This window comes from Oncorhynchus masou, chromosome 13 (genome assembly GCF_036934945.1).
Source record: "Oncorhynchus masou masou isolate Uvic2021 chromosome 13, UVic_Omas_1.1, whole genome shotgun sequence".
Classification (NCBI taxonomy): domain Eukaryota; kingdom Metazoa; phylum Chordata; class Actinopteri; order Salmoniformes; family Salmonidae; genus Oncorhynchus; species Oncorhynchus masou.
The window spans coordinates 60649736-61226451 of record NC_088224.1 but is presented as its reverse complement, the minus strand read 5'-3'; the positions used below and the strand labels follow the sequence as shown (position 1 = coordinate 61226451).

Genomic DNA, 576716 nt, shown 5'->3' with positions numbered 1-576716 from the left:
GAAATTGTGTTTTTTTACACTGGATAAAAGCCACAGAGGTACACAATGGTATATCATCCACTGCATTTGAGGAACAATGGGAAAGTAATTCTGCTTTGAAAGTTAAATAAACGTATAACCTCACTTTTGAGAAAATGGCCATTGAATGTTTTGGTACCTACTGGAGAGCTGTACTGTCTACACCCATTCAGCATAGTTCACACCCTCTTAAACTTTAGCCCGCACCCAAACTCTGACCATTTTACTCGCCCTAGCAGACCTGGTTATGCTGTTTTCCTGTTATCCAGAGCGTTGGTGACTGTAACTGTGCTGCTGACTTTTTTGCCGACGTTTACTGACACCGGCCATATTCAACAGGTGTTGAATGTTTGTAAATTCATCAGTTATTCTGCTATCTGGCACACTCAGATGAGAGGGCTCTGAAATCAGAATAGATGGCCACACTGAATCCTCTCTCATCTTTCGATGTTGGTGACGTAATAGTTTGTAGCTCAAATGCTACAAACTAATAAGCTCACATGCACCCACCACTTCCATTAATTGTTAGCTTGTGGTGGCTAAAGTTGGCTGAAGTTTGTAGTGGCTGTTTAAAGAAAACTGAACCATGGATTACAGTTTCTCCTGGCCCAAAGACTATTATCAGTGTGAGGAACCATCTATCATCAAGTTGTAAAAAGTGAACTACTCCTTTACTGTGGATCCAAGTTCAGTTTTGAGATCCACCGGCGTCATTGGCGTAGGGTTAGCTGGACATTTCTGACTAGTCTTGAAAATGTGAAAACGGGCAGCCTCTCCCCGCTTGATGGGATATGTAGTGATTTTGCCAACACAGCCAGATGTATACATAGTCTTGTACCCTTAACGTCTTTTAAACTGACTATCGTATTTGTTGATTAAAAAGGACTTTATTGGGTCTCCCAAGTGGCGCAGCAGCCTAAGGCATTGTCACAGCCGGCCATGACCGGGAGACCCATGAGGCGGCACACAATTGGCACAGCATCGTGCGGGTTAGGGGAGGGTTTGGCTGGTTGGGATTTCCTTGTCCCATCATGCTCTGGTGACTCCTTGTGGAGGGCCTGGTGCCTGAAAACTGACTTCGGTTGCCATCTGGATGGTGTTTCCTCCAACACATTGGTGCGGCTGGCTTCCGGGTTAAGTGCGCAGTGTGTCAAGAAGCAGTGCGCCTTGGCAGGGTCGTGTTTGGAGGACCCATGGCTCTCGACCTTTCGAGTATCCCGAGTCCGTAAGGGACTTGCAGCGTTATTACAAAACTGTAACTACCAATTGGATATCACAAATTTGGGGAGAAAAGGGGGTAAAAAAAATACAGAAATAAAAAACACAGATTTTATTAGTATAATGAGTAATCCAGGAATGTCATGAGTTAATTGAAACAAGAAACCTCAAGAAAATAGCAAATCTACAGAGCAATAATGACTACAATGAATTATTTCTGGATACAAAGGGTCCGCAGAGCTTCTCCTCATCCCTCTATTAGCAGTAGTATTGACAAAAGATTCGTATAACTAAACCAAGATAGACCATAGCCCATCGTTTCAAATGTGAACAAATGAGATATAGTGGGCAGAACAAGAAAGGAGGTACCAAGCACGAGCTAGCAAGATTTTTTTGACACGTTCTAGCAACATTTGCATATTTCCGAACACCAACTATGTGAAGTGCGCACCTGCAATAATAACTCACCTTTGCACTCCTAAACAGTGCTATTTAAAAAGAACTTTGGCAAAAGGTAGTGTCTACAAAACTTACAGTAGCCCACTCTGTTCGTAAGAGATTTTAGTTTCGGGAAATTAAAACTGCAATGAGATCAAATGTTTCAATGATGATAAAATTAGCAGAATGTCGGACCAAATCCATCTTGTTCCATCTTCTCCCACTGCCGACCACTGGGCTTCCTCTCACTACCATATTTGGTATTGAATTCTGCCATGGCTAGTTGGCCAAAGCCTATGGGTAAATAAAAGTTTTTTTTAGAGGAGTTTTGTATAAATTCCGAAAATAAGGTCTGTGGTAAATACAGGCTTGGGAGATTTGATATGTTTTGTTCTATGAGATACTGTTCATCAGCTAACGTCACTTTTTGTGGATTTTGAAGCATTTATGTTATCAAAACAAGCACATAAAGCCTTCATAATTCATACAGGTCACGTTAAGTGACTTTTATCTTAAAGAACAAAACATATAAGATCTTCTAAGCCTGTGTTAACCTCAGACCTTACTGTATGTTCAGCGTTTTGTATCCCAAAACCCCATTTTTCCCTCATTAATTTCCCCTATAAGAATGGCTGAAGGAACCAGATGTAACTCATTTGCAGGAATTTAGCACTACAGAAGCTGTCTAGAAGCTATGACTATAACGTTACCTAGTAAGAATTAAATAGATGAAAAGGCAAGTTTAAGTGAAAGAGGATGTTAACGTGCTACAGAGTAGGTTTTTACACCTGTAGCTAGTGAAGTTAGCTAGCTAGCACTAGCACTCGGTGGGCTGACTAAATGTTGCAAATGAAATTACAAAATTAACTACTTAGCTAGCTAGCTACTCTAGTTATCTGACTCATTAGCAATTAGCATTGTTACTGTAGCCTGCACATCTTCCTTTTTTCACAGCTTTCACAAATCCTGTTGTGTTGAATTTTGTTGCAAAGTTGTATTTGCTTTCATATAGTTAAATAAAAATGTGCTTTTTTGGCAAATTGTTATAATAATAATAATGTATATTTGTTATATTTGTACAGCACAGCAATTTGTTGTCTTGTCTAAAATTTAAAAAAAATCCTAAAATACATCTGTGCTTCAATTTGCCAATGTTTCTTAGAGATCCTTGAATGGTTTTGGGATAATCTCAACTCTGTGGTAATAAGTACTGTACATTCATAACTTTTTTATAACACCTCAAATTAATGTAACTTTACTTAAGTTGTCTGTGTACACTTTAACGGCATATGACATGATCATGACGCCCATCATTCCATTCAATGTAATAATGTGACACACACTTTGGTAAATTATATGATGTCCTGTTAAAACATCTGGTATGTAGACACTTATGTAACATGTAAAAATAAATATGACATAAGTTGTCATGCAGACTATGTAACATCAGTTGTTTTTAATAGTTGATATTATAGCATATGACTGCAGGATAACACTCGTTATAACGAGTTTTACAACATCTTATGCCGTTACTCATAACTATTTAAAATGACTTATGACAGCTTACGACTGTTTGAATGTGTTATATAGCTGTTATGTCTTTGCGAGTGCATAAATAAAGAACACCTATAATATAGTGTTTTAACTTAGCCACTATTTGCCCTAGAAAAACAATAGATGTTCAGTTGATGTGTTCTCAACCGGACATAGATAAACCATTAACTCGTGTACAGGTCAAGTCTGATGAAAAATAACCATAGAAGTAAATGCTATAGATCTGATCTCTCTATCTGTTTTCTCAACCCGTGCTGAACAGATTGATCTGAAGATGAAGGATGGTGGACACTCAGATCAACAGCAACACACACAAGCACGTACCAACGCAATCACAAATACACACACACACACACACACACACACACACACACACACACACACACACACACACACACACACACGCTCACACTCACACACACACAGGTGCGGATCAGTGACCTATAATCATGTTGCTTCATGCCTTTTTGTCTGCATCCAGGAATAGCCATCACATTGGCAGTTTGTCTGTGGCAGCGGTGCTGAAAGCTCTGCAAGGGGTGATCTCTCAGGTTAATCTGATCACGACTGCCTTGTCCATACATTTGCATTAGCCACAGATCAATACACCTTTATCTTCTACTGGGTGGTGATTGGAGGGTGTGATACAGTCCTGTCTCCCGGGATACCAGACATACCTGTGGAGAGAGGCTGTATAGAAGCCTAAGAGGCTACTCCTCTCTGGTCGGGAGTAGATTGGATCTCTATTGATGATAGCCTGCCATTCTGAATGGATTATATATACCTTTAGAGAACGCTTGTGCTAGTGTTTAATCAAAGAATGGGAGACATGTCGACTTATGTATGCTGTGGGTGTACATGTGTATGCGGCGCTGTAGTGTGTGTGCGTGCATGCCTGTGTCTGTGTGTGTGTGTGTGTGTGTGTGTGTGTGTGTGTGTGTGTGTGTGTGTGTGTGTGTGTGTGTGTGTGTGTGTGTGTGTGTGTGTGTGTGTGTGTGTGTGTGTGTGTGTGTGTGTGTGTGTGTGAGTGTGTGTGTACAAGTGTGTGTGTGTACAAGTGTGTGTGTGTACAAGTGTGTGTGTGTACAAGTGTGTGTTTGGGTGACAACAAAAAGTGAATTTTCTGAGAAAAGACAGGACTAGACTAAGGTCAATACAGATCAAATCTATTTTTACACAGAAAAAGCCCTGTATAATTAACTGATGTAATGGGTGGCACAAATTACAGGAGAGCGGAAGAAAGAGAGGGGGGGTATAGAAAAAGAAAAGAGGGAGAGAAAAAAATGGAAAGAGAGAGAGAGAGAGAGAAAGAACTATTCTCCTCTAAGAGGTCGTTCAATACCTGTTATGTGAGTTGGAAAGTGCAGCTAATGGAAAATCAAAGAGCTATTGTTCCCGTCAGAAAAGTTTCAGAGCCACTGGTGTACCAGACAAGCCAGCGGGCTGGGGCCCACGAGCTCTGGGGGCACATGCGCCTGTCATAAATGTAATTTTATTTTTTAGATATAAATCATTTTGACTGTAACCCTCCAAAAAGTAATTTGTAGATCTTTTTAATTTCCATATGTACTAGGAAGAGAGGTATATATTTATTTATTGTGCTTTAAAAATGTGACTGATGAAAGTGCCTCAGGCCTTGAAAAAGAATTGAACTGATTGAAGGTAAGGGGATATTGTTGAGCAAATGCCGTGGTCAAGGCTACCACAGCGCCAGCACAATGAGTAAAGCTTGCTTAGGTGTTCAAAAGCGCATATCAGACCGAGAGCCTAATGCTTCATTCTTAGGTGGTTCTATATGAGTTTTAGTTTAGAAAATGATCTCTCTGTGGAAGCAACAGTTGCAGGGATGGTTAAAAATAGCTTGATTGCTGTAGCAACATCAGGGAAACTGGGCAGAAGGGAGTGGTGCTTCAAATACAGCAATTCTGCAACATCTTTAATTGAGCCTCTCGCTCCCCTTAATTGCCTGCCTCACACACATCATGGAAGGACATTAACTGTATACTGTAGGAAGCTCTGGGACAGGTCATCTGGATATTGGACAGTCAATAAATTGGCAGATACAAACAGATCATCTTTAGAGGACAACACTTCTTCAGGGCTCAAACAAAAAAAAGATGTTACGATTTTCTTCAGTGTTTGGGTTGTGTGGTTGCAATATCAACAGTCCCTTATCTCTGGTATATCTTGGCATGGATCATTCAAGAGTAAGTTCTAATGTGCAACACAATGGACATGTAATACATAATGTCTCAGGAGGATTTCAGAAGACCAGGGGAGTCTCTCAAGTTGGATTGAATTCAAATGTGTAGGCTATTAACCAGACAAAACCATAAATAGTTCAACAATAAATAGTGTCTAAATTGATCCTAGTTTGTAAATAGCAGTTTAAACACTTTCTAAAGCCCATTTCTGCTCCCCCGCGGAAATCTAACTAGCATACATTTGAAAACTATACAAATCCATCTGTTTAAGCTACATAGTAAATCAGATTTTTTTTACTATGGGTTCCGTTTCAATCCACCGAATCCGTCATGCCTTCCGCATCTGTAGTGAAAAGTGACAGAGCTCCAGCTGTGTTAATCAGACAATGAGACATCCCGAAAATCTGGACGAACGGTTTAGTCTATAAACTATTATGACCCCTCTATGGAATGGTGAGACTCTCAGGAACACATACATGTCGTCTAAAGTAGCCCAGTATTCAGAAGTATAATATGGAAGTAGTTTAGTGCCAAAAAAAGGGATTAAGTATGTGTCCCCAAAAAAATGTGTTTTCTGATATTTTCTATATCTCTCAGATATAGGACAGACACTTTAAAGCAAACTTCCTTTGTTTTTTTTGAGGGGAACTATCTGTTTTTCCATGTATGAATCTGTCATTCAATACCAATATCAGTTAGGCCAATTTCAATGTTTCATCAAATATTTTACCAGTCAAAAGTTTTGACACACCTACTTATTCATAGGTTTTTCTTTATTTGTACTATTTTCTACATTGTAGAATAATAGTGAAGGCATCAAAACTATGAAATAACACATATGGAATCATGTAGTAACCAAAAAAGTGTTAAAAAAATGAAAATAGATTTGAGATTTGAGATTCTTCAAAGTAGCCACACTTTGCCTCGATGACAGCTTTGCACACTCTTGGCATTCTCTCAACCAGCTTCACGAGGTAGTCACCTGGAATATATTTAATTTAACAGGTGTGCCTAATTTGTGGAATTTATTTTCTTCTTAATGTATTTGTGCCAATTAGCTATGTTATAACAAGGTAGGGTTGGTATACAGAACATAGCCCTATTTGGTAAAAGACCAAGTCCATATTATGGCAAGAACAGCTTAAATAAGCAAGGAGAAATGACAGTTCATCATTACTTCAATGCAGAAAATTTCTTCAAGTGCAGTTGCATGAAACATCAATGCTATGTTGAAACTGGCTCTCATGAGGACCACCACAGGAAAGGAACACTTGCTTGGGCCAAGAAACATGAGCAATTGACATTACACCGGTGGAAATCTGTCCGCCGTGTCTTTGTGAGACGCAGATTAGGTGAACGGATAATCTTCACATGTGTGGTTCCACTGTGAAGCATGGAGGAGGAGGTATGATGGTGTGGGGGTGCTTTGCTGGTGACACTGTCTGTGATTTATTTAGAAATCAAGGAACACTTAACCAGCATAGCTACCACAGCATTCTGCAGTGATACGCCATTCCATCTGGTTTGCACTTAGTTGGACAATCATTCATTTTTCAACAGGACAATGACCCAACACACCTCCAGGCTGAGTAAGGGCTAATTGACCAAGAAGGAGAGTGCTGGAGTGCTGCATCAGATGACCTGGCCTCCACATTCTCCTGTCCTCAACCCAATTCAGATGGTTTGTGATGAGTTGGACACAGAGTGAAGGAAAAGCAGCCAACAAGTGCTCAGAATATATGGGTACTCCATTAAAAGGACTATTGGAAAAAGCATTCCAGGTGAAGCTCATTGAGAGAATGCCAATAGTGTGCAAAGCAGTCATCAAGGCAAAGGGTGGCTACTTTGAAGAATCTAAAAAATTTAACATATTTTGATGTGTTTAACACTTTTTTAGTTACTACATGATTCCATATGTATTATTTCATAGATTTGATATCTCTACTATTATTCTACAATGTAGAAAATAGTAAAACATTAAGAATAACCCTTGAACGAATAGGTGTTCTAAAACGTTTGACTGGTAGTGAAAATGTAGGGAGAGTTATTAAAGTGACTATGCATACTCCACTGTTTAGAGTGTTTAGGCTAGCAACCAAAATGTTGCTGGTTCAATTCCCAGGTCCGAATAGATAAAACATCTGCCGAGCAAGGCACTTAATGTCACGCCCCAATCTGTTTCACCTGTCCTTGTGATTGTCTCGACCCCCTCCAGTTGTCACTTATTTTCCCCAGTGTACTTATCCCTGTGTTTCCTGTCTCTCTGTGCCAGTTTGTCTTGTATGTTTTCAAGTCAACCAGTGTTTTTCCCATTTCCTGCTTTTTGTATTCTCCTTTGTCAAGTCCTCCCTGTTTTGACCCTTGCCTGTTTCTGGACTTTGTACCCGCCTGCCTGACCATTCTGCCTGCCTTGACCAAGAGCCTGTCTGCCACTCTGTACCTCCTGGACTCTGATCTGGTTTTGACCTTTTTGCCTGTCCACGACCATTCTCTTGCCTACACCTTTGGATTAATAAACATTGTAAGACTCCAACCATCTGCCTCCTGTGTCTGCATTTGGGTCTCGCCTTGTGCCTTGATTCTTAACCTTAATTTCTCCTCTAAGTCGTTCTGGATAAAAGCATCTGCTAAAAAACTCAAATGTAAAATAATCCCTCTGTTCATAATGCAATTAGCCATATCTGCCAGGCTCCGCCTTGTGATTGATGGCCCGATGCATTAGTATGTATATTATGCACTCCGATAATTGCATTTAGTGTGTGTGTCCGTGCGTATTAGCTAGGGAGGCAAGGTAGAATGAGGACACAGGCATAAGGTTTTGTGTGTGAAATCTTCAGTGCAAGCTGTGAACATATGACTCTTCATTCTTAGTGTAGGCCTGTATTACATTAACAGGTAATAAGACAGGACATGTTTTATGTTATGTGTTCCCAGTGGATTCAGCCTATTAGAGAATGTGTATCAAAATCACGAAGCAACACCTGCAGTAATGTGAATTATACGTGGAATCGTTCACCTTGTCACCCTCTCTCTTCTTCTGTCTCTTTCACTCTCTCCCCCACTCGCTATACCATTCACTATCTCTCTATCATCCCTCTCTCTCCCTCTTCCGCACCCTTTCACTTTCTCTCGCCCTTTCTCTCGCCCTTTTCTCTCTGCGTTGTCTCTTCAGCTCACCCATTTCTACCTGTCAATCATCTATGACCTAGCTTGAGACCGATTTTACAGCTGCATTGTATATCATGTTACTAAGAGTGAGAATAAGCACTTATCCAATAGAGACTTATCAACAGCAGCCAACTGACTGGCATCGATCAATCTATGTATTCATTGTACATTAATTACGTTAATTGCTACTGCACATCCTCTCTACCCCAGCTGATTCATGCTTGCACACGATCGTACGCACACTTAACTGGCTAGCAAAACATTTACACACTGCTCTATTTTGAGATTGGGGAAGATGCGAGACACTTCAGAAATGTAATTCCCACAAACAAATGAATGTTTTGATTAATGATCATTAGCAAAGGACAAACGTACCAGGCAAACTACACGGCGAAATGTGCACTGGAATCCATAAAACAGGTCTCGATTCTGGTCTCAAGACCACATTTTGAGTGTCTCAGTCTTGTCTCTTTATTCAGATACATTTGTATTTGGTCTTTACAGTGAGGGCTCCTAGGTTTGGAGAGTGGGGACTCCTAATTTCTCCAGCGGAAATCAGCAGAGTAAATCACTCAATTATCAGCTTCCATTCAATAAGAGCATAAAACCGCTTCGCCAGGCCAAATACACTATATATACAAAAGTATGTGGACACCCATTCAATTTAGTGGATTCGTCTATTTCAACCACACCTGTTTCTGACAGATGTATAAATCGAGCACACAGCCATTCAATCTCCATAGACAAAGATTGACAGTAGAATAGCCTTACTGAAAAGCTCAGTGACTTTCAACTTGGCACCGTCACAGGATGCCACCTTTCCAACAAGTCAGTTTGTCAAATTTCTGCCTTGCTAGAGCTGCCCCGGTCAACTGTAAGTGGTGTTATTGTGAAGTGGAAACATCTAGGAGCAACAACCGCTCAGCTTTGAAGTGATAGGCCACACACGCTCACAGAACGGGGGAGCAGAGTGCTAAAGCATGCAGCCGCAAAAAGAGTCTGTCCTCGGTTGCAACACTCACTACCGAGTTCCAAACTGCCTCTAGAAGCAATGTCAGCACAATACCAGTTCATCGGACAAGCCTAAGATCCCCATACACAATGCCAAGCGTCGGCTGGAGTGGTGTAATGCTCAACGCTATTGGACTCTGGAGTAGTGGAAACATGTTCTCTGGAGTGATGAATCACACTTCACCATCTGGCAGTCCAACAGAAGAATTTGGGTTTGACGGATGCCAGGAGAACGCTACCAGCCCAAATGCTGAGTGCCAGCTGTAAAGTTTAGTGGAGGAGGAATAATGGTCTGGGGCTTTGTTTTATGGTTCGGGCTAGGCCCCTTATTTCCAGTGAAGAGAAATCGTAACGCTACAGCATACAATGACATTCTAGATTATTCTGTGCTTCCAACTTTATGGAAACAGTTTGGGAAAGGCCCTTTCCTGTTTCAGCATGACAATGCCCCCGTGCACAAAGTGAGGCCCATATAGAAAAGATTTGTCGAGATTGGTGTGGAAGAACTTGACTGGCCTGCACAGAACCCTGACCTCAACCTCATCAAACACCTTTGGGATGAATTAGAACGCCGGCTGCGAGCCAGGCCTAATCGCCCAACATCAGTGCCCAACCTCACTAATGCTCTAGTGTATGAATGGAAGCAAGCCCCCGCAGCAATATTCCAAGATCTAGTGGAAAGCCTTCTCAAAAGAGTGTGTAACGGTTTTCATGCGGTGAAGGAGAGTCGGACCAAAATGCAGCGTGTAGATTGCGATCCATGTTTAATGAACAAACGTAAACACGAATCAATACAAATACTACAAAAACAAAGAACGTAACGAAAACCGAAACAGCCTATACTTGTGTAAACTAACACAGAGACAGGAACAAGGACACTAAGGACAATCACCCACGAAAACACACAAAGAATATGGCTGCCTAAATATGGTTCCCAATCAGAGACAACGATAATCACCTGACTCTGATTGAGAACCGCCTCAGGCAGCCATAGACTAACGCTAGACATCTTACAAAACCCCAAGACAAAAACACACCACAATAACCCGTCACACCCTGGCCTGACCGAATAAAAGAAGAATAAACATAATATATTTCGACCAGGGCGTGACAGAACCCCCCCCCCCCTAAGGTGCGGACTCCCGGACGCACATCAAAACAATAGGGAGGGTCCGGGTGGGCGTCTGTCCATGGTGGCGGCTCCCACTCCGGCGCGGGACGTGGAACCCACTCTATAAATGTCTTAGTCCCCCTCCTCGCGTCCTAGGATAGTCCACCTTCACCGCCGACCATGGCCTAGTAGTCCTCACCCAGAACCCCACTGGACTGAGGGTCTGCTCGGGACTGAGGGGCAGCTCGGGACAGAGGGGCAGCTCGGGACAGAGGGGCAGCTCGGGACTGAGGGGCAGCTCGGGACTGAGGGGCAGCTCGGGACAGAGGGGCAGCTCGGGACAGAGGGGCAGCTCGGAACAGAGGGGCAGCTCAGAACAGAGGGGCAGCTCGGGACTGAGAGGAAGCCCAGCACTGAGAGGAAGCCCAGCACTGAGAGGAAGCTCAGCACTGAGAGGAAGCTCAGGCAGGTAGTTGGCTCCGGCAGATCCTGGCTGGCTGGCGGATCTGGAAGAGTCTGGTTGACTTGCAGATCTGGAAGAGTCTGGTTGACTGGCAGATCTGGAAGAGTCTGATTGACTAGCAGATCTGGAAGAGTCTGGCTGACTGGCAGATCTGGAAGAGTCTGGCTGACTGGCAGATCTGGAAGAGTCTGGATGACTGGCAGATCTGGGAGAGTCTGGCTGACTGGCGGATCTGGAAGAGTCTGGCTGACTGGCGGATCTGGAAGAGTCTGGCTGACTGGCGGATCTGGAAGAGACTGGCTGACTGGCGGATCTGGAAGAGTCTGACTGACTGGCGGATCCTGGCAGACTGACGGATCTGGCTGCTCCATGCTGACTGGCGGCTCTGGCTGCTCCACACTGACTGGCGTCTCTGGCTGCTCCATGTAGGCTGACAGCTCTGGCGGCTTCTTACAAACTGGCAGCTCTGGCGGCTCTGTGCAGACTGGCAGCTCCGTGCAGACTGGCAGCTCCTTGCAGACTGGCAGCTCTGGCTGCTTCATGCACACTGGCAGCTCCTTGCAGACTGACAGCTCCTTGTAGACTGGCAGCTCCTTGCAGACTGACAGCTCCATGCAGACTGGCAGCTCCGGCTGCTCCATGCAGACTGACAGCTCTGGCAGCTCCTTATAGACTGACAGCTCTGGCTGCGCTAAACAGGCGGGAGACTCCAGCAGCGCAGGAGAGGAGGAAGGCTCTGGCTGCGCTAAACAGACGGGAGACTCCGGCAGCGCAGGAGAGGAGAAAGGCTCCGGTAGCGCTGGAGAGGCGAGGCGCACTGTAGGCGGGCTCCGGTTATATCCTTCCTGTTTGGCCCTGTCCTGGGGTGTCCTCGGATGGGGCCACAGTGTCTCCTGACCCCTCCTGTCTCAGCCTCCAGTATTTATGCTGCAGTAGTTTATGTGTTGGGAGGCTAGGGTCAGTTTGTTATATCTGGAGTACTTCTCCTGTCCAATTCGGTGTCCTGTGGGAATCTAAGTGTGCGTTCTCTAATTCTCTCCTCCTCTCTCTCGGAGGACCTGAGCCCTAGGACCATGCCCCAGGACTACCTGACATGATGACTCCTTGCTGTCCCCAGTCCACCTGGCCGTGCTGCTGCTCCAGTTTCAACTGTTCTACCTTATTATTATTCGACCATGCTGGTCATTTATGAACATTTGAACATCTTGGCAATGTTCTGTTATAATCTCCACCCGGCACAGCCAGAAGAGGACTGGCCACCCCACATAGCCTGGTTGATCTCTAGTTTTCTTCCTAGGTTTTGGCCTTTCTAGGGAGTTTTTCCTAACCACTGTGCTTCTACACCTGCATTGCTTGCTGTTTGGGGTTTTAGGCTGGGTTTCTGTACAGCACTTTGAGATATCAGCTGATGTACGAAGGGCTATATAAATACATTTGATTTGATGCGTGGTGCTGGCACTGGTGGTACTGGGCCGAGGACACGCACAGGAAGCCTGGTGCGGGGAGCTGCCACCGGAGGGCTGGGGTGTGGAGGTGGTACTGGGTAGACCGGACTGTGCAGGCGCACTGGAGCTCTTGAGAACCGAGCCTGCCCAACTTTACCTGGCTCGATGCCCACTCTAACCCGGCCAATACGAGGAGCTGGTATATACCGCACCGGGCTATGCACCCGCACTGGAGACACCCTGCGCTCCACAGCATAACACGGTGCCTGCCCGGTCTCTTTAGCCCCCCGGTAAGCACAGGAAGTTTGCGCAGGTCTCCTACCATACTCCCTGTGAGCCACCCCCCAAGACATTTTTGGGGCTGACTCTCGGGCTTCCTTCCGCGCCGCCGTGCTTGCTTTGCCATCTCCATTCTCCTATAACCTTCTTCGCACTGCTCCAGTGAATCCCAGGCGGGCTCCGGCACTCTCCCTGGGTCGACCGCCCACCTGTCTATTTCCTCCCAAGTAGTGTAGTCCCAATATTGTTGCTCCTGCTGCTGCTGTTGCTTCTCCTCATACCAAAGCCTCTCAGCTCTCGCCACCTCCAGTTCTTCTTTGGGGCGGCGATATTCTCCAGGCTGATCCCAGGGTCCTTCTCCAAACAATTTGTCCTCCAATGTCGATACCTCCTTTTGTTGCTCCTTGGGGCGGCTACACTCCCCTGGTTTAGGCCAGGGTCCTCTCCCGTCGAGGATTTCCTCCCAAGTCCAAAAGTCCTTTTTACGCTGCTCCTGCTGCTGCCTTTGCTGTTTCTCCTGTGGCTCCTGCCTGTTGACACGCTGCTTGGTCCGTTTGTGGTGGGTGATTCTGTAACGGTTTTCATGCGGTGAAGGAGAGTCGGACCAAAATGCAGCGTGTAGATTGCAATCCATGTTTAATTAATGAATAAACGTAAACACGAATCAATACAAATACTACAAAAACAAAGAACGTAACGAAAACCGAAACAGCCTATACTTGTGTAAACTAACACAGAGACAGGAACAAGGACACTAAGGACAATCACCCACGAAACACACAAAGAATATGGCTGCCTAAATATGGTTCCCAATCAGAGACAACGATAATCACCTGACTCTGATTGAGAACCGCCTCAGGCAGCCATAGACTAAAGCTAGACATCCCACAAAACCCCAAGACAAAAACACACCACAATAACCCGTCACACCCTGGCCTGACCGAATAAAAGAAGAATAAACATAATATATTTCGACCAGGGCATGACAGAGTGGAGACCATTATAACAGCGAAGGGGGGGACCAACTCCATATTAATGCCCATGATTTTGAAATGAGATGTTCAACAAGCAGGTGTCTACATACGTTTGGTTATGTAGTGAATATACATTGTGTACCCCCCTCAGAAATCTTGTGGAGCCAAATAAAACCCTGGTGTAGAAGGCCCTCATTGTTCCCCACTGTGTTTGGGTTAGTAATAATTTGTAGAGTGGCTCTATTTTACCTCACCATGGATTTTCTTTACTGTTCTGAATGTCTAAAGAATCCATATGTACTGAAATATGAACACTGAAATACTGGACATTTTGAACCCTTATTATGGTGGTGATTTGATCAAATTACAGTCATGGTCTTCAATTAGACTCACATTTTTCAGGTCTTAGTCTTGAATCGGTCTCGCTTCAGGTGGCCTGAAAACAGGTCAAACTTTGCAGTGGCGTACGATACGGCAGATTACAGCTCTCTCCTTGGGCTGAGCTAGGCTTTGTTTGCCCTTTCAGAATGAGACTGGTTGATTTATTCCACTGGGAGATGTGACACAGAAAAATGTGTGGTGGGGAGAAAATATAAATACAAATTGTTTCGGACTGACTCATCAATCGTGCGTTCAGGCTGCATTTAGTTGGTAGAACAAATTGCCGGAGAAAGCCAGGGTGCATTGTTTGTGCTCGGCAGGAAGCTGCCTCTTTATGGTACGCTGAGTCTCGTCATGCGAGTCTAATGCCCCCCCACCCCTCTTCTCGCTGTATGTTTGTGAGCCTGAGGGAGTAGGAACAGAAACAGTACGTAACAGCTGGAGAAGGAGGGAGGGAAGGGATAGAGAGAGAGACCTATTTGCCGTGTACATGTGATGATGTGCCTCACATGATTGTATGTTTGTAATTGTGTGTGTCGGGGTGGACAAGAGAAGAGGTTGGGGTAGGAGCAGGAGCTAAATAAATGTTTTTAGTGAATGTGTGTGTGTGTGTGTGTACAGGGGGAGGGGGTAGTGTGTGTGTGTGTGAGCATGTTTAAGCTATGCATTTTGAATGTAGCAATTTGTATTTGTATTAGTGAGCAAGAACATGGCCTGCAGCACAGTCATGTTCTGTTGTTATGCCTCGGAGTACTAGACATTCACTCAGAATCAACATTCATGGATACAGCATCTGCAGACAGTGCTGATCCCATGCTAGATAGTCCAAAAGGCATAATTAATTTGTCTGCTTCAAATCCAACACACAAGTGCATTTTCTGAACAGATCAAGTGCATTTGGAAAGTATTCAGACCCCTTGACTTTTTGCACATTTTGTTACGTTACAGCCTTATTCTAAAATTAATTCAATTGCTTTTTTCCCTCATCAACCTTAACACAATACCCCATAATGACAAAGCAAAAACAGGTGTTAGAACATTTAGCAAAAAAAACTGACATGACATTTTACAAGTATTCAGACCCTTTACTCACTAGTTTGTTAAAGCACCTTTGCCAGCGATGGTCTGGGCCACTCAAGACATTCAGAGACTTGTCCTGAAGCCACTCCTGTGTTGTCTTGGCTATGTGCTTAGTGTCATTGTCCTTTTGGAAAGTGAATCTTCACCCCAGTCTGAGGTCCTGGGGGCTCTCGAGCAGATTTTCATCAAGGATCTCTCTGTACTTTGCTCCATTCATCTTTCCCTCGATCCTGACTAATCTCCCAGTCCCTGCTGCTGAAAAACATCCCCACAGCATGATGCTGCCACCACCATGCTTCACCGTAGGGATGGTTCCAAGTTTCCTCCAGACATCACACCTGGCATTCAGGCCAAAGAGTTCAATCTTGGTTTCATCAGACCAGAGAATCTCATGGTCTTTGAGTCCTTTAGGTGCCTTTTGTCCAAGTGGGCTGTCATGTACCTTTAATTGAGGAGTGGCTTCGGTCTGACCGCACTACCATAAAGGCCTGATTGGTAGAGTGCTGGAGAGATGTTGTCCTTCTGGAAGGTTCTCTCATCTCCACAGAGGAACTCTGGAGCTCTGTTAGAGTGATCATTGGGCTCTTGATCACCTCCCTGGCCAAGGCCCTACTCCCGCGATTGCTCAGTTCGGCCAGGCAGCCAGCTCTATGAAGAGTCTTGGTGGTTCCAAACTTATTCCATTTTAGAATGATGGAGGCCACTGTGTTCTTGGGGACCTTCAATGCTGCAGACATTTTTTTTGGTTCCCTTTCCCAGATCTCTGCCTTGACACAATCCTGTCTCTGAGTTCTGCGGACAATTCCTTCAACTTCATGGCTTGGTTTTTGCTTTGACATGCATTGTCAACCGTGGGACCTTATATAGACAGGTAGGTGCCTTTCCAAAGCATGTCCAGTCAATTGAATTTACCACAGGTGGACACCAGTCAAGTTGTAGAAACATCTCAATAATGATCAATAGAAACAGGATGCACTTTAGAGTCTCAATTTCAATTTCGAGTCTCATAGCAAAGGGTCTGAATACTTATGTAAATAAGGTATTTCTCTCTTCTATTTGTAATATATTTTTAAAAACTGTTTTTTCCCTTTGTCATTACGGAGTATTGTGTGTAGATTGATGAGTAGAAAAAGTATATAATCCATTTTAGAATAAGGCTTTAACGTAACAAAATGTGGAAAAGGGGTAGGGGTCGGAATACTTTCAGAATGCACTGTACATTCTTTATACAGTATTCTCTCTTTGTTGCTGTCTCCTCTCATGTCTTTTCCCTCTCTGAATGGTATCATCCCCTCAGTACAGCTCTGTTTGGGTCTCGTCGTTTATCTATTCCTGCTCGTTAGTCCTCACAGTAGTGCAACAAGGGAGAGAGAGAGAGAGAGAGAGAGAGAGAGAGGATCTGTCTATCCATCCTGCCCCCCAGCTGAAGACAAGGTGAACCCCTGTTGTTTTCCACTACAAGCTGTTCAATATGAACTAATTACTATTTAAGAAGAAAACAAAGCATGATTGAAGACTACAGTGCAGGTTTAGATTTTTTTCCTTAATGAGAAAACGAAAATGGGTGGGTTGAAAGAAGTTAATTACTTTGTACTTGATTTATCCAGAGAGTTTGCCTGTCAAAACTTACCTCCCAGCCCTATCCATATCCAAACTCCTAAAACCCAATCAGACACACTGATGGACAGAACACCAATGAAATCACAGACTGTATGTAAGAATAATATAATGATATATTGTAAATCATATAATTAATAACATAATAATGAAATACACCTGAAATATTGGGTCAGTAAGACATCAAAATATACTGAACAAAGATATGAACGCAGCATGTAAAGTGTTGGTCCCATGTTCCATGAGCTGAAATAAAAGATTCCATAAATGTTCCATGAAAACAAAAAGCTAATTTCTCTAAAACATCCCGGTTAGTGAGTATCTCTCCCTTGCCAAGATAATCCATCCACCTGACAGGTGTAGCATATCAAGAAGCTGATTAATCAGCATAGTTATTACACATGTGCACCAAGTGCTGAGTAAAAATAAAAGGCAGCTCTAAAATGTGCAGTTTTGTTACACAACAGTTGACATGCTGACTGCAGGAATTTCCACCATAAGACGCCACTAGGCTGTCATTTCAGAGAATTTGGCAGTACGTCCAACCGGCCTCACATCCGCAGACAACATGTAACCATGCCAGCCCAGCACCCCCATATCTGACTTCTTCACCAGCAGGATTGTCTGAGACCAGCCACCCGGACAGGTGATGAAACTGAGGAGTATTTCTGTCTGTAATAAAGCCCTTTTGTGTGGAAAAGCACATTCTGATTGGCTAGGTCTGGCTCCCCAGTGGGTGTGCCTGGTTCCTAAGGAGGTGGGCCTGTGTTCTTCCAAGCCCACTCACGGCTAAGCCCCTGCATAGTCATGTGAAATCCATAGATTAGGGCCTAAAGAATTGATTTAAGTTGACTGATGTCCTTATATGAACTGTAATTCAGTAAAATCTTAGAAATCTTTGAAATTGTTGCATGTTGCGTTTATATTTTTGTTCGGTATAGTACTGTATAAACTCTTATATTGGGAATAAGCAGAAATTGACAGTCATAGATTAGACACAACCTGTTGGAAATAAACTACGTAATCAGAGATGCACTTTGATGTAAACCGAGAGCCAAAACACTAAGATAAGACAGTAATGAGACCCACAGACTGGGTATGACTGAGATACAATGAGACCCACAGACTAGGAATGACTGAGAAACAATGAGACCCACAGACTGGGAATGACTGAGATACAATGAGACCCACAGACGAGGAATGACTGAGAAACAATGAGACCCACAGACTGGGAATGACTGAGATACAATGAGACGCACAGACTGTGAAGGACTGAGATACAATGAGACCCACAGACTGGGAATGACTGAGATACAATGAGACCCACAGACTGGGAATGACTGAGCTACAATGAGACCCACAGACTGGGAATGACTGAGATACAATGAGACAGACGCACATACACATGCACGCGCACACACACATAAGCAGCACCCAGGCGCACACACACACACACACACACACACACACACACACACACACACACACACACACACACACACACACACACACACATTCAGAGATCGTTAGAGACTTTGACACAGACCCTGAAGCTGATGCTCGTTGACAGGCCTATTTCCCAAGATTCACCACTCTGTCATTTGTCACTAAGAGCTGTTCAATTAGTGAACAATTCCAATAAGGAGAGTCATTTGTGTTTTAGACCCTCAACTGGAAAAGGGAGAGGGGGTAGAGAATGAGGAGGATAAGACAAACAATGGGGGTTCTGTGTGTGTGTGTGTGTGTGTGTGTGTGTGTGTGTGTGTGTGTGTGTGTGTGTGTGTGTGTGTGTGTGTGTGTGTGTGTGTGTGTGTGTGTGTGTGTGTGTGCGTGTGCGTGCGCGTGTGTGCGTGTGCGCGTGTGCGCGTGTGCGTGCGCGTGTGTGCGTGTGTGCGTGTGCGCGTGTGCGTGTGTGTGCGCGTGTGTGCGTGTGTGTGTGCGTGTGTGTGTGTGTGTGTGTGTGTGTGTGTGTGTGTGTGTGCACTAGCACTTAACACAAAAGGTCTCTCGTTCCCAGGAGAGAAGAGGTGAAAATCAGGTAAAGCCTCTTTTTCCATCTGCTAGTGTTTTTATCTGTTTTTTCTCTCCTCTCTTGCTGTGCCAGATCTGTGCCATCTCCCTCTCAATCAGCACCTCTTCATTTCCTTCTAACTTTTCCTGTAGTCCTTCTCCTCTACACTATTATTATCTCAACCCTGTGTGCGTGCGTGTACGTGTGCGTGTGTGTGTGTGTGTGTGTGTGTGGGCACTCGTGTGTGTGTCAAACCTTTTTTTATGTTATTTTTTACTTCACCTTTATTTAACCAGGTAGGCTAGTTGAGAACACCTTTATTTAACCAGGTAGGCTAGTTGAGAACACCTTTATTTAACCAGGTAGGCTAGTTGAGAACAAGTTCTCATTTGAAACTGCGACCTGGCCAAGATAAAGCATAGCAGTGTAAACAGACAACACAGAGTTACACATATAGTAAACAATTAACAAGTCAATAACACAGTAGAAATAAAGAGAGTCTATATACATTGTGTGCAAAAGGCATGAGGAGGTAGGCAAATAATTACAATTTTGCAGATTAACACTGGAGTGATAAATGATCAGATGGTCATGTACAGGTAGAGAAAGTGCTGTTGGCCCAGCCAGCTAGCTGCATTATATTTTCATATCAATTCTTTCACTCCTGAGGGCCTTAGCACAACCATAGGCTGAAATAAGCAATCTTCTCAACTATTCTGGAACTATTTACTTGATTCCCCCAGTCGGACAGTGGTAGGCTGCTCCTGTTATTAACTGTCTCTCAATAGCTCCCTCTTCCCTCTCTATGCCTGACACACATAACTCTGCCCACTTCTGTTAATCCCCCCAGCTCCCCAACACAGCCACTCAAATAAATCTAATTCCTGTCAGGCCAAATGGGTCTGGCCACTCCAGACAATGCCTGTTGGTGGTGAGAGAGGAGATTTCCTTACCTGCCGACCAGACCGGGAGAAGAGGAGGGAAGGTGGAGGGAGGAGAGGAAAAGGAGAAACATAATCTCCTTTTAACAGCCAGTGAGTCACCATGGTAGGAGGGTTTGTTTTCTGCTGTTTTCTCCAGAGCCAGACGGCCGCTCTTCAGGGGGAAAAGAGTGCTGTCTTTCTGACCTTTCACTGAAAGGGTCTGTTGTTACCACCGCACAGAATTGCACGGCCAAATAAAAACACAATGGCAACACACACACAAGTATAGAGGCACGAACGCGCACACACACACCCACCTAAATGTACACATTTATACGTACGCACGCATGCATATGGCACGCTCACAGACTCAATTTCTTCCTCTACCCACTCTCTTCCACTCAAAGATCTTCTCTGTAATATGTGGAAAATAAGGGTCTATTTATAGAACGTCTCCCTGTTGTGACAGGCAGTAATTTTTTCTCTTGGGATATATAGGGGTGGCAGGTAGCCTAGCCTAGTTGTTAGAGCGTTGGGCCAGTAACCGGAAGGTTGCTGGATTGAATCCCTGAGCTGACAAGGTAAAAAAATTGGTTGTTCTGCCACTGAGCAAGGCACTGTTCCCCGGGTGCCAAAGACGTGGATGTTGATTAAGGCAGCCCCCCACACCTCTCTGATTTAGAAGGGTTGGGTTAAATGGGTTTGGCAGGGTAGCATAGTGGTTAGAGAGTTGGACTAGTAACCGGAAGGTTGCAAGTTCATTCCACCGAGCTGACTAGGTACAAATCTAAACAGGCAGTTAAACCACTTTCCTAGGCCGTCATTAAAAATAAGATGTTGTTCTTAACTGGCTTGCCTAGTTAAATAAAGGTGAAATACATTTTTTTTAAATGCACAAGGCATATTTCATTTGAATACATTCAGTTGGACAACTGACTAGGTATCCCCCTTTCCCTATTTATAGACCAAAGACATGAGGAAAAACATGAAGCACGAGGTTGGACAGAACACACACCTGGGGTTTGGTATAGCAGCAGACTAGTAAGTTTAGTCTTTTAGATCATAGAAAATTGGATCATATGGACAGGTCCTAGATCAGTGCTCCTAATCAGAGGTGAGTTGTTACGACAGGCCCAGGAGCTCTAGAGACACCCAGGACCAGAGAACCAGAGATTCTAATCAAAAGTATGTAACATAAAGACACTTAAGGGAAACTATAAAGTTTTTAAAAGTCCTTTGATGCCCCTGTAGTCAATTCATGATCCTAAATGACTAAATAATGCCCTACTACAGAGCACTAATTAACAAACATTCATCTCCTGCAAAGCAAAGACACAGAGAGGGCAAAATAGGTGTGTTTTCTCTCAATCACTGTTTTTCTTCTCTATTGGCCCTATTTTAGGCAGTTAAAGAGAGAGCGAGAGAGAGCGAGAGCGAGAGATGCTTTAACAATGTCAGCTTCTCCATTCTAGGGGGGAGAGCAACCATTTCCAGGCCCAGGGATATGTACCAGTTTGTAGCGACCTAAATGCCAATACAGGGCAAGAACCTGACACTCTCAGCACACAGGGGGACAAACACATACCTGAAGGTGAAATATACGCCCCCCTAGACACAACTATGACAAAACAACCATAATTGAATAGAGTTATCTATTCAGAACGGATATGTGTGGATAAACCACTTCTCCAATCTTTTTGGCCTTTTAAAAAAGAACAAACAGCAAAAACATATATATCAGTTACAAATCTTAGAATCAGCTATTAAAGACTACCAGAATCCACTGGAATCTCCAATTACATTGAATGAACTACAGGACAAAATATAAAGCCTCTAACCCAAAAAGGCCTGTGGTGTTTATGGTATCCTACATGAAATGATAACATATACAGACCACAAATTCCAATTTGGCCATACTTAAGCACGTTAACATCATCCTCAGCTCTGGCATCTTTCCCAATATTTGGAACCAAGGACCGATAACCCCAATCCAAAAATGTGGAGACAAATTTGGTCCCAATAACTACTGTGGGATATGCGTCAACAGCAAACTTGGGAAAATCCTCTGCATTATCATTAACAGCAGACTTCACATTTCCTCAGTGAAAACAACTGACTGAGCAAATGTCAAATTCGCTTTTTACCAAATGACAATACGACAGTCCACGTATTGACCCTGCACACCCTGAATGACAAGCAAATGAAGCAAGCAAACACAAAGTCTTCTCGTGCATTGTTGACTTCAAAAAAGCTTTTGACCCAATTTGCCAGGCATGAGGGTCTGCTCTACAAATTGATGGAAAGTGGTATTGGGGGAAAAACATACGACATGTACACAAACAGAAAGTGTGCGGATAAAATTGGGAAAAGAGACAGGGATGCAGCTTAAGCCCCACCCTCTTCAACACATATATTAACGAATTGGCGAGGGCACTGGAACAATCTGCAGAACCCGGACTCACCCTACTAGAATCTGAAGTCAAATGTCTGCTGTTTGCTGATGATCTGGTGTTTCTGTCCCCAACCAAGGAGGGCCTACAGCAGCTCCTAGATCTTCTGCACAGATTCTGTCAGACCTGGGCCCTGACAGACCTGGGCCCTGACAGCCCTGGGCCCTGACAGACTTGGGCCCTGACAGACCTGGGCCCTGACAGACCTGGGCCCTGACAGTAAATCTCAGTAAGACAAAAATAATAGTGTTCCAAAAAAGTTCCAGTTGCCAGGACCACAAATACAAATTCCATCTAGACACCGTTGCCCTAGAGCACACAAAAAAACGATTCATATCTCGTCCTAAACATCAGCGCCACAGGTAACTTCCACAAAGCTGTGAACGATCTGAGAGACAAGGCAAGAAGAGCCTTCTATGCCATCAAAAGGAACCAAAAAATTGACATACTGGCTAAAAATACTTGAATCAGTTATAGAACCCATTGCCCTTTATGGCTGTGAGTTCTATACTCCGCTCACCAACCAAGAATTCACAAAATGGAACAAACACCAAATTGAGACTCTGCATGGAGAAATCAGCAAAAATATCCTCTGGGAACAAAGTAAAACACCAAATAATGCATGCAGAGCACAATTAGGCCGATATCCGCTAATGATCAAAATCCAGAAAAGAGCCGTTAAATTCTAAAAGGAAGCGATTCCCAAACCTTCCATAACAAAGCTTTCACCTACAGAGAGATCAACCTGGAGAAGAGTCCCCTAAGCAAGCTTGTCCTGGTGCTCTTTTCACAAACACAAACACCCCACAGAGCCCCAGAACAGCAACACAATTAGACCCAATCATGAAAAAACAAAAGGATAATTACTTGATACATTGGAAAGAATTAACAAAAAACTGAACAAACTAGAATGCTATTTGGCCCTAAACAGAGAGTACACAGTGGCAGAATACCTGACCAATGTGACTGACCCAAAATTAAGGAAAACTTTGACTATGTACAGACTCAGAGAGCATAGCCTTGCTATTGAGAAAGGTTGTCGTAGGCAGACCTGGCTCTCAAGAGAAGACAGGCTATGTGCACACTGCCCAGAAAATGAGGTGGAAACTGAGCTGCACTCCCTAACCTCCTTCCAAATGTGTGACCATATTAGAGACACATAATTCCCTCAGATTACACAGACCCACAAAGAATTAGAAAAGAAATCCAATTTGACTAACTCCCACATCTATTGGGTGGAATTCCACAGTGTGCAATCACAGCAGCAAAATGTGTGACCTGTTGCCAAAAATAGTACTTTAACTATTTGCACATTGCTACAACACTGTATATAGACATAATATGACATTTGAAATGTCTTTATTCTTTTGGAACTTGTGTAATATTTACTATTCATTGATTCCACAGGCTCTCTCTATTGTGTCGGCGCCCACATTATCCAGCAGAATGATACCTTATCTCCGTCATTTCACTGATCTTCATCAGAAGTTACAGGCTCGGTTTTCAACCGGTCTCTCCCTCTCTATTCTCCTCATAGGGAATCACCCTGTGCCTGTGGTTGTTGTGAGGTCCTTAGACTGAGAGCACATGGATGGGGCCAAGGAATCATGTCTTCGTGACATTTCACGTTCCAAACGTTGCCGTGTCATTTTCTGCTTCTTAACTGCGGTCCAGACAGAAACATTTTCTCTACATTTTCACTCTCTAACACGTCCGTTTCCTTCAAATGCAATTGAGGCGAAGTCGTGGTTGGAGGGCATTTTAAATGAACTCCTTGGAGAGTGGGGAGGATGACGACGACGATGACTTCTTCTTGGGAAATGAAATTGCAGTCCCTCTCTGGCCTTTCAGTGATGTGCGGAGACTCCGTGCATGTTAATGACCAGAGACACGTGCTGCATGTGCTTCTGCACTGGAGGTTTAGTAACACGAACAGAGCCACAGTCAGACGACAAGAGTTCACTCAAATGTTCCTCGTTATATGGCCTCTCTCTGTCTCTGGGTCTTTCTCTCTCCGTCCATCTCTCTCTCCTGATGTCTCTCTCTCTGTCTCTCTCTCTCTCTCTCTCTCTCTCTCTCTCTCTCTCTCTCTCTCTTTCACTCTCTCTTTATTAATCTCATTCTCTATTTCCCTCTCTCCCCTTTTGACCCTATCAACAACCAAAACATCCTTGTAATGTTCCCCCGACCAAATTACTAACGAGACTCTAGAGTTACTTGATGAATCTTTTCCTTGAATCCATTTTGTGTGTTGTCACTAACGAGGCTGAAGCCTCCAATTAATGGTCGTGTTCTACAGCACCGTTTAGGGTGGCTTCTGTTCAAATGTATCAGGAATAGGACATGACGTTGCTATTCAGTGAGCCAAATCACTCTCTGTTGGTTGGATAGATGGACGCATTCATGGGAGAATAGACCAACATACATTTTTCGCTCTGCACTCATTCCTAACCTGGCACTTGTATATGTATATGCTCACACTGAGAGCGATGGAAAAGCGAGAGAGAGAGGATGAGAGAGGAAGAGGAGAGCGAAATAAAAGGAGGGAGGGATATTTTGGATGCTTCTCTCCCCCACGGCGAGGAGGCAAGTGTATAGCAGAACATCTGAGAAGCACTATTTTCACACCCCAAACCATTTTCTCTCATGTCCTCCTTGTCCTGTGAAAGAGAAGTGTGAAGGGTTTCTTTAGTCTTGTGTTTGTGTGTACTTGAGGAAAGGCTTTTTCTCCCTGTTGATAACAACACACACAGGTACATTATCGCACCTTTTCTCACACGTACAGATGCACACCTGCTAATTCTGTGTGAATGAGAAAATTCTAGTGTCCCTAGGCAGATGGTTTGCCTCCGACAATGTAAACAATGTTCCATTACACACGTCTGCTGACCAGCATCGGTTAGGCAGAGAGGAGAGACAAAAATCCATCCAGAGGGAGTTATTTTTCACTAGCCCAATTCCTGCCTACCTATTAAGCGCCACGCACCTACACTTGTGATTTGATCGGTGAATTGTTTATCTGCCCTTAAGAAGTGGCCAAGAAAATCTGACATGATCCCCAGACCTACTGGAGTGCTTTTGCTCTTGGACTGGGACTTCCAAGACTTTGAAACATTTGAAAGGAGAGGAAAAGTGTGTCAAATTGAATCCTTCCACTTCTGAGGTGTACGCACTGATTCTGAAAAATCTGATGGGTAGCAGGAGATTGAGGCTTTAGGTCCACCTTTGACCACTTCTGTCGAGGAGCAACTACAATGACTAATGAGGAGTGTTAGTGTTGTAGCCTGGAAGTAAGTGCTCGTGTGTGTGTGTGTGTGTGTGTGTGTGTGTGTGTGTGTGTGTGTGTGTGTGTGTGTGTGTGTGTGTGTGTGTGTGTGTGTGTGTGTGTGTGTGTGTGTGTGTGTGTCTGTGTGTGTGTGTGTGTGTGTGTGTGTGTGTGTGTGCGTGTGCGTGTGCGTGTGCGTGTGTGTGTGTGTGTGTGCGTGCGTGCGTACGTACGTACGTGTGTGCGTGGTTGAAAATGAGAGGAGATGATACTCGCATCTAGCGAATTGCAGGCGCTGAGGCCCAGCGTGATGACTCAATCACGATTTATGACACTATCCGGATGGCTGACCATCTGTTGGCTACCACAAGAGTCAAACACACTTTATCCGTGGTTTTCTCTGGGGTGGGACATTCCCACAGATCCTGAGAGCATAGACAACGTGCGAAGGCAGATGCAAACTTGAATTGACAATTTTATTTTTTACTGTGTGAATTAAATTGTCATGTTTGGTTTGTTTCAAGAGTTCATAAAGAGCTGTGAATTTGATTATGTTTTATTATACTGTAAGTGCTATGGATTTATTTTAACAGAGTTACTTTGATAATCTGTTCGATGGACGGCGGTCAGTTCAAAGAGGGAGCGACTCAGATTTTGCTAAAAAATCTGTATTTATTTAACCTTCTTTTAGACAGATAAGTCATACTGAGGCTCGGGTCTATTTTACAGATGAGCCAGATAAGTTCTACATAAATCAAACACATAAAATATGCAATTTACAAAACATATTTAAACAGACACATTTATCAACATAGAGCAGGGTTTTCCAAACTCGGTTCTGCAGACCCCAAGGAGTGCACGTTTTGGTTTTTGTCCTAGCACTACACAGCTGATTCAAATAATCAACTCAGGGGGACCAGATCATCTCATTTCAGAGAGCTCTGTAAGTTGTTCCACGTAAAGGGCACAAAAGAAATGTGCTTTCCCCAACTCCGTGGAGACCGAAGGGGCCTCCAGTGTTATTCAAGCCTGAGACCGGGTTGGGTCATTTGTAAGTCTCAATTGAAAATGATGATAGATACATAAGAAGTTTCTGCATGAGCGCTTTGTAGATAAACACCAGGAGAAAACAAGAAAAATTAGAGCTGTGATAATTAGATTCAAGAATGCTTGTGGTGTTTTCATGCCTTTTGTTTCTTGTTTTGGCCAAACAAAGGGTTGTTAATTAGATGATGGGAGTCACTCCTGGTAAAAGCAGTATGCCATAGTTTTAGATTAATAGGTTACTGCGTATCTTTTTATGTTTGAAATCTTGTGAGCAAGCAAGATTTGAGTAAATGCATTCCTCATTTTGTTTGACTATTCACTTTGAGCATTCACTTTGATTGACTATTCACTATTTTGCATTGGTGAATGTTATCTACACAAAGCACATTACATTAGATTATGCACTGGTTCCAACTTCACATCTCTGGCTAAAATATACTTGATAAATTAAAGCTTGGCCTATAACCGCTATAAACAGTTCATAAGTCCTATAAGCCTCTAAATAATCTAAGTTAGAACGAATCTATCTTAGAACGAATGTAATTATAGTATATGAGTGTTAATGTGAAGACTTGCAAGCTGGCGAGATTCATCGCTGTAAGTTTATGAACTATAGCATTTATTCACATATGAGTTTGTTATTATTCAACACCAAGTTCTCCTCAACTACGTGTGTGTGTGTGTGTGTGTGTGTGTGTGTGTGTGTGTGTGTGTGTGTGTGTGTGTGTGTGTGTGTGTGTGTGTGTGTGTGTGTGTGTGTGTGTGTGTGTGTGTGTGTGTGTGTGTGTGTGTGTGTGTGTGTGTGTGTGTGTGTGTGTGAGTGTGAGTGTGTGTGTGTGTCACGTCTAATCAAGGTGGGTGGAATCAGGCGCAGAGAGCAGATAGCAATATGAAAGTTTTATTCTCCGGTGAACAAGAAACACGGTCAACCCAATACACACAGGGTGAATAATCCAACACAGGATAAAAGACGAACCGGAGAATAAGAACACAAGATACACCGACAGACATAGATGACAAATAAACAGTCCCGCACAAAACAAGGGCGGGACAACCTACATTATATACAGACACTAATTAACTAAACAACACACAGGTGAAACCAATCAGACAAAACCAACAGATACACGAAAAGGGATCGGTAGTGGCTAGTAGGACGGTGACGACGACCGCCGAGCACCGCCTGAACGGGCAGGAGAGCCAACCTCGGCGGAAGTCGTGACAGTGTGTGTGTGTGTGTGTGTGTGTGTGTGTGTGTGTGTGTGTGTGTGTGTGTGTGTGTGTGTGTGTGTGTGTGTGTGTGTGTGTGCGTGTGTGTGTGTGTGTGTGCGTGCGTGCCTGTGTGTGGACTTGCGTGCGTGCGTGTGCCTCTCCTGAGTGTAGAAAACAGACAAAAGAACAGATTGGAAAAAGATCTGTTTGTGACACAGAAATAATTTGGATACCATTGGAGTCATCACACAAGTGACGCATCAGTAAACACACAAAACACCTGAGTAGACAGACAGACAGACAGACAGACATAGCTGCACAGAGCATTCAACAGTATCACAGACCGGAGATAACGGCACCTTATTCCATATTTGGTGCACTACTTTTGACCAGGACCCATAGGGAAGTGCACTATGCAGGAAATAGGGTGCCTTGGCCTCTGTGTCTAGTGTAGGCTGTGCAGCTCAGTAATAGCAGCTGAGGTACCATGTGTCTCAGTTGGTAGAGGATGGCGTTTGCAACAGCAGGATTGTGGGTTTGATTCCCACGGTGGACCACTATGAAACTGTATGCAATCACTACTGTAAGTCGCTCTGGATAAGAGCGTCTGCTAAGTGACTGAAGGGTCAAATGTAAAAATGTGCCATGCATGTCTTATACACATGTTGAGCTGTTATGTTATGTTTTGTGAACTCCAATATGATCTTAAGCAGCAGAGAAATGACCGAAATGTAAATACTTTTACAGGTACAATAGTGTCAATCACTCATCTTCGTTCTCCTTGGAGCATAGCACCTCAACATATGGATCTCCATGATGTCCTATTCTGGGCCAGGTCCCAGGCTGATGTCGTGTTGAGTCCCAGGTTGAGAAGGTCATCCTCCAACTGGTCAGACCACCTGGCTCTTGGCCTTCCTCTTGGGTGTGGCCAGTTGGGGAATGGCTCCTTGAGGATAAGGGCAGGCTCCAGAGATGAGTTTGATCTAACCAGGTCAGCAAACAGTCGACCCCTTGTCTCCGGGGAGGATGCAGCGGAGGCATTTTGATTCAAAGGTGTCCAGACGAGGTGTGTGTTTTTTGTAACTTATTTTGTTCATAATGTTGCCGCTACCGTCTCTTTTAACCGAAAACAATATCTGGACATCTGGACACCAGGACTGCGATTACTCACCATGGACTGGCAGAATCCTTTTTTTCCTATTACTCGTCTGACGAGCCCGACTTGAACAATATACCTCTTTCTCGAGAACAGGCCCGTGATTTGCGTGAAGAGGAGCCGGAGAAAAAGGGGCCAAAGGGCGGGCTGCCTTCTGAGAATTCGTAGGCGATGGAATAAACCCCCACTTCCTTCCATTCTGATAGCAAACGTGCAATCTTTGTAGAATAAAATAGATGACCTAGGCGCAAGATTAAACTACCAACGGGACATTCAAAACTGTAATATCTTATGCTTCACAGAGTCGTGGCTGAATGACGACACTATCAACATACAGCTGGCTGGTTATACACTGTACCGGCAGGATAGAACAGTGGCGTCTGGTAAGACAAGGGGCGGTGGACTATGTATTTTTGTAAATAACAGCAGGTGCACGATATCTAAGGAAGTCTCGAGCTATTGCTCGCCTGACGTAGAGTATCTCATGATAAGCTGTAGACCACACTATCTTCCTAGAGAGTTTCCATCTGTATTATTCGTAGCTGTTTACGTACCACCACGGTCAGAGGCTGGCACTAAGACAGCATTGAATGAGCTGTATTCCGCCATAAGTAAACAAGAAAATGCATAACCCAGAGGCGGCGCTCCTAGTAGCTAGGGATTTAATGCAGGGAAACTTAAATTCTATCAGCATGTTAAATGTGCAACCTGAGGAAAAAAAACTCTGGACCACCTTTACTCCACACACAGAGATGCATACAAAGCTCTCCCTCGCCCTCCATTTGGCAAATCTGACCATAGTTCTATCCTCCTGATTCCTGCTTACAAGCAACAATGAAAGCAGGAAGCACCAGTGACTAGATCGATAAAAAAAGGGGTCAGATGATGCAGATGCTAAGCTACAGGACTATTTTTCTAGGTCAGACTGGAATATGCTCCGGGATTCCTCCGATGACATTGCGGAGTACACCACATCAGTCATTGGCTTCATCAATAAGTGCATCGATGATGTCGTCCCCACAGTGACTGTATGTACATACCCCAACCAGAAGCCATGGATTACAGGCAACATCCGCACTGAGCAAAAGACTAGAGCTGCCGACGAAGCGTCAATACAGGACTAAGATTGAATCATACTAAACCGGCTCTGACGCTCGTCGGATGTGGCAGGGCTTGCAAACCATTACAGACTACAAAGGGAAGCACAGCCGAGAGCTGTCCAGTGACACGAGCCTACCAGACAAGCTAAACTACTTCTATACTCGCTTCGAGGCAAATGGCACTGAAACATGCATGAGAGCACCAGCTGTTCCAGAAGAATGTGTGATCACGCTCTCCAAAGCCGATGTGAGTAAGACCTTTAAACATGACAACCAAGAGGCTTCTAAACAGCCATAAAGCCATAAGACTCCTGAACACCTAATCAAATGGCTACCCAGACTATTTGCATTGCCCCCCCCCCATTCTTTTACACCGCTGCTACTCTCTGTTGTTATCATCTATGCATAGTCACTTTAATAACTCTACCTACATGTTCATATTACCTCAACTAACCGGTGCCCCCGCACATTGATCCTGTACCAGGACCCCCCTAGTCTCGCTATTGTTATTTTACTGCTGCTCTTTAATTACATGTTACTTTTACTTATTATTCTTATTCATATTTTTTAATCTGCATTGTTGGTTAGGGGCTCATAAGTAAGCATTTCACTGTAAAATATACACCTGTTGTATTCGGCGCATGTGACTAATACAATTTTATTTTATTTGATGGTAAAGGTGGAATGGTGGAATGGAATGGTATCAAATACATAGAAACCATGTGTTTGATGCCATTCCATTTGCCCCGTTCCGGCCATTATTATGAGCCGTTCTCCCATCACCAGCCTCCTGTGGTAAAAATATAAACTGTACACAAGTAAGTAGTGAAAAGTGCTTACAAAAATATGTGTATAAACGTTTGTGTGTCCATATACCTACAAATGATGCACCAACTTGTTCCTGTAAGGATAGGACAACATGAGCAGTACTAACAGCGTCCCTGCGGACAACCAAATGACTAAATTAAGAGAGTCTGCTTTCCATGCACGCATAGACTGAGTTAATTAGCCAATGCCGATCCTCCTTCATTCTTATTCATCTATTCAGGTTCAGGTGGCATGGAAAGGGTCTGGAAAGCTGTTCGAGTCCATACTTAATTTGAGACACAGGTACCATTAGGTAAATATAGCAGGGTTGTGTTGCCTTGCTCCCGAGCAGGGGAATTTTTCTTTGACAAAAGTGGTCGACTTCCTTCAATAGCCTCCTTCAATAGCCTGAATGAGACGGGTGGTCAGAATGGGACAGATTCAGGGTACATTCTTCAGGACAAAACATTGTGAAATGCTCAGATCAAATCAATCATTCTAATGTATTTATAAAGCCCTTCTTACATTAGCTGATGTCACAAAGTGTTGTACAGAAACCCAGCCTAAAACCCCAAACAGCAAGCAATGCACGTGTAGAAGCACGGTGGCTAGGAAAACCTCCCTAGAAAGGCCAGAACCTAGGAATAAATCTAGAGAGGAACCAGGCTATGAGGGGTGGCCAGGCTATGTGGGGTGGCCAGGCTATGAAGGGTGGCCAGGCTATGAGGGGTGGCCAGGCTATGTGGGGTGGCCAGGCTATGAAGGGTGGCCAGGCTATGAGGGGTGGCCAGGCTATGAGAGGTGGCCTGGCTATGAGCGGTGGCCAGGCTATGAGGGGTGGCCAGGCTATGAGGGGTGACAAGATCACCATTTTCTATATCACTGTTGCAGGAGAAGTATCCTGCAATGCAGGTAATGTAAAACCTGTAGTGTATTTGAGGTTTTAAAAGGCTTCTGAAGTTTGTAATTTCCACTTTGAAATTTCAAACTTCATTTCCCCTTAAGAAAAATGGATCAACCCCTACAAAAATGTCCATGAATTATAATCTACATAATAATTCACATTTCCAGTTGCTGTAGGATTATTTTCCTGTTGTAGCAAACTGGCTCAAGTTAAGGTCCTACATCTGTAAAATAGGTTATGAAGAACCAACATGCCTCTCTGACGTGAAATTAGGATTCATACCAACTCTGTGACATTTCTATCTGGAATATTCCACATTGTTCTCCTGCTGTACGTGGCCCATGAGCATTGTGTTGTCAGTTTAGGGTCCTGACCTTTCACACTATCTGTCTGGACGCAGCCAATTGTGAGGAGACAACACACACTCCATAGAATAGCATTTCCCAAACTTGGTCCTGGGGCCCCCAAGGGGTGCACATTTTGGTTTTTGCTGTAGCACCACACAGCTGATTCAAATAATTAAAGCTTGATGGTGAGTTGGTTATTTGAATCAGCTGTATAGTGCTAGGGCAAAAAACACAACATGCACCCGGGGGGGGGGGGGGGCCTCGGACCGATTTTGGGAATCGCTGCCATAGAACGAGATTAATAAACCAATTCCATTCTTGCATTTGGAATGGGAGAGGATTAGAGAGAGAAAGAGAGAGAGAGAGAGAGAGAGAGAGAGAGAGAGAGAGAGAGAGAGAGAAAGAACAAAGTGTTCCAAATGTATCACGTCCGTGTGGTAAAAAGCCTCTTTAGTCCACTAATCTGTGAAACTCTAGGATACTGTATGTGTGTGTGTGCGTACGCTCCTCCCTGCTTCCGTGTGTGTGTTCATCTCCCATATTACAAATTAAATTAATCCCAGTGTGCTACAGTCAGACCTGCTCTGGTTCTGGCTGTCCAGTCCAGTGTTCTTCTTTAAAGGAAGATAATACCGAGATTATATGGAGAGTGATAATCTGGAGCTGGTTGATGAGAGAGGGGACCAAGGGGCCTGTATAGCCAGCCATGACAAGGCTACTCTCACCACATGTCTCCTACTATGGTGTCCAAGTCCTGCTTCACATTGCCTGTATCTGTGTCACGCACTTTAACGTACTGAACACACGTGATCCTAAATATGAACTTTCACACAGACCATATAAACACACGTTGTTTATTGTACATCCACTTTCAGGTAGGGGGCGGCGGCAGGGTAGCCTAGTGGTTAGAGCGCTGCACCAGCATCCGCAAGGTTGCAAGCTCAAATCCCCAAGCTGACAAGGTACAAATCTGTCATTCTGCCCCTGAACAGGCAGCTAACCCACTGTTCCTAGGCCATCATTGAAAATAAGAATTTGTTCTTAACTGACTTGCCAAGTTAAATGAAGGTAAAATAAAAAGGTAGGCCTCCTCTTCTATGTGAGAATTGCCAACCCTGGAAAATGATCATTTTCAGAGGAATGGGATTCACAAACGTTCCATCACACCACAACAATAGAACCATGTGGGTGGATAAAATGCACCTTCCTAGGCGAAGAAGGAGAGTGTCTGTGATTGGCCCAGCAATTATTCCTCCCAATGTGTCTGGGTTCAGTGAGTTCATTAAATATCACCATCTCCTCATCACAACAACCAGACAAAAAGTGTCTCCGCGTGAACAGAACAGGGTCTGTGCACAAAGGGGCACCCTATTCCCTACATAATGCACTAGGGCTCTGGTCAAAATAGTGCACCATATAGGGAATGACATGCCATTTTGGGACATATGTACTGGGCTATCATAACAATACAGACATTCTCGGGAGAGGATTAGCCAGCTAACACGTGTTCAGCCGAGCCAGGGTAGCTCAGATGGTGGAGTATTCAATTACATGAAATCTAAAGCGTGTTGCAGCATCTTTTAACACGAATGAGGAAAACCTTTTAAAACCGAAGCACAACAGCAAACCCTGCTTCTCCCTCTGACTAACAGGATTACTACAGCGACTCTGTCGTTCTCTCTGTCTTTCATTCTCAACCCCCCATCTCTTCTCTGTCTTTCTCTCTGTCTTTCATTCTCAACCCCCCATCTCTTCTCTGTCTTTCTTTCTCCTCTCTCTTTCTCGCAGTTTCTCCCTTTTTCTCCCTCTCTCCCCTCCCTCTGACATACTTTGTCGTGTCAACATGCCTCCTGTCACCTCCAGAGTGCTGGTGTAAGAGAGAGAGAGAGGTCAGAGGGAAGGAGAGAGACAGTGAGAGAGAGGGAGAGAGAGAGAGGGAGAGAGAGAGAGAGAGAGAGAAAGAGAGAGAGAGAGAGAGAGAGAGAGAGAGAGAGAGAGAGAGAAAGAAGAAGCAACAGAGCCCTTGCCTCACTTATCAAAGAGAAGTAGCCTAGGAGGACATTAGGGAAAAGCAAACAACACAACTAAAAACAACTAAATGTAATTGATGCCAGTTAGACCACTCACCCTCCTGTTCCACTAGAGCTTCAGTCATGTCCTGCTGGACAGGTAGAACATCCCTTCATTGTAGTTTCACAATGTTTTGGATGTGGAGAAGACAATATTGTGTGTGTGTGTGTGTGTGTGTGTGTGTGTGTGTGTGTGTGTGTGTGTGTGTGTGTGTGTGTGTGTGTGTGTGTGTGTGTGTGTGTGCTGTTGTTGCCTCCATTGTTGTGTTGACCTCTAGCAGCCGCAAGGCCCTCAGACCTCTGAGTGACATCATCTAAACACAATTAAAGTCTGAGGTGGAGGGACAGGCATTCATTAGCATCCCTACCTGCCAAACACTGTCCTGGAGCACAGTCATGTTTTTAAAGAACTGTCTCCTTGTCAACCCCCAGATAAAGTCAACTGCCAAGTTCCTGCCTACTCTGGAGGGGACACACAAAGTTACTACTGACAGCTTCCAACCACAGTGCACATACGCATGTACACACAAACACCTCCCTCTCCACTGCTCCCATTCTCTGACTGATGGTCCTGCAAGGGAGCTCTTTCACCTCTGAACCCCCCTCCCCCCCTCAACTGCTGTTACTAGGCGTTTGTGCACATGGAGGGATAGGGGGTTTAGGCGGGGTTACACTCACTGGAGTACCATACTGTAGACTCGGAGTTTACCATAACCACACCCTCAGGAAATAGACAGGGTTCCTGTACAGCCTGTGGATGGTGAGGGGTGCTGCGTTGGCACAGAAGGGGAACAAAGAGGAGACAGGGGATGTTTTGCCTCTCTGATGCCATGGCGTTAGAACAGTAGTCTTCAATCCAGTTGCTGGCAACCCATAGACCGCGCAGACTTTTTGTTCAACTACACACATCATCAAGCACCAAATTACTAGCCTGCATGATCCCACATCTGTTTGAGCACTTGGCAACTCCATGGCGGTCAAGCCAAACCAAAACATGACGTGTTTGGCATGACAATTCCATAAGGAGTTGGCAAGAGAGTCGAAACAGACTGGCACATAGGGTATACCAAATTGCACCGAATTATTTCAAACAGGTGTGTTAGTGCAAGGTTGGCAGAAAGCCCTGTGTCGCCATGTTGGTTCCCAAGACCAAGAAGGAAGTGCCATTGAAAGTTACTAGCATATTTCAAATTTACTTGATACTTTATGACCTCTCTTTTTCAGAGAGCCTGAACTGTCGGAGTGTCTCTTGCCATCCAGTGTGTGTTGCATTTGTGTGAGTGTGAGCATACGTCCGTACGTATGTACATGCATGTGTACATGATTGCATAGAAGATATGGGTCCCATCTGGGCTGGCGTTCTCCTCAGCCCTCCACTTTGATAAACAATGAGAACCATGAGAATCCTACCATAGAGAACAAAAGATCAGGGGAGAAGGAGGAGGAAGAGGAGGATGAAGGAGGAGAAGGAGGAGGAAAATACGGAGGAGGATGAAGAGGAGGAGGGAATGGGGAGGATGAGGAGATCCACCTTCTGATTGTTACTTTACTATTATTAGCTTCCTCCACTACTGCTTGTCCCTGTTATTATATTACCAGTACATTGGCTAGTGCCCTGCTCAGTAATTAGCCTTTTTTGTTATTGTACTGTGTAGTTATTATTCCACTCTGTCATTCGGACTCCCTGTGGATAACAGGCGAAAAAGGTGCTGTGGTTGACAGAGTCGAAAGGTGAGTGTGACTGAATGATTGTAAGCTATAGCGGAGTGTGTGTGAGTTGTGTGATTGTGAATGTAAATTAATGAGTGATTAAGGCAACTTGTGTGTAAGAGATGGGAGAGGGACAGTAAGTGCACAAATCAGCGCTATAACACAAGACGGTTGGTTGCTGGGCAGTTTTTGAAAAATATTGTTCATTTACTGTAGCCATAGTGATCGCCTCATCCTCCAACGGCTCACATGGTGTCCTTCACTTCCTCTGTTTCCTCTCCTCCATCACCTACTCTCTGCTTTTTCAAGGGACATTTTTTAACTGAGTTTACCTGAGCCGGTTGCATCCGGTCGTCTCTACCCAAGCTGGTTTGTAGAGGGTCATCAGAGGGTCATCATAGCCTTTTCTGAACTGTCTGCCCTAACCCAGAATTAACCTCTCTGTCACCCTGGTATATAGCATTTAGCACTAGCGTATCTGTCTTAAATATATTGTTAAAAATCGCCGCAGTGGAAGCACCAGTGATTTACAAATGGTGCCACCTGTGAGGACAAATATTTATAATATTGAAATATTTGCAGTTGAAGTCAGAAGTTTACATACACCTTAGCCAAATACATTTAAACTCAGTAGCTTTTATTTCTTTCATCACATTCCCAGTGGGTCAGAAGTTTACATACACTCAATTAGTATTTGGTAGCATTGCCTTTAAATTGTTTAACTTTGGTCAAATGTTATGGGTAGACTTCCACAAGTTTCCCACAATAAGTTGAGTGAATTTTGTCCCATTCCTCCTGACAGTGCTTGTGTAACTGAGTCAGGTTTGTAGTCCTCCTTGCTCGCACACGCTTTTTCAGTTCTGCCCACAAGTGTTCTATAGGATTGAGGTAAGGGCTTTGTGATGGCCACTCCAATACCTTGACTTTGCCATAACTTCTGACCCACTGGAATTGTGATCCGGTGAATTATAAGTGAAATAATCTGCCTGTAAACAATTGTTGGAAAAATGACTTGTGTCATGCACAAAGTAGAAAGTAGTAACCAACTTGCCAAAACTATAGTTTGTGAAAAATACATTTGTGGAGTGGTTGAAAACTGAGTTTTAATGACGATCTATGTGTATGTAAACTTCCAACATCACTGTATACCCATACATTAACACTATTGTTATAATTCTATTGTCCTAACCCAGACTCAGCCTGTCTGTCTCTCTGGACTATAACCTCCCCTGAGGTGTCTGTCTACTAACAGACTCTAAACTAGATTATCGATCCCATTTCCCTGGGTTTATTATTAATGCGTAACTGTCTGAGCGGAGCCACACACACACTCACAAACACGAATATGGAGCGGGAAGCTACAGGAATCCTGAGACTGTGCTGTCTGGTTTGGTGGTGTTGGTGGTGATTGTACAGATGAACATGTTTGGCCAAGTTTCCCTGGTTTTCAGGAGACCTCACTAGAGAGAGAGAGCCCAGAAGGAGCAGGGCAGTCTGAGCCCGTGCAGTAGACCAGGAGAGTCCACTCTCTCACTGCCAGCACCTTCACTCTGAGAGGATTACGTTGTTGTTGTTGGAGTTGAAATTGAGACAGTTGTTTATGTGAATTCCCAATACCTTTTTTGACCTTTAAAGATTACATTTGAAAGGTGTTTTTCTCCTGTGACATAAAAAAAATCGATGCCCTCAAAACAAAAACAGAAACACACAAAAACATATTTAGAGGGGGACTGAACTTCCTGATTTGGCCTCGGGTTTTTTTTTTTTGGGGGGGGGGGGGGGATAATGTCACGTGTGTGTGTTCGCACGTGGCAAGATTTTTATTTTATTTTATGTTATTGTTTCATTTTTCTTGTCGGCATTATCTTTAATGAATGTTATTTTTATTGAGATTTATATATGTATTTTTTTATCAACCCAGCATTCCACAGGAATGCTGGTCCATGTTGACTACAGTGCTTCCCACAGTTGTGTCAGGTTGGCTGGATGTCCTTTGGATGGTGGACCATTCTTGATACACACGGGGAAACAGTTGAGTGTGAAAAATCCAGCAGCGTTGCATTTTTTGATACAAACCGGTGCACCTGGCACCTACTACCATTCCCCATTTAAAGGCACTTAAATATTTTGTCTTGCTATTTCACCCTCCGAATGGTACACATACACAATCCATTTCTCAATTGTCTCAAGACTTAAAAATCCATATTTTTAACCTGTCTAAGGAATCATAGCTTTCACCTGGATTCACTTGGTGTTCACAGGTGTTCCTGTACACTTAGTGTGTTTGTGTGTGTGTGTGTGTGTGTGTGTGTGTGTGTGTGTGTGTGTGTGTGTGTGTGTGTGTGTGTGTGTGTGTGTGTGTGTGTGTGTTTGTGTGTGCGTGCGTGCGTGTGTGTGTTGGGGGACAAGGCCTACTTCTGAGTCTAGCGAAAGCAGCATCGAGCCATGCAGTAAATTAAACAATCTGTTCCCTTGGATAAAGATCACAAGAGCTATATTGGCAAAGTGAAGTGAACAAGCTGTAACCATGGCCTTTGGAGACTCCAATTAAAATACCTCCAGCTCTCTGCTTAAGATGTGTCATGGAGAATGGTAGCTCGTATTACTGAAGAGGAAAGCTTTATCCTTTATTCCTTGCTTCCCTGATTCGCTGTGGCAACAGTCTCAGAGTCCCATCAGTGCCAAGTCTGACTGATGATGGTTGATGTAGAGGTGTGTCTTTTCACTTTAGGTTAATTTGAAATGGCACCCTAGCTGGCTCAAAGTAGTGCATTATATGGGGAATTGTGTTCTATTTTGGAGTGTCAATAACATCCGCCTATACACTATTAGTATTGTCACATCCTCCACGTCTTTCCCTCTGAACCAAAAGGGTGATAATGTGTCTTACAGCTAATCCACTTAGTGTTAGGAGGACCTAGTTGGGCTCCTGTGTTTATTTGCTATGTGTGACATCATACTACAGCTTGTGATGTAAACAACATTATCTGTGTGATGTGATTTCTCATTTGGTTCAATGTAGATCGTAAATGTTGGTGGTCTTTTTTTAAACTAAATTGATAAAAAGAACTGAACTGTAAAATCCCGATCTAATTTCCTAACACAAACACATATATCCAGTTGTACACTCACATTCTCAGTGGTCTGCAACTCTGCACTATTGCTTTTGTGATGCAATGAGCCAGTACGAGCTCAGTTGGTGAGTGAAAACAAGGACCAGCAGTCTATCACTGCCAATCTCTCTCTCAATATTAGCACCATCAGGTCAACACTGAAATAACACCTGTATGGCTAGAAATATCATTGCCACTTTTAAGCACTCTGCAAAAGACAACAGCAATCTCTTAAACCATATCACTATGACCCTTAAGTGGAACACAAAACATTATCCCTCTTACTGTATACAAATATCTTCCTGTGATCTGCCTGTGTTCTGGGAATCATTTTCCAGACATGTAATTAGATGAGGCCTTTGCTGTTCCAGTTGTTCCAGTTGTTGATCTTGGGCGTGGTGGTGAGTATGGCATCCTAACCCTGCATTGATGGAGGTAAGGAGCGTCTAGCAGGTCCCAGAGCAGGTTTTATCCCACTCCACTGTGTGACAAATGTCGATGCATATAGCATTGAGTCAGCAGCTTGGCATTAGCACAGCGCTACGCCTCGCCATAAGACTCTGTGTACTGCACCATGGTCACGCTGCTAACAGGCTAGTACAATAGCATGACACCATTCAGTGCATTACATACAGTACAATACAGCCAGGCTGAATGCAATGTAAGTATTGCGGACATAATGCAATCACTGCAGCACACACACACACACACACACACAGCTCCATACTGATGTTTACAGCACACTCAGACAACTTCAACAGCAAAGAGAGATGGTAGTGCACTCACCAGATGCAGTGGTTCGATCACATCCCCTTAGGTGGGGTAGAGTAGTTGATGTACTATCTGTCTCTGTGCTGACTGTGTGTCTCTCCTACTCCCTCTATCTCTGTCTCTCTCTCCCTTCCCCCTTTATAAACCCCTATTTCTCTCCACAGAGTAGTAGGTTGAAGTGGTTATGTGTGTGTGTATGTGCTTGTATGTGTGAGAGATTGGTGTATTTCCCCAGGCTGTGTGTGTGTATGTCTTAATGTGGCAGTGGCTCTGCCTAATCCCTACTGAGTAGGAGAGATGGAGTGGGTGCTAGGCAGCAAGGAGTCAGTCGAGAATAACAAACTAATGCTACACTGCACACACACACACGCGCGCGCGCATGCGCACATGCACGCACGCACGCACACACACACACACACACACACACACACACACACACACACACACACATACATGCAACAACAAACAGTAAATCAGTCAATTGAACATGTTATTTTGTGCTCAACACACTGTTAAAGATAAACATAAAAAAAGAACACATACAAATTCCCCTTGAACAGTTCAAATGCATGTCATGATGATTGACAATCAATGGTAACTCCAAGTTCAAACTCCAAGTTCAAAGAGAGGAACTGATTGTTTTAAATAACTCACGCAAACATACACAGACAACCTACTCGGCAAAAACAGCCCCCCCCAAAATATTTCTCATGTGATGACGTTGAATCAACTTGTAAAACTGATTTGAGTTGAGAAAAGTCTCCAACGTAAGAACGTGGCATTTATTTGACACAACGTAAACCTAAATCCAATGACATTTATTTTGTTATTTCACATTGAATTCATGTTAGTTGACAACTCAACTAGACGTTGAACTTACGTCTGTGCCTAGCGAGAAGCAAGCAAGCAACACGCATAATGATACTTAAATGGATTAGGGGGTAAAGCAGGACTCCCTGTAGGAAGCTCTTTAACTGGAATTGTGGATGACACAGTAGCCTCTGGGAGCTTGTAGACCATGGGAAACACTGGAGTAGGATCAGCTAGGATCACAGGTAGGATCAGCTAACCAGAGAGGACAGGGACAGGTAGGGTGGCCCCTGCCCCCTGCCAAAATCCATAACTGCACTGAGCAGTGAGCAACGAGGGACCCTGGCATGGTAGGAGGACTGTAGTTTCACTCAAGCATGCACACACATGCAGGCACACGGGCACACACACACAGACACTGCGGTACAAACTACAGGAATTACAGTAAAAAAAACACTTTGTTTGTTTACTATGGACATAGTACCTTGTTATGTCCTCCATTTATATTTCATAAGACACAACAAGGCATACAGCAGCTCATCAACACCCTTGTCAGTTTGAGAAAAGAGATTTATCAAAATAACCATCAAATTCCAGTTGTGCCACCAGTCTTTTCTGTCCTGAGCCTATTAGACACCTGTCCCTGTCTGAGGGTTTAAACAGAGAGCGAGAGAGAGAGAGAGAGAGAGAGAGAGAGAGAGAGAGAGAGAGAGAGAGAGAGAAAGAGAGAGAGAGAGAGAGAGAAAGAAGAGAGAGAGAGGGCTGAGGTGAACAGCAGGCGAACTTAGGGCAGATGTGTGAATACAGAAGCCCACCACAGAAACACAGAGGTCAGCACAGAGCAAAGCAGAACATGCCACGACCTCTAAACATTAATTTTTCTGTCTGTTACCTACAGGTTATGAGGTAAAATACAGGGTTAGATGGATGGTATAGCCAGACCTGAAGAGGTAAGGGGAAGAGGAGGGGTTTAAAAAGGAGAGAGAATTAGAGGAGTACATGGGGAATATCATAGTAGAGGCAAGAATAAAAACAGGGAAAGCAGAGGAGAGCGAGAGAGTGAAAGAAAGAGATACAATTTGGGTAAATTGAGTGTGATTAGTAGAGAGAGCGAGAGAGAAGGGACATGAGAGAGAGAAAAATAAACAAATTGGGAGAAAGGGATAGAGACCCAAAAAACTGCCTGAAAGAGAGGGCGGAAAGACAGAATAGAGAAAAGACAGAAAGAAAGAGCTAAAGTTGGGGTAAATGGAGTGTGAGAAGTGGAGAGAGAGAGACACTCTAAAAACACAGAGAAAGAGAGTGATGGAAAGGTCTGGGCCATAATTGTGGTCATTCATCTCCCAGGTTTGAGCAGCATGTGTCAGGTGTCATCCATCAGTCAGTCCAACGACTTTCTGGACAGCAGTTGATAAGATGCAGCTTGGAGCCAGGCCAGTCATGGGATGTGCTGCGGACAAAGTCACTCACAAATGGACACTGACACTCGTACACATGCACTCACACACACCTGGACACAATCTGTCTGAAGAGGAAGTGTCCTCTGAGTGTGTGTGTGTGTGTGTGTGTGTGTGTGTGTGTGTGTGTGTGTGTGTGTGTGTGTGTGTGTGTGTGTGTGTGTGTGTGTGTGTGTGTGTGTGTGTGTGTGTGTGTGTGTGTGTGTGTGTGTGTGTGTGTGTGTGTGTGTGTGTGTGTGTGTTATGAGTGGTGATAAATGCCATAACTTAATCGTTGGATGTGTGAATGTGTGAACTCTTGAATGTGTGATTATTATATATATTATTTTGTTACTTAAACGTATGAACGTGTTACTTTTTTTGTGTTTTTGTTTTACCATTCAAGTTTATTTATAACAATACGATGCGTAAATGTTTGATTAATTCGTTCATGGTATTCACAGGACCCCTGCACTGTTCACCATCTCTCAAGGTGGCGGTTATAATGCCCATATATAACACAACACATTTACCACATTATAACATTGTTCACTGGGTCTACATTAATTAGGCCGAATATTAACCTAAACATTTGTGTTAGTTAAGATGATTTTGATAACCAAATGTGATAAAGAGCCATGTTCCTACCCTTAAAACTGCAAAAAAAACTATTATTTATGTTAAAATGTTTGAATATTGCCTCATCTGACTACTACATGCTACCATCTTGATAACGTCTCAGCAATGACATCACTTGAATGGTCCGTCTGACAGGCAGCCAGATTACAATGTATGTTAGTAGCCTCATTGAGAATGTTTTCATTTTGACAGCAATAAAAATTATTAAAATAAGTGCCTTTTTAGAAGGCTATCCTGTTTGAGACTAACCAAGTAACATGGCATGAACTATACATTGACAAAAACATTATACTGTGCAAGGTGGGCTATCAGCTAGTCCAAACCACAGCAAGTTCAGCTATCATTGATGGACATTTTGAATACTGGTTTATGTTTAGTGTACACAATCTGCCTGCAAAAGTGACATCCTTATTGTGTGCATTACCATGCAGTTAGCTACAGTAACTAACTAACCGTGTTTGCTGTTAGCTGGCTCGCTGGCTTAATTCACATCAAATCAAATTGTATTTGTCACATGCGCCAAATACAACCTTAGAGTGAAATGCTTACTTACAAGCCATAACCAACAATGCAGTTTAAAAAATTAAAAAAATTAAAATAAATACCTCAAATAAATAAGGATAAGACATAAAAGTAACAAATAAGCAGTAAAAAGCAGTAAAATAACAATAACAAGGCTATATACAGAGGGTACCGGTACAGAGTCGATGTGAAGGAGCACCGGTGTCAAGGTAATTGAGGTAATATGTACACTAGCAGTTAAGAGTTTAAGAACACCTGCTCATTCAAGAGTTTTTCTTTATTTGTACTATTTTCTACATTGTAGAATAATAGTGAAGACATCAAAACTATGAAATAACACATTTAGATTTTAGATTCCTCAAAGTAGTGTCGTGTCTTTACTATCATTAACTGAAGACTGATAGTTTTTATCAAAGATTCTCTGTAATTAGTTATTACGAGATTAGACTGATTAATCATGTAACCGTAATTACTAGTAAGTCGGGGCACCAAGGAAAAATATTCAGATTAAAAAGATATCATTTTCCTAAAATAACTTTTCAGATATTTTATCTGGTCAATTAATGAATTATTTGCTTTACCTCACGTTAGTCTCATTCCAAACGTCGTAAATTGTTGGTTATCTGCACGAACCCAGTCTTCACTATGAGTCATCCATACATCAATTGTCTTAAATCATTTATTTATTACCAACTAAGTAATTCACAAAAATGCATAAACAAACAAACAAGGTAAATGTGGTTACATGAAATGATAGGAGAATTTGCCCTAGTGGGCTAAACCGGCATGGCGGCTTGTTAGACAAAAGGGGAAGTGGGGGTCGACTAAGAAGTCACTGCAGAGTGATAATTATAACAATTGAAATGCTAATCCTTTTCACATGAACGCTCACTCAGTCGGGAACAATTGCAATCAATATACTGTATATATTTACGCTCAGTATGTCGTCTTGATCACTGGTGAAAAGTTCATTTCTTTTGAAGAATTGTCCGTCTCTCTCCCGCTCTCGCTCTCTCGGTTCTGGTTAGAGGGGATTGTTCTGAGTGACATTCGTTATAGAATGGATGTTTCGGCGGTTGTCGTTCTTCGCGTTCAATGATACCGAATTCCTAGACGCAGACGAGTAATTAATATTAAAGACATGTTCTTATTCTGTCGGTATCGATAGTCTAAGAGTTTAACCATGTGGTATGGTTAAAATATTCAGCAATGGTCTACAATCTTTGTCCCCCTCCTAATGGAAAAAACATGGTCTGCAACCTTTAGCCACCTCCTAATTGAGGTAAACTCAGTCTGCCGATCGAAAACCCGAGTGGGGGTTTTATTCGGAAGGGCCGAAGAGGGCTGTCACAGGATGTCTGACCCTAACTGGGCTCAGGTGTGGTCCTCTGATTTAGTTCAAATCAAAAGGGAATTGTATTTTTCTTCATTAAACAGTCCAAAATCATATTACACAATTATACAAACAGTATCATACTCACTCATTCATCTTATACAACAATTAGATGTAAACCTCATATCTGAGGCTATTATATAAACAGCGTTATGGCCACACCGTCTCCCATGAGCTTCGCAAGTTGTGACAAACGGACCAGTTGTAGCTGGATTCTTCAACGATCTTTTATACTTTCTCCGGAACATGACATTTGTTCGTACCTCAAGTTCTGTGAGGTGGAAGAAACTCCTTTGTTCTCCATGAAGATCTACTCTCTCTATACTGTGTGTCCATGAGGAGGTCTTCTCAGGAATTTACGATGTCTCTCTGACTACAGCAACCTAGTTGAAGGAGGAAAGGGGGAGGCAGGGAGATGGGAATGGGCTTGCTATACCCAAAGAGGCCAACGTCATGACAGTAGCCACCATTTGCCTTGATGACAGCTTTGCAATAGAACAAATAGCAACATAGAATCAGATTTGTGATTTCAAACATGTTTGTTTGTCTTCACACATTTAGTATCAGGTTTCAGGTAAGACCCAAGTGCAGACTGTGTTGAAGAAACAATGTTTATTGCAACAACAGGGGCAGGCAAACGACAGGTCAAGGCAGGCAGGGGTCGATAATCCAGGGCAGCGGTGATTGTACCGGGCGGCAGGCAGGCTCAGGGTCAGGGTAAGGCAGAGTGGTCAGGCAGGCGGGCTCAGAGTCAGAACAGGCAAGGGTCAAAACCAGGAGGGTGAGAAAAGAGAGACTGGAAAAAGCAGGAGCTGAGACACAAAACGCTGGTTGACTTGAACAAACAAGACGAACTGGCAACAGTCAAACAGAAACACAGGTATAAATACAAAGGGGACAATGGGGAAGTTGAGCGACACCTGGAGGGGGAAGGAGACAATCACAAAGACAGGTGAAACAGATCAGGGCGTGACATTTAGACATAAATAATTAATTTTCTTACATTTATGTGTCATGTTATGTATTATTAAGGTGTCTAGTATGATTCAGAGAAGTTTCATATCATTTTTCAAAATGGTCACAAGACCAGGCTTATTTCTCAATGGTGTACCTTTAAAGAAAGTCTGCATTCGACTGTATGAAAATCTAATTGTTGACATTTTTAAATATTTCCATTGTAAATACATTCAAATGTTAGATTTGACATATGTGCCTTCATTTTCGATAAATGTAATCCATGATGCTCTTGGTAAATTAAAATATCTTAGTGGTCACAGTTGAGGGCCATGGGATAATGCAGTGGATCGAGCTATATAACATTTTACTGCAGAGGGCTAAATCAGTGTCACACAGAGTATAAAACAAATCTACTTTTTATGGGCTTAAAAAAGGAGATACCTGTACCATGGCAGATATATTGCTGAAATGTTTTAGATTTTCAGTTTGCATAACCAATATTACACTTTATATACATCACAGAAGACTGAAATATTACAAAACTGTTTGACAGAAACACCAGATTTAAAAAAAAAAGTTTATTAATTATTAATTATTATGAGGCTACTAGGTCATGTTAATGCAGGAAAGGACCACAATCACGTACATTCAAACACTACGCTAAAAATTAGGAAAGTAGGCCGTTCTTCTAGTGCACTGCGCGCCACCCTCGCAAAGACACTCATAATAATATTAGGTGAAATATTATTGCATACAGATAAAGAAAAAATACATTTTGAACCACATTTCCATATCAATAATCAAAATGACAAACATTTATAATCAAAAGGACATTTTAGCTTGAAAAATGAAATACTACCATGAAAAACAAAGCAATGGACATTCTAAAGAGCTGACCAGCAAAGCAAATTACATTCTAAAGAGCTGACCAGCAAAGCAATGGACATTCTGAAGAGCTGACCAGCAAAGCAATGGACATTCTGAAGATCTGACCAGCAAAGCAATGGACATTATAAAGAGCTGACCAGCAAAGCAAATTACATTCTAAAGAGCTGACCAGCAAAGCAAATTACATTCTAAAGAGCTGACCAGCAAAGCAATGGACATTCTGAAGAGCTGACCAGCAAAGCAATGGACATTCTAAAGAGCTGACCAGCAAAGCAAGTGACAGCTCAATCTACATAATGCATTGAAATAAAGGGCATAAATCAGAGGTAATTACTTACATTATCAAGGATGAATGGTTAACAAAGCAAACTCAACCAAACTACGGAAAAAATTAGGAAAGTAGGAGTAAGATACAAAGAAAATATTTTCTAAATGTCGCTGATGCCGCGTCCAGCACTGCTGAATGGACAGTGCCTTGGGGCAGGTTATCTTCATGGTGTTGAATGGACAGTGCCTTGGGGCAGGTTATCTTCATGGTGTTGAATGGACAGTGCCTTGGGGCAGGTTATCTCCATGGTGTTGAATGGACAGTGCCTCGGGGCAGGTTATCTCCATGGTGTTGAATGGACAGTGCCTCGGGGCAGGTTATCTCCATGGTCTTGAATGGACAGTGCCTCGGGGCAGGTTATCTCCATGGTGTTGAATGGACAGTGCCTCGGGGCAGGTTATCTCCATGGTGTTGAATGGACAGTGCCTCGGGGCAGGTTATCTCCATGGTGTTGAATGGACAGTGCCTCGGGGCAGGTTATCTCCATGGTGTTGAATGGACAGTGCCTCGGGGCAGGTTATCTCCATGGTGTTGAATGGACAGTGCCTCGGGGCAGGTTATCTCCATGGTGTTGAATGGACAGTGCCTTGGGGCAGGTTATCTCTATGGTGTTGAATGGACAGTGCCTCGGGGCAGGTTATCTCCATGGTGTTGAATGGACAGTGCCTTGGGGCAGGTTATCTCCATGGTGTTGAATGGACAGTGCCTTGGGGCAGGTTATCTCCATGGTGTTGAATGGACAGTGCCTCGGGGCAGGTTATCTCCATGGTGTTGAATGGACAGTGCCTCGGGGCAGGTTATCTCCATGGTGTTGAATGGACAGTGCCTCGGGGCAGGTTATCTCCATGGTGTTGAATGGACAGTGCCTCGGGGCAGGTTATCTCCATGGTGTTGAATGGACAGTGCCTTGGGGCAGGTTATCTCTATGGTGTTGAATGGACAGTGCCTTGGGGCAGGTTATCTCCATGGTGTTGAATGGACAGCACTGCTGTCTAGCCAGCTATAATTCTATCATTTGTGAATAGGTAAGTAGACAGTTTGTTGACACAGTTAATTACACACACACTGATTATGTTTTACAATTGATTTTTGATCTCTTCCTGTTCAATAGATAAACACACCTTGTATGTATTTTGATTGTCACCATTTTGTGGCTTAGAAAATAAATACATTACTATCTATTTTGAGGGGCCACAGGGAATTCTCCCAGATCTCAAGATGCTCTGTCCGCGTGTGTGTGTGTGTGTGTGTGTGTGTGTGTGTGTGTGTGTGTGTGTGTGTGTGTGTGTGTGTGTGTGTGTGTGTGTGTGTGTGTGTGTGTGTGTGTGTGTGTGTGTGTGTGTGTAGGGAGGGGTTCTTACCAAGATGGGAACAGGTTTCTAACGAAGCAGTGTAAAATGTTCTATAAAAATGTTCAATGCAAGACAGACTATGATGCTCTGGACAATGATATATACAGTGGCATAAATGTAAGCAACTTAATTTTGTCTAAATATGTGGACACCAAGAATGAGAAAGATTCAAACATGTTTCAATTTAAAAATCTGATTTAATTTTGCCATATGTTCCTACTTTACAGCTTGCAGCCTAACATGAAAGATTTAACAGGTCAATTGCAATTTTACATTTAACCTCATTAATGTAGACCCAATGAACAATGATATAATGTGGTTAATGTGTTGTGTTTATATACAGGCATTATAACCCCCACCTTGAATTCCATTAACAAAACTGTTAGAACTGAATTAATCAGATGTTTACGCATCATATTGTTATAAATAAAGTTGGTTGAATGGTCAAAAACAAAACAAAAATTCACAACCACAAGGGTGCATGACCTTGACTTTGACCTTGCCCTTAAGTGTTCGATTTTTCTGCTCCTCAGCACCAAAAAGTGATGCATCAGACCCTCTGAGGCATACTTAAACATCCCAGTAAGTTAATGGCAAAGCAATGTTGAGAATCCACTAAGGGCAAACAGCTAAAGGTTTATCAGGAAGGTTACCTTATAACATGAGACCATGTTCTGTGGAATTGACTTACTTGACAGGCTCAACTCTTTTATTCCATGGGGAACATGTGTCTTACACTGACTTCTTCCAGCAGGCTTGGTGTGGTGCGGTTTTCTCCACTTCTTTTAAGGATGTTCTTGCTTCCTTCTGTGGAATGTAGTACATGATCTCCCGCCACAACAGACCAAGCACCAATAGAACTACCAAAACAAAAACACTGCTTATGGGAAAATCAAAGGAATACCTCCCAGATTGCAGTTCCTATGGCTTCCACTAGATGTCAAGAGTCTTTAGAAAGAGTTTCAGGCTTGTTTTTTGAAAAATTAGTTAGAAATTGTAGTTTTTCTTGGTGGCTCTCAATTTGACTGTGGTGTTGTGACGCACGTGGATGAGGGTGCACACTTCGTTATTTATCTCCGGTAATGAACATACTATTCTCCGTCTTAAATTGTAAAATTTATTTACATATTAGGGTACCTGAGGATTGATTAGAAACGTTGTTTGACTTGTTTGAAATAAGTTTATTGGTAACTTTTGGGAATCCTTTGTATGCATGTTGAACTCGTGGAACGGGTGGATTACTGAATCAAACGCGCCAACTAAACTGACTTTTTGAGGATATAAAGAAGGACTTTATGGAACAAAACAACCATTTGATGTGTAGCTGGGACCCTTGGGATTGCAAACAGAAGAATATCTTCAAAGGTAAGTGATTTATTTTATTGCTATTTCTGACTTTTGTGACCCCTGTGCTGGTTTGGAAAATGTTTTTAATACTTTTGTGTGTGGGGCGCTGTCCTCAGATAATCGCATGGTATGCTTTTGCCGTAAAGCCTTTTTGAAATCGGACAAAGCGGCTGGATTAGCAAGAAGTTAAGCTTTTAAATGATGTAGGACACAAAATTAATCCCAAACGTTACCAGTAAACTTCTCCTAACAAGTCAAACAACGTTTATAATCAAACCTCAAGTACCCTAATATGTAAATAAATGATAAAATTTAAGACAGAGAATCGTTATTGTCTTTACCGGAGATAAATAACAAAGTATGCGTTCTCATTCCCACGCATGAAAACACTGCAGCCAAAATGGGAGCCACTTAAATGGGAGCCAATTCTAGCTCATTTACCCAAAAACAAGCCTGAAACTCTTTCTAAAGACTGTTGACATCTAGTGGAAGCCCTAGGAACTGCAATCTGGGAGGATTTCGCACCATAATAAACATGACAGCCATTGGAAACAGTTGTAGACTGAAATCATTTTTTGGGGGGGATGGTTTGTCCTCGGGGTTTCGCCTGCCATATCAGTTCTGTTATACTCACATACATTATTTGAACAGTTTCAGAAACATTAGAGTGTTTTCTATCCAAATGTACTGATTATATGCATATCCTAGGTTCTGGGCTTGAGTAGCAGTCAGTTTACTTTGTGCACGCTTTTCATCCGGACGTCAAATACTGCCCCCTAGCCCAAAGAGGTTGACCAGGTAGACCAGTTGAGAACAAGTTCTCATTTACAACTGCGACCTGTCCAAGATAAAGCAAAGCAGTGACACAAAAACAACAACACAGTTGTCACAGAGTTACACATGGGATAAACAAACGTACAGTCAATAACACCATAGAAAAAGCTATATACAGTGTGTGCAAATGTAGTAAGATTAGGGAGCTAAGGCAATAAATAGGCCATAGTGGCGAAATAATTACAATTTAACATTAACACTAGAGTGATAGATGTGTAGATGATGATGTGCAAGTAAAGATACTGGGTGCAAAAGAGCAAAAATAAATAACCATATGGGGATGATGTAGTTGGTTGGGCTAATCACGTCTGTCGTCTGCATAGAGGTGGATCAGAGAATCACCAGCAGCAAGAGCGACATCATTGATATATACAGAGAAAAGAGTCGGCCCGAGAATTGAACTATGTGGCACCCCCACAGACTGCCAGAGGTCCGGACAACAGGCCCTCCAATTTGACACGCTGAACTCTATCTGAGAAGTAGTTGGTGAACCAGGCGAGGCAGTCATTTGAGAAACCAAGGCTGTTGAGTCTGCCGATAAGAATGCGATGATTGACAGAGTTGAAAACCTTGGCCAGGTCGATGAAGACGGTTGCACAGTACTGTCTTTTATCAATGGCGGTTATGATATTGTTTAGGACCTTGAGCGTGACTGAGGTGCACCCATGACCAGCACGGAAACCAGATTGCATAGCGGAGAACGTACGGTGGGATTCAAAATGGTTGGTGATCTGTTTGTTAACTTGGCTTTCGAAGACTTTAGAGAGGCAGGGCAGGATAGATATAGGTCTGTAACAGTTCGGGTCTAGAGTGTCTCCCCCTATGAAAAGGGGGATGAGCGGGGAAGCTTGCCAATCTTTAGGGATCTCCGACAATACGAAAGAGAGGTTGAACAGGCTAGTAATAGGGGTTGCAACAATTTCGGCATATGATTTTGGAAAGAGAGGGTCCAGATTGTCAAGCCTAGCTGATTTGTAGGGGCCCAGATATTGCAGCTCTTTCAGAACATCAGCTATCTGGATTTGGGTGAAGGGGAAGCGGTGGGGGGGGGGCTTGGGCAAGTTTCTGCAGGGGATGCAGAGCTGTTTGCAGTCAAGTCTGGAGTGAACCAAGGGCTATATCTTTTCTTAATTCTAAATCTTTTGAACGGGGCATATTTAAGATGGTGAGGACAGCACTTTTAAAGAATAACCAGGCATCCTCTACTGACAGAATGAGGTCAATATCCTTCCAGGATACCCGGGCCAGGTCGATTAGAAAGACCTGCTTGCTGAAGTGTTTTAGGGAGCATTTGACAGTGATGAGGGATGGTCGTTTGACCGCGGATCCATTACGGACGCAGGCAATGAGTCAGTGATCGCTGAGATCCAGGTTGAAGACCACAGAGGTGTATTTAGAGGGCAGGTTAGTCAGGATGACATCTATGAGGGTGCCCATGTTTACGGATTTTGGTAATCTTGATAATTTTTGTGAGTTTGAGGGCGTCTAGCTGAGATTGTAGGACGGCTGGGGTGTTAAGCATATCCCAGTTAAGGTCACCTAACAGTACAAACTCTGAAGATAAATGGGGTGCAGTCAGTTCACATATGGTGCCCAGGGCACAGCTGGGGACTGAGGTGGTCTATAATAAGTGGCAACAGTGAGAGACTTGTATCTGGAAAGGTGGATTTTGAAAAGTAGAAGCTCGAACTATTTGGGCACAGACCTGGATAGCCTGCAGAGTTCTGTCAGGCTATTTTTGCAGTAGATTGCAAATCCGCCCCCTTTCACAGTTCTATCTTGGCGGAAAATGTTGCAGTTGGGGTTGGAAATTTCTGAATTATTATAATAATTTTTGGGGTGGCCTTCCTAAGCCAGGATTCAGAAACGGCTAGGACATCAGGGTTGGTGGAGTGTGCTAAAGCAGTGAATAAACCAAACTTAGGGAGGAGGCTATAAATGATATGTAATTGTGTTCCTGCCCCCTCACCATCTATGATAAAGAATGCGACCTATACAGTTCATTGAACTTAAAATAAGTAAGGGGAGAATGGCTAAATAAAAGGCTCAATTTTACCATTCTGAACATATGCAATGTTCCTGCCTGTATGCCTGTATGGAAGTCAAACAAATGTTTGACTTCCATACAGGCATACAGGCAGGAGCATTGCATATGTTCAGAATGGTAAAATTGAGCCTTTTATTTTGCCAATGTCGTGGAAATTTCCTCTATTTACCAAATCACAAGAGCAAACCACACACAAGTCAGAGTTAGTTATCACAAAGTCCAATATGAGCTCTATCACAACCCTGTGACTCTCAGATCAATTCAGTGTCTATCAATGAATTCTCTGAGAGTCCCTTACACATTGCAACTGAGATCCTTTAATAGCAAAAGACACACATAGCCAGACAGCATAGGCATAATTTATCGTTCAGCTTTGTCTCCTAAACTATGCTCTTTTCTCAAATTCAGAACCATAAACAAATCCTCCATATCAACAGGCATATATCAAATCCATCCTATCTTGACAAGATCACAGAGACACACTGACTGGCACACAGACATTGTGGAGCCAAGAGATACACGCTTGACCTCTCCCCTCTCTCCGGCCCAAGCAACTTTGTCTTGACATAGAACAGATACTGCAACCCCGCCACAGTATTATACAAAAATAACATTCTGATGAGAAGCAACTTACAAACATATGGTGAATATAAAACATCTTACCTATGTTACCAACTAATTCTGATTATTCCCCAACACCATTCTCCCCTTGTCTATAGAAGGGACGCACAATGTTTAATTGGGCCAAATGTTGATTTAGACATTCAAAAAATGTAACAGATGTTGATAATCACTAATGCCATGATATGTTCGGTAAGTAATAAATAAGTTGAAATATTTGGGGTAGACTATAACTATATATGGACATATTATAAAGTATGAAAAGGTTTACTCATTTACATTATTATTTTTGTATCATATTATCATACTTGTGTTTTAGTATACTTTCATTGTGTACTAGATCATATGGGTTGAAAATGTTTTTTTAAACAATTCCATAAACAATTCCAGGTGAAAGCCGAAGGTCATAGCTTTTTAGGACACACACACACTACTAAATTAATAAAATATTGCCCTCTTGCTAGATTGATGACTAAAGTCACAGCGAAACAGTGCAAAACGGCTGTCAGCTCAACTGGTTAATGGAAAATTAAATATTAAAAGGGGTCAAATATGTTCTACCCACAGCAGCTAACCACACAGCTGGTCTCTCTCTGTGTTTTTTCCTCCAGGGTAAAATAGCATATGTATTAATTAGGGCACACCATTGCAAAACATTGTGCAACAGAAAACCAAAACTAGTCCAGCTAGTCTCTCCTTGATTCAGTCATCCTTTGGACATTTGTTGAGATTTTTGTATATATATATATATATATATATATATATGTGTGTGGGTGTAACAAATTATTCAAAGCCATGAAGATAATAATATGGTATCTTCATGGCTTTGAATAATTTGATCCATTATGATTACATTGTGACACCAGTAGGAGTAGTAACACCAATGATGGTAACACCAATGATGGTAACACCAATGATGGTAACACCAATGATGGTAACACCAATGATATATTTTAGGTAAATTAGTCATTTTCTGAAATGGAGGCAAAAAAATGCTTAAATCTAAGGTCATCAACCCTTTTTAAATAATTTACTAAAGTGATATGATTCATCATGTTATTTCCCTTCATTTAAATTGACTAACACCAAGTGACAATTTGGATTTATAGACATACCAAATTATCAATGGAATCCAGAAATGTACGACATAATGAAGGGTGTGATTAAAGGGCGGCGGGTAGCCTAGTCGTTAGAGCATTGGACTAGTAACCGGAAGGTTGCGAGTTCAAACCCCCGAGCTGACAAGGTACAAATCTGTCGTTCTGCACCTGAACAGGCAGTTAACCCACTGTTCCCAGGCTGTCATTGAAAATAAGAATTTGTTCTTAATTAACTGACTTGCCTGGTTAAATAAAGGTAAAATAAATTAGCTTGTAATTGTATTAATATAGACCCCTCCCCCAACATCAGTTTGCCACTTGAGAGAATGCTTGGCCTGTTCAGTCTGTCTTTCCGCTCAATTTAGTTCAGATCTAGCTTAAATTAAGTAGCTTTTATTTATTGTTATTATATAGAATTTTATCCTAGTTTAGTTTTTTACTCTCTTGCTGTACAGTGTCCTTAGGTTTTTTGAAAGGCGCTTTAAATCACATGTTTTATAATTAAACTGTGATGTTCAAGGCAGTAACACCAATGACATAAAACTGAGGGACACACATTATACTATATATATGTTTTGCTTGTATTGATCTATATAATATATTAAAAACTTTTGTTCACAGTCTCGGACTCAAAATAATAGATAGATATTGTATCTCTAAATCCCCAAAACATGTCACTACACCCTCTACACATTACCAGTAGACAATAAAATGTTCTATCCCCCAGTAGTATAAACACTCCAAACAGCCTGCCCGACCGCTCAAAGTCATCCGCATGGTCCTAAAGCACACCGTTGCTCCTTTTGTACCACATTCCAATTAAAAACTGGGGGGGGAACAAAAATGCAGTTTCAGAATATGGGGTGGACATGTCCCCGTCCCCAGTGAAAGTTGCGCCCCTGGCTCAACCAGCAAGGTTGTCTTTGTCTTTGTGTGGACAAGTAGGCCTGTCAGATCGCAATAGCTGTGCTGCTTGGGTGTGAAATGATTGTCTGTCTTCCCTATAGGCCTGTACTCTATGGTGCTGCATGCTTTGACACTATCTCAACCTGGAGCCTGCCAACCCCAGTTCTCCCTAGAGATTCTCCCCAGAGCTCCCAGTCTCTCCCTGTCTTTTTGATCTTAGTGGAGCTATTAGAGCTTATTACATTTTTTTAGGTCTGGACAGGTCTTTAGCTAAACCTGCTTTAAAATTCCCCTATGTCATCTCCCTCCTTGTATAGAGGACACAAGCCTGGGTGTAAGGGTCAGTTCTATATCTACTCTCTTCTCTCTCCAGTCTAGGCTGTTTCTCACTGAGCCCATAGATGTGGGGGTTTTACACCGACATTTCCTTACAGAGATGAGCTGGTGACTTTTGACACCAGCACTGATGAGAAAGAAGGAAGTGCTGCAAAGAAGGACCTAGAAAAGCTGCAGCTGGCCCAGAACAGTGCAACACATCTTGCCCGTCAATGTACACATTATGCATGTCAGTCTCTCTGACATTGAGTGCATTAATAATTTTAAAAAATATATTATTGTGTTGAAAATTCCAAATTGTCTGTAGAAACAACTTACATATAGCTCCGACAGACATACTTACCCCAACAGACATGCCACGAGAGGTCTCTCGGGGGGTGCAGGTAGCCAATCGGGTTAAGAGCGTTGGGCCGGTAACCAAAAGGTTGCTGGTTTGAATCCCTGAGCCGGCAAGGTGGAAAGATCTGCTGTTCTGCTCTTGAGCAATGCAGTTAACCTTCAACAACAACTGCTCCCCGGGCTCCAATGACATCGATTAAGGCAGTCCCCTGCACCTCTCTGATTCAGAGGGGTTGGGTTAAATGCAGAACATACATTTCAGTGGAATGTGTTCAGTTGTGCAACTGAGTAGGTATCCCCTTTCCATTCCCCTCTTCACAGTCCCCAAATTCAGAATGAATTCAAGGCAATGCACAGAATTATATAGAGCTATTATCACACCTAGTTAATGCATATGTACAGTATATGCAGTAAGTCTGTAATGTATTTTTGTCAGTTATGTCCCTTTCGTTATGTGTCAGAAAGACTATCTGTTGCCATTGACTTCGACTAATGGGGATCCCAATAAAATCAACAACAACAAAATAACATTAATTCCTCTCTTGTTCAGAGTGGCAGGCATGTGAGGCATTGATGTAACTCTGGGCTATATTTAGCTGATTATTCTGAAAGTGTTGATTTTGAACTCTTTTGCGCTGATTAGTGTGGACGTGCGCGTCTTGGCCAGAGGTGGAGCTGGCCCAGTGAAGGGGAAAGGAGCAGAGAGAGACAGCCAGAAGGTACGGTCCCTGTCAGCCAGCACAGCCCACTGAGATAATTGGAGCAGAGGCTTCGGGCTGAAGCCTGAACGCTGAGAGGATAGGAAAAGAGCTATGGGCCAGTCCAGTTCTGTACACAGAACTCCTCCATAACCACAACATAGGTTATACAACTCTCCACCAAGGGGCACAATTTCCTCAGAGACGATGTCATTTTTATGTTTTCTATGTGAAAAGACTACTCTTATTTTGTTTTAGAGTTCGCAAGGTATGAAAAACATTTACCCAGATTCTGCAATGAATTGTTCTGTTTTATAATCGACTATTGGTTTGAACATTTGAACAACAAATTCTTGCTGTTTATGTACCAGCCTTTGAGAATGAAAGGTTACACATTTCAAACCATCCATGCTGCATGTTGTTTTCCCTCCATCCTCAAAATATTTTTTCTCTTTATCCTTCGTTCTAAATATAGTGGCTATATCCAGGATGGCCAAAGTTCCAAAAGCTGGGCCTAAAATAGTGTCTAAGTGTATATCATACTGTACAAAATATTTTGCATGAGACTCTTATGTGGATGATTTTAAAATTATTTGTTGGTCTGATATATAAGGAGCATCCAGATGCTGCACTTGATTAATTTATGAAATTGATTCTTACAATTATTGGATATTACATGCACCTGTTAAGAAACTTACTGTTAGATCTTTAAGGCTACATGGATTGATGAGGAATTTAAAAACTGTTTGAAAGTGATGTGGCTAATAAGTCTGTCTGCACATCTGACTGGCTGACCTACTGCAAATTGAGAAATTCTGTGACTAAACTCAGCAAAAAGAAGAAGAAACTGTATTTTGAAGCCAAGATCAATGATATAAAGAATGATGGAAAAAATTATGGGCAGAAAGATAAATTCAACTCCTTCATTCATTTAAGACGGCTTACTCATCACAAAACCATTTCCTGTTGCTGATTATTTTAATTATTTTGGCAAAGTGGGCAAATTTAGGCAGGAAATGCCAACAACCAACCAACGAGCCATCGTACTCATGTAAAAAAATAATAATAATAATGAAAGAAAAGTATTGCAAGTTGGATTTTTGTACAGTTAGTGTGGGAGGGATGGAAAAATTATTGTTATCGATCAATAAAGATCAACCTCCTGGCATTGACAATCTATATCTATAGCTTTCCATCTAAGTACAATGCTACTTCACCGTAAACAAATTAACAACAGACTTTCAGCATGCTTATAGACAAGAGCACTCAACATTTACTGCACTGACACAAATGCCTGATGATTGTTTGAAATAAATTGATTATAAGAAGATTGTGGGACAGATACTATTAGATTTCATTGCAGCCTCTGATATTGTTGACCATAACCTGTTATTGAGAAAACATATGTGTTATGGCCATATTGTGGATTCAGAGCTATCTATTTTTTATTTTATTTTTTATTTCACCTTTATTTAACCAGGTAGGCTAGTTGAGAAATTGCGACCTGGCTAAGATAAAGCAAAGCAGTGTGACACAGACAACAACACAGAGTTACACATGGAGTAAACAATAAACAAGTCAATAACACAGTAAACAAGTCAATGACACAGAAAAAATATAAAGTCTATATACATTGTGTGCAAAAGGCATGAGAGGTAGGCAATAAATAGGCCACAGGAGCGAATAATTACAATTTAGCAGATTAACACTGGAGTGATAAATGAGCAGATGATGATGTGCAAGTAGAGATACTGGTGTGCAAAAACAGTACGGGGATGAGGTAGGTAGATTGGGTGGGCTATTTACAGATGGACTGTGTACAGCTGCAGCGATCGGTTAGCTATCTAATAGAACTTTTTCTTTAATTAAAGCTTCTCTAATGTCAAACAAAGTGTGGTGTACCGCAGGGCAGCTCTCTATGCCCTCTACCCTTTTCTTTCTTTTTTTACCAATAATCTGCCACTGGCATTAAACAAAGTATGTGTGTCCATGTATGCTGATGATTCAACCATATATGCATCAGCAACCACAGTTAATGAAGTCACTGAAACCCTTTTAACAAAAAGTTGCCGTCTTTTTTGGAATGAGTGGCCAGTAAAAAAGACTAAGAACATTGTATTTGGTACAAATCATTTCCCAAGTTCTAGACCTCAGCTGAATTTGGTAATGCATGGTGTGGCTGTTGAACAAGTAGGAGAGAATAAATTACTTTGTGTTTCCTTAGATTGTCATGGTCAAAAACATATAGATTCAATGGTTGTAAAGATACAGTGCCTTGCGAAAGTATTCGCCCCCTTGAACTTTGCGACCTTTTGCCACATTTCAGGCTTCAAACATAAAGATATAAAACTGTATTATTTTGTGAAGAATCAACAACAAGTGGGACACAATAATGAAGTGGAACGACATTTATTGGATATTTCAGACTTTTTTAACAAATCAAAAACAGAAAAATTGGGCGTGCAAAATTATTCAGCCCCCTTAAGTTAATACTTTGTAGCGCCACCTTTTGCTGCGATTACAGCTGTAAGTCGCTTGGGGTATGTCTCTATCAGTTTTGCACATCGAGAGACTGAAATTTTTTCCCATTCCTCCTTGCAAAACAGCTCGAGCTCAGTGAGGTTGGATGGAGAGCATTTGTGAACAGCAGTTTTCAGTTCTTTCCACAGATTCTCGATTGGATTCAGGTCTGGACTTTGACTTGGCCATTCTAACACCTGGATATGTTTATTTTTGAACCATTCCATTGTAGATTTTGCTTTATGTTTTGGATCATTGTCTTGTTGGAAGACAAATCTCTGTCCCAGTCTCAGGTCTTTTGCAGACTCCATCAGGTTTTCTTCCAGAATGGTCCTGTATTTGGCTCCATCCATCTTCCCATCAATTTTAACCATCTTCCCTGTCCCTGCTGAAGAAAAACAGGCCCAAACCATGATGCTGCCACCACCATGTTTGACAGTGGGGATAGTGTTCAGGGTGATGAGCTGTGTTGCTTTTACGCCAAACATAACGTTTTGCATTGTTGCCAAAAAGTTCAATTTTGGTTTCATCTGACCAGAGCACCTTCTTCCACATGTTTGGTGTGTCTCCCAGGTGGCTTGTTGCAAACTTTAAACAACACTTTTTATGGATATCTTTAAGAAATGGCTTTCTTCTTGCCACTCTTCCATAAAGGCCAGATTTGTGCAATATACGACTGATTGTTGTCCTATGGACAGAGTCTCCCACCTCAGCTGTAGATCTCTGCAGTTCATCCAGAGTGATCATGGGCCTCTTGGCTGCATCTCTGATCAGTCTTCTCCTTGTATGAGCTGAAAGTTTAGAGGGACGGCCAGGTCTTGGTAGATTTGCAGTGGTCTGATACTCCTTCCATTTCAATATTATCGCTTGCACAGTGCTCCTTGGGATGTTTAAAGCTTGGGAAATCTTTTTGTATCCAAATCCGGCTTTAAACTTCTTCACAACAGTATCTCGGACCTGCCTGGTGTGTTCCTTGTTCTTCATGATGCTCTCTGCGCTTTTAACGGACCTCTGAGGCTATCACAGTGCAGGTGTATTTATACAGAGACTTGATTACACACAGGTGGATTGTATTTATCATCATTAGTCATTTAGGTCAACATTGGATCATTCAGAGATCCTCACTGAACTTCTGGAGAGAGTTTGCTGCACTGAAAGTAAAGTGGCTGAATAATTTTGCACGCCCAATTTTTCAGTTTTTGATTTGTTAAAAAAGTTTGAAATATCCAATAATTGTCGTTCCACTTCATGATTGTGTCCCACTTGTTGTTGATTCTTCACAAAAAAATACAGTTTTATATCTTTATGTTTGAAGCCTGAAATGTGGCAAAAGGTCGCAAAGTTCAAGGGGGCCGAATACTTTCGCAAGGCACTGTAGGGATAGGTCTGTCTGTAATAAAGAGATGCTGTGATTTTTTGACACCACACTTCACAAAACAAGTCATGCAGGCTCTAGTTTTATCTTATCTTGTTTATTGTACAGTCATATGGTCAAGTGCTGCATTGAAAGACCTAATTAAGCTGCAGCTGGTCCAGAACAGAGCAGCAATATAGTGCTAATAGTGCTAATATTAATACCAAGCACTCCGGTCACTCTTTGCTAGGAGTTGAGGAAAGACCAAATGTGTAATTTCTTGTTTTTATACGAAACATTAATGCGTTGGAAATTCTAAATTGTTTGCATAGTCAACTTACACACATCACTGACACACACACTTACCATACCAGACATGCCACCAGGGGTCTTTTCACAGACCCCAGGTTCAGAACAAATTCAAGGAAATGTACAGTATTATACAGAGCCATGAGTTCATGGAACTCCCTTCCATCTTATATAGTATACAAGTGAACAGTTATCTCCAAAAATAAAGCAACACCTCACGGCACAATGCCTCTCCCCCATGTGACCTACTTGTTGTGTGTATGTACTGACGCTTACGCATAACTGATAGATGCACATAAACACTATATGTTCATGTTTTTAAATGTATGTCAATTGTGAAGTCTTTTGTCTGTAATGTCATTATCATTATATGTCGGACCCCAATGAGACTAGCTGTTGCAAGTAGCGTCGGCTAATGGGGGATCCTAATAAATCAAATGAAAAAGAGAGAGAGAGAAAAAAGATACACAGTAAACACAGTAAATACACTATATACAGTACCAGTCAAAGTTTGGACAAACCTACTCATTCAAAGGTTGTTCATGGCTTTACTTTTACTATGTTCTGCATTGTAGAGTAATAGTGAAGACATCAAAACTATGAAGTAAAACACATGGAGTCATGTAGTAACTAAAAATGTGTTAAACAAATGAAAATGTTTTAGATTTTAGATTCTTCTTCTTAGATTCCACATATGCTTAACACTTGTTGGCTGCTTTTCCTTCACTCTGCAGTCCAACTCATCCCGAACCAAAAATCTCCAATTTGGACTCAATAAGTCTCCAATAAGTCTTTTCTTATTATTGGTGTCCTTCAGTAGTGGTTTCTTTGCAACAATTTGACCATGAAGGCCTGATTGACTCAGTCTCCGCTGAACAGTTTATGTTGAGATGTGTCTGTTACTTGAACTCTGTGAAGCATTTATTTGAGGTGCAGTTAACTCTAATAAACTTATCCTCTGCAGCAGAGGTAACTCTGGGTCTTCCTTTCCTGTGATGGTCCTCATGACCTTCATTATAGTGCTTGATGGTTTTTGTGACTGCAATTGAAGATTTCATGACTGATTGACTTATTTCATGTCTGAAAGTAATGATGGACTGTCAATCAATCAATCAAATTTATTTATAAAGCCCTTCTTATAGCTGATGTCACAAAGTGCTGTCCAGAAACCCAGCCTAAAACCCCAAACAGCAAAAACTGCAGGTGTAGAAGCACGGTGGCTAGGAAAACCTCCCTAGAAAGGCCAGAACCTAGAAGAAACCTAGAGAGGAACCAGGCTATAAGGGGTGGCCAGTCCTCTTCTGGCTGTGCCGGGTGGAGATTATAAAAGAACATGACCAAGATGTTCAAATGTTCATAGATGACCAGCAGGGTCAAATAATAATAATCACAGTGGTTGTCAAGGGTGCAACAGATCAGCACCTCAGGAGTAAATGTCAGTTGGCTTTTCATAGACGATCATTCAGAGTATCTCTACCGCTGCTGTCTCTAGAGAGTTGAAAACAGCAGATCAGCACGTCCGGTGAACAGGTCAGGGTTCCATAGCCGCAGGCAGAACAGTTGAAACTGGAGCAGCAGCACGGCCAGGTGGACTAGGGGCACGAAAAGGAATCATCAGGCCAGGAAGTCCTGAGGCATGGTCCTAGGGCTCAGGTCCTTCAAAGAGAGAAAGAAAACAAGAGAGAGAGAATTAGAGAGAGCATACTTAAATTCACAAAAGACACTGGATAAGACAGGAGAAATACTTCAGATATAACAGACTGACCCTAGCCCCCCGACACATAAACTACTGCAGCATAAATACTGGAGGCTGAGACAGGAGAGGTCGGGAGACATTGTGACCCCATCCGACGATACCCCCAGACAGGGCCAAACAGGCAGGATATAACCCCACCCACTTTGCCAAAGCACAGCCCCCACACCCCTAGAGTGATATCTTCAACCACCAACTGAGACAAGGCCGGTTATAGCCCGCAAACCTGGACAGGAAAATCACGCCAGTGACTCAACCCACTCAAGTGACGCACCCCTCCCAGTGACGGCATGGAAGAGCACCAGTAAGCCAGTGACTCAGCCTCTGTAACAGGGTTAGAGGCAGAGAATCCCAGTAGAGAGAGGGGAACCGGCCAGGCAGAGACAGCAAGGGTGGTTTGTTGCTCCAGTGCCTTTCCGTTTACCTTCACACTCCTGTGCCAGACTATACTCAAACATAGGAGATGAGTCTTCAATAAAAACTTAAAGGTTGAGACTGAGTCTGCATCATTCACATGGGTATGCAGACCATTCCATAAAAATGGAGCTCAATAGGGAAAGCACTATCTCCAGCTGTTTGCTTAGAAATTCTAGGAACAGTAAGGAGGCCTGCATCTTGTGACCGTAGCGTACATGTAGGTATGTACGGCAGGACCAAATCGGAAAGATAGGTAGGAGCAAGCCCATGTAATGCTTTGTAGGTTAGAAGTAAAACCTTGAAATCAGCCCTTGCCTTGACAGGAAGCCAGTGTAGAGAGGCTAGCACTGGAGTAATTTTTTGGTTCTAGTCAAGATTCTAGCAGCCGTGTTTAGCCCAAACTGAAGTTTATTTAGTGCTTTATCCAGGTAACCGGAAAGTAAAGCATTGCAGTAGTCTAACCTAGAAGTGACAAAAGCATGGATGAATTTGTCTGCATTATTTTTGGACAGAAAGTTTCTGATTTTTGCAATGTTACGTAGATGGAAAAAAGCTGTCCTTGAAACAGTCTTGAAATGATCGTCAAAAGAGAGATCAGGGTCCATAGTAACACCGAGGTCCTTCACAGTTTTAGTTGAGAAGACTGTACAACCATCAACATTAATTGTCAGATGCAACAGAAGATCTCTTTGTTTCTTGGGACCTAGACCAAGTATCTCTGTTTTGTCCGGGTTTAAAAGTAGAACATTTGCAGCCATCCACTTCCTTATGTCTGAAACACAGGCTTCCAGGGAGGGCAATTTTGGGGCTTCACCATGTTTCTTTGAAATGTACAGCTGTGCGGCAACCGCATAACAGTGAAAGTTAACATTATGTTTCCGAATGACATCACCAAGAGGTAAAATATATAGTGAAAACAATCGTGGTCCTAAAACGGCGCTTTGACGAACACCGAAATGTGCAGTTGATTTGTCAGAGGTCAAACCATTCACAGAGACAAACTGATATCTTTCCGACAGATAAAATCTAAACCAGGGCAGAACTTGTCCATGTAGACCAAGTTGGGTTTCCAATCCCTCCAAAAGAATGTGGTGATTGATGGTATCAAAAGCAGCACTAAGGTCTAGGAGCACGAGGACAGATGCAGTGCCTCGGTCTGACGCCATTAAAAAGTAATTTACCACCTTCACAAGTGCAGTCTCAGTGTTATGATGGGGTCTAAAACCAGACTGAAACATTTTATACACATTGTTCGTCTTCAGGAAGACAGTGAGCCGATAGTTTTTTATATTTTCTGGGTCAAGGTTTGGCTTTTTCAAGAGAGGCTTCATTACTGCCACGTTTAGTGAGTTTGGTACACATCCCGTGGATAGATAGCCGTTTATTATGTTCAACATGGGAGGGCCAAGCACAGGAAGCAGCTCTTTCAGTAGTTTAGTTGGAATATGGTCCAGTTTGCAGCTTGAAGGTTTAGAGGCCATGATTATTTTCATCAATGTGTTAGGAGATATAGTACATAAACACTTGAGTGTCTCCCTTGATCCTAGGTCCTGGCAGAGTTGTGCAGACTCAGGACAACTGAGCTGGAGGAATATGCAGATTTAAAGAGGAGTTCATAATTTGCTTTCTAATGATCATGATCTTTTCCTCAAAGAAGTTCATGAATTTATCACGGCTGAAGTGAAAGCCATACTTTCTTGGGGAATGCTGCTTTTTAGTTAGCTTTGCGATAATATCAAAAATATATTTTGGATTGTTCTTATTTTCCTCAATTAAGTTGGAAAAATAGGATGATCAAGCAGCAGTGAGGGCTCTTCGATACTGTTCGATACTGTCTTTCCAAGCAAGTCAGAAGACTTCCAATTTAGTGTAGTGCCATTTCCGTTCCAATTTTCTGGAAGCTTGCTTCAGAGAGCTGGTATTTTCTGTATACCAGGGAGCTAGTTTCTTATGACAAATGTTTTTTGGTTTTAGGGGTGCGACTGCATCTAGGGTATTGTGCAAGGTTAAATTGAGTTCCTCAGTTAGGTGGTTAACTGTTTTTTGTACTCTGACATCCTTGGGTAGGCGGAGGGAGTCTGGAAGGGCATCTTTGGGTTGTGCGAGAATTTATAGCACAACTTTTGATGATCCTTGGTTGGGGTCTGAACAGATTATTTGTTGCGATTGCAAATGTAATTAAAATGGTGGTCCAATAGTCCATGATTATGAATAAAAATATTAAGATCCACAACATTTATTCCATGGGACAAAACTAGGTCCAGAGTATGACTGTGGCAGTGACTAGGTCCAGAGACATGTTGGACAAAACACACTGAGTCGATGGGTTTTTGGAGTGGGTCTGTGGACTTTTCCATGTGAATATTAAAGTCACCAAAAATTTGAATATTATCTGTCATGACTACAAGGTACGATAGGAATTCAGGGAACTCAGTGAGGAACGCAGTATATGGCCCAGGAGGCCTGTAAACAGTAGGTATAAAAAGGGATTGAGTAGGCTGCATAGATTTCATGACTTAGAAGCTCAATAGACAAAAACATCGGGGGTTTTTGTAAATTGAAATTTGCTATAGTAAATGTTATCGACACCTCCGCCTTTGCGGGATGCGCAGGGGATATGGTCACTAGTGTAACCAGGAGGTGAGGCCTCATTCAACATGGTAAATTCATCAGCCTTAAGCCGTGTTTCAGTCAAGCCAATCACATCAAGATTATGATCAGTGATTAGTTCATTGACTATAACTGCCTTGGATCTGAGGGATCTAACATTAAGTAGCCCTATTTTGAGACGTGAGGTATCACAATCTCTTTCAATAATGGCAGGAATGGAGGTCTTTATTCCAGTGAGATTGCTAAGGCGTACACCGCCATTTAGTTTGCCCAACCTATGTTGAGGCACAGACACGGTCTCAATGGGGATGGCTGACTGTGCTAGAGACAGACTCCACTAAGCTGGCGGGGTGGCTAACAACCTGCTGCCAGTCCTGCACCCTATCTCACTGTCATTTCTCTTTTCTTATTTGAGCTGTTCTTGACCTAATATGGACTTGAACTTTTACCAAATATGGCTATCTGTATACCACCCTTACCTTGTCACAACATAACTGATTGGCTAAAACAAATTAAGAAGGACAGAAATTCCACAAATGACCTTATAACAAGGCAATTGAAATGCATTCCAGGTGACTACCTGATGAAGCTGGTTGAGAGAACGGCAAGTGTGTGCAACGCTGTCATCAATGCAAAAGCTGGATACTTTGAAGAATGTCAAATATATTTTGATTTGTTTAACACTTTTCTGGTTATACATGATTCCATGTGTTATTTCATAGTTTTGATGTCTTCACTATTATTCTATAATGTAGAAAGTAGTAAAAATGAAGAAAAACCCTTGAATGAGTAGGTGTGTCCAAACTTTTGACTGGTACTGTATATACAGTGTATTCGGAAAGAATTCAGACCGCTTGACTTTTTCCACATTTTGTTACGTTGCATCCTTATTCTAAAATCAATTAAATAGTTTTTTACACAATACCGTACACAATACCGCATAATGACAAAGCCGAAACAGGTTTTTAGAATATTTTGCGAATTTATCTAAAAAAAACGGAAATATCACATATCACCACCATGCTTCACCATAGGGATGGTGCCAGGTTTTCTCCAGACTTTAAGCTTGGCATTCAGGCCAAAGATTTCAATCTTGGTTTCATCAGACCAGAGAATCTTGTTTCTCATGGTCTGAGTCCTTTTGTCAAACTCCAAGCGTGCAATCATGTGTCTTTTACTGAGGAGTGGCTTCCTTCTGCCCACTATACCATAAAGGCCTGATTGGTGGAGTGCTGCAAAGATGGTTGTCCTTCTGGAAGGTTCTCCCACCTCCACAGAGGAACTCTGGAGCTCTCTTAGAGTGACCATCGGGTTCTTGGTCACGTCTCTGACCAAGGCAATTCTCACCCTATTGCTCAGTTGGTCCGGGCGGCCAACTCTCGGAAGAGTGTTGGTGGTTCCAAACGTATTCCATTTAAGAATGATGGAGGCCACTGTAATTCTTGGGGACCTTCAATGATGAAGAAATGTTTTGGTACCCTTCCCATATATGTGCCTCGACACAATCCTGTCTCGGAGCTCTACGTACAATTCCTTCGACCTCATGGCTTGATTTTTGCTCTGATGCCCTGTCAACTGTGGGACCTTATATCGACAGGTGTGTGCCTTTCCAAATCATGTAGAATCAATTGAATTTATCACAGGTGGACTCCAATCAAGTCGTAGAAAGATCTCAAGGAAGACCAATGGAAACAGGATGCAACTGAGCTCTCATACCAAAGGGTCTTAATACAAGGTCTTTCTGTTTGTTTTTTAATAAATTTACAAAAAAGTCTAAACACCTGTTTTCGCTTTGTCATTATGGGGTATTGTGTGTAGATTGATAAGATTTAAAAAAAAATCAATTTTAGAATAAGGCAGTAATGTAACAAAATGTGGGAAAAGTCAAAGGGTCTTAATACTATTCGAATGCACTGTATACAGGTATATATATATATGAGTGAGACAGAGAGAGAGAGACAGAGAGAGAGACAGAGAGAGAGACAGAGAGAGAGACAGAGAGAGAAACAGAGAGAGAGACAGAGAGAGACAGACAGACAGACAGACAGACAGACAGACAGACAGACAGACAGACAGACAGACAGACAGACACAGACAGACACAGACAGACAGACAGAGAGAGAGAGAGACAGAGAGAGAGACAGAGAGAGAGACAGAGAGAGAGACAGAGAGAGAGACAGAGAGAGAGACAGAGAGAGAGAGACAGACACAGACAGACACAGACAGACAGACACAGACAGACAGACACAGACAGACAGACACAGACAGACACAGACAGACAGACACAGACAGACACAGACAGACACAGACAGACAGACAGACAGACAGACAGACAGACAGACAGACAGAGAGACAGAGAGACAGAGAGACAGAGAGACAGAGAGACAGAGAGACAGAGAGATCAGTGGATGGGGGTGTCTGAGCGATCTTGCCAGTCGGACGGTCAGTGGAATCCCAGCCAAGCTGTTCGGCGGACCTGTGAACTTCATGCTCTGTTTGTTTGGCTCCCAGGCGGTTGGCAATGAACGCAGAGGTTACAGAGAGAAATGTCAGACTGCTGAGAGGGAATTCTGTTGTAATCAGAGCAAAAAGTCAGAACTGGAGGATCAGTAGGGCTAATAAGAATGAAGACATGAGGTTGAATATTCCACACGTGTAAGGGAACCTCGGGTCAGATCTGAGCTGGGGGTCAGTTAAGCTGAAGGTCAGATGTTTAGATGCATGGTTTGATGTCACGGGGAAGAATGACCTCCTGTTTAGCATATCTTAGCAGATGCTATAGTCTTTAGGGAAACAGTTAGCATGTCTTGGCATTGAATATGTATGCTATGTTCTTTAGCTCGCAGTGACTTAGCAAACATTAGATAGGAAGATATGGCATGCATACTGCAGTCATAAACATGTGGGAAGGTGGTATTTACCACATATGACTGGGGAAAATCCACTTGAACTCCCCTCCAACTCGAAATTGCTAGTGGGGAAATGTATCTATCATAGCTCCGACTTCTTCCACATTCTGACCTCTGACGTGACCTACTATGGAAATGCCCTCGATAACAACATTTTAAGCAGTTAAATGTAACAACAAAACATTATTTATAAAAATAAATATATTAATATGTTTTTTTTAAACTATAATTTGTTTACAAGCTGTACTTTTAGCTTATGGTTGTTGGATATAAGTCTATCAGTGGTGTTTAACAAGTTCAAAGCATATGAATGTGTCCAACTGGTATATACGACATCCCACTTGGTTATGAATAAAGCATTAGCTTGCAGGTAGCATCTTAACATACACGAGATAAGAGGTTATAGCCTTTAGCTAGCAGTTAGCATGTCTTAGCATACAGTATGGAAAGCTATGGTGTTTAGCTAGTGTAACAGTATAGACTTTACGTCCAGTCCCCTTGCCCAGACCTGGGCGCGAACCAGGGACGCTCTGCACACGTCAACAGTCACCCTCGAAGCATTGTTACCCATCGCTCCACAAAATCCACGGCCCTGGCAGAGCAAGGGGAACTACTACCTCAAGGTCTCAGAGCAAGTGATGTCACCGATTGAAACACCACTAGCACGCACCACCACTAACTAGCAAGCCATTTCACATCGGCTACACTAGCAGTTTACGTGTTTTAGCACACAGCATGTGTAACAGTACAACTTTAGACCGTCCCCTCGCCCATACCCGGGTGCGAACCAGGGACCCTCTGCACACATCAACAACAGTCACCCACAAAGCATCGTTACCCATCGCTCCACAAAAGCCACCGCCCTTGCGGAGCAAGGGGAACCACTACTTCAAGGTCTCAGAGCAAGTGACGTCACCAATTGAAACGCAATTTAGCATGCACCACCGCTAACTAAGCTAGCCGTTTCACATCCGTTACACTCACCCCCCTTTTGACCTCCTCCTTTTCCACAGCAGCCAAGTGATCCGGGTTAACAGCATCAATGTAACAGTATAACTTTAGACCGTCCCCTCGCCCATACCCGGGCGTGAACCAGGGACCCTCTGCACCCATCAACAACTGACACCCATGAAGCATCGTTACCCATCGCTCCACAAAAGCCACCGCCCTTGCAGAGCAAGGGGAACCACTACTTCAAGGTCTCAGAGCAAGTGACGTCACCAATTGAAACGCTATTTAGCATGCACCACCGCTAACTAAGCTAGCCGTTTCACATCCGTTACACATGGAAAGCTATGCCCTTTGGCTAAGTGTTAGCATGTCTTAGCATGCAGCATGGGAAGCTATGGTCTTTAGCTAGCAGTTAGCGTATCGAAGCAGCACACAATATGGGAAGCTGCGGCCTGTTGGGGCAGTACTTGGTTGCTGCTTTAGTGGCATCACCCTTCTACTACAACCTCATTATCCCTGAAGATGAAAGGACTTTGCTGTATGATGAGAGATTTGTCTTGTAGGTCTTAAATTATATAAAACATTATTATTTATGAGAAAGTCAATTTTATTCAAATGTCTTATTCTGTTCTTGTTCGTGTCAACATCACCCCACAAAGAACATATTATTTTGGTGATTTATAAATGCATTGAAATGGAAGCTGTGTCATGGGAAGACAATTCCAAGGACATCAACATCGTTAAACAGCCACACTGTCTGTCTGAATAACTTATTCAACACACCCAACTCATAAAAGTGCCACCCTGCAGCCTATACAGGAATCTAACAGCATTCTTTATGGAAAATACTCAGAGAATAGAATTCAATTGTGGCACTATATACAGTACCGTAGGCGTATGCATGTACTATTATGTGTATGTGTATGATTTACTGCTTGATGTGATGGTAAAAACCCTTTAACGGTACTGTAAGCGGTCGTTGTAGAGCCCATTCCACAGAGGGTTCTACCTGGAAACAAAACGTTTCTCCTGTTGGGACAGCTGAAGAACCCTTTTGGAACCCTTTATCTAAGAGAGTATTGTATATGTGTAGATGTACCATATGTGAGTCTATCTGTGTCATGTATAGTGCATGCGTGTATGTGTGTGTGTGTTTGTGTGTGTTCCAGTCCTGAGAGTGGTGCTGTGTTGAAATGTGACGTTTGAGCTGTCTTCTGTGGACACACACACACACTCACCCTTTGACACGCAAAGATACAAATAATTGGTACTGTCAGGACACAACCTGTCTCCCCATCTCTCTATTCCTGTCCTCCTGTACATGCATGTGATTCAACCAATGAGATGAATCTATATTCTGCTTAGCCATGTTAAATATAATAACCAAATTATTTCACTCCTGTGTTCCTCAAGTACTCAAGTAAAACAACATTTGCAGTGGTGCAAAGCAGCATATTACAGTTTATAACAACAAAGAGAACAATATCAACTGTTATTGAGTGAGCAAGAAAATTAAGCAACATATAGGAGGGGACACGTGTTGACAGGACAGCATACATTATATACATTATGTTCAAGTGTCACACTGTGCCAACAACCAGCTTGCTTTAAGTAACATATTAAAATATTTTTAAACAAACATTCTGTCGTCGTATCATAATTATGGATCTTCTGTCATCATCATCCCACACTAGGTTCAGGATGTGGCATCATCCATCATCACAAGGCCACTCAATAAGATCCAGCTATGACTCACTGCTCCATCTGGATTCTAATCAAGTTCCCATTGAAGATGGAGTGACATTGATTTAAACTCGTTAAGACTGACTCCAGTGAACTCACATGAAAAGTCAAACATCAATTGAGTGTAGTCTTTCATTCTTGCTTTCATCTTTCATTCTTTTCTCATGTACAGCTATTTTTATATCCAAATGGCTCTTTCTTCCCCCTTCCTTTCCATCTTACCCTCAAAGGTTTGTTTCCTCCCACTGGGCACAAACTGGTCAAATCAATGTTGTTTTAATGTAATTTGTCAACGTATTGTGAAGTGGAATCTACAGTGCCTTGCAAAAGTATTCATCCCCTTGGTGTTTTTCATATTCTGTAGCATTACAAAATAGTCTAAATTGGTGAAGTATATGCATATGTATTCACCCCCTTTGCTATGAAGCCCCTAAATAAGATATGGTGCAACCAACTACCTTCAGAAGTCACATTATTAGTTAAATAAAGTTCACCTGTGTGCAATCTACATGTCGCATGATCTATCACATGATCTCAGTATATATACACCTGTTCTGAAAGGCCCCAGAGTCTGCAACACTACCAAGCAAGGAGCACCACCAAGCAAGCGGCATCATGAAGACTCAAGGAGCTCTCCAAACAGGTCAAGGACAAAGTTGTGGAGAAGTACAGATCAGAGTTGGGTTATAAAAAAATATCAGAAACTTTGAACATCCCACAGAGCACCATTAAATCCATTATTAAAAAATGGAAAGAATATGGCACCACAACAAACTTGCCAGAGAGAGCTGCCCACCAAAACTCACTGGCCAGGCAAGGAGGGCATTAATCAGAGGCAACAAAGAGAAGAGAGGCAACAAAGAGACCAAAGATAACCCTGAAGGAGCTGCAATGCTCCACAGCGGAGATTGGAGTGGCTGTCCATAGGACCGCATTAAGCCGTACACTCCACAAAGCTGGGCTTTACGGAAGAGTGGCCAGAAAAAAAGCCATTGCTTAAACAAAAATAAGCAAACACATTTGGTGTTGGCCCGAAGGCATGTGGGAGACTCCCCAAACACATGGAAGAAGGTACTCTGGTCAGATGAGACTAAAATTGAGGGTTTTGGCCATCGAGGAAAACGCTATGTCAGGCGCAAACCCAACACCTCTCATCACACAAAGAACACCATCCCCACAGTGAAGCATGGTGGTGGCAGCATCAATCTGCTGGTATTTTTTCACCGACAAGGACTGAGAAACTGGTCAAAATTGTAGTAATGATGGGTGGCGCTAAATACAGGGAAATTCTTGAAGGAAACCTGTTTCAGTCTTCCATAAATTTGAGACTGGGACGGAGGTTCACCTTCCAGCAGGACAATGACCCTAAGCATACTGCTAAAGCAACACTTGAGTGGCTTAAGGGGAAACATTTAAATGCCTTGGAATGGTCTAGTCAAAGCCCAGACCTCAATACACCAGCAGAACCCATCCAACTTGAAGGAGCTGGAGCAGTTTTGCCTTGATGAATGGGAAAAAATCCCAGTGGCTAGATGTGCCAAGCTTATAGAGACATACCCAAAGAGGCTTGCAGCTGTAATTGCTGCGAAAGGTGGATCTACAAAGTATTGACTTTGGGGGATGAATAGTTATGCACGCTCAAGCTCAGTTTTTTGTCTTGTTTCTTGTTTGTTTCACAATAAAAAATATTTTGCATCTTCAAAGTGGAAGGCATGTTCCGTAAATCAAATGACACAAACCCCCCCCAAAATAATTTTTAATTCCAGGTTGTAAGGCAACAAAATAGGAAAAATGCCAAGGGGGTGAATACTTTCTCAAGCCACTGTATATGGAAAATACATTAGATTTGACCTATGCCATCAACGTAAACTGTTGCTTTTGACGGTAAAATTTCAACCACAGGATTATGTCACGATAGTAACCAATTTTCAATATAGACAAACCTTACAAAATGTGTTGAATTTGTAACTTTGAAACGTTAGATCTTTATCGTAATATCCATTATAAGAAACAACAATAGGCTGGGCAGCACCTCCTACTGGAGAGTTTATCTATGTACAGGAGGGATGGGAAACTGGGCCTCGGATTAATTCAGTTTCTCTAACAGTCACTGATAGTCAATTAGCCAATGTCAGCAAAACATTTTAGATTGCCAAGTTAGCTGGCCGCTAAACTATCTAAAATTGTTATCATGGTCCAATTTCCGATATTAAAAACTACAAACATTTCCCTCCACCCTATGGCAAAACGTATAGAAAGGGCAGGAAATTAGCTGTAAAACAGCTAATTTTATTCTCAGCCCAATTGCAAAATGAGTGGAATTGCATGAAATGAGTTATAAAATTGCAAAATCTCTCTGCCCCATGGCAACATGTGTATAATTACAGCAAACTTCCTTTAAAACTGCTAAATTTTCTTTATACCCCATTGTAAAATCTGTGCAATTGCATAAAATTAACTCTAAAATGTATCTCCGCTGTCAAGAGGGGGGCCACTAAAATGTTTTGCTCGCAATGTGGATACTCAGACCCACAAGCAACTGTGGCCCCTCATGATGAGTTCAGATTTTTTTAGGCTCCCACGCCCATCAAATTTGTCCATGTATGATCTACAGCTATCCCTTCGGTCTCCAATCCAAAGTTTTAACCAAGCCCAGCCCTGCTTAGCTTTGATACTTGTCACTGACTATTACCAATGTGCTATGAGAATGAGTTTTGAGAAATCATCACTTAATAGATTAACTTCTGCTATCGAAGTCATTGCAATGGGTAGGTTCAACAGAGCAAATGTAACCATACTTTATCAATCATGTATCATCAATGATACTATTTAGACCTATATAGCATTTGGGAAGTCATCAAAAGCTATTGTTTAAATTCAGCCCAGGATTCAACTAAAAATAGACGATACATATAAGCCTAGGGCTTCAAGCTTTGGTTGATTTCAAATGGAATATATTGGCTTCACGTCTCCATCTCAACCAAAAATCTAAGGTAAAGATTGGGATTAATTCAAATCAAACTATTCAAAGTGCATTTGACGTTTGATTTGATTTAGTCCTTTTCTTTAAGTTAGATTTTTGGTTGAGATGGAGACTTTAATCCACTATATCAATTATTCATTTGTAGACCAACTGGAATTAAACCCAGACTCAGTGGCACAGATGGAGCTATCTAAGCAGAAGATACATAGCCTTCATGTTGATATTTGGTTGCGCGTACAACCAAACACAATTTAACATCACTTTTCCAATACGGTAAATAGCCTATTAACTTGTAGACATGTTAACAAATGGTATGTTGGATTCAAGTCTCCATCTCAACCAAAAAAAAAAGTTAAAGAATAGGATTGAGCAAGTGACTCAGATGGAACTATCCAAGCAGGAGATATATCCCCTTTAAATGTTGATATTCAATATCACTTTTGTAAGACAGTAAATAGCCTAATGGCCACTTTGACAGTAATGAAAAAATAAATGTCTTTCTTAATGTAATCATAGAATGCGTGCATGTTCAGGGTCGCAGGTCTGTGGAAATGTTCACAATTGCTGAAATAACCTGCACATAATCTCAATTGGCATTTATCACTTGCACCATGTACTTTAATGTCATCTTTGATTTTGAATTGATTTGATTTAATGTCATCTCAACTGCAATCCAGGTCATTTGGTTGTGGTATTGGATGAAGCACAGTGATAACGCATTAAATTGAATAGAAAAACAAAATATCTGACATTGTATTCCCATTTGAACTTTGTTGTGCTTTTAAAATGGTTGAAAGCACAGTAAGACATTTAGCAGACATCTAAACCAAAAATCAAACACCGATATTCCACTAGAATGTGGTTATTGTTTTAGATAGTTGAAAGCATAGAGATAACACATATGGAATTCAACAGACTTTTGGCTGTCTTTTAGAGTGGGCGAAAAAAGGTTGTAAATCTCATGATCTACCAAATATTACCCAATTCTCAGTGGGCTCCTTGGACTCCTTCCATAGTCTCCCTTATAGTTTACATATGCAGGTTGTTTGGGGCCGGTTCTGCCACCTGAGATGAGTGGTTGACAGTGGCGTTCTTTACATCAACCCATATGGGGGAAAAATACATTTTTTAAGATACATGTTAAATATTTAAAATTGTCCAAATGTATTTTGTTTTCAAATGTATTTAATACATTTTAAATACATTCCGACATATATTACGGAATGTATTAAAGATGCATATATGCACACAATACATTCAGAAGGTATCAGACCCCTTCACTTTTTCCACATTCTAAAATTCTATTGTTTTTTTTCAACAATCTACACAAAATACCACATAAAATTACAAAGAAAATACAGGTTTAGAATTTTTTGAAAATGTATTGCAAATAAAAAACTTAAATATCACATATACATAAGTATTCAGACGCTTTACTCAGTACCTTGTTGAAGCACCTTTGACAGTGATTACAGCCTTGAGTCTTCTTTGGTATGACACTACAATCATTGCACACCTGTATTAAGGGAGTTTCTCCCATTCTTCTCTGCAGATCTTCTCAAGGTCTGCCAGGTTGGATTGGGAGTGTCGCTGCACAGCTATTTTCAGGTCTCTCCAGAGTTGTTCGATCTGGTTCAAGTCTGGGCTCTGGTTGGGCCACTCAAGGACATTCCGAGACTTCAATATTGCAGAATGTTTTGGTGCTCTTCCCCAGATCTGTGCCTAGACACAATCCTGTCTCGAAGCTCTACAGTAGCTTGCAAAAGTATTCACCCCCTTGGCATTTTTCCTATTTTGTTGCCTTACAACCTGGAATTAAAATAGATTTTTTTGGGGGGGGGGGGTTGTATCATTTGATTTACACAACATGCCTACAACTTTCAAGATGCAAAATATTTTTTATTGTGAAAAACAAGAAATAAGACCAAAAAATGGAAAACTTGAGCGTGCATAACTATTCACCCCCCCCCCACCCCTACTTTGTAGAGCCACCTTTCACAGCAATTACAGCTGTATATCTCTTGGGGTATGTCTCTATAAGCTTGGCACATCTAGCCACTGGGATTTTTGCCCATTCATCAAGGCAAAACTGTTCCAGCTCCTTCAATTTGGATGGGTTCCGCTGGTGTGCATCAGTTTTTAAGTCACACCACAGTTTGGGTGGGGTCTGAGGTTTAACTAGGCCATCCCAAGATATTTAAATGTTTCCCCTTAAACCATTCAAGTGTTGCTTTAGCAGTATGATAGGGTCATTGTCCTGCTGGAAGGTAAACCACCATTCCAGTCTCAAATCTCTGGAAGACTGAAACAGGTTTCCCTCAAGAATTTCCATGTATTTAGCACCATCCATAATTTCTTCAATTTTGACCAGTTTCCCAGTCCCTGCCGATGAAAAACATGCCATGCTTCACTGTGGGGATGGTGTTCTCGGGTGATGAGAGGTTTTGGTTGCACCAGACATAGCGTTTTCCTTGATGGCCAAAACCAACATTTTTGTCTCATCTGACCAGAGTAGCTTCTTCCATATGTTTGGGGAGTCTCCCACATTCCAACACCTAACTTGTTTGCTTATATTTTTCTTTAACCTCCCTGGATATGTGTGTCCCACCTTGCCAACAGCCAGTGAAATTGCAGGGGGCCAAATTCAAACAACAGAAATCTCATAATTAAAATTACTCAAACAGACAAGTATTACACACCATTTTAAAGATAAACTTCTTGTTAATCCACCCACAGTGACTGATTTCAAAAAGGCTTTACGGTGAAAGCACAACTTGCGATTATGTTAGGTCAGCGCCTAGTCACAGAAAACCATACAACCATTTTCCAAAGAAGGAGAAGTTTCCCAAAAGACAGAAATAGCGTGAAAATGAATCACTGACCTTTGATGATCTTCACCGGATGGCACTCCCAGGACTCCATGTTAGACAATAAATGTGTGTTTTGTTCGATAAAGTTAATCTTTTATGTCCAAAAACCTAATTTGAAATTGGTGCGTTGTGTTCAGAAATGCATTATCTCAAAAGAAAATCTGGTGAAAGTGCAGAGAGCCACATCAAATTACAGAAATACTCATCATAAACATTGATCTAAGATACAAGTGTTATACATACGATTATAGAAAAACATCTCCTTAATGCAACCGCTGTGTCAGATTTTTTTTTAAACTTTACAGTAAAAGCACACCATGCAATTATGGTCAGCGCCAAGCCACAGAAAAACCAAGGAGAGGTGTCACAAAACTCAGAAATAGCATTATAAATATTCACTTACCTTTGATGATCATCGGAATGCACTCCCAGGAATTCATTTAGTCCAGTAGTCCAAATGCACAACGTGCGAGCACTCCAGACGAAAAGTAAAAAAAGTAACATTACAGTTCATAGAAACATGTCAAACGATGTCTAGAATCAATCTTTAGGATGTTTTTATCATAAAACATCAATAATATTCCAACCGGACAATTCCTTTGTCTTATAAATGAAAGGGAATGCAGCTCCCTCTCAAGGCCGCGCGTGATTTAGCTCATTATTCGCTCCCCCTTCACAGTAGAAGCCTGAAACAAGGTTCTAAAGACTGATGACATCTAGTGGAAGCCTTGGGAAGTGCAATCTGACCCCATTTACCCTGTGTATTGGATAGGCAAAGACTTGAAAACCTACAAACCTCAGATTTCCCACTTCCTGGTTGGATTTTTTCTCAGGTTTTTGCCTGCCATATGAGTTCTGTTATGCTCACAGACATCATTCAAACAGTTTTAGAAACTTTAGAGTGTTTTCCATCCATATCTACTAATTATATGCATATTCTAGCTTCTGTGCCTGAGTAGCAGGCAGTTTACTCTGGGCACCTTATTCATCCAAGCTACTCAATACCACTCCCCAGTCCCAAAGAAGTTAAGCAATTACTTTTTCTGGCCACTCTTCTGTAAAGCCCAGCTCTGTGGAGTGTATGGCTTAATGTGGTCCCATGGAAAGATACTCCAATCTCAGCTGTCGAGCTTTGCAGCTCCTTCAGGGTTATCTTTGGTCTCTTTGTTGCCTCTCTGATTAATGCCCTCCTTGCCTGGTCCGTGAATTCTGGTAGGTGGCCCTTTCTTGGCAGGTTTGTTGTGGTTCCATATTATTTTCATTTTTTAATCATGGATTTAAGTTTCTGATATTTTTTTATAACCCAACCCTTCCCTTCTTCACAACTTTGTCCTTGACCTGTTTGGAGAGCTCCTTGAGTCTTCATGATGCCGCTTGCTTGGTGGTGCCCCTTGCTTAGTGGTGTTGCAGACTCTGGGGCATTTCAGAACAGGTGTATATATACTGAGATCATGTGACAGATCATGTGACACTTAGATTGCACACAGGTGGACTTTATTTAACTAATAATATGACTTCTGAAGGTAATTGGTCTCATCAGATCTTATTTAGGGGCTTCATAGCAAAGGGGGTGAATACATATGCACGCACCACTTTTCCATTTTTATTATATATATATATATATATATATATATATATATATATATATATATATATATATATATATATATATATATATATATATATTTTAAACAAGTTATTTTTTTCATTTCGCTTCACCAATTTGGACTATTTTGTGTATGTCCATTACATGAAATCCAAATAAAAATCTATTTAAATTACAGGTTGTAATGCAACAAAATAGGAAAAACGCCAAGGGGGATGAATTGTTTTGCAAGGCACTGTTTGTACAATTCCTTCGACCTCATGACTTGGTTTTTGCTCTGACATGCACAGTCAACGGTGGTACCTTATATAGACAGTTGTGTGCCTTTCCAAATCAAGTCCAATTAATTAAATTTACCACAGTTGGGCTCCAGTCAAGTTGTAGAAATATTTCAAGTATGATCAATGGAAACAGGATGCATCTGAGCTCATACCAAAGGGTCTGACTACTTATGTAATAGTATACTTGTCTTTTTTTATGCTTTTTTTTATTTGCAAAAATGTTTAAAAACCTGTTTTCACTTTGTCATTATGGGGTATTGTGTGTAGAATATATGTATATATATAAAGAGAGAGAGAGAGAGAGATCAGTGGATGTGGGTGTCTGAGCAATCTTGCCAGTCGGATGGTCAGTGGAATCCCAGCCAAGCTGTTCGGCGGACCTGTGAACTTCATGCTCTGTTTGTTTGGCTCCCAGGTGGTTGGCAATGAATGCAGAGGTTACAGAGAGAAATGTCAGACTGCTGAGAGGGAATTCTGTTGTAATCAGAGCAAAAAGTCAGAACTGGAGGATCAGTAGGGCTAATAAGAATGAAGACATGAGGTTGAATATTCCACACGTGTAAGGGAACCTCGGGTCAGATCTGAGCTGGGGGTCAGTTAAGCTGAAGGTCAGATGTTTAGACGCATGGTTTGATGTCACAGGGAAGAATGACCTCCTGTTTAGCATATCTTAGCAGATGCTATAGTCTTTAGGGAAACAGTTAGCATGTCTTAGCATTGAGTATGTATGCTATGTTCTTTAGCTAGCAGTTAACGTGACTTAGCAAACATTAGATAGGAAGATATGGCATGCATACTGCAGTCATAAACATGTGGGAAGGTGGTATTTACCACATACGACTGGGGAAAATCCACTTGAACTCCCCTCCAACTCGAAATTGCTAGTGGGGAAATGTATCTATCATAGCTCCGACTTCTCCCACATTCTGACCTCTGACGTGACCTACTATGGAAATTACCTCGATAACAACATTTTAAGCAGTTAAATGTAACAACAAAACATTATTTATAAAAAGCAATATATGAATATGTTTTTTAACACTGTCATTTGTTTACAAGCTGTACATGTAGTTTATGGTTGTTGGACATTAGCCAATCAGCAGTTCAAAGCACATGAATGTGTCCAACTGATATATACGATTTCCCACTTGGTTATGAATGCAGCATTAGCTGGCAGTTAGCGTGTCTTAGCATGCAGCATGGGAAGCTATGGTCTTTAGCTAGCAGTTAGCGTGTCTAAGCAGCACACAGTATGGGAAGCTATGGTCTTTAGCTAGCAGTTAGCCTGTTTAAGCAGCACACAATATGGGAAGCTGCGGCCTGTTGGGGCAGTACTTGCTTGCTGCTTTAGTGGCATCACCCTTCTACTACAACCTCATTATCCCTGAAGATGAAAGGACTTTGCTGTATGATGAGAGATTTGTCTTGTATGTCTTAAATTATCCACAGAAAAACACATTATTATTTATGAGAAAGTCAATTTTGTTCAAGTGCCTTATTGTCTGTTCTTGTCAACATCATCCCCCAAAGAATAGGTTCCTTTGGTGGTTTATAAATGCATTGAAATGGAAGCTGTGTCATGGGAAGACAATTTCAAGGACATCAACTCGTTAAACAGTCACACTGGCTGTCTGAATAACTTATTCAACACACCCATCTCATAAAAGTGCCACCCACATCCTATTCAGGAATCTAACAGCATTCTTTATGGAAGATACTCAGAGAATAGAATTCAATTGTGGCACTATATACAGTACCGTAGGCGTATGCATGTACTATTATGTGTATGATTTACTGCTTGATGTGATGGTAACAACAATGTAGTCTGTGCTGTGTGTGGAATCCATATACGTTTGAATGGGGAGTACTAGACTAACCTCTTAGAAAAAAAGGTGCTATCTAGAACCTAAAATAGTTATTTGTCTGTCGACATAGGATAATTCTTTGAAGAAGCCTTTTGATTGCAGATATTATCCTTTAGCGGTTCCTTAAGCGGTCGTTGTACAGAGGGTTCTACCTGGAACTAAAAAGGGTTCTGCCTGGAACCAAAAGTTTTCTCCTGTGGGGACAGCTGAAGATCCCTTTTGGAACCCTTTTTTCCAAGAGTGTACTGTATATGTGTAGATGTACCATATGTGAGTCTATCTGTGTCATGTATAGTGCATGCGTGTATGTGTGTGTGTTTGTGTTTGTGCGTGTATTCCAGCCCTGAGAGTGGTGCTGTGTTGAAATGTGACGTGTGAGCTGTCTTCTGTGGACACACACACACACACACACACACTCCTTGACACGCAAAGATACAAATAATTGGTACTGTCAGGACACAACCTGTCTCCCCATCTTTCTATTCCTGTCCTCCTGTACATGCATGTGATTCAACCAATGAGATTAATCAATATTCTGTTTAGTCATGTTAAATATAACAACCAAATTATTTCACTCCTGTGTTCCTCAAGTACTCAAGTAAAACAACATTTGCAGTGGTGCAAAGCAGCATATTACAGCGTATAACAACAAAGAGCACAATATCAACTGTTATTGAGTGAGCAAGAAAATTAAGCAACATATAGGAGGGGACACGTGTTGACAGGACAGCATACATTATATACATTATGTTCAAGTGTCACACTGTGCCAACAACCAGCTTGCTTTAAGTAACATATTAAAATATTTTTAAACAAACATTCTGTCGTCGTATCATAATTATGGATCTTCTGTCATCATCATCCCACACTAGGTTCAGGATGTGGCATCATCCATCATCACAAGGCCACTCAATAAGATCCAGCTATGACTCACTGCTCCATCTGGATTCTAATCAAGTTCCCATTGAAGATGGAGTGACATTGATTTAAACTCATTAAGACTGACTCCAGTGAACTCTGACATGAAAAGTCAAACATCAATTGAGTGTAGTCTTCATTCTTGCTTTCATCTTTCATTCTTTTCTCATGTACAGCTATTTTTATATCCAAATGGCTCTTTCTTCCCCCTTCCTTTCCATCTTACCCTCAAAGGTTTGTTTCCTCCCACTGGGCACAAACTGGTCAAATCAATGTTGTTTTAACGTAATCTGTCAACGTATTGTGAAGTGGAATCTATGTGGAAAAAACATTAGATTTGACTTAAGTCGTCAACGTAAACTGCTGCTTTGAGGGTAAAATTTCAACCACAGGATTATGTCACAATGGTAACCAATTTTCAACATAGACAAACCTTGTATAAAATATGTTGAATTTGTACCCTTGAAACGTCAGATCTTTAACGTAATATCCACTATAAGAAAACTACAATAGGCTGAGCAGCACCTCCTACTGGAGACTTTATCTATGTACAGGAGGGATGGGCAACTGGGCCTCGGATCAATTCAGTTTTTCTCTTGTTATGTCAGTCACTGATAGTCAATTAGTCAATGTCAGCAAACATTTTAGATTGTTGAGTTAGTTTTGCGGCCAGCTATCTAAAATTGTTATCATGGTCGAATTACCGGCCGGGGGGGGGGAGTCAGTCTCACTCAGACATGATATTAAAAACTACAAACATTTCCCTCCACCCTATGGCAAAATGTGTAGAAATGCAGGAAATTAGCTGTAAAACAGCTCATTTTACTCTCAGCCCAACTGCAAAATGAGTAGAATTGCGTGAAATGAGTTATAAAATTGCAAAATCTTCTCTTTGCCCCATGGCAAAATGTGTATAATTGTAGCAAACTTCCTTTAAAACTGCAACATTTTCTTTATACCCCATGGCAAAATGTGTGCAATTGCACAAAATTAATCTTTGCTTTCAAGAGTGGGCCACTAAAATGTTTTGCTCGCAGTGTGGATACTCAGACCCACAAGCAACTGCAGCCCATCATGATGAGTTCATATTTTTTTGAGGCTCCCACGCCCATCAAATTTGTCCATGCCTGATCTACAGCTATCCCTTCGGTCTCCAATCCAAAGTTTTAACCAAGCCCAGCCCTGCTTAGCTTTGATATTAGTCAATGACTATTGCTATTGTGAGAATGATTGAAAAATCACCACTTATTCATTTATTCACCTTTGCTATTTTAATCATGGCAATGAGTAGGTTCAACAGAATTTAACCATCCTTTATCAATTATGTATCATTAATCATGCTATTTAGACCTATATATACTTGCACCATGTACTTTAATGTCATCTTTGATTTTCGATTTGATTTGATTTAATGTCATCTCAACTGCAATCCAGATCATTTGGTTGTGGTATTAGATGAAGCACAGTGATAACGCATTAAGTTGAATAAATAAACAAAATATCTGACATTGTATTCCCATTTGAACTTTGTTGTGCTTTTAAATGGTTGAAAGCACAGTAAGACATTTAGCAGACATCTAAACCAAAAATCAAACACAGATTTTCCACTAGAATTTGGTTATTGTTTTAGATAGTTGAAAGCATAGAGATAACACATATGGAATTCAACAGACTTTTGGCTGTCTTTTAGAGTGGGCGAAAAAAGGTTGTAATCTCATGATCTACCAAATATTACCCAATTCTCAGTGGCTCCTTGGACTCCTTCCATAGTCTCCCTTATAGTTTACATATGCAGGTTGTTTGGGGCCGGTTCTGCCACCTGAGATGAGTGGTTGACAGTGGCATTCTTTACATCAACCCATATGGGGGAAAAAATACATTGCAAATATATTTTTTATAGGATACATGTTAAATATTTAAAATTGTCCAAATGTATTTTGTTTTTTAAATGTATTTAATAAATACATTGTAAATACATTCCAACATATATTAAGGTATATATGCACAGTGCTTTCGGAAATTATTCAGACCCCTTCACCTTTTGTTATGTTACAACCTAATTCTAAATTGGATTTAAAAATAATAATAAAAATCAATTGTTCAACAATCTACATACAATACCCCATATTAACAAAGCAAAAATTCTGACCCTTTACTCAGTACTTTGTTGAATCACATTTGGCAGTGATTACTGCCTTGAGTCTTCAAGCTTTTCACACCTGTATTAAAGGAGTTTCTCCCATTCTTCTCTGCAGATCCTCTCAATGTCTGTCAGGTTGGATGGGGAGTGTTTCTGCACAGCTATTTTCAGGTCTCCAAATCAAATCATGTCCAATCAGTTGAAGTTACCACAGGTGGACTCCAATCAAATTGTAGAAACATCTCAAGGATGATCAATGGAAACAGGGTGCACCTGAGCTCAATTTCGAGTCTCATACCAAAAGGTCTGAAAACTTTTATGTAACTAAGGTCTTTCTGTTTTTTAGTTTTAATACATTTGCTCAGATTTCTAAAAACCTGTTTTTGCTTTGTCATTATGGGTTATTGTGTGTAGATTAATGATGCCATTTTATTTATTTATTACATTTTAGAATAAGGCTGTAATATAACAAAATGTGGAAAAAGTGATGGGGTCTGAATGTATATCATATATATATCACAATATATGTTAAATGCATATGGAAATGTATTTAATCCATTCCAAAATACTGTCTGAAATACTGTACATTACAGTTATTGTAGATTATGTAGATTATATAGATTATACAACACATTTTCCAAAAAGTAGTAGCATTAGTCACGTAAACACAGAAATAAACAAATGGCACATTGGATTCCTAATTTTAAAAATAAGTGGTGCTTTTCTTACCGAGGAGACAAAGTTAAATAAATTACTACCATAAACATTACATACAAATCTGAGTAGTATATACAAAAGGAGTTAGACACAAATCTACAATTCAAATTTTATGTTCAACATGACAGCAGTATAACCATTAGGAAATGTTTTGTAAAATATATTCCAACATGCATTGAAATGTATTTTTAAGAAATATATTTTTAAATGTATGGCAAATAAAAACATTTTGGCAAATCAATTTGTAACAAAGCGGTGACTGTCTTAACAATGACACTTTAGTATCATATTCAGTTATGTCAGTCTCATTTAATAATGCATAATTGGCAGTATACATGCTTGACCTTTAATCACAGAATACATTCATGTTTAAATCATTTAGCACACGACTTTAGCAATTAGGGTGAAATGCATTACTCAAGGGTATGTGAATAGATTTTTCACCAAGTAGGCTCAGGGATCCGAATAAGAAGCTACTGGCCCAATGGTCATTACTGTCCGCGTATCTTCCGCTCTGCAACTGGCACGACAATCTGTCTCAATGACAAAGCCACGCCTCCAACAAGTCACGCCCACAAGTCATCTTATAGGCTGCCTTCGCTACAATATGTTTAATCAAAATGCATTTTTATTGTGCTTGACACATACCAAAAGCATACCATTTAAATGTTATGAAACTACAACAATGAAGAGCTGAAGAGAGGCACTTACTCTAGACATGTTCTTACCTCTTGAGATGGGAAAACGTGTTTTTAGGAAGTTGAACATGTGCTCTTTATGACAGAATGTAAAAATTAGCTGAAATCAAGTAAATCACAATATAAATTATATCACCTTTTTAAGCCTTGTTGGACAAAAAAAGGATCTCTATTGATCAATACGTTAATTAAAGGTTAAATAAATAAACGGGGGTCTATTAAGCTATATGGAATTGTTTTAAGAAGGTCATATCAAGGATCATGTTGCTATTTGATTTAGAATTTTAAGACCCCTTGTAGTATCTAAAAAATATACAAAAAAATGATTTGATAAAAAACATTTTGCCCTTACTGCTATTAGCCCATACATACATGTTTACATGTTAGTAGACACTCTTATTCAGAGCGACATACAGGAGCAATTAGGGTTAAGAGCTGTGCTCAAGGGCTTACTAGTGCTCTTCCATGTCGTCTCTAGAAGGAGTGTGTCACTTGAGTGGGTTTGAGTCACTGATGTGATCTTCCTTTCCGGGTTGGTGCCCCCTCAGGTTCGTGCCGTGGGCTATACTCAGCCTCGTTTCAGGGTAGTAAGTTGAAGGTTTGCGGATATCCCTCTAGTGGTGTGGGGGCTGTGCTTTGGCAAAGTGGGTGGGGTCACATCCTGCCTGGTTGGCCCTGTCCAGGGGTATCGTCGGACGGGTCCACAATGTATCTCCCAACCCCTCCAGTATCTATGCTGCAATAGTCTATGTGCCGGGGGGCTGGGGTCAGTCTGTTATATCTGGTGTAATTCTCCTGTCTTATCCGGTGTCCTGTGTGAATTTAAGTATGCTCCTTCTAATTCTCTCCCTCTCCCCTCCCGGATGACCTGAGCACTGGGACCATGCCTCAGGACTACCTGGCCTGATGACTCCTTGCTGTCCACAGTCCACCTGGTTGTGCTGCTGCTCAAGTTTCAACTGTTTTGCCTTCTCTACCGCACCTACTGTCTGGAACTATGAATGCTCGGCTATGAAAAGCCAACTGACATTACTCCTGAGGTGCTGACCTGTTGCACCCTCTACAACCACTGTGATTATTATTATTTGACCCTGCTGATCATCTATGAACGTTTGAAAATCTTGGCCATGTACCCCTCAGAGCCTGATTCTTATCTAGGTTTCTTCCTAGTTTCCTGCCTTTCTAGGGAGTTTTTCCTAGCCACTGTGCTTCTACATCTGCATTGCTTGCTGTTTGGGGTTTTAGGCTGGGTTTCTGTATAGCATTTTGTGGCATCGGCTGATTTAAAAAGGACTTCATAAATACATTTGATTGATTGATTGATAGATAGATAGATTGATTGATTGATAACATATTTTTCACCTCGTTAGGTCTGGGATTACATTTTTTTGTACTAAACAGTCTCCATATATACTTCTATTCATTTTTCCAACTGTTACCGAGGGACCTTCAGACAAGTCCTGTGGGTGTCCTAGAGCAAAACATAGACTCTGACTCATGAGAGACCCATCTGTCCATAGAGAGGTCATATTAGTGTGTAGGCCAAACCGTTTGAACGCTATAGAAGATTTTGTGAGAAGACCGATTTTTGGGATGTCTCATGCTCTGACAAACACTGCTCTAGTTCTGTCACCTCTCACCGCAGATGCGGAAGTGCGACATATCAATCAATCAATCAAATGTATTTTTAAAGCCCTTTTTACATCAGCAGATGTCACAAAGTGCTTATACAGAAACCCAGCCTAAAACCCCAAACAGCAAGCAATGCAGATGTAGAAGCACGGTGGCTAGGAAAAACTCCCTAGAAAGACACGAACATAGGAAGAGACCTAGAGAGGAACCAGGCTCTGAGGGTTGCCCAGTCCTCTTCTAGCTGTGCCGGGTGGAGATTATAAGAGTACGTGGCCATTAAGGCCAGATCGTTCTTAAAGATGTTCAAACGTTCATAGAGGACATAGGCAGATGTGATAGACTGAGACCCATCCAATGTAAAAAAATAATAATTAATCTCCAGCTTAAAGTGAAGGATTTGTATGGGGATTTTTGTATTATGCTAACTCAATTTCAGCGGGGGCGAAGACATTGACCTTAGAGTGATTAAGAAGCTGAATTAGGAACCACTTTGCCCAACCTGTAGACTAGATGACTTAGCCATGCATTTTTGGAATATTGTCAGGTATTCCATGCATTTTAGCAAAGATGTAAATGTATCTACATGTTTTTGAAATACATTTGAGGTGACATTAAATGTATTGAAATAAATGTTTTTCCCTGTTGGGGGAAGGCTATACAAATTCTTCCCAGCCGTTGACTGAACTAAAAGCATGAACAGGACAAAACACTAAAATATCTTCTAAGGATAAATCTAGAGCTCTTTCCTCTAGTCCAAGTATTCCCAAACTGGGGAACGCAAACTGAGGTACGTGCAAATTCATCGGGGGTACGGCAGAAAACAATGTGATTCAAAAACTAATGGGTAAATATTTATTATTTATTTTGTTACATTTGTTTCTTCTTCACATTTTCAAACAGTCCATTTATATTTTCCAACGGTGCTACACATTTTGGATGAGGTGTTTTTCTCGCCTGAATAGCCTCATTTCACTGTAAAAAAAATCAAATGAAACCATCTCGGGTTCAGCGCAATAACAACACAATGTCAAATACAGGTAGCCTAGTCAAATAATTAACATCCAATCACATTAACCGTTACTCTCTCGCGGGAATTCAACTAACGGTCCGTATTTAGCCAAACGTAGCTGCTGCTCATGTTGGTATCTGTACTGATGGCGCAAAAGCCACGACTGGGAGACATAGTAGAGTGGTAACGGGCGTACAAGCAGTTGCTCCCGACACCACTTGAGTACACTGAAGCATCCACCGAGAGGCTCTTGCTGCCAAGGGAATGCCTGACAGCTTGAAAGACGTTTTGGACACTACAGTGAAAATGTTTAACTTTGTTAAAGCAAAGCCCCTGAACTCTCGTGTATTTTCTGCGCTATGCAATGAGATGGGCAGCAACCATGCAATGCTTTTACAACATACAGAAGTGGTCTGGTTATCAAGGGGCAAAGTATAGACACATTTTTTTTTAAATGGAGAGACAAGCTTAAAGATTTCTTTACTGACCATTTTCACTTGTTTGAGCGCTTGCATGATGACGAGTTTCTCACACGACAGGCCTGTCTGGGTGATGTTTTTTCTCGCCTGAATGATCTGAATCTAGGATTACAGGGATTCTCCACAACTATATTTAATGTGCGGGACAAAATTGAAGCTATGATTAAGAAGCTCTTCTCTGTCTGCATTAACAAGGACAACACACAGGTATTTCCATCATTGTATGATTTTTGTGTGCAAATGAATTCAAGCTTACGGACAATGTCAAAGGTGATATAGCGAAGACCCTGAGTGAGTTGGGTGTGCAATTACGCAGGTACTTTCCCGAAACGGATGACACAAACAACGGATTTGTTATCCCTTTCATGCCCTGCCTCCCGTTCATTTACGGATATCTGAACAAGAGAGCCTCATCGAAATTTCAACAAGCGTTTCTGTGAAAATGTAATTTAATCAGAGAACACTGCCAGATTTCTGGATAGGGCTGCGCTCAGAGTATCCTGCCTTGGCAAATCGCGCTAAGACACTGATGCCCTTTGCAACCACGTACCTATGTGAGAGTGGATTCCCGGCCCTCACTAGCATGAAAACTAAATACAGGCACAGACTGTGTGGAAAATGATTTAAGACTGAGACTCTCCAATACAACCCAACATTGCAGAGTTATGTGCATCCTTTCAATCACACCCTTCTCATTAACCTGTGGTAAGTTATTCACCATTTTCAATGAAAAAAAATAAGGTTTTATATGTAAGATAGTTAAATAAAGAGCAAAATGATTGATTATTATTAAATTATTTGTGCCCTGGTCCTTTAAGAGCTCTTTGTCACTTCCCACGAGCCGGGTTATGGCAAAAACTCACACTCATTCGTTCTTATGTTTAATAAATGTATCGTGTGGTGTGTATGTGGCAGGCTTACAATGATGGCAAAAACAACATTTGAGAATGTGCTGACCCTGGTGCTAGAGGGGGTACGCAGCTGGAGGTTGAATGTTTGAAGTGAATTTATTGATAAAGGTAGGGGGCTAAGCATCTGAAAACTATGGATTAGGGAGCGAGATCCTATCACAGATGAATCACGGGCCATTTCCAGTTATTTTTCGTCCACAGCGCTACTGTCTGGGATTAAGGCTCTGGGGTCAGCGATGGATGGACAAACACAGCCCTTCAATCGTTGATGTTCTGATAAGACCCTATCTGAGACCAGTGGGGAACAGATTGAGTCTACACCATATGGGCTCCACTGCTCTGCTGTACTACTGTTGGCTCTGAGGGTCTGACTCCATCTCAAAACCTCCAGCCCTGTGCTCTAGCCACGATCAAACCAAACTGGCTCACATATTATCTGCCGATCGCCCTTTTCTGTCTAAAATGCCCATGTGAAATGTCAGAGCAAAGGAGATGGTAAATGTTCCTGCTTGCTGGTTCAATTCATTTCCCTTGGAAGCCGTTGTCAAGTAGGGCTAAGCGTAATTGAACACACCCGACTTCAATTGGTCTTCTTTAGGATGCTGAGAAGCTGGCCTGTGTTCTGAGCTGACCCTTAGCAAAGTATATTACTGTGGTGTGTGCACTCAACCTGCCTGGACTAGGGCTTGTTGACTGTATAACCTTGCCTGGCTGAGACTGGTTTTGTTAAACGACTACTTATAACAAAAGGAAGGCCTACCAGATGATGATTTGGAGATGACTGAATGCCCTAATCTATGGATTTCTCATGACTGGGCAAGATGCAGTCATGGGTGGACCTGGGAGGGCATAGGCCCACCCACTGGGGAGCTAGGCCCCCCCACCAGACGATCCCGCAGGAGAAGAAGCCGGATGTGGCAAAAGCTCTGTTGGACATTCCTGCATTCAGCATTCCAAATGCACTATCCCTCAAAACCTGAGACATCTTTGGCATTGTGTTGTGTGACAAAACTGCACATTTTAGAGTGCCTTTTTATTGTCTCCAGCACATGGTGCACCTGTGTAATGTTCATGCTGTTTAATCCGTTTATTGATATGCCACACATGTCAGGTGGATGGATTAAGTTGTGCACAACATTTGAGAGAAAGAAGCTTTTTGTGCATATGGAACATTTCTGGGATATTTTATTTCAGCATAAGTCCAAAACCTTACATGTTGTGTTTCATGTTGTTTTTGTTCAGTATACATACAGTATCAGTCAAAAGTTTGGACACACCTACTCATTCAAGGGTTTTTCATTATTTTTACTATTTTCTACATTGTAGAATAATAGTGAAGACATCAACACTAGGAAATAATCACATATGGAATCATGTCGTAACCAAAAAAGTGTTAAACAAATCAAAATATATTTTATATTTGAGATTATTCAAAGTGGCCACCCTTTGCCTTGATGACAGCGTTGCACACCCTTGGCATTCTCTCAACCAGCTTCGTGAAGTAGTCACCTGGAATGCATTTCAATTAACAGGTGTGCCTTCTTTTAAGTTAATTTGTAGAATTTCTGTCCTTCTTAATGCATTTGAGCATTTGTGTTGTGACAATGTAGGGATGGTATACAGAAGATAGCCCTATTTGGTAAAAGATCAAGTCCATATTATGGCAAAAACAGCTCAAATAAATAAAGAGAAATGACAGTCCATCATTACTTTAAACAAACACTTTCCAATTGTGGGTCTGTTGTAGACACACTTCCTCTCTCCTTTCCTTGTGTCAAAATAAAAGGCCTGAACGTGCACCATATGTGAACAAACAAGCGCTAACTTTTATTATTGACATGAGGTAAGCAGAGAGGAAGTGGGTATCATGTGCAGCGGTCCATCTGTGGTGAGAGGAGGAAATCATCTGGGATCCATGGATCTTCTCCCAGAAGATCACTGAGGATAAAGCTCCTGCTAAAGATGGTCGATAAATAAAGAAGTCCCACTCAGGCTGTTTACCATTTTAAAAAATGGTCACAGTTTAGGCATGCTCAAGGGGTGTCTCTCCCATAGGCACCAATGCATCTGCTTAGTTCATTGACTGTATACGAACCAGAAAAGGAGTGAGTGAGATATCTCTGCTACTGCTACCTTGCTACTCTGTTGTTTGTTAATTAACAATCATGCAGCACCAATAGAAAGATGTGGAATCGGAACACAGAGTCCTCAAGTTTTTGTTACTGCTCAGAGGCTGTCCCAACACAGACATTTCCAAACAAGATAATCTTTCGATTTGTACATACACAAGCCAATAACACCATGATGTTATTTTTTTAAACAACACAACGGCACCACCCTAGCATTTGAAGACTGTTCATTTGAAAAACTACAGTGCCCTCTTGAGGAAATTAATGTGCAGTAGCATCCAATTAGTGACTCCAGCGGGAACAGAGGCAGATCTATTGCAGTAAATGGAAATTAATGGCCACAAATTGGAATTACTCACTGCAATGTTCTAACCACATTGTATGTGGTGTATGATAAGATAGAGAAAACCTACAGTCCTTGTGTTCACCTGTTATCCTCAGTCGGTAACATTGAGGACAAGTTTACCGTGCCTTTCCAAGAGCTTGACTCTGATTACACCAAGTGGTGTACAATAGACTTCTGTTTTGTCAATTGACACATTTTCCATAGAAATAGAAACGGATGTAAAATGATATCAGTTGAATCCTGAAGCCCACTGCCAATGCATAGATTCTAATACCAGTGTAACTGCACATCCATAAAAATCATAATCAACCTCAATACAGCACCACCAACTTGTCATCAAAATAAATAAAGGTTTATAATGAGGTACATTGGTCAACAAAGCCTTAAGTATAATGTTCTGAAACACGGCATACAGTAAAACCTTAAACATTTGGTAAAGGGCATTTTCATTGACTGGGTGTGTTTTGAGTATATTTGTGTATACTATGAATCTGTCTGTGTGTGAGTGTATATATGTATGTGTGTGCACATTTGTGTTTTTTTGCGTACATGTCTGCTTTGCTTTGCTTGTTTGTCTGCTGTTCTCTTTCCAGGCTGTGCTTGTGGCCCAGTCAGCAGGATGTGTGTATGTTGTGTGCTGCAGTGTTGCCCAAATCTCCCCAAGGCATCTGTGAGCAAGATGCCCGTGTGGGCAGGCAGGAATCTGTGTGAATCTCAAAGAACATCGACACTTTGAATCGCTCTGAGAGTAATGCATTGCATTCTTCTTGGTTGATTTTCTCCTGGGGTTAACACACACACACACACACACTTCTGGGATCAATCATTCCTGTAGCATGCTCTGCTCTGAGCTCCTATTTTTCATGGATGAGATTCTCAGACATTTCCTGTGTACTGAACGCACAATGAAATAGGACTTGGAAATGTAGGTTTAGTGGGATAGTGGTGTGCCAGAAATCCTGGATGAACTTCCAGGGATGAGAGAATCTGGGGTCTTATGGTTGTGATAGAACCGGCCTCCTCCACTCAGACACTCCATCTTTCCTTATGGTTGGGATCTAAATTACATAAATGGTTTATGAGCCAATCAGACGTGAGGAATGAGTAGGGACAAAGAGCTTGGACATGACTTAAACGTTCTGTAAATCAGACAGGGACCTTGTAGTCCTCTATGTTCTGTTCTGTAAAATACATCAGGTTTACTAAACTTACCTTCCTTTCTCATTCTCTATCTCGCTCTCTCACACATGCACAGAGGGTTGGGGAGTAACGGATTACACGTAATATGGTACACGTAAGGGATTACAAAAAAACGGTAACTGTAATCCGTTACTTTACCAGCAAAAATATTGCAATCGGATTACAGATACTTTTGAAAAAGTAGATGATTACATCGAGGATTACTTTTAAATTCAGAAAGGATGTTTGTGGGAAAAAATCTCAATGACATTCAAATCAGCATTGAAAAAAGGCGCAAGTTTAAGTTTGTTCCACCTAAGCGAGTCTGACCACAAGTCAGAGACCACTATGATGACACACATTTACATTACATTTAAGTCATTTAGCAGACGCTCTTATCCAGAGCGACTTACACACCAGGGATGGGCACAGTTATCTAAATATCAGAACGTATTTAGTATTCGATTACTTGTGAGAGTATTCAAAAGTTGCAATCTGGATGGTGTAGCTAACTTCTTTACATCGATTTAATGCAGTGAAGACAGACACTACCAGATGAGATGATAGATAATCAATCGCAGTAATACTCTTGTCTAACTTGCCGGTTTGGCTACTTTCTCATTTGTTCTTCCTCCGTATCACACACTGGCCCCTGCTCCTCTTTCGACCCTCCCCCACCCTTCTGTTAAAACAACAAGCAGAGTGCACCGGCTCTTACCTGAGAGCACGAGCATGCCCCAATTGAAGTAAAAATACATATATTATATTTAAAACATGTATTTCGACTATCCAGAAATCCCTAACACACCACACACACACACACACACAAAGTAGCAACAATAGACGACTGATGCATAGGCTCTACTCTTTCAAGACGACTCTTTCCAGAGGTACAAAGAGCCAGAGGAAAAAGAGAGCGATAGCCTACACACCAAATGTGTTTGATGGATTGTGGGAAAAGAGCAGGAATAGGCTTTTGTAGGCTACAGTCCAAGCTATGTCTTCCAATGGTGCGACTGCTGTCGGCATCCAAAGATTATCCAACTTGAATAAACGCTTGGCGGTAAGGATGACAGCAGTGGTGTAGTCTATGGTGATACAGATATAACTTATCATTGATATCTACATAGCACAGTAATGTGAATCACACTGTAGCTCTCTCATTTAGGTATTTGCGCTTTACGGATTGTGGCTGCTCATAAATCTAAATGTGTATTTGAACCCAATAATGGTTGAATTCAAGAAGTTGAAGCTGCCTATCAATCGTTGTTTTTGAAACCAGTGGACAGCCAGCGAAAAATGCGCTCTTGCAGCAGCTGCACAGTGCACATCCCTGCCTATAGAATGAAAGTAGGGCTTTTAAAGCTCAATTTAATTCATGCTGATAAAAAAAATAAAAAAATACATATGTCTAATGGACACATGCTCAAACTTACACACTTCTGATAGACTTAAAGGGTCCATTTGTAGTTGCTACCTCCATTTTGGACTTATAAATTATCTGTATTAATGTAAAGATATACAATACCGTTTAAAAGTTTGGGGTCACTTAGAAATGTCCTTGTTTTTGAACGATAAGCACATTTTTTGTCCATTAAAATAACATGAAATTGATCAGAAATACAGTGTAGACATTGTTAATGTTGTAAATGGCTATTGTAGCTGGAAACAGCAGATTTTTTTATGGGATACCTACATAGGCGTACAGAGACCCATTATCAGCAACCATCCCTCCTGTGTTCCAATGGCACGTTGTGTTATCATTTTAAAAGGCTAATTGATCATTAGAAAACTATTTTGCAATTGTGTTGGCACAGCTGAAAACTGTTGTTCTGATTAAAGAAGCAATACAATTGGCCTTCTTTAGACTAGTTGAGGTTTTGGAGCATCAGCATTTGTGGGTTCGATTACAGGCTCAAAATGGCCAGAAACAAAGAGCTTTCTTCTGAAACTCATCAGTCTATTCTTGTTCTGAAAAATGAAGGCTATTCCATGCGAGAAATTGCCAAGAAACTGAAGCTCTCGTACAACGCTGTGTACAATTCCCTTCACAGAACAGCGCAAACTGTCTCTAACCAGATAAGAACAAGGAGTGGGAGGCCCCGGTGCACAACTGAGCAAGAGGACAAGTATATCAGAGTGTCTAGTTTGAGAAACAGACACCTCACAAGTCCTCAACTGACAGCTTCATTAAATAGTAACTGCTTAACACAAGTCTCAACATCAACAGTGAAGAGGTGACTCCGAGATGCTGGCCTTCTAAGCAGAGTTCCTCTGTTCAGTGTCTGTGTTCATTTGCCCATCTTAATATTTTATTTTTATTGGCCAGTCTGAGATATGGCTTTTCTTTGTAACGCAACATTAACAATTAATTAATTAATGTATTTCTGATCAATTTGATCAGATTAATGGACGACAAAAATGTGCTTTTCTTTCAAAAACAAGGACATTTCTAAGTGACCCCTAACTTTTGAATGGTAGTGTAATTTAATTGTATCATTATATGTAGTAGAAAGTGATGGGCTAGAAGAAACCTACATAACCAACCCATAAAGTAAAATTGAACAGCCATATATGACCAGCTATGTAAACTTTAACATTGATTTATCCTGCAATAGATGTCGTTCAATTGGTAACATACATTTTTACCTTCTTCTAATGCCTTCTTCTAAAGTAATCTAAAAGTAACTGAATGTATTCAGATTATGTTACTGAGTTTGGGTAATCCAAAATGACGTTACTGATTACAATTTTGGACAGGTAACTAGTAACTGTAACGGATTACATTTAGAAAGTAGCCCACCCAACCCTACATAAACAAACACACACACACACACACACTTCTGGGATCAATCATTGCCATTGTCATGTCTTGTTATGTCTGTTCCTGTCCTTTCTCTTCACTCTGTCTCTCTCTGCTGGTCTTTTTAGGTTACCTTCTCTGTCTCTCATTCTTCAGCTGTTCTACATCTCCCCTAACTAGCTCATTCACTCTTTCCCACCTGTTCTCTCTTCCCCCTCTGATTAGGTCTCTATTTCTCTCTCTGTTCCTGCTACTTTCAGTGTCTGATTCTTGTTTGTGTTTTTGATGCCAGAAGCAAGCTGTCGTCTCGTTTGCTTCCACCTTGTCCTATCCTGTCGGAGTCTGCCTGGCAGGTGCATCCTGCATTATACTAACGTTCTTTTTGTTCCATTGACTACGTTGGAAGAGGATTTATGCCATTCCTGTTTTTCATTAAAGAACTCTGTTTTCTGTTAAAACCGCTTTTGGGTCTTCACTCAAGTACATAACAGAAGAATCAGACCAAGAATGGACCCAGCGGCTCCGGACCCTTTTCACTCCGCCGTCGAGATCCAGGGAGCGATGCTAGGCAGACACGAGGAGGAATTGTCTGCTGCTCGACATGCCGTTGAGACCCTGGCCGTCCAAGTCTCCGACCTCACAAGACAGGTTCACCAACTCCACCTCGATCCACCGCCCACTTCCAGGGTTTCCGAGTCTCCGGAGCCCAGGATCAACAACCCGCCGTGTTACTCTGGGGAGCCCACTGAGTGCCGCTCATTCCTCACTCAGTGTGATGTGGTGTTCTCTCTCCAGCCCAACACTTACTCCAGGAGCGCAGCCCGCATCGCCTACGTCATTTCTCTCCTTACCGGACGGGCGCGTGAGTGGGGCACGGCAATCTGGGAGGCGAGGGCTGAGTGTATTAACCAGTATCAGGACTTTAAGGAGGAGATGATACGGGTTTTTGACCGTTCTGTTTTTGGGGAGGAGGCTTCCAGGGCCCTGTCTTCCCTATGTCAGGGGAATCGATCCATAACGGATTATTCTATTGAGTTTCGCACTCTCGCTGCCTCTAGTGACTGGAACGAGCCGGCTTTGCTCGCTCGTTTTCTGGAGGGTCTCCTCGTCGAGGTTAAGGATGAGATCCTCTCCCGGGAGGTTCCTTCCAGTCTGGACTCCTTAATAGCTCTCGCTATTCGCATAGAGCGAAGGTTTGATCTTCGTCGCCGAGCTCGTGGAAAGGAGCTCGCGTTCTCCGTTGCTCCCCTCTCCACATCACTGCCACCTGCCGCATCACTGCCACCCTCCTCCGCCGGCTCGGATGCTGAGCCTATGCAGCTGGGGGTATCCGCATCTCGGCCAAGGAGAAGGAACGGAGAATCACCAATCGCCTCTGTCTCTACTGCGGCTCCGCTGGTCATTTTGTCACCTCATGTCCAGTAAAAGCCAGAGCTCATCAGTAAGAGGAGGGCTACTGGTGAGCGCAACTACTCAGGCCTCTCCTTCTGGATCACGCACTACCTTTCCGGTCCATCTCCGCTGGCCCGGTTCATCTGCTTCCTGCAGTGCCTTGATAGACTCTGGGGCGGAGGGCTGTTTTATGGACGAGACCTGGGCTCGGGAACATGACATTCCTCTCAGACAGTTAGGGAGCCCACGGCCTTGTTCGCTTTAGATGGTAGTTCTCTCCCCAAGATTCAGCGTGAGACGCTGCCTTTAACCCTCACTGTCTCTGGTAATCATAGCGAAACCATTTCTTTTTTAATTTTTCGTTCACCTTTTACACCTGTTGTTTTGGGTCATCCCTGGCTAGTGCGCCATAACCCTTCTATTAATTGGTGTAGTAATACTATCCTATCCTGGAATGTTTCTTGTCATGTGACCTGTTTAATGTCTGCTATCCCTCCTGTTTCCTCTGTCTCTTCTTCACAGGAGGAGCCTGGCGATTTGACAGGGGTGCCGGAGGAGTATCACGATCTGCGCACGGTGTTCAGTCGTTCCAAGGCCACTTCTCTCCCTCCACACCGGTCGTATGACTGTAGTATTGATCTCCTTCCGGGAACTACTCCCCCGGGGTAGATTATACTCTCTGTCGGCTCCCGAACGTAAGGCTCTCGAGGATTATTTGTCGGTTTCGCTCGACGCCGGTACCATAGTCTCCTCCTCCTCTCCCGCCGGAGCGGGGTTTTTTTTTGTTCAGAAGAAGGACGGGTCCCTGCGCCCATGCGTGGATTATCGAGGGCTGAATGACATAACAGTTAAGAATCGTTATCCGCTTCCTCTTATGTCTTCAGCCTTCGAGATCCTGCAGGGAGCCAGGTTTTTCACCAAATTGGACCTTCGTAACGCCTACCATCTCGTGCGCATCAGGGAGGGGGACGAGTGGAAGACGGCGTTTAACACTCCGTTAGGGCACTTTGAATACCGGGTTCTTCCTTTCGGCCTCGTTAACGCTCCAGCTGTCTTTCAGGCACTAGTTAACGACGTCCTGAGAGACATGCTGAACATTTTTGTTTTCGTTTACATGGACGATATCCTGATTTTTTCACCGTCTCTCTCGATTCATGTTCAGCACGTGCGACGCGTCCTCCAGCGCCTTTTGGAGAACTGTCTTTATGTGAAGGCTGAGAAGTGCACTTTTCATGCCGCCTCTGTCCCTTTTCTCGGTTCCGTTATTTCCGCTGAGGGCATTAAGATGGATCCCGCTAAGGTCCAGGCTGTCATTGATTGGCCCGTTCCTAAGTCACGCGTCGAGCTGCAGCGCTTTCTGGGCTTCGCTAATTTCTATCGTCGTTTCATCCGTAATTTCGGTCAGGTGGCAGCTCCCCTCACAGCCCTTACTTCTGTTAAGACGTGCTTTAAGTGGTCCGTTTCCGCCCAGGAGCTTTTGATCTTCTTAAGAATCGTTTTACATCCGCACCTATTCTTGTTACACCTGACATCTCTAGTCAGTTTGTTGTTGAGGTTGACGCGTCAGAGGTGGGCGTGGGAGCCATTCTTTCTCAGCGCTCTCTCTCTGACGGCAAGGTCCATCCTTGCGCGTTTTCTCTCATCGCTTATCGCCGTCAGAACGTAACTATGATGTTGGTAATCGTGAACTGCTCGCCATCCGCTTAGCCCTAGGCGAATGGCGACAGTGGTTGGAGGGGGCGACCGTTCCTTTTGTCGTTTGGACTGACCATAGGAACCTTGAGTACATCCGTTCAGCCAAACGACTTAATGCGCGTCAGGCTCGTAGGGCTCTGTTTTTCGCTCGTTTCGAGTTTGTTATTTCTTATCGTCCGGGCTCAAAAACACCAAGCCTGATGCTTTATCTCGTCTCTTCAGTTCTTCTGAGGTCTCCACCGACCCCGAGGGGATTCTCCCTGACGGGCGTGTTGTCGGGTTGACTGTCTGGGGAATTGAGAGGCAGGTAAAGCAAGCACTCGCTCACACTCCGTCGCCGCGAGCTTGTCCTAGGAACCTTCTGTTCGTTCCCGTTCCTACTCGTCCGGCCGTTCTTCAGTGGGCCCACTCTGCCAAGTTAGCCGGCCACCCCGGCGTTCGGGGTACGCTCGCTTCCATTCGCCAGCGTTTCTGGTGGCCCACTCGGGAACGTGACGCGCGTCGATTTGTCGCCGCTTGTTCGGTCTGCGCGCAGACTAAATCTGGGAACTCTCCTCCTGCCGGCCGTCTCAGACCGCTTCCCATTCCCTCTCGACCGTGGTCTCACATCGCTTTAGATTTTATCACCGGACTGCCTTCATCAGCGGGGAAGACAGTTATTCTTACGGTTGTCGATAGATTCTCTAAGGCGGCTCATTTCATTCCTCTCGCTAAGCTCCCTTCTGCTAAGGAGACGGCTCAGATCATTATCGAGAATGTTTTCCGAATTCATGGCCTTCCGTCTGACGTCGTTTCCGACAGAGGCCCGCAGTTCACGTCTCAATTTTGGAGGAGTTTTGCCGTTTGATTGGGGCTTCCGTCAGTCTCTCGTCCGGCTTTCATCCCCAGTCTAACGGTCAAGCCGAACGGGCCAATCAGACTGTTGGTCGCATTTTACGCAGTCTTTCTTTTCGTAACCCTGCGTCTTGGTCAGAACAGCTCCCCTGGGCAGAGTACGCCCACAACTCGCTTCCCTCGTCTGCTACCGGTCTATCTCCTTTTCAGAGTAGCCTCGGGTACCAGCCTCCGCTGTTCTCATCTCAGCTCGCCGAGTCCTGCGTCCCCTCCGCTCAGGCTTTTGTCCAGCGTTGCGAGCGCACCTGGAAGGGGGTCAGGTCGGCACTTTGCCGTAATAGGGCGCAGACTGTGAGGGCCGCTAATAAGCGTAGGACCAAGAGTCCTAGATATTGTTGCGGTCAGAGAGTATGGCTCTCCACTCAGAACCTTCCCCTTAAGACAGCTTCTCGCAAGTTGGCCCCGCGGTTCATTGGTCCGTTCCGTATTTCTCAGGTCATTAATCCTGTCGCAGTGCGACTTCTTCTCCAGCTATCTTCGTCGCGTTCACCCGGTCTTCCATGTCTCCTGTGTTAAGCCCGTTCTTGCGCCCCCGCTCGTCCCTCCCCCCCATCCTTGTCGAGGCGCACCCATCTACAGGGTTCGTAAGATTTTGGACATGCGCCCTCGGGGCCGTGGTCATCAGTACCTAGTGGATTGGGAGGGGTACGGTCCTGAGGAGAGGAGTTGGGTTCCCTCTCGGGACGTGCTGGACCGTTCGCTGATCGATGATTTCCTCCGTTGCCGCCAGGTTTCCTCCTCGAGTGCGCCAGGAGGCGCTCGGTGAGTGGGGGGGTACTGTCATGTCTTGTTATGTCTGTTCCTGTCCTTTCTCTTCACTCTGTCTCTCTCTGCTGGTCTTTTTAGGTTACCTTCTCTGTCTCTCATTCTTCAGCTGTTCTACATCTCCCCTAACTAGCTCATTCACTCTTTCCCACCTGTTCTCTCTTCCCCCTCTGATTAGGTCTCTATTTCTCTCTCTGTTCCTGCTACTTTCAGTGTCTGATTCTTGTTTGTGTTTTTGATGCCAGAAGCAAGCTGTCGTCTCGTTTGCTTCCACCTTGTCCTATCCTGTCGGAGTCTGCCTGGCAGGTGCATCCTGCATTATACTAACGTTCTTTTTGTTCCATTGACTACGTTGGAAGAGGATTTATGCCATTCCTGTTTTTCATTAAAGAACTCTGTTTTCTGTTAAAACCGCTTTTGGGTCTTCACTCAAGTACATAACAGCCATGGCACACTCTGCTCTGAGTTTCTTCCCAATATCCCTGTTTTTCATGGATGAGATTGTGGTGTGCCGGAAATCCTGGATTAACTTCCAGTGATGAGAAAATCTGGAATCTTATGGTTGTGATAGAAACCAGCCTCCTCCACTCAGACACTCCATCTTTCCTTATGGTCGGGATCTAAATCACCTGAATGGTTTATGAGCCAATCAGACGTGAGGGATGAGCTTGGACATGACTGAAACGTTTTGTAAATCAGACAGGGACCTTTAAGTCCCCTTCCGGGAAAAGACATCAGGTTTATTAATTTACCTTCCTTTCTCATTCTCTCATCTGTTCCACCTGTCTTTGTGATTGTCGCCTATTATCTTGTTTGTCTTGTTTGTCAAGTCAACCAGCGTTTTTGTGTCTCAGGTCCTGCTTTTCTGTCTCTCTTTTTCTCACCCTCCTGGTTTTGACCCTTGCCTGTCCTGACTCTGAGCCCGCCTGCCTGACCATTCTGCCTGCCCCTGCTGACTTGTACTTGGCCCAACCTCTGGATTATTGACCTCTGCCTACCCTGACCCCTGCCTGCCTTGACCTGTCTATTGCCTGCCCCTGCTGGATTATTAAAACATTGTTAACTTGCCGTTGTCTGTGTCTGGGTTTTACCTTCATAGCTGATAATCCGGCCGTGATTGGGAGTCCCATAGGGCAGCACACAAAGAATTGAGGATGGGAGGACAAAAAAAAGACAAAATATTTAAGTGTCTTTGAATGGGGTAGGTGCCAGGCGCACCGGTTTGTGTCAAGAACTGCAACCCTGCTGGGTTTTTCACGTTCAACAGTTTCCCGTGTGTATCAAATCAAATCAAATGTATTTATATAGCCCTTCGTACCTCAGCTGATATCTCAAAGTGCTGTACAGAAACCCAGCCTAAAACCCCAAACAGCAAGCAATGCAGGTGTAGAAGCACGGTGGCTAGGAAAAACTCCCTAGAAAGGCCAAAACCTAGGAAGAAACCTAGAGAGGAACCAGGCTATGTGGGGTGGCCAGGCCTCTTCTGGCTGTGCCGGGTGGAGATTATAACAGAACATGGCCAAGATGTTCAAATGTTCATAAATGACCAGCATGGTCAAATAATAATAAGGCAGAACAGTTGAAACTGGACCAGCAGCACGGCCAGGTGGACTGGGGACAGCAAGGAGTCATCATGTCAGGTAGTCCTGGGGCATGGTCCTAGGGCTCAGGTCCTCCGAGAGAGAGAAATAAAGAGAGGAGAGAATTAGACGCACACTTAGATTCACACAGGACACCGAATAGGACAGGAGAAGTACTCCAGATATAACAAACTGACCCGAGCCCCCCGACACATAAACTACTGCAGCATAAATACTGGAGGCTGAGACAGGAGGGATCGGGAGACACTGTGGCCCAATCCGAGGACACCCCCAGACAGGGCAAAACAGGAAGGATATAACCCCACCCACTTTGCCAAAGCACAGCCCCCACACCACTAGAGGGATATCTTCAACCACCAACTTACCATCCTGAGACAAGGCTGAGTATAGCCCACAAAGATCTCCGCCACGGCACAACCCAAGTGGGGGCGCCAACCCAGACAGGATGACCATATCAGTGAATCAACCCACTCAGGTGACGCACCACTTCCAGGGACTGCATGAGAGAGCCCCAGTAAGCCAGTGACTCAGCCCCTGTAATAGGGTTAGAGGCAGAGAATCCCAGTGGAAAGAGGGGAACCGGCCAGGCAGAGACAGCAAGGGCGGTTCGTTGCTCCAGAGCCTTTCCGTTCACCTTCCCACTCCTGGGCCAGACTACACTCAATCATATGACCCACTGAAGAGATGAGTCTTCAGTAAAGACTTAAAGGTTGAGACAGAGTTTGCGTCTCTGACATGGGTAGGCAGACCGTTCCATAAAAATGGAGCTCTATAGGAGAAAGCCCTCCCTCCAGCTGTTTGCTTAGAAATTCTAGGGACAATTAGGAGGCCTGCGTCTTGTGACCATAGCGTACGTGTAGGTATGTACGGCAGGACCAAATCAGAGAGATAGGTAGCAGCAAGCCCATGTAATGCTTTGTAGGTTAGCAGTAAAACCTTGAAATCAGCCCTTGCTTTGACAGGAAGCCAGTGTAGAGAGGCTAGCACTGGAGTAATATGATATTTCTTTTTAGTTCTAGTCAGGATTCTAGCAGCCGTATTTAGCACTAACTGAAGTTTATTTAGTGCTTTATCCGGGTAGCCGGAAAGTAGAGCATATCAAGAATCGTCCACAACCCAAAGGACATCCAGGCAACTGAAGCATTGGAATCAACTTGGGCCAGTATCCCTGTGGAACGCTTTCGACACCTTGTAGAGTCCATGTCCCGACGTATTTAGACTGTTGTGAGGGCAAAAGCAAGTGTTGCAACTCAATATTAGAAAGGTGTTCTTATTGTTTTGTAAACGCAGTGTATATATCCATTAAACAAAATCTCCACTTCAAAGTGATCAGAGTTTTACGCAGAGAGTTGGTAGTAGTGAATGTCATGGAGGGCAAAAGTTAAAAAGAGCACATGGCAATGTCAAAATGAGTCCTCACAACTATTTACAGTCCACTCCTAATGAATCCAGGTTCAAAGTTTAAAGTGCACGTTGGAGTGTAATCTGCTCTTCACAAGTCCCACCTCAAATGTAACCATTGTATTGACTCACATATCTGCATACTCTGTTTTAGAGCAGACATTCAAAACAGTCCCAAGTCACTTACTGCACATACTGTACTCACAGGAATCACCTATATCTGTGTGCTGAGTTACGGCCTTTATACCTGAGGGCAGAGAGTGAACTGAACATGTGTAGCAGGGAGGTAGACCAGTGCTCAGATCCTGACATTATGGAGGGAGGACCATTTCCTTTAGTGTAGTGGGTGATGTATTTCTCTGCATACAAACACTACACTCCTCCTCTCTCTCTTCATGAGACCCAGGCCCCCTGCTTTGGGAAAAAGTGAGTGACTGAGTGAGTAACTCCTCACTCACCTAGCCTGTAACTCCAGATGTTCAGTGAAATGATGGAGATATGAGAAAGAGAGAGAGAGAGAGAGAGAGAGAGAGAGAGAGAAATGAGAATGAGAAACGAGGGAGAGGAGAGCAGAGAAAGGGGGGAGCAGATCAGAGAGCTGTGTGCTGGCAGAGTGTTCCTCAGGACCGGACCTCAAGCATGCCGGCGCTGGGCGGGTAGCTAGGCGGTGTGCGGACCCGGCGGACACCAGCCAGCTGGAGGAGGAACAGAGTGGTATTGTATGGCTGACAGACGCCTCGTTGGAGGAAGCAGGCAGGCCCCGGCAGGGGTGGCCTCATTCTGGGCCCCGCGGGCCCCCGGCACTGACGCACTATACTCCCAGAACTAGGTCAAACATAGAGGAATACTGGAGCACAGGAGAACACTCAACACATCTCAGAGACAAAATGGTGGAGCAACTTGAAAGGTTCAGGCTGGCTCCTCAACCAAGACAGAAAGTGACACAGAGACAGAGAAGCATACTCTGACTATGTACTTTAAGTGTATGGAGACAAAAAGACAGAGGCAGACAGGTCCTTAAGAATTAGTCAATTTGGGAGTTGTGATACAGGGCCAGAAATGGTCATTCTGAACACTTATCATTCAGTGGGGCAAAAAAGTATTTAGTCAGGCACCAATTTTGCAAGTTCTCCCACTTAAAAAGATGAGAGAGGCCTGTAATTTTCATCATAAGTACACTTCAACTATGACAGACAAAATGAGAAAAAAAAATCCAGAAATCACATTGTAGAATTTTTAATGAATTTATTTGCAAATTATGGTGGAAAATAAGTATTTGGTCAATAACAAAAGTTTATCTCAATACTTTGTTATATACCCTTTGTTGGCAATGACAGAGGTCAAATGTTTTCTGTAAGTCTTCACAAGGTTTTCACACACTGTTGCTGGTATTTTGGCCCATTCCTCCATGCAGATCTCCTCTAGAGCAGTGATGTTTTGGGGCTGTTGCTGGGCAACACAGACGTTCAACTCCCTCCAAAGATTTTCGATGGGGTTGAGATCTGGAGACTGGCGAGGCCACTCCAGGACCTTGAAATGCTTCTTACGAAGCCACTCCTTCGTTGCCCGGGCAGTGTGTTTGGGATCATTGTCATGCTGAAAGACCTAGCCACGTTTCATCTTCAATGCCCTTGCTGATGGTAGGCTTTGTTACTTTGGTTCCAGCTCTCTGCAGGTCATTCACTAGGTCCCCCGTGTGGTTCTGGGATTTTTGCTCACCATTCTTGTGATCATTTTGACCCCACGGGGTGAGATCTTGCGTGGAGCCCCAGATCGAGGGAGATTATCAGTGGTCTTGTATGTCTTCCATTTCCTAATAATTGCTCCCACAGTTGATTTCTTCAAACCAAGCTGCTTACCTATTGCAGATTCAGTCTTCCCAGCCTAGTGCAGGTCTATGATTTTGTTTCTGGTGTGCTTTGACAGCTCTTTGGTCTTGGCCATAGTGGAGTTTGGAGTGTGACTGTTTGAGGTTGTGGACAGGTGTCTTTTATACTGATAACAAGTTCAAACAGGTGCCATTAATACAGGTAACGAGTGGAGGACAGAGGAGCCTCTTAAAGAAGAAGTTACAGGTCTGTGAGAGGCAGAAATCTTGCTTGTTTGTAGGTGACCAAATACTTATTTTCCACCATAATTTGCAAATAAATTAATTAAAAATCCTACAATGTGATTTTCTGGATTTTTAAAATCATTTTGTCTGTCATCGTTGAAGTGTACCTTTGATGAAAATTACAGGCCTCTCTCCTCTTTTTAAGTGGGAGAACTTGGACAATTTTTGCCCCACTGTATATAATGAACTCATAACACAAGTTATCCAAATATATTCTTAATGTGTGTTACTGTACGCTCTTTTATCTGACTGGGAAAGTGAGGAAAGTGTTCCTCTACCTTCCAGAAGGAGGCAGTGCTCCCATTCAGTAGTCATATACACTGTTTCCAGCATCCATTTTGCTCTCGAATTCTCTGCAGTTTCTGAGCAGCAAAATGATAGCAAAGACAGTACAGTATAAAGATAGGCACAGAAACTGCTTCTCCAATAGAAATCCCTGATCATGCTTGTAGTTGATGTCATGGCGATGTTGGGCAGAAACACGTCATCGGGTCTAATGGTTGTCTCATGCCGAACTACGTATGTGCAGGCCGTCAAATAAAAGGCACTCCTTCAATACCAATTTGTTTTTGACGAAAATCAAAACGTGCCAGTTTGTCACTTTCACAAGGTTGTGCCCTTCAGATTTTGAGAAAATTAACAACTAAGAAAGAATTTCACTTCTCTCAATGACTTTTTCACTTCTCTCTTGCGATGTTGCACCTCTGGGTTTAGAAGCTCTGTGATGATAGCCAACGGTAAAAGCACCCGAGTTATGGGAATAGCTTGAGACTGATGTGGGCACCAAAATGGCTGCCACACATGGCTTGTGGTTGAGAAGAGCTTTGCGTAAGAAATGGAGACAAATACAATTATTGCTAGGACTGGGTCAAACCTCTGGCTGTAATACTGTATGTGTACACAAACCTAATACATAAACAGCCCTTGAAATTCACCCATGTACGATTCCTAGTACTGTTGAGAAACATTTGATATGGAGGCAAAGCATCACAGCCAACCTGAATCAACATGAAAGTTTTTCTAACAAAAAAGAGACTTCATCAAATTCAGTCAGTCTTGGTAAATAGTTTATATGTGATGCCTTCTTTATCTTTGCAAATTCTGTATAGAAAACACTTATGGTAACATTTCCAGACATTTAAAGCACGTCCGAGCCTTCAGACAAGACATGACACAGTAATCTACAGCTTTATAAACATTCCCTCCTCCTGTCATCCTGGCATTTCAAGCCCTGTGTCCCGGGCTCACACACCCTCTCAACAGCCAGTTCTATGGAACTCATACATATTCGCAATTGACTTTAAAACACTGGTGATGTCTTTGATGTTCCCATTGTTTATTTAAAATAGCTATCAACATTTAATGCTGTAATATTTGGAAACAGATATTTTTTTTTGTATTTACATAAGCTTATTGAATGAGTTTCAAATACAATGTATATATTTATATATGTACGTACTGACCAGAGCCATCTTAATAAAATCTGCTTCAGTCACAACAGAAAAAAATACATCACCCACCCACTGTGAGTACCAGTCCATTCAAAAGAGTCTTGTTCGAAAAGGGGGTGGGAGGGGTGGAGCTCTTGTGTCGTAGAGGCTTCCAGTTGCCCCAGAATGGTCGCTCATACCCTTCGACAGCCCAGGGAAACTGAACTGTGTGTGTCTGTTCATGGACTCAACACGCATCGAGCCCACAAGACATAATTGTTCCCTTAAGGTGTCTGTACAGAAAACTGCCCTAGCCAACTGCACCTAATCCAGATAAAACTATGTAGAAGAAATGCACTAAAACAACAAAGTAACTAAAAGGTGTAAGGAGCTTGCAGCACAACATACCTATAATACATTCAGCACAGGCCAAGAGGCTTCAGGTATTCTTTATGGATGGCTATTTTTGGGGTCCAAGAACATCGGTTTCTGTGACTGTCACATTTACTTTCCCTTTTCATACAAAACAAAAAAATGTGTCAAATGGTCACATTCTTGTTTAAATTTAAAAAGCCCTGCAGAGCTTCCCAAAATGGATGCCACAAAGGCTGTGACAGGTTTTACACTTCTAGTTGGATTACTAGCCCATTATCGGTCATGCTCTCTCTCCAGACAATCCTTTTTCTTAGATCACACATTCCACACACACACACACTCACACACACACACACACACACACACACACACACACACACACACACACACACACACACACACACACACACACACACACACACACACACACACACACACACACACACACGCACACGTTTGGGATTGCGGGACAGAGACCAGCCTTGGTATGTTAGAAGTGAGGCACAAAATCAACAGACAAGACACAGCTAAAAGACTCACTTTTGGTATGCTTCCAAAAAAGGAATCAAAATGTGATCGATAAGAGATGACACTCTTGTGGCCTAATAAATATGTCAAGACCTCCCTCCTCCCGGCAACCTTCCACACATATATTAGAGTCAAGGCTTTCTCTTTATATCCCACATTTAACAGTGCTACAGGCATAACTCGTAACTCCATAGTGTTGTTGTTTTAAAGTCAGAACATGAGGCAGTGATCTGGGATTCTTAGGACGTGATCTTGGCTTTTGATTGGGCGGGAAGGGCTGAGTAAGGGGCGCACGGCGGGGTAAAGAGGCAGAGTCTCTCTGCACATTGCAGACAGACAGACGGACGGACAGACAGCAGCGTCGATTGGGAATGTCTTATAACCATTATTCACTCATCTCTAATGGGCAGATCATGCGCTTCAATGGCTATCCAGATGTTTGAGGATCTATTTATCCAAAGAGGCAGTGCTAGTTTAGTTTGGCTTCCCCATATGTTTCATCTCCTGTGGTTCCTTTGTCCTCCTATAATTTTTTCCCTTTTTAAAACTACGTCCTTGTCATTCTTTAGTCGGCGTTTGCGGTCTGTGCGTCAGTCAATTTGAGTTTTTTCCTTAAACCAGAGTAGAGTAAGAGAGACAGAGAGTAGAAAGAGTGCTCCGGCTGCACCTGTGCACCTCCCCTCACGGCTTGCGACCGGGGGAGGGGGGCGGCAACCCGGGTGCTCAGCTGTCCTCCTCGGGGGTGGAGTCATCTGGAGCGGAGTCGTCAGTGGCGAACTCGTCCGAGGAGCCGCTCTTGTGGATGCGTCCATCGCTGCGCATACTGTGGAAGGTCTTGCGGAAGGCTTCCATCATGGAGTGGGCCAGCTTCTTGGCCTCCAGCTTGCTCTCACACTCCACGGCGTGGCAGTCCATCTGGAAGGTCAGGTCGTCGTTGATCTCCCGGTAGATCCAGGCGAACACATTGGGGCTCGTGCAGTGGTCCGCCGTACAGTAGGCGATGCGCGCCACCTGGTACGTGTCCATGGTGACCGAGGCCTCACCGCGCCCATCCAGGTGGTGCAGGCGCACCTGGAAGGGGCGGATCTCCAGGAGGGAGTTGGCAGGGAGGTGCTCTTCCTGGGCCAGCGCACGGCGGTCCCACAGGCCCACCACTGCCGACTCTGTGCAGCCCGACAGGAACTGGGTCCCTGAGATGGTCACCTTGCCCAGGTACGTCACCTGTGGAGAGAACGCAGAGAGAGAGAGGCTGTTAAACATCTGCCAGCATCTAGTGGTACAAAACTTGACTGCCTATGTGGCTCAACTGGTAAAAGTGTAGGATTATCAATGCTAAGGTCATGGGTTAAATTCCTGTAGGGATCACACATATTATAAGCAATGTACCCTTATGAATTCACTGTACTATAAGTGTCTGCTAAATGGCATATTATATACGTATCAACAAGAAACAAATATGTACACTCAGAATCATTCAGCCGAGTACTAGTTGCAAATCAATGGTTTTCTATTGGGACACCATTTGTAAGTCTCAAGACGTGATGAGAGGTTTGTCTTTTTGTATGTGCTGACATGCTGAGGGACATGTGTGTTATTTTCCCAGAGCTGAGAGTCTTCTTACGGCTGCAGCAGCCAGCCAACACTACAGAATACCATAGTAGTGACACGCTACATACTGGGAGAGGCTACTACACTGTACTCCACTCTTGAGGGAGAGAGAAAGAGAAGTGGGTGAGTGGCAGCGAGGAAAGGGGACAGTATAAAGGGTTGAGGGAGGGAGAGAGGGAGGGCAGTATAAAGGGTTGAGGGAGGGAGGGAAAGAGAGGGGACAGTATAAAGGATTGAGGGAGGGAGGGAGGGAGGGAGGGACAGTATAAAGGGTTGAGGGAGGGAGGGCAGTATAAAGGGTTGAGGGAGGGAGGGAGAGGGGATAGTATAAAGGGTTGAGGGAGGGAAGGAGAGGGGATAGTATAAAGGGTTGAGGGAGGGAGAAGGGATAGTATAAAGGCTTGAGGGAGGGTGGACAGTATAAAGGCTTGATGGAGGGAGGGTGGACAGTATAAAGTGTTGAGGGAGGGAGAAGGGACAGTATAAATGCTTGAGGGAGGGAGGGTGGACAGTATAAAGGCTTGAGGGAGGGAGGGTGGACAGTATAAAGGCTTGAGGGAGGGTGGACAGTATAAAGTGTTGAGGGAGGGAGAAGGGCCAGTATAACGGCTTGACGGAGGGAGAAGGGACAGTATAAAGTGTTGAGGGAGGGAGAAGGGACATTATAAAGTGTTGAGGGATGGATAAGGGACAGTATAAAGGCTTGAGGAAGGGAAGGAGGACAGTATAAAGTGCTGAGGGAAGGAGGGAAGACAGTATAAAGTGTTGAGGGAGGGTGGACAGTATAAAGGGTTGAGGGAGGGTGGAGAGCATAAAGGCTTGAGGGAGGGAGAAGGGACAGAATAAAGGCTTGAGGGAGGGAGAAGGGACAGTATAAAGGCTTGATGGAGGGAGAAGGGCCAGTATAAAGTGTTGAGGGAGGGAGAAGGGACAGTTTAAAGGCTTGAGGGAGGGAGGGCGGACAGTATAAAGGGTTGAGGGAGGGAGGGAGGCACAGTATAAAGGCTTGATGGAGGGAGGGTAGACAGTATAAAGTGTTGAGGGAGGGAGAAGGGATAGTATAAAGGCATGAGGGAGGGAGAAGGGACAGTATAAAGGCTTGAGGGAGGGAGAAGGGACAGTATAAAGTGTTGAGGGAGGAAGAATGGACAGTGTAAATTGTTGAGGGAGGGAGAAGGGACCGTATAAAGCATTAAGGGAGGGAGGGTGGACAGTATAAAGGCTTGAGGGAGGGAGGGTGGACAGTATAAAGGCTTGAGGGAGGGTGGACAGTATAAAGTGTTGAGGGAGGGAGACGGAACAGTATAAAGTGTTGAGGGAGGGAAAAGGGACAGTATAAAGGCTTGAGGGAGGGAGAAGGGACAGTATAAAGGCTTGAGGGAGGGTGGACAGTATAAAGTGTTGAGGGAGGGAGAAGGGCCAGTATAAAGTGTTGAGGGAGGGAGAGGGAACAATGTAAAGTGTTGAGGGAGGGAGAAGGGACAGTATAAAGTGTTGAGGGTGGACAGTATAAAGGCTTGAGGAAGGGAGGGTAGACAGTATAAAGTGTTGATGGAAGGTGGACAGTATAAAGTGTTGAGGGAGGGTGGACAGTATAAAGGGTTGAGGGAGGGTGGAAGTAATAAGGGCTTGAGGGAGGGAGAAGGGACAGTATAAAGTGCTGAGGGAGGGAGAAGGGACAGTATAAAGGCTTGAGGGAGGGAGAAGGGACAGTATAAAGTGTTGAGGGAGGAAGAATGGACAGTGTAAATTGTTGAGGGAGGGAGAAGGGACCGTATAAAGCATTAAGGGAGGGAGGGTGGACAGTATAAAGGCTTGAGGGAGGGAGGGTGGACAGTATAAAGGCTTGAGGGAGGGTGGACAGTATAAAGTGTTGAGGGAGGGAGACGGAACAGTATAAAGTGTTGAGGGAGGGAAAAGGGACAGTATAAAGGCTTGAGGGAGGGAGAAGGGACAGTATAAAGGCTTGAGGGAGGGTGGACAGTATAAAGTGTTGAGGGAGGGAGAAGGGCCAGTATAAAGTGTTGAGGGAGGGAGAGGGAACAATGTAAAGTGTTGAGGGAGGGAGAAGGGACAGTATAAAGTGTTGAGGGTGGACAGTATAAAGGCTTGAGGAAGGGAGGGTAGACAGTATAAAGTGTTGATGGAAGGTGGACAGTATAAAGTGTTGAGGGAGGGTGGACAGTATAAAGGGTTGAGGGAGGGTGGAAGTAATAAGGGCTTGAGGGAGGGAGAAGGGACAGTATAAAGTGCTGAGGGAGGGAGAAGGGACAGTATAAAGGCTTGAGGGAGGGAGGGTGGACAGTATAAAGGGTTGAGGGAGGGAGAAGGGACAGTTTAAAGGCTTGATGGAGGGAGGGAGGACAGTATAAAGTGTTGAGGGAGGGAGAAGGGCCAGTATAAAGGTTTGAGGGAGGGAGAAGGGACAGTATAAAGTGTTGAGGGAGGGAGAAGGGACAGCATAAATGTTTGAGGGAGGGAGGTTGGACAGTATAAAGTGTTGAGGGAGGGAGAGGACAGTATAAAGGGTTGAGGGAGGGTGGACAGTATAAAGTGTTGAGGGAGGGTGGACAGTATAAAGGCTTGAGGGAGGGAGGGTGGACAGTGTAAAGGCTTGAGGGAGGGTGGACAGTATAAAGGGGTGAGGGAGGGTGGACAGTATAAAGTGTTGAGGGAGGGTGGACAGTATAAAGGCTTGAGGGAGGGAGGGTGGACAGTATAAAGGGTTGAGGGAGGGTGGACAGTATAAAGTCTTGAGGGAGGTTGGACAGTATAAAGTGTTGAGGGAGGGAGAAGAGACAGTATAAAGGCTTGAGGGAGGGAGGGAGGACAGTATAAAGGGTTGAGGGAGGGTGGACAGTATAAAGTGTTGAGGGAGGGAGAAGGAACAGTATAAATTGTTGAGGGAGGGAGAAGGGACAGAATAAAGTATTGAGGGAGGGAGGGTGGACAGTATAAAGGGTTGAGGGTGGGAGGGAGGGTGGACAGTATAACGTGTTGAGGGAGGGTGGGCAGTATAACAGGTTGAAGGAGGGTGGGCAGTATTACAGGTTGAGGGTGGGTGGACAGTATAAAGGGTTGAGGGAGGGAGGGTGGACAGTATAAAGGGTTGAGGGAGGGTGGACAGTATAAAGGCTTGAGGGAGGGAGGGTGGACAGTATAAAGGGTTGAGGGAGGGAGGGTGGACAGTATAAAGGGTTGAGGGAGGGTGGACAGTATAAAGTGTTGAGGGAGGGTGGACAGTATAAAGGCTTGAGGGAGGGTGGACAGTATAAAGGGTTGAGGGAGGGTGGACAGTATAAAGGCTTGAGGGAGGGAGGGTGGACAGTATAAAGGGTTGAGGGAGGGTGGACAGTATAAAGTGTTGAGGGAGGGTGGACAGTATAAAGGCTTGAGGGAGGGTGGACAGTATAAAGGCTTGAGGGAGGGTGGGTGGACAGTATAAAGGGCTGAGGGAGGGAGAAGGGACAGTATAAAGGCTTGAGGGAGGGAGGGTGGACAGTATAAAGTGTTGAGGGAGGGAGAAGGGACAGTAAAGGCTTGAGGGAGGGAGGGTGGACAGTATAAAGGGCTGAGGGAGGGTGGACAGTATAAAGGCTTGAGGGAGGGTGGACAGTATAAAGGCTTGAGGGAGGGTGGACAGTATAAAGGGTTGAGGGAGGAAGGACAGTATAAAGGCTTGAGGGAGGGAGAAGGACAGTATAAGGGGTTGAGGGAGGGTGGACAGTATAAAGTGTTGAGGAAGGGAGAAGGGACAGTAAAGGCTTGAGGGAGGGAGGGTGGACAGTATAAAGGGCTGAGGGAGGGTGGACAGTATAAAGGCTTGAGGGAGGGTGGACAGTATAAAGGCTTGAGGGAGGGTGGACAGTATAAAGGGTTGAGGGAGGGTGGACAGTATAAAGGCTTGAGGGAGGGTGGACAGTATAAAGGCTTGAGGGAGGGTGGACAGTATAAAATGTTGAAGAAGGGAGGGTAGACAGTATAAAGGGTTGAGGGAGGGTGGACAGTATAAAGGCTTGAGGGAGGGTGGACAGTATAAAGGGTTGAGGGAGGGTGGACAGTATAAGTGTTGAGGGAGGGTGGACAGTATAAAGGATTGAGGGAGGGTGGACAGTATAAAGGCTTGAGGGAGGGAGGGTGGACAGTATAAAGGGTTGAGGGAGGGTGGACAGTATAAAGTGTTGAGGGAGGGTGGACAGTATAAAGGCTTGAGGGAGGGAGGGTGGACAGTATAAAGGCTTGAGGGAGGGTAGACAGTATAAAGGCTTGAGGGAGGGAGGGTGGACAGTATAAAGTGTTGAGGGAGGGAGGGTAGACAGCATAAAGGGTTGAGGGAGGAAGGACAGTATAAAGGCTTGAGGGAGGGAGAAGGACAGTATAAGGGGTTGAGGGAGGGTGGACAGTATAAAGTGTTGAGGGAGGGAGGATGGACAGTATAAAGGGTTGAGGGAGGGAGGGTGGACAGTATAAAGGGTTGAGGGAGGGAGGACAGTATAAAGGGTTGAGGGAGGGAGGGTGGACAGCATAAAGGGTTGAGGGAGGGAGGACAGTATAAAGGGTTGAGGGAGGGAGGGTGGACAGTATAAAGGGTTGAGGGAGGGAGGGTGGACAGTATAAAGGGTTGAGGGAGGGAGGACGGTATAAAGGGTTGAGGGAGGGAGGGTGGACAGTATAAAGGGTTGAGGGAGGGAGGACAGTATAAAGGGTTGAGGGAGGGAGGGTGGACAGCATAAAGGGTTGAGGGAGGGAGGACAGTATAAAGGGTTGAGGGAGGGAGGGTGGACAGTATAAAGGGTTGAGGGAGGGAGGGTGGACAGTATAAAGGGTTTTGGGAGGGAGGGTGGACAGTATAAAGCGTTGAGGGAGGGAGGGAGGACAGTATAAAGGGTTGAGGGAGGGAGGGTGGACAGTATAAAGGGTTGAGGGAGGGAGGACGGTATAAAGGGTTGAGGGAGGGAGGGTGGACAGCATAAAGGGTTGAGGGAGGGAGGACGGTATAAAGGGTTGAGGGAGGGAGGTTGGACAGTATAAAGGGTTGAGGGAGGGAGGACAGTATAAAGGGTTGAGGGAGGGAGGGTGGACAGCATAAAGGGTTGAGGGAGGGAGGACAGTATAAAGGGTTGAGGGAGGGAGGGTGGACAGTATAAAGGGTTGAGGGAGGGAGGGTGGACAGTATAAAGGGTTGAGGGAGGGAGGGTGGACCGTATAAAGCGTTGAGGGAGGGAGGGAGGACAGTATAAAGGGTTGAGGGAGGGTGGACAGTATAAAGGGTTGAGGGAGGGAGGACAGTATAAAGGGTTGAGGGAGGGAGGGTGGACAGTATAAAGGGTTGAGGGAGGGAGGGTGGACAGCATAAAGGGTTGAGGGAGGGAGGACAGTATAAAGGGTTGAGGGAGGGAGGGTGGACAGTATAAAGGGTTGAGGGAGGGAGGGTGGACAGTATAAAGGGTTGAGGGAGGGAGGGTGGACCGTATAAAGCGTTGAGGGAGGGAGGGAGGACAGTATAAAGGGTTGAGGGAGGGTGGACAGTATAAAGGGTTGAGGGAGGGAGGACAGTATAAAGGGTTGAGGGAGGAGGGTTGGACAGTATAAAGGGTTGAGGGTGGGAGGGTGGACAGTATAAAGGCAGAGGCCGAGGAGAGAGAGTATAAAGGTGTAAACCAGAGGGCTAGAGAAAGGTGAACTGAACACAGCCTAGTTTCTCAGTGGGAGCGGGTCCAGCCCAGGCCTTGGTCCAGCAGGCACAATGGCTGACTTGAGAGCTCTCTCTCTCTCAATTCAATTCAAAGGGCTTTATTCAATTCAAAGGGCTTTCACTCTCTCTCTCTCTACATGGTGCACTTTATGACTTAATAAAAATACACAGGGGAGGTGCCTGGTGGGAGTAAAGCACTTGCAGACTTTCTCCTCTCAGTATTGGCTTATAGGGATGGGGGCATCGAGCGATGGAAGGGGTTGGGGAATACACTCCAGAGTTCACTCCATGTGGCCTCCTGACTCCATTCCCTCACGTCCTTAGCTATGTGTGTAACGTATTAAATATCAGCAAGCAGGTCATGAAGAAAATGAAAAAGTTAAAGACCAATCTCCTTTCCACCTCATTTATCACCTGATTTACTTAACAAAAGGTTCATAGGTGGTCCAGGTATGACATGGCATGGCACAAGTGTGTGCGGGGGCTTTCCTCTTTGTTCTACTTTTGCACCTCTATGGTTCTCACAAGCAAGGGGGAGGCCAGTGACATCAGAGTAAGCACATCAGACCCACCCCTTGATTGTCCAACTCTTGAAGTTTGCAATTTTGCTCAGAACGTCTTTTTTTATTTCCCTTAAGTGTGTGAACATTATTGCATTTGTACATGAGGATATTGTTTTTCAACTGGAAAAGCTCAGAAATAGGGGGGGGGGGGGGATATAACTGTTGTGACTTTTGTCTGGCCGTTTTTTCTTCCCTCTGGAAGTTTTGTTTAGTCTGTGACCACAAGGTCTATATCTGTTCCCTCTCTCTCTCAGTCTCTCTCTCCCTCTCACCCTTCATCCCTCCATCTATCCATCCCTCCCGCCCTCTCTCCTTCCTTCCCATTTACACACTGTTTCCCCCAGTCCCAGTCATTCCATCCACAAACTATTAAAACCCTGTAGTGGTGAAGCCTGGGAGAACAGCGGACAGAGGACAGTCTTCAGGCTGGCTGGCTGGTGTGGGAAACACTAATCCCCACCACATCACACCACAGAGAGCCCAGCCAATAGAGTAACCACAGCCAGAGCCAAGGCAGACCAGAATCCCTTTACATCCACAGTCCTGTCTGCCACCAACATGGCCAACTGAACCACTCTGTAGACTTGGAGAGAAGGGGAAGGACAGAGAGAAGGGGCAAAGAAAGCAAGCAAGAGAGAGAGCGGAATAGAGAGAAGGGGACAGAGAGCAACCCAGGGAGTAAGCGAGACAAAGACAGAGCAAGCGAAACGGAGCGAGACAGAGCAAGCAAAATGGAGAGAGAGGGAGACAGAGCAAGCGAGACGGAGAGAGAGGGAGACAGAGAGGGCAGGAAAAAAAAGAGAAAACAGGCAAGCAAGAGAGAGTGAGTGACAGAAACAGAGAGAGAAAACGAGAGTACAGAGAGAATCGTAGTCACTCGACCCAGCTGCAGCAGCCTCAACCTTAGCATCAGGCGGCATGGTTGTCATCAGGGGGCAACCGCCACTTTTCTCCCCCGAAGCATCTCCAGCAGATTCATCATGGTGAAAACCTCTGGAGCACCCCCAGTTGCCAGGCGGTTAGCCAACCGACCACACTGACACCCCGCTCTCAGCCAACTGACATCCACTGACATACACCCACCAGGATATTCACAGTGGAAATACAGTATAAATCAAGCAATAATTCATTGTTATGGTCTTTTGAGGGAATGATTACATTTTTCCTTTATTTTTTAATCTACTTAGTAGTTGAGTGCGGGCTGGCAAGGATGGCCTGTGGATGGCCTGTGGGTGGCTTGTGTACTGGATATATAGACATCTTACTATTAGACTGCACAAATCTTTGGATGAAGGCTTGATGCCAATAATGCATGTTAAAAAGTAATCATTGAAATCTACCTTAGCATTCAAATCCAATATATGTGTCTGATAGATCTATCTGTCCAACTCAATTCTCTGACATTATCCCCACTCAGACTGTCCCCGCTATCACCTAACGTCCCATCTGTCCCCATTTCAGGAAGGTCGTACTCTGCTCTGTGTCAGGCAGCTCTGGCAGCTCTGGGAGTGGCTAGGGGTCAGCCGGGACAACTGGCCCATTCCAGAGGCTCCTGGTATACCGGTTGTACTGGGTGACCACCTCACCTCACCACACGCATGCACGTGCGTATGCATAAACACACACACATGGGCATGCACACAAACACACATGCATACACACACGTGTGCACACACACACATACACGGTGTGGGAGGTGTTTGGGGTTGCTATAGAGGAACAGAGGCCGCCTCTCTTCCTCCGAGGTTGGCGCTCCACAAAAAGTCCCTCACTCCTCAGTCTCACTCATCGGTCTCTGCAGTATTTCTGTCCTCAAAGCCCCTCATTGACAGCAATTCTCTTTGGTCTTTGTAATATCACACAGACTAAACATGTTTGCTCTAACACGACTGAAGGGAAAAAGGGCAGGGAGGGGAAGGACTAGGTAGGTAGGTAGGTAGGTAGGTAGGTAGGTAGGTAGGTAGGTAGGTAGGTAGGTAGGTAGGTAGGTAGGTAGGTATGGGTAGGTAGGTAGGTAGGTAGATAGGTAAGTATGGGTAGGAAGGTAGGTAGGTAGGTAGGTAGGTAGGTAGGTAGGTAGGTAGGTAGGTAGGTAGGTAGGTAGGTAGGTAGGTAAGTATGGGTAGGAAGGTAGGTAGGTAGGTAGGTAGGTAGGTAGGTAGGTAGGTAGGTAGGTAGGTATGATGGGGTAGGCAGGAATCCGTGCAGTGAGGATGTAGAACTATAATTAATATTATACATACTGTAGTAAAAGGATAAGAAAACCCTGATTCTACCGGTCTCCTTTTACATGTCTTGGAGAATCAGTCAGGAGAAGACATTCAGACAGATACAATCCACCTCTTTCCAGAGACCTTATTAGGGTGTTTTCACATATAATGTTATTTTTTTTAAACGATGTCAGTCCTCTTTAAAGTGAACTCCGGGTTAAAAAAAGAGCAAAATAACTCAGTTCTCTTTGGATTCACACTGCTCTTGCCTTTTTTTTACATTTATTTATTTATTTTTATTTCACCTTAATTTAACCAGGTAGGCCAGTTGAGAACAAGTTTTCATTTACAACAGCGACCTGGCCAAGATAAAGCAAAGCAGAGCGACACAAACAAAACAGAATTACACTTGGGATAAACAAAACACACAGTCAATAACACAATATAAAAAATCTATATACAGTGTGTGCAAATGTATTAAGATTAGGGAGGTAAGGCAATAGGCCATAGTGGCGAAATAACTACAATTTAGCAATTAAACACTGGAATGATAGTTGTGCAGAAGATGAATGTGCAAGTAGAGATACTGGGAGCAAAGGAGCGATACTGGGAGCAAAGGAGCGATACTGGGAGCAAAGGAGCGATACTGGGAGCAAAAGAGCAAAAAAAAAATAACAATATGGGGCAGTTGGGTGGGCTATTTACAGATGGGCTGTGTACAGGTGCAATGATCGGTAAGCTGCTCTGACAGCTGATACTTAAAGTTAGGGAGGGAGATATAAGACTCCAGCTTCAGTGATTTTTGCAATTCAATCCAGTCATTGGCAGCGGAGAACTGGAAGGAAAGAAGGCCAAAGGAGGAGTTGGCTTTGGGGATGACCAGTGAAATATACCTGCTGGAGCGCGTGCTATGGGTGAGTGCTGCTATGGTGACCAGTGAGCTGAGATAAGGCGGGGCTTTACCTAGCAAAGACTTATAGATGACCTGGAGCCAGTGGGTTTGGCGACGAATATGAAGCGAGGGCCAGCCAACGAGAGCATACAGGTCGTGGTGGTGGGAAGTATAAGGGGCTTTGGTGACAAAGTGGATGGCACTGTGATAGACTACATTCAGTTTGCAGTGTAGTGTTGGAGGCTATTCTGTAAATGATATCGCCGAAGTCAAGGATCAGTAGCATAGCCAGTTTTACGAGGGTATGTTTGGCAGCATGAGTGAAGGAGGCTTTGTTGCGAAATAGGAAGCCGATTCTAGATTTAATTTTGGATTGGAGATGCTTAATGTGAGTCTGGAAGGAGAGTTTACAGTCAAACCAGACACCTTGGTATTTGTAGTTGTCCACATATTCTAAGTCAGAACTGTCCAGAGTAGTGATGCTAGATGAGCAGGCGGGTGGGGGCAGCGATCGGTTGAAGAGCATGCATTTAGTTTTACTTGCAATTAAGAGCAGTTGGAGGCTACGGAAGGAGTGTTGTATGGCTTTGAAGCTCGTCTGGAGGTTTGTTAACACAGTGTCCAAAAGTATACAGAATGGTGTCGTCTGCGTAGAGGTGGAGAATCACCAGCAGCAAGAGCGACATCATTGATGTATACAGAGAAAAGAGTCGGCCCGAGAATTGAACCCTGTGGCACCCCCATAGAGACTGCCAAAGGTCTGGACAACAGGCCCTCCGATTTGACACACTAAACTCTATCTTAAAAGTAGTTGTTGAACCAGGCGAGGCAGTCATTTGAGAAATCAAGGCTGTTGAGTCTGCCGATCTGAATGCGGTGATTGACAGAGTCGAAAGCCTTGGCCAGGTCAATGAAGATGGCTGCATTGTATTGTATTTTATCGATGGCGGTCATGATATTGTTTAGGACCTTGAGCGTGGCTGAGATGCACCCATGACCCGCTCAGAAACCAGAATGCATAGCGGAGAAAGTACGGTGCAATTCGAAATGGTCGGTGATCTGTTTGTTAACTTGGCTTTCGAAGACTTTAGAAAGGCAGGGTATTATAGGTCTGTAACAGTTTGGGTCTAGAGTGTCTCCCCCTGTGAAGAGGGGGATGACCGCAGCAGCTTTCCAATCTTTAGGGATCTCAGACAATATGAAAGAGAGGTTGAACAGACTAGTAATAGGGGTTGAAACAATTGTGGTGGATCATTTTAGAAAGAGAGGGTCCAGATTGTCTAGCCCAGCTGATTTGTAGGGGTCCAGATTTTGCAGCTCTTTTAGAACATCAGCTATCTGGATATAGGTGAAGGAGAAATGGGGAGGCTTGGGGAAGTTGCTGTGGGAGGTGCAGAGCTGTTGACCGGGGTAGGGGTAGCCAGTTGGAAAGCATGGCCAGGCGTAGAAAAATGCTTATTGAAATTCTCGATAATCGTAGATTCATCGGTGGTGACAATGTTTCCTAGCCTCAGTGCCGTGGGCAGCTGGGAGGAGGTGACCTTATTCTCCATGGACTCCCGTGTCCCAGAACTTTTTGGAGGATGCAAATATATTTTTGAAGCCTTTGCTTTCCTAACTGACTATGTATATTGGTTCCGAACTTCCCTGAAAAGTTGCATATTGCAGGGGATATTCAATGCTAATGTAGTACACCACGGGATGTTTCTGTGTTGGTCAAGGGCAGTCAAGTCTGGAGTGAACCAAAGGCAATATCTGTTCTTAGTTCTACATTTTTTGAATGGGGCATGCTTATTTAAGATGGGTGAGGAAATCACTTTTAAAAAATAACCAGGCATCCTCTACTGACGGAATGAGGTTAATATCCTTCCAGGATACGCGGGCCAGGTCGATTAGAAAGGCCTGCTCACTGAAGTGTTTTAGGGAGCGTTTGACAGTGATGAGGGGTGGTTGTTTGACTGCGGACCCATTACGGACGCAGGCAATGAGGCAGTGATCGCTGAGATCCTGGTTGAAGACAGCTAAGGTCTATTTAGAGTGCAGGTTGGTCAGGATGACACAGTGCCTTGCGAAAGTATTCGGCCCCCTTGAACTTTGCGACCTTTTGCCACATTTCAGGCTTCAAACATAAAGATATAAAACTCTATTTTTTTGTGAAGAATCAACAACAAGTGGGACACAATCATGAAGTGGAACGACATTTATTGGATATTTCAAGCTTTTTTAACAAATCAAAAACTGAAAAATTGGGTGTGCAAAATTATTCAGCCCCCTTAAGTTAATACTTTGTAGCGCCACCTTTTGCTGCGATTACAGCTGTAAGTCGCTTGGGGTATGTCTCTATCAGTTTTGCACATCGAGAGACTGAAATTTTTACCCATTCCTCCTTGCAAAACAGCTCGAGCTCAGTGAGGTTGGATGGAGAGCATTTGTGAACAGCAGTTTTCAGTTCTTTCCACAGATTCTCGATTGGATTCAGGTCTGGACTTTGACTTGGCCATTCTAACACCTGGATATGTTTATTTTTGAACCATTCCATTGTAGATTTTGCTTTATGTTTTGGATCATTGTCTTGTTGGAAGACAAATCTCCGTCCCAGTCTCAGGTCTTTTGCAGACTCCATCAGGTTTTCTTCCAGAATGGTCCTGTATTTGGCTCCATCCATCTTCCCATCAATTTTAACCATCTTCCCTGTCCCTGCTGAAGAAAAGCAGGCCCAAACCATGATGCTGCCACCACCATGTTTGACAGTGGGGATGGTGTGTTCAGGGTTATGAGCTGTGTTGCTTTTACGCCAAACATAACGTTTTGCATTGTTGCCAAAAAGTTCAATTTTGGTTTCATCTGACCAGAGCACCTTCTTCCACATGTTTGATGTGTCTCCCAGGTGGCTTGTGGCAAACTTTAAACGACACTTTTTATGGATATCTTTAAGAAATGGCTTTCTTCTTGCCACTCTTCCATAAAGGCCAGATTTGTGCAATATACGACTGATTGTTGTCCTATGGACAGAGTCTCCCACCTCAGCTGTAGATCTCTGCAGTTCATCCAGAGTGATCATGGGCCTCTTGGCTGCATCTCTGATCAGTCTTCTCCTTGTATGAGCTGAAAGTTTAGAGGGACGGCCAGGTCTTGGTAGATTTACAGTGGTCTGATACTCCTTTCATTTCAATATTATCGCTTGCACAGTACTCCTTGGGATGTTTAAAGCTTGGGAAATCTTTTTTTATCCAAATCCGGCTTTAAACTTCTTCACAACAGTATCTCGGACCTGCCTGGTGTGTTCCTTGTTCTCCATGATGCTCTCTGCGCTTTTACCGGACCTCTGAGACTATCACAGTGCAGGTGCATTTATACGGAGACTTGATTACACACAGGTGGATTGTATTTATCATCATTAGTCATTTAGGTCAACATTGGATCATTCAGAGATCCTCACTGAACTTCTGGAGAGAGTTTGCTGCACTGAAAGTAAAGGGGCTGAATAATTTTGCACGCCCAATTTTTCAGTTTTTGATTTGTTAAAAAAGTTTGAAATATCCAATAAATGTCGTTCCACTTCATGATTGTGTCCCACTTGTTGTTGATTCTTCACAAAAAAATAGAGTTTTATATCTTTATGTTTGAAGCCTGAAATGTGGCAAAAGGTCGCAAAGTTCAAGGGGGCCGAATACTTTCGCAAGGCACTGTATCTATGAGGGTGCTCGTGTTTACGGATTTAGAGTTGTACCTGGTAGGTTCCTTGATCATTATTGTGACATTGAGGGCATCTAGCTTAGATTGTTGGTTAAGCATATCCCAGTTTAGGTCACCTAACAGTACAAACTCTGAAGATAAATGGGGGGCAATTAATTCACATATGGTGTCCAGGGCACAGCAGGGGACTGAGGGGGGTCTATAAAAGGTGGCAACAGTGAGATACTTATTACCGGAAAGGTGGATTTTTAAAAGTAGAAGCTCAAACTGTTTGGGCACAGACCTGGATAGCATGACAGAGGACACAACTATTTGCCAGTTCACTTCAACTATTTTGTGGACCGAGTCCTCTTTGCATTCACTCCTTTGGAGTTTTCACACTGCAACAAAGAAAGATTGCCTGAAAGGAACCAAGTGTGAAAACATCCTTAGAGACTCTGTAGAGTGGGACAACTATACACACGAATTGAGGTACTGGGGATTGATAATCTTATATAGATTCAATTAGCCTGGGTGCCAGTCTGTTTCTGCTCAAGGCTACTTCCTTGTCGTGGTCATACCAGAGAATGACAAGTTGTCTGCAGCAATAGACTAGCCCAGGCTAAAATAAGAACAGTTACAGGTATGTACTGTATGTGAAGTTTGTACAGGTGGGTTTGTCCCAGGGCTATAGTATCAGCATGGAGGGGAGTGTGTGTGTGTGTGTGTGTGTGTGTGGTGTGTGTGTGTGTGTGTGTGTGTGTGTGTGTGTGTGTGTGTGTGTGTGTGTGTGTGTGTGTGTGTGTGTGTGTGTGTGTGTGTGTGTGTGTGTGTGTGTGTGTGTGTGTGTGTGTGTGTGTGTGTGTGTGTGTGTGTGTGTGTGTGTGTGTGTGTATGTTTCAGTCAGAGATAAAGGTCATTTTAAACTGACTCCTGAACATAATCTCACTGTGCATTTGTGACCTCACCATGACAATTTTATAGCAGTCTGTGTTCATGTCTGGTGTAAACGTTTGAAAACAGGAGGAAATGCTTCCTCTCTTTTTTCTCCTCTGATGATTTACAGGGATGAAATAATGGGGGGGTGACAGTCCTCATCTGGGAAACTGGAATGATAGAGCAGTGTGTGTGTGTGTGTGTGTGTGTGTGTGTGTGTGTGTGTGTGTGTGTGTGTGTGTGTGTGTGTGTGTGTGTGTGTGTGTGTGTGTGTGTGTGTGTGTGTGTGTGTGTGTGTGTGTGTGTGTGTGTGTGCGCGTGTGTGTGTGCGTGCGAAAGCCCAGCCCACCTGAAGGTGGGTCAGATACCTTCCTGTATACTTCGATACACACACGAAAGCACCCGTATGCACACACACACTCACATACATACAACATCAACACACACACACGTCAGTGCTAAAAAGAATCTCACAGGCAAACACCAGAAAGCAGGTGGGTAGGGGTTTCACATGGGTCTAATCTATTAATCATACAGACAGTTAGTAATCTACCCTGATGTACTCCTTCTCAGGAGAGAGGCTCGGAAACTCCTCATAGACCCCATAGGCAGACAGAAAGAAAGCCAGACAGACAGACGGTAGGCATTGGCGGTATACCATATGTACTGTATACCGGGGTATTTGTAAATAGCCATGGGATGGTTTTTCAATCCTGTCAATACTATTTATTTATTTTTTATACTTTTGAATATTTGTAGCTACTTATTGACCTGCAGTCAATTTGCACAATAAATTAGGAGATAAAGAAGATTGCGTTCTTCATTTCACCTGACAGATAATTTTTCATTATGAAGTTTACTGGTAGTCCCCAGTCACGTGGTGTTTGTTTACAAGCGCACAATGACAAGAGACAAGAGACCGGAGCCTTGTGAGTCAATTACTGTTGTGCAGCACGGGACAGCTGATGTAGTTCAAGTATGGAATTCACAAATAAATGTTTGCCTGCTAGATATCTAGATATCTTATAACTATTAAGAAGTTAAGTTAAATGTCTAAAATGTGCTGAATGCTCTGCAGTTGTGCATTTGGTTTACTAATTTAGTTGCTACTATATCTAGCTAGGTGGTTAGCTTCTTCCAAAATCAAGCTTTGTTTAGTAACAGCAGATAATCACCTTCTGGATCAAGAGCGTGCGTGTGCGTGCGTGCATGCATATAGCGTGTGTTGTATACTGTAGTGTCTGCATGATTCTCTGTGTGTGTGTGTGTCATCTTTGACGAGCTGATGATAACTCATCTCAGTCCCTCTTTGTGTGCTGCAGCCTCGCAGTCTGACTGGTGGCCAGGGGGCCTAAATCATGCAGCCTGGGCTCTACATAGCTTCACAGTCTGCACAGATTCCTCTCATTTCTCCCCATGTGTTTCCCACAGCCCAGCCTCCTCTCCCTCCTCCGGCCTTCCCTCCATAGCTAATTGCTAACAGTGCCAAGCGCTGATCCTGATGAAAGCAGCATATTGGTTCCATCTGAACATTCTGAACACAGGGACCAGAAAAAAAGACCAGGGAAAGCCAAAGCCTTGAGGGCCCGAGGCAGAGGAATGCCAGAGAGCCAGAGTGGATCACTCACATACAGACGGACGGACTGACACAAGGATAGGCATACAGACAGAGCAGACAGAGCAGACTCACAGACAGAGAGAGGCAGACAGGCAGGCTATGAGGCACAGGAACAGTGGGTTGGTGGCTATAACAGAGTTAAAGCATGGATATGAAGAGGGGACTGTGAAGAGAGGAGGGGGATGTGGAGCGATAGTGTGGCAGCAGTCATGTGGGTGACTGACGAGGGAGGGGTACAGAATAGTAGAGTAGGAGAGTCAGAGGTTGCATTGTACAAGGTAGGGGAGTCAGGTGGGACAAGCAATAGATGGGGGGAGAGGTGCTCAGATTGGGGGAGAGGTGCTCAGATCTAAGAGCACATTGCCCTACCTCCAATCCTAACTTTAACCTTTAACCTAACCCTGTATCAGTGGTTAGGTGGTTAGGTTAGGGCATGATAGGTACTGAATACACATATGATTCCTGATAGCTAAAGACACATAACATTGCTGTAGTTGGTTAGGCCTGCAGAGATTTGTGCTGTGAGACAGACATTCAGAGAGAGAGAGAGAGAGAACATGGTTAAACATTAGCTTGTGTGGATAAACATGTGGCCACAATTACCAGCACTGGGATTATGGAGGATACTCTCTCTCTCTGTGTCTCTCACACACTCTCTCTAGAAAGCATCCTCTCTCTTTTCCTCTCTCCATCTCCATTTCTTTCTTGTTTTTACTCAGTATCTTTCACCCGGCCTCTCGTACATGCACACACACACACACACACGCACACGCACACGCACACGCATGCACGCACACACACACACACACACACACACACACACACACACACACACACACACACACACACGCACAAGCACAAGCACAAGCACAAGCACGTTGATCACACACACACAAAAGCCAAAGCTGAACCATGACTGCCAAGAGAGTACAAAATGTTTGTGCAGATTATTATTTGTGAAATAATCTTTGTCATTTCTTCCTGTTGAATCACCAGAAAAATACCTAACTCATCACCTGAACACAACACATTATGAGTAACCAACACATAGTAGAGACCAGCGAGAAGTGAGAAGGACCAAAAGAGGGAGAAAAGAGGTGGTGGTAGAGAGAAAGAGAGGGAGAAAGAGAAAGAGGGAGAAGGAGAGTGGCAGAGAGAGACGAGAGAGAGAGTGGCAGAGAGAGAGAGAGAGAGAAAGAGAGAGAGAGAAAGAGAGAAAGAGAGAGAGAGAGAGAGAGAGAGAGAGAGAGAGAGAGAGAGAGAGAGAGAAAGAGAAAGAGAGAGAGAGAAAGAAGATAGAAAGAGAGAGAGAGAAAGAAGAGAGAGAGAGAGAGAGAGAGAGAGAGAGAGAGAAAGAGCGGCCACGGGGTCAAGAGCAAACATCCGCAGATCAGCTTTCCTAAACCCAACAGGGAGACACTGACAGGAACATCCTGGCTCTTTCTCTCCTCTCCTTTCCAGTCTCCTCCCGGCCCAGACAGAGGGTAGGTGCGGGGTAGGAGGTGGGTCAGAGGGAGGTGGGTCGAGTGAATGGGGGTGGGGTGGTTATCTGTGTGTGTGTGTGTGTGTGTGTGTGTGTGTGTGTGTGTGTGTGTGTGTGCGTGCGTGCGTGGGGGGGCGGGGGGGGTACATGTCCAGCAGCTGCATTCCCCCCTCCTCTGTACATCTCCCGCTCTCCCTCTCTCTCCCAGACTGTTTACTGAATGGAGACGCACAGCTGGTGTGTGTATCAGAGGGGAGAACAGAGGAGATGAGAAGAGATAAGATGAGAAAGAGTGAAGGACACAAGTCCAGCTGGAGAAGTGGAGTTTTGGGAACGGACTGTGATGTTCAGGTACTTGTGTTGGGAACACTTCTCATAAACACACTGTGCACTTTTCCCTGGATGCATTCCAAATCTAGGCTAACTCACATACCATACTGAGGACTGACAACACAGGAGGCTGCTGAGGGGAGGATGGCTCATAATAATGACTGGAACGGGGCGAATGGAATGGTATCAAACACATGGAAACCATGTTTGATGTATTTGATACCATTCCACCTATTCCACTCCAGCCATTATCACGAGCCAGTCCTCCCCAATTAAGATGTGACCAACCTCCGGTGACTGACAGTGAGAGGGAACCATGTCTATAAAATCAAAACACACCACGACAGCCCTGGTTTAGCTACTCTAGTAGAAAGCCTTACCTGTATTGGCATTGTAGTTTTTGAAAATGTACTGGGTCATACTGGTCTTATTTGGGATACTAGCGTTGTATCTGTGTCAGAAATGTCTCCCAATTCCCTACAGAACACAATCATGAAGCTATGGCCAAAAGCAATGTGTTTACATTGCCTTCGGAAAGTATTCAGACCCCTTGACTTTTTCCACATTTTGTTACATTACAACCTTATTCTAAAATGAATAACAAAATATTAAAAAGATAGCAATATACACACAATACCTCATAATGACAAAGTGAAAAAGGGTTTTAGAAATTTTAGCAAATGAAAAACTGAAATAGTCACATACGTATTCAGACCCTTTGCTATGAGACTCAAAATTGAGCTCAGGTGCATCCTTTTTCCATTGATCATCCTTGAGATGTTTCTACAACTTGAATGGAGTCCACCTGTGGTAAATTTAATTGATTGTATATTTGGAAAGGCAGACACCTGTCTATATAAGGTCCCACAGTTGACAGTGCATGTCAGAGCAAAAACCAAGCCATGAGGTCGAATGAATTGTCAGTAGAGCTACGCGACAGGATTGTGTCGAGGCACAGCATTTCTGCAGCATTGAAGGTCCCCTCATTCATTCTTAAATGAAAGAAGTTTGGAAGCACCAAGACTCTTCCTAGAGCTGGCTGCCCGGCCAAACTGAGCAATGGAGGAGAAGGGTCTTGGTAAGGGAGGTGACCAAGAACCCGATGGCCACTCTGACAGAGCACCAGAGTTCCTCTGTGGAGATGGGAGAACCTTCCAGAAGGACAACCATCTCTGCAGCACTCCACCAATCAGGCCTTTATGGTCGAGGGACCAGATGGAAGCCACTCCTCAGTAAAAGACTCATGACAGCCCACTGGGAGTTTGCCAAACGGCACCTAAAGACTTTCAGACCATGAGAAACAAGATTGAAGTCTTTGGCCTGAATGCCAAGCATCATATCTGGAGGAAACCTGGTACCATCCCTACGATGAAGCACGGTGGTGGCAGCATTATGCTGTGGGGATGTTTTTCCAGCGACAGGGACTGGGAGACTATCCAGGATCGAGGCAAAGATGAGCGGAGCAAAGTACAAAGAGATCCTTCATGAAAACCTACTCCAGAGCGCTCAGGACCTCAGACTGGGATGAAAGTTCACCTTCCAACAGGACAACAACCCTAAGTACACAGCCAAGACAATGCAGGAGTGGCTTTGGGAAAAGTCTCTGAATGTCCTTCAGTGGCCCAGCCAGAGCCTGGACTTGAACCCGATTGAACATCTCTGGAGAGACCTGAAAATAGCTGTGCAGAGACACTCCCCATCCAACCTGACAGACCTTGAGAGGATCTGCAGAGAAGAATGGGAGAAACTCCCTTAATACTGTGTGCAAAGCATGTAGCATCATACCCAAGAAGACTCAAGGCTGTAATCGCTGCTGCCAAAGGTGCTTCAACAAAGTCAAAGTACTGAGTGAAGGGTCTGAATACTTATGTACATGTGATATTTCATTTTTTACTGTTTTTTATAAATTAGCAAACATTTCTAAAAACTGTTTTTGCTTTGTCATTGTGGGTATTGTGAGTAGATTTGATGATAGGGTAGCCTAGTGGTTAGAGCGTTGGACTATTAACTGGAAGGTTGCAAGTTCAAATCCCTGAGCTGACAAGGTTCAAATCTGTCATTCTGCCCCTGAACAGGCAGTTAACCCTCTGTTCCTAGGCCATCATTGAAAATAAGAATTTGTTCTTAACTGACTTGCCTAGTTAAATAAAGGTAAAATAAATATTTGTATTTAAAAAAAAATCAATTCTAGTATAAGGCTGTAACCTAACAAAATATGGGAAAAGTCAAGGGGTCTGAATTAGAGGTCGACCGATTAATCGGAATGGCCGATTAATTAGGGCCGATTTCAAATTTTCATAACAATCGGTAATCAGGATTTTTGGACGCGGATTATGGCCGGTTAAATTGCACTCAGGCTGACCACCTGTTACACGAGTTCAACAAGGAGCCAAGGTAAATTGCTAGCTAGCATTAAATGTATCTTACAAAAAACAATCAATCTTCACATAATCACTAGTTAACTACACATGGTTGATGATATTACTAGGTTAACTAGCTTGTCCTGCATTGCATATGATCAATGCGCTGCCTGTTAATGTATCATCGAATCACAGCCTGGGACAAACGGGGGATGATTTAACAAAAGCGCATTCGCAAAAAAAAGCACAATCGTTGCACAAATGTACCTAAACATAAACATCAATGCCTTTCTTAAAATGAATCAACAGAGGTATATTTTTTAAACCTGCATATTTAGTTAAAAATAAATTCATGTTAGCAGACAATATTAACTAGGAAAATTGTGTCACTTCTCTTGCGTTCATTGCACACAGAGTCAGGGTATATGCAACAGTTTGGGCCTCCTGGCTCATTGCGAAATAATTTGCCAGAATTTTACATAGTTATGACATAACATTGAAGGTTGTACAATGTAACAGCAATATTTAGATTTAAGGTTGCAACCCATTCGATAAAATACAGAACGGTTCTGTATTTCACTGAAAGATTAATTGGGGCGGCAGGGTAGCGTAGTTGTTAGAGCAGTGGACTTGTAACTGAAAGGTTGCAAGTTCAAATCCCTGAGCTGACAAGGTACAAATCTGTTGTTCTGCCCTTGAACAGGCAGTTAACCCACTGTTCCTAGGCCGTCATTGAAAATGTGAATTTGTTCTTAACTGACTTGAGTTTGTGTGTCGTGTTATACCGTTTCTAGCATAGCTCACTGTGTGTATGGAGCATAATATATTTGTGTATATTCCTTATAACCGTGGACACGCGAGGTAACATTACTCATGTTACTCACCTTTTATGGTGTTATATTCAATCGTGCTTATGTAGTTAGTTACATTCTTCTATTAGCTCTGTAAAACAACGCTAAACGCGTCAGAAGTATTGGCATGTTGTATTTTGAAGCTACCCTGAAAAAATATCTCATACCACTTGGTCGTTTTCTGAGTGCATTCCACAAAGCTGTTTATCATGTCAGCCTTATCCACTGCCCCCATTCTGAGGTTATAGTCAGGCACGCAGTCTGGTTCGATGTCTCTGTCTGGTTTGTTTCTCTCTCCCGTCAGGTGGTCCACCTTCCCTGTGGCCGACATTCTGATTTTTTCATAGATTGTAATGCGCACATTGTATACTATATAGTATAGTATACATGCATACTATAAACAGACCAAACTAATCTTGTCTTCTCTTATTATCTTTGGTTTCTGTGAGGAAAAAAAGCCTGGCTGCGCGGTGAGCTCACCCGTGATGTGATTAATTATACATAGTAATTGCTATTAGCTAATTCATAGTGTAGTTTATGTCAGCCGAGAGTTAGAAAATATGACCGCTTGTGTTGCGTCAATCTTTCCTCAGTTAGCGCTAGGACAAATGTAACCTACAGCCTACTTTCCGATTAGGATGATTGTGTTATGCTATAGATACTTCTGTGAATAGCTGAACATTGCATTCAAAAATAAACTGCTCACATTCTGGACATAACTTTGTAAGGACTGTATTTGTGTAAATAAGCTCAAATTTGGATTATTGCGTCATTCAAAACGGGCCATTCTCTAAATTAGTGTTCTAATCACACGGGTGTGATGGTACGTGTGAAAGGGTCCATCGATATTTTTGGTCCTCCAGTAATTGGTATCGGTATTGAAAATTCATAATCGGTCGACCTCTAGTCTGAATACTTTCCGAAGGCACTGCATTTAAGGAATAGAAGGGTATTTGTTATTTGCCCATTGTCTCTACTGAGGTTCCTCTCTGTAGGCCTCCCCTAACATAACATTACCTCCAAATAACTCCTTGAGAATTCTGCAATCCTGAGGTTGTTAACACTCTTCTCTGCTTATTGAATCAGCCCAGTAAAGCTGGCTGAGGACAGAGCTGCACGTGAAAGTGTGGGAGTTTGTTTAAAGATATTCTCCGGTGCTTTTGTATACTTTTTAGACAGTAGTTCTGAAAGTAGCTCCATGAGCCAAAAGTGGTCCCTGAAAATTGGGACTTGCATCACAAATGTGCACATATGTGCACTAGAGGTCGACCGATTATGATTTTTCAATGCCGATTCCGATTATTGGTGGGCCAAAAAAGCCGATACAGATGAATCGGACAATTTTTTTATTTGTAATACTGACAATTACAACAATACTGAATTAACACTTATTTTAACTTAACATAATACATCAATAAAAATCCATTTAGCCTCAAATAAATAATGAAACATGTTAAATTTGGTTTAAATAATGCAAAAACAAAGTGTTGGAGAAGAAAGTAATATGTGCCAATATGCAATATGTGCCATGTAAAAATGTGTGCCATGTAAAAATGTGTGCCATGTACAATATGTGCCATGTAAAAATATGTGCCATGTAAAATATGTGCCATGTAAAATATGTGCCATGTAAAAGTGTGTGCCGTGTAAAATATGTGCCATGTAAAAAAGCTAATGTTTAAGTTCCTTGCTCAGAACATGAGAACATATGAAAGTTGGTGGTTCCTTTTAACCTGAGACTTCAATATTCCAAGGTAAGAGGTTTTAGGTTGTAGTTAATATAGTATTTATAGGACTATTTCTCTCTATACCATTTGTGTTTCATATACCTTTGACTATTGGATGTTCTTATAGGCACTATAGTATTGCCAGTGTAACAGTATAGCTTCCGTCCCCCTCCTCGCCCCTACCTGGTCTCGAACTAGGAACACATCAACAACAGCCACACTCGAAGCATCGTTACCCATCGCTCCACAAAAGCCGCGGCCCTTGCAGCGCAAGGGGAATAACTACTCCGAATCTAAAAGCGAATGACGTTTGAAACGGTTTTAGCGCACACCCAGCTAACTAGCTAGCCATTTCACATTGGTTACACCAGCCATTAGGCTAATAGCCTTGAAGTCCTAAACAGCGCTGTGCTTGCGAAGAGCTGCTGGCAGAACGCACGAAAGAGCTGTTTGAATGAATGATTAGCCTGCTGCTGCTCAGTCAGACTGCTCTATCAAATCAGACTTAATTATAACATAATAACACACAGAAATACAAGCCTTTGGTCATTAATATGGTCGAATCCGGAAACTATCATTTCGAAAACAAAACGTTTATTATTTCAGTGAAATACGGAACCGTTCGTTATTTTATCTAACGTGTGGCATCCCTATGTCTAAATATTCTTGTTACATTGCACAACCTTCAATGTTATGTCATAATTAGTTCGCAATGAGCCAGGCAGCCCAAACTGTTGCATATACCCTGACTCTGCCTGCGTGCAATGAACGCAAGAGAAATGACACAATTTCACCTGGTTAATATTGCCTGCTAAACTGGATTAGTAGTTATAACTAGTGATTATGATTGATTGTTTTTTATAAGATAAGTTTAATGCTAGCTAGCAATTTACCTTGGCTTCTACTGCATTCGCGTAACAGGCAGGCTACTCGTGGAGTGCAATGATTAGAGCGTTGGACTAGTTAACTGTACGGTTGCAAGATTGATTCCCCTGAGCTGACAAAGTGAAAATCTGTCGTTCTGCCCCTGAACAAGGCAGTTAACCGACCATTCCTAGGCCGTCATTGAAAATAAGAATGTGTTCTTAACTGACTTGCCTAGTTAAATAAAGGTATAAAAATTGGCCCTATTTAATCGGCCATTCCGATTAATCGGTCGACCTCTAATGTGCACCACACCATTGCTCTCTCGCTCTACTGTGAGTGCGTCTTGCTAGTTGTCACTCAAATGGTGAGGTGCTGAAGCTCATTGGCTGAAACTCAAATTGCTGGAGGCTGGCCCACAGGGGGGTAAATGTAGGGAAAATGGAGCCGCACAGCTGTCAGAAAACAATTGCTTTGAAAATAGGGATTTCGTGGCTAGCTAATTGAGGTAAGTAATTCTGCTCATAGATTATGCAGTATGAACTACACATGGACACATCCAGTCCAAAGCAGGAGGTTTAAAAAATACTTACGAGTCGCCAAAGTACCGGAGCATGTCTTTAAGTATGTGCTTGCTGGCTTGTGCTGAAGAACAATACCTCTTTGTTTGTGGGCGGGAGACTGGGGACGGGTTTGTGTATGTGTGAAGACAAAACAGACGCTGTAGGCTACATTCCAGTGAGACCACAGAGCCACCTCAACACCCACAATGGGGTCCTTCACACTCCCAGAACCCCACAGCATTCCTGCCACCAGACCAGATGTTTTCTGTGAGATTCTATCCACTATCTGTCTCTAAGACAGCTTGTTGTACTGCACTCGCACTTCAACATCTCCTGTTTTTATATCCCCCTCTCGCATTCAATATTTTCATTGTTCTTTTCGAAGACGAAAATACAGAAGTGCTTTGCTCTAAAATTAAGTTAAGTGATGTTGTGAAATGAAAGCAGAGACAGGAAGAGAGATGTTGAGGAAAAACAGTCTTGGGTTCAGACTTGGGTTCACAGATACTTTGAGCGTTTGCTTGAGTCTGCCTGGAGTACCAAATAGGCTAGTTTGAACATTTTGGGACTTTTCTATTGGTTTATTAAAGGGATACTTTGGGATTTTGACAATGAAACCATTTATCTAATTCCACAGAATCAGGTGAACTCGTGGATACCATTTTTATGTCTCTGTTTGAAGGAAGTTGCTAACTAGCGTTAACGCAAAGGCTGGAAGTCTACGGTATCTGCTAGCATACCATAGACTTCGTCATTGCACTGATGCTAGATAGAAGTAGTTTCGCCAGCCAATGCTAACTTCCTTCATACTTGAGACATAAAAATAAAAATGGTATCCACGAGTTCATCTGACTCTGGGGAAGTAGATCAAATCCATAAGTATCCTTTTAAATCAGGCACACAAAGCAAACCAGAGTGAATTTGATATCAAAGGGACCAATCTGAGGAAAGCCCTGGATGAGATTGTCAGCGTCAAGAGAAAGTAGTTAATTTAAAGCAGACATCTGCCTTACACACACACACACACACACACACACACACACACACACACACACACACACACACACACACACACACACACACACACACACACACACCATCTCACACATTTACATTAGAATACAAAGAGACACCAGTAACACACACATCATCTCACACACATTACAATACAAAGTACAAAGTGAGACAAAAGCATCACTGACAGACACGTGATCTATGTTCTCACACTCGCTTCTCTCTTGTTTTTACTCTCTCCCTATCTGTCAAACACACACATGTACTACAAAGCTTGAAAATCTGGCTTGAGTGTTTTTTCTTAGAATCACACAGTGAAATAGAGCTAATGTAATATACAGAGACAGGACCGGGACAGGACCGGGACCAGAGAAGAATTTCCCAGAGCTCAAGGGATTCTGTCACACATAGTGCACAGCTCCCGACTGGCCCAGATGGTTATGAAATCACTGTTCTCCAAAACAACTGAAAACAGACAATAATAATCCTACCCTTCCCTGGGTCTGTCTGCAAACAGAATTCCAGTATCCTCTCAAGCAAACCAAAGACTTCAGGGAAGATGTGCTCTCAAACTTGTGTCCATGAAACCAATTGGTCAGAGTAAAATGACCAACGTTACACAAAACTAAATCAATTCAAATGTATACTGAACAAAAATATAAACACAACATGCAACATTTTCAAAGAGTTTACCGAGTGACAGTTCATTTAAGGAAATCAGTCAATTTAATTAAATTCATTAGGCCCTAATATATGGATTTCACATGACTGAGAATACAGAAATGCTGGTCACAGATACCATTAAAAAAGGTAGGGGTGTGGATCAGAAAACCAGTCAGTATCTGGTGTGATGACCATTTGCCTCATGCAGCACAACACATCCTTTGCATAGGCTCTTGATTGTGGCCTGTAAAATGTTTTCCCACTCCTCTTCAATGGCTGTGCGAAGATCCTGGATATTGGCGCGAACTGGAGCATCCCAAACTTGCTCAATGGGTGACATGTCTGGCGAGTATGCAGGCCATGGAAGAACTAAGACATTTTCAGCTTCCTGGAAGTGTGTACAGATCCTTGCAACATGGGGTTGTGCATTGTCAAGCATTGTCATGCTGAAACATGAGGTGATGGCGGCGGATGAATGGCACGACAATGGGCCTCAGGATCTCGTCACGGTATCTCCATTTGCCATCGATAAAATGCAATTGTGTTCATTTTCCATAGCTTATGGCCATACCATAAACCCACCACCACCATGGGGCACTCTGTCCACAACGTTAACGTCAGCAAACCGCTCGCCCACACAACGCCATACACATGGTCTGTGTTTGTGAGGCCGGTTGTACGTACTGCCAAATTCTCTAAAACCACAATGGAGAAATAAACATTCAATTATCTGGCAACAGCTCTCATGGACATTCCTGCAGTCAGCATGCCAATTTTACAGTACCGCAAAACTTGATACATCAGTGGCAGTGTTATGTGATAAAACTGCACATTTTTGAGTGGCCTTTTATGGTGCCCAGGCAAAGGTGCACCTGTGTCAAGATCATGCTGTTTAATCAGTTTCTTGATATGCCACACCTGTCAGGTGGATGAATTATCTTGGCAAAGGAGAAAGGCTCACTAACAGGGACATAAACCAATGTGTGCACAGAATTGGAGAGAAATAAGCTTTATTTGCGCATGGAACATTCCTGGGATCTTATCTTTATTTCAGCTCATGAAACATGGGACCAACACTTTACATGTTGCGTTTATATTTTTGTTTAGCGTTCTGCAAATGTATATATACATCTAAGTATAACCTTGAGGTCTAAGCAGATCTGGTTGTTTGTTGGGTTGAAGGGATATGAGTTCACAGGGGCAGGGTTAATCCGTCTTTCACTTGACAGACCACAATAAGACCAACTAGGGGGTTAACATAAAACAAATAAGAGAATGCAGTAGTGGTGGTGCGTGGGTAAAACCACTGAGGGAAAAAAGCCATATTACAACCTATGTGTTGTGATAATTATGTTGTTTGCTCTACAACCCGTTCGTTCATACGCCACAATGATATATAAGGCAGAGACAACAAGACGACAGTCACGCAATGGCAGAATAAATGTAACCATATCTTTGTTTCATCACATAACCGGAAAGCACAGCTGTCCGGTGAAGTCCACAAAGCACATTACATGTGACAAACAGTTGCATGACCTACGGCATGGCCAAGCAGGTTAATGTTTGATTTAGAACCACGGTGAGTTACCCCATGTTGGAAAGAAAACACAAGCCACCTGCGCTTAGTCTAAAACAGTGACAACTTACCAAAAACAAACAATTTTACGCCTAGTCCAATCAACGTAATGTGGCTGTCCGTGGCACTGATTGGTGTATGTGTGTGCACCCGCACGCACACAAGTAGAAAAACATGTTGCCTCACCTACTTGTAGAGGAATGCCATAGAGAAAACTTGTTTTGTTTTTGTTGTCCAAGACTATGCTACTACTAGCCTACTACATCTAGCTACATATTGAACTTCCATCCTCTGTATTAATTCATGGTTGGATCAGAATCAGCATTGTAATCATTGGTGAGTACGGAAAATTGAGTAAAACCACATGTCCAAATCCCTATATCCAAGGCTTATTTAGGAAAGGGAAGATTTTAGCTAGGTAGCTAGCCAAATGCTCACTGGCTTTCGTTGCTATTGAATTCAATGCTACGGGCGGCAACAATGTCATACTCTTTTTGGCCAGACAGCATCAGATACATTGGCTACACATACAGAGACAGAGGGGCGCTGTTTCGCTCGCTCGGATGCTTTCTCCCGTGAGATACATTCAGCCACTTGCAAACTTAAGGAAAATGATGAAACACAAACAAAATATATCACTTTTTTTGTCTTCCCTTGGCATCCATTAGTATATGCCACTGAGAGAATGCTAAACGTCTAGAAAAAGTTTTTTTTTAAATAAGTCTTAAGATCAACTGTCTGTACAGTAAGGCTGAGACAAGTAGAGGGTAGATAAAAGGGCCTGATGAAAGGTCTGGTGGTGGAACAGACGACATCCTGTCAGAGAGACCACACTGCGACTGGGAACCAGGGCGTCTTTAACCAAAGTTGTCAAAAACACCAATTAAACAAGTTCCCAAGGCAGAGAGAGGGAGGGCAATATAATGCTAGCGGAAACGGTGGCGTGAACACTGATGTTGAAGCTTTTAGATGGCGAGCAGCAGTGTACCCAGATCCTCAGAGCACACGTGGCCTCAGCTTTGTCTCCATGGAAACACTGTGCCACTGCTGCCCTCCGCAGCCATGTCGTTATATAATCAAGGATATGCCAGGCGATTAGCTCTCGCTTTCTGGATCACATCCAAGTCACACACACTCACAGGGGGTGCTTGTATGGTTCTTTGGTTAGTCAGTGTTCTGTCTCAAAGCTGGGAACACCGAATGGAAAACTCAGCTCCCTCCCAAGTTGCAGCATCTTTTTTCAGAAGCACCCTGAAATAAGGAGCTTTCCTTTTCCTCTCCCTGCTTCATTACCTGAAGGAGCAGTAGATCTCGGAGCCACAAAGTGCACACACACACACACACACACACACACACACACACACACACACACATACACATACACATACACACAGAGTGTGAAAGCTTAGATTCCTCTCTGAAGGTAAGTAAGATACCCCTCTGCAGCTCCTCTGAGTCAAGGTGGTTCCTACCAGTGTTGACTGAGTGACGAGGGGGTGGTTGGAACGTGGTTGGAACGCGTGTTGACCACAGCTATGGACTCCATGGCAGAGATTGGGATCTGGGTTGTAGAGAGAGCAGGGTAGGGCAAAGAGAGGCCCAATCCCAAATCAACCCCGTACCATCCTAGGCACTTGTTGAGATCTGAGACGATTGTACAGGTATGAGCAATATGGTATAAACTTCACCTTGCGCCCATGACAGGCTAGGATGAAGTTTCTCCATATTGTTTATTCCTATCCAAGGCTCTGGGGTTGGGAGGGCAGAGAGCAGGGCAGTGTCTGTGCAGAATCACTGATCTACAAATCACCTCAGGCCAAAATAACTAGGCCTATGTGATCAAGATGAGCAATTTTGTGCCTCATCTTGCTCAAACTGATCCCTTCAAAGATACTGAGAGTCTCCAGTTAGAAAGAGGCTGTGGGTTGGGGGAGGAGAGGGGAACAGTGAGAAAGAGGCTGTGGGTTGGGGGAGGAGAGTGGAACAGTGAGAAAGAGTCTGTGGGTTGGGGGAGGAGAGTGGAACAGTGAGAAAGAGTCTGTGGGTTGGGGGAGGAGAGGGGAACAGTGAGAAAGAGTCTGTGGGTTGGGGGAGGAGAGTGGAACAGTGAGAAAGAGTCTGTGGGTTGGGGGAGGAGAGGGGAACAGTGAGAAAGAGGCTGTGGGTTGGGGAGGAGAGGGGAACCGTGAGAAAGAGGCTGTGGGTTGGGGAGGAGAGGGGAACAGTGAGAAAGAGGCTGTGGGTTGGGGGAGGAGAGGGGAACAGTGAGAAAGAGGCTGTGGGTTGGGGAGGAGAGGGGAACAGTGAGAAAGAGGCTGTGGGTTGGGGGAGGAGAGGGGAACAGTGAGAAAGAGGATGTGGGTTGGGGGAGAAGAGGGGAACAGTGAGAAAGAGGCTGTGGGTTGGGGGAGGAGAGGGGAACAGTGAGAAAGAGGCTGTGGGTTGGGGGAGGAGAGGGGAACAGTGAGAAAGAGGCTGTGGGTTGGGGGAGGAGAGGGGAACAGTGAGAAATAGGCTGTGGGTTGGGGGAGGAGAGGGGAACAGTGAGAAAGAGGCTGTGGGTTGGGGGAGGAGAGGGGAACAGTGAGAAAGAGGCTGTGGGTTGGGGGAGAGAGGGGAACAGTGAGAAAGAGGCTGTGGGTTGGGGGGAGGAGATGGGAACAGTGAGAAAGAGGCTGTGGGTTGGGGGAGGAGAGGGGAACAGTGAGAAAGAGGCTGTGGGTTGGGGGGAGGAGATGGGAACAGTGAGAAAGAGGCTGTGGGTTGGGGGAGGAGAGGGGAACAGTGAGAAAGAGGCTGTGGGTTGGGGGAGGAGATGGGAACAGTGAGAAAGAGGCTGTGGGTTGGGGGAGGAGAGGGGAACAGTGAGAAAGAGGCTGTGGGTTGGGGGAGGAGAGGGGAACAGTGAGAAAGAGGCTGTGGGTTGGGGGGAGGAGATGGGAACAGTGAGAAAGAGGCTGTGGGTTGGGGGAGGAGAGGGGAACAGTGAGAAATAGCTTTTCATCCCAGCAGCCGTTGGCATTGGCAGGGTGACAGCAGTGGTTGGGTTGGGGTAGGTGGGTGGGTGGGTGGGTGGGTGGGTGGGTGGGTGGGTGGTTGGGTGGGTGGTGGGTGGGTGGGTGGGTGGTGGGTGGGTGGTTGCTAGGGCTGGGAATTGCCAGGGACCTCACAATACGATATTATCACAATACTTAGGTGTCAATACGATATGTATTGCGATTCTCACAATTCTAAATGTATTGCAATTCGATACTGTGGTTTTATTTTGATGTTCCAAACATATTGCTCACCATATGTCTTCTGCAGAGGGACAAGAGAGAGCCGTGAGAAAATGAGTTTTGATCAGTCATGGAAATAAAAGTGCTGAAAAATATAACTATCAATTTAAAAAAGATATATTATTAACTGTTTCTCTCTATCTGGAAATAAACAAGAGGGTGGGTACTTGGAGGGGGTAGAGCGGAGGGGGAAACCTGGCGCAATCGCTGACAGACCAGCTATCTCACACACTGACTGACTGGCTGGCTGACTGTCATGCTGAAACACATATAAACGCACACACTCAATGCCGAAATAACCAAATATGCAGAAACACAGTGAGCACACAAGCGTGCACCAGACAGCATACACACACACTTACACACCTCCAATGCAACTGTTAGTATTAAAATCCCTGCTCCTCTAAAAAGCCTACTTCTGTAGCTGTGGAAATCACCTCTTCTCTCCTCTGCTTTCCTATTCAAACTGAAAGCCCTGGAAAAGCACAGAGTCAGGGTGAGTAAGTAAAAAAATGTTAAAAAATATTTTGTAGCTGGCATTCTCCGACAAATAGATGTAGTGGTATCCATGGCAACTAAACCAAGCTCTCTCACAGCTACCTTGAAAGGAGCGACGTCTGAGGCGAGAGGAAAAGGAAGGGGGACTGTGTGTGTGCATGCATGGGTGTATACTACAGACGTAGTATACAGGCAGATTTCAGACGTCACTAGTTCACACTGGATAGAAAGGTCCACTGAGGAGCTTCAACTGATCAGCTTCAACCTCACAATTCAGCAGAGGGCAGATATCTGGAAAAAATACAGGCATGCACATACACCCAGGGCTAGGCTAGCCTGGCACCGCAACACAAGCTAGAGACCAAAACCCCAGTCAGTATGTGAGTCCCAAATTGCACCCTGTTCCCTTTATAGTGCACTACTTTTGACCAAAGCCTCAAAAGCAGTGCAATATATAATAAACAGGGTGCAATTTGGGATGGAGACTGTCAGTTTCCCATTGGCTGTGCTGAGCCCCAGACCCAAAGACCCAAAGCCCCACTGTTCTCCTCTGTCCTGCCAGAGAGTTATAAAGGATGGCTGGTTGGGTTTCAGCGGAACATTTTCACAGGTGTTCTGGAACAAGTCGTGTCCCGACAGAGATCAGCACCTCTGCACTAAATAGTGTCTGCTCTTCTAATCAGTCAGTCATGTGATCTCCATCTGCACCCTCTTAATCTTTCTACTAGTACATATAGCATAGCTGGTCACTCAAATAGAATAGAGCTTCATTGTCCATTGTGAAACGCCAAGTTGTCTTTTGGCTGTCTGTGTTCTGTGTGTTGTGATTGAATGAGTTAGATCATAAGTGAGCCAGGGGATTGGTGTGTATTTATATTCAAAGCCTTGTCCAAATGAGCTGATGTGAAAGCCTTAACAAGCCTGCCAAACATCTTCCACCATCTCACCCACAAATGCACACACATACAACTGGAAGTTGCCTCAGTTACAACCAACATAACACCCTGCGCCCCTTCCCCAGTCTCCTGGGTTCCCCCTGCTGGTACGTACGTACGCATGCACAAGCACACACACGCACACACACACACACACGCACGCACACGCACACGCACACACACACAGGGAAGTATTGTCTGTAATAATAGAATGTGTTTTTTGAACCTGCAGGCCTGTTTCTGTTTGTTTTAGGTTGAACACAGAGAATAGACTTTAACTCAGGCAGCTCGCAGGATAAAGATCTAAATTAGACAGTTATCACAGCTAGGCAAACACACACACAACACTGATAGAAGACACGTGCCCATAACACACACCTACCATACGTGCCAGGATTACGGTTCTAACACAAGCCCATTGTTCTCACCAGTGTGTGTGTGTGTGTGTGTGTGTGTGTGTGTGTGTGTGTGTGTACCTTGTAGCCGTTATGGGTGTTTTTCTTTATGAGTGGGGTGGTAGAGCACAACTCGATGGCCTCCGGCTCGTGGAATATCACCGTGGGCAACGGCTCCTTCCTCAGTGTCAGCACGTTCAGCTTGGTCTTCAGCATCGTCTGGAAGTGCTGAGGGACACAAAGTCATGGTCAATCAATCAACCAATCAAGAAATAATTAAATATGCCCATCCATCCATCCATCCATCCAACCCACCCACCCACCCAACCACAACATTCTTAGTTCCCACATTCCTAGTACTTTCTATTCAGATGAAATTGCGCGAGTCATGATTTAATTAGCCTGCTCGGTTTTGTTAGGCTTTTTCAAGGAAACCCAGAAATCCAATTCCCTGCTCTGTAGGTGGGAGACCAGAGCAAACATGTGGTTCTGGTCGGCCTTACAAAACCCCAGATTCCAGTTTGGGACGAGGCGGCGTGGTTCTCATCTCCTGTTCTGACGGACACTTCACATATAGAGAGAGAGAGAGTGAGAAGGTCCCTCATCTGCTGTCCACATTTCAGCTGAAGAACAGGAGAAGAGGGACTGTCACCCCAAACCAGAGTAAAGCCACTGTGACAGGCCATCTAAAACCAAGCACCGGAAGTGCCACAGTTAATGCTCATCCTCCTAAAAGACCCCACTACATCTCCATCATACAACCCAGACTCCACCTGTGGGAGAGGAGAGGAGAGAAGAGGAGGTTTGACAGAGACGAGACAAGGAGGAAAGATGATGAGGAGAGAAAAACAGGAGAAAAGAAGAAGAGACTAAAAGAGAAGAAGAGGAGAGGCAGTTTTGAAACTAAAGCCACGTGTGTGAACGCTCGCTGACCTCCGCGTCAGCACTTTATGGCTTCCTGACAGTGCTCCACATTCCTGTGGTCAGCCCGGATTGGAGGGGGGGGGGTCTCTCAAGGCACCGTGCGGAATAAAACTGGATTTCTATTCATAATATTTTCATTATTTTATTATTCCTCTGGATTAAAAAATAGCCGCATCGAGTTACAAATATTATTGATTCTATTTGGGTTGGGGATGAGGAGGAGGAGTTTCTGATTCTAGAACCAAGGAATAGACATTGATCCCCAATACTGGTTGTTCTCTCTCTCTGTCTGTCTGTCTCTCTGTCTGTCTGTCTGTCTGTCTGTCTGTCTGTCTGTCTGTCTGTCTGTCTGTCTGTCTGTCACTCTCTCTCTCTCTGTCTTCTCTCATTCCCTCATCTTTCTTTAACTCTGTCTCTACTCTCTCTCCCTCTCTCACTCTCCTACCCTCTTTTTCTACCTCTCTCCATTCTCTCTCTCCCCTCTCTCTCTCTATTTCCGTCTCTCTCTACATCTCCCTACTCTCTCTCCTTCTCTCTCTCTTTCTACCCATCCCTCCCTCCATCTATCTCTCTCTCTCTCTCTCTCTCTCTCTCTCTCAGCAGGCTCTGTCTGTACAGTCTGGTCCTCATCTAGCCCATTCACTGACTTCTTTAGACATGTGTTTTTAAAAGGTACGCCACATTCTCAGTAACAGCCCATTTTCCTTGTAAACACTAGTATACATTTCACGCATGAGCGAGGCACGTGACTTTTCCCAAATAACTTTTGGCTGAATGTTATGGATTGGGAGAGAGCATTTGAAAATAGAGGGGAGTAGACATTTTACACCGTTTAGAAGTGACCAATTCGCCTGTGAGAGGAGGAGGATTCTATAGCTCTGTGGGAGATGAGAGGAGACTCAGTACAGGATCTTTCTGCTATTGAAATCCTTGGCCGGGCTGCCTAAGTGTAAAAATAATAAAAAATGTTTTGATGTAGTAAGAAACTGACAAAATGTAAATTGACAAACACTAAACAGTATTCAGGTTGGCCTAGATTGCCTCTAGAGAGAGTGTGTGTTTGTGCGTGTGTCAACTATGATATGTGTCTGTACGCACGAGCATGTGTGCGCACGTACGTGTGTGTGCGTCGACTGCGTGATTATGTCTCTATAGTTCACAGGTAACAGATGGGACAGTACACTCCCAGATTTTCTGCTGGAGTCGGCAGGCTCTCAGGTCAATCATAGCTACAGTAAGCTACAGTACAACAACCCACTGACACGGCAGAGACACTGATTACAGGGGTTAAACATAGGCTTGGGCGGTATACCGTATATACCGCTTCCCGGGATATTTGGAAACAGCCACGGGATTGTTTTCCAATGTCGTCAATACTATTGAAACAATTTCTTTGAAATGTAGTGCAATACGTTAGGAAATAAAGAAGACTGCGTTCTTCATTTCACCTGTCACATAATTATTTATTATGGAGTTTACCGGTAGTCCCAGTCACATGGTGTTTGTTTACAAGCGCACAACAAACGAGAGACCGGAGCCTTCTGAGTCACTCACTGTTGAGCAGCATGTACCAGGTGATCTAGTTAAATTATGGAATTCACAACTAAATGTTTGTTTAGCTTCTTGCTAAATCAAGCTTTGCTTGGTAACAAGACCCCTGCTGTATAAAATTAGTTTTGTGCGTGCAGCAAACTGTGAGTAGCATTTTTGCAGACAACCTCTATAACTTTATGAGCTGGGATGTCTGTCCTGCAAATAGTTTAGGTCAGAGACTGTATAAAATGTTCGCAATGCGCTCGTTAGCATTTAGTTAGCATTCTCTTTGGGATTTTACATGTACTTGTTAGCGTTGCTAAGCTTCTGATCTCAGATGCTCTGTCTGCATAATTTCCAATCCCCTATTTTTTGGAGGGGTAAATATATATATCCATACACGCACGCATGCATACATATACACATATATACATACACATACCTATAGAGCAGGGGTGTCAAAGTCAAATGGACGGAGGGCCAAATAAAAAATTTAGCTACAAGCCGAGGGCCGGACTGTTCGAATGTTCATTGAAAATTTTTTAAATGACGCATATAGTCTAGTGAACCTAATTGAACCTACTGAAAACCTAACAAATATATTCCAATATGATCAGATAAATAAAGCAATATTTTCTTATGGCTCTGTCAGTAATCTTTAATTTTCAACAGACACAAAAGACAAATTTCCTTTATATAAAAATCCCCATAACATGAACATTAAATGAAAGAAACCGGTATTCAAGGCACCATCAGTAGCCTATATTTTCTATTTTAGCAAAAGTGGGCTAAATTTACTTCAAAGAAAAAAACATGAATGATGAAAATTGACAACTGGGCAATGTCAGAAATGTCGGTGCTCTCATCCACAGCCAAGGAATATGCAATGAAATCTTTTCCCTTTTTCACAAGCTGCTCTTTTAGATTGATGGACAACTGGTCTACTCTCTCGGCAATGGTGTTTCTGCTCAGACTCACATTTAAAAAGAGTTGCCTTTTTTCTGGGCAAACTTCGTCACAAACTTTAATCATGCAGTTTTTGATGAAATCCCCCTCCGTAAATGGCCGGGCTGATTTAGCGATCTCTTCTGCCAAAATAAAACTGGCCTTGACAGCAGCCTGGCCTTGTGATTTGGCTTTTTTGAACAGAGCCTGTCGAGATTTGAGGCCTCGTTTTAATTCCTCTGCCTTTTGTAGCCTTTGTTCCATGTCCATATTCTTGTTTTTGTCCGCGTGTTTCGTTTCATAATGTCGTCTCAGATTATACTCTTTCAGTACCGCCACACTTTCTCCACACAGAAGACACACAGGTTTTCCAGCTACCTCCGTGAACATATACTCCGACTCCCACCTTGTTTGAAACCCCGGTTCTCAGTGTCCACCTTCCGTTTTGCCATTTTTGATGGGTATCTGAAAGTTAATTTTACTGTGATGCTGACGACTGCTGTGCCAATAAATATTGAAATGAAGCAGCCTACTGCTCGGTGCGTCACCGTTGCATTGTGGGAAATGTAGTATTGGTGCGTGTAAAAGATCTGCGGGCTGCCGGCTTGCTGCGGTCTGCGGGCCGGTTCTAATAATAAATCAAGATCATCCCAGGGGCCGTAAAAAACCTTCTCGCGGGCCGGATGTGGCCCGCGGGCCTTGACTCTGACATATGTGCTATAGAGACATACATACTTTTTTAAAGAATATACCTTTATTATTATTCCCCGCAAACCCTACCGCCGATTCCCCAATTGGAGTAAACTAACACTTCGGCTTTTACCTTCAATTTATACATCTTATAAACATTTTACAGACACAGTCTATTTTACAATAGTTATTTTTTGTTTGTTTCTAGTCCTTCCTCTATTTCTGATGACAATCCAGTTTGATTTCTATTTGTAACTGTGCTATTTCACAAAAGTTCTGAACCTATATACATTTGCCAGTATTACCGAATATCCCAGGATGTTATATGGTCGGTATGAAGGTCAATCTGGATGCTGCCCAAGCCTAGTCATACATACATAATGCACATAACACCTCATTCAACACACAAACTGGCTGATGTACACCATTGCAAACACTGTAACGTCCACATCAGTGGAGGCTGCTGAGGGGAGGACGGCTCATAATAATGGCTGGAATGGAGCAAATTGAATGGTATCAAACCATGTCTTTGATGTATTTGATACCATTCCACCTATTCCACTCCAGCCATTACCACAAGCCCATCCTCCCCCAAAAAATGTGCCACTAACCTCCTGTGATCCACATATACAGTGCATTCAGAAAGTATTCAGACCCCTTGACATTTTCCACATTTTGCTACATTACAGCCTTATTTTTCCTCATCAATCTACATAATATATCTCATAACGACAAAGCAAAAAAAAAAAGTTATTAGAAATGTTTGTAAATGTATTACAAATTAAAAACTGAAATAACTTATTTACAGTTCAGGTGCATCCTGTTAACATTGATCATCCTTGAGATGTTTCTACAACTTGATTGGAGTCCACCTGTGGTAAATTCAATTGATTGGACATGATTTGGAAAGGCACACACCTGTTTATATAAGGTCCCACAGTTGACAGTGCATGTCAGAGAAAATCTCAAGCCATGAGGTTGAAGGAATTGTCCGTAGTTCTCAGAGACAGGATTATGTAGAGGTACAGATCTGTGGAAGGGTACCAAAAAATGTCTGAAGCATTGGAGGTCACTGTGTTCTTGGGGACCTTCATCATTCTTAAATGGAAGAAGATTCGAACCAAGACCCTTCCAAGAGCTGGCCGCCCGGCCAAACTGAGCAATCAGGGTAGAAGGGCAGTGGTCAGGGAGGTGACCAAGAACCCGAGCTCCAAAGTTCCTCTGTGGAGATGGGAGAACCTTCCAGAAGGACAACCATCTCTTTAGCACTCCACCAATCAGGCCTTTCTGGTAGAGTGGGCAGACAGAAGCCACTCCTCAGTAAAAGGCACATGACAACCCGCTTGGATTTTGCCAAAAGCCACTTAAAGAACTCAGACCATGAGAAAAAGACTCTCTGGTCTGATGAAACCAAGATTGAACTCTTTGGCCTGAATGCCAAGCGTCACGTCTGGAGGAAACCTGGCACCATCCCTACGGTGAAGAATGGTGGTGGCAGCATCATGCTGTGGGGATGTTATTCAGTGGCAGGGACTGGGAGACTAGTCAGGTTTGAGGGAAAGATGAATGAAGCAAAGTACAGAGAGATCCTTGATGAAAACCTTATCCAGAGCGCTCAGGACCTCAAACTGGGGCGAAGGTTCACCTTCCAACAGGACAACGACCCTAAGCACACAGTCAAGACAATGCAGGAGCGACTTCGGGACAGGTCTCTGAATGTCCTTGAGTGGCCCATACAGAGCCCGGACTTGAACCCGATTGAACATCTCTGGAGAGACCTGAAAATAGCTGTGCAGCAACGCTCCCCTTTCCACCGGACAGAGCTTGAGAGGATCTGCAGAGAAGAATGGTAGAAACTCCCCAAATACAGGTGTGCCAAGCTTGTAGCGTCATACCCAAGGACACGAGGCTGTAATCACTTTGTTATGGTGCTTTAACAAAGTACTGAGTAAACGGTATGAATACTTACGTAAAATGTTTTTATATATATTATAGTTGAAGTCGTAAATTTACATACACCTTAGCCAAATACATATAAACTCAGTTTGTCACAATTCCTGACATGTAATCCTAAAAAAAATTCCGTGTTTTAGGTCATTTAGGATCACGACTTTATGTTAACAATGTGAAATGTCAGAATAATAGTTCCTCCTGCAGCAAAGCACCCCTACAAAATGATGCTGCCACACCCGTGCTTCACGGTTGGGATGGTGTTCTTCGGCTTGCAAGCCTCTCCCTTTTTCCTCAACCTTGACGATGGTCATCATGGCCAAACAGTTCTATTTTTATTTCATCAGACCAGAGGACATTTCTCTAAAATGTACAATCTTTGTCCCCATGTGTAGTTGCAAACCGTAGTCTGACTTTTTGTTTTATTGTGGATATACAGTGCCTTGCGAAAGTATTCGGCCACCCTGAACTTTGCGACCTTTTGCCACATTCAGGCTTCAAACATAAAGATATAAAACTGTATTTTTTGTGAATAATCAACAACAAGTGGGACACAATCATGAAGTGGAACGACATTTATTGGATATTTCAAACTTTTTTAACAAATCAAAAACTGAAAAATTAGGCGTGCAAAATTATCACCCCCTTTACTTTCAGTGCAGCAAACTCTCTCCAGAAGTTCAGTGAGGATCTCTGAATGATCCAATGTTGACCTAAATGACTAATGATGATAAATACAATCCACCTGTGTGTAATCAAGTCTCTGTATAAATGCACCTGCACTGTAATAGTCTCAGAGGTCCGTTAAAAGCGCAGAGAGCATCATGAAGAACAAGGAACACATCAGGCAGGTCCGAGATACTGTTGTGAAGAAGTTTAAAGCCGGATTTGGATACAAAAAGATTTCCCAAGCTTTAAACATCCCAAGGAGCACTGTGCAAGCGATAATATTGAAATGGAAGGAGTATCAGACCACTGCAAATCTACCAAGACCTGGCCGTCCCTCTAAACTTTCAGGTCATACAAGGAGAAGACTGATCAGAGATGCAGCCAAGAGGCCCATGATCACTCTGGATGAACTGCAGAGATCTACAGCTGAGGTGGGAGACTCTGTCCATAGGACAACAATCAGTCGTATATTGCACAAATCTGGCCTTTATGGAAGAGTGGCAAGAAGAAAGCCATTTCTTAAAGATATCCATAAAAAGTGTAGTTTAAAGTTTGCCACAAGCCACCTGGGAGACACACCAAACATGTGGAAGAAGGTGCTCTGGTCAGATGAAACCAAAATTGAACTTTTTGGCAACAATGCAAAACGTTATGTTTGGCGTAAAAGCAACACAGCTCATCACCCTGAACACACCATCCCCACTGTCAAACATGGTGGTGGCAGCATCATGGTTTGGGCCTGCTTTTCTTCAGCAGGGACAGGGAAGATGGTTAAAATTGATGGGAAGATGGATGGAGCCAAATACAGGACCATTCTGGAAGAAAACCTGATGGAGTCTGCAAAAGACCTGAGACTGGGACGGAGATTTGTCTTCCAACAAGACAATGATCCAAAACATAAAGCAAAATCTACAATGGAATGGTTCAAAAATAAACATATCCAGGTGTTAGAATGGCCAAGTCAAAGTCCAGACCTGAATCCAATCGAGAATCTGTGGAAAGAACTGAAAACTGCTGTTCACAAATGCTCTCCATCCAACCTCACTGAGCTCGAGCTGTTTTGCAAGGAGGAATGGGTAAAAATTTCAGTCTCTCGATGTGCAAAACTGATAGAGACATACCCCAAGCGACTTACAGCTGTAATCGCAGCAAAAGGTGGCGCTACAAAGTATTAACTTAAGGGGGCTGAATAATTTTACACGCCCAATTTTTCAGTTTTTGATTTGTTAAAAAAGTTTGAAATATCCAATAAATGTCGTTCCACTTCATGATTGTGTCCCACTTGTTGTTGATTCCTCACAAAAAAAGACAGTTTTATCTCTTTATGTTTGAAGCCTGAAATGTGGAGTGGGTTGATTCACTGATGTGGTCATCCTGTCTGGGTTGGCGCCCCCCCCTTGGGTTGTGCCATGGCGGAGATCTTTGTGGCCTATACTCAACTTTGTCTCAGGATGGTAAGTTGGTGGTTGAAGATATCCCTCTAGTGGTGTGGGGGCTGTGCTTTGGCAAAGTGGGTGGGGTTATATCCTTCATGTTTGGCCCTGCCCGGGGGTGTCCTCGGATGGGGCCACAGTGTCTCCTGACCCCTCCTGTCTCAGCCTCCAGTATTTATGCTGCAGTAGTTTATGTGTCGGGGGGCTGGGGTCAGTTTGTTATATCTGGAGTACTTCTCCTGTCCAATTTGGTGTCCTGTGTGAATCTAAGTGTGTGTTCTCTAATACTCTCCTTCTCTCTCTCTTTCTCTCTCTCGGAAGACCTGAGCCCTAGGACCATGCCCCAGGACTACCTGACATGATGACTCCTTGCTGTCCCCAGTCCACCTGGCCATGCTGCTGCTCCAGTTTCAACTGTTCTGCCTTATTATTATTCAACCATGCTGGTCATTTATGAACATTTGAACATCTTGGCCATGTTCTGTTATAATCTCCACCCGGCACAGCCGGAAGAGGACTGGACACCCCACATATGCTCTCTCTAATTCTCTTTCTTTCTCTCTCTCGGACGATCTGAGCCCTAGGACCATGCCCCAGGACTACCTGACATGATGACTCCTTGCTGTCCGCAGTCCACCTGGCCGTGCTGCTGCTCCAGTTTCAACTGTTCTGCCTTATTATTATTCGACCATGCTGGTCATTTATGAACATTTGAACATCTTGGCCATGTTCTGTTATAATCTCTACCCGGCACAGCCAGAAGAAGCACTGGCCACCCCACATAGCCTGGTTCCACTCTAGGTTTCTTCCTAGGTTTTGGCCTTTCTAGGGAGTTTTTCCTAACCACCGTGCTTCTACACCTGCATTGCTTGCTGTTTGGGGTTTTAGGCTGGGTTTCTGTACAGCACTTTGAGATATCAGCTGATGTACGAAGGGCTATATAAATAAATTTGATTTGATTTGATACAGCCCGCCAGGATGATCTCGATTGTGCATCTGTAGAAGTTTGTGAGTGCTTTTGGTGACAAGCCGAATTTCTTCAGCTTCCTGAGGTTGAAGAGGCGCTGCTGCGCCTTCTTCACAATGCTGTCTGTGTGGGTGGACCAATTCAGTTTGTCTGTGATGTGTATGCCGAGGAACTTAAAACTTACTACCCTCTCCACTACTGTTCCATCGATGTGGATAGGGGAGTGTACCCTCTGCTGTTTCCTGAAGTCCACAATCATCTCCTTAGTTTTGTTGACGTTGAGTGTGAGGTTATTTTCCTGACACCACACTCCGAGGGCCCTCACCTCCTCCCGGTAGGCCGTCTCGTCATTGTTGGTAATCAAGCCTACCACTGTTGTGTCGTATGCAAACTTGATGATTGAGTTGGAGGCGTGCGTGGCCACGCAGTCGTGGGTGAACAGGGAGTACAGGAGAGGGCTCAGGATGCCCCCTTGTGGGGCCCCAGTGTTGAGGATCAGCGGGGTGGAGATGTTGTTGCCTACCCTCACCACCTGGAGGCGGCCCGTCAGGAAGTCCAGTACCCAGTTGCACAGGGCGGGGTCGAGACCCAGGGTCTCGAGCTTGATGACGAGCTTGGAGGGTACTATGGTGTTAAATGCCGAGCTGTAGTCGATGAACAGCATTCTCACATAGGTATTCCTCTTGTCCAGATGGGTTAGAGCAGTGTGCAGTGTGGTTGAGATTGCATCGTCTGTGGACCTATTTGGGCGGTAAGCATATTGGAGTGGGTCTAGGGTGTCAGGTAGGGTGGAGGTGATATGGTCCTTGACTAGTCTCTCAAAGCACTTCATGATGACAGAAGTGAGTGCTACGGGGCGGTAGTCGTTTAGCTCAGTTACCTTAGCTTTCTTGGGAACAGGAACAATGGTGGCCCTCTTGAAGCATGTGGGAACAGCAGACTGGTATAGGGATTGATTGAATATGTCCGTAAACACACCAGCCAGCTGGTCTGCGCATGCTCTGAGGGCGCGGCTGGGGATGCCGTCTGGGCCTGCAGCCTTGCGAGGGTTAACACGTTTAAATGTTTTACTCACCTCGGCTACAGTGAAGGAGAGGCCGCATGTTTTGGTTGCAGGCCGTGTCAGTGGCACTGTATTGTCCTCAAAGCGGGCAAAAAAGTTATTTAGTCTGCCTGGGAGCAAGACATCCTGGTCCGTGACGGGGCTGGTTTTCTTTTTGTAATCCGTGATTGACTGTAGACCCTGCCACATACCTCTTGTGTCTGAGCCGATGAATTAAGATTCTACTTTGTCTCTATACTGACGCTTAGCTTGTTTGATTGCCTTGCGGAGGGAAAAGCTCCACTGTTTGTATTCGGTCATGTTTCCGGTCACCTTGCCCTGATTAAAAGCAGTGGTTCGCACTTTCAGTTTCACGCGAATGCTGCCATCAATCCACGGTTTCTGGTTTGGGAATGTTTTAATCGTTGCTATGGGAACGACATCTTCAACGCACGTTCTAATGAACTCGCACACCGAATCAGCGTAGTCGTCAATGTTGTTGTCTGACGCATATCCCAGTCCACGTGATGGAAGCAGTCTTGGAGTGTGGAATCAGATTGGTCGGACCAGCGTTGGACAGACCTCAGCGTGGGAGCTTCTTGTTTTAGTTTCTGTCTGTAGGCAGGGATCAACAAAATGGAGTCGTGGTCAGCTTTTCCGAAAGGAGGGCGGGGCAGGGCGTCGCGGAAGTTAGAATAGCAATGATCCAAGGTTTTGCCAGCCCTGGTTGCGCAATCGATATGCTGATACAATTTAGGGAGTCTTGTTTTAATCGCCAGCTACAATGAATGCAGCCTCAGGATGTATGGATTCCAGTTTGCAAAGAGTCAAATAAAGTTCGTTCAGAGCCAACGATGTGTCTGCTTGGGGGGGAATATATACAGCTGTGATTATAATCGAAAATAATTCCCTTTGTAGATAATGCGGTCGACATTTGATTGTGAGGAATTCTAAATCAGGTGAACAGAAGGACTTGAGTTCCTGTATGTTTTTGTGACCACACCACGTCTCGTTAGCCATAAGGCATACGCCCCCGCCCCTCTTCTTACCAGAAAGATGTTTGTTTCTGTCGGCGCGATGCGTGGAGAAACCAGCTGGCTGCACCGACTCCGATAGCGTCTCTCCAGTGAGCCATGTTTCCGTGAAGCAAAGAACGTTACAGTCTCTGATGTCCCTCTGGAATGCTACCCTTGCTCGGATTTCATCAACCTTGTTGTCAAGAGACTGGACATTGGCGAGAAGTATACTAGGGAGTGGTGCACGATGTGCCCGTCTCCGGAGTCTGACCAGAAGACCGCTTCGTTTCCCTCTTTTACGAAGTCGTTTTTTTGGGTCGCCGGCTGGGATCCATTCCGTTGTCCTGGGTGAAATGCAGAACACAGGATCCGCTTCGCGAAAGTCATATTCTTGGTCGTACTGATGGTGAGTTGACACTGCTCTTATATTCAGTAGTTCTTCTCGACTGTATGTAATGAAACCTAAGATGACCTGGGGTACTAATGTAAGAAATAACACGTAAAAAAAACAAAAAACTGCATAGTTTCCGAGGAACGCGAAGCGAGGCGGCCATCTCTGTCAGCGCCGAAAGATTTGAGAGCTGGGCTGGTGTATGTTGGCGTTAGGGCGAGACAGTGGGCCATCTCAGCTTGGTCTCAGACTGTTGTGGGCCATCTCAGCTTGGTCTCAGACTGTTGTGGGCCATCTCAGCTTGGTCGCAGACTGTTGTGGGCCATCTCAGCTTGGTCTCAGACTGTTGTGGGCCATCTCAGCTTGGTCTCAGACTGTTGTGGGCCATCTCAGCTTGGTCTCAGACTGTTGTGGGCCATCTCAGCTTGGTCTCAGACTGTTGTGGGCCATCTCAGCTTGGTCTCAGACTGTTGTGGGCCATCTCAGCTTGGTCTCAGACTGTTGTGGGCCATCTCAGCTTGGTCTCAGACTGTTGTGGGCCATCTCAGCTTGGTCTCAGACTGTTGTGGGCCATCTCAGCTTGGTCTCAGACTGTTGTGGGCCATCTCAGCTTGGTCTCAGACTGTTGTGGGCCATCTCAGCTTGGTCTCAGACTGTTGTGGGCCATCTCAGCTTGGTCTCAGACTGTTGTGGGCCATCTCAGCTTGGTCTCAGACTGTTGTGGGCCATCTCAGCTTGGTCTCAGACTGTTGTGGGCCATCTCAGCTTGGTCTCAGACTGTTGTGGGCCATCTCAGCTTGGTCTCAGACTGTTGTAGGCCATCTCAGCTTGGTCTCAGACTGTTATCAGACCATCTCTCTCTCTCTCATTCTGGCTGGCTGGCCAGACACTCACATAAACCAACATCAGCCTTGGCCCCTCAACTCACTACGACACACACACACACACACACATTTACTCCATCTGCAGCCTGACCAAGGCATTAAAAACACAGCTAGAGCAGCGGAGGACAGGTAGTCAAGAAGCCACCCACTCCCATCCAGTGGTTAGCTTCCAATCCACAAGTGGAACCCCTCTCCACTAGCATGGTATGGCCCTGTCAGACTGTGTTAACGGCCTCCGCCTCTGATCCTGGACCAGTTTGTGAGTGGAACCACCACGTTTCACAAGCATCTGAGAGGGCTAAGTTCAGAGAGGGCTGTGGGAGGTCCTGCGCCCTGATTGGTGGCTTGATTCTGTGGGAGGTGGGCTGTAGTCACTCTAATTGGTGGGTCAATGGTGTTGTGGGAGGTGGACATTGACAGAAGCCAACCACAGACCCCATCCGGCTGGCCGTAAAAACATTGTCAACTCTCTGACGTAAATAACCACAGTTAACCTGCCCCCGCATATACAATGATACAGTAAAAACAACACATTAACTACCCTAACAGAGAGACACAATACGCATGCTATATTCAGTGTTCAATACAATAAATGAACCACGACACCTATAAAACAACAGTTAAACAGTCGATTGGAAATGGGCTGTGGTAGTGTGGTGGTATAATTTGGGTAACAACCCATTGGACCCTTTAACTTAAATGTATTCTCCACAAATGCAGTGTGGTGAACTGATGATGCCTTTGCTTTTGGCTTCAAAAAGAGACCAAGGCCTTAAGGCAGGAATAGTGTCAGCCTTTGTCCATAGATACAGTGCCCTCTGTAATTATTTTTTCATCTTTTGGCTCTATACTTGAAATCAAACAATGACTATGAAGTTAAAAGGCTGACTGTCAGTTTTAATTTGAGGGTATTTTCATCCATATCGGGTGAACTGTTTAGAAGTGACTACATCAAGCTTGTGACTATAAATTAGTTGGATGCAATAGCTATTTGTTTTGGTTGTGTTTCAGATTATTTTGTGCCCAATAGAAATGAATAGTAAATAATGTATTGTGTCATTTTGGAGTCACTTTATTGTAAATAAGAATAGAATATGTTTCTAAAAACGTCTACATGAATGTGGATGCTACCATGATTACGGATAATCCTGAACGAATTGTGAATAATGATGAGTGAGAAAGTTACAGATGCACCAATACTGTATTATACATTTCACTATGTCATTATTCATGATTCATTTCAGGATTATCCGTGATCAAAAACATCTGTAATTTCTAAACAATTCACCTGATATGGATGATAATACCCTCCAATTAAAGCTGACAGTCTGCACTTCAAATCCAAAGTTTTGGAGTATAGAGTCACTGTCCCAATAATTACGGAAGGCAATGTTGTTGAATCCACATGGAGAAGCTTGTTTTTCTCACAACTTCCTACTTCCAGCAGAGCAAAGGCCTGACCAACCCAACCTTGACCACAGGAGCCCCAGACAGGCAGACCTAGTGGTGCTTCTGACCATGAGTGACCTCAAACAGGCCCGGAAGCTGAACACATTTCTGCACTGTGAGGATCCAGACATTATGTCTGCTCAGCCAATTTCCCTTGTCAAATAAAATGGGAATTTAGTCAATGTACAAAATGAGAACTATGAAAGCACTGTTGGCAGTGAGAGGTGCTGAGTAAGAGGAACGTATGTATATACGTTGGGAGATGGTTGTGAGCAAAGTGTGTGTGTGTGTGTGTGTGTGTGTGTGTGTGTGTGTGTGTGTGTGTGTGTGTGTGTGTGTGTGTGTGTGTGTGTGTGTGTGCCTGCGTGAGCACAGATCGACACAGCACACATTGTGAAATCAGTTGAAAATCGCTGAGCGATTCTTCAGGGGGATGTGTTAGGAGAGGAATGGGGGGACGGGGGAAGAGAAGAGGAAGTAGACAATGATGCATGATACATCCCGTGTTGCAACACAGAAGTCTAACATTGGACAAAAATACGTCTTAATATGGGACATTTAAAGCTGTTGGTACCACCGGGACCATTTTGTTGACACAAACACAATGTCATGCTGTTTATGTTTCATCGTCCCTCTCTCCATCTGACACATACAGCAGATTCTTAATACCAGCCTGAAAAGGTGTCTGCTCTAACATTGGCCCATATCTCTTCTTCCTGTAGCAAAACACTGCACATTACCATGGCAACAGAAGTGAGAAGAAAGAAAAGGAAGGAGGATACCATGGTAACGATGAGCAAAACAGCCAAATACAACATTCTCGGATGTATAGGATACATGACAAACGGGCTATAGCGACTGATCAGTGCAGCAGCGAGCCATCGAGCGTCACCATGGCAACAGTTCAGTGGTGAGTCGCTGAGAGAACCAGAAATATCTGTCACTTTAATGGTGAGAAACTACTGTAACTAGGCCTCTTTTTTTACCAGAACCTTCATTCTCACTGGGTATATTAATATCATTCAGATACAGAACTAAACGACAACTAAGCATCGTTAGGGGCACAGGGTCACATGACAAGGGGCATTAGTGCGCATGCAGCTAGGCAGCGAGCTGGAGCAGCCCCATTACCATGTGATAAATGGCTCTCCCTCAGAACCATACGTCATCTCAGTACTTTCCCTGCGGACATGATTGATCACAGGGCCGAGGAATGGAGAGCTGAGGCCCGCCACTCGATGCTCGGTAAGCTGGGACAGGCTCCATCAGTCAACCCAGCATATGGAGTATGGAGATCAGCACCAGAACACATGCAGGCCAGGCTACGTTGTTAGTACCACTAGGCTTTAATGAACAGATCAGGGGATGCCAGACTGACTCTGAAAACCAACCTAAGCCTCCAAAAATATTTTTGAGACATGCTTAAATAGGCACCTTGGTCACATTACGCCAATATTATGTGACCAAAAGATGAAGGGGTTTAGCACTTGGGAGGCCCCTATGAAAATGAATGATTGATTTTAACAGTCTGTACATTCACGAAGACAAACATAATTGTGCAGAAGTAGAGGTTATGTGTATAGGTCCATATGGACATCAGAACATGTGATGGGAATAAATTGGTCCTTTCTGGTCTGGTGGCTGGTGTAAGGTGTAATTACTCAATAATTACAATGTAATAAACCTCTTAGTGTAGTAGTATTTCACGGTGTGCAGTTGTAAAATATGTAGATAGCATCGCTTAAAACTATTTACCCAAGTTTACTATGAGATTCAATCATCTTGATGCCTGGGCAAGCACTGTGAGAGGGATTGTGCAAGTTCATTTGGCAAAGTAGTCGACCCGACATCTGGATAGCATTACAGGAAACGTGAAGCCAGCCTCAATGAACGACTTGCCCCGCGCCCCTGGATATCAAAATACGTGTCATTAACAATTTTTCACCACTTCCAAACAGGTCAGAGAATCCGTGTTAATTACTTGAACTGTAGGCTAAGTGATTAATGACACCTCGGTTTGCTGTAACTTCATTGTGGCTATGTGAGACTATGGTGCGGAGTTCCCCGACTTGCAGCCTGTGGGCTGAACATGGCCTGCGGGTGATTTATTTATTTGGCCCCCCAAGTTCTGACCCCCCCCCCTCAAAAAAAGTGTTTTTAATTTAGTATTTTTATTGTTGGACATAAAAGCCTGTAAAAACACCAGCAAATCAGGTCCAAGTGATTTTAACTTGGGGAATCTGTTCCAAAGTATTCCCAAGCATAAAGGCAGTGGTGTAAAATACTTAAGTAAAAATACTTTAAAGTACTACTTAAGTCGTTTTGGGGTATCTGTACTTTACTTTACTATTTATATTTTTGACAACTTTTACTTTACTACATTCTTAAAGAAAATAATGTACTTTTTACTCCATACATTTTACCTGACACGCAAAAGTGCTTGTTACATTTTAAATGCTTAGCAGGACAGGAAAATTGTCCAATTCACAGACTTATCAAGAGAACATCCCTGGTCATCCCTACTGCCTCTGATCTGGCGGACTCACTTGGAATTGTACCCCTGCTATCTGTAAATGATGTCTGAGTGTTGGACTGTGTCCCTGGCTATCTGTAAATTATGTCTGAGTGTTGGAGTGTTCCCCTGGCTATCTGTAAATGATGTCTGAGTGTTGGACTGTCTCCCTGGCTATCTGTAAATGATGTCTGAGTGTTGGAGTGTTCCCCTGGCTATCTGTAAATTATGTCTGAGTGTTGGAGTGTTCCCCTGGCTATCTATAAATTATGTCTGAGCGTTGGAGTGTTCCCCTGGCTATCTGTAAATGATGTCTGAGTGATGGAGTGTTCCCCTGGCTATCTGTAAATGATGTCTGAGTGTTGGAGTGTGTCTCTGGCTATCTGTAAATTATGTCTGAGTGTTGGAATGTGTCCCTGGCTATCTGTAAATGATGTCTGAGTGTTGGAGTGTGTCCCTGGCTATCTGTAAATGATGTCTGCGTGTTGGAGTGTGTCCCTGGCTATGTGTAAATGATGTCTGAGTGTTGGAGTGTTCCCCTGGCTATCTGTACATTATGTCTGAGTGTTGGAGTGTGTCCCTGGCTATCTGTAAATGATGTCTGCGTGTTGGAGTGTGTCCCTGGCTATCTGTAAATGATGTCTGAGTGTTGGAGTGTGTCCCTGGCTATCTGTAAATGATGTCTGCGTGTTGGAGTGTGTCCCTGGCTATGTGTAAATGATGTCTGAGTGTTGGAGTGTTCCCCTGGCTATCTGTACATTATGTCTGAGTGTTGGAATGTTCCCCTGGCTATCTGTAAATGATGTCTGAGTGTTGGACTGTCTCCCTGGCTATCTGTAAATGATGTCTGAGTGTTGGAGTGTTCCCCTGGCTATCTGTAAATTATGTCTGAGTGTTGGAGTGTTCCCCTGGCTATCTATAAATTATGTCTGAGCGTTGGAGTGTTCCCCTGGCTATGTGTAAATGATGTCTGAGTGTTGGAGTGTGTCCCTGGCTATGTGCAAATGATGCCTGAGTGTTGGAGTGTTCCCCTGGCTATCTGTAAATTATGTCTGAGTGTTGGAGTGTACCGCTGGCTATCTGTTAATGATGTCTCAGTGTTGGAGTGTACCCCTGGCTATCTGTAAATGATGTCTCAGTGTTGGAGTGTACCGCTGGCTATCTGTAAATGATGTCTCAGTATTGGAGTGTTCCCCTGGCTATCTGTAAATGATGTCTCAGTGTTGGAGTGTTCCCCTGGCTATCTGTAAATGATGTCTCAGTGTTGGAGTGTTCCCCTGGCTATCTGTAAATGATGTCTCAGTGTTGGAGTGTACCGCTGGCTATCTGTAAATGATGTCTCAGTGTTGGAGTGTTCCCCTGGCTATCTGTAAATGATGTCTCAGTGTTGGAGTGTTCCCCTGGCTATCTGTAAATGATGTCTCAGTGTTGGAGTGTACCGCTGGCTATCTGTAAATGATGTCTCAGTGTTGGAGTGTTCCCCTGGCTATCTGTAAATGATGTCTCAGTGTTGGAGTGTTCCCCTGGCTATCTGTAAATGATGTCTCAGTGTTGGAGTGTACCGCTGGCTATCTGTAAATGATGTCTCAGTGTTGGAGTGTTCCCCTGGCTATCTGTAAATGATGTCTCAGTGTTGGAGTGTACCGCTGGCTATCTGTAAATGATGTCTCAGTGTTGGAGTGTACCGCTGGCTATCTGTAAATGATGTCTCAGTGTTGGAGTGTTCCCCTGGCTATCTGTAAATGATGTCTCAGTGTTGGAGTGTTCCCCTGGCTATCTGTAAATGATGTCTCAGTGTTGGAGTGTACCGCTGGCTATCTGTAAATGATGTCTCAGTGTTGGAGTGTTCCCCTGGCTATCTGTAAATTATGTCTCAGTGTTGGAGTGTACCGCTGGCTATCTGTAAATGATGTCTCAGTGTTGGAGTGTACCGCTGGCTATCTGTAAATGATGTCTCAGTGTTGGAGTGTTCCCCTGGCTATCTGTAAATGATGTCTCAGTGTTGGAGTGTTCCCCTGGCTATCTGTAAATTATGTCTCAGTGTTGGAGTGTACCGCTGGCTATCTGTAAATGATGTCTCAGTGTTGGAGTGTTCCCCTGGCTATCTGTAAATTATGTCTCAGTGTTGGAGTGTACCGCTGGCTATCTGTAAATGATGTCTCAGTGTTGGAGTGTACCCCTGGCTAAAAAAAACAAGAAATTTATGGAAGGAATTTGAAATGATTCATACTTTTAATTTTACTTTTGATACTTATGTATATTTTAACAGTGCCATTTACTTTAAAACAAAATACTTTTATACTTTTACTCAAGCAGTATTTTGCTGGGTGACTCACTTGAGTCATTTTCTATGAAGGTATATTTACTTTTACTCAAGTATGACAGGTGGGTACTTTTTACACCCCTGTATAATAGAGATATATGTCATCGTATATACAAATGTAAGCAAGGTTTGAAATGATGTTTCAGTCAAATATTAGATCTGTTTGGGCTTCTTGCAGTCAATGTGCAGTCTACAAATGATTTGTAATTATGTTCTGGCACCCTGACCATCCGCTCAAGGTGATCCCTGCTATAGGATGTTCCATGACCTCTGCAACATTACTCAAAACTAAAAAAACAGCTTGACAGACATTGGGTCCAGCAAGTAGATGTTACACAATATAGCAAATTCTCGGAAAGGTTTATCATGGTGAAAAACAGAAGGCCAGGAGTCTGGTAAACATATATCTTACACTGTAATCTAGGCATGTATGAATGTATGAACGCGACACAACGTAGCCTAGATCTAGTTGGGTAATGGGGTTACTCGGGAGAGGGAAGAGCAAACATGAAAGGGAGAGAGTATTTGAATTAAGCAAAACGAGCCCACCATCGCGCAGGCGGCCACCTGCGTAATAAAACAATAATGTGTGCAATGATAGGACTGAAACACACACACCATCCAGGAAAGCCTTTGTGTTTTGCATCTGAGCAAAAAAACACATCAACGCACAGGCACCAGGTTAATATGCACGATGGTATTTCATACCGTTAAAAATCAGACAGACAAACATCCCATAAATATGCGCTGGTCAGGAATACTAATCCAACCATACCTGCAATCGCTCTGTCGCTGGCTGCCACATTTTAGTAGAATCAAAGGTTTCCGTAACTACTGCTGCTGGTTATTCTCTATGTAGTCCAGCTCACATCTGCTTGTTTTCGGCGCTTGCTTCTCCTCTTCTGCAATCTGGAGAAAACAGACAGTGAATTCCAATGGAGCTTGATGAAGCTTTCGCCTGCAAGCAATTCCCGAGACTGGTCTGCAAGGGGCGGTAGCGACAGCCGCAAGGAAGGGCAGGACAGGGGGCCAGAGAACCCTTTTTTACAGACATACAAACTTTCCTGCTTGAATGTCGCAAAATAATTAAATTGACTGAATATTAAAGGCTCACATAAAAAATACTGCCATTATTTCAAGCAATTTTGGTCGGTGTTGCTTGGTTTACTAATTGCTGTGTGGTATTATGGTTTGCCCAAATGGTCATGGTTTTGATGGTTGATGGCGCACTTCTAAAAACCCTGTTTTAACAACAGACACATTCCAGCCTTCTGGCTCCAGTGAAGTGGCTCCGTTAGATCTGGCCATGACTCAGTTTATAGGAGTTGTGCCTACCAATGGACCCCTACGAAGGCCAAACAGTTCGCTGTGACCCTGGAGGTCATGGAAAGGAGAAAAGGGGTAGAGGTCAACAAAGGCTCCCCACTCAGACTTCAGTGTAGGGTGAACCTCATCAATAACCACTGGCTCCTCTCAGCTCCACAAAGTGTGTGTGTATGTATGTATGTGTCTGTCTGTCTGTCTGTCTGTCTGTGTGAATGCATGTGGCTCTGTGTGTTTGTGTGTGTGTGTGTCCATGCGTGAATGTGTGTGTGACTCTGGGTGTGTTTGCGTGTGTGTCCATGAGTTCACGTGTGTGTGTGTGTGTGTGTGTGTGTGTGTGTGTGTGTGTGTGTAGGCGCAGTGGGTGACGAGATGACGCCACAGCCAGCCTGTATTTACAGATGTTTACTCTGGGAACATCTGGATTAAGCAGGAGGTCACCAAGGCCGCACACAGGGCTAACAACACTCCTTATATGGGTATTTCCCACTGCTGACATGTTGTCTGGGGCAACTGGGCATGGAGAGACATGGAGGGACTGTCCATTGGTGGAAACATGTTGCCCATTTTCCTATGGTAGTGGGTACTGCATCTATGGACACTCCTCATTCTGGCCAGTGTTGTTGAGTTCCTATAGTGTCCCTGTATTTAGCATGTCTTTTGGTGAATTGATGCTAGATAACACCAGTACTTACAAAACTTGAGTTTTTCCTTCATTTGTTCAGATTGATTAGGAGTTGTGAAATGCACAATATTGATATGATACAAATTTGATTTGGTTTTCAAAGCACTAGTTTAGTCCAAAAATAGTACTTAGTCTTGTGTTTGGAGGTTTTCCAAGCCCACTTCTCATGTCAAGTCGTGATAAATCACCTTTGCGACTTCAGTATTATTTTCCCATTTCAAGAGTATTGAGATCTAATTGCTGAGGTTTTGGTCACAATACTCAAGAGATGCTGCTGGAGTTGGATTGGACAGAAGAAATACTGATTCCATTCCAAGGTTAGCTGTCCATTAGAGTCCAGAAGGCAGACAGAAGAAAGGGACAACATGGAGAACAATGACGACTGGAGGCTGAACTCCAGCAACACCAGTAGAGCTGGAGCACAGTGGTGAAGACGGCCAAAGACCACACTGAGTGAAGATCCTTTGTTGCTGCCCAATGCCCAAGCCGACGTGATGGGATGAGTGAGTCAATGAGGTTTTATATATTAAATTCATGTTTATACCCGTGTATTACAATGACCAAGTCTTGTCATAGTACATTTCCAGTGAGTCAACAGAACCCTGTGAGTCAAATGTTTTCCTAGACACAAATAGACCTCTGGTGTCATAATAAGAACAAACACGAGACACCAGCTGGGTTTGTGTTCACTTCAACCTTTATTGTTACATCATTGAACATAGATAATAATCATGTGGTTCTTCTCTTTTAAAAAAAGACGACCCTAGTAGGCAAAACATCAGTCAAGTGGAGAGCTCACTCGGTGCTCCGGGTGGGCGGAGATTTATAAAGAACCAATGGAATGGTCTAAAATGTGCCGCCCATCCGGCGCCCCAAACGAATGCACCCAGGGGTTGACCCTGAGTGGAACAACACAACCGCACACAGACAGAGAGAGAGAGAGAGAGACAGAGAGAGAGAGAGAGAGAGACACCTATACCTGGGACACAGAAGCACATATATTACTGGAGCAGACCCACCAGCTGACCCCCAGCTGTCAATCATCCACACAAGACCCGCCCACTGGCTACTCCGACCACTCCTGCAAAAAACACAATTATTACTCTTCCTTTATTTGTACAGAACTTGCATGTAAATAATAAAAACATGACAACCAATGTTTTTTAAAATGCTGTTCTAAAGCTTCCCTCCATAGTGTACATCTCTTCTACCTCTACCCCGACGTTGTAGCCTGAAGGAGGTGACGATTTTGCCATAAACCTGGCAAAGACACAGTAAATCAATCACAATATACGAAGGGTTTCAAAATTATGCAGAAAACATTGAATCTACCCATGCACCAAGTAAGGCAACCTACTGTAGATTTTTTATATAGAAAGATATATCGTACTGCACTATAACAAGTGCACCTATTTCTACCACACCTGTAAGAACTCCTATCGACAGCCTCTGCTGAATCTACACTTTAAACTGAGCTCATGGGTCGGTGAGGGACATCAGGAACCACCCCCTCTAGGAACCCAATGGCATCCTGGGTAATGTTACAGTAGCTTAATGGATATTCCAACAGATTTCCCACATAACTATTGTTTGGGTTTTTTCTCCACTACATTTATTTTGTTCAAATTTATCTAAAGAAATACTAAATGGTTTGCATTAACTGAATTTGTGTGTATTGGTGCACGGCCGAACACGTGCAGTTAGTTGTGTGTGTGTGAACAGGTAATGCGTGATACTGTGTGTGGGTGGGTGTGTTGCCGCTGTGTTTTCTACAAATCTTTTGTTTTGATCAGAGTGACCAGGGGCTTGTCGTCAGGGCTGTAGTCCTCGTAGGTGATGGGTGAAGCGTCGTACATTGCCGGCCGGGACTTCTTCCCAAATCTGAGAGAGGGGAAGAAAACACATATTTGGAACATCACTTCAGGTAGGACAGCTAGCTACATGCAAGACAGTTCCTAATGTTTCAAGTGTAGAGTTGCTAGGTTGAGAATTAAATACAGGTGACAGGTGAATGTATGGTTATAAAGGAGATGTCTGTTACAAACAGAGTAATATAAACATGGTGTTGTAAGAGGCATTACACATTTACCCATAGTGTATTACAGGTGAATATACCCTAGTGCTGGTAATCTTCCAAGATTAGCCTAAAATCTACCGGAATGGGCCTTTGTCTCACGTATGACATTGTTATTGAGTATTGCATTGTTGGGTTTTGAGTTTTCAAGAAAGGCATTTCACTGTACTTGTGCATGTGACATTAAAAACTTGAATGGGCCTTAATCTCACAGTTAACAGCAAAGCTAAAGCAGGAGGTGTTTCTAATGGCTGAATCAATTTAATACATTAAATATTAACAATGTTGAGGCACTTGTATACTCATAGTAAGCAAGCCTAGTCTACCCTGAGGTGTGACTTGTTCAGAGAGCTTTGTGCCGTCTCACCTGGCGTGGCGGATGGAGGCGATGGCGTTGCTGAACTCACTGTCGATGCTACGGCAGTTGTAGAACTCCTGGTAGGCATGGCGAGATGAGCCCTGGTACTCGATGCGACTGATGCGGCAGATGCCCACGATGAGGATGATGAGCATGAGGACAAAGGCCACGCACAGGGCGCCGATGATGATGTAGAGGGAGTGACGCGGCATGTTGGTCAGGGTGTCCTCGGGGTGGGTGGTCTTCCACTGCAAGTCTGAGAGAGAAACAGACAGACTTATGAATAACCTAAGAAAGGCATGTACATGTAATCATATTTCATAATTTACTCCCACAACAAAGGGATTCTGGGTAATGTACTTACGTATCTCACAGCTGGCCCCTACCCAGCCTGGGGGGCAGTGGCAGGTGTATGCATTTGATTGGTCGATGCAGGTTCCTCCGTGATGACAGGGATTGCTCTCACACTCGTTGATGTCAACCTCACAGTCCTCCCCTGAGATAACCAATAGTGGGTGGAGGGGTTATGTTTAACTGGAAAAGCAGGCACAGGTATACTTTGAGAGGGTTCAGAGGTGGAGCGCTCCCTAGTTAGAACAGCCTACTCCCACCTGTGTCCCCAAGGCCTACTATGATAGACTGGGTGACAGACATGTGTACTCACACGCACACAAAACACACACAGAGTTGAAATGCTCACCAAGGTAACCAGGTGGGCAGACACAGGTGGCGTTGAGGCCCACACTCTCACAGTGTCCTCCGTTCTGACAGTGAGCCTTCAGACAAGGATCCCTGTAGATCTCACAGTGTCTGCCTGCACAGGGACACACACATATGACCCATTAATGACACACACAAATACAGTACTCTCTACAGACCTGGGTTCAAATACCTTTGGAAATATTTAAAACACTTTAAGCATTTGCTTTAGCCTGTCTGGAGTGCCAGGAGGGCTGTGTTTGCACTTTTAGGACTTTTGTATTGGCTCATGGCAACAGACAAGCTCATTAAAAGGACAGCATAAATATTTGAAATTATTACAAATAGTATTTGAATCCAGGTCTGCTTTACACAACAGTTTACACCAACACCACCTCACAATTTACTACACATACTGTAGACAACACACAATCATTTATATGGACACATTCATAATACAGGCTGTATAAACTCATCAAATTAGCATACATATTGCAGCATCATCACACAATCCCACCCCAGGATAACATACTTAAAACTGTCCCCGTTGAGTCACATTGGATTGAAATCAATACACACACACACACACACACACACACACACACCCCTACCTTCATACAGGGGAGTGCAGGCACATTCGTAAGCGTTGATGAGGTCTCTGCAGGTAGCAGAGTTCTGGCAGGGGGCTGACAGACACTCGTTGTATTCTTCCTCACAGTACAGACCATGGTACCCTGGGAGACACACCACACACACACACATAAAGTCACACTGTCTTTGATCATAATATTAGATGACAGTTCAAATAATGATTAAGTTTAGATATCACTATCGAGAAGATCAGGGTGATAGACTCCTCAGCACACATAATTTTTTTATGAGGGGGAGTTAAAAGTGGTTTAAAGTACCTTTATTTATATATAGAGATGATCACTTAGATGGAACAAGCAAAACCTTGTGGATGTTACATCCACAGACATCTTATTAAATTAATTATAGATGCAATTCTGTGGTTACGTCGATATAGCCATGATTCAGCCGTGACTGTTAGTAATGTCGTATATACAGTACACCCTAGTTACCACTAGGTGGCAGGTTTGCACTGGGACTGAGAACTGGTGTTTTTCCCTATAAAAGAAAAGCAGTATGAGCCCAAGGTCAGAACACAGAGATTGACAGAATCTCAAAGTTGATGTAGGACATTGTGTTCTTTCTTCAGAGCTTACAAGCAGAAGCTACCGTACTGAGTATAGACATGTCAGTAAGTGTAATGCATGCGTGAGTGTGTGTCGGGCTGTGTGTGTGTGTGTCTGGCTTTCTGCTGGTGTGTGCATGTGTTTGTCGTTCACCATGAGAGGAAACATTTACATACAAAGTAAGCCTTGATAAATGCCAGAGGTTCTCATAAAAAAGCCAGTGAAATGTCAAGTGCCTTGCCCAGACTCCCAGACCCATATCCTCTGGCTAGTCTGACTCTGCTCTGCCTGATAGGGATATAGGGAGCCTGGGATCCACTAGAGAATATATCAGATCCCTCACAGCCTCCTCTCCTCGTAGAGGACGCAGACACCAGCTGGCATATTGATGAACAGGAGAAAAGGTCAATTATATCCTTAAACGAGTCTGATTGCAAATCACCAATGACATCATTCCCGTTAGATGGGGGGCTGCCTGAATGTAGATGTGTGATTGGATGGCATCTGCCCAACTAGTGTAGTCAAACAATGGTTGCAGACAGACAATGGTCTGGAAGGAAGCGCAGAGCAACTGTCTCACCTAATAAAAATCAACCAGATGACAGAGGAGAGGGAGAGGGAAATGAGGTGAGGAAGAGATGGAGAGAAGAGAGGACAGAGAGAGGGACAGAAAGCCACAGAGATAAAGAGATGAAGAAAAATGGAGAACAGAGAATAGGTTAGCGTGAAAGGTGAAAAGAGATGTGTGAATATACCGTGTGATATGTGGGAACATACTGTGTGATATTATGTGTGAACATACTGTGTGAGAACATACTGTGTGAGAACATACTGTGTGATATCATGTGGGAATGTACTGTGTGATATCATGTGGGAATATACTGTGTGAACATAGTATGTTCACACATGATATCACACAGTACATTCCCACATGATATCATCTACAACTTGATTGGAGTCCACCTGTGGTAAATTCAATTGATTGGACATGATTTGGAAAGGCACACACCTATCTATATAAAGTCCCACAGTTGACAGTGCATGTCAGAGCAAAAGCCAAGCCATTAGGTTGAAGGAATTGTCCATAGAGCTTTGAGACAGGATTGTGTCACGGCACATATCTGGTGAAGGGTACCAAAACATTTCTGCAGCATTGAAGGTCCCCAAGAACACAGTGGTGTCCATCATTCTTAAATATAACCACCAAGACTCTTCCTAGAGCTGACCACGCGGCCAAACTGAGCAATCGGGGGAGAAGGGCCTTGGTCAGGGATGTGACCAAGAACCCGATGGTCACTCTGACAGAGCTCCAGAGTTCCTCTGTGGAGATGGGAGAACCTTCCAGAAGGCCAACCATCTCCGCAGCACTCCACCAATCAGGCCTTTATGGCTGAATGGCCAGACGGAAGCCACTCCTATGCAAAAGGCACATGACAGCTCGCTTGGAGTTTGACAAAAGGCACATGACAGCTCGCTTGGAGTTTGCCAAAAGGCACCTAAGGACTTTTAGACCATGAAAAACAAGATTCTCTGTCTGATGAAACCAAGCTTGAACTCTTTGGTTTTAATGCCAAGCCTCACATCTGGAGGAAACGTAGCACCATCCCTACGGTAAAGCATGGTGGTGGCAGTATCATGCTGTGGGGATGTTTTTCAGCGGCAGCGACTGGGAGACTAGTCAGGATCGAGACAAAGATTAACGGAGCAAAGTACAAAGAGATACTTGATGAAAACCTGCTCCAGAGTGGTCAAGACCTCTGACTTGGGCGAGGTTCACCTTCCAACAGGACAACAACCCAAGCACACAGCTAAGACAACACAGGAGTCTCTGAATGTCCTTGAGTGTCCCGGCCAGAGCCCGGACCTGAATGAACATCTCTGGAGAGACCTGAAAATAGCTGTGCAATGACGCTCCCCATCCAACCTGACAGAGCTTGAGAGGATCTGCAGAGAAGAATGGGAGAAACTCCCCAAGTACAGGTGTGCCAAGCTTGTTGCGTCATACCCAAGAAGACTCAAGGCTGTAATCGCTGCCAAAGGTGCTTCAAAGGGTCTGAATACTTATGTAAATGTGATATAAATAACAGTTTTTGCTTTGTCATTATGAGGTATTGTGTATAGGGGGGGGGGGGGCTATTTAATACATTTTAGAATAAGGCTGTAACATAACAAAATGTGGAAAAAGTGAAGGGGTCTGAATACCTTCCGAATGCACTGTACAGTATATATGGGAATGAATATACTGTACCAATGCAAGATCTGAGGTTGTTTCAATGAGAGAACAAATAAAATAACGCAATGGTATGAGACAATAATATACTAATAAGAGTATGAACACAGTGAGAAGTATCTGGCTACAGAGGACAGTCTGAATGGATAGTGTGATCCCCAAAGGAACTATTTTAAGTGAAGTGATCTAACATGGTGGAATTGTGTTGTTTCTGTAAAAAAAAAAAAAAAAGCTATTACTAATTTAGAGTGTCTCTCACTCCCCTCTCCATCCAACCTAAGATGGCAAATTACATCAAAATGAAAACTGAAAGGCAGAAAGATATATAAAGGGAACTCTAGGAAGGACTGATAGGGAGGAGCAGCAGTTTGTCACACTGTGTTGATTCTTCTACTGATAGGGTCGTTCTCCTGCAGTCACACCCAGACCTGGGCTTAAATACTATTTGAAATATTTCCAATATTACTACCATTTGTTTAAGCCTGCCTGGAGTGCCAAAGGTTTGCAATTTTTCAACTATTCTATTGGTTCCCTTGTACCAGGCAAGCTCAATCAAGCCCAGCTAAAGTAATTGAAATGATTTCAAATAGTATTTGAACCCAGGTCTGGTCACACAGCTGGGTAATTGCTGAATAAGGGATAATGATTTGTCATTATTCCACACCATTAATCTGAGCATGGAGCCATAAAAACCAGTGGCACTCTGTGTCTGCATCAATGATATCACTGGGTGGGTTGGGGAATGGGTTGTGGAATAGCGAGTAGTAACAATGCTAATTTAAGATGCTGTATGTTACATGTGACAGGTTCACTGTAATATCATATGTATTGTGGGAGAATCAATCTGTTAGCTAGTTTTACAGCTCATCTATAGTGTGGGTAATGGGAGGTGGATCAGATTACCCCCCCCCCCCCCCCATACTAACACACGCTCGCTCGCACGCAGGCACAGAATGGCTCACCTGGGACACACAGACACCTGAAGCTAGTGCCCACACTGCGGCAAATCCCGTGGGCACAGGGGTTGAGGGCACAGAAGTCCACCAACTGGGCACAGGTCGGGCCGGTAAAGCCTGCGGCACAGCTGCAACCAAAGCCCAGGCCGGGACCCTGGGGAAAGCAGCTCCCGTTGTTGTGGCAGGGGCTGGAGGCACATGGGTCCACCCTCTGTTCACACATACTGCCCTGATACCCTGAGAGAGATGAAGGGAGAAAAAGAGTGAGCGAGAGGAGCGAGAAAGAAAGAGAGGGGGGGGGGGCATCTAGTCTGGTGGCAGGAATGCTGTGGGGTTCTGGGAGTGTGAAGGACCCCATTGTGGGTGTTGAGGTGGCTCTGTGGACTCACTGGGATGTAGCCTACAGCGTCTGTTTTGTCTTCACACATACACAAACCCGTCCCCAGTCTCCCGCCCACAAACAAACACATACAAACAAACAGGCACTGTTCTTCAACACAAGCCAGCAAGCACATACTTAGAGACATGCTCCGGTACTTTGGCGACTAGTAAGTATTTTTTAAACCTCCTGCTTTGGGCTGGATGTGTCCATGTGTAGTTCATACATGCATAATCTATGAGAAAGAAAGAAAATAACCTGTCTGAGACACACACAGAAACCCAGCGACTCCAGCAGATTATTCCTCCCTCTCTAAGGTGACAGTGAGCTAATGTCCATCAGTCTGGGTGATCCTGAGTCCTCCCTGCATCAGGTAAATGAATCAGCAGACCATATCCTAATCAGCCCGATGAACTACACACACTTACACAATCAACATGCTCCTGGGTTATATTGACTGTGTAACACACAGGCCAACACACATACATAGGCTGACACAAACACCCTCAAATGCTCACACACACACACACACACACACACACACACACACACACACACAGTCTCTTCAAAATAATGCAGTCTCCTCTCTGCGCTACCATGGCGATGATCCTGATAAAAAACACCATTCTCCTGAGGAGGGAGGGAGGACAGAGGGGAGGGTGGAGAGAGAGGAGGGAAGCGGCAAGGAGGGCACCTTGAGAGTGGCAGAGATTGTGGCAGCGATTACAGAAGGTGTGACAAAGTAGAGGTTTGATTGAGGGTGACCTCAATTTATGATCAGTCTTTCGCATAAGAGCATCAGGGTGTAGAAGGCTAGTGGGAGTAGAAAAGCCAGGTCAAACCAGGTAGATTGCAGAATTAGACATTTGCCCAGGTCCCCGGGACGTTGGGAGATACATTCAATACCAGTCACTAGGGGCAACGTGAGCGCCTGTTACCATCGAGCACGCTCACGGCATGCTAGCGCGTTGTGGATGGAGATAGAGGACTTAAAGGTCCCGAAGAAAAAAGGCCCATGTAAAAAAAAACTTTAGAGTGACTAAAATATCACACAATATTTTGGGGGATAGAAATGCTCACAATTTTAGAAAAATGACTCTCTCATGGCCAACTACCAGGAAGTTTGAAAAGACACCATGAGTGGGCAGGGAGCTTATATTCATGAGCCTTACAGCTCTTTGAAATGACTATGTCAAGAAAGTTGGACGCAGTAAGCAGTAAAATCATCTCAAGCTAATTTGGTGAGACACAATTAACTCAAACTACATTAAATTTGCATCACTAGCTAAGTTTCCAGCCAATTGGCGACAAATTATCATGAGAATATTCAAAAAAAATACCAGGGGTGTGCTTCCACCAAACAAAGACTTGTTGCAGGGAAAAATCAGTATGTGATGACATAGTGAACACAAAGACATGTTTCACTTAGGTTTTCATGGACCGGATCAAAATCTACAGTTCAATATGTTTTACACTCTACCGATAGTTTTGTCTGAAAAACTGTTGCTTTAAATAGCAAATGTGCCTACTCTGGTATGGGCACCTGCGCTCTAGCCAACAGCTCGCAGATACAGTGCAGGTAGGCTGTGTGAGTACAGTAGGATAGTCTATATGATGAGATTATGGATAAGAAGGAAAATATTTGTATTTGTCAAGTGGCAGTCAAGCAGCGATCATCATGTCACCAGAATAAGATCCTCGGTATTTATTGGAAAGGAGCATCAAGATCACCATGCACTTTCACCACCCTGTCATCATAACTTATAACATCTGTAGACTAATAAACTGCATGGTTTCCGAGTCTTAGTTGGAGGACCACACACCATATCATCACCTGACTCCAAGTTTACTTCGATGCAGTGGCGAAAAAAATAAAATATGAGAGATTTTGTTTTTAAACACATGAAAGAGCTTGTCTTTATGTCTTTTTTTTGGGTGGGGGGGGCTTGCCTAGTTCAGTGCTTTGTGTGGTGGTGGGGCAGACCAGCAGAAAATAGGATCATTGTACCGTGATTGGCTCAGCATTGAACCGTGATTGCCTCAGTGTTCTGTCACTCATGGGGACACTACGTCACCCGCCTTTAATAAGGGTAGACATCAAGAATGTGAGCCCTTTGTGTGCTGCCATTGAGTTACATTAGAAGTGCCCTTCCAAGAAGGCTCAAGGTCATTGGCCACAGATAAAATTGTCAAATCTACAGTAGCTTTGATTGGACTGATCAAGTCAACATCTTACTTTCAAAATCTTAGCTAGCAGTCATCATAATAAATCAAGACGACAATCAACTGGAAAATCCTTTTTAATCCTTGTCATATGAAGAGAAATTATAGATAAAATGTATCGGTGCTCATCGACCATTGGACATAAACATTACACAACAAGTAGGAAATCGCAAATTCAACAATTTTTTTTATTTTACCTTTATTTTACTAGGCAAGTCAGTTAAGAACAAATTCTTATTTTCAATGACGGCCTAGGAACAGTGGGTTAACTGCCTGTTCAGGGGCAGAACGACAGATTTGTACCTTGTCAGCTCGGGGATTTGAACTTGCAAACTTTCGCTTGCTAGTCCAACGCTCGAACCACTAGGCTACCCTGCCGCGTAGTTGTTTGGAAGGAATCAGTGACAGTAGCTAACCGCAAGCATATCAACTGGGAAGTCAGACTGGGAAAATCCGAGTTGGTTGACTGTTCAAATCGTAACTGTAAATCGTTGATGACAATTTTCCAACGAAGCACTGCCTCGCATAACAAGGCGAGTCCAAAAATGTATTGTATGCTGCTGCATAAATGATGTAATATGCCAGGGAGATGTGGTCAGCCATATAAGCTGTTTTTAAAAAGGCAGTAAACGAGGCTGAATTAACTGTTTTGCTGCCAGACAAGGCTCCGCTGATAGCCAGGTGTAGCAGTGGTAAGGATTCACTCTGTGGTGCTGGAAAGAAAGCTCTGTTGTTGGGACAGCTTTATGTAGGACCTAACAGTTTGTGGGCACCGCTTGTCACCTTTATAGTGCAATTCATGTATTGTTTAGTGTTGTGTTGTGGCTTTGCTGGCATGCATCTAAAAAATAAAAATAAAAAATTGGGGGATTTTGCCCAACCAAGATTTACATGCTAAAATCACCACTGCTTCGATATGATGGTTATTATATCTATATTTGCGCATAAAAGGCATTTCCGCCACCATGTCTCACATAGTTCATTTTACAGACACAAAAAGATCCCACCATGTCAAACAAACAAATTATCTGTCTCCATTTAGAGAATTGTACCGAAACTTCCTGTTTCCATCACAGCTGTCATGATTTTCTTTCATATGGTATGACTTTACTTGTATAAAAACTGTGGATGGAAACATGAGTTTTGAATGACCCTTCCCGCTCTTTTGTTCCATGCTGGCTGAAGACCTAGCTAGCCAGTAACTAGCTAACACCAGACACAGATGAAAGGGGAGACATATACGGTAAGTATCTTCACCATGGATGGAAGTGTAAAAATGTAATTATACTGTATTTGCTGACACGCTACAGTCAAATGTTGTACAAGGCAGTACTTATTTAAACTAGGTAAGAGTATTATGTTACCATTGGTGTATTAACATGAGAGTTAGGGTTACCTGAAGCCAAGTGTTTGACATGGGGGAGGGGATCAGTAACTTAATGATCAAAACTCAATGTAGAAGAAACAGTCATTTTTTCATACTTTGATTTGGGATTTATTCAAATATCATACAATTTCATGAAAAACATGATTTTGAATGTTCATGAATTTTAAACTGCGCTCTACAACTCAGAGGATTGTGGGTTCAATCACATTGCTAGGCACTCATTGTTATGGTTTCCTACTTTAACCCTATCCCAAACCTCAACCGTACCCCGTCGGAATGATTGATTAAACGTAATTGTCGAGTTTTGACTTAGATCACTCCCCCTATATGTGCACACACAGACATATAGACACACAACCGCACATCATCTCAGGTGTAGTAGAAAAGGTGACATGACAAGAGGTAAAAGAGGGAGGTAAAGGTGCCAAAAAGGAGGATGTGAAAATAGGAAGGAGGGAAATCACAGCTCGATTCCTTTATCTCTGTAGCAAGATAAGTCTGCACTGCACAGTTTTCACATCCTGCTGCTTGGTGGCATTTGCCTTGGCCCTTGTTGTCAGGGAGATTGGCTCAGTGTCTGAGCATCAGGACCCCATCTCTCAATTAAATTCAATTCAAGGGGCTTTATTGGCATGGGAGACATATGTTAACATTGCCAAAGCAAGTGAAGTAGAGAATATACAAAAGTGAAATAAACAATACAAATGAACAGTAAACATTACACTCACAGAAGTTCCAAAAGAATAGAGACATTACAAATGTCATATTATGAATATATACAGTGTTGTTACGATGTGCAAATGGTTAAAGTACAAATGGGAAAATAAACATAAATATGGGTTGTATTTACAATGGTGTTTGTTCTTCACTGGTTGACCTTTTCTTGTGGCAACAGGTCACAAATCTTGCGATGGCACACTTATTTCACCCAGTAGATATGGGAGTTTATCTAAATCAGTTTTGTTTTCAAATTCTTTGTGGATCTGTGTCATCTGAGGGAAATATGTGTCTCTAATATGGTCATACATTTGACAGGAAGTTAGGAAGTGCAGCTCAGTTTCCACTTCATTTTGTGGGTAGTGTGCACAAAGCCTGTCTTCTCTTGAGAGCCAGGTCAGCCTACAGCGGCCTTTCTCAATAGCAAGGCTATGCTCACTGAGTCTGTACATAGTCAAAGCTTTCCTTAAGTTTGGGTCAATTACAATGGTCAGGTATTCTGCCACTGTGTACTCTATTTAGGGCCAAATAGCATTCTAGTTTGCTCAGTTTTTTTGTTAATTCTTTCCAATGTGTCAAGTAATTATCTTTTTGTTTTCTCATGATTTAGTTGGGTCTAATTGTGTTGATGTCCTGGGGCTCTGTTTGTGAACAGAGCCCCAGGACCAGTTTGATTAGGAGACTTCTGCAGGTTTGGCCTAATTCTGCTCTGCATGCATTATTTGGTGTTTTACGTTGCACACAGAGGATTTTTTTGCAGAATTCTGCATGCAGAGTCTCAATTTGGTGTTTGTTCCATTTTGTGAATTCTTGGTTGGTTAGCAGACCCCAGACCTCACAACCATAAAGGGCAATGGGTTCTATAACTGATTATAGCTGGTTGTATATAGTATTTTTAGCCAGATCCTAATTGGCATGTCAACTTTTATGCTCCTTTTGATGGCTCTTCTTGCCTTGTCTCTCAGATCGTTCACATCTTTGTGGAAGTTACCTGTGGCGCTGATGTTTAGGCCAAGGTGTACAGTTGAAGTCGCAGGTTTACATACACTTAGGATGGAGTCATTAAAACTATTTTTTCAACTACTCCACAAATTTCTTGTTAACAAACTCTAGTTTTGGCAAGTTGGTCAGGACATCTACTTTGTGTCATTTTTCCAACAATTGTTTTCAGACATTATTTCAATGTATAACTAGTCCAGTGGGTCAGAAGTTTACATACACTATGTTGACTGTGCCTTTAAACATCTTGGGAAATTCCAGAAAATTATACCATGGCTTTGGAAGCTTCTGATAGGCTAAATGACATAATGAGTCAATTGGAGGTGTACCTGTGGATGTATTTCAAGGGATACCTTCAAACTCAGTGCCTCTTTGCTTGACATCATGGGAAAATCAAAGGAAAGACCTCTAAAAAAAATTGTAGACCTCCACAAGTCTGGATCATCCTTGGGAGCAATTTCTAAAACGCCTGAAAATACCACATTCATCTGTACAAACAAAGGTACTCAAATATAAACACCGTGGGACCACACCAGCTCTGGCAGGAGCAATGAGCCAAAATTCACCCAACGTATTGTAGGAAGCTTGTGGAAGGCTACCCGAAACGTTTGACCCAAGTTTAACAATTTAAAGGCAATGCTACCAAATACTAATTGACTGTATGTAAACTTCTGACCCACTGGGAATGTGATGAAAGAAATAAAAGCTGATAATTCGCTATGCCACAGGGGGTATGGGACAGCAGGCATGATAAAGACACACGCGAGTGCACGCATTCACACATATGCATGCACACACAAACACAGAGGAACCCCACTCTCCACCACACACACTTTACCAAGCCTGCACACTAAACCAGATTCCCAGGGGAGCTCTGATATGAAAGGAGAGCAGCTTTAGCAGAGCAGCTGTACTCCAATAGAGTTAGGAGTCTAAATATAGCACCTCCAGCCCTCCTGTTCCTCACTGGAGACAGTCCCAGAGCTGAGAGAGAGACCTTAGAGGACAGACCGAGAGCTAGGAGGACTGCTGGGAGCAACCTCCTCAAGAGGCTCTGGCTGTGTCTGAAATGGTACCCATATATCATTGAGCAGATCGCTCAAGATTGACTTTGAAATTGGACGTCTGTCCATGTCCTGAGGACGTCAATCCCATGACTCTGAATCCGATTGCACGTTCGATCCCAGTGGTAGACACTCATTTTCTACAGTCTGGTTTTAACCCTATCCCAAGCCTTAACCCTTAACTCAACCCTTCAGAATGGATGGCTAAAGTTAATGTGTTAATCCCAAACCTTATTTTCAAGATGTGACATTTGGAGAAATGTGGATAAAGGTCTGAATCTGAAGTCAAATGGGTAAAACCATGAGATATTGTTGCTTTCCTAATAAAGTGCACTACTTTTGGCCAGGGCTCAAAGCTCTGTCATCTGACATGATTGGTCATGAATGGACATGACACCTAATAACCCAACTTGTCATGTTTATCACACTGCTCTGCTATCAAACTACTACTAGTACAAACTACAGGCCTGCTCACCTGCTATTTGCCTTCAGCAGTGGAATTTGATGATCATAAGCTGTGATTCTGCTATGCTTGCCTCTGCTATTGTCGTCACCCATCACTTTATGCACAGCCAAACGAAACCAAATGATCATTAAAGCTCTTCACTGCATGTGTCTCCGGAGACAGTGATAGTTAAAGAGAGGATCTAGAGTAAAGATACTTGTAATTTCTTCTCCAAATAAATGAGACAGTCGAGGTAAATTAACAAGAGTGTCTTTTCCTCACGAACACACCATAATTCCAGGTCGGTCATCTCTTTAGCACTTCACAGCGTCTCTGTACTAAGAGGTATGCTACAAAGCAGGATCAATTAGTTAGCCAGCTAGCCTTGATAAGCAACCAGAAATAACTATTGATTTTATAATTGCCATGAAACCCAGTAGAAATGCTTCAAATGGCAGGATTACCTAACAAGCCTGTTCAATATTTAGTCTCTCTCTCTCTCTCTCACACACACACACACACACACACCTCCTTGTCGCACTAATTACCAAGTGCTGAAGCAGTTTCCACCCCCATTGTTGCACCACAACCATGATCTTTCTGTGAAAACAACCAAAGGAAAAAAACTGCTGTGGATGGATAAAAAAATTCTGGTCAGCGTTGGCGTTCGTCCAACAGTGTAAGATTAATAATTTAATCCGAGTTGCGTTGTTAGCAGGACTGTGGATCAGAACTCAGTGACCGCAGGGAATTGTACCTGAAATGTACCATATTTTTTGGACCAGGTTTTACATTCATACCTCTGTTGTTTTATTAATGTGTTTGAAGAGGATTATTCCGGAATGGTTTCGCATGACAGTGTCTGTGTGTGTGTGCGTATTTATAAAAAGCGTGGATTGGCATGCCCTTATTTAGGAGTACTGTGTTTGTCAGAATTTAGTTTTAGCGGGCGTAGATTTCCCATGTGGGGCAGAGAGCCGGTCGTTAGGGCTCGGAGGACTAATTAGACTAGTGGAGGAAGGTTTAAATTAAGCAACGGTCTGGCACAGATAAACACAGAGTAGACACAGAAACGAACGGCAGCGGAACTAGGATGTCCTCACACACATATTCAGACACACACACACACAGGACGGTCCAACACACACACACACACACACACAGGACGGTCCAACACACACACACACACACACACACACACACACACACACAAACACACATACAACCAGCTAATGAGGCTCTGATTTTCTTTTTTAACAACGTGGTATTGTGCAGTACATCCTTGCTATTGTTCATTGCTGTGGATCTGTACATGTTATGGCAATAGATGGTCTGCACTCAGAGCATTGCTGTGCTATTGGTACTGGGGTACCTACTACCCTCAGGGCAGAGTTATGATAAAGTACCTACCCTCAGGGCAGAGTTATGATAAAGTACCTACCCTCAGGGCAGAGTTATGATAAAGTACCTACCCTCAGGGCAGTAGCACCTGGGTCCAGCCAGGCTGCTGTAGCAGGTAGCCCCGTTCCTGCAAGGCTGAGACAGGCAGTGGTCCACCTGCAACTGGCAAAGACCACCCTCGAACCCTGGAGCACACAGACGAAACACAGTGTCACATAGCATTAAACCTGAACACACACAGAAGGAGCCAAACATACACCTGCAACTATTACGCACTGTCATGCAAACCATCCAACTATCGCTATAACAAGAACACACACAGAAAAACAAATGTACGCAACACACACACAGGCCACCCTATGTCTCACACTTCCCCATGACTGTCCGTCTTCATTAGCTCATCAGGACAATTCAAAACAGAACACTCACTCTTCCAAGAACAAGCCAACAAGTCCTGCATCTAGCCAATTACCCCCAACCTTTCTACCCATCAATCATGGAGTGCGGCCTCCACATTGCTCTAGATGAGCCTGTGAGAACCCACTGCCCTCAGTCTGTCTGTCAGGCAGGCAGGCATACCACCACAGTCCTGTAATCACTCTTCCCTAATAAGATGTGGCTGGCCATCAACAACAGCTCCAGCCTCTGCTTCTATAACAAGGCAATTATCCTCTCAGGTGGCTCAAAGCTGCCCTCACTGGTCCGGGCCCCAAATATATCTAATTGACAAGTTGAAAGGGTGCACTCTTCTCTGCGTCCCCTATTTCATTTGGAGACACTCACACACGCAGGCCCCAGGAGATTGGTGGCACCTTAATTGAGGAGAACAGACTCGTGGTAATGACTGGAGCGGAATAGGTGGAATGGCATCAAATACACCAAACACATGGCTTGCAGGTGTTTGATGCCATTCTCTTTGCTCCATTCTGGCCATTACTATGAGCTGTTCTCCCCTCAGCAGCCTCCTGTGATGCACGCACATACGCATGTACACACAGACACACACAAACACACAGTAGTTACCTGGAGGGCAGATACAAGTGAAGTTGTGGCCCTCGTCCCCCTGCCTCAGGTCACTACAGATGGCGTAGTTCTGGCAGGGCTTGAGGTGGCAGGCATCAAACTCCTCACAGAAGATTCCAGAGTAACCATTCTCACACTCACAGAAGAAGGTGCTCTGGAGGTCAGAGGGGTCACTGTCACACACTCTGACTAAAGGTACCAAAACTAGTGCCAGTTTCTCCCAACCACATGACCTGACCAGGATAAACTCATGGCTCTATATGTGACTAGTATAGGGGTTCATGTGATGAGAAGAAAAACTGATGAGACTGAGTGGTCAGATAACATTGTGGAACTTAATGCTCAACACTTTGTCTATCACTGGGATGGTTCTGGTATTGGGGCTACATGCGGCTCAATTGAGATGTACAACCCTGGGATTCTCTATTGTTAGTCCTCTAAACCCCACCGGTGCCCTTTTCCTCCCAGCTCCCCAAAGTGTGGTGTGCTAAATCACCCTCTAATTATATTATTATCTATTATCTATTATCTATTATTCTACTAACTGCAATGCCTCTAGGAACCAAGGGAGTGGGGGAGCACCAGGGAGCAGTAGGGATGCAGGACTTTATTATTAAGAACTCTGTCTCCATCCCACAATACATGTATATCTTTCTCTGTTCCCATGGCAATAAGGTATGGTGTTTATTCTGTCTTGCTTATCTTTTTCTCCACTCAGTCTCCTGTTGCTATGTTACCGCATAGTGTATCATCAAGACAATAGTGTCGCAATCTTTCAATATTCTGCTGAATTACTGCTGAATTACAATATTCTGCTGAATTACCAGTATATTGAGGGGGGAAATCTGAATATTTTTCTGAATATTGAAAGTGACATGTTATGCCTTAAAATAGTGTTCACAGGATCAAGCCCAAAGACAAGAGATTGAATCACCGACCCAAGGACAGGTGACATCACATATTTGACCCCTGACCTCTTACCACAGAGGGCTGGGTGATGCACTTCCCCTTCCCAGAGCATTGTGGGTCGCTGAAGCGGCTGCCAGGCTCCACACAGCTGCTGGCCTTCACTGTCAGATTGAGACGCAGGGTGACTTCCGAGCCACTGGGGGTGCCCACGCGCAGCACACCTACAACGGGAGAGAGAAGAAAACAAGATCAATCAAAAAACATTTATTCTATCCTTAGGTCCTAGCTGGTTCACCTTGATAAATATGAAAAGACGAATTAAATGTGAGCAATATTCAATATTGCCAATGTAACTGGAGAGAAAGGTAGGGGAGGTCAACATGGATGTAGGGACAGAGGCATTGTGCAAAGAAGATTCTGGTCAAACGGTCCGGTTCTACACAAGTTTGCTATCTTAACACCATCGTACATAACATTGACCAGAACACCTTGTGTTTGACAAATGTTCTAGGAGGGGTTGCTTATGGATCATTGCCTAGATAAGACACCTCTAGCTTCCATTGAAAAAGAGAAATGTATTTCCTGGCAACTAACTATTAGAGAAATGAGGGGAAAAGGCCATGCTAGCAAATATGAATCAAAACCAAAATAGATTAGTTATTGTTTTGTTATTTATGTGTCATGTGACACACAGCAGACTGCTACCAGAAGCCTCTATTTTAAAATAGCCTTAAAGTGAAGATTAACAGCTGTTATTAGGGACCTGCTATGAGCCAATGAGGCGTGAGCAAAGCCAGGACGAGTCATTGCCACAGCAAAGCCCTGCAGCCAATCAGGCGTCTATAAAAGCTGGTCCCCTAACACCTCACCATTTTCTGGTTAGGTCAGCCCAATAACGTCTGTTCCTCACAACACAAACTCACAAATGCAAAGTCACTGCTCTCTGATGCAGCACTTACATGCACACACACACTTACACTGCATTTAGGCAGACAGATATTTTTTTCACTGATTGGTCTTTTGACCAATCACATCAGATCTTTTCACATCAGATCTTTTTCAGAGCTTAACTGATTGGTCAAAAGACTAATTAGTGGGGGAAAAAGATTAGAATTGGGCTGCCAGCCTGAATGCACGCACACTGTAAAAAAAAGATTAAACTCACAATTGTAAGGCAACCAACTGCAATATGACTGTAAGTTTGCTCAACAAAATGCTCACACACAAACTTTTTGTTGTGAGTGAGCAAATTCACAATCCTATTGCAGCTGGTTGCCTTACAATTGTGAGTTGAATCATATATATATATATATATATATTTTCTTTTACAATCCACTCTGCCACCATCATTATTTCATTCACACTAGCTGTCTCAGATGTACGAACATGTGGTACATGCGTGCACGAGTGGGAGTGTGTGTGCATTTCTTCGTGTGTACTGCATGTTTTCGCAAGTGAGACAGATTATGTGAGATGCACACACACATATCTCCACAGCAGCCCTGCTCTCAAGGACATGACTAATTTACTATCCAGGGTCTTTGACGGCTAAACAACCAAACACGATGACAGAAAAACGACTCTCACTCTTTCTCTCTCCTTTTCTCTCTCTCTCTCTCTCTCTTTAATTCTCTCTCTCCTCCCTCACTCCCCAGACAGAGCCGCAGGGTCTCAGGCAGAGTGTCTCCAGCCAGCTCAAGGTCAGTGGACAGACAGGCTGAGACCTAATACAGCAGTGTTGGTATGGAGACCACGCACAGGGGTCAAGTAGACGATTCACGAAAGGGAAGGACACCAATTACGACGCCACACCTGCTGGAATCCACCGAACCTTCAGACGTACGTTACTGTAACATTCCTCATTGAAAATAGACTTAATGATAAAATATGCAGAAAAACAACAAACCTGAATTGCAGAGCCAAGTGTTTGTGTGTGCCAGCCCCATACAAATGAGCCATTATCATACTGTTTATGAATTGTATGGATATTGTGCTCTTGATTGACATTCCATGCAAATTACTGATCCATTACTGAACACTGCAGAGAACGTGAACGTTAGTATTGAAAACATGATGGAATACCATTCCATCCTAATTACCCAATGGGCTTGTTTGATCAGGGGCGTATATATCTGACTTTAAGGTACCTTATACCAATAAACTACAAGTATCTTTTAAATAGGAAAATGTATAATATGCACTTTTATCACTATATTTGCTATGCAAAGATTCATTCCCTTGGAGTTGAAGATAGCCATCTCTAACGCAAAATACAGTTGGCACCAATGACAGGTTGGCAGAATGGAAGTGATAGCACTATAGCACCTGCACATTTACCACCAAATGGACAGACAGAATAAAGTAACCTATATTCCTACATATGCTTTTTAACAGTTGTATTGAGGTGGAGGGAAATCTTCTGTTCCACATAGGAACAGACAGGATTACGTAAGTAAGTAAATTGAGATGGAGGAGGGGCCTTACTGAGGAAGTAGTTGTGTCCAAGGGGGAGAGAGTGGTCAGGGACCACCAGTCCATCTGAGGCCTGCTGGAACCACATGATGGTCCCCTCCACCAAGGAGGAACGCTGGAAGCCATCTTCTCCAACACGCCAAAGGACGGGCGCTCCACTCACATTCACTACGATCCTATAGGGAGAGGGAGAGGGGAGGGAGTGTGAGATAGAAAGAGAGAGTCCTCGAAACCAGACACTTTAGTTACCAGCCTGCTACAGTGAATTCAGAAAGTATTCATATCCCTTCCTTTATTCCACATTTAGTTGTGTTACAGACAGAATTCCAAATTGATTAAAACACACATAATTCCCCATAATGACAAAGTGAAAACATGTTTTTTTTAAATGTATTACAAATTAAATACAGAAATATCCGATTTATATAAGTATTCACAACCTTTGCTTTGACACTCCAAATTGAGCACCATTTGCCTTGATGACAGCTTTGAACACTCTTGGCATTCTCTCAACCAGCTTCACCTGGAATGCTTTTCCAACAGTCTTGAAGGAGTTCCCACATATGCTGAGCACTTGTTGGCTGCTTTTCAATCACTCTGAGGTCCAACTCATCCCAAACCATTTCAATTAGGTTGAGGTTGGGTGAATGTGGAGGCCAGGTTATCTGATGCAGCTTGGGGGTGTGTTGGGTCATTGTCCTGTTGAAAAATAAATGATATTCCCACTAAGCGCAAACCAGATGGGACGGCTTATCGCTGCAGAATGCTGTGGTATCCATGCTGGTTAAGTGTGCCTTGAAATCTAAATAAATCACAGACAGTGTCACCAGCAAAGCACACCCACACCATCACACCTCCTCCGACCATGCTTCTTGGTGGGAACCACACATGCGGAGATCATCCGTTCACCTAATCTGCATCTCACAAAGACACGGCGATTGGAACCAAAAATCTCAAATTTGGACTCAGACCAAAGGACAGATTTCCACCGGTCGAATGTCCACTGCTCGTGTTTCTTGGCCCAAACAAGTCTCTTCTTCTAAATGGTGTCCTTTAGTAGTTGTTTCTTTACAGAAATCTGACCATGAAGGCCTGATTCACGCAGTCTCCTCTGAACAGTTGATGTTGAGATGTGTCTGTTGAACTCTGCAAAGCATTTATTTGGGCTGTAATTTCTGAGGCTGGTAACTCTAATGAACTTATCCTCTACAGCAGAGGTAACTCTGGGTCTTCCTTTCCTGTGGCGGTCCTCATGAGAGACAGTTTCATCATAGTGCTTGATGATTTTTGCGACTGCACTTGAAGAAACTTTCAAAGTTTATGAACATTTCTGGATTGACTGACTTTCATGGTGGACTGTCATTTCTCTTTGCTTATTTGAGCTGTTCTTGACACAACTGATTGGCTCAAACGGATTAAGAAGGAAATCAATTCCACAAATTAACTTTTAACAACGCACACCTGCTAATTGAAATGCATTCCAGGAGACTACCTCATGAAGCTGGTTGAGAGAATGCCAAGAGTGTGCAAAGCTGTAATCAAGGCAAAGTTGGGCTACTTTGAAGAATCTCAAATATAAAATATATTTTGATTTGCTTAACACTTTTTAGGTTACTACATGATTCCATATGTGTTATTTCATAGTTTTGATATAGTTAGTTTTGATTATTCTACATTGTAGAAAATAGTAAAAATAAAGAGATCTTGGAATGAGTAGGTTTGTCCAAACTTTTGACTGGTACTATATGTCAATTAGATATTTCTGTATTTTATTTTCAATACATTTGTTTTCACTTTGTTTTCACTTTTTCATTATGGGGTATTGTGTGTAGATGCGTGAGAACACAACAAAATGTCAAATAAGTCAAGGGATATGAATACCTTCTGAAGGCACGGTATACATTTTATGAGACACACAACCACCATGCTAATAGGATGGAATGGTAGACATGAGTAATGCCTGGTCCTGTCTGTCTCAGTGGGGGGTACTATACTGCTTACTGTGGTGTCTGTACAGCTCTGAAGGCGAGGGAGTAGAGGTATGACTGCTGTGGTCAAGGGCCATTACTCATCTGACTTTTGGCCAATTACTGGAAGAGACCGTCTCTCTACACAGACAGACAGTGTCAGCGAAGCAGACGCGCTCCAACTCAACACAAGTCCAGCTGCACTCCCAGACTCCTCCCACTGGCTGAGTCACTCACAGATAAATAAACACAAACAGGTAAGTAAGTATTGACCTTTCAAAAGCATTTGATAGCATTGAGCACCATTTTTCATTGTTGCATAAATTACAAACTTATGGCCTTCGAAATAGAGACCTCGACTGGTTTAGGAGTTACTTAGTTAATAGGAAACTGTTTTGTGGAACAGCCCAGTTTTGGAGTTCAAAGAACGTGCCCTGTTGAGATTCCTCAAGGTTTGATCCTTGGCCCATAGCTTATTTGATGTTAATTACAATTTTGATTGTGTACATTTTATGTTGTATTGTTTTCTGATGACACCAACATCTTTTTGTCTGATAAAGATGGTCAGAAAATGATCGTTAAAATTAATTCGTAATTTAAAAAAATGGACGACTGGTTTAAAGCAATTAAGCTGTCTTTAAATTAGGACCGTCAACGTTAGCGAGTTAATAATGCATTTATGCGCTACATGTTTATCGGCGTACTTTTTTTACACCGTTAATCGCGTCACCATTTCTTCACCACACGGAAACTTTTAAGAGCATGCGTTTCCGTAACGGACCCTTTTAAGCACAAGACACAACACGAAACACAGCTACAGTCAATGCTTGCGCATTAACATTGCTGAAGGCCATGTGTCTAAAGCCAAAATCATGTAAAAGCTATGCCCAATATTACCAGAGCTATATTCATTTTTTTCCCCGCCACGGATTTGTGCCCATGTCGCGGGCCGTTTTTTTAAATACACGCGAGCCGCAATTTTGGGTTTTGATAACGAACAGCACTGTTTAGCAAGCTAGTCATGTTAACTTGACGACTGACTAGGCTATGCACAAATGCGGATGGCACAGGAAGAACTGAAAAGGAATAGAGATGAGATGCTTCAAAGGCAGGCTGCATATACAAGAGTGGGATGTGTGTGTGTGTGTGTGTGTGTGTGTGTGTGTGTGTGTGTGTGTGTGTGTGTGTGTGTGTGTGTGTGTGTGTGTGTGTGTGTGTGTGTGTGTGTGTGTGTGTGTGTGTGTGTGTGTGTGTGTGTGTGTGTGTGAAAAAAGATATGTGTGGGAGTAAGTGAGAGAGAGAAGGTATGGGAGGGAGGTGGAGTGTGCAGGCCTATCTGTGTAAAGTTATCTGAACAGTACAGATGGTTAGTTTTCATAACATTGTTGGACAAGTTGAAAAACTGTGTTCTTTGTATCCATAGAGCCAGTAATGTTTTCCTGTAGTCACACTCCTTTAGAATGCCTGAAGGTTTAACAGTACTTAACCTCTTACACTTATGGTGGCGCTATTTCATTTTTGGAAGAAAAACGTTCCCGTTTTAAACAAGATATTTTGTCACAAAAAGATGCTCGACTATGCATATAATTGCTACTGTTCGAAAGAAAACACTCTGACGTGTCCAGAAATACAAATATCTTCTCTGTGCGTGCCCTTTAACGTGAGCTTCAGGCAAAACCAAGATGACTTGGCATCCAGGAAATGACAAGGATTTTTGAGGCTCTGTCTTTCATGATCTCCTTATATGGCTGTGAACGCAAGAGGAATGAGTCTGCCCTTTCTGTCGTTTCCCCAAGGTGTCTGCAGCATTGTGACGTATTTGTAGGCAGATCGTTGGAAGATTGACCATAAGAGACCACATTTACCACGTGTCCGCCCGGTGTCCTGCGCCGAAATTGGTGCGCAAAAGTCACCTGCCAGTATTTTTCCATGAGGCACAGAGAGAGAAGCAAGCTTCCACGAACTGCATGTCAATGAAGAGATATGTGAAAAAACACCTTGAGGATTGATTCCAAACAACGTTTGCCATGTTTCGGTCGATATTATGTAGTTAATCCGGAAAAAGTTTCACGTTGTAGGTGACTGCATTTTCGGTTCGTTTCGGTAGCCAGGCGCAATGTAGAAAACGGAACGATTTCTCCTACACACAGACGCTTTCAGGAAACACTGCGCATCTGGTATGTGGCTGGGAGTCTCCTCATTGAAAACATCAGAAGCTCTTCAAAGGTAAATGATTTTATTTATTTGGTTATCTGGCTTTTGTGAAAATGTTGCGTGCTACATGCTACACAAAATGCTATGCTAGCTTTGCATACTCTTACACAAATTAGTCAATTTCTATGGTTCAAAAGCATATTTTGAAAATCTGAGATGACAGTGTTGTTAAGAAAAGGCTAAGCTTGAGAGCAAACGCATTATTTTAATTTTATTTGCGATTTTCAGAAATCGTTAACGTTGCGTTATGCTAATGAGCCTGAGGCTTAGTCACAATCCCGGATCCGGGATGGGGAGTTTCAAGAGGTTAAAGCTGTGTGTGTAGGTCCTGTGCGCAAGTGTTCAACTTTTTCTCCCCAGTTTCCATCTTGTCTCATCACTGCAACGCCCCAACGGGCTCAGGAGAGGTCCTCCGAGACATGACCTGCCAAACCGCACTTTTTAACACTCGGCGCTTAACCCGGAAGCCAGCTGCACCAATGTGTTGGAAGAAACACCATTCAAATGACGACCGAAATCAGCCTGCAGGCTCCTGGCCCGCCACAAGGAGTCGCTAGAGCGCGATGAGCCAACTATAGTCCTCCTAGCCAAACACTCCCCTAACCCGGGCAATGCTGGACTTATTGTGCGCCGCCCTGACACAGCCTGGGATCAAACCCGGTTCTGTAGTGACGCCTCAGTCTAAAGCGATGCAGTGCTTTAGACTGCTGCGCCAATCGGGAAGTTATTTTTTATTGGACTTTTTTATTAATGTACTGCAATGTTGAGGGAGCAAGCACACAAGCATTTCACAGCACATTTTATACCTGCTGTAAACTGTGTATGTGACGAATACAATAAGATTTTAAATAAGTTAACAAACAATCTCTCTCTCTCTCTACCATCTTCCATTCAGCCTCTTTCTCATTCCTAAAGTGATGTGTGTGTGTGTGCGCGTGCAGGCATGCAGGCACTATCAGTAATTAGCACACCAATACAACAACGATATTTGCCTACAGCCAAGAGCGGAGACTGTTATGCTGACCGCTTATGTTTCCACTCCCCCGTCATTTATAAAGAGACACTATGCATTGACCACTTTGAATGACCAATAAAGGACATTTATGATGCTTGCTTAAATCAGAACACATTGCAGTCAGGCACTATACCTGGGCAACACAATGGAGGTCATTTGCTACCATCGGGGTTGTGACTGAATAATGAAAGACTACAAGTTCCATGTAAATGACACAGGACGATAATCATAAGACAATGATCTCAAGGGAAGACAGATGTAGTGCAGTCTCCAGTGTGGTTTTAAGCAGAACTATAGTTCACTTGGGAGAGAGGGAGAGGTTAACATAAACAGGGGAGAGAGGGAGAGGTTCGGATAAACAGGGGAGAGAGGGAGAGGTTAGGATAAACAGGGGAGAGAGGGAGAGGTTAACATAAACAGGGGAGAGAGGGAGATGTTAACATAAACAGGGGAGAGAGGGAGAGGTTAACATAAACAGCGGAGAGCGGAGAGAGGGAGAGGTTCGGATAAACAGGGGAGAGAGGGAGAGGTTTGGATAAACAGGGGAGAGAGGGAGAGGTTAACATAAACAGGGGAGAGAGGGAGAGGTTCGGATAACCGGGAGAGAGGGAGAGGTTCGGATAAACAGGGGAGAGAGGGAGAGGTTAACATAAACAGGGGAGAGAGGGAGAGGTTTGGATAAACAGGGGAGCGAGGGAGAGGTTAACATAAACAGGGGAGAGAGGGAGAGGTTAGGATAAACAGGGGAGAGAGGGAGAGGTTCGGATAAACGGGAGAGAGGGAGAGGTTAGGATAAACAGGGGAGAGAGGGAGAGGTTCGGATAAACAGGGGAGAGAGGGAGAGGTTAGGATAAACAGGGGAGAGAGGGAGAGGTTAGGATAAACGGGGGAGAGAGAGAGAGGTTAACATAAACAGGGGAGAGAGGGAGAGGTTCGGATAAACAGGGGAGAGAGGGAGAGGTTAGGATAAACAGGGGAGAGAGGGAGAGGTTAGGATAAATAGGGGAGGGAGGGAGAGCACTATGCAAACACACACACACACACATATACACATACACACAGGAAGGTACCAGTACATGCAATACAGGGCTCTTACTTGATGGCAGTCTCCTCAGGCACCTCTAGAGAGAGAGTCAGAGTTCCAGAGGTCAGCTCACACAGCTCAGGACTCACACAGTGCAGTCCCTCCGTCACCTGCAACAGGAACACAAACATACACACATATGCATGCATGGATGCACAGAGACACACATACACACAGGCACTCACATACATGGAAATACACAAAGATACACACATGAGGCAGCAAGTGGATAAATGTCATTATTTTATAAGACAAATAAAGAAGTTCTGCGAACTTTGAACCTAGCTAGCTGGTCAGCTGGACTGTTGGGACTAATCGAGTACAGGTAGCATTCATCTCTGACCTGTTCTTTCTCCCACTGCACCACCAAGAGTCTCTGTCCAGCCTTAGGCTGCCACGGTTGCAGCGTCGGAGGTGCCTGCGTGGTGCTGGACACTGTTGTTGGCTGGGAGGGCTGAGTGGCGGTTGTGGGTGTGGCGGGTGTGGCCTGTTCGGGGGCAGGGGGTGTGGCAGGATCCCAGTTGGAGACAGGCAGCAGGTCCAAGGTGCCCTGCTCACACTTCTCCCCCTCGTACCCCTCGCTGCACTCGCAGGTGTACTCCTCACTCTCACCACTGCGGCTGCAGTTGCCATGGAAACATGGGCTGTTGGCACAGGGGTCTGTGAAAAACTGACAACACAAAGAGGAAAGGGAAAATGACTATAGATGACATGGGAAACGAAACGTCCATTTCAGACTCAATATATAAACCACTGTATATTATGGTTGCATCTCAAACAACCACTACTTCACAGGACACTGGTCAAAATTAGTACACTACATAGGGAATAGGGTGTCAATCGAAAGGTAGGCTATATCCTCACTATTCTGTAAAGGCCATCACCATTGGCTCAGAGGATTCTCCATTATTAACACCTGGATGTTAAATCTCAAATCTCATTTTCATCCCTCCTATCATGTCTCTCCTTTCTTCCTTCATGTTCTTTTCCCTCTTTCTTGTCAAGATGCTTTTCACTCTATCTACTTGCGAAAGCCTGTTGCAAATCTGTCCACTCGTCACATGCTAGCTGTATTGTTCTTGTAAAGGCCACAACAAATGATACATTAATGCACAGTTATAAACAGGCTTTCCGGTAACAGGCTTCCCGGTTATGTCCATAAGTAATCAGAAATGTTCTGCGAACAAACCTAGGGTTTGAACTCATATGTGCAACCAGAGGCACAAGGTTTGTCACTATCACGCACACATTACTTTAATGGACCCTGGCAGTCTCTTTCATGCTGCTTTCTCCCATTAATAATTCACCATATTTAGAGAGAGAAAAAAAACTCTGACAAAAGTGTTTGAAGGTGAGAGAAGATAAAGCTAAGTAGGTTCCAAGATGGCGTAGCAGTCGGATGTGTGATTTGTCTTGTCCTGTCCCGTGTAAATATTGTTTTCCTCTGGGGTTTTTTCGTATATATTTCATATATATTTCCATCTCACTTTCCATCTACGGACTGAATATACTCTCCTGCAACCCGCCTCACCCAATGTGGTACGGATGCTATTTTTATATAGAAGCGGAACCCCCATCAGCAGCTAGCCAGCTAACTAGCTAGTAGTCAGTTAGCTACTGCTAGCGGTCTTCACCGTTAACTCGGACACCAGCCAGCCTCAGCTCAATACCTGCCAGCCTGCACAGCGCAATATCAACCCAGAGCATATCGGACTGCTTTTTCTCTACCACATCTCCGGATTCCTATCACAAGCTCTGAACCTTTACACCGGATCATCGCAGCTAGCTAGCTGCAATCTGAGTGGCTGCACCTGGCTAACGTCTCTGTCCCGAAGCAAGGACCAGTTAGCCTTGAGCTAGGCTCATCTCCCGGCTACACGAGATGGTCCACCAGCTAATTCTTGGGCTACAATACCTCTTTTGCGAACTGGCCTGGACACTTTACTGCCAACACAGAGCCCCGCCGATCCATCGCGACTGGTCTGCCGATGTAATCGTCCGAGGTGATTTCAACAAGCTCTTCCATTGTGACGCCTGAATCGCCATGTCTCCAGCTCGCCTAGAGTAGTAGCGACGACTGAAACGGCTCCCTGGCTCACCTATTGCTACTCATTGGACCCTATGATCACTCGGCTACACATGCCTCTCCCTAATGTTAATATGCCTTGTCTATTGCTGTTTCGGTTAGATCTGCCAAAGGGGGTCGGAGTTGCAATCTACCGCAGAGATAGCCTGTAGAGTTCTGTTATACTATCCAGGTCTGTGCACAAACAATTCGACCTTCTACTTCTAAAAATCCACCTTTCCAGAAACAAGTCTCTCAACGTTGCAGCTTGTTATAGACCGCCCTCAACCCCCAGCTGTGCCCTGGATACCAAATGTGAATTGATTGCCCCCCATATATCTTCAGAGTTCATACTGTTAGGTGACCTAAACTGGGATATGCTTAACTCCCCGGCCATCCTACAATCTAAGCTAGATGCCATCAATCTCACACAAATTATCAAAGAGCCTACCAGGTACAACCCTTAAATCGGTAACCATGGGCACCCTCATAAATATCATCCTGACAAACTTGCCCTCTAAATACACCTCTGCTGTCTTCAACCAGGATCTCAGATATCACTGCCTAATTGCCTGCATCCGTAATGGGTCCGCGGTCAAACGACCACCCCTCACCACTGTCAAACGCTCCCTAAAACACTTCAGTGAGCAGGCCTTTCATATCAACCTGGCCTGGGTATCCTGGAAGGCTATCTTTTTCAAACATAAATTTGCATCCTGTTATCTTTGTTCTTGCTCTTTTGAACCCCAATATCTCTACTTGCACATCATCATCTGCACATCTATCACGCCAGTGTTAATAATGTTAAATTGTAATTATTTCGCCTCTATGGTCTATTTATTGCCTTACTTCCCTAATTTTCTACATTTGTACAGAAATGTACATAAACTCAGCACAAAAAGAAACATCCTGTTTTCAGGACCCTGTCTTTCAAAGATAATTAGTAAAAATCCAAATAACTTCCCAGCTGTTCATTGTAAAGTGTTTAAACACTGTTTCCCATGCTTGTTCAATGAACTACAAACAATGACTGAACATGCACCTGAGGAACGGTCGTTAAGACACTAACAACTTACAGACGGTAGGCAATTAAGGTCACAGTTATAAAAACTTAGGACACCAATGAGGCCTTTCTACTGACTTTGTAAAACACCAAAAGAAAGATGCCCAGGGTCCCTGCCCATCTGTGTGAACGTGCCTTAGGCATGCTGCAAGGAGGCATGAGGACTGCAGATATGGCCAGGGCATAAATTGCAATGTCCGTACTGTGAGACGCCTAAGACAGCGCTACAGGGAAACAGAATGGACAGATGATCGTCCTCGCAGTGGCAGACCACATGTAACAACACCTGCACAGGATCGTACATCCGAACATCACACCTGTGGGACAGGTACAGGATGGAAACAACTGCCGAGTTACACCAGGAACGCACAATCCCTCCATCAGTGCTCAGACTGTCCACAATAGGCTGAAAGAGGCTGGACTGAGGGATTGTAGGCTTGTTGTAAAGCAGGTCCTCACCAGACATCACCGGCAACGACGTCACCTATGGGCACAAACCCACTGTTGCTGGACCAGACAGGACTGGCGAAAAGTGCTCTTCACTGACAAGTCGCAGTTTTGTCTCACCGGGGGTGATGGTCATATTGTTGTTTATCGTCGAAAGGAATGATCAGGATCGAGGCCTGTACTCTGGAGCTGGATCGATATTGAGGTGGAGGGTCAGTTATGGTCTTGGGCGGTGTGTCACAGACTCATGGCACTGAGCTTGATGTCATTGAAGACATCCTCCTCCCTCATGTGGTACCCTTCCTGCAGGCTCATCCTGACATGACCCTCCAGCATGACAATGCCACCAGCCATACTGCTCGTTCTGGGCGTGATTTCCTGCAAGACAGGAACGTCAGTGTTTTGTCATGGCCAGGGAAGAGCCCGGATCTCAATCCCATTGAGCACGTCTGGGACCTGTTGGATAGTAGGGTGAGGGCTAGGGCCATTCCCCCAGAAATGTCTGGGAACTTTCAGGTGCCTTGGTGGAAGACTGGGGTAACATCTCACAGCAAGAACTGGCAAATCTGGTGTAGTCCATGAGGAGATGCACTGCAGTACTTAATGCAGCTGGTGGCCACACCAGATACTTTTGATTTTGACCCCCCTTTGTTCAGGGACACATTATTCCATTTATGTTAGTCACATGTCTGTGGAACTTGTTCAGTTTATGTCTCAGTTGTTGAATCTTATGTTCATACAAGTATTTACACATGGTAAGTTTGCTGAAAATAAACGCAGTTGACAGTGAGAGGACGTTTATTTTTTTGCTGAGTTTAAATGTTTCTATTGTGTTATTGACTGTACGTTTGTTTATGTGTAACTCTGTGGTGTTGTTTTTGTCACACTGCTTTGCTTTATCCTGGCCAGGTCGCAGTTGTAAATAATAACTTATTCTTAATTAACTGGCCTACCTGGTTAAATAAAGGTGAAATAAAAACAAATTTAAAGGCCATGTTGACTCCAGTCCAGGACTCATTGGTAATATTCATTATGCACCTAATGGAAAACGGACTGAAACAAGAAGAGATGTCTGAACTTGTCTAAAAATAAACACTTCTTGTTTTCCGTTGCAAAACGTTGTCATTGAGTGTGCCCTCAATGAATACGACCCTTGCTTTTGTTATGTGTGAGGAATGGTTCTGTAACCACCGTTGGTGGAAGGTGAGGACCAAGATGCAGCGTGGTAAGTGTTCATCATTATTTTAATAAACTGAACACTAAATACAACAAGGAACAAAAGAAACAACCGAAACAGCTCCGTCAGGTGCAAAACGCACTAAACAGAAAATAACTACCCACAACCCATATTGGGAAAACAGGTTGCCTAAGTATGGTTCTCAATCAGAGACAACGATTGACAGCTGCCTCTGATTGGGAACCATACCAGGCCAGAACCAGAAATACAAAACATAGAAAAAATAACATAGAACGCCCACCCTAGTCACACCCTGGCCAACCAAAATAGAGAATAAAAAGCCTCTCTATGGCCAGGGCGTGACAGGTTTTTACAGGAGACAAACATCTTTCTTCCCACCACAGAATTCCAGAAGCACCAGATATCTGCCACCTCAGGCAGCCACACCATTCAAACGTGTGTGTGACTCAGTTCCCATTAGCAAAAGAAACAGAACAAAAGTCTGAGAGTGTGTGAACAGCATGCTGATGATACTCATGTAGAATCCCCATGTGTGTGTGTGTGTGTGTGTGTGATTGTGTGAGATTGTTTGTGAGACTATGTGTGAGAGCATCATTAACAGCCCTGCTTTCCCTAAGACTGACTCACATCTTATTAGCACTAAACTCTCTCAAGTGTTTTCTCATGAGTCTCTATCAGAACCACTTAGAGCACTACACTGGAGGCGCACAGTGGCCCAACAGCCCACTCCACAACCCCTCAGAGACTGCTGACCTGGTCACACAGCTGTAGCACGGCCCACAGACCCAGCCACCGCAACCAAGACACACTAGGAAAACTGCCTCTGACGGCTAGCACCACACTCCCTCTGGATTACAGGTCGACCAATTAATCGGCATAGCCAATTAATTTGTTCTGATTTCAAGTTTTCATAACAATCGGTAATCAGCCTTTTTAGACGCCGATTATGGACGATTACATTGCACTCCACGAGGAGACCACGCTGACCACCTGTTACGCGAGTGTAACATCAAAAGGACCAAGTTGCTAGCTAGCATTAAATGTATCTTATAAAAAAACAATCAATCTTCACATAATCACTAGTTCACTACACATGGTTCATGATATTACTAGGGTTGTTCTGCATTGCATATAATCAATGCGGTGCCTGTTAATTTATCATTGAATCACAGCCTACTTACACTTTGCCAAACGGGTGATGATATAACAAAAGCGCATTCGTTGCAATAATGTACCTGACCATAAACATCAAAGCCTTTCTTAAAATCAATACACAAACATATTAACAATATTAATTTTACCCCCTTTTTCGTGGTATCCAATTATGAGTTTGTGCTATCTTGTCTAGATGCTACAACTCCCGTACGGGCTCGGGAGAGACGAAGGTCGAAAGCCATGCGTCCTCTGAAACACAACCCAACCAAGCCGCACTGCCTCTTATGGATATAGAGACGCTAGCGTCTCTTGTGGCCAATAGCCTGGGGAAATGCAGAGCACCAAATTCAAATAGTACGAGATAAAACTCAAACTTTCATTAAATCACACATGCAGGGTACTCAATTAAAGCTACACTTGTTGTGAATCCAGCCAACATGTCAGATTTTAAAAATGCTTTTCGGAGAAAGCATGAGAAGCTATTATCTGATAGCATGCACCCCCCCCCCCCCCCCATATCACCTGAACGAGATGTAAACAAAAGAATTAGCGTAGCCGGCGCTACGCAAAACCCTGAAATAAAATATAAAACATGCATTACCTTTGACGAGCTTCTTTGTTGGCACTCCAATATGTCCCATAAACATCACAATTGGTTCTTTTTTTTGATTAATTCCGTCCATGTATACCCAAAATGTCCATTTATAAAGCCCGTCTGATCCAGAAAAAAAACAGCTTTCCAAAACGCAACGTCATTACAAAAAATTTAAAAAGTTGCCAATAAACTTTGCCAAAATACTTCAAACTACTTTTGTAATCCAACTTTAGGTATTTGTAAACGTTAATAATCGATCAAATTGATGACGGGGTGATCTGTATTCAATAGCAGCAAGTCAACAATTCTCCTATAAGATATAAGATATTAGCCTCACTACTTGCAAAAAGAATTAAAGAAGTCCTGGATGGAAACACAGTCTGGCTTCATGAGGAACAGACATATTTCTAACAATGTCAGACTAGTATGTGACGTACTTGACTACTCAGACCTAATAACTGAGGATAGCTTCATATTATTTTTAGATTTTTATAAAGCATTTGACACAGTAGAGCATCAGTTTCTCTTCCACTCCCTTGAGAGACTTGGCTTTGGGGATTTTTTCTGTAAGGCTATTAAGACTCTCTATGCAAATGGTAACAGCTCTATCAAATTGAAATATGGCACCTCACCTAGATTTGAGTTAAAGAGAGGAATTAGGCAAGGTTGTCCTATCTCTCCGTACCTGTTTTTATTAATCACCCAACTTCTTGCAAATTCTTTAAATAATAGTCCTGTACAAGGTATTTCCATAGCTGGTAAAGAAATTATTATAAGCCAGCTGGCTGACGATACTACACTTTTTCTGAAAGACGCTAACCAAATTCCCATATCGATCAATGTGATACAATCCTTTTCCAAAGCTTCTGGTCTATATCTTAACATTAATAAATGTGAACTCATAGCTGTCAAAGATTGTGTGACACCTTCATATTATGGTATTCCAGTAAAAGAAGAACTTACATATTTAGGCATAACCATTACAAAGGATCAGAAGTCTAGAGGCTTACTAAATTTTAACCCTCGTATTAAAAAAACCCAGAAGAAACTAAATCAATGGCTACAGAGGGACTTATCTTTAAATGGTAGAGTCCTAATAACCAAGGCTGAAGGTATCTCTAGACTAACATATGGTGCTCTATCTTTATATCTTGACCGTAAAATAAGCAAGGAGATAGACCAGATGCTTTTCAACTTTCTTTGGAGAAACCGTACCCATTACATTAGGAAAACTGTTGTAATGAACACTTATGAGAATGGTGGACTGAATTTTCTGGACTTTACTACTTTAAATAATACTTTTAAGATCAATTGGATAAAACAATTCCTAAGAAGACCCACTTCTATCTGGAATTTTATTCCTCATCGTGTCTTCTCTACTTTTTGGTGGCCTTAACTTCATGTTGTTTTGCAATTATAATATTGACAAAGTTCCAGTGAAACTTTCTGCTTTTCATCGGCAGGTTTTCTTGTCATGGTCCTTAATTTATAAACACAATTTTTCTCCACACAGATATTATATATGGAATAATCGGGATATATTGTATAAAAATACCTCTCTGTTTTTAGAATATTGGTTCCGAAAGAATATCCTATTGGTGAGCCAACTGGTAAATGCAGAGGGTCTTTTACTCAGTTATAAAGAATTCTTATCACTTTACAAGGTCCCTGTAACACCTAAAGATTTTGCAATTGTTTTAGATGCCATTCCCTCAGGTGTTGCTATGTTATTCAGGAACATGTCAAGACCTGACCCTCAGAGCCTACCTTCTCTTGACCCTGTTGACTCATCTGTAGGAAAGATTTGTTTCTCTTTTGGTCCATTCAACAACAGAGCGATACGATCCTTGTTTCAGCAGGATGTTGTATCTATACCATATGTCATGCCTTATTGGAATGGATTTATTGATAATATCTGTTGGAAAAAAGTTTGGATGTTGCCACACACATACCTACTTGTTAACAAAATTAAAGAAGTTTCCTTTAAAATGATTCATAAATATTATCCTGCCAACCACTATATGAAGAAGTTTAAGGAAAACATCAACTCAAATTGCTCCTTTTGTAATGTCCATCCAGAAATAGTTGTGCATCTTTTTTGGCATGCATGTAAGAAAACTGTGGCAAGACATCAGTAGGTTTGCAATTGAACACATTTATGAAGATTTTACACTATTGTGGAGAGATGTACTGTTTGGATTCTTTACATACAATAGAAATAAGCGGAATAATTTTTATGTAATTAACTTCATTATTCTTTTGGCCAAATTTCATATACACAAATGTAAATTTACAAACAGAAAACCACATTTGTGTACCCTACAAAAAGAAATTGAACTGTATTTTAAGATGATTAAATGCTCTACTAACAAAAAAGCTGTTAGAATTGTAAGTATATGCATGTCCCTTAAGGTCCTTGTGTAATTGTAATGTGATATTGTACCCCCTAGCTCGATTGTCTATTGTTTGTAATCTATGTATGCTTGTGTTCCCTCATGTGCTTTATGTATTGATTTGATATTAATAATAAAATTAAAAAAAATAAAAGTCAACAATTCATGGACGATTTTCTCTCTTTCATAACTATCCACAGTGTAACCTCTGCCAGGAAGTGCCTCTTCATTTCACCAAAGATTAACTTCAACCCAATTCCAAAGACTGGTGACATCCAGTGGAAGTTGTAGGAACTGTAAACTGAGCGCTATCTAATTTCCCTTGACAAAGACAATACAGGGAACTGCCAGAGGGATTTATTTTTTTCTGAACAGTTTTTCCTTTGGGTTTTGACTGCTACACAAGTTCTGTTATAGTCACAGACATGAACCAGTTTTATAAACTTCAGAGTGTTTTCTATCCATACATACTAATCATATGCATATAATATATTCCTGGCATGAGTAGCAGGACGTTGAAATTTTGCACGCTTTTTAGCAAAAAGTAGAAATAATGCACCCTAAACTTTAAGAGGATATTATTAACACAGCGCACATCCAACCCGGAAGCCAGCCACACCAATGTGTCGGAGGAAACACCGTGCACCTGGTGACCTTGGTTAGCATGCACTGCGCCCGACCCACCACAGGAGTCGCTGGTGCGCGATGAGACAAGGATAACCCTACCAGCCAAACCCTCCCTAACCCGGACAACGCTCGGCCAATTGTGCGTCGCCCCACGGACCTCCCGGTCGCGGCAGGCTGCGACAGAGCCTGGGCACGAACCCAGAGTCTCTGGTGGCACAGCTAGCGCGAAATTATATTTTCCGGATTTGACCATATTAATGACCAAAGGCTCGTATTTCTGTGTGTTTATTATATTATAATTAGGTATATGATTTGATATTTGATAGAGCAGTCTGACTGAGCGGTGGTAGGCAGCAGCAGGCATGACTTCAAGCCTATCAACTCCCGAGATTAGGCTGGCAATACTAAAGTGCCTATTAGAACATCCAGTAGTCAAAGGTATATGAACTACAAATGGTATAGAGAGAAATAGTCTTATAATTTCTATAATAACTACAACCTAAAACTTTTTAACTGGGAATATGGAACCACCAACTTTCATATGTTCTCATGTTCTGAGCAAGGAACTTAAACGTTAGCTTTTTTACATGGCACATATTGCACTTTCACTTTCTTCTCCAACACTGTGTTTTTGCATTACTTAAACCAAATTGAACATGTTTCATTATTTATTAAAGACTAAATTGATTTTATTTATGTATTATATTAAGTTAAAATAAAAGTGTTCATTGTTCATTCAGTATTGTTGTAATTGTCATTATTACAAATATAAAAATCGTCCGATTAATCGGTATCGGATTTTTTTTGGGTCCTCCAATAATCGGTATCGGTGTTAAAAAATCATAATAGGTCAACCTCTACTCTGGATACAGTATATACTGTAGGCTAACATCTCTAAAGGTTCCACACACGTAACACAATACCAACATAGCATGTGAAACCTGTCACAAACTCTGTCACCTACGTAACTGACAACATATATCATATATGATCATATAACACCCAACATAATAGAATCAGTTCCTCTGGGTGTATGAATGGTAAAGCTGTTGGTGCAATTGGCTCGCATACTTCTCTTGATAGGCAACTACTGCCTATAAGCACAGGGACAGGTTTTAACGGTGTGATTTAGCACGTCTATTAGCTCACAGAGGCACAGAACAATAACAACCAACATACGCAACAAGCACTGTAACTATATTCCCACATGGGCCACAAACAAAAAAGATCTAAAGATATTTTAGAGCAAAAATGTATTGCTTCACAAGTTAAAATGATCAACTTGCTAATTGTCCTGAAGCGATTAAGGATCAATAATTTTGAAAGAAGATGATGGTGTACATGAGAGACAGAAAGACAGAGAGAGAGACAGACAAATAAAGAGAGACAGAGAGAGAGATGCAAAGAAAGAAAGAGAGAGACAGAGAGAGAGATCTGAGGCGGTGGGGGAAGTGGTGGTGGAAGAAGTAGGACGAGCTGCTGGCCATTCTTCAGCCCCTCACACACACACACATACACACCATTTCTTATGGAATTGCTTAGGAGTAGATGAGACAGAGCTGTCTCCGAGCAGAACTACCACGGCAAACAAAATGAACAAGCTCAATATCAACTCTCACCGCAGGCTGAGGATTTATTAATTCAGTAAAGCATACTGAATTATAGATGGCATAGAGATAAATGAAGGTGATGGTGTGTAGGGTATAATGATAATAAAGTTTTAATGTACAATATATGGAGTCAGGATTGGTAAAACTCCCAGGTAGTCCTGGTGCTACACCTGGCCAAATATTTTCAGGTCTGAGACAAGCACCACGGGGCAGTGGTGGAAAAAGTGCCCAATTATCATACTTGAGTAAAATGACTAAAGTAAAAGTAAATGTCACTCAGAAAAATACTACTTGAATAAAAGTCTAAAAGTATTTGGTTTTAAATATACTTAAGTATCAAAAGTAAATCTAATTGCAAAAGAATACTTAAATATCAAAAGTAAAAGTATAAATTATTTCAAATTGCTTATAATATGAAAATCAGATGGCACAATTTTCTTGTTTTTTTTAATTTACGGATAGCTAGGGGCACACTTCAACACGCAGACAACATCTACACACAAAGCATTTGTGTTTAGTGAGTCCTCCAAATCAGAGGCAGGAGGGATGACCAAGGATATTCTCTTGATAAGTGAGTGAATTGGACCACTTTCCTGTCCTGCCCAGTGTTAAGCACTGAAAATGTAACAAGTACTTTTGGGTGTAAGGGAAAATGTATGGAGTAAAAAGTATATAATTTTCTTTAGGAATGTAGTAAAGTAAAACTAAAAGTAGTCAAAAATATGAATAGTAAAGTACAGATACATTAAAAAAAACATTTAATTAGTACTTTAAAGTATTTTTACTTAAGTACTTTACACCACTGCCACGGGGCCACCTCATTGGACAGAGGTGTAACAGTGGGACTGGCCAGTGGGATGGCCAGTGGGATCAGCAGGCCTGTAGTGATTGATAATTGGGCCTGGTCAATTCATCCAGTTTATCAGGCAGTCAATATTTATGGCTGAGTCATCTATACCGTGGGTGAGGCTGCGGGGATGGCCGGCGGGGGCGGTTTAATGGCAAGCTGGTTCAACCGCACACGGACCACACTAAGGAAGATGGAAGATGTTTAGGAAGATGTAAGGCAAGCCTATGCCTTAGTGACAAATACGATATGCTTGCAAACACACAAACACAACTCAATGTCCCAACCATGGGCCGGGAAAGTTGTGGCAATACTGGAACAAATTCCAAGAGTCCTTTGAGTGTTTTTCTCGTACAAAGAGCATTCTGTCTTGAACATGGTTATTACCTGACAATCTGTGAAGCCAATATGGTCTCTCGTGTCTCAAATGATTTTGTAACCATTTTATAATGACATAGCCGTGTTGCCATAGCTACAGTAGCTAGGTAGCCTGAAAGCAATACGCCTTGATGAAAAAAACATTGTGTCTGTGTGTGTAAAGTACATGAGACAGAAACAGACAATAAAGTAGTAAGAGTACATAGACATATCTGAGGGTCATATTTCATGTTTTGTCATATAGTAGACACTCTTATCCAGAGCAACTTATAGTAGTGAGTGCATACATTTTATTTCGTACTGGCCCCCTGTGTGAATCAAACCCACAACTCTGGCATTGCAAGCACCATGCTCTACCAACTAAGCTACACGACAAAGACACGAAGAACGACAACCCTTGATAGACAGCAGGCTCCATCACGCCACGCTGGAATTACTCGTCAAATCCCAGATAAATTGTCTGATCTCTGAGGCACCGCTGCTTGATTTTCCTGAATGGCTCCCGGTACTGCTGACAACCTTCCTGTTGAGGGGGCGCCCAGGACATTAGCATCTATTAGCATAACTCAGAAACACCCAGAAAGACATGAGACTGTCACATAAAAGTTTCATCAGACAGCGCCTCAGGGACACAGACACATTTTCCACGCCAGAGAAGATGTTATTGTTTCTGTGCACCTGCAGAGGCACTGATAGCGAGAGTTAGTTGGCTGTCTCTCTGATAGTTCAATCAGCCGTAAAGCGGTCGGTCGGAAAAACGCAATTATAATGTCTCCAAACAGCTGTTGAGAATGAGAGCTTTTCTCCCCCAAATGGATCTCCTGGTTCCACTTTGAAACATGCTCAATCACTGCTTCTGAATGTTGGTATCTTACTCCTTGGGAGAGTATAACTTGTCAAAACTCTTACTTATACAATAGTTTGAAGTAAATGCCACGTAATGCCAGTATTTTCCCTATCCTGCTTCCTCCTGCTGCCAAACTTCACATTTACTGTAAGTGGCTCTCAGGGTTGGGTAGGTTACTTTCTAAATGTAATCTATTACAGTTACTAGTTACCTGTCCAAAATTGTAATCAGTAACTTAACTTTTGGATTACCCAAACTCAGTAATGTAATCTGATTACATTCTGTTACTTTTTAGATTACTTTCCCCTTAAGAGGCATTAGAAAAGACAAAAATGTATGTTTCCAATTGAACAACATCTACTGCAGGATAAATCAATGTTAAAGTTTACATAGCTGGCCATATATGGGATGTTAACTTTTACTTTATGGGTTGGTTATGTAGGCTTCTTCTAACCTATCACTTTCTACTACATATAATAATACAATTAAATTATATCTTTACATTAACAACCAAAGTCTTTCAGAATTCCAGCCATTCCAATAAATGTTATACCCCTTGATCTTCAAGAATAGGACTTGGAAATATGGAAGTATAGATTAGCCAAATTGTTTTACCTGAGCATAACCCCAAAACTATAAGGACTTATTAGCCAGTCCAACTCTGTTGTTTATGATTTTGTTGTCATGAACTGATCGCCTCCCAAGTGGCGCAGCGGTCTAAGGCACTGCATCTCAGTGCTAGAGGTGTCACTACAGACCTTGGTTTGACTCCAGGCTGTATCACAACCGGCCGTGATTGGGAGTCCCATAGGGCGACACACAATTGGCCCAGCGTCGTCCGGATTAGGGTTTGGCCAGGGTAGGCTTTCATTGTAAATAAGAATTTGTTCTTAAGTTCTTAACTTACTTGTCTAGTTAAATCAAATAAAAAATTGTGCTCATTGATCGAGTTGAAAAATAAATTCTGCACTCATGGAATGGCATGCTTTGAGCACTAATGAAAAGTGCTATTTACGAGAAAAGGTATGCCATGTGCTGCATTTGCTATAGGCCTATTGTTTACCTTTTTGTTGGTGACACTTTGATATCTTGATCATATGCAGCTGTTTAAACGGCAAATCCACAGATGAAACAATAACAAAACGGCCGCCACATCTCTGTTTTGGTAAAAAACTGAGGGATGGGTCTGGAGAAATGTAACCACACAACCAGATTAATATGGATGCGAGACTGACCATCCATGATATCAAAATTATAGTTTTAACCATGTAATGAGGCTATAAGGTGTTTGTTTTCATTTAAAATGTTAACAAACATTGGAGAAAAAAAGCTTATATTTTGGGTTCTCAATGGGTGTGATGGTTGAACTAAGCTCATGAGGCATTTATAAATGATCATATAATTTAATCCAAAAATGGATATAGCAACTACAGATTGCTCATTTAAGTCTATCAACAGTGTACGAGTTTGAGCATGTGTCCATTAGGCCTATGGATTTTTTTTATTTTTATGAGCATTAATTAAATTGAGCACTAAAAGCCTCACCATATTCCTGTTCCCAAGAAAGCTAAGGTAACTGAGCTAAATGACAACCCCCCTTAGCACTTACTACCGTCATCACGAAGTGCTTTGAGAGACTCGTCAAGGACCATATCACCTCCACCCTACCTGACACCCTAGACCCACTCCAATTTGCTTACCGCCCCAACAGGTCCACAGACGACGCAATCGCAATCACATTGCCCTAACCTATCTGGACAAGAGGAATACCTATGTGAGAATGCTGTTCATCGACTACAGCTCAGCATTTAAGACTATAGTACCTTCCAAACTCGTCATCAAGCTCAAGACCCTGGGTCTCGACCCCGCCCTGTGCAACTGGGTCCTGGACTTCCTGACGGGCCGCCCCCAGGTGGTGAGGGTAGGTAACAACGTCTCCACCCCGCTGATCCTCAACACTGGGGCCCCACAAGGTTGCGTTCTCAGCCCTCTCCTGTATTCCCTGTTCACCAACGACGGCGTGGCCATGTGCGCCTCCAACTCAATCATCAAGTTTGCAGACGACACTACAGTAGTAGGCTTGATTACCAACAACGACGAGACGGCCTACAGGGAGGAGGTGAGGGCTCTGGGAGTGTGGTGTCAGAAAAATAACCTCACACTCAACGTCAACAAAACTAAGGAGATGATCGTGGACTTCAGGAAACAGCAGAGGGAGCACCCCCCCTATCCACATCAACGGGACAGTAGTGGAGAGGGTAGAAAGTTTTAAGTTCCTCTGCGTACACATCACGGACAAACTGAAATGTTCCAACCACACAAACAGCGTGGTGAAGAAGGAGCAGCAGCGCCTCTTCAACTTCAGGAGGCTGAAGAAATTCGGCTTGTCACCAAAAACACTCACAATCTTTTACAGATGCACAATCGAGAGCATCCTGCCGGGCTGTATCACCGCCTGGTACGGCAACTGCCCCGCCCATAATCGTAAGGCTCTCCAGAGGGTAGTGAGGTTTGCACAACGCCAGAAGGCAAGGTCAGTACAGGTGCATCAAAGCAGGGACCGAGAGACTGAAAAACAGCTTCTATCTCAAGGCCATCAGACTGTTAAACAGCCATCACTAACATTGAGTGGCTGCTGCCAACATACTGACTCAACTCCAGCCACTTTAATAATGGAAAAATGTATGTAATAAATGTATCACTAGCCACTTTAAACAATGCCACTTCATATAATGTTCACATACCCTACATTAGTCATCTCATATGGAAATACTGTACTCTATACCATTTACTGCATCTTGATGTAATGTATCACTAGCCACTTTAAACAATACCACTTTTATATGTTTACATACCCTACATTACTCATCTCATATGTATATACTGTACTCTATACCATCCACTGCATCTTGCCTATGCCGTTCGGCCATCATTCATCCATATAATTTTTTATGTACATATTCTTATTCATTCCTTTACACTTGTGTGTATAAGGTAGTTGTTGTGAAATTGTTAGGTTAGATTACTCGTTGGATATTACTGCATTGTCAGAACTAGAAGCACAAGCATTTCGCTACACTCGCATTAACATCTGCTAACCATGTGATGTGACAAATAACATTTGATTTGATTTGATTGTATTCCATAGGTAGGGATCCGCACTATGCAGCTGTCGCAAGAGCGCATTTTTCACTGGCTGTCCACTGGTTTCAAAAACAGTGATTGATAGGCAGCTTAAACGTCTTGAATTCAACCATTAATGGGTTCAAATACGCATTTAGATTTGTGAACAGCCATCCACAACAACCACAATCCGTACGGCGCAAATAGCTAAATGAGAGAGCAGCAGTGTGATTCACATCTATGCACTATGTAGATCTTAATAATAAGTGATATCTGTATCACCACTGCTGTCATCCTTACCTCCAAGCATTTATTCAAGTTGGATAGTCTTTGGATGCCGACAGCTGTCGCACCATTGAAACACAAAGCTTGGACTCAAAAGCCTGTTTCAGCTCTTTTCCCGCGATCCATCAAACACATTTGGTGTGTCATGATAGTGGTCTCTAATTTATGGTCAGTCTCGCTGACGTTGAACAAATTTAAACCTGCTCCTTTTTTTCAATGCTGATTTGAATGTCATTCAGAAAACAGAGAACTGTCAAATATTTTTTTTTTTAAAACATCCTTTCTGAATTTAAAAGTAATCCTCGAAGTAATCATCTAATTTTTCAAAAGTATCTGTAACCTGATTACAATATTGTTGATGGTAAAGTAACAGATTACAGTGACAGTTTTTTTTTTTGTAATCCTTAACATGTAACGTTACTCCCCAACCCTGGTCGCTCTGCTAAATGACGAAAATGAGAATTGTAAATGTGGGTAGGCTGAATAGTGACATGAGGTGGTGTTACATTGTGTTACAGCTAGTGTTACATTGTTATAGTTGTTTCTTCAGAAAAAGACAAGGCATTACATTTACATGTTAGTTATTTAGCATACGCTCTTATCCAGAGCGACTTACAGTTAGCTATCTTAATATAAATGCACTAGGTGGGACAACCACATATCACAGGCACTGAAAGTACATTTTTTCTCAATAACAATGTAATCAATTTTAGAATAAGTCTGTAATGTAAATGTCGAAAGAAATGCGGAAAAAGTCAAGGGGTCTGAATACCTTCCCGATGCACTGTATATTCGGCTTTATCTAATGTGAATATGCATGTACACATCCATGATTGTATGCAGACACGCAGACATGTCTTTCGGGAACTATTACGTGAATTATGTTATCAATGTTCATAAACTGAACTTCAATCAAACTGCTCAGTCTGCAACCCAGAATTTGTAAGATTATAGTTGAATGAAACAGACAGAGTCCCAGCTACAATAGCAAAATGTTTATTCACGAGGACGTCCCAGTCCGTTGTACAAAACCATCCATTTTATACTGGCTCCTTATGCACATACCTTCACACACAAACAGCAGGTATCCTACGCACATACTGTATCACTACCCAGCCGACAAAGATTAGGGAAACCATGAGAAGCACTCCCTGTCCTCCCCCAAGATTAGGGAGACCATGAGAAGTACTCCCTGCCCTCCTCCAAATCTCTCATCTCATTTCATTTGGTTTCAGGGTGGAATTTTCTAATCATTAATTTAAACATATACATTCCATTATCAAATATAAATTCCATTATCAGGAACCCAAACCGCCTGCGCGTGTGAGCCATCGTACGCTATCGTGCATACACGCAGGTTAAAATATCAAAACAAACACTGAACCAATTACATTAATTTGGGGACAGGTCGAAAAGCATTAAACGGCCCCACAAACCGCGGACCCAGCTTCTGGCAGAGCAGGCGAAGGGGCAGGTTTCGGGTCGAGAGCCAGACCCTGTCCCCTGGTGCGAACACTGGGGCCTCACTGCGGCGACGGTCTGCGCCAATTTTCTGGCGCCTTATGGCACGCTGAAGGTGGACGTGGGCTGCCTCCCAGGTTTCCTCAGCGTGCCGAAACCAATTGTCCACCGCAGGGGCCTCGGTCTGGCTCTGATGCCAAGGAGCCAGAACCGGCTGATACCCTAATACACATTGAAAGGGAGTAAGGTTAGTGGAGGAGTGACGTAGCGAGTTCTGAGCCATCTCTGCCCAGGGCACGAACTCCGCCCACTCCCCAGGCCGATCCTGGCAATAAGACCGCAGAAACCTACCCACATCCTGGTTAACTCTCTCCACCTGCCCATTACTCTCGGGGTGAAAACCTGAGGTAAGATTAACCGAGATCCCCAGACGCTCCATGAACGACTTCCAGACCCTTGATGTGAACTGCTTGACCCCGATCAGACACTATATCCTCAGGCACCCCATAGTGCCGGAAAACGTGTGTAAACAGGGCCTCTGCAGTTTGTAAGGCCGTAGGGAGACCGGGCAAAGGGAGGAGACGACAGGACTTTGAAAACCGATCCACAACGACCAGGATTGTGGTGTAACCCTGTGAAGGTGGAAGATCAGTCAAAAAATCCACCGACAGGTGCGACCATGGCCGTTGAGGAATGGGTAGAGGTTGTAGCTTACCTCTGGGCAGGTGTCTAGGAGCCTTGCACTGGGCGCACACCGAACAGAAAGAAACATAAATCCTCACGTCCTTAGCTAAAGTGGGCCACCAGTACCTTCCTTCAAGACAGCGCATCGTCCGACCTATCCCAGGATGACCAGAGGAGGGTGACGTGTGAGCCCAATATATCAATCGGTCGCGGACAGCAGACGGAACATACAGACGACCAACTGGACACTCAGGGGGAGAAGGCTCTGCACGTGACGCCCGCTCAATGTCCGCGTCCAGCTCCCACACTACAGGCGCCACCAGACACGAAGCTGGGAGTATGGGAGTGGGATCCATGGACCGCTCCTCTGTGTCATACAGCCGAGACAATGCGTCTGCCTTAACGTTCTGGGAGCCTGGTCTGTAAGAAAGAGTAAACACAAAACGAGTGAAAAACATGGCCCACCTTGCCTGGCGAGGATTCAATCTCTTCGCCTGCCGGATGTACTCCAGATTGCGGTGGTCAGTCCAGATGAGAAAAGGGTGTTTAGCCCCCTCAAGCCAATGCCTCCACACCTTCAAGGCTTCTACGACAGCCAACAGCTCTCGGTTCCCCACATCATAGTTTCGCTCTGCCGGGCTGAGTTTCTTCGAAAAGAAAGCACAGGGGCGAAGCTTCAGTGGCGTACCCGAACGCTGAGAGAGCACTGCTCCTATCCCAGCTTCGGATGCGTCCACCTCCACTATGAATGGCAAAGAGGGATCCGGATGAGCCAGCACAGGCACAGAGGTAAACAGAGTCTTCAGGTGCTCAAAAGCCCTGTTCGCATCAGCCGACCACTGCAAGCGCACCGGGCTCCCCTTTAGCAGTGAGGTAATGGGAGCTGCCACCTGACCAAAACCCCGGATAAACCTCCGGTAGTAATTGGAAAACCCCAAAAAACGCTGCAACTCCTTTACCATGGTTGGAGTCGGCCAATTACGCACGGCTCCATCTCCACTCCTGAAGTGGAAATCCGATGCCCTAGGAAGGAGATGGATTGTTGGAAAAACAAGCATTTCTCAGCCTTGACATATAGATCATGCTCCAACAGGCGACCAAGCACCCTGCGCACCAGGGACACATGCTCGGCGCGTGTAGCAGAGTATATCAGAATATCATCGATATACACCACTACACCTTGCCCGTGCAGGTCCCTGAAGATCTCATCTACAAATGATTGGAAAACTGATGGAGCATTCATCAACCCATATGGCATGACCAGGTACTCATAATGACCTGAGGTAGTGCTAAATGCCGTCTTCCACTCATCACCCCTCTTAATACGCACCAGATTGTACACACTCCTGAGATCCAATTTTGTGAAAAAACGTGCCCCGTGCATTAACTCAATAACCGTATTGATCAGAGGTAGCGGGTAACTATATTTCGCTGTGATTTTATTAAGACCTCGATAATCAATGCACGGGCGTAAAACGCCATCCTTTTTTTCACAAAAAAATAAACTCGAAGAGACGGGTGAAATGGATGGCTGAATGAACCCCTGATGCAGGGATTCAGAGACATATGTCTCCATAGCCTCCGTCTCCGCTTGCGACAGGGGATACACGTGACTCTTGGGATATGCAGCGTCTACCAGGAGATCTATCGCACAATCCCCCCGTCAATGGGGTGGTAATTGAGTCGCCTTCTTTTTACAGAAGGCGAGAGCCAAATCGGCATATTCGGGGGGAATGCGCACGGTGGAGACCTGGTCTGGACTTTCCACCATAGTAGCACCAACAGAAAACCCTAAACACCTACCTGAGCATTCTCGCGACCACCCCGTGAGAGTCCTCTGTGGCCAAGAAACAGTGGGGTTATGACAAACTAACCAGGGTAGGCCTAGCACCACAGAATACGCAGTAGAATCAATAAGGAAAAGACTAATCTTCTCCTTGTAACCCTCCTGCGTTATCATACACAAAGGTGCGGTTACCTCCCTGATAAACCCTGACCCTAATGGTCGACTATCTAAGGCATGAATGGGAAAGGCATATCCACAGGAACAATAGGGATCCCTAAACTATGAGCTAGACTTTTATTAATGAAATTCCCAGCCGCACCTGAATCTACTAGTGCCTTATACTGGGAATGCAGTGAAAAATCAGGAAAAGAGACAGAGACAAACATTAGTGCAGCAGAGGGCTCTGGATGAGAATGGTGCCTATTCACCTGGGGTGACGCCAGAATGCCCTGCCTGCCCTCTCTATTCCCAGAGGAACCAACCCGGGACCGATCAGCAGTGTGCCCTCTGCGACCATGAATGGTGCTCCAGCGGGAACCCCCTCCGGTCTCCCTGTGCACCATCCCTCCCAATTCCATAGGTTCGGGAGAGGGGGTGCGGGAGGATGGAACAACCAGACCCCGATCTAGACGTCCACGAGTAGCCAGCATGTTGTCCAGCTTGATGGACATGTCCACCAGCTGGTCGAAGGTGAGGGTGGTGTCTCTACAGGCCAGCTCCCGACGGACGTCCTCGCGTAGACTACAACGGTAATGGTCGATCAGGGCCCTGTCGCTCCATCCAGCGCCGGCAGCCAAGGTCCGAAACTCCAAAGCAAAATCCTGGGCACTACTCGTCTCCTGCCTCAGATGATAGAGGAGCTCACCCGCTGCTTTGCCATCAGGTGGGTGATCGAATACTATCCGGAATTGGCGGGTGAACTCCTCAAAATGGTCCAACGCCGCATCCTCCCTTCTACACACAGCGCTGGCCCATTCCAGGGCTTTACCGGTGAGGCATGAGACGAGGGCGTAACTCTTCTCACGGTCAGATGGTACTGGGGAGGCCGTGGCTAGATATAAGTTCAGTTTGAGGAGGAAACCCTGGCAGCCTGCAGTATCTCCGTTGTATCCCGTGGGTAGGGATAAATGGATCCTCGATTCCGGAGAGGAAAAAATGTTCACTGGAGATTCCGGTTGTGGTGGTGGTGGTGGTGCTGGAGAAACTCCCTGTCTCTCCCAGTGATCCATTTTCTGGACAATGTGCTCCATGACGGAGCTGATACAGTCAAGCTCCCTCGCTTGTTCCTGAACGCGTTCCTCCAGGTCCATGGGCATAGTGTCCTCTCCTGCTGACTTCATATATATTGGTCAGAGATTCTGTCACGCATAGGTGTAATAGGTGGCAGGGAAGTCAGGCGCAGGAGAGTCAAACTGAGTGTAAAATGGAGTCTTTTAATAAAGATTCACGAGTATGCTCCATAACAATAAATGAACAAACAAACCAAACATGGGTACGAGGACCCGACGCGCACCTATGCAACAATCACACTATACTGACAATGAAACAATCTCTGACAAAGACATGAGGGGAAACAGAGGGTTAAATACACAACAGGTAATGAATGGGATTGAAAACAGGTGTGTGGGAAGACAAGACAAAACCAATGGAAAATGAAAAAAGGATCAATGATGGCTAGAAGACCGGTGACGTCGAACGCCGAGCACCGCCCGAACAAGGAGAGGCAACGACTTCGGCAGAAGTTGTGACACCTTGTGCATTAAAATCTGTAAAAATCTGTCGTTCTGCCCCTGAACAAGGCAGTTCACCCACTGTTCCTAGGCCGTCATTTAAAATAAGAATTTGTTTTTAACTGACTTGCCCAGTTAAATAAAGGTTACAAAAAATGTCACACCATCATTAGGACTTATATATTTAAGCAATAAGGCACTTCAGGGGTTTGTGGTATATGGACTCATTTATCCATGCCACACCATCACTCTGAGTTATATATTTAAGCAATAAGGCACAAGGGGGTGTGGTGTATGGGCAATATTCCATGGCTAAGGGCTGTATCCAGGCACTCCTCGTTGCGTCGTGCAAAGAACAGCCCTTAGCCGTGGTATATTGCCCATACACCACACCCCCTTGTACCTTATTGCTTAAATATATAATTAAGAGTGATGGTGTGGCATGGATAAATGAGTAACAGTCCAAGCTAGAGAGAGTCTCCAGTTGGGCACCCCCCTCACAGCCGTTCATCACAAAAATCCCACTGTATAGAACCAATCTACAGTACTATTCACCAGAGTCCTCTAGCGTTCACTGTTCATATCGACAGAGCTGCCACATCATTCATCACAGAACTCTAGGAGTTACAATCAGGCCTATTCAGTCATCAACATTGGTCCCATATGGCCAGTAAACACACAGCATGCTCTCCAATTAATGTATCATTTTTTCGGTACAACACAAGAGCTGATGTGCTGTTGCTCTAGCACTCCCCTGCCACCTTCACACTAGTGCTGTTTTGTCCCATCTTCATTAGAGCTCTCGCTAACCATCCCTTCCCCTCCTCTCCTCCTCCTCCTCCCCTACCTCCTCCTCCTCCCTGTCTTCCCCCGCACAACATGGTGAAATCTGATAACTACCTTCACACCAATCTGTTGATTCTCTCGTTTTGGCTGCTATGGGATGGAGCGTAAGCAGTCAGTCACACGTCACAGGCATGCTCACACAAACAAACACACACTAATGAAGCTGTTCTGTCAGGTAAGTGGAATTATGTAAGTACATACCCCAACAAGAAGCCATGGATTACAGGCAATACTCGCACTGAGCTAAAGGTTAGAGCTGCCCCTTTCAAGGAGCAGGACTCTAACCACGAAAGCTTGTAGGAAATCTTGCTATGCCCTCCGACGAACCATCAAACAGGCAAAGCTTCAATACAGGACTAAGATCGAATCGTACTAGACCGGCTCCGATGCTTGTCTATTACAGACTACAAAGGGAAGAACAGCCGAGATCTGCCCAGTGATACGAGCCTACCAGACAAGCTAAATAACTTCTATGCTCGCTTCGAGGCAAGTAACACTGAAACATGCATGAGAGCATCAGCTGTTCCGGACGACTGTGTGATCACGCTCTCCGCAGCCGATGTGAGCAAGACCTTAAAAGAGGTCAACATTCACAAGACCGCTGGGCCAAACGTATTACCAGGACGTGTACTCCGAGCATGTGCTGACCAACTGGCAGGTGTCTTCACTGACATTTTCAACATATCCCTGATTGAGTCTGTAATACCAACATGTTTCAAGCAGACCACCACAGTCCCTGTGCCCAAGAACACTAAGGTAACCTGCCTAACTGACTACCGACCCATAGTACTCACATCTGTAACAATGAAATGCTTTGAAAGGCTGGTCATGGCTCATATCAACACCATTATCTCAGAAACCGTAAACCCACTCCAATTTAGCATACCGCCCCAACAGATCCACAGATGATGCAATCTCTATTGCACTCCAGACTGTCCTTTCCCACCTGGACAAAAGAAACACCTATGTAAGAATGCTATTCATTGAATAGCTCAGCGTTCAACACCATAGTGTCCACAAAGCTCATCACTAAGCTAAGGACCCTAGGACTATACTCCTCCCTCTGCAACTGGTTACTGGACTTCCTGACAGGCCTCCCCTTGGTGGTAAGGGTAGGTAACAACGCATCCGCCACCCTGATCCTCAACACGGAGGCACCTCAGGGGTGCATGCTCAGTCCCCTCCTGTACTCCGTGTTCACGCATGACTGCATGGCCAGACACGACTCTAACACCATCATTATGTTTGCCGATGATAGGCCTGATCACCGACAAGGATGAGACAGCCTATAGGGAGGAGGTCAGAGACCTGACCGTGTGGTGCAAGGACAACAACCTGTCCCTCAACGTGATCAAGACAAAGGAGTTGATTGTGGACTACAGGAAATGGAGGACCGAGCACGCCCCCCTTCTCATCGATTGGCCGGCTGTAGTGGAGCAGATTGAGAGCTTCACGTCACGTCACCAACAAACTAACATGGTCCAAGCACACCAAGACAGTCGTAAAGAGAGCACGACAAAACCTATTCCTCCTCAGGAGACTGAAAAGATTTGGCATGTGTCTTCAAATCCTCAAAAGGTTTTACAGCTGCATCACTGCCTGGTATGGCAACTGCTCGGCCTCCAACCGCAAGGCACTACAGAGGGTAGTGTGCATGGCCCAGTACGTTATTGGGGCCAAGCTACCTGCCATCCAGAACCTCTATACTAGGCTGTGTCAGAGGAAGGCCCTAAAAATTGGCAAATACTCCAGCCACCCTAGTCATAAACTGTTCTCTCAGCTACCGCATGGCAAGCGGTAGCTGAGCGCCAAGTCTAGGTCCAAGAGGCTTCTAAACAGCTTCTACCCCCAAGCCATAAGACTCCTGAACATCTAATCAAATGGTTACCCAGACTATTTGCATTATCCCCCCCCTTTTTTACACTGCTGTTATTCTCTGTTATTATCAATGCATAATCACTTTAATAACTATACCTACATGTACATATTACCTCAATTACCTCAACACCGGTGCCACCGCACATTGACTCTGTACCGGTACCCCCTGTATATAGCCTCCTATTGTTATTTTATTGCTGCTCTTTAATTATTTGTTACTTTTATCTATTAGTTTTTTAGGTATTTTCTTAAAACTGCATTGTTGGTTAAGGGCTTGTAAGTAAGCATTTCACTGTAAGGTCTACACCTGTTGTATTAGGCGCATGTGACAAATACAATTTGATTTGATTTGAATTGGGATAGTGACTCAGAGAATGAACAGGATTCCATTAAATATAGAGGGGGAAAAATAAATAATAAACTGTAAGGGATGGAGCATAAGCAAACCTAGCACACTGGGGACAAAGATGATTTCTGGATGGTGTCATCTCATGACGCAGGTGAAAAAGCCGAACAGGCTACAGTATAGGCTACGGTACAGGCTACAGTACAGGTTACAGTACAGGCTATGGTATAGGCTAGAGTACAGACTACAGTACAAGCTACAATACAGGCTACAGTATAGGCTACGGTATAGGCTAGAGTACAGACTACAGTACAAGCTACAGTACAGGCTACAGTACAGGCCGCAGGCTACAGGCTACTGTACAGGCTACAGGCTACTGTACAGGCTACAGTACAGGCTACAGGCTACAGTACAGGATACAGGCTACTACAGGCTACAGTACAGGCTACAGTACAGGCTACAGGCTACAGTACAGGGTACAGGCTACAGTACAGGCTACAGGCTACAGTACAGGGTACAGGCTACAGTACAGGCTACTGGCTACAGTACTGGGTACATGCTACAGTACAGGGTACAGGCTACAGACTACAGTACACTGTGCACAACAGCTATATGTAGGACACCAGAAGAACAACATGTCTTTCCTCATAGGGTACAGTATGTTAGCCTCAGTGTTTTCCATCATGCAGTTCAACATAATATCCTCTGTAGCTTGTGTTTTTTGGCCTAGGCTTTGGTTTAGCAGGCTAAAGCATTCTTGTGAGCATGCAGGAGACCTGGATTTGAACCACATTAGTCACACATTCTCAAATGTGATAGAGAACTTTGGAAGGGAACATTGAGAGAACATTGGGAGAACGTTCCAGAACATTCCATTTGGAGGTCAAGCAGCTTCTTCTATTAGATTCAGTGTTCCAGAAACCAGACCAGACAGGACCGGAGATGTGAGTTATTAGAGACGTCAAGTGGAAGACAGAGGAGGGAGTGTTAAACCACTCACTACCGGCAGACCTGGGTCTTGTCTCTGATGGACAGTAACTCTTAAGGAGCAAAAGGATGCATAGATGTAAAATACGACAGGTCAGTATACCACTAATGATGCACGCAGGCACACACGCACACAAGCAGGCACACAGGCACACACACACATACACACAATCAGCCTGAACATTGTTGCTCTTTGGGTCATGAAGGTCTGATGAAGGCCTAGACCGAAGATCTATTGACCGAAAAGTCCCTTTTCATGTCTTTCATGACACAGCCAACATCATGTCCCATCTGAATCTCGGACATACATTCTCTAGTGAAAGCAATCATCATTGTAATGTACAACCGCTCCACTTTACATAGACAGAGTTAATACTAGAAGAGAAACAAGTCTTTTTGGCAAAGATTCCTGTCGACTTCCTTTAGTCTGCGATCAAAACATGATTATTTCAGACTCCATCAGAGTCTGTCTTTGTCTGGGTGATTGACAGAGACTGACACCTGTCATATACTATGAGAACTTGGGTGAGATCAAGTAGAAAATAACATTCCAAAATAGAATCTCAAATCCTAAAGAGAACCCACCCAGAGAGATGACAAAACCAACTACCACACTGTAAGGCTGCTGCATCAGACTGTAAGGCTGTAAGGCTGCTGCACCAATCTGGGTGGGGGGATATTGAATATTCATAGGGCCAGGAGTTTGTCCCGACCACATGACTCGATTAGGAAAAACTTCAGGGGAGGTAGATCAGCTTTAATATTCCAGATAGAGTGTAGATTCCATCAATGTAAATTTCTGCACATGAAAGCGTTGGCCCACCCTCACTTCCTCCAGAGCCCCCTGGTCTGTGGCATCAAAGGACGCGCTTAAAAATCTGATCCATGGAAATCACACAAACACATTCAAACACAGGGGGAAACTCACACCTGTCTTGTTGTATCAATACCAGCCCTTGTGTCCTGTCTCCCTTCTTCCCTCCTCTTTTCCCCCCTCACTTTCTCTTCCCCTCTTTCCTCATTTGTCATGCTCTAGAGTTTCATCATCACAACCCGAAAGACATGAGCATGATAAATCAACCCCCGTTATAAATAACACACATATCCTGTAAAACATTCTTAAGTAAGGATCCCTTACTCCTCCAATAGATCACCACAAATTAGGCCACAATCCCTCCAAATCAACCCACATGTAGATTACAAGACAACAGAGAGGATCAAGAGGTATAACTATGGAGAAGGAGAGCGAAAGGGAGCAAGGTCATGAGAAAGAGAGAAAGTGTCACGGCTGATTTCCTCCTCTTCGTCTGAAGATGCAAAATGCAAAATGAAGCATGGTAAGTGTCCATAGTAGATTTTAATGAATAAACCGAAACAGTACAACACAATAACCGAAACGTGAAAAAACAAAAACAGTACCGTGTGGTGAAACAGACATGGAACCAATCACCCACAAAGTATCCACAGAATATGGCTGCCTAAATATGGTTCCCAATCAGAGACAACGAAAAAAAAAAACCTAGACAAAAAAAACTAAGGTCAGGGTGTGACAGAAAGAAAGATGGGAGAAGATGAAAGAGAGACGGGAGAGAAGAAAGAGGAGAAAGAGAGACGGGAGAGGATGAAAGAGAAGAAAGAGAGACAGGAGAGGAGAAAGAGAGATGGGAGAGAAGAAAGAGGAGAAAGAGAGACGGGAGAGGATGAAAGAGGAGAAAGAGAGACGGGAGAGGATGAAAGAGAGATGGGAGAGAAGAAAGAGGACAAAGAGAGACGGGAGAGGATGAAAGAGAGATGGGAGAGAAGAAAGAGGAGAAAAAGCAAAGGGAAAGGAGAAAGGGGAGAAAGAGAGACGGGAGAGGATGAAAGAGGAGAAAAAGAGAAGGGAAAGGAGAAAGAGGAGAAAGAGAGACGGGAGAGGATGAAAGAGGTGAAAGAGAGATGGGAGAGGATGAAAGAGGAGAAAGAGAGATGGGAGAGGATGAAAGAGGGGAAAGAGAGACAGGAGAGGAGAAAGAGGAGAAAAAGAGAAGCGAAAGGAGAAAGAGGAGAAAGAGAGATGGGAGAGGAGAAAGAGAGACGGGAGAGGATGAAAGAGGAGAAAGAGAGACAGGAGAGGAGAAAGAGGAGAAAGAGAGACAGGAGAGGAGAAAGAGGAGAAAAGAGAAGGGAAAGGAGAAAGAGGAGAAAGAGAGATGGGGGAGGAGAAAGAGGAGAAAGAGAGACGGAAGAGAAGAAAGAGGAGAAAGGGAGATGGGAGTGGAGAAAGAGGAGAAAGAGAGACGGGAGAGGAGAAAGAGGAGAAAGAGAGACGGGAGAGGAGAAAGAGGAGAAAGAGAGACGGAAGAGAAGAAAGAGGAGAAAGAGAGACAGGAGAGGAGAAAGAGAGACGGGAGAGGATGAAAGAGGAGAAAGAGAGACAGGAGAGGAGAAAGAGGAGAAAAAGAGAAGGGAAAGGAGAAAGAGGAGAAAAAGAGATGGGAGAGGATGAAAGAGGAGAAAGAGAGACAGAAGAGGAGAAAGAGAGATGGGAGAGGAGAAAGAAGAGAAAGGGAGACAGGAGAGGAGAAAGAGGAGAAAGAGAGACAGGAGAGGAGAAAGAGGAGAAAGAGAGATGGGAGAGGAGAAAGAGGGATGGGAGAGGAGAAACAGGAGAAAGAGAGATGGGAGAGGAGAAAGAGAGACGGAAGAGAAGAAAGAGGAGAAAGAGAGACAGGAGAGGAGAAAGAGAGACGGGAGAGGATGAAAGAGGAGAAAGCGAGACAGGAGAGGAGAAAGCGGAGAAAGAGAGATGGGAGAGGAGAAAGAGGAGAAAGAGAGATGGGAGAGGAGAAATAGGAGAAAGAGAGATGAAAGAGGAGAAAGAGAGACAGGAGAGGAGAAAGAGAGACAGGAGAGGAGAAAGAGGAGAAAGAGAGACAGGAGAGGAGAAAGAGGAGAAAGAGAGATGGGAGAGGAGAAAGAGGAGAAAGAGAGACAGGAGAGGAGAAAGAGAGATGGGAGAGAAGAAAGAGGAGAAAGAGAGACGGGAGAGGAAGAAAGAGGAGAAAGAGAGACGGGAGAGGATGAAAGAGAGATGGGAGAGAAGAAAGAGGAGAAAGAGAGACGGGAGAGGATGAAAGAGGAGAAAGAGAGACAGGAGAGGAGAAAGAGAGATGGGAGAGGAGAAAGAGGAGAAAGAGAGATGGGAGAGGAGAAATAGGAGAAAGAGAGATGAAAGAGGAGAAAGAGAGACAGGAGAGGAGAAAGAGAGACAGGAGAGGAGAAAGAGGAGAAAGAGAGACAGGAGAGGAGAAAGAGGAGAAAGAGAGATGGGAGAGGAGAAAGAGGAGAAAGAGAGACAGGAGAGGAGAAAGAGGAGAAAGAGAGATGGGAGAGGAGAAAGAGGAGAAAGAGAGACAGGAGAGGAGAAAGAGAGATGGGAGAGAAGAAAGAGGAGAAAGAGAGACGGGAGAGGAAGAAAGAGGAGAAAGAGAGACGGGAGAGGATGAAAGAGAGATGGGAGAGAAGAAAGAGGAGAAAGAGAGACGGGAGAGGATGAAAGAGGAGAAAGAGAGACAGGAGAGGAGAAAGAGGAGAAAGAGAGATGGGAGAGGAGAAAGAGGAGAAAGAGAGATGGGAGAGGAGAAATAGGAGAAAGAGAGATGAAAGAGGAGAAAGAGAGACAGGAGAGGAGAAAGAGAGACAGGAGAGGAGAAAGAGGAGAAAGAGAGACAGGAGAGGAGAAAGAGGAGAAAGAGAGATGGGAGAGGAGAAAGAGGAGAAAGAGAGACAGGAGAGGAGAAAGAGAGATGGGAGAGAAGAAAGAGGAGAAAGAGAGACGGGAGAGGATGAAAGAGGAGAAAGAGAGACGGGAGAGGATGAAAGAGAGATGGGAGAGAAGAAAGAGGAGAAAGAGAGACGGGAGAGGATGAAAGAGAGATGGGAGAGAAGAAAGAGGAGAAAAAGCAAAGGGAAAGGAGAAAGGGAGAAAGAGAGACGGGAGAGGATGAAAGAGGAGAAAAAGAGAAGGGAAAGGAGAAAGAGGAGAAAGAGAGACGGGAGAGGATGAACGAGGTGAAAGAGAGATGGGAGAGGATGAAAGAGGAGAAAGAGAGATGGGAGAGGATGAAAGAGGAGAAAGAGAGACAGGAGAGGAGAAAGAGGAGAAAAAGAGAAGCGAAAGGAGAAAGAGGAGAAAGAGAGATGGGAGAGGAGAAAGAGAATGTGAGAGGATGAAAGAGGAGAAAGAGAGACAGGAGAGGAGAAAGAGGAGAAAGAGAGACAGGAGAGGAGAAAGAGGAGAAAAAGAGAAGGGAAAGGAGAAAGAGGAGAAAGAGAGATGGGAGAGGAGAAAGAGGAGAAAGAGAGACGGAAGAGAAGAAAGAGGAGAAAGAGAGACGGAAGAGGATGAAAGAGAGATGGGAGAGGATGACAGAGGACAAAGAGAGACGGAAGAGAAGAAAGAGGAGAAAGAGAGAAGGGAGAGGAGAAAGAGGAGAAAGAGAGATGGGAGAGGAGAAAGAGAGATGGGAGAGGAGAAAGAGGAGAAAGAGAGATGGGAGAGGAGAAAGAGAGACGGGAGAGGAGAAAGAGAGATGGGAGAGGATGAAAGAAGAGAAAGAGAGACAGGAGAGGAGAAAGAGAGACGGGAGAGGTTGAAAGAGGAGAAAGAGGAGAAAAAGAGAAGCGAAAGGAGAAAGAGGAGAAAGAGAGATGGGAGAGGAGAAAGAGGAGAAAGAGAGATGGGAGAGGAGAAAGAGGAGAAAGAGAGATGGGAGAGGAGAAAGAGGAGAAAGAGAGACAGGAGAGGAGAAAGAGGAGAAAGAGAGACAGGAGAGAAAGAGAGATGGGAGAGGATGAAAGAGGAGAAAGAGAGACAGGAGAGGAGAAAGAGGAGAAAGAGAGACAGGAGAGGAGAAAGAGAAGGGAAAGGAGAAAGAGGAGAAAGAGAGACAGAAGAGAAGAAAGAGGAGAAAGAGAGATGGGAGAGGAGAAAGAGAGACGGGAGAGGATGAAAGAGGAGAAAGAGAGACAGGAGAGGAGAAAGAAGAGAAAGAGAGACAGGAGAGGAGAAAGAGGAGAAAAAGAGAAGGGAAAGGAGAAAGAGGAGAAAGAGAGACGGAAGAGAAGAAAGAGGAGAAAGAGAGACGGGAGAGGATGAAAGAGGAGAAAGAGAGACAGGAGAGGAGAAAGAGGCGAAAGAGAGACAGGAGAGGAGAAAGAGGAGAAAAAGAGAAGGGAAAGGAGAAAGAGGAGAAAGAGAGATGGGAGAGGAGAAAAAGGGATGGGAGAGGAGAAAGAGGAGAAAGAGAGATGGGAGAGGAGAAAGAGAGACGGAAGAGAAGAAAGAGTAGAAAGAGAGACAGGAGAGGAGAAAGAGAGACGGGAGAGGAGAAAGAGGAGAAAGAGAGACAGGAGAGGAGAAAGAGGAGAGAGAGGAGAAAGAGGAGAAAGAGAGATGGGAGAGGAGAAAGAGGAGAAAGAGAGATGGGAGAGGAGAAATAGGAGAAAGAGAGATGAAAGAGGAGAAAGAGAGACAGGAGAGGAGAAAGAGAGACGGGAGAGGATGAAAGAGGAGAAAGAGAGACAGGAGAGGAGAAAGAGGAGAAAGAGAGACAGGAGAGGAGAAAGAGGAGAAAGAGAGATGGGAGAGGAGAAAGAGAGACAGGAGAGGAGAAAGAGAGATGGGAGAGAAGAAAGAGGAGAAAGAGAGATGGGAGAGGATGAAAGAGGAGAAAGAGAGACGGGAGAGGATGAAAGAGAGATGGCAGAGAAGAAAGAGGAGAAAGAGAGACGGGAGAGGATGAAAGAGAGATGGGAGAGAAGAAAGAGGAGAAAAAGCAAAGGGAAAGGAGAAAGGGGAGAAAGAGAGACGGGAGAGGATGAAAGAGGAGAAAAAGAGAAGGGAAAGGAGAAAGAGGAGAAAGAGAGACGGGAGAGGATGAACGAGGTGAAAGAGAGATGGGAGAGGATGAAAGAGGAGAAAGAGAGATGGGAGAGGATGAAAGAGGAGAAAGAGAGACAGGAGAGGAGAAAGAGGAGAAAAAGAGAAGCGAAAGGAGAAAGAGGAGAAAGAGAGATGGGAGAGGAGAAAGAGAAAGTGAGAGGATGAAAGAGGAGAAAGAGAGACAGGAGAGGAGAAAGAGGAGAAAGAGAGACAGGAGAGGAGAAAGAGGAGAGAAAAGAGAAGGGAAAGGAGAAAGAGGAGAAAGAGAGATGGGAGAGGAGAAAGAGGAGAAAGAGAGACGGAAGAGAAGAAAGAGGAGAAAGAGAGACGGAAGAGGATGAAAGAGAGATGGGAGAGGATGAAAGAGGAGAAAGAGAGACGGAAGAGAAGAAAGAGGAGAAAAAGAGAAGGGAAAGGAGAAAGAGGAGAAAGAGAGATGGGAGAGGAGAAAGAGAGATGGGAGAGGAGAAAGAGGAGAAGAGAGATGGGAGAGGAGAAAGAGAGACGGGAGAGGAGAAAGAGAGATGGGAGAGGATGAAAGAGGAGAAAGAGAGACAGGAGAGGAGAAAGAGAGACGGGAGAGGTTGAAAGAGGAGAAAGAGGAGAAAAGAAAAGCGAAAGGAGAAAGAGGAGAAAGAGAGATGGGAGAGGAGAAAGAGGAGAAAGAGAGTTGGGAGAGGAGAAAGAGGAGAAAGAGAGATGGGAGAGGAGAAAGAGAAGAAAGAGAGACAGGAGAGGAGAAAGAGAGACAGGAGAGGAGAAAGAGAGACGGGAGAGGATGAAAGAGGAGAAAGAAAGACAGGAGAGGAGAAAGAGGAGAAAGAGAGACAGGAGAGGAGAAAGAGGCGAAAGAGAGACAGGAGAGGAGAAAGAGGAGAAAAAGAGAAGGGAAAGGAGAAAGAGGAGAAAGAGAGATGGGAGAGGAGAAAGAGGAGAAAGAGAGACGGAAGAGAAGAAAGAGGAGAAAGAGAGACGGAAGAGGAGAAAGAGAGATGGGAGAGGATGAAAGAAGAGAAAGAGAGACAGGAGAGGAGAAAGAGGAGAAAGAGAGACAGGAGAGGAGAAAGAGGAGAAAAAGAGAAGGGAAAGGAGAAAGAGGAGAAAGAGAGATGGGAGAGGAGAAAGAGGAGAAAGAGAGACAGAAGAGAAGAAAGAGGAGAAAGAGAGACGGAAGAGGAGAAAAAGAGAGACAGGAGAGGATGAAAGAGGAGAAAGAGAGACGGAAGAGAAGAAAGAGGAGAAAGAGAGACGGGAGAGGAGAAAGAGGAGAAAGAGAGATGGGAGAGGAGAAAGAGAGATGGGAGAGGAGAAAGAGGAGAAAGAGAGATGGGAGAGGAGAAAGAGATACGGAAGAGAAGAAAGAGGAGAAAGAGAGATGGAAGAGGAGAAAGAGAGATGGGAGAGGATGAAAGAAGAGAAAGAGAGACAGGAGAGGAGAAAGAGAGACGGGAGAGGATGAAAGAGGAGAAAGAGAGACAGGAGAGGAGAAAGAGAGATGGGAGAGGATGAAAGAGGAGAAAGAGAGACAGGAGAGGAGAAAGAGGAGAAAGAGAGACAGGAGAGGAGAAAGAGGAAAAAGAGAGATGGGAGAGGAGAAAGAGGAGAAAGAGAGATGGGAGAGGAGAAAGAGGAGAAAGAGAGATGAAAGAGGAGAAAGAGAGACAGGAGAGGAGAAAGAGAGACGGGAGAGGATGAAAGAGGAGAAAGAGAGACAGGAGAGGAGAAAGAGGAGAAAGAGAGACAGGAGAGGAGAAAGAGGAGAAAGAGAGATGGGAGAGAAGAAAGAGGAGAAAGAGAGACGGGATAGGATGAAAGAGGAGAAAGAGAGACGGGAGAGGATGAAAGAGAGATGGGAGAGAAGAAAGAGGAGAAAGAGAGACGGGAAAGGTTGAAAGACAGATGGGAGAGTAGAAAGAGGAGAAAAAGCAAAGGGAAAGGAGAAAGGGGAGAAAGAGAGACGGGAGAGGATGAAAGAGGAGAAAAAGAGAAGGGAAAGGAGAAAGAGGAGAAAGAGAGACGGGAGAGAATGAAAGAGGTGAAAGAGAGATGGGAGAGGATGAAAGAGGAGAAAGAGAGATGGGAGAGGATGAAAGAGGAGAAACAGAGACAGGAGAGGAGAAAGAGGAGAAAAAGAGAAGCGAAAGGAGAAAGAGGAGAAAGAGAGATGGGAGAGGAGAAAGAGAAAGAGAGAGGATGAAAGAGGAGAAAGAGAGACAGGAGAGGAGAAAGAGGAGAAAGAGAGACAGGAGAGGAGAAAGAGGAGAAAAAGAGAAGGGAAAGGAGAAAGAGGAGAAAGAGAGATGGGAGAGGAGAAAGAGGAGAAAGAGAGACGGAAGAGAAGAAAGAGGAGAAAGAGAGACGGAAGAGGATGAAAGAGAGATGGGAGAGGAGAAAGAGGAGAAAGAGAGACAGGAGAGGAGAAAGAGGAGAAAAGAGAAGGGAAAGGAGAAAGAGGAGAAAGAGAGACGGAAGAGAAGAAAGAGGAGAAAGAGAGACAGGAGAGGAGAAAGAGAGACGGGAGAGGATGAAAGAGGAGAAAGAGAGACAGGAGAGGAGAAAGAGGCGAAAGAGAGACAGGAGAGGAAAAAGAGGAGAAAAAGAGATGGGAGAGGAGAAAGAGGAGAAACAGAGATTAAAGAGGAGAAAGAGAGACAGGAGAGGAGAAAGAGAGATGGGAGAGGATGAAAGAAGAGAAAGAGAGACAGGAGAGGAGAAAGAGGAGAAAGAGAGACAGGAGAGGAGAAAGAGGAGAAAGAGAGACGGAAGAGGAGAAAGAGAGATGGGAGAGGATGAAAGAAGAGAAAGAGAGATAGGAGAGGAGAAAGAGAGACGGGAGAGGATGAAAGAGGAGAAAGAGAGATGAAAGAGGAGAAAGAGATACGGAAGAGAAGAAAGAGGAGAAAGAGAGACGGAAGAGGAGAAAGAGAGATGGGAGAGGATGAAAGAAGAGAAAGAGAGACAGGAGAGGAGAAAGAGAGACGGGAGAGGATGAAAGAGGAGAAAGAGAGACAGGAGAGGCGAAAGAGAGACGGGAGAGGATGAAAGAGGAGAAAGAGAGACAGGAGAGGAGAAAGAGGAGAAAGAGAGATGGGAGAGGAGAAAGAGGAGAAAGAGAGATGAAAGAGGAGAAAGAGAGACAGGAGAGGAGAAAGAGAGACGGGAGAGGATGAAAGAGGAGAAAGAGAGACAGGAGAGGAGAAAGAGAGACGGAAGAGGAGAAAGAGAGATGGGAGAGGATGAAAGAAGAGAAAGAGAGACAGGAGAGGAGAAAGAGAGACGGGAGAGGATGAAAGAGGAGAAAGAGAGATGAAAGAGGAGAAAGAGATACGGAAGAGAAGAAAGAGGAGAAAGAGAGACGGAAGAGGAGAAAGAGAGATGGGAGAGGATGAAAGAAGAGAAAGAGAGACAGGAGAGGAGAAAGAGAGACGGGAGAGGATGAAAGAGGAGAAAGAGAGACAGGAGAGGCGAAAGAGAGACGGGAGAGGATGAAAGAAGAGAAAGAGAGACAGGAGAGGAGAAAGAGGAGAAAGAGAGACAGGAGAGGAGAAAGAGGAGAAAGAGAGACGGAAGAGGAGAAAGAGAGATGGGAGAGGATGAAAGAAGAGAAAGAGAGACAGGAGAGGAGAAAGAGAGACGGGAGAGGATGAAAGAGGAGAAAGAGAGATGAAAGAGGAGAAAGAGATACGGAAGAGAAGAAAGAGGAGAAAGAGAGACGGAAGAGGAGAAAGAGAGATGGGAGAGGATGAAAGAAGAGAAAGAGAGACAGGAGAGGAGAAAGAGAGACGGGAGAGGATGAAAGAGGAGAAAGAGAGACAGGAGAGGCGAAAGAGAGACGGGAGAGGATGAAAGAGGAGAAAGAGAGACAGGAGAGGAGAAAGAGGAGAAAGAGAGATGGGAGAGGAGAAAGAGGAGAAAGAGAGATGGGAGAGGATGAAAGAGGAGAAAGAGAGACGGGAGAGGATGAAAGAGAGATGGCAGAGAAGAAAGAGGAGAAAGAGAGACGGGAGAGGATGAAAGAGAGATGGGAGAGAAGAAAGAGGAGAAAAAGCAAGGGAAAGGAGAAAGGGGAGAAAGAGAGACGGGAGAGGATGAAAGAGGAGAAAAAGAGAAGGGAAAGGAGAAAGAGGAGAAAGAGAGACGGGAGAGGATGAACGAGGTGAAAGAGAGATGGGAGAGGATGAAAGAGGAGAAAGAGAGATGGGAGAGGATGAAAGAGGAGAAAGAGAGACAGGAGAGGAGAAAGAGGAGAAAAAGAGAAGCGAAAGGAGAAAGAGGAGAAAGAGAGATGGGAGAGGAGAAAGAGAAAGTGAGAGGATGAAAGAGGAGAAAGAGAGACAGGAGAGGAGAAAGAGGAGAAAGAGAGACAGGAGAGGAGAAAGAGGAGAAAAAGAGAAGGGAAAGGAGAAAGAGGAGAAAGAGAGATGGGAGAGGAGAAAGAGGAGAAAGAGAGACGGAAGAGAAGAAAGAGGAGAAAGAGAGACGGAAGAGGATGAAAGAGAGATGGGAGAGGATGAAAGAGGAGAAAGAGAGACGGAAGAGAAGAAAGATGAGAAAGAGAGAAGGGAGAGGAGAAAGAGGAGAAAGAGAGATGGGAGAGGAGAAAGAGAGATGGGAGAGGAGAAAGAGGAGAAAGAGAGATGGGAGAGGAGAAAGAGAGACGGGAGAGGAGAAAGAGAGATGGGAGAGGATGAAAGAGGAGAAAGAGAGACAGGAGAGGAGAAAGAGAGACGGGAGAGGTTGAAAGAGGAGAAAGAGGAGAAAAAGAAAAGCGAAAGGAGAAAGAGGAGAAAGAGAGATGGGAGAGGAGAAAGAGGAGAAAGAGAGTTGGGAGAGGAGAAAGAGGAGAAAGAGAGATGGGAGAGGAGAAAGAGAAGAAAGAGAGACAGGAGAGGAGAAAGAGAGACAGGAGAGGAGAAAGAGAGACGGGAGAGGATGAAAGAGGAGAAAGAAAGACAGGAGAGGAGAAAGAGGAGAAAGAGAGACAGGAGAGGAGAAAGAGGCGAAAGAGAGACAGGAGAGGAGAAAGAGGAGAAAAAGAGAAGGGAAAGGAGAAAGAGGAGAAAGAGAGATGGGAGAGGAGAAAGAGGAGAAAGAGAGACGGAAGAGAAGAAAGAGGAGAAAGAGAGACGGAAGAGGAGAAAGAGAGATGGGAGAGGATGAAAGAAGAGAAAGAGAGACAGGAGAGGAGAAAGAGGAGAAAAAGAGAAGGGAAAGGAGAAAGAGGAGAAAGAGAGATGGGAGAGGAGAAAGAGGAGAAAGAGAGACAGAAGAGAAGAAAGAGGAGAAAGAGAGACGGAAGAGGAGAAAAAGAGAGACAGGAGAGGATGAAAGAGGAGAAAGAGAGACGGAAGAGAAGAAAGAGGAGAAAGAGAGACGGGAGAGGAGAAAGAGGAGAAAGAGAGATGGGAGAGGAGAAAGAGAGATGGGAGAGGAGAAAGAGGAGAAAGAGAGATGGGAGAGGAGAAAGAGATACGGAAGAGAAGAAAGAGGAGAAAGAGAGATGGAAGAGGAGAAAGAGAGATGGGAGAGGATGAAAGAAGAGAAAGAGAGACAGGAGAGGAGAAAGAGAGACGGGAGAGGATGAAAGAGGAGAAAGAGAGACAGGAGAGGAGAAAGAGAGATGGGAGAGGATGAAAGAGGAGAAAGAGAGACAGGAGAGGAGAAAGAGGAGAAAGAGAGACAGGAGAGGAGAAAGAGGAAAAAGAGAGATGGGAGAGGAGAAAGAGGAGAAAGAGAGATGGGAGAGGAGAAAGAGGAGAAAGAGAGATGAAAGAGGAGAAAGAGAGACAGGAGAGGAGAAAGAGAGACGGGAGAGGATGAAAGAGGAGAAAGAGAGACAGGAGAGGAGAAAGAGGAGAAAGAGAGACAGGAGAGGAGAAAGAGGAGAAAGAGAGATGGGAGAGAAGAAAGAGGAGAAAGAGAGACGGGATAGGATGAAAGAGGAGAAAGAGAGACGGGAGAGGATGAAAGAGAGATGGGAGAGAAGAAAGAGGAGAAAGAGAGACGGGAAAGGTTGAAAGACAGATGGGAGAGTAGAAAGAGGAGAAAAAGCAAAGGGAAAGGAGAAAGGGGAGAAAGAGAGACGGGAGAGGATGAAAGAGGAGAAAAGAGAAGGGAAAGGAGAAAGAGGAGAAAGAGAGACGGGAGAGAATGAAAGAGGTGAAAGAGAGATGGGAGAGGATGAAAGAGGAGAAAGAGAGATGGGAGAGGATGAAAGAGGAGAAACAGAGACAGGAGAGGAGAAAGAGGAGAAAAAGAGAAGCGAAAGGAGAAAGAGGAGAAAGAGAGATGGGAGAGGAGAAAGAGAAAGAGAGAGGATGAAAGAGGAGAAAGAGAGACAGGAGAGGAGAAAGAGGAGAAAGAGAGACAGGAGAGGAGAAAGAGGAGAAAAGAGAAGGGAAAGGAGAAAGAGGAGAAAGAGAGATGGGAGAGGAGAAAGAGGAGAAAGAGAGACGGAAGAGAAGAAAGAGGAGAAAGAGAGACGGAAGAGGATGAAAGAGAGATGGGAGAGGAGAAAGAGGAGAAAGAGAGACAGGAGAGGAGAAAGAGGAGAAAAGAGAAGGGAAAGGAGAAAGAGGAGAAAGAGAGACGGAAGAGAAGAAAGAGGAGAAAGAGAGACAGGAGAGGAGAAAGAGAGACGGGAGAGGATGAAAGAGGAGAAAGAGAGACAGGAGAGGAGAAAGAGGCGAAAGAGAGACAGGAGAGGAAAAAGAGGAGAAAAAGAGATGGGAGAGGAGAAAGAGGAGAAACAGAGATTAAAGAGGAGAAAGAGAGACAGGAGAGGAGAAAGAGAGATGGGAGAGGATGAAAGAAGAGAAAGAGAGACAGGAGAGGAGAAAGAGGAGAAAGAGAGACAGGAGAGGAGAAAGAGGAGAAAGAGAGACGGAAGAGGAGAAAGAGAGATGGGAGAGGATGAAAGAAGAGAAAGAGAGATAGGAGAGGAGAAAGAGAGACGGGAGAGGATGAAAGAGGAGAAAGAGAGATGAAAGAGGAGAAAGAGATACGGAAGAGAAGAAAGAGGAGAAAGAGAGACGGAAGAGGAGAAAGAGAGATGGGAGAGGATGAAAGAAGAGAAAGAGAGACAGGAGAGGAGAAAGAGAGACGGGAGAGGATGAAAGAGGAGAAAGAGAGACAGGAGAGGCGAAAGAGAGACGGGAGAGGATGAAAGAGGAGAAAGAGAGACAGGAGAGGAGAAAGAGGAGAAAGAGAGATGGGAGAGGAGAAAGAGGAGAAAGAGAGATGAAAGAGGAGAAAGAGAGACAGGAGAGGAGAAAGAGAGACGGGAGAGGATGAAAGAGGAGAAAGAGAGACAGGAGAGGAGAAAGAGAGACGGAAGAGGAGAAAGAGAGATGGGAGAGGATGAAAGAAGAGAAAGAGAGACAGGAGAGGAGAAAGAGAGACGGGAGAGGATGAAAGAGGAGAAAGAGAGATGAAAGAGGAGAAAGAGATACGGAAGAGAAGAAAGAGGAGAAAGAGAAACGGAAGAGGAGAAAGAGAGATGGGAGAGGATGAAAGAAGAGAAAGAGAGACAGGAGAGGAGAAAGAGAGACGGGAGAGGATGAAAGAGGAGAAAGAGAGACAGGAGAGGCGAAAGAGAGACGGGAGAGGATGAAAGAAGAGAAAGAGAGACAGGAGAGGAGAAAGAGGAGAAAGAGAGACAGGAGAGGAGAAAGAGGAGAAAGAGAGACGGAAGAGGAGAAAGAGAGATGGGAGAGGATGAAAGAAGAGAAAGAGAGACAGGAGAGGAGAAAGAGAGACGGGAGAGGATGAAAGAGGAGAAAGAGAGATGAAAGAGGAGAAAGAGATACGGAAGAGAAGAAAGAGGAGAAAGAGAGACGGAAGAGGAGAAAGAGAGATGGGAGAGGATGAAAGAAGAGAAAGAGAGACAGGAGAGGAGAAAGAGAGACGGGAGAGGATGAAAGAGGAGAAAGAGAGACAGGAGAGGCGAAAGAGAGACGGGAGAGGATGAAAGAGGAGAAAGAGAGACAGGAGAGGAGAAAGAGGAGAAAGAGAGATGGGAGAGGAGAAAGAGGAGAAAGAGAGATGAAAGAGGAGAAAGAGAGACAGGAGAGGAGAAAGAGAGATGTGAGAGGATGAAAGAGGAGAAAGAGAGACAGGAGAGGAGAAAGAGGAGAAAGAGAGACGGAAGAGGAGAAAGAGAGATGGGAGAGGATGAAAGAAGAGAAAGAGAGACAGGAGAGGAGAAAGAGAGACGGGAGAGGATGAAAGAGGAGAAAGTGAGATGAAAGAGGAGAAAGAGATACGGAAGAGAAGAAAGAGGAGAAAGAGAGACGGAAGAGGAGAAAGAGAGATGGGAGAGGATGAAAGAAGAGAAAGAGAGACAGGAGAGGAGAAAGAGAGACGGGAGAGGATGAAAGAGGAGAAAGAGAGACAGGAGAGGAGAAAGAGAGACGGGAGAGGATGAAAGAGGGGAAAGAGAGACAGGAGAGGAGAAAGAGGAGAAAGAGAGACAGGAGAGGAGAAAGAGGAGAAAAAGAGAAGGGAAAGGAGAAAGAGAGACAGGAGAGGAGAAAGAGAGATGGGAGAGGAGAAAGAGAGATGGGAGAGGAGAAATAGGAGAAAGAGATGAAAGAGGAGAAAGAGAGACAGGAGAGGAGAAAGAGAGACGGGAGAGGATGAAAGAGGAGAAAGAGAGACAGGAGAGGAGAAAGAGGAGAAAGAGAGACAGGAGAGGAGAAAGAGGAGAAAGAGAGATGGGAGAGGAGAAAGAGAGACAGGAGAGGAGAAAGAGAGATGGGAGAGAAGAAAGAGGAGAAAGAGAGATGGGAGAGGATGAAAGAGGAGAAAGAGAGACGGGAGAGGATGAAAGAGAGATGGCAGAGAAGAAAGAGGAGAAAGAGAGACGGGAGAGGATGAAAGAGAGATGGGAGAGAAGAAAGAGGAGAAAAAGCAAAGGGAAAGGAGAAAGGGAGAAAGAGAGACGGGAGAGGATGAAAGAGGAGAAAAAGAGAAGGGAAAGGAGAAAGAGGAGAAAGAGAGACGGGAGAGGATGAACGAGGTGAAAGAGAGATGGGAGAGGATGAAAGAGGAGAAAGAGAGATGGGAGAGGATGAAAGAGGAGAAAGAGAGACGGTAGAGGAGAAAGAGGAGAAAAAGAGAAGCGAAAGGAGAAAGAGGAGAAAGAGAGATGGGAGAGGAGAAAGAGAAAGTGAGAGGATGAAAGAGGAGAAAGAGAGACAGGAGAGGAGAAAGAGGAGAAAGAGAGACAGGAGAGGAGAAAGAGGAGAAAAAGAGAAGGGAAAGGAGAAAGAGGAGAAAGAGAGATGGGAGAGGAGAAAGAGGAGAAAGAGAGACAGAAGAGAAGAAAGAGGAGAAAGAGAGATGGAAGAGGAGAAAAAGAGAGACAGGAGAGGATGAAAGAGGAGAAAGAGAGACGGAAGAGAAGAAAGAGGAGAAAGAGAGACGGGAGAGGAGAAAGAGGAGAAAGAGAGATGGGAGAGGAGAAAGAGAGATGGGAGAGGAGAAAGAGGAGAAAGAGAGATGGGAGAGGAGAAAGAGATACGGAAGAGAAGAAAGAGGAGAAAGAGAGATGGAAGAGGAGAAAGAGAGATGGGAGAGGATGAAAGAAGAGAAAGAGAGACAGGAGAGGAGAAAGAGAGACGGGAGAGGATGAAAGAGGAGAAAGAGAGACAGGAGAGGAGAAAGAGAGATGGGAGAGGAGAAAGAGAGATGGGAGAGGAGAAATAGGAGAAAGAGAGATGAAAGAGGAGAAAGAGAGACAGGAGAGGAGAAATAGGAGAAAGAGAGACAGGAGAGGAGAAAGAGAGACGGGAGAGGATGAAAGAGGAGAAAGAGAGACAGGAGAGGAGAAAGAGGAGAAAGAGAGACAGGAGAGGAGAAAGAGGAGAAAGAGAGATGGGAGAGGAGAAAGAGAGACAGGAGAGGAGAAAGAGAGATGGGAGAGAAGAAAGAGGAGAAAGAGAGATGGGAGAGGATGAAAGAGGAGAAAGAGAGACGGGAGAGGATGAAAGAGAGATGGCAGAGAAGAAAGAGGAGAAAGAGAGACGGGAGAGGATGAAAGAGAGATGGGAGAGAAGAAAGAGGAGAAAAAGCAAAGGGAAAGGAGAAAGGGGAGAAAGAGAGACGGGAGAGGATGAAAGAGGAGAAAAAGAGAAGGGAAAGGAGAAAGAGGAGAAAGAGAGACGGGAGAGGATGAACGAGGTGAAAGAGAGATGGGAGAGGATGAAAGAGGAGAAAGAGAGATGGGAGAGGATGAAAGAGGAGAAAGAGAGACGGTAGAGGAGAAAGAGGAGAAAAAGAGAAGCGAAAGGAGAAAGAGGAGAAAGAGAGATGGGAGAGGAGAAAGAGAAAGTGAGAGGATGAAAGAGGAGAAAGAGAGACAGGAGAGGAGAAAGAGGAGAAAGAGAGACAGGAGAGGAGAAAGAGGAGAAAAAGAGAAGGGAAAGGAGAAAGAGGAGAAAGAGAGATGGGAGAGGAGAAAGAGGAGAAAGAGAGACGGAAGAGAAGAAAGGGGAGAAAGAGAGACGGAAGAGGATGAAAGAGAGATGGGAGAGGATGAAAGAGGAGAAAGAGAGACGGAAGAGAAGAAAGATGAGAAAGAGAGAAGGGAGAGGAGAAAGAGGAGAAAGAGAGATGGGAGAGGAGAAAGAGAGATGGGAGAGGAGAAAGAGGAGAAAGAGATGATGGGAGAGGAGAAAGAGAGACGGGAGAGGAGAAAGAGAGATGGGAGAGGATGAAAGAGGAGAAAGAGAGACAGGAGAGGAGAAAGAGAGACGGGAGAGGTTGAAAGAGGAGAAAGAGGAGAAAAGAGAAGCGAAAGGAGAAAGAGGAGAAAGAGGAGAAAGAGGAGAAAAAGAGAAGCGAAAGGAGAAAGAGGAGAAAGAGAGATGGGAGAGGAGAAAGAGGAGAAAGAGGAGAAAGAGAGATGGGAGAGGAGAAAGAGAAGAAAGAGAGACAGGAGAGGAGAAAGAGAGACAGGAGAGGAGAAAGAGAGACGGGAGAGGATGAAAGAGGAGAAAGAAAGACAGGAGAGGAGAAAGAGGAGAAAGAGAGACAGGAGAGGAGAAAGAGGCGAAAGAGAGACAGGAGAGGAGAAAGAGGAGAAAAAGAGAAGGGAAAGGAGAAAGAGGAGAAAGAGAGATGGGAGAGGAGAAAGAGGAGAAAGAGAGACGGAAGAGAAGAAAGAGGAGAAAGAGAGACGGAAGAGGAGAAAGAGAGATGGGAGAGGATGAAAGAAGAGAAAGAGAGACAGGAGAGGAGAAAGAGGAGAAAGAGAGACAGGAGAGGAGAAAGAGGAGAAAAAGAGAAGGGAAAGGAGAAAGAGGAGAAAGAGAGATGGGAGAGGAGAAAGAGGAGAAAGAGAGACAGAAGAGAAGAAAGAGGAGAAAGAGAGATGGAAGAGGAGAAAAAGAGAGACAGGAGAGGATGAAAGAGGAGAAAGAGAGACGGAAGAGAAGAAAGAGGAGAAAGAGAGACGGGAGAGGAGAAAGAGGAGAAAGAGAGATGGGAGAGGAGAAAGAGAGATGGGAGAGGAGAAAGAGGAGAAAGAGAGATGGGAGAGGAGAAAGAGATACGGAAGAGAAGAAAGAGGAGAAAGAGAGATGGAAGAGGAGAAAGAGAGATGGGAGAGGATGAAAGAAGAGAAAGAGAGACAGGAGAGGAGAAAGAGAGACGGGAGAGGATGAAAGAGGAGAAAGAGAGACAGGAGAGGAGAAAGAGAGATGGGAGAGGATGAAAGAGGAGAAAGAGAGACGGGAGAGGAGAAAGAGGAGAAAGAGAGATGGGAGAGGAGAAAGAGAGATGGGAGAGGAGAAAGAGGAGAAAGAGAGATGGGAGAGGAGAAAGAGAGACGGGAGAGGAGAAAGAGAGATGGAGAGGATGAAAGAGAGGAGAAAGAGAGACTGGAGTGGAGAAAGAGAGACGGGAGAGGTTGAAAGAGGAGAAAGAGGAGAAAAAGAGAAGCGAAAGGAGAAAGAGGAGAAAGAGGAGAAAGAGGAGAAAAAGAGAAGCGAAAGGAGAAAGAGGAGAAAGAGAGATGGGAGAGGAGAAAGAGGAGAAAGAGGAGAAAGAGAGATGGGAGAGGAGAAAGAGAAGAAAGAGAGACAGGAGAGGAGAAAGAGAGACAGGAGAGGAGAAAGAGAGACGGGAGAGGATGAAAGAGGAGAAAGAAAGACAGGAGAGGAGAAAGAGGAGAAAGAGAGACAGGAGAGGAGAAAGAGGCGAAAGAGAGACAGGAGAGGAGAAAGAGGAGAAAAAGAGAAGGGAAAGGAGAAAGAGGAGAAAGAGAGATGGGAGAGGAGAAAGAGGAGAAAGAGAGACGGAAGAGAAGAAAGAGGAGAAAGAGAGACGGAAGAGGAGAAAGAGATGGGAGAGGATGAAAGAAGAGAAAGAGAGACAGGAGAGGAGAAAGAGGAGAAAGAGAGACAGGAGAGGAGAAAGAGGAGAAAAAGAGAAGGGAAAGGAGAAAGAGGAGAAAGAGAGATGGGAGAGGAGAAAGAGGAGAAAGAGAGACAGAAGAGAAGAAAGAGGAGAAAGAGAGATGGAAGAGGAGAAAAAGAGAGACAGGAGAGGATGAAAGAGGAGAAAGAGAGACGGAAGAGAAGAAAGAGGAGAAAGAGAGACGGGAGAGGAGAAAGAGGAGAAAGAGAGATGGGAGAGGAGAAAGAGAGATGGGAGAGGGAGAAAGAGGAGAAAGAGAGATGGGAGAGGAGAAAGAGATACGGAAGAGAAGAAAGAGGAGAAAGAGAGATGGAAGAGGAGAAAGAGAGATGGGAGAGGATGAAAGAAGAGAAAGAGAGACAGGAGAGGAGAAAGAGAGACGGGAGAGGATGAAAGAGGAGAAAGAGAGACAGGAGAGGAGAAAGAGAGATGGGAGAGGATGAAAGAGGAGAAAGAGAGACGGGAGAGGAGAAAGAGGAGAAAGAGAGACAGGAGAGGAGAAAGAGGAAAAAGAGAGATGGGAGAGGAGAAAGAGGAGAAAGAGAGATGGGAGAGGAGAAAGAGGAGAAAGATAGATGAAAGAGGAGAAAGAGAGACAGGAGAGGAGAAAGAGAGACGGGAGAGGATGAAAGAGGAGAAAGAGAGACAGGAGAGGAGAAAGAGGAGAAAGAGAGACAGGAGAGGAGAAAGAGGAGAAAGAGAGATGGGAGAGGAGAAAGAGGAGAAAGAGAGACAGGAGAGGAGAAAGAGAGATTGGAGAGAAGAAAGAGGAGAAAGAGAGACGGGATAGGATGAAAGAGGAGAAAGAGAGACGGGAGAGGATGAAAGAGGAGAAAGAGAGACAGGAGAGGCGAAAGAGAGACGGGAGAGGATGAAAGAAGAGAAAGAGAGACAGGAGAGGAGAAAGAGGAGAAAGAGAGACAGGAGAGGAGAAAGAGGAGAAAGAGAGACGGAAGAGGAGAAAGAGAGATGGGAGAGGATGAAAGAAGAGAAAGAGAGACAGGAGAGGAGAAAGAGAGACGGGAGAGGATGAAAGAGGAGAAAGAGAGATGAAAGAGGAGAAAGAGATACGGAAGAGAAGAAAGAGGAGAAAGAGAGACGGAAGAGGAGAAAGAGAGATGGGAGAGGATGAAAGATGAGAAAGAGAGACAGGAGAGGAGAAAGAGAGACGGGAGAGGATGAAAGAGGAGAAAGAGAGACAGGAGAGGCGAAAGAGAGACGGGAGAGGATGAAAGAGGAGAAAGAGAGACAGGAGAGGAGAAAGAGGAGAAAGAGAGATGGGAGAGGAGAAAGAGGAGAAAGAGAGATGAAAGAGGAGAAAGAGAGACAGGAGAGGAGAAAGAGAGACGTGAGAGGATGAAAGAGGAGAAAGAGAGACAGGAGAGGAGAAAGAGGAGAAAGAGAGACGGAAGAGGAGAAAGAGAGATGGGAGAGGATGAAAGAAGAGAAAGAGAGACAGGAGAGGAGAAAGAGAGACGGAGAGGATGAAAGAGGAGAAAGAGAGATGAAAGAGGAGAAAGAGATACGGAAGAGAAGAAAGAGGAGAAAGAGAGACGGAAGAGGAGAAAGAGAGATGGGAGAGGATGAAAGAAGAGAAAGAGAGACAGGAGAGGAGAAAGAGAGACGGGAGAGGATGAAAGAGGAGAAAGAGAGACAGGAGAGGAGAAAGAGAGACGGGAGAGGATGAAAGAGGGGAAAGAGAGACAGGAGAGGAGAAAGAGGAGAAAGAGAGACAGGAGAGGAGAAAGAGGAGAAAAAGAGAAGGGAAAGGAGAAAGAGAGACAGGAGAGGAGAAAGAGAGATGGGAGAGGAGAAAGAGAGATGGGAGAGGAGAAATAGGAGAAAGAGAGATGAAAGAGGAGAAAGAGAGACAGGAGAGGAGAAAGAGAGACGGGAGAGGATGAAAGAGGAGAAAGAGAGACAGGAGAGGAGAAAGAGGAGAAAGAGAGACAGGAGAGGAGAAAGAGGAGAAAGAGAGATGGGAGAGGAGAAAGAGAGACAGGAGAGGAGAAAGAGAGATGGGAGAGAAGAAAGAGGAGAAAGAGAGATGGGAGAGGATGAAAGAGGAGAAAGAGAGACGGGAGAGGATGAAAGAGAGATGGCAGAGAAGAAAGAGGAGAAAGAGAGACGGGAGAGGATGAAAGAGAGATGGGAGAGAAGAAAGAGGAGAAAAAGCAAAGGGAAAGGAGAAAGGGGAGAAAGAGAGACGGGAGAGGATGAAAGAGGAGAAAAAGAGAAGGGAAAGGAGAAAGAGGAGAAAGAGAGACGGGAGAGGATGAACGAGGAGAAAGAGAGATGGGAGAGGATGAAAGAGGAGAAAGAGAGATGGGAGAGGATGAAAGAGGAGAAAGAGAGACAGGAGAGGAGAAAGAGGAGAAAAAGAGAAGCGAAAGGAGAAAGAGGAGAAAGAGAGATGGGAGAGGAGAAAGAGAAAGTGAGAGGATGAAAGAGGAGAAAGAGAGACAGGAGAGGAGAAAGAGGAGAAAGAGAGACAGGAGAGGAGAAAGAGGAGAAAAAGAGAAGGGAAAGGAGAAAGAGGAGAAAGAGAGATGGGAGAGGAGAAAGAGGAGAAAGAGAGACGGAAGAGAAGAAAGGGGAGAAAGAGAGACGGAAGAGGATGAAAGAGAGATGGGAGAGGATGAAAGAGGAGAAAGAGAGACGGAAGAGAAGAAAGATGAGAAAGAGAGAAGGGAGAGGAGAAAGAGGAGAAAGAGAGATGGGAGAGGAGAAAGAGAGATGGGAGAGGAGAAAGAGGAGAAAGAGAGATGGGAGAGGAGAAAGAGAGACGGGAGAGGAGAAAGAGAGATGGGAGAGGATGAAAGAGGAGAAAGAGAGACAGGAGAGGAGAAAGAGAGACGGGAGAGGTTGAAAGAGGAGAAAGAGGAGAAAAAGAGAAGCGAAAGGAGAAAGAGGAGAAAGAGGAGAAAGAGGAGAAAAAGAGAAGCGAAAGGAGAAAGAGGAGAAAGAGAGATGGGAGAGGAGAAAGAGGAGAAAGAGGAGAAAGAGAGATGGGAGAGGAGAAAGAGAAGAAAGAGAGACAGGAGAGGAGAAAGAGAGACAGGAGAGGAGAAAGAGAGACGGGAGAGGATGAAAGAGGAGAAAGAAAGACAGGAGAGGAGAAAGAGGAGAAAGAGAGACAGGAGAGGAGAAAGAGGCGAAAGAGAGACAGGAGAGGAGAAAGAGGAGAAAGAGAGACGGAAGAGAAGAAAGAGGAGAAAGAGAGACGGAAGAGGAGAAAGAGAGATGGGAGAGGATGAAAGAAGAGAAAGAGAGACAGGAGAGGAGAAAGAGGAGAAAGAGAGACAGGAGAGGAGAAAGAGGAGAAAAAGAGAAGGGAAAGGAGAAAGAGGAGAAAGAGAGATGGGAGAGGAGAAAGAGGAGAAAGAGAGACAGAAGAGAAGAAAGAGGAGAAAGAGAGACAGGAGAGGAGAAAGAGAGACGGGAGAGGATGAAAGAGGAGAAAGAAAGACAGGAGAGGAGAAAGAGGAGAAAGAGAGACTGGAGAGGAGAAAGAGGAGAAAGAGAGATGGGAGAGGAGAAAGAGGAGAAAGAGAGACGGAAGAGAAGAAAGAGGAGAAAGAGAGACGGAAGAGGAGAAAGAGAGATGGGAGAGGATGAAAGAAGAGAAAGAGAGACAGGAGAGGAGAAAGAGGAGAAAGAGAGACAGGAGAGGAGAAAGAGGAGAAAAAGAGAAGGGAAAGGAGAAAGAGGAGAAAGAGAGATGGGAGAGGAGAAAGAGGAGAAAGAGAGACAGAAGAGAAGAAAGAGGAGAAAGAGAGACGGAAGAGGAGAAAAAGAGAGACAGGAGAGGATGAAAGAGGAGAAAGAGAGACGGAAGAGAAGAAAGAGGAGAAAGAGAGAGGGAGAGGGAGAAGAGGAGAAAGAGAGATGGGAGAGGAGAAAGAGAAATGGGAGAGGAGAAAGAGGAGAAAGAGAGATGGGAGAGGAGAAAGAGATACGGAAGAGAAGAAAGAGGAGAAAGAGAGATGGAAGAGGAGAAAGAGAGATGGGAGAGGATGAAAGAAGAGAAAGAGAGACAGGAGAGGAGAAAGAGAGACGGGAGAGGATGAAAGAGGAGAAAGAGAGACAGGAGAGGAGAAAGAGAGATGGGAGAGGATGAAAGAGGAGAAAGAGAGACAGGAGAGGAGAAAGAGGAGAAAGAGAGACAGGAGAGGAGAAAGAGGAAAAAGAGAGATGGGAGAGGAGAAAGAGGAGAAAGAGAGATGGGAGAGGAGAAAGAGGAGAAAGATAGATGAAAGAGGAGAAAGAGAGACAGGAGAGGAGAAAGAGAGACGGGAGAGGATGAAAGAGGAGAAAGAGAGACAGGAGAGGAGAAAGAGGAGAAAGAGAGACAGGAGAGGAGAAAGAGGAGAAAGAGAGATGGGAGAGGAGAAAGAGGAGAAAGAGAGACAGGAGAGGAGAAAGAGAGATGGGAGAGAAGAAAGAGGAGAAAGAGAGACGGGATAGGATGAAAGAGGAGAAAGAGAGACGGGAGAGGATGAAAGAGAGATGGGAGAGAAGAAAGAGGAGAAAGAGAGACGGGAAAGGATGAAAGAGAGATGAGAGAGTAGAAAGAGGAGAAAAAGCAAAGGGAAAGGAGAAAGGGGAGAGAGAGAGACGGGAGAGGATGAAAGAGGAGAAAAAGAGAAGGGAAAGGAGAAAGAGGAGAAAGAGAGACGGGAGAGGATGAACGAGGTGAAAGAGAGATGGGAGAGGATGAAAGAGGAGAAAGAGAGATGGGAGAGGATGAAAGAGGAGAAAGAGAGACAGGAGAGGAGAAAGAGGAGAAAGAGAGACAGGAGAGGAGAAAGAGGAGAAAAAGAGAAGGGAAAGGAGAAAGAGGAGAAAGAGAGATGGGAGAGGAGAAAGAGGAGAAAGAGAGACGGAAGAGAAGAAAGAGGAGAAAGAGAGACGGAAGAGGATGAAAGAGAGATGGGAGAGGAGAAAGAGGAGAAAGAGAGACAGGAGAGGAGAAAGAGGAGAAAAGAGAAGGGAAAGGAGAAAGAGGAGAAAGAGAGACGGAAGAGAAGAAAGAGGAGAAAGAGAGACAGGAGAGGAGAAAGAGAGACGGGAGAGGATGAAAGAGGAGAAAGAGAGACAGGAGAGGAGAAAGAGGCGAAAGAGAGACAGGAGAGGAAAAAGAGGAGAAAAAGAGATGGGAGAGGAGAAAGAGGAGAAACAGAGATTAAAGAGGAGAAAGAGAGACAGGAGAGGAGAAAGAGAGATGGGAGAGGATGAAAGAAGAGAAAGAGAGACAGGAGAGGAGAAAGAGGAGAAAGAGAGACAGGAGAGGAGAAAGAGGAGAAAGAGAGACGGAAGAGGAGAAAGAGAGATGGGAGAGGATGAAAGAAGAGAAAGAGAGATAGGAGAGGAGAAAGAGAGACGGGAGAGGATGAAAGAGGAGAAAGAGAGATGAAAGAGGAGAAAGAGATACGGAAGAGAAGAAAGAGGAGAAAGAGAGATGGAAGAGGAGAAAGAGAGATGGGAGAGGATGAAAGAAGAGAAAGAGAGACAGGAGAGGAGAAAGAGAGACGGGAGAGGATGAAAGAGGAGAAAGAGAGACAGGAGAGGCGAAAGAGAGACGGGAGAGGATGAAAGAGGAGAAAGAGAGACAGGAGAGGAGAAAGAGGAGAAAGAGAGATGGGAGAGGAGAAAGAGGAGAAAGAGAGATGAAAGAGGAGAAAGAGAGACAGGAGAGGAGAAAGAGAGACGGGAGAGGATGAAAGAGGAGAAAGAGAGACAGGAGAGGAGAAAGAGGAGAAAGAGAGACGGAAGAGGAGAAAGAGAGATGGGAGAGGATGAAAGAAGAGAAAGAGAGACAGGAGAGGAGAAAGAGAGACGGGAGAGGATGAAAGAGGAGAAAGAGAGATGAAAGAGGAGAAAGAGATACGGAAGAGAAGAAAGATGAGAAAGAGAGACGGAAGAGGAGAAAGAGAGATGGGAGAGGATGAAAGAAGAGAAAGAGAGACAGGAGAGGAGAAAGAGAGACGGGAGAGGATGAACGAGGAGAAAGAGAGACAGGAGAGGCGAAAGAGAGACGGGAGAGGATGAAAGAAGAGAAAGAGAGACAGGAGAGGAGAAAGAGGAGAAAGAGAGACAGGAGAGGAGAAAGAGAGACGGAAGAGGAGAAAGAGAGATGGGAGAGGATGAAAGAGGAGAAAGAGAGATGAAAGAGGAGAAAGAGATACGGAAGAGAAGAAAGAGGAGAAAGAAAGACGGAAGAGGAGAAAGAGAGATGGGAGAGGATGAAAGAAGAGAAAGAGAGACAGGAGAGGAGAAAGAGAGACGGGAGAGGATGAAAGAGGAGAAAGAGAGACAGGAGAGGCGAAAGAGAGACGGGAGAGGATGAAAGAGGAGAAAGAGAGACAGGAGAGGAGAAAGAGGAGAAAGAGAGATGGGAGAGGAGAAAGAGGAGAAAGAGAGATGAAAGAGGAGAAAGAGAGACAGGAGAGGAGAAAGAGAGACGTGAGAGGATGAAAGAGGAGAAAGAGAGACAGGAGAGGAGAAAGAGGAGAAAGAGAGACGGAAGAGGAGAAAGAGAGATGGGAGAGGATGAAAGAAGAGAAAGAGAGACAGGAGAGGAGAAAGAGAGATGAAAGAGGAGAAAGAGATACGGAAGAGAAGAAAGAGGAGAAAGAGAGACGGAAGAGGAGAAAGAGAGATGGGAGAGGATGAAAGAAGAGAAAGAGAGACAGGAGAGGAGAAAGAGAGACGGGAGAGGATGAAAGAGGAGAAAGAGAGACAGGAGAGGAGAAAGAGAGACGGGAGAGGATGAAAGAGGGGAAAGAGAGACAGGAGAGGAGAAAGAGGAGAAAGAGAGACAGGAGAGGAGAAAGAGGAGAAAAAGAGAAGGGAAAGGAGAAAGAGGAGAAAGAGAGATGGGAGAGGAGAAAGAGGAGAAAGAGAGAAGGGAGAGGATGAAAGAGGAGAAAGAGAGACGGGAAAGGAGAAAGAGGAGAAAAAGAGAAGGGAAAGGAGAAAGAGGAGAAAGAGAGACGGGAGAGGAGAAAGAGGAGAAAGAGAGACGGAAGAGAAGAAAGAGGAGAAAGAGAGATGGGAGAGGAGAAAGAGAGACGGGAGAGGAGAAAGAGAGACGGGAGAGGATGAAAGAGTAGAATGAGAGACGGGAGAGGAGAAAGAGAGATGGGAGAGGATGAAAGAGTAGAATGAGAGACGGGAGAGGAGAAAGAGAGATGGGAGAGGATGAAAAAGAAACGGGGGAGATGGGAGAGGATGAAAGAGAAACGGGAGAGATGGGAGAGGATAAAAGAGAAACGGGAGAGATGGGAGAGGATGAAAGAGAAACGGGAGAGATGGGAGAGGATGAAAGAGAAATGGGAGAGATGGGAGAGGATGAAAGAGAGAAGGAGAGACGGGAGAGGATGAAAGAGAAACGGGAGAGATGGGAGAGGATGAAAGAGAAACGGGAGAGATGGGAGAGGATGAAGGAGAGAAGGAGAGACGGGAGAGGATGAAAGAGAGAAAGAAAGACGGAAGAGGATGAAAGAGAAGAAAGAGAGATGGTAGAGGATGAAAGAGAGAAGGAGAGACGGGAGAGGATGAAAGAGGAGAAAGAGAGATTGGACAGGACGAAAGAGGTAGACAGCAAGTAAGAGTACAGAGAGAGAACTAGAGAGAGTATAGAGAGAGTGTTTACTGTTCATTTGTATTATTTTCTTCACTTTTGTTTATTATGTAAACTTCTGACTTCAACTGTATGTCCTGGATGTCAGGAAGCTTGGCCCCAGTGATGGGCCATATGCACTACCCTCTGTAGGTCCTTACGGTCAGATGCAGGGCAGTTTCCATATCAGGAGGTGATGCAACCGGTCAGGATGCTCTCTATGGTGCAGCTGTAGAACTTTTTGAGGATCTTTTTGAGGATCTGGGGACCCCTGCCAAATCTTTTCAGTCTCCTAAGGGAGAAAGGGTGTCTCATGTACCACTGTATTTGATGGTTTTAGACATTGAAAGCTTCAAATGACATCCAATAGCTTTGCAGCTGTTTTTGGTAACAATAATCATCAACTATAAGTCATGATCATGTTGTCAGGCAACAATAAAAGGAAAGAGTAGGTTCTAGAAATGATGATGACTATGGAAATAACCCTTCTGGCTGGAAGTGACTGGTGATGTAAGATGTAAACAAAAAAACTAGACACACTATATTTAGATTCATTAGGTGAGTTTGATGAGTTCCTTCATAATAGGAAAGTATCATGATTGCTTTGTCCATCCTGTGGATATATGCAGGAAGGAAGGAAGAATGCTCCACACATCTAAAACTTAAGGCTCTGAGTTTTTACTTGTTCATGTCACCTGGTGAGGAATGTTGTGATATCCCTGTGCTGTACAGTGGCTTGCGAAAGTAATCACCCCCTTGGTATTTTTCAAACTTTGTTGCCTTACAACCTGGAATTAAAATATATTTTTTGGGGGGGGTTGTGTAATTTAATTTACACAACATGCCTTCCACTTTGAAGATGCAAAATATGTTTTACTGTGAAACAAACAAGAAATAAGAAAACTTATTAGGAAAAAAAAAGAAAAAAAAAGAACTTGAGTGTGCATAACTATTCACCCCCCCCCCCCCCAAAGTCAATACTTTGTAGATCCACCTTTCACAGCAATTACAGCTGCAGTCTCTTGTGGTATGTCTCTATACGCTTGGCACATCTAGCCAATGGGATATTTGCCCATTCATCAAGGCAGAACTGCTCCAGCTCCTTCAAGTTGGATGGGTTCCACTGGTGTACAGCAATCTTTAAGTCATACCACATATTCTCAATTGGATTGAGGTCTGGGCTTTGACTAGGCCATTCCAAGACATTTAAACGTTTCCCCTTAAACCACTCAAGTGTTGCTTTAGCAGTATGCTTAAGATCATTGTCCTGATGGAAGGTGAACCACCATGCTTCACTGTGGGGATGGTGTTCTCGGGGTGATGAGAGATGTTGGGTTTGCGCCAGACATAGCGTTTTCCTTGATGGCCAGAAACCTCAATTTTAGTCTCATCTGACCAGAGTACCTTTTTCCATATGTTTGGGAAGTCTCCCACATGCCTTTTGGCCAACACCAAACGTGTTTGCTTATTTTTTTCTTTAAGCAATGGCTTTTTTTGGCCACTCTTCCGTAAAGCCCAGCTCTGTGGAGTGTACGGCTTAATGTGGTCCTATGGAAAGATACTCCAATCTCCGCTGTGGAGCTTTGCAGCTCCTTCAGGTTTATCTTGGATCTCTTTGTTGCCTCTCTGATTAATGCCCTCCTTGCCTGGTCCGTGAGTTTTGGTGGGCGGACCTCTCTTGGCAGGTTTGTTGTGATGCCATATTCTTTCCATTTTTAATAATGGATTTAATGGTGCTCCGTGGGATGTTCAAAGTTTCGGATATTTTTTTATAACCCAACCCTGATGTGTACTTCTCCACAACTTTGTCCCTGACCTGTTTGGAGAGCTCCTTGATCTTCATGGTGCCGCTTGCTTGGTGGTGCCCCTTGCTTAGTGGTGTTGCAGACTCTGGGGCATTTCAGAACAGGTGTATATATACTGTGATCATGTGACAGATCATGTGACACTTAGATTGCACACAAGTGGACTTTATTTAACTAATAATGTGACTTCTGAAGGTAATTGGTTGCACCAGACCTCATTTATGGGCTTCATAGCATTGGGGGGGAATACATATGCACACACCACTTTTCAGGTTTTTATTCTTTTGTTCTTTTTTTCATTTCACTTCACCAACTTGGACTATTTTGTGCATGTCCATTACATGAAATCCAAATCCATTTAAATGACAGGTTGTAATGCAACAAAATATGAAATGGGGATGAATAATTTTGCAAGGCACTGTATGTAGAGCAATGTATACAGTATTATATATGGTTTATATATGTTTATACATTTTATATACGTCATTTGTGTAAAGTGATGGATTCCTATACAGCAGGGGACGCTGGACTCAGACAGAGATCCCCTACCCTCCCCAGGGCTCCTTAGCCCCCCTCCCCAGTCAGCACAGAGACCCAGCTGCTACTGCTATCTAATCACTCTGGTTAGCGCCCTGGGCTAACAACACACCCACTGGGAGGGGAACACAGACACTTCTCTTCCTATTCCTGTCAGTCTTAGGGGCCCTGCCTGTCTGTATTATTGTCTATCTTAGGGGCTCTGTCTGTCTGTCTGTCTCTCTCTCTCTCTGTCTGCCTGCATTTTTTTATTTATTTTAAAACCAAATATACTGTATGATTCAATGCCAACTACTTCTCCCAGTCCTGGTAAAAATCTAAAACCAGGTCGGAGATCACATTGATCTGCAGGCTGCTCTGATTATATTATCTGATTATCTAAGCTTGGTTTCCAACATCCTCAAGCCATTTCTATGCTTAATTTACTTTACAGAGGACTGTGGAAGTGGAGTTTGTGGCCTGTGCAAGGTTGCTGATTTAGAGACGGGATACATCTCAAATGGCTCCCTAGTCCCTATATAGTGCACTACTTTTGACCAAGGACCATAGGGCTCTGGCCAAAAGCAGTGCACACTATAAAGGGAATAGACTGCCATTTGGGACATAACTGAGTGTACAAAACATTGCCCCCCCCCATGTTGACTCCAATGCTTCCCACAGTGTGAAGTTGACTGGATGTCCTTTGGGTGGTGGACCATTCTTGATACACATAGGACACTGTTGAGCGTGAAAACCCCAGCAGCATTGCAGTTCTCTGGCACCTCCTACCATACCCTGTTCAAAGGCACTTAAATCTTTTGTCTTGCCCATTCACCCTCTGAATGGCACACATAAACAATCCATGTCTCAATTGTCTCAGGCTTAAAAATGATTCTTTAACCTGTCTCTTCCCCTTCATCTTACACTGATTGAAGTGGATTTAACAAGTGACATCAAAAAGGGATCATAGCTTTCACCTGTATTCACCTGGTCAGTCTATGTCGTGAAAAGAGCAGGTGTTCCTAATGTTTTGTCCAGAGTGTATATACACACAACCTAAGTAGATGTGTCACTTTGGAAGTGATCTATCCACATATCTTTAGTTGGGTTACAAGTAATTAAACACATTTCCTGTAAATCAAGATATTAAGTTTGTTCCATAACATGAAGTAATGACTGCACTTTCTTTACATAAGACTTTCATATTAACTGGTTACAAAATTGTAACCAAATGGTGACTATCCCAACAATGGAAACTTTCCCAGGTTCTTTAGTATCACAGTACTTACGCGGATATCATTTAAGATTCAGTGCTGGCAGGGAACATATAATCATACAAAATAAAAAAAATACAGAACAAATTGCCTGGAATGACATTCACTGTCACTGGTGGCCAAAACGAACAAACAATAGGCCACCCCTCCAACTATTCTGAGAGAGATTACGTTCATCTGTCAAATTCATTATTTGAGTCTAGACAAATTTTATCGAAAATATGTTAAACGAACCAAAGTGTAGTTTTAGAATCAGAAAAATAACTTCAACTGAACAACAATGCCGTTCCACTTGTTATAAGGTATCTGTCTGCCCGCTTGCCCTTGTGGTCCTGTATGGTTCAGTTGATATCGCATGGCATTAGCAACGTCAGGATTGTGGGTTCAATTCCCCAGGCCACCCATATGTAAAATTTATGCACACACGACTGTAAGTCACTTTGGATTAAAGCGTCTGCTAAATGGTATATATATAGTGTGTGTCTGCATGCCTGCCTTTCTGTCTGTCTGTCTCCTCAGGGGGCCTCTGTCATCGTCTGCCATCGACATTGCAGATGGAGTCATGCTATCTGAGGTAAAACAACAGGCCACCTTTAGATTAAGCCCCCGTTTAGTGTCTCAGGGACCCAGCAAGCTGTTCAAGACTATTCCAATACACAGAACATACTGGGTATCATCCCACACCGCCTCATTAAATGCTGTTACGCTGATAAACTGTGTCTGTGGCTTAGATCAGTATGTGTGTCTGGATGCCCGTCTATGTGTCTGTGTGTGTAAACTATAACTCAGTGGAGACAGCAGGCGGATTTGGCAGCACTGTTGCTAAGAGACACCCTCCCCTGGAAGAACGAAGGGCAAAAGTACAGATGATGAAGACACACACTCGCTGGTGGTATCAGTCTTTCCACATCTCCATCCTTATCCTCCAAACATACATATACACACACACGCACACGCACACACGCACACGCACACACACACACACACATAGGTAACCACAATATGACTGCTGATTATTAGGAGGCATGTATACTAATGACCATGGTGGATGGAGGGTGGATACTTGCTGAGTAAGAGCAGTATGTGCTTTACCCCCAGCCTTGTGACGCAAAGCCTAGGGCCATAGAGGATATAAATAGAACTTAGGACAGACAAGCAGCAGAAACATAAACACACTGGCAAAATAGCCTTTCTCAATCTAGGACAGAGCAAAAAGACAAATGTCTGTGTCCTATGACAACAGACAAAAGAGTCATCTTCTCTTCAGTCCTCCTCCATCCCTCACCCGAACTGACATTGACCTGACAACAGCACCACTAGAGGATGAGATCAGAAAGGATAGGTTGGTGTTTGAGTTCCAGATCATCTGGAGCTTTCAGCCAACTCTCAAAACGTTTGTCATTGAATAATAGTCTGGCAACCAGGTCATATTGGGATGGGTTGTGAGGTTGCTAGGTTAGATTCGGCTTATTGTAGCTCAATACCACAGAGCCTATTAAGGTTGGCAATGAAGGCCATGTTGGCCATAATCACCCCATCCATATGCATAGACCTCTCTCAGCCACAAGATCAAAGATCAAGATCGAAAGGGAAGGTGATGTGTGATGTGGAAATGAGCATTTGGCCGAGTGAGTGCACTTCTCTTCAGAGAAATATGGGAAACATCACATCAAGAGGACACCACCCTGAATATGAGATTATTGATGATTGGTGATGGTTAAAAAAAATCCATCGTATTCGCTGACAGATACTGCATTGATGATATTGTAAATTTTCAGGTTCTTCGAAACCAGCATTAATAACATAACAATTCTTCTAAATCTGAATGTTTATGCTCTATGAACTTGTACTCAAGTGTGAAAAATCCTTGAAATATCTTCTTGACTATCCTTCCACTAGTAGATATAGGCCTTTTATGTTTATTATTCAAGCTGCATATTGGACCCTATTCCAGCTAAACTACTGAAAGAGCTGCTTCCTGTGCTTGGCCCTTCTATGTTGAACATAATAAACGGCTCTCTATCCACCGGATGTGTACCAAACTCACTAAAAGTGGCAGTAATAAAGCCTCTCTTGAAAAAGCCAAACCTTGACCCAGAAAATATAAAAAAATATATTGAATCTCCCATTCCTCTCAAAAATAAAAAAAAATAAAAAAAAAACTGCCTTCCTGAAGACAAACAATGTATACGAAATGCATCAGTCTGGTTTTAGACCCCATAATAGCACTGAGACTGCACTTGTGAAGGTGGTAAATTACCTTTTAATTGCATCACACCGAGGCTCTGCAACTGTCCTCGTACTCCTAGACCTTAGTGCTGCTTTTGATACCATCGATCACCACATTCTTTTGGAGAGATTGGAAACCCAAATTGGTCTACACAGACAAGTTCTGGCCTGGTTTAGATCTTATCTATCGGAAAGATATCAGTTTGTCTCTGTGAATGGTTTGTCCTCTGACAAATCAACTGTAAATGTCGGTGTTCCTCAAGGTTCCTTTTTAGGACCACTATTGTTTTCACTATATATTTTACCTCTTGGGGATGTAATTCGAAAACATAATGTTAACTTTCACTGCTATGCGGATGACACACAGCTGTACATTTTAATTAAACATGGTGAAGCCCCAAAATTGCCCTCGCTAGAAGCCTGTGTTTCAGACATAAGGAAGTGGATGGCTGCAAACTTTCTACTTTTAAACTCGGACTCAACAAATGCCTGTTCTAGGTCCCAAGAAACAAAGAGATCTTCTGTTGAATCTGAAAATTAATCTTAATGGTTGTACAGTCGTCTCAAATAAAACTGTGAAGGACCTCGGTGTTACTCTGGACCCTGATTTGATCATATTACTCCAGTGGTAGCCTCCCTACACTGGCTTCATGTCAAGGCAAGGGCTGATTTCAAGGTTTTACTGCTAACCTACAAAGCATTACATGGGCTTGCTCCTACCTATCTCTCTGATTTTGTCCTGCCGTACATACCTACACGTACGCTATGGTTTCAAGACGCAGGCCTCCTAATTGTCCCTAGAATTTCTAAGCAAACAGCTGGAGGCAGGGCTTTCTCCTATAGAGCTCAAGTTTGATGGAACGGTCTGCCTACCCATGTGAGAGACGTAGACTCGGTCTCAACCTTTAAGTCTTTACTGAAGACTCATCTCTTCAGTAAGTCATATGATTGAGTGTAGTCTGGCCCAGGAGTGTGAAGGTGAACGGAAAGGCTCTGGAGCAACGAACCGCCCTTGCTGTCTCTGCCTGGCCGGTTCCCCTCTTTCCACTGGGATTCTCTGCCTCTAACCCTACTACAGTGCTGAGTCACTGGCTTACTGGTGCTCTTTCATGCGTCCCTAGGAGGGGTGCGTCACTTGAGTGGGTTGATTCACCGATGTGATCTTCCTGTCTGGGTTGGCGCCCCCCCCCCCCTTGGGTTGTGCCGTGGCGGAGGTCTTTGTGGGCTATACTCGGCCTTGTCTCAGGAAGGTTAATTTGGTGGTTGAAGATACCCCTCTAGTGGTGTGGGGGCTGTGCTTTGGCAAAGTGGGTGGGGTTATATCCTTACTGTTTGGCCCTGTCCGGGGGTATCATCGGATGGGGCCACAGTGTCTCCTGACCCCTCCTGTCTCAGCCTCCAGTATTTATGCTGCAGTAGTTTTATGTGTCGGGGGGCTGGGGTCAGTTTGTTATATCTGGAGTACTTCTCCTGTCTTATCCGGTGACCTGAGTGAATTTAAGTATGCTCTCTCTAATTCTCTCTTTCTTTCTCTCTCTCAGAGGATCTGAGCCCAAGGACCATGCCTCAGAACTACCTGGCATGATGACTCCTTGCTGTCCCCAGTCCACCTTGCCGTGCTGCTGCTCCAGTTTCAACTGTTCTGCCTATGGAATTCTGACCTGTTCACCGGACGTGCTACCTGTCCCAGACCTGCTGTTTTCAACTCTCTAGAGACAGCAGGAGTGGTAGAGATACTCTTAATGATCGGCTATGAAAAGCCAACTGACATTTACTCCTGAGGTGCTGACTTGCTGCACCCTCGACAACCACTGTGATTATTATTATTTGACCATGCTTGTCATCTATGAACATTTGAACATCTTGGCCATGTTCTGTTATAATCTCCACCCAGCACAGCCAGAAGAGGACTGGCCACCCCTCATAGCCTGGTTCCTCTCTAGGTTTCTTCCTAGGTTTTGGCCTTTCTAGGGAGTTCTTCCTAGCCACAGTGCTTCTACACTTGCATTGCTTGGTGTTTGGGGTTTTAGGCTGGGTTTCTGTACAGCACTTTGAGATATCAGCTGATGTACGAAGGGCTATATAAATACATTTGATTTGATTTGATTCTGTTCTGCCCATACGCTAGGCTACCAGGATGTACATAGAAAATGACTCACTAAAATATGAGCTTCTATATGCCAAACTAAACAAACCCGGTTGAGTGAAAAAAAGAGGGGATACAATACTTCAGAGTGAGATACAACTCAGATAAAGAAGGCAAGAGAGAGAAATGCAAGGAAGAAAACTTAAAGAACGAGACAACAAGAGTAGAATACCCAAGGGGTGCTGTAGTCTAGAATAGTCCATGTTGCTGTTCTATTTCTTGTAAGACAAATGGGTGAGTGACAGGGTGAGATGGTCTGCTGTGCTGCAGGGCTGCAGAATGAGATGTTTCAGTCCAAAACTGTCAGTCTGCCTTACAGACAGTAGGACTTATGCTCCCTGCTGCTAATGTTAAGGTGGGATACTACGACTATATACATCAACCTTACCTAACACACTGAACCCACTGCAATTTGCATACCGCCTAAAGAGTTCCACGGACAACACAATCGCAATTTCGCTGCACTCTGCCACATCCTAGACAATAGGAATACCATCATTATGCTCAGTGCCCTGGGTCTGAACCCCTCCCTCAACAACGAGATCCTGGACTTCCTGACGGGCAGACTCCAAGTGGTGAGGGGCCCCCCACAGATGCATGCTCAGCCCCCTAAAGTGTCTTCATGCTTCCCAACCGAAACAGTTTGGAAGAGTTTGTGCATATATTATGACGACATTGTGTGATGTTTTTGTTTGTTTTGGACTTCGGTAAGGGTTTCGGGCATACACATTGTTTTCTACAGGCCAGCTGAAGTCAATAGCTGAAGTCAGCAGCCAAAGTCTACGCCCTTTCCTTGGCAAAAACGTCAAAATTAATGACAAATTTCTTGAATTATCTTAGATTCATTCTGACTAAGTGTATACTGGCTATAGTGTCTCAGAATGGACAAAGAGTACTATTGCCGATTTTTCTGCAAGCACACTTGTTCGGTTCACTTAACCGACTTCGGCTAGGTGCGAGCCGAACTGACACCTTTAGAGACTGTTTGCACTCTCCACACATCCAACCTTTACACACAAGCACAAGCACACACACACACACAACCACAAATAAACACACACACAAGCACACACACGCACACATACACGCACCAGATAACATCAAATAAACGCACACACACATGCACTCACACAGACAGACACACACACAGACCAGACAACCACAAATAAACACACACACATGCACTCACACAGAAACACACACACACACACACAAACCACAGTTGACCAGCAGGGGGCGAGTGTGAGCATGACCATCTCCTGTTCAACCTGCTGATTCTCTCTCAGACTGGAAGCAGTCTTATCTGCCTTATCAGCAATGGAATAAAACAACATTAATTCTAATCCAAACATTATGATCTGATGGTAAAGACCACCGTAAACTCCCTGTGCCACAGTCTCTCTATGGTATTGTAATGATCATGTAAATACTGTAATGAGTACTCAATCTGCAGTGTTCGGATAAAAAGCTGTGTGGGTATTACCATATTCCTTGTGGCCTCTATCTTTCTACTCCCTTAACACACACACACACACACACACACACACACAAGCTCCCCTGGTGGTGAGGGGGGCTGAGGAGCAGCAAGGAGACATTATGGGTGCTGGGAGGGGTTGAGGGAGTGCTAAAAGAAAAGGTGCCATCTAGAACCTAAAAGGGTTCTTCGGCAGTCCCCATAGGAAAACCCTTTGAAGAACCCTTCTGGGTTCCATGTAGAACCCTTTCGGTTCCAGATAGAACCCTTTTTTGTTTTCATGCAAAACCCTTTCCACAGAGGAAAGGAACCAAAAAAGGTTTCTCCTATTGGGACAGCGAAAGATCCCTTTTGGAACTATTTATTTCTAAGAGTGTAGGGGTGTACAAACTGCCCTCGAGATTCAGAAAAATATTTTTCCTTTATTAAAGCTGTGATGCGCAGCTCCCTTAACTAGTGGTTCTGAATACATAGAGCCACCTGCCACTTGAAACAGTTCAAACTGTTTCCATTCCATTCCACCACAATGAAAACCCATTATGATAAACCTCCACACAATCTCCAGAAAAGTGGAGAGCTCAAACGAAATCCTCGCTAGGAATCATTGGAAGTGAGTGACCTCATAGAGGGGTATACTTTGTAATGGTAAACACAAAATGCTAGAGAAATGAGATTAAGTGAACCCAGCTCAACAATCCACTATTCACTGTCTCACAATGCTGAAAGGCTGAATAATCCAATAAGAGCTCATTGTGGGCTTGTCTTTAAGGGGTGATACACGCTACAGACTCCCTGACACTGACACATACTTATTGCAGAGCACATCTATCAGACTAGAATGGGTAGATGTTCAGGTAAACAAACAACTAAGCTTGATTCACACTATATGGCAGTCCTGAACAGTACTACAATGGCTTGGATATCTTCTTTTCACATTGTCCTTTACAGCACGGTTCCAGCATATTCTGGCCAGCCCAGCACAGCTCCTCTGTGCTTGATTTGTGAAAATGGTACTTGTTTAATTAGATTATATTTTTCATTTAACTTGGCATGTAACGCTTGTCTTCGGAAGGAGTAGACCAAAGCGCAGTGTGAAAAGTGTTCATGATTTCTTTTATCATTAAAAAACACTCGAACAAAGTAACAATACGAAAGTGAACAGCTCTGTCAGGTAACAGACACTAAACAAAAAATAACTACCCACAAAACACAGGTGGAAAAAGGCTGCCTAAGTATATATATTTTTTTAACCTTTATTTAACTAGGCAAGTCAGTTAAGAACAAATTCTTATATTCAATGATGGCCTAGGAACAGTAGGTTAACTGCCTGTTCAGGGGCAGAACGACAGATTTGTACCTTATCAGCTCAGGGGTTTGAACTTGAAAACTTCCGGTTACTCGTCCAACACTCTAACCACTAGGCTACCCTGCAGCCCCAAGCATGATTCCCAATCAGAGACAATGATAGACAGCTGCCTCTGATTGGGAACCACACTTGGCCAAAATAGAAAACAGAAAACATAGAATAGAAAACATAGAATGCCCACCCCAAATCACACCCTGTCCTAACCAAATAGAGAAATAAAACTTCTCTCTGAGGTCAGGGCTTGACAAGGAAAGTGAGTTAAGAACAAATTATTTTTTTCAATGACATCCTAGGAACAGTGGGTTAACTGCCTTGTTCAGGGACAGAAAAACATATTTTTCCCATCAGCTTGGGACTTGATCTTGCAACCTTTTGGTTACTAGTCCAACATTCTAACCACTAGGCTACCCTGCCTCCCCACATTAGATTAGATAACCAGGCATGTCACTGATTCATTATGTTCCTGGTTTCTCTCAGCTCCCATCTGAACCAGCTCAGGGTGAGACATGATGGTTAACTGACTCTAACACTATCGAACAATGGCACACCCTCTGAGGTCAAATCTCACTATCTTCTCCTCCTACTCTCCAGCACAGAAACATTTAGTCTCCTAAACTCTTGAGCTCATTTGACAAATTGGACAAACGATTCCTTTAGGATAGGATGTTTGACTGATTCCCTCACAGTTCTTACTGTCAGTTGATTTCTCGTTCTCTCTCTCTCTCCATCTCTCATCCGTCTTTCTCCATCTCTCTCTCTCTCTCTCTCTCATCCATCTTTCTCCATTTCTCTCTCTCTCTCTCATCCGTCTTTCTCCATCTCCATCTCTCTCTCTCTCTCTCTCTCTCCCATCTGTCTTTCTCCATCTCTCTCTCTGTGGTGCAAGTGTGACGTACGGAGGAAGGATGCAAACAGCCAGTGTGTCCCGCTGTCCGTCCGACAAAACAGGTCATTTACCAAATCCCTATTGACTGCTGCTCCAGTTGCCATGGAGAAAGAGGGGGTGAGTGGGATGGGGAGAGAAGAATCAGTTACTCCCCAAAGTGTTTCTCTCATAGGCTGGCAGTGGCGGACCTGTGGTGCTGAGGAGCAGAGTGGTTGCGACAGTACCAAACTACCGCTGCTGCCCTCACCATTTCTATTCCAGGAGAAGGAAACAAGGCCAGCCAAGAAGACAGTGATAAGGTCCCTGGCTGAATGTCCAATTAAGAAGGCCGCTGCTGTTCTGTCACTGCTGGTGGTGGTGCAAAGTCTATTCTGAATGTAGTAGAAGTCATTTGGAATCAGGCCTGAGACCCCAAATGTCATCCTCGGACCTTGAAGACGTCCTATCGGCGTAATAGTTAAGACATTGGGTTGGAAAATGGGAAACCTGGGTTCCATCCCCATTGGTTCAATTTACACAGCCAGTCAGACAGCACACTCACCTCCACACACTGCCCCTTTTCTTCAGGTAAATTGGCCTGTGACCAGGCGGTGATTGTGGGAGGCCTACCTGCCACCTGTGGGTTTGTAGCTGTCAAAGTTCTCAGCAAAGAGTCACCTTGAAAGTTTGGTTATGAGATACAATGACGCTGTTTGTGGATGCACTCTCTTACACCTGAATAAATCAGACAGGGGCCTTACAGACTGAATCCTATTGCGATCTAACTCTTAACAACAAGCAGTATTCGCTACATGCAGTGAGTCAACTCTGAATCCCCTTGAGGTATCCTACAAAGAACTGGGTTAGGTAAGATTGAAATGCGAAACACATTCTGCTATTGAGGTCATTATGACCAGTGGTATGTGAAGCAAGGACATTGGCCTTTTCCTTAGGAAACAATCCCACCCATTCAGGTCATACAGTTAGACATGTTTCATCACACGCGTCAGTTATTCAAGCGCATCACCTCTATCACTGGTGTTTGAATAACTGGTAAAGTTATTTTTTTGCTGATGTAAGGAATCATTAGAAATTGTCACAAAATTCAATGAGGGTCAAAACGCCATGGGTTCATAGAAATAGGTCATGATTAATGAATAACAGCCATATCAATCGTAGGAGAGCACATTCATTGATAACAGCAGCATACCATCCTGCATACCACTGCTGGCTTGCTTCTGAAGCTAAGCAGGGTTGGTCCTGGTCAGTTCCTGGATATGAGACCAGATGCTGCTGGAAGTGGTGTTGGAGGGCCAGTAGGAGACACTCTTTCCTCTGGTCTAAATATATATATATATATATATATATATATATATCCCAATGCCCCAGGGCAGTGATTGGGGACACTGCCCTGTGTAGGGTGCTGTCTTTCAGATGGGATGTTAAACAGGTGTCCTGACTCTCTGAGGTCATTAAATATCCCATGGCACTTATTGCATGAGTAGGAGTGTTAACCCCGGTGTCCTGGCTAAATTCCCAATCTGGCCCTCAAACCATCACGGTCACCTAATAATCCCCAGTTTACAATTGGCTCATTCATCCCCCTCCTGTCCCCTGTCACTATTCCCCAGTTCGTTGCTGCGAATGAGAACGTGTTCTCAGTCAACTTACCTGGTAAAATAATGGATAAATAAAAAATAACAGTTCTCTATAATAGAATCAATGGCCCGATTAATGCCAATAGTTGTAGGTACGTTCTACTCTGCTCACAACAGTGCTTATTCACAGTAGCCACACACGTTTGTTTTACTATCCTTGTGGGGACCAAACGATTGATTCCCATTCAAAATCCTATTTTCCTAACCCTTAAAATAACCTTAACCCTAACCCTAAACTTAACCCCTAAATCTAACATAGTCTTTCTCCTTGTGTGTAACAGTGAAATGTCCCCACTTGTCCGAATTGTCCTTGTTTTACTATCCTTATGATGACTTCTGGTCCCCACAAGGTTAGTAAAGTCCCCCCCCCCCAAAAGAAAAATAACACACACACACACACATACAAATACACTGAAGATTGTATTTCAATGTATTTCATTGAAACGTCAGTTCTCAGGCTGATGAACCACTTGCCTCCATCTATGAACAACTCAATATTAGCTGGTAGTACGACATGATGCTTCTGCTCAGCCTGTGAGGCTTGGTTGGTGTGAACCGCCATAAACATCTGTGCCTCACAGTACTGCTGTACTGATCCATCTCTTTTTCCTATCATACGCACTCCCGTCTCCTACTTCGCTACTCCTCTCTACTCCTGTTGCCACAGCAACACAGCAGTCCTCTTCATGTCTCGCTCACATCACATGCTCCCATTAAAAACCATCTCCAAGGGAGAAGAGAGAAAGAGAGGTGCACATTATGTTATACCGGTATCAACACATTCTAAATGTAATAGAACCAAGCAGGATAATATCAGACAGACAGACAGACAGACAGACAGACAGACAGACAGACAGACAGACAGAGACAGAGACAGAGACAGACAGACAGACAGACAGACAGACAGACAGACAGACAGACAGACACAGGCAGGTGGGTCAGGCTCACCTCACAGTTGCGTCCGGTGAAGCCAGAGGTGCAGGTGCAGCTGTAAGCCCAGGTGTTGGGCAGAGTGTCCTCTGTCTCCGGGTCGGAGGGCTGGGCCGAGCAGGCGCCTCCGTTGAGACAGGGCCGTCCCTCGCAGGGGTCAGGCAGGGGAGTGGCCTGGGTGTGGTCAGCCTCAACCGGGGCAGCAGCCTCTGGAGCAGGGGGCTCCAGATCAAGGGGGGAGGAGAGACCCCCACCCCCGGCACTCAGCAGAAGCAGGAGGAGGTACAGGGGGCGCTGTGTGGGCACAGGCATCCTCATCTTCTCTTATGTATGTTTATCCCTTATTTGTCTCTTGCTCTCTGTTCCTCTTAGCTCTAGCTTAGTGAGTAAGCTGCTGGTCGCTCTGCTATCTCGGTGTGTTGATGAGGGAGCTGAATGGAGAGTGTGTGAATGTAAGAAGCAGGCTGGTAGGGATGCTGTAGGCTGGCTGTGTGCACTGCTACTGAGCGAAAGAGCTGACTGGCTGATGAGGAGACTGAGGAAAGGGGCTAGCTACCGCCCCAGCTCTGATTCATAGTGACGACAGGTGATGACACACTATGTCTCTCCCTCCCTCCCTCCCTCCCTCCCTCCCTCCCTCCCTCCCTCCCTCCCTCCCTCCCTCCCTCCCTCCCTCCCTCCCTCCCTCCCCCCTCCCTCCCTCCCTCCCTCCCTCCCTCACACACGCACACACGCACACATACAAACACACAGAGCAGCGCACATATATGCACATAAAGTCTACACTTGTTGTATTCGGCGCATGTGGCAAATAAAGTTTGATTTGATTTTGACATGGACGCACACAAACACACCTTAGTTGGAAACTCATCATTCATGACCTCCTTGGAGCTGGAGGGGGGGCTATTCCACATCATATTCATAGAAAACAGATGGCCATTTCTGCTAGTTTTACCACAGAGTTTCAGCTAAATAAAGCTGGTCACAATTCACATTTGGAATGATGCAGAGTATTTGCTGCACCACATAAGAGACATTCCACAGTGGAACTGGGAACAGATCTCCATCTGCTACACTGGAATCAGAGCAATAATCCAACTGATAAGCTCTTTGAAAACCAAAACATAAGAAGAACAAATCTTGGTACAATGATTCAATAATCCATGCATTCTGGAAATGCTATTAAGTCCAAAATTTATGGGCGGAGATAGAAACTTGGCTGTCAGAAGTATTACAATGAAAATATACTTCTAATCCATCTGTTTGCATATTTCAAGCCATGTCATATGAGGGTGCAGTGAGATACCCGATGGTTTGAACGATACTCTTCCTGTCAATTACCTTGAAAGAAACGTATACTTAAAAACTTGAAATCAACCAATCCTCGTTAAGACAATGGAAAAATCATGTGCTTCAATATCTAAATATTGAAAGACCGTGGGCGATGGAGATGAACGCAATTGAGGACGTGGTGGAGAGTAGTGCAGGCACTGGAGATAGGCGTGAGAGTAGGAGGGTCTGGGCAGGTTTGACGCTGTTGATGTTTGTGTTCGTCTGTATGTTGTCTTTTGTAAGTGTATGTTTTGTACAATCGTGGCAAAAAGTTTTGAGAATGACACAAATATTAATTTTCACAAAGTCTGCTGCCTCAGTATGTATGATTTACATATACTCCAGAATGTTACGAAGAGTGATCAAATGAATTGCAATTAATTGCCAATTAATTGCCATGCAAATTAACTGAATCCCCAAAAAACATTTCCACTGCATTCCAGCACTGCCACAAAAGGACCAGCTGACATCATGTCAATGATTCTCTTGTTAACACAGGTGTGAGTATTGACGAGGACAAGGCTGGAGATCACTCTGTCATGTTGATTGAGTTCCAATAACAGACTGGAAGCTTCAAAAGGAGGGTGGTGCTTGGAATCATTGTTCTTCCTCTGTCAACCATGGTTACCTGCAAGGAAACACGTGCCGTCATCATTGCTTTGCACAAAAAGGGCTTCACAGGCAAGGATATAGCTGCCAGGAAGATTGCACCTAAATCAACCATTTATCGGATCATCAAGAACTTCAAGGAGAGCGGTTCAATTGTTGTGAAGAAGGCTTCAGGGTGCCCAAGAAAGTCCAGCAAGTGCCAGGACCGTCTCCTAAAGTTGATTCAGCTGCGGGATAGGGGCACCACCAGTACAGAGCTTGCTCAGGAATGGCAGCAGGCAGGTGTGAGTGCATCTGCACGCACAGCGAGGCGAAGGCTTTTGGAGGATGGCCTGGTGTCAAGAACGGCAGCAAAGAAGCCACTTCTCTTCAGGGACAGACTGATATTCTGCAAAAGGTACAGGGATTGGACTGCTGAGGACTGGGGTAAAGTCATTTTCTCTGATGAATCCCCTTTCCAATTGTTTGGAGCATCCGGAAAAAAGCTTGTCCGGAGAAGACAAGGTGAGTGCTACCATCAGTCCTGTGTCATGCCAACAGTAATGCATCCTGAGACCATTCATGTGTGGGGTTGCTTCTCAGCCAAGGGAGTGGGCTCACTCGCAATTTTGCCTAAGAACACAGCCATGAATAAAGAATGGTACCAACACATCCTCCGAGAGCAACTTCTCCTAACCATCCAGGAACAGTTTGGTGACGAACAATGCCTTTTCCAGCATGATGGAGCACCTTGCCATAAGACAAAAGTGATAACTAAGTGGCTCAAGAAACAAAACATCGATATTTTGGGTCCATGGCCAGGAAAATCCCCGGACCTTTATCACATTGAAAACGTGTGGTCAATCCTCAAGAGGCGGGTGGACAAACTAAAAACCCACAAATTCTGTCAAACTCCAAGCATTGATTATGCAAGAATGGGCTGCCATCAGTCAGAATGTGGTCCAGAAGTTAATTGACAGCATGCCAGGGTGGATTGCAGAGGTCTTGAAAAAGAAGGGTCAACACTGCAAATATTGACTCTTTGCATCAACTTCATGTAATTGTCAATAAAGCCTTTGACACTTATGAAGTGCTTGTAATTATACTTCAGTATTCCATAGTAGCATCTGGCAAAAATATCTAAAGACACTGACACAGCAAACTTTGTGGAAATTAATATTTGTGTCATTCTCAAAACATTTGGTCACGACTGTATTGTTTGAAAAATTTATTTTAAATCGTACAAAAAAAGGAATCAGAGCAATAATCAAAACTATACACCCTCTCTTCAAATACTCTACATTACTAAGCAACCAGTTTCCATGGTGATCCCGAGGGGACCTGTACACTTGACAGGCATTATAGCTGTAATGACAGCGACTCTTATTGTTTCTCTCCATCACCTTCAGAGAGAAGCCCAGAGGTCAGTTCATTCTCCACCCAACCATGAACTGCCTTCGATGTGAATTACCTCTCACCCTGCTCTTACACCAAACTCTGCCTATGAATGGTTCTAAAGACCTTCAAGGTGAAATAAAACCTTAGCAAGTTGCAAGAATCTAATTAAACAACTTTGCATGATAAATATAAAAGAACGGTTATGAGTCTCTTAATGATCTTCAAATACCTTGATGAAATACCATTCTCTCAATCAGGATCTTATAACGTCAGAACTGTAAAAGCTCAGGAGTTTTAAATTATGTCCCAAATGGTACCCTACTACTACCTACACCACTGTTCAAAAGTTTGGGGTCAGTTAGAAATGTCCTTATTTTTGAAATATTTTATTTTTTTGTCCATTAAAATAACATCAAATTGATCAGAAATACACTGTACACATTGTTAATGTTGTAAATGACTATTGTAGCTGGAAACAGCAGATTTTTTAATGGAATATCTACATAGGTGTACAGATGCCCATTATCAGCAACCATCACTCCGCAGCATCCCGGAATCGCCTCTTCACTGTGACCATGCGTGTAACCATGCGGTGTGGTCGATATAACGCACGGTGGTCGTGAAAAGCATGTCAGCCCTCTGAGTCCCAACTCTCTATTTCCATAATGAGTCTTCGCACAGGCCAGTAAATCTGTCAGCTCAACCACTTTACTCATCTCACAGAGAGCCAGGTACTGGAGCCAACTTATCTGCTTGCATGCTTTAAAAAATAAAAGGTAGAGAAGGTTATGGAGTTACTGGTTCTGGCAGTATTGTATGTAACCATACATGACTCAATATAACTGGGATTCTGACCCGTCATGGTGGTGCAATCCCTTCACTGACAAGGTCCTATCAATAAGCTGATGAGGATTTATTGGCACATTAGACTTTCAATGGTGCCCCAGGACAGACTAAATGTAAGTCTGATTTAAGAAAGTGAATAATTCCCTTTGTAGTTGACTGCAAAGGACACTTGGACTGTAGAGAAGAAAAAAAACATTACTCAGTGGGATCCATTTATTGGCCATTTAGTGATATCACTTGGCAAAGACATTCCATTATGCAACAAATGATGCAGAACTTAAGGCAGCATTGAGTGTGTGCTACAGGTGAAACTGTAGCACAGCAGTGGACCCTATGCTTATTTGCTGTATCTCCAAAGCCTCACAACCCACTTCCTCAAATCTTACAATAAAAAGATTGCCGTTTTGAAACTGCAGTAAAAGTGTAGTAACTGCAGTCTGTGGTATTCTGGACACAGTAATTGCAGAATAACTAGTTATACTGCACTAGAACTGCTAAATTACTGCAGTAAATGTTGTACAGTATTTGCAGCATACTGCAGTTATACTGCACTTGACCTATTTATTCAGTGTACTGCAGTTCTACGGCACTCTGAATGCAATCTTTGTTCTAAAAGGGAAGAGTTTAGACTCACCCTGCTGGAGTAGGAAAGGAAAACAAATTACTCTGGAGGTGACATTCAAGACACCTCTCCGCCTGTCCCCTAGCCATCTCCCTGGCTGTGACCCTACTGAGGTCACGGCCTACTCTGAGGGTCTCAGGAAGAGTAGGGATATGCAAAACAAAAACATTTCCAGTTCACACATGTATTAATACACACTTGTACATGTGTAAAAAAAAGACAAATAAGCACCAAATTATACTGTATATCTCAGTTATGTTATGTCCAATTCCATGTCCCTCAGAACATTAATGGTTCTAAAAAAAAAAAATACAAAATAAGTGAAGTTACCTATAATGAGGACAATTCAAAAACGTACATTTTACAATGCAAGTTAATATATACACACACACTCAGTTCATACGCAAGACCTTTGTCCACCATTCACTGGAACATCAACCCTTCAAGTGCTCCTCTTAATAAACCATGACAGAATTGGGTAGGGTCAGTGGTAATCAACTGTTAATATAAATTAGGTATGTTTTAAATCAAGCAACTCCTACCCCCATTGATCACCTCCAAGACTATCTCAGTCAGATCCACAGAATGAAGGATGAAAGGAAGAACAGGAGGATGGATTAAATAAAGAGAACACAGATGAGTCAAACAGTTACTTTATTTTATGTTCAGGTAAAAACATTAACCTGATGCAGTAAATTATTGCAGATCTTAGAAACCAGCACATGAACGATTGGGCCAGGAGAGAATTGAGTGGGGCCCTCCCCTGGCCACAGACTGCAGGTGCACAACAAGGTTTGTTCCAAGCCAGCAGCCAAAAAAAAGACAGCAAGAAGAAATTGAAAATTAAAAAAAGGTGAAGCAGACATCCCCACCTCAAACCGGGCATGAAACTGCATATAAACTCTTATTCCATAAATGAAATGCTATCTGGCCGTGAAACGATAAAATGAGTCCAGCCAAATGGGTGCGCTCAGCTACAATAGGGATTGGTGGGGGGGGGGGGGGCTCAGAGCTTGGCCTAAGCCAGTCAGTCTGTCAGAGCGCACTCCCTCAGCGTCCATCTGAGACACACTACTCTAAGTGAGAGCAAAAAGTAAGTTAACTTATTCAACACACTGGATAACTCTTATCATGTTTGAGCTGAAGCTCTTTGTAATTATAGACCAGAACACAATTTCAACTTGGGAAAAATATATATATATATAAAAAAAAAAGCTGTCATCACTACCCGCAGTCAACCAACTCCAACTCTCATTTCCAAAAAATTTATACGCAAACACACACAAAAGGAGGGGAAGCAGAACCAAAATGCAACACACAAACTGGGGCCGGGCAGTATAATACAGGAGAACAGAATGGAAAACAGACAAACTTGAAGGGGAAAGGAGACATGAGAACAAAGAGCTATTCTATCAAATGTGTAGAATGAGCAGTCTGGAATTTTTTTCTGTACAAATTATCTTTGGAGCTAAAGTGAACCTTGCTTGCTCTATGGACCTCCACCACAGACATTCACCACTGAGGAAACATCCCTTTAAATATCACACAGCAATGCATTTTAAAATGTAACTCAAGTTTTTTTTTTCCTTCTTGTTTTTTTTTTAACATTACTCAACTGATAATTTTTTTGTTTTGTTCTGTGAGTCATTTAACGCCTTTTTTGTAGGAGACAGGGGCAGGAAATGTATAACTCAAGTCCTTTAATTTCTGCAAGCTGTGTTCTCTAACAAGAAGGCTGTACACACTTGGCCTTGATGTAGGTGATTACAAAAAGAACTAAAATGAAGTCATGATTTCGTCAGTTTGCTGTAGAAGGCATTTTGAATGGGAGAGACTGCGGGATCAGGACAGGTGGAAGGACTGCTGGCCCTCACGGGCCGCAATCAACAGTTTCTTGCGCATTATCTCGATGCTGGAGTAGTCCGGCAGCTTCAGGTAGTTGACACAGGTCATAACCGACGGCAGGAAGTCGTCCGGGTTCTCAGTCGACTCAAATGTCTTCCGCACGATGGTCAACGGCGGGTTCAGACTACGGAAACCTGGAGAGAAGGAGGTGGCATGATCAGAATCAGCTCAAAACTGCCATGGCTTGATTTGTCTGTCGACATACTTTGTTGTCTTGTCCTATTCTCTGTACTTGAGGTCTGATATTTTCATGTGCATTTGTGGGTTTCCAGTAGAGTGAGCAGTGTCACATTCATTAGTTTACTAAGTGCATGAGGGTACGACATAACTACAGCATCAGTTAAAGTGCATTGCACACTGAAAACATGTCACCCAAAGTGTGGGATTGTTCAATTCTCAAATCGGAGAATGGGACCACTCAACTTCGGAATACAACAAATCTTTAAGTGTGTATGGTGAGTATGTGTCCATGACCACTCACCTCCAACAGGCAGCCTTGGGCTTCCTGTTACAAATTGTAGGAAAAGTCTCTGCTGTTCTGCATCGAAACTGCTGAGCACGTCAAAAAGGAACCTCACAGCACGACTGTGGACAAAAACAGATAAAACGTCAAACCACTGCACTCTGACAAGTCCTAAACATGACACGAAGTGTAGGTCTGGTCAGAGCTCTGGTCAGTGGAGTAACTCACCTGTCATGCGTGTAGCCGTGGTCGGGACGACAGCACTCCATCAGGGTCTTGACGTCCCAGGTCTCGGACTTGCTGCCACAAAGCAGCTGATCCAACTACAGGCGGAAGGAAGAGCACAGAGGGGGTTGGCAACGTGACATCCTGAAGATGTCACCTAAATAAATGCCAAACACCTAAATAAATGCCTTTTGGGATTATTGATAGCAGTACTCACCTCTTCAGGGTAGAAATACTGCAAGTGATGCAGGGGGAAGACTGACTCAAACCCTTCCCTGAAAGATTCAAACTGCCGGGACACACCTTCGTTCATCGTCCAGTAGACCACCAGCTGTGGAGAGAATGGGACCAACGGTCAGCTCCATAAGGAGGTGGACACTGGTTTGTGGAGAGTCTATGTAGGAGCGATGTATGTGTGTGTGTCTAAGTAAGTGTGTGTGCACGAGCTACCCACCCTGAGGTACTCCTCCAGATTGTAGATGGTGACAGGGATATCCTTGCCTCCCTTCTTCAGCTCGATGTTGGGGAAACCGGGGAGGGTAAAGTCCAGGCCCAGATCCTCCACAGAGCAGCCGTTCATGTTGAGACTCTCCAGCGCCTGCTGCAGGGTCTCCCTCGTCTAGGAGGAAACAGGCCTTTTATTCATATGGGGAACGTAACATGAAAAGCATCAATCTGATAGGGAGGGGCCATAACGGTTTTACACTCCACCAAGCACTCTCCTTAGCAAAACATCACTGACACTTGAGTACAGCTGCAAATTCTGACACACATTAAATTTACATGTGGACTGCAGAGCCCTTTGCGCAGTGCGTAGGGAGAGCCACTAAGCGGATGTCTATTGGAGTGTAAATCAAGCCTTACTAAAGCTACCACTATGAACCCCATCTCTGAGAAAGACCTCCATAAGAGTATCCAAGTTCTCATCACCAAAGACAAATTGTAATGACTGAGGTTAGCTGCATCTGGGGAGGTTGTGTATCGGGGACTGACTTGGGAGCGGTCCTGCTCCAGCCTCCTCTTCTGGCGGATGATGTCCTCCAGGTGCTGGATGGACTTGGCCACGCCCGGGTCGATGTTGATCAGGTCGTGGGAGCTGATGGAGGTCTCGTGCCGCAGCATCCACTTGTAGAAGGGCAGCCCCAGGGGCAGGTCCAGCTGGGAGGGAGACAGGTGTTAGATCAGCAGAGGGCTCCCTACTGAGAGGTTCAGGTAAGTGTACAATTCTGCTTGAAAGGTGAGAGCATGTAGGAAGGCTGTAGAAGAGGGGAGTTAAAGTAGGAGCGCAGAAAAAATTAATATACAAATAACCCTTATTCTGGCAAACAGGGCTTAAGGCAAGTAATGTAAGTGTAAAAACCACTCCAAAACTACTAAAAGTGAAGGTCTAGAAGCATTAGCAGTGTAGACTAACACAGAGACTGGTCCACTGGTCAGAGGTACAAAGTGTTACTGTTTACCAGTCTGAAGTCCATTATAGCCTTGGCCATCAGCTTGCCCAGGAAGCGGAACTTCATCTTGATTTTGGCGATGTGTGCCGGTTTGGTTGTCCTGCCAAAGGGAACGGCAAACAGCCCTCTGGAGCTGAACATGTACTTGGTCCCTTCTTGGCTTCCTGGGAGAAGAGGAAATTTAGGGAGAGGAAGAGTTGTTCCAATGTGGGTCTCAAAGACAAGCTACTCAGCAATGATCCGTCCTCTTTAGGAGCCCATATCTCTGCATGTGACTTAACAGCTGCCACCCAGGCACATCTTGGAAAACTGTAGGAAAGCCTTTAAATCTAAAATAAATCCTATTTCTGTCCAAATTACATTTGGTTGTTTGTTGCAGAAATCACTTTAAAATTATTTTAGGAGCTCCTATTTAGAGACAAATATATTCCCCAGAGTGTTGGAGTAGAAAGTTACCTTTTGGGTTGGACAGGGCGACCTCCTCACCCCTCCACAGCCCGAGGTCGGCCCTCTGCAGCTCCTGGGAGACCAGGGCGTAGAACTCCAGGGTGGGACCCAGCCCTGTGCCCACCTGACAGAAGGACAGAGACCGGGGGAGTAAGGGAGAGAGAGAAAGAAAGAGGCAGGAGAGCGATGGAGCTTCTATCTAGATAAGTCTAGGGTCATGTTCAAAATCTACCCCCCCAAACGACTCCAAGTTCTGTGGTACCTTATGAGAGGGACAAACTCAAAATGGAGGTGATTGAACAGTGCTCTGTAATGAGGGTGTGAACGCATGTACTGTACCTCGTTCTCATACTGGATCTCCAGCATGGCTCTGGAGCTGCCGAGGTCCTGCATCACTGACTCCGCCTGCTTCAGCAGCTCCTCACGGTTTATCGTTCGCTAGATACAGGAGGAAGAGTAGAAATAAGGAGTTAGTGAAAAGACAAACAGGAGTCGGTAGAGTACAAAAAGCAGGCTGGATATTTTTAATTGGTGATGTCCACTCCTCTTGGCTCCACTTATTAAACCCATTCCAGAAAGGCATACATCGAGTCGATTAGGTGACATTACACCAAAATATTCAACACCTTTTTTCTGTCGAGGCGGGGTGCCACACGGCTGTCCTGGGAATCTGACTGGTTGATCTCAGGATTGGTGTCGAGGAGGCGCTGCATGGCCCGGTCGCGGTCAAAAGCAGTCACATAGAAGAGCATCTGCCGTGTATCGAATGGGAAGAAGAAGGGACTGGGGAGAAGGGAGTAACAATGACAGTTGGTCAAAATGCAAAGCATCTATGTACTCACCGTACAGTTTTTTAGGTACACCCATTACACTGAACAAAAATATAAAACACATCATGTTAAGTGCCGGTCCCATGTTTCAGGAAAAATGTCGTTAACACATTTGTTCACATCCCTGTTAGTGACATAATCCATCCATCTGACAGGTGTGACATATCAAGAAGCTGATTTGACAGCATGATCAGAACACAGGTGCACCTTGTGCTGGGGAAAATACAAGGCCACTAAAATGTGCAGTTGTCACAACACCAGATGTCAAGTTTTGAAGGAGCATTGACATGCTGACTGGAGGACTGTCCACCAAGCTCTTGCCAGAATTTCTCCTCCTCCATCCTTTTAGAGAATTTGGCAGTACGTCCAACTGGCCTCACAATGGCAGACTAACCACACCAGCCCAGGACCTCCACATTTGGATTCTTTACCTGCAGGATCGTCTGGGACCAGCCATCCGGACAGCTGATGAAACTGTGGGTTTATATAACCAAATTATTTGCACAAACTGTCAGAAACAGTTTCAGAGAAACTCATCTGCGTGCTCACCAGGATCTTGACCTGACTGCAGTTTGGCGTCTTAACAAACTTCAGTGGGCATATGCTCACCGTCGATGGCCCCTGGAACGCTAGAGAAGTGCGCTTCATGCATGAATCCCGGTTTCAACTGTACCGGGCAGATGGCAGACAGCGTGTATGGTGTCGTGTGGGCAAGCAGTTTGCCGATATCAACGTTAGGAACAGTGCCCCATGGTGGCAGTGGGGTTTTGATACTGGCAGGCATAAGCTACGGACAACGAACACAATTTTATCGACGGGAATTTCAATGCAGAGGTACTGTGATGAGATCCCAAGGCCCAGTGTCGTGCCATTTACCCGCCACCGTCACCTCATGTTTCAGCACGGCCCCATGTCGCAAGGATCTGTACACGCTTCCTTGAAGATGAAAATGGCCCAGTTCTTCAATGGCCTGCATACTCACCAGACATGTCACCCATTGGGCATGTTTGGTATGCTCTGGAATGATGTTTATGACGGCTTGCTCCAGATCCTGACAATATATCCAGCAACGTCGCACAGCCATTGAAGAGGAGTGGGACAACAATTCACAATCAGACTAAAATTCTATGTGAAGGAGATGTCGCACTGCATGAGGCAAATGGTCACACCAGATCCAGACTGGTTCTCTGATCCACACAACTACCGTTTTTCTTTAAAAGGTATCTGTGACCAACAGATCTGTAATACCAATCATGTGAAATCAATAGATTATGGCCTAATGATATTTTTTAAATTGACCGATTTCCTTATATGAACTGTAACTAAGTAAAAACTTTGAAATTGTTGCATGTTGCATTTATATTTTTAGTCAGTGTAGTACCAGGTCTGACCCTTCTTTGCCTCCAGAACAGCCAGAATTCTGTGGGCCATTCTACAAGGTGTCAGGAAACATTCCTGATGAGATGGCATCCCGCAGTTGCTGCAGAATGGAAGGCGGTGCATTCATGCGAACAGCCCGATCCATCTCATCCTAAAGACACTCTATTGGGTTGAGGCCACTCAAGTAAATTGAACTTGCTCATGTTCCAGTCTGCTCTTCCACTCAATTGTCCAGTGTTGGTGATCGCGTGCCCACTGGAGCCAATTCTTGTTTTTAGCTGATTGGAGTGAAACCCGGTGTCTGCTACAATAGCCCATCCGTGACAAGGATTAACAAGGTGTGCACCACTACTGGTCCACTTGTGGCCCGCCTGTTTGCACGATTCTTACCATTCCCATTCGATCTCTCGTCCGGTTTTCGCCGAAAGGAAAGCCATTAACTGGACGTTTTTTTGTTTGTCGCACCATTCTTGGTAAACCCTAGACACTGTCTTGCGTGAAAAGCCGAGGAGTGCGGGGTTTGAGATATTGGATCCGGTGCACCTGGCACAGACAATCATACCACACTCACTTAGAAATGGCAAAAAATGTGACCTAACGTTCAATCAAACAGTAACTGAATGCCTCGATGCCTGCTTTATATAGTTGGCGACGTGACTCCCTGTGTGTAGGCGCGATCCATTTTCGTGGAAGAGGTGGTGTACCTAATAAACAGGCCAGTAAGTATAAGTATAAGTATATATATATATATATATATATATATATATATATATATTCAGTTGCTTATGTGGGGTTAACCTTGGGCCTGGAAGAGAAAATTGAAGTCTCAGTTTACTTCCTGAATTGAAATAGAGTTGTCCCCAACCTTGGTCTAGACATGCGGTTTGAGGACATTGCATTAGTGAATACTCGGTCAAATATTCAAGAAAAGCTAGGCAGGTTTTTGTGGGTGTTTATGAGCTGAAAAGTAGTTACCAGGTCTTGCCGAGCTCTGTGAGCCAGGTGGGGATGTTGCCAGTCATGATGACCAGAGGGTCCTGCAGCTGTCGGTTGGCCTTGGCTGTCAGCTTACTGTTGATGAACTCACTGGTGGGGATGATCTCCTTAGAAACAGCATTCTGAAAAAAACAACCTCAGTCTACTGGAACTACAACACAGTGCCCCTTCTCTGATGCAAAGAAACAGGGGGCTAGGTTGTTTGAATGCAAAAAAAGACCATTGTGGGCAACTGTGTGCACTAAGACAGCTGTCTAGCTCGCAGACAGTTACAGTCATATGGTACACTGTGGTTTACCTTCAACAAGCGCACAAAGACTATAAAGATATCTTTAGCATTATGTAGAACATGACAGACAGTGGGCAGACATACAGGCTTGTGTCACAAATGGCAACGTATTCCCTACATGGTGGACTACTTCTGACCAGATCCCTATTGGTCCTGGTCAAAAGTAGTGCATTATAAAAAGGTTATAGGGTGCCTTCTGGGACTCAAGAAGTATGTTCAGTAAGTGCCAGTATCTGCGGGCTGGAGAGGGGATAGGACAGGCTACTCACATCATACAGGTAGAACCAGTAACTACTAATGGAATGCAGCACCCTCAGCAACAGGTTGACATCCAGAGACGGGTCGTCGAAGGTGATGCTCTCTGGGGGTTCTGACATGAGGTACATCTCCAACGGGCTGGCCACGCTGGGACACACACCGTCTGGGAGAGGAGAGAGCAAGTCAGGGTCATAATTCGTGCACACTGTAGCAAAACATTTTGCAATGGGAAACAAAAACAAGCGTTTCTTATTGGACAAGGACAGGTAGTCACTTGTTCGTTCTTTTCTTCCGTTTTGCGGACAATGAATACGACACAGATGTGGTAGCTAAACTAACATGATACACTATACATTGTGAGATAAGGATTTGAGTGGATAGATTTAGTGTAGGTTAAAGAATGGTCAAATATCCTATGTAGTGCACTACTTTCAATGTAATAGGGTGTCATTTGACTGTAAAAGCGCTTTGGCCAGGGGGTTAGTGCAGAAGCAAAGTTTTGGAAATACATTTGGTTAATTGATTAGACAGACCATATCTGTGGGTTTGTGTGAAGAGGTCATCTCAGGTCACTAATTCAGATGGTAAAAAAAATAAGTAAATTCAACAGTCACTAAGCACCGGCCCAGAATTTTGCGCACACCGATGGATAGCAACTGTAGTCCAACACCTCGGACAAGCTCATGTTTAAAACCCTTGGAAGCCAAAGAGGGCTATGATTTTATTGTATTTTTTAACTATGATACATGAAATATAGAGCGTGTTGTAATATTTTTCAAAAGCAAAATTATACTGAGGTTACATTGTTTGCTCGCTAGCAACGTACTAGACCATTCGGAGGAGCAGAAGGGAAATATATATTTTTTGCACCAATCTCCGATAGTGTAAGGACACTGATCGGCTACCATATGGGGCCAAAAGTGTTTATTGGGATCTCTTCTTGAAGATAGTGGTTTCCTTATGTTTTTTATTTTACCTTTATTTAACCAGGTAGGCTAGTTGAGAACAAGTTCTCATTTGCAACTGCGACCTGGCCAAGATAAAGCATAGCAGTGTGAACAGACAGAGTTACACATGGAGTAAACAATTAACAAGTCAATAACACAGTAGAAAAAATGGGGAGTCTATATACATTGTGTGCAAAAGGCATGAGGAGGTAGGCAAATAATTACAATTTTGCAGATTAACACTGGAGTGATAAATGATCAGATGGTCATGTACAGGTAGAGATATTGGTGTGCAAAAGAGCAGAAAAGTAAATAAATAAAAACAGTATGGGGATGAGGTAGGTAAAATTGGGTGGGCTATTTACGGATAGACTATGTACAGCTGCAGCGATCGGTTAGCAGATGTTTGAAGTTGGTGAGGGAGATAAAAGTCTCCAACTTCAGCGATTTTTGCAATTCGTTCCAGTCACAGGCAGCAGAGAACTGGAATGAAAGGCGGCCAAATGAGGTGTTGGCTTTAGGGATGATCAGTGAGATACACCTGCTGGAGCACGTGCTACGGGTGGGTGTTGCCATCATGACAAGTGAGCTGAGATAAGGCGGAGCTTTACCTAGCATGGACGAATAGATGACCTGGAGCTAGTGGGTCTGGCGACGAATATGCAGCGAGGGCCAGCCGACTAGAGCATACAGGTTGCAGTGGTGGGTGGTATAAGGTGCTTTAGTAACAAAACGGATGGCACTGTGATAACCTGCATCCAGTTTGCTGAGTAGAGTATTGGAAGCTATTTTGTAGATGACATCGCCGAAGACGAGGATCGGTAGGATAGTCAGTTTTACTAGGGTAAGTTTGGCGGCGTGAGTGAAGGAGGCTTTGTTGTGGAATAGAAAGCCGACTCTTGATTTGATTTTCGATTGGAGATGTTTGATATGAGTCTGGAAGGAGAGTTTACAGTCTAGCCAGACACCTAGGTACTTATAGATGTCCACATATTCTAGGTCGAAACCATCCAGGGTGGTGATGCTAGTCGGGTGTGCGGGTGCAGGCAGCGAACGGTTAAAAAGCATGCATTTGGTTTTACTAGCATTTTGATCGCATACAGGCCCTTCACTAGTGGTTTAAAGACAACGTTACATATAGGGTTAATATAACTGGTTCTCCAAATGCATGCAAGCTAGCTAAGTTGGCTATATTCAAAGAAAATAATGCTCATGTGCTGTTGGCATGAGCCAACAATTAAGAGAGCACTTGGCAGAAAAAGTAAGAAAACTCAGGAAACATTGACACATTTATCCTATTATTTTTGTTGCCACAAAACGACCTCCATATTTCCATGGGTTACCTTCAGATGAGTCCCATGATACTCGTGGGGGTCGTAGAGCAAAACAGAGAACATCCTCGAGTCATCTTTCCACTACAGGCGTTTTCGTGAGAAGACCAATTTTCGGGAATGTCTCATGGTTGGAAAAGCACCGCTATAACTCAGCCAACTTCAATCGCAGATGCGGAAGGACGACATAGGCAGACAAGGTGGATTTAGACGCAGCCCATGCAAAACATCTGTAGCTTAAACTGACATGTCGATGGGGATTCTTAATTTTTTAAAACTTAGATTGACGCACGGGTTCGGAAATAGACTTAAGGATTAAAAAGCATTTGAGATCATTGTGAGGGGTTTTCTCCAGTGGTTTGAAAGATTAATTGGGCTTCGTGAAAATGTTGAACAAGGCAAGGCTTAGCGAAGGGTCTGTTAACTTGTTTCAAACAGAAGAAGCAGGTCAGCTCACTCCCTCCCCACTGTAAGGAGTACATTAGAGTTGTACAATAAAATAAACCAGCAGAACTTGTCTCTCAGTCTCCAGGCCAGTAGACAACACAGACACCCAACTAGGCCCAGAGGTGGTGGTAGTGGTTCCTACCGTGCCACAGCTCGTCCTGTTTCTTGGCATTGCGGGGCGAGGTCTTGGTGGGGGCAGTCTGTGCCCGGCCCCTCTTCCCTCCCACCACATCCTTAGTGCCATCCTCATCCTCCCTCACTGGCTTATACCTAATGGGATAGAGTGTCTCTACGTAAAGCATATCGTGGAACATGACTACACTGCCATGTCAGTTGCATTTGATCATAACTCAGCCACCTATTAGACATGTGTGTTTGTGTGTGAGACATCTCAACCCTAACAGCCACCCACTACAAGCATCAGTCAGATACGTTCAGGACCAAATGCAGGTAGATTTAGGTATTGGCGGGCAAGAACGTCCATTTCACCCACCACAACGGCGGGTGGTCAATTTGCAGGGCTCTAGTGTGAGCATTACATTTGCGACTAAAAATAGACAATTGCACATGTGCTTATACTTAGAAAAATGCTGTAGTAGTCATTTTACACAGTATTTCTGCTGTTGTTTCATAGCACAAATAAAAACGGATCCTACATCCTACCTCAAGCAGCAACACTGCCTGGCAGGGGAACTAAGCTCAGTGAGTGAAGTGATGATAGATACATTTTTTGGAGGCACTGGGCAGAGGCATAAAAGATTGTCTAATATATTCTGTTTTTTTTCACAAGTTCAGTTGTTTTTCAACGTTAGTTTGAGTCTGCTGCGTCAACTGAGAGCGAAGAGAAGCCTTAGATGCCAAATCTTAGACATGTGACTGGACTTGGGTGGCCCCTATGGCCCCTACTATGATAACCATGTGCCCTTAAAGGGGCAGCAGAACATTTTGTGTCTGATCATTTTAATAATAATAAATAAATAAAAAGGTTAAAAAAAATGAAATTGAGCAATACACTACAATACTTCTTACTAATACATTTCTTGTTTTAGAAACATGGTCATCCATTTTCTGTAATTACAGCAAAAAAATATTTTGGCTGATAAAACAAATCTGAGGGGCTGGTAGATTTTCTCATCTCCCTGCCACAGTGGCTGGTGGACCAAAAACACAATTTTAGGCTATGGTTGGGTTCGTTAATCAGTCCAGCCTATAGACTGGTGTGTGTGGACATCCAGCGTAAAGGAGATACCATATGGTGTGGGTTTTGGTCCAGATGCCGGCCCGTCCGAGCGGGTTGGCCTCGTCATCTGTTGACTCCCTCTCCTCCTCTGCCTGCAGGCTGAACTGCCGCACCGCCTGGTAAACCGTCATGTTGTAGGGCAGCAGGTGGTCCCCGATGTAGAACTGCAGCCGGTGGCGCACGCTGCCTGAGTTCAGGAACTGGGCCGCCTGGACAGAGATAGATGGTCAAGTTAGGGTGAAGGTAACATCGTTATTGGTGGGGGAAAGAGGTAGTATCCAATATGGAGAGTATTTTGCAAGGACAATGGAGCTACGTACCAGAGATTCATCAATTTCATCGTCTGAACCATCATCGTCGCTGTCCTCATCCTCCTCTCTTATTCGTCCGTAACCTGAAGAGACAAAAGTCCCATTGAGCACGTCAGCAAGTTAACCATAAATGTCAGTAATACAAGGAGACATTCTATTCTGCCAGAAGTGAAGGACAGAAATACTCTGGGAAGGAACTTGAGAAAGCAGCCCCGTTGGATTAAGATCATTTGTGGGTGACCTACAGTGCCTTGCGAAAGTATTCGGCCCCCTTGAACTTTGCGACCTTTTGCCACATTTCAGGCTTCAAACATAAAGATAAAACTATTTTTTTGTGAAGAATCAACAACAAGTGGGACACAATCATGAAGTGGAACGACATTTATTGGATATTTCAAACTTTTTTAACAAATGAAAAACTGAAAAATTGGGCGTGCAAAAATTATTCAGCCCCCTTAAGTTAATACTTTGTAGCGCCACCTTTTGCTGCGATTACAGCTGTAAGTCGCTTGGGGTATGTCTATCAGTTTTGCACATCGAGAGACTGAAATTTTTTACCATTCCTCCTTGCAAAACAGCTCGAGCTCAGTGAGGTTGGATGGATAGCATTTGTGAACAGCAGTTTTCAGTTCTTTCCACAGATTCTCGATTGGATTCAGGTCTGGACTTTGACTTGGCCATTCTAACACCTGGATATGTTTATTTTAGAACCATTCCATTATAGATTTTGCTTTATATTTTGGATCATTGTCTTGCTGGAAGACAAATCTCCGTCCCAGTCTCAGGTCTTTTGCAGACTCCATCAGGTTTTCTTCCAGAATGGTCCTGTATTTGGCTACATCCATCTTCCCATCAATTTTAACCATCTTCCCTGTCCCTGCTGAAGAAAAGCAGGCCCAAACCATGATGCTGCCACCACCATGTTTGACAGTGGGGATGGTGTGTTCAGGGTTATGAGCTGTGGTGCTTTTACGCCAAACATAACGTTTTGCATTGTTGCCAAAAAGATCAATTTGGTTTCATCTGACCAGAGCACCTTCTTCCACATGTTTGGTGTGTCTCCCAGGTGGCTTGTGGCAAACTTTAAACAACACTTTTTATGGATATCTTTAAGAAATGGCTTTCTTCTTGCCACTTCCATAAAGGCCAGATTTGTGCAATATACGACTGATTGTTGTCCTATGGACAGAGTCTCCCACCTCAGCTGTAGATCTCTGCAGTTCATCCAGAGTGATCATGGGCCTCTTGGCTGCATTTCTGATCAGTCTTCTCCTTGTATGAGCTGAAAGTTTAGAGGGACGGCCAGGTCTTGGTAGATTTGCAGTGGTCTGATACTCCTTCCATTTCAATATTATCGCTTGCACAGTGCTCCTTGGGATGTTTAAAGCTTGGGAAATCTTTTTGTATCCAACTCCGGCTTTAAACTTCTTCACAACAGTATCTCGGACCTGCCTGGTGTGTTCCTTGTTCTTCATGATGCTCTCTGCGCTTTTAACGGACCTCTGAGACTATCACAGTGCAGGTGCATTTATACGGAGACTTGATTACACACAGGTGGATTGTATTTATCATCATTAGTCATTTAGGTCAACATTGGATCATTCAGAGATCCTCACTGAACTTCTGGAGAGAGTTTGCTGCACTGAAAGTAAAGGGCCTGAATAATTTTGCACGCCCATTTTTTCAGTTTTTGATTTGTTAAAAAAGTTTGAAATATCCAATAAATGTCGTTCCACTTCATGATTGTGTCCCACTTGTTGTTGATTCTTCACAAAAAAATACAGTTTTATATCTTTATGTTTGAAGCCTGAAATGTGGCAAAGGTTCGCAAAGTTCAAGGGGGCCGAATACTTTCGCAAGGCACTGTATGTTCCACAGAGTGAAAGGGCTTAAGTCAAGTCAGTAACTCAATGCAAAGAGACAGTTCCCAGTGCTCACCTCGGACCACCAGGTAGCGTTCAATGGCCTGTACCAAAGCCAGCGGGTCAATTTTCACCGGGCCCCCCTTCCACTGCTTCACATTGGTGCAGTCCGGGTGCCTCTGCAGCTGACACTTGAGTTGGTGTGTGTTAAAGAACTTCAGAGCCTGAGAACCTCTGAAGAACACGCATGTCAACAGACAAGATCACAATGATACAAAAGAGGTAAATACAGGCAAGTTCCCTTCCTTGACCTACACCCATATAGACTTCAAAAGTAAGCACACATTAGTGAATGGCTGACAAAAACAGGGTTTGTGGAACAAAAGGAAGGGATGGAACTTGGTAAATTAACTAACCTGCTCCCATTGCCATTGCCACTGGGGAAGTCGTGCACCTTGACAGGGAACTGCTCCATCTGGCTTAGGCAGTTGTTCATCTTGCGCACCAGTGAGAGCAGCGGCCCGTTCTCAGACGGCTCCAGGCGGCCTGCCGGCTCCATCCCCGGGGTCTGGACAGGCATAACACAGGAGGGGCACTTCAAACAAACTGCAAAGACTTGTCGTAAACAGGGCACACCGTAGAAACATTTTTGAAACAGAAAAATGTAAAAAGCATTTATTTCTGGGATAAGTTAAGGTAGTTCCTCCCTTTGTCAGTTTTCCATTTGTTCCCTACAGAGTACAACCAGGGTTGAATATTGCCGTTGTAAAAATAAATAATGACAAAGCATGGTTTATCAATCAATTGTCATACAGTGCAAGGAGCTATAAAAGAATGACAGTGCACGGAGCTATAAAAAAGTTGAGCTGAAAAAGATTAAGCTTTTTGTGAGTATGGAAAATGTCTGCAATTCCCTAAAATGTTGTGCACAAATTTGTTTACATTCCTGTTACTGAGCATTTTTCCTTCGCCAAGATAATCCATCCACCTGACAGCTATGGCATTAATCTTTCAAGGAGCTGATTTAACAGCATGATCATTACACAGGTGCACCTTGAACTGGGGACAGTAGAAGTCCATTCAAATGTGCAGTTTTGTCACAACACCATGCCACAGATGTCTCAAGTTGAGGGAGTGTGCAATTGGCATGCTGACTGCAGGGATATCCACCAGAGCTGTTACTAGAAGTCTGAACGGTCATTTCTCTACCATAAGCCGCCTCCGTGGTTTTAGAGAATTTAACAGCATATCGAACCGGCCTCACACCCACAGACGACGTGTTTGGTGTGTAGGCGAGCTGTTTGCTGTCGTCAACGTTGAGAATAGAGCGCGGTGGGGTTATGGTATGGGCAGGCATAAGCTACAGACAAACAATTGCATTTTATGGATGGCAATTTCAATGCACAGAGATATCATGACGAGATCCTGAGGCCCACTGTCGTGCCATTCATCCGCCGCCATCAACTCATGTTTCCACATAACACACAGCCCAATGTCGCAAGGATCTGTACACAATTACTGGAAACTGAGAATGTCCCAGTTCTTTAAAATGACCTGCATACTCACTAGACATGTCACTCATTGAGCATGTTTGGGATGCTATTGATCGGTGTACAACGTGTTACAGTTCACGCCAATATCCAGAGGGACAACATTACACAGCCCACAATCAACAGCCTGATCAACTTCATGCGAAGAATGTGTCACGCTGCATGAGGATACACGCCTCTAATTTTATAAATATTTTTCTTATTTTTAAAAGTACCAGCTCTATTCCCAGTCATGTGAAATCCATAGATTAGGTCCTAATGCATTTTTTTTCAATTGAATGATTTCCTTAAATGAACTGTAACGAAGTAAAATCTTTGAAATTGTGGCATGTTGCATTTATATTTTTGCTCAGTATAAATAAAAAAGGAGCATACATTTCAGCCTTATGCCTTCAGAGCTGTACAAACAAATGAGGAGACTAATTTAAAACACCTGCTGTGTGTAACAGGAGCAAGCATCTATAGTTCAGATACTGGCAAATTGGGAGTTAAATGTATATTAACAGGGAATATGTAGAAGAACATTAAACTGACAAAATCAAATGTCACATATAATTGAAAAAATGACAACGATCTAGGCCAGTGTTTCCCAATTTCCATTGTGTTGTAGCCCAGGACAAAAACACCCGATTCAACTGAGCTGAATCAGGTGTTTATGCCCAGGGCTACAACAAAAATGTGTTCCGTTGCGGATACTCGAGGACCGGAGTTGGGAAACACTGGTCTGAACTTCATAATGTAGTGCTCCCGAGTGGAGCAGCAGTCTAAGGCACTGCATCTTGGTGCTAGAGGCGTCACTACAGACACTGGTTCGATTCCAGGCTGAATAACAAAAGGCCGTGATTGGGAGTCCCATAGGGCGGCGCACAATTGACCCAGCATCGTCTGGGTTTGGCTGTCAACTGACTTGACAAGTTAAAAGGTCAAAAAAAAATCATAAAAATACTACATTATATAAGCAATATATATAGATGCAATACTCTAGTAGGCCACAAAACTTGAGGGTGGGGTACCTTTTGAACTCTACGAGAAAAATATACATATACAGACCAGCTGCCATTCATTCTAGCCTGAGTGCAAACCCTCATGCTGGCTTTATACATCTCATGGCTCTAAATACAGTATAGCCAATAACTAGGGCCTTGAGTTTATCCTGGTCAGGTCAATCTGAAGTGGTCAGGGAAAAACTTGGATTCCCTACTAGCGCAACATGGCCCATTTGTTTGTGTGACAGCCTTCCTAGACAGATGTTTCTTAAATTTTTTAAAATGCCCTCAGCTCCAATCTCTGCCAAAATTGCCTATTAGATTGGAGTTGGCTACATTCAGTCACTGGATACTGAGAAAGGATGAACATCTTCATCGGGCGAAAGACAAACTTCTGACAATAGAAACAGAATCTCATTCTAGTTCTGTGCTTCAGACCTGCCGAACAGCCTTACCGGGCAGCCGTAGAAGACGTGCAGGAACCTCTTGAGGCGGACGTCACGGCTGACCAGGTCACGGTCACTGCTGGAGGTCAGGTAGAGTAGCAGCTGCTTGACCAGGCCGCTGTGCTGGATCTCGAACGACGACACATCCGACTCAGACACGATGCTGCAGATCTCCACGAGGCACTCCACGCCACCGTCCATCTGGTGGGGGATTGGGGGTGTGACAGCCCAAGTCACTAACCATCATACCTTAATGACCTTGTCTTTCGCTAGCAATGTAGATAGTACCCTGTACCGTCAAAACAGCAAAGCAAAACAGCTGTTCTCAAGTTAATATTAGCAAACAGGGTTTCCTAAGAAGTCTCCAAGATGTCAACTAATGACTATTTACTTTCATCGAGTGCAATACTACAATGTGGGAGAGTGTTGAGAAGTACAGTACCTGTAGGCTGAGCTGTTGCGTGGCGGTGCAGAGTCTCTGGAGTACATTTAGTGCGGGGTTGCTGCCATCAATGTTTTCATTGTTGAAGTAGCGTGCCACAAACTTACAGGCCTGCTCTTTGATCCAAGCCTTGATCTTGTCCCTGTAAGGGGATGACCATCTTCATCACCACTACTACTACTATTGGCTGTCTTGTTTTCTCAAATCCACACTCCAACAAAGCCCATTGGAGGAGGTTGTACAAGGGGAGAGACCTTGGAACCAGGAGGAATCTAAGATTTGACAGCTTGGGTGCAATCGGTTTGACTAAACCAGGGGTGTCAAACAGAGCCCAAGGGCCAAATCCACAAGCCCATTCAATTTTAAGTGCTGCCCTCAGGACCGCCAAACAAGGGGCACATTTTTTGGGATTAAACTCGTGCTATGTTGCGTGACAGTCTGTACTGGATGACACCTTCCCCCAAAGCATTCAATGTTCTTGAACAGACTGAGGTATGTTTGCACCGTGTGGTGGGGTGTGGCATGATGCAATGAGTGACATATTTAAAAAGGGTAGCGGTGCATTTTGAATGCTCATATTTACAGAACCAAACCTCTCCATGTTTTTCAACTGATCTTCAGGAACAGCACTGTTGCACACCAATTCATACTGAACACAGCCCTAGCTACATTTTCTGAGCGAGCCAATGATAATCTCCACCATTACTACCAACACGGCGATAAATTATCACCACCATCACCACGGTTTCCGTCGTACCTGTTGTTGGAGACCGAGTCCTTGGGAAGGGCGCGTGTCAGGCCACTCACACTGGCCGTGCGAGAGGGCTCAGAGTTTGTGCTGTTGGTCTGGGCGCCCAGCTTGCCCCAGGTCTTGGGGTTCAGACTGGCCAAAAAGGAGGATTTGGGGGACTGAGTAGTGGTAGGACTCTTAGCTGTAGGAACAGTAGAATGGTTAGTCACAGGATGAAACATGACAAAGTGGGTCTCAAATGATACCCTATACTTCAGTGTTTCCCAAACTCAGTCCAGGGACCCCAAAGGGGTGCACATTTTGGTTTTTGCCCAAGCACTAGACAGCTGATTAAAATAATCAAAGCTTGATGATTGGTAGATTATTTGAATCAGCTGTGTAGTGCTAGGGCAAACACCTAAACATGCACCCCTTGGGAAACTCTGTTATAGTTGTTTGAAACAGACACCAGATTCTCTGGCAGATATTAAAGAATGAGGTCATGCTGTATGTATTTATTTATTTAGGTCAAGAAATCATAAGGATCAGTTTGCATTCTGCATAAATGTCCCAAATATACCAGGACTCCAGGCACAAAGACTCCAATGATGCCACAAATGAGAACCAATTTTGAAGCGTCGACTCGTCATGGTTTAACACACACAAACAGTCAAAATGTTGTGACACCTACTCATTCCAGAGTTCCTTTTTTAAAATATTTTTTTTTAAATTCTACATTGTACAATAATAGTGATGATATTGAAACTACGAACTAACACATATGGAATCATGTAGTAACCAAAAAGGGGAAAAAAAGCATTGACCAAATCAAAATATATTTGAGATTCTTCAAAGTAGACACCCTTCGCCTTGACAGCTTTGCACACTCCTGGCATCATCTCAACCAGCTTCATGAGGTAGTCGCCTGGAATACATTTCAATTAACAGGTATACCTTATTGAGTTAATGTGTGGAATTTATTTCCTTCTTAATGCATTTGAGCCAATCAGTTGTGTTGTGATAAGGTAGGGTTTGATATAGAGGATAGCCCTATTTGGTAAAAGACCAAGTCCATAATATGACAACAGCAGCTCAAATAAGCAAAGAGAAACGATAGTCCATCATTACTTTAAGACATGAAGGTCAGTCAATGCGGACAATGTCAAGAACTTTTCTTCAAGTGCAGTTGCAGAAACCATCAAGCTCTATGATGAAACTGGCTCTCAGAGAACCGCCACAGGAAAGGAAGACCCAGAATTACCTCTGCTGCAGAGGATAAGTTCATTAGTTACCAGCCTCAGAAATCGCAGCTCAAATAAATGCATCACAGAGCTCAATTAACAGACACATCAACTGTTCTGAGGAGACTGTGTGAAATCAGGCCTTCATGGTCAAAGTGCTGCAAACAAACCACTACTAAAGGACACCAATAAGAAAGCGAGCAATGGACATTAGACCGGTGGAAATCTGGTCTTTGGTCTGATGAGTCCAAATTGGAGATTTTTGGAACTACTGTGTCTTTGTGACGCGGGTAAACAGACAATATCTGCATTTGTGGTTCCCACCGTGAAGCATGGAGGTGGTGGGATGGTGCTTTGCTGGTACGCCGTCTGATTTATTTTGAATTCAAGGCACACTTAACCAGCATGGCTACCACAGCATTCTGCAGTGACACGTCATCCCATCATCTGGTTTAAGCGTATTGGGACTATCATTTGTTTTTCAACAGGACAATGACCCAACACAATTCCAGGCTGTATAAGGGCTATTTGACCAAGAAGAGTGATGAGTTCTGCAGCAGATGACCCAACCTCATCCCAAACCATCTCAATTGGGTTGAGTTGGACCACAGATTGATGGAAAAGCAGCCAACAAGTGCTCAGCATATGTGTGAACTCCAAGACTGTTGGAAAAGCTAGGTTAAGGTGAAATTCCAGGTTAAGCTGGTTGAGAAAAACCCAAGAGTGTGCAAAGCTGTCAAGGCCAAGGGTGGCTACTTTGAAGAATCGCAAATATATTTTGATTTAACCTGTTACATCTATGAGGGCGCTATTTCATTTTTGGATAAAAAGAAGTGCCCGTTTTAAGCACAATATTTTGTCATAAAAAGATGCTTGACAATGCATATAATTGATAGCTTTGGAAAGAAAACACTGACGTTTCCAGAACTGCAAAGATATTGTCTGTGAGTGCCCCAGAACAGATGCTACAGGCAAAACCAAGATGAAACTTCAACCCGGAAATGAGTAGGATTTTTGAGGCTCTGTTTTTCATTGTCTCCTTATATGGCTGTGAATGCGCAAGGAATGAGCCTGCCCGATCTATCGTTTCCCCAAGGTGTCTGCAGCATTGTGACGTATTTGTAGGCATATCATTGGAAGATTGACCATAAGAGACTACATTTGCCAGGTGTCCGCCCGGTGTCCTCCGTTGAAATTGGTGCGTCATCTTCAACTGCACGTCTTTTTCCAAGCGATTCACCGGAGAAAGGAGACTACCACGAACGATATATCAATGAAGAGATATGTGAAAAACACATTGAGGATTGATTCTAAACAGCGTTTGCCGTGTTTCAGTCGATATTATGGAGTTAATTTGGAAAACAGTTTGCCGTTTTGATGACTGACTTTTCGGGGTTTTTTGGTACCCAAACGTGATGTACAAAACGGAGCGATTTCTCCTACACAAAGAATCTATCAGGAAAAACTGAACATTTGCTATGTAACTGAGTCTCCTCATTGAAAACATCTGAAGAACTTCAAAGGTAAATGATTTTATTTGAATCCTTTTCTGGTTTTTGTGCAAATGTTGCCCGCTAAATGCTACGCTAGCTATCACAAATGCTTGTTTTGCTATGGTTCAAAAGCATATTTTGAAAATCTGAGATGACAGTGTTGTTAAGAAAAGGCTAAGCTTGAGAGCTAGCACATTCATTTCATTTGCGATTTTCATAAATAGTTAACGTTACGCTATGCTAATGAGCTTGAGGCTATAACTGGATACAGGTTTTTTTCATAGCCAAACGTGAACAAAACGGAGCGATTTGTCCTACACAAATAATATTTTTTTGAAAAACTGAACATTTGCTATCTAACTCAGAGTCTCCTCATTGAAAACATCTGAAGTTCTTCAAAGGTAAATGATTTTATTTGAATGATTTTCTTGTTTTTGAAAATGTTGCTGGCTGAATTCTAGGCTTATAGCTAAGCTAGCTATCAACACTTACACAAATGCTTGTTTAGCTATGGTTGAAAAGCATATTTTGAAAATCTGAGATGACAGTGTTGTTAACAAAAGTCTAAGCTTGAGCAAATATATTTATTTCATTTCATTTGCGATTTTCATGAATAGTTAACGTTGCGTTATGCTAATGAGCTTGAGGCTATAAATAGAATCCCGGATCCGGGATTGCTCGACGCAAGAAGTTAACACTTTTTTGGTTACTACATGATTCCATGTGTTATTTCATAGTTTTGATGTCGACTACTTTTATACAATGTAGAATAGCCAAAATAAAGAAATCCTTGAATGAGTAGATGTCCCCAAACTTTTGACTTGTACTGTATGTATGCATGTATACACACACACACACAGGAATTTCACCTTTACTACTACAAATGTATCATTGACATTTAGCACTATTTGTATCACCTGTGAGAACCATGTGCATCCAGGCTTAGAGACTGATTGTTTTTGGAACTATTACCTTGATTGTCTACTTTGTCGTCATCCCTGGGAGGAGAGTACTTGGGTCTTCTGGGCCCTCTCTTAGGCAGACGTTTTCTCTTCAGCACATCACTTAACCGCCTAGGAGAGAGGGAGAGATTAATGTTGTTCTATGGAGGAGTGTGTGAGTGTCCTTGCGTGTGGTATCTGACCTCATACATGCACATTCACATGTATTTAGTATTCGTGTTCTCTCACCCCTGTGGGCTGAGGTCCAGTGAGTCGTCCATGCTGTGCTGGAAGCTAGGTGAGCCCAGGTCTGGGGTGGCGGTGGTGGCCGCCGTAGTGTTTGCAGTGCTGATGGTGGTGGTACACAGGCTAGCCGTGCCGCTGGTGCACGCCTTCGGGGGACTAGTGAGGAAGGCCTCCGACTCAGCCAGGTTCTTCACCTGGTGCATCACACCTGGCAGGGGAGGAGGGCAGAGGTGAGGGCTGATGGAATACAGCGAAATTCCTCTTTTCCCAATTCTCTGATATTAAAGAGGTTGGTGTGAGAAATTGTGATTCAATAAATCAGGCATTTAACTAGACAAACAGCATTCTGTGGTCCACAACAGAAGTGCACTGTGGTGTGACATCCCAAATTTGTGACCTCGGTGTTGACGTCGCTAAAAATATATTGAAGCTCAAATAGCAGTTGAGGACCAATCATAACAGGTCATAGCAGTTCCTGGTGCTAGAAAAGAGCTGTGTGTTAAGGATCATTACAGGTCAGCTCATCTAGGGAGGACACCAGCTCAGGCAGGATTTATCACCTTCTCTTCTGAAGAAGACACTGAATACGTCAGGCAGCTTCTGCATGAGGATCTCAGCCATCTGCAGAGAGCCCACTACAATTTTCAGGTCCTGGCTGGACAGCATGGAGGCAATGTGACTGGGAGAAGGAAACAGACAAACACTGATGTTCAGGTGTGATGTGAAGACGCATGTCGTACTGACTATTTATTTTTGTCATTGGAGGCAGCAATCTTGACTTTAAAGTTCACCTGGACACCGCGTGGTTCCTCAGCACGTCCTTGAGGAGCTCGGCATCGGCGAAGAAGATGATCCTGAGGATGGCTCGGAGGCACTTATGTCTGACGGCTGGGCCTGCCGACGAGCTGTACACCTCGTACAGCACCCCAAAAAGGGTCTTGATGAAGCACTTGGCCAGCTCAGGGTCTTCCTTCATCAGCTGGGCCCGTGCATCCTCCCGCCTCACCTCCTGGTGACCCCCTGGGGGACAGACAGGGAAAAACTCACGTAAGATTTGATAGTTCTTTTGACTCAAAAGGAGAAATTGGATTCCATCAGCTAGTGCAGAAGACACAAAGAAACAGCCTGTTCAATTTCACAAGTTCACAAAAAAAGATGCATTAAGAGCACGTCTGCATTGGGAAAAAGGTAATCTGCCCTCAATGGGACTAACTGGTTCAAAGGCTCAATGAAAATACCAATAACTTGGGGCACTGACCCCTTTCTCTACTGGGTCTATAGCGATCTATAAAATGTATATTTTCCAGTGAATAGAGCTAGTCTCAGAACCCAATCAGGGCATCATACAACAGCAACTGACATGAAATGCATACAACTGACACCAGTTTGGGGATAGTCTATGACTAAAGGTAATGGTCTCTCTCTCTCACCAGTAGTAGGGTTGGCTAAGGGGTTGGGTTTCCTCTGGATACCCCGTGCTGTGCCAGTGTCCTCGTTGATCTGCTGCATAGAGTTGAAGTCAATAGTGTAGACGCGGCCCAGGGTGGACAGGCTGATCTCATCCTCTCCGTTCTGGTGGGCCGTCTGGAGAGGAAGAGAGAACCAGACACCCCCAGACGTTAGTGTAACACTGGGCTACACAGGGGATTCACACAGCTCACAACATATCAAGACGGAAACAGTCTACTTCCTTGTAGTATAGGTAGCTGACTACCTGACCTGAAGAGGACAAACTCTGGGCCCCAAGTCTGGAAGGAAATTCCCTAAAATGGAGCAGAGCAGCATGTCTGTTCTTTACCTCAATGATGCGGCTGTCGATGCGGTTGTAGGGGTGCCAGAGGCCCCGGTCGTCCCTCCACTGCCAGATGGCCCCCTCTGTGGCCTGGGCACTGCCCTTCTTCAGCATGAGATCCACAGCAAAGATGCCCTCTCTGGGCAGGCAGGGCATCAGCTCGCTGGTGGAGGTGGAACAACAAACAGTTAGCAAAGTGCATCAAGGAAATTCGCAAACAAGCCACCTGTGACTGGTGCATGGAAGCCGCCATTTCTATGCACATCCACCATTAGGGTAGAAAAGGTTGTTGCAACGTTGAGAGCAGCAGAGGGGGTTCCTTACCAGATGAGTGAGGTGAGTTCATAGAGCTCCTGGGGGCTACGGGGCACCAGGTCAATCTGCTCCTGGCAGCTACCATTGGCTGCGCCGCAGAGAAGGAAGCGCAGAGTCTCTGCAATATCTGAACAAAGACAACGTGCTTAGTGTGTCCTCTTTCCACAGGCTATTGGCTTGATACAGTCAGGAACTTTGGCCTTGGAGGCATTTAGACTGTCATTATATAGTAAACTTGCCCAAGATTTTGTAAGCTGCATTTTTAGGCTTCATTCATGTGAACAGTGTAAATGCGTACCAATAGAAAGTGTGTGTCTGCATGAGCCACTTACTCTGCTTCATGAGCTGCACGGCCAGACAGGGGCAGTTGGAGCACATGAGGGAGAACATACGCACCACCATGATGAACATGCCCGAGCTGAGCACGGGCGGGGTGACCACCAGCAGCTGCTGGATGTTGGTCAGCAGGTCCCGCGAGGCCACCTGCTGTAGCAGGTTCTGTGGACAGCGGTCACACAGAGGTGAGTCATAATGAGTCTGTTCAGGAGGGTGAGAGATGTTAGAGCCATAGAAACGTGTTGAGTAGAACCCTCACTCACCTCCTCGTGTTGAAAGTTGTCCACCAGCCTGGCAAAACAGAGACAAGTGCTTTCAACGGATTTCTTATCCTGTACAGGGGGGGCGGGAGAAATAACCACAGACACATCTTCACAGGGAACATACCACAGACAACACCAGTGGTGGAAAAGTCCCAAATGTACATGCTTGAATAAAAGATACCTTGACTCAAGTAAAAGTGGAAGTCACAAAGTAAAATACTACTTGAGGAAAAGGTTTGAAATATAGTTAAGTATCAAACATTTAAAAAAATCGATTTCCTTATATTATGCAAACCAGACAGCATAATTTGCTTGTTTCTTTAATTAACGGATAGCCAGCATGTAAAAGGTGAATGTATGTGTACCTGGTGTGAGAGTCTCTGGGTCAGCAGTGGCAGAGAGTCAGAGACAAAGTGGAACTCGTCAGGGGTGATGCTCTGGCAGCAGTTGGCTGCAATGGCCAGGGCATTCCTCTGGGCGTTGATGCTGAAGAACTCCAGGTACAGCAGACAGTCAGCCAGGCCACCCTGCACGACACAGGAAACCCATTTAAAACTAAACAGTTAAACAAGAATTAGGGATAACTGGCACATACAGTGGGGCAAAAACGTATTTAGTCAGCCACCAATTGTGCAATTTCTCCCACAAAAAGACGAGGCATGTAATTTTCATCATAGGTACACTTCAACTATGAGACAAAATGAGAAAAAAAAATAATCCAGAAAATCACATTGTAGCATTTTTAATGAATATATTTGCAAATTATGGTGTAAAATAAGTATTTGGTCAATAACAAAAGTTTCTCAATACATTGTTATATACCCTATGTTGGCAATGACAGAGGTCAAATGTTTTCTGTAAGTCTTCACAAGGTTTTCACACACTGTTGCTGGTATTTTGGCCCATTCCTCCATGCAGATTTCCTCCAGAGCAGTGATGTTTTGGGGCTGTTGCTGGGCAACACAAACGTTCAACTCCCTCCAAAGATTTTCTATGGGGTTGAGAACTGGAGACTGGCTAGGCCACTCCAGGACCTTGAAATGCTTTTTACGAAGCCACTCCTTCATTGCCCGGGCGGTGTGTTTGGGATCATTATCATGCTGAAAGACCCAGCCACGTTTCATCTTCAATGCCCTTGCCGATGGAAGGAGGTTTTCACTCAAAATCTCACAATACATGGCCCCATTCATTCTTTCCTTTATACGGATCAGTCGTCCTGGTCCCTTTGCAGAAAAAAAGCCCCAAAGCATGATGTTTCCACCCCTATGACCATTAAATGTGTGAATTCAAAATGGCTTTTCAACCCTGTTTCATTTATTAAAATGATATTGTTATTCTGTATTTCACAACTATCATATAGCAACCATTTATTAACACTGAGGGATCTCTGACCATGAAATTGTTGAATTCAAAAACGGCTTCCGTTCATCTCATCGGTTTTGCACAGGTATTTTACCAGACATCAGGCCGATAACGGCATTTTTAATATTGTCCGATTCCAATATGCTTAATGCTATATCGTGCATCCCTATTATTTTGCAATGGGATTTTTTTTACTCCCATAAGGTGGCATACAATTGGCGACGTCCGTGTTAAGGCATGGTTTGGCCGAGGGGGGGGGGGGGGTTGTTCTCTTCTACCCTAGAAAAGTTCTTAACTTTTCTAGGGTAGAGGGCAGCATTCGTAATTTTGGATGAAAAGCATGCCCAAATTAAAACGGCCTGCTACTCGTGCCCAGAAGATATGATATGCATATAACTGGTAGATTTGGATAGAAAACACTAAAGTTTCCATAACTGTTAACATAGTGTCTGTGAGTATAACAGAACTGATTTAGCAGGCAAAAACCTGAGAAAAATCCATTCAAGTAGTTTGTTGTTGGTTTTGTAGTTAATGCCTTTACAGTATCCATTGACTTAAGGCTCCATTTGCAGTTCCTATGCTTCCACTAGATGTCAACAGTCTTTAGAAATTGTTTCAGACTGGTCTTACTCCCTCATTTATCAGAATACCAGTCTGAATGAGTGGACCCTGACGTGCCACAGAGCTTTTTCATGCGCAATCCTGAGAGAGTGCATTTCTTGTTTACCTTTTATATTGAAAACGTTATTGTCCGGTTGAAATATTAAAGATCATTTAGGCTAAAAACAACCTGAGGATTGAATATAAACATCGTTTGACATGTTTCTATGAACTTCACAGATACAATTTGGATTTTTTTGTCTGCCTGTTTTGACTGCGTTTGAGCCTGTGGATTACTGAAGAAACGGAACAAAACGCAGGTTTTTGGATATAATGAGACTATTGAACAAAAGGAACATTTATTGAGTAAATTAATATCTTCTGAGTGCAACCATATGAAGATCAAAGGTAAGGGATTAATTTTCTCCATTTCTGAGTTTTGTAACTCTTTTGCTTGGCTGGTTACTGTTTGTAATGATTTGTCTACTGGGCTATGTTCTCAAATAATCGTAAGGTATGCTTTCGGCGTTAAGCATTTTTTATAAATCTGACACCGTGGTTGGATTCACAAGAAGTTCATCTTTAAACCTATGTAAAATATGTTTTGTTTTCTGAATTTTTATAATGTGTATTTCTGTATTTAGCGCTCTGCAATCTCACTGGATGTTGGCCAGGTGGAGCGTCCTACATACCCTAGAGAGGTTAACTATCTTGCCTAGTTAACTTGTTGAATCTAGGGGTAATTTGTTTTCTTAAAAAAAAAAAATTCCCAAAGTAAACGGCCTATTTTTCAGGACCAGAAAATAGAATATGCATATAATTGACAGCTTAGGATAGAAAGCACTAAAGTTTCCAAAACTGTTAACAGTGTCTGAGTATAACAGAACTGATATTGCAGGCAAAAGAATGAGAAAAATCCAATCAGGAACGCAGCAGTTTCTAAATAAGAGTCGCCTCCAAGGCTTTCCTATTGAGCAGTGAATGGGATATCAACAAGATTCCTTTTTCTATGGCTTCCTTAATGTGTCTAGTATCACAAGACAGTTCCAGGCTTTTATTTTGAAAAATGAGCCTGAGTGACAACATTGTGTCAGTGTCCACCTGATGGCTCTGTGTATTTCTCACGCAAAAGACAGAGGGAGCCATTTTTCCCCCCGGTCTTACTGAAAAAAGCTCTGTCCTAGGTTGATATATTATCGAATAGATATTTGAAAAAAACCTTGAGGATTGATTATAAACAGCGTTTGCCATGTTTGTCGATATTATGGAGCTAATTTTGAATATTTTTTGGCGTTGTCGTGACCGCAATTTCCGGTTGTTTTCTCAGCCAAACGTGAAGAACTAACGGAGATATTTTTGGCTACAAAAATGATTTTTCTGGAAAAAAGGAACATTTGCTTTCTAACTGGGAGTCTCGTGAGTGAAAACATCCGAAAGCTCAAAGGTAAACGATTTAATTTGATTGCTTTTCTGATTTGTGACCAGATAGCCAAGCATAGCATTATGCCTAGCTAGCAGCAGGCAATCGATAAACTTACACAAATGCTTGTCTTGCTTTGGCTGTAAAGCATATTTTCAAAATCAGAGATGACAGGGTGATTAACAAAAGGCCAAGCTGTGTTTGAATACATTTCACTTGTGATTTCATGAATATTAATATTTTCTAGTAAGATTTTTTGTCCGTTGCGTTATGCTACTTAGTGTCAGTTGATGACAATTCTCCCGGATCCGGGATGGGTAGTTAGGTCACTTATTATTATTATTAATAATAATATCATTTTTTTTATTTTTATACTTCCGTTCATTTTGGCTGGCAACAGTTTTATTTATCAACTATTATTTCCGGCTTATGGAAAACCTGAGACATATCTAACATACAGCCACCGCCATCACTTATTTTAAGGTGAGTCCATGAGAGCCAGGTAGGGAGCAGAGATGAGAGGCAGAGCTGAGCCAGAGGGAGCAACACTTACAGCCTGCAGGATGGCTTTGCTGTGTCGCCTTGACAACATCTCCAAGGCAGTCAGGGCCTGCTCCGCCACGTCAATGAACTGAATCACCTGAAGCTGCAGACAGAGAAAGCTATTATCATATCCACCACCGTTTAATGACTGAATATGAATGAAGAGGGAACAAGAACATGAGAAAGACAAATGGAAGACAAGAGAACAAGGTGTGGGCTAGGAAAACCTTGGTTGCATTCAGTAGGTATTAATTGTTGGGACATGTTTTCAAATGTACTAGGCAGTACTGAAATTTGAATGTGTGTGTTTGGTGCCTACTGAACCTGAGCAGAGGGGGTTATCCTACCTTCTCCAGGAAGACGGGGATGGCATCCACGACCACAGCAGAGGACCGAGGCAGCGCCTCCATCATGTAAGTGAGAGCACGGGAGGCGTGGTTCATCTGAGCAGAGGCACGGGGTAAGATACAGATTTCACAAACATAACTCCAAAGGAATCCATGTTGGCTGGACCCACAGTTAAAACACTGTACTGAGGTACAGTTATTTGCAACAAAATATAACCAGGAGAGAGTGTGGCACCTCGCAATGTAGGCCTAATGTCATGGTGAAAAACACATATCACTGGGTCCCCCCCCCCAAAGATATAAGCTCAGGATACTCACAATGTCAAAGTTATGCTCCATCTGTAACAATGTCATCTGTAAAGAAGAGAGGATTAAGGGACTTAGCAAATCAAGTCACGGTGTAAAATGACTTAAGACTAAAGGCAGACAAAGCATTTTGTGATTCACCAGAGCAGGCACCACACTCTTCACGGGGAAGCCTCCTAGTGTCTCCTCGTTGCCCATCACTAGCAGCTGGCACATCTCGATAGCGGCCTGGAGCTGCTGGGACTCGTCGCCGGTGGCCTGCAGGCCCTGCAGCAGCTGCTGAGCCTTGGAGCCTGGGAGGAGAGGAGGGATAAAGCAGGTCAGAGTAGAGACTAAACAGCAGGGCCAGTATTCACAAGAGTAGGAGTGCTGATATAGGATCAGTTTAGCCCTTAAGATAAAAGCTAAACCCCTCGCCATATAATGAGATTATATGGCGAGGGGGAATCAGACCCTAGATCAGCACTCCTCTGAGAAACATTTTTAATATGGGCCCTGCCAGGAGTGCAGTCAGCACACACTTGGATTAGAGTTGAGTGAATAGCAGGTTAGAAGAATAAAGACAGACATAAGTGAACTCTGAGGGAGAATGGAAACATCCTGCTCACTCGGGGCTCCCGGGTGGCGCTGCGGTTTAAGGCACTGCATCTCAGTGCTAGAAGCTTCACTACAGACCCTGGTTTGATCCCGGGCTGTATCACAACCAGCATGATCGGGAGTCCCATAGGGCGGTGCACAATTGGCTCAGTGTTGTCCGGGTCAGGGGAGGGTTTGGCCGGGGTAGGCCGTAATTGTATATAAGAATGTTCTAAACTGACTTGCCTAGTTAAATAAGTTTTTTTTTAAGAAATAAAAAAAGATGTTAAGTGGTAATTAAATGGACTCTGGACACAGACAAGATGGTGTAGCACTCACTGGCTCCACTGCCTATAGTTCTGTGAAACAGCTGGGACATGCGGGGTCCCAGGGGCCCAAAGAGGTGTGGGGGTAGACCCCTGGCCTCCAGCAGGGCTGTGGGGAGAAAACAGCTAGGTTAGACAACAACCAAAGATCCCGCAACACCAACAAGGGCTGACAGGGAACTCTTAGACAGGAACATTGGCACCTGTATCTAAGGAAAGCTGTGATCGTCATACCTTGGAGTCTGCCCATTTCAGAGTCATCGGACTCACTCTCACCGGATGTGGTCATCCCTACAGCTCCGGCCACTGAGCTAGAAGCTGGAGAAAATTAAGGGGCAAATAAATCACCATTGTCCTCATCAAAATTACAACAAATGTATCAAAGAAAGAGTTCAAGTAAGGATCATACACACATAGGCAGGCCTAGGAAAACAGTCAGCGATCAAAACATCAAGCTTTGGCTGGCTCCTATGCGTTTAGAACAAAGACATACCAGAAATTTGTGGGATAGTGCAAAGGTTATCCACTAAGGGTCAAGGGGAGAGAATCTCTGCTACCACAAGCAGGTAGTTCTATACCTATAATGGTACACTGAGTGTGTCCCTGACCATGTGAGCTGAGAAGGAAAAACTGTGCCCTAGTCGCAGTAGGTACCTGTACCAGAAGCCCCCTGTGGGGCCTCATCAGTGCGGGCAGCCGAGGAGTTGGCACCATCCTGGTTGTTGTCCGAGTCAGCCATCTTCTCTTGTCGGCGAGCTTCGGCTGCCCCGCGCTTGCCCAGGCCTGAGCCTCGCCGACTGGGGGGGGGGCATAGTGGGACTGAGTGACTACACAAACTAGACCACGAACAAACATGGCAGCACACAACTGACATTCCTGGTCATAAGGTATCACTAACTTACACTTGTGTTTCGCAATGTGAACATCTGTTCACACACACCGACAAGAAGTGTGTTCATAAAATGAGTGAAAACTATTAGGTCATATTTTAGAAACCAGGAAACACTGGACAGTTAATTGAAAGGAATAATTCAACTAAAACCACTAATTCAGTGTTAAATAAAAAAGTTGAATTGTGTCATAATAAAGGTTGTTTGCAACATGTCGAAATCTGTTGCAGCTCAAGTCGACCATAACACACAATTCAAGGTGCTCTCACACGGGGGGGCTAGGTAGCTGGATAGCAAATATAGCTACACATAATAATGACAAAAACAATATTAGCATGTGAGGTAGCTAGCCAGCTGTAAACTGCAGGAGTCTACAACCATGTTCAACCTGCAGATCGTCTGCCTCAAGGAGGGGGGTGCTGACCTTGCTATGGCAACAGCCCATACATGCGGTAAAGAGGTTCATGGAACACCGGTTGCAAGAGCAAGGATGCGTCATTGGCAGCCATTCAAAAAAATTTGATCCAACAGTGGATTGATGATTTAGGAGTTCTAACGGCCTTACAAATGTGGTTACTATAATCAGATATGGATATATTTAGTCCTTTTCAGGTTTGGAAAAATGTCTGCTAAATGCTAACTCCTATTTGTATAAGCTGGTAGCATAGCTAGCGTTGGAGATTGGTAGGTGATGTTTTAAGTGTGATGCAGTTGATTGGTGATGAAGTTAACATGTATTGGGGTTGACATCCACTCAAATATTATACTCGGATGTTTACCGCAACATTGTGTGAAATACACAAATAGCCTAAAAGTAGGCACAATAAGGGATTCTGAATCTTTCCCCCATGGGGGAGTTTCCATTGTTTTGGTCGAGTTCCATAGATCTATTTACAGAATCTCTGCTTGCCCACAGACATGGCCCAGGGCAAGAAGGGAGGAGAAACGTTCATTGCAGATTTGTTCAACCCTTATTTTTATCAGGTAAGTTGACTGAGAACATATTCTCATTTACAGCAATGACCTGGGGAATAGTAACAAGGGAGAGGAATGAGCCAATTGGAAGCTGGGGATGATTAAGTGGCCATGGAATTTAGCCAGGACATAGGGGTTAACACCCTTACGATAAGTGCCATGGGATCTTTAGTGACCAGAGAGTTAAGAAACCCATTTAACATTCCATCCAAAAGACAGCACCCTATACAGGGGAATGTCCCCAAACCCTGTCCTGCGGCATTGGGAAACTGAGTTGAATCATTTGGTCCACTGTTTAGTTTGAACACATCTAAGCGAAATATATACTTCGTCACGACAACAGATTGATGCCCATACCATCTATTGACTGATTTGGTCATCTGGAGTGCAGGTAATTATTTTAAAAGCCTTATGAAATGTGATCGTGTTATTCCCCATCTCCAGTGACAATAACTTTATGATGCTTTACAAGACGATTTCCTGATTCCACACTGTCAACTTAGAAGTTAAATGATGGTAAAAAAAAGTTATTTTACCAACTCATAGAACATAACCAAATTGACAGGATGTGTCATGTCTAGAGTGGATTTTCCCCTTTAAACATGTTATGGCTGACAACACTTTTGAATGCACTGAAAGATCGACTTCTCAGGGACAATTTCATTAGGTATTGCCAAGGAAGCCACCCACTTCCATAAAATATTGGATGTATAGTTTAATACTTTTTGTACACACCGAAATACAGCAGACTACAATTGACTTGGGGCTTTAGACTGGAGAAGTTGAGAGATGACCGAGCACTGAGGCTGTAGTACCTGGTGCTGGCGCAGGAGCCCGTGGTCTTCTGGCGTGTGCTCCGCCGAAAGCTGGGGAGCTCTGCTGGAGGAGACTCGCTGCGCTTCTTAGTGGACTTCCTCAAACCTGATGAGACACGAGAAGTCAACGAGTAAACAGTCAAGGCAAAAGACAGGAAAAACCACAGTGATAGTAAACCACTAGAAATGTGTTATATTGTTATATCATGATAACCAGTTCATCTATTTCCATCACTTAAGAGCAATTACAGTGGGGCAAAAAAGTATTTAGTCAGCCACCAATTGTGAAAGTTCTCCCACTTAAAAAGATGAGGCCTGTAATTTTTTATCATAGGTACACTTCAACTATGACAGACAAAATAAGAAAAGAAATCCAGAAAAACACACATAGGATTTTTAATGAATTTATTTGCAAATTATGATGGAAAATAAGTACATGGTCACCTACAAACAAACAATATTTCTGGCTCTCACAGACCTGTAACAACTTCTTTAAGAGGCTCCTCTGTCCTCCACTCATTACCTGTATTAATGGCACCTGTTTGAACTTGTTATCAGTATAAAAGACACCTGGTCACAACCTCAAACAGTCACACTCCAAACTCCACTATGGCCAAGACCAAAGAGCTGTCAAAGGACAGCAGAAACAAAATTGTAGACCTGCACCAGGCTGGGAAGCCTGAATCTGCAATAGGTAAGCAGCTTGGTTTGAAGAAATCAACTGTGGGAGCAATTATTAGGAAATGGAAGACATACAAGACCACTGATAATCTCCCTCGATCTGGGGCTCCACGCAAGATCTCACCCCGTGGGGTAAAAATGACCACAAGAACGGTGAGCAAAAATCCCAGAACCACACGGGGGGACCTAGTGAATGACCTGCAGAGAGCTGGGACCAAAGTAACAAAGCCTACCATCAGTAACACACTACGCCGCCAGGGACTCAAATCCTGCAGTGCCAGACGTGTCCCCCTGCTTAAGCCAGTACAAGTCCAGGCCCGTCTGAAGTTTGCTAGAGAGCATTTGGATGATCCAGAAGAAGACTGGGAGAATGTCATATGGTCAGATGAAACCAAAATATAAAAAACTTTTTGGTAAAAACTCAACTCGTCGTGTTTGGAGGACAAAGAATGCTGAGTTGCATCCAAAGAACACCATACCTACTGTGAAGCATGGGCGTGGAAACATCATGCCTTGGGGCTGTTTTTCTGCAAAGGGACCAGGACGACTGATCCGTGTAAAGGAAAAAATGAATGGGGCCATGTATCGTGAGATTTTGAGTGAAAACCTCCTTCCATCAGCAAGGGCATTGAAGATGAAAACGTGGCTGGGTCTTTCAGCATGACAATGATCCCAAACACACCGCCCGGGCAATGAAGGAGTGGCTTCGTAAAAAGCATTTCAAGGTCCTGGAGTGGCCTAGCCAGTCTCCAGATCTCAACCCCATAGAAACAATTTGGGGGGAGTTGAAAGTCTGTGTTGCCCAACAACAGCCCCAAAACATCACTGCTCTAGAGGAGATCTGCATGGAGGAATGGGCCAAAATACTAGCAACAGTGTGTGAAAACCTTGTGAAGACTTACAGAAAATGTTTGACCTCTGTCATTGCCAACAAAGGGTATAACAATGTATTGAGAAACTTTTGTTATTGACCAAATACTTGTTTTGTACCATAATTTGCAAATATTCATTAAAAATGCTACTATGTGAATTTCTGGATTTTTTCTCTCATTTTGTCTGTCATAGTTGAAGTGTACCTATGATGAAAATTACAGGCCTCTCATCTTTTTAAGTGGGAGAACTTGCACAATTGGTGGCTGACTAAATACTTTTTTGCCCCACTGTATATGTAATGCAAATGATTGAGCTATGCAGAGATGCCACTTTATACAATGTTGGTTTAGTCTACAACCATTACTAACCAAACGGTGGCTTAAGATATTTCACCCAATCTGTTTCAGTAGTGATAAGGGGTGTTTTTCCAGTAGAAAAACTGGAATTTCAGTTTACTCCCTAAAGTTTTTATTTTTTACCCCAACCCTGATTTTAACTGACAAGTACAGGAGTAGTTAGTGGTTGACAAGTGGCATAACGGTCAAGAGCATAGCAAGGACTGGTTCAGACGGGGTCAGCACCAGTCACCCATAACAGTAAGGGAGGACAGTCACACACTGACAGCTCTGGTGTTGTTCTCAGTCAAGAGCCCAGTACCACTGACACTGGGTGAGAGTATAAATAGCCCATCTTTCATTAGTACAGAACAACCTTCATGCTAAACCTGAGGGTCCCAACAGAATGCAAAAATATGACACCGACTGACCTTTTCAAGTAGCCACACACCTCAGTCATGTCCCCCAGTAACACCAGTTACCCAACAGAATAATCAAAATGGCAATGTGTTGTTGCTACAGCAAGAAGCCTGTTGCGCGCCATCACAGCCACACCGCGCACCCACCATACAATCTGACTTACTCACCATTATAGCAGCAGAGACGACAGACTGAGAAGATGTGTGTGTGTGTGTGTGTGTGTGTGTGACAGTGCGCACTACAAGTGACAAAATGTGCCCCTCCCCCTTAATACAAGTGGATGAATCCCCCCCCAGTGAAAACATGATGCCTGCTAGTTGGCCGGTCGTCAGGCAGGGTGGGCCAGTCTAGGTCACATGTTTGGAGCTGGGCCCTGTGGCAGCGTGCCCAGCCTCAGTTACCATCTTCGAATCCCCTACCCCAAACCAGAACACACTGATCATCTTCCACTCACCCACATGCACTACATTTGTGACAGCTCCCCACTAAACCACCTAGGAGCTTTAAACTCAAGACTGTACGAGTCTGAACATTGAGCCATGCAGTCACTCTTCTTCAAAACAAACTACAGCCACCGTCTGACCTTCACCTTACACTACAATTACCATAATGCGTCGCTGTGCTGTGACCTCCGTGACCTCAGGGCTGATTGTGTCTGATCTGACAGCAAAAATGTAATGCCTCCAAGCACGTTAGCAAGCCCTTACCACCTACCTAACACCTGAGAGGCTGTAGTAAAATCAGTCTGTCCTTCACAAATATCCATTTGCGCCACAGTCCAACTGGCTACAGTAGAGCCACCAGACAGATTTACATATTCCAGTTTGAGGCTGGCCTGGTACTGAAACATGAAACAGTCAAGCCAGGCACATTTTCTCCCCAATTTCGATCTTGTTACATCGCTGCAACTGCCCAACGGGCTCGGGAGGCCAGGTCAAGTCATGAGTCATCCGAAATACAACCCGCCAAACCACACTTCTTAACACCCACCTACATAACCCGGTAGCCAGCCGCACCAATGTGTCGGAGGAAACACCGTTCAACTGACGACCGAGGTCAGCCTGCCACAAAGAGTTGCTAGAGCGAGATGAGCCAAGTCAAACCCACCCTGGCCAAACCCTCCCCTAACCCGGACGACACCAGGCCAATTGCGCGCTGCCTTATGGAACTTGTGGGACCGGAATCAAACCCAGGTCTGTAGTGACACATCCAGCACTGCAATGCAGTGCCTTAGGCCTCCCAAGTGGTGCAGCAGTCTAAGCAATGTGGTTAACCACTACACACTTATACTAATCCATACACTCCAGATCTGTAAACTTTAAAGGGTTAGGGCCAAAGGGAACGTAGAAGCAAATTTGAACCACCTATATCAGTTACATGTGTGTCTGTGGGAGTTTATATGCAAGGTTCGCTCTGTGTGTCCATGCATGCTTATCAGCACCGACTGTCTGCGCAGGGTTAATCCCCGCCTGGTGTGTGTGTGGTGGAGTGTGCCTGGTGTGAGAAGCAGTCACCCCAACAGGTCCCAGTGCAGAGTGAGTTTCTGTAACTGAAGCCGCAACAAGGGTCCTGTGACATTTAATCCCGGAGTGTAACCTCTACCAGAGCACCACAACGACCCTCCAAAGACTGCTGCTCACACTGCCCTACAACCTTTGAACCTGAAGGAAGCAAACCCTTGGACCCTGGCTGGCTCACAATTAAAAAAATGAGCACCCCAAACCCAACTCCCCCTTGGTTGAAGGGAAATGTGACACGGTACACACAGGTACAAGGAGAGGGCAGGACAAACTCACTTGCTAGTTTGGCTTGTAGTCCTGAGGGTCCAGGTTTGGAGGCGGTCTCTGTCTTGGAGGAGCTGGGTAGGGACAGTTTGGGCTTTGGCAGGTTGACCTTGGGACTGAAGCGGGCCGCCCACTCAAACTTGGAAGAGACGGTGGCTTTGGCCTGTTCCTTGTCACGGGTGCTTCGGCGTGGAGAGGGGCTGGAGGCGGAGCGGGAACGACGTGCCTTGTTCTGGTCTTTGCCCTGCTTGAGCCTGGCACCCTGTGTGGCGGTGGCACTGTTGGTGCCTGTGGAGGAGGAGGAAGAGGTGGAGGCAGAAGAGGAGGAGTCAGTCACCGTGCTACACCCAGCTTTGGCTGAGGCGGCCGACTTCGACGCCAGCTTGGTGGGTTTTGCAAATCTGCCGTCGGTACGGTTGGGGAGCGACCCAGCAGTGCTGCTCAGACAGGGGAGGGAGTCAGCCTTCTTCCGTTTAAGATTCGGTGAAGCCCCAGAGGCCCCGCTCTTCTTGCTCTGGCCGCGGCCTGTAGGCAGCTCTGGAGCCAAGGGTCTCTTCTTGGATGATTTGGCAGGGCCTTTCTTGGCCTCAGTGGTATGGTCTCTGGGTGGGGGATTGGATTTTGACTTCTTGGCTGGGGTGGGGGTGTAGGTGTTAAAGTCAGGTGCAGAATTTCTCTTCAACCCTCGGGTGGTGCCTTCAGTCTTGGATTGGTGTCCTGTTGGCTCTCGCTCTGATGTACCTGCGGCCTCTGGGTCGCCTTGCAGCACAAATGAAGCCACAGACAGTGACAGACTGCTACTCCCAGGGCGGTGGAGGACAGGAGAAAGAGAGAACCTTTTAGCACAGTGTCCAAACTGGAAAGTGATTAAGTACAACGCTTCCATTCATTTAATTTAGGCCTACAGTAAATAGCCAATGGCGCTATAGATTGAAAAACAAGTTACATTTTTATCTAAGCGCAATAGTCTGTCAAAGGCAGACCCTACAAACACACAGTGAGTGCGAAGGAGAGGGGAGGGGTACCTTCTTGAGCTGTGCCCTCTGGACTGGCCAGAGGCTGAGCTGGGTGCGGCTTTGGAAGCCTTAGATTTAGATCTTCTACTTTCAGGAGGGGAATTTGCTTTATGTTTTACCTGCTCTGACTGCAACCTGTAAGGTGGGGAATTAAAGAGCAAGTGAGTGTGGATTGTGTAAATCACTCCATATCATTATTAGAAGACTTGATGAAGTCATTCCCACATTGTTCACCCATCCTGTACTGCTCCAAGGAATTCATCTGGAGAACACCAAGCAAAAACAATCTAAATATACTTGAAGATTAATACACAAGACACCAAATAATGCTTTTTCCTTTAACTAAACACATTGGAAGGGCTTAAGACCTTTGTAATATATTAGAATGAACGTCAAGCATTCCCTTACTTGTTCAGACAGACTCCAAGAAATAAACACACCAAAACAAACACACAAACATGTGAGAACACAGATATAGATGTGCTGGGGGGGAGGGTGACAACGATGACTTACCTTCCTGCGACTGTATGGTCTTGTGGCTGGGCCGCAGCAGTGTTCCTCTGTGAACGGCGCAGTGACCCCCCTGGATTGGAATTAGGCCGGTTGGACATTGGCACCTCTCTCCTGAAGGGACATACCCTTTCTAGACACTACCATTCACTAGGCCGAGGAGAAGAGAGTAAAGATCAGATCATGGGTGAGACATCAGGGTGCCCTTGCGATTACAATGATCCCAAACAAAGTTAAATCCAATGGACAGATGTGTTGGCTATTGATGTCAATGCTGCCGTTTTACTCAAAGTATTCCATAAACCCCACTAAATGATCACATGAATTGGGCTGCCTGTGTAAACACAGCCCTGGTAAATGAATCACAAAAATGTACACCTGATACAAGCCCCTGCCTAACAAAACAATCGTATTACTCACATTACCATTTGTTTGAAGGCAGTAAAGGGCAGTATGCAAGATCAATGAGCCTCAGCCAAACATCACACGGAGACATACACCTCTAAATCTGATCAGACCAAAGATAGATGGCAGATTGATCCAATGAGACAATGATGACAGGCCCAAAATAACTGTACACTAACTTAAAACAAAGAAGCATATAGATTTAAAAGCAGTGATGGACCCATAACAATACCGATATTTTACTTACCAAAAAACCCGATACCGATATTTAAAGTTTTTGCGGCCTTAAGCATTTTATTACGGTTAAATAGTTAACACACACACGCAGTGGTCTAAGGCACTGCATCTCAGTGCAAGAGGAGTCGCTACAGTCCCTGGTTCGAATCCAGGCTGTATCACATCAGGCCGTGATTGGGAGCCCCATAGGGCGGTGCACAATTGGCCCAGCGTCTTCCGGGTTTGGCCGGAGTAGGCCATCCTTGTAAATAAGAATTTGTTCTTAACTGACTTGCCTAGTTAAATAAAAAGGTTACACACCCTAGAGGTCGACCGATTATGATTTTTCAGCGCCGATACCAATTATTGGAGGACCAAAAAAGCCAATACCAATTAAAATCGGCCGATTTTTAAAAACATTTGTAATAATTACAACAATACTGAATATACACTTATTTAACTTAATATAATACATCAATAAAATTAATTTAGCCTCAAATAAATTATGAAACATGTTCAATTGTGTTTAACCTGTTTGAGATCGAGCTACCTTTTTCCAACATTCTGTTAAAAATCGCGCAACATTTCAACGTCCTGCTACTCATGCCAGGAATATAGTATATGCATATGATTAGTATGTGTGCATAGAAAACACTGAAGTTTCTAGAACTGGTTCAATGGTGTCTGTGACTATAACAGAACGAGTTCCGTTGTCAAAATCGCAAGAAAACCTCATCACAAAATCTCCAAAGAAAAAATCCATCCGCCAGTGTTTGTATTGTCTAAGGCTTGTCATAAATAATGGAACTGTGTTTGCAATTCCTACAGATTCCACACGATGTCGCCAGTGTTGTGATTACCAGGGCACTTTATCCTTGGTTAGATTGGTCAATAACACAGCCGGTCTTCAGGTGCGCCACAGAAAAAAAATGTCAGTGAGGAACTGGAATTCTAGCTATTGAATACAGATCTCTCTGTGATCAATTTGATCGTTTATTAACGTTTACTAATACCTAAACTTGGATTACAGAAATAGGTTGAAGTGTTTTGTCAAAGTTTATAGGCAACTTTATGAATTTTAAAAAATTACGTCACGTTGGGAAACGTGCATTTTTCCATGGATTTCACGGTGTTCATAAATGGACATTTTGGGTATATATGGACCGATTTAATCGAAAACAAAAGACCCAATTGTGATGTTTATGGGACATAGGAGTGCCAACAAAGAATCTCGTCTATGGTAATGAATGTTTTATATTTTATTTCTGCGTTTTTGGTAGCGCCGGCTACACTAAATTTGTTTGTTTACGTGCCCTTTCTGTGTGTCAGGGAGTTGCATGCTATCAGATAATAGCTTGTCATGCTTTCGCCGAAAAGCATTTTACAAATCTGACATGTTAGCTATATTCACAACGAGTGTGGCTTGATTTGAGTACCCTGGATGTGAATTTTAATGAAAGTTTGAGTTAACGAGTACAATTAGTTGGTGCTCTGGAATTTCCGCTCATTTGGTTCCTGTACAGGAACCAACTCCTGAAGAAGTTTTAAATAATGCAGAAACAAAGTGTTGGAGATGAAAGTAAAAGTGCAATATATGCCATGTAAGAAAGCTAATGTTTAAGTTCTTTGCTCAGAACATATGAAAGCTTGTGGTTCCTTTTAACATGAGTCTTCAATATTCCCCAGGTAAGATGTTTTAGGTTGTAGTTATCGGAATTATAGGACTATTTCTCTATACGATTTGTATTTCATATCCCTTTGACTATTGGATGGTCTTATAGGCAATTTAGTATTGCCAGTGTAACAGTATAGCTTCCATCCCTCTCCTCGCTCCTACCTGGGCTCGAACCAGGAACACGTCGACAGACACCCTCGAAGCAGCGTTACCCACGCAGAGCAAGGGGAACAACTACACCAAGTCTCAGAGTGAGTGACGTTTGAAATGCTATTAGCGCACACCCTGCTACCTAGCTAGCCATTTCACATCGGTTACACTAGCCTAATCTTGGGAGTTGATTGGCTTGGAGTCATAAACAACGCAAGCTTGAAGCATTGTGAAGAGCTGCTGGCAAAACTCACAAAAGTGCTGTTTGAATGCATGCTTACGCGCCTGCTTGTCCCTACCATCGCTCAGTCAGATACTTGCATGCTCAGTCAGATTATACGCAATGCAGGACACGCTAGATAATATCTAGTAATATCAACCATGTGTAGTTAACTAGTGAATTTGATTGTTTTTTATAAGATAAGTTTAATGCTACCTAGCAACTTACCTTGGCTTGCATTCACGTAACAGGCAGTCAGTATCCTTGGAGTGCAACGGTCGTTATTGTTGGACTTGTTAACTGTAAGGTTGCAAGATTGGATTCCCGAGCTGACAATGTGAAAATCTGTCGTTCTGCCCCTGAACGAGGCAGTTAACCCACCGTTCCTAGGGCTTCATTGAAAATAAGAATGCGTTCTTAACTGACTTGCCTAGTTAAATAAAGATTAAGTAAAGCTGTATTAAAAAATAAATAAATAAAAAAAGCCCAAAAATACCGATTTCCGATTGTTATGAAAACCTTAAAATCGGCCCTAATTGATCGGCCATTCCAATTAAAAAGTGGTCGACCTCGAACACACACATGCAAAAGTAATTTTGTTGGTATTTACATATACCCCCATTACAAGTAAAACAATCAAAACATTTCTTTCACCTACTTGCTGTGCCGTTTTGTTGTTCAGTCGTTTCATTCTCAACCAGGATTTCTCATGGTATGGAATGCCATTTGGGTCTTTGAGTGTTAACACTATTTGACGTGTCAAATAAGCTTGTTGACCAATCAGGACCTGAATGACTGCACGTCACATAATTTAACACGTTCATCAATTTTGTACATAGTTAGACTATCACTCGTATTTCACGTCACAACGATTCAGTGATACATATGCTATGATGCCGGTAAAGTTCTCGCACACCTACAGTTCTGGTCACAAAAAAAATAAAATCTACGTTCTTCACCAAAAACGACAATCTGTTTCAGTAGCTATATAGCAAAAATAACTAATAACACAAATTTATAACAGTTCTTATTTAATTAATGGTGGTCGGACGCATCTGTGGAGCTGGCCACATTAAGGATTAGCCACAATAGCGGACTTTGCGGTTAGCCTCCAAAATAAAAGTGGCATAATTATACTATTTGTATTAATTTACATCATTGTCAATGTCATACTTTTATTTTGAAGGCAAACCGCAAATTCCACTACTGTGCCTAATCCTTATTGTGGCTAGCTTCACAACAATCTGCTCGAGCCGCACTTGCCACTTGAAGCCATCTGGCTGCTTATAACGTTAGCTTTGGGCAACAGGGTTAAGTAGCTGGCCTAGCAATTTATTTTCATGAATTAAAGTTCAATTTCAATAGGCGAAGTGGCTACGCACAAGATTCCTAAATCAATGCTAAGAATAATGAAAATAACTGCAGTTTTTACTGGTCATTGTTTTCAGGCTGGTGCTAGCTAGGTTCCAAGCTAAAGCTAGCTACCCCAGAATTTGCAGTCAAACAAGTAATGCCTTATTACCAACGCGGTATTGTAAACACATCGTCCATGGCCAGTGTGCGCTTGTTTGCAGACTTCTGTTGTACAGCTTTGACAGTACTACTGATAGTGGTGGCGCTTGGCTTGCACGTGCAAATTCATCACACACAACAGTCTATAATATAACTTATTTGACATGCATCTTTTTTTGACACGCAAAGACCCAAACGGCATTCCACAGTATGGGGTAAGGCTAATCGCAGTGACTATTACTGTGTAACTCCGGTAGGGCAACGTGTACGTACTGGTGCTCGACCAGTCAGCGAAAGCCAACTTCACACAAAACAGAGATTGGTTGATTGTCAAGGGCAATGAATTGCATTATCCTGGCGTGAATGGATTTCGCCTGAGTTGTCTCACTGAAAATGTCTTACTCTTTTTTTTCTCCTTCAATTTATTGTTTTATTAAGTTCTTGTTTTTCAAATCAACCAACAAAACACATTCCACATTCACAGATGTGACAGGCTTAAAAAAATGGTCCAAAAATATAATACATTTGAGAAAAAAAATATGAAAAATTAGGTGGTTTTAATTGACTTTATCTATTTATTTTCCTTGGTGCATGCATTTATATACACACACACACACTCAAACAAAATAAAAAAAAATAAAAAAAACCCACAGCAGCACTATCAAGGTTCTTATCAGCTATTTCTAGCATTCGCTGAGACGGGCCAATAATTCATTTTTAGGTTTTACAGTACCTTACACAACATGTATTTGCTCATTTCCCTAGTCACCCCGTTCACTCTGTCCAGTTTGAAATATAGTTGAATAGTGGAGACCAGAGTCTATCAAACTTAGGCTCTCTTGTGGAGGTCATAAGTGAGCTTTTCAAGAGGAAGAAAGTCAATCTGGTCAATCCACATTTTAAATGTAGGAGGGGTATTTGAGGCCCACAATAGAAGAATACATTTCTTAGCAAAGTATATAATAGTCATAAGCAAATTCTCTCTGTCAGGACCAAGAACAAAGTCCTTCTGGGCATTAAGAAGATAGATACACGGGGTCATTTCAAACTGTACCTCTAGTATTTTCTGTGCAGCAGTATGTATAGATTGCAAGAATCTGGCAATCGCTCTACAGCGCCAAAATACATGCATATAGGTTCCACTTTCAGAGGTACATCTTTTACAGTTAGGAGACATCTGTTTTCATTCTATGGAGTATCAAAGAAGTATAGTACAATTTGTACAAATATTTGTAATTAGATTCTTTCATTTTTACATTAGTAGAGGAGCAGTATAACTTGTCGCAAACCTCCGCCCATAACTCATCACTGATAGTCAGACCAAGGTGCTTTTCCCAGATTATTTTCAAAGGAGTAAAGGAGGAGCCTCCTTTCTCAGAAAGGAGTCTATAGATGTAAGATATTTTGCCTTTAATGGATTGTGCTGTGACAAGAAGGGTTTCAACTTCATTCAACTGAGTTCTAAACCTCCTCTTGGAGGTAAATGAGGAAATTACATGTCTAATTTGAAGATATATAAAAAGAAAAACAAGGGATCTTGGCACATCAAATTCACTGCAGAGCTCTTGAAAGGATTTCAGTGTAGTGGTTCTCTGATGAAATAGGTCCGAAAAGGTAGAGTATGCCAAAGATTAAAGTTGGCATCCCTCAGGGCTTTTGGCAAGTCTGGGTTGCCTACTATAGGCGAGTGAGAACATATTTGGGAGGAAATGCCCAGGTATTTCTTACAGTCCCTCCACGCTAGTAGGGTGCTGTAAATCAAAAAGGTTTTGGCTGTTGCCCACTTCACTAAAGTTATTAATGAATATAATTGAGCTGAAGGGCAACGAACCACAGGATTGGGCTTCTGAATCCATGTTGACTCTTGTCTGTTTGTGATCCATGTTAGCATGTTGCGGATTTGGGCAGACCAGAAGTACAATTGAAGGGAGGGAAGGGCAAGACCACCTTTAGATTCAGGTTTCGATAGAGTGAAAAACTTGATCCTAGGTTTTTTATTGCCCAATATAAAATTTGGTGATGCTTTGGTTAGTTGTTTTGAAGAAGGAAACTGGGAGATAGCATGGGAGCATCTGAAATAAGTAGTCCAGTCTAGGGAGTATAGCATGGGAGCATCTGAAATAAGTAGTTCAGTCTAGGGAGTAGAGCATGGGAGCATCTGAAATAAGTAGTTCAGTCTAGGGAGTAGAGCATGGGAGCATCTGAAATAAGTAGTTCAGTCTAGGGAGTATAGCATGGGAGCATCTGAAATAAGTAGTCCAGTCTAGGGAGTATAGCATGGGAGCATCTGAAATAAGTAGTTCAGTCTAGGGAGTAGAGCATGGGAGCATCTGAAATAAGTAGTTCAGTCTAGGGAGTAGAGCATGGGAGCATCTGAAATAAGTAGTTCAGTCTAGGGAGGACGTTCATATGGATGACATTAATTCTTCTAACTAAGCTAATTGGGGGGAGATCCAGGTTTGGAGATCGTTCTTGATGCGATCCAGGAGTGGAAGATAAGGAAAATTTAAAAAGGCTATTCAGATCTAGTGTTATGAAGATCGCGAGGTATTGAAACCCCTGTGTTTTCCATTGGAAAGGACAGTCTTCATATAGCTGGTGAGTAATATTGAGAGGGCAGACAGTGGATGTTAAAATTGATCTTATAACCTGAAAACTTGCCATACTGAGCAATTGTGTCTAAAATTAGAGGGAGGGATTTCAGGGTTGGATATGTAGAGCAAGACATCATCCGCGTAAAGCAAAATTTTGTGCTGCAGGCCACCTGCAGAAACACCCATAATACTTGGATTGCTTCTTAACCTCTTGATGCTATGGGGGCGCTATTTCATTTTTGGATGAAAAACGTTCCCGTTTTAAACAAGATATTTTGTCACAAAAAGATGCTCGACTATGCATATAATTGATAGCTTTGGAAAGAAAACACTGACGTGTCCAGAACTACCAAGATATTTTCTGTGCGTGCCCTAGAACGTGAGCTTCAGGCAAAACCAAGATGAGACGGCATCCAGGAAATGAGCAGGATTTTTGAGGATCTGTTTTCCATTGTCTCCTTATATGGCTGTGAATGCGAGAGGAGTAAGTCTGCCCTTTCTGTCGTTTCCCCAAGGTGTCTGCAGCATTGTGACGTATTTGTAGGCATATCATTGGAAGATTGACCATAAGAGACCACATTTACCAGGTGTCCGCCCGGTGTCCTGCGCCCAAATTGGTGCGCAAAAGTTAGCTGCAAGTATTTTTCCATGGAATTTAGAGAAGAATGCAAGCTTCCACAAACGATATATCAATGAAGAGATATGTGAAAAAACACCTTGAGGATTGATTCCAAACAACATTTGCCATGTTTCGGTCGATATTATGGAGTTAATTCGGAAAAAGTTTGACGTTGTAGGTGACTGAATTTTCGGTTCGTTTCGGTAGCCAGATGCGATGTACAAAACGAAACGATTTCTCCTACACACAAACGCTTTCAGGAAAAACTGCGCATTTGGTATGTAACTGAGAGTCTCCTCATTGAAAACATCCGAAGCTCTTCAAAGGTAAATGATTTTATTTATTTGGTTATCTGGTTGTGAAAATGTTGCGTGCTAAATGCTAAGCTATCTTTGCATACTCTTACACAAATTAGTCAATTTCTATGGTTCAAAAGCATATTTTGAAAATCTGAGATGACAGTGTTAAGAAAAGGCTAAGCTTGAGAGCAGACGCGTTATTTTCATTTTATTTGCGATTTTCAGAAATCGTTAACGTTGCGTTATGCTAATGAGCCTGAGGCTTTAGTCATGATCCCGGATGGGGAGTTTCAAGATTAACAGCTCTGCCAGAGGCTCCGCCCCCAACAAGAAGGGCAGAGGGGACAGCGAGCACCCTTGTCTTGTGCCCCGTTCCAGAGGGAATCTGTCAGAGTTCAGTCCATTAGTCGTCACCATGGCATTTGGATGAGAGTAAAGTGATTGGATCCATTTAATAAAATTTGGGCCCATATTAAACTTTTCTAAGACTGAAAACAGAAAGCTCCACTCCATCCTGTCAAACACCTTCTCAGCATCCAGTGAAGCCAGCAGGACAGGGGTCTTCTGTGTGTTTACTTCATCAATAATATCAAAAAGACGGCGAATGTTATCAGAAGAGTATCTGTCTCTAATAAATCCAGTTTGGTCTGCTTTTGGGAAGAAGAGTGTTTAGGCTTTTGGCGAGCAATTTGGTAATTATTTTACAGTCGAAATCCAACAAGCTTAAGGACGAGCAGGATAGGGGGTCCTTGTCCTTTTTTAGCAACACTAATGCGAGCGGTGTGCATTGAGTCTGGGAGAACTCCGTTTTTGCAAAAATCCTCCAGCATTGGCATGAAAATAGGGCTAAGTTGGGGCCAAAAAGCTTTCTAGAAATCTCTGGGGAATCCATCCGGGCCTGGGGACTTATTAGGTGGCATGGAGGTAATTGCCTCCAGGATCTCCTCAGGAGTGAAGGGGGAGTTGAGATCTTCTTGGTCGGTCTCTGATAGTTAAGGTAATGAGATTCCCTCTAGGAAAGAGTGGAGTTCTGCCTCTGTGTGTTCTCTCAGAGGTGTATAGTTTGCAGTAAAAATCATGAAAAGTTAAATTGATCTTTTTTGGGTCATATGTGACCTCGTCCTCTGCTGTTCGGATAGCCATGATTGTACTCTGACTGCTCCTTTTTTAATTGGTAAGCAAGCGATCTACTGTGCCTATTGCTATACTCATGGTATTTCTGTTTAGTAAAGAAAACTTTTTTTTATCTCCCGAGTGTAGTCCAAATTCAGTTTGGCTTTGGCTGCTTTAAGTGGACTCCAGGAGGTGCTGTCTGGGGATTGTTTATGTATTTTTTCACAGCATTCCAGCTCCCTCTCAAGATCAAGCCTTTGTGCTTCCATTGTTTTTTTTCTTAGAGGAAGCATATGCGATTAGATGGCCTCTTAGTGTGGCTTTAGCAGCGTCCCACATTGTGGCCGGAGAAACAGGTGAATCTTTATTATCTTGTGTGTAGTTGTCTATCCATGTATGGAACACTTCATTTGATAGCATGGAGGTGTAGAATTTCCAGCTCTTTGACCTCGGGATGTTTTTGCAGAGGTCAAAGCGGAGGTGGACAAAGGCGTGATCTGAAAGTGCTATGGGTCCGATTGTACATGTGGCTGAATTTATGAAACTCTTTGGGATAAAAATGTAATCTATACGGGAGTAGGTGTTATGGACATTAGAGTAGTATGTATAGTCCATAGATGAGCTATTAGTCTCTCTCCAGATATCTATCAGTCCCATCTCTTTAGTAAGAGAGTTCAACATCTTTGCAGATCTAGGATTTGTGGTGGGGACTTGATGATTTGTCTAGGGTTGGGTTAAGGGTACAATTAAAATCTCCGGCCACCACGCCAAAGGAGACACAATGCTAATTGAACAGGGTTATCATTTTTGACATGAAGGCAGGAGTATCTGTGTTAGGTGCGTATGTTTAATATAGTAATTGGTTGACCATATAGTGACCCAGTTATCAAAATAAATCTCCCCTCCGGATCAGATATGTTTTTGTCAATTATGAATAAGTATGGCTGTGCCTCTACTGTCTGATTTGAAAGATGAGAAATACACCTGTCCCACCAAGCTCTGCGGAGTTTGACATGTTCAGCATCACAGAGGTGTGTCTCTTGTAATAGCGCGATGTCTGCTTTTTCCTTTTTTAGAACACATAGTATCTTTTTCCGTTTTATCGCATGACCATGGCCCTAGACCATGGCAGTTCCATGTCAATAGATTTAAAGGTAAACGTCATCGAACAGTAATCGAACTTTAGTGCAAGTCATCGCTGGGTAAAAGTGGATAGTAGTTACAGCTGGGTTCACATAAAAGGAAAATAAATGGTGTACATAAAATAATAATCTCTGAACACCCCAGCCGAGTTCCCAAACAACTCGACACATGCCGTTAGATCGATTACCCCCCCGCTCAGTCTCAATTCTGTGTTCCGAATAAAACAAAAACCGGGAACAGTTAGCAAAGCACAACATCTCCCCACCAAAGAAACGCCTCATCCTCTCCACCCCGCATTGAGTAAATGACACAGTTGCCCTCGTCCAGACCGCACTAAAAGGAGGGGAGAAAAATAAAAATCAATAGCCCAGCCTACATATGCCTCCCCCAAGGGACATAGGGAACGCCAAGTAATAATAGCAACAAAAAAAAACAGGGAAATAAAAGTAGGCTGAAACATTAGTAGGCTAGGTTAGGCTATAGAGCACATCCCTCTCAGTTAAAAGAAAATAAATATAAATTGGACGGCTATAATGACAATTAGGGGGTGGGTCTCTGGATATCGGCTATATGTTGTCTTACCTCCTTTAGTAATGGCATTTAGTCATTGGTCTGTTTCTCATTGACCAGGATTATCTTTCAAAAAACATTTCGCCTCGTCGGGAGTTTTGAAGTGTCGCAAGGCTCCTTGGTGAAGAATCCTGAGCTCGTTTGGGTATTTGAATCCCCTGAAGATGCCTCGGTCAATTGAGTATTTCTTCACTTCGTCAAACTCTCGGCGCTATCGGCGTATTCCAGCTGACAGGTCCTGGTGTAAAGCGAGTTTGGCGTTTCCCACTGTGATGGTGTTGTTTTTCACCGCCTGTAGGACTCGTTCCTTGTCGGTGAATCTCAGGAAACGTATGGTGACTGGGCGCGGTGGTTGTCTGGCTGCTGGTGGGAGCCTCAGTGCTCGGTGAGCTCTCGAGTTCTATGGGCCTGTCGGTGGACAGGTGGAGCCACTCGGGAAGTGTGTCTTGCAGGTAGCGGATCAGTGGCATGTTTCCCTCTTTTTCGCCCCGATTGAATAGAACACAATTATTCCTTCCCCCCCTGTTTTCCAGGTCCTCTCTTCGATTGCTTTATTTTCATTTTAGCATATGTTATTGTTTCCATGGCATCTGTCAATGTTTTCCATGGATAGGATTCGCCCCTCTGCCTCAACCATAAACGCGGGGCGCCTAGACATCTTGTTGTTGATGTCAGGCAAAGCGTTTCCCAGGATTGTCACCTTGCTCCCTATCGCACCGAGCTGAGTTAATAATGGCATCTAATTTGGTGTTTAGTTCTGTACGTTGGGATCTCAACTCAGAAAGGATGTCTTCAGAGTACGAGGCTGGCATTCGTTGTGCCTCGGGGGGGGAAGCGGGTTCTCTTGCTGCTGGCGCTAGTTTTTTCTGAAGCTAGCTTCTTCGAGGCTTTTTCCGTCACTCATGATTGAGTCCGAGTCCGGGTAAAAATGTCAACTGTAGTGTTGCCATGACTTTTTCTTACTAATGCTAAATGAGTTTGAACTTGGAGTGGAGGTAAGATTAGGAATTGGAAACTACTTGGAGCGCTTAGTTCATCTCGTTCAAGGGTCACGTAATCCCCCGTCTTACTCTTTTTAACGGCTGCTCGATTTTTTGACTGCCCAAGCCACACAGCAGACATTGTGGGCTAGGTTAGGAATAATGTGTTGCACGTGGCGTTATTACGCCATGTACCTATGTTACATAGGTTTTTAACATCGGCGTTACACTATACATCGGGCCGATACCAATGTTGTCATTTTTAGCTAATATCGGCCTATTCCGATATATTGTGCATCCCTAGTTATTTTAGATTATTACACCTAACTAATTACAGCTACTGAAACAGATGTTTTGCTACATTTTTGGGGGAAGAACAGTTTGCATCCATGAGCTAGCTAGCCTTTTAATTTTTATGACCAGCACTTTAGGTGCCCGAGACAACCAGCATCATAGCATGTGTATTGATGGAACGTTGTGACATGAAATATGAGTGATAGTGTAATAACTACATTTTTTTAAACGTATGTGTTAAATTGTGACGTGCAGTCATTCAGGTTCTGATGGGTCAACCAGCTTATTTGACACATCAAAAAAGTGTATCTTTGACAAATACCTAAACGACATTCTATAGAAATCCTGGGTGAGAATGAAACGACTGAACAACGAAACAGCACAGCAAGCGAAAGAAATAGGTTTGGATTGTTTTACTGGTAATGGGGACATACATAAATACCAACAAAATAACTTGTGTGTGTGTGTGTGTAACCTTGATTTAACTAGGCAAGTCAGTTAAGAACAAATTGTTATTCACAATGGCAGCCTACCCCAGACCACTTGTGCGCCGCCCTATGGGACTCCAATCACAGTCAGATGTGATACCGTCTGGATTTTAACCAGAGAATGTAGTGACACCTCTTGCATTGAGATGCAGTGCCTTAGACCGCTGCATCCATGTGTGTGTTTCAACTATGCAACTGTACTAGAATGCTTAAAAAAAATACAAATAAATCGGTATTGTTTATTTTGCCAAGGAAAATATCAGAATCGGCCAAAAATGTTATATCTTGATAGCATGTCTTGTTTTGACGTGTTAACTTATTAGCATAGATGTGAAATATGTCTACAATTTACTCTCACTTTGAGACTAAATATAACTCACATGTCAATAATCTTTTATCCCAAAGTTGTGCATGAATCGGTTGTTGCTCAACAACCCACGTGTCTATATCCAAGCCATATTGATGGAGAATGGTGATATTGTACAGGCCACGAATACAAATCATGAGTAAGATAATTGACAGTTCCCTCCAACCTTGATATTGAGATACCAATGGCGTGCTGTTCTGTTGCACAAGACTTGATTCAACCCTGAATTGAATTGCTAAATTTAAAAAGCAAATGCCCAATTTCACAAGATAAACGCTGCAGTTTAAAATTAAGCAAATCTAGATATTTACATTTGTCTTCTAATAGAGTGGAGGTGAGAATGCCAGGGAGGCTGACATTAACAGCTTAGCGGGGGTTCCAATTTTATTTCACCTTTTTTGATTCACGCAATGCATCCTCAGATCCTCAAAAAATTCTTCAGCTGCACCACCGAGAGCATCCCGGTTGCATCACTGCCTGGTATACAACTGCTCAGCATCCGACTGCAAGGCACTAGAGGGTAGTGTGTACGGCCCAGTACATCTCGGGGACCAAGCTTCCTGCCATCCAGGACCTCTATACCAGGCGGTGTCAGAGGAAGGCCCTAAAAATTGTCAAAAACTCCAGCCACCATAGTCAGAGACTGTTCTCTCTGCTACTGCACGGCAAGCGGAACCATAGCGCTAAGTCTAGGTCCAAGTGGCTTCTAAACAGCTTCTACCTCCAAGCCATAAGACTCCCGAACAGCTAAACAAATGGCAACCCATACTATTTGCATTGCCTCCCCCGCTATTCTGTTTATTATCTATACATAGTCACTTCACCCCTACCTACATGCACATATTACCTCAACTAACTGGTGCCCCTGCACATTGTACTAGCACCCCTGGTATAAAGCCTCACTAGTTATTTTACTGCTGCTCTTTAATTATTTGTTATATTTCTTTGTATTTTTCTTAAAAACGGCATCGTTGGATAAGGGCTTGTAAGTAGGCATTTCACTGTAATGTCTACACCTGTTGTATTCGGCAGATGTGACAAATACAATTTGACCTAGGCCTACTGCCACCAAAACGCATTACAGAGGAACTTAACAGCCGCGAGTAAAAGCCCCAACTGGAAGGAAAGGGAGAATCACATTGCAAAAAAGGAGGTCAACTTCATGCAAGAATCAGATACTAGTCACTCTTAAATTATGGCTGACATTCATTAATGCACTTCCACATTAAAGTCATATTGTATTATATGCAAAAATGAAATATAATTTGATTCTGCAACAGGCAACTTTGAGATTCCATATTATATACACTGAACAAAAATATAAAAATGTGTTTTTCAAAAGCTGAAAAATGAGATCCCAGAAATGTTCCAAATGCACAAAAAGCTTAGTTCTCAAATTTTGTGCACCAATTTGTTTACATCCCCATTAATGAGCATTTCTCCTTTACCAAGATAATCCATCCACCTGACAGGTGTGGCATATCAAGAAGCTGATTAAACAGCATGATCATTACACAAGTGCACCTTGTACTGGGACAAAAAACAAAGTAACGCTAAAATGTGCCATTTTATTACAAGACAATGCCACTGATATCTCAAATTTTGAAGGAGCGTTAAATTGGCTTATTGACTTCAGGATTGTCCACCAGAGCAGTTTTCATCCCTCCATTGTAAACAGCCTCCAACGTCGTTTTAGAGAATTTGGTGTTAAGTCCAACTGGCCTCACAACCACATACCACGTGTAACAACACCAGCCCAGGACCTCCACACTCATCTTCTTAACCTGCGGGACCATCTGAGACCAGCCACTCACAGGTGATGAAACTGTGCTTTTGAACTAAAGAAATTCTGCACAAACCTTCTCAGGGAAGCTCATCTGTGTGCTTGTCGTCCTCACCGGGGTCTTGACCTGACAGCAGTTTGGCGTTGTAACCGACTTCCATGGGCAAATGCTCACCTTTGATGGCCACTGGCACACTGGAGAAGTGTGCTCATGGATTAATACTGGTTTCAACTGTACCGGGCAGGTGGTGTTGTGTGGGCTACCGGTTTGCTGATGTCAGCATTGTGAACGGAGTGCCCCAGAGAGGCGGTGGGGTTATGGTATGGGCAGGCATAAGCTACGGACAACTAACACAGTTGCATTTTATTGATGGTAATTTTATTGCACAGAGATACCGTGACGAGATCCCGAGGCCCATAACCGTGCCCTTCATCTGCCGCCACCACCCCATGTTTCAGCATAATGCAAGGCCCCAATGCCTGGAAGCTGAAAATGTCCCCGTTCTTCAATGGCCTGCATACTCACCAGACATGGCACCCATTGGGCATGTCTATTTATTTTTGCTCCTTTGCACCCCATTATTTTTTATTTCTACTTTGCACATTGTTCCACTGCAAATCTTCCATTTCAGTGTTTTACTTGCTATATTGTATTTACTTTGCCACCATGGCCATTTTTTTGCCTTTACCTCCCTTATCTCACCTCATTTGCTCACATCGTATATAGACTTGTTTCTACTGTATTATTGACTGCATGTTTGTTTAACTCCATGTGTAACTCTGTTGTTGTATGTGTCGAACTGCTTTGCTTTATCTTGGCCAGGTCGCAATTGTAAATGAGAACTTGTTCTCAACTTGCCTACCTGGTTAAATAAAGGTGAAATAAATAAATACAAATGTTTGGTATACTCTGGAATGATGTGTATGACAGCGTGTTTCAGGTCCTGCCAATATATCCAACAACTTCACAGAGCCAATGAAGAGTGGGACAACATTCCACTGCATGAGGCAAATGTTAGTCCCACCAGATACAGACTGGTTCTGATTCACTCAACTACCCTTTTATATATTTTTTAAATTAGGGAGCCAATTTGTTTTCAGCACTGATTTCCATGACTGATCAAAACTGGTTCTCTCATGCATCTCATCACTATGGTGAGCAATATTTTGGAACATCAAATCACAATACATATCGAATCACATTACATATAGTATCAGCAGCTAAGTATCGTGATAATATCATAGAGGTCTGTGGCAATTCCCAGCCCTAGAGTCAACACAGTAAGATGGTAGGAAGACAAACATGCTGATTTGTAAACAACATTTCTGCTTCCATTAATTAGCTATGCATTTCTTTAAGCAAAGTATCACCATCAATGATTCACTAAAGATCCTACGCAAATCCACATGAGCAATATCCAATGAAATATGGCACTATGACAAATGAATATTTCAGGCCTTGCATTCTAAGTAAAAAAAATAATCATAGGCTACATCACAGTAAAGGGCCTTCACCATGTAACGTTCCAGTAGCTCACCTACAATAAACACGCGAGTTTAAGTAAATGCTCATGTTTAGAATCGAGGGGACTCAAAGACAGAATTTGAACAGACTTATTTCGTGAGTTGATTATGATGCACGTCTTAAAACATTTGAAATCTGATAAACTAGCTACATATTCTTCACGCCCGATGTATGCCGTCACTCATGTTAAGACCCAATTTAACTGCGATATTGATCATAAAATAAGAATACAATTGGCAAGCTCGCAAGGCCATCTTTGCCAGGCCTTCTCTGACTCCATCCTAGTCTTTATTTATTCGTCCCAACTGACAATTAGTGTTTTACCATGTTCCACTGTAGTCATATACAATAGACAGTTCATTACTTCGATTACTATAATAGCTGTCATTATAACTAGCTTTTATTAGCCTACACTAATTTCAAGCTCGTTTTACAAAGCGGCCTTCATGCTGACGTAGTTAGCACCAGCTAGGTGGTTAGCAAACCCAGTCCCGTAATTTCAATTTGACAGTAAAGTTAGCTACCAATAGACAAAGAGCCTAGTATAACACCTTCCAGATTGTAAAGCGATAACGTATGACTTAGCTAAAATGTCTGGTTATTAATGTGAAAATACATTTAAGTCCGCAAATAATATGTTAGCTAGCTATGTATGAATGTAAGATGAGCTATGTGACATGAAAATGCGTAGTTGGTGGACTGTTGTCCTAAACATTCAGCTAACGTTAAAGACAACCACACAAAAACATGTAGTTAAAAAACAAAACAATGAAACCACCTCGAGGGAATGGCTAGCAAATCTAAGTAACAATTGTCTAATCTTTCCATCGAAAATGGCAACATCGGTAGGACTCACTAACTTCACAACAGAGCAAGCTTGCTAACGTTAACTAGCTTTCTTGTTAGGACAGGCTAGCTACGTTAATTTAATAGTTGTTCAAATGGGATGTCAGACAAATTACATCCAACGATATTCACACGGCATTAACTAACGTTAATCTGGTAATTTACGTTTTGTATTTAGCTGATGTTAGCTAGCTAACATAATCTAGTTTACATAGCTAACGGTAGTTCGCTGGCTAGTTTTGATAATGATTGTATCGCCTCAGTAATTTGCCAGCTGTCGACGTGTAAGAAACGCAAGGTTTAAAAGTAACGTTAGCTATGAAGCTAGCTGAACAAGCGTTTACTTGATTAGTAATGGCTAGCCAAATGGGAAGCTAACGTTTCTTGCCGCTCGTTAGCAATGTTCAATTAGTTACCTGCTTACTTTCTAGCCTGACGTTATAAATTACTGTAGCTAGCGTTAGCTCTATTAAATGGGGAATGCCATATTCAATAACACGATAACGTAACTTTTACACACAAGTTGCAAGGTGGTAGCCAGCTAACGTTATCCGCTTTTTAATATTATGTTATATACTAACGTTACATGTTGACCTTAACCCGAACAATATCGGGTTAGGTAAATTAGCTAAAAAGTTAGTGTTAACCGGCTAACAAATGTCGCTAACTTCGACAATTGCTAACGTCGTTAGCTATATAGCGAGGTACCTAGCTGGTAGCCAACCAACTAGCTAAAATGTTTGTTTCGCCGACTGGCTAACCGTATGCCATTTCCAATTCAATAGTTATTGTTTGGTTAGCGAGCTTATTTTGTTGCACTAGCTACCTATGTTTATGGAAGAGAAATTGCAACACGAAATGGCCTCTGAACCTTCTTTGCTGCTTGCATCACACAGAGAAAGCAGGAACAGGTTTCGAGAGATGACAATTGGAAACCATATTTTTTTTCGCGAGAGGGATAATCCATTCCTTACAAGTATTTCAGTCTTATATTATCAATGAGCCCCCCCTCAAACTACTGAATAAGACGCCACTGACCGTTAAATATATTATGTTATTACCTATTTGTTCCAGTGTTGTAGTTGTAACAGACAGTGCACCAACTCCACTCTCTCAGCCTTCACATCAGCTGAGGTACCTGCAACTGCAATATACCTCCGCTCTAAAGTGCCCCATTCTTCCGCTCGGAACTACTTTCAATTTAGATGATAAAGTCGACAATGAAACAAACCTGCGCCAAATAAATACATGTATTCAATAACAATTTACTGAATGTATTTACTATTGTCTACAGTTGTGTTCAGAAAATGTACAATTATATTTCACAGTAGGATAGCGACGAAATATTAATCCGCTGGGTCGTGACCCCCTAATCCAACTGTTTTCTCGAAAATATACATGACATTGTGGGTTGATCATTATTTTATTTATATACTTAAATTATCAATCACTCAATATACAGTTGCAAACAGAATTCGCTTTCATTGTCACACAAAATATTTCGCTGTTGTTTTCTCTCCGTTGTCATAGAAACTCTTTAGCGTCTAAAAATGGCGTCTTTATTTGGCAAGAAAGTGTTTGAAATAAATGGCCAGGGGGCCCCCTCCTACAAGATATATTTTTCAGATTCCTGTCACTTAAACTGAGGTAAATTATAATATTTTATCACCCATTTAATATGTATCTTGGGATTGGTGAGAGTTAAAAACAGATAGTCAACTTTATCAGCACAATGCTGGACTGTGCCTGTGGAGAAAGGCAACACATCAAGACAGCAGCCATGGTACACAACACTGTATTTGGTAGTGTTGCTCTCCATTGACATGATTGTACTTTTAAATGCTACATATCAACCTTATGTATCTGACATTTCTTTCTGCGAGTAACTTTTCTGTTTCAACATGCTTTAAACATAGATTAAATACAAGGCTCTGATGATTGGAGAGTGGAGATCGTGGAAGATTTCTTTGCGGATTGAATTCAAGGGTGCTGCACCTGGAGAAAATAAGATGACCCACAATGACCATTTACATGATTCCCGCATGCAGCGTAAGGTTTCCATTACACGTCTCTGCCATGAAACTCTTTAAGCCTACATCAGCTACTGTATTTGTTTTTGTGTAGATACACATGGTTCTGTTGGTGTCTTGAAAAGTGCACTGCCCTGAGTAGGTATGTACTACTCCTTCTCTAGAACAGGTAGGTGTGGTGTTTGGCCAGCAGATTTTACAGTGCACCCAAGCACTGTGCCATGGGAACTTTGATTACCTGCAGTGCCTGCCCAATGACTTACTGCTCCAAATCCTGGCCTTCTTGGAACTGAAGGACGTTGCACTGCTGGCACAGACCACAAAGAGGTTCCACATGGTGAGCCTGGGCTTTACAAACCCAAAGGACAGGTTTCTCAGATGAAAATGAAATCTACTCCTGGGAAGAGATTCATATTAAGAGAATTTCCATTTTTTAAATATATTTTTTTACCCTTTATTTAACTAGGCAAGTCAGTTAAGAACAAATTCTTATTTTCAATGATGGCCTAGGAACAGTGGCAGAACAACAGATTTTTACCTTGTCAGCTCAGGATTCGTTCTTGCAACCTTTTGGTTACAAGTTCAACGCTCTAACCACTATGCTACCTGCCGCCCATTGACATTGCTTGCTTTTAAATCCAGGACTAGTCTTAATGTGTCCAGGAAACCAGTCCATATTGTGCACGCCAATAGTTTACAAAAGCACATTTTACTTTCATATGCACATTCTTTCAATAAGGGCCCTGACAAGGAAAACCTCAGGGCTCTAGTTAGACTATAACATGGCCAGGAAAATATGATCTGGGTTTAGTTAGTGAGCTAGTGTTTGTCTGCCTGTCTGCCTGTGTGTGTGTTGTATTTCAATACGGAATGGGATATCCCAGCTCTGCAACTCTCCAGAGTTCTGGGAACAGACTGTGAGGGGTCGCTGTGATAAACTCACGCCTGACATGGAGGCCCTAGCCAACGCCACGGGCTGGAGGAAGATATTCTTTGCCTTCAACACCAAAGATAACCAGCAGTATGTACATGGAGGTAGCTAGACACTTAAACAAGACAGTGTTACTCGTTTCATAATAAAGATTTGAGGAAATATAACTTTCTCTGCCATTAGCACAAGGAGTTATTTATGCATTTGAACTGTGTGTTGTGTCTCTGTGTTTAAAATGTACTATTGATTGATTTATGTTGTAAATGTGTATTTCCGAGCTTGTTTATTCTCTCTGCAAAAATAAAAAAAGTGCCAAATGCTGTAGGCTTCCTTTGAAAAAATAACATTAAATTAATTTAGTCTTGGTTTTTGTTATTGCATTTGAGTTCTAATCCAGTATGTTATATGCACTGTTTACAAGTAAAGCCATACTATTACTGAATGAATGCATGTTGCAATGGAATTGTTGAGGTGTTTATTATACTCTCTGGGTGTGACTGTGGGTCGTGTTCTTCAGTTGAAATTAGATACTTGGTAAAGTGTCCAATCTTTATCACACTCAATAACAGTAAGAACACATTAGTATGGTGTTTTAAATTGTATTAAACATATTGTTACGTGCATGCATGTTATAATAAAGAGTAGGCTAAAACAGATTCAGCTACTTATAATGAGCTCATGGGTCAGACGTAATGCTGGAGATGTTTCCTGTTTGATGACCGATTTAGCGTTCCTACGCCCTCTGCTGAAAACTAACTGCACTGAAGGAGCTGTGTGAGGAGGGGGGACCTGATACAAACACTAGCCAGCAGAGGGAGCAAAGTGGCAGAGAAATACACATCCGTACTTCAGGATGTAGATCAAGTAAAACAAAGGTGACGTGTGCAAAACAAGTGCTATCAATCAGACAAACTTAATCCTGCTGTTGAACTGTAACCACACTGGTATGAGTTTGAAGGTAAGCGCATGTATCAGAGAAAAATGTGTGAACCCTCCAAGTGCAAGGGAAGTTTGAGGAAAGGGGAATTTTTTTAAGAGCAAACATTTTAGTAGTATAATCAGAAAGATAGGCCACATAACCCCACTTCATTTGTTTAAATAAACTAACTCATACTCACCCTTTACATCATAAGAGGAGAGTCATGTAAAACAGAACATGTTTATATATATATATTTTTTTTTAAATGTCTTTACATTGCAACATTACAAAGGACACGATGGATAGTTTTTAATGTATTATTGTTTAAAAACGTGTCTTTTAAGTTGTAAAAATCGACTAATCATTCAATCTTGTCCAAATACCTCACTTCGGGGGGTGAAATGGATCAGATTCCCGCACACACACGGCCCTCACTGGTACTGAGCTCTATTATTAGCCTGAGTCAGATTCGCTAAACACCGCCTCCTCAGCTGGGTCTGGGAGGAAAAATATTCATTACGTAACAAAATATCTGTCTCTGGCTCCACTTCCTGAATAGCACAGTGGCTAGGCCTGCGACAGCCGACCAGCCCAGAAGCCTCACTTTCTCTCTATTTATATGTTTGGGCAGAGCTCACTCTCTTTCGTTTATCCCTTGCAACACATTCCCACCACCCCCCATGTCCTCCTCTCCTCTTTGTGGGTCAGTGATGCAGCAGGAGTGACGCAGCAGTGTCAGCGCCTCATCGGCCTCCAGACGGGCAGTGTCTCAGGAGTGGACTGGAGGGAGAATTTGTGTGCCCAGGCTGGGCACAGACACACACACAGGCAACCAGCCACCAGTAAACAGGAGAAGGCGGAAGGTAAATTATATGGCTAGGCAGAGAGAGAGCAGGCCTGGAGCTGGCTAGCAACAACTCTCTTTCCTACACTCTCTCTCTCCAGAGGGACTGCTCACTTCCATAGCGATAGCAAAAGGGCCTGTAGGACCATCAGGGAATAAACATGTTAGTCGGCTACTGAGCATGTGTGAGTTGGATGTGCCAGCGCAACAATAATGAGGATCAGTGTTTATATACGCTGTGTGTGTGTTGAGAGAACAAGGCCTAGTCAGGCTTGCGCTATGGGCTCTGTTTCCCTGCCGATCAATGTTCCTCTAGTCTACTCTCTAGCTGGACTCTGCAAGTGGCTCCGGACAGACTGAGGCAGTAAAGGCATGTCTTTTGTTGTGGTTTTGAAAATATCCCAGCTGTAAAACAGTTGTGTGTGTGCCAAAAAAAAGAGGATGTCAGAAGGAATATCTTGACAATTTCTATTAAAACTAAATGAAATGTTGAAAGTAAATGGTAAAGTCACATCAAACATTGTTGATATGTGATCTGTCTGACAGGGATGAATCTACAAGCAATTATTCAAGAGTGAAAGAAGAATTCATCCCAGAGAATGGCAACAATGAATCAACAGGTTGGATCATTTTAATATCCACAAATAATCATGTGTTCATAGCAATATAAATTTGTCCAAATGATTTGTTCAAATTTCAACCGCTCTTGATGTATTCTTTGTTTGCAAGACATTCAAAGTACTAACTGTGGGAGAGGAGTTGTGGTAATTGAGACAAACAGTAGGTACTGCAGGCACTTAATTTGCAATTCTCAAAACTGTAAAAAAATAATTAAAAAATCATGGATGGTAAAGGAGGGCTAGACTTATTATTTGTTTTGGGATGTTGAGTTCCCCTGCAGTGCACCAGTGGAAATCGATTGTGCAGGCAAGACTACAAATACAGGAAAAGTGGGGAGGAAGCAGGCAAGACCATTAACCATATATAGCAGGAACGTCTTAACACTGAAGGAAGAGAACGGAAAGACACCAGAGGAAAAAACTGAGATAAAGGCATGATAGTGGCCACTCAAACATGTCAAATCATATTTCCTTTGGCTTTAAGAGGCTCCCTCCCAGAATGTGTAAGGTTCGCAACCTTTACTGTTTCATACCATGCTGTTAAGGTAGCACTGTTTTCTTCAAAGGTTGCCACAGCAACAAGGTCATGCCAAAGTGCAGCAGCTTACAGAAGTGTGAGGACTGGCGTGCTCCAGGCTGGTGTACTGCTTACCCAGGCAAATGCAAGCAGACCGGGGCCTTGATCGCACTCAGGTAATGTCAACAATCAAGCCGGGTAGGCCTGCACCAGAAATAGCTGGCAGACAGCTGAGCTTGTGGTTAATTGTGTGCGTCTCGATCACAACCACTAGTAATGAGCAGAGTAGAGAGAAAGCAGGACGGGACAGAGGCATGGGGATTTTCATGATAAGCTGAAGGAACACTGGTAGAAAGTGCACAACAAATGTCTTCCATGCATTTCATGAGGCAAATCTGTTCTGTGAGACCAAGTAAATGTAAAATGTGCATGGATGTCACACCCGGGTGCAGAAGCCTCATCCCTGACCCCGGAAAGAAAGCAAAGACACGTTTGCAAATTCAAAAACACTTGTAATAAAACCCCTCCGCCTTCATACGCATAAAGCAACTGTGTGCATCTACAGCAGCTGGTGGGGCTAGCATTTCCCTGCCTGCCTGGTTTAGCCCCTCCCTCCTGCACTCTGCAGTGCTGAGGCATCCCTCTGTGTTCCTATCCATCAGCAGCCTCCACAAAGATGACGGTCCTCCTCTCCCCCTGCTCTCTTCTACATCCATTTTTCTCTCTCACTTTGAAAGTGCAGAAGTAGATGAGAGAAATAAACCATATAGTCACAGATCTCATTGATTATGCTGCTATATACAAACAAGCTTTGTAGGCTTATGTTCATGAGGCAATGCACACAGATGTGCTGACAAAGAGTGAGAGAGGGTTGAGTGTACACAATAGCACACACAAAGAGAAAGTGCATGTGTGCATAGGCATGAGACAGATGGAGAGCGTGATGTGACTGTGTTTGAAAGTGAGCTACAGATCCAGCTTCCCTTTTGGACTGTGATATACAGTATGAATGGTGTAGAAGTTGAGCAGAAATGTGATTGTGGGTGCACTTTGTGGTATGGTTGAAGTTGTATCGCCGTAACCCCGGTAGCAGGCATGCAACCTAGGTCTTTTCTCTGTGATCTGTGCAGCACGGCGTAGTGCTGTGTGATGTAGCACTAAGCCACTCTCTCTTACCGTCCTCAGCCATGATTAATAAAGTTGCCGTTTCCTGCTTGGCGACTGCAAAGTAGATGACGCTGGGCTTCAGTTGCCCGGGCAGCACAGAGGCAGCAGACAGACCCATAGTCCAGTCTAGCTATTTTTAAACTTCAATGTGGGAATCCTGTGGTCAATGGTCTGAGAGCTGGGGCAAGCCAGGACAGGACTGGGTGGAAGAGGAGACTGCGGGAGTACTCGACCAGGACCTAGGGAGAGACGAAGGACGTTGAAGCAGAGTAAGCAGCGTAGAAAGAGAGAGGGAGGGAATGAGAGAGGGAGAGGAGGAAAGAAAGACAACAGCGAAAGCTCTGCCTCCAACGGCACCACTGAGCAGCGACGAGTCTAGAAAAAAAAGTGCCTACTTTCGCCTTCCTTTCACAAAAGTTTTTTTTCCTGTACGGTAGAGAATATGGACTATAGTGGAAGGACGCTGCGTAATGTTTTTGGCTGTTCGCCTTCTGTGTCAGCTGTTCGCCTCCTGTGTCATTTTATCTGATTCGCAAAGGTATGTTCTGCACGTTTCCAACCAATCTACAATCGATCTTTAACGGAAATACACATATTGCATGGGGTGGCTTGACTGGGTTCTGCTATGCCATTTTCGCTCTTTGTTTGACTAGACAGCTTGTATTCAAGACAGTTTTGTTCTCGCCTTGTGGATCACAGAAATTAGGGAATTTTAATTTTTAAGGGTTTGAAATGCATATCGCATGATATTCTAAGGCACAGTGAACTAGGGTGTGGCAAAGAGACAACCGTTCATGACAAATTCAAAAATTTCCGCTCAATGTGTGAACAGAGTAAAGCACATCAAGATGAGAGAAAATTGGTCATATCAGCCCTTATTGAAAAGAATCAACTGAAACCGCAGATATGCGGGCAATTTCCAGATGAAAATACAAGGAAAGCGGCACAAACCAGGGGAAATCCGCATCAAGGCTGAAGCACATCGCCTGCCATAAGCAGAAGATAGAAAAGTCCATCGGCTGCTGCATTTCTGCTGCAGACTCACACACACACACTGACACATATCCAGAGTGGAAACAAAGGGCGGCGAGCCTCCAATGCGGTGGTGTTGGAGCCTGGGAGCTCTGCGGTGCTGTGGCTCTCAGACAGGCAGGGCTCGCTGCAAGGAAGGACCAAACCAAATCCCCGGACGGCTAATGCAGTCGCCCACCAGCCCCACCATCCGTCTGAATCTGAATCCCAATAAGTGCTGCGCCACAGCATGTTGCCATGACAACATAGGCCTGTCAGACGGGGAGGCAGGAGGCTGTGTTTCCCAGCGATACGCAAGGCTTCTCTTCTCTGTCTGCTGCCAGCCATATTGTAATCGTGGCACCTAGAGAAAACATGAGCAAAAATATATATTTTATTAAGATTTATTTTTCTTCAAGTGTGCTTGATCACTTTAATAATAAGTGACTACGCATTTTTATGTTTCAATACGGACATTTTAAGTCATATTAGTGTTTATGGCCTGGGGCGGAATGTATGGTTTATTGCTGTGCAATTATGTAAATCTAACCTCTGTCATTAGGTTATTTGTTCTTCCCTGCCTTTTCTGAGTAATATGTAGAATGTGATGCTTAGGACAGTCAGTTGAAATATAGAGACTAAAAATGAGTACAGTTTCAATATTAAAACACGTAGATGTAATGTAGTTGAACAAGCACTTGGGTGCGATAGGGATGACTCTAGGGCAGTTTTCAACTAAGGGTATATGGAAAATGATATTTTTGCTACGAAGAGGTGGTCTCATCTCAACATCATGGTCTAATGGCAATCTGGAGCAGGGACAAATGGTACCCCATAAACGGGCAGCCATTTTAACCTACCCCAACAGCTCACCTTCAACAAGGATAAAGTAGACTATAGAAAATGGCCGCTTTGCCATGGAAAATTACAGTATCAGCATTTGGTAGTACACATTTATAACCTGCCCTACTATATGCATAACAACAATGCCACAATTGCAGAGCAGACCTATACCATCAGATAGCCTTGTTCTCTCTGTAAGCAAAGCTGTGGTGCGCTCCAAAGCACCTCTGCCGGACATCAGGGATTGCATCTTTGATGTCAGACCGGGAAAGAAGACATTTTGCATTAGGAAGTATGTTGTGACGCTGATCTTAAAATAAACATGTTTCCAGAGACCTCTTTGAATAGAAGTCAGGGACAAAAATCACGGGATGCTAATAAAAATAGAACTATGTTGCCTAGGCTTCAGCAGCATATAGGCATAATCATTAATAGTCATGCAAACAAAGTCAAAAAGAAATGCTGATAGCCTAAATATAGCCTACCTCTAACTTCAGAAGCTACTTGCCTTTGCAGATAGGCTTTTACACAAGATGATGCTTAGGTTGACAGAAGTGTTGCCTCAGACCAGTCCACACAGTGACATAGGCCCACTCCCCTGGGAGGAACACACAGGAAGTGCTGTGCTATTTAATGTCCTCTTAGGTTAGACAGAAAGACAAGAGATATTCAAATCGCCCTGAACCACATGCAAAAGCATCGGAAGACGTTACACAAGACATAAAACAACCCACTGGGCACAGACTCCAATTCAACATCTGATTCCACATTGGTCCCATGTAATTTCATTGAAATGACGTGGAAACAACGTTGATTCAACCAGTGTGTGCCCAGTGGGAATGCTCTACAGATGTCTATAGATATAGTGAAGCAGATGGCGTGTTTGTGTAAGCCGTATGTGCGCGCCATGAATGTGCGATTAGGGACTGGATTAGCAACTGAATTCTACACTGAAAAGAGCTAAAATGGTCAACATTGTGGTCGTTCCACTACAGTGGCTCCGTAGCCCAGTGCAGCGGACCCGTTTCAATTATAGGGCGTTGGTTAACTATTCCTGTAATTGTATTAGCTCTGTCTCAGCTCTGTCTCAGCTGTGTGTGGGTGAGAGCAGTCAAAACAATCCTACAGTGCTTATGAATAATGAACTAACGCTAGGGGCAGAAAGGGCGAATGAGTCAGGTGAGGCAATCTTACCATCTCATTTACTGCCATTAACCTGAGCCTTCAGTATGAATTATGCTGATGTACCTACCAGCCAGTAAGGGCAATGACTCTAGCATGGCTGGTGACCTGGAGTGGCATTGAACGTTTCACTGAAGCAGAAAGAGCGACTCCACATCCTGGGTGAATCACGTTTGTCCTCATTCTAGTTTCCACTCCACCAGATGTATCACTTGCCAGGTACAAGTAATTTTTCTTCAGGCACTTGACTGGCGCATGTTTAGTGTGGCAGCCTCCAGACTGTAGTCTTTCTGCGTTAAGTAGCCTAATGTGCCTCACCAGATTAGGAAACAACGAAACAGAGAAGAGTCTCCAGAAAGCCATACGTCTTCAGGAATAGATTCACAAATATATATTTAACAAAAATATAAATGCAACATGCAACAATTTCAAAGTTTTGACTGAGTTACAGGTCATAAGGAAATCAGTCAAATTAAAATAAAACATTTAAAAAATGATTAGGCCCTAATCTAAGGATTTCACATGACTGGGAATACAGATATGCATCTGTTGGTTACCTTATTAAAGTTTTAAAAAGTTGGTGCGTGGATCAGAAAACCAGTCAGTATCTAGTGTGACCACCATTTACCTCATGCAGCGCGGCACATCTCCTTTGCTCTGCATCAGGCTGTTGATTGAGGACTGTGGAATGTTGTCCCACACCTCTTCAATGGCTGTGCGAAGTTGCTGGATATTGGTTGGGAACTGGAACACAATGTCGTACATGTTGATCCAGAGCATCCCAAACATGCTCCATGGGTATGCAAGCCATGTAAGAACTGGGATATTTTCAGCTTCCAGGAATTGTATACAGATCCTTGTGACATGGGGCTGTGCATCATCATGTTGAAACTTAAGATGATGGCGGCGGATGAACGGCACGACAATGGGCTTCAGGATCTTGTCACGGTATCTCTGTGCATTCAAATTGCCATCAATAAAATGCAATTGTGTTTGTTGTCGGTAGCTTATGCCTGCCCATACCATAACCCCACCAGTGATCATTTGCACACTGAAGTCAGTTATGAACCTGGTGATGAGACAGTTTGTGCAGAAATTATTTGGTTGTGCAAACCCACAGTTTCATCAGCTGTCCGGGTGGCTGGTCTCAGACGACCCTGCAGTTGAAGAAGCTGGCTGCCGTTGTTACATGTGGTCTGTGGTTGTGAGGCTGTGGGAAATATAGCCAAATTCTCTAAAACAATGTTATGGTAGAGAAATTAACATTAAATTCTCTGGCAACAGCTCTGATGGACATTCCTGCAGTCAGCATGCCAATTGCACGCTCCCTCAACTTGAGACATCTGTGGCATTGTGTTGTGTGACAAAACTGCACATTTTAGAGTTTATTTTTATTGTCCCCAGCACAGGTTGCACCTGTGTAATGATCATGCTGTTTAATCAGCTTCTTAATATGCAACACCTGTCAGGTGGATGATTTCCTTGGCAAAGGAGAAACGCTCACTAATAGGGATGTAAACAAATGTGTCCACAAAATGAGAGCAATATGCTTTTCGTGCGTATGGAACATTTCTGGGATCTTTTCAGCTCATGAAACCAACATTTAACATGTTGCGCTTATATTTTCAGTGTAGTTCTATTACATACGAGGCAAATATTCAGAAATGTAAAATAGAAATATCTGAAAGCAAGGAGTTTAATTGAATTGGTTTTCAGACAATGGTGAGTGCTCATTTCCAGGTGTACACATTTTTTCCAATGTATGGTCTATGCTGTTTTTTCCAACAGAGAATCATCAGAAATTCTTCATGTACAGCATTGTAAACATTTTGTAAGGGTAATGTCAATAGGACATTTTTGTACTGTTGTTACTTTTCACTGAGTAAATATTACATTAGTATATTCTCATGAGAACTAAGCATTGTTCTGGTTAATCTATTTAAATAGGCTTGTGGAAAATAAGATAGGGCCTACAGTTGTTCAAGATATGGTATACCAGCATCATCTCCTTAAACTTTGCTGCCATCTAGTGTGACAAAGTAAGAGCTGGATGGCTTTCTTATAAAACTCACACATTCCACTTGATTTCTATAAGGGCATTACTGCCAAATCCAGCCCATGCTTAATCAAAGTAACATAAACCATATACCTTAGATTATCTCTGTATGAAAGGAAATGTTATTGTTTGCACAATTATACCCAACTAATATTTTGAAAACTAAAGAATCTAACACAGAATAAATAACACAATTTCTAATTCCACATCAGAAAAAGTATGTACCCCTTTCATATGTTTTTCTTAAATTCCAGAATGACAATTTAGTAATTTTTACATTAGTCATTTAGCCGACACTCATCCAAAGCAATTTACAGTAGTGAGTGCATGTATTTTCATACTTGTCCCCCGTGGGAATCGAGCCCACAATCATGACGTCGCAAGCGCCATGCTCTACCAACTGAGCCACATGGGACTCAGTTGGTACAAATGTAATGACGTGTACATATTATTCATTGTGACTATAAGAAATGGGTTAACAATGTTTCGAAACCAATTTGAAATTTCCTTTATGTCCTCTATGCAGATGACCGTGACGTCTCCCTGCACCCAGGGCTTGATGGACAGCTCCCATCCTCAGGCACTCCTCAGCAGGCTCAATGAGCAGCGCTCCCAAGGCCTCTTCTGTGATGTCACCATCGTGGTGGAGGATGTAAAGTTCCGGGCCCACCGGAACATCCTGGCTGCCTGCAGCGGATACTTCCGCAGCGCCTTCACCTCCACTGAGGTGTGGACTTCCAGCCAGGTGCTGGAGCTCATGGACCTGAGGTCTGAGGTGTTCGCCAGCATCCTCAACCTCCTCTACTGTTCTAAGGTTACAACATCACCTAGCACAGAGGACACTAGATGCCTGATGGCAGCTGGAAAAAGACTGGGGATTCCCTTCTTAGAGAAACTAGTGGAACAAGACAGGCAGGACTCAGGTGGGCCACAGATCCAGACCTCAACCAACCCTGTTAAGACCACAGGCCGTAGTAAGGCCCAAGGGCCTCGTAAAGCAAAGAAAGAGACCTCCAGGCCAGAGGAACCAGACAGTGCTAGAGGCCCGAGGATCACCAATGCTTTCTCTATCACTGAGGTGGGTCCTGGGAACAACCTCTTCACCCCACTAAACCTGCACAGGGGGGAGAGGCCATCACCTGATCTTGGACAGACCCCAGCGGGCTGCCCTGCCCCCTGCCCCCTCGCAGTGGACAATGAGCCCATGCAGGCGCTGTCAGAGCACTCCTACGCAGTCATTAGCCAGGGACCATGGGACCCTGAGCACAGGGATGGCAACCAGGAAGACAACAAGAAGGGCACCAAGCCCACACAGTCCCAACCAAGACAACTGGCCAGCAGAAACAGTGGCCCACTCAAAAAGCGTCACAGACTGCGAGCCGCCTTGAGTAAAAGCACACCTCAAACACCGGCTGTAGCACATGAACCTGTGCATCCAACTGGAAGCAGCCCGACATTAATTAAGCCCATTGTACAACATGTGGGAACGTCACCCCCGTCATTATACCCGCAGACAAGCAGGACCAATGAGCTGCCTCTAGCCATTGATAATGGCTACAGGGAGCTGGACCCACCTCCACTTTCAGCCTACACAGATGATAGCATATCGATCTACAGCTGTGAGCACTGTCCAGAGATATTCACCAATAAAGCACTTCTCACCGTACACACAGAAATGCACAAAAAAAGGTTTGTCAGTCATTTGTTTTGCAAATTTTGTCGCAGGAAGTTCATGCATTTGAAGCGGTTGCGGAACCACGAGACGGTGTGCACAAAATCACAGAGGGGCTCGCCTGAACACGAGCCCCAAGGCAAAGAGGCCGGGGCAGACCATCATTCAGACAGCATGCCAAGCACGAACAATACAGTAACTAATGTCCAGTTATCTCCTACTGAACTTCCTGACCCTTTCCCTCCAACCAGCCTCCAAATGAACCCCAAGTCAAAAACACTGCAGGCTGTAGATAAGTTAGTGAAACCTAGTGGAGGCCAGAGGGTCTATAACTGCAGTGTGTGTAAACGGGCATATGTGACCGTCTCCAGTCTGAAGCGCCACGAGAATGTTCACTCCTGGCAGAGGGCATACCCCTGTCACTACTGCAATAAAGTGTTTGCCCTAGCCGAGTATCGCACCAAACACGAGATCTGGCACACAGGAGAGCGCCGCTACCAGTGCATCTTCTGCTTAGAGACCTTCATGACCTACTACATCCTAAAGAACCACCAGAAGGCCTTCCACGGAATCGATCCCAGATTGTCTGTGAGTAAGAAGTCAGCAAATGGAGGATTTAAGGGCAGTGTTTACCCCATCAAACTCTACAGGCTTCTGCCTATGAAATTTAGAAAGAGACGGTACAAGACTTACAGTCAGACCTATTCAGAGGAGCTGGAGGGCAGTGAGCAGGCCCCGCTGGGCTGCAGCTCTCCCATCCCTTCATTTGATGATGGTGGTGCTATGAGTAACCAAGATGCTGCTATATTCTCAATGCCTGTGACATTCATGGCCACTCCAAAAGTTGTGGCATCAGTAATGCCACGCATCAGTTTTGATCAGCCCTGTGACCAAGATGTAGACCAAGATGCAGGCACAGGAAAACAGGCCTCTCACTCTGAGCATAATGGGCCTCCATATAGCTATTCAACCCCCTTGGCCATAATGCAGGCAGGTGGGGAGTCCCCTGCAATGGACTATGGAGATGGTGCCGCATTCCAAAGGTTTAAGAACCAGGAGGGCAACAGTCACAATCTACCAATCCTAAAAATTAACCCACCCAGCTCTCTGAACAGGCTATGTGAGCTCTCAGCTGCAGCTCAGAGAATTGAAGCCATGACCAGTCAGCTTTTTCTGCCAGGGGCTGAGAGCCTGGTCACTAGCAAGACTGGAGGGGGGGGAACTGAAACATACATTGCCAAGCCTGCATGTCCAGGTCCCTCCGTGGATGGTCACGTTCTACCCCTCTGCCAGATCACAGTGAAAATTGGCAATGAGGCAATCATTCGCCGAAGGATCAAGGGCTCCAAGCTGTTCCCCAGGAAGAGGAAAAGAAGCAGCGGGAACCAGGTAGAGGAGAGGTGTTGGGACCAGGGCCAGCCTACAGAGGGCAGCATGGAGATCTCCAGCCTCCGCTTCAGGACAGAGGTCACTTCTGTCATAGAGCCAGAGCCATGTGATGACCTGACTGACCGTGACACAGCTGACAGGCTCTGGCGTCCCTATTACTCTTACAAACCAAAGAAGAAGAGTAAGAAACTGAGATCCAAACACAGAAAAGAGAGACGTCGTCTATGCTATTCCATGACATCCTCATTAGTGCCCAGAGCCAGCAAAGACTACCTGGATAAAGGATGCAGAAGTGCTGAAGAGAGCATCTCCAGCGAGGGTACAGAGCTGAAACAACGTCTCAGAAACACCAGCCCAAAGACGGCATACACCTGCGACATCTGTGCAAGCACCTTCATAACGGCATCTGGTCTGAGAGCGCATGTCATTGGCTGTCACCCAACTTTCTGTCGGACCTGCGCAAAGCAGTGTCCCCCCGGCGAAGCCCCCAGTGCCAGCTTTGAGACCGCTGAGGACAGCAGGGATTACGTATGCAAGAGCTGTATGGAAAATGGCTCCTGCTTTGACAATTGTGCCCGCAGCCCCAGCACAGAGAAGCGGTATCGTTGCTCCTTCTGCCCCCAGCGCTTCCTCTACCTCGCAACCAAGAAGAGCCATGAAAAAAAACACCAAGAGACAGCAGGAAAGGGGTACAGCAGCGACAACTACTCCACAGTCCCAAAACGCCAAGCAATTTTGGATTTAGGCTTAAATCTGAAAAAGCATATCATCAAAACAGAGGAAGGGGAGGATCAATATAGCATCGACAAGGAGAGCAAAGTGCCAGAGGGATCACTAGGCAGGTTCTCAACAGAGAAGATAGAGCCTAAGCACGAGGAATGGGAGGACACAGGTGACTACATGTCAGTGGCGCCCGAGAAAGAGATTCCATTTAGAATTAGTGATGGACACTATCAAAAAACTCCAATGTCACCCCCCTGCACCGACACCTTTTCTCCTTCCCCTTCAGAGATGCGGTACAGAAAGCCTTCCCCTTCAGAGATGCAGTACAGAAAGCCTTCCCCTTCAGAGATGCAGTACAGAAAGCCTTCCACTTCAGAGATGCAGTATAGAAAGCCTAAAAAGCGCATTGAACACAATCCGCAACATCAGACAAGCCTCACGTCCAAAAGGCAGAATCAAGTAGACTATATCGGTAGAGAGACACCCAGCCATAAGGCCCCAATGACCACACCAGGAGCAGACAGTCATTTTAGCTATGGGCAGTCTTCTTCTACATATCTGAAAAGAGACTCTGTTACTAGGGCAACCACTCCCTCCTCGCCCAAGTCAGAGAAGAGTACATACAGTGCAAAGAAGAGACCTCTTTACAGACATAAAATTATTTCACTCCTGAATGATAAGTATTAAGTGATTATATGCCTATGTAGTAAGTTGCAGACCTACAGTCAAATACATACAGTACCATTCAAACGTTTGGACACAGCTACTCATTCCAGAGTTTCTTTATTTTTACTATATTTATAGAAAATAGTAAAAATAAAAACCCTGGAATGAGTAGGTGTCCAAACTTTTGACTGGTACTGTATGTCAATAGATTTCAAAGCTGTGCTTGATGTAGGTTAGTTTGATTTAAGTTAATTTGCCCAAAATAATGGACACGAAGGAATTGACCCAAACTAAATCAAGTTCACCTCAAGTACTTTGAAAACATTATTTGATAGTGTTTTTGACCTGGGCCTAGAAAACAGATCTAAGTTGCCAATGGAAAGCAGATATTGAATATGAGGACCTAACTGACATTATGTAAATATAATTTTCTTCACTTATAACAAAATAGGTAATTTTTCATGTTTAAAAAAAAAAGTGATTTATTTTTGTACTTTATTTTGCTTTGAGACTAGTTCATAATTATTGTGCTGTCCATATTCTATACCTATGCAGTTATTTGCACTTTATAATAATTTATATTTACACTGTATAGGCTACCATTCATATTTAATAGTCTGGTAGTGTCATTACCACATGCACCATCAAAATGAATGTGTTACAAAGTTGACAAACTGCAGTTTGTCAGAGGGAATAAATAATTAATCAACCAGTAGATAATGACAGGAAGAAAACATACATGCTTGTTTTTATATTCCTGTGTCTTGGGTTATTTAGATAAATAAACAAACCAACCTGTCTGGAATAGCCGAGAAGAGCTGTTAAGCTACATTCTCGAATTAAGAGGACAAATTAATGCATGGCACACACATACACACCCTCCTATTGTTTAGATTAAATAAGCACACAGGAGGACATAATTTGTAAGTCCTTGCACTGATGCAGTTTGCAGCTGTTACTTTCATAAGACAAATATAAATAAAAACAAATCTAAGCCATCTAATATTTTTACTCTTTACTTTACTGAATGCTCCTCTACCTTTGTGTTAAATGTTTTGCCTAACTTCTCAGTTGTATTACCTTCTGTAAATAAAAGTGTGCAGTTTGCAAAAGTGCAAATGCTTAGTAAATCTGACTGTCTTTACTCTGGTGCTCTGTTGAATTCAGTTCTAAAGTCACTTGGTGGCCTTGAGGGTCAGCCCATCTGAGAAGTTAATTCCTTTCCCATCATCCCTCAACAAAACCCAGCAACATTTTTGAGTTTGGCCCACACAAAGCAAAATCCAGATGTTCCCCTCTCCCCATCCCCCTGGAGTCGGAACTGGCCCCGATCTGGTAACAGGTTTATTAGGTAGTACAGTACTTACCTTCTCCTCTGCAACCCCCTTGTTACCTAATGCTACCAGTTTCTAGATAAACCTTAACTACTGCTCTCTGCTCCTTCAATTATTAAGTTGACTGTGTTAATGAAGATAAACCATTGAGGTGGCTGTGAGTTACAGGCCATGAGAGTTTAACTATCTACAATTGGCTACACAGTCTAAATAAAGTTATTGATGAATAATACACACTTGGCAAATCAAAGCATAGTCATGGAGTAGTCATCATGGCTGATACCCATAAGGACCGCATAACCAAATGCAAAGCAGGTTAGGTTTATACATTGAAACTTCCTCTGGTTTATAGAAATGGCAAATTGAATCACACTGGTCTCCTCTTCTAACACAAGCATCTGGTCATCTAATCTACTTCCTTCATGATGAGGTAAGTGGTCACATAGATAAAAACATCCATATGGGTGATTCCTCACAAAATTAGAACAAAAAGAAGAGTATGATTTTGGGGATTTTCATGAAATGTAGTCTATATAAGGTTCCTTTGGTGGAAGGTTTGTTGACATATTAGACATTTGCATCTTAAAGCATAATTGATAAATCATTCATTGAAGCTGGAATGTGACATTTACCCAGGCCTCAATGGTTCATCTGTAGGTGCTACAAAGCAGAAATTGTCATATGAAACCACTAGCTCTGCAATATGAGTAGTATTTTGATTACAAAACCAATTTTCTTTCATTCATTTATAAATATTTAAAATATACCATTTTTGATTTGGCTAATGTTTCGATATATTGTTGATCATAACATACTCTACAAGCACAAAATTCCCAGAATGGGATATCTGCTACTTTGGAGTTGTAATCCAATATGTAAGCATTACCAACAGAGTGAATGTGAAAACAGTTGCCCTCTGCTGCCGATTTGCAGGATGTGCAATGATACAAATAAAGGAGCATGCTATGCCAATTTATCTGAATAAAATGGGCCATAACTTTAAAACTAGGAGACATCCCACTCTGGAACTTTGATATGTCTGTATTGTATATTATGTTCATCACTATATAAAAACATTTGACTAATCACATTTTTTATATTTTCATTATAAGATAATTTGTATTAAAATCAAACTACTACTCATATTAAAGAGCAAGCGGTAAAGCTTCAAATGACACACATTTTTGCATTGTATCACTTACAGATGAAACATTATGGAGCCTTAAACGAGGCCTGGGCAAGGCCAAAATGTTACAAATGTTCCAACTAATTATTTCTCAAGTATGATTTAAAGCGCAACTGAAGGCAAACTACTTCTCTGATAGAAAACAGCCCATGTGGCATCGATATTAGTCAGAAACATTTATTCTAGTATTAAAATTGACGACAACGTGTAAACAGGATCATTTTGATAAAGTCAGTCTCGTCCAAAACAGTGTCATGTACACGTTTAAAGTGTTGTTTAAATAGAAAACAAATTGACAATACAACTTTCAGAACAGTTACATAAAAATAAAAAGAGACTAGCCTGCTGGCCTTACTGGGTCGATAGGAACATTAGCCCGAGCTATTTAGGAGGGATATCACACCTGGCACAGTCTAGTTCTGTTTTCCTGCCGAGGGGTGCCCTATACCTACACCCAGAGAGGATTAGTTGAAAGTTCGGGTGGCTTGTTCTAAAATGATTTTGTGCAGAGGGCCCTGAACTTAAAGATCTCATCCAGACCTGTCTGTTTGACTCCAAGTATCTTGCTTGCTGTGGTGATAATCCTTCTCAGCATATTTCTCTGGCTGACAGTGGCATTGCCAAACCAACAAACAATACAAAAGGTTTAAATAATCTCAATGAAAGATTCAGTATAGCACAGTCAACATTAAAAGATCCCAGCTTTTTGAGAAAGTACAGTCTCTGACCCTTTTTGTAGATCAGGTCTGCACATTTACTCTACTGAAGCTTATTGTCCAAGAGGACACCCAGATATTTGTATTTCTCTACAATCTCTATGATCTGACCTCTGATAGATGTTGCAGAGGTAGGTGTTGTACGCTTCCTTAAGTCTACACACATCTCTTTGGTCTTGTTGGTATTGAGGACCAAGTGTGATTTGTTACACCACTCTACAAAGTCATTTAGGACTGGGCCATTGTGTTCCTCGTCAGCATGCAACAGGCTGATCAAGGCAGTGTCATCAGTAGTAAAGTAACTACATGTAATCGAAAATGTAATTTACATCATCGCCAAAAGTCATTATTAATCATGAGAGGGACAATAAACAGTATCTAGTAATGCATCATACTCCCAAGAAAGGTTAAAATCTCACCTTTCTGGTAATTGTTTTTAGAAATTGCTCAGGTGTAGTCACTTTTGAAGACACAAGCTCAAGTACACAGTACAAATAAGGAAAATATGAAATATTTTATATGACGTATTTCCTATTAAACAAAACTGTATGAATATGGCTTGAAATGACGTATGCTTTCTAAATGTAGTATAATCAAATTATAAAACCTCTTACTATAAGATTTCACCTTCCTTATAACTGTAAAATACATATTTGTTTGTCTAGTGTTAGAGAAAATGTACATATTTTCTAAAGGGCTCTCTTGATCAAAACACCTGCCCCCAACGCTGTGAACATCAAATAGAGCTATATTAATTTCATATTAAATTTGTCCATCTATGACAAACAGAAAAAAAATATTGTTTAAAATCTATAGAATATTTAAGATTAATGGCTATAAATCAATCTCTGAATATGCTATAGTGATGAAACCACTCTCACCTGCTGCGCTATGATGTAAGAATTGCAGGCATGCGCTTTTTCAGTGGATGTGATGTAGGGTTCAACCAGGAGTTGATGGACAGTCAGAAGAGCGAATTAAATGGTAGGAGCTTCAAGTGGTTTCAGATTTAATGTCCTACGTCACACAGGCAGACAATATACTACTGTGTCCGTGGGAACCAAGGTTATCGCTCAATGCATGCCATTTTGAGCTAGTATCTACAGATCCAATTTCTAAGTGAAAATGTCAGTCGGAACAGTACCAGAACCATGCAGGTCCCCTAAACAGGGGACTTTACGTCTAAGAGGGATACAAATTAATGTCAAATATATGTTAACAATCCTTCCTCCAAAGGACCCTTCTATTGATTACATTTTGCGAAAATCCCCAAAATCATTATATTTTTTTCTAGTTTCATGAGGAATCACCCATATGGAAAAAAAGATCAGGTTTAGGATTAAGGTTTTCAAAAGGGCTTGCAATAAAGTGGGCACAAGGGTTTGGTTAGGGTTTTGAGGTCAAGATGGACTGGTGCTAAGGTTAAGGGTTATTAGGACATGGGTTACAGTTTTGAAAAATAAGTGAAGATAAGACTGGGGCTAGGGTTTTCTAAAGTTAATATAAGGTTGGGTCTAGGGTGCTGTTCCAGTGGTGTAAAGAAGATTGGCACCTGAATTGACAGGCACAAGGCACTATCATTTCTGCTTGCCTTGAGCAGGCAGGTGTGCATACCTGTATTCCCTCTGTCCTTGTGAATAGTCTTGGATAAGAAATCCATTATCCAAACTGTGACTACCTTGAAATAAGAAAGAGAAGAGAGAAGTGAACATAGCCAGTTCCCTGTATTACTGAAAAAAAGCACATTATCCGACTTTGCAAAACTATATCAGCAGTAGACCTGAACATTAACTTTCAAATAACAAAATATCAAGAAATGCTCCTATGGCAAGCACAGAAGTTACAAGTATTGTCTGTGCACATTCCGTGTCTGTCGGTCGGGTACCGAAAGAGGAGGGGGGAGGCGCATCCTCTCATCTTTGACACTTTTTTGAGGTGTGAATCCTGCACAGAGCTTCCACTTGTTTTACAAACTGTGAGAGTCAGTGCAGTGAATACTATTCACACAAGTCTCTCCAGTCTAGTCTAATGTCAGCGTACGGCCAATAGCGCTCGTAGTGACGCTGCAGTAGGTTGGCCCTTCGCTTGCATTCATAAACGGATATTATAGCTAACGTTGAATGTACTAGCTACAGATACAGTCAAGTCGGACCATGGCGGAAGAAGAGGACACGAAAATACGGATTTTACAAAGCCTGCGGGGAAAGATATGTAAGTGCGAACAATGTATTTATTGTATCGGCATTCTTCAATTGAAGGGTTTAACAAAAAAGTAAACGACGTGAAAAAAGAGGGGCGCGGTACGATCAACACAGCCAGTTCATGAAGATAGATTGAGACATTGTTGTGAATGAATGTTGCCCGGGCCCGATTAAACTTGTTTTATATTTTCAGAAAACGTTGACACAATGTAACTATTTATTTCAATATCACAGCTAAGTTATCTAACAAAAGCCTATGCAAAGACGGGCTAGTTAGTACAGTCAGTGGTTTGAAATCCACACACACGCATCAAAACACATGAGCAAGGACTGGCTAGCTTTACTGTTAGCTGGCTCGCGCTAGTTAGCTACGTTGCTAATTTAGCTGTCTATTTTTCTAGCAAACGTAAAGTGCTTTCCGTAATTGTGCCACTCCCTATACAGGTAATTAATTTGTTTCAATGTATCTTATCTTAGCTAGCTATCTAATAATAATTTGTCATTCATAGCTAGTTCACGCTACCAGTAGCTAGCTAGTTACCTTGTCTCGGTTCTCATCTTGCGAAACGCTCGTGGCAGGAAGTTGTCTCCGTGTGTTGGTTAGGTTCTGAAATGTAACTCTGTTGAAATAACTAACTAGTTTCGATATTACTCTAATCCAGATTAGTCATCACTTGAGAAATTATTTTGAAATTTTAAACCATACCCTTATCCATCAGGGTTGGCTAATAGCTGGTTTTCGTTACTGTCATATTGATAAGAAAGGGAAAAAACGTGAATTTACCCAGATTTGGAAATAAATATTAATTTCATCAAAGATAATGGATACAATATATTCTTCTTTGAGTGGAATTTTTACACTTTCTGGATATATTTGGTCACAAACACCCTTGTCCATCATTCAGCAGGAAAATAACCTGAATTAATAAAAGTTCCATAATACATTCTATAAACTCTGTGTGGCCCTTGCAATGCAGTTTACTCACGTGAATAAGATCCATTAAAAGTCATAATCATAAGGACCGGTGATTTACTGAAATTTCTTCCTTCCCATGGATGTCTGGTGCATGCTTTTTTTTTTCAATTAAGAGACTTCTTGAGGTCCTAAACACAATTCCACATCAAGACCACATCCATCATTTGTTATTATCCTCTGCATGTCATTTCATGACTTGCATCTATGAATAACAGCTAGCCTATAGCAGATATTTAAGTAACTTTGTCAAAGTCCATTTGATAAAGAATTGGTTTGACTTCATAAACATGCATCTGGCTTTTATGCAGACAGTTTGTTAGTTTTGAATGAGCACAGTACCACACAGGATCTTTTGATGGAATGTTACTGGCACACAAACAATACTGTCAGCTTTGTTAGGGTAGCTGTGTGAGAGAACAGCACCATTCACACTATCTACTGCAAAATGAGAACAACATGCTAAGCATCACATACATAAACCTGTTTTGATTGCAGGAAGTCTAGTAAAGTATGAATTTATCTCAATGGTCTAAAAGATGGGACTCCTCCTTTGATCAGGGTTTTCACTAAAAAGGACTAATCAAAGTACCTGCCCTTGGTTATAGACTACTGTACCACTACTCTACCAGTATTCGCCCCCTTCCTCCCCTTCGCTCTGGCTCTGATGCTAACTTCTGCAGATGCTGTCATGCGTGTACAAACAAGCACAGAAGTTGACATGCACAAAGTACTGTCATCATAGGTGTGCATTTAAACATAATAAATTAATGCATTATGCACTTGCACGAACACAAATCGGCTGCAAAACAAATGGCATTTTCACTAACATGCATTGATTAGCACCCAGGAAACGAGAGAAATTGAGGAACTACCCATTGCAAGAAAATCAGTTTGCCATCTTGCGAAACCTTTTTTCCTCTTGGGGTTTCTCTTTGTCTTAAATGAAAAAGTGTCAATGGAAGTCGTAGTCTATTCAGTACAAACAGAGAAGTTTGTATAAGTGTAACATTTGCTCTTTGACCTCTTGCCTCGGTGTTTCCATGGCAACCAGTACTTTTTCTTGTGAGGATGGCATGGAGGAGGATGGAGTTAGCGAGGGCTTGAACTCTCCTGCAGGTCAGGCTCACCGGGGCTTAGTGGCAGCTCAGGGCTCTGCTGTAGGTTTTCACAGCCCTTTTCTGGGATTAGACCTATATTAATAGCCCTTTTAAAGAGCCTGATCCCCGACTCTGGCTTTTCTCCATTCAAGTTTGTTCACCCTTACGTATCCCAGACCAATTTAGATCACTGTCAACCACTACACAGTGAATAATCTTGTGGTTCACACACATTGATGTGTGAAACTATTAAAACATGAACCTGGTGACGCGTCATATAGCAGATGTAGACAGACAGAGCTCTATTACAGGTAGTGGTGTGCAGTCCTTCTTATGGTGCAGTAGTATATACATTTTAGTGGGTATTTGTTGCTGTGCTGTTGATCCAGTTGCAAGCAGTTTACCTGGCTGGAGATTTCTGAGGTGTTTCACATTTGTGAATCAGCGCTCCACTGTCAGAGCCAGGAGCATGATGAGAGGAAGTTCATGCACTGTCCTCAGTATCCTGGCTAAATGCATCAATGAAATGACTAGGCCCCCTACATGCCACATCATGAAGTTATCAAAATAAATCTTCAGAGAAGGCCTAACTTCAGTTGAAACAAAATTATCTTTAGGGTGTTTTTTACTTTTTAAATCAGGGCTGTTCAATGTCAGTCCTGGAGGGACAAAAACAATTGTTTTTCCTCCTCTCCTTCTAATAATGAACTACCAGGTAGAAACAAAATCCAGAAGTGTTTAGGCCCTCCAGGACCGGAATTGAACAGCGCTGATTTAAATGTTCACATTGGTATTATCAACCATAGTAACAGCAGTTCGATGGAAAAGAGACCTTGACAATTATTTGACTGAAGTCTATTTTCCACGTTAGCACCACCTGCCTCTCTGACCCTCCCCTCCATATCCTGCAGGTGAAGGCAAGAACCTGGGTCCGTGTTCGGGGCCCAACCGACAGCGGGACCTCTGCACCTTCTGCACCATCAGCCTGGACCAGGAGGAGGTATTCCGGACCAAGGTGTTTGACAAAAGCCTCAGGTAACATTTTTTTTTTATAGTAGTATTATTATAATGATATTATATAATCTATGCCATTTAGCAGACGCTTTTATCCAAAGTGACACAGCCCTGTGCATAAATTTTACGGATGGGTGGCCCTGGGTTTAAATCCACAACTCTGGCGTTGCTAGCACAATGCTATATCAACTAAGCCACAATCTCTCTCCATCCTCAGACTAAAGGTAGTCACTATCTGGCCATGCTACAAAGGTCTGAAGTCGGAAGTATGACTTTCTCTCATAAAATATGATTTTAACCACTAACAATAGGCCTAGTCCTAAATAAAGAATACACCATTCATATACTTGCTCATCAGTCACAATAATCTAGCCAATTATGTTCTTTGTAGCATGGGCATCTAGTGATCACCTTACAAAAGGGCACATGTAGGCTACCTTCGTATGTTCAAAAGTACCTCACAGCACTGCCTGCAAGAATAGCGCAGTGAAGACATTGCTCTTGTCATGTTAGCCTAGTCTATATTGCACTATTGCCATGGTGATATCATATGATGTGTAACATCCTCTTCCTGCAGGGCCCAGATCTTTTTTCATTGATAATTTTGTGTCAATGTCATCAGGCAGGGTAATAACAGTACGATTTCCTTAACATCTCTCCTAATGTTGAAATGTGTTCTTTACGATCGATGTGGAGGTGTCATGTAACACTATTGAAACCCTTTAGCCTTAATGTTTATTGTAGCCTGGAGACGACTAGGACTGCCTCCCTAACTAGATGCGCTTCTCGAGTCCAGGAAGAACAGAAGGACACCCTGCCGAGTCGGATGTTTGTGGGCATAGTGTCAGTTGGGCAACACCAGACGAGGACAGTGTTAGCTCGGCTAAATCCTCTACGATGAGAGCAGACATTTGATTTGAAACGAACTATGCTGCTTACAAGCTCCCCATTCAGAGCTGTCTGGGGGAGATGGACAGGGGTAGCACCTAATGTTTTTGGTTCCAGTCTCGCTCATCTCACTGTAAACACTGTGCTCGTCTTCTCTAGGTATTTCACAACGCACAGCAGTTTTTTTTCTTTTTTCTCTCCACTGTCGCAAACCCGCCGTTCAAAGGGCTCCTTTTAGTGTCTAAGGAAGCGTATCCTCCCTCTCTCTCTCTCTACATCTCTCTCCCTCTCTCCCTACCTCTCTCTGTATATGCATGGTCTTTCATATGGCTGTAAGACTTGAAGAATCTCTCTCTGTAGATTCCCAAGGTTGTTGCCTCCCGCCACTGTCCTTTTGCACAAAGTTGTCATATGTGACAACAATTGCATTGGAGCAGCTATACCGGTACCATATTATTCTCTACTTATGTGGGTTCAAAGGACAATGCCACTCAAACTATATAGAACCTTCAAAATATAGAAAGCACAGTATGATGCATTTTGTGACAATCTGTGAGAACTGTGACAACTTCAGCATTTTGATTGCTGGCAAATGCCAGAAGATTTTGAGTGGAATTTTTCTTTAACGTTAGGATGTGTTTTGTTGATTCTAGGGCGTATTCATTACGCCGATTCTGTTGCAAAATGTTTCTTAAACTGAAGCGAACTGGGCGAAACGGGGAGGGACCTACCTGAATTTGTCCAATACAAACTCTTGTTTGGACTAATGCTTACACCCATTTTCTGTCTGAGAGGGAAGGAACGGGACAACGAAAGAGAGAGAGTGTGTGTGTGCGGAGGCTACAAGTGTGTAAATCCATGTGATTATGTGCACTGAAGGATGCGTGGGCGTCTGCAGCCTGTTGCCAAACCCTCACTGCGGAAGTGACAGGCAAGGCATTTCACCAACCGTGCATGCAGTATTACATAGAAGCTAGCCACACTTGAACAGATCATAATGTTATTAGCACTGTTTGACTTTATTAAGATAATGGAACAAATGTCTGTCAGTTGTCCTGTTTTCGTACTGGTTTGTCATACACCTGCTAGCAATGCTTAAACCTGCTTAGCTTCAACTGTTTTGAGAAGGCTGCAGAATGGTGTAGCTAACAGCCACTCTGGCTTCTCTTTACATAAATTATGCCTCATACCAGAGTAACTACCGAAGTAACAATTTAGTATAATAACCATGTAACAGGCTAGTGACTATGTGCAGTTATGGTACATTACCATAATTGTATTTTCTTGAAAAATATTAATAACAGTGACTGTTAGGCTCATAAGGGCTCTTTCTCAATTGTCTAAAAACATATGTCCTCGCCACCTCCTTCATTGCACTGATATGAAAGAACTGACCAGGTGAAGCCTGATGCGCTTTCCCCATATTGCTTTCACCTAGCAACTATTTCTAAGTGATGGGGAGGAGACGAAAATATAATAGATTTTTAAGCAATTGAAATTGGGCTCAGGACTGCGAGCGAGACACTTAACCCAATGGAAGGGGGGAAAAATGTACAAGGTTTAAGTTGCACCAGCTCCTTTTCAAAACATTCTCGCCTGTCGGCCCATGCATAGTAATGAACACAAATGACCCTGCTCATAGCTGGGTGGTACATCTGCTTGGCACCCTCTCTGCCTGCTCTTCCAAACCACGTGTATGCTGGTCAGTCAGTCCTAGGAGGCCTGGCCACCACAGAGCTAGGCTATATTTAGCACCTGCTGTTTAATGATTGCTGATGGGGGGGGCGGTCTGTGGATAAGGCCTTGGTTTGTGTTGTCGTCGGTGTGTTGTCTTCTGGCCCTTGAAACAGTATCCTGGTCCCAGATCTGTTTTGTCTTGCCAACTCCTTGTCACATAAGTTGTTTGGCTCTAAAAACAGTTCTGGATCAGGCTAATCAGTCATAAGCCATTCCCAATGAAAAGCCAACCAAGTTTTCAGTAAATGTTCCCTTTCCACAGAGGTCAGCCTGTTCTCTGAACGTAGCCTAAAGATGGCATTTTACTCTTCACTTCAACGACTTCCTGTGTGGTTGTTTTCCAGCCCTTTCTATGGAGAGGACTTCTACTTTGAGATCCCACGACCATTTCAGTGTTTGTCCTTCTACGTATTCGCCAAGGGGGTTTTTCAGAGGGACCTGCCTGTCGGTGAGTAGGAACTGACACACACACACACACACACACAGGTACACTATGCTTTCAGCTGGAGGATTTCCAAGTATGTTGACGTCTGTCGGTCCATGTGTGGTTTCAGGTAAAGTGTCCATCCGGAAGGAGGAACTGTGTAAATTCAGTGGGAAGGAGCACTGGTTCGGCCTGCAGCCCGTGGACCCTAACTCTGAAGTCCAGGTGGGTGTCAGTCAGACAGTGTTCAGACCTCTTTATGTGTACCCAGTTGGTCTGGGGGGGGGTAAAGTTCACTTTCTAGTCATCGTGCTAGTTCCTATATGTGGTCATTTAGCCAACATAAGGCTGTCCAATGGTATTGATTCTAGTTGGTCACCAGTCAGACATTTGGCTTGGTCCAACTGTGTAACTTCAGCAGACACCTCCTCCTCACATCCTGTTGTTGGATTCTCTAAGCTGAGAGGCTTGGCAACTGGGCTGATCCACAGGGGCTCTAGCCCAATTGATAAAAAAATCTCTTCTCATCTTGTCTTCTCCCCTTTAATCTACACTGATTGGAAAAGACTTGACAGGTGAAAACAATATGGTGGAAGCTCATTGGTTGGCTTTCACCTGGTCAATTCTTTCAGATCAGTGATGAGGCAATGAGAGGATGTGCTTTTTTGAAAATTGAGAAAGAACCAGGAGCTCTGCTGTTTCTGATGGCAGGACTTCTGGCTCAAAGGAAGGAGAAAGACTGGAAAAAAAGAGGACTTCCACTCTCCAAGGTGTATTAAATTGTTGTTCTTCTTACATCTCGGTTACATAATGGTGTCATTAACCTGGTGGTGAGTGTTTGTTTTTTTTGTTCTTGAGTGATGAGCAGAGTTTAGGATATTGAAATCTGGCGGAGAACGGGCTGAAATAACCCCGTGTCCTGCTGCCACAGCATCCTGAACTGACCTAAGCCCGCAGATATGTTACCCAATCACAGTAGGCTGTGTAGGACAGTTCCATTTAACCCTAGTTCACGCCACAGTTGTAGCATTTCATGTTTAGTGGTGCCCTAGTCTGGGCTATTCTGAGGAGTGATTTGCTACAGTGTCTCACTCTGAAGATGACCAGGGCTGCCTCCCCAACTAGAGGCACAGCTTGAGTCCAGGAAGAACAGAAGGACACCGAGCCGAGTTGGATGTGTGTGTTTGTGGGCATAGTGTCAGTTGGGCAACACCAGACGAGGACAGTGTTAGCCAGGCTCAATCCTCTACGAAGAGAGCAGCCATATTTGATTTGAAACAATCTATTTTGCTTACAAGCTCCCCATTCAGAGTTGTCTGGGGGAGATGGACACGGGTAGAACCTTATGTTTCTGATTCCAGTCTCGCTCATCTCACTGTAAACACGGTGCTCGTCTTCTTTAGGTATTTCACATGCACAGCAGTTTTCTTTTTTTCTCTCCACTGTCGCAAACCCGCCTTTCAAAGGGCTCCTTTTAGTGGCTAAGGAAGTGTATCCTCCCACGCTCTCTCTCTTTCTCCCTCTGCCTCTCTCCCTCTCTCTCTCTGCAGATGCATGGCCTTTCATATGGCTTTAAGACTTGTAGAATATTTTTCTATCTCTCTGCAGAATCCCAAGGTTGTTGCCTCCTGTCGCTGTCATGTTGCACAAAGTTGTCATATGTGAAAACAATTGTAGTAGAATTACCCTAGTCTAGGCTATTCTGAGGAGTGTTTTCTACAGTGACTCACCCCGAAGTAGGTGTTCCAAGTCTTGTTACATCAGTGATGGACTGCAGTATGTGTGCTTGTGTTCCCTCTGAAAAGGGGGTTGAAATTGATGCAGAAACTGCGAGTGCAGTTGGCAATGGGCTGAGAAGAACAGTGAGTGGTTGCTTCTGTGCAGTTGTTTGATGGTACAGATTGGAGTATGTTGAAGCTGCCCTTTCAGAAGTGCTTAAGGTTAGAGCTTGGGGAGGATAATCTGTTCCTATATCTGTGCCAAGTGGATACTTGTACATGGACCTGATAGTACAATACAGGCCATGTTTTGAAGGTGAGTGGCAGTGAGCTGGGTTGCTTACATTAGGCCACGAAATAGAAAATGCTTTGCAGCAGAACATTAGAGTGCTTCTTAGTCCAGGTAGTTTGTCCCTGTTTCATTCCATTTTCCTTCGTTCGGTGTCTAATGAACACGTACCGAGGGACATGAACCCAGGCATGCCAGGGTAGTTCTCACCATGTCGACCAAGGCTTATCTTCCATTAGCAACAACGTAAGTGACAACAATCACTGTCTGAGCTCAACTCATGCTGTATTGCGGAGGGGAGAGGGAGTTCGTGCATTTGTTTGTTTTTCTGACACTTCTGAAGGCAATGCAGCAGCCTTCACCACATCCGACCTGATAAAGACTTTGAGCGTTGGTTCACATGACAGCTAGCTGTGGCTTATCACACTCCCTAATGCACACACAGCCACTACAAACCTGAAGCCACCATAGAGAAAGACTGAGGAGGTTAGAGGAGTCAGCTTTACTCATATCCACCACTTTAGAATGAACGTTTAACTCATTCATAGAGTAGGCTGCACTATGAATGTAACCTAACCTCTGAAAGTAAATTCTAAACGTATGTTCAGAGAGTACAGGATCTGGCATATACCACCAATGTTGATAGGAGAAATACTGAAGTAATTCCTGTTGACTTTCAGAATGCTCTGATGTCATGTCACGTCTATTCTCTCTCTCCCCCCAGGGAAAGGTCCACCTGGAGATGCGTTTGAATGAACTGATCATAGAGAATGGCTCCATGTGCCAGCAGCTACTGGTTCGGTGAGTACTGATCCAGGGTCAGAATGTTTTCTTCCCCTTGATGGGTAAGGTTAGGGTGGGGTGTGTAGTATAATCTGATCCTAGATCTGTGGTTAGGGGCACCTGTTATCCTAAGAAGCATTGGAAGACTTTAACACAAGTACATTAACATGTGGGTTTTCTCTATGCAGTCTTATTTGCTGTCGTTAAGCCTTTGTTTGTGGCTGGGCTAGATCGGCCAACACCATTAAGCCTCCCAGCCAGGCATCAATAGGCTCTAAGGAGCCAGAGCCCAGAGACCCAACCATGGTTTACCCTCTCTTCAGTTCCTCTTACGGCAGCTGTTTTCTCCTACTCGTGAATACACCTCTGCTGTGTTCATTTTCAACATCCCTCCACACACACACACACACACACACACACACACACACACACACACACACACACACACACAGCTCTCACAAACAACGTGTCTCCTCTGTTGGTGTTTGACTGTGCATCCATACAGTAGCACTGTCCCTGAGCACTCCCTTTGGCATTGCATGTGTGTTTGTGTATTTCCAAGAGATTGTCATCTCAAGGGTTTGGTGTGCTTGCATTGTGTGTGTGCGTTAGTCAGTGGATGTTGTTGTTGCTTGGCTTCACTCATTCAAACCGCGGCAAACAGGTTAATGAGGAGGAAGTGATGGCATCTCGACAGGAAACTGCTGTAGCACTGCTCCCACCGCTATGGTCGCTGCAGCTGGCGTCTCAGAACAGCCGCGCTGCCGTCGTTGGTGTGTCACCACTACCTGCTCACTGTTACTGTCTCCTCCACCCTGACTTGTCACTGTGGGAGGATTAGGGTAGTAATGCTACTGGTAATTTACCAAAGTTACCAGAATCTTTGGTAGTTTTGGTAATTAATAAAAAATATATGGCAATCTATAGTAACTTTTGGTTATGTTTATATATATACTTTTTTGGGGGGAGGTAATTTATACTTGAATAACTTTTTAAAAACTATTTATAGTATTCATAATATACACTAAGTGTGCAAAAAATTAAGGATACCTGCTATTTCTATGACAGACTGACCAGGTGAATGAGTTTTTAAAATCTACTTCAATCAGTGTAAATGAAGGGGAGGAGACAGGTTAAAGGTTTCTTAAGCCTTGAGACAATTGAGACATGGCTTGTGTTTGTGTTCCATCCAGGGGGTGAATGGACAAGACAAAAATATTTAAGGTCCTTTGAATCAGTTGAGGCTGCTGAGGGCTCCTAATAATAGTTGGAACGGCACGAATGGAATGGCATCAATATTAGGAAAGTTTTTTTAAATGTTTTGTTCGCTAAGTGTACGTGTCCCATGAGTTTCTAGTGGATAGACCATATGTTTCAAGAGAAAATGGCCAAATTAATGAAGGATGCATCTAACCAACAATGGGACTATTTTCAATTAACTCTGCAACTCTTTCAGCTGTTCACTTTTTTCACAACTGCCACTAGTTTGACAGCAAAATATTGACTGAATGCTGACACCCCCATTAAACACCAATGCTATTAAAGGTTATGGTTTATTTAGGATTGTTTTTTTAATGATGCCCTGTGCCTAGACAAACCATTTCTACACTTCCTGCCTATCTCTTCTCTGAGAGTTAACAAATGAATAACAAAATCAGCCAATTCATTCACACTTTTGGCTGGATCCTGTACTGCTAATTTGCATTGCATCCTGTCTGGTGTTTACATAGGCGCTGTTCTGGCAATCTGACCTACCCACTTAGGATGTGCTATTACCCTCAATCAAGATTTTTCTGTATACTTGTTGGATACATGTTGTAAAAGTATACTAGCCTTACTTTAAAAATAGGAAACGATAGGGATACTTGAAGGGATATTTCAAAATGTGCATCCTGTCTGGTGTTTAATCTCCAGCACCACCCCAACATCAACATGCGTGAAAATTGCACCTATGTTTCATAGTAAAAAAGATAGAGGAGGAAGATATGTTTCCAATACATCATGAGATATTTATTTTTTATTTTTTTAACAATTATGAGCAGGCATTGCCTACTAGGTAGTCTAATAATGGTTGATGATGTCATTGGAAACACTTTTCTTCCTCTATATTTTTAACTACAAAACATAGAAACGTGCCATGATCAAACACCAGACAGGATGCAATGCAAATTAGCAGTACAGGGTGCAACCAAAAGTGTGAATGAATGAACAAATGAATGAACAAATTAATAACAATCATTTAGTGAACCTGGGGGCCGTCCAGGAGCACACAGTCAAGCACACTGCAGAGGGAGGTGGTTACCCTCTGGGTCCCTGCATAAAGTGAGCAGTCTGCTGCTGTTGAGCACCTGTACACTGTGAACATACAGTGAGCAGGTCTGCTGCTGTTGAGCGCCTGTACACTGTGAACATACAGTGACATGGAACATTACCCTCCAGGCATACAGGAACTTCCTCTTCCTGCCACCTTATTTGTATATAACCACACATTCACATACACCCCCCCCCCTTTTGCATTAACAATGGTAAAACTCTGTTTAATCCTAACCATTAAGTTATTATTGACACCTTCTTCCTCAAACAAAGGTGCCCATGTTCTGCCCTTCAACTGAAAACAGTACATCAACTAATCATGACAGATCAACTTTGGTCATCTTGTTAGATGCAGGAAAAATGCAACTTGAAAAGGATGTTACAATCTGAAAAGGCATTGGAAATGTATTCATGTTTGTTGCTGTAAAAAGGGGGGGAAATTGAATGTTTAGGGAAATTGTATTGGGGGGGGGGGGTTCTTCTCTGACTCCTTTATGGTCAAATCATTTCTTTGCTGTGGTTTGGTTCAAGGTTTGGCCAGACTACAGGTTGAACTCCCCCTTAACCTTCTGGCTGGCTGTTAGTAATGCCCAATAAGCCCCACCCCTCATAGACTTAAATATATGTTTCTGTGTGAGTTTATTTAAGCAATATGGCCCGAGATGGTATGGTGTATGGCCAACACCACGGCTGAGGGCTGTTCTTATGCGCGATGCAATGCGGAGCGCTTGGTTGTGGTATATTGGCCATATACCACCAATCCCTGAGTTGCCTTATAAACTGGTTATTAGAGCAGTAAAAATAAATGTTTTGTCATACCCTTGGTATACGGTCTGGTATACCACGGCTGTCAGCCAATCAGCATTCAGGGCTCGAACCACCCAGTTTATAATTGTGAAATATGTTTATATTTAGCATCACTATTGTACTGTAGAAGCTTCAGTTTGCTTTAAAAAAAATCTTGTGTCCTCTTTGAAAATCTATGGTAGATAAACTGTTGCGTCTCTGTACTCTAATGAATAGCAACTACTGTAGTATGTACCAAATACACCCATGACTGTGTCCATGGGAATATTTCGCACATTCTGGACTATTTTTGGCTCCCTATGTCGTAGAAAGACATACCATATCTCTCTGTCAACGTGGGGCTCCTGAGTGGCGCAGTGGTCTAAGGCACTGCATCTGTGCTTGAGGTGTCCCTACAGACCAAGGTTCGATACCAGGCTGTATCACAACTGGCCGTGATTGGGAGTCCCATAGGTCGGCGCACAATTGTCCCACCGTCGTTAGGGTTTGGCCGGGGTAGGCCGTCCATTGTAAATAAGAATTTGTTCTTAACTGACTTGCCTAGTTAAATGATCAAAAACTGCCAACTGACTGAGAAGGTAGGAAGTGTAGGCATGGTTTGTCTAAAGCCATAGGCTGTCATGACGATTTTCCCTAACCACTCACTCAGCCATGGGACTAATGAACAGCTTCAGATGTCTGTGATGTATGCTGTAAGAATGTCACCAAAAAAGCCGTGTGTGACACAGACAACGACAGTGTGTGTGTGTGTGTGTGTGTGTGTGTGTGTGTGTGTGTGTGTGTGTCCTCCCTAGTGTTAGAAAGTTTACAGTAAGTCTTCCCTCTGTAAGTTTACCAGTAAACAGAATTTGGTAACTTTTTCACGTTTTGGTGGGGAATTTTATAAAATTACATTTAGTGGCTTTTTTGGGTACTTCAGATTGTCACAGGTGTGTGTAATCTCTGTCCCTCTGTGTGGCATTATCACATGTAAAATTATATGAAATAATTAAAAAATTAAAAAAATGTTTGAATGACAAACCTGTAAAACATTATCCTAAATCAGACATTTAATAGCACTTCGATTGTGCTGCTACCCTCCAATGAAGATTTGTTTTGTCAGTCATACTTTTTATAGAAGTGTAATAGCCTTACATTAAAGATGGGGATAATGTTCCACTTCATATTCATCATTTCCCAACATCATCATATGTGAAAATGGCACGTTTCTATGTTTCGTAGTTAAAAATATAGAGGAAGCTAAGTGTTTCCAATGACATCATCAACCATTATTAGACCATTTAGTAGGCAATGCCAGCCCATGATTGGTTAAAAATTGCATGAAGCATTGGAAACTTAGATTTCTTTTTTTTACTACAAAACATAGAAATGTACAATTTTCACATGTTGGGGTGGTGTTGGAGATGAGGTTGAAACCTTTCCCTACAAAGACTAAATAATGTGCATGTTTACAGTTTTTGTAGCATATTTAATCTATGTAGCACATTGTCAGTGGTAGGTCAGATTGTCAGAACACTGTAATATAATATATCCTGTCAAAGTTGAGTGTATTCTATGGTTTTATTAGTGTTTTCTCTTGTTGCTTTTGTCTCCCCCAGGATAATAGAATGCCAGGGCTTGCCTCTGATCAGTGGACAGAACTGTGACCCGTATGCCACTGTCTCGCTCGTTGGGCCTGCCAGGTAAGACTAGACTACAATCCTCTGCAGTGGCACATGATTATTAGCTCACTTCAATTGAACCCACATAGCTAATGCAATGTGTCAACATCTTAGGTATTATATCCATTAATCTTTAACATAGATCCCCCCCATGAGAAAGGTTTGAGTATATTTCTGACACTTCTGTCTCCTTAGGTCTGACCAGAAGAAAACAAAGGTGAAAAAGAAGACCAGCGACCCTCAATTTGAGGAAACCTTTAACTTTGAGGTAAACTTAATTTACATCTGGGGGCTCATGTCATCTGTTTTCTTCCCAACAGAGGAAAACAGACTAAAATGGGGACGGACTAACAGGAATGCTCACATTTTGTTTCCCATTCCAAAATGTTTTAAACAGTTTTTTCCATTGCGTGCCCTAGTGAACGCAACCTAGATGTCTGGCTGGTTTTGACAGTTCATCAAAAAAAAAAAAAAATTATATATTTTTTTTTTTTTCTCCACATGCACCGAGTACGGCGGGTGTTGACCTTACAGTGAAATGCTTATTACAAGCCCTTAACCAACAATGCAGTTTTAAGAAAATATCATCAAAAAAAGTAAGAAGAATAACAAATATTTAAAGAACAGCAGTAAATAACAATAGCTGGGCTACAGTATATACAGGGGGTACTGTTGTTGTGTACGGGGGCACCAGTGTTGAGGTAATATGTACATGTAGGTAGAGTTAAAGTGACTATGCATAGATAATAAGAGAGTAGCAGCAAAGTAGAAGGGGTGGGGAGCAATGCAAATAGTTTGAATTGCCATTTGAATAGCTGTTCAGGAGACTTATGACTTGGGGTAGAAGCTGTTTAGAAGCCTCTTGGACTTAGACTTGGTGCTCCGGTACCGCTTGCTGTGCGGTAGCAGAGAGAACAGTCTATGACTAGGGTGGCTGGAGTCTTTGTCAATTTTTAGGGCCTTCCTCTGACACCACCTGGTATAGAGCTCCTGGATGGCAGGAAGCTTGGCCCCGGTGATGTACTGGGCCGTACGCACTACCCTCTAGTGCCTTGCGGTCAGAGGCCGAGCAGTTGCCATACCAGTGATGCAACCCGTCAGGATGCTCTCAATGGTGCAGCTGTAAAACCTTTGGAGAATCGGAGAACCCATGCCAAGTCTTTTCAGTCTCCTGAGGGGGAATAGGTTTTGTCGTGCCCTCTTCATGACTATCTTGGTGTACTTGGACCATGTTAGTTTGATGGTGACGTGGAAGCCAAGGAACTTGAAGCTCTCAACCTGCTCCACTACAGCCCCGTCAATGTTAAGGAATGTGTGCTCATTCCTCCTTTTCCTGTAGTCCACAATCAACTCCTTTGTCTATGGGAGAGGTTGTTGTCCTTGCACCACTCGGTCGGGTCTCTGACCTCCTCTCTATAGGCTGTCTCATCGTTGTAGGTGATCAGGCCTACCACTGGTGTCATCAGAACTTAATGATGGTGTTGGAGTCGTGCCTGGCTGTGCAGTCATAAGTGAACAAGGAGTACAGGAGGGGACTGAGCACACACCCCTGAGGGGCCCACGTGTTGAGGATCAGTGTGGCGGATGTGTTGTTACCTACCCTTACCACCAGGGAGCAGCCCGTCAGGAAGTCCAGGATCCAGTTGCAGAGGGAGGAGTATAGTCCCAGGGTCCTTAGCTCAGTGATGAGCTTTGAGAGCACTATGGTGTTGAACGCTGAGCTGTAGTCAATGAATAGCATTCTCACATTGGTGTTTCTTTTGTCCAGGTATGAAAGGGCAGTGTGGAGTGGAATAGAGATTGCATCATCTGTGGTGCGGTATGCAAATTGGAGTGGGTCTTGGGTTTCTGGGATAATGGTGTACATTTGAGCCATGACCAACCTTTCAAAGCATTTCATGGCTACAGATGTGAGTGCTACGGGTCGATAGTCATTTAGGCAGGTTACCTTAGTGTTCTTGGGCACAGGGACTATGGTGGTCTGCTTGAAGCATGTTGGTATTACAGACTTAGACAGGAAGAGTTTGAAAATGTCAGTGAAGACACTTGTCAGTTGGTCAGCACATGCTCAGAGTACCCGTCCCGGTAATCCGTCTGGCCCAGTGGCCTTGTGAATGTTGACCTGTTTAAAGGTCTTACTCACATCGGCTGCGGAGTGTGTGATCACACAGTCATCCGGAACAGCTGATGCTCTCATGCATGTTTCAGTGTTATTTGCTTTTGAAGTGAGCATGGAAGTTATTGAGCTCGTCTGGTAGGCTTGTGTCACTGGGCATCTCTCGGCTGTGCTTCCCTTTGTAGTCTGTAATAGTTGGCACGCCCTGCCACATCAAACGAGCATCGGAGCCTGTGTAGTACGATTCGATCTTAGTCCTGTATTGACGCTTTACCTGTTTGATGGTTGGTCAGAGGGCACAGCGGGATTTCTTATAAGCTTCCGGGTTAGAGTCCTGCTCCTTGAAAGCGGCAGCTCTACCCTTTAGCTCAGTGCGAATGTTGCCTGTAATCCATTGCTTCTGGTTGGGGTAAGTACATACAGTCACTGTGGGGAGGATGTCCTCGATGCACTTATTGATAAAGTCAGTGACTGATGTGGTGTACTCCTCAATGCCATCGGAAGAATCCCGGAACATATTCCAATCTGTGCTAGCAAAACAGTCCTGTAGTTTAGCATCTGCTTCCTCTGACCACTTTTTTTTTTAATAGACAGAGTCAATGGTGCGTCCTGCTTTAATTTTTGATTGTAGACTGGAATCAGGAGGATAGAATTATGGTCAGATTTGCCAAATGGTTGGTGAGGGAGAGTTTTGTACGTGTCTCTGTGTGTGGAGTAAAGGTGGTCACATTTGTTTCCCCCTCTGGTTGCACATTTTAACATGCTTATAGCAATGAGGTGAAACTGATTTAAGTTTCCCTGCATTAAAGTCCCCCGCCACTAGGACCGCCTTCTCTGGATGAGCGTTTTCCTGTTTGCTTATGGCCGTATACAGCTCATTGAGTGTGTTTTTAGTGCCAGCATTGGTCTGTTGTGGTATGTAGACAGCTATGAAAAATACAGATGATAAACTTTCTAGGTAGATAGTGTGGTCTACAGCTTATCATGAGATACTCTACCTCAGGCGAGCAAAACCTCAAGACTTACTGAGATATCGTGTGCCAGTTGTTGTTTACAGATATGCATAGGCCCCCGCCCTGTGTCTTACCAGAGGCTGCTGTTCTGTCCTGCCGATAGTGTATAACCCACCAGCTGTGTGTTCTTAATGTCGTCTTTCAGCCACGACTCGGTGAAACATAAGATATTACAGTTTTTAATGTTCCGTTGGTAGGATATACATGCTTTCAGTTCATCCCATTTTATTTTCCAGCGAACGTTAGCTAGCAGGACGAAAGGCAGATTAGCCACCCGTCACTTGATCCTCACAAGACACCCTGATCTTTTGCCGCAAAATCTCAGTTTCCTTTTCCAGCTAATGATTGGGATCTGGCCCTGGTCGGGTGTCTGTAGTAGTATATCCCTCCTGTCTGACTCATTGAAGAAAAACTGTCTAATCTGAGGTGAGTAATCGCAGTTCTGATGTCCATAAGCTCTTTTCGGTCATAAGAGACGGTAGCAGCAACATTATGTACAAAACAATGCAAAAATAAATAAAAAAATAGCATGGTTGGTTAAGAGCCGTTAAGACTGCAGCCATCCCCTCCGGCGCCATCACGTTAACTCGTCTGAGTTGGTATTTGTTGGAGAAGACTGATGTAAATTCCGTCTTGTTGTTGTCCTCAGGTCACAAGGCCCAACAGTTACACAAAAAAGTCTAATTTCCAAGTAGAGGAGGAGGACATTGAAAAGCTGGAGATCAAGTGAGTGTACCGTCTCCCCTTTCCCCTCTTCTTTTCTCTCCTCCTTTCTCTATTTTTCTCTTCTCTTTTATTCTCTATTCTCCTTCTGCTTTTCTCTCCTTTTTTTTTACTTCTCTTTTTTTCCCTATATTTTCCTTCTGACCTTTAACAGAACATCTGTGGGTTGGATTTTTTCCACACACTGACAAACAGACCACCATACCTCCATCTCTCTGGAGCGACTTCTGGGATGTAATCAGAAGAGGATTTTTCAAGTGTGTTTCAACTCAACCAGAATTGATTGGATTGTGTTAGTCACAACCGGTGTAGTGTGTAATGCAAAGTTGGTGGTTAAGGACCTGTGGGGTTTGTGTCTCTGTTTGCGTCACCTACAGCCGACTGACTCATAGCTACATAGCTCACTGGGTTTACAGTCGGGTAAGACTAGGCTGGGCCGAGAGAGGTAAACACACATGCATGACTTTCAGGTTTGGATTTGAGGTGATTTTAATTGCATGTGTATTTTTTTAAAGTGTACTGCAATTTGTATACTACACCGGTAAGGAGTAACTCATCAGTGTATTTTGTGTTTATGTGTTGAGATTGATGTGGTTGTGTTTTCCATGAGAGTGCCAGCCAGCCAATGGTAAGTGGTGTGTTTGGAAGGGGAAGGGGCATTGGTCCCTTTTTCGTAGATTTTTATAGTGTATTTGCAAATATCACATTCACTTAGTATGTGTGATTGAGTGTTTCTCTCTTTGTCTCTCTGTGTGTGTGTGTGTGTCTGCAGAGTTGACTTGTGGAACAATGGGAATTTGGCGCAGGATGTCTTCCTTGGGGAGACGCGGGTATCTGTCAAGATCCTGCGAAATGACCACATTCACAGAGCCTGGTAAGAACGGTGACACATCACACCACACCACAGCTTCACCTCGCACATTGTCTTCCTGATGCTTCCGCGCCAGGTCACTCACACTAACTCGAGAGATTTCGCATACTGACGCAACAATATGCAAAGGTGCACGTAGCGTCCGCATGCCCACAGGAGCCCACAGCTCTAACTTCTAACTACAAACACACTGGTTGCATTCGAAAGTGGCATGCTATTCCTTCTACACTGCACTACTTTGTATCAGAGCCACATAGTCTACTAGGGAAATCGGGTGACCGTGACACACTTTCTTTCTCTCACATGGACACGTCGTGCACTCACTGCACGCAGCCACACGCCTGCTGCTGCTGCGCTCAACCTGAAGAATGTAATCTGACTGCCGCGCTAGCTAGCTGAAATGAATAGACTGATTAGCAGATGACAGATAAGGGGACATGACACAGAGGGTCTTACGTACTCCGCTGCTACTCGCCTCGTTTTATCAGCCACAACAATCCGGCGACTCTGACGTCATACCCCTCACAGTGCTGACCTTCTTTTCTGCGTAGATCCGTGGATGCTAGATCAGATCTGCACATTGTGAGGTGGATGTTAAAAAGGCCCATACTCACAAATAATCTGAGGGGTACTGTTGATCTAGGATCAAGTTCCCCCTGTCCATGTAATCTTATTCATTATGATTTAAAAGGCACAACGGATCCTACAATATAGCAGTCCTGCTGCAATACTCTTTGTGAATAGAGGAATAAGGGTACATCCAGTTCCTTGATATTTTTTCTACTTAATAGCGAGTTTTTCTCTTGTGTTTTAAAGGTGCTACACATCAGATTAAAAAAAAATATATATTTGTAATTTCAGAATTTCCATTTATATCTGGCGCTAATAGTGGAATTATAGTGTTTCACAGTATTACTTACCTGCCAGTGTTGTGATTGGCTATAATATTCGCCTATTGATTTCTCCCGCCAGAACAGCGTCTGTTAAACTGGGAAAACTGTTCTGACTTTGTGGCTGTGTTATCTACTGGAAATCACTCATTTCCTGGTAGCTAAAATTTGACACCTCTCTCAATTTCAGTTTACCTGAGAAAATAAGCACTGAATATTGTAGAGAATCATTGTATTATTTTTGCAGCTGTTGTCGGTTTTGGTCTACCAGCTTCAAACAGCGGTTTCTGAAATTATACAAAATCCTACGTATAGCACCTTTAACAATATATCATTGGAGATGAACCTGTGCCAGATCCTGTCCCCCGGTCCAGCAGCTCTATATCTGTGGTAATTTTTTGTACTGGTTACTTCCGTCGTCTTCAGACTGCTTTGAACACTGCGATGGTGGTGTTGTGTAAACTGTGTGTGTGTGTGTGCGCCTCTAGGTGATAAGGGATTATGCAGATACTGATCTATGTGTTTTGCATGAGGGCCGTGAGACTAGTGTGTGGGTGTCAGTTTGCATGGAGACAGCAGAACCCCATCTCCTGTAGAGGGAGGGAGAGAAAGCCAGGGATGATCTCTATACATACACTCTAACATACAGACCCACAACTCGGCTGAACAAAATGTATATTGATCGTCCCAGAATACATGGGCTCAACTGAAGTTTCTGGGTGTCTGAGTACTGCAGTACGAATACAGTTCAAGCAGATTAGAGACAAACATAGCGATGAAGAGTTCCAGCCTGATGTAAATCTGTAAAGTGCTCCATCTGTTGGTGGCTAGGCAGCTATACAGGCTCACCCAGCTCATTTACACACTGCTTAAACACGCAGCTTAATTGCTCAACTATGCATTGTTTTTCGTGTTCTGTTTGAAATCTTTGCATAGTTTTTTTTATTTTAAAGCTACTACACTGGTGTAAAACTCTTTTTTTTATATGTATATATATATGTAAATGCTACTTTATTATGTTTGTTTAATCGATGTGGACAGGAAATGGATTTCAAGGTGAAAAAGCACTATATGGCTGAAAACGTCACATTTCATGACCCATGTTGAGGACAGCATTGACAGCATCATTTGCGTCTCACCACTAGGGTTGCGAAATTCTGGCAACTTTGCCAAAACTCCCAGTTTTTCCAGACATTCTGGTCGGAGGACTCCAGATGTCCTGATTCCATGAAGCTTTCAACCGGTATTTCTATATTTAATCCTGGACATAAGTTATCGGAAATGTGCAACCCGACTCACCACTGTCAAATACAAATGTGTCGGCTGGCCATCACTCTTAACGCTGACTGGGTGTGTTTTGTTGGGTGTCTTTCTCTGGTCCACAGGTATCTCCTCCAGCCTAAAGGGAACGGGAAGTCCAAAACAGACGACCTGGGCTCTCTGAGGCTCAACGTAACCTACACCGAGGACAATGTGCTGCCAACCGCCTGCTACACACCGCTCCGCACGCTGCTGCTCAAGTCCCCAGACATTAAGGTGCTAACCTCAGACTGGTCTTGTTCACACACCTGGTCTGCCTGAATGGTACATTATGCTCATTAAGGAACTTAAAGGGATGCTTGCTGATACCCATATGCTTTCAGTCATTGTGCTAAAGCTAGCTAGCATTGGCTCGGGAAACTATCTCAAACTTCCTTCATACTGGACACAGACATAACAATGGCATCCACAAGTTCATCTGGCTCAGGGGAAGTAGATACGGGGCCTCATTGCCCAAATCCCCAAGTTTCCCTTTAAGGAAGAAAGTGTACAATAGTGTACAATAGAGGAAGCATAGGACCAACAATTTGTCTAAAACTATCAGTGGCCAACCATCGCCCACAGACCCCACTGTGTATTCCACACCGCTGTCAGTAGTTTGTAATGAGTGGTGGCCGTCTACACGTTGAATTGCGGTCAACTAATAACCATTAGTGGCTGACCAATCATCGCTCACAGTATGGTGCCTTTTGAGAATGAGGGACTTTTTCAGAACCTCTCTCTGTCCCCCCTACCTCTCCATTTATCTCTCTTCCCCCTCTCAGCCCATCTCGGCGTCAGCGGCCCACATTCTGGGGGATATCTGCAGGGAGAGGTATGAGGCGGTGCTGCCCGTGGTCCGCCTGCTGCTCCACCACAGCCGCTTGGTGCCCTTCGTCTCCGCCATCACTGTCCTGGAACTGGAGAACACTCAGTGAGTAGTACACACTTCTCCTGGGCCCTATCGGCTCTGGACAAAAGTAGTGCTCTATATAGTGAATAGGCATCCTGACCTCTGAACCCCGTCTTGTCTGTCTAGGGAGGCAAACACAATTTTCCGTGGCAACTCCCTGGCAACGCGCTGCATCGACGACATGATGAAGATTGTAGGGCGGAGCTACCTGACGGTCACCCTGAAGCCTGTATTGGATGAGGTAATGTACATCCATATGTTACCTGGGGAATAATGTGAGGAAATGGATTATGTCATAGATCAACACCGATCCTAAGAAGTAAGCCCTGCTATGAACCACATCGTAGAAGCTCATTTCATAACCTAGGAACAACATGTTTGAAAATGAATTCAAAACTGCATAACAGCTAAATACAAAGTTATTTTTTTTCGTAGATTTGTGACTCCAACAAAACCTGTGAGATTGACCCGATCAAACTGAAAGAAGGAGACAACGTTGAGGTCAACAAGGTACAGTATACATTTGTCCGGTGCATCGCAAGCTGTCTATCAGTGTATTGTCTAGTAGTGGGGTGGTATACAGAAAGAACTGTTATAATAAGTGTGTGCGTGTTCACGATGTGCATGTCCATCCTCTCCAGGAGAACCTGCAGGGCTACGTTCAGAAGGTGTTCTCGTCCATCACCCAGTCCAGCTCCAGCTGTCCCCCGCTCATGTGTGACGTGTTCCGCTCGCTGCGTCACATGGCCTCCAAGCGGTTCCCAGGTGAGCGGGGCATCACACGCATCTTCATCCTCTCTCCTCACCTTCATCCTACCTCATCCTCAGCAGGATTGCACAGTTCTGGAAACCTTTCCAAAGTTCCTGGGTTTAAAAACAAATCCTTTTTGGGGAATTGCTAAAATTTCAGGGAAAGTTTCTGGAGTTTTTCAACCCTATCCCTCAGTCACAGCTCTCTCATCAATACTCACTGTGCCTCATCACATTAGAGAGAACGTCCACTAACCACAAATCAAGTTTCTGAGATGTTTTCATACCACAAATGTAGGGTTGATTTTGTGTAAGTCCCTTTTTATAAGCATTAGTGTAGAAAGGTCCAGGTCTCTATCCAAAGGAAAAGATGGTAGATTAGATACAGAAATATTATGCCAATCTTTCCCAAGTATTATCTAGTTACTTTTACAGAGTGGTTTTTATAAATTATCTTCCATCAGTAAGCAGCATGTTGTAGAGACCATGTCCACCATGAGGTGGAGCCAGAAGCCTGACTAAAGTGCAGGAGATTGTCTCATAGTATGTATGACAGAGGCCCTTCAAGTAGAAGCTACTGAATCTGTGACAAGGTCCTGTTAATGTGTAGTGTTGGAACTTTGTATGAGCCATGTTCTCATAAACCGCTATGCTCATATGAATTGGCACCTTTTTAATGGTAGGAGGAGCATGACCTGTGTTTGTAGCGGTGTGTGTACTGTGGACAGCAATGCACAGTCCCAAATCAATTATTGTACCCTTTGTTGATCTGAAAGTAGTGGATGGGTATCAACCCTGATATAGGGTCTTTGCTTACGCCAATCCCGATACAGTCCTTTCAAATCCACTAGGTGAGTCAATAAGGTCCAGGGAACAGATGAGATCAGTCTGGAACTGGGCCTGTCCCAGTTGTTAGCCTGTCTGGTGTCAATTGGTGTATCTGCATTGCTTGCTGTTTGGGGTTTTAGGCTGAGTTTCTGTACAGCACTTTGTGACATCGGCTCATGTAAAAAGGGCTTTATAAATACATTTGATTGATTTGATTAATGGGATAGTTCACCAAATTAAAAAAATGACATCTTAGTCAATGGATAAGGACAGGTAGCAAAGATTTATTTTTATTTGTGCTTCTCCTGTCCCCCCCTCTGTCTTCTACACCCCCCTTCTCTCCCTTCCTCCTCTCCCCTGCAGATGATCCTCACGTCCAGTATTCGGCAGTCAGCAGCTTCGTGTTCCTGCGCTTCTTCGCCGTCGCCGTTCTCTCGCCACACACCTTCCAGCTCCGCCCACACCATCCTGTGAGTACGCCCATATGCCTGTTTTTTTACATTTGTGTCACATAGGAGGTATCCCAAGTGTTTGCACTTTAGTGTTCACTTAGAAGTGAAAGTGTTCCTCCTGTATTTGGGCTCCCGAGTGGCGCAGTGGTCTAAGGCACTGCATCTGCAGACACCCTGGTTCGAATCCAGGCTGTATCACAACCGGACGTGATTGGGAGTCCCATAGGGCGGTGCACAATTGGCCCAGCATCGTCCCGGTTTGGCCGGTGTAGGCCGTCATTGTAAATAAGAATTTGTTATTAACTGACTTGCCTAGTTAAATTAAGGTATAAGAAAAAACTATTAATTTAGAAGCGGGACCTCACTGCTGCTAAATCATTAACACCACTCCCAGAAATATGATTAGAAATTATATATTTTTTACTAAATATTTATTCTGAGACCTGCTTTTCAGATAATTGACAATCTTGCACTTAGTGCTTTTTCTACTTACCCAGAGTCTGATCTCATGGATACCAATTTTGTCTCAACATGCAGAAGTTGCTAACTAGCCTTAGCGCAATTACTAACTAGCATTAGCACAATGACTGGAAGTCTTTGGAAGAGCTAGATTTTGTTATGCTAGTAAGCATTTACTCACAAAAAATACTTCAAAACTGCACACAGAGACATAAAAATGGTATCCATGAGTTTGTCTGACTAGGTAAGTTGAAAAAGAGCTTTATTGCCAAAATCTGTTTAAAATCAGTGACAAGTTATAACATATTTATTTGTAGCAAACCAAGCGAGCAGTGCCCTCGAATGAGAGTCATGAGTGCACAGCCACTGCTTGCTCTTCATCTCCCTTTAGTGTAGTGGCACGCATCAGTTATATTTTAAGATGGTGTCAACATAATTACATTTTCATGCATTTTGGTTTAAGATGTCCTTTAAAAAAAAAAAAATCAGTTGAACGAACATCCCAAATAATTTACATTTTACTCGCGACTTAATGTAGTGAGTAGTGAGTACACACACACTAGTTAATGCATACATTTTCATATTTAGTTCATACTGGTCCCCTGTGGGAATTGAACCCATAACCCTGGCATTGCAAGTGCCATGCTCTACCAACTGAGCCACACAGGACCACTTAAACTCTTCCATGAACAAATCGCACCAGCAGTTACCGGAGGCTACAATGGAAAAACAAACATTGACATCCAGGAACACTTTTGAACGACCAAGTAGCTCCCAAGTAAAGTAGGCTAGGCTACCGACAATGACTAAACCAAGCACGAAACACTAGTCAACTGTTTGATTATAAAGTTGCGCTAGCCTGGCCTACTATCAAACTGAATTGTTAGCAAAGTTGTTCGAATGAATCACATGTAGCCTATGATATTACTGTGTTGGCCTAATTAGCATTTCACCGTGTAATTTATTAGTAAATGTACCTGTACTGTAGCCTAAATGTTAGAATTGGGTCCTACAGGTCATAGGCCTATTTCTTTGTTCAGAACCACAGGACAATAATTTCACTTAGATTACGGCAGTAAACCCATCCCCTAGCTTTCTGGAGGGATATGTGGTTAAACATGAGCATCGCTCAAAGCATTTCATACCATTTTTAAATGGTAAGAGTCTGTGAATATTACTGCGGAAGTACATGTTCATTGGTCCTTGAAAAGAAGACCTAGACATCTATCATGGATTTAGGAAGGTGCGGTGAGGGGCCAGAGGTGTGTTTACTACTCTCCTCTAATCTGCCAGCCAGGGGTTGCACACATACAGCAACCACTGAGCCCCCACATAGGGGGCAATGTTGGACCAGATCTCTCTATGGTCCAGGTTAGCCACGTGTTGTAAAACAGTGGATTCTCCAGACATGTAACACTGTGAGTGTGTGGGACAAGGCTCTTAGCTTTAATCTCCCAGGGGAGATGGTGAATATATGGAGCTATCCACAGGCGTCTATCCACGGGCCACTGGCCTCCCACAGAGAGGGGGAGGAATGCAGAAGGAGCCCTGTTCATTATAATGAGGGAGAGAGCCAGAGAGGGGCAGAAGAGAAGGAGGGAGAGGGGAGAACCCTGGTCATTATAGTGAGGCCCACTTGGCAGCGTCCAGTACTCTACTCCTTGCCTCAGTGGAGCACAGCCATATATATATATATATATATATATATATATATATATATATATATATATATATATATATATATATATATATATATATATATATATATATATATATATATATATATATATATATATATATATATACACACACACACACACAGGCTAGGCTCCTGGTTTCTCTGCCAGGCTCCTGTAGTTCTTGAAGAGAGGGCGGCTATGAGATGCTGGGGGCTGCTGCCATAGCAGTATCACACACACCAGACCTAACAACCTGCATGCATTTTGAGTACCATGCACACAATTTGAGGTCAAAGTATACTGGTATGAAAACTAGAGTTGTGTGTGTGTGTGGTACTCCTCTGATCTGCCAGCCAGTGGTTGCTTATGATGCGTTGTTGATACTGGAGACTATTAGACCCCTGAGGAGATTTGCCTTCTATCATTCCCAGAAGCTCCTCTACAGATGGAGCTGAGGGGAGCGTTTGGACCCTTTCGTAACGGGTAGAATTCTGTGGCAGGCTGAAACTCTATGGAAACCAGGGCTGACTAAAAAGCATGCAAAGAACCCATTTAGCACAGCAGAACAAAGTAGCAGTTGCTTTAAACGTGAATGTACATTCACTATAGGCCTACATCATGCCATACCTGTTGCATGTACATTTCCCAAATTTGAGGATTTTCCAACAATGGAATGGTGTGTAGGCTACTCCAAACTTCCTATGTTTGTCAAACTATTTTATGTTTAGTACAATAAATGTTCCAAAAATAAGATGCCGTCAAAAGCTAAACAAGATAAAAATGCTTAATAATTCTTGAACCTCAAATTATGATATGTGGTTCTGAATGGATTCCTCAGGGAGAGCACACTGTGATATCATCAAACCCTTGATTTATTGAGTTAGGAGTGTTCTTACTGGGTTAGAACAAAAATGAGGGTCCCCCATGATATGATTTGATTTAATAAACTGGATTTGATTCTAATAATGTTTTGATGCATATTCACATGAGCTGACTGTTTTTAGTTTTCTAGAAATGTGTACAGTCGTGGCCAAAAGAATGACACAAATATTAATATTCAAAGTCTACTGCCTCAGTTTCTATGATGGCAATTTGCATATACTCCAGAATGTTATGAAGAGTGATCAGATGAATTGCAATTAAATGCAAAGTCCCTCTTTGCCATGCAAATGAACTGAAACCCCAAAAAAACATTTCCACTGCATTTCAGCCCTGCCACAAAAGGACTGGCTGACATAATGTCAGTGATTCTCTCGTTAACACAGGTGTGAGTGTTGACAAAGCTGGAAATCACTCTGTCATGCTGATTCAGTTCCAATAACAGACTGGAAGCTTTAAACGGAGGATGGTGTTTGGAATCATTGTTCTTCCTCTGTCAAATATGGTTACCTGCAAGGAAACACGTGCCGTCATCATTGCTTTGCACAAAAAGGGATTCACAGGCAAGGATATTACTGCTAGTAAGATTGCACCTAAATCAACCATTTATCGGATCATTAAGAACTTCAAGGAGAGCGGTTCAATTGTTGTGAAGAAGGCTTCAGGGCGCCGCTGCGGGATCGGGGCACCACCAGTACAGCGCTTGCTCAGGAATGGCAGCAGGAGAAGACAAGGTGAGCACTACCATCAGTCCTGTGTCATGCCAACAGTAAAGCATCCTGAGACCATTCATGTGTGGGGTTGCTTCTCAGCCAAGGGAGTGGGCTCACTCACAATTTTGCCTAAGAACACAGCCATGAATAAAGAATGGTACGAACACATCCTCTGAGAGCAACTTCTCCCAACCATCCAGGAACAGTTTGGTGATGAACAATGCCCTTTCCAGCATGATGGAGCACCTTGCCATAAGGCTAAAGTGATAACAAAGTGGCTCGGGGAACAAAACATTGATAATTTGGGTCCATGGCCAGGAAACTCTCCAGACCTTAATCCCATTTAGAACTTGTGGTTAATCCTCAAGAGGCGGGTGGACAAAAAAAAAAACACATTCTGTCAAACTCCAAGCATTGATTATGCAAGAATGGGCTGCCATCAGTCAGGATGTGGCCCAGAAGTTAATTGACAGCATACCAGGGCGGATTGCAGAGAGTTTGAAAAAGAAGGGTCAAAACTGCAAATATTGACTATATGCATCAACATCATGTAATTGTCAATAAAAGCCTTTGACACTTATGAAATGCTTGTACTTGTACTTCAGTATTCCATAGTAACATCTGACAAAAATATCTAAAGACACTAAGGCAGCAGACTTTGTGAAAATTAATATTTGTGTCATTCTCAACTTTTTGGCCACGACTATACACGAGACTCTATTGTGTCAAGTGTTTCCCCTATAATAATTTAACAGGGGTGCCCTGCTACCCTGCTGTTGTGATATAAACTGGGTTGTATTCATTAGGGCATGCAACAGAACATCTATTTATTTTTTTGCAATGGAACATGAAAATTTGTGTTTGTAATTGACAATAAGTAATCCCTCCCTGTTTCAGTTTGGTTCCTGATGAACATGACCCTGGTATTTGACTGTGCTTTGTACACTCCTCTGTCAGGACCTTGAGGTCTCCCGAACACTCACTCTCATCTCCAAGACCATCCAGACTCTGGGGAGCTGGGGGAGCCTGTCCAAAAACAAACTGGTATGCATGAATGTCTCTTATCAGCCTCTCCAACATGCTTATCAATCTTCCCTTGTGTATATCAGTCAGTCAACATGTCTATCAATCATTTAATTCCCACTGGGCACAGACGTCAGTTCAACGTCTAAATTTGATTTACATTTGGTTGAGTTGTCAACTAACATTAATTCAACATGAAATCAACAAAACATTTCACTAAGTCATTGGATTTAGGTTTAAAAGTTGGTTGAAAAAAAGACATTGCCTTTTACGTTGACGACTTTTTGCAAATCCAATTAGTTTTCCATGTTGATTCAACATCATCATCATCATCATCATAGATTTTGGGGGGTTGAAGTAACGTGGACACAACGTTGATTTAACATGTTTTTGCCCAGTGGGTTGTGTCTGTTGGTCCGCTCTGAGCAAAACTAACACTTTGTGACTGTTTTGTCTTTAGTCTAGTTTTAAAGAATCCTACATGTATGATTTCTTCAAATCATTCCAAGAAGACAAATGTATTGAAAAAGTAAAAAAGGTGAGTTTTTGGTTGTGAAGCGACCTTCCTATTACATTTTTATTTTGTAGGCCATGTGTCAAACTCAAGGTTTTACCAACCTGTTGGTAAATCTCTTTTCCATGTTAGTTTTGTATGTATTGCTGATTTAGTGTGTGTGTGTGTGTGTGTGTGTGTGTGTGTGTGTGTGTGTGTGTGTAGTTCCTAGATGAGATCTCCTCCAACGTCAGTAAGGAGTCCAGCGGGGTGGAAGACTCTGTGGTTCTCAAAGAGGGGTGAGTGGCTCACATCCAGTTATTGATTATAGTTAGTGGAGTAAAAAAGATAATGTGTCTTTTTTTCCTGGACTGAAAGTTATTTTTAGTCCAGGACTAAATCTTGAAACTTAATTTTAAAAGTTTGGTGTCATAACTAGGGCCAGGAGTTTGTCCTGACCAGAGGGGTTTGTCGTTAAGCGGGATCATTAACTTAGCTAGCTAACTAACTCTAATAAACAGTCCTGCATATTGATTGGTTGATTTTTCTGGTTCATAAAGAAAGCTACACATAAATATTGGTTGATAGATGTGAAGTTAAACTTACTGTGCCAATATCAAGTCACTATTTATTTTGCTACAGGGAGATACAGAAGCGGGCCCAGGGAAGGAAACGCATCGGCAAGAGGAACTTCAAGAAGAGGTGGCTCAGAGTGACCAACAGGGAGCTCTCCTACCACAAGCACAGAGGTGAGACATGCGCGCACACACTCCCACACATACACCAACCACACACACACCACAACTACTGAGTCCCCCCCCCCCCCCATAGGGGGCAGTGTTGGACCAGATCTCTCTATGGGCCAGGTTAGCCACGTGTTGTAAAACAGTGGATTTTCCAGACATGTAACACTGTGTGGGCGTGTGGGACAAGGCTCTTAGCTTTAATCTCCCAGGGGAGATGGTGAATATATGGAGCTATCCACAGGTGTCTATCCACGGGCCACTGGCCTCCCACAGAGAGGGGGAGGAATGCAGAAGGTGCCCTGTTCATTATAATGAGGGAGAGCCAGAGAGGGGCAGAAGAGAAGGAGGGAGAGGGGAGAACCCTGGTCATTATAGTGAGGCCCAATTGGCAGCGTCCAGTACTCTACTCCTTGCCTCAGTGGGGCACAGCCATATATATACACACACACACACACAGGCTAGGCTCCTGGTTTCTCTGCCAGGCTCCTGTAGTCCTTGAAGAGAGGGCGGCTATGAGACGCTGGGGGCTGCTGCCATAGCAGTATCACACACACCAGACCTAACAACCTGCATGAATTTTGAGTACCATGAACACAATGAGGTCAAAGTATACTGGTTTGAAGAACTATCCAAAAATAGGCTTCTAGTTGGCACATTGTGGTTTTTGACACGAACGTCTGAAGTTGGAGCTGAGCCAATCAGAGGACTTGAGCGAGGACGAAGCAAATATCTTGGTCTCTGCTTTGTCACCAATGACAACAAGACATGTTGCAATAAAGCCTAGTAATCAGACCTAACTTGATGGATTAGGTCAGGGATGGAGATCTGCAATAAATGTAATAGGCCTAGTCTAGTTTCATATTCCAAATAGCCTACAATAAGCTACACTACAACATTGTATCCAGTAAATCCCTAAACAAAATTAATAAGCCAGTTTACATTTTCACTAGACTATCCACATAAATATATCTATTTATTGAAATAATCATTACCCCTAATGTAACCATAAAAAGGCGAGTCATTGAGACCACCTCAATTTTTATTTAATTAATTAAAAAAAAAATACAAGTATTTAAGGGGTGGATCAGCTTAATTTTGCTGAAAGATTGTTGCTTCCATCAATGTAAATGTCTGCATCATTTCCAGTCCCCCATATATTTTGGGGGGTAAATATATCCATATACATACATGTATGCATACATATATACATACTTTATTAAGAATATACCTTTATTATTCCCCACAGATCCTACCACCCTTACCCCAATTGGAGTAAACCAATAAACACTTAGGCTTCTACCTTCAGTTTATACATCTTATACACATTTTACAGACACAATCTATTTTACAATAGTTATATTTAGTTTGTTTTTAGTCCTTCCTCTATTTCTGATGTCCATCCCAGTTTGATTTGTAACTGCTATTTCACAAAATGTCTAAACCTATATACATTTTACAGACCCCATATGTTTTACATTGGTCATCTTGTTATTAGTCCCACCCTTCAGCTCCCTTCAACCCCTCCCACCCATCTCTTAACACCATCCATTTTGGAATTCTATTTGCCATATATTTTTAAACGGTGCTGTGAAGCTTCTCAAAAGTACTGAACCTTTCTATTCTCATAGCTTTTACAGATTGTAATTTAAAAAATAAACATTTTTGCTAAAATTAATATATTATTGATTGATTGACTATAGCTTTTCAAATCACCCTGTATTGCTATCTGCAGCGTTAGTTCTAGGCAAATGTTGCAATTCTTCAGCCATTCCTGGACCTGTGACCAAAAACGAGCTACATATGGACATTACCAAAATAAATGATCTAATGACTGCCTCCTCACAGCAAAATCTGCAGAGCTGGGAAGATTGTACCCCCATATATATAACATTCAAAGTTTTGAATCCAACATTATTTTGCGTATCAATTCATAAACCATGTACCATGGAATGGGTACATCGCAAATCTCTTCAACTATTTTTCAATTTGTATGGCACAGCTGTCTGTTTTTTGGTCCTTAACTGAAATTGGTATTTATTTTTTTATCACACTTTTCTTTAACCATTTATGTTCTTTAATACAGGGCCGACCATGCAAGTTCCTTACTTTTTTCCCCTTCTACTTGCCTCTTCCATTTTTGTGGTAATGCTGCAATTAGTTGGTTGTAATTTTCGGTAGAGCAGACATTCCCATGTGTCTTTTGTTAGCTGCATGTGTGACAACTCCACCAGTCCTATTTATGACTGAAATTGCAACCAACTTTCTAAGGCTTGTTTAAAAAATAACTACATTTTGGAGATTATTTCCTTTCAAACAACCGAAAGTGAGCAGGTGTAATCTGAATAAAGGGAAAAAGGCCATTCTTGAACATAGGATGAGACATTCCTACCAATTTACTAGAGAACCAGATTGGATTTAAGTATAACTGATGCATTTAGTGAGAGGTCTAATGCTTTAATATTTAATAATTTCTGCCCTCCAAATTAATATTCGTTATATAAATAGGCCCTTTTAATTTTGTCTGGCTTGCCGTTCCAAATAAAATTGAATATTTTGTTCATATAATTTAAAAAGCAGGTCCCTGGTGTAGGCAAAACCATAAGCAAATAGGTAAACTGTGATATGACTAAATAGCTAATCAGGGTTATTTTTTCCAAAAATAGACCAGATCTTGCTACCATGGAATGGAAAATACCTATCTATTTTTGATAACTTTCTAAAAAATGTATTGGAGTGAGAATTTCTTTCTTTTGGGATTCGTATACCGAGTATGACCACCTCAATTTAATTGAGGATCATATACAAGACATCTGTGTTGGCTGCGTTGTTTGTTGTAATTTAAGACTCTAGATTTCAGGAATGGCTGTGACAGGTTTTTCAAAACAATTGCCTACAATTCCTTCTGAGAGATTCTTCTGCCAATATCATTATTAGGCAAAATAATTAGCATTTGCCTATGATTTGAGTAGTATACCTCCAGTCCAAGTCAAGTACAGCTTGCCTCCTTTGGATCTGTCAAGTTGGGACTGCAAAGCCAAACCATGTTCAAGTTGAGTCTTGTGATCTGCTTGGACTTTGTCATACCGTTCTGATCTCTTGGTCCTATGAAAGCGAATAGCAGCCAAATGGTTCAGGCCATACTTTACATGGTATGATAGCCTGGACGTTGCATAATGCAATGAGCCAAAGGCCTTGTGCAACACTGTTTTTTTCCCCCCTCTAATTATTGTGTAGATGTCAAATGATTTTTCAATCCGTTACATCAATTGCTTGGAACGGGCCCCAGCCAAATCCAACCTTTTCGTTCAGTTACTGCTGCTCCCAGTTCCCTGGCACACTCTACCAAAACTGTTCCCTCATCCACTCTGCTCTGTCGATTTGGGTGTGTGTGTCAGAGGGCTGAGGAGGTGTGTGTGGTGAGGTAATATTCAGAATGGATTTTATATACGGTGCATTCGGGAAGTATTCAGACCCCTTGACTTCTTCCACATTTTGTTACGTTACAGCCTTATTCTAAAATGTATACAAAAATATTTCCTCATCAATCTACACACCATACCCCATAATGACAAAGCGAAAACAGGTTTAGACATTTTTACGTGTGTATACATACATACATACATACATACATACATACATACATACATACATACATACATACATATATACATACAGTGGGGCAAAAAAGTATTTAGTCAGCCACCAATTGTGCAAGTTCTCCCACTTAAAAATATGAGAGAGGCCTGTAAGTTTCATCATAGGTACACTTCAACTATGACAGACAAAATGAGGAAAGAAAATCCAGAAAAATCACATTGTAGGATTTTTAATGAATTTATTTGCAAATTATGGTGGAAAATAAGTATTTGGTCAATAACAAAAGTTTCTCAATACTTTGTTATATACCCTTTGTTGGCAATGACAGAGGTCAAACGTTTTCTGTACAATGTGATTTTTCTGGATTTCTTTTCTCATTCTGTCTATCATAGTTGAAGTGTACCTATGATGAAAATTACAGGTCTCTCATTTTTTTAAGTGGGAGAACTTGCACAATTGGTGGCTGACTAAATACTTTTTTGCCCCACTGTACATACATATATACATACACATTTTGGGGTCACTTAGAAATGTCCTTTTTTGAAAGAAAAACACTTTTTTTACCATTGAAAATAACATAAAATTGATCAAAAATACAGTGTATACATTGTTAATGTTGTAAATGACTATTGTAGCTGGAAATGACAGATTATTTTAAATGGAATATCTACATTGGTGCACAGAGACCCATTATCAGCAACCATCACTCCTGTGTTCCAATGGCATGTTGTTAGCTAATCCAAGTTTATCATTTTAAAAGGCTAATAGGTCATTAGAAAACCCTTTTGCAATTATGTTAACACAGCTAAAAACTGTTGTGCTGATTTAAAGAAGCAATAAAACTGGCCTCCTTTGGACTAGTTGAAGTTCTGGAGCATCAGCATTTGTGGGTTCGACTACAGGCTCAAAATGGACAGGAACAAAGCACTTTCTTCTGAAACTCGTCAGTCTATTCTTGTTCTGAGAAATGAAGGATATTCCATGCAAGAAATTGCCAAGAAACTGAAGATCTCGTACAACGCTGTGTACTACTCCCTTCACATAACAGCGCAAACTGGCTCTAGCCAGAATAGAAAGAGGAGTGGGAGGCCCCGGTGCACAGCTGAGCAAGAGGACAAGTACATTAGTGTCTAGTTTGAGAAACGAACGCCTCACAAGTCCTCAACTGGCATCTTCATTAAATAGTACCTGCAAAACACCAGTCTCAACAGTGAAGAGGTGACTCAAGACACTCTGATGTAGGTCGAAACAGACAACACTCATGGACATTTAGCAACATCTAGTTAGTTGGTCTTGGCAAATTAACATTGGGTTGTTATTTTACCTGACATGCATATGGGCCTCTTTTTACCTTGTTCTGTGTATAATTTTTGACCCGGAGTCGTACAAAATTGTATGTTTCGTTACTCCGATTAATCCACAGATTTAAAAGGGAAATCTAGTTATTTTTTTTGTAAATTATATTTAATCTCTCCCTGTTTGTCTTTCAAGCATCCATGTGGGTTTGTATCTTCCTGATGTCCAATAAGGAGGGGACCTAGTGCTAGGCTACTCAGAAAATTGTTTACACGCGTGAGCGGTGTGGTTGAAATGATTCAATAACAAAGTTGAGTACTAAATGCAAGTTTGAATGATATTGGAAAATTATTGATTCAGATACAAGGCTAAAGCTTAGGTTACAAGTTATCGCCTGCACTAACAAAGCCATCACCTACAGAGAGCTGAACCTGAAGAAGAGTCCCCTAAGCAAGATGGTCCTGGTGCTCTTTTCACAAACACAAACAGACCCCACAGAGCTTCAGGACAGCAACACAATTAGACTCAACCAAATCATGAAAAAATAAAAAGATAATCATTTCCAACGTGTCAAGTAGAATGCTAGGAACTAGAGTGCTATTTGGCCTTACCTGACCACTGTGACAAACCCAAAATGAAGAAAAGCTTGACTATGTATAGACTCAGTCAGCATAGCCTTGCTATTGAGAGTCCACCAAGGACATACCTGGCTCTCAAACCCACCATTTTATAAACTCCCCATATAGATATCTATATAACAGAATCTGACTGTTGCGTTAACTTCCAATCACATCATCGTACTACATGACGTCACCACTTTGTTTTGTACAACGCCCCTTCTACCTCACGTCACCATAAATGACTACAGTTGAAGTCGGAAGTTTACATACAACTTAGCCAAATACATTTCAACTCATTTTTTCACAATTCCTGACATTTAATCCTAATAAAAATTCCCTGTCTTAGGTCAGTTAGGATCACCACTTTATTTTAAGAATGTGAAATGTCAGAATAATAGTAGAGAGAGAGAGAGAGAGAGCTGGTGTAACTGAGTCAGGTTTGTAGGCCTCCTTGCTCACACACGGTTTTTCAGGTTTGCCCACAGATTTTCTATAAGATTGAGGTCAGGGCTTTGTGATGGCCACTCCAAAACCTTGACTTTGTTGGCCTTAAGCCATTTTGATCAAATCAAATCAAATCAGATTTTTTTTGCCACAACTTTGGAAGTATGTTTGGGGTCATTGTCCATTTGGAAGACTCATTTGCGACCAAGCTTTATCTTCCTGACTGATATCTTCAGATGTTGCTTCAACATATTCACATCATTTTCTCCCTCATGATGCCATCTATTTTGTGAAGTGCACCAGTCCCTCCTGCAGCAAAGCACCCCCACAACATAATGCTTCCACCCCCGTGCTTCACGGTTGGGATGATGTTCTTCGGCTTGCAAGCCTCTTCCTTTTTCCTCCAAACATAACGATGGTCATTATGGCCAAACAGTTATATTTTTGTTTCATCAGACCAGAGGACATTTCTCCAAAAAGTACAAGGAGGCTGGAGATTCGTGAGAAGACAACCTTTTACATAGTGACTTCGGTTTGAGACCTACTCCCTGCTGTTTCATTGGTGTCCGAAGTGATCAGACCTTGCATCCACGACAGTGCGTGTGCTTGGTCAATGAGCACGTTCCTATAAGACGTAGAGTTGCAAGCTAGCGCGAGGACGCGCTCTTTCAAAGGAGGGAGTATTGTAACAACCCTGGGTTTATAAGCGCGGATATTGACTCTGTCACTTGAGCGTGCGGCACAGTCGATTTCGGGCTAGAAGGTTGAGGGTTAGAGACCTGCTCCCTGGCTGTTTCATGTTGATAAAAGCAATGGCATGTATTAATGGTTGCAAAGCCAGGCTTTTCACCAAGAAAAATTTACCAATATTATTTTTTTTAATAATAATAATGTACCCTTTGTCTCGGTTTCATAATTTCCCATCAATTCGCAAGAGACTGAATGTATCTCACGAGAACTCATCCAAGCGAGCGAAACCATGCCCCTCTCTACGTGTAGGTCATCTTGAAACGGAGGAGGATAACATTTGGCGTGTCTCTACAAATAATGAGTTGTTTTTCTACTTGCACGAATGCGCACGCAGAAATCAAAACCATTGACAGCTAAATTGTTTTTGGTATCTTTTAGTTGTCACTGTATTAGACTAAGCAGAGGTGGTTTGATGGTGTTAGAATAGAGGCAGCTTCTGTTTTACTTTGCGACTTGCGGTAACTCTGTGGTTCTAAATCAATAGTTCCCAGAGGTTTTGCCCACTGCTACTGCATAAAAGTGATGTTGGGGATTGGGCCTTCCTACACGTGTGTATCTGTGCTTGCAACTGTATGTTTGTGAACGGTACTGTTTGCTTGCTTGTTTGTGTGTCTGTCTGTGTTCTTTGAAACATTGTTTTTGTAAATCCCGGCCTCGACTCAGGGCAATGGGCCCTAAAGCTCCAGCCACTCCTTCTACTCCTTATCTCACTCTTTCTCAAGTATTGGAGCTATGTAAACTCACATGAATTCTTTGAAGAAAGAAACCGCTCTCGATCCAATCTTTTTAGTCGGGTCCTGGTCTCCTGAGTGTGCTCCCAACTGCTTACAAGCTACCAACTCCTTCACCGCCATGTCAACAGTCAGTCTGGACACATTTAATTATCAATTTATTTTGTTTTTATTGGAAAGTGGGAAAACCCGCTGTCAGCGTGTGCATCCATCTTGAATTCCATAGGGAGGTAGCTGTTTTTCATTGAACCGGGGTGCACTTGAAATCCATGGTTTGATAAACACAGGGCATGCGAACAACTGCAATTTAAACGTGTATTTAATCATATCAAAGTACATATTTGGTGAAGGAGCCAACTTCCTGATGTTCATTTATCATATTTAGCATTGGGTGTATAGTTTTGGGAGATTGTAGATTTGTATTCTATACTCCCACAGCATACTTCTCACTCATTCCTCCACAATCACATAACTTAGATGTTAAACATGAACATGCATGCACATTACATTTGGGTATTTTTTGTGTGTTTGTGTTTTGAGTGGTCTCTGGAGCTGTGCTCTGCCACTAAAGAGTTGGCTCTCCTACAGCAGAACAGGCAGACAGATGGGGCCTCTTGGTTGGTGTCACACTTTTTTTTAACCTTTTTATTTAACTAGGCAAGTCAGTTAAGAAAAAAAGCGTATTTACTATGACAACCTACTGTTCCCCGGTAGGCCAACTGCCCTGTTCAGGTGCAGAACGACAGATTTGTACCTTTTCAGCTTGGGGATTCGATCCAGCAAGCTGACAAGGTAAAAATCGGTTGTTCACTCTAAATCGAATCAAACTTTATTAGTCACATGCGATGAATACAACAAATACAACAGTGCAGTTCAAGAAGAGTTAAGAAAATATTTTTCAAAATAAAGTAAGACAATAACAATAACGAGGCTATATAGAAGGGGTACAGGTTAGAGGTAATTTGTTCATGTAGGTAATGGTGAAGTGACTGCATAGATCATAAACAGTGAGTAGCAGTAGTGTACAGAACAAATGTAGGGGTGGGTGTCAATGGAAATAGTCCAATGTCCATTTGATTAATTGTTCAGCAGTCTTATGGCTTGGGGGTAGAAGCTGTTAAGGAGCCTTTTGGTCCTAGACTTGGCGCTCCAGTACCACTTTCCGTGCGGAGGCAGAGCGAACAGTCTATGACTTGGGTGACTGGAGTCTCTGACAATTTTATGGGCTTTCCTCTGACACCGCCTATTATATAGGTCCTGGATTGCAGGAAGCTTGGCCCCAGTGATGTACTGGGCTGTACGCACTACCCCCTGTAGGGCCTTACGGTCAGATGCCCAGCAGTTGCCATACCTGGCGGTGATGCAACTGGTCAGGATGCTCTTGATGGTGCAGCTGTAGAAATTCTTGAGGATCTGGGGACCCATGCCAAATCTTTTCAATCTCCTGAGGGGGAATAGGTTTTGTCGTGCCTTCTTCACGACGATCTTGGTGTGCTTGGACCATGTTAGTTTGTTGGTGATGTGGATGCCAAGGAACTTGAAGCTGTTAATGGGGGCCTGTTCTGTAGTCCATGATCAGCTCCTTTGTCTTGCTCACATTAAGGGAGAGGTTGTTGTCCTGGCACCACACTGCCAGGTCTCTGACCTCCTCCCTATAGGCTGTCTCATCGTTGTCGGTAATCAGGCCTACTACTGTTGTGTCGTCAGCATACTTAATGATGTTGTTGGAGTCGTGTTTGGCCACGCAGTCGTGAGTGAACAGGGAGGGCCGAAATGCACACCCCTGAGGGGCCCCAGTGTTGAGGACCAGCGTTACAGACGTTTTGTGGATCTGTTGGGGCGGTATGCGAATTGGAGTGGGTCTAGGGTATCCAGGAGGATGCTGTTGATGTGAGACATGACCAGCTTTTCAAAGCACTTCATGGCTACTTACCTGAATGCTACGGGGTGGTAATCATTTAGGCAGGTTACCTTTGCTTCCTTGGGCACAGGGACTATGGTGGTCTGCTTGAAATGTGGATATTACAGACTCTCAGTCTGGGATAGGTTGAAAATGTCAGTGAAGGCACTTACCAGTTGGTCCGTGCATGTGTTGAGTACACGTCCTGGTAATCCAGCTGGCCCCGCGGCTTTGTGAATGTTGTTTAAAGGTCTTGCTCACGTCGGCTACCAAGAACGTTAGACAGTGACAAAAACAGGGTTTGGGAGGTGCAGCTGAACCACCATGACATCAGGAAGCATCGGTGCCAAAAAGGTTTGAAAGGCTTTTTGGAGGTTGTGAACGAAGTCTCCTGTTGCTGTATGTGTTTTAATGTGACTCATAACTTGAGTATGGGTTTCAATTTCTAATGGAATGGAGAAGGACGGGGTCGGTGTCAAGGGATTATGATGGTTTAGTATGCACATTTATCATTATGATCCCTGCAGATGGAACTAACCACTAGGACTACTTCTCAAATGGCAACCAATTCCAGAGGGCTCTGGTCAAAAGTAGTGTGCACTATGTAGGGATGAGGGTGCCATTTGGGGCACACAATATCTGTGTGTCCCCCTAGGCTAAAGTGTGTGTCTGGGTTCACTTTCAGACTAGTAGTGTGTCTGATTATTCTCCCAGGTTTTTCTCATAATATTGGCAGGAGGTTTCAGTAAAATTGTGACGAGAACCATCGATCAGAATGTTAAGATCTGTATCTGGTTGGCTAGACATATATTTTTTTATTTAACTGTGCTAAGTGTGTGTGCGTGTGTGAGACTGAACTGGAAGGCAGAAGATATGCAGAGAGTCCGATGGTGCTGGAGGTATGAGTGGTGGGGCCAGGGGGTGCCTCGGCCTGGAAATGCAGAGGAGGAAGGTGGCAGGCAGAGAAAGGAGCTCCCTCTTAAATGAGAGATAGGGATGGCAACATTCATATCATACCCAATGCACCTGGATTCACGTATGCAAGGGAGAGAGAAGGATGGGGGAGGGAATGTGTGCGTGTGTGCAGTGAAGTATCATCAGTGGATCAGACACTCTATCACTCTATCAGCTAGATAAAGGGAAGGAGTGTGAGCTGATAGGTGGAGACTGAAGAGAGACCAATGGCAGAAGCTGATACTGAGACTGCTTTTATAACTATATGGTTTGTGTGTTTTGGCCCGGCTATTGTCAGACACAGCGACGGAAATGGTTGTCTGTCGAGTTTAAAGACTGTTCTCTATTTTTGTTGGAAGAGTTGGTGTGAAATGTAATGCTGCACGTCTTCTCGTAGTCAGGGGTCAGATGGTGTAAGTAAGACCTCAATGTTCCTCCTAGTGATGCAGCTTGACCAAGACATGAGTGCTAAGGGTGCACATAAGGGTAAGAGTCCAATGTAGACATTTTGTGTGTGTGTGAGTATATTGAACATTTCTTTTTCTTCCTGTTTTCCAAGGGAAAGAAGCTCTCTGCATTATCCCAGTGAAGAATATCCGGGCTGTGGAGAAACTGTACGAAAGTGCCTTTAACCGCAAAAATGTAAGCAGGACTGTCTTTGTCTGATGTGGTCTGTTTAGAGTCAGTAGTTTACCCTGGCCACCTACCAGTAAGCGGTCAAGCACAGTTAACCTCTGGGCCGTTGCATTCGCCTATAGTATTTCCTGGTCAGGTCAAAATATCAGAAAAAACTCCTTTGGTTCTGTGTAAGTTGTGAGGGAAGTCGTTTGAGTTTCCGCATTGAATTTGAACAGAAACATGAGGACTATGAATGTCTGTTACGCAAAAGAAAATCGTAATTGTCCGCAAAGGGCAACTCATTTGCACCATATTGACAGCCTGTCAGATATTTTGTTTGTGTGTGTGTGTTATTGACAACCCCTCTCTCCTCTCCCCTTTTTAGATGTTCCAGGTGCTCCACAGTGAGAAGCCACTGTACGTGCAGGCGGGGAACTGTGTGGAGGCCAGTGAGTGGGTGGAGGTGCTGAGCCAAGTGAGCCGCTGTAACCCGGACCGCCTGGGCACCTTCCACCCCTCGGCCTACGTGGCGGGGGCCTGGCTCTGCTGCAGGAGCCTGAGCGACAACCAGCCGGGCTGCAAGCCCTGCACACCGTGAGTACTCACCCCTGAATCTCAAACCAACCTCTACTAGTCCCTAGGTCCGTGTTCCCCAATAACATTTTATAAAAATCATCAGGAAATGACCTCTGTGATTTGTAATGTAATACATCTGTTCGCCAAGTATCACCACACATAAATAGAGGGACATACATTGAGCTCCAAAAGTACTGAGACAGTGACACATTTTTGTTGTTTTGTCTCTGTACTCCAGCGCTTTGGATTTGAAATGATACAATGGCTATATGAGGTTAGACTGTCGGCTTTCATTTGAGGGTATTTCCATCCATAGTGGGTGAAGAGTTTAGAAATTACAGCACTTTGTGTATATAGTCTCCCCATTTTTTTTTTAGGGAAACAAAAAGTATTGGGCCAAATTCCCTTATGTGTATTAAAGTAGTAAAAATGTAAGTCTTTGGTCCCATAGTCATAGCACACAATGACTACATCAAGCTTGTGACTTTAAACATTTATTGGATGCATTTGCTGTTTGTTTTATTGTAAATAAGAACATCATACATTAATGTGGATGCTACCATGATTATGGATAATCCTGTATGAATTGTGAATAATGATGAGTGAGGAAGTTAGAGGCATAAATATCATACCCCCTGGTATTGTAACCTCCCTGTTATTGTAATGGTGAGAGGTTAGCATGTTTTGGGGGTATGATATTTGTAACTTTCTCACTCCTCAATATGTACAATTCATTCAGGAGTATCCGTAGTAATGGTAGCATCCACATTAATGTAGATGTGTTTAGAAACATGTTACATTCTTATTTACAATAAAAGTGACTCTAAAATGACAGCAATTATGTATTTCTATTGGGCACAAAATAATCTGAAACACAACCAAAACAAGCAGCAAATGCATCCAACAAGTTTGTAGAGTCACAAGCTTGATGTGGCCATTTGTGTGCTAGGAATATGGGACCAAATACTAAACTTTTTTTCTATGTACAGAAAGTGTTGTAATTTCTAAACGGTTCACCCAATATGGATGAAAATACCCTCAAATGAAAGCTGACAGTCTGTAAATAAATCCAAAGTGTTGGAGAACAGAACAAAAACAACAAAACAATTGTCACTGTCCCAATACTTTTGGAGCTCACTGTATGTGAACGTTTCTGAATTTAATCAATGTTTGAAATTATTCTTGGGACACATAATACAAATGATTTATAACTATGTTCCGGCCCCCGACCGTCCGCTCAAGGAATGAATGTAATTCAGTAGCGTGCCGTGGTTCTGGGGCCTGGGCCTTCAGTGAAGTCCTACACAGTCCCACCCGAATTAATCCACCTCTTATTACCATCATTATGATGCCATGGCTCTAGACACTATACATTTCGACAGAAACGCAGTATAACCAGGCGTTGCGTCACCTTGAAATTGACATTTTTATTCAGAGAATTGCAGGGGAAGAGTACAATACCTTTTCATTGTGCAGCTTCGTTGCCCTGCGCGCTTGTTCGTTGAGCTGTAGATCCACTCGGGTGTCCCCAAAAGTTTTCAAAGTGCCCAGCCGTACTTTGGTGTCTCGTTGCTGCCTTGGTTAGACAACTCAGGTTTGCAAAGCCAGTGTGGCTCCAAACACCAAATCAATCACTTACAAATAATAGGCATTCCCAGCAGTACAGTTTGCAGTGCTTCTCGGAGCCTGTCTTTGTAGCGTCGGCTTTGTAGCATCGGCGTCTACCTCTCCTGACAAACTTTTCTTGAAAGGTTTGTCTTGAGAATGGCGTTATAATTATATCCTCGACCAAATCGATATCTTCTCCTTCCGCCATTGTGGGTTGAAAAAACAGTTTAGTAGTACGCAAATTAATTCGTTGATCAATTTCAGTTTCCTAGTTCTGAGACCTGCCCATATAGGACCTGCCTCTCAATATTGGTAATCCAATCAAAAGACGTGCAGGCACTACGCCTGCTAGGTGGCTCCTGTGTAACACTGGAGCCAGCCAGCAGGCGTACAATAGCCAACTCTAAAGCTGATTGGTTGACACTAAATTTTAATTTCCATTCACTTTAAGCTCCAAGCACCCACACTGTTGATTCTGAAGGCCTGAGGGCAGATTTTAGACCCCTGGCAACACATGATGGCTGAATATGATTGGATAAAATATCTAACATAAAGACCAGCCCTCCAAATCTCAACCTGGGGCTGGAAGCAGTGCAACCAAGAGGAACGCTATGAAATGAAGAGTGTAACTCTTACTCTGGGGAATAATTTAATACATATTTGTGGGAAAATATATATATTTTTAAATATATATTCTGATGATGTTTAGGCCAGCAGAGAAGGCCTTGCTGGCCCTGACGGCCCACCACTGATGTAATTGGTGACCTCTACTCTAGGTGCTTGTGTAGATCGGGTAGGTTTGTATAGATGGCTGTATGGTTCATTTGATTTATTTTCAGTCAATTCATTGTGATGGCTAAAAAATACATCTTGTAACTGCGGATAGTAAGTCTGATTACTCCTGGGCTACAGCACCCAAATATTAGTTTATAGAACTTAAAAAGAGTTGAGCATAGAACATTTTTATATGGTTCATAGTTCTATCTTGGAATTTGCCCTATTTTGTGTACTGATGCTATCCTTCCCTCTCAGATCAACACAAGTTCCTAGAAGATAGAGGCTGCTTCCTCAAAGAAATTGACCGTATCAGAATCACTGTCTTCTCGTATCAGACACCTGAGTCTTATTCAATAGGGAGCACGTAGCGAAATTGGACAATTCCAGCACGCGTTATTGGATAATTCCAGGTTTTCTGTTTTCTTCCATTTGGTGCCTAATGAACATGACCCTGTCTTCTCTCCCAGTACCTTGCTGGCTAACCTGCAGCTGGACATCGACTGTGACCGCGAGACGGAGAGAATCTTCTCCCTCCTCACCTCCAGCTACTCCAAGCTGCAGAAGATGGAAGGCAAGTGGGATTCTACCAGTCAATCGCCCACCTCTCACACAAATAATCTATTGTGATTAGAATATTTTTTATGGCTTATTACATGAGGCATTTTCTCTTGAACCGTACGTACCCTGCTGGCTCAGATATTTTATTTTCACATTGTCCTTTCCAGCTCGGTTCCTGCAACTATTGTGTATGACTAACCAGGCTAGTACAGCTCGGATTGGCTTGGCTCAGTTTGGCCCTTTAGTGGGAATCTGGCAACAGTAGCTTGGTGTGATAGCCTGTGATGATGACCTCATGTATCTGTCTCCTGTGATCAGATGCGTGTGCCAGCATCGCTGTGTACCAGGGACCTCCGAGGGAGCAGGACGACTACTCCCTGTTCACCATCCAGGACCCCAAGGAGACATTCCACACAGTGCAGCAGATCACACACATCCTGGAGGAGCTGCAGAGAGAGCACGACACTCGCAGCGGCACCGCGCAGTACGGCAGCCAGTAAGTACACGCATGCACTCTCAAATACACACATGCATATGTGTATACACGGACACTTTTTCACATGTACTCACATGCACACATGGATACACACATGCGTAGACAGCCACGTAAATATTTATCCTCTTTGCTTTTCTGTGTCTTTCTAGAGAGAATCCGATAGTTGGGAAGACATCCTAACCAGTCTAGGTGGGTCTGTCTGGCCTGAGTTCAACACTGGAGCCCCAGGGTGGCACTGTCGGGATTGGTACTGAGAACGCTTCCTGCCTCCGCGAATACCAAGAACGCATTACCCCCAAGGTCGTGCTCTGCACCCCCTTCCCCGTCCACCACCGTGTGACTGGACGGACCGTCCAATAGAGGAAGTTAACATTGACCAGAAGCTCTCATTGGTTCAGAAAAGGAGACACTTAGTTGTTTTTTAAAATTCTCTTTCCCCGCCTGTCTCCATCCCTCTCTCGTTCTCACACACCACTGCCCTAATCAGAGGAGAATGTGCTTGCTGTGTGTGAATAGGCTGCTAAAATAATCCCTTTTATACACTCAATGTTTTCGATCATCAACCATCAAGATGAAGCTCTCAATTTCTTGGGGCTTCTCTGTTTGACGTCGGTTTACGGCTAAACGGCAAGCTGATTTTGTTTCTCATTTTCTATAAAAGGGAATTTTTCTCTCCTTCCTCCTCCTCTACCCACCTCTATATATTTTGTGCTTTGAACAAATGCAGGTGTTTCAGAGTACAGTTAAGTGGATGAAACCGATCTGCCTTATTTTTCTTAATGTATGTATGTGTAAAAGTCTCTCTCACATCCATCCTCGGGTTAGGGAATAATGCCCAAGCACTTTACATATTTGGAATATTCCAAATGGCATCATTTTAGATACGTGGTATCAGTAAACCCCCCACATTGATCAGTTAAATGATCTCGTTTACGTTCTCGTTTCCATTCCTGTACGATGACGTTTATAGCCTGTAGATTTTAATAGCTATTTTTCTTACACCAAAGATGAAAATTTCGTAGGATCGACTTGGGAAAAAAGGGTATAAATGTATTTTGAATACAGACTTTTTGAAAATGGAGAGAAATGCAGGATATATTTAGTTCATGTACATTTTGTTAAATGCATTGTTCCTCCTTTTAACGATGTAGACGATTTGATTAACGTTCTAATGTTCTCTGGAAATGCAGAGGAACCGTGGTCGGTAGTCTGTGACAACCGCTTCACCATGTAGTGATGTCACTGCATATCAATCACCATAAATCACAACAAGATAGACAATCCCCTTCACTTGCCAATCTAGCCCCTTAGATAGTCATCACTGCATCACTGGCCCACAATAACTAGTAGTCAAAGCTCAGGGATGATAGACGAGTTTCCCACTAGTACACTGAACAAAAACATAAATACAAGATGCAATCATTTCAAAGATTTTCCTGAGTTACAGTTCATATAAGGAAATCAGTCAATTGAAATGAATTCATTAGGCCCTAATCTATGGATTTCACATGACTGGGAATACAAATATGCATTTGTTGACCACAGATACCTTGTTTTTTTTTTAAAAGGTAGTTGCGTGGATCAGAAAACCAGTCAGTATCTGGTGGGACCACCATTTGCCTCATGCAGTGCAACAATTCTCCTTCACAGAGTTTATCAGGCTGTTGATTGTGGCCTGTGAATGTTGCCCCACTTCTCTTCAATGGCTGTGTGAAGTTGCTGGATATTGGCGGGAACTGGAACACGATGTTGTACATGTCGTTCCAGAGCATCGCAAACGTGCTCAATGGGTGACATGTCTGGTGAGTATGCAGGCCATGGAAGAACTGGGACATTTTCAGCTTCCAGGAAGTGTGTACAGATCCTTGCGGCCGTGCATTATGATGCTGAAACATAAGGTGATGGCAGGGGATGAATGGCACGACAATGGGCCTCAGGATCTCGACACAGTTCCTCTGCATTAAAATTCCCATCGATAAAATGCAATTGTGTTCATTGTCCGTAGCTTATGCCTGCCCATACCAAAACCGCACCCCCACCTGTGGCACACATTTATATCAGCAAACCACTCACCCACACGACACTATACACATGGTCTACCATCTTCCCGGTACAGTTGAAAACCACGATTCAATCCATGAAAAGCACACTTCTGTGTGCCAGTGGCCTTGGAAGATGAGCATTTGATGTCAAACTGCAGTCAAGTCAAAACCCTGGTGAGAATGAAGAGCACGCAGATGAGCTTCCATGAGATGATTTCTGACAGTTTGTGCAGAAAGTCTTAGTTGTGCAAACCCACTGTTTCATCAACTGTCTGGGTGTCTTGTCTCAGACCATCCCGCAGGTGAAGAAATCGGGTGTGGAGGTCCTGAGCTTGCGACGTTACATGTGGTCTGCGGTTGTGAGGCCGATTGGATGTACTGCCAAATTCTCGACAACAACATTTTGGTAGAGAAATTATCTGGCAACGGCTCTAGGGGTCATTCCTGCATGCAGATTGCACGCTCTGTGTGATAAAACTGCACATTTTAGAGTGGCTTTTTATTGTCCCCAGCACAAAGTGCACCTGTGTAATCATCATGCTGTTTAATCTGCTTCTTGAAATGCCACACCTGTCAGGTGAATGGATTATCTTGGCAAAGGAGAAACACTTACTAACAGGGATGTAAAGAAAAGTATAAACAACATTTTGGGGACAAGCTTTTTGTGCATATGGGAAATATCTGGGATCTTTTATTTCAGCTCATGAAACATGGGACCAATACTTTACATGTTGCGTTTTATATTTTTGTTCAGTGTAACTACGAGTTGGAGGGGCGTTCAAGTGGATTTTTTCCCCCCAGTCGTAGGTGGTAAATGTCAAATCAAAGTTTTTATTTGTTGCACAGACAGATTCGCAGATGTTAAAGCAGGTCCAGTGAAATGCTTATAAAGGATGCAGGTCAGATAAGTCTAATTTCTGGCGAGTGACCACCGATTTAATGTCCCAAAGTTGTTTTTGGTTGTAGGAAATAATACTACCTAATTCTACCACCTTCCCACTTGGTTATGAACACAGCATTAGTCCACATAGTCGCACGGTTCTTTATCATTTTATCAGTCAACCTGTAGGAACGACAGTGTGTAAACAGTTGCCTAGAAACTTGATATTGGATCAACAACAAGAAGGGAACGTGCATCACCGTTAGTACAGGGTTAACCATGTTTCAGATATATTTTTGTTTGGCTTGTGGAACTATTTGCTGTCAGAAGTTTTGTCTTTGGTCCGTCATATATTCCCGACATGCATGTCCTGTATATTTAACTGTATATTTTTATGAGTACATTTTGTATGTATGTTGTTGTTTTTTTAACACTGCAAAAAAAATCTGTGTTGGTGTGTTACGGCACCTTGTTCTTTGTCTTCAGTGGTACTAGGAAGCTGGCTGCTTTTCATGTCAGAGTCTAATGTTTGGTAGCTTGCTGCGGAGTCTACATCTATAGCTTATGCAACGTTACAGAATTTAACGTTGTCTGGAACACCAGGGTCGTGTTCATCACAGCACACAGCGGAAAACGTTTTGCAATGGATAAAGAAAATGGGCATCTACCTGTTTGTCTGTTTTCTTAGGTCCCACCTGACTTTGTTTGTCAGCGGTGTTGCTGAAGGCTCTTGGCCTCATGGTTCTTGTCCTTTGTCAGCCTATTCTAATATGTAGGTAAAGATGTCATCATGAGTGAGCGTGTTGGTTTATTGGGTGTCTTTCACCAATCTCAAACGGTTTTCAATCATAAGGGAATTTTCAATCACCGCATCATCTCCTCACCTTACCTTTGACAGTCAGACATTTTATCATGATGTTTCTTTAGCTTTGCCAGAACCTTTTTTTTTTGAGCCATGAGAAACAGGCCTTGACTAACCCCCCCCCCCCCCCCCAAAAGGGAACAAGGATTATCAGAAACATGTCTTACATTGTGTGTGTGTATAGCCCATTTAACAAAACATGGGAAGTCGAGTGATGGTAAACAGTCGATCCCTCGACAGGCCTTCGTGTGAACAGTATCTGTGAATTCATCGCCATGACATAATCAGCAGTCTTTTGAATGTTAAATTCAATCATTGCAAAGAGAATCGGTTATTTTCATATTTCACCCCTGTAAACCTACCATTGCATACAGGACTGGAGTACCTATTTTTGTTATTTAAACTTTTAATTTTATTTTTCACAACCAGAAGGTCAAATCATATCTCCTGTTTTTTTGATTTGTTCATTTGAAATAATTTACAATAAACATGTTGCCAACCCTTTCACTTCGTGTGTGGTCTTTACTAAATGTCAGCTCTAGGGGAGGCGGAGTAGAGTAGAAACATTAGCCTGGACCCAGATCTGTTTGTAACACTTTGCCATCTCCTATGGTCATTGGAGTTGGTTCGATGGCACAAACCGATATGGAACCAAGCTATAAAGACGTTGGGGGGAGAACACAAGAAGGGGCTATATTATGTAGCAGGTTGCTGTTTTATTGGGATGAGTTTTGTTCTGGAGGCAGAACTGAGCGATTTCCGCTAGATGGGCCGACTGCATAGTCAGAAATAGGCTATATTGTAAAAAATAAAATTAGCTTATTGGTCAGAGTTTTAGGTTAGGATTAGCAGTGTGGTTAAGGTTAGGTTTAAAATCAGATTGTATGACTTTGTGGCTGACTGCTAGTGACCACTGCAGAGCTACCTGCAGAACTAGATTCATGACGCAATGCTAACCTTCTATCATTTTCATGAGACCATTCGAGCTGTACAGTCAACAGTGTATACTGAACTCTGCGATGTAGAAGTTGTTTTCAGTTTGGGAAATGGGTATACTATTGGCAGCACTTCACATCATCCGCAAACCATTAAAGAAAATGTTTTGTCTTCCCAGTAATTGCCTCTGTCACTTCAGTGGACTCGTTTCAATAAGAATGACTTGAAGGTCTGTGGCATGTTTGGATTTAAGTCTCTTCCCCCAGATGTTCTCTAGCTTTTGGAAGTACTGTAGATATGCTGTAATGTAGATTCGTAAATCAGTTTGTGTAGATCAGGGGTGCCCAAACTTTTGGACTTGGAAACCCCTTAAACATGGTTTATCAATATATAAGATCATTCTGGAAGACTGGCAAGCCCAATCTAATTTTGTTGGGGGCCATGTTTGGCCCGCAGGCCCCACTTTGGATGGCCCTGCTGTAGAGAAAGAGGGAGAGACGAGCAATAGTGATAGCCCGCCTCCCCTGTCCTAACCAAGGACTGCCCATGTGCACAACAGCATAAGTTACTCTTTAGCCCTGGTACACTTTTCAAGTACCAGCTGCATTCTGCTGAAGGCACATACTGGCCTGTCACTTTTGATAACTGCCGTGACCATAAAGTACATCTTAATACATTCATCTGTGTGAAAGCAAAGACCGTTCTCTTTACACAACAAAGTTGTAACTGATTGACTAAGTCAGAACATATGTTGGCTGTTTTCTGCAGTTGTTTTGTCCCTGTCATCGCACATTGCTTTGATGTGTTACCTCGATGTCGACCACATAGTGTGAGACTTCTCAATTTCCACCTGCAGTCCACCCTTCCCCTGCAGATTAACACCAGTCTTGCTTTTCAAATGAAAGGAAGCATGTAATATCAGAAACATGTTGGAACAAATCTCTTTATGATGCCACAGCATGGATTACGACGGATTTGGAAGCCATCCTTTTTCTGACACCTAACCAATTCCTGAACTAGCCTATTGAGATTCAAGTGCTTTAAAAAAAAATACACTTACCAAGAACAATGACTTTAAAATGGGTCTGTGTTTGGACCAAAGAAATACACAATAGTGTCCAAACCACAGACGCTATCTGACACACACAAACACACACACCTCCTTGACCCAGACATTGACCTCTCCATCATGGTTTATTTTGTTGGTTCATCTCCATCCTTATCTGCCAGGGCCAGGTTTGCCGAACTCTGGGAAAGAGACCAATTTCTCAAGACTTCTCAGCTTCCCTGTATCTCGTCTCATCAGGTGATGCTCCAGCCCAGTACATAGCCTAGAGGGCCAGACGAAGGACCAAAGAATCGGACTTGAGACGAGCATACAGCATAAACCCCTCAAGGAACTTCTGGTTAAGAGAATCAAGCACCCCAAAGGACAGTGAAAAGAAGTAGACGGAAGTAGATTGTTTGCATGGAAGAGGTTAGTGCTAGCACTGCTGACCCTAGTGATGTGGGTTCATCCAACGCTTGAACGGATACTGGAGGTAAGAGACGAAACAATGACATTATTTTACTATATGGTTTTACTCACACAGGGTTGGGGAGTAACTGATTGCATGTAATCTGATTACAAAACGGTATCAGTTACGGTACCACCAAAAATATTTGAATCAGATTACAGATACTTTTGAAAAAGTAGATTACTTATTAGATTACTTTCAGAAAGTCAATTCAGAAAGGATGTTTGTGGAAAAACATACGTGACACTTTCTGTTTTCTAAATGATATTCAATTCAGCATTGAAAAGGGTGCAAGTTTGTTTGTTCCAGCTGAGCGAGTCTGACCACAAATCAGAGACGAATAGGATGACACACCAAATGTATTTGATGGATCTTTTTTTGTCTTCTAATGCATTTTAAGGGAAAAGTAATACAAAAGTAACAAAGTAATCAGATTACGTTACTGAGTTTGGGTAATCCAGAAATGAGGTACTGATTTTTGGACAGGTAAGGTAACTAGTAACCATAACGGATTACATTTAGAAAGTAACCTACCCAACCCTGCTAACACAGTTACTGTGAATACACACACACATACACACACACACACAAGTTTTTTCCTCCATCTAATTAGTGCAGCAATTGTTAGAAATTATTTGGTTATGTAAATGTCACTCTTGTTGGTTTAGCTAGCTTTCCTATCATCACAAATTGTGCCTACATGAACAGTACTCTTGGGTTGTTTCAACCCCATAGCCATCACTGGAATGCTACTCTTTTGTCGAGTCCAGGTCCTCATATCTCCTCTACACTAGGAAGAGCTTTGTGGGGAATGTTCCCATTCTGGACTACAAGGTCACAGACCCCCCTTTCAGAACATGTAACCAGCGGGGCACATCCGGCTGAACCACACTGACTGTACCAGGTCCCACCTAGTCTCTCATTTATATACACTGTGTCCAAAACATTAAGAACACCTTAACACAATCCATGTCTCAAGGCTTAAAAATCCTACTTTAACCTGTCTCCTCCCTTTCATCTACACTGATTTGAAGTGGATTTAACAAGTTACATGAATAAGGGATAATATCTTTCACTTGGTCAATCTATGTCTTGGAAAGAGCAGGTGTTCTTAATGTTTTGTGTATGCTCAATAAGAGGTAACGCTGTTTTGATAATGTCTGTGTTTTGACATGTCTGTCCATCTGTAGCTTTGACTCTGGGTTTGAGCTGCGTACTCTGGACCCGGGGGGGGGGGGTGATATTCTTTGGGGACATCGACGGGCAGCAGAACTACTTCCTGCTGGCAGTGGTCCATGGGAACCTGAGCGTCCAGACGAGCCGCGGGGACGGACAGGTCCTCGTCACCTCAGGGCCAAGAACGGTGATGGGGAGTGGAAAAAGGTGAGGTCCTGAACCGTACCCTCTAAATTACTTTGTGACAGTAGGCTATGTTATAACCATAACCTAATTACCATGTGGAAAATGTACAGGTAAATGCCAAAATAAAGGAAACACCAACATAAAGTGTCTTAATAGGGCGTAGGGCCACGACAGCTTCAATGCGCCTTGGCATAGATTCTACAAGTGTTTGGAGGGATGTGACACCATTCTTCCACGAGAAATTCTATCATTTGGTGTTTTGTTGATCGTGGTGGAAACACTGTCTTTGGCGCGCTCCAGAATCTCCCATATGTATTCAATGGCGAACGTGCATAAAGATGTCAGAATTCTAATATGACTTCATTGTTTTACCAGTATGCAATGAGGTTTTGAACTACGGCGCACAATATTGTTCAATGTGCCAATAAATCAGGATAATCTACTTTTTAGTTTTTTTTCTAATTGCCGGCATCTTGAAGCTAAAATGGGGATCATGTTTACTGTGCTAGAGTAATGGATAATGTACAGTCGTGGCCAAAGGTTTTGAGAATGACACACATTAATTTTCATAAAGTCTGCTGCCTCAGTGTCTTTAGATATTTTTGTCAGATGTTACTATGGAATACTGAAGTATAATTACAAGCATTTCATAAGTGTCAAAGGCTTTTATTGACAATTACATGAAGTTGATGCAAAGAGTCAATATTTGTGTTGACCCTTCTTTTCCAAGACCTCTGCAATCCGCCCTGGCATGCTGTCAATTAACTTCTGAGCCACAGCCTGACTGATGGCAGCCCATTCTTGCATAATCAATGCTTGGAGTTTGACAGAATTTGTGGGGTTTTGTTTGTCCCACCCGCCTCTTGAGGATTGACCACAAGTTCTCAATGGCATTAAGGTCTGGGGAGTTTCCTGGCCATGGACCCAAAATATCAATGTTTTGTTCCCCGAGACACTTAGTTATCACTTTTGCCTTATGGCAAGGTGCTCCATCATGCTGGAAAGGGCATTGTTCGTCACCAAACTGTTCCTGGATGGTTGGGAGAAGTTGCTCTCGGAGGATGTGTTCGTACCATTCTTTATTCATGGCTGTGTTCTTAGGCAAAATTGTGAGTGAGCCCACTCCCTTGGCTGAGAAGCAACCCCACACATGAATGGTCTTAGGATGCTTTACTGTTGGCATGACAAAGGACTGATGGTAGCGCTCACCTTGTCTTCTACAGACAAGCTTTTTTTCTGGATGCCCCAAACAATCGGAAAGGGGATTCATCAGAGAAAATGACTTTACCCCAGTCCTCAGCAGTACCTTTTGCAGAACATCAGTCTGTCCCTGATGTTTTTCCTGGCGAGAAGTGGCTTCTTTGCTGCCCTTCCTAACACCAGGCCATCCTCCAAAGTCTTTGCCTCACTGTGCGTGCAGATGCACTCACACCTGCATGCTGCCATTCCTGAGCAAGCACTGTACTGGTGGTTCCCCGATCCCGCAGCTGAATCAACTTTAGGAAATGGTCCTGGCGCTTGCTGGACTTTCTTGGGCACCCTGAAGCCTTCTTCACAACAATTGAACCGCTCTCCTTGAAGTTCTTGATGATCCGATAAATGGTTGATTTAGGTGCAATCTTACTAGCAGTAATATCCTTGCCTGTGAATCCCTTTTTGTGCAAAGCAATGATGACGGCACGTGTTTCCTTGCAGGTAACCATATTTGATAGAGGAAGAACAAGGATTCCAAGCACCACCCTCCTTTTGAAGCTTCTGGTCTGTTATTGGAACTCAATCAGCATGACAGAGTGATCTCCAGTCTTGTCCTCGTCAACACTCACACCTGTGTTAACAAGAGAGTCACTGACATGATGTCAGCGGGTCCTTTTGTGGCAGTGCTGAAATGCAATTGAAATGGTTTGGGGCGATTCAGTTCCTTTGCATGACAAAGAGGGACTTTGCAATTCATCTAATCACTCTTCATAACATTGTGAGTATATACAAATTGCCATCATACAAACTGAGGCAGCAGACTTTGTGAAAATATATATTTGTGTCATCCTCAAACCTTTTGGCCACGACTGTACAGCATGAGATATTTGTGGTAAGTGCAAGGGGGCCGCCACGTTTATGCACCTCTGCAATTGGGTTGAGATCTGGTGACTGAGACGGCCATGGCATATGGTTGACATTGTTCTCATGCTCAAACCATTTGGTGACCACTGGTGCCCTGTGGATGGGGGCATTGTCATCCTATGGGGGCATAGCCATGGTATCCAAAATAATGCCCTGCCCAGCATTTTTATACGCAACCCTAAGCATGATGGGACATTAACTGCTTAATTAACTCAGGAACCACACCTGTGTTGAAGCAACTGCTTTCAATATACTTTTGTATCCCTCATTTAGTTAAGTGTTTCCATTATTTTGTCAGTTACCTGTGATAGCCATGCAATAGCAATGTAATAACCATGTGGGTCATGTAATAACCATGTCAATACAATGTAAGACCCACATGGGCTATGTATTAGTGATCCAATACCAATGTATTATCCAATGTAATGATCATGCAATAATAGTGTTGGTCTAAGGGCCAGCGTAAAAGCCATGCCCACATATGACCCCTGAACTCATCTATATCTTACCTGTACATTATGGATGCCGATTACAGTGATGAAACAGGAGGGAGCTGTGGCTGTACGCGTGGGCTTGGAGGCAGTCGTCACAGTTCAGCAGTCCGCTGAGAGCCACATGGCCGAGATAGGCAATGGCGTCCTGAGAATCTCCATCGGAGACCTGGTCCGAGATAGACAAGTTTATTATTTTATATTATGTCACCTTTATTAAACCAGGCAGGCCAGTTGAGAACAAGTTCTCATTTACAACTGCGACCTGGCCAAGATAAAGCAAAGCAGTGCAACAAAAAACAAAAACACAGAGTTACACATGGGATAAGCAAATGTACAGTCAATAACACAATAGAAAAATCTGTATACAGTGTGTGCAAAGGAGGTAAGGAGGTAAGGCAATAAATAGGCCATAGTGGCGAAGTAGTTACCCTGGGGGTGAGTCTTGTTAACCCCCACCTGACTGACAGGGAGCAGAATGGGAGGATATGAGAGGACCCATGGGAAGGAATGTGTCTAGAGAGGGGTTAGGACCGAACAGAGACACAGCAGGGTTGCAGACAGGCTGGAGGCGGGGGTGAGAGATAATTAAGGTGTAGAAGGGGTAGTGCTAGCATGTTGTGAGAGGGTTTTGAAGGGAATTTGTGTCTGCACAGTAAAGGTTAGGACCTTTACATTCCGTGGTTAGGAGCAGTAGTAATAAAACACAGGGTTGCAGATGGGATGGGAGGCCGGTGGGACATTAAGAGAGAGTGTGAAGGGGTAGTGGTAAAATGTGAAGTGAGGTTTTTGGAGGAAAATGTGTGACTGCAGAGGGCTTGGGAACAATGTTAGTAAGTACACGGGGGTTGCATCACAAAATACACCCTATTCCCTGTGTAGTGTTCTACATTTGACCTATAAATCAAATTAAATGTCACATGCGCACAGGTGTAGACCTTACCGTGAAATGCTTACTTACAAGCCCTTAACTCCCGAGTGGCGCAGCGTTCTTAGGCACTGCATCTCAGTGCAAGAGGCATCACTTCAGTCCCTAGTTCGAATCCAGCTGCATCACATCCAGCCATGATTGGGAGTCCCATAGGGCGGTGCGCAATTGGCCCAGCTTTGTCTGGGTTTGGCCTGGATAGGCCCTCATTGTAAATAAGAATTTGTTCGAATCCAGGCTGCATCACATCCAGCTGTGATTGGGAGTCCCACAGGGTGGCACACAATTGGCCCGGTGTTTGATTAGTTTAGTTGTCAGCAGTCTTATGGCTTGGGGGTAGAAGCTGTTAAGGAGCCTTTTGGTCCTAGACTTGGCGCTCCGGTACCTCTTGCCTTGCAGTAGCAGAGAGAGCAGTCTGACTTGGGTGACTGGAGTCTTTGACAATGGAATAACGTGCCATTTGGGACACAGCCTGGGTTGCGGAAGAAGAAGGGCATGGGGTGAAACATTGAAGGCTCACTAGTGGGACACTAGCTACTATGCCCTCCTTAATTATTGCGATAGTCAAGCATTTTTCATATTTTTTGGCTCTATACAAAAGTCTAAATTGAGTGAATTGGACCATTTTCCTGTCCTGCTAAGCATTCAAAATGTAACAAGTACTTTTGGGTGTCAGGGAAAATATAAATAGGAAAGTACAGATACCCAAAAAGTACTTTAAAGTATATTTACTTAAGTACTTTACACCACTGACTGTCTGTTGAGATGGGAGTTAACCAGGGATCTGTCTGGTTCTCATAACATTAGCTTTGCTCATCTAATCTGTGTGCAATGATAACCACTGTGCTCTTTCAAAGACTAATAATGATTTTCAGAGTTGGACCGCACAGCCTGAGCCAGTTCTCTGACACACCAACTTTCTCACCATGATAAGAACAACAAGATCAAAGCAGAGCATATGGCTCAGTGTTCAACCACTCCTAAGAGAACATGAACTGTAGATCATATAACTTGAACACTATTTTATACCCCACACAAACAGCAATCCATGGTTAGGAGCAACAGTAATAAAACACAGGGTTGCAGATGGGATGGGAGGCCGGTGGGACATTAAGAGAGAGTGTGAAGGGGTAGTGGTGAAATGTGAAGTGAGGTTTTTGGAGGAAAATGTGACTGCAGAGGGCTTGGGAACAATGTTAAAGTTAACTACCCATAAATGTTTCCAAGGACCTAAAATATAGGTCCCAGGATTTTTCCCTGTCAGGGTGCCTGGACAGAAAATTATCCTGAGGGTTAAAGCCAACAGATGCGACTCCAGGAAAGTAGGACCCAGGGGCAATATGTACCCAGCACCTCTGCACCTTGGAATCCTGCAGGCTCCACTCCAGGATGCTGGAGTCTTGACTGACCCAGTCCCAGCTCCACATGCAGCCATCCAGAAGAGGGTTCAGCTTGACAGACAGACAGACCGAGAGGAAATTGTATAGAAAAACAAGCCCCATGTGATTGCCCTTCACTACATAACACTATTTTTAGTCTAATTCAGATTAAGAGGGACAGTGGGTTCATTCAATGAACAGACACATGCTGTTTGTGTAGAGTATAAAATACAATGTTAAAATTCTATGAACTGCAGTTCATGCTGTCTCAGGAGTGGTTGAACTCTGAGCTCTGCTTTGATCCTGTTGTTCTTATCATGGTGAGAAAGGTGGTGTGTCAGAGAACTGTCCCAGGCTGTGCGGTCCAACTCTGGAAATCATTATTAGAGTTGACAAGAGCACAGTGGTTAACATTACACACAGATTAGAGAAGCAAATCTCACGTTATGAGAACCAGCCAGATCCCTGGTTAACTCCCATCTCCACAGAGTCTTACATTCTTCATATAGTTAGTGTCCCACTAGGAAAGCTTCAACGTTCCACCCCATGCCCTTCTTCTTCTGCAACCCAGCCTGTATCCCAAATGGCACCCTATTCCATTTATGGGTAAAACGTAGGACACTACACAGGGAATAGGGTGTAATTTGTGATGTAACCCCAGTGTACTTATTAATATAAGTAATTTTGGGGGGATTGAAACAGTTCTGTTTGTCAACAATATCAATCCAAAATACATGTTTGACTTAGAATTAAAGATTTTGGTAAAGAAGTTTCCAACGATTTTATGTCATAGTTTTCATACTCCCATTCCATGCATCATTTTCTTCACAGGGCTTTACGTTAGAGCCTGTATCTGATTTTTTTTTTTTTTATGTTATAGATTTTCAAATATGAGAACGGAACAACCCCAACCTCTCATTCTCTCATCCATCCATCCCTACTTCCTGCCCTCCCATCTATCCTTCTCTCCAATCCATCCTCCCTTTTGCCCTCTAATCTACTCTCCCTCCCTCCAATCCACACACCAACCAAGGCATCATACCAAGAATATACTATTAAAGTATGGAGTGGCAGGTAGCCTAGTGGTTAGAGCGTTGGACTTGTAACCGAAAGGTTGGAAGATCGAATCCCCAAGCTGACAATGTAAAAATCTGTCGTTCTGCCCCTGAACAAGGCAGTTAACCTACTGTTCATTGAAAATAAGAATTTGTTCTTAACTAACTTGACTAGTAAAATAAAGGTGTAAATGAAATAGGACAAGAGCAAACAGAAAAACATTCATAAAAACAATGGAAAAAGTTCAATAAAAATTCTTATCAGCACAAATGGCTACCAGAACAGACATGACTGCTTACCAAACTATGCAAGTTACTCTAAGTAAAAGACAGGCTCTCATCGTATTGTATTAATGGAGACCAGGTTAAGTCAAACTTATGTTGGGACCCAAGCACAGTGTACCTAACCTTCCCCAGAGGCAGAGATGACATCACCTCCTTAACACACTGCATAAAGGAGGGCGGCTTTGCAGACTTCCCGTAAAAGAGGACAAGGCGGCGAGCCAGCAGCGAGGAAGTTCCCCAAAAATGGCAGTGAACGGGTTGTGGCTAACAGTTGTATTACACATATGTGAGAGTGCCTAAAAAATGGGGTCCCACAGTCACTGGACACTTGTATTTAAATTCTAAGCGGAAACACAGAACTTCTCTCGCAGGAAGAAAACAATTCAGATAAAAATGTGTAAACCTACCCCTTTAAGAATGGACCGCTGGTTAACTCCCATCTCATTTACATTTACCTCATTTAGCAGATGCTCTAATCCAGAGCGACTTGCAGGAGCAATTAAGGTTAAGTGCCTTGATCAAGGGCACATTGGCAGATTTTCCACCTTGGCTGCTCAGGGATTTGAATCAGTGACCTTTCGATTACTAGCCCCACGCTCTTAACCACCAGGCTGCCTGCCATCCCCACAGAGAGTCTCACATGCTCCCATACTGTAGCTACTGTCCCACTGCATTTAATTCTTGCCATTACTTCAATAACCTCTGAAGCTGAAGTTTAAGTACTTGGTTCAGGTGCTTTCCTTATTTTGTCAGTAATGTAAAAAGGGTGACGACATTCAATGGTCTGTTAAAGGAACACTGCATTGTTGTATGAACAAGAAAGTGCACCGGTTAGTGTGCAGAGTGATATGCATGTCATGTTTGTCTTTGTGTCTGCAGTGCTGCTGGGAAGCTCTTCAGCTGAGCCAGATGGTGCAGACTGGACTCTCTCTGTGGAGCTAGATCTCAGAACCGTTTAAGCCAGAGGCTCTCTCCTCATCCTCGTAGACACTCAGAATGACTACATTCTCTCCTTGAAACTCAACCACCCTTCACAGGTAACACACCGGAACTATACAGCCTCACGGCCCAACTGATCTGGACCAGCTTTTTGTTACGTTATAGTCTCTGTCTTCTCTCATTCCTTCACTATTACTGCTTTGGAAATGTTTATGATCTTGAAGAATGGTACAATGGCAAATCCTAACAAATGTCAAAGAGATGGCCACTACAAGCACACTCACACACATACACACAATACATGTAACCTTTATTTAACTCATTCTTATTTTACAATGGCTGCTTACCCCGGCCAAATCCTAACCCGGGTGACGCTGGGCCAATTGTGCGCCGCCCTATGGGACTCCCAATCACAATCGCGGGTCACTCAAACACACATGCACGCACGCCCACACCCACACAAACATACACACAGCAGCAGGTCACAAAGAAGTCTCACACACACACACTCTCCTGCCTCCATAGAGTCTGGGAACTGACTTGATTAGCCCAATGCTCACATGTTGTGATGTCATGCAAAATGCCAAACATGAAGAGGTCAAACTTTCCAAAAGAGGCTTTGTTCAAATTATGTCACTGTCAGCATGCCATACTTTAAGATGATTTAACTCCTGGAAATCCCCCCACATATATACATGATTCTTTCTGCTGTGTAGAACAAACCCTGACTTTTACCTTTTATGTCTTTTTAAGGCACAAACAGATGTGTTGCTGTTTCTTTTGCAGATTGTTTTTGTTGATACCAATTGTTGATAATTGTTAACAATTTTTATGGACCGACGGAGATCCTTTTAAATCCAAACTAAGCATCACCTCCAATCCCTATCCAAACACAGCCTTATGGGGTGATATAAAGCAAGAACAATCTCTCCTGGGTAAGTTTGTATTCATCCATTGTTAGTGTTTCTGGTGCCCTAGGAACTGATGCTGCGTTTGAGGGGGACTCTATTCTAGTTGCGCAGCTACCCCCAGGCCCTCTGCTCTGGTGAGCGTCAGTTCCTGCAGCTGCAGGTGAGGTCAGAACAGCTGGTGACTGGCATGGGCGTAACCAAGGCAACCATGAAGTTGACAGATGGGGACTATGAGCTCCTGAAGAGGGTGTTGAGCCAACCAGGGAGCATGGTGTACCTGGGGGGCGGGCCAGGTGAGAATTGAGTCTCAAATGACACCCTACTCCCTAGATAATGTACTACCCTAGGCCAGATACTTTCTCTTCCAATCCTATTCACACTGTCTTCCCACAACAACTGATCCTATCCCTCTTACTCTTTCACCATTCTACTCTTACACACTTAAGAAGGCCGCAAAGACGAAATGTCAGAGGTCAAACACAGGGATGTCCGATCTCACAGCTGCCCAGCCGCCCTCGACATCCGAGATGGGAAGTGGAGACGCTGTTACACAGCACTGCTTATAAGACTACATGAGACCACTTAAACCACTGTTTACTGTTTGGCCATTGTCTGTCTCTCAACGGTTTACTCTGTCTCATTTGGCTATCTATGTAACATCTGTAACACATGTTACTGCAGAGTGCATTAATTATGTATTTTCTAATAGTTGTAATTTTATTTGTATTGAAGCATCTCTATCATGTGAGGGATGTTCATTTGAAGAACAAGAGAAGGATTGCATTTTCTTTGTGTAGATTGTTTTGTATAACTTTTTTGGCAAACTTTGGTACGTTACCACAAAACCACAGCATGGCCTCTTTCACTTTATTTGCTGCATATGTTTCTGTCATTTCCAGCAGAATTCCCCTCTGAGGTAAAGCTAAACGGTACAGCTGAATTACCATGTCCACTCTTAAGTCTGTGAATGGCAATAAAGCATTTGCTGCCTTTTATAGCTATTTGAGTAGCATAGCATTTTTTACAGACGTGCTCAAATTGGTTGGTACCCTTACAGCTGATTGCAATGATGCTTAATTCCTCCTGAAAAGTGATTAAATTAAAAGCTATTGTATCATGCATACTTGCAGGCCTTTGGTATGTCATAGAATAAAGCAAAGAAGCTGTGAAAAGAGATGAATTATTGTTTATTCTACAAATACATTCTAAAATGGCCTGGACACATTTGTTGGTACCCCTTAGAAAATATAATCAATAATTGGATTATAGTGATATTTCAAACTAATTTGTTTTTTTAAATTAGTATCACACACACGTCTCCAATCATGTAATCAGTCATTCAGCCTATTTAAATGGAGAAAAGTAGTCACTGTGCTGTTTGGTATCATTGTGTGCACCACACTGAACATGGACCAGAGTAAAATAGTCACTGTGCTGTTTGGTATCATTGTGTGCACCATACTGAACATGGACCAGAGTAAAATAGTCACTGTGCTGTTTGGTATCATTGTGTGCACCATACTGAACATGGACCAGAGTAAAATAGTCACTGTGCTGTTTGGTATCATTGTGTGCACCATACTGAACATGGACCAGAGTAAAATAGTCACTGTGCTGTTACCAGAGTAAAGTAGTCACTGTGCTGTTTGGTACCATTGTGTGCACCACACTGAACATGGACCAGAGTAAAATAGTCACTGTGCTGTTTGGTATCATTGTGTGCACCACACTGAACATGGACCAGAGTAAAGTAGTCACTGAGCTGTTTGGTATCATTGTGTGCACCATACTGAACATGGACCAGAGTAAAGTAGTCACTGTGCTGTTTGGTATCATTGTGTGCACCATACTGAACATGGACCAGAGTAAAATAGTCACTGTGCTGTTTGGTATCATTGTGTGCACCATACTGAACATGGACCAGAGTAAAATAGTCACTGTGCTGTTTGGTATCATTGTGTGCACCACACTGAACATGGACCAGAGTAAAATAGTCACTGTGCTGTTTGGTATCATTGTGTGCACCATACTGAACATGGACCAGAGTAAAATAGTCACTGTGCTGTTTGGTATCATTGTGTGCACCATACTGAACATGGACCAGAGTAAAATAGTCACTGTGCTGTTTGGTATCATTGTGTGCACCATACTGAACATGGACCAGAGTAAAATAGTCACTGTGCTGTTTGGTATCATTGTGTGCACCATACTGAACATGGACCAGAGTAAAATAGTCACTGTACTGTTTGGTATCATTGTGTGCACCATACTGAACATGGACCAGAGTAAAATAGTCACGGTGCTGTTTGGTATCATTGTGTGCACCATACTGAACATGGACCAGAGTAAAGTAGTCACTGTGCTGTTTGGTATCATTGTGTGCACCATACTGAACATGGACCAGAGTAAAATAGTCACTGTGCTGTTTGGTATCATTGTGTGCACCACACTGAACATGGACCAGAGTAAAATAGTCACTGAGCTGTTTGGTATCATTGTGTGCACCATACTGAACATGGACCAGAGTAAAATAGTCACTGTGCTGTTTGGTATCATTGTGTGCACCACACTGAACATGGACCAGAGTAAAATAGTCACTGAGCTGTTTGGTATCATTGTGTGCACCATACTGAACATGGACCAGAGTAAAGTAGTCACTGAGCTGTTTGGTATCATTGTGTGCACCACACTGAACATGGACCAGAGAAAGCAAAAGAGAGATTTGTCTGAGGAGATCAGAAAGAAAATAATAGACAAGCATGGTGAAGGTAAAGGCTACAATACCACCTCCAAGCAGCTTGATGTTTAAGGTCCATGGAACTGCAGCCAACCTCCCTGGGCGCGGCCGCAAGAGGAAAATCAACCCCAGATTGAACAGGAGAGTGCGAATGATAGAAAAATAACCAAGGATAACTGCCAAAGAGATCCAAGGTGAAAGTACGTCAGTTTCTGATCGCACCATTCGTCGCTTTTTGAGTGAACGTGGGCTCCATGGAAGAAGACCCAGGAGGACTCCACTTTTGAAAGAAAAACAAAGCCAGACTGGAATTTGCTAAAATGCATATTGACAAGCCACAATCCTTCTGGGAGAGTGTCCTTTGGACAGATTAGTCAAAACTGGAGTTTTTTGGAAAGTCACATCAGCTCCATGTTCACAGATGGAAAAAAGTAAGCTTTCAAAGAAAAGAACACCATACCTACAGGGAAACATGGAGGAGGCTCGGTTCTGCTCTGGGGCTGTTTCGCTGTGCCTGGCACAGGGTGCCTTGAACCTGTGCAGGGTACAATAACATCTCCAGAATGCCTTGATAGTCTTGAGAGAAATGTACTGCCCAGTGTCAAAAAAGCTCTGCCTCAGTCACAGGTCAATGGTCCTCCAACAGGATAATGTCCCAAGAATGGATTAGAACAAAACATTTGACTATTCTGAAGTGGCCTTCTGTGAGTCCCGATCTGAATCCTATCAAATATATATGGAAAGAGCTGAAACTTGCAGACTGGAGAAGGCACCCATCAAACCTGAGACAGCTGGAGCAGTTTGCTCATGAAGAGTGGGCCAAACTACCTGTTAACAGGTGCAGGGGTCTCATTGAGAGCAACAGAAAACGTTTGATTGCAATGATTGCCTTTAAAGGTTGTGCAACAAAATATTAGGGTAAGGGTCCCATTTTTGTCCATGCTCTTTTCATGTTTTATTATTTACAATATTATGTTGAGTAAAAAAATAAAAAGCAAAGTCTGATTTCTATTAAATATGGTATAAACAATGGTGGACCACTGTGTTATTATTTGACCCTGCTGGCCATCTATGAACATTTGAACATCTTGGCCATGTTCTGTTATAATCTCCACCCGGCGCAGCCAGAAGAAGACTGGCCTGGTTCATCTCTAGGTTTCTTCCTAGGTTCTGACCTTTCTAGGGAGTTTTTCCTAGCCACTGTGCTTCTACAGCTGCATTGCTTGCTGTTTGGGGTTTTAGGCTGGGTTTCTGTACAGCACTTTGAGATATCAGCTGATGTAAGAAGAGCTTTATAAATAAATTTGATTTGGATGCCAGTTACTTTTGTCAGTTAAGTTATTTCAGAGAATTGTGCATTCTTATTTTTTGTGGCTGGGTGCCAATACATTTGAGCACATCTGTATATGTTGTAATTTCCCCCAAAGCTGTCCAGATGGTCAAAAAACATTCATTGTATTCTTTCTCACACTAAGTTCCTGAACCATTTCTTAATGTACTGTACGGATGAGATGCGAGTTTTCTGTGTATTACCTTATACTGCCTATGAAACTAACTAAAGCAATACAGAAGCGCCTGGGACAGAACAGCTACTCTATATTCTTCATTGACATGCGAGTGACATGAACACCAAAACACAAGGCACTCATCTTCTTACCAGACAGAAGCTCTCACATCCAGTTGCAGACCTGGATTCAAATTTAAATCATTTCAAATGCTTTAGCTGAGCTTGATTGAGCTTGCCTGGCGCAATGGAACCAATAGAATAGTCGAGAAGGTGCAAAACCTGCCCACCTGGCACTCCAGGCAGGCTAAAGCAAACGTGCAAAGTATTTGAAAGATTTCAAATAGTATTTGAACCAAGGTTTTCAGTTGCCTGAGAAAGGGAGGAGTCTAAACCAATGTTCTTCTGTTTTATTTTTGTCCTTTGAAATTCTTTGAGCCCTGGTGAGGAAAGAGTTGTTTTTTTAAAGAAAATCCCCAGATAATTACTCCATCCATCTTCTGTTTGTACATTTCCACAGTTGTTTCAAGTGGAATTGTGCAAGTAAATTACATTTGGATTTTGGGTTTATTGGTTTTTAGCCCTCACGAGTGGAATGTTTTATGAATCTGTCTTCGCTCCTTAAAATCAAAGGTGTATGTGTGTGAGTATGTCTGTCTGTCAATCGGAGGGGACATCTTGGGGAATTTTGGAGAATTGTCTCAGCTCTGTACCTTGTGTTTCTGTAACCAGGGGGAAGCACATTGCAAACAACATGTCTAAAGAAGGAAGAAAAAACACACAGAAGTTTCAGTTTGTGAGGTATGCATTGATTGACTACGGGCTTGATACTTCCGGACACATCCCCCTCTATGCCTATTGGGCTCAAAGAAAGAACAGTTCATATCACATAATGAGTTTTGGGCCCTAATGAAATAAAGGTCAACAATGCTACGGCAATGAAGAGGCCAGGCAGGCAACATCAAACAGAATCTCTAATGAATATGAGTGTCAGTGGGCAGCCCAGAAGAACCTAGAACAGTATGGCTGTCGGTCCATTAGTTAATTTAATCAGAAAAAAAGACTTAACTGACATGACTTGTTATTACTTTATTAGCAGATACAGTTGATTTTAAGATGTAGTATAAAAAAGTACATGTATTTTGTCAAACCACACATTTCACAAAAGGTCTTAAATAATGAGCCTTTTCACTCGTTTGTAGAATGCACATCATAAGACCAAAATAATTGACAAATCATTTGAAATAGCTCAACGTATTTACATTTCATATACAGACATTTTACACCATACCCAACAACTATTCTAAAATAAACTCCAAAATATAGATCCCCCTGGATGTCTTGTGACTGTCATGTCTCGGGCCAGGAGTGCCTGGAGGAAACTCCTGGCCCTAGTTGTATGACAAGTTGGCAACGGAACGCTGGAATAGGGAGGTTCATTCAGACAGAAAAGCTCTGTGGTTTGTAGGGCAGCAGGTTATAGAGCGGGGCGAAGGGAGGGGGGTTGGGGTCGGGATGGAGGGGTACTGATGGGTCACTCTGGGGGAACTCCTTCCCCGCCGCTGGGGCAAAGTATAAGGAGGCTCTCTGAAAGACGGAACAGAACAGAAAACACAAGCTTAGTTGGAATCAGCTAAACAGTATTGTTCCATTTGCTAATTTGCTCCATTTATAACTACACTCTACTTCTAGGTAAAGAATGGTTACAAAAATATTTTGAATTGAAACTCATGACCAGTTTGAATGGATAAGCAAATAAACGTAACAGATGCCAAATAAATAGATGCCAAATCAAACTAATCTTAATTTTCGGGAAAAACAATATTGTTCTATTTGTAACTGCACTAAACTTGGGAATAATTACAAACAGCAGGCTTTGAACATCACCTCTTTGAGTGGACAAAGAATTAGAAAGAAAACCAAGTTTAAAAGATTCCAAATAAAAAAATGAGATTCCAAATGGAGGTAGGTCTAATGTTTCTCAGACAAGTTCTTGTTTTCTGGGGGTTTATTGGTTGGACAGTGTTCTTGTTGGATGCATGAACCTGGTATGATCTACTAGGGCTACTTGGTGCTTTCTGTCTTTCAAGCAGCCAGTAGTTGCAAAGCTGGGTTTTAATACAGAGGGTAAGGTAGACAGACGGTGGGCAGAGGAGGGGAGGGCAGCAGGACAATATGGGATGGTAGATGGAGCTGAGTCCTCCCAGAACATCCGTGAGTTTCCATTCAATGTACAGTATCTCACTCCTTTCTCTCACCTATGGTTTTACAAGACCAATTACCAGTAACAGGACGACTTGAGCTCAAGACCGAAACATAGTTGCTGTTGAAATATAGTGCATTTGGAAAGTATTCAGACCCCTTCACCTTTTCCACAACAAAGTACTGATTTAAAGGGTCTGATGTATGTAAATGTAAATGTGATTTTTTTTTATTTTTTATTTTATACATTTGCAAACATTTCAAAAAATCTGTTTTTGCTTTGTCCTAATGGGGTAGTGTGTGTAGATCGATGAGGGGGGCGGATTCATCCATTTTAGTATAAGGCTGTATCGTAACAAAATGTGGAAAATGTCAAGGGGTCTGAACACTTTCCAAATGCACTGTACATCTTTGGCGTCCTGGAAAAACCTTGGCAGGCTCTATTTTTGGCCGTTGTTAAGGCGGAGGTAGTGTCAAACGCATGCTCTTTGGCAATTTCGCATGTACCAGCGTTGGTATTTTACCCTTCTTATATTAGCTTGCTTGCTCTGTGGGAGGAGTGGAGATATTTGAGGTGTGTCCTAAAAACGTGCGCCAATGTGCCAATTTCAAGCAGTGCTACTGGTGATACTTAAGACTCACCAAAAGCTGGTCTTAGCGGTAATGCAATTGGTCAAGTCAATAGACATTCCCGTTTTTTCTTTATATTGGATATTATTATTTTTTCTGATTGGCCAGTGAGTGGCCAAGCCTCGACACACCCACAACTTGTTTACTTACCAAAACTCCAGCCTGTTAGCTACTGCACCAATCATTCTGATTGTGAAAATTAAAAAATACAATCGGACACACCCTCAAACTTATAATGCTACTGCCAGATCTACCATTGCATTAAATGTATTAAAATAGAGCCCTGTATCTCCAAAAACGAAACTTTTCACAAACTGATTTGTTAAATATATTTTACAGTTTTTTTCGATTGCTAAACGACAGTGGACACAACTGGAGTCACATGTGCAAAACTCTAACTACAGTCTGCACAGCAGCAGTTCATGTGGACCAAACTCTAGTTCGTTTTTCATTGCTTGAACACAGTTTTCAAAACTCTACACACTTATCCCATGACTTTAACCACAACCTGCACAACACTGTGGATTTATAGCACTTTGTTCAAATGCTAACACACTGCTGTCAAAACTGTGAACCACACATTCAAAACGGAATAGATTTCAGCCTTGTGCCTTTCAAACACTGCTGATTGCAATTTCAGCTGAAAGGCAAAGCAGGTGTCTTGTTTTAGACTTGTTAGTGAACACACACACATATTACAGTATATATAGGTAGAGCTCAGAAAGACTCATTTTGGAAATGGAACAAGGAAGATGGGTTCGTGGAGGGAGAAGGGTGGCAGGGAGAGGGCGGATGCGTGGAGGAAGACAAAGAAGACAAAGAGCTGTTATTTCAGATTAAATAAGGGCTACACTTATAGACCATGTCGTGAACCATGGTCTCTTAATGAGAGAGGCAGGGTTGAGGGTGCAACCCAATCTGCAAAGATCCACAGTGGCATCTGTAATGCGAATTTTCCATCATACAAACAGGTGAGAGTTACATCCTTACAGTAAATGAAAACATTACAGGAATCTATTTTGTATTGCAATTATATAATATTTACACAGATATATATTACAGTAAGTTTGACTGTAAAATATATTTTTACAACAGGACCCAAAGGCTGCCCCCAACAGGGGGAAGAGGAAAAATATTTTCAGATGCGCAGGAAAATGCTATTGTTGACATGGTTGTTGTCAACAATGCAATAAAACTGCGGGAGATTCAAGATAGAGTGCTGGCTGATAATGATATATTTGACCATGTTAATTCTGTCAGCACAACAACTATTGCTTGAGTCCTAAAGAAACACCAAGTTACAATGAAACTGTTATACACTGTACCGTTCGAGAGAAACAGTGAACGGGTAAAAGAGCAAAGATACCAATATGTCCAGGTAAGACGTCTGAGGTTACGTACACAGCTATACAAAATATTTACAGTTAAAAAAAACACTAGCATTTCTACAGTAAAACTGTGCACTTACTGTTTTTCAGAGAGTAATGGAGGTGGAAGCACTGGAAAGACCACATTCATTTGTATTTATCGATGAAGCTGGATTTAACCTTGCCAAAACACGGCGCAGAGGAAGGAATGTTATAGGTCAAAGGACCACTGTGGAGGTTCCAGGCCAAAGGGGGGGAAATATCACCATGTGTGCTGCAATGGCCAATGATGGTTTGCTTCTCAACACACCACTCATTGGCCCATACAACACAGAAAGGCTTATAGCTTTCCTAGAACAGCTCTATGCTCAGCTAGTGCCAGCAGAACAGGGGGAGCCAGTAAGAAACCCCCAAATTTTTGTCATAGTTTGCGATAACGTTGCTTTTCACCACTCTGCAGCTGTCACAGATTGGTTTGCAGCACATCACAGATTTATGGTTTTGTACCTGCCTGCATATTCACCCTTCCTCAACCCAATAGAGGAGTTTTTCTCTGCCTGGAGGTGGAAAGTGTTTGGTCACCACCCACATGACCAAATGTCTCTTTTGGAAGCCATGCGTGCCGGATGTGAGGACACGAGTCCAGAGGACTGCCAGGCACTCCAGAAGGTTCTTCCCCAGGTGCATGGCAAGAGAAAACATTAGATGTGATGTTGAAGAAAACCTGTGGCCTGATGCTAGAGAGAGGCAGGATTAGCCCCTCAATTATTTGTTTGAATTACAGTATGTACTTTTAGTTTCTACCTTTTTTTTCTCATTACTGTAATTCCGTAAATTACTACAGACTATTGAAGCAAACTGCTAATTTTCATTTACCTTAAAGAATTGTTATGTTCTAAAAATTGTAATAAATCATGTGAAAGAATGTCACTCTTTTCTTTGAAGAAAATATTACTTTGTATGAAGTCACTGAAATTGTTCAAACTGTAAAGATGAAAAGTTTGTATTTTCTGTATTGGTGTTTGATGCCAGTGTTTTTACTCTCAGTGTGTTCTGAGTGACAGTGTATGTTATCTCAGTGAGGGTTGTGCATAGTGTTTGGCTGCACTGAGCGTGTTTTGAGCCATGTGTTAAGAGTTGTGTTGCTTGGAATGAGTTTTGCAGGTGATGTGAACTGTTTAGCTCAGGTGACTGTTGGTAGTGCAGACTGTAGTTAGAGTTTTCTACATGTGACTCCAGTTGTGCCCACTGACGTTTAGCAATCGAAAAAAAATGTAAGATGGATTACCATACAGTCCCGGATGTTCACAAGGTGTTTGGAGTGACTTTGATTGGTCTTAAAGTCATTAAACTTTCACTGCACATTTTTTTTTTTTTTTTTTTACACACATTGAAAGTAGTCATTCGCTTGAAAAAAAAACCTAAACGGTTACAAGGAGATACCAGGTTTATCCAGGATGGCAATGATTTATTTCTACAACCTCCGCTTCAGTCTTGGGCTTAATTGATCTAGTAAAATCATAGCAGAGAAATGGGTCCGATTCATTATATGGAAACAGCAACTGTGTGTCATGAGCCTTACCTGTGTGGGTAGGCAAGCAGGGTTAGGGATAGGGACACACTTTTTACAGTAAAAGTCACTTCAACACTGAAGATTCAGCAGCAATTTTATCGTTGTGTTTTGCAATAAATAGGTTTCATGGTGTGATTATCATGCAATTCATGCGGATGTAGTTTTTTTATGTGTTCAATATCTGTGAAAGATGTTTGCTTTGCTCTTATCTGTTACAATACTAACAGGAGTGGAGGGTGTGAGCAAACAGAATTACGAGTGTGTGTGTGTGTGTGTGTGTGTGTGTGTGTGTGTGTGTGTGTGTGTGTGTGTGTGTGTGTGTGTGTGTGTGTGTGACTTACCGGGTAGAGGTGTTGGTGTCCTTTGTTGGTGCTGTCCATCAGCAGGGGGGCAGTGGGGGAGGAAAGACATCCACCCTCTGAGAGATGAGATGACAGCAGGGTCACTGAGCTGCTCCTCTGTCAAACACATACACAAAGAGAGACACACACAAACACATTTTAGAATGTTGTGAAATGCGTTGTGATCCTCTTTGTGTGTATTCTGAAATACACACACAAACAAACACAAAACCGCTTGTTCACACACACACACACACACACCCTGACACGCTGCTCATCAACCAGAAGTGGTGGGGAGAGAGATTTATAGCGATGCTGTGTTATTTGGACAAGACAGGAAGGGTTGGGGGATCCTGGGGTGGAAGGGGAGAGCTCAGATTTCTAAGAAACAATTATCTCTGACGTTGATGTGTGTCTTCCTGGGCTATGCCCTGCTGTGTCTCCCAGCTCTACCCAGCTCTACCACAACACAGAACATAAGCTCCTTCTTCTAATTCAATCAGGGCCGGTTTGCTGTTCTGGTTCTACTGGGGACATTTAACATAGGATGATCGCCAGACAGATATCTTTCTTTCCTCTTAAGTGAGTCGTGACATTTCTAATCTGGATTGCCGGGAAACTAAAAGACACACTTTTGTATTTGATTTGATCATCAGAAAGGTATGAATATGTCTTTCCCAACCCCCATCAAGTCCTTCAAAGCTTTGCTCAGATATGATAGCAGACAGACCTGGGTTCAAACAAGATTGTAAATAATTGTAAATACTTGATCTGTGCTTGATTGAGCTTGCCTGGCTTAATGGAACGATAAAATAGTTCCAAAACTGTAAACCCTGCACATCTGGCACTCCAGGCAGGCTAAAAACAACACTGACAGTATTTGGACAATTTCATAGCAGAAGAACAATGATAGCAGAAGGTCTTGTAAAGTTTAACGGCTTCCCGGCCCACACCCCTACCGGCTCACACTGTTCCATCTTGACACCATATGTCCATAGGAGTCATCCTGATACATCATCTGGGAGATTGTCTGTAATTTGATACCTCTGCTACTCTCCACAACTATCTCTTGCTGTGTTTGTCCTCAACAGAGGCTTCACCTCCACTCCTCTGGAACACGGTACACCTTGTATGGACTCACTGTACTCTATTGTATCAACACCAGTCTCATCAATAGCACTATAGGTGCAATCAAGCAACAGTTATGCAATTTGCCTCCACTCACTTAAAGGAACCGATACTCTAGATCCTTCATCGCTCGAGTCAAAAGTTGTGCACTATAATAGGGAATAGGGCTTCAAACACATAAAGCACTTAAAGTGAGTTGTGTTTTCAGATCTCAGAGGTCTTCTATTGGGATAAGTCCATGTCCCAGGTCATCTCTTTTGTAGATTCATCTCGATCAAATGGAAAAGATAAGCACTCTGGGCTCCCAAGTGGCGCAGCAGTCTAAGGCACTGCCTCTCAGTGCTAGAGGCGTCACTACAGACCCTGGTTAGATTCCAGGCTGTATCACAACCGGCCGTGATTGGGAGTCCCATAGGACAGCACACAATTGGCCCAGCGTCGTCCAGGTTAAGTCGTCATTGGAAATAAGAATTTATTCTAACTGACTTGCCTAGTTAAATAAAGGTTAAATAACATTAAAATAAATAAATATAACTTCCAGATTTGTTGTGCTTATGTTTTCCATTCATTTGAGGTTGAGGAGGCACATACAGTGGGGCAAAAAAGTATTTAGTCAGCCACCAATTGTGCAAGTTCTCCCACTTAAAAAGATGAGACAGGCCTGTAATTTTCATCATAGGTACACTTCAACTATGACAGACAAAATTAGAAAATAAAATCCAGAAAATCACATTGTAGGATTTTTTATGAATTTATTTGCAAATTATGGTGGAAAATAAGTATTTTGTCAATAACAAAAGTTTACTTCAATACTTTGTTATATACCCTTTGTTGGCAATGACAGAGGTCAAATGTTTTCTGTAAGTCTTCACAAGGTTTTCACACACTGTTGCTGGTATTTTGGCCCATAACTCCATGCAGAGCTCCTCTAGAGCAGTGATGTTTTGGGGCTGTTGCTGGGCAACACGGACTTTCAACTCCCTCCAAAGATTTTCTATGGGGTCGAGATCTGGAGATTGGCTAGGCCACTCCAGGACCTTGAAATGCTTCTTACGAAGCCACTCTTTCGTTGACCGGGCGGTGTGTTCGGGATCATTGTCATGCTGAAAGACCCAGCCACGTTTCATCTTCAATGCCCTTGCTGATGGAAGGAGGTTTTCACTCAAAATCTCACGATACATGGCCCCATTCATTCTTCCCTTTACACGGATCATCCTGGTCCCTTTGCAGAAAAACAGCCCCAAAGCATGATGTTTCCTCCCCCATGCTTCACAGTAGGTATGGTGTTCTTTGGATGCAACTCAGTATTCTTTGTCCTCCAAACACAACGAGTTGAGTTTTTACCAAAAAGTTTAATTTTGGTTTCATCTGACCATATGACATTCTCCCAATCTTCTTCTGGATCATCCAAATGCTCTCTAGCAAACTTCAGACGGGCCTGGACATGTACTGGCTTAAGCAGGGGGACACATCTGGCACTGCAGGATTTGAGTCCCTGGTGGCGTAATGTGTTACTGATGGTAGGCTTTGTTACTTTGGTCCCAGCTCTCTGCAGGTCATTCACTCGGTCACCCTGTGTGGTTCTGGGATTTTTGCTCACCGTTCTTGTGATCATTTTGACCCCACGGTGTTAGATCTTGCATGGAGCCCCAGATCGAGGGAGATTATCAGTGGCCTTGTATGTCTTCCATTTCCTAATAATTTCTCCCACCGTTGATTTCTTCAAACCAAGCTGCTTACCTATTGCAGATTCAGTCTTCCCAGCCTGGTGCAGGTCTACAATTTTGTTTCTGGTGTCCTTTGACAGCTCTTTGGTCTTGGCCATAGTGGAGATTTGAGTGTGACTGTTTGAGGTTGTGGACAGGTGTCTTTTACAGTGATAACAAGTTCAAACAGGTGCCATTAATACAGGTAACGAGTGGAGGACAGAGGAGCCTCTTAAAGAAGAAGTTACAGGTATGTGAGAGCCATAAAACTTGCTTGTTTGTCGGTGACCAAATACTTATTTTCCACCATAATTTGCAAATAAATTCATTACAAATCCTACAATGTGATTTTCTGGATTTTTTTTTTTTCATTTTGTCTGTCATAGTTGAAGTGTACCTATGATGAAAATTACAGGCCTCTCTCATCTTTTTAAGTGGGAGAACTTGCACAATTGGTGGCTGACTAAATACTTTTTTGCCCCACTGTAGCTGGATCTACACAACCTGAAAACATCTGAGAAACTTTGAATTTGGAGTGTAATTTCCCTAAAATGTCCTTATAATGAATAACACAGTATACCCTTGATTCAATCCGTAGAGCTGAAGACCTGTGCTGCAGCGCGATAGAAATTTAAAGGCAATTTTCCCGCGTTCGCAGAGACTGCATTTATGGTAAACGCTTAATACAGTATGTCGGCTCAATCGAAAATTATATTGAAATTTCAATCGCGCTACAGCTCAGACCTTCAGCGCTACGAATTGAATCAAGTACAATATTAACCTGTGAGCCCGAGGAATGTAACTGTATAAATAACACGGCAAAGTATTTCAGAACCATGGACAGCTACAGTTAGCCAGTGCATGAGAAAGGCGCTGATGGTTCAGCTCCACTGCAGTGGAGAGCTCCACTACAGGCGGGCCATGTCCCGCACCCAACACCGCTCATTATGAGCTGTTGCCACACACCTGTGGGCTACTGAGAAGAATGTTTGGAATGGGCAGGAGCAGGCCTGCAGGGCAAGAGAATGCCACCTGATTTTGATTATTTTTCCCAATCCCCTTTCTCCAGGTTTAATACAATATGGAATAAAATCTGGATATGATTAAACTGCAAGTACTGATTAAGACTCCTGATTGTTCACCACAAACCTTTAAGCATTGCACAAGTACATTTGTGTGCAATTTTAGCCACAGCCTGTCTCTCTCACCTGGTCCTTGATGCTTCCCAGCACAGCAGTGGTCAGGATACCCAGGAAGAAGGCCACCAGGTTGAGGCTGGTCAGCACCCAGATCAACACGTACAGGGACAGCACGTCCCCGCAGCTCTGCACACCCACAAACTCATAGTAGTTGTTCATGTAGCCCCCACTACAACACAGGACAACAGAATGTCACTAACAACAAATCCTTTAACAATATTATTATATTTATGCTATTAATATACCATTCATAGAATAACATTAGGCTACTTTATAAAGCAGCTAGTATGAAATGAGTTGGGCAGGACCAGGAGTTCTCGCAGTCCATTGTTTTTTATTTAACCTTTATTTTGACAGGGAAGTCATACTGAGACTATTGTCTCTTTTTCAGATACAATATCCAAAATTACAAAACATATTAAGAAAAAGACACATTCATCAACATAGAGGTCATTACTCTGAACGGACCAAGTGAGACCAGTGACCTCATTTATAAAAATGTTCTTAGATTTATACTTGAAGTTAGTCGTAAGATCCTTTCCGACTGTGTGCTTACGTTGGATTCATAAAACATACTGAACATAAAAAACCTTGCTTACGCAGCTTCTAAGAAGCCCATTTGTAACTTACGCACCTGTGATCTATAAATCTCAAATTAACTTTGAATTGACGGCACCTGAACGAGCCTTACAATCAGTGATATCCCCTTGTAGAATGCTAGCAAAAATGAGGGTTTAGTCAGGAATAGCCATGGACCGAAAGAGAAAAGCAAACTTTTTGGAAGTCGAGATCACGGCGATGGTAGAGGAGATTGAAGACAGGCAGCACGTATTATTCAGTGGACTAAATAGTGGGTTGACAAACAAAGCCAAACAGGTATCTTGGGAGTGTGTCACCGCTGCAGTGAACGACGTGGGGCAGCAAGACAGAACTGTGGCTGATGTGAAAAAGAAATGGTCTGACCTTAAACTGCAAGGGATAAAAAGAATCGCCACACATAACCAGCAGCAAAATCACCTGCGTCAAGTCTAGACGTGGCATAGAGATAAGATCATTTCCACGTCAAAGTAAGGTTTCATAAATAACTACTTATATGTGGTTTTCTGCATAAGTCATACTTAAGATCAACATTGATTGTAAGTCTGTTTTATAAATGAGGCCCCAGAGCATCCACATAAAGGGCACAACAAAAACTAAAATCAGCTTTCCCCAACTCTGTGGAGACCGAAAGGGCCTCCAGTGTTATTCAAGCCTGGTTTGGTCATTTGTAAGTCTAAATTGAATTAATGATGATAGATACATAAGACATGAAAATGTTGCTCTCTCCTCACATACAAAGAGGCCCAACTAGTGCTGTTACGGTGACATATTACCGCCACACTGGCGTTCACGAGTCATGACGGCAGTCAAATTCCATGTGACCGTTTAGTCACGGTAATTAGGCTTCTCCAAGCTCTGATGCTGCTGATGGTTATTAGTGGCCTACTGAACTTGCTAACTGCTACCAAACTTGCTAACTGGACTCTATTGTCCCTCTAATAACTCTGACATCAATGCAAATGTATTTGAAAATCTAATCACACCACATGAGAGCCCATGAGCTCATGTTGCACAACATTTCTATAGGCTATGCAATTGCGTGAGAAAACAGAGTGATGGTCTCTGTTAAAAAGAGGAGGATCCCATGAGCTTTCTATAGGCTTACTATATTTATTTCTCAACTTCCTATTATTAAACAAGTTGCTTCTCTTTACAACAGGAGTATAGCCTACCTGGCTGGAATAAAAAATGAACCACTGGAAAAGCGTCATCCATTCGCTATTTAAGTGCATAGATGACATGTATTTCTGTTCCCGCTGCCCCTGTTTCGAGACAGGTGCATGATAATGGCCCATTGCCCAGCTAGTGTGCAGTAAGGCAAGAAACAACGTATGCCTTTTTTTGCAATTTTTTTCAAATCATAGTCGCGCACCTCATGTAGTCTAGCCCATAGTCCTATATGTTTTAATAAGGTTTGTATCGCAGCTAAAGTGGCCAAATAACGTCTTAACATTAAGCACATGAAACTGGTTTACAACAGGTGTAGAGCCTAACTGGCATACATAGGCAGTGTGTGAGTTTCAAGTTTGGGGAAGATCATTTTCACCATAAAAATGCACCTTTATAATAAACACATTACATGCATAGTCACGTTTTGCAGTCACTTTTGAGAATGGTGTTTTCCCACTAATTGATTGCATTTTGGAATATTGGCGCTTATAGCCTACTGCCATGTGCACATTGCTGCGCTTATAATGTGAAGGAATAGACTAACAGTTTATCAACATTGTAAGCTAAACGTTCTGATCTGTTCCGTCAGCCACATTGCTCACATTTATTTATGCTAGTGGTTGTATTCATTTGGGATCTATCGCATCCCACAACTGTCCCAGACTATGTTTGGAATATTTATTTCTTGCACAGAATAGGTAAACTTTTGCAAAATTGGGATAGTAGATCTCCTGACGTGCCAATGATGTGTCGTGATTACAGTGTTGTTTGATGAAGGCATTGTCTGTATAGTTTTTTTTGGCTTTTTCCCCCAGCATTGTCCCAGCCATATCCACGGCAGCAGGAAGAATTAAGTCCTCCACAATAGTATGGGGCTTGCCTGTCCTAGCCACTCGGTAGCTCACCATATAAGACGCTTCTAGCACCTTCTTATTAATGGTATCGGTTGCTATTATACAGGTCTTACTACTTGAAAATCGTCTTAATTCTCGCTCAAAAAACTCCCGTGGCTTATTTTTCAAATTGGCATGTTTTGTTTCTAAATGTCTGTGCAAGAGTGAATGTTTCATCGAGCTGTGAGATAGTACTTTTGTACATAAAACACACTGTGGCTGAGGAAAGGCACTACTCCCAATATACACTACCATTCAAAGGTTTGGGGATCACTTAGAAATTTCATTTTTTTTTAAAGAAAAGCACATTTTTTGTCCATTAAAATAACATAACATTTATCAGAAAAACAGTGTAGACTGTTAATGTTGTAAATCACTATTGTAGCTGGAAACGGCAGATTTTTTATGGAATATCTACATTGGTGTACTTTTTATTTATTTATTTTTATTTATTTCACCTTTATTTAACCAGGTAGGCAAGTTGAGAACAAGTTCTTATTTACAATTGCGACCTGGCCAAGATAAAGCAAAGCAGTTCGACACATACAACGACACAGAGTTACACATGGAGTAAAAAAAACATACAGTCAATAATACACTATAAACAAGTCTATATACGATGTGAGCAAATGAGGTGAGATAAGGGAGGTAAAGGCAAAAAAAGGCCATGGTGGCAAAGTAAATACAATATAGCAAGTAAAACACTGGAATGGTAGATTTGCAATGGAAGAATGTGCAAAGTAGAAATAAAAATAATGGGGTGCAAAGGAGCAAAATAACAGAGGCCCATTATCAGCAACCATCACTCCTGTGTTCCAATGGCACGCTGTGTTAGCGAATCCAAGTTTATCATTTTAAAAGGCTAATTGATCATTAGAAAACCCTTTTGCAATTATGTTAGCACAGCTGAAAATGGTTGTTTCTGATTAAAGAAGCAATAAAACTGGCCTTCATTATTCTAGTTGAGTATCTGGAGCATCAGCATTTGTGGGTTCGACTACAGGCTCAAAATGGACAGTTACAAAGAGCTTTCTTCTGAAACTCGTCAGTCTATTCTTGTTCTGAGAAATGAAGGCTATTCCATGGGAGAAATTACCAAGAAACTGAAGATCTCGTACAATGCTGTGCACTACTTCCTTCACAGAACAGCGCAAACTGTCTCTAACCAGAATAGAAAGAGGAGTGGGAGGCCCCGGTGCAAAACTGAGCAAGAGGACAAGTACATTAGAGTGTCTAGTTTGAGAAACAGACACCTCACAAGTCCTCAACTGGCAGCTTCATTAATCTCTTACACTTATGGTGGCGCTATTTCATTTTTGGAAGAAAAACGTTCTCGTTTTAAACAAGATATTTTGTCACAAAAAGATGCTCGACTATGCATATAATTGCTACTGTTCGAAAGAAAACACTCTGACGTGTCCAGAAATACAAATATCTTCTCTGTGCGTGCCCTTTAACGTGAGCTTCAGGCAAAACCAAGATGACTTGGCATCCAGGAAATGACAAGGATTTTTGAGGCTCTGTCTTTCATGATCTCCTTATATGGCTGTGAACGCAAGAGGAATGAGTCTGCCCTTTCTGTCGTTTCCCCAAGGTGTCTGCAGCATTGTGACGTATTTGTAGGCAGATCGTTGGAAGATTGACCATAAGAGACCACATTTACCACGTGTCCGCCCGGTGTCCTGCGCCGAAATTGGTGCGCAAAAGTCACCTGCCAGTATTTTTCCATGGGGCACAGAGAGAGAAGCAAGCTTCCACGAACTGCATGTCAATGAAGAGATATGTGAAAAAACACCTTGAGGATTGATTCCAAACAACGTTTGCCATGTTTCGGTCGATATTATGTAGTTAATCCGGAAAAAGTTTCACGTTGTAGGTGACTGCATTTTCGGTTCGTTTCGTTAGCCAGGCGCAATGTAGAAAACGGAACGATTTCTCCTACACACAGACGCTTTCAGGAAACACTGCGCATTTGGTATGTGGCTGGGAGTCTCCTCATTGAAAACATCAGAAGCTCTTCAAAGGTAAATGATTTTATTTATTTGGTTATCTGGCTTTTGTGAAAATGTTGCGTGCTACATGCTACACAAAATGCTATGCTAGCTTTGCATACTCTTACACAAATTAGTCAATTTCTATGGTTCAAAAGCATATTTTGAAAATCTGAGATGACAGTGTTGTTAAGAAAAGGCTAAGCTTGAGAGCAAACACATTATTTTAATTTTATTTGCGATTTTCAGAAATCGTTAACGTTGCGTTATGCTAATGAGCCTGAGGCTTAGTCACAATCCCGGATCCGGGATGGGGAGTTTCAAGAGGTTAAATAGTACCCGCAAAACACCAGTCTCAACGTCAACAGTGATTAGGCGATTCCGGGATGCTGGCCTACTGGGGACAATAAAAGGCCAGTCTTAAATGTGCAGTTTTGTCACACAACACAATGCCACAGATGTCTACATTTTGAGGGAGCGTGCAATTGGCATGCTGACTGCAGGAATGTCCACGGCAGAGAATATGGCAGAGAGAAAGCAGAGGACTTTCTCACTGTATGGATCCTGCCTGCACATACACTATACGAGCCGGAGATTACCAACTAGGTGCTGTAGAAGCAAGCAGTAAATTGCAGAGCAGTGAGCCAAAACACCGGTCAACAAGTTAAAGAAAGACAGGTAGTAGGAGCATTCGCTTACCAATGAGCAGCGTGGTGTGAATGAGCGTGGAGTGAAGGAGCTGTGAATGATGTCTCATGAGGGCAGTGGGAAGAGAGATGAGGTGGTCTGTACACCATTCAACCTGGCTAGGAAACCCTCATCGCTAGTTTGAGCCTACTTCAGCTTAAATAGGGCACAATCACTCCATACCTTATCATGGTGATAGCTAATGTGTGAAGAGCATTCTGGCACAAAATGCCTTCCAAGCATCACACAGGTGGGTGGGTGGGTGGGTTCCACACATTGCTGATGTGAGGGGTGCGTTATCACATATACTGTATATAAAGTTATTTTAGTTAGATGATTAAAGTTAGTTAGATTATTACCGGTTGGATCTGCGGCTTATCAGACCTGCTTTCAATGAGAAATCTGTTGGGTCGTACACAAAGCTACATGATGGATCTTTACTGTATGTGCATCTTTGACTCACTTGGCACAGTCATAAAGGTCGCAGCAGTAGCAGGTCCCACTGCGTACCTTCATAGTACATGACTCCGTGAGACCCTGGCACGTTACCTGCAAGAGGAGGCAGACACTCTAATCAACAGTATTGAGTGACAGGTACAGTACAAGCAGAGATTAGTCAAAGGTGATAGACCCCTCCCTTAAAATGTATTTTCCCCCTGCCAGACAGTATGTACTACACATATTTTCAGAATTGGACAGGATAGCTAACACGGTAAGTCATATTTCTATGTGTGCAGTTGTACTTACAGAGGCATAGTAATTCTCATAGATGTAGCTATTTCCACTTGTGTAAAACTGGCATCTCCCTGCTTTCAGAGGACGGACATCCTGGTGTGGGACAGACAGAGAGACATGATATCGTAATGCATGAGAGAATTGAATAGACTGCAGTTGTATGGTTTAAACACAGCTGCAATGACTCCATCCAATTCCAGCACATCCCTTTTGAATAGCATTTGCCAATTAGACTCCATATTGTTCTGGCATTGTAAAGTTCTCCTATAAAACAGATGATGGATGTAAATTATATATACACTAAGTGTACTAAACATTAGGAACACCTGCTCTTTCCATGACAGACTGACCAGGTGAGTCCAGATGAAAGTTATGACCCCTTATTGATGTCACCTGTTAAATCCACTTCAATCAGTGTAGATGATGGGGAGGAGGCAGGTTAAAGAAGAATTTGTAAGCCTTGAGACAATTGAGACAAGGATTGTGTGCCATTCAGAGAGGGAATGGGCAAGACAAAAGATTTAAGTGCCTTTGGACGGGGTATGGTAGTAGGTTCCAGGCGCACCGGTTTGAGTCTGTCAAAAACTGCAACGCTGCTGGGTTTTTCCACTCATGACAGTTTCCCGTGTGTATCACGACCCAAAGGACCTCCAGTGATACAACTATGGGAAGCATTGGAGTCAACATGGGCCAGCATCCCTGTGGAAAGCTTTACACACCCTGTAGAGTCCATGCCCTGACCAATTGAGGCTGTTCTGAGGGCAAACGGGGGTGCAACTCAATATTAGGAAGGTGTTCCTAATGTTTTGAACACTCAGTGTATACAGTGGTGTAAAGTGCTTAAGTTAAAATACTTTAAAGTACTACGTAAGTAGTTTTTTATGGGTATCTGTACCTTACTATTTATATTTTTGACAACTTTGATTTTTACTTCACTACATTCCTAAAAAAAATAATGTACTTTTTACTCCATACATTTTCCATGACACCCAAAAGTACTCCTTACATTTTGAATGCTCATCCCTACTGCCTCTGATCTGGACTCACTAAACACAAATGCATAATTTGTCAATTTTGTCTGAGTGTTGGAGTGTGCCTCTGGCTATCCGTACATTTAAAAAACAAGAAAATGGTACCGTCTGCTTGGATTAATATAAAGAATTTCAAATAATTTATACTTTTACTTTTGATACTTAAGTATATTTTAGCAATTACATTTACTTTTGATACTAAAGTATATTTAGAACCAAATACTTTTAGACTTTTATTGAAGTAGTATTTTACCGGGTGACTTTCACTTTTACCTGAGTAACTTTCTATTAAGGTATCCATAATTTTACTCAAATATGACAATTGGGTACTTTTTCCCACCACTGAGTATATACTGGAATCAGAAGATGTAAAATATATATACAGTATATGTTATGAATTTTGCAGGTTTTGCTAAGGCATTGTAAACAGATAGTAGTTATGTACTACGCTGTTCAACACATACTGTAGATAAGTATATCAACAAGTTGGACACTACGTTGGAACAAGTCAAGTCAACTCTGTTATTGACATTTGTAAATTACCGAATGCATACATATGAAGGATGTTTATTTGATCACCCAGTTGTAGGAGAACCTTCCTGAAAGCAGTAAATGTAAAACTTTTAGTGCAATTTCCACTTTTAAACTTTTAACCTGTTGATGCTCTGGGGGCGCTATTTCATTTTTGGATGAAAAACGTTCCCGTTTTAAACAAGATATTTTGTCACAAAAAGATGCTCGACTATGCATATAATTGATAGCTTTCGAAAGAAAACACTCTGACGTGTCCAGAACTACCAAGATATTTTCTGTGCGTGCCCTAGAACGTGAGCTTCAGGCAAAACCAAGATGAGACGGCATCCAGGAAATGAGCAGGATTTTTGAGGCTCTGTTTTCCATTGTCTCCTTATATGGCTGTGAATGCGAGAGGAATGAGCCTGCCCTTTCTGTCGTTTCCCCAAGGTGTCTGCAGCATTGTGACGTATTTGTAGGCAGATCATTGGAAGATTGACCATAAGAGACCACATTTACCAGTTGTCCGCCCGGTGTCCTGCGCCGAAATTGGTGCGCAAAAGCCAGCTGCCAGTATTTTTCCATGGGATACAGAGAGGAAAGCAAGCTTCCACGAACTGCATATCAATGAAGAGATATGTGAAAAAACACCTTGAGGATTGATTCCAAACAACGTTTGCCATGTTTCGGTCGATATTATGTAGTTAATTCGGAAAAAGTTTTACGTTGTAGGTGACTGAATTTTCGGTTCGTTTCGGTAGCCAGACGCAATGTAGAAAACGGAACAATTTCTCCTACACACAGACGCTTTCAGGAAAAACTGCGCATTTGGTATGTAACTGAGAGTCTCCTCATTGAAAACATCAGAAGCTCTTCAAAGGTAAATGATTTTATTTATTTGGTTATCTGGTTTTTGTGAAAATGTTGCGTGCTAAATGCTACTCAAAATGCTATGCTAGCTTTGCATACTCTTACACAAATTAGTCAATTTCTATGGTTCAAAAGCATATTTTGAAAATCTGAGATGACAGTGTTGTTAAGAAAAGGCTAAGCTTGAGAGCAGACGCATTATTTTCATTTTATTTGCGATTTTCAGAAATCGTTAACGTTGCGTTATGCTAATGAGCCTGAGGCTTTAGTCACGATCCCGGATCCGGGATGGGGAGTTCCAAGAGGTTAAACAGTCCTAGTTGAAGCTTTGGGATCAATGGTCTAATAAAATAACTTGCTTGCTATTTTCACACTGAATGAGAAATAAATTAGCTTTAAGTAAGATTTTCATTTCTGGTCACAATTGTCTCAAACCCCCTGTGATCTGTTGAGTTGAAAGACACACGTGGAGCAGCAACATTACTCACCACGTTGAAAACGATGAAGACGCCATCCACCACCAGACACAGGAAGGAGGCAATGATCCCGAAGCTGAGGAAAATAATGGCCGCCACAAGCTGGAGAGAACGGGAATAAGACGTTATTTGAAAAGATAGAAACATACATACATGACTGTGCACATGCTAGTCGGACTAATGTTCAACAACAAAACTAGGAAGACAGTGCACTGTATATATCCTCCCAAGTGGTTTGTAGCAATCCCACTGGGCACCAACATCAAGTCATCGTCTACTCTGTGTTGGTTCAAGGTAATTTACATGAAATGGCGTGGAAACAACGTTGATCCAACCAGCGTGTGCCCAGAAGACCAAATTATTGTTACAATAAACACACTTGGGAGCCTATATTGATTTAAGACATTGTCAGACAAAGTGCAAACAGCTGTGTCAAAGCAAACTTTCACTCAACTCAAGTGAAAAGAGAGAGACACAGGTTGAACGGTATGATGATGATTAAAAGATGATTAAAAGAGAAACACAGTATGAAGGAACACAGAGAAACACATGTAAAAAGCACAACAACTGTTTATGGTCAAAAGCATGTTATGTGCCCAGTGCCATTTAACCCAAGCTCTGTTGAGTAAAAACAGACTTCCTTTTTTAACATAATAATATTTACTTGCAACCCATGACTGGTTTCTGTCTTTTTGTCTGACAGTTCAGCTACCCTATCCTAACATCTAACTTGAGATCAGATGATGTCCAAAATAGCTGAGTAGATTCAACAAAATGTCACCCAGTATTAACACAATATCCCCACTGAGACAGAGAGAGAGAGCGAGAGAGAGAGAGAAAGCGAGAGAAAGAGAGAGTGAGTGAGTGAGTGAGTGTGAGAGAGAGAGAGAGAGAGAGGGAGGGAGGGAGGGAGGGAGGGAGGGAGGGAGGGAGGGAGGGAGGGAGGGAGGGAGGGAGGGAGGGAGGGAGGGAGGGAGGGAGGGAGGGAGGGAGGGAGGGAGGGAGGGAGGGAGGGAGGGAGGGAGAGAGAGAGAGAGAGAAAGCAGACAAAAATAAACAGATGCGGGAAGATTTGTGAACCTACGGGAAGCTTGGTCTGGGATGTGTTCATTACCCACTCTGCAAAAACTGGTTGCATCAATGTTGTTTCCATGTCATTTCAAAATATCTATCTGATGAAGTTGGATCAATGTGGAAAACTGATTTGATTGCAAAAAGTTATCAAGTTTCATATTTTGTTCACCCAACTTTTAACTTAAATCAAATGACATGGTGGGGGAAAAAATTACTTTGCAATCACATTAATTGACATCTCAACCAAATATAAATCAAAACTAGACATTGAAATTATATTTGTGCCCAGTGGGTAGGCAGCAAATTGAAGAAAACTGCCTGAAATTGGAAAGAACTACACGTGCAAACTTCAGGTCTGCTGAGCGCAAACGTTTTGAAAATTTTGTGCAACTTCTGCCGTGCATTTACTGTGAACACTGAGGCTGTACCCGCTTTAAGTTACAGTTATAACAGTGGCCAAGTAGGCAAACGTGGCTATTTGATCATAATGAAGGCCTATCAAATGGAGAAAATGCATCCCATAACATTTTAACATGGAAATAGCTGTTCTATCATTAAGCCTACAGTAGCAGACAACGAGTGGTGTTCAATGTAGGCCTACATTCCATGCGACTTTTGAAAACAATATATATTAACCTGTCTATCCACTTGTCCTTCAGACAAGGTGGTGACTGAAAATGTTATTGTTTGAGGCAAAAAAAAACACTTTACCAAATGAAATGCATTATTATTCCCATACCATTATTACAGAGAATAAGACAAATGATGCTACCCTTTGCCTATTGGCTACTTAGCTTATTCAAGCCTGTCTCAAAATACACTGCTCAAAAAAATTAAGGGAACACTAAAATAACACATCCTAAATCTGAATGAAGGAAATATTCTTATTAAATACTTTTTTCTTTACATAGTTGAATGTGCTGACAACAAAATCACACAAAAATGATCAATGGAAATCAAATTTATCAACCCATGGAGGTCTGGATTTGGAGTCACACTCAAAATTAAAGTGGAAAACCACACTACAGGCTGATCCAACTTTGATGTAATGTCTTTAAAACAAGTCAAAATGAGGCTCAGTAGTGTGTGTATGACCTCCCTACAACGCCTGTATGACCTCCCTACAACGCCTGGACATGCTCCTGATGAGGTGGCGGATGGTCTCCTGAGGGATCTCCTCCCAGACCTGGACTAAAGCATCTGCCAACTCCTGGACAGTCTGTGGATGGAGCGAGACATGATGTCCCAGATGTGCTCAGTTGGATTCAGGTCTGGGGAACAGGCGGGCCAGTCCATAGCAGCAATGCCTTCCTCTTGCAGGAACTTCTGACACACTCCAGCCACATGAGGTCTAGCATTGTCTTGCATTAGGAGGAATCCAGGGCCAACCACACCAGTATATATCCTCACAAGGGGTCTGAGGATCTCATATCGGTACCTAATGGCAGTCAGGCTACCTCTGGCGAGCACATGGAGGGCTGTGCGGCCCCCCAAAGAAATGCCACCCCACACCATGACTGACCCACCGCCAAACCGGTCATGCTGGAGGATGTTGCAGGCAGCAGAACGTTCTCCACTGCGTCTCCAGACTCTGTCACGTCTGTCACATGTACTCAGTGTGAACCTGCTTTCATCTGTGAAGAGCACAGGGCGCCAGTGGCGAATTTGCCAATCTTGGTGTTCTCTGGCAAATGCCAAACGTCCTGCACAGTGTTGGGCTGTATGCACAACCCCCACCTGTGGACGTCGGGCCCTCATACCACCCTCATGGAGTCTGTTTCTGACCGTTTGAGCAGACACATGCACATTTGTGGCCTGCTGGAGGTCATTTTGCAGGGCTCTGGCAGTGCTCCTCCTGCTCCTCCTTGCACAAAGGCGGAGGTAGCTGTCCTGCTGCTGGGTTGTTGCCCTCCTACGGCTTCCTCCACGTCTCCTGATGTACTGGCCTGTCTCCTGGTAGCGCCTCCATGCTCTGGACACTACGCTGACAGACACAGCAAACCTTCTTGCCACAGCTCGCATTGATGTGCCATCCTGGATGAGCTGCACTACCTGAGCCACTTGTGTGGGTTGTAGACTCCATCTCATGCTACCACTAGAGTGAAAGCACCGCCAGCATTCAAAAGTGACCAAAACATCAGCCAGGAAGCATAGGAACTGAGAAGTGGTCTGTGGTCACCACCTCCAGAACCACTCCTTTATTGGGGGTGTCTTGCTAATTGCCTATAATTTCCACCTGTTGTCTATTCCATTTGCACAACAGCATGTGAAATTTATTGTCAATCAGTGTTGCTTCCTAAGTGGACAGTTTGATTTTACAGAAGTGTGATTGACTTGGAGTTACATTGTGTTGTTTAAGTGTTCCCTTTATTTTTTTGAGCAGTGTACAACACTGCCTATTACAGACTACAATGGAAAGCACAGCCGAGAGCTGCCCAGTGACACAAGCCTACCAGACGAGCTAAATAACTTCTATGCTCGCTTCGAAGCAAGTAACACTGAAACATGCATGGGAGCATCAGCTGTTACGGACAACTGTGTCATCACACTCTCCGCAGCCGATGTGAGTAAGACCTTTATACAGGTCAACATTCACAAGGCCTCAGGTCCAGATGGATTACCAGGACGGGTACTCCGAGCATGCACTGACTGACTGGCAAGTGTCTTCACTGACATTTTCAACCTCTCCCTGTCTGAGTCTGTAATACCAACATGTTTCAAGCAGACCACCATAGTCCCTGTGCCCAAGAACACTAAGGTAACCTGCCTAAATGACTACCGACCCGTAGTACTCACATCTGTAGCAATGAAATGCTTTGAAAGGCTGGTCATGGCTCATATCAATACCATTATCACAGAAGCCCCAGACCCACTCCAATTTACATACCGCACCAACAGATCCACAGATGATGCAATCTTTATTGCACTCCACACTGCCCTTTCACACCTGGACCAAAATGAACACCTAAGTGAGAATGTTGTTCATTGACTACAGCTCAGCATTCAACACCATAGTGCCCTCAAAGCTCATCGCTAAACTAAGGACCCTGGGACTAAACACCTCCCTCTGCAAATGGATCCTGGACTTCCTGACGGGCCACCCCCAGGTGGTAAGGGTAGGTAACAACACATCCTCCACACTTATCCTCAACACGAGGGCCCCTCAGGGCATCATCATTAAGTTTGCTGATGATCAGTGGTAGGCCTGATCACTGACAACGATGTGACAGCCTATAGGGAGGTCAGAGACCTGACTGTGTGGTGCAAGTACAACAACCTCTCCCTCAACGTGATCAAGATGATTGTGGACTACAGGAAAAGTAGGACCGAGCACGCCCCCATTCTCATCGATGGGGCTACAGTGGAGCAGGTTGAGAGCGTCAAGTTCCTTGGTGTCCACATCACCAACAAACTAACATTGTACAAGCACACCAAGACAGTCGTGAAGAGGGCACGACAAAACCTATTCCCCCTCAGGAGACTGAAAAGATTTGGCATGGGTCCTCAGATTCTCAAAGGATTTTACAGCTGCACCATCGAGAGCATCCTGACGGGTTGCATCACTGCCTGGTATGGCAACAGCTCGGCTTCCGACCGCAAGGCACTACAGAGGGTAGTGCATACGGCCCAGCACATCACCGGGGCCAAGCTTCCTTCCATCCAGGACCTCTATACCAGGCGGTGTCAAAGGAAGGCCCTAAAAATGGTCAAAGACTCCAGCCACCCTAGTCATAGACTGTTCTCTCCGCTACTTCACGGCAAGCAGCACTGGAGTACCAAGTCTAGGTCCAAGAGGCTTCTAAACAGCTTCTACCCCCAAGACATAAGACTCCTGAACAGCTCATCAAATGGCTATCTCGACTAAGGACCCTTAGTCCCCCCCCCCCCCTACACTGCTGCTACTTTCTGTTATTATCTATGCATTGTCACTTTAATAACTCTACCTACATGTGCATATTACCTCGACACTGGTGCCCCCGCACATTGACTCTGTACCGGTACCCCTGTATATTGCCCCGCTTTAATTATTTGTTTTTCTCTTCCCTACCTTTTTTTTTGTATTTTCTTAAAACTGCATTGTTGGTTAAGGGCTTGTAAGTAAGCATTTCACTGTAAGGTCTACACCTGTTGTATTCGGCGCAAGTGACAAATACAATTTGATTTGATTTGATTTTTAGAAGAAGAAAAAAAGCTCTTGACCTGACTTGCTGTTCAAAGATGTCTAGAAATGCACACATATTGTATTCTTGTAGGAAGCAACCACTCCCCCATTACTGACTAGAAATTTGCTATAACAGGGCTAATAACTCACTTACTAGCAAAGAATATGAACAAATGTACACACCTGGCTGGCTACATGCAGCTCTAAGAAGCGCATCTACTTATGCTGTAAACACAGACCAGTTCAAAGTGACTGACACAGATCCATATATGGCAATGGTGTATTTGCATATAGGGATTCTGCAGCTCTGATTGATTATGGCGCACCGGTCTGTGTAGAGTATGGGCCTGAGTCGTGCCTGTCAATGCAATTGAATCCTACTCCAATGCGTTCTGCCTACACAAGAATCTCTTGCATAGTTTGCTTTGTTTCAGTATGTTGCATTGAAAGCGGCTAATATTGCGTTCATTTCGTTCACCATTCGCACAGTAGAGGGGAACGTTGATAACGTTGTTAACTAAAGGGGGAAACTTGAAAGTTGAGTGAAGTTCAATCTCGTGCTTCTCTGCGCAGGCTGATATTTATTCTGGGGGAGCTGCACGCCTGCACACATGCGCAGCTTAGAGGGAACATTGCCCATAACATGATGCAGCCACTTTTCACTCTGTCAATTAGGCTAGTATTGTGGAGTAACTACAATGCTGTTGATCCATCCTCAGTTTTCTCCTATCACAGCCATTAAACTCTGTAACTGTTTTAAAGTCACCATTGGCCTGGCAACTGAGTTAGGAAGGACGCCTATATCTTTTCAGTGACTGGGGGTATTGATACACCATCCAAAGTGAAATGAATAACTTCACCATAGACAAAGGGAAATACAATGTCTGCTTATTTTTTTTACCAATATGTGCCCTTTTTTTGCGAGGCATTGGAAAACCTCCCTGGTCTTTGTGGTTGAATCTGTGTTTGAAATTCAGTACTCGACTGAGGGACCTTACAGATAATTGTAGGTGTGGGTAGAGATGAGGTAGTCATTCAAAAATCATGTTAAACACTATTACAGCACACAGTTTGACTCAATGCAATGTATTATGTGACATGTTAAGCAAATTCTTACTCCTGAACTTATTTAGGCTTGTCATAACAAAAAGGTTGAATACTTATTGCCGCAAGACATTCCAGCTTTTAATTTTTAATTAATGTGTAAAAATGGCTAAAAACATAATTCCACTTTGACATGATGGGGTATTGTGTCTCAATTTCATTCATTTTAAATTCAGGATGGTACACAACAAAATGTGGAAAAGGTCAAGGGGTGTAAATACTTTCTGAAGGCACTGAATGTACACTGAGTGTACAAATTATTAAGAACATCTTCCTAATATTGCCCTCAGAACAGCCTCAATTATTCTGGGCATGGTCCACAAGGTGTTGAAAGTGTTCCACAGGGATGCTGACCCTAGTTGACTCCAACGCTTCCCACAGTTGTGTCAAGTTGGCTGGATGTCATTTGGGTGGTGGAACATTCTTGATACACACAGGAAACAGTTGAACATGAAAAACCCAGTTGCTTTGCAGTTCTTGACAAACTCAAACTGGTGCGCCTGGCACCTACTACCATACCCCGTTCAAAGGCACTTAAATCTTTTGTCTTAACCATTCCCTCTCTGAATGGCACACAATCCATATCTCAATTGTATCAAGGCATTCAAATCTTTCTCTAATTTGTCTCCTCCCCTTCATCTACACTGATGCAAGTGGATTTGACAGGTGGCATGGATAAGAGCTCATAACTTTTACCAGGATTCACATGTTCAGTCTATGTAATTGAAAGAGCAGGTGTTCCTCATGTTTTGTACACTGTGTATATGTATAAAACGTTGTTTTTTTCCCCCTCTTTTGTTCATGAATATTACTAACAGAAACCGATTAAATGATTTTGGCCAAGGGATCAGTGGAATAAGTTTAAAGGGTGTAATAAAATACAATGTAATATTATGAATCTATCATTTATGGTATTAACACTGGGCAACATGGACCTGGGACACACTGGGATATTTGTGAAACATACATTTTTAAAATACACCTGGTAAAGTTTTCTCTCTGCTTCATTTGTAAAATTGCAGGGAATTACCTTGAAAACTGCAGTTCCAAGAGGGGAACCTTTAAAATGTTCCTTCCCAGGGCCCGAACCTTGGTTAGTCCGGCCATGCACGGCCGAATTCATTGTAAAAATCCTATTTTCTTTATCTCACAAGAGTTGTGTTCTGATTATGAGGGGGTCCCCGATTAATTTGCTATTACAATAGGTGTCCCCAGTCCCAAAAGTTTGAGAACCCCTGCCCTAATAAACACTACCCTAGCCTCAGAGACCACTCGTAGCAGAAATATTTAGCCATGGGCTAACCTCTGCACATCGTCAATGGTCTGTGATCTCTGATGGGAGATGAGCTTAAGTCAGTAAGTAAGTAGCCTAAACTAAACCAGGGTGGTCTGGCAGGACTGGAGCCCTGGTAGCCATTCTGGCCAATAAGCTAGTACGTGACAGCCACTGAGGTAATGTCGAGTATATGAAAAAATCAGTTTAACAGATAGCTGGTCGTGTCTATCTTGGACATGACTACAGACATGATTAGAATTAGACAAAATAACAGTTGCCTGTTATACTGAACAAAAATATAAACGCAACATGGAAAAATGTCATTGATTTTACAGAAATTAATTAATTAGGTCTTAATCTATGGATTTCACATTAATGGGAATACAGTTAAGCATCTGTTGGCCATAGATAGCTTTTTTTTAAATGGGCCTCACAATGGGCCTCAGGATCTTGTCACGGTATTTCTGTGCATTCAAATTTCCATTGATAAAATGCAATTGTGTTCGTTGTCCATAGCTTATGCCTGCCCATACCATAACCCCACCACCACCATGGGGCACTCTGTTCACAAAGTTGACATCGGCTAACTGCTCGTCCACACAACAACATACACGTGGTCTGCGGTTGTGAGGCTAGTTGGACGTACTGACAAATTCTATAAAACAACGTTGGAGGCAGCTTCTGGTAGAGAAATTAACATTAAATTCTCTGGCAACAGCTCTGGTGGATATTCCTGGAGTCATCATGCCAATTGCACGCTCCCTCAAAACTTGAGACATCTGTGGCATTGTGTTGTATGACAAAACTGCCCATTTTCGAGTTGCCATTTATGGTCCCCAGTACAAGGTGCACCTGTCTAATTATCATACTGTTTAATCAGATTCCGTCAGGGTGTTTTTGGTGATTATGGAACATTTCTGAGATCTTTTATTTCAGCTCGTGAAACATAGGACCAACACTTCACATGTTGCGATTATATTTTTGTTCAGTGTAATAATAACTGACAGACCACACTCTCTATCTCCCCCTATCCCCCCCATCCCATCTCTGTTTACCTACATTGAAGTATCATTAAAAAGGCTTCTTTAACATTTATTACGATTTTAATTTTTATTTCTTATAAGGTTCCAAGAACCGTAACAAGACATTGAAATGAGCAGGTGGGAATAATTAGCAGCAGACTGCTTTACTTCATATTACAAGCTCACTAAAGTTTACAGTTTTTCTAAATTCCAAGAAAACTGTGGTAAAATGTATTGATAATAGAACAACAGCTAACAAATACCCATCTGGAATCATTTTAAAGAACCATTAATTAACTATTGTTTGTTTGTTTGTTTTTGTGTGTGTGTGTGTGTGTGTGTGTGTGTGTGTGTGTGTGTGTGTGTGTGTGTGTGTGTGTGTGTGTGTGTGTGTGTGTGTGTGTGTGTGTGTGTGTGTGTGTGTGTGTGTGTGTGTGTGTGTGTGTGTGTGTGTGTGTGTGTGTGTGTGTGTGTGTGTACTGCAGGCATTGACATCCTTTCCAAGCCAGGCACATTTACTCCTCTATGCTGGGGTCCCCTCACTCTCTCCATCTCCCTGTCTTACCTCAACCGAACAAGTTGCTTTCTGTTTATACACTCAGTATCTCTCTCCCTTTTCACAATGTTTTCCTCTGCTAGATAAAATGAGATTATATGGTATGGAGAAGCCCCACACATACACATCAATCAATATCCTTATCCACTATACATGCATGCACACACACACACACACACACACACACACACACACACACACACACACACACACACACACACACACACACACACTACTCTGTCCATCTTCTCTAACTTGTTAATGACTAGTCCTGCTGTGTGAGGTGGAGAGTCAACCCAACCGAACAGAGTACCATGGGATGTGGTTTGGACTGGAAAGACAGAGTTGGCCGTGCTGAGTCTGTTGACTTGAGCTGGTTGAAGATCAGGTTCTTTAATTTTGTATTATATTGATTGGTGTGTAAAAGATTGGAATGCTCAACCCTGAATTCTACCTTATAAACAGTGTTTTTGGTTGCAGCGATTATAAGGGCATATGTTTCACTTCAAATAACAGCTGGCTGCAATGATTTAAATATTTATAGAAATAGATCTTTCAAGACTATTATCCTATGAGTTTTAGGGTTTTTCCTTTGATATTTTACAGGCCAGGCCATATTTCTGGCTTTTACACAACACAAAGGTTGTGACTGTGGCTTGGATACCACACCACTCGTTATTCTTAATCATCCCCACTCTCTATGACAGATTAAAAAAACACAATTAACTGAAAGATGCAATATGGAAATACTTTGAAACCAAAACTCAACCCCAAGTAATCTCTTTTAAAACAACTAATTTGGTCATTAGCCCTGTAAACACTGTGCATTAATTCATAACAAATGATCCACTATCCGCTAAATCAGGTGTTATAGTGTTGGGATGGGAAGAAAAGCCTGCACACAGCCTGCAGTTACCCAAATCAATCTCTGCTGTGCATGGATGCAATTATAACCAAGAGGATGAAAGAGAGATGGATCAGGCAAGAACATTATGGGATAAGTAGAGGAAGAGAGAAAGACCATTCAGGAGGAAGGATAGTACAAATGTGACAAATGAGTGAGAAGTAGTAGAAAGGTACCAGCTGTTTTCGGTTTTCCTCCAGGCAGAGTCCAAGAACACCCAGGAAGGATCCAAACGCCAACTGCAGAGATCAAATAGAACAGCCACTGTTAGAGAGATGCCAGCGGTTGGCTCCTATTGTAGAGAACTTTATGCACTATTAAAAGCCATGCAAAGTCAAGAGATAAATAACAACTCTGTTCACTGATGTTATTGTTATGCAAAGATTATCCCCTGGTGGACTACTACTACTACAGAATTGGAAGTGTCAATGAACTGTGCAGTTGATTCACTAATGTACCCACAAATCAGAATTGAGTTGCGGTGATCCAGCTGAAGAAATGCCAAGGTTTAAAATGCACCTGTTAACAACATGGCTGTGGTGCCATAGAACTCTCAGAAAGGAATGGGCTGTGTGGGATAACGAGTAGTAGTAGTTCTGGTGTTTGGGTTTTTCGTCACTGGTTATTTGGACAAATGGCAATTTCGCAGTTGTTAGCATATTTTGAATTTCCGAAGGGAAGGGGACATTCGGGCTGTAACTTGCAAAGAGAGAAGGTGGAGCGTCTCGTTCTAGCATCTCTTGATCCAATCTCTTAACACATATGGACCCACAACTTAATCGAGCTGCTGACCAATTACACAAAACTTTAGTTTTGGGTTAAACAAGATTATACACTTGGAAATGATCTGTCTTTAAATGTATATAAAATCTACTGGAAATATTTACTGGCGGTGATGCAAATAACAGCTGAAATATACAGTATGTTGTTTGTCTGTCATGTGCTATAAGATCAGGGTTTGTTCTCACGACATTTATGAGACTTTAATTGTCATAATTTGGGAGACATCTTGTTTTGCGGACAACGACTCACAAACTCACAGGGTCCTGTGTGGCACAGTCGGTAGAGCATGGCGCTTGCAACGCCAAGCGCCGTGGGTTCGATTCCCGCTGGGGCCACCCATATGTAAAAGTAGTGGCCCCAGCCGACTTGTAAGTCGCTTTGGACAAAAGCGTCTGCTAAATGGGATATATTATTATATTATTATTATATTAAACCACATTTTCCCCAACCGTCAATAATTTCTGGAGACCTGCCTTCTTGGCATTGCAACTTCTTTATTTTCTTAAGGTCTGTGTTGTTTTTTTATGACAAAAAGAGAGAACATTTGTGAAAATGTGTTTGTTGTTATTAATAGTTCATTTATATGTATAGTGAGTAATTTTCAACAAAATGGCAGATGAACATAAGTATGATGATGATAATGATGATGTACTTACAATGACTCCAGAGGTGTATCCGGTGATGCTGAGGCTCTCTGTGCGAGTGGTGGTGTAGATCCCCAGAATCACCAGGGCCAGGGACAGACAGAGCATGCCCAGTACCAGCCATATCGCCATCCTGTTCCTCCTCTTCATCAGTTCTGAACCCACAGATGCATAATCAGTCACAATACCATTTCACTGTACAATGTATACCTAGTCCAGGTGAGTTAAAGAAGGGTTAACACTTGGGGTCCTAGGAGGATAACCAGAAGGGGCCCACTATGATTTGTCCTCAGTATCCATGTTGGCCCCAAAAGGCAGTGTAGATAATACATATTAAAAACTCTCAGACAGAGAATAACTCCACATCTGTAAAACAGCTCTACCAAGTCTGCAAATGGATAATTAGCCAGTATAATAACCACAATAGGCAGAATTCTAATTTGCGATCAGTGCATGTAAAAATCTCCTAACGAGATCAATACTTGAGTTACACGTCAGTAAGTCTCCTTAAAATTGGCAGGTCTCAAATTACAACAATGTAAATCTTAAAAAATGAAAGGTAAAACATGCAAATAGATGTCATATTTTCTTTATTTGATTAATGATTAGGCAAAGCTGCTTTGGGGATTATAAACTAGGTCAAAATTCTGCACACATAATGTTTTTAAATAAGCATATAACTTGCAGGGTAGCCTAGTGGTTAGAGCGTTGGACTAGTGGCCGAAAGGTTGATAGTTCAATTCCCCGAGCTGACAAGGTACAAATCTGTCGTTCTGCCCCTGAACAGGCAGTTAACCCACTGTTCCTAGGCCGTCATTGAAAATAAGAATTTGTTCTTAACTGACTTGCCTAGTAAAATAAAAACATAGATTGCATGTACACAGACAAAAATCACTTTGCTTCACCAAAACGAAATCCTTTCAACTAAGATATTTAATTGTTGCTATCATAATTTACAAAGCGTAATATGGTAAAAAAAAAAAATCTAAATCGTCGGCTTAATTCAAGTACAGTAGTTTACACTAATTCGCAGTATAGCCTACCTGCTTGACTGAGAGCGGGCTTCTCCCGATCTGCTGCGTCCCGAATGGCTCCGGTTGTCATGCTCCCCAAACGGATGCTCCACGGAGTAGTATAATATCCACAATATCCCTGAGTGAGCCAATGCGCTATGTCTACTGTGCTGATATCAGAATACCTCCGCACGGTCTGTTGAGCATGGAGCTCTTCAAATGTTTTATAAGAGCACTGCGCGCACGGTTGGCCAACGTGTTACCAAATATGCACGCGTAAAATCCCGCTCCTGGTAGGCTACAGCTGCGATGATGCGCTGCTCACTTGTTACAAAAGGACTAGGCTAATAATGGGCGTTTTCTTCTTATGTCATTGAATCTTACTGTAAATGCTTTTATGGTTTTTTCAATTGTCCGGTTAAAAAAAACGCTGATCTTATGAGAAATTGCATGGGCTATTTTTTACACTCCTACATTACTATACAGTGAGATGTTTAAACTAAAATTAAGATGAACCTGTATGTGTTTTAGATTCAACATCATGTATCTATTAGTCGTGGATGTTTCTTTGTTTTTTGGTATTTTAATTATGAATGTGACCCACTCGCTCTCCGACTTTCCTCTGTGGTTCTGCTTAAAGCCTATATCATTATTATTGTTTATGTACTCGTGTGTTACATTATTCTGTATTAATCTTTCTGAAAAATCACTGTCTTAGAGATAATATCATAATGTACAATTTAAGCACACGGGAAAGGTGAAAGTTGTCATATAAATCTAGATGGATGAGATTGCATGGACTGAAACTAGATTTAGACATGAGTACCGCTGATTTCCCTTGTTTGGGAGAAACACTCATAATTTTCAGTAATACAACGCAATAATGTGGACCATTAAACATCATTATTAAATATGTTCAGCTAAGCTGCAGTTCATGTCAACATGCATACATTTTTTTCTCCATGAATTTGTAATTTTGAATGGGAAAAACTCTAGGCCCGATTGGTACAGCCTACCTAGTAGGTCTCAGTCTCAGAGTTGTTGTTCCTGGCCATGCTGGGTCATGTAATGTATGTAATATCTTATGCAATACCTAGATGTGCATAATGTTACATTTTTCAGTACATCTAAAGGATGTAATTTTCACTTGATGGGTGATTAGGGTTGCAAAACTACCAGTAATTTACCAAAGTTACCAGCATTTTCAGACACTTTGATAATTAACAGGTAATCTGTGGCAATCTATGGTAACTTTGGACTTTTTTACTTGAATAACTAATATTTTCATATAAAGTATTAATTTTGTATATCCGTATTGGCCATGAATGTCTAGTGGATCAAACATATAGTTCAAGAGAAGAAGATAAGCCTAATTAATGAACAAAGCATCTAATCAACAATGGCATTATTTTCAGTTCACTCCAACTCTTCCAACTTTAGACTTATTTCGCAAATGCCACCAGTTCGTCACCAAAATATTTACAACAAAGACATTAATATAGCTAGTCAAATAAATAAGTGGTTAAAAATATAAAGGATATTTAAAGCTGAAACCTAAATATTAAACACCAATGGTATTCACTAAGTATATTAGTTATATTTAGGATCATGTTTTACAGTTTTATCGTTCTATTATATATTTTTTGTATTATATTTTTTTATGGGCTATATATACAGTGGGGCATAAAAGTATTTAGTATACTTATTTTATACTTATTTTCCATCATAATTTGCAAATACATTCATTAAAAATCCTACAATGTGATTTTCTGGATTTTTTTTCTAATTTTGTCTGTCATAGTTGAAGTGTACCCATGATTAAAATGACAGGCCTCTCTCATCTTTTTAAGTGGGAGAACTTGCAGAATTGGTGGCTGACTAAATACTTTTTTGCCCCACTGTATATTGTACCTGTGATAAAGCCAAACAGGGGGCGGAGATAATCATACACTGGATAATCTGAAGTACCCAAAAAGCCCACTAGATGTCATCTGACAATTTTGAAGGATTTTACGTAATTTACTCATAATTCTGGTGGTTGAACAATGCTTGCCTTGGCAGGAGCTCACAGGACCTGTATACCGGCACCTCAAATGTTCAACTGCTTGAGTTCCTGTTCCTCTGAGAATATAAGGTCAAAAGTATTGTCAGAATGAATATATTTCCACGGCTGAATATCTGTAGACATAGGAGGACTATCCATATCAACATGAAATTATATTTACAGACACTAGCATTTTATTCCCCCTGGCTGAGTATATAGAGAAATATGCTGTCTCTTACTGGAGTCTCTTGTGAAACCTAACTAGTGAACCATCCATTGATCACATTTAAACATAAATGATCTGGGCTCCCGAAAGGACTGATCTCTAGAATACACAAACAACTTTTGGAAAGCTCATATTCTGAGCGAACCATTAAAAAAGTATGGTCCACAGACCTAATTGAATCTGAACAACCCTTTAACTGGAACAAAATATGAATAAATATGACCTTAGCATCCAGTAATCCAAAACCTCCATTTATTATTTTTTAGTTTGTTCACAGATTATATTTAACACCAAGGAAATGATTCACGATGAAATTGGCACAGACTCCCAACTGTTCATAGTGTCTGCTAAATCAGGTAGACACATTCCTTCATATGATGTGGGCGTGCCCTGCAGTTAAATGCTTCTGGGTGAAAGTTACAAAATACATTTTTAAGCACATGAATTCAATGCTTTGCATCTACTATGTTACAGTTGAAGTCGGATGTTTACATACACTTAGGTTGGAGTCATTAAAACCCGTTTTTTAACTACTCCACAAATTTCTTGTTAACAAACTATAGTTCTGGCAAGTTGGTTAGGACATCTACTTTGTGCATGATACAAGTAATTTTTCCAACAATTGTTTACAGACAGATTATTTCACTTATAATTCACTGTATCACATTTCCAGTGGGTCAAGAGTTTACATATACTAAATTGACTGAGCCTTTTAACAGGTTGGACAATTTCAGAAAACAATGTCCTGATTCTAGAAGTTTCTGATAGGCTAATTGACATAATTTGAGTCAATTGGAGGTCTACCTGTGGATGTATTTCAAGGCCTAACTTCAAACTCAGTGCCTCTTTGCTTCACATCATGAGAAAATCAAAAGAAATCAGCCAAGATCCCAGAAAAAATAATTGTAGACCTCCACAAGTCTGGTTTATCCTTGGGAGCAATTTCCAAATTCCTGAAGGTACCACGTTCATCTGTACAAACAATAGTACACAAGTATAAACACCATGGGACCATGCAGCCGTCATACGGCTCAGGAAGGAGACGTGTTCTGTCTCCTAGAGATGAATGTACTTCGGTGAAAAAAGTGCAAATCAATCCCAGAACAACAGCAAAGGACCTAGTGAAGAAGCTGGAGGAAACAGGTACAAAAGTATCTATATCCACAGTAAAACGAGTCCTATATCGACATAACCTGAAAGGCCGCTCAGCAAGGAAGAAGCCACTGCTCCAAAACCGCCATAAAAAAAGCCAGACCAGTTTGCAACTGCACATGGGGACATTAATCGTACTTTTTGGAGAAATGTCCTCAGGTCTGATGAAACAAAAATAGAACTGTTTTGGCCATAATGACCATCGTTATGTTTGGAGGAAAAAAGGGGAGGCCTGCAAGCCGAAGAACACCTGCAAGCCAAAGAACACCATTCCAACCGTGAAGCACGGGGGTGGCAGCATCATGTTGTGGGGGTGCTTTGCTGCAGGAGGGACTGGTGCACTTCACAAAATAGATTACATCATAAGAAATGTAAAATTATGTGGATATATTGAAGCAACAGAAATGAAAAAGCGTATGCGAGCAAGCATACCTACAAACCTGACTCAGTTACACCAGCTCTGTCAGGAGAAATGGGCCAAAATTCATCCAACTTATTGTGGGAAGCTTGTGGAAGGCTACCCAAAACGTTTGACACAAGTTAAACAATTTAAAGGCAATGCTACCAAATACTAATTGAGTGTATATCAACTTCTGACCCACTGGGAATATGATGAAATAAATAAAAGCTGAAATAAATCATTTTCTCTACTATTATTCTGACATTTCACATTCTTAAAATAAAGTGGTGATCCTAACTGACCCAAGACAGGGTATTTCTATTAGGATTAAATGTCAGGAATTGTGAAAAACTGAGTTTAAATGTATTTGGCTAAGGTGTATGTAAACCTTCGACTTCAACGGTACTTAGCAATGATAGCTCCTTGAATCTCTCAATCAATCAGTGACGATTACTGACGCAAAATGGATGTTGGCTCTTAGATGGCAATCCCCTCACTCCCTAAGAGACTCTCTCCTAATTCAACAGTTGATACAGTTAATATTAGAAGTTATAACATTGAATTATTGATAGTGGGAATGAATGGTACTAGTCAAGGAACAATTGAGGCCTGGACAAATGTACTAGACTCTGTAAAGAATGATCTCAGCTAAAGCCAAACACTTAGAAAAAAGCAATCCATAAAACCTTCAGAAAGTATTCACACTCCTTGACTTTTTCCACATTTTGTTGTGTTACTGCCTGATTTTAAAATGTATTAACTGAGATTTTGTGTCACTTGCCTACACACAAAAGGCCATGATGTCAAAGTGGAATTATGTTTTTAGAAATGTTTACAAATTAATTAAAAATGAAAAGCTGAAATGTCTTGAGTCAATAAGTATTCAACCCCTTTGTTATGGCAAGCCTAAATAAGTTATGGAGTAAGAACTCACTCTTTGTGCAATAATAGTGTTTAACATTATTTTTTAATGACTCCTCTCTGTACCCCACACATACAAGGAATTATCTGTAAGGTCCCGCAGTCGAGCAGTGAATTTCAAACACAGATTAAACCGCAAAGACCAAGAAGGTTTCCCAATGCCTCACAAAGAAGGGCACCTATTGGTAGATGGGTATAAAAAAGCAGACATTGAATATCCCTTTGAGCATGATGAAGTTATTACACTTTGGATGGACAACCAGAACTTTCTAACTCAGTTGCCGGTGAGGAAGGAAACCGCTCAGGGATTTCGCCATGAGGCCAATGGTGACTTTCAAACAGTTATATTGGCTGTGACAGGAGAAAACTGAGGATGGATCAATAACGTTGTAGTTACTCTACAATAATAACCTTCAGTGCCTTCAGAAAATATTCAGACCCCTTGACGTTTTCCACATTTTGTTACGTTACAAACTTATCCTAAAATTGATTAAATACTTTTTCCGCTCATCAATCTACCCACAATACCCCATAATGACAAAGCAAAAACAGTTTTTTAGAATCAGATTTACATAAGTATTCAGACCCTTTATGCAATACTTTGTTGAAGCACCTTTGCCAGCCATTACAGCCTCGAGTCTTCTTGGGTATGACGCTATAAGCTTGGCACACCTGTATTTAGGGAGTTTCTCCCATTTCTTTCTGCAGATCCTCTCAAGTTCTGACAGGTTGGATGGGGATTGTTGCTGCACAGCTATTTCCAGGTCTCTTCAGAGATGTTCGATTGGGTTCAAGTCCGGGCTCTGGCTGGGCCACTCAAGGACATTCAGAGACTTTTCTCAAAGCCACTCCTGCATTGTCTTGGCTGTGTGCTTAGGATCGTTGTCCTGTTGGAAGGTGAACCTTCGCCCCAGTCTGAGGTCCTGGGTGCTCTGGAGCAGGTTTTCATCAAGAATTTCTCTGTACTTTGCTCCATTCATCTTTCCCTCAAACCTGACTAGTCTCCCAGTCCCTGCCACTGAATAACATCCCTACAGCATGATGCTGCCACCACCATGCTTCACCGTAGGGATGGTGCTAGGTTTCCTCCAGACGTGATGCTTGGCATTCAGGCCAAAGAGTTCAATCTTGGTTTCATCAGACCAGAGAATCTTGTTTCTCATGGTTTGAGAGTCTTTAGGTGCCTTTTGGAAAACTCAAAGTGGGCTGTTGTGTTTATTTTACTGAGGAGTAGCTTCCGTCTGGCCACTCTACCATAAAGGCCTGATTGGTGGAGTACTGCAGAGATGGTTGTCCTTCTGGAAAGTTCTCCCATCTCCACAGAGGAACTCTAGAGCTCTGTCAGAGTGAACATTGGGTTCTTGGTCACCTCCCTGACCAAGACGCTTTTCCCCTGATTGCTCAGTTTGGCCGGGCGGCCAGCTCTATGAAGAGTCTTGGTGGTTCCAGACTTCTTCCATTTGAGAATGATATAGGCCACTGAGTTCTTGGGGACCTTCAATGCTGCAGAAATGTTTTGGTACCCTTCCCAAGATATGTGCCTCGACACAATCCTGTCTTCAGACCTCTAAAGACAATTCCTTCAACCTCATGGCTTGTTTTTTGCTCTGACATGCATTGTCAACTGTGGGACCTTATATAGACAGGTAGGTGCCTTTCCAAATCATGTCTAATCAATTGAATTTACCACAGGTGGACTCCAGTCAAGTTGTAGAAACATCTCAATAATGATCAATGGAAACAGGATGTTCAATTTCGAGTCTCATAGCAAAGGGGTATTGTGTGTAGATTGCTGAGGATTTGTATTTATTTAATCCATTTTAGAATGACGCTGTAATGTAACAAAATGTGAAAAAAGTCAAGGGGTCTGAATACTTCCCGAGGGCACTGTAAATGAAAGAGTGAAAAGATTCCATAACATGAATCCTGTTTACAATAAGGTACTAAAGTAAAACAAACAAAACAAAGGTGGCTGCATTATGTTATGGATATGCTTGTCATTGGCAAGGACTGGGGAGTTTTTTTAGGATAAAAGAAATGGAAAAAACTAAGCACAGGCAAAATCCTAGAGGAAAACCTGGTTCAGTCTGCTTTCCAACAGACACTGGGAGACAAATTCACCTTTCAGCAGCAATACCCTAAAACACAAGGCCAAAAATACTCTGGAGTTGCTTACCAAGTCAACATTGAATGTTCCTGAATGGCCTAGTTATCATTTTGACTTTAATCGGTTTGAAAATGGCTATCTAGCAATGATCCACAACGAACTTGACAGAGCCTGAAAAATTAAAAAAATAATAATGTGCAAATATTGTACAATCCAGGTGTGCAAAAACTAACAGCTGTAATCGCTGCCAAATGTGATTTTAACATGTATTGACTCAGGGATGTGAAGACTTGTGTAAATTGCTACTTATGTAAATTTGCATTTGCAAACAATGTTTCCACTTTGTCATTATGGTGTATTGGAAGAAAATATTTAATCCATTTATAATTTAGGCTATAACACAAAACAATGTGGAATAAGTTAAGGGTATGAATAAAGGTTAATTAAAGGCACAAATAAAAAAAATAAAAAATGATTACTTTCTGAATGGACTTTATATACCTTTGTATCTTTTCTGACTTCTTTGCTTTCAGGCCCATGGAGAGTCCCTCCTGGAGGGGGAGGGTGGCTGGTCTGAGGGGTGATTGATGGGGAGGGGTGGGAAACATGGTTTCCGGAAGTGGGTAGTATTGGGGGGGGGTTTGGATGGTTGGCTGGATGGCTGGATGGGGTTGGGGGAATGGGATGGGAAGTTGGGGATGGAGGCCTACTTCTTTTTTGTTTTCCTTTCCTGTTTAAATCAAATGTATTATTACTTAACTCTGTATGTATTGTTTACTAGGCATTTTTTCTTATTTTGAGTGGCAGTCTACAGGGACAAAAAACTTAACCGCAAGGCCATGGATTATTCATTTGTAGAGATAAATTGCGATCTTGTAACGAGTTTCTTCTAACTCCTCCTCTGACGAAGAGGTGGAACAAGGATCGGACCAAGATGCAGCGTGGTTAGTTAGATACATCTTTAATGAAGATGAAACACGAACAATACAAAACAACAAACGTGGAAAACCGAAACAGCCCTATCTGGTGCAACAAACACAGAGACAGGAACAATCACCCACAAACACACAGTGAAACCCAGGCTACCTAAATATGGTTCCCAATCAGAGACAATGACTAACAACTGCCTCTGATTGAGAACCATATCAGGCCAGACATAGAAATAGACAAACAAGACATCCAACATAGAATGCCCACTCAGATCACACCCTGACCAACCAAAACATAGAAACATATAAATAAACTATGGTCAGGGTGTGACAGATCTGGTCAATGTGGTTCTGGACATTGTTATGCTGAGATAAACTGGACAACGGGAGTGTGAAGAGTCCCTTAACAAGGGCCATTTCTGGAATTTTTAAAATTCATATCCAAATATATTCCAAAAATGGTCAATCGTCTGACTTGGCTGCACATCTTGTTCCAGGAGGATCCATATGGCAATATGAGAGCAGCAGCTGCCTGTCTGCCAGGGTCTAGGTCTTTTGCACTGAAAAAATCACTGCTGGCCCTATGTGATCCCTATCGCATCTCTGTTGAGGATGCTGAATTAACTGTGTATATTCAGCAACTGCGTCGGAAAGCCAGGTGGAGGGCAGGAATTCCCATCCCTTATTGAAGTTTTGGACAGCTGCAGCCCTGGCATTTTCCTCTTCTGCACTACAGAACATATGAAAACATTCATCAGATCTTGCATGCTGACCGCATGTCTCAACAATCTAGCCCTGTCATTTGAAAGGGAACTAGGTGACTCTTTGGACTATGATGAAATAATCTCCATCTTCAACACCAAGCCTTAGGCACCTTGTGATATAAAACATGAAACACACAAGAAAGGTAAGTCTGAATACTGTTATTTATGTCTGCCTTGGTAGGACAGGCCACGTTTATGTTTGCTGTTTCAAGGCATCTACTGTATTCACACCCACCGTGTTATTAGGCTATGTATAATGATTTCAGGTTTTGTGCCTGAATGTCTATACAGTAGTGTTTGCTTATTCAAAGTGAGCTATTCATTTCATAGCCGCCATACAGTTCAAGATATAGGCCTAATGTGTTTGTATTGTATTCTGCATGTCTGTTTTCACATGGCAAAAAGTGTGTACTTTCCATTCTTCCTTGCTTCTTTCTGCAGTAAGCTGTTTGCGAATATTCCAATCCAATGCCACACTGACGTCTGGACGATGCGCTGATCATGGTCCTAAATACACCTGTTGTGCCTGTACTGTAGAATGCTCCTTTGAGAGGGGAGTGGTTATCTGATCAGATAATATGTTGATTATTTCATGACATTTGGACTGTCGAACTGAATACTTCATCCATTATCTGTATTTTGTGAGTATAATTTTTCCCATTTTATCACTGCACTTGTCTGCTGCTGTAGAATGTCTCTCTCTCTCTCTCGCTCTCTCTCTGAATATGCAGGTGATAGACATGTTGTATATTTCATTATGTTTGTTTACTGTTGGACTCGGACACAGTAGGCCTGTTTAGTCAGTGGTGTTGTCGTAAGCGGTTGTGTAGTTGCGCAATTGCACTGCCTATTTGGCAATGACAATGGGTTTGTTAGATAAGGGAGATTTGTAGTGTTTATTGGTCACATTTATTATGTGTAACTCATTTTCATTTAAATATGTTGGGGTATTTTTATGGGAACATTTTTGCCCAGCCACACATCCATTTCTGCCTACACAGCTGGCCACCACACCATGATGAGTTGCCATGTTAATATGTAGAAATCCTCTGCTTTGCTTCCATGGCTTTGCTTCCATGGCTTTGCTGTGGTTTTGTGATATGTTCCCAGTGTCTGCGATTATTTATAAATGTATAATTCACTTTAGTCATTGTACTTCAGTCATTGTACTTTAGTCATTGCTTTGGTCTGTGTTTTCAATTTATCAGACAACAACGTGAGGAATAGTCCTATTTTTGTCCCCCTTCCCCACAATGTGCCCCCCAAATTGTTATAAAAGGTTCTGCTGCTGGTGAAGAATGTGACAATAACAGAAAATGCATGTTTAAAGGATGGCTCACAGCCTAACTTGTCTTCTCATGTTCCACACAACATGGTGACATGTAATTAATACATCATGATTTATGGCTATTTCAGACCTATTTCAGACCATCTGTTTGCACATGCTGATCGAGTAGTAGTTGGATTATACGACCAGGATGCCTGGGCAACTCCCCGTTCATGATGTTGGACCTAGCCTAGGCCTACCCTGTTGAGTTGTAGCCTGTAACTGGAAGGTTTACCGTTGCCACGAGAGCTGCATAGTTTAGGCTATGCTACTGCTTGCTTCTCTGCGTCGCTATCGCACCATTTGAGGAGCCGCGAAGTTGCATGCAGGTGCTGGCCTACACTATGTCCCGGACGTCAAATGATAAATTATTACCGTATTTCCATTCCAAGCCTTATGGGTCTGTGTACATGCGAATAATGTATTTACTGCGTTACAACGGAGCAATCAGCAGCGTTTTTCCGAAGAACTGAAAAATTGCTTGTTTTTGTTATCTTGTTTTTTAAAACTTTATATTTACATTTTCACAAGTGGGTGGAGTTAAATGTGGAATGCTTGTCTTTGGTCAAATGCACAGCCAACCATTCCTGTCCTTTCAAAATAGCAGTTAACATTTCCAAATTCATTCTAATAATCTACTATCTTTTAATAGCTATTAATTCATATATTAATGTCAAGATAAAGTGATATTTCTCCAATTATATTCTAGATTTAAAATGATAAGATAGTCACAAAAATTATAGTTTATCCACCTATTCATGAACTGCTGTTACGTTTTTACCCCTGTTAAAACAGGCAGAGCAAAACAGTTAGCATAATCTCATGGGAGCTGCACGGCTACAAACACAATGGGTCTTCATTAATTCAACTACAGTGCCCTCAGAATGTATGCATACCCCTTAACTTATTTCACATTTGTTGTGTTACACACAATACCCCATAATGACAAAGTGAAAACATGTTTTACATTTTTTTTTGCAAATATATTAAAATTAAATACAGAAATATCTCCATTTCACAAGTATTCACACCCCTGAGTCAATACATGTTACAATCTCCTGCCAGTGATTAGAGCTGCTGTCTTTCAGGGTGAGTCTCTAAGAGCTTTGAACACCTGGATTGTACAATATTTGCACATTACTATTATTTTAATTCTTCAAGCTTTGTCATGTTGGTTGTTGATCATTGTTAGACAACCATTTTCAAGTCTTGCCATAGCATTTCAAGCCGATTTATGTCAAAACTGTAAATAGGCCACTCATGAACATTCAATGTTGTCTTGGTAAGCAACTCCAGTGTATATTTGTCCTTGTGTTTTAGGTTATTGCCCTGCTGAAAGGTGAATTTATCTCCCAGTGTCTGGTGGAAAGCAGACACCAGGTTTTCATCTAGGATTTTGCCTGTGCTTAGCTCTATTACATTTATTTTTACCCTAAAAAAAATCTGTTGTCCTTGCAGATGACAAGCATATCCATAACATGATGCAGCCACCACCATGCTTGAAAATGTGAAGAGTGTTGGAGTGTTTCCGCAAACATAAGACTTTGTATTCAGGACATATAGTTCCTTTTTTTTCCATAACTTGTGCAGTTTTAATTTAGTGCCTTGTTGCAGACAGGATTCATGGTATGGAATATTTTTAGGCCAGTGACAAAAAAATCTAAATTTAACCATTTTAAATTCAGGCTGTAACAAAATAAAATGTGGAAAAAGTCAAGGGGTGTGAATACTTTCTAAAGGCACTATGGATGAGCCATGACTAGAATTCAATATATACACTATGTAAACATTATTGAAGTGTCCAGTGTTCAATGAACATAGGGCAGCAGGCTCTAAGATGCAGTTTAGAGTACCAGGTGATAGTCACTGTTACTAGCCGGCTAAGGTTTAGGACAGGTTACTGGGCGTAGGCCGAATAGAGGTGACTGCATAACAGTCTGATGGCTTGGAGATAGTCTGTTTATCAGTCTCTTGGTCCCAGCTTTGTTGCACCTGTACGGTCTCCACCTAGATGGTAGCAGATGGTAGCAGGGTGAACAGGCCGTGGCTCAGGTGGCTGACGTCCTTGATGATCTTTTTATCCTTCCTGTGACACAGGGTGCTGTAGATGTCCTGGAGGGCAGGCAGTTTCTTTACCTCACTGTCTGAGTGAAGGGACAATTTCGGGTTGTAAGTGATGTGTACGCAGAGGAACTTGAAGCTTTTGACCCTCTCCACTGCGGCCCTTTCTACAGTATGTGGATTGGGGCGTGCTCACTCTGCTGTCCACAATCAGCTCCTTTATTTTGTTGAGGTTGAGGGAGAAATTATTTTTCTGCCAGGGCTCTCACCTCATCATTGTAGGCTGTCTCATCATTGTTGGTAATCAGGCCTACCAAACCTGCAAACCTGGCAATAGAGTTGGAGACGATGGTGGCCACACGGTCATGAGTGAACATGGAGTACAAGAGGGGCTGACCCCAGTGTTGAGGATCAGCGTGGCGGAGGTGCTGTTGCCTACCTTCACCACTTGGGGTTAGCCCGTAAGGAAGTCCAGGACCCAGTTGCACAGGGAGGGGTTCAGACCCAGGTCCCTAAGCTTATTGATGAGTTTGGAGGGAACTATGGTGTTGAAGGCTGAGCTGTAGTCGATGCATAACATTCTTACACAGGTATTTCTCTTGTCCAGGTGGGATAGAGCAGTGCAATGGCGATTGCGTCGTCCATGGATCTGTTGTGAGGTATGTGAATTATAGTGGATTTAGGTTGTTGGGTAAGATGGAGGTGATATGGTCCTTAGCTAGCCTCTAAAAGCACTTCATGATGACATAAGTGAGTGCTACGGGGTCATTTCGTTCAGTTAACTTTGCTTTCTTGGGTACAGGAAAAATGGACATCTTGAAACAAGTGAGGACAACAGACTGGGAAATGGATACCATCCAGCTGGTATAAACATGCTCTGAGGATGCGGCTTGGGATGCTGCCTGGGCCAGCAGCCTTGCGAGGGTTAACACGCTTAAATGACTTACTCACGTCAGCCAAGGAGAACGAGAGCACAGAGTACTCGTGAGCATCGAGGGCCTGCGTCGGCGGCTAGATGTTGTTTTCCTCGAAGTGGGAAAAGAAGGTGTTTAGCTTGTCCAGGAGCAATGCTTTGATGTTTGCAACGTGGCTGGCTTTCCCTTTATAATCTGTGATTGTCTGGAGTCCCGGCCACATCTTGTGTCTAAGCCATTGAATTGCAATTCCACTTTGTCCCTGTACTGTCATTTTGCCTCTTTGATTGCCTTACTGAGGTCAAAGCTGGTCTGTTTGTAAACAACCATGTTACCCGTCACCTTTCCATGGTCATGCAGTGGTTTGTGGTTTCAGTTTTCCACGAATGCGGCAATCTGCCTACGGTTTTTGGTTTGGATTTAAAGTTTTAATCGTCACAGTGGGATTAACATCCTCTATGTATTTCCTGATGAACCCAGTCACTGAATCAGTGTATATGTCGATACAGAGGCGAACTGGAACATTTCCCAATCCTCGTGATCAAAATAATCTTGAAGCATAGATTCCGATTGGTCAGACCAATTGTGAACAGTTCTTACCATGGTTGCTTCCCATTTAAGTTTCTGCCTTTAATTGAGGAGGAGCAGAATGGAGGCGTGATTCTGATTTGCAGAAGTCGGGGCAGGTAGGGCCTTGTAGCCATCCCAGAAAGGGAGAGTAGCAATGATCCAACGTTTGTGATACGCGTGTAGCACAGGAGTGTGTTGATAGAACCTCGGTAGTGTTTTCCTTAGATTTCCTTTTTTAAAGTTCCCAGCTACAATAAATGTGGCTTCCAGTTTGCACATAGTCCAGTGTAGTTCCTTGAGAACCGTCTCGATTCCGTAAAACAGAGTATGTTACCGTCCCTGATGTCTCTCTGAAAGGAGATCAGCGTCCTGAGCTCATCTACTTTATTGACCAGGGCTGAACGTTAGCGAGTAATATACTCGGAAGCGGTATATGCTATGCACGCCACCTGAGTCTGACTAGGGCCTCACTTCTTCCTCACCGTTTTGAATGGAGCTGCAAACAAAGGATCCAGGTCAGAGTTCAAACAAAGGATCCAGGTCAGGGATATTGAATTTCTGCTCTAATTTCTGGTGAGTGATCACCGATCTAATTTCAAAAAGTTATTTACAGCTGTAGGTAATAATACAAGAAACATTCTGAGCAAATCATATAAGAGATAGGAGCAAGAAACATGGCAACCGTGTCTGCCATCTTGTCAATATTCTGTTTCTTGTTGTTCAACAAAAAAGCAAACTGTTTACAGTGCTTTTGTTACGTTACAGCCGTATTATTTCCCTCATCAATCTACACACAATACCCTACAATAATGAAGCACCATTTTAGACATTTTTGCAAGTGTATTAAAAATAAAAAACAGAAATACCTTATTTGTATAAGTATTCAGATCCTTGATATGAGACTCGAAAATTGAACTCCATTACATCCTGTTTCCATTGATCATCCTTGAGATATTTATATAACTTGATTGGAGTCCACCTGTGGTAAATTAAATAGATTGAACATGATTTGGAAAGGCCCCTACCTGTCTATATAAGGTCCCACAGTTAACAATGTGTGTCAGAGCAAAAACCAAGCCATGAGGTGAAAGGAATTGTCCGTAGAACCCTGAGACAGGATTGTGTTGAAGCACAGATCTGGGGAAGGGTACCAAAACATGTCTGCAGCATTAAAGGTCCCCAAAAACACAGTGGCCTCCATCAATCCTAAAGTGAAGAAGTCTGGAATCACCAAGACTCTTCCTAGAGCTGGCCGCCCTGCCAAACTGAGCAATCGGGGGAGAAGAGCCTTGGTCAGGGAGGTGACCCAATGGTCACTCCATAGTTTCTCTGTGGAGATAGGAGAACCTTTGAGAAGGACAACCATCTCTGCAGCACCACCAATCAGGCCTTTATGGTAGAGTGGCCAGACGGAAGCCACTCATAAGTTAAAGGCACATGACAGCCTGCTTGGAAACAAGAGTCTCTAGTTACGGTGAAGCAGAGTGGTGGCAACATCATGCTGTGGGGATGTTTTTCATCGGCAGGGACTGGGAGACTCGTCAGGATTGAGGGAAAGATGAACGGAGTAAAGTACATAGAGATCCTTGAGGAAAACCTGCTCCAGAGCACCCAGGACCTCAGCCTGGGGAGAAGGTTAAGCTTCCAACAGGACAATGACCCTAAGCACACAGCCAAGACAACACAGGAGTGGCTTTGGGACAAGTCTCTGAATGTCCTTGAGTGGCCCAGCCAGAGCCCGGACTTGAACCCGATCGAACATCCCCATCCAACCTGACATAACTTGAGAGGATCTGCAGTGAAGAATGGGAGAAACTCCCCAAATATAAGTGTGCCAAGCTTGTAGCGTCATACACAAGAAGACTCAAGGCTGTAACTGCTGCCAAAGATGCTTCAACAAAGTACTGAGTAAATGTATAACATTTCTAAAAACCTGTTTTTTGCTTTGTAGTTATGGGGCATTGTGTGTTGATTGATGAGGGGAAAAAATACAAATGAATCCATTTTGGAATAAGCCTGTAATTTAACAAAATGTGGAAAAAGTCAAGGGGTCTAAATACTTCCCCGGAGGCACTCTATGTGGTTTGATTTCAGATTAAAATCCAATAAACAAGGAATTACTAATTTCTCGTTTTTATCTTGTCATCTAATAGGAAATATTAATTGGCCAAAATGTACATGGACCTAAAATGTACACTGATCTACTCTGCTGATTAGTCTACTCCATTTTAACGCAGGAAAGGAACGATCTAATATTACCAAAACTTTTCTGGAAATAGACAACATCAATGTCCATGAAGGCTGAGATATCACAAAATAACACTCTGCCTTTGAACCTAGGGTATACGAATTCCCTCATTAGAGACATAACATGTAACTGCTGCTGTATGTATGTACACAGAGTGTATAAAACATTAAGAACACTTGCTCTTTCCATGACATAGACTTACCAGGTGAATCCAGGTGGAAGCTATGATCCCTTATTTATGTCACTTGTTAAATCCACTTCAATCAGTGTAGATGAAGGGGAGGAGGCAGGTTAAAGAAGGATTTTTAAGCCTTGAGACAATTAAGATGTGGAGTGTGTATGTGTGCCATTCAGAAGGTGAATGGGCAAGACAAAATATTTAAGTGCCTTTGAAAGGCTTTTGGTTTTTGTCAAGAACTGCAACACTATGTATATCAAGAATGGTCCACCACCCAAAGGACATTCAGTCAACATGATGTGGAAAGCATTGGAGTCAACATGTTGGAGTCAACATGGGCCAGCATCCCTGTGGAACGTTTTCGACACCTTCTCAGCAACATTTAAAATTGTGTGTTTAAAAAAAAAAACATTTGATAAAAGTACAGACACAGAGCTACAAAAGGGTAGGTATATCATACACTGCAGTTGAGGAGCAATGGGAAAGTAATTCTGCTTTGAAAGCTGATTAACTTACCCCACGTTTGAGAAAATGGCCTTTGAATGTTTGGATACACCTACTGGAGAGCTCTTTTTTTGTCTACACCTATTTAGCAACGTTCACACCCTCTTAAGCCTTTGCCCCACCCATCTCCTTAAGGATTCACGTGAGTCCATGTGCTAAACAGAGTGAGTAAGGTAGTGTAGTAAACAATCAAAGATTAAGACTAAAAGTGGTGAAAATAGTAGCCTACAATAAAATTGATCTAGTCCTTGGCCTATATCCTAATCTGACTTTGGTGCAGGTCATGTTGTTCTCCACATTACCGTCTCTGGTGAACACACACTATATCAAATAAAATTAAAGTGTATTTGTCACACGCACATGATACAAAAGTTGTAAACAGTAAAGTGAAATGGTCACTTGCATATTTGCATAGAAGCAGTATTAAAAATAGAAAGTGTAAAGATAAATATATTTTGTAAATATTGTATAATTATTAGATGATGCTTATTTGTTTAGTAGTGTAACAGTATTGCTTCCGTCCCACTCCTCGCCCCTACCTGGGCTCGAACCAAGGACTCTCTGCACACATTGACAACTGACACCCACGAAGCATCGTTACTCATCGCGCAACTAAAACCACGGCCCTTGCAGAGCAAGGGGAACAACTACTTCAGGTCTCAGAGCGAGTGACGTCACCCGATTGAAACGCTATTAGTGCGCACCACCGCTAACTAGCTAGCCATTTCACATCGGTTACAGTAGCAATATCAAGATTGTACTGAGTTACAGTTCAGTCAACTGAAATAAATTCATTAGACCTTAATCTATGGATTTCACGTGACTGAGCAGGGGTACAGTCATGGGTGGGCCTTGGAGGGCATAGGCCAACCCCCTTGGGAGCCAGGCACACCCACTGGGGATTGGCCCAGCCAATCAGAATTAGTTGTTCCCCACAAAAGGGCTTTATTACAGACATAAATACTATTACAGACACCCCCAGACAATCTCGCAGGTGAAGAAGGCTGATGTTGAGGTCCTGGGCTAGCGTTGATACACATACTGCCAAAATCTACAAAACGACATTGGAGGCAGCTTGTAAACTCAGCAAAAAAAGAAACGTCCCTTTTTCAGGACCCTGTCTTTCAAAGATAATTCGTAAAAATCCAAATAACTTCACAGATCTTCATTGTAAAGGGTTTAAACACTCCCTGTTCACCCACGACTGCGTGGCCACGCACGCCTCCAACTCAATCATCAAGTTTGCGGACGACACAACAGTGGTAGGCTTGATTACCAACAACGACGAGACGGCCTACAGGGAGGAGGTGAGGGCCCTCGGAGTGTGGTGTCAGGAAAATAACCTCACACTCAACGTCAACAAAACTAAGGAGATGATTGTGGACTTCAGGAAACAGCAGTGGGAACACCCCCCTATCCACATCGATGGAACAGTAGTGGAGAGGGTAGAACGTTTTAAGTTCCTCGGCATACACATCACAGACAAACTGAATTGGTCCACTCACACAGACAGCATCGTGAAGAAGGTGCAGCAGCGCCTCTTTAACCTCAGGAGGCTGAAGAAATTCGGCTTGTCACCAAAAGCACTCACAAACTTCTACAGATGCACAATCGAGAGCATCCTGGCGGGCTGTATCACCGCCTGGTACGGCAACTGCTCCACCCTCAACCGTAAGGCTCTCCAGAGGGTAGTGAGGTCTGCACAACGCATCACCGGGGGCAAACTACCTGCCCTCCAGGACACCTACACCACCCGATGTTACAGGAAGGCCATAAAGATCATCAAGGACAACACCCACCCGAGCCACTGCCTGTTCACCCCGCTATCATCCAGAAAGCGAGGTCAGTACAGGTGCATCAAAGCTGGAACCGAGAGACTGAAAAACAGCTTCTATCTCAAGGCCATCAGACTGTTAAACAGCAACCACTAACATTGAGTGGCAGCTGCCAACACACTGACTCAACTCCAGCCACTTTAATAATGGGAATTGATGGGAAATGATGTAAAATATATCACTAGCCACTTTAAACAATGCTACCTAATATAATGTTTACATACCCTACATTATTCATCTCATATGTATACATATATACTGTACTCTATATCATCTACTGCATCCTTATGTAATACATGTATCACTAGCCACTTTAACTATGCCACTTTGTTTACATACTCATCTCATATGTATATACTGTACTCTACTGTATCTCGCCTATGCTGCTCTGTACCATCACTCATTCATATATCTTTATGTACATATTCTTTATCCCCTTACACTGTATATAACATTACATTACATTTAAGTCATTTAGCAGACGCTCTTATCCAGAGCGACTTACAAATTGGTGAATTCACCTTCTGACATCCAGTGGAACAGCCACTTTACAATAGTGCATCTAAGTCATTAAGGGGGGGGTGAGAAGGATTACTTATCCTATCCTAGGTATTCCTTGAAGAGGTGGGGTTTCAGGTGTCTCCGGAAGGTGGTGATTGACTCCGCTGTCCTGGCGTCGTGAGGGAGTTTGTTCCACCATTGGGGGGCCAGAGCAGCGAACAGTTTTGACTGGGCTGAGCGGGAACTGTACTTCCTCAATGGTAGGGAGGCGAGCAGGCCAGAGGTGGATGAACGCAGTGCCCTTGCTTGGGTGTAGGGCCTGATCAGAGCCTGGAGGTACTGCGGTGCCGTTCCCCTCACAGCTCCGTAGGCAAGCACCATGGTCTTGTAGCGGATGCGAGCTTCAACTGGAAGCCAGTGGAGAGAGCGGAGGAGCGGGGTGACGTGAGAGAACTTGGGAAGGTTGAACACCAGACGGGCTGCGGCGTTCTGGATGAGTTGTAGGGGTTTAATGGCACAGGCAGGGAGCCCAGCCAACAGCGAGTTGCAGTAATCCAGACGGGAGATGACAAGTGCCTGGATTAGGACCTGCGCCGCTTCCTGTGTGAGGCAGGGTCGTACTCTGCGGATGTTGTAGAGCATGAACCTACAGGAACGGGCCACCGCCATGATGTTGGTTGAGAACGACAGGGTGTTGTCCAGGATCACGCCAAGGTTCTTAGCGCTCTGGGAGGAGGACACAATGGAGTTGTCAACCGTGATGGCGAGGTCATGGAACGGGCAGTCCTTCCCCGGGAGGAAGAGCAGCTCCGTCTTGCCGAGGTTCAGCTTGAGGTGGTGATCCGTCATCCACACTGATATGTCTGCCAGACATGCAGAGATGCGATTCGCCACCTGGTCATCAGAAGGGGGAAAGGAGAAGATTAATTGTGTGTAAGACAGTAGTTTTGGAATTGTTAGTTAGATTACTTGTTGGTTATTACTGCATTGTTGGAACTAGAAGCACAAGCATTTCGCTACACTCGCATTAACATCTGCTAACCATGTGTATGTGACAAATAAAATGTGATTTGATTTGATTTGTTCAATGAACCATAAACATTTAATGAACATGCACCTGTGGAATGGTCGTTAAGACACTAACAGCTTACAGACGGTAGGCAATTAAGGTCAGAGTTATGAAAACTTAGGACAATTAAGAGGCCTTTCTACACCAAAAGAAAGTCCAGAGTCCCTGCTCATCTGCGTGAACGTGTCTTAGGCATGCTGCAAGGAGGCATGAGGACTGCAGATGTGGCCAGGATAATAAATTGCAATGTCCGTACTGTGATACGCCTAAGACAGCGCTACAGGGAGACAGGATGGACAGCTGATCGTCTTCACAGTGGCAGACCACGTGTAATAACACCTGCACAGGATTGGTACATCCGAACATCACACCTGCGGGACAGGTACAGGATGGCAACAACAACTGCCAAAGTTACACCAGGAATGCACAATCCCTTCATCAGTGCTCAGACTGTCTGCAATAGGCTGAGAGAGGTTGGACTGAGGGCTTGTAGGCCTGTTGTAAGGCAGGTCCCTGTACAGCTACGCCCAAAGATGACGTAGCAGTGCAGATGTGGTTTGTCATCCTCTCGTTTACTTTTTATATTTTTCATCTTTTATATATATTTGAATTTATTTTTCAATCTCTTTTCCATGTTTAGATTAAATATACCTTCCGGTAACCCGCCTCACTCAATGTGACACAGATCTGCTATTTTCTTTATACCTTATAGCCAAAACTTTCATCAGAAGCTAGCCATCAGAAGCTAACTAGCTATTTAGTCATTGTTAGCCACTGCTAGTGGCCTTTACCCTCTGCACAGGCACCAGCCGTTTCTTAGCCTGGATAATACCTGCCAGCCTCGGACTGTTTTTCTCCACTACAACACCGGATTCCTGCCGTAAACCATGGACCATTACTCCAGATCATCACAGCTAGCTAGCTGCCACCGAGTGACCCAGCCCCGAAGCTAGCCCTGAGCCAGGCGCATCTCCCAGCTAGCAAACAAAATTACTACAACTACAATACCTCTTTCGCCATCTGGCCTGGTTCCTTCGTCGACACGGCCCCGCCCTCAACCGGCCTTTGCCAGACAACGGAGCAGATGCTTATACTCACCCCGGCCTGCTAACTTTAAACGCTGTGTCTCCCGTGTGCTAGCATAGCAACGACTACCCGCAGCTTCCTTGTTCCATCTATTGCTGTTCACTGGACCCTATGATCACTTGGCCACATAGCTGATGCCTGCTGGACTGTTCAATTATCACAATACTCCACTTTGTTTACTTTTGTTTATCTGTCGGCCCTAGCCCTGAACTCAGGCCCTGTGTGTAGTTAACCGACCCTCTCTGCCCATTCATCGCCATTTTACCTGTTGTTGTTGTCTTAGCTGATTAGCTGTTGTTGTCTTACCCGTTGTTGTCTTAGCTAGCTCTCCCAATCAACACCTGTGCTTGCTTTATGCCTCGCTTTATGTCTCTCTCAAATGTCAATATGCCTTGTATACTGTTGTTTAGGATAGTTATCATTGTTTTACTTTACTGCGGAGCCCCTAGTCCCACTGTACATGCCTCAGATACCTCCTTTGTCAAACCTCCCACACATGCGGTGACCTCTCCCAGTATAACCAGCGTGTCCAGAGATGCAACCTCTCTTATCATCACTCAGTGCCTGGGCTTACCTCCACTGTACCCGCACCCCACCATACCCCTGTCTGCACATTATGCCTGGAATATATTCTACCACACTGTTAAAAGATTTTTATGAAGGTTTAAGATGAATCATTAAATCATTCTACCCTGAAACTTAACCATTAGGGATTAGAGGTTATGTAGCATGGACAAGGAGTAATTAAAAATAATAAACACAGGTCTGGGAAGAGAGGAATGTATGTGTGTGCCGATAGAAAACAAAGAGGGACCTCAACATATGTTGACTTCAGGAGAAAAAGATAGAATCCAAATGTTAGTGTGTTTGTATGTGCGTAGGTTAAGAGAATGTTATAAAAGGAACGTCTTTGTAAATGCACAAGCGAGCTCTCGCAAATAAACTTGGATTTGATCAATTGTGAGCTGGGAATACTCTTGGTTTCATTTAAAACCAGAACTTTACAACCTCAGACCGATTAAGATAATTTAAATTTAGGAACATTGATTACAAAATTCTATAATCACACACCCAGAAATCTGCCCCTTTTATCCTCTGTCCCCAACGCACTAGACGCCAGTTTTGCTAGCCTTCAGCCGTACCCTCATCCTACTCCTCCTCTGTTCCTTGGGTGATGTGGAGGTTAACCCAGGCCCTGCGTGTCCCCAAGTACTCTCATTTGTTGACTTCTGTAATCGAAAAGCCTTGGTTTCATGCATGTTAACATCCGAAGCCTCCTCCCTGAGTTTGTTTTACTCACTGCTTTATCACACTCTGCCAACCCTGATGTTCTTGCCGTGTCTGAATCCTGGTTTAGGAAGGCCACCAAAAATTCTGAGATTTCTATACCCAACTACAACATTATCCATCAAGATAGCACTGCCAAAGGGGTAGGAGTTGCAATCTACTGCAGAGATAGCTTGCAAAGTTAAGTCATGCTATCCAGGTCTATGCCCAAACAGTTCAAGCTTCTAATTAAAAAAATTAATCTCTCCAGAAATAAGTCTCTCACTGTTGCCGCCTGTTATAGAACCCCCTCAGCTCCCAGCTGTGCCCTGGACACCATATGTGAATTGATTGCCCCCATCTATCTTCAGAGTTCGTTCTGTTAGGTGACCTAAACTGGGATATGCTTAAGACCCCAGCAGTCCTACGATCTAAGCTATATGCCCTCAATCTGACACAAATTATCAAGGAAACCACCAGGTACAACCCTAAATCCGTAAACATGAGCACCCTCATAGATATTATCCTGACCAACTTGCCCTCGAAATACACCTCTGCTGTTTTCAATCCGGATCTCAGCGATAACTGCCTCATTGCCTGCATCCGCTATGGGTCTGGGGTCAGACGACCACCCCTCACTGTCAAACGCTCCCTAAAACACTTCTGCAAGCAGGCCTTTCTAATCGACCTGGCCCGGGTACCCTGGAAGGATATTGACCTCATCCCGTCAGTCGAGGATGCCTGGTCGTTCTTTAAAAGTAATTTCCTTACCATCTTAAATAAGCATGCACCTTTCAAAAAACTAAGAACAGATATAGCCCTTGGTTCACTCCAGACCTGACTGCCCTCGACCAGCACAAAAACATCCTGTGGCTGACTGCAATAGCATCGAATAGTCCCAGCGACATGCAACTGTTCAGGGAAGTCAGGAACCAATACACGTAGTCAGTCAGGAAAGCAAAGGATAGCTTTTTCAAATAGATATTTGCATCCTGTAGCTCTAACTCCAAAACGTTTTGGGACACTGTAAAGTCCATGGAGAACAAGAGCACCTCCTCCCAGCTGCCCACTGCACTGAGGCTAGGTAACACGGTCACCACCGATAAATCCATGATAAACGAAAAGTCTTTCTTTACGGCTGGCCATGCTTTCCTACTGGCTACCCCAACCCCGGCCAACAGCTCCGCATTCTGACCTAGAATACGTGGACAACTACAAATACCGAGGTGTCTGGCTAGACTGTAAACTCTCCTTCCAAACTCATATCAAACATCTCCAATCCAAAATCAAATCTAGAATCGGCTTTCTATTTCGCAACAAAGCCTCCTTCACTCACGCCGCCAAACTTACCCTAGTAAAACTGATTATCCAACCGATCCTCGACTTCGGCGATGTCATCTACAAAATAGCTTCCAATACTCTACTAAGTGTAACGGATGTGAAACGGCTAGCTTAGTTAGCAGTGCGCGCTAAATAGCGTTTCAATCGGTGACGTCACTTGCTCTGAGACCTTGAAGTAGTAGTTCCCCTTGCTCTGCAAGGGCCGTGGCTTTTGTGGAGCGATGGGTAACGATGCTTCGAGGGTGACTGTTGTTGATGTGTGCAGAGGGTCCCTGGTTCGCGCCCCGGTAAGTTATACTGTTACATAAGCATACTGGATGCAGTACATCACAGTGCCATCTGTTTTGTTACCAAAGCCCCTTATACCACCCACCACTGCGACCTGTATTCTCTAGTCGGCTGGCCCTCGCTACATATTTGTCGCCAGACCCACTGACTCCAGGTCATCCATAAGTCTATGCTAGGTAAAGCTCTGCCTTATCTCAGCTCACTGGTCACGGTAACAACACCCACCCGTAGCACGCCCTCCAGCAGGTATATCTCACTGGTCATCCCCAAAGCCAACACCTCCTTTGGCTGCCTTTCCTTACAGTTATCTGCTGCCAGTGACTGGAACGAATTGCAAAAATCGCTGAAGCTGGAGACTTACATTTTCCTCACTAACTTTAAACATCAGCTATCTGAGCAGCTAACCGATCGCTGCAGCTGTACATAGCAAAGGAACAATGCTTACTAACAGGGATGTAAACAAATTTGTGTGCAAGATTTGAGAGAAATAAGCTTTTTGTGTGCATGGAAAATGTCTAGGCATTTTTATTCCAGCTCATGAAACATGGGACCAACACTTTACTTGTTGTATTTATATTTGTCACGCCTACTCCCTCCGGTGTTCGATGTCACCGGTCTACCAACCACACATTATGCCTTTGAACCTAGGCTATAAGAATTCCCTTATTGGAGAAATAATATGTAATTGCTGCCGTATGCGTTTCCATGACATAGACTTACCAGGTGAATCCAGGTGAAAGCTATGATCCCTTATTGATGTCACTTGTTATCTTGGCAAAGGAAAAATGTTTACTAACAGGGATGTAAACACACTTGTGTACATGATTTGAGAGAAATAAGCTTTTTGTGCATATGGAACATTTCTGGGATTTTTTTTATATCAGCTCATGAACCACGGGACCAACACTTTTACATGTTGTGTTTATATTTGTCAAGCCTACCTCTGCTCCCTCCAGTGCTCGACATCACCAGTCTACTAACCACCAGCCCTGGCAACTATGTTTATGCACACATGATTAAGCACACCTGGTCATCATTATCTCCGTGATTACTTCCCCTTTATTTAGCCCTCAGTAGACATCAGTCATTAGGTAGTATTGTTTTCTCTCATGTTAAGTACAACGCTCATGTTTTGTTCATGGGCAACTATTCATTATTAAACTCTGAGTATTACGGCACAATATTTTTGTTCAGTGTAGAAAGTGCCAATATATAAAAATACAAGATCAAGAAGTGTCAATGCCAGTAGAGAAAGAACAAAATAATATACAGTATGCACAAGAACAATATCAATAACGATATCAGTGATTCTGGTGGTGATAGATGAGGTAGTTATGTGCTTACAGTCATGGGTAAAGTGGCTGAGCAGCAGGATAAAAAAAATAGTAACAGCAACACATTGTGTGTGTGTTAGGAGAGAGTCATGTGAATGTGCATAGAGGCACTGCAGATAGTCTGGATGACTGAGAACTCGCCCCCCAGTGATGAATTGGTCCGTCCTCACTACGCATGAACATGGGAATCATTATTCTGAGAGACTGTTTCTGTCCTGCCCTTGACTTTGGTGCAGGCCATGCCCTCTTCATCACAAAACTCCCTGATCTTCTCAAAAATATATGTTTGTCTAGTTGTGTCCTGTCCAGGTTGTGCTTGTACAGGCATCTATGGAAGGAAGGATGTCAGCATTGCACAGCAGTGTCGTGTCTTTACTATCATTAACTGAAGACTGACTTTTTATCAAAGATTCTCTGTAATTAGTTATTACGCGATTAGACTGATTAATCATGTAACCGTAATTACTCGGAAGTCGGGGCACCAAGGGAAAATATTCAGATCACAAAGTTATCATTTCCTAAAATAAGTTTTCAGATATTTTATCTGATCAATTCATCTTCGAATTAATTAATTATTTACTTTACCTCACGTTAGTCTCATTCCAAACGTCGTAAATTGTTGGTTATCTGCACGGACCCAGTCTTCACTATGAGTCATCCATACATCAATTGTCTTAAATCATTTATTTATTACCAACTAAGTTATTCACAAAAATGCATAAACAAACAAACAAGGTAAATGTGGTTACATGAAATGATAGGAGAATGTGCCCTAGTGGGCTAAACCGGCATGGCGGCTTGTTAGACAAAAGGGGAAGTGGGGGTCAACTAAGAAGTCACTCCAAAGTGATAATTATAACAATTGAATTGCTAATCCTTTGCACATGAACGCTCACTCATCCGGGAACAATTGCAATCAATATATATATTTACGCTCAGTGTGTCGTCTTGATCGCTGGTGAAAAGTTCATTTATTTTGTAGAATTGTCCGTCTCTCTCCCTCTCTGTCGTGGTTATAGTGGTTGGTTCAGAGTGACATTCATTCGTTTTGTTATAGAATGGATGTTTCGGCGGTTGTCGTTCTTCGCGTTCAATGATACCCGAATTCCTAGCTGCAGACTAGTAATTAATATCAAAGACTTGTTCTTATTCTGTCGGTATCGATAGTTGAAGAATTTAACCACATGGTATGGTTAAAAGATTCAGCAATGGTCCACAAACTTTGTCCTCCTAATGGAGAAAAACATGGTCTGCAACCTTTAGCCATCTCGCAATTGAGGTAAGCTTCGTCTGCTGATCGAAAACCCAAGTGGGGTTTTATTCAGAATGGCAGAAAAGGCTGTCCCAAGATGTCTGACCCTAACTGGGCTCAGGGGTGGTCCTCTGATTTAGTTAACTCCAATTCCCTTTTGGAGTTTTCCTTCATTAAACAGTCCAAAATCACGTTGTAAAATTGTGTAAACAGTATCATACTCACTCATTCATCTTATACAACAATTAGATGTAAACCTCATATCTGAGGCTATTATATAAACAGCGTTATGGTAATGTGGCCACACCGTCTCCCATGAGCTTCCCCAAGTTGTGACAAACGGACCAGCTCGTAGCTGGATTCTTCACCGATCTTTTATACTTTCTCCGGAACATAAAATGTTCGTACCTCAAGTTCTGTGAGGTGGAAGGATTTCCTTTGTTCTCCATGAAAATCTACTCTCTCTATACTGTGTGGCCATGTGGCAGGGTCTTCTCAGGAATTTACAACATCTGACCACAGCAGCCTAGTTGAAGGTAAAAAGGGGGAGGCAGGGAGAGGGGGATGGGGTTGCTATACCCAAAGAGGCTAACATCATGACAGCAGCTAAAACCTGGTCCCAGCTGAGTCCGAACGCTCCTTGGCGACAACACCAGGCTCCAGAGCATCAAAGCTGTAAAACAGGAAAATAGACCAAAACATTTAGACGACATTACATCCTTGCATAACATCAATTCACCTCCCAAGTTTAGATATGAATAACCTCATACAATACAATGAAAATTATATTCACCTGAAGTGCTGGTACTGCTTGATCTGTAGCAGTGGCCTGAATTACTGAGTTAGGTGTTGTTGCCAGCCATAGCTTTCCACCAGCACTGTACCATCCTCCAGTCCAACCAGCTGTGGGATGTTGGTCTCTGTCACATGGCTGTCCTTCACCATGCCAGCAATCCTTGACAAAGTGTTCACTCTGGTCTTTCTGAAGTGCTGTTTGATGATGCCGAAGAACCAGTCGGGGGAAAACTTGATCTGGACTGTGATCAGGAATTGAATGTCCAGACTGTGGTGGAGCTTGTGCATGGTACAGTATTAGCAATACATACATCAATAGAAATACAAAAACCTGTGCAAGTAGAATGAAATTCATCCTGATGTCTTTGATTGCTGGTTCAGTAGGGCCTCTCCCAGGGACAAATGCAGGTATTGACAGGTGCTATTGCAGTCAGCAACCATTTTTTTGGTTGACAGACCGCTAACTCTGAACATGCATGAGATGCTGATCTTGCTTGTTCAGCTTAGCCGATTTAACAGCTTCTGACAGATTGGCAGATCTGAATATCTTATAGTTGTTCCTTTGGCACTGCCAGCACAAGGCTGTCATCGACTTAGTGCTTGAGATGTGGAATAGCGATTTTCTCCACAGATTCCTGAAGGCATGTACAGTGCATTCAGAAAGTATTCAGACCCCTTCCCTTTTTCCACATTTTGTTACATTACAGCCTTAAAATGTAGGAAATAAATATTTTTCTTCGTTAATCTACCCACAGTACCTCAGTACCTCAGCTCCTGACAGACGGGTGGCTCTGGCAGCTCCGGACAGATGGGAGAACCTGGAGGGAGGAGACAGAAAGACAGCCTGGTGCGTGGGGCTGCCACAGGACCCACCAGGCTGGGGAGACCTACAGGTGGCCTGGTGCGTGGAGGAGGCACCGGATGCAACAAAAACACTAAACAGAAAATAACTACCCACAACCCATAGTAAGAAAACAGGCTGCCTAAGTATGGTTCTCAATCAGAGACAACGATTGCCAGCTGCCTCTGATTGGGAACCATACCAGGGCCAAACACATAGAGATAGAAAACATAGAACACAAAACATAGAATGCCCACCCCAACTCACACCCCGACCAAACTAAAATAGAGACATAAAAAAGGAACTAAGGACAGGACGTGACAACAGGACTAAGATTGAATCCTACTACACCGGCTCCGACTCTAGTCGGATGTGTCAGGGCTTGCAAACTATTACAGACTACAAAAGGAAGCCCAGCCGTGAGCTGCCCAGTGAAATGAGCTTACCAGATGAACGAAATGACTTCTATGCGCCCACCGTGGCAAGCAACACTGAAGCATGCATGAGAGCACCAGCCGTTCCGGACGACTGTGTGATCATGCTCTCCGTAGCCGATGTAAGTAAGCCCTTTAAACAGGTCAACATTCACAAGGCCACAGGGCCAGACGGATTACCAGGACGTGGAACAGAGAATTTGCTGACCAACTGTCAAGTGTCTTCACTGACATGTTCAATCGCTCCCTGGCAGAGTTTGTAATACCTACATGTTTCAAGCAGACCACCATAACACCTGTGCCCAAGAACACCAAGTTAACCTGCCTAAATGACTACCGACAAGTAGCACTCAAGTGCTTTGAAAGGCTGGTCATGCCTCACATTTACACCATCATCCCAGAAACACTAGACCCACTCCAATTCGCATTCCGCCCCAACAGATCCACAGATGACGCAAGCTCTATTGCACTTCACACTGCCCTTTCACACCTGGACAAAAGGAACACCTATGTGAGAATGCTGTTTATTGACTACAGCTCTGCATTCAACACCATAGTGCCCACAAAGCTCATCAATAAGCTAAGGACCCTGGGACTAAACACCTCCCTCTGCAAATGGATCCTGAACTTCCTGATGGGCCACCCCCAGGTGGTGAGGGTAGGCAACAACACATCTGCCACACTGATCCTTAACACGGGGATCCTCAGGGGTGTGTGTTAATTCCCTCCTGTACTCCCTGTTCACCCACGACTGTGTGGCCAAGCACGACTCCAACACCATCATTAAGTTTTCCGACGACACAATAGTGCTAGGCCTGATCACTGACGATGATGAGACAGCCGATTGTGAGGAGGTCAGAGACCTGGCAGTGTGGTGTCAGGACAACAACCTCTCCCTCAACCTGATCAATACAAAGGAGAAGATCTTGGACTACAGGAAAAGGAGTGCCGAGTGCTCCCCTATTCTCATTAACTGGGCTATAGTGGAGCAGGTTGAGAGCTTCAAATTCCTTGGTGTCCACATCACCAACAAACTATCATGGTCCAAACACACCAATACAGTCGTGAAGAGGTTACGACAATGCCTATTCCCCCTCAGGAAACTGAAAAGATTTGGCACGGGTCCTCAGATCCTCGAAAATTTCAACAGCTGCACGCTCGAGAGCAAGCTGTACCATCGAGACCATCCTGAGTTGCTCGACCTATGTAAGGCTCTACAGAGGGTAGTGTGGCCAAGTTTCCTGCCATCCAGGACCTCTTTATTAGGCAGTGTCAGAAAGCCATAATAATTTGCTTAGACTCCAGCCACCCAAGTCATAGACGGTTCTCTCTGCTACCGCAAGGCAAGCGGTACCAGAGCGCCAAGTCTAGGTTCAAAAGGCTTCATAACAGCTTCTACACCCAAGCCATAAGACTCCTGAACAGCAAATCAAATGGCTACCTCAACCCTTTTTTTTTACGCTGCTGCTACTCGCTGTTTATAATTTATGCACTTTCCCTTTACCCCTTACAGTACCTACATGTACACTACTGTTCAAAAGTTTGGGGTCACTTAGACATGTCCTTGTTTTTGTCCATTAAAAGAACCTCAAATTGATCAGAAATACAGTGTAGACATTGTTAATGTTGTAATTCACTATTGTAGTTGGAAACAGCTGATTTGTAATGGAACATTTACATAGGCGTTACAGAGGCTAACCTTTACCCTAACCTTTACCCCTTTTGACTAACCTTTACCCCAGCACATTGACTGGGTACTTTGTATAATGCCTTGTTATTGTTATTTTATTGTTACTCTTATTTTTGAACTTAAGTTTATTTAGTAAATGTCTTTTTTTACTTTTTTATTTTTCTAAAAACGGCATTGTTTGTTAAAGGCTTGCAAGTAAGCCTTTCACGGTATGGTCAACACCTGTTGTTGTTATGTACTTGAGTGAAGACCCAAAAGCGGTTTTAACAGAAAACAGAGTTCTTTAATGAAAAAACAGGAATGGCATAAATCCTCTTCCAACGTTGACAATGGAACAAAAAGAACGTAGTATAGTGCAGGATGCACCTGCCAGGCAGACTCCGACAGGATAGGACAAGGTGGAAGCAAACGAGACGACAGCTTGCTTCTGGCATCAAAAACACAAACAAGAATCAGACACTGAAAGTAGCAGGAACAGAGAGAGAAATAGAGACCTAATCAGAGGGGGAAGAGAGAACAGGTGAGAAAGAGTGAAAGAGCTAGTTAGGGGAGATGTAGAACAGCTGAAGAATGAGAGACAGAGAAGGTAACCTAAAAAGACCAGCAGAGAGAGACAGAGTGAAGAGAAAGGACAGGAACAGACATAACAAGACATGACAGTACCCCCCCACTCACCGAGCGCCTCCTGGCGCACTCGAGGAGGAAACCTGGCGGCAACGGAGGAAATCATCGATCAGCGAACGGTCCAGCACGTCCCGAGAGGGAACCCAACTCCTCTCCTCAGGACCGTACCCTCCCAATCCACTAGGTACTGATGACCACGGCCCCGAGGGCGCATGTCCAAAATCTTACGAACCCTGTAGATGGGTGCGCCCTCGACAAGGATGGGGGGAGGGACGAGCGGGGGCGCGAAGAACGGGCTTAACACAGGAGACATGGAAGACCGGGTGAACGCGACGAAGATAGCGCGGGAGAAGAAGTCGCACTGCGACAGGATTAATGACCTGGGAAATACGGAACGGACCAATGAACCGCGGGGCCAACTTGCGAGAAGCTGTCTTAAGGGGAAGGTTCTGAGTGGAGAGCCATACTCTCTGACCGCAACAATATCTAGGACTCTTGGTCCTACGCTTATTAGCGGCCCTCACAGTCTGCGCCCTATTACGGCAAAGTGCCGACCTGACCCCCTTCCAGGTGCGCTCGCAACGCTGGACAAAAGCCTGAGCGGAGGGGACGCAGGACTCGGCGAGCTGAGATGAGAACAGCGGAGGCTGGTACCCGAGGCTACTCTGAAAAGGGGATAGACCGGTAGCAGACGAGGGAAGCGAGTTGTGGGCGTACTCTGCCCAGGGAGCTGTTCTGACCAAGACGCAGGGTTACGAAAAGAAAGACTGCGTAAAATGCGACCAACAGTCTGATTGGCCCGTTCGGCTTGACCGTTAGACTGGGGATGAAAGCCGGACGAGAGACTGACGGAAGCCCCAATCAAACGGCAAAACTCCCTCCAAAATTGAGACGTGAACTGCGGGCCTCTGTCTGAAACGACGTCTGACGGAAGGCCATGAATTCGGAAAACATTCTCGATAATGATCTGAGCCGTCTCCTTAGCAGAAGGGAGCTTAGCGAGAGGAATGAAATGAGCCGCCTTAGAGAATCTATCGACAACCGTAAGAATAACTGTCTTCCCCGCTGATGAAGGCAGTCCGGTGATGAAATCTAAAGCGATGTGAGACCACGGTCGAGAGGGAATGGGAAGCGGTCTGAGACGGCCGGCAGGAGGAGAGTTCCCAGATTTAGTCTGCGCGCAGACCGAACAAGCGGCGACAAATCGACGCGCGTCACGTTCCCGAGTGGGCCACCAGAAACGCTGGCGAATGGAAGCGAGCGTACCCCGAACGCCGGGGTGGCCGGCTAACTTGGCAGAGTGGGCCCACTGAAGAACGGCCGGACGAGTAGGAACGGGAACGAACAGAAGGTTCCTAGGACAAGCTCGCGGCGACGGAGTGTGAGCGAGTGCTTGCTTTACCTGCCTCTCAATTCCCCAGACAGTCAACCCGACAACACGCCCTTCAGGGAGAATCCCCTCGGGGTCGGTGGAGACCTCAGAAGAACTGAAGAGACGAGATAAAGCATCAGGCTTGGTGTTTTTGAGCCCGGACGATAAGAAATAACAAACTCGAAACGAGCGAAAAACAGAGCCCAACGAGCCTGACGCGCATTAAGTCGTTTGGCTGAACGGATGTACTCAAGGTTCCTATGGTCAGTCCAAAAGACAAAAGGAACGGTCGCCCCTCCAACCACTGTCGCCATTCGCCTAGGGCTAAGCGGATGGCGAGCAGTTCGCGATTACCAACATCATAGTTACGTTCTGACGGCGATAAGCGATGAGAGAAAAACGCGCAAGGATGGACCTTGCCGTCAGAGAGAGAGCGCTGAGAAAGAATGGCTCCCACGCCCACCTCTGACGCGTCAACCTCAACAACAAACTGACTAGAGATGTCAGGTGTAACAAGAATAGGTGCGGATGTAAAACGATTCTTAAGAAGATCAAAAGCTCCCTGGGCGGAAACGGACCACTTAAAGCACGTCTTAACAGAAGTAAGGGCTGTGAGGGGAGCTGCCACCTGACCGAAATTACGGATGAAACGACGATAGAAATTAGCGAAGCCCAGAAAGCGCTGCAGCTCGACGCGTGACTTAGGAACGGGCCAATCAATGACAGCCTGGACCTTAGCGGGATCCATCTTAATGCCCTCAGCGGAAATAACGGAACCGAGAAAAGGGACAGAGGCGGCATGAAAAGTGCACTTCTCAGCCTTCACATAAAGACAGTTCTCCAAAAGGCGCTGGAGGACGCGTCGCACGTGCTGAACATGAATCGAGAGAGACGGTGAAAAAATCAGGATATCGTCCATGTAAACGAAAACAAAAATGTTCAGCATGTCTCTCAGGACGTCGTTAACTAGTGCCTGAAAGACAGCTGGAGCGTTAACGAGGCCGAAAGGAAGAACCCGGTATTCAAAGTGCCCTAACGGAGTGTTAAACGCCGTCTTCCACTCGTCCCCTCCCTGATGCGCACGAGATGGTAGGCGTTACGAAGGTCCAATTTGGTGAAAAACCTGGCTCCCTGCAGGATCTCGAAGGCTGAAGACATAAGAGGAAGCGGATAACGATTCTTAACTGTTATGTCATTCAGCCCTCGATAATCCACGCATGGGCGCAGGGACCCGTCCTTCTTCTGAACAAAAAAACCCCGCTCCGGCGGGAGAGGAGGAGGAGACTATGGTACCGGCGTCGAGCGAAACCGACAAATAATCCTCGAGAGCCTTACGTTCGGGAGCCGACAGAGAGTATAATCTACCCCGGGGGAGTAGTTCCCGGAAGGAGATCAATACTACAGTCATACGACCGGTGTGGAGGGAGAGAAGTGGCCTTGGAACGACTGAACACCGTGCGCAGATCGTGATACTCCTCCGGCACCCCTGTCAAATCGCCAGGCTCCTCCTGTGAAGAAGAGACAGAGGAAACAGGAGGGATAGCAGACATTAAACAGGTCACATGACAAGAAACATTCCAGGATAGGATAGTATTACTAGACCAATTAATAGAAGGGTTATGGCGCACTAGCCAGGGATGACCCAAAACAACAGGTGTAAAAGGTGAACGAAAAATTAAAAAAGAAATGGTTTCGCTATGATTACCAGAGACAGTGAGGGTTAAAGGCAGCGTCTCACGCTGAATCTTGGGGAGAGAACTACCATCTAAAGCGAACAAGGCCGTGGGCTCCCTAACTGTCTGAGAGGAATGTCATGTTCCCGAGCCCAGGTCTCGTCCATAAAACAGCCCTCCGCCCCAGAGTCTATCAAGGCACTGCAGGAAGCAGATGAACCGGGCCAGCGGAGATGGACCGGAAAGGTAGTGCGTGATCCAGAAGGAGAGGCCTGAGTAGTTGCGCTCACCAGTAGCCCTCCTCTTACTGATGAGCTCTGGCTTTTACTGGACATGAGGTGACAAAATGACCAGCGGAGCCGCAGTAGAGACAGAGGCGATTGGTGATTCTCCGTTCCTTCTCCTTGGCCGAGATGCGGATACCCCCAGCTGCATAGGCTCAGCATCCGAGCCGGCGGAGGAGGGTGGCAGTGATGCGGCAGGTGGCAGTGATGTGGAGAGGGGAGCAACGGAGAACGCGAGCTCCTTTCCACGAGCTCGGCGACGAAGATCAAACCGTCGCTCTATGCGAATAGCGAGGGCTATTAAGGAGTCCAGACTGGAAGGAACCTCCCGGGAGAGGATCTCATCCTTAACCTCGACGAGGAGACCCTCCAGAAAACGAGCGAGCAAAGCCGGCTCGTTCCAGTCACTAGAGGCAGCGAGAGTGCGAAACTCAATAGAATAATCCGTTATGGATCGATTCCCCTGACATAGGGAAGACAGGGCCCTGGAAGCCTCCTCCCCAAAAACAGAACGGTCAAAAACCCGTATCATCTCCTCCTTAAAGTCCTGAAACTGGTTAATACACTCAGCCCTCGCCTCCCAGATTGCCGTGCCCCACTCACGTGCCCGTCCGGTAAGGAGAGAAATGACGTAGGCGATGCGGGCTGCGCTCCTGGAGTAAGTGTTGGGCTGGAGAGAGAACACCACATCACACTGAGTGAGGAATGAGCGGCACTCAGTGGGCTCCCCAGAGTAACAGGGCGGGTTGTTGATCCTGGGCTCCGGAGACTCGGAAACCCTGGAAGTGGGCGGTGGATCGAGGTGGAGTTGGTGAACCTGTCTTGTGAGGTCGGAGACTTGGACGGCCAGGGTCTCAACGGCATGTCGAGCAGCAGACAATTCCTCCTCGTGTCTGCCTAGCATCGCTCCCAGGATCTCGACGGCGGAGTGAAAAGGGTCCGGAGCCGCTGGGTCCATTCTTGGTCTGATTCTTCTGTTATGTACTTGAGTGAAGACCCAAAAGCGGTTTTAACAGAAAACAGAGTTCTTTAATGAAAAAACAGGAATGGCATAAATCCTCTTCCAACGTTGACAATGGAACAAAAAGAACGTAGTATAGTGCAGGATGCACCTGCCAGGCAGACTCCGACAGGATAGGACAAGGTGGAAGCAAACGAGACGACAGCTTGCTTCTGGCATCAAAAACACAAACAAGAATCAGACACTGAAAGTAGCAGGAACAGAGAGAGAAATAGAGACCTAATCAGAGGGGGAAGAGAGAACAGGTGAGAAAGAGTGAAAGAGCTAGTTAGGGGAGATGTAGAACAGCTGAAGAATGAGAGACAGAGAAGGTAACCTAAAAAGACCAGCAGAGAGAGACAGAGTGAAGAGAAAGGACAGGAACAGACATAACAAGACATGACATGTTGTATTCGGCGCATGTGACCAAAAAAAATCGATTCGATTTGAAATAATGTGAGATCAATTAAAAGTAGTGCCAATCATGTTGGAGGTTAATTAAAATAATCAAACTTGTTGTTTATCCTTTACATTCCAAGTGTTGCCATTGATTCCTTGTAGAGATGCCACACCGCTGCTTTTGTCACATGAGATGGCAGCTGCTTTCCACCGAAGGGTTTATGTCCTGGGTGGCATCCTGGTAATACTATTGCATTATCCTCTGCATAGTTATTGATGAAGTTCACAACTCGCTGAAAGTCCTCATTCTTCAGGTGTAACCTGTGCTTGCTTGGGCCGGCTCTCTTTTTGATGAGGCCATTCTCCTTGTATGACTTGTGGAGGAGAGTCAGGCGTGTTCTACTGATGCTGAAAGACAAATTCCAGATAAAAATATGTTAGCATTATTAGATGAGGCTTACCCAGACAAACTTCTCTAAATTGATGGGTCATGTGAAAGAGAGGCTATAACCACCCCCCAGCCACATCTAGCGAAGTGGATGAGTCTCTATTGTCGAGACCTGTTCAAATGTTCATGAAATACAATAAATGGCCTTCATCACCCCAAGATACACCTGGCTAACTTGATGGGTCATGTAATCATCTGGGAAAGTGGAGTATTTTGTTTAGACAAGTAAATTAGCTAAACAATTAACCATAATCCCAACCTTATACCGTACAAGCAATATAAATTGATTGTCATAGCTAGCCGCCATGCATCAAATGCGGTATGAATCTGCAGGTTGCTAAAGCTAATCAGCTAGGTTTGATGTTAGGCTAATGATAACTAGCTATAACTAGCAATGCAAATGGATTTCTGAGATACAGATAATATTACCAACAGTAGACAGATCATACGATGCAGCTGTACATAGTCCATCGGTAAATAGCCCACCCAATTTACCTACCTCATCCCCATACTGTTTTTATTTATTTACTTTTCTGCTCTTTTGCACACCAGTATCTCTACCTGCACATGACCATCTGATCATTTATCACTCCAGTGTTAATCTGCTATATTGTAATTTTTCGCCTACCTCCTCATGCCTTTTGCACACAATGTATATAGACTCTTTTTTTTCTTTTTTCTTTTTTTCTACTGTGTTATTGACTTGTTTATTGTTTACTCCATGTGTAACTCTGTGTTGTTGTCTGTTCATACTGCTATGCTTTATCTTGGCCAGGTCGCAGTTGTAAATGAGAACTTGTTCTCAACTAGCCTACCTGGTTAAATAAAGGTGTAATAAAAAATGTAAAAAATAATACATGTAACATTAGCTAGCGAGCCAGCCAGCTAACATTAGCTAGCTAGCTAACAGTATACTTTTTAATAATTTTGACAAAACTAGAAAATGTCACTGATTTCAAAACTCTGTTAATCTCTGCTCCTTTTCCATCACTGTTATAAGAAGACTGCAATGTCTGGTTAAATTAAAATGTTTTAACCTAAATAAGGGATTTCCTCATCATCTTTTCATTTTTAGAATTAGAGAGAATCATTATGGCACAATTGTCCTCCAGAAAGTAGTTAATCACAACTTTTTCCCATTGATAGCGCCTGCTAAATTCAGGGCAGCAATGTTGTTGAGAGCAGTAGCAACACTTTTGCAGTTCAAATCAAATCAAATCAAATTTTATTTGTCACATACACATGGTTAGCAGATGTTAATGCGAGTGTAGTGAAATGCTTGTGCTTCTAGTTCCGACAATGCAGTAATGACCAACAAGTAATCTAACTAACAATTCCTAAACTACTGTCTTATACACAGTGTAAATATGTACATAAGGATATATGAATGAGTGATGGTACAGAGTAGCATAGGCAAGATACAGTAGATGGTATCGAGTACAGTATATACATATGAGATGAGTATGTAAACAAAGTGGCATAGTTTAAGTGGCTAGTGATACATGTATTACATAAGGATGCAGTCGATGATATAGAGTACAGTATATACGTATGCATATGAGATGAATAATGTAGCGTAAGTAACATTATATAAGGTAGCATTGTTTAAAGTGGCTAGTGATATATTTACATCATTTCCCATCAATTCCCATTATTAAAGTGGCTGGAGTTGAGTCAGTGTCAGTGTATTGGCAGCAGCCACTCAATGTTAGTGGTGGCTGTTTAACAGTCTGATGGCCTTGAGATAGAAGCTGTTTTTCAGTCTCTCGGTCACCAGCTTTGATGCACCTGTACTAACCTCGCCTACTGGATGATAGCGGGGTGAACAGGCAGTGGCTCGGGTGGTTGATGTCCTTGATGATCTTTATGGCCTTCCTGTAACATCGGGTGGTGTAGGTGTCCTGGAGGGCAGGTAGTTTGCCCCCGGTGATGCGTTGTGCAGACCTCACTACCCTCTGGAGAGCCTTATGGTTGAGGGCGGGGCAGTTGCCGTACCAGGCGGTGATACAGCCCGCCAGGATGCTCTCGATTGTGCATCTGTAGAAGTTTGTGAGTGCTTTTGGTGACAAGCCGAATTTCTTCAGCCTCCTGAGGTTGAAGAGGCGCTGCTGCGCCTTCTTCACGATGCTGTCTGTGTGAGTGGACCAATTCAGTTTGTCTGTGATGTGTATGCCGAGGAACTTAAAACTTGCTAACCTCTCCACTACTGTTCTATCGATGAGGATAGGGGGGTGTTCCCTCTGCTGTTTCCTGAAGTCCACAATCATCTCCTTAGTTTTGTTGACATTGAGTGTGAGGTTATTTTCCTGACACCACACTCCGAGGGCCCTCACCTCCTCCCTGTAGGCCGTCTCGTCGGTGCAGTGATCTGTGAGCTGCTCTGACAGCTGGTGCGTATTCTAAGTCAGAGCCGTCCAGAGTAGTGATGCTGGACGTGCGAGCAGGTGCAGGCAGGGATCGGTTGAATAGCATGCATTAATTTCCCCTGCGTTTAAGAGCAGTTGGAGGCCACAGAAGGAGAGTTGTATGGCATTGAAGCTCGTCTGGAGGTTAGTTAACACAGTGTCCAAAGAGGGGCCAGAAGTATACAGAATGGTGTCGTCTGTGTAGAGGTGTACCAGAGAATCACCAGCAGCCAGAGCAACATCATTGATGTATACAGAGAAGGGAGAAGAACATCTGCCTCCTGTGTCTGCATTTGGGTCTCGCCTTGTGCCCTTATAAGCGAGGCTATAAACACGGGGTACCGGTACAGTCAATGTTTGGGGGCACCGGTTAGTCAAGGTAATTGAGGTAATATGTACATGTAGGTAGAGTTATTAAAGTGACTATGCATAGATAATAACAGAGTAGTAGCAGCATAAAAGAGGAGGGGGGTGCAATGCAAATAGTCTGGGTAGCCATTTGATAAGCTGTTTCGAAGCCTCTTGGACCTAGACTTGGCGCTCTGGTACTGCTTGCCATAAATGCCATCCGTTACTCCCAACCCTGCTTGTCACAACACAACTGATTGGCTTAAACGCATTAGGAATGAAAGAAATTCCACAAAATGAACTTTTAACAAAGCACACCTGTTTTTTAAGTTATTGTCCTGCTGATAGGTAAATTAATCTCCCAGTGTCTGGTGGAAAGCAGATTGAACCAAGTTTTCCTCTAGGATTTTGCTTGTGCTTAGCTCCATTCCGTTACCTTTTTATCCTGAAATTCCCCAGTCCTTAACGATTACAAGCAAACTCACAACATGATGCAGCCACCACTATGCTTGAAAATATGAGGACTGGTACTCAGTAATGTGTTGTATTGGATTTGCCCCAATCGTAACACTTTGTATTCAGGACAAACAGCAAATTGCTTTGCCACTTTTTCTGCAGTATTACTTTAGTGCCTTGTTGCAAACAGGATGCATGTTTTAGAATATTTTTTATTCTGTACAGGCTTCCTTATTTTCATGCTGTCAATTAGATTTGTAATTGTGGAGTAACTACAATGTTGTTGATACATCCTCAGTTTTCTCTTGTCACAGCCATTAAACTCGAACTGTTTTAACGTCACCATTAGCCTCGTGATAAAATCCCGGAGCGGTTTCTTTCCTCTCCGGCAACTGAGTTAGGAAGGACGCCTGTATCTTTGTTGTGACTGGGTGTATTGATACACCATCCAAAGTGTAATTCATAACTTCACCATGCTCAAAGGGATATTCAATGTCAGCACCCATAGGTGCCCTTTGTTGCGAGGCATTTGAGAACCTTCCTGGCCTTTGTGGTTGAATCTGTGTTTGAAATTCACTGCTCGACTGAGGAACCTTACAGTTATCTGTATGTGTGGGGTACAGAGGTGAGGTAGTAATTTTAAAAATCCTGTTAAACACAGAGTGAGTCCATGCAATTTATGTGACTTGTTAAGCACAATTTTACTCCTGAATGTATTTAGGCTTGTCATAACAGAGGTTGAATACTTATTGACTCGATACATTTTAGCTTTAATTTTTTTATGAATTCGTATAACAATTGAAAAATGTCATTCCACTTTGACATTATGGAGTTGTAACGAGTGCGCTGAGAATCGAGAAGCAAATTCAGGGAGTGTTTTAATAAATAAAAGAAACAATGAACACATAACACAAACAATGCACAGACATGAACACAGAATCAACAACACCCGAGGAAAGAACCAAGGGGAGTGACAGATATAGGGAAGATAATCAAGGAGGTGGAGTCCAGGCGAGTGTCATGAGGTGCTTGTGCGCTTGACGATGGTGACAGGTTTGCGGGATAAGAACCTTGGCGTGATCCTGGACAACACCCTGTCGTTCTCAACTAACATCAAGGCGGTGGCCCGTTCCTGTAGGTTCATGCTCTACAACATCCGCAGAGTACGCCCCTGCCTCACACAGGAAGCGGCGCAGGTCCTAATCCAGGCACTTGTCATCTCCCGTCTGGATTACTGCAACTCGCTGTTGGCTGGGCTCCCTGCCTGTGCCATTAAACCCCTACAACTCATCCAGAACGCCGCAGCCCGTCTGGTGTTCAACCTTCCCAAGTTCTCTCACGTCACCCCGCTCCTCCGCTCTCTCCACTGGCTTCCAGTTGAAGCTCGCATCCGCTACAAGACCATGGTGCTTGCCTACGGAGCTGTGAGGGGAACGGCACCGCAGTACCTCCAGGCTCTGATCAGGCCCTACACCCAAAAAAGGGCACTGCGTTCATCCACCTCTGGCCTGCTCGCCTCCCTACCACTGAGGAAGTACAGTTCCCGCTCAGCCCAGTCAAAACTGTTCGCTGCTCTGGCCCCCCAATGGTGGAACAAACTCCCTCACGACGCCAGGACAGCGGAGTCAATCACCACCTTCCGGAGACACCTGAAACCCCACCTCTTCAAGGAATACCTAGGATAGGATAAAGCAATCCTTCTCACCCCCCCCCTTAAATGATTTAGATGCACTATTGTAAAGTGGCTGTTCCACTGATGTCAGAAGGTGAATTCACCAATTTGTAAGTCGCTCTGGATAAGAGCGTCTGCTAAATGACTTAAATGTAAATGTAAATGTGGATAATCAGCAGCCTGATGACCTAGAGGTCAGAGAGGGAGTATATATGACAGTACCCCCTCCCCGACACGCGGCTACAGCCACAGGACAAAGGGGACGAACCCGGGGATCAGGAGCGGACCGGTCACCCCTGCTGAGGCGCGGGAACCTGTCGAGCCGGCTGAGGTGCGGGAATCTGTCGAGCCAGCTGAGGTGCGGGAATCTGTCGAGCCAGCTGAGGTGCGGGAATCTGTCGAGCCAGCTGAGGTGCGGGAACCTGTCCAGCCAGCTGAGGCGCGGGAACCTGTCCAGCCAGCTGAGGTGCGGGAATCTGTCGAGCCAGCTGAGGTGCGGGAACCTGTCGAGCCAGCTGAGGCGCGGGAACCTGTCCAGCCAGCTGAGGTGCGGGAACCTGTCGAGCCAGCTGAGGCGCGGGAACCTGTCCAGCCAGCTGAGGTGCGGGAACCTGTCGAGCCAGCTGAGGCGCGGGAACCTGTCCAGCCAGCTGAGGTGCGGGAACCTGTCGACACTCCCTGATGCTTCCCTTGGGTGAGGTACAAAACATTTAAATTGAATCCTTTTTACATTCAGGCTGTATCACAACAACATGTGGAAAGAGTAAAGGACTGTACTTATGTATAAATGTTATTGCTAATTATTAAAAATTAAAGGGGGAATGTGTTATTCAGTACCATGACCAAATCATCCCAGCTTTGATATGTATCCCCTCTATTAAGGATTAAAGGGGGAATGTGTTAACTTTCAACACAATTTATCTTGGGGCTGGGTTTTGCATTAACTAAGAACATGACCAAATCATCCCAGCTTTGATGTTTTTTTTGTTTTCTTTACTTTTGAATTCAAGACGAAGGGATGTGGTTGTAGGCCTACAGTTGGTAATATTAGTCCTGCAATTGGTTATAGCTCTCATGACAAAAAAATATCCAAAATCAATGGCCCAAAAGTAAATGTATATATTTCTCTCTTCACTCAAAGTATGATGTTTCAGAGAAACCATGGCAAAGGGAACCCAGCTCAGGAGTCTGAGTGTGGGTGCAACATAGGGGCCTCCGTGTTTGGGCCTCTGGCAGACTGCACAGGCTTCTGAAGATGTACCAGCTGCTCTGTACAGAGACCATCAGCCATGCCAACACACCATTGGTACAGGACCTTCTCCAGAACATCTGTTGACCAAGGTGTGTCTTAGGCTGTATTTAGTTACCACTAACACAATCATATTCAGACCGTGGCCTCATCCAGATCATCAAACCGCAAACATATTGCAAACTCTTAGTAAGCACTTTCATACAACTGTCAAACTGAATTATGTTTTGTACTTTTGAAAGAAACTTAAACAATGTATGTTGTTTTTTGTTGCCTTGAGATGATTTGGAAGTTGGAAAAGTAACCATATTTTCAATTAAATCTAATCTTTGACAGTGCGGCCAATGGCCATCCCTATTACAGGGCTTTCAGTCAATTCAATTAACTTCCAGGTGGCTAAATGTATGGCCAGTTGGAAGTCGAAAGAAGAAAAAAAAATCTTTATGTATAAAACAGGATTTATCATGGTTTTAAATCCATCATCAATCTGGATCAACTAAACAGGCAGTTAACCCACTGTTCCTCGGCCGTCATTGAAAATAAGAATTTGTTCTTAACTGACTTGCCTAGTTAAATAAAGTAAAAAATAAAAAAGGGCATTTCGTATTTTTTTTCACCCAACTTTTTACCTAAATCCAAAGACATGGTGACATTTTTGTTGATTTCACATTGAATCCACGTTAGTTGACATTGAACTGATGTCTGTTCCCAGGTGGAGGTGCTTTCAAGAAAGAAAGACACAGACAGACAGACAGACAGACAGACAGACAGACAGACAGACAGACAGACAGACAGACAGACAGACAGACAGAGAACTCTGTATTTCAGATGCTCAGCATATGTTTGCCTCTGCTGTACATTACTAGCATTTCCTGATAAGGAAGATCAAACGGGTGAAGCCCCGCCCAGTCTGCAGCCTCTACTCAGAGTAGTACAGAGAGAGGGCTACACCTTGCGGACAACAGCTCCACATCTGGAACCTCTCCTCGGGATACAGGAACATTGCAGATCTTGTGAGTCACTCACTAACTTTCTCACAGGCACACACAGACATTCCATCTGTACCTCTGTGTATTAGCCATAACTATTGCTTGTGATCTGACCACATCCTTCAGACACATGACAAATGTAGCGGTAGAATAACCTGGAAACGTACAGACATTTTTAAAGATGAGTAGTCTTGAGGTTAATGAATTGGATGAGTCCACTGGCGGTTGATCATGTCAAAGATATCCAGATTAAAAACATATTTAAACACTCTTGGAGGACAATAGAAAACACTTATTTATTATTAGAGGCTGAATATCTTTCACACACATCCTGTTTTCTCCTTTATTCATGGAACCAGAAGGACAGGCTATCAATATGACATTTTTAAACTAGGCTATGTGTATAATTTAAAGAAAATAAATCCTGCACACTGTATTAACAAAGCGTCACTCATGTGCCAATATCTCGGCCTCATGGCCAACAAACACTGTCTCTTTACATTTACACAGACGTTGGCGCTAAGACAAAGTTGTTTTACACACAGACACACATCCATAAATACTCTTGAACTTTTAGCAGCCAGTACTTCACAAGACACAAAACCTAACGAGACACAAATGGAGAAATGAATGGGATAGAGTATGACTGTCCGATGAGTGTGCAATGAGTTGGTTCAATGCTTTTCAATAAACGTTGGTGAGATTTCCAATAGATCTGAATTCAGTCCAGCTCTCATGCCTCTTTTTTATCCCTTTTTTCATGAGTCATGTTTTTGCTATTTCACTGCAACACATTCACATTTTACAAGCCAGCGGGGAGCTCTTGAGCAGTCTACTCCCAGTCCTTATCAAGCTATACTCTGTATGATGCTCTGATGTTCAATACACTCACAAACAGCATGTTTACTTCTGCATGAGATAAGTGAAGTAAAGCCACAAAGGGATGCTTACGTAGCCAAGAGGTTTGTGAATATGTCCTGAATTGAAAGGTTTGGATAAATAAGAATACCATGTCTGTTGTCTGATAGAATTACTTTCATTTAGATTATTAAGTAGGGATAACAAGGGGATTTTCTTTCCTTCAGTCCTGGCTCTCTCATTAGATTAGCAAAGATAAACGATCTGGAGGGATTACAGTATGCATGGAGGAATGGTCTCATTCTCCAACTCATTTTAGAAAAAGACTCAGTGCCGTTATCCTTGCAAGGTGAGGTATGGGAAGGTATTTAAAACAGGGGTGTCAATCATTATGACCCCTTGCTTTTACAATTATTATTTTTGCCTGCCTGCCTGCGAAAAACAGCTGTCATCCGGTATATAGACATTTTGAACACAGATGTGCCCGCACACAATAAACGCCTGACAAATAACAGACTTCTTGTTCCACCAATAGAGGAGTAAAGTATCTTGGTCAGACTCAGGAGGCTAAATGAGACGGGAGAACTCTATAAAGAATTATATTCCCATGTCAGATGATTTTACAACAGAGTGGAATGTGATTCAAACAGTAAACTGTTATATTCTATGAAATCAGACACTGAAGGAAATATACAGTACAGGGTGTGGCCAACTGGTTAGAATAATGTATGCTAGTGTAGTATAACACCACCTTCCTCTGTGCTGAAGGATAAGTCATGTTGTTTCAGGGATAAGCTTCCCACACTCTGAGATGGTTATGTCATCAACCGCATAACCTCAGTGTTGTGTTCGAGACCACCTAAAGCGAGACCGATTCAAGACCAAGAGGGTGAGATCGAGTCAAGACCGAGACCGGGAGGGGGACATGGGGTCTGAGAGACCAGAAAAATGTGAGTCCATTTCACGACCATGATTGGAATTTTGTCAAATCACCACCATAATAAGAGTTCAAAATGTCCAGTATTTCTGTGTTCATATTTCAGAACAACATATGGATTCTTTAGACATTCAGAACAGTAAAAACAATGCTGCTGAGGGAAAATGGAGCCACTATAGAAATGATTACTAACCCAAACACAGTGGGGAACAATGGGCATTCTACACCTTCAGAAAAAGGCTAAAGATATATGAAATAATGATTATAATAATACAATAATGATAGTTACATTATTATTTTCAATGATGTTCTGATTTATCCCTGAAACTGAATACAGTTATCCCTGAATCTGTATTCAGTTTTTGTTGGAAAGGAAAGAGTTGACACTGAAGAGAAAAAAACATCCAATTAGGATTTTTCTTTGCTGGTCTCTGGGGAGATGAATCTAGCTAACTTAGTTAACCATTGGCTAGCTAGGCCATCACAAGCTCGATAAATGCATCAGCCATTCAACTGTAATGGGTAACATTTGAGTGAATCAACAAATCACATTTTGACTTATTGGGTGGGACAGTTTTTCGAAAACTTATGGACCTCTCCCTTCTTGAATGCCAACAGGTCACTGTGTAATAGCGAGCAGTAGTTTTCCCACGATCTAGCTAGCTAGCTTTTATTGACGGCTAGTTTGCAGCGGCTGCAGCAGGTGTTATCAAAGAGGATGTTGTTGCTAATTTGTTACCGTCTCCCCTTTGAAGAATATCTTTCCACAAGAAATTACATTTCAAATGATCATCATCTGGTGAGTGGAACTGTGATTTTATTGCAGTGCACTTCCTGTTGTAGGCCATCTCTTTTAAAATAACTTATATGTGTGAAACATTGTTATATTTAAAGTGGAGATTACATAATTTTAGCAATATGAAATCTTACTAAAATCTATTCATATTTCACCCCCAGGAAGAATATTACACTTTAAAAAAAAATCTGACAAGCGACCACTTATATACGGTAATTTTCACGTTTTCATACATATACGTATACTAAGGCATTTGTGAAAATTCAATAAAAATATAGAGTGGCTGTGTGTTTGACCAATTAATAGACACCGCAGTAAATAAAACTTAATAAAAACTTTGTCTTGACAAGGACCTGAGTCTACACAGACAGGTGCCCCATAGCCTTTACACAAACAAGCCATTTGTACACACGGGCCTGCCATCATTCACTTTGAATTGGACTGTATATTTTAGAGGCAGTTGTAACAGCGCAACTTTAGATCTATAGAATGCATTCGCCAAAATCCACCTGAATGGATTTCTGCAAATATGTAAACACCATGGGAGTCCTCTTACATTTGTGAACATTACAGTCCCATTGATCGAACAACCATGAAAAGGTAGGCTCTCTCTCCCTTAGTTATGCACAACAACAGTTATCAACAAAAACAAGATCAACAACTAATGATAGTCAGAGCAAGATCATCTCAAATCTAATGAAGGAACATTAGATAAACCCTCTCAAACTTTTCAGCTAGTTGGCCATCAAAATTGCACAGATAAACAATGGGGAATTGTATCCTATTGTATCCTAATCCTATAGATTTGTTTGATTTTCACTCTCAAAATCATACCTTTTTTTGTAGAAAAAATACCACAATTTGATGGTATAAGTCCACAGCAATGCCTAAACCACATCAATCTGATTGGGTGGGCCTGTCAGGGCCTAGCTCCTCAGTGGGTGGGCCTCTGTCCACCCAGGCCCATACATATCTACGCCCCTGATGCAAACACCACATGTCAATTGCGCATAACTAATAGTCTACTAACCAACACTAAAGATTCAACTTTTCAATACCTGGTTTGCAAAACATTGTTGCCTTAGTTAGCTTTTACTGGTAGATATAAGTTGAACTGTCTTTCCTACCCTACAAGTTACCAATGTAATTTTTCTGTGAGCTGCTCCATGCCAAAACCAGTTGACTCTTGCTACCTGAAACTAGGCCATGTGTGCAGCGCACATATGAATATATTTCACATGATTTCTCTATTGTACTACATAATTAATAAATCGTATAACTCCACTACACTACTTGATACTCATCACTGCCTGGCAGAGGTGTGGACTCGAGTCACAAATAGGACTTGCAACTCGACTTTGACACCTATGACTTAACTTGAGCCTTTTGACTCGACCTGATACTCTCCCCAAGCCCAAATATTAAAAAATTATGCTATTAAAAAGTATTACAGCGCATCAACTCTTCATTTAACGGATTACAGTTTGAATCGGACAGCAGCCAATCAAATTGTTCCAGCTGAGAAAAAGTTGTGCGTGGCTGTGAAGAGGAATGTCAGTGGGTGAATTCAGATGGAGCCCTTGGAAAGATGATACTCCAAATAATTATTTTCGGATATAAAGGCGCTGTATCAAACAAAAAAACAATTGCAACTTCCAAAACATGCGGGAAGAAAATTACAGACCGAGGAGCAACAATTTCCAACTTTGCTCGACATTTGAAGCTGCACAAAGAACGGTAAGTCGTGGCTAATATAGCAGACAGCTATATATTTTATTACTTTAGTGTATCATGTAGGCTAACGTAACATTAAATCAGTGAGCCTCCACACAGTCAGTCAGTGCGGGAATGTGATCATTGCACCCAAGATGGAGCTACTGGCTAGGCAGTTGGTAGCCTAAATCCTGCCTGATGTTACTGCTGTTCCTAAAACCATTGACATACGTTAGCCTACTGTAACCACAGAGAGAGAGTGTATGTGTGTGTGTTAAGGTTGGGCGATCGTGTACAAGCCTACATCCCCCGATTGCGCCCCATAGCAATCCTCGATAGTTGATCACTATTGGGGAGGGTCTTTCTCATGACTATCTGTAAAGACAGATTTCCTCTTCCTCGTCTGAAGAGGTGTAGCAAGGATCGGACCACAACGCAGCGTGGTCAGTGTCCATGTTTTAATAGTATAAACTGAACATGACACAATACAAAATAACAAAGTGAATATAAACGAAACAGTCCCGTGTGGCACAAACACTGACACAGGAAACAAACCCACAAACCAACAGTGAAACCCAGGCTACCTAAATATGGTTCTCAATCAGGGACAACGATAAACAGCTGCCTCTGATTGAGAACTATATCAGGCCAAACACAGAAATAGAAAAAAACATAGAAACACAAACAAACTGCCCACCCCAAGTCACGCCCTGACCATAGTAAATAAAGACAAAACAAAGGAAATAAAAAGGTCAGAACGTGACAGTACCCCCCCCCCCCCAAAGGTGCAGACTCCGACCGCAAAACCTGAACCTATAGGGGAGGGTCTGGGTGGGCGTCTGTCCGCGGTGGTGGTTCTGGCGCAGGACGTGGACCCCACTTCACCATAGTTCTAGTGCGCCTCTTCGCCCGCCTCTGTGGCCTCTTTAAAGCGGTGACCCTCGCCACCGACCTTGGACTGGGGACCCTAGAAATGGGTCCCGAATAGGCGGGAGACTACGGCAGCGCCGGACAGGCGGGAAACTCCGGCAGCTCCGGAGTGAAGGGCGATTCCTGCATCGCCTGGCTGGCGGGAAACTCCGGCAGCGCCGGACAGGCGGGAACACCTGTAGGCAGAAGATGGAGAGACAGCCTGGTGCGGGGGGCTGCCACCGGAGGGCTGGTGCGTGGAGGTGGCACTGGATAGACCGGACCGTGCAGGCGCACTGGAGCTCTTGAGCACCAAGCCTGCCCAACCTTACCTGGTTTCATGCTCCCGGTAGCCAGGCCAGTGCGGCGAGGTGGAATAGCCCGCACTGGGCTGTGCATGCGAACCGGGAACACCGTGCGTAAGGCTGGTGCCATGTACGCCGGCCCAAGGAGACGCACTGGAGATCAGATGCGTAGAGCCGGCTTCATGGCACCTGGCTCGATGCCCACTCTAGCCAGGCCGATACGAGGAGCTGGAATGTACCACACCGGGCTATGCATCCGCACCGGGGACACCGTGCGCTCCACAGCATAACACGGTGCCTGCCCGGTCCCTCTCTCTGGTGAGCACGGGAAGTTGGCGCAGGTCTCCTACCTGGCTTCGCCACACTCCCCGTGTGCCTCCCCCCAATACATTTTTGGGGCTGACTCTCGGGCTTCCAACCGCGCCGCCGTGCTGCTTCCTCATACCAGCGCCTCTCTGCCTTCGCTGCCTCCAGCTCTGCTTTGGGGCAGCAATATTCCCCTGGCTTTGCCCAGGGTCCTCTCCCGTCTAGAATCTCCTCCCAAGTCCATGAGTCCTGTGTCTTCGGCCGCTGTTGCTGCTGCCCATTACCACGCTGCTTGGTCCTCTGTTGGTGGGTGTTTCTGTAACGACAGATTTCCTCTTCCTCGTCTGAAGAAGTGTAGCAAGGATCGGACCAAAACTCAGCGTGGTACATGTCCATGTTTTAATAGTATAAACTGAACATGACACAATACAAAATAACAAAGTGAATATAAATAAAACAGTCCCGTGTGGCACAAACACTGACACAGGAAACAAACACCCACAAACCAACAGGGAAACCCAGGCTACCTAAATATGGTTCTCAATCAGGGACAACGATAAACAGCCGCCTCTGATTGAGAACCATATCAGGCCAAACACAGAAATAGAAAAAACATAGAAACACAAACATAGACTGCCCACCCCAAGTCACGCCCTGACCATAGTAAATAAAGACAAAACAAAGGAAATAAAGGTCAGAACGTGACACTATCTATGTATTTCCATGGAAATATGAAGTTTATTTGGAAAGTAATAAATATTTAGATATTTTTTAAAAGCATTCATGATTTGTGCAAAAATGTAATATACTAACTATTACTCTTGTTCAAAAAATATGAAATGCTATTACATTTGGTGAAGAGCACATTATGACTTGTTTAGGACTCAACTCAAAGTTTAGCACTTGATACTTGACTTGATACTTGGTCTTGACTTGGTACTACAGAGGGTAGTGCGAACGGCCAAGTACACCACCGGGGCCAAGCTTCCTGCCATCCAGGATCTCTATACCAGGTGGTGTCAGAGGAAGGCCCTAAAACTTATCAAAGACTCCAGCCACCCTAGTCATAGACTGTTCTCTCTGCTACCACACGGCAAGGAGTACCGGAGCAGTCTAGGTCCAAGAGGCTTCTACACAGCTTCTACCCCCAAGACATAAGACTCCTGTACAGCTAATCAAATGGCTACCCAGACTATTTGCACCCCCCCCCCCCCCTACGCTGCTGCTACTCTCTGTTATTATCTATGAATAGTCACTATTTTTCTTAAAACTGCATTGTTGGTTAAGGGCTTGTAAGTAAGCATTTAACTGTGGCGCATGTGCCAAATCAAATTTTATTTGATTTTGATCAATTGGGATTAAGAAGTGAGTATATACATTTCCAACTGAAAACAAAGTGGGTATTTGACGTGGACCTGCATACAGCCTCCACTACACCACTGGCTCTCTGTGTATTACAAAATGTGCACTCTCCTACATGAGTGGGCTGGTATTATGTTGCTGTCCTTTCGGAATCACAAACGTGTCACACACACTGAAGGCCTATAGGTTCGCCAGATATGAAGGCTGTTAAGATACTCTATTAATGTTTCAATAAATGAGTGTATATATTTGGCCTGGCTAAGCGGTTTTATGCGCTGACTGAATAGAAGCTGAGTTTTTTTACTCGGCTGGTCTCGTAGTACAAATGTATCCGACACAAGAGAGACAAGACCTAGTCCCAAGACTGGACTACACAGCAAACCAGTGCATCTGGCAAACCGGTGCACCATACCCCTTTCAAAGGCACTTAAATATTTTGTCTTGCCTATTCACCCTCTGAATGGTACACATACACAATCCATGTCACTGCCTGTTTGGCCCTGTCCGGGGGTATCATCGGATGGGGCCACAGTGTCTCCTGACCCCTCCTGTCTCAGCCTCCAGTATTTATGCTGCAGTAGTTTATGTGTTGGGGGGCTAGGGTCAGTCTGTTATATCTGGAGTACTTCTCCTGTCTTATCCAGTGTCCTGTATGTCCAATATGCTGTCTCTAATTATCTCTTTCTCTCTCGGAGGAGGACCTGAACCCTGACCTGTTCACCGGACGTGCTACCTGTCCCAGACCTGCTGTTTGCAACTCTCTAGAGACAGCAGGAGCGGTAGAGATACTCTTAATCATCAGCTATGAAAAGCCAACTGACATTTACTCCTGAGGTGCTGACTTGCTGCACCCTCGACAACTACTGTGATTATTATTACTTGACCATGCTGGTCATTTATGAACATTTGAACATCGTGGCCATGTTCTGTTATAATCTCCACCTGGCACAGCCAGAAGAGGACTGGGCACCCCTCATAGTCTGGTTCCTCTCTAGGTTTCTTCCTAGGTTTTGGCATTTCTAGGGAGTTTTTCCTAGCCACCGTGCTTCTACACCTGCATTGCTTGGTGTTTGGGGTTTTAGGCTGGGTTTCTGTACAGCACTTTGAGATATCAGCTGATGTAAGAAAGGCTATATAAATTTGATTTGATTGTACCTGTACATAGCTCATCTGTAAATAGCCCATCCAACTACCTTATCCCCATACTGTATTTATTTATTTCTCTTGCTCCTTTGCACCCCAGTATCTCTACTTGCACATTCATCTTCTGCACATCTATCACTCCAGTGTTTAATTGCTATATTATAATTACTTCCCCACCATGGCCTATTTATTGCCTTACATCCCTTATTTTACCTCATTTGCACACAATGTGTATATACTTTTTTCCCCCTACTGTATGTTTGTTTATTCCATGTGTAACTCTGCTGTTGTATGTGTCAAACAGCTTTGCTTTATCTTGGCCAGGTCACAGTTGTAAATAAGAACTTGTTCTCAACTAACCTACCTGGTTAAATAAAGGTGAAATATAAATAAATAAATGTCTCAAGGCTTAAAAATACTTATTTTTACAGACGATTTCCTAAGAAGACTGATTTTTGGGATGTCTCATGGTCTGACAAACACCACTGTAGCTCGGCCACCTTCCACCGCAGATGTGGAAGACCAACACAGGCGGATGCGGTGGATTGAGACACAGCCCATACAAAAAAACTGATATCTCTACTTTAAACTGACAGATGTTGAAGGGGATGTTAGATTGACGCACAGGTGTGTCAATAGAATCTTACGGATTAAAGGGGACTTTCACCCAATTAAGTATTTACATTTTTGCTTCCTTACCCAGTAAGTCAGTGGTCACCTACTGGTCGATCACGAAAGTGTCTGAAAGACAAACTGCATAACCGGCAGACTGGGAGAGCTGTGGCTAAATAAAGTGTGCCTAGTGCGCTGGCCAATCGATTCGCTCAAATCACCGTGCCTACAGCCTCCACAACCCTGGCCACAGCAATGTTTGATACTAGCCTACTTCACATTTCATAACTTTTAAAACAATGAAGAGAGAAACTGTCAAAGAATACAGCAAAGCAATGCTGTTTTTATGAGTGAGTTCATGTTTTTATTCAACCCTTTTACAAAACATGAAATCCACTTGTGCTACAGCTGAAATGTATGAATAGCCAAGTGTATCGATAGGCCTGCGTTTTTATTCTTAGCAGCTCGTCATATCTATTTTAATATCAAGGAATATTTCACTTAGGAACAACATGAATTTGTGCATGATGCGGATGCGGTGCGACTCGAGTTTCGCCATCAGGTGGACGACAGTGTCCCCTTTCTATGGTCAGTCTCACCAGAGACAAGAAGAGAGCAGGACCATGAGAGGCCGATCTTCTGCTGCTCCCTTCCTCTGCTCAGACTAATACTAATGTGTTCAAGACAACTGGGAACTCGGGAAAAAAAGAGCTCAGACTGGAAAAATTTTTTTGAACGTTCATCCAACTCCAAGTCAGACACTCTGGCATGTTTCTAGAACTCTGACCTGAAGATCACAGACATCATGATTTGACCTCGTTAATTTTCTGAGTTCCCAGTTGTCTTAAAAGCACCATGACCATCAAATGCAGGAACCAGTAAAATAAAAAAGCTAATTGTTTGCAAATTTGTTCAATTCAGCAAGTGCTACATTAACTGATCATTTTGTTATCAAAGCTTGAGTTTTAAAATATAATATGGTCTGAGAAGAACAATATTGCTGGGCCAAGAATATGATGTGATAATGATTAGGCCTACTGCACAAACCTCATTCCTACAAAACAGTTTTTATAGGTTGTTACATTTTTAAAGTCATGTTTAAAAGAAATTCTGAACTGTATATCTCGATTTGCTTTTAGACTATGAAAGTAATCTTGAAATTATGAAATAAATGACACCATAGGAGATGGCTGCCATTTTGAGGGCTCCTAACCAATGGTGCTATTTTGTGTGTGTTTTTTCACGTCGTTTGTACTGCCACCATCTCTAATGACCGAAAAGAGAATCTGGATATCAGAACAGCGATTATTCACCTCGAACTGGACAAACATTTTCTCTTTAATGAGTCGGACACAAAGGATTTACTCCAGATACCGAACCAGGCCCAAATCCCCATCAAGAGAAGATGCCGATACTGGGGACATAGGTCCAGGTGCCTTGTGAAAACTGCAAACTATTATGGACTACAAAGGGATGCCCAGCCGCGAGCTGCCCAGTGGCACAAGTCTACCAGACGAGCTGTATGACTTACAGTGGGGCAAAAAAGTATTTAGTCAGCCACCAATTGTGCAAGTTCTCCCACTTAAAAAGATGAGAGAGGCCTGTAATTTTCATCATAGGTACACTTCAACTATGACAGACAAAATGAGAGGAAAAAAATCCAGAAAATCACATTGTAGGATTTTTAATGAATTTATTTGCAAATTATGGTGGAAAATAAGTATTTGGTCAATAACAAAAGTTTATCTCAATACTTTGTTATGTATCCTTTGTTGGCAATGACAGAGGTCAAATGTTTTCTGTAGGTTTTCACAAGTTTTCACGCACTGTTGCTGGTATTTTGAACTATTCCATCCATGCAGATCTCCTCTAGAGCAGTGATGTTTTGGGGCTGTTGCTGGGCAACACAGACTTTCAACTCCCTCCAAAAATGTTCTATGGGGTTGAGATCTGGAGACTGGCTAGGCCACTCCAGGACCTTGAAATGCTTCTTACGATGCCACTCCATTGCCCGGGCGGTGTGTTTGTTTGATTTTGCTGTGGAAATTCTGACATTTTGGATGACAATATGTGATTATTTTGCCCAATTTATTGCAAAAATGTGCTGAAGATGGGAAAAGTTTGTTGACAAGTGGCTTGATTTAACCTCATTATGTGATAAATATACGTGATTGGTTGAAATTTCGAGCCCTCTTTTTGTACTTTGGTAATGGGTCGGTTTTTTATGAGATAATACTGCGATGAATTGACTGTTTTGATGTGGAAATTTGATTGGCTCGCATAATATAATTGTTGAATTTGCTCCCAAAAATTCTGAACTCGGAATCCTGGAAGGACTTCTTTGGTTTTGTTTATCTGGCTGCTGATACCAAATTAGAACTTTAGTGTGTTTGTCAGTAAAGCAATATTTTATCAATATCCTCCAAATTAGCATGTTTTTAAATATCCTGAATTGACAGTACATTGGGAAAATGTCAGACCTGGTCTTGAGATGTAACATTGCTGCCATTTGTGCCTCCTTGTGTTATGACACTGCTTGCTACTTGAGAAGCGAGGCAGTCTGGAGTATCCCTTCAGAAACCTGCAGCTGTTAGACTGTGAGCTGGACACCTGGTCACTGGAGAGGCTGGGTAGGGCCATGGCTCTCCACTCCCTCAGCTCTGTGTTTCAACTACACGGACAATTAACTTTTGGACTGATATGGACAGCTTCAGGGCTTCATGCACTCTTCTATCCCTCTTCTCATTGTATCTGTTGAGGGTGAGGCTTGGCAAGGTGGGGATGGGGGGGGGGTTCTCCCTTTGTCTTCCTCGATTTGATTTAAAAAACTTAATGAAATTAGGATGGGGTTGGGATTAGGATGCAAACCAGGTTTAGGGTAAGAGTTTTGGGTTGGGGGAGGGGGTAAATAAAAAAATAGAAAGTGGGGAGATGGAAAAACTTGCTCTTCAGAATCTTTTTTCCAACAGGAGTGGGCAGAGAGGATTACTCACAGATCTGAGCCTCAACAGAACAGGTAAGTATTCATGTTTAAAGGCCATGCAAGGTAAGTATGTTTCTTTAAAGCCATGCATGTTTAAGAAGTCTATTCTAGGATAGACTTTGTTAGGGTTAAAAACTGGTGGTCCGTTTGCATCCTACGCCACACTCTGGACCATGAATGGGTGGTCTGGGTCAGATAAACCCACTGAGCACAATGTCAGTTCAACGTCTAGTTTTGAATTAGATTTGGTTGAGTTGTCAACTAATGTGAAATCAACCAAACATTTCACCATCTCATTGGATTTAGGTTAAAAGTTGGGTAGAAAAAGACAAAATGCTCTGACGTTGATGATTGTACAAATCCATTCAGTTCTCCACATATTTCAGTAATCCACATTGATTTTTTGGGGGTTGAAATTACGTGGGAACAACTTGATTCATCCAGTTTTTGCCATAGACATTAAGCAGTAGATTGTGATACCGCTAACATCATCCACGTATTCCTATGGAAAACTCTTGATTACGCATGAAGCCGGAAGTATTTGAATTTGAAGTCTGCCATATTGCTGAATGGGGCTGAATGGCACCCCCAAAGAATTGCTAAGGATCATGGGGAAAGTGGCAGTGACTAGCAAAGGATCATGGGAGATAGTCATTTTCATCCTACCTGAGAAAGTCGACCTTAACGTCTATGGCATGAGCGAGCGAGCCTCCTCATAGCCTGCCGGCCCATGATTGGTCTGTATCAGAACGTGGTCTAATGTGGCAACAAATGTAAACTTTTAAATAAATCACTGTGGGGATTGAGCTTAATTATAAACTAATTTTAGAGCACAAAACATTGTAATTTACATAGGCTCTCTAGGGCAGACCAGGGCTTTGGGACCGTTCGGTTGCTACGCAGTAGCTTGTTCCAGACCAGTCACTGGAGGACCGGTGGTAAGGCTCTGGGTGGTTGTGGTGAGTTTGAAGGTTTCCCAGTCTGCAGCTTTGTAGTTGTATTGTATTATTCTGCTTCTAGACTGGGCTTGGAGGCAGAGGAGGGTAGGATGGGGAGGTGATCACTCCTCACATCTCCACATACTTAGAACATGGTGACCTTCGCTGCTATTGGGAGGGTGCAGAGGCAGAGGTCTAGATTGTTGACAGAGTTGTAGGAGGATGAATAGTGGAATGGTTTATCACCAATGATGAGGACAATGTCGGGCTGTTTGAGGATGGTGTTTAGTGCTGTGCCGGCTGGGTTTGTGATTATATTACTGAAGGTGGGGTGTTTGGCATTGAAGTCACCCATGATGACGACCTGTGGGGATGGGATCAACCCCGGGGGACAGTAGACGGAGGCTACAGTCAGGCTTGTTCTGTTGGACTGCATGACTCTGGCTGTGATTAAGTCATTTTGTTTAGTTTGATCCGGGTTATTGCAATGAAGGTATTGTTATATGAACACTTGTTATATACGACTACACCGCAAGTGTTTCCTAGGATTTATGAGTGTTTGTTATTGTGTGTGGGTGGGGGTGGATGGCTTCGGTGTGTGTTTGCCTGCCTACCTGCCTTCGTCTTTCTCTCACACTGTGTATTTGTCTTTGTGTGTCTGTCTGGTTTGTTTGTTTGTCTGGCTGCTGGTGGCTGTCTGCTTGTTTGTTTGCCTGTCTGCTGGTGTGTCTGTCGGTTTACCATCTGTCTTTCTGTGTATCTGCTTCTGTCTCTGTCTGTTTTGAGTATTTTAGTCAATGGGTGTTTGTACAGTCATGGTCAATGAGATGCCCCTCCCAGTGTACTCTGTTCTCTGAACATGTACAATGCAGTAGGGGGCTGTACTTCATGCAAGACCATTATTTTGGCATCTCCATATTGCATACACTGCATGGAGGTTTGGATGGCTCTACTGGTGCCTTCAAGGAAATTCCTATAAAGAAATGTACAGATGTTTACATAGAAGAGGGGCCTTCCAAGGCTGCTGATCATATTCACGTTCTTCAGTAGCAGCCTCAGTTTTATGGTTCAGATTTGTATTGCCTCTCTATTGCACTGTGTGTTTGTAGAATGTATGATTGAATAGGTGATTAAAATGTGAAGGTGAATAGGAATGGGAAACTATTTTGGGTCATCCTTCTCTCTCCCTCTCTCTTTCAATTCAATTCAAATATGTTTTATTGGTATGAATGGGAACCACTGCTGCCAAAGCAATGCAATTATATAGTATTATTGTCATGTCTTGTTATGTCTGTTCCTGTCCTTTCTCTTCACTCTGTCTCTCTCTGCTGGTCTTTTTAGGTTACCTTCTCTGTCTCTCATTCTTCAGCTGTTCTACATCTCCCCTAACTAGCTCATTCACTCTTTCCCACCTGTTCTCCCTTCCCCCTCTGATTAGGTCTCTATTTCTCTCTCTGTTCCTGCTACTTTCAGTGTCTGATTCTTGTTTGTGTTTTTGATGCCAGAAGCAAGCTGTCGTCTCGTTTGCTTCCACCTTGTCCTATCCTGTCGGAGTCTGCCTGGCAGGTGCATCCTGCATTATACTACGTTCTTTTGTTCCATTGACTACGTTGGAAGAGGATTTATGCCATTCCTGTTTTTCATTAAAGAACTCTGTTTTCTGTTAAAACCGCTTTTGGGTCTTCACTCAAGTACATAACAGAAGAATCAGACCAAGAATGGACCCAGCGGCTCCGGACCCTTTTCACTCCGCCGTCGAGATCCAGGGAGCGATGCTAGGCAGACACGAGGAGGAATTGTCTGCTGCTCGACATGCCGTTGAGACCCTGGCCGTCCAAGTCTCCGACCTCACAAGACAGGTTCACCAACTCCACCTCGATCCACCGCCCACTTCCAGGGTTTCCGAGTCTCCGGAGCCCAGGATCAACAACCCGCCGTGTTACTCTGGGGAGCCCACTGAGTGCCGCTCATTCCTCACTCAGTGTGATGTGGTGTTCTCTCTCCAGCCCAACACTTACTCCAGGAGCGCAGCCCGCATCGCCTACGTCATTTCTCTCCTTACCGGACGGGCGCGTGAGTGGGGCACGGCAATCTGGGAGGCGAGGGCTGAGTGTATTAACCAGTATCAGGACTTTAAGGAGGAGATGATACGGGTTTTTGACCGTTCTGTTTTTGGGGAGGAGGCTTCCAGGGCCCTGTCTTCCCTATGTCAGGGGAATCGATCCATAACGGATTATTCGATTGAGTTTCGCACTCTCGCTGCCTCTAGTGACTGGAACGAGCCGGCTTTGCTCGCTCGTTTTCTGGAGGGTCTCCTCGTCGAGGTTAAGGATGAGATCCTCTCCCGGGAGGTTCCTTCCAGTCTGGACTCCTTAATAGCTCTCGCTATTCGCATAGAGCGACGGTTTGATCTTCGTCGCCGAGCTCGTGGAAAGGAGCTCGCGTTCTCCGTTGCTCCCCTCTCCACATCACTGCCACCTGCCGCATCACTGCCACCCTCCTCCGCCGGCTCGGATGCTGAGCCTATGCAGCTGGGGGGTATCCGCATCTCGGCCAAGGAGAAGGAACGGAGAATCACCAATCGCCTCTGTCTCTACTGCGGCTCCGCTGGTCATTTTGTCACCTCATGTCCAGTAAAAGCCAGAGCTCATCAGTAAGAGGAGGGCTACTGGTGAGCGCAACTACTCAGGCCTCTCCTTCTGGATCACGCACTACCTTTCCGGTCCATCTCCGCTGGCCCGGTTCATCTGCTTCCTGCAGTGCCTTGATAGACTCTGGGGCGGAGGGCTGTTTTATGGACGAGACCTGGGCTCGGGAACATGACATTCCTCTCAGACAGTTAGGGGAGCCCACGGCCTTGTTCGCTTTAGATGGTAGTTCTCTCCCCAAGATTCAGCGTGAGACGCTGCCTTTAACCCTCACTGTCTCTGGTAATCATAGCGAAACCATTTCTTTTTTAATTTTTCGTTCACCTTTTACACCTGTTGTTTTGGGTCATCCCTGGCTAGTGCGCCATAACCCTTCTATTAATTGGTCTAGTAATACTATCCTATCCTGGAATGTTTCTTGTCATGTGACCTGTTTAATGTCTGCTATCCCTCCTGTTTCCTCTGTCTCTTCTTCACAGGAGGAGCCTGGCGATTTGACAGGGGTGCCAGAGGAGTATCACGATCTGCGCACGGTGTTCAGTCGTTCCAAGGCCACTTCTCTCCCTCCACACCGGTCGTATGACTGTAGTATTGATCTCCTTCCGGGAACTACTCCCCCGGGGTAGATTATACTCTCTGTCGGCTCCCGAACGTAAGGCTCTCGAGGATTATTTGTCGGTTTCGCTCGACGCCGGTACCATAGTCTCCTCCTCCTCTCCCGCCGGAGCGGGGGTTTTTTTGTTCAGAAGAAGGACGGGTCCCTGCGCCCATGCGTGGATTATCGAGGGCTGAATGACATAACAGTTAAGAATCGTTATCCGCTTCCTCTTATGTCTTCAGCCTTCGAGATCCTGCAGGGAGCCAGGTTTTTCACCAAATTGGACCTTCGTAACGCCTACCATCTCGTGCGCATCAGGGAGGGGGACGAGTGGAAGACGGCGTTTAACACTCCGTTAGGGCACTTTGAATACCGGGTTCTTCCTTTCGGCCTCGTTAACGCTCCAGCTGTCTTTCAGGCACTAGTTAACGACGTCCTGAGAGACATGCTGAACATTTTTGTTTTCGTTTACATGGACGATATCCTGATTTTTTCACCGTCTCTCTCGATTCATGTTCAGCACGTGCGACGCGTCCTCCAGCGCCTTTTGGAGAACTGTCTTTATGTGAAGGCTGAGAAGTGCACTTTTCATGCCGCCTCTGTCCCTTTTCTCGGTTCCGTTATTTCCGCTGAGGGCATTAAGATGGATCCCGCTAAGGTCCAGGCTGTCATTGATTGGCCCGTTCCTAAGTCACGCGTCGAGCTGCAGCGCTTTCTGGGCTTCGCTAATTTCTATCGTCGTTTCATCCGTAATTTCGGTCAGGTGGCAGCTCCCCTCACAGCCCTTACTTCTGTTAAGACGTGCTTTAAGTGGTCCGTTTCCGCCCAGGGAGCTTTTGATCTTCTTAAGAATCGTTTTACATCCGCACCTATTCTTGTTACACCTGACATCTCTAGTCAGTTTGTTGTTGAGGTTGACGCATCAGAGGTGGGCGTGGGAGCCATTCTTTCTCAGCGCTCTCTCTCTGACGGCAAGGTCCATCCTTGCGCGTTTTTCTCTCATCGCTTATCGCCGTCAGAACGTAACTATGATGTTGGTAATCGCGAACTGCTCGCCATCCGCTTAGCCCTAGGCGAATGGCGACAGTGGTTGGAGGGGCGACCGTTCCTTTTGTCGTTTGGACTGACCATAGGAACCTTGAGTACATCCGTTCAGCCAAACGACTTAATGCGCGTCAGGCTCGTTGGGCTCTGTTTTTCGCTCGTTTCGAGTTTGTTATTTCTTATCGTCCGGGCTCAAAAAACACCAAGCCTGATGCTTTATCTCGTCTCTTCAGTTCTTCTGAGGTCTCCACCGACCCCGAGGGATTCTCCCTGACGGGCGTGTTGTCGGGTTGACTGTCTGGGGAATTGAGAGGCAGGTAAAGCAAGCACTCGCTCACACTCCGTCGCCGCGAGCTTGTCCTAGGAACCTTCTGTTCGTTCCCGTTCCTACTCGTCCGGCCGTTCTTCAGTGGGCCCACTCTGCCAAGTTAGCCGGCCACCCCGGCGTTCGGGGTACGCTCGCTTCCATTCGCCAGCGTTTCTGGTGGCCCACTCGGGAACGTGACGCGCGTCGATTTGTCGCCGCTTGTTCGGTCTGCGCGCAGACTAAATCTGGGAACTCTCCTCCTGCCGGCCGTCTCAGACCGCTTCCCATTCCCTCTCGACCGTGGTCTCACATCGCTTTAGATTTTATCACCGGACTGCCTTCATCAGCGGGGAAGACAGTTATTCTTACGGTTGTCGATAGATTTTCTAAGGCGGCTCATTTCATTCCTCTCGCTAAGCTCCCTTCTGCTAAGGAGACGGCTCAGATCATTATCGAGAATGTTTTCCGAATTCATGGCCTTCCGTCTGACGTCGTTTCCGACAGAGGCCCGCAGTTCACGTCTCAATTTTGGAGAGGAGTTTTGCCGTTTGATTGGGGCTTCCGTCAGTCTCTCGTCCGGCTTTCATCCCCAGTCTAACGGTCAAGCCGAACGTGCCAATCAGACTGTTGGTCGCATTTTACGCAGTCTTTCTTTTCGTAACCCTGCGTCTTGGTCAGAACAGCTCCCCTGGGCAGAGTACGCCCACAACTCGCTTCCCTCGTCTGCTACCGGTCTATCTCCTTTTCAGAGTAGCCTCGGGTACCAGCCTCCGCTGTTCTCATCTCAGCTCGCCGAGTCCTGCGTCCCCTCCGCTCAGGCTTTTGTCCAGCGTTGCGAGCGCACCTGGAAGGGGGTCAGGTCGGCACTTTGCCGTAATAGGGCGCAGACTGTGAGGGCCGCTAATAAGCGTAGGACCAAGAGTCCTAGATATTGTTGCGGTCAGAGAGTATGGCTCTCCACTCAGAACCTTCCCCTTAAGACAGCTTCTCGCAAGTTGGCCCCGCGGTTCATTGGTCCGTTCCGTATTTCTCAGGTCATTAATCCTGTCGCAGTGCGACTTCTTCTCCCGCGCTATCTTCGTCGCGTTCACCCGGTCTTCCATGTCTCCTGTGTTAAGCCCGTTCTTCGCGCCCCGCTCGTCCTTCCCCCCCCATCCTTGTCGAGGGCGCACCCATCTACAGGGTTCGTAAGATTTTGGACATGCGCCCTCGGGGCCGTGGTCATCAGTACCTAGTGGATTGGGAGGGGTACGGTCCTGAGGAGAGGAGTTGGGTTCCCTCTCGGGACGTGCTGGACCGTTCGCTGATCGATGATTTCCTCCGTTGCCGCCAGGTTTCCTCCTCGAGTGCGCCAGGAGGCGCTCGGTGAGTGGGGGGTACTGTCATGTCTTGTTATGTCTGTTCCTGTCCTTTCTCTTCACTCTGTCTCTCTCTGCTGGTCTTTTTAGGTTACCTTCTCTGTCTCTCATTCTTCAGCTGTTCTACATCTCCCCTAACTAGCTCATTCACTCTTTCCCACCTGTTCTCCCTTCCCCCTCTCTGATTAGGTCTCTATTTCTCTCTCTGTTCCTGCTACTTTCAGTGTCTGATTCTTGTTTGTGTTTTTGATGCCAGAAGCAAGCTGTCGTCTCGTTTGCTTCCACCTTGTCCTATCCTGTCGGAGTCTGCCTGGCAGGTGCATCCTGCATTATACTACGTTCTTTTGTTCCATTGACTACGTTGGAAGAGGATTTATGCCATTCCTGTTTTTCATTAAAGAACTCTGTTTTCTGTTAAAACCGCTTTTGGGTCTTCACTCAAGTACATAACAATTATAGTTTGTTCATATATTCAGTTCAATTCAACAAATGAAATTACTTATGGTAAATACACTATATATACAAAACTATTTCAGCCACACCCTTTCTGACCAGTGTATAAAATTGAGCACACCGCCATGCAATCTCCATAGACAAACATTGGCAATAAAATGGTCCATACTGAAGAGCTCAGTGACTTTCTACATGGCACCGTCATAGGATGCCACCTCTGCAACAAGTCAGTTTGTCAAATGTCTGCCATGCTAGAGCTGCCCCTGTCAAAAGTGAAGTGGAAATGTCTAGGAACAACAACTGCTCAGCCGTGAAATGGTAGGCCACACAAACTCACAGAACAGGACGCCAAGTGCTGAAGCACGAGGCACGTAAAAGTAATCTGCCATTGGTTGCAACACTCACTACCGAGTTCCAAACTGCCTCGAGAAGCAACGTCAGCACAACTGTTCATAGGGAGCTTCATGAAATGGGTTTCCATGACCGAGCAGCCGCACACAAGCCTAAGATCACCATGCGCAATGCCAAGCGTCCACTGGAGTAGTGTAAAGCTCGCCGCCATTGGACTATGGAGCAGTGGAAACGTGTTCTCTGGAATGATGAATCATGCTTCACCACCTGGCAGACCGACAGACAAATCTTGGTTTGGCAGATGGCAGGAAAACACTACCTCCGCAATGCATAGTGCCAACTGTAAAGTTTGGTGGAGAAGCAATAATAGTCTGGGGATGTTTTTCATGGTTCGGGCAAGGTACATTAATTCCAGTGGAAGGAAACTTAAAGCTACAGCATACAATGACATTCTAGATGATTCTGTGCTTCCAACTTTGTGGCAACAGTTTGGGGAAGGCCCTTTCCTGTTTCAGCATGACAATGCCCTCGTGCACAAAGCAAGGTCCATACATAAATGGTTTGTCGAGACCGGTGTGGAAGAACTTGACTGGCCTGCACAGAGCCCTAACCTCAATCCCATCGAACACCTTTGGGATGAATTGGAACGCCGACTATGAGCCAGGCCTAATCGCCAAACATCAGTGACCAACCTCACTAATGCTCTTATGGCTGAATGGAAGCAAGTCCCCACAGAAATGTTCCAACATCTAGTGGAAAGCCTCTCCAGAAGGGTAGAGGCTGTTATAGCGTCAAAGGGGGGTCCAACTCCATATTAATGCCAATGACTTTAAAATGAGATGTTCAACGAGCAGGTGTCCCCATAGTTTTGGTCATGTAGAGTTTGTATGAATGTTATCAGGGTTTCTGTCTATATATATATTTTTCTCTCTCCATGGCCCCATCACAACATTCCTAACCGATTCCTCTAGCATTGGCGTAGTAGGACTGAGGTGGCTACAGCTGGCATGGACGGAAACACCCATTTGCTGTCCCTGAATGTCTGTAACTGTGGTTTTAATGCAGTGCAGGCTGAGGATCTATCCTGGACTCTCTGGTCACTACCAGGAGCTATAAAGGTAGAGATGACCACAATCCACATCTGTTGTTATTTTATGTTGATATGAACTTGTTTTGAGTGTTATTTACTGGTAACTAACTGGTTATAAAGACACAATCTGAATATTGCCATGGATGGACAGTGAAGGGACATTTTAAGACTGAGCTGTTGCTATGGTTACTCACTGTAAAAAAAGCCAACCTGCTCCTCTCCTCTCCTTTTTATTGTCGACAGTAATACGAATGTCTGAATGTTGTGCGTGCATCGAAATGTAAGTTGCAGGGGGGTTTATTGGGGATTTTATGAATTACTTCATGTTACTTTGATAAGTTTCAGCCATATGTCCTACTGTATGGCTGTTCGTATTCTTTGATGTTAGAGCTGGCAATGCTGCTTTGCGTATTGCTTATCGTATGTATTATTATTCCGTACTGCCATAAGTGTTATTATTGCATTGGTTGCAATACTTTTGCAGAAGTGGTTTAAATTGTTGTTGGTGGACATGGAATTTTTCATGCACACGCTACCACAATGTTTTCCATAGTGTTAAGGTGTTTTATTGTGCTGCCATGGGCAAGCTTCTAGAGTAATCCCAGCTTGCTCATGCTCAGAGTAATTTATGACCATGTGGCGCCAGTGCAGATCTGATACGGTCAAAGCCGGGCAGATTTTCACACAAGGCTGGAGAGAGAGAGGGTGCAATAAATCTTGACCCTTTGTCAATCCAAGTAATTTGTTTCTCTCTGTCTCTCCAAGAGGTGAATGTTTAAAAGCGAGTGACAGACAGAGGAGCAGCTAATGGATTTACTAACAGGAAGTTATTTATGGTTTTTGGCAGGGCCGAGCTCTAATTTTGGCAGAAGCAATCCGGCCTGGGTAGGGTAGGGCATGAATGTCACAGGCAATGGGTAGAACTCGGTCTTAAAATTCATGCCCGTGCAGGGCTCTAACCCACACTGAGTTCCAAGTTCCTAGTTAAAGGGTGCTTGCTAAGTATATAAATAGTGCAATGATTAATATGGAGTGGTGGGTGTTTGACACAGGCACAGCAAATCAAAGAGGAGTGGGGCAGGAAGAGCAAAGGCAAAGACCAAAGGTAGTGCTGAAGAATCCCCACAGGACCCAGTTCCCCCTTGGCAACCCGACATAGAGCTAGGGAGATGGATCACAACAGGGTCAAAGATTTACTGAAAAACAGACATGCCTACGTTTTGTGGTGATGACAGCTTCATACATGATGGAAAGGTTCAAAGGGTTTACATGAATACACTTATAAAACACTTAACTACACACCTGCACGCACAAAAACACACATTTAATTGCACACACAGTCGAGTGGAATTGGAAAAACTTTATCTCTGCCAACTACTTCTAACACCACTGAACCTGTTGTCCACTGGCAAGTGCAGACGAGACACAGATACTCTTTCCCTCTACTCAGGACTGTCAGTGTGTTTCTCTCTTATCATTCATCAAATACCAAGCTATGTTGTATACAAAAAAGGCGGGATTTATATTATCTTATACAATTGCTCAGAGAAAAAGTAAGTAAAACAAATAGTGGTGCCAATCTTTTTGACACCTAAGATTGTTATAAATGAAATCAAACAATTAGATCTGCTTCAACAAGCACACCTGATTCAACTTGTCAACTAATCATCAAGCTCTTGAAGAGTTAAATCAGGTGAGCTTTCCTGGGGCTAAACAAAAATGTGTGCTGTTGAGAGTACTCGAGGACTGGAGTAGGGAAACAGTGAATCAAGGAACAGAATTGTGGCCTTCCATGGCTTCCTGTTTCACTGGGGTATAAAAATCAGGTAACCTTTCGTCATCACAAATGAAAAGAGGAAAATGGTTGCTGACTTTCATAAATCAGACAATTGGCAAAAAAAAACCATCAAAATCCACAAAGAAATGGTTAATTCACCACAAAATCTAAATGTTGCAATGGCCATTTCACTCTCCAGACTTGAAACACAATGACAATCTGTGGTTTGAATTGATGAGTGCAGTCCATAAGAGCAGACGAAGGATATCAAGGATCTGGAAATATTCTGCATGGAGAAATGGTCTAAGATCCCTTCCAATGTGTTCTCCAATCTCATAAAACATAGAAAAAGGCTAAGTACTGTTATCCTGGCAAGGGGAGAGTGCACCACGTATTGAAAACACAGGTGCTAATCATTTTGACCCCTATCGTTTTCTCCGCGCAATTGTATTAGAATATAATAGTACAATTTTCCCCAAGAAATGCACATAGGTCCTCTTCCTATCTTAGAAACACAGAGGTGAGGTGAGAGACAGTACAGGCAAGGCTTAAAGAGATTGAACGGGATCGTAAGCACTTACAAATTCGTAACATATTGTGCAAATTGTAATTTGTAACATAATATACGTTGGGTTTTTTGCAGGAAGTAACATATATGGATGACGTTGTGCACAATTTTCAGGGATGCGTTTTAGCTTGTGAGCACTACTTTCTAAAACATCTTTATATTAGGGAGAGAGGCATCGCTACCGGAGCTGTCTGTCACCCAATGAACAGTGATCTATCTCAACAGGTTGCAGGTGTTTCTTTCTCTCGAGGCAGCTCTTGTTGTGCTTTGTTGCTTATGTCATTTTCTTCAGTAGAGTTTGAAGCCACTGCATCCTGTTCCGTGCCCCTCCTCTGGAAAGCAGCGGGATCATCTTTATTTCCTACAGAATCCTGTCCAAACAAACCGACCCAGTGCTTTTGTCTGTTCCTCTATTTAAAAAAAAAATATTCACACGGTCTCATCCCAGACTCTCCTACTGTTACTGGGAAGCATTTCAAACCCATGGTAGACCGTCGTCTGCTTTCATTATGATCTATCCTGATTTTAATATCCTGATTTACAGCTCAAACAATGAATGTTAAATCAGGTTGAACAGAACGATTACAGCGTGTTTCTGTTCAATTCTGTCAGAGGTACCAAGATTGAACACTTGTTTTGACAGATGCTTCGGGGCGTTAGCCCCGCATTCAATTTGACCATCAATCAGGATGATGAAGTGGTTTGACACCGGAGATGTTGACAACCTAGTTTGTTCTCATGGCAACATGACCTTGGTTTTATTATTTCGGTATTAAATCATTTAATAACGGCTAATGTTTTGAGTCACTGTCTAAAGGCAGAGGAAGAAAGCAAAGAAGAGGGGGAGGCCTACTGAAGTTGGTCTTTGACTTGAGAAGCTCCACTAAGTCTGGATCAGAAAGTACCAAGGGACCACTGCACTTTATTCAGGTTATCTGCCGGTGAGTGTATGAAATATCAGCACTAGTGTCTGCTTTTCCAGGACATGACACAGGCGCACAAGCATGGCTTATTATTTGTGGTGTGTCACGAGGGTCAGAGGTGCATACATTTCTGTCAGAGATAGTCTGAGAGCCATAACTCTTTTTATGGTCTTCCAGAGGGAGAAATACAGAGGAACGAAACAACGACATCATTCAGGGACTGAAGACCTTAACTCATCTGCATCTCCACACCAGGTGCACTCTGTGCTCCAAAAACACTTAAACCAATATACCTCCACTATAGTGTTCTTACAGGGAATGTCTGATGCAATTAATCTGGTCAGTTTTTGTTACTATCCAGCTAGATGTTTTCCTTCCAATGGCAGGAGGTTAAGACTTGCCTAGTTAAATAAAGGTTAACTCATTTGTTTTAAATAAGAGTTCTCAGGGAACTCGTAGCATGCTCTGCAAATGACCCTATTCCCAGAGCCAATGTGTTATTTATTATGGCCCCAACTTCAGCACATGGATAGGAGCTGCACACTTACATCCAGAGGCTTCTGCTGCAGGCACGTGCACAGCACATGCCCCTTTACCCTTCCAGTCTCCAAAGAGCCCTTTTAGGTGGTGGTATAATTTCACCAATTAGTGTTTTTTATATTTTTTTAATAAATTCACTAAATTCTCATCTATGCTTCAGAACCAAAAAGTTGTCTTGATTGTTGACCAATGCCCAGTCATTTGCATTGGCATATCCAGATTAGTGGCCAGAAATAACTTATTTGCCTGCCAAAAAACAGAGTAGTTCTACATGTATTATCCATATAAAATACAGTTTAGCAATCTACTACTGTCTCATCTTGCCAGAACAATAGGCCACCTGGCACTTTGACAGAACATGCTTTCCATCCGATCCTGCAACCTCCACTACAAGTATGCCATATGACTTTGTTTGCTCTGAACTCCAGATAGGTTACATGATAGGCCTACACTGAGTATACAAAACATTAACAACACCTGCTCTTTTCATGACATAGACTGACCAGGTGAATCCAGGTGAAACCTATGATCCCTTATTGATGTCACTTGTTAAATCGCCTTCAATCAGTATAGATGAAGGGGAGGAGACAGGCTAAAGAAGGAGTTTTATGCCTTGAAACATGGATTGTGTCTGTGTGCCATTCAGAGGGTGAAATAGGCAAGAAAAACATTTGAAGGGCCTTTGAACGGGGTACGGTAGGAGTTGCCAGACGCACCGGTTTGTGTCAAGAACTGCAATGCTGCTGGGTTTTTCCACTCTCAACAGTTTCCCGTGTGTATCAAGAATGGTCCACCACCCAAAGGACATCAAGCCAATTTAACACAACTGTGGGAAGCATTGGAGTCAGCATGGGTCAACATGGGGGGGGTGCAACTCAATATTAGGAATGTGTTTCTAATGTTTGGTATACTCCGTGTCTCCCCAGTTAATATTGTCTGCTAACATGATTGACTTTCAGCGCCTCAATGCAGGTGTAAAACACAGTTTATATATTGGGGTTTTTAATGGCAGTAATGGCAAGCTACATTTGCTCAGCAGTTGTGCGTGCATGTGCATGCGCTGGGGTCGCTAGTTTTGTACAACTCCTTTTTTTAGGGTTCCAGGTCAAAATGTTTGAAACCCACTGAGATACATGACAGTGGCAACAAATGGAGTTGGGTTGGATATAGTAATGGTAGGCAACAGTATTTCATACAATCATCTATTTTCACTTTAAATGTGTTGGTCATTGTTAATAAGTTCAGCATTTATTCCAGTTCAAAATAGTTTTGCAGATGTTGCTGCTTTCCTTTCTTCTTATAATAATTGCTAAGAGTCTGTGACCGTTGGTTGCAGAACAATGTTTTTGGGGGGTGCCCTTTTTTTGGTTTGCGCATAAGGTCTGTGCGTGGCCTTGTTCTACTTTGACATGTGTATTGTGTTGCTGGTATTTAAATTGTTCTGTATGCGTGATTTAAATCTTGCTGAGTGAATTGATATTGTACACATGTTAAATGTTTAGATTCTGGGCTGGTTTACCCTACCCAGATTAAGGCCATGTCTGGACTAAAAAGCAATTTTAATGCATGAAGATTCTCCCAAGAAGAATGCTTTTAGTCCGCAGTAGGCTTAGTCCAGGTCTGGGAAACGGCACTATAGCTGACAGTAATTCAGATATGCCCTATAAAAACATAATGGTCTGCTGATATTTTTCTTTGCAGTGGTGGAAAAAGTACTCAATTTTCATACTTGAGAAAAAGTAGCGAGATCTTAATAGAAAGTGACTCAAATGAGTCACCCAGTAAAATACTACTTGAGTAAAAGTATCTGGTTTCAAATGTCCTTAAGTACAGTGGTGGAAAAGTCCTCAGTTGTCATACTTGAGTAAAAGTAAAGCTATACATAAAAATCCTTATATTAAGCATACCAGATGGCATGATTTTCTTGTATTTTTATTTACAGACAGCCATGGGCACACTCCAACACTCAGGCATAATTTAGAAGCACAGTATGTGTTGAGTGATTCTGTCAGATAAGAGGCAGTAGGGATGACAACCCGTTACATTTATAGGTGTGTGAATTGGACCATATTGCTGTCCTGCCTGAGCATTTGAAATGTAATGAGTACTTTTGGGTGTCAGGAAAAATGTGTGTGAGCAAAAGTACATATTTTCATTGGGAAGGTATTGGAGTAAAAGTTGTAAAACATTTACATAGTAAAGTACAAATACCCCAAAAAACTACTTAAGTATTACTTCAAAGTATTTTAATTTGGACCTAATACTTGGACCTAATTGGACCTTACTGAGAATGACATTGGAGATATTGGAGGGAACTGCTTCTAAATGCTCTTAAAGAGAGGAAAGAAGGTAAGGCTACAGCTGGCTGGCTGATGATGGCAAGATGGAGTGGACTGGCTTTTGTACTCCAGCAACAATATTGTAAATACTGAGAGCGTGCTTTGGGTGGAGACTCTTCAGAGTGTAAACTTTAGATAGGTTTCTCCAGTTAGCCAGCCTGAGTTCTCATAGTGTGTTGTATTATGCCCTGGCTTTGCTGAACTAAACTGCCTCCTTTAAAAGTCTGTCACCCCTCGAATAAGCACCAACATATTTGCTACCATTTCAAAGATTTCACATAAGAGGGAGAGAAGGATCACACTGAGATCAAAACAGAGCTGAGTGTATGAATAATACCAAGAGTGTGCAGAGCTGTCATCAAGGCAAAGGGTGGCTACTTTGAAGAATCTCAAATATATTTTGATTTGTTTTAACACTTTTTTTTTAGTTACTAAATGATTCCATGTGTTTCCATAGTTTTGATGTCTTCACTATTATTCTACAATGTAGAAAATAGTAAAATAAAGAGAAACCCTTGACTGAATAGGTGTTTCCAAACTTTTGACTGGTACTGTATTGACTCAGGGGTTAATACTGATCTAATCAAGATGTGTGTGTTTTTTACAGATGTTACAATTATTCCACTTTGCCATCGAGTTATTTGTGTAGATCATTGACAAAATGACATTTAAATCGATTTGAATCCCACTTTGTAAAAAAACAACATGAAAAAAGGCAAGGGGTGTGAATACTTTCTGAAGGCACTGTATTGTTTAGATATGGTTACATCTATGTAGTGGCAAATGTTTGGAATGAGCTGAGTTGTGTAAACGTTTAGTGCCATTATTAGTATAATAGGCATTTCAAGTGTTTGTTTTTTACTCAATTAATTGAAAAAGTACAACTGAGCAACAGTAGCCATACAGTATATTTAAAAAAAACACACACACACACACACACACAGCAAAATAACCAGAACAGAAGGGTGCACAATACACAATACGAGCATCCGTTACCTTTTCTTAGCTTCTTGAGACCTACAGTGAAGTATTTTTCCTTCATTCGTAGTAGCCTACCTTTTAATCTTTGTCTCCGCCATGTGTTCGTTTGTTAGTACTGCAGGTGTTTTAGCGCATGAGCGCCTCCTGGTTTGTTTGTTTGCTCCACAGACTAGCAAGCCTGCTTATTTCGTCCATTTTGTTTTACCTTTATCTAGATTATTCTATGGCAGAGATGGAAGACGGTGAAGAGCCGGGTTTAATACACTCTCACAGCTCTAATTCGGGGTCAAAATCGAGCAGTGACAAGATGTTTTCTCTCAAGAAATGGAATGCTGTGGCAATGTGGAGCTGGGATGTGGAGTGCGATACATGCGCCATCTGTAGGGTCCAAGTTATGGGTACGTTTGTTTGAATCAGTGATTTAGCTAGCTAGCCAGCTACAGTAACTAGTAGGACACCCATAGGCAACTATTGGTGTGCATTAAGCTAGCTAACAACAACAACGATAAATACAGTAGCTTAGTGGTCAGACAGTCACCTAGCTAAGCTGATTAAGAGATGATCGTGTCATGGGCAGACAGACCCATAATGGATCCTAGTTGGATAGCTTAGCTTGCTAGATCATATCTAGCTACAAAACAGACAACTAACGTTAGCTAGCTAATATAGCTAACGTCAGAATTCTGAAAACATGACTCAAGGCACTGCAAGGAATCAAGCTAGTTACAGTAACCAACTAACCTAGCCAGCTGTGTCAGTCCATATGTCACCATGTAGGAATGGTCAACGACAGCTGTGCACCAGTATAGCTAGTTGGTTAGTAAGTTTCCTTTATATATATATGTATATATATATATATATACCTTCTCTCCTCAGATGCATGCTTGCGGTGTCAGGCTGAAAATAAACAAGAGGACTGTGTCGGTAAGCTACTTTAAACGTCTTAGCCAAACATTTATATAGCCCCAAGACACCAATCTGGTGTAATAAGACCAGCGGTAGGTATGGGTCTGCTCCAGTGTTGGCGAAACCTGGATACACATTTTATAGATCCAGAACCGGGCCACAACTCCTACTGGTTTAACACCAGGAGATGTGCATGTGACATATATACCTGGGTTTCTAGTCTAGTATATGGGGTTACAATTTGATAAAGCCAGGGTATCTTAACCTTGGTAAAGCAGAGTTTGTACTGTGTATGCATTAGGATACATATATTGATTGTGTGTGTACCAATATGCTTTACCATCTATTCGGCTGACATGCTGAATTTGAAAATACCATGTAGCACACAATTTCATAGTGTGCTTCTGTATCCCCTCTTTCACAGTGGTATGGGGAGAGTGCAACCACTCTTTCCACAATTGCTGCATGTCTCTCTGGGTGAAGCAGAACAATCGCTGTCCACTGTGCCAGCAGGACTGGGTCGTACAGAGAATTGGCAAATGAAGTCCCGCTAACTTCCCCATCCTTCCACTGCAAGTTTGGGCTGGAGACCGGACTGAGAAACTTCGACCTTCTATGTACATGTGTGTGCATGCCGCTGTCATTCCTTCAATGTTAAGATATAGAATGAATGGCCAATATCCAGGTGAAGACGTCCTTGCCCCGCTGTTTGATGGAAACATTGGCAGGTGCAGGGCAAAATGCTGAAGAACTCTGAGGATAGGTGCTGCGTTTGGTGTCTTTGTTACCTTTTTTTGTGTCGTCCAAGATGTTTTTGTGAGAGAAAAAAAGTTAGTTATTAAAAATAAATCTACATTTAGCTTTGTTATTTCTTCCTTTTTAGCATTTTAATGTGATGGTTTATTGTTATGGTTGCAGCCCCTCAGACCATGAGGTGTCTGCCTTTCTTGCTACCTGTAAGAGCCCATTTAATACATCACCTGCTAATCAAGATAATGTTCACAGAATACTATTGCCTCTGCATCATGTGTAGGCTATTGGGGTTTGGATCCATGGTGCTGCAGGAACTGTGTTTAATCCTGGCAGAGACAACCAGTAGGAGAGGAGCACTCCGTGCCAGTCAACCAATCAGAGAACTTCCAATATTGCATAATTGTGGCATTGTAATTGCATAATACATACCAATTAGACACGTTACACTTGTCTATATGAATAGTCACATTCAACTGATGAAATAATGAGTTAAACCTGAAATATTATATTCTGCTTAACATGCATTTCATGTGAAATACATGAATGGTTTGGCAAATGTTTTGATGGATATTTGTGTGGCTATGGCCAAAGTTGGGAAGCCTTTTCCTTCCTGATATTTTCTATGGTTACAAGCAGACCTGTATGTTGTATAGGAATGTAACGCCCTGTAGCTTCCATGTGGGAAACAAGGACAATTTGGCCATATCACAATGGCCACTGTACCAACACACCTTTTCCTATGACTGAACATGCCTTACTCTGCTTTTTCAACACCTTAATGAAACAGCTCAGATAAACTATTGAATAATTAACTTTGTGTATACATGCCAACTCATTTAAAATCAGCACAACTACAAGGGCTGTTTTGGATGCAAGGAGTTGTGCAAGAATATATGACATGACCTGAGTTGTGTAATTGCTGAGATGATGTATATACAGTGCACAAACAGGAAGAAAAATGTGTTTCACTCTGATACTATACAGACAATAACTGTCAAAAGTTTGGACACCTACTCATTCCAGGCTTTCTCTTTATTTGTACTTTTTTCTACATTGTAGAAAATAGTCATTAGACTATGGAGTCATGTACTAACCAAAACAATTTAAAACAAATCAAAATATATAATTGAGATTCTTCAAAGTAGCCACCCTTTGCCTTGATGACAGCTCTGCACACTTGACATTCTCTCAACCAGCTTCATGAGATAGTCACCTGGAATGCATTTCAATTAACAGGTGTGCCTTGTTAAAGTGCCTTGTTGGAATTTATTTTCTTAATGTATTTGAGCCAATCAGTTGTGTTGTGACAAGGTAGGGGTGATAGCCCTATTTGGTAAAAGACAACATTCATATTATGGCAAGAACAGCTCAAATAAGCAAAGAGAAACAACACTCCATCATTACTTTAAGACATGAAGGAAGGTCAGTCAATCCAGAAAATGTCAAGAACTTTGAAAGTTTCAAGTGCAGTCGCAAAAACCATCAAGCGTTATGATGGAACTGGCTCTCATAGAGACCGCCACAGGAAAGGAAGACCCAGAGTTACCTATGCTGCAGAGGATAAGTTCATTAGAGTTACCAGCCTCAGAAATTAAAGCCCAAATAAATTCTTCACAGAGTTAAAGTAACAGACACATCTCAACATCAACTGTTCAGAGGAGACTGTGTGAATCAGGCCTTCGTGAGGGAATTGCTACAAAGAAACCACTACTAAAGGACACCAATAAGAAGAAGAGACTTGCTTGGGCCATGAAACACAAGCAATGAACATTAGACCAGTGGAAATCTGTTCTTTTGGAGTCCAAATTTGAGATTTTTCATTCCAACCACTGTGTCTTTGTGAGATGCAGAGTAGGTAAACGGATGATCTCCGCATGTGTGGTTCTCACTGTGAAGCATGGAGGTGAGGTGGTGCTTTGCTGGTAACAATGTCAGTGATTTATTTAGAATTCAAGGCACACTTGACCAGCGTGGCTACCACAGCATTCTGCAGTGATATGCCATCCCATCTGGTTTGCACTTTTTAAAATTTCATTTAACTAGGCAAGTCAGTTCTAAACAAATTATTATTTACAATGACAGCTTACGAACAGTGGGTTAACTGCCTTGTCCAGGGGCAGAATGACAGATTTTTACCTTGTTAGCTTGGGGATTTAATCTATAATATATCCCATTTAGCAGACGCTTTTGTCCAAAGCGACTTACAAGTCGGCTGGGGCCACTACTTTTACATATGGGTGGCCCTAGCGGGAATCGAACCCACGACGCTTGGCGTTGCAAGCGCCATGCTCTACCGACTGAGCCACACAGGACTACTGGCCCAACGCTCTAACCACTAGGCTACCTGTCGCCCCACTTAGTGGGAGTATCATTTGTTTTTCAACAGGACAATGACCGAACACACTTACAGGCTGTGTAAGGGCTATTTGAACAAGAAGGAGAGTGATGGGAGTGCTGCATCAGATGACCTGGCCTCCATAATCACCAATTGAGATGGTTTGGGATGAGTTGGACTGCAGAGTGAAGGAAAAGCAGCCAACAAGTGCTCAGCAAATGTGGGAACTCCTTCAAAACCGTTGGAAAAGCATTCCTGGTGAAGCTGATTGAGAGAATGGAAAGAGTGCAAAGCTGTCATCAAGGCAAAGTGTGGCTACTTTGAAGGATCTAAAATAGAACAAATATTTTGATTTTTTTAACACTTTTTTGGATGCTACATGATTCCATATGTGTTATTTCATAGTTTTGATGTCTTCATTATTATTCTACAATGTAGAAAATAGTACAAATAAACAAAAAACCTTGAATGAGTAGGTGTGTCCAAACTTTTGACTGGTACTGTATATACAGTTTACAGTATATATATATATATATATATATATATATATATATATATATATATATATATATATATATATATATATATATATATATATATATATATATTATATATATTATATATATATATATATATATATATATACACTGCTCAAAAAAATAAAGGGAACACTAAAATAACACATCCTAGATCTGAATGAATGAAATATTCTTATTAAATACTTTTTTCTTTACATAGTTGAATGTGCTGACAACAAAATCACACACAAATGATTTATCAATTTATCAACCCATGGAGGTCTGGGTTTGGAGTCACACTCAAAATTAAAGTGGAAAACCACACTACAGGCTGATCCAACTTTGATGTAATGTCCTTAAAACAAGTCAAAATGAGGCTCAGTAGTGTGTGTGTTCTCCACGTGCCTGTATGACCTCCCTACAATGCCTGGGCATGCTCCTGATGAGGTGGTGGATGGTCTCCTGAGGGATCTCCTCCCAGACCTGGACAAAAGCATCCGCCAACTTCTGGACAGTCTGTGGTGCAACGTGGCGTTGGTGGATGGAGCGAGACATGATGTCCCAGATGTGCTCAATTGGATTCAGGTCTGGGGAACGGGCGGGCCAGTCCATAGCATCAATGCCTTCCTCTTGCAGGAAATGCTGACACTCCAGCAGCCACATGAGGTCTAGCATTGTCTTGCAGTAGGAGGAACCCAGGGCCAACCACACCAGCATATGGTCTCACAAGGGGTCTGAGGATCTCATCTCAGTACCTAATGGCAGTCAGGCTACCTCTGGCGAGCACATGGAGGGCTGTGCGGCCCCCCCAAAGAAATGCCACCACACACCATGACTGACCCACCGCCAAACCGGTCATGCTGGAGGATGTTGCAGGCAGCAGAATGTTCTCCACGGCGTCTCCAGACTGTCACGTCTGTCACGTGCTCAGTGTGAACCTGCTTTCATCTGTGAAGAGCACAGGGCGCCAGTGGCGAATTTGCCAAACGTCCTGCATGGTGTTGGGCTATAAGCACAACCCCCACCTGTGGACGTCGGACCCTCATACCACCCTCATGGAGTCTGTTTCTGACCGTTTGAGCAGACACATGCACATTTGTGGCCTGCTGGAGGTCATTTTGCAGGGCTCTGGCAGTGCTCCTCCTTGCACAAAGGCGGAGGTAGCGGTCCTGCTACTGGGTTGTTGCCCTCCTACGGCCTCCTCCACGTCTCCTGATGTACTGGCTTGTCTCCTGGTAGCGCCTCCATGCTCTGGACACTACGCTGACAGACACAGCAAAACGTCTTGCCACAGCTCGCATTGATGTGCCATCCTGGATGAGCTGCACTACCTGAGCCACTTGTGTGGGTTGTAGACTCCGTCTCATGCTACCACTAGAGTGAAAGCACCGCCAGCATTCAAAAGTGACCAAAACATCAGCCAGGAAGCATAGGAACTGAGAAGTGGTCTGTGGTCACCACCTGCAGAACCACTCCTTTATTGGGGGTGTCTTGCTAAATGCCTATAATTTCCACCTGGTGTCTATTCCATTTGCACAACAGCATGTGAAATTTATTGTCAATCAGTGTTGCTTCCTAAGTGGACAGTTTGATTTCACAGAAGTGTGATTGACTTGGAGTTACATTGTGTTGTTTAAGTGTTCCCTTTATTTTTTTGAGCAGTGTATATATATATATGTGGCAAAAGGTCGCAAAGTTCAAGGGGGCCGAATACTTTCGCAAGGCACTGTATATATATATATATATATATATATATATGCTTCAAACATAAAGATATAAAACTGTATTTTTTTGTGAAGAATCAACAACAAGTGGGACACAATCATGAAGTGGAACGACATTTATTGGATATTTCAAACTTTTTTAACAAATCAAAAACTGAAAATTTGGGCATGCAAAATTATTCAGCTCCCTTAAGTTAATACTTTGTAGCGCCACCTTTTGCTGCGATTACAGCTGTAAGTCGCTTGGGGTATGTCTCTATCAGTTTTGCACATCGAGAGACTGAAATTTTTTCCCCATTCCTCCTTGCAAAACAGCTCGAGCTCAGTGAGGTTGGATGGAGAGCATTTGTGAACAGCAGTTTTCAGTTCTTTCCACAGATTCTCGATTGGATTCAGGTCTGGACTTTGACTTGGCCATTCTAACACCTGGATATGTTTATTTTTGATCCATTCCATTGTAGATTTTGCTTTATGTTTTGGATCATTGTCTTGTTGGAAGACAAATCTCCGTCCCAGTCTCAGGTCTTTTGCAGACTCCATCAGGTTTTCTTCCAGAATGGTCCTGTATTTAGCTCCATCCATCTTCCCATCAATTTTAACCATATTCCCTGTCCCTGCTGAAGAAAAGCAGGCCCAAACCATGATGCTGCCACCACCATGTTTGACAGTGGGGATGTGTTCATGGTGATGAGCTGTGTTGCTTTTACGCCAAATATAACGTTTTGCATTGTTGCCAAAAAGTTCAATTTTGGTTTCATCTGACCAGAGCACCTTCTTCCACATGTTTGGTGTGTCTCCCAGGTGGCTTGTGGCAAACTTTAAACAACACTTTTTATGGATATCTTTAAGAAATGGCTTTCTTCTTGCCACTCATCCATAAAGGCCAGATCTGTGCAATATACGACTGATTGTTGTCCTATGGACAGAGTCTCCCACCTCAGCTGTAGATCTCTGCAGTTCATCTAGAGTGATCATGGGCCTCTTGGCTGCATCTCTGATCAGTCTTCTCCTTGTATGAGCTGAAAGTTTAGAGGGACGGCCAGGTCTTGGTAGATTTGCAGTGGTCTGATACTCCTTCCATTTCAATATTATCGCTTGCACAGTGCTCCTTGGGATGTTTAAAGCTTTGGAAATCTTTTTGTATCCAAATCCGTCTTTAAACTTCTTCACAACAGTATCTCGGGCCTGCCTGGTGTGTTCCTTGTTCTTCATGATGCTCTCTGCGCTTTTAACGGACCTCTGAGACTATCACAGTGCAGGTGCATTTATACGGAGACTTGATTACACACAGGTGGATTGTATTTATCATCATTAGTCATTTAGGTCAACATTGGATCATTCAGAGATCCTCACTGAACTTCTGGAGAGAGTTTGCTGCACTGAAAGTAAAGGGGCTGAATAATTTTGCACGCCCAATTTTTCAGTTTTTGATTTGTTAAAAAAGTTTGAAATATCCAATAAATGTCGTTCCACTTGTTGTTGATTCTTCACAAAAAAATACAGTTTTATATCTTTATGTTTGAAGCCTGAAATGTGGCAAAAGGTCGCAAAGTTCAAGGGGGCCGAATACTTTCGCAAGACACTGTATATAAATATATATATATATATATAGTCATAATCCTGCCTGTCTTCTGCTCTTCAGCCAAATCACATCCCTTTTGGCACGACAGAGCTTTAAATAGACCCAGCTTACCTACATGTTTCATCAAACTTGGCTACTCCTCATGGTTTTAAGCTACTATACTTGGCATTGATCTTGCTTATAGGGCTGTCTATGGGCTTAGCAGAATGGCAGTGATCTCCAAATGCAGCTCTCTGTTCCTTTTTTTAACCTTTGCCCCCAATCCCAGGTCAGGACAAGTTCAGCGTAACAATCTCTGTGGAAGTCATCCATGACTTCTGCCTTATTCCTGCCCTGTGGCTAACCTTTACTAAACCTATCAGAAAGTACTTGAATAATCTATACTTCACCACCATCATCACTAAATAACAGAAGCAGTATAGCCTAAGCACGAGCAATCTGCAGTTCAAATAACAACAAAGTAAACCCCCTGCCACTGTTTCGGTAAACAGCTGAGGCATGGGGCTGTAGAAATATAACCACTTAAATTCATAGCAAAGCTATGAATACAAGGACTGACCATCATTGAGATACAATGGTTGTTTACAATTACATTGTTTACAAACAATTGAGTAAAATGAGCTTATATGGGTTCTCATCGAGTGTGACAGTTGCATTTATAAGTTATATTCTTCAATGCTGAATGGGTACATGCAGTATCATTAATTAGAAATTCCAAAAATGTATGTACCAATCACAAATTGCATACAGTAATGTTGTTGTATACTGTACGTTAAAAGGGTGATAAGGCCATACAATAAACTGGGCACGCCAATGCTAATATGTGTCCCGGAAGCCAACGGAATAATGACTCGTGCATTGTAAGACTTATCATAAGTATAGATTGTGTATAACCCATACTTAGTATCATTTTTTTATATGCTGAAAATGTGCTACCTAGAGAGAGACATCATTTATTATAAACCCTATTATTAGACATAAATGATCATACATGGCTATAACAAGTCATAATGTAAAAATGTTACCAAAACTAGTATTTTTCTAACTGCCTTTTCCTGGTAAGACAATGAATATCTATGTCAATACCCCAGAGGTTAGCAGTACACAGAGGCACAGATTACTTGGTGTGCCATAATGGTTGAGTGAGCTCATCTTTGAGTTTCAGTAAGAGCACTTCCACCAGAACAGTTCAGAGGAGACTTATTAAGCTTGAAGGTGAGATAGTGCCCTGTTGAGTGGCTAGCAGCCACAGGGTGCTGGCGAGGATCTTGGAATTATGTTTAGGCTACACCTAACAATGGATTACTACACACTGTAGCCTACACCTGAGAGTAATAGTGGGTCTCAGACACATTTGATCCTAGACCCTGGCCTGATCAGGGCTATGTATTTGCCTTGATTTGATTACATCAAAGATTATTGTGATCTAGTGTAAAACTTGATTAATCCTAACTTGTTATCCTATGATTACATGGCTTTTGGCATATTGTCATAAATAAAGAATAGGCAGAATATCAATATAATAAAATACATTGTATATTAAAAGTCTATTAAAAGTAGTGCATATGGCCCAGTACATCATTGGGGCCAAGCTTTCTTCCATCTAGGACCTATATACCAGTCAGAGGAAGGCCCTAAAAGTTGTCAAAGACTCCAGCCACCCTAGTCATAGATTGTTGTCTCTGCTACTGCACGGAAAGCGGTACCAGAGCGCCAAGTCTAGGTCCAAAAGGTTTCTTAACAGCTTCTAACCCCAGCTTCTACCCCCCACCCCCTCTTTTACGCTGCTGCTACTCTGTGTTTATTATCTATGCAGTCACTTTACCTCTACCTACATGTACATATTACCTCAATTACCTCAACTAACTGTGCCCCCGCACATTGACTCTGTACCAGTACCCTCTGTATGTAGCCTCGCTGTTGTTATTTACTGCTGCTCTTTAATTATTTGTTAATTTTTAATTTTATTTATTTTTTACTTAACCAACAATGCAGTTTTAAGAAAAATAAGTGTTAAGGGCTTGTAAGTAAGTATTTCACTGTAAAGTCTACACCTGTTGTATTCGGCACATGTGACAAATAACGTTTGATTTGATTTGATTAGTGGAGTAAATTCATGTGTTCTCTTCTCATAACAGAATAGAAATAGCCTATAGCTGAAGTGGTTATTCTAGAGAGATCATTCACTACTTCTTGAGAGAATTGAATTCACAGTAGTGTTGCCCTATGTCTATGTCATTAAATCTATTACTCTCCTAAACCAGACATTGTCTTCTGAAATGTAATAGTCTTTTATCACCTCAATGTGTAGCCAAAAGGATTTTAACTCTTAGTTCACATCTTTCTATCTATAATATTATGACACCCAGGTCAGCACCTCACTACAGTTACGCTGGCATTGTCCCCATCTAAGTTAGTATCCCGCTAAATATAGACCGACCAAAGCTTCTTAAGTTAGAAACCACATAAGTTCCTTTCCGTGAGCAGCATCCATGAATGAGCACACAGACACTTACTTAAGAGAAAATCCCTCATGTGCGTTTTAATTCTAGATGAGGCATTACGTGATTGTGTCAGAGAATGTCTTCTGGTGTGACGCAGGTGTCGGAGCTGCTCAGTCCCACCAGGGACCTGGAGAGAATTGGTAACACTACAGGGAAGCACACACAGGAAAAGAACACAGTCTTAGCATCATTTTACAGCGGCCTTAGCTCCCTGCTCAGCCACACTGTGTAGTAGGGACAACCCAACGCAGCAGCCGCCAACATGTGTGACATGGGGGGATTGGATAATCTGGTGGCGAACACGGCCTACCTTAAGGGGGGTGACGAAAAAGAGATGAGGAAGAGGCGGCGCAGCCTGTCCCTGCCCAAGCCAGAACAGTGCGTGTCCATCCGCGCCACGGTTGGGAAAGAATTTGAGATGCTCTGCGAGAGGCAGCCCATAGGGAAGAAGTTCTTCCGACAGTTCCTCCTGGAGTCCAACCCGCAGTACGTGGCGGCCGCAGAGTTCCTGGACGAGTTAATCGACTGGGATCTGGCAGAAGGCGCTGGCAAAGATAAGGCGAGGATGAACATCATCAACAAGTTCTGCAAGGCTGACTCCAAGAACTTCCTGTCTTACCTGACGGGAGAGGTAGCGGACAAGTGCAAGGCGGTGTCGGAAAAGGACTTTGAAGACGTGATGATGGGCAAGGTGAAAGATGCCACGCGGGAGTACCTGAAGGAAAAGCCCTTCACAGAGTACCAGACCAGCCCTAACTTTGACAAGTTCCTGCAGTGGAAAGAGTACGAGAAACAGAAAATCACTGATAAGTATTTCTATGAGTTCAGGACCCTGGGTAAGGGAGGCTTTGGAGAGGTAAGTCCACACAAAGTCTACAGTGCAGCTGCCTAACTGAAAACGGTAGTGAAATATTACAGTTCAAAAATGTAAACTTAAAAACGGCTTTAGCACTTTTCTAAGGGTATGCAACAGTTACAGTGAGAATGGGGATGGGGATGGTACAAATACAAATGAAGAAGTCACTAAAAGGGATAATTGTTTGTACCTCATCTAACTACATACTGCCCGGCTAACACATTTGGTTCCTTGAAAGTCATGGGAATGTTACGTTTTTGGTTTCCAATTGGTTCTGGGAACGAAGCCATACGTTTCCTGACCGGTAAAACTTATTCTGAGAACGGAATAAAAAACGTAATCTGTTCTGGGAACATACATTTTTAGGTCGCAGGAAGTTTCTGAGAACATTTTACTATGGTTCCCTGAAAGTTTTCCCGGGTTTTATTAATGTTCTGATAACATGTTTCTATAAGACTTTAATAACACTGCTAGTTTATTTTGAGTCTCCAAGCACAGATAGGACACATGGAAATTCCTTTGCTCAGGCATTAATCATGCAAACACGTTTCTTTTTTATTGTGACATGGCGTCAGTGAGATTATATTGTTATTCTGTTGTCTATCAATGGAATTCGTCCACAACTAATACAAAGCTGTTCATTTAAGTCTATTCAAACAGACCCCATTTCAAAGGAAACAAGTACTCATTAAGTGGGCGCGGGAAACCTGTAGGAAACTTTATGCTGTAATACAGAAGAGAAGAGAAAAATAAATCTTAGCATTCTCTGAACTATTTGAGAAAATTCCCAATGTCAACCAAGTTGGAGAATATTCCTAGAATGTTACCAATATTTTAATTAAATGTAACTGTGTTTTAACTTTTAGGAAATGTTCTGTTAAATTAATGAAATGAATAAAAAAATCTAAAATAATGGCTTTAAACTATATAACTGATCAATGCACCAACATACCAGGTCATTTAATGCTTAAAAACAAAAACAATGTGGATATGTAAGGTATTTGGCTACAGATGTGCCATTTCTTACCGATCTCTACAGATTCTGTCCAAAAACAAACCCAGTGAAATGACGTCAACACTACTGGAGGAGTTCCTGGCTAGCTAAAGTGGCTAGCTTAGCTAACGAACTAGCGACGTCGGTCGCGGCGTGCATGACCAGAATGGCACATCGATGAACCACCAAAGACACACCCCATTTCTGTTTAAAAAATAAGAAAGGGGCGGAGTTTTTGAATTTTTCTGTGCCCAATGTCGACCATTAAATGTGCTGAGAATGTTCCAAAAGTAAGCAACGATCCTGCACCATTCCCAGAAAGTTGTGTAAATGTGTATGCAAAACCATAAGACAACCACGCTCTCACCAAGCTCGAAGAAACTTGTGATTCTCAGAACGTTTTGTTCTAGCTGGGTGATCTTAACATACATTTATCAAACATATTTGTTTTAGTCCCTCTCTATCTCTCTGCATAGGTGTGTGCCGTGCAGGTGAAAAACTCAGGCCAGATGTACGCCTGCAAAAAGCTGTGCAAGAAGCGTCTGAAGCAGAAGAATGGTGAGGGCATGGCACTGCTGGAGAAGCAGATCCTGGAGAAGGTTAACAGCCTGTTCCTGGTGAACCTGTCCTACGCCTACGACTCCAAGACCCACCTGTGCCTCGTCATGACCCTGATGAATGGCGGCGACCTCAGGTACCATATCTATAACATTGGTGAAAAAGGCCTTGAAATCGGCCGCATCAATTACTACATTGCACAGGTCACCACAGGAATCCTCCACCTACACGCCATGGATATAGCGTACCGAGACATGAAGCCAGAGAATGTGCTACTGGACAGCTTCGGCCAGTGTCGACTCTCGGATCTGGGGTTGGCCGTGGAGCTGCCTGGCGAAAAGACCATCAATCAAAAGGTAAGAGCTCTAATAGGCTGAGATGAACTCCATCCTTGTTTTGGGGCGGCAGGTAGCCTAGTGGTTAGAGCGTTGGGCTAGTAACCAAAAGGTTGCTGGACCGAATCCCCCGAGCTGACAAGGTAAAAATCTGTCGTTCTACCCCTGAACAAGGCAGTAAACCCACTTCCCCGGTCCGCCATCATTGTAAATAAGAATTTGTTCTTAACTGACTTGCCTAGTTACATTTTAGAAAATGTTTAATTACTCTATGTTAACAATGATTGAGTTGTTTTTAGAGTTAGTGTGAGATGACATGCTATTTCATGTGCGATTACATAGGGATATATCCATAATACCAGGGTTTTACATCATTACCATCCCACTGGGCACAAACTGGTTGAATCAATGTTGTTTCAACGTAATATGTGATGTATTGGAATCTATGTGGAAAAAGTCACCATTGTTTTGATGGTGAAATATCCGCATGGTAACCAAATATCAACATAGACAAACCATGTATAAAATATGTTGAGTTTGTACCTTTAAAACAACGTCAGATCTCCATTATCAGACTAAAACAATAGGCTGGGTCACACCTCCACACCTCTTGAGTGTGTTGAGAGATCTCCACTTAAAAACTAGATAGATTCACTGTTGCTATTGAAGTCATTCCAAAGGGTATAGATTTAACAGAGCAAATTAAATGTGACCATACTTTATCACTCATATATTATCATTAATTATGCTATTTAGGCCTGTATAGCATTTGCAAAGTCATCAACGGCTGAAGTTAACTAAAAATAGCTGAAACAATAGGCCTTAGGTTTCAGGCTCTGGCTGATTTAAAATGTTATGATATTTAGTGATACACAACCAAATATCAACATTTGAAAGAGATGTTTCTTCTGCTTGGATAGTTCCACCTGTGACACTGACTTAGTCTGGCTGTAATTCCAGTTTGTCTACAAATTAATAACTGACATGTTGGATTCGCAAACAAAAATCTATTCAAGGATAGGACTAAATCACATCAAACTATTTAAAGTGCATTTAAAGTTTGATTTGATTTAGTCTTCTTCTTCAATTTAGACGTTTGGTTGAGATGAAGATGTGAATCCAACAATAAATTGTTAATTTGTAAACAAACAGCAATTAAATTCAGTGGCACAGATGAAACTATCCAATAAGAAGATACATCTCTGAAATCGAACAAATAGCCTTACAAGTTAACCAATTATATGTTGAATTCACGTCTCCAACTCAACCAACAAAAAAAAAAGTTAAAGAATGGGATTCAGCCAGTGGCTCAGATGGAACAATCTCCTTTAAATGTTGATATTTGGTTGCAATGTCAACCAAACACCATTCAATATTACTTTTGTGGTACACTAAATATCCTAAAGTTAAGGCTTTCTTACAAGTTAATGTAACATTCAACCTTAAGGTGAATAACACATCCATGGCCACATTTTGAGATTACTGTAAATATACTATACTATTACTTCGTATGTAATCATATAAAGCGTGCATGTTTAATATAGCATGCATAGGTCCCTCCAGGTCTGTGGAGATCTTCACAATTGCTGTACTAATCTGTGAAGAATCTCAAACGGAATTGACCACTTGCACCATGTAATTTTAATGTTATCTCCACTGCAATCCAGGTCATTTGGTTCTGCTATTAGATTAAGAGCAGTGATAACACATTCATCTGAACTAATTATCTAACATTGTATTCCCATTTGAACATTGCTGTGCTTTTAAGTGGTTGAAAGTGCAGTGACAAAATGTTTTTCCATTGGATTTGGGTTGTGCTTTTAGGGGGTTGAAAGTGCAGTGACAAAATGTTTTTCCATTGGATTTGGGTTGTGCTTTTAGGGGGTTGAAAGAAAGCATAGTGATAACACATTGGAAATTCAACTAACTTTTGCCTGTCTTTTTGAGTGGGTGAATATAGATTGTAGTCTCACCTCTCAACCAAATCTAACTCAATTATCCACATTGAAATGACGTGGTGTGCCTAAGTGGGATGTGACCTGTTCCACGTTAGTTATGTCCATGACATTGACCTCTCTGTCACTGTCTGTGACTCAGGCTCCCCATTGATCCATAGAAGGGACACTTCTATCCTCACTCATATACAGCCGACTCCTGATTAATGCAGTGACAAACAAATATCTGAGGAGCCAATAAAAAGGTTTGCCTATATTTGAATTGGAACTGGTCCATGAACTACAACACACTTCACTCTCATCAACCTTCAGTCACTCACTCACTGTTGAGTGAGACATTGGGGCATAAAACAGGCTTGTCCCATTGGGGCCTAAAACAGGCTTGTCCCATTGGGGATTGGCCTTGGTCAAGGGGCTCAGTACGTTAGCCCACAGCCCACTAATCTTACCATTACTCAGAGGTGGCTGGGATCTGTCTGCGAGGAGAGGCTCAGTCCCAGTGGGTATCCACTCAGTGGAGAGTGGTGCAGCCCAGGGGGGGCTCAGATCAGGACATGGCCTCAATAGAGGGCCTACTAGAGGCTGGTGCAGGGGAAACCTGGTGCAGGCATGTGGTGCTGATGTTACGAAAGAGCTTTGGTAGAATTCAGGGACACAAGGTCTCTGATAAAAGGCATGAGGAGCATAAGGGTAGAATGGCCTATGTAAGGGTAGAATGGCCTATGGAAGGGTAGATTGGCCTATGTAAGGGTAGACTGGCCTATATAAGGGTAGATTGGCCTATGTAAGGGTAGATTGACCTATGTAAGGGTAGATTGACCTATGTAAGGGTAGATTGACCTATGTAAGGGTAGATTGACCTATGTAAGGGTAGATTGGCCTATGTAAGGGTAGATTGACCTATGTAAGGGTAGATTGACCTATGTAAGGGTAGATTGACCTATGTAAGGGTAGAATGAAAAATAAATTGTAACAGTATTTTTTATTGGAATTTCACAATTTTCACCCATATTAATTAAGAGATTCAACAACAGAGACAAAGCAACAAGAAAAAAAACAGCACTCACTTACACATACCTACACATACATACATACATACATACATACATACATACATACATACATACATACATACATACATACATACATACTGTGGCAAAGAAGGGGGTTGAGTGGTAAATGGCAGATATGTGAGAGCAGAACTAATAAACGGGCTCTGCCCGTTCACTAAAATGGCCACCCCTGTCAGAACTACAGATCACAAAATGGCCGGCCACCAAAACTACAAGTCCCAGAAGCAAGGGGAACCCTCAGAAGGTGGAGCCAACCCACAGATAAAGGGTCAAGAAAAACCAGGAAGAGAAGAAGAGAGTGCTGGAAGGATCTATGAACAATAGAGAAAGAGACAATAGAGATTGGCTGGATTTACCGTGTATGAGTTGGACTGTTTTGGACTTACCTGTTGGCATCTGGACCTGGACCTACCGAGAACCTGATTCGTGTACCGAACCCTGCTATCCTTGACCTCGCCTACGGCCTGGGTGGACCAGGACGGCGAAACAAACACACAGGTACTGTCCTGTTCGAAAGAACTCTCATTCTTGGGTGATTTGGTGACAGTTTACCACTTAGTTTGTGACAAACGCTCCTAACCTTGAAGAGGTTTGCCACACATGGTGGAGGATGCGGACATGGACTAACCATACCACTGGTTAGGTAGAAGAAAAATAAAAATGTTCAGTTAGCACTCCAAAGGGGAGTCAGGTTTTTTTTGTGGCTTTGTTTGGTTAGGACAGTTTCTCAGGAAAATGAGTATGGAGGGAGCCATACAGGCCCTGTTACAAGCGGCGGCCGCCCCACAAAAGGCAACTAGAGCTCAACAAATAGCTCATCAGGATTCAATGCGAATGTATCAGGACACGTTACAGGTCCAGCACCGCACCAACCAGCTGCTCAGAGAAGAGCAAGAGAGAAACACCCGGGAGTTAAGAGAAGACCTAAAGGTTCTAGCGGACCAAATTGGGGCTCAATTACCATCTGCAAATACCCAGAGGATGGCCAATCATTTTCTTCAAAAAATGACAGCGCAGGATGATGTGGAAGCATATCTTACCACCTTTGAAAGGACGGCAGAGAGGGAGAAGTGGCCAAAAGAAGAATGGGCAGGGCTTCTGGCACCATACCTGGCAGGGGACGCTCAAAAAGCGTATTTCGACCTGGAGTTGAAAGATGCACAGGATTACGATAAACTAAAGGGAGAGATCCTGACTAGACTGGGAGTGACCGATACCGTGAGGGCACACCGCTTCCACTAGTGTTCCTACCGACCGGGACAACCCCCACGAGCACAGATGTTCGACTTGATTCACCTGGCACGGAAATGGTTGCGACCAGAGACCCGGTCATCCGCCGAGATCGTCGAGACCATCGTACTCAACCAGTTTCAGCGAGGTCTACCCCAAGAAGTGAGACAATGGGTTGGCCAGAACGAGGTACTTTCCGCCGACCATCTCGTGGGCCTGGTTGAACGGTATTGTATGGCAGGAACAGCTGAGCAGGCACAGGAGGAAAGATTCCCGTTCCCCAGGCATGGGCAAACCAGCGGACAGGGTAAGGCTGTCCCAGCATATAGAGGGGAAGAGAGCAGCGTGGGGCCACGAGGAAAGAATCAGAATCAGGCCGAGACACTAAGGAAAAAACGGAAACCGGGACTGGGTGTCGAGGGGGTCTCCCCCCCGAACCCCTATTATCTGTTACAATTGTAATCAACCAGGACATATTGCAGCCTACTGCCCTATTAAAGAAGAGCCAATGCAATGTAACCTCGGTGAAAATGAAGATGATATACGGTATGCATGTCCTGTTGTAACCACTGTACTTGAAAGATCAAGAAACAAACATATGTGCAGGGTGAAGGTTGAAGGAAAAGAGTTTGAAGCACTGCTGGATTCCGGCAGTATGCTAACCCTGGTCGTTGCAAGCCTAGTGCCGAATCATAAACTGGATACAAGACAGGATATCAGTGTTACATGCATTCATGGGGATACCCGTCTGTACCCCACGGCCTTAGTGAGCATACAAACAGAGGACGGTCTGCTGGATTATGAGGTCGGTGTGGTCCCAAAGATGCCATATGATGTAATATTGGGTAGAGACTTTCCTAACTTTGCGAAGTTAGGCCACAAGAATGGCATATTTGAGAAGCCAACAACCCTGACCAAGCAGGAAGAAGCATGGGGCCTTCAACCAAAGCCAGGAAAAGAGGTCTCCAAGGGGACAACATCACAAGTGCTAGTAGGGGAGGAGGAGGATGAAGTGGCAAACCTCGCTGATAACGAACAGCCCGGTACTAGTGGGGCTGGGGTCAGTCTGAATCCAGAGGACGACGATCTAGAACCCGCAGACCTGGCAGGTTCCTTGACTAATTTTGGGACGGCCCAAAACCAGAATCCAACCCTGCAGCAAGCCAGAGCAGATGTGCAGGTCGTAGATGGTACTCCCATAAATGTTGGTATGATGCCTAATGGTTTTCCCCACTTCATCATGAAAAAGGGTTTGGTGTACAGAGTCTCGAAAATAGGGGTTGATGTGGTGGAACAGTTGTTGGTTCCCACTCGGTACCGGAGGACAGTACTGGATCTAGTGTCATAGAGCACGTCACGGCAATGCAAGACAGGATAGCCACAGTCATGCCCATCGTCAGAGAGCACATGAGACAAGCACAGGAGCACCAGCGGCACACTTATAACCGGCAGGCTACCCTGAGGGAATTTCAACTGGGAGATAAGGTGTTAGTGCTGATCCCCACGGTAGAGTGTAAACTACTGGCCACATGGAAAGGACCATATGAAGTACTGGAGAGAATAGGAGAAGTCAATTATCGGATCCGACAGCCAGGTCGACGGCCCCAGGAACAGATTTATCACATAAATCTGTTAAAATCATGGAGAGAGAGAGAAACACTAATGGTCACATACCCCACACACACTCAGGAGACAGCCGAAGTAAATATCTCACCCACTCTGTCCCCAGCACAAGTACAGGAAGTGAAGACCCTGATCCAGAAGAACAGAGATGTGTTTTCAGAGGTACCTGGCCGAACTGAGGTTACGGCTCATGATATCGTTTCCCTACCAGGGAGAAAAGTGAGTATGAGGCCATATCGGGTACCCGAGGCTCGACGGGCCGCGATTAGAGCAGAGGCGGAGAAAATGTTGACAGCTGGAGTGATCGAAGAGTCACATAGTGAGTGGTCTAGCCCAATTGTGATGGTCTCCAAGCCCGATGGGTCTTTGCGGTTCTGTAACGACTTTCGGAAGGTAAATGAAATCTCCAAGTTTGATGCCTACCCCATGCCCCGAGTAGATGAACTACTGGAGAAAATTGGTAATGCTCGGTTCATTACGACTCTTGATCTGACAAAAGGGTACTGGCAAATTCCTCTGACCCCCAGGGCCAAAGAAAAGACAGCCTTTGCAACACCTGACGGTTTGTTTCAATACACCGTCATGCCATTCGGCTTACACGGGGCCCCAGCCACCTTTCAACGGCTCATGGACAAAGTCCTAAAACCGCACAAAGCATATGCCGCAGCTTATTTAGATGACGTGGGGATCTACAGCCCAGATTGGGAATCCCACTTACCCCGGGTACAGGCAGTGTTAGACGCCCTTAGAAAGGCAGGGCTCACGGCAAACCCTGCCAAGTGTTATGTGGGGTTAGAGGAAACAGAGTATCTGGGATACACTGTGGGAAGAGGGTTAATCAAACCCCAACATAAGAAGGTGAAGGCAATTAGAGAATGGCCGAAACCAGTAAATAAGAAGCAGGTTCGAGCCTTCCTAGGGCTGACGGGTTACTACCGGAAGTTCATCCCAAGTTATGCCACAGTGGCCGCCTCACTTACCGACATGACTAGAGCCAGAGGGCCAAACATGGTCAAATGGGATGAAAGGGCCACCAAAGCATTTAGGACATTACAGGAGGCTCTCTGCTGTAATCCAGTGCTGGTGGTACCAGACTTTGAGAGAGAGTTTATGGTTCAGACGGATGCCTCAGAGGTCGGCTTGGGAGCAGTGCTATCCCAAGAGGTAGAAGGGGTGGAACACCCCATCCTGTTTTTAAGCAGGAAGCTGGAACCACGGGAAACCAACTACTCAGTCGTTGAGAGAGGCGCTGGCAGTAAAGTGGGCTCTAGAAAGCCTGAAATACTACCTGCTGGGGCGCCACTTCACCCTCATCAGTGACCATGCCCCACTCACCTGGATGCATAGGGCTAAAGAGAAGAACGCTCGGGTGATGCGGTGGTTTTTGAGTCTCCAACCGTTTCATTTTGACTTGAAACACAGAGCAGGGAAGGAAATGGGAAACGTGGATGGGTTATCCCGCATGCACGCATATTTTGCTGCGGTAGCCCGACCTAGGGGGTCGGATCTAGGGGGAGAGATGTGTGGCAAAGAAGGGGGTCGAGTGGTAAATGGCAGATATGTGAGAGCAGAACTAATAAACGGGCTCTGCCCGATCACTAAAATGGCCACCCCTGTCAGAACTACAGATCACAAAATGGCCGACCACCAAAACTACAAGTCCCAGAAGCAAGGGGAACCCTCAGAAGGTGGAACCAACCCACAGATAAAGGGTCAAGAAAAACCAGGAAGAGAAGAAGAGAGTGCTGGAAGGATCTATGAACAATAGAGAAAGAGACAATAGAGATTGGCTGGATTTACCGTGTATGAGTTGGACTGTTTTGGACTTACCTGTTGGCGTCTGGACCTGGACCTACCGAGAACCCGATTCGTGTACCGAACCCTGCTATCCTTGACCTCGTCTACGGCCTGGGTGGACCAGGACGGAGAAACAAACACACAGGTACTGTCCTGTTCGAAAGAACTCTCATTCTTGGGTGATTTGGTGACAGTTTACCACTTAGTTTGTGACAAACACTCCTAACCTTGAAGAGGTTTGCCACAATACATACACACACACACACACACACACACACACACACACACACACACACACACACACACACACACACACACACACACAGTGGGGCAAAAAAGTATTTAGTCAGCCACCAATTGTGCAAATTCTCCCACTTAAAAAGATGAGAGAGGCCTGTCATTTTCATCATAGGTACACTTCAACTATGACAGACAAAATGAGAAAAAAAATCCAGAAAATCACATTGTAGGATTTTTAATGAATTTATTTGCAAATTATGGGGGAAAATAAGTATTTGGTCACCTACAAACAAGCAAGATTTCTGGCTCTCACAGACCTTCTTTAAGAGGCTCTTTTTAAGTGGGAGAACTTGCACAATTGGTGGCTGACTAAATACTTTTTTGCCCCACTGTACATACATACATACCACACACACCCATACATACATACACCATTTTCCTCTCCCCGCTCGGTGCTTCTCTCACCCCATGACCATCATTGCGTCTCTCAATACATGCATTTTAAACAAACTTACAAACAGAAAATAAACAAAAAAGCTCATTTTAAACCAAGAAGTTAGGTTCCACACATGGAACGTACAGTGTAGTTCTGAAATACATAGATCCCCGCCATTCTAAGAGAATCCTTGCAGGGTAGAATCAATTAATAAATCAATCAAAAGTTGGGCTATGCCACAACCAATTTGCCACGCATTAGCTTAATTAAGTGAAGCATTGTGCTCTAGTCCAAAGTTGATTTAACACAGAACATTTTGTTGCTATGATATGGAACCTTAGAACTAGGCCTAACCCCTCACTTCTCTTTCTCTGTTTCCTTCTCTGTCATCAAACCTCTGTCCTCTCCTCCTTCCCTCCTCCCTCTCCTCAGGCTGGCACAAGTGGCTACATGGCCCCAGAGATCCTGAAGAAAGAGCCTTACCGGATGTCAGTGGACTGGTGGGCACTGGGCTGCAGTATCTACGAGATGGTGGCAGCTCGCCTGCCCTTCAAGGACTATAAGGAGAAGGTGCAGAAGGAGGAGGTGGCACGGCGCACCCTCGAGGATGAATGCAAGTACGAGCACAAGAACTTTGACGAGGGCACCAAAGCCATCATCGACCTCTTCCTCAAGAAGAAAATTGACGAGCGTCTGGGATGCAGGACCAAGTAAGAGCTGACCGCAGTTTCAGCCCAGAGATATTCCTGACTACATGGCCGGACCAGGAACAACTCTAGGGCCCTCTAGAGGTTTTCCTGGTCAGTTCTAGGTATCACATAAGGTGGTTTTGGGGGGGGGTGTATATTTCTCTGACTTCAGTGTGTTTCTCTGTTATCCAGGAACGAGGACCCAAGGAAGCATGAGTGGTTCAAAGGCATTAACTTCCCTCGACTGGAGGCGGGGCTGATCGACCCACCCTGGGTCCCCAAGCCCAACGTGGTCTACGCCAAAGACACGGGGGACATCAAAGATTTCTCTGAGATTAAGGGTGTCGTGTTTGACGACAAAGATGACAAATTCTTCAAGGAGTTCAACACGGGGGCGGTGCCCATTGCATGGCAACTGGAAATGATTGACAGCGGACTTTTTGACGAGCTGAACGACCCCAACAGGAAAGAGTCGGCCGCTGGATTGGACGACGAGGAGAAGAAATCAAAATCCTGCACTCTTTTATAAAATCTCCTCTATACTATAGTTAGCTTTGAAAATTACAAAAGTCCTATCTCATGAAGAACATTGTGACGATAATCATAGCCACAAAAAAAGACGAAGTAAAATCCAGAGCCAGGTCAAGACACATATTTCCACCACTTCACACATTTTCTTGTGGATATGATTCTTCCTGCTCTATGACATTGTAATGATCATGATAAACCACAGCACTTACGATGATATCAGGAATCGATAAGGTGATTTTGTCTATATCAATGGGTAGGGTTTGTGTCTGTGGTAGAATCAACAGGAAAAAGCTAGACGAGAGCTGGAATGGGGACTGTGCTTTACAGGCACTGGCAGAGTTGCGGTAGCAGGCTTCTACCACAAGGTGTCCCCAGATATCTAGATATGTGGATATTCACAAGTCTTCTCAATATTGACCTGCTTGAAACGTCTTGCCTTTTTTTTAAATGCATACGGTACGATCACCTGTGCATTTTTGAGTGAGATGTGGTTTTATTGGATTGCAAAGCTTTAACTCTTAAAGCCTTAGAGAGCATGAACTCTCACTTCTTCACAACTATATTCCAATGACCAACAAACTCCCAAACCACATTTTAACAAATGTATAATAGACCTGTAAAATGGATCTCACTGTGTTCAGTCTTATAAGCTATTTTGTAATAGTGATATGTAGGATTTCTTTCAAGTGCACAATAACAATGTATATGCGAACTTATTTTCACCCATTAGTTACATTTAAAGGCCCAATGCAGCTGTGTTTATATCAATATCAAATAATTTCTGGGTAACAATGATGTACCTTACTGTAATAGTATTCCATTAAAATGAACAAAAATAGATTTTTAGCAAATAACTATTTCTCAAGCAAGAATGTTGCTAGGACTGTCTGGGAGTGGTCTGAGTGGGGAGGGGAAACTGAAAACTAGCTGTTTTTGGCAGAGATGTTTGGAACTCTCTTTGTAATTGGTGATGTCACCAGGCAAGACAAAAGTCCCGCCCATGCAATCCTGCTGATTAGATCCTGTGTAGATTGTATTTTCAACAAGCAACTATCAGGAAATAATACTGATCAAACTGTGTTTGTTTCATCAGCTGTTGCACAATATAATACAAAACATAGGAAAAACATAATTTTGACTGCACTGGGCCTTTAAGAATGTGTGCGCACCACAATGCACCTTACTAATTAAGCATGTTCATTTAATTAAGAGACCGAGATGATCATAGAGGATTTTGGTGTCTGTGTGGACATTATAGTCTTTGTATGAGTTGAATGAATCTCAGAAGAATGTTCAATCAAAAGCTGGTCCTCGTTTGTGCTTGTGTCTTTGTTACGTTGAGCTTCTTGAAGTGACATTTGACTTGCAATTCTTACAGTGTACATCTCTCTTTCTTTTTTGAAAGGATTGGGGATTCTTGTGGTATGTGTATGCTGAATGGAAAGGTGATATGTGCAATAGGAAATTGTTGAAAATCAAAGAAATAATGAATGCTTTTTACATATTTATCTTTGTGAATGTTATGTTCCTGTATAATCTGTGTATTATCTGTTTAAATTTAACCTCAAGTACCCTTTTCTCTGCCTGAATTTCTCCCACTTGATTTGAGAGCCCGTATATTTAATGTCACAGTCTTTTGCCCTAGCGAATTCACCTCCAACCGCCCCAATTCTCACAATACAGATATCATCTAACCCTGCTAATTGCATCCATCTTCCACCATTCAACACTCAGATCAGATGTCAACCCGTTTATGTTTTCATAACATATTACTGCCAGGGCTCCATCTTTAATCCGATAAATATCCTTTACTAATGGATGGAAAACCCAAACTCTGGCGTGTAAGTCTTACAGTTCGGCGAAACACAGACAAATTTGTGAACAGGTTTTTAATGTGTGGGACATAAACGTGCTAAATCCTGTGAGAGGCAACCTAACAGGACTGAGATGTTCTGTTGGCGCGTGTCTTCCCAGCGAATTAGAAGGAGTTTAGATAGAAACCCAAGACACAGCCGGAGCCTCATCACACTTAATGGCAGGCGAGGGAGTCATCTGTGGATGACGTGTTGACAACATCAACCCGTCGTCAGGTCTCGTGGAGACATGTTTTTACCAGGCGCCTATGACCTTCAACAAATGTTTAGTCCCTGGGCCTTTTGGAGCAAGGAGTGCAACTGTGGCCTTCCAACGCTGCACCTGCTGCAACCTCGGCCTCCACATGTACACACTCCTGTCCTACACACACACACACACAGACACACACACCTGTTACCTCTGTTGTGGCAGTGGGTATTAGAGATCAAAGCGGGACAGGGTGTAATTTGGGATATGTGTTTGGTACGTGCTTATGCACAGGATTAACTTCAAAGGGCTGCAGCGCACTTCAGCTCTGGCATCTCTAGGGTGTTACCCCCTTTTCTTCCTGAGGAATCAGTGTGTTTGCGTGTGTGTGTGTTTGCCCCGTGTGTGTGTGTTTGCCCCATTTGTGTGTGTGTTTGCCCCGTGTGTGTGTGTGTTTTCCCCGTGTGTGCACATGCGTGTGTAGTGTAGGTGAGAAATGGGTAAACAGTAGACACAGAGCCTATTGTCTGTCCAGAGGGAGAGCCCAAGACAACCGCGTGGGAGGATGAGGAGGAGGGCTGGTCATGGCTCCCTGTCTGACACTCCAGGCAGTTTACTTTACCACAGGGGAACTGTTTAGCTTTTGGTTTACATTCAATTTCTCCAGCTTCATTGCTTGAATTTTTTACATTTCCACAATTAAGTGAACTTCTACGCGCCATCCAACAGAAATATGGTGTCTGTGTCTGACATGCTTCCCCTCCAAGGCATAATGTGTTGTATCCATGAATCCAGACCCCAGAGCCCCCTGCCAGTATGGAGAAGAGGTAGGAGTAGCAGGCCTGGGAGACACAAAAACATGCGTGTATGCATACACACACACACACACACACACACATACTGCATCCTCTCTCTACCACGGTCCCAAATTACATCCTCCTTCTGCCACCATCACCTGTCACTTACAATAGAGACCGTTCCATTAAATACCAAATCCCAAGGAAACAGGTTGGTTGGAGCTCATCATAAGTTATTTATTGAATCCTGAAGTCTGAGTGTCCTGCAGTGTACTGCTTACTACTGTGTCTTGCCTCCAGACTGTAGGGTGGCAGAAGAACAACACATCATAAGAGTGAGAGAGGATATATAATGATAGAGATACGTTATAGAGGAAACATTGTGTGTGTGTGTGTGTGTGTGTGTGTGTGTGTGTGTGTGTGTGTGTGTGTGTGTGTGTGTGTGTGTGTGTGTGTGTGTGTGTGTGTGTGTGCGTGCGTGCGTGCGTGCGTGCGTGCGTGCGTGTGTGCGTGCGTGTGTGCACTCAGATCCTGTTCCTTCGCCTGTCTGTGCCTCACTTAACCTAACACTGTATACCCATGACCCAGGCAGCCTCACAGTGGAAATCTATTTTACTTTAATTTCAATCCCAGTCCATTCAGGGAATTTGATGGAAATTAATGAGTTTAAAAAAAAGTTTTAATCTGTAACTATAGATACTTTTCTGTGCTTGAATTGATTTCATCCCACCTCTGAGCTGTTTTCCATGTCCACGGGTGAAAACAAGTAGGCCAAAATTGATGATCCTCAGCCACCCTTTAAGACTTTACAATGCAGTACCGTGCCCCAGACCTGGATTCAAAAACTATCTGAAACCTTTCAAATACTCTGAGTGTTTACTCTAGCCAGCCATTAGTGCCATGTGGGCGAGGTTTGCCATTTTGGGAATAATCTATTGGTCTGTTAAGCCCGGAATGCTCAATAAAGCTCAGATAAAGTATTTGAAATTATTTCAAATTCTATTTGAACCCAGGTCTAATCCTCAGTCCCCTGTTAAGTTTACAGTTGAGAGGTCAGGTGCAGTACACTACCCTCACTCTGTCTTATTTTGACAGACACACTCATTTAAGAATCACTACTTTGGTATCTGTGGCCCCATCTCGCTAGAATGTCGATCAGTTGGTATTTAGGTCCAACTGAGCTCAAGTTGCCTTTTCAATCACTGTACCCGAACGCCTGTTGCAAATACTCTCACTGGTAACATACCAATACCACATATCTAAGCTATGTGTAACTCAATCTGTCATATTTATAGTTCTGTTGAATGACGTTTTACATGCAAAGGCAAGCAAAGATACAGTAGTGTGCGCTACAGATGAATGTACGAGACAGACCATTTTATATGAGAAACCACACACACACACTGAGGCCAGGCAGAGCATGCATGTGTGTTGTGATGAGAGCAGGCAGTGTGTGACACTCCCACTGCAAGGGGTCAAGACTTCACAGCTGTGTCAGGAAGAACTCTGTGATATCTGGGTAAGCTGATAGGCTCCTCTTTACATATAGTGTATAGAGCATTGTGGAACCCATGGAAGGATGTTGTTCCCTAGAGGAACATACTGCATTGAAGGAGTGGGTGCGGCACATTAAGGAGAGACTTGTCTGATGTCAGTCTGTTACCACCCTCAAAGTAGTGTTGTGTGACTGTATGTCTTTCACAAGTTATTGTCCCACATGATGAAATCGGGGAGGGGACTGTGGATCTGTCGCCATCGGTTGGTATGTTCGTTCGTTAGTATGTTCGTTCGTTAGTATGTTCGTTCGTCACACTCCATATCTCAGACAGCACTGGGATGATTTTGACGAAACTTTGATGAATGATACGTCTTGGCATAGAGATCCGTCATTTACAAAATTACACTGATTGGCCCAAGAGCAGCGTTGCATCATTCGTGGGGGAAGACGTGTTTATTGTTGCCTTGTTAACCATTTTGAGAGGTCACATTACCCGTGTGGCAACCCTATGGCCTGTATACAATGTACATCGACGTGACATTTCATTGTAGTGATCAGGGTTAGTCAGTATGGGTTAGAATTGTGTGACAGAACCTCACTCACTGTTATATCATTTTACTGATTAGCCATTTGTGTTACCAGATCTCCATGTTGTTTGTGGAAGGATCAGCAGGCCTTCCTCTGTGTGGAGGAGTGCAACCCAGAAGAGGCATTGCCAGATCTCCTCTCAGCATCACTCTGTAACAAACGTTGCCCCTGTGGGCCATTAGGAATAAAGCCATCGTCTTGCTTTAGGGCGCAGCTGATAGGCCCTGACAGATTGAGTCCCCCTCTGGAGCTCAGCCTCTCTGCTCTCAGACATAATGGAGCTTTATTGGAACTCCAATCTCCCCAGAGAAACCTCGTTTCCCAGCATGACCTGCTCCACTCTTGGCCCCTGATTGGCTGATGGCCTCTGACGCTCTCCCGCCCATGCTCTGATTGGTCGGGGCTATCCCGCGGCAGAGGAAACGGATAGGACACATGCAGTAAATCAAATGGGCCCGGGCATACCTCCAGCCAGGACAAAACACCCAAGGAAGCAAATTAGGTATTCGGACTCTGTAAAAGTCTCCAGTTTGCACAGCGGCATATAATCTCTTTAACTGAGATACACAGATGTCTCTGTACAAAGTTCTCTCTAGGCCATACTGTAGCACTTACAGTACAGCTATGCCAAAAACTACTTTGAGTGATCAAACTACCGGAAATCAGTCCATTTCAATGGAAGACTGAAACGGAAGGAGACATTAAGCGATTTAACCATGGGTGACAAGAGACCAGGCAACCACAGTTTGTCAAAGCTGAACTTCAGAAATGAACAGCAATAAGCCCACTTGATAACCAATCAGAGGAAGGAGGGTCTTACAAATTAGCTTTGACACCATGCTGGAAAGGCCTACAACCCCCATGCTATTTTTATCCTGTACCCACAAAGGGAGATCTTGGAGGTTTCTTGCTACAAAGCAAAGCTCCTGGTATAGCCGTACTGTTAGGCGGGTTTGGCCCATTTAGACTGAAGTGGGTGTCTGGCCTGATGACAACCTGAGCCGTGACTGATTAATGGGCAGCGTTGATATGATCCTATCTCTGACAGGAAGGTTTAACACAGACACACTGAGCTGTAGGGCCCACTCACCTAAACAGGATAGACCACAGAGTGACAAATCTATTGGATAGACACTTTAGTCTGTCATAAGCATATAAAAATGCTTAAACAATAATAATTTAATAGGATCTCTATGGTCATATGCCTGATCTCTGTCACCTCACCAGGATCTGTGGTCCATCCAATCCTGTCAGGCATAGGTGTATAGGTGGCAGGGAAGTCAGGTGCAGGAGAAAGGAGTGTAAAATAGAGTCTTTTAATTAAGTCCACGTAACATGCTCCATCACACTAAAATGTACACAAACAAACAAACATGGGTACGAGGACCCGACGCGCACCTATACAACAATCAAACTACACTGACAATAAAACAATCTCTGACAAAGACTTGAGGGGAAACCGAGGGTTAAATACACAACAGGTAATGAATGGGATTGAAAACAGGTGTGTGGGAAGACAAGACAAAACCAATGGAAAATGAAAAATGGATCAATGATGGCTAGAAGACCGGTGACGTCGAACGCCGAGCACCGCCCGAACAAGGAGAGGCAAATCCAAACACCCAGAGTGGTCAGGATGTGAGCAAGTCTTGCTTCCCTTCCTCTCTCATTGACTCTCTGTCTCTCAGGTCCTCTGTCACATATCCAGTCTCTCTTTGTATACTCTAGGCCTACTGTATCCTCTGCGTGTAAAAGAACAGGCCATGATGTGCAATGCTATGATGTTTGTCTGCCAAGGAAACCTGCAACTGCAGCCTTTAAGCCCACTGTTATCTCTGAGATCTGCTTCCTGTGTTGTACAGTATGTTATAGGGGTGCTCTATCTCCCTCTACCTCTATGGTGGTGTGTATGGGAGAAGGGGATGGTGGTCTGAGAAACTTTCTTACATTCTTCACGCTAGACCTCCCTCACTGCACTCACAAGGCTTAAAAATCCCTGTTCTGCATTCTGAGCGGTTAGTTACATAGTTACTAACAGATTTAACACCTGAGGGGTCATTGCTCAAGGGCCTTTCCCGAGTTAAGACACCTCTGGATTACAATGGCTTATGATGGATATGTTTAAGGAACAGTCAAAGCTCTCTCTCTGTCTCTGTCTCTGTCTCTGTCTCTGTCTCTGTCTCTGTCTCTGTCTCTGTCTCTGTCTCTGTGTTGTGTTCTTAACTGACTTGCCTAGTTAAATAAAGGTCAAATAAAAAATTAAAAATGATTTCTTGTAGCTAAGTGGACTACGTCATAACTAGCCATAGGGAAACACATTCTTGAATAAAGGCTTTCTTTATAGCAATACCTTGGTGGCAATCCTGTATGTATGGGGATTGTAACGGTGGCTGTCAATAGTTCCTTTGGAGGTGGGTTTGATGTGGAGTATTCAATAATCAGTTATACAAACACTAGCTGGAACAAGTCAGGGGAAAGAGATTTGGTTGCACATACTCAACGTGATGTGTAGTTTTTCCAGGAGGAGGTTGAAGGACAAGGATGAGGTGCGACTAGACGAAAGCATCCAGCAGGCTTTGGGACAAAATAAACAGTCTAAAGTAGATTTCCTACGTCCCCATGCAACCAAAATACCCTGTGTATGTTGGCTGCCACTGAATGTGTGCTTTTTACTCTCACACTTAGAAGAATGAACCACATATTTGGTTAGGGTGTGCTGCCAATCGTAGGTGTCCATACTTTGGAACGAATACAGAAGTACAGAAGTGGCCCCACTCTTAACCTCTGCAGCCATTGTTGATGCTAGCTCTCTGCTAGCTCTCTGCTAGCTCTCTCTCCCTGAGGTAGCCTGTGCTGACTCTGTGGTAATGCTCACAGGCACAGCGGCAGTAAAGTGATCCACAAGCTATCAGCAGGCGATCAGATATCAGGAGGGATATCAGTGCCATCTCAGGCATGTCCCAACTCCTGGGTTGGGCTGCATTCTCTCCATTACACTATACTGTATTTTGGGTAATGTTACGATACTACAGTACAAGTCAAAATCGGACCGCCAGACTGCCTGTCAGGGGAGTGACTGTTCAGCTTTGTGTTTTTGTAGTTGTTTTTTGTTTTCTCCAAGTTTCCTCTATGTCACCCAAACCAGATGTAGCAGAGCTATCTAGCATTCTCTGTCAACACAAATCAAAGAAAATGACTCCGAGATGCAGAGTTTCCCGAACCTGAAATATCCAGTCACGTTGAAACACAAACTGCAGCTCAGATTCTATTCAGATGGTATAGGCCTGGTCTTGAATAAAACACAAACTGCAGCTCAGATTCTATTCAGATGGTATAGGCCTGGTCTTGAATAAAACACAAACTGCAGCTCAGATTCTATTCAGATGACATAGGCCTGGTCTTGAATAAAACACAAACTGCAGCTCAGATTCTATTCAGATGGTATAGGCCTGGTCTTGAATAAAACACAAACTGCAGCTCAGATTCTATTCAGATTGTATAGGCCTGGTCTTGAATAAAACACAAACTGCAGCTCAGATTCTATTCAGATGGTATAGGCCTGGTCTTGAATAAAACACAAACTGCAGCTCAGATTCTATTCAGATGACATAGGCCTGGTCTTGAATAAAACACAAACTGCAGCTCAGATTCTATTCAGATGGTATAGGCCTGGTCTTGAATAAAACACAAACTTCTTCTGCTCCAAACGGTTTTACACTTTTTAAGAACAAGGCATAACACTGTCTGACTTGGCCCCCACCCCCACATGCCAAAGTTTATCATACAAGTTTCTCTTTGTATCCATTTTTAAACATTAAGGAAAATAATTGAGCCTTTGTATGAGGGAGGTTGTTTATACAACAGCGCCATCACCAGGAACAAGAGAAAGACCCCGCTCGGAGTCTGGGGGCTGGGGACTAGAGGTGGAAGAGGGAGAGACTCTGAGTCTGGGGGCTGGGGGCTGGGGACTAGAGGTGGAAGAGGGAGAAACTCTGAGTCTGGGGGCTGGGGGCTGGGGACTAGAGGTGGAAGAGGGAGAAAAAGGAGCTCTTTGAGTGACAGTAATTTAGGAACCTGGGCTTTTTATGATTTTCCTGCTTTAAGGAAAACATGCAGTTCTGGGTACAGCACTTTGGACCAAATCAAAGGCGTATTTTTCCTCCTCAGATTTTGTGTGTGAGGGTTATACATCTCCTGTCTATTTGTGTGTGAGGGTTATACATCTCCTGTCTATTTGTGTGTGAGGGTTATACATCTCCTGTCTATTTGTGTGTGAGGGTTATACATCTCCTGTCTATTTGTGTGTGAGGGTTATACATCTCCTGTCTATTTGTGTGTGAGGGTTATACATCTCCTGTCTATTTGTGTGTGAGGGTTATACATCTCCTGTCTATTTGTGTGTGAGGGTTATACATCTCCTGTCTATTTGTGTGTGAGGGTTATACATCTCCTGTCTATTTGTGTGTGAGGGTTATACATCTCCTGTCTATTTGTGTGTGAGGGTTATACATGTCCTGTCTATTTGTGTGTGAGGGTTATACATCTCCTGTCTATTTGTGTGTGAGGGTTATACATCTCCTGTCTATTTGTGTGCGACTGTGCGTGCACTCGGCGAGCGTGTACATGAGTGTGTCTGCCCATGCGTGTGTGATGCGTGTGTACTCAAAGAGATTAAACACTTTGTCAAAGAGAGTGGGAACATGAAAAACTCAAGACTCACATTATCATGTTCATCTGGGTCCTCTGGTCTGGAGACATCAACATGTAAGCATGTACTGTACCACAGTTCTCTGAGTCATGAGAGGTTCACACAAACTGCTTGCAAAATTGTACTACATCTGTTTTTATCCTAGCATAATCCCATTGTGTCCCTCACTAAAGTGGAAATGTTTTGATCCATGTCCTTGCCCTCAGCTGTCCTGAAGAAAAACATGTTGTTTTCTATTATCTTGCAGACAACAGAGATGTGTCTTTTGCTCACAACCCAATGTAATTTTGCTTACCGCCCGACATATATAGAAGATGAGATATTTTTTTCAAGTCCAGCATGTTCATGCCTACTGACAGTGCAAATAGGATTTACGGCACAAAATCCCTGTGTAATCTCATAGCAAGCTGTCACCACCTCCAACAATGTCGATGTGGAGCAAGAAATGAACAGGAGGCCTCATGACCCTCTCGCCTTAGCCCGCCTCCGTTTCGTGCATACAGCGCTCAGGGAGGCTTGAGGTTTGGAGGTTTCAAAACCACAGTGACCTTTTTTCTCCCTCCGCTTAGTTTCGGAGGAGTTTTCTCCTCCGAAACGAGACACTGGATAAATTATATTCAGCATGAAGGCCTCCTTGTTCACTCAAAATAAAAAATATAGCAAGACACCCTGGTCTGGTGACAGAAGTTCCAGAACTTCCAAATAAATTCCCCTGAAGCATGTACTTTTGGGTGCTCTAGTTGGCTGCAGTATGACTAGTGGCCGACGGACATGAGATGGAGAGGACTAGTGGTGGAGAGGAGAGAAGATGAGCCGGTCTCATTTCATCATGATGGATGAGCCTATTAGCTGTTCGAAGTAAGCCCAGGTTTAGCCTTACCCCTCACAACAAGCGCTTCGTGGCAGACTTATGTTGATTATGGCAGGGGAAATGATGAGGATGAATGCAGTGGTTATGGAGGTTTGGACAATGCAAAACAGTTGGCTTTTATACTAAGATTGGGAGAGCCCTTCAGTCTGGTGTGACATGTGACAAACAGACCCAACTAAACAGATTCAATATTATATTGCAGTGCTTTCAGAAAGTATTCACACCCCTTGACTTTTTCCACATTTTGTTGTTACAGCCTGAATTTAAATGGATATGTCTGTCACTAGCCAACACACATACCACACAATGTCAGAGTGGAATTATGTTTTTCGGAATTGATGCAAATTAATAAAAAATGAAATGCTGAAATATCTTGAGTCAGTAAGTATTCAACCGTTTTGTTATAGCAAGCCTAAATAAGTTCAGGAGTAAGAAGTTTCTTTAACAAGTCACATAATAATTTTCAGACTCATTATGTGTGCAATAATAGTGTTTAACATTATTTTTGAATGACTACCTCATCTCTGTACCCCACAAATACAATTATCTGTAAAGTCCCTCAGTCCAGCAGTGAATTTCAAACACAGATTCAACCTCAAAGACCAGGGAGGCCTCGTAAGGAAGGGCACCAATTGGTAGATGGATTAAAACATAATAAAAAAGCAGACATGTAATATATTTTTGAGAGGGGTGAAGTTATTAATTACACTTTGGATGGTGTATCAATACACCGAGTCACTACAAAGTTACAGGCCTGTTTCCTAACTCAGTTGCCGGAGAGGAAGGAAACCGCTCGGAAGATTTCACCACGAGGCCAATGGTGACTTTAAAACAGGAGTTTTTTTGCCTCTAAAAGGAGAAAACGGAGAATTAATCAACAACATTGTAGTTACTCCACAATACTAACTTAATTGACAGAGGGAAAAGGAGGACGCGAGTACAGAATAAACATATTCCAAAACCTATTCGCAACAATATTTTGGGGGGTATCTTATTAGGATCCCCATTAGCTGTTGCAAAAGCAGCGGCTACTAAACACTAAAGTAATATTGCAAAAAAAAATGCAAAGCAATTAACTTCTTGTCCTGAATACAAAGAGTTATGTTTGGGGCAAATCCAATACAACACATTAGTAACCGCTGCCAAAGGTGATTCTAGCATGTGAATACTTATGTTCATGAGATATTTTTGTATTTCATTTTGTAAAATCATGTTTTCATTTTGTCATTATGGGGTGTTCTGTGTAGATGGGTGTGAGAGAAAAAAATCTATTTAATTAATTTTGAATTCAGGCTGTTACACAACAAGATGTGGAATAAGTCAACAGCTATAAATAACTGCATGAATACTTTCTGAAGGCACTGTTTATATTCATTAAAATAGTCTATGCTGCTCATGTGCCATTCAGTCATGCACACATATCCATGTTGATTCTCTTTCTGTTGTTACTCTGTAATATAATAGTTGATACTAAAATAATTATCAAGGTTTAAGGTTCCTCTCCGGGAGATGTTGGTGGCAGGTGCCACTACCCCCATTGATAGTGTAGGGACCTGAGAGTCTAGTCCAGTATAGAAACATGTTTGCACAATACATTGGTCCCTGTGTCATTTTACTCCTTAACCAACCCCTTCCTCCTGCACATGTACATGCAAACCGCCACCTCACACACATGCATGTGCACATTAACACACACACACACCCACAGTTTATTAATAGGACTTGTTTGGCCAATAAAACTTGCTGGTAATCCTTAGGGGGCAGGAGTGAGAGGGGGTCTGGGTGGGGGTAGGGGGTCTGAGAAGAGGGTTCAAAGATAGATGCCGTCCCACCCACTGCTTGTCCTCCAGCTGATCCCTCCCTCTGCCCTCTACTCCTTTACCCCTTGCCTCACTGTTGCCATTTTCCTCCAGCTGTAGATGGTGCTAGGCCATAGGTGATAACAACCATGAGAGATCACACGGTTGGTTACACTGATATAGTATCTATCTCTATGATATTGTACCTCTCTGTAAGATTAAGGGAGATACTGAGGATCTTCACAGGATCTGTGAGAACACTGACTGCTTTGATTGCCATGGCATTTTACACCAATAGGAAGGGAGTGGGGGCAAATTATGTCATTCAATCGCCACATGATTGGCTTGTTGACCTGTCTGTCAACCTTTCACTATATAGAAATCCTCAGATGTAGTTGAAGTCCTCTGATGTCCTTTTATCTCCCCAGACATCAAAGTGGGATAGTATGATTGAAGAAGGAGTACTGGACACATAGATATTAGAGTGGCCTTGTTTTCCCCATGTACACTGCCAGGTTGTGATGTATAAATAGGTGGGCTGTGTCAGTGTGTGTGACCACAGCGCCGAGGGGGGTTGTGTGTGTGACATGGGGGAGGGAGCTGGGGAGTTGTAGCAAGGGTCCGGGGGCTGGCGGTGCTCTCTTATGTGCTGAGACCCAAGAAGCCGCCCCGGGAAGGTGTTGACGGGTGGCCAGAAGGGCACGGATTCAGAGTATTTGGGTGTTAATTGAACTTATTGGTCCGCTATTCACAGCCTTGACGTGACGGTGATTTAAGAGACTAGTGTGAGAGAGAGTGGGATAGAACAGGCTATCTGATGATCGCTGCTCCTCAGAGGTGACTGGGGCACAGCAAGGCTGGGAGGGCGACGAAACGTAGCCTCCATTTTGTTAGCGACGAGATAAGGAAATAGCTTACTTACTGCTTGATGCCACTCTGATAGTACACTGAGTGTACAAAACATTAGGAACACCTGCTCTTTCTATGACATAAACTGACCAGGTGAATTCAAGTGAATGATCCCTTATTGGTGTCACTTGTTAAATCCACTTAAATCAGTATAGATGAAGGGGAGGAGACAGGTTAAAGGATTTTAAGCCTTGGGACAATTGAGATGGATTGAATTGTCAGGGAGTGAATGGGCAAGATATTTAAGTGCCTTTGAATGGGGTATGGTAGTAGGTGCCAGGTGCACTGATTTGAGTGTGTCAAGAAATACAATGCTGCTGGGTTTTTAATGCTCAACATTTTCCCGTGTGTATCAATAATGATCCACCACCGAAAGGATATCCAGTCAACTTGACACAACTGTAAGAAGCATTGGAGTCAACAAGGGTCAGTGTCCCTGTGGAACGCTTTCAACACCTTGTGGTCAAATTGGGGCTGTTCTGAGGGCAAAATGAGTGTAAAAAACAATATTAGGAAAGTGTTCTGATTTTTTTTCTCTCAAACTCAGGTTCATTCTAAAATATAAAGGAGAGAAAGGTATTTAGAGGCGATACTAGAAACAAAATGTTCATTCGAGATGTATCGTTTTTACTATGTCTGGGATTTTTAAAGCAGTGCGTGACAGGTCTTGTGAAGAAAAGTGGCAAAGGCTAGTTTTACATTGATTTAGGAATATTGCTTATTACTTTACAGCTACACCTGACCTTCTTGGCTCCATTCCCTTCCAGTCCAATTTTAGTCCTTCCACCTCAGCCTTAACACTGGAGTAGTTTACTCCTGCACTCCGACCCATAGTGAAATCTAACCAAGCCTAGGATTCACTATAACGGAGAATGCCTGCTGAGAATTCATATTCCAAGAAAGCAGAATATAACATATTGTCCAGTTATACGACCTTGGCAAACAGGCATAGTTCTTCTGTTACCCTTCCACAGAAATGTGAATCATCCAAGTTTGCGAGTTGCAACAACAAACTACCCAGTGTAATTTGCATGCCCCCCATCGAAGAGTTATCTTTAAAGTCTTCCAAAGCCTTTCTAACCCCACTTTACCGCCTTACAACCACCCAGTCACTCAAAACACCCCCGTTCCCCTTTCACTAGGCCTGCGACCACACAGTAGTATTGCTTTCCATTGCATTTCTCCCCCAGGACCAGTGAAAGTAGACTTGTGTATGCCCAGAAAGTTCAGCTTTTAAAAACAAGAGGGGAAAGGTTAACTCTCACAAATTGAGCTATTCAACATCAGGCTTCCCTTTCCTACCTCTCTTTATTACATATATCTGTCACAGACTACGCACACACACGTACACAGGCAAACACACACACACATTTAAAAAAATATATATACATATTTCACCTTTATTTAACCAGGTAGGCTAGTTGAGAACAAGTTCTCATTTACAACTGCGACCTGGCCAAGATAAAGCAGAGCATGCACACACGCAAACACACACAAGTGAATGAATGCATGGACACACACAATTAGACATGTATTGCATAACTCTGCGAACACACACACACACACAAACACACACACACACACACATTCTCTCTCTTCCTTTCACTTTGGACATGGTTAACGGATAGATGAGAGTCAGGGGTTCTGGATTGGAATCCCTGTTTGTAGAGAGATTATATGAAATCTCCTTTAGTTTTCTCTACAGTATCTGATATCACACGTATCTTGACATAATAATGTGGTTGGATGCCTTGTTTGAACCCTTTGAATGAATCCCTCATTTAGGACCGAGACCCCTGTTTATTTTTGAAATCCTTCAAAAATATTTGCTTTGCCTGGCCCCTCACATTCTAACCATTCTTCTGAGGAGCCTGTCTGTGCTGCCTGGGTCCCTTGACTTGGAAAAGTGCTGGGTGTTTGCCTACCTCATTAAGTGCCTTGTTCCCTCCCCGCCCGATCGAGGGATATGAGAGAAGAGGACAAGGAATAGAAATCCATTCGCTCATTTTGTCTACCTGCCACCACCAGAGCTGTAAAGAACATTATCTTTCCACATCACTGAGAGATGGAGAACACAGATGGGTTGTGATGATGAAAGAATTCATTCCTTTCAATTCTCTTACAATTCTCTTAACCAGTTAAAGAATAGCAGGACAATAACAGTCCAATACTGTTCATGAGAGTTCAGAATATTCATAGTGCAGTAGAGTGGTAGAGGGTAACAGTGGGATTGTCACTTTTGCACTCACCCACTGCAGTAGATTAAATGACATATTTCCTGCTACTGAAATGGTTCTGAAACTAACTGAGCGCAATGCCCAAACATTCAGTGAACGTCTCTACCCCACCCAAACCTACAAGGGATGGCCCCTCATTCTATATGGTGAGACCAGAGCATCAGAGCAGTAGAGGATTGGGACTGAATTAACAGAGTTAATTGCATGATTAACAAGCATTTCACAACACCCGCAATAACATCTGCTGAATATGTGTATGTGACCAATAAAATGTGACTTGATTTGATCCGACCTCCAACCATATGCCTTTGTGCTCCCTATCAAGAGCAGTATGGCTGTCCAGATGTAGATCTTTAAGGGAGAGGTGTCTCTTATTACACCCATAACGACCTCAGACAGCCAGTGTCTCTGGGAGAGTAATGTCAACCCAAGCTGTGCCAAGCTCTGCCATTGTTCTCCACAGTGCGTTTATGGCTTGGTGTCTGATATATGATAACCAATAAGTAAGAGGAGTAATAATTACAGGGCCCACATGTTGGATCATCTGATTACTGGATGTAATACAAGATGGCGGGTTTGTTTGAAGGATAGTTATTATAAAGACATACAAAAACCTGGCAATGGCAAGCTTTGTTATATTGCAGTGTTGGAAAAGGAGGAGTGTGTGTGTGTGTGTGTGTGTGTGTGTGTGTGTGTGTGTGTGTGTGTGTGTGTGTGTGTGTGTGTGTGTGTGTGTGTGTGTGTGTGTGTGTGTGTGTGTGTGTGTGTGTGTGTGTGTGTGTGTGTGTGTGTGTGATTGGAATTAAACTCAACATTTGTACTTTCTTCCACAAAGTGGGAAATCAATTCTCAGATTAGGGGACACCCCCCACCTCTCTCATGCCTCCCTGTTTGATAGGTCATTCCAGTCACTGTGCCTTTCTAATGGCTTCCATGGACCTACAGTAGTATTTCAAATGGACTCACAAGGTTCTACGTTGTGCACTTTACCCCTTGAGAAGCCATATCTAGATAAATATATTTTTGTTAAGCCTCTTTTACTCTTAGGCCCCGTCACTTTGCCTCATGGCTTTGAAACCTGGGCCTTTTAGAAGGGCTCACACATCTGAATGCATAGGCTAAACAATGACATGAAAGAACTGTGAAGTATAATACTAGATTTATCAAAAGCATCATGCTGACGTGGAGCAAGATAACATCTCTGTGTCTGGAATGCACTTCCTCTCTGGCTAGATGAGGATCAAGCCCCAATTTGAATTTGAAGGCAAAGTGACAGCATATTTTACCAACTGCCAAATCTGATACAGCACCACATAACACCAGGGGTTACGTGGTTTTATTTGCCTACCATCACCACCATTTGTCAGAAAAGAAAGCAAAATAGGCCAAGCTTTCCTTCCCTCTCTCTCTCTCTCCCTCCCTCTCTCTCTCGATTAAGAGGAGTTCAAAGATAATCCAGGTTTGGACATTGCCTTTGATGCAGAATAAGCACTGCTGCAATGGACCAACAATGAAAATGCATTCCTTCACATTTTAAATGACTTCTTGGTGAGATCTCTTTCAGATATTTGTGGCTGTTTTCAGGAAACCTTTTCATAAACTCAAGTGTTGGTGAAGCCGCCGATTTAAATATTTGATGCATTTTGTACCTATCTTTCATTTAGCCTTGAAAGCTCAAACATCTCAGATTTAGCATCGTGTGTCAGAGGTGCACCTAGTTCATGGGCCTAATGTGCACCTAGTTTTTGAACATGTCTGATATTTTTACCAAGACCATAATTTATTATGCTGTGCGTCACTGTCATATTATAAGCTGTTGGATCATACTGTCTCTTTGATATTTTCTGGTCTCTCTTTGGCCTTTCCCAAGATAGCCTCATCAATGGGATTTTGTGCATGAGTAGAGTCAGCTATATCACATAGTGAATGAAAAGATCAAACACTTATTTGAGCTGTCAAAGAAGGCAATTGTAGCCTACCATTCAGCCACTAGATGGTAACAATATTTTTTTCCCATAGGCACAAACACTGACCACATAACATGTGCCATGTTAGTGATACCAAAGAGAATAATATACATTGTGATACTGTATGATAAATAGTGACCAATTCACTACTCACTTAAACCATTGCAGAAGCAGAAGATTTGTAGCCTCTCATAAGATGCCTTATAAACTATTTGGACATTTAAATTTAACTACGCTGGGTGACGCTGTGCCAATTGTGAGCTGCCCTATGGGACTCCCAATCACGATCAGATGTGATACAGCCTGGTTTCAAACCAGGGACTGTAGTGACTCGTTTTGCACTGATATGCATTGCCTTAGACCGCTGTGCCACTCAGTAGCCCAATATGACATAGCCCATTGTAAAAAATAAAACAGTAGCCTAAGGATTATGATCACTATTAAAAGATTAGCATTTATCCTAACCTCACTCACCACTTTCAAATTCCCAAATAAAGAAATGTGGAATTAATAGAGTCGTGCGTGCGCTTAAAGACGCTTCTCATGTCAGTGGTGGGCGGTGCGAGATGGAAGCGTCGCGTCATGGAAATGCCCACCCTCGCATCGGGTAAGAGCCGCAGATAGAAGAGAAAGTTCAGTGTTCTCAAACGATGGATGGAGAGCGGTTGTCCGAGGTAGAGTGACATATATCTACTGCTGCAAATAGCTGCACCGATTCAGCTTTAAACATTTTTTATTCAAAATTAAGAAGTCAAGGATAAGGAGTCAACACTTTCTGTAATTAACGTTATTTAAGCTCACCGCCGTTATTTTCTCATTTCATTGCGAACTTCATTTTCTAGATTGAACTCTGTCTTCCTCGAATTGGCTCGGAAGCTGCTTTCTAAGAACATTTAAACATCTAATTCTGGGGAAGCTTTTTTATATTTTTTTATATCATAGACTAATGTTTACCTACTGGAATTATTTTTGTTATATTTTACCTGCATTTGCGTTGTGCATCAGCATAGAATGCATTTGTAACAACGGATTTTTAACGCTTGTTGGGGCTGTGCTTACAATGGTAAAATAATACGGAAATATCCTCTTGAATTTACATTTTTGGTCTGAACAAATACAACTATTTGTTAGACTAATCATATGACTGAAAATAAGCATGGAGGGGTCTCCTTTGAAGATACTGATTTCTCTCTGGTGTCCGCTCATGATTGCTGCCTACAGTGTGGAGCTAGGAACATACGACCTAGAACGAGGGAGACCAGCCAAATGCGAACCCATAGTAATTCCCATGTGCCAGGGCATTGGCTACAACATGACCAGAATGCCCAATTTTATGGACCATGAAAACCAAAAGGAGGCTGCCATCAAGCTGAATGAGTTTGCACCTCTAGTGGATTACGGCTGTGATGTGCACCTTCGTTTCTTCCTCTGCTCTCTCTACGCCCCAATGTGCACTGATAAAGTGTCTACCTCCATCCCAGCCTGCAGGCCCATGTGTGAGCAGGCCAGGCAGAAGTGCTCACCCATTATGGAGAAGTTCCACTACGCATGGCCTGACTCGCTGGATTGCTCCAGGCTCCCGACCAAGAATGACCCCAACGCGCTGTGCATGGAGGCTCCAGAGAACGACACCAAGACGGATATCAAGAAGGGAGAGGACATGCCTTTTGTTCCCCCTCGGCCCAGGCAACCGGGTAGCAGTAACGGGCGCTCCATGGGCAGTCTGGGGTCCTGCGAGAACCCAGAGAAGTTCCATTACGTGGAGAAGAGCCAGTCGTGTGCTCCTCGCTGCTCCTCTGCAGTGGACGTGTTCTGGTCCAGACGGGACAAGGACTTTGCCTTCATCTGGATGACGGTGTGGTCAACACTCTGTTTTGTCTCCACGGCCTTCACCGTTCTCACCTTCCTCCTGGACCCCCACCGCTTCCAGTACCCCGAGCGGCCCATCATCTTCCTCTCCATGTGCTACAACGTCTACTCTGTGGCCTTCATCATCCGCTCGGTGGCAGGGGCCGAGAACATTGCCTGCGATCGGGAGAATGGCGAGCTCTACATCATCCAGGAGGGGCTGGAGTCCACAGGCTGCACCATCGTCTTCCTCATCCTCTACTACTTCGGTATGGCCTCGTCCATCTGGTGGGTCATCCTCACCCTCACCTGGTTCCTGGCCGCTGGTAAGAAGTGGGGCCACGAGGCCATTGAGTCCCACAGCAACTATTTCCACATGGCCGCCTGGGGCATCCCAGCTCTGAAGACCATCGTCATCCTCACCATGAGGAAGGTGGCAGGGGATGAGCTGACGGGTCTGTGCTATGTGGGCAGCATGGACTCTGGAGCGCTCACCGGCTTTGTGCTTATCCCTCTGTCCTGCTACCTGGTCATTGGCACGTCCTTCGTCCTCACTGGCTTTGTGGCGCTCTTCCACATCCGCAAGGTGATGAAAACCGAAGGCACCAACACGGAGAAGCTGGAGAAGCTGATGGTGAAGATCGGCATCTACTCCATCCTGTACACGGTGCCCGCCACCTGCGTCATCATCTGCTACTTCTACGAGAGGCTTAACATGGACTACTGGAAGTTCATAGGTCTGGAGGTCAAGTGCGTGTCGTTCCCCGGGCGCCGGAACGAGGACTGCTCCCTGGAGTCGTCGGTGCCCACCGTGGTGGTGTTCATGCTGAAGATTTTCATGTCCCTGGTGGTGGGCATCACCAGTGGTGTGTGGGTGTGGAGCTCCAAGACCCTGCAGACCTGGCAGGGCCTGTGCAGCAGGAAGCTGGCATCAGACAGGACTAGCAGGAAGCCCTGTGGCAGCGTGAGCTGCAACACACACTGTCATTACAAAACCCCTGCCGTGGTGCTCAACATGGCCAAGACAGACCCTTACTCAGACAGCCCCACACATGTCTGACGCTGACAGTCAGTATATTACCAGTATGCAGTTCATTCAATGCTCTGTCTAAACACAGGAAGCTACTGGGGTGACATTGTAATATATAGAATAAGAATAAGATTGAGATTGAGAGGAAGGAGAGAAGTTATAATTCAACTGTCCATTGTTGCTTTTCTGTGCAACTTTCCTTATTTCAGTATTGATGGGAAATGTTCAGTATTGCTCTCTATAAACACACAAGATGTGTGGACTGTATTGCATAGAGATGCTCGACTGCAATGCAGAAAAGGCCTTGCATGGACATTTTAAAGGAGAGGCATTGTTCTCCCCTGAACTGGGTATAAATAACTACATAAATATGTTTAAATGTTAAACAGTCTATTTATTGTATATATATTTATTTGAAGTTTACTTTGGTTTCTCACACGTTTTGATTGGAGTGAACATGCATCCATGAGGCTAAAAGAGTAAGCTACTGAGCATCAAGGAAAATGCAGTGCCTTTTATTGGGTTCTTAAGAATAATACAATTGGGTATACATTTTCAAAACTGCCTTTTAATTGTATGTTTGTGGTCGTGGTTTATTTACTATTATTAAATTGAGTGTGAGTCCTATACATTTTTCAATATGGCTTAGTTTCATTGGATTGATTGAGAAAATTATATTGAGAGACTTGGGAGGAAAATGCATTGACAAAAAAGATTGAATTTTACATTATCTTTGATAATAATTTGGCTCTATAACAATAAATATAATTCTTACAAAATGAGATGTTTGTTAGATTACATATGGCTATAGATATCCATGATTCATTCATGTCATTATCCCAGGACGACCAGAATGAAACAGATGTGCTAGACTGGTAGAAGTAGACTGTAGTAGGGTTAATTCTCTTTTAGGTGAAGTAGACTGTAGTAGGGTTAATTCTCTTTTAGGTGAAGTAGACTGTAACAGGGTTCATTCTGTTTTAGGTGAAGTAGACTGTAGTAGGGTTCATTCTGTTTTAGGTGAAGTAGACTGTAACAGGGTTCATTCTGTTTTAGGTGAAGTAGACTGTAACAGGGTTCATTCTGTTTTAGGTGAAGTAGACTGTAGTAGGGTTCATTCTGTTTTAGGTGAAGTAGACTGTAACAGGGTTCATTCTGTTTTAGGTGAAGTAGACTGTAGTAGGGTTCATTCTGTTTTAGGTGAAGTAGACTGTAACAGGGTTCATTCTGTTTTAGGTGAAGTAGACTGTAACAGGGTTCATTCTGTTTTAGGTGAAGTAGACTGTAGTAGGGTTCATTCTGTTTTAGGTGAAGTAGACTGTAACAGGGTTCATTCTGTTTTAGGTGAAGTAGACTGTAGTAGGGTTCATTCTGTTTTAGGTGAAGTAGACTGTAACAGGGTTCATTCTGTTTTAGGTGAAGTAGACTGTAGTAGGGTTCATTCTGTTTTAGGTGAAGTAGACTGTAACAGGGTTCATTCTGTTTTAGGTGAAGTAGACTGTAACAGGGTTCATTCTGTTTTAGGTGAAGTAGACTGTAGTAGGGTTCATTCTGTTTTAGGTGAAGTAGACTGTAGTAGGGTTCATTCTGTTTTAGGTGAAGTAGACTGTAGTAGGGTTCATTCTGTTTTAGGTGAAGTAGACTGTAACAGGGTTCATTCTGTTTTAGGTGAAGTAGACTGTAGTAGGGTTCATTCTGTTTTAGGTGAAGTAGACTGTAACAGGGTTCATTCTGTTTTAGGTGAAGTAGACTGTAGTAGGGTTCATTCTGTTTTAGGTGAAGTAGACTGTAACAGGGTTCATTCTGTTTTAGGTGAAGTAGACTGTAGTAGGGTTCATTCTGTTTTAGGTGAAGTAGACTGTAACAGGGTTCATTCTGTTTTAGGTGAAGTAGACTGTAACAGGGTTCATTCTGTTTTAGGTGAAGTAGACTGTAGTAGGGTTCATTCTGTTTTAGGTGAAGTAGACTGTAACAGGGTTCATTCTGTTTTAGGTGAAGTAGACTGTAGTAGGGTTCATTCTGTTTTAGGTGAAGTAGACTGTAGTAGGGTTCATTCTGTTTTAGGTGAAGTAGACTGTAGTAGGGTTCATTTTCTTTTGGGTGAAGTAGATTAGTAGGTTTCATTATCTTTTGGGTGAAGTAGACTGTAGTAGGGTTCATTCTCTTTTGGGTGAAGTAGACTGTAGTAGGGTTCATTCTCTTTTGGGTGAAGTAGACTGTAGTAGGGTTCATTCTCTTTTGCAAATGAAAGGTAGCCTAATTCCTATGGTAATGCCAGCATGCAAATATCAACTGTAATCATTTGGAGAATTTTTCTCAATATAAGGATAAATGCAACAGTTTATATTCCTAACTTTTGTAGCCTAATACGCCCATTTCTTCTTACTCCAAAGCCGTAGCCTCTTTGAACACATTTAAGGCCAACATTTGTTGTTTATTTTCCTGTCGACCATTTGGTCCTTAATTTCCTCTCCTGCTTTGAAGCAATTTTCTACAGTGAGAATCGCGTGCCATATGTTCAACTGCATAAGCTGCGTATAAGCTAGATCCTGGAAGCAACATGGACACACTATTCCTCAAAGAGAATTGGAGATGAATAGAGGGGCAATCCAAGTAGTCTCAAGGTTCAGGTCATCATCTTTAAAGAGATACTTCCTGGTTTTGACAATGAAGCCCTTTATCTACTTCCAGTCAGATGAACTCATGGATACCATTATGCCTCTGCATCCAGTATGAAAGAAGTTAGAGGCAGTTTTCCGATCCAAGGCTAACCAGCAGTAGCGCAATAACTGGAAGTCTATGGTATCTACTAGCATACTAGCATTTACCATAGACGTCCAGCCATTGCGCTAACACTAGTTAGCAATTGCGCTAACGCTTGTTAGCAACTTTCTTCAAACTGCAGGCAGAGACATACAAATGGTAGGCCTATTCAAGAGTTCATCTGACTCTGGGGAAGTAGATATAGGGCTTCATTGCCAAAACCTTGAAGTATCCCTTGAACATGCGGGAGCTGTTCACAGAGAAATATATTTAATGGGTGTGCTAATCCTTTCCCTGAACCACTATTGTGCCCTGTCCTCCTCTCTGTTTGATCCCCATGCAAATACATGGCACTTTGATCCAGGAGGAGGAATTTGAAGTAGGCCAACTAGATCTCAGCACTAGTCCAACGCTTTACACCTGAATTGGGAGGAAATTAATTGACGATTTCTATTTGACCAAAAAGTTTCACAAATTTCATCCTACATATTGGTCATTGGTTGCATGGTTTTGTCTCAGTTTGAATTTGGTACATTCAAGCCTTATGTTGGCAGCAACTGTTCTCAGTAGATTACACACACACACAATTAGGGTCTCAATGTCAATTATAAGCATACCCGAGTATAAGAGACCATTTGTTTCACAGCAGGCTTGCTGGGATGCATGGTGTTTGACAGTAAATGTAATTGTTTATGTCTGTCTGTGTAGTTGTGTTCCATGTCAGGCAACACGAGGTGATGGCATGGAAAGATGTGAGGACCAAGAGTAACATTTACATCATCAGACTGCTGCTCAATTTAACGTTTAGATTTTGCCAAGCTTTATAGACGCTTGTGTTGTGTTGTGGTTTTTCATTTAACCTTTGTTAGACACCATCAACTTTAAGATTACAGCAATTTAACAAAATCATTTAAGTTGAGAAGACCGTCTGTGCAGCACAGAGTATCATATTGTATTATAGTGTGTGTGTGTGCACATATGTAAGGAGGGAGAGGTAGATGGGGGTTAACCTCTGTGTTTTCCTCGCTTGGCCATTATAGACATTGTCCATTGCTTAGCAGAGAGAGCTAAAGTCTTGACATTGCCACCACATTTAACTATCAAAAGTGAGTGTGAGTTTCCTTTGAAGCATGTTGCTGGGACACAATAACTGGAGTTAAAGCCACATGCACCAGTTCACGTACGGTTGAACGAGCTGCTGGCTTCCTCTCGGGATTACGCTCTGTGACATGACCCAGTGAGGTGAAACACTTAAACAACAGCCAGTCCCACCTGTGTTTTCTGTGATTAGATAGGAACTGCAGTCTGTTTAGGACAAGGGCTGAGTTAGGAGACTTGGAGGTACTTAATGTATTTGTGTTGCTAGACAAATCCCCAAAGACAACATGCGGTGATTGGAATAACAGGGAGCGTTTGCAACCGTTTGTTGTTTATAAACATTGTTCAACGAGGCTTGTTCCATGATTGAATGCTGTCCGAACATGTTAGTGCCAGTAGCTTGTGTATTTTCTAGCTGTCTCCAGAGGAAAAACTTGTTCAGACTCACAACACTACTGAACTTCTGTTACGATCGTCTGAATGAATGGACCAAGGCGCAGCGTATTTAGAGATCAACATGTTTAATAAATATGAAACTCACCAAAAAAACAATACAGATGCAAACTAAACGTGACATTCTGGGCTGCTCACAGGCAGCTACACAAAAACAAGATCCCACCAACTACAGGTGGGAAAAAAGCTGCTTAAGTATGATCCCCAATCAGAGACAACGATATAGACAGCTGCCTCTGATTGGGAACCATACCCACCCTAGTCACAGGGCGTGACAACTTCAATGTAGATGGAAGGGAGTTTGGAGCTGGGCCCAGAATAACTAAAACAGAGTTTGTTTGAGCTGTGTGTCCTGTGGGGCGCCATACCTGTGGTCAACAGCGTAAAACTGAATTTAAATACAAACGAAGTGGTAGCAAAAATAAATTGAAATTCATCGGAGGAATCAGGTAAAAAAGCATCCGACTGCTCCGAACTCTACTTCATATACAGAGCAAAACACACACCTCTGGTAACACCTGCCCTTCAAAGTTGATTTATCAAACAGTGGAGTATTACATGAACTATTTAGGCTTGGTGAATAAGATTTATCTTCAAGGTGGGTTTATTAAAAGTTAAGGTACTACTGAGCTGACAGTGTTTATGTGATTTTTTTGGGCGGGTGGTGTGAATAGAAATCCTCCTCTATGGTCATGCATCTGATTAGAGAGGCGATCGTTATGGCACCGAAGCCCCTCCCTCCTGGCCCTAAACCACTGCCTACCCCTCAGGGGGTGTGGGGGGGAGAAAAGAGAGAATAGAAAGCATCCTTCATTACCCTGCTGCTGGTCCCTCCTCTGCCCCCCCCCCCCCCCCCCCCCCCCCCCCCCGCCCCCCACCCCGCCTCAGCACTATCCCTTTCCTGGGCTGTTTTGATGTGTAAATGAGTGTATTGAAAACCTGCAGGCCCCAAAGAGATGCTTTCCATGAAAATGCCCCAGTCTGAAAAGCAGCAGCAGAGTTCACACAGCTCAGACCCTTCACTACCGGCCTCCCACTGAGCTGCATGTCTGAGAGCAGCAGCAGAGTTCACACAGCTCAGACCCTTCACTACCGGTCTCCCACTGGGCTGCCTGTCTGAGAGCAGCAGCAGAGTTCACACAGCTCAGACCCTTCACTACCGGCCTCCCACTGAGCTGCCTGTCTGAGAGCAGCAGCAGAGTTCACACAGCTCAGACCCTTCACTACCGGCCTCCCACTGGGCTGCCTGTCTGAGAGCAGCAGCAGAGTTCACACAGCTCAGACCCTTCACTACCGGCCTCCCACTGGGCTGCCTGTCTGAGAGCAGCAGCAGAGTTCACACAGCTCAGACCCTTCACTACCGGCCTCCCACTGGGCTGCCTGTCTGAGAGCAGCAGCAGAGTTCACACAGCTCAGACCCTTCACTACCGGCCTCCCACTGGGCTGCCTGTCTGAAGAGCAGCAGCAGAGTTCACACAGCTCAGACCCTTCACTACCGGCCTCCCACTGGGCTGCCTGTCTGAAGAGCAGCAGCAGAGTTCACACAGCTCAGACCCTTCACTACCGGCCTCCCACTGGGCTGCCTGTCTGAGAGCAGCAGCAGAGTTCACACAGCTCAGACCCTTCACTACCGGCCTCCCACTGGGCTGCCTGTCTGAGAGCAGCAGCAGAGTTCACACAGCTCAGACCCTTCACTACCGGCCTCCCACTGGGCTGCCTGTCTGAGAGCAGCAGCAGAGTTCACACAGCTCAGACCCTTCACTACCGGCCTCCCACTGGGCTGCCTGTCTGAAGAGCAGCAGCAGAGTTCACACAGCTCAGACCCTTCACTACCGGCCTCCCACTGAGCTGCCTGTCTGAGAGCAGCAGCAGAGTTCACACAGCTCAGACCCTTCACTACCGGCCTCCCACTGGGCTGCCTGTCTGAGAGCAGCAGCAGAGTTCACACAGCTCAGACCCTTCACTACCGGCCTCCCACTGGGCTGCCTGTCTGAAGAGCAGCAGCAGAGTTCACACAGCTCAGACCCTTCACTACCGGCCTCCCACTGGGCTGCCTGTCTGAGAGCAGCAGCAGAGTTCACACAGCTCAGACCCTTCACTACCGGCCTCCCACTGGGCTGCCTGTCTGAGAGCAGCAGCAGAGTTCACACAGCTCAGACCCTTCACTACCGGCCTCCCACTGAGCTGCCTGTCTGAGAGCAGCAGCAGAGTTCACACAGCTCAGACCCTTCACTACCGGCCTCCCACTGGGCTGCCTGTCTGAAGAGCAGCAGCAGAGTTCACACAGCTCAGACCCTTCACTACCGGCCTCCCACTGGGCTGCCTGTCTGAAGAGCAGCAGCAGAGTTCACACAGCTCAGACCCTTCACTACCGGCCTCCCACTGAGCTGCCTGTCTGAGAGCAGCAGCAGAGTTCACACAGCTCAGACCCTTCACTACCGGCCTCCCACTGAGCTGCCTGTCTGAGAGCAGCAGCAGAGTTCACACAGCTCAGACCCTTCACTACCGGCCTCCCACTGGGCTGCCTGTCTGAGAGCAGCAGCAGAGTTCACACAGCTCAGACCCTTCACTACCGGCCTCCCACTGGGCTGCCTGTCTGAGAGCAGCAGCAGATTTCACACAGCTCAGACCCTTCACTACAGGCCTCCCACTGGGCTGCCTGTCTGACAGCAGCAGCGGATTTCACACAGCTCAGACCCTTCACTACCGGCCTCCCACTGGGCTGCCTGTCTGAGAGCAGCAGCAGATTTCACACAGCTCAGACTCTTCACTACCGGCCTCCCACTGGGCTGCCTGTCTGAGAGCAGCAGCAGATTTCACACAGCTCAGACCCTTCACTACCGGCCTCCCACTGGGCTGCCTGTATGAGAGCAGCAGCAGAGTTCACACAGCTCAGACCCTTCACTACCGGCCTCCCACTGGGCTGCCTGTCTGAGAGCAGCAGCAGAGTTCACACAGCTCAGACCCTTCACTACCGGCCTCCCACTGGGCTGCCTGTCTGAGAGCAGCAGCAGAGTTCACACAGCTCAGACCCTTCACTACCGGCCTCCCACTGGGCTGCCTGTCTGACAGCAGCAGCAGAGTTCACACAGCTCAGACTCTTCACTACCGGCCTCCCACTGGGCTCCCTTGTCTGCCAATTCAACACTGTCTCTCTCGCTCTCTCTTACCAACACACACACACACAAAACGTAGATATTTTTTCAATGCCTTGCAATTTCAGAAACACTTCAGATATTCTTGAGCTATTGAGTAAGTAGGAAGGATATTGCTGCGACACAGAGCTATTATCTCTGTTATAACAGACCCAAACCATCTATGTCTTTAAAATATGATGCTGTTTTCACAACTACACGATAGGTATGAACAATCATAACTCATTATAATGTAATGTATTCATCTCTGTTATTTTCTGGCCTGCCAGTGATGTATCATATCATGTGCCTTTTCACATCTGAATGCCCTGATCTCTTCACGTTGTTAGAAGCCTCAGTCTCAATCATCATCTCTGATCCTCATTCTTGTCATCCCAATCATCAACACTTGAGACATGCATACCAATGGAACAGTCAAATGTGATGTCAATATGAGAAATTAACCGGTAAGGAAATGAACCGGTAAGGATCAGCACAAAGTGCATACAGGAACCTTTACTACAGACAGCCGTTTAGATCGATTTGGAACAGACAACTCCATTATTGTAATTAGTTGAAATTTCCCAGTTTTCCATCTTTCCATTTTTTTTGCATGTCATTTTTCACAGTCTTTGATCAATAAATCAAAGACAGAACTCTAAAAGCGTCTCATCCCTTTTTCTCCTGCCTCTGGACTGGTGGATGAGTCAGAGAAGAGGGAGGTTCCGCCTCTCTTGCTGTGAAGCCGCAAATAAACTAAAAGCATCGCTGGGATCATAATCGTCATTGCCTTCTTCTCAGAAACATTGATTTCAATGCATGTTTATTTAATTTTAGTGTTGCTTATACTCATCCTATATTTAGATTTAAACTCATCCTTTGAACCGACCCGGGGTGCAATGACTCGGGGTAGAGGCTACCAATGGCAAGCATTTGTTTGAGGGTTAAAACATAATTTTGCCCCTTTCATCATGTTGTTGTGTTGTGCCATAGATCAGAGGCTTGGGATAATGTAGGTCAGGCGTTTGAGAGAGAGAGAGCACCCCTTTTGTAGCTGCCATTTTGAATCGGTTGCTAGGCAGCACCCCTCTCTAATCGCCAGTACCATAGAGTCTCCTTTGAGAGGAGATAAAGAGAGCAGGAACTACAAAAGACAACAAAATCAACAACAGCGACAAAGAACCATGCTGCATTACAACCTGCTTTATAGAAACACTGAAAAGAAGAAGCGAAGTGTAAAGGCCAGGATTTAAGTCTGTCTTCACCCTGCACGCCTCTCTCCACTACCCTGCTTCGTATGTCTGTCTTCACCCTGCACGCCTCTCTCCACTACCCTGCTTCGTATGTCTGTCTTCACCCTGCACGCCTCTCTCCACTACCCTGCTTCGTATGTTTGTCTTCACCCTGCACGCCTATCTCCACTACCCTGCTTCGTATGTCTGTCTTCACCCTGCACGCCTCTCTCCACTACCCTGCTTCGTATGTCTGTCTTCACCCTGCACGCCTCTCTCCACTACCCTGCTTCGTATGTCTGTCTTCACCCTGCACGCCTCTCTCCACTACCTTGCTTCGTATGTCTGCCTGCACTTTACGCCTCTCTCTGTTTGTCCCCATTACTTTCAAATGCGAGAACACAACCCTGTCTGTCACACTAACGGTCTCTTACCTCCTAATCCCAGGAAACAACATGACACACTGTTTCAAAGTGGCTGGCAGGTGTGTGTTGACAGGTGGGTGAAGGGGATGAGAGCTGCTTGCATCTCTGTTGGCTGGCAAGTGTGGCTGTCACACTGCTACCCTGTCCAAAAATGTGCTCATGTCACGCTCAGCCATCAAAGGTTCCCCCCACGGGTCTGTGTTCCTCTTAGAAAGCCAGCCCAGCACAGCCTTCCTCATCTCCCCAGGGTAGACTAAACTCTTCCAAGTTCCTCTCCCTTTGAATTCACTCCACACTTTTAACTTGAGCTTTTTAATCTCTGAGCGTTGTTTCATATTTATGGACTCCAAAGAACATTATTTCAGTCAGAGCATTTCCAGAACCACCTGAAAAAAACACCTGATAACTAAGGTCTACATATATTTTGACATATTCTGTAAGGTTACCTTGGCACGCTGACCCAGCAGTGTCGCTAACAAACCAGAAAGAACAAAGCATTGAGATTGAGTAACTGAGATTAATGAACTGCAGTGGTGTGATGTTCAGCATAGCAGAGGTGTGTGTTGGTTGATTGGGATCTCCCAATACACACACACACACACACACACACACACACACACACACACACACACACACACACACACACACACACACACACACACACACACACACACACACACACACACACACACACACACACACACACACACACACACACACACACACACACACACTCACACACACACACACACACACACACACACACACACACACACACACACAGAGGAGTGATTTTTCCCACTAGACCTGGAGAACTATAGAACCATTGTGTTCTCTGGCCCATTGTGAAGTGGCTGGTGGCTTTATAGAGGGGTGTAATGAGAGCAACCTCCCTCACCTCAACAATACCAAACCCCCAATCACCCCAACCCCCTAACACCGGGAGGGCAGAATGGGGACTGGGGAGGTGGGGCGCCTACTTAATTAAGCACACCCCCAGGTGGAAGGAAGGGGGGGGGGGTGATTGTCGTCCCCCTGCACCAATTTTATTTATATTTTATTTCACCTTAATTTAACCAGGTAGGCCAGTTGAGAACAAGTTATCATTAACAACAGCAACCTGGCCAAGATAATGCAAAGCAGTGTGACACAAACAAAACAGGGTTACACATGGGATAATCAAACGTACAGTTAATAACACAATATAAAACATCTATATACAGTGTGTGCAAATGAATTAAGATTAGGGAGGTAAGGCAATAGGCCATAGTGGCAAAATAATTACAACTCAGCAATTAACACTGGAGTGATAGATGTGCAGAAGATGATTGTGCAAGCAGAGATACTGGGAGCAAAGGAGCAAAAAAATAAATAACAATATGGGGATGAGGTAGTTGGGTGGGCTATTTACAGATTGGCTGTGTACAGGTGCAATGATCGATAAGCTGCTCTGACAGCTAATGCTTAAAGTTAGTGAGGGAGATATAAGACTCCAGCTTCAGAGATTTTCGCAATTCGTTACAGTCATTGGTAGCAGAGAACTGGAAGGAAAGGCGGCCAAAGGAAGAGTTGGCTTTGGGGATGACCAGTGAAATATACCTGCTGGAACGCGTGCTATGGGTGGGTACTGCTATGGTGACCAGTGAGCTGAGATAAGGCGGGGATTTACCTAGCAAAGGATTATAGATGACCTGGAGCCAGTGGGTTTGGCGGCAAATATGAAGCGATGGCCAGACAACGAGAGCGTACAGGTCGCAGTGGTGGGTAGTATATGTGGCTTTGGTGACAAAACGGATGGCACTGTGATAGACTACATCCAATTTGCTGAGTAGATTGTTGGAGGCTATTTTGTAAATGACATCGCCAAAGTCAAGGATCGGTAGGATAGTCAGTTTTACGAGGGTATGTTTGGCAGCATGAGTGAAAGATGCTTTGTTTGCGAAATAGGAAGCAAATTCTAGACTTAAATGTAAATGTAAATGTAGATTTAATTTTGGATTGGAGATGCTTAATGTGAGTCTGGAATGAGAGTTTACAGTCTAACCAGACACCTAGGTATTTACAGTTGTCCACATATTCTAAGCCAGAATCGTCCAGAGTAGTGATGCTAGATGGGCGGGCGGGTGCGGGCAGCGATCGGTTGGAGAGCATGCATTTAGTTTTACTTGCATTTAAGAGCAGTTGGAGGCACTGGAAGGAGTGTTGTATAGCATTGAAGCTCATCTGGAGGGTTGTTAACTCAGTCTCCAAAGAAGGGCCAGAAGTATACAGAATGGTGCCGTCTGCGTAGAGGTGGATAAGAGAATCACCAGCAGTAAGAGCGACATCATTGATGTATACAGAGAAAAGAGTCGGCCCGAGAATTAACCCTGTGGCACCCGCAGGGGAGGGACTGCCAGAGATCCAGACAACAGGCCCTCCGATTTGACACACTGAACTCTATCTGAGAAGTAGTTGGTGAAGTAGGCGAGGCAGTCATTTGAGAAGCCAAGGCTGTTGAGCCTGCCGATAAGAATGCGGTGATTGACAGAGTCGAAAGCCTTGGCCAGGTCGATGTAGACGGCTGCACGGTATTGTCTTTTATCGATGGCGGTTATGATATTGTTTAGGACCTTGAGCATGGCTGAGGTGCACCCATGACCAGCTCGGAAACCAGATTGCAGAAGGTACGGCGGTATTCAAAATGGTCTGTGATCTGTTTGTTAACTTGGCTTTCGAAGACCTTAGAAAGGCAGGGTAGGATATACAGTGGGGAGAACAAATATTTGACACACTGCCAATTTTGCAGGTTTTCCTACTTACAGAGCATGTAGAGGTCTGTAATATTTATCATAGGTACACTTCAACAGTGAGAGACGGAATCTAAAACAAAAATCCAGAAAATCACATTGTATGATTTTTAAGTAATTGATTTGCATTTTATTGCATGACATAAGTATTTGATCACCTACCAACCAGTTAGAATTCTGGTTCTCACAGACCTGTTAGTTTTTCTATAAGAAGCCCTCCTGTTCTCCACTCATTACCTGTATTAACTGCACCTGTTTGAACTCGTTACCTGTATAAATGACACCTGTCCCCACACTCAATCAAACAGACTCCAATCTCTCCACAATGGCCAAGCTGTGTAAGGACATCAGGGTAAAATTGTAGACCTGCACAAGGCTGGGATGGGCTACAGGACAATAGGCAAGCAGCTTGGTGAGAAGGAAACAACTGTTGGCGCAATTATTAGAAAATGAAAGAAGTTCAAGATGGCGGTCAATCACCCTCGTTCTGGGGCTCCATGCAAGATCTCACCTCGTGGGGCATCAATGATCATGAGGAAGGTGAGGGATCAGCCCAGAACTACACGGCAGGACCTGGTCAATGACCTGAAGAGAGCTGGGACCACAGTCTCAAAGAAAACCATTAGTAACACACTACGCCGTCATGGATTAAAAGCCTGCAGCGCACGCAAGGTCCCCCTGCTCAAGCCAGCGCATGTCCAGGCCCGTCTGAAGTTTGCCAATGACCATCTGGATGATCCAGAGGAGGAATGGGAGAAGGTCATGTGGTCTGATGAGACAAAAATAGAGCTTTTTGGTCTAAACTCCACTCGCCGTGTTTGGAGGAAGAAGAAGGATGAGCACAACCCCAAGAACATCATCACAACCATGAAGCATGGAGGTGGAAACATAATTCTTTGGGGATGCTTTTCTGCAAAGGGGACAGGACGACTACGCCGTATTGAGGGGAGGATGGATGGGACCATGTATCGCGAGATCTTGGCCAACAACCTCCTTCCCTCAGTAAGAGCATTGAAGATGGGTCGTGGCTGGGTCTTCCAGCATGACAACGACCCGAAACACACAGCCAGGGCAACTAAGGAGTAGCTCCGTAAGAAGCATCTCAAGTTGTCCTGGAGTGGCCTAGCCAGTCTCCAGACCTGAACCCAATAGAATATCTTTGGAGGGAGCTGAAAGTCTGTATTGCCCAGCGACAGCCCCGAAACCTGAAGGATATGGAGAAGGTATGTATGGAGGAGTGGGCCAAAATCCCTGCTGCAGTGTGTGCAAACCTGATCAAGAACTACAGGAAACGTATGATCTCTGTAATTGCAAACAAAGGTTTCTGTACCAAATATTAAGTTCTGCTTTTCTGATGTATCAAATAATTATGTCATGCATTAGAATGCAAATTAATTACTTATAAATCATACAATGTCATTTTTTGGATTTTTGTTTTACCTGCAAAATCAGCAGTGCATCAAATACTTGTTCTCCCCACTGTATATAGGTCTGTAACAGTTTGGGTCTAGAGTGTCTCCCCCTTTGAAGAAGGGGATGAATGCGGCAGCTTTCCGATCTTTAGGGATCTCAGACGATACGAAAGAGAGGTTGAACAGGCTAGTAATAGGGGTTGCAACAATTGCGGTGGATATTTTTAGAACGAGAGGGTCCAGATTGTCTAGCCCAGCTGATTTGTAGGGGTCCGGATTTTGCAGCTCTTTTAGAACATCAGCTATCTGGATTTGGGTAAAGGAGAAATGGGGGAGGCTTGGGGAAGTTGCTGTGGGGGGTGCAGAGCTGTTGACCGGGGTAGGGGTGGAAAGCATGGCCAACGGTAGAAAAAATGCTTATTGAAATTTTAGATTATCGTAGATTTATCGGCGGTGACAGTGTTTCCTAGCCTCAGTGCGGTGGGCAGCTGGGAGAAGGTGCTCTTATTCTCCATGGACTTTACAGTGTCCCAGAACTTTTTGGAGTTTGTGCTACAGGGTGCAAATTTCTGTTTGAAAAAACTAGCCTTTGCTTTCCTAACTGTCTGTGTATATTGGTTCCTAACTTCCCTGAAAAGTTGCATATCATGGGGGCTATTCGATGCTAATGTAGTACGCCACATGATGTTTTTGTGCCGGTCAAGGGCAGTCAGGTCTGGAGTGAACCAAGGGCTATATCTGTTCTTAGTTTTTTTGTAAATAAACAATAATGGGGCATGCTTATTTAAGATGGTGAGGAAAGCACTTTTAAAGAATAACCAGACATCCTCTACTGATGGAATGAGGTCCATATCGTTCCAGGATACCCAGGCCAGGTCGATTAGAAAGGCCTGCTTGAAGAAGTGTTTTAGGGAGTGTTTGACAGTGATGAGGGGTGGTTGTTTGACAGCGGACCCATTACGGATGAAGGAATTGAGGCAGTGATTGCTGAGATCCTGGTGAATTCACCAATTTGTAAGTCGCTCTGGATAAGAGCGTCTGCCAAATGACTTAAATGTAAAAAATGTTAAATGGTTGAAGACAGCAGCGGTGTATTTAGATGGCAGGTTGGTCAGGATGATATCTATGAGGGTGCCCGTGTTTACGGATTTAGGTTTGTACCTGGTAGGATCCTTGATAATTTGTATGAGATTGAGGGCATCTAGTTTAGATTGTAGAATGGCCGGGGTGTTAAAACCTCTCTAGGGTACGTGGGACGCTAGTGTCCCATCTGGCCAACATCCAGTGAGATTACAGAGCGCCAAACAAATCCAAATTCTATCCATAAAGTTCATAGAACCATGTCAAACGATGTTTGTATTCAATCCTCAGGTTGTTTTTTAGCCTAAATGATCTATAATATTTCAACCTGACAATAACTTCGTCAATATAAAAAGTAAACAAGAAATGCACTTGCGCATGAAAAAGCTTTGCGACACGGTAGGGTCCACTCGTTCAGACTGGTCTTACTCCCTCATTTATAATAATACAAGCCTGAAACGATTTCTAAAGACTGTTGACATCTAGTGGAAGGCATAGGAACTGCAAATGGAGTCCTAAGTCAATGGATACTGTAATGGCATTGAATAGAAACCAACAAAAAAAACTACTTCCTGGATGGATTTTTCTCAGGTTTTCGCCTGCTAAATCAGTTCTGTTATACTCACAGACACTATGTTAACAGTTTTGGAAACTTTAGAGTGTTTTATATCCAGATCTACCAGTTATATGCATATCATATCTTCTGGGCCCGAGTAGCAGGCCGTTTAATTTGGGCATGCTTTTCATCCAAAATTCCAAATGCTGCCCCCCACCCTAGAGACGTTTTTAAGCATATCCCAGTTTAGGTCACCTAACAGTACAAACTCTGAAGGTAAGTGGGGGGCAATTAATTCACATATGGTGTCCAGGGCACAGCTCGGGGCTGAGGGGGGTCTATAACAAGCAGCAACAGTGAGAGACTTATTTCTGGAAAGGTGAATTTTTTAAAGTAGAAGCTTGAACTGTTTGGGCACAGACCTGGATAGCATGACAGAACTCTGCAGACTATCTCTGCAGTAGATTGCAACTCCACCTTCTTTGGCAGTTCTGTCTTGGCGGAAAATGTTGTAGTTGGGGATGGAAATTTCAGAATTGTTGGTGGCCTTCCTAAGCCAGGATTCAGATTTGGCTAGGATCAGGTTTGGTGGAGTGTGCTAAAGCAGTGAATAAAACAAACTCAGGGAGGAGGCTTCTGATGTTAACATGCATGAAACCAAGGCTTTCATGGTTACAGAAGTCAACAAAGGATAGAGCCTGGGGAATAGGAGTGGAACTGGGGGCTACAGGGCCTGGGTTAACCTCTACATCACCAGAGGAAAAGAGGAGGAGTAGGATAAGGGTACGGCTAAAGGCTATAAGAACTGGTCGTCAAGTGTGTTGGGTACAGAGAATAAAGGGAGCAGATTTCTGGGCATAGTAGAACAGATTCAGGGCATAATGTAAAGACAATGGTATGGTAGGATATGAGTACAGTGAAGATAAACCTAGGCGTTGAGTGATGATGAGAGAGGTTTAGTCTCTGGAGGCATGTGTGTGGGGTGGGACAAAAGAGCTATCTAAGGCATGTTGAGCAGGAATGAGGGCTCTACAGTGAAATAAAACAATAAGAACTAGCTAAGACAGCAGTAGACAAGGCATACTGACATTAGAAAGAGCCATAAAGCAATCACAGGTGTTGATTAGGAGAGCTAAGACAACAACGGGTAAATGGCAATGAATGGGCAAAGCGGGTCTGTTAGGTTCATACAGGACCTGAGTTTGAGGCTGGGGCGGACAGGTAAACAAAATGAGGTACTGTGTTATTGAAACAGTCCAGTGGGGAATCAGCTGTGTCGCCGAGTGATTATAGGGTCAAAAGAGCAGCAATAGGTGAGTCAGGGTGCCGTTCGGTAGTCACTACTACGCTAGGCGAGCAGGGGACACAGCGTTCAGAAAAGTTAGCGGGCTGGGGCTAGTAGATGGTTCTTCGGCGACATTGTAACAGAATAGCCTGTTGAGACCACATTGGGCGACCACGTCGGCAGTCCAGTTGTGATGGATCGGTGGGGCTCCGTGTCGACAATAAAGGGTCCAGGCCAATTGGCAAAGGAGGTATTATAGCCCTAGAATTAGCTGGTATATGGGCCTAGCTCGAGGCTATCTCAAGGCTAACTGGTGCTTGCTTCGGGACAGAGGTGTTAGCTAACAGTAGCCACTCGTTTGCAGCTAACTAGCTGCGATGATCCGGTGTAATGATCCAGAGTGGTAGGAATCCGGTATGTGGTAGAGAGAAGCAGTCCGATATGCTCTGGGTTGATATTGCGCTGTGCAGATTGGCAGGTATTGTCCGAGCTAAGGCTGGCTGATGACCGAGAAAAAGGTGAAGATCGCTAGCCGTGGGTAACAAAGACTAGACCAATTAAACCAATCAGTGGAGTATGGCTGTTCCACTAGACATGCTCTGCGTTATGTTCTCTGTTCTATACCACTACCAGTGAACATCCTACATCATTTAGCCCAAAAGCTCTCCTTAAATACCCCCAGCCATTTCACCTATTTGGTCTATTTCAGTACCAGCACACCTGATTCAAGGGCTGGATGATTAGTTGAACAGTAGAATCAGATGTGACGGTGCTGACGGTGCTGAAGTAGATCAAAGTGGAACGGCTTGAGGAGGTTGGGAAACATTGCTTTTGCCCAACACAATGCCTCTTCCCCCTGCCAATTTCCCCCTGTCTGTGTTTACTGGACAAAGACAACCTGAAAATTCAATAGCCCCGTTTATACCTGGTGCTTTGTCCGGATCGAGTCTATATTCTAATTATGTTCACATTTCCAGAAATGTGTCTACACGTGGTATTTCAATGTTTCTGTTATCCGTCCACTGTGTCTACAATGTGACCCGATTTCCTGGTATTTCACAGCTATTCTTTCAGAATAATATTTATTGTAAGACACTTATTGATGTAATTAGTCAATGGTGCCACCTGTCAATGATTTTAGGGGGCAGAATAATTATGATTGACTGGTTTTCTCTGTCCAGATCTGTCTACACTTGTAAGACATCCAGACACAATGCATCTCCGGAGGTGGGCAGGATGATCTGATCACAATCAGATCACAATGTGTCTTTTGATTGTCTACACATGTCTAAAATTGTAGGCACAATCAGAATATGGACAAGATCAAGACAAAGGATGCAAGTTAGAACTAAGGCTGTGGCGGATGCTGAACTTTTGTCAGCCAGTGATTGTCAAGCAAATAACTGTCGGTCACACAGTAATTGACCGTTAATTAAACATAAACACATTTAGCACTGGCTTCCGGACATAGCTTACAAGCCACTGAGACAGACTTTGGGAACATCTACATTTTAATAAGTAGAATAAATCCATATATATGTTTGATTTTTAATACATTCTAAGGCTGCATGAAAAAAGTCGCATGAAAGGTATGAGCTATGCTTAGTTTTTTTGTGCAGGCTGTACACACTTCATCAGTTTCTCATTCACAATTTGACAAGCACTTGATAATGCTTCGAATGTGCTGCGGGCTCCAAAGCACCTCTCACTCACATTGCTCCGAAGCACCTCTAATGCACATGGCTCTCCCACAAGTGATCGGGTCTTTCTCACAGGCTACAAGTGAAGACAGACACATCTGGGATGCAACTGTGCGCGTCCTTATCCAATTCCAAGATGCATATTGAAGATATTAGAAGAACTGTCCACATTTTCTTTTCGTCAGCCAGCAAGATGAGAAGGCCTAACGAACAGCAAAAGCACTAACCTATGTCAATCTACTATCCTCATAGTACAAAAGTTGTCCGATTATATTCTGTGTGAGAAATAAATATTCCAAACAGTCTGGGACAGTTGAGGGATGTGATAGATCCCAAATTAATAAAACCCCTAGCATCAAAAAACCTTTTTTTAGGCAATGAGGCTGACGCAACAGATCAGAACGTTTAGCTTGAAATGTTGATAAACGATTAGGCTATTTCTTCACATTATAAGAACAGCAATGTGCACATGGCAGTAGGCTATAAGTGCAACTGTGCCATTAGCAGGAAAGCAATTATCAGAAGTGACCGCAAATGTGATTATGCATGTAATGCTTTTATTATAAAGGTGCATTTTTATGGTGAAAGTTATCTTCCCCAAACTTGAAACTTTTTAACCTTATTAAAACATATAGGTATATAGGCTAGGCTACATGAGGTGTGATACTAACCTTATTAAAACATATAGGTATATGGGCTAGGCTACATGAGGTGTGATACTAACCTTATTAAAACATATAGGTATATGGGCTAGACTACATGAGGTGTGATACTCACCTTATTAAAACATATAGGTATATGGGCTAGGCTACATGAGGTGTGATACTAACCTTATTAAAACATATAGGTATATGGGCTAGACTACATGAGGTGTGATACTAACCTTATTAAATCATATAGGTATATGGGCTATGCTACATGAGGTGTGATACTAACCTTATTAAAACATATAGGTATATGGGCTAGGCTACATGAGGTGTGATACTCACCTTATTAAAACATATAGGTATATGGGCTAGGCTACATGAGGTGTGATACTAACCTTATTAAAACATATAGGAGTATGGGCTAGGCTACATGAGGTGTGCGACCATGATTTGAAAAAGTCCCCCAAAAAAGGTATGCATTGTCTCTTGCCTTACGCTGGGCATTATTCAAAAGTGATTATATATAATTCACAAGTGATAGGCTAATATTGTCAACTTTGCCTTAATGACAGCTTTGCACACTCTTGGGATTCTCTCAATCAGCTTTATGAGGTAGTCACCTGGAATGCATTTAAATTAAAAGCACTCACAAACTTTAACAGATGCACAATCGAGAGCATCCTGCCGCCTGTATCACCGCCTGGTACGGCAACTGCTCCGCCCACAACTGCAAGGCTCTCCAGAGGGTAGTGAGGTCTGCACAACGCATCACCGGGGGCAAACTACCTGCCCTCCAGGACACCTACACCACACGATGTCACAGGAAGGCCATAAAGATCATCAAGGACAACAACCACCCAAGCCACTGCCTGTTCACCCCGCTATCATCCAGATGGCGAGGTCAGTACAGGTGCATCAAAGCAGGGACAGAGAGACTGAAAAACAGCTTCTATCTCAAGGCCATCAGACTGTTAAACAGCCACCACTAACATTGAGTGGCTGCTGCCATACATGTAAAACATGTATCACTAGCCACTTTAAACAATGCCACTTAATATAATGTTCACATACCCTACATTACTCATCTCATATGTATATACTGTGCTCTATAACACCTACTACATCTTGCCATCTTTATGTAATACATGTATCACTGGCCATTTTAAACAATGCCACTTAATATAATGTTTACATGCCCTACATTACTCATCTCATATGTATACACTGTACTCGATACCATCTACTGCATCTTGCCTATGCCGTTCTGTACCATCACTCATTCGTATATCTTTATGTACATATTCTTCATCCCTTTACACTTGTGTGTTGTGAAATTGTTAGGTTAGATTACTCGTTGATTATTACTGCATTGTCAGAACTAGAAGCACAAGCATTTCGCTACACTCACATTAACATCTGCTAACCATGTGTATGTGACAAATACAATTTGATTTGATTTGTTAAAGGTTAATTTGTGGAATTTCTTTCCTTCTTAATGCGTTTGAGCCAATCAGTTGTGTTGTGAAAAGGTATGGGTGGTATACAGAAGATAGCCCTATTTGGTAAAATACCAAGTCCATATTATGGCAAGAACAGCTCAAATAACCAAAGAGAAATGACAGTCCATCATTACTTTAAGACATGAAGGACATGAACTTTGAACGTTTCTTCCTGTGCAGTCGCAAAAACCATCAAGCGCTATGATGAAACTGGCTCTCATAAGGACTGCCACAGGAAAGGAAGACCCAGAGTTGCCTCTGCTGCAGAGGATAAGTTATTTAGAGTAAACTGTACCTCAGACTGCAGCCCAAATAAATGTTTCACAGAGTTCAACAATCACCTCTCAACATCAACTGTTCAGAGGAGACTGCATGAATCATGGTCGAATTGCTTCAAAGAAACCACTACTAAAGGACACCAATAAGAAGAAGAGACTTGCTTGGGCCAAGAAACACGAGTAAGGGACATTAGACCCGTGGAAATCAGTCCTTTGGTCTGATGAGTCCAAATTTGAGATTTTTGGTTCCATCCACCATGTTTTTAGAGTAGAGTAGGTGAATGGAGGATCTCCGCATGTGTTATTCCCACTGTGAAGCATGTGAAGCATGGAGGAGAAGGTGTGATGGTGTGGGGGTGCTTTGCTGGTGACACCGTCATGATTTATTTAGAATTCAAGGCACACTTAACCAGCATGGCTACCACAGCATTCTGCAGCGATACGCCATCCCATCTGGTTTGCGCTTTGTGGGGCTATCATTTGTTTTTCAACAGGACAATGACCCAACACACCTCCAGGCTGTGTAAGGGCTATTTGACAAAGAAGGAGAGTGATGGAGTGCTGCATCAGATGACCTGGCCTCCACAATCACATGACCTCAACGCAATTGGGATGGTTTGGGATGAGTTGGACCACAGAGTGGAGGAAAAGCAGCCAACAAGTGCTCAGCATATGTGGGAACTTGTTCAAGACTGTTGGAAAATCATTCCAGGTGAAACTGGTTGAGAGAATGCCAAGAGAGTGCAACACAACACTTTTTTGATTACTACATGATTCCATATGTGTTATTTCATAGTTTTATTATTATATTATTCTACAATAGTAAAAAATAAAGAAAATAGTACAAAATAAAGAAAAACCCTTGAATGAGTAGGTGTGTCCAGAAATTGACTGGCACTGTATATTAAATATTATATGTGTAAAATTCCTGTTGATTTAGAATGGACCATTATCATGCATTACTATGCACCTGTCTCAAAACAGGGGCAGTGGAAAAATACATGTCATCTATGCACTTAAATAGTGAATGGAGGATGCTTTTCCTATGGTTCATTTTCATTCCAGCCAGGTAGGCTATACTCCTGTTGGAAAGAGAAGCAATGTGCTTAATATTAGGAAAGTTGAGAAATAAATATAGTAGGCCTAGCCTGCAGCATGCTGATGGGATCCTCTTAATTTTAGTAGAGGCCATCACTCTGTTTTCTCATGAAACTGCATAGCCTATATAAATGCTGCTCAACATGAGCTCATGTACTCTCATGAAGTTTTTTTATTTTATTTTTTATTTCACCTTTATTTAAAACCAGGTAAGCTAGTTGAGAACAAGTTCTCATTTACAACTGTGAGTGTTTGATTAGATTTTCGATTACATTTGTATTGATGTCAGAGTGATTAGAGGGACAATAGAGTGGTGAGTACCAGGGAGTTAGCAAGTTAGGTAGGCTACTAATGACCATCAGCAGCATCAGAGTTTGGAGATGCCTAATTATCGTGACTAAACAGTCACATGGAATTTGACTGCCTTCATGACTCGTGACCGCCGGTGTGGCAGTCAGGGTTGGGTAGGTTACCTTCTAAATATAATCTGTTACAGTTACTACTTATCTATCCAAAATTGTAATCAGTAACGTAATTTTTGGATTACCCAAACTCAGTAACATAATCTGATTACATTCCGTTACTTTTAGATTACTTTCCCCTTAAGAGGCATTACAAGAAGACAAAAATGTATGTTTCCAATTGAACGACATCTACTGCAGGATAAATCAATGTTAAAGTTTACATAGCTGGCCATATATGGATGTTACATTTTATTTTATGGGTTAGTTATGTAGGCTTCTTCTAGCCCATCAATTTCTACTACATATAATACGATTAAAATATACATTTTTATCAGCTAAAATGGCAGCAGAAGAAATGGCAGCAGTTTTACGGGCACCCAACTAATTGTGCTATTATGTGGGTTTTTTGCAACTTATTTTGTACATAATGTTTCTGCAACTGTATCTTACGGCAAAAAAAGAGCTTATGGATATCATGACAGCAATCACACACCTCGGATTAGACGAAGATATTTTCTTCAACAAACAAGACAGCACAAGACATTCCCAAACACCCGTTATTTGCAAGAGGAAGCGACGCAGGTACAGAGGACAAAGAGCCGAATGCCTGGTCAGGACCCAGAAAAGGCGAGTGGGAAAGCTGCCATTACCGTCAATACTACTCGCCAACGTGCAATCATTGGACAATAAACTAGACAAGGTACGATCACGAATATCCTACCAACGGGACATCAAAAACTGTAATATCCTGTTTCACGGAATCGTGGCTGAATGACGACATGGATATTCAGCTCGCGGTATACACGCTGCACCGGCAAGATAGAACAGCACACTCCAGTAAGACGAGGGGCGGCAGTCTGTGCATATTTGTAAGCAACAGCTGGTGCACGAAATCTAAGGAAGTCTCTAGATTGTACTCGCATGAAGTAGAGCATTTTGTGATAAATTGCAGACCACACTACTTGCCTAGAGAGTTTTCAGCTATACTTTTCGTGGCTGTTTATTTACCACCACAGACAGATGCTGGCACTAAGACCGCACTCAGTCAGCTGTATAAGGAAATAAGTAAACAGGAAACCACTCACCCAGAGGCGGCGCCAGAGACTTTAATGCAGGGAAACTTAAATCAGTTCTACCAATTTCCATCAACATGTTAAATGTGCAACCAGAAGGAAAAGAATTCTAGATCACTTGTACTCCACGCAAAGAGTCGAGTACAAAGCTCTCCCTCGCCCTCCATTTGGTAAATCCGACCACAACTCTATCCTCCTGATTCCGGCTTACAAGCAAAAATTAAAGCAGGAAGCACCAGTGACTCGGTCTATAAAAAAGTGTTCAAATGAAGCAGGTGCTAAACTACAGGACTGTTTTCCTATCACAGACTGGAACAATCCGGCGTTCCGGCATTCTTCCGATGGCATTGAGGAGTACACCACATCAGTCACTGGCTTTATCAATAAGTGCATCGAGGACGTTGTCCCCACAGTGACTGTACGTACATACCCCAACCAGAAGCCATGAATTACTGGAAACATTCGCACTGAGCTAAAGGGTAGAGCTGCCGCTTTCAAGGGGCGGAACTCTAACCCAGAAGCTTGCAAGACTTCCTGCTATGCCCTGTGACGAACCATCAAACAGGCAAAGCGTCAATACAGGGCTAAGATTGAATCATACTACACCGGCTCCGACGCTCGTCTTATGTGGCAGGGCTTGCAAACGATTACAGACTACAAAGGGAAGCACATCCACGAGCTGCCCAGTGACACAAGCCTACCAGACGAGCTAAATCACTTCTATGCTCGCTTCAAGGCAAGCAACACTGAGGCATGCATGAGAGCATCAGCTGTTTCGGACATGTGATCACGCTCTCCATAACCAACGTAAGACCTTTAAACAGGTCAACATACACAAAGCTGCGGGGCCAGATGGATTACCAGGACGTGTGCTCCGGGCATGTGCTGACCAACTGGCAGGTGACTTCACTGACATTTTCAACATGTCCCTGATTGAGTCTGTAATACCAACATGTTTCAAGCAGACCACCATAGTCCCTGTGCCCAAGAACACAAAGACAACCTGCCTAAATTACTACAGACCCGTAGCACTCACGCCCGTATCCATGAAGTGCTTTGAAAGGTTGGTAATGGCTTACATCAACACCATTATCCCAGAAACCCTAGACCCACTCCAATTTGCATACCGCCCTAACAGATCCACAGATGATGCAATCTCTATTGCACTCCACACTGCCCTTTCCCACCTGGACAAAAGGAACACTTATGTGAGAATGCTATTCATTGACTACAGCTCAGAGTCCAACACCATAGTACCCTCAAAGCTCATCACTAAGCTAAGGATCCTGTGACTAAACAACTCCCTCTGTAACTGGATCCTGCAATTCCTGACGGGCCGCCCCAAGGTGGTGAGGTAGGTAGCAACACATCTGCCACGCTGATCCTCAACACTGGAGCTCCCCAGGGGTGTGTGCTCAGTCCACTCCTGTACTCCCTGTTCACCCACGACTTCATGGCCAGACATGACTCCAACACCATCATTAAGTTTGCAGACGACACAACAGTGGTAGTAGGCCTGATCACCGACAACGACGATACAGCCTATAGGGAGGAAGTCAGAGACCTGGCCGGGTGGTGCCAGAATAACAACCAATCCCTTAATGTAACCAAGACTAAGGAGATTATTGTGGACTACAGGAAAAGGAGGACCGAGCACGCCTCCATTCTCATCGATGGGGCTGTAGAGGAGCAGCTTGAGAGCTTCAAGTTTCTTGGTGTCCACATCAACAACAAACTAGAATGGTCCAAACACACCAAGACAGTCGTGAAGAGGGCACGACAAAGCATATTCCCCCTCAGGAAACTAAAAAGATTTGGCATGGGTCCTGCGGTCCTCAAAAGGTTCTACAGCTGCAACATCGAGAGCATCATGCATCCTGGGTTGCATCACTGCCTGGTACGGCAATTGCTCGGCCTCCAACCGCAAGGCACTTCAGAGGGTAGTGTGTACAGCCCAGTACATCACTGGGGCTAAGCTGCATGCCACCCAGGACCTCTACACCTGGCGGTGACAGAGAAAGGCCCTAAAAATTGTCAAAGACCCCAGCCACAGACTATTCTCTCTGCTACCGCAAGGCAAGCGGTACCGGAGTGCCAAGTCTAGGTGCAAAAAGGCTTCTCAACAGTTTTCACCCCCAAGCCATAAGACTCATAAACAGGTAATCAAATGGCTACCCGGACTATTTGCATTTTGTGACCCCCCCCAACCCATCTTTTTACACTGCTGCTACTCTCTGTTTATCATATATGCATAGTCACTTTCACTATACATTCATGTACATACTACCTCAATTGGGCCGACCAACCAGTGCTCCCGCACATTGGCTAACCGGGCTATCTGCATTCTGTCCCACCCACCAACTCCTCTTTTACGCTACTGCTACTCTCTGTTCATCATATATGCATAGTCACTTTAACCATATCTACATGTACATACTACCTCAATCAGCCTGACTAACCGGTGTCTGTAAGTAGCCTCGCTACTTTTATAGCATCACTACTGTATATAGCCTGTCTTTTTACTGTTGTTTTATTTCTTTACCTACCTATTGTTCACCTAATACCATTTTGCACTATTGGTTAGAGCCTGTAAGTAAGCATTTCACTGTAAGGTCTACACCTGTTGTATTCAGCACACGTGACAAGTAAACTTTGATTTGACTGAGCAATAAAAGCCCCACTTTTATTCCATAAACTGGGATCCGCACTGTGCAGCTTCTACAAGAGCGCATTTTTCACTGGCTGTCCACTGGTTTCAAAAACAATGCTTGATAGGCAGCTTAAACTTCTTGAATTCAACCATTATTGGGTTCAAATGCACATTTAGATTTGTGAACAACCATCCACAACAAACAGTTAAATGAGAGAGCAGCAGTGTGATTCAAAAGTATCTGTAATCTGATTACAATATTTTTGCTGGTAACCTAATGGATTACAGTTACCGTTTTTGTAATCCCTTACATGGAACGGATTACATGTAATTCATTACTCCCCAACCCTGGTGGTGGTAATATGGTCACTGTAATAGCCCTAGTTACAACCAGGTATAGATGGGGCTATTGAAACAGTTCTTTAGGCAGTTCAGACATACTGGCTCTAATTCTTCCTATCATCAATTAAGCCCGTTCTCCAGCCAGGGGTGTTGATTTAGGCTGATCACTGTACATTAGACTGCTCGGCACTAAGAGGAACCAGCTGGAGGCCAATAGGCCACAGTCAGTCATACACACTAGACCTTTTTTGTACCGCAAATGAAGGAACACTCAACCACCCCAAACCTAAAGAAAAAAACAGTTCTTGCGTGAGAGGTGTTCTTTATGTTAAGATGAACATGGTTCTCCATTGTGGCGTGTTGAACATTACATGCCAGCTCGATGTAGAACTGGAATCAACTGCCAACCAGTATAGGCTTTGGAAACAATGAGGGGGCTGGTCGGTGATGATTTTGGCAGCAAGTGATGGTTGGGTGAATTTCCAGGTCTAGCTGCAGCACTTGCGATCACTTAGTTCAATACCTCAGTCTTCATTTTCTCTGTCGTCACAATTCATCCTGCGTTGGCATGAAGCATGACTTGCCTTGTTCTGGTAATAATACATTTCCTGTGTAGTTGGTCTGCTCTGTATCTGGCCTTGTTTACAGGCCAGAGAACAGCCTCATTAAGGCCGACACACCGCTGGGCGGATATGTCCATAAAGCACCTATTAGTTGCTCCAGACTGCAGGCCAGAGCCACAGTCACACTGGGCCAGGTGCTCATCAACACCGGTTGGCCTCTAGCTCTATTACACCATGCCAGGCCCTTCAGCACCAACAGGGAACATGGCTAATATTGTTGTCCAGCTGCAGGGTGTCAGGGATAGGGCTGCATTTCTCTTGTTAGGTCAAGCATGTGTGTGTGTGTGTGTGTGTGTGTGTGTGTGTGTTTGTGTGTGTGTGTGTGTGTGTGTGTGTGTGTGTGTGTGTGTGTGTGTGTGTGTGTGTGTGTGTGTGTGTGTGTGTGTGTGTGTGTGTGTGTGTGTGTGTGTGAGAGAGAGATATTTCCGAGTGATACCCTGAGAAAGAGAGACAGAGAGGGCACTCTGAGACAAAGCTCTCAGTAAAGCCTATGAGATGAATTCCACAAGTGTTTTCAGTTTGAAGTGTCACAAAATAGTTCCTTGGACGGGAGACCGAGGGCGGAGACAGAAGGGAAGGAGGGATTAGCAGTATCCCCTGCGCTCTCTCGAGCTGTGATCCTGCTCTCTCTCTCTCACACACACACACACACACACACACACACACACACACACACACACACACACACACACACACACACACACACACAGTGTATTCGACTGCACTATCTAACACTCAGAGTGTGTGACACGCAACACAACCAAACACTCCTCCAGGGGCTCTGCTACTAAAACAAACGGCCATGGGGGAGCCGGGAACTCTGCAGCCACAGAATCCTGCAGCAGAGGTGGAAATGATCCCCACGTTTGACTCTTAACACAGGGGCCTCCCAGGGGTGTGTCCTCAGCCCTCTGTTGTTCACCCACGACTGCGTGGCTTTGCAAAACTCCATAATCAAATTTGTTGATGACACCACGATTGTAGACCTGATAACCAACAACGACGAGTCAGTCTATAGGAAGGAGGTAATTGAACTGGCATTGTGGTGCCAGGACAACAACCTCTCCATCAACTTCAGCAAAACAATGTAGTTGACTTCAGGAAGCTGAGTAGGGAACATGCCCAGATGCACATCAATGGGACTGCAATAAAGAGTCAGCAGTTTTAAGTTCCTCTGCGTCCACACCGAGGACTTGACATGGACCAAAAACTCCACCACTCTGTTAAGTGGACACAACATCGTCTCTACTTCTTAAGGCAGCTGATGAAATTCAGCATGCCACCCCGGGTCCTCTCCAAATACTACTGTTGCACCATCGAGGGCGTCCTGACCGGTTGCATCTCGGCCTGGTACAGGAAATTCTCCGTCCACTGCCGCAAGGCCCTCCAACATGTGGTGAAGACAGCCCAGTACATCACTGCCTGAGGGAGGAAACACTGCCTGAGGGAGGCCCGAAGCATCATAAAGGACTTCTCACACCCCAGCCACGAGCTCTTCACTCCCTTACCGTTGGGCAGACAGTATCGGAGCATGAGGTCTGATAACAGGTTTAAGGTCTAAGAGACAGTTTCTATCTACAGGCCGTTAGACTGCTGAACACTTGAACTGGACTGACCACCTGCTCTGATCCTCCACACCTTAGCACATATAGTATGCACTCACTCATGTACACACCCACACAGACATATACATTTATGCTACACACACATCACAACTGCTGCTACCAGACTCTTATTACAATGGCTAAATACTGCACAATTTAAACACTTGCTCCCCAATTTCTCCTTCCCCGAAAACATGTGTTATAATATTGAACATTAAATTGGGCCTTCTGTATTATACTTACGAAAAAATGTTTATTCTATTCTACTGAGCCATTTACTTTAAGTTCATATTCTTATCGTTTATTATTTCTTATGGTTTTTGCATTGTTGAGAAGGAACCTGCACGTAAGCATTTCATTGGGCGCTGTGTACCATGTATATCCCGTAAATACAACTAATAAAACTTGAAACTTGAAGTGAGGGGAGGCTGAGGCCCGGGGTGTTTACACAGAGCGGTTAGAAAGAGAGCGGGAAATGCCACGGGAACACAATCCCCACGTTTGCCTTACCCTCGTTAATCCGA

At 43.5% G+C, this 576716-nt stretch overlaps 9 protein-coding genes, 1 long non-coding RNA gene and 1 pseudogene across 12 annotated transcripts; 6 read left to right on the top strand and 5 right to left on the bottom strand.

Moving 5' to 3' along the window:
- Positions 1–106441: 106441 nt before the first annotated feature.
- On the bottom strand, positions 106442–161180 carry LOC135552770 (PTB-containing, cubilin and LRP1-interacting protein-like). Its single transcript, XM_064984593.1, has 3 exons — positions 160963–161180; positions 141541–141687; positions 106442–108946 (listed from the first exon to the last, which is right to left on the bottom strand). Exons 1-3 carry the CDS (start codon positions 160990–160992, stop codon positions 108449–108451), a joined length of 675 nt encoding a protein of 224 aa, XP_064840665.1. The 5' UTR covers positions 160993–161180; the 3' UTR covers positions 106442–108448.
- A 1690-nt stretch (positions 161181–162870) lies between these two features.
- On the bottom strand, positions 162871–256084 carry LOC135552769 (delta and Notch-like epidermal growth factor-related receptor). The gene is made up of 13 exons (XM_064984592.1): positions 255610–256084; positions 189351–189677; positions 189020–189117; positions 182740–182903; positions 180328–180476; positions 179347–179500; positions 178395–178508; positions 169715–169945; positions 165938–166060; positions 165328–165441; positions 164992–165123; positions 164637–164883; positions 162871–164076 (listed from the first exon to the last, which is right to left on the bottom strand). The coding sequence occupies exons 1-13, from the start codon at positions 255907–255909 to the stop codon at positions 163965–163967; spliced, it is 2265 nt and encodes a 754-aa protein (XP_064840664.1). The 5' UTR covers positions 255910–256084; the 3' UTR covers positions 162871–163964.
- Positions 256085–261014: 4930 nt separating this feature from the next.
- Positions 261015–317270, bottom strand: LOC135552751 (E3 ubiquitin-protein ligase TRIP12-like). Of its 3 annotated transcripts, none has more exons than XM_064984568.1 (42): positions 317180–317270; positions 299323–299469; positions 298819–298944; positions 297806–298590; positions 293701–293806; positions 291675–291817; positions 291255–291338; positions 291034–291129; positions 290260–290411; positions 290131–290166; positions 289813–289908; positions 289476–289568; positions 285906–286067; positions 285541–285609; positions 285274–285439; positions 284951–285068; positions 284633–284789; positions 284265–284418; positions 283626–283854; positions 283395–283513; positions 282838–283042; positions 282620–282720; positions 278941–279115; positions 278184–278325; positions 277751–277942; positions 275176–275327; positions 274836–274993; positions 272907–272980; positions 272596–272795; positions 271489–271616; positions 268633–268784; positions 268054–268196; positions 265495–265651; positions 265208–265306; positions 264878–264992; positions 264431–264585; positions 263964–264128; positions 263425–263589; positions 263188–263301; positions 262974–263068; positions 262764–262867; positions 261015–262416 (listed from the first exon to the last, which is right to left on the bottom strand). In XM_064984568.1, the coding sequence occupies exons 2-42, from the start codon at positions 299418–299420 to the stop codon at positions 262220–262222; spliced, it is 6177 nt and encodes a 2058-aa protein (XP_064840640.1). In that variant the 5' UTR covers positions 299421–299469; positions 317180–317270; the 3' UTR covers positions 261015–262219. The 3 variants fall into 3 exon arrangements, with proteins under 3 accessions (XP_064840640.1, XP_064840642.1, XP_064840641.1); XM_064984570.1 differs by having other exon boundaries at positions 284265–284406; XM_064984569.1 differs by lacking the exon at positions 317180–317270 and adding an exon at positions 313824–314924.
- Positions 317271–320540: 3270 nt separating this feature from the next.
- Positions 320541–333817, top strand: LOC135552754 (zinc finger and BTB domain-containing protein 38-like). Its single transcript, XM_064984575.1, is given in 4 exon segments — positions 320541–320861; positions 321389–322076; positions 322079–322155; positions 328765–333817. Coding segments are annotated over 3 exon segments (4050 nt in total). The 5' UTR covers positions 320541–320861; positions 321389–322048; the 3' UTR covers positions 332710–333817.
- On the bottom strand, positions 324006–338737 carry LOC135552766 (uncharacterized). The gene is made up of 3 exons (XR_010457497.1): positions 338667–338737; positions 337539–337602; positions 324006–324521 (listed from the first exon to the last, which is right to left on the bottom strand). It is a non-coding gene; the product is annotated as an uncharacterized LOC135552766 (long non-coding RNA).
- On the top strand, positions 337909–386892 carry LOC135552756 (ras GTPase-activating protein 2-like). The gene is made up of 24 exons (XM_064984581.1): positions 337909–338135; positions 341110–341233; positions 344182–344285; positions 344392–344486; positions 346993–347069; positions 351770–351853; positions 352028–352100; positions 355611–355687; positions 356457–356558; positions 358831–358981; positions 359530–359678; positions 359784–359898; positions 360093–360167; positions 360299–360422; positions 361599–361705; positions 366375–366461; positions 366901–366978; positions 367159–367232; positions 367576–367682; positions 378531–378613; positions 378975–379183; positions 382018–382121; positions 382427–382604; positions 382754–386892. The coding sequence occupies exons 1-24, from the start codon at positions 338078–338080 to the stop codon at positions 382782–382784; spliced, it is 2466 nt and encodes an 821-aa protein (XP_064840653.1). The 5' UTR covers positions 337909–338077; the 3' UTR covers positions 382785–386892.
- Positions 384351–398895, top strand: LOC135553365 (sex hormone-binding globulin-like; annotated as a pseudogene).
- A 4729-nt stretch (positions 398896–403624) lies between these two features.
- Positions 403625–434513, bottom strand: LOC135552762 (transmembrane protein 255B). The gene is made up of 9 exons (XM_064984586.1): positions 434231–434513; positions 433200–433342; positions 431937–431999; positions 421675–421764; positions 418785–418865; positions 418501–418586; positions 412706–412865; positions 408664–408780; positions 403625–404137 (listed from the first exon to the last, which is right to left on the bottom strand). The coding sequence occupies exons 1-9, from the start codon at positions 434289–434291 to the stop codon at positions 403991–403993; spliced, it is 948 nt and encodes a 315-aa protein (XP_064840658.1). The 5' UTR covers positions 434292–434513; the 3' UTR covers positions 403625–403990.
- A 70669-nt stretch (positions 434514–505182) lies between these two features.
- On the top strand, positions 505183–506800 carry LOC135552764 (RING-box protein 2-like). Its single transcript, XM_064984589.1, has 3 exons — positions 505183–505433; positions 505912–505959; positions 506366–506800. The coding sequence occupies exons 1-3, from the start codon at positions 505259–505261 to the stop codon at positions 506482–506484; spliced, it is 342 nt and encodes a 113-aa protein (XP_064840661.1). The 5' UTR covers positions 505183–505258; the 3' UTR covers positions 506485–506800.
- An 8819-nt stretch (positions 506801–515619) lies between these two features.
- LOC135552761 (rhodopsin kinase grk7a-like) lies at positions 515620–527672 on the top strand. The gene is made up of 4 exons (XM_064984585.1): positions 515620–516213; positions 517684–518121; positions 526887–527164; positions 527336–527672. Exons 1-4 carry the CDS (start codon positions 515620–515622, stop codon positions 527670–527672), a joined length of 1647 nt encoding a protein of 548 aa, XP_064840657.1.
- Positions 527673–545764: 18092 nt separating this feature from the next.
- On the top strand, positions 545765–548755 carry LOC135552759 (frizzled-9-like). The gene has a single exon (XM_064984584.1). It carries the CDS (start codon positions 546266–546268, stop codon positions 548015–548017), a length of 1752 nt encoding a protein of 583 aa, XP_064840656.1. The 5' UTR covers positions 545765–546265; the 3' UTR covers positions 548018–548755.
- The last annotated feature ends 27961 nt before the right edge of the window (positions 548756–576716 follow it).

Bases quoted from the DNA above. Each gene is read 5' to 3' on its own strand.
- LOC135552759 (XM_064984584.1), top strand. From the start codon at position 546,266: ATGGAGGGGTCTCCTTTGAAGATACTGATTTCTCTCTGGTGTCCGCTC.
- LOC135552751 (XM_064984568.1), bottom strand. From the start codon at position 299,420: ATGTCCAACCGGCCTAATTCCAATCCAGGGGGGTCACTGCGCCGTTCA. The intron at 283,514-283,625 runs GTGAACTTTAAA...TCCTTCTCCCAG, and splicing joins AGGAACCACGCGGTGTCCAG to TCACATTGCCTCCATGCTGT. The intron at 262,417-262,763 runs GTGAGTGGTCAT...CCTTCTCTCCAG, and splicing joins CCCAAGGCTGCCTGTTGGAG to GTTTCCGTAGTCTGAACCCG.
- LOC135552769 (XM_064984592.1), bottom strand. From the start codon at position 255,909: ATGAGGATGCCTGTGCCCACACAGCGCCCCCTGTACCTCCTCCTGCTT. The intron at 169,946-178,394 runs GTAGGTACTTTA...CATCTCTCTCAG, and splicing joins CAGGTGCTACTGCCCTGAGG to GGTATCAGGGCAGTATGTGT. The intron at 164,884-164,991 runs GTAAGTACATTA...TTTCTCTCTCAG, and splicing joins AGGGGCCAGCTGTGAGATAC to ACTTGCAGTGGAAGACCACC.
- LOC135552764 (XM_064984589.1), top strand. From the start codon at position 505,259: ATGGCAGAGATGGAAGACGGTGAAGAGCCGGGTTTAATACACTCTCAC. The intron at 505,434-505,911 runs GTACGTTTGTTT...TTCTCTCCTCAG, and splicing joins CTGTAGGGTCCAAGTTATGG to ATGCATGCTTGCGGTGTCAG. The intron at 505,960-506,365 runs GTAAGCTACTTT...CCTCTTTCACAG, and splicing joins TAAACAAGAGGACTGTGTCG to TGGTATGGGGAGAGTGCAAC.
- LOC135552761 (XM_064984585.1), top strand. From the start codon at position 515,620: ATGTGTGACATGGGGGGATTGGATAATCTGGTGGCGAACACGGCCTAC. The intron at 516,214-517,683 runs GTAAGTCCACAC...CTCTCTGCATAG, and splicing joins GTAAGGGAGGCTTTGGAGAG to GTGTGTGCCGTGCAGGTGAA. The intron at 527,165-527,335 runs GTAAGAGCTGAC...TCTGTTATCCAG, and splicing joins CGTCTGGGATGCAGGACCAA to GAACGAGGACCCAAGGAAGC.
- LOC135552762 (XM_064984586.1), bottom strand. From the start codon at position 434,291: ATGACAACCGGAGCCATTCGGGACGCAGCAGATCGGGAGAAGCCCGCT. The intron at 418,866-421,674 runs GTGAGTAATGTT...GTCCCACACCAG, and splicing joins TCTTCATCGTTTTCAACGTG to GATGTCCGTCCTCTGAAAGC. The intron at 404,138-408,663 runs GTAAGTCACACA...TCCGTCTTTCAG, and splicing joins GACACCAACACCTCTACCCG to AGAGCCTCCTTATACTTTGC.
- LOC135552756 (XM_064984581.1), top strand. From the start codon at position 338,078: ATGGCGGAAGAAGAGGACACGAAAATACGGATTTTACAAAGCCTGCGG. The intron at 355,688-356,456 runs GTGAGTGTACCG...GTGTGTCTGCAG, and splicing joins ATTGAAAAGCTGGAGATCAA to AGTTGACTTGTGGAACAATG. The intron at 382,122-382,426 runs GCAAGTGGGATT...TCCTGTGATCAG, and splicing joins CAAGCTGCAGAAGATGGAAG to ATGCGTGTGCCAGCATCGCT.
- LOC135552770 (XM_064984593.1), bottom strand. From the start codon at position 160,992: ATGTGGCAGCCAGCGACAGAGCGATTGCAG. The intron at 141,688-160,962 runs GTATGGTTGGAT...TGTGTCCCTCAG, and splicing joins CAGCGACAGAGCGATTGCAG to CACTTCCAGACGATGCTGAA. The intron at 108,947-141,540 runs GTACACACACAC...TTCTCTCCACAG, and splicing joins ACACCCATAACGGCTACAAG to GTGACGTACCTGGGCAAGGT.